This window comes from Odocoileus virginianus, chromosome 21 (assembly GCF_023699985.2).
Source record: "Odocoileus virginianus isolate 20LAN1187 ecotype Illinois chromosome 21, Ovbor_1.2, whole genome shotgun sequence".
NCBI classification, from domain to species: Eukaryota; Metazoa; Chordata; class Mammalia; order Artiodactyla; family Cervidae; genus Odocoileus; species Odocoileus virginianus.
The window spans coordinates 8,956,968-9,533,683 of NC_069694.1; the positions used below are offsets into that span (position 1 = coordinate 8,956,968).

Below are 576,716 nucleotides of genomic sequence, written 5' to 3' on the forward strand. Positions count from 1 at the left end.
ATAGAATGGACATTCTGGTGTACTTTGCCATTATTTGCATTTCCAGGGCTGCTCCCCTATAAAAGTGGGTGTATGTGGGAACTCTTCAAAAATCAGCTGCTGTGGTCTGTCAGAGATAGCAGCTAGCAGCTCTCCTGGGTGGTGAGCGGTGCGGAGAGAAGGAGCCAGAGTGGCCGAGGCGCCAGCAGTAGCCCGGCGTACCACTGTGCGGGCATCCTGAGTGATGAAGATGGTGGCCCCGGATGCTGTTCTCTTCCATCAGCGGCTGCCTGTGCCACCGTGTCCTGGCTGGCACCAGCCTGCCGGGCACCCGGTACCTGATCTTCCATGCTGTAGTGCTGCTGGTTCTGTTCAGCGCCCTGGCTGATCCAGATCAGTATCACTCTTTAAGTTCTGAACTCGGACGTGACTTTGAGTTCAGGGATGATGCCAACATGTGCATTGCCATCACAATTTCTGTTCTCATGGTCCTTATCTGGGCAGCGGCTGTGCACGGAGCATACAAGCAACATGTGACCAGGATCATCCCATTCTTCTGTTACCGGATCTCTGGTTTTGCCCTGAACATCTTGTTGCAGTCACTGTACTTGTTTATCCAAGTTCCATCCATGAATACATATGATAGTGCAGTTCAGTTCAGTCACTCAGTCATGTCTGACTCATTGCAACCCCATGAATTACAGCACATCAGGCCTCCCTGTCCAACACCAGCTCCTGGAGTTTACTCAAACTCATGTCCATTGAGTCGGTGATGCCATCCAACCATCTCATCCTCTGTCATCCCCTTCTCCTCCTGCCCTCAATCTTTCCCAGCATTAGGGTCTTTTCCAATGAGTCAGCTCTTCACATGAGGTGGCCAGAGTATTGGAGTTTCAGCTTCAGCATCAGTCCTTCCAATGAACACCCAGGACTGATCTTCTTTAGGATGGACTGCTTGGAACTCCTTGCAGTCCAAGGGACTCTCAAGAGTCTTCTCCAACACCACAGTTCAAAAGCATCAATTATTCGGTACTCAGCTTTCTTCACAGTCCAACTCTCACATTCATACATGACCACTGGAAAAACCATAGCCTTGACTAGACGGACCTTTGTTGGCAAAGTAATGTCTCTGCTCTTTAATATGCTATCTGGGTTGGTCATAACTTTCCTTCCAAGGAGAAGCATCTTTTAATTTCATGGCTGCAGTCACCATTTGCAGTGATTTTGGAGCCTCCCAAAATAAAGTCTGTCATTGTTTCCCCATCTATTTGCCATGAAGTGATGGGACCAGATGCCATGATCTTAGTTTTCTGAATGTTGAACTTTAAGCCAACTTTTTCACTCTCCTCTCTCACTTTCATCAAGAGGCTCCTTAGTTCTTTGATTTCTGCCAGAAGGGTGGTGTCATATGCATATCTGAGGTTATTGATATTTCTCCCAGCAATCTTGATTCTAGCTTGTGCTTCCTCCAGCCCAGCATTTCTCATGATGTACTCTGCATATAAGTTAAATAGGCAGGGTGACACTATACAGCCTTGACGTACTCCTTTTCCTATTTGGAACCAGCCTGTTGTTCCATGTCCAGTTCCAACTGTTGCTTCCTGACCTGCATACAGATTTCTCAAGAGGCAGGTCAGGTGGTCTGGTATTCCCATCTCTTTCAGAATTTTCCAGAGATTTCTGTGGTCCACACAGTCAAAGGCTTTGGCATAGTCAATAAAGCAGAAGTACATATTTTTCTGGAACTCTGTTGATTTTTAGATGATCCAATGGATGTTGGCAATTTGTTCTCTGTTTCCTCTGCCTTTTCTAAATCCAGCTTGAACATTTAGAAGTTCACAATTCATGTATTGCTGAAGCCTGGCTTGGAGAATTTTGAGCATTACTCTACTAGCATGTGAGATGAGTGCAATTGTGTGGTAATTTGAGCATTCTTTGGCATTGCCTTTCTTTGGTATTGGAATGAAAACTGACATTTTCCAGTCCTGTGGCCACTGCTGAGTTTTCCAAAGTTGCCTGCATATTGAGTGCAGCACCTTCACAGCATCATCTTTTAGGATTTGAAATTGCTCAACTGAAATTCCATCACCTCCACTAGCTTTGTTCGTAGTAATGCTTCCTAAGGCCCACTTTACTTTACATTCCAGGATGTCTATCTCTAGGTTGGTGATCACCCCATCATGGTCGTGAAGATCTTTTTTGTAAAGTTCTTCTATGTATTGTTGCCATCTCTTCTTAATATCTTCTGCTTCTGTTAGGTCCATGCCATTTCTGCCCTTTATTGTGCCCATTTTTGCATGAAATGTTCCCTTGGTATCTCTAATTTTCTTGAAGAGATCTCCAGTCTTTTCCATTCTATTATTTTCCTCTATTTCTTTGCAGTGATCACTGAGGAAGGCTTTCTTATCTCTCCTTGCTATTCTTTGGAACTCTGCAATCAAATGGCTATATCTTTCCTTTTCTCCTTTGCCTTTCCCTTCTCAAATGCCTCCTAATTTTCCTCACAAAGATGATATCATGTCAGTGAATCCTATCTGTTTGGTCCTCGTTATTTTTCTGTTTATCAGCATTTTCTTGACTTTTAAGGATTATTTAATTAGCTGTATTTGAAACTGCTGGGCTTCCCTGGTGGCTCAGAGGTTAAAGCGTCTGCCTGCAATGCGGGAGACCTGGGTTCAATCCCTGGGTCGGGAAGATCCCCTGGAGAAGGAAATGGCAACTCACTCCAGTATTCTTGCCTGGAGAATCCTATGGATGGAGGAGCCTGGTGGGCTACAGTCCACGGGGTCGCAAAGAGTCGGACACGACTGAGCGAGTTCACTCACTTCCCATCAGTGGCAGAAACTCCTCTGATGCCCTGGTTTATGTTATCAACAGTGACGCTGCAGTGCTGTTACCCCATACCACCACCACCCTGTGTGTCTGCCTAAGCCTGGAAGTGGGGCGTAGCTGAGAGCGACAGCTTAATTTTACTTCTGAGATGAGCTCTCTGAGCTTATTTCTTACTGAAATGCCCAAGCTTAAAACTTTAGGTGTTAGGTTGAAACTCTGTTGTTTGAAGCCTGGGCTTTAGCTAGAGCTCTGTGATCGAGTAACTGTAGACTTCTCTCTGTGGGGGTGGGGTGGGGTGGGGTGGGCCCCCCTAGTCTTCCCTCTGCATCAAAACTTTCAACAATCTGGATGAACCTTTGTCCAAGGAGTCTGTTGTATGTGCTGAGCCCCAAAGTTGAAGACGCTATGACTTTTCACTCCCTTTTTCTCTTTTGAAAGTGTAAAATAAAGTCAAAATTAGACCAGAAAAACCAGTTGTTGTTTGTTGTGACTGAATTGGCAACAACTGCTGCGTGTTTGCGTTACTTTCTCAGTCGTGTCTGACTCTTGCTACCCCACGGGCGGTGGTAGCCCACTAGGCTCCTCTGTCCATGGGATTTCTCGGGTAAGCGTACTGGAGTGGGTTGCCATTTCTTGCTCTGGAGTGTCTTCCTGATCCAGGGATGGAATCCAGGTCTCCTGCCTTGCAGGCAGTTTCCTGCATTGCAGGCAGATTCTTCACCAGCTGAACCACCAGGGCTATGTGTTTAGCTGCCTCCATTTCCTTTTTCTCCAGGTGTTAAAGCCGGACTACACTTCTCAGTCTGGCCCTCGGCTGTGGGCCTGGTAACTCACCTCCTCCACAGTTCTCCCCTCCCTCAGTATCTTGCCGTCTGGGAAGCTGGAAATCAGAGGATTCTAATGCCCTAGGTGGTGGTGGAGACACAAGTTCCAAGGAGCCTGAGTCCTGAGTAATTGCCCGAAAGGGAATCATACAAGACGGCTGCCTGACCAAGAACACCTCTATTGAACTAGTTCATGAATGAAAACAGATTTTTTGTGTCAAGCATTGATAGGCTGGAGCTGATTGTTATAACAGCGAACCTCCCCTGACTGGTACAGCTGGATTTTACACTGCCTGTGGCTGTGGAGTTCATATCTGGTACTTAGATATGTACTGTAGACCTTCATTATCTGCACGTTCTACATCTACAGATCCAACCAACTATGGATCAACTGATATTTGAAAAAAATTTCAGAAAATTCCAATAAGCAAAACTTGAATTTGTCACTCTGGCAAATATTTGCATGACATTTACATGATAATTATATTGTATAAGTACTATTTACATAACATTTAAATTGTATTAGGTATTATAAGCGATCTAGAGATGATTAAAAGTACATGGGTGGATGTGTGTAGATTATATGTAAATACTATACTGCTTTATATAAGGGACTTGAGCATCCGATGATTTTGATAACTTCAGAGGTCCTAGAATCATCCCTAGTTTTGCTGAGGGACAGCTCAATCATTAATCTGATTGTTGTCACTTTTGCTACTTTTTTGTTAAACAAAAAGCACAATCTATATCCTATCCTATTAAAACTCAAAAAAATGTAAGAAAATATTTGTTATATTGGGGGGATTAAATAGTATTCAATTTCTTTTTTTTTTTTTAACTAAACAATTGAAGTTTAGGACAATGTCTGGGTGAATCTACTTGTAACAGGGAAATTTTTAAAATTTTCTTTTATTAGTTAAATTAGTCTCTTGAAATTAGTAAAATAGAAATCTAACTGGTTTTCTTTTTATTAATCTAATTAATTTGTATAAACATTGCTCCAGATTAAAGCCCAAATATTTTGAGAACATGCACAGTGAAAACCAGGAGATAAAATGGCTGCTTATCAAGTCAGGCCCTACATTTTCACGTTCACCTTTCTTACCTTTCGTTCTTATACAATGATGTCATTGCTTAGAATTTAGCTATTTCCAGTAAACCAATGTGTGATTTTAATGACCCTACTGAATGATATTTTATTTTGTATACTGAACTCATAAAAAAGTCAATAATGTAATTCCAGTTTACCTAATACAATATCTTGATATTTAATAGACAAACATATTTTGGAAACTCAAGGTAACATTTTTATTATTCTATGGACTTTATTGACTGATTTCAATCAAGGTAGAAATACCTTTGGGCTGAGTTAGCCTATCCCCGCAGGAATGAATTGTTAGAAGAAAGATAAGATAAGGAAAAGCAACAAAAACAACAATGTTAATATAAACAGTGAATAGAACAGAAAAACAATGTTTGAATTATGATAATTTCTGATAATTAAAGTAATAAAGGTGACCAAATGCAAGAAAAATGAACATAAGGATACTCAAATAAGTGATATTTGAGCTAGAAGAAAATAAAAAATCAATATAGGCAAACATTTTGTAAATTATAGACTTAAGAAAAGGGAGAAAAAGAAAAATCACTCTAAACTAAAAGAGACAAGATGTATTAACTAAAGACTATCAGCAAGGAGAGAAAGGAATGTAAAGAGTACGAAATGTTTAAGAAAAGGAGGAAATCCTGTAATTTGTGACAACAGGGAGGGCATTATGCTAAGTGAAATAAGCTAGGCAAAAAAAGACAAATACCTCTGATATCACTTACATGGGAAATTAAAAAAAAATTGAACTCATAGAAAAAGTAGGATGGTAGTTGCCAAGGTTTGGGGGTGGAGGAAGTAGGGAGAAGTTGGTAAAAGGTTACACATTTTCAGCTTTAAGAAGAATAAGGTTTGAGGAACTAATGTATAATGTGGTGTGCTGGCAGGCAGATTCTTTACTATTGAGCCACCAGGGAAACCCCTATGGTTGAAATTTGCTAAGAGAGTAGAACTTAAATGTCCTCACCTACCTCCCACCAAAAAAAGGTAAACATGTGAAGTGATGGATGTGTTAAACTCGATGGAAGGAATCCTTTCACAATGTACTATACCTCAGTGAAGCTGGGGGAAAAAAGAAGGAAAACAAGCTTTAAAATAATTTCAGATTTCAGTTCCACATTCAACTTGGCTGTGACCTAATTATTTAACTACTCTGAGTTCAAGTGTCCCCAACTCTAAGATGAAAATAATGATATTTCATAAGATGCCTGCAAGGCTGTCTTAAGCTCTCCAGGTCTAAGCACACGGTGGAGTCAGCCCCTCTCCTGTCAGAACAGTTCTCTCTCCTTCTGGGGTATTTAAGTGGTACCTGGGCATGTGACTGCTCATTCACTCTTTATTCACCAGCCTACCTGTCATTAGATGTGGTCCTGTGACTACATTCTCACCAGTAGGATGTGAGTGGACACTAAGACGCTGGGTGTGCCTCTTACGTGCCTCTCCCTTGATTAGGGCCAGCGGAGGTCCAGCTTTGACCGCGTGGGTGAGGCCAAGGCCTCAGGCCCTGAACGCAGGGTGGAGCAGAGCGTCCACAGTCTCGACTGTTCGGCTCCCATGGTTCCGGGAAAGAGCAGTATGCTTCTGTCCTCTTCGCTTCCATTAAGGGAAGCACCTGAGACAAAATGAGGAGGAGGGTCCAGACGTGGCCAGAAGAGTCATCCGAACATGAATAGACAGCTGTGCGGTTTGTGAAAGCCAGAAGGGGGCCCTTGAGTCAAAGTCAGCTGTCAGACATTTGGGAAATTACCCAAGATGAAGTATCAGAGCCTGGATCAGAACCCAAGTCTCCTTCTTTGTTCTTAGACCAGTGTTTGTCTTTTTCTTTTTTTTTTTTTTGGTGGAAGGGAAAATAAATAAAACCTTTAGGAGGTCAAATGGCTTTCCCAGAACTGAAGGAGAATTTTGGTTCAACCCATTCTGAGTTCAGTGATAGAGCATAAAACTTCCTGGAAATTAATGTAAAAGATAACCTGTTTGCTATATAGTTTGCTGGGAACAGGTCCATGTTGACACCAAGAAAATCACCAGTGCCAAATCCCTGCTTTGTATGTGCAGCTTCCCTTCAGTGAGGAGAAACCCTGTAATCTCATGAAAAAAGTGCCGGCCAAGGTCATTGACCAGGTGAATCATCTCCCTGGGCTGTTTCCTCATAGGTAGAGTAAGAGGATTGGACTAGTTTTCTGCAAAATTTCACCCGGCCCTACGCCTGAGGATAGGTATAAACTTTGTGGCTTTACTAAGGGAGGGCAAGGAAAAGTATTGGTTTTCTGGGTGGGGGTGAGATAATGCCAGGGGTGACTTTTTGGAATTGTACTGAAGGTGTCATGAGAGCATTGCATCAGACACTCTTAATCTGCCCAGCTTGGGAAGTGAATGATGAGTAAGAACTAGTAGCTGACCTTGAGGAGCTCAGAATTAAGTGGAAGTCTTGTGTGGGAGTTAGTGTGGGATGGGGCAAGGGAGAGGGCATTGAGGGGAGTCCAGGGGAAACTTGGGGAATCACACAATCTCTGATTTGGTTTCTTCCAATGAAATAGCAACTCCTCAGGGAGGTTGGGAGGATTGGAAATAACATAGATAAGCTGACCAGGAGAGCATCTGGAACAAAAGTGGTACCTACAAGATGGTTTACTCTCATGACTAGTGCAGCAGGGTATAAGGCTGAGCGACAATCTCTCCAGGCTGCCCTTTGCCCACCCCCAACTCTGCTCTAGATGAAAGGACTGCTTTATTGGAGTGCTCACAAGTGGGCTTCTTCGGGTGTGAAACACTCTCTGAGGTGAGGTGCAGAGTTAAAAGGAGCTGATAGGGGTCTTCCCTGGTAGTCCAGTGGCTAAGACTCTGTTCTCTCAATGCAGGGCGCCTGGGCTTGATCCCCTAGTCAAGGAACTAGATCCCACATACTGCAACTAAGAATTTTCCTGCTACAACTAAAGACTTGGTGCAGCCAAATAAATAAATATTGAAAATAATAATAAAAAATAAATATAGCTGATAGACTTAGAGGAGAGGCTAAGTGGTCTAATAGTAAGGAATTCATTGAGGGGAGCTGAGAAGTGAAAGGAAAACGGCGCTTGGGCTTGGGAGAGGAGAGGCGCAGGAGGTGGGTGATGGCTGAGAGTTTACGGGGTAAGAGAACTGGGGGGTGGGGGGCGGGGAGGGCTGTGTGTGGCGGTGGGGGGGTGGGTTAGAGGGAGGGCATGTAAAAGTGTAACAAGGTTTTGAATGGGACCCCCACCTTTGTTTTTGAGAGATAAGTTAAAGGATAAAGAAGCTTCCCTTTTTGAATGCTTTTGGCTGCTTGTGTCTCTTTAATTCTGATGTCAGTGAAATGTAGAACCACAAGGGTTTGGCATCCCAAATCCTCCCACTACATAAATACATAATTGGAATGCATTGTGGTGACAGAGGTATTTATTGATACAAAGACCTGTGGGCGTCATGGGAGGAGCATTTCTTTCTCCTGAACGGGTCAGAGAGAAGGCAGCAACTGATCTGTTTGTGGGCCAGGTTTGACTCTTCCTGGGTAAATGATCTTGGTAAAGTCATTCAAACTGTCTGACTCTTGACTTCCTCATCGACAAATGAAGAATGATTAAGAAATGCCCTCCTTATGGCAAGGATATACAATGGAAAAAAGACAACCTCTTTAACAAGTGGTGCTGGGAAAACTGGTCAACCACTTGTAAAAGAATGAAACTAGAACACTTTCTAACACCATACACAAAAATAAACTCAAAATGGATTAAAGATCTAAATGTAAGAACAGAAACTATAAAACTCCTAGAGGAGAACATAGGCAAAACACTCTCCGACATGAATCACAGCAGGATCCTCTATGACCCACCTCCCAGAATATTGGAAATAAAAGCAAAAATAAACAAATGGGACCTAATGAAACTTAAAAGCTTTTGCACAACAAAGGAAACTATAAGTAAGATGAAAAGACAGCCCTCAGATTGGGAGAAAATAATAGAAAATGAAGCAACAAAGGATTAATCTCAAAAATATACAAGCAACTCCTGCAGCTCAATTCCAGAAAAATAAATGACCCAATCAAAAAATGGGCCAAAGAACTAAACAGACATTTCTCCAAAGAAGACATACAGATGGCTAACAAGCACATGAAAAGATGCTCAACATCACTCATTATCAGAGAAATGCAAATCAAAACCACAATGAGGTACCATTACACGCCAGTGAGGATGGCTGCTATCCAAAAGTCTACAAGCAATAAATGCTGGAGAGGGTGTGGAGAAAAGGGAACCCTCTTACACTGTTGGTGGGAATGCAAACTAGTACAGCCACTATGGAGAACAGTGTGGAGATTTCTTAAAAGCCTGGAAATAGAACTACCATATGACCCAGCAATCCCACTCCTGGGCATACACACTGAGGAAACCAGATCTGAAAGAGACATGTGTATCCCAATGTTCATCGCAGCACTTTTTATAATAGCCAGTACATGGAAGCAACCTAGATGCCCATCAGCAGACGAATGGATAAGGAAGCTGTGGTACATATACACCATGGAATATTACTCAGCTGTTAAAAAGAATTCATTTGAATCGGTTCTAATGAGATGGATGAAACTGGAGCCCATTATACAGAGCGAAGTAAGTCAGAAAGATAAAGACCAATACATTATACTAACACATATATATGGAATTTAGAAAGATGGTAATGATAACCCTATATGCAAAACAGAAAAAGAGACACAGATGTACAGAACAGACTTTTGGACTCTGTGGGAGAAAGCGAGGGTGGGATGTTTCGAGAGAACAGCATGTATATTATCTATAGTGAAACAGATCACCAGCCCAGGCTGGATGCATGAGATAAGTGCTCGGGCCTGGTGCACTGGGAAGACCCAGAGGGATCGGGTGGAGAGGGAGGTGGGAGAAGGGATCGGGATGGGGAATACATGTAACTCCATGCTGATTCATGTCAATGTATGACAAAATCCACTGCAATGTTGTGATGTAATTAGCCTCCAACTAACAAAAATAAATGAAAAAAAAAAAAGAAAGAAATGTCCTCCTTAAAGGTTTTGCACAAAGATATTGAATATATAACATGAAATGGAGAGGCTGGTGGAGTTCTAGTTGAGAGTATGGGTTTTGAGGTGGGATACACGTGGGTTTGAATTTTGGCTCAGGATGCTGTGGACAAGTAATAGGATATTTGTGAGACACAATGGTCAACACACAAGGAGCTTTACATGTGCCTGGCACAAGAGAGGCACTCAAGTGTTACTGAATTGCCTTTGCAAATCTTGAAGCATTGTGAAAGTGGCTATTACTAATTTTATGAGTCAGACTAAGGCCCAAGTGTGCCAAACTGTAGAGGTGAAAATGCACAGGGGGTGGGGATGAAGTCAGGTGTTAGTTTCCTGCTGCTGCTGAAACAAGGATCACGAACAACACAAAGTTATGCTCTTACAGTTCTGGAGGTCAGTCTGAAATGGGCTAAAGTCAGACTGCCACAGGGCTGATTCCTTCTGGAAACTTTAGTGGAGAATCTGTTTCCTTGCCTTTTCCTGCTTCAAAAGTCTGACTCCATTCCTTGGGTGACAGTCCCTTCCATCCATCTTCAAAGACAGCATCAGAGCGTCTTCTCTCCTCTCTGGCCCTGCTCTGTCCTTGCAGCTTCTAAGGACACCTGTGATTTCATCAGGCCCACCCAGATGATTTAGAAAACTCTCCCCATCTCAAGATCTGTAACACAATTACCTCTGCAATTTTTTTTTTTTTTTGGCCAAATAAGGTAACATGTTCACAGATTCCAGAGATTAGAATGTGGTCGTCTTTGTTTTTGTTTAGTTTCTAAGTCATGTCCAACTTTTCGAGACCCCCATCTTCTGTCCAGGGGATTTCCTGGCAAGAATACTGGAGTGTTGCCATTTCCTTCTACAGGGGATCTTCCCAACCTAGGGATCGAACCTGGGTCTGCTGCACTGGCATGCGGATTCTTTACCACTGAGGGAATCCTGGGTGGTCATCTTTGGCAGCTGCTATTCAGCCTTTCTCAGGTACCTGGGGAAGGAAAAAGGAATCTCCAAAATGGAAAACTTGCAAACTGGGAAAGCTAATTGCAGACAGTGAGTAACTACTGAAAAGTTAGAAACCTAATGAAGGCAAGTAATTCGATGACAGGGCACATGCGTGACCCCGGTCCCCGTGACTGATGGAGAAAGAAGACTGCCTCCTGCTTTTCCCTTCCTGGTACCTCTCAATCCCCATTCGCTCTTCATGCGTGTCCCTCCTTTCCCCCCTCTCTCCTCTTCCTCTCTGTGGAGAAGCAGCATAAGCCTTGCTGTCATAATGACCTGATTTTTAGTTTTGGATCAATTACTCCCAAGCTTTATGACCTTGGTCCAACCACGTAACCTCTCAGCACCTGAAACACCTTATCTGCTAAGATAAGCGTAAGGGCAATGACCTTGGGGAGAGGGCTGCAAGATATAATATGAGATAGCTTTTTGACTTGAAAGCAAGTTTTCCTCTCTCAAGTAGAGAGAGAAAACAACTGGGAGAATAACTTCTAGTCCTCCCTCCCATCTTTTTGGGGAACAGGGGTCTCTCTAGTGCATTCTTTCTGTGCCAGCCACTCTTGTAGGCACTTTCACACATATTGTCCCATTTGTTTCTTAGTTGCTGCATGTGGGATCTGACCAGGGATCAAACCCAGGCCCCCTGCATTGGGAGCACGGAGTCTTAGCCGTTGGACCACGAGGGTGCTTCCATTTGTTTCTTTTAACAACTTTTTGAGACATAGTTACTTTCTCTTTTTGATGACAAAGACAAAGCTGTTTCTGACTCTTCTCACATTTCTGACATCAAATATGTGGGCATTTTACCCACACCAATCAATTTTCCAACTCTCTGGACACCAAGGGGATGTACTATAACTCCATTCTGACACTGACCACCCAGGGTTAGGGAACACCCCCCAGGGTAAGGGCTCAGTCCCACAGACTGCCCCGATTCAGACAGCAATCATACGTAGCCAATCTCCAAGTAACTCACAGGACTGCGGGTGCAGACTGGAGGCTCCCGTGATCCTCTCCTCAGGTTTGATAGTTTGCTGTGATTCACAGAACTCAGGGACACGCTTGTTTATATTTATTGGTCTATTATAGAGGCTTATACAGAGGACTTCCAGGTGGTGCTGGTGGTAAAGAACCTGCCTGCCAATGCAGGGGACATAAGAGACATGGGTTCGACCCTTGGGTTGGGAAGATCCCCTGGAGGAGGGCACAGAAACCCACTTCAGTATTCTTGCCTGGAGAATCCCATGGACAGAGGAGCCTGACAGGCTACTGTCTACAGGGTCGCAAAGAGTCGTATACAACTGAAGCGACTTAGCACGCACTTAGAGGACACAATAAAAGATACAGATGAACAACTAGATGAAGAGATTCATAGAGCAAGGTCTGGAAGAGTCCATAGTGCAGAAACTTCGTCCCTGTGGGGTTAGAGTGCACACCCTCCTGTTCACCAACCAGGAATCTCTTCACATGCCAGAGTTTAGGAATTTTTATGAAGGTTTCATCTCATAGACCTGAACTGATCATTAACTCAATCTCCAGCCCCTCTCCCCAATCCAGATGATATAGGAACCCATCCAGAGTCACCTCATTAGAACATAAGACACTTCTGTCACCCAAGAAATGCCAAGGGATTTAGGTGCTCTATGTCAGCAACCAGTGTCAAACACCAAATGTTAGAACAAAAGATGCTCCTTGTACTCCATCACTCAGGTGTAGGAGTTCTATGTCAGGAACTGACAGCTGGATCCAGAGAGTTGAGGTGATTGATCAAATTCATATAGTAGGAGATGTCCAAGCTATGACCTTGACCTGACTCTCCTGACCCCACAGCTGTCTATGGCATAGAAGTACATTTCATTGTTGGCAAAGTTTTGATTTCTTGCTACATATCTTCAGATGTATTGATACAACAGTCAGAACATTCAATTATTTTTTTTCTTATAAAAAACAGAAGCGAAAGCCTCCTCTAGTGGAGTTTTAACTTTGTGTGTGGCTCTTGGTTTTAGTCTGTGTCCACAACTGTCCCCAAAGAGCCGCCCTGTTCCTGCCGCACCCAGCAGGGCAGGCAGTGCAAACTTCTGTGCTTTTTATGCAGAGATGCTGGCGGGCGGCCAGCCCAGAGCTCTGAGCTCCTGCTCATTGTAGTTCACGTCTGCCGGGCTGGTCACATGAACGAAAGTGGATGACCAGAGAACACGAAAGCCGTAATTAGACTGGGGGTAAGTCATCACGGTTGTAGCTATACCAGCATGCATAGCAGCAGATGCCGCACATACCTGCGGCCACACTAAGTCAGCCTGTTCTAGTAAGAGGCGGTGCCACCAGGCTACACCTCACTTAAATGGGAATAAAAGAAGCGTCCAATCTGGATGGATGCAACCTTGGCGATCAAAAGTTTCTTGGAGCCAATTATTGATAGAAAAATGTCCCCCTTCCTCTGTTAGGCAGAGTCTCCTGCCAAAGCAGACACAGATTGCATTTTAATCTCCATCTGCCCCCTGGACCTTGGCAGTATAGCACAATGAGTAAGAGCCTAGTTTCTAGGGTTGAGTCATAACCACTTACTGCTGTGTGACCTTAGGCAATTGACTTAACCTCTCTGTGACTTGTTTCAGTATAAATTAAGGAGAACAACTCTGCTTATTTCAAAGGTTCTCATGAGGGTGCAATGACTTAACACACATACAAGTTAGAGTTGTTCCTGGTCAAAGTAAGCACCATTGAGCTGTCAGCATTATGACCTCCAGAGCTGCAAGTCCAGTTACCGGCAGGAAGCAGAGTCCCCTCCCCTCACACCCCTCTCCTTCCAGTGGCAGGCCTCCTCTTCCACCACCATTCCAGAAGCATCTCTCTGCTACTTTCACTCTTCTTGACTCCCTGAAGACACCAGTGGACTTGCCTGGGAGCTAAACTTGCATGCAAGCATGTTTAAAGAACTTCATCTATCTTGCTGAGAGTATTTGTTAAGATAAAAGCTAACTGTTGAAACAAAGAAAGCTAACATTGTAGTGACTTAAAGGATATAGAAGTTTATAATTTAGAATTGTTACAAACTCTAGTACAGTTTGGAGTGGATGAGTAGTCTCTGCCCTCATCTTTGTTTCCAGTAAGATAACTTGTGCTTTCTCTGGTTCAGCTAGTCCCTACCCAATCATTTTGTTATGTGTAGGAAATAGAGATCATTTACATGATCTCTGAACCTAGGATAATATTTAGACCTAGTCTGGGCTCTAAGAAATCTAGAGCCTGTAAACAGTTCCTGTTGGTATTAATATATCATGTGTGTGTGTGTGTGTGTGTGTGTGTGTGTGTGTTAGTTGCTCAGTCATATCTGACTCTTTGTGACCCTGTGGACTGTAGCCCACCAGGCTTCTCTGTCCATGGGATTCTCCAGGCAAGAATACTGGAGTGGGCTGCCATTCCTTTCTCCAGGAGATCTTCCCGATGGATTAGTATATCATATTCCCAATAAATCCTGCTGGCCCTTACTTTACCCCTTCATCTTTTTTAAAAAAATTAGTTTTATCTGTTTATTGGTCATGCTGCATGGAATACAGGGTCTTAGTTCCCTGGCCGGGTGTTGAACTCCTGCCCCCTGCAGTGGAAGTACAAGTCTTTACCACTGGATCCCCAGGGAAGTACCTCCTCCTTTATCTTAAAAATCAGTGTATTATTTAAAGAAATCCACCCCCCTTCAACATTTTTCTTGCAGTAGTTCTACCAGTGTGTTGACAGCCAATATCTATTTTTTACCCTGAGACCTGATCCGGTAGCTCCCTGCAAAATTTTCTTTTCTGTGGTTTCACGTTGACAATAAACATTCACATGGTAGAAGGTGGCAGGGAAGAGAACATCAGTAATTGTTGGTTATTGGCTGCAGACGGGGCTGGCGACATGAGCTCATCATCCATAAGAAGTGGGGTACACGTGGGCCGCGTGCAAGAAAGGGTATGTGCATACAGACAAAGCACAGACTCCACATTTGTAAAAATGCTTTCTTTTGCCATCTGTTCTTTAATTTCCACTCAGAGATCTCTGACCCAGGAGCAGTTGCGCTGGAGGGAGGAGCAGGCGACGAGGTCGTATGGATTTCCCAGGGCACCTGGAGGCCAGAGGTCCTGCCCTCGTTTCTCGGGGCCGCCAGCAGCTGCGCGAGGCAGAGGTGGAGCTGTCTCTCCCTCGGTAACTGGCATTCCCACCCCGGCTCCGTGTGACTCTGTGACCTTCTTCAGGTTGGAGCTGTCTTTGGAAACACACTGTCCCAGAAACAGATAAGACAAAACAATATAGGATGCTCCATTGTTCTAGAAGTATGAAGAAATGTGTGTTCAATTGCACTTTACTTACGCTTTCATTCACTTATTCAGTAAATGTTGGTTGTCTCCTCTGTCTCACTCCATGTATGTGCTGGGATAAAGGGTAAGCAGACAGGACAAAGGAATCCAGAAGTGCAGCGGCTTCGGAAAGAAAGAAGCCTCTGCTCTTTGCAGTCACAGTCGGGGCAGGCCGGGTGGGCGGGATGGCTCGCCTACATATGGCTCCTGGGCCATCTGTTGCTCCTGCATCCCGTGGACACTGTCTTGTGATGTGTGTGGTTTGTACAAGGATCCAGAGGGTGCCTCACTCCTCTTCTCTGCACAAGGGAACCTGTTTTGACAGAGTGTTTACACTCTAGTTTGACAAACTGCAAACATGTTGAACTTAAGAGATGTCATAAAAACATCTTCATGAAATTTGTCATTGCGTATGTTGTTTTTGAGATGTGTTTAAAAACAAATGAAAACATGTTTATGCGTGGAAAGCAAGCAAGTATAAACAAGTTGTTTGCATTGGAGAGAAAGGCTCTGGAGGCACTGGGTGGCTTTCTTCAGACTTGTTTGCCCATTGGTAATACAGTGGTTTTTAAAAAAACCCAAGATTTTATTTATTTACTTCCTTATTTTTGGCTGTTCTGGGTCTTCCGTGCTGCACGGGCTTTTCCCGAGTTGTAGCAAGTGGAAGTTACTCTCTAGTTGTGTGTGCAGGCTTCCTTGTGGAGCACAGGCTAGAGTGTGTGGGCTTCAGGAGTTTCAGCAAGTGGGTTCAGTACTTGAAGCTCCCAGGCTCGACAGCACAGGTTCCGTAGCTGTGGCTTATTTGCTCCTTGATTTGTGGACCGGGGATTGAACTCATGTTTCCTGTATTGGCATGTGGATTCTTTACCCCTGAGCCATCAGGGATGCCCCTATAGTGGTTTTAAATAGGCGTTGTCTCATAGGACTTTTATGAGAATCAAATGGACACAACTTGTAAAGCAAGGGCTCTGTGGTCAGGTTGCCTTGGGTCCAAAGTCTAACCCTATTTTACCAAGGGGTATAACTTTTGGAAACCCGCTCCAGTATTCTTGCCTGGAGAATCCCCATGGACAGAGGAGCCTGGGAGACCATAGTTCATGGGGTTGCAAAGAGTCAGACATGACTGAGCAACTAAACACTCACGCATATAGCTTTTGGAAGATTAATGATTCCTCTGGGCCTCTGTTTTCCCAGCTGGGAATAATAATAGTGCTTTTCCCTTATGGGATTATTAGGAAGATTAAATAAGTTAATCCGCTTGAAATACAAAACTTAGAATCTGGTACATATCAACCATTTAATCAAACTTACATATTATTGCATTTTACTTTCACATATAGCCCCAGTGTAGTTCCTGCCACGTAGTAAATGGTCGTCAAAAAATAACTATCAGGTGATAAATAAATGGAGATAGAACCATCTGAAGTTGGCTGTTCACTTCCAAGAGAGCAGGCTTGAATTTTTTCCCAAGGACTTTGTTTGGTAACTACCTTGCCCCATTGCACGGGGGTCTGGAGTAACCAGGGGTGACTTTGGAACTCACACCCGCAAATCTTTGTGCTCCATCTAAACACAGAAATTTGCACAAAGGTGGGCAAGGATCAAGTATGGCTATTTGGAGTCACCTTTGAATGATGACTATAGCTGCTGGAGGAAAGAGGGTCCCTTTATCTGGCATTGAGAGCAACAGTGCCTAAATGGTTGGGTTGTTGCTTAGCTACCAATGAGCAACTTGCCCACCTCCTGGAGTGAGGCTGCCACTGTCCATCACCAAAAAATAGGCAGAGTCGAGAGGTGGAGAAAGAAGGCGTTAACATCATTGTTTTAATCCTGGATCTAGCCATACCTGAAGCTATACCATGGCACTTGAACTTCCTAAATAGAAAATCCTAATACGTATTTGTTTATTTTTAACTGAAGCTATTTAGAATTGGGTTTATCTCATTTAGAACTGAAAGGACCATCTTACTAAAGGTTCTACTCCTAAACATAACTGGAAAGTAGTACGGTTGAATGTTTGATATGTAGCAGTAATAATATTTGTAATGGATAATATTTATTAAGCTCTACTACATGTCAGACACTGTTCCGAGTATTTTGCATGTATCAACTCATTGAGGCCTGAGGAGGCATAGTTACTCCTGTTTTACAGATGGGGAGAACTGAGGTATGAAGTTGTTTCTTGGCTAGTGATTTCAGAGTCAAGAATAAATTTAAACATTCAAGGAAGCACTAGATTATCCAAAGAACTTAGCTTGTAATGTTTTTCAAGTGATGTTAACATCACCTTAAACATTTTTGAACTGCCTTTAAAAAGAATTATTATTGGCGTGCTGCTGGGAGTTGTTCGGAGGTTGGCGGCGCGGGGCTGAAGGTCCTCAGGCAGAGTGATCATGTCGCACAAACAAATTTACTATTCGGACAAATACGACGACGAGGAGTTCGAGTACCGGCATGTCATGTTGCCCAAGGACATAGCCAAGCTGGTCCCTAAAACTCATTTGATGTCTGAATCTGAATGGAGGAATCTTGGTGTTCAGCAGAGTCAGGGATGGGTCCATTATATGATCCATGAACCAGAACCTCACATCTTGCTGTTCCGGCGGCCACTGCCCAAGAAACCAAAGAAATGAAGCTGGGGAGCCACTTTTCAGCCTCAAGCTTTACACAGCTGTCCTCACTTGCTAACATCTTCCTGATGACATTATTTTGTTGCCTTCTTGTTTCTTACTTTGATATTTAAAGGATTTTCAATACACTGAATGTGCTGGTGACTGCTTTGCTTGTTGAGCAGAACTGACAGGAAGGACCACAGCCCAGCTCGATGAGTGAGTGCTCTCTGGGTTGCAGCCTCAGCTGTGTGACCCCCAAAATCTATGTGAGCTCTGAATCCAGCAGAACACGCTTGACAGATGGAGAAAGCATCTGAGAATAAGACCACGACTATTACAGGGATTGTGTAAACTTGGCTGTTTTGGTTTTTTCCTGCCAGGTGTTGTGTGTATGTTGATTTATGTTTCAGTATATTGGAAACTTTCCATTTTATTCCAAGAAATCTGTTCCATGTTAAAAGCCTTGATTTAAGAGAAAGTTTTTATGATCTAAAAAAAAAAAAAAAGAATTATCATTAGAGCCAGTTTATATCAGGAAATAAATATCACAGTGTGTAATAACACTTCATATTTGGCCATAAAGGCATGCCTGTGCTTGCTGAAGTACTTTACTACTTGTGACCCTCAATGCTATTTAGCTGTTCACACAAATCAAATTTACCTCGAAGGACACAGGTATGTGGCCATTAACATGGGCCCTGAAAGGTGATCCTAAAAGGAAGACTTCCAAACTGGTTTGTGCAAGGTATGCTTTTGAAGAGGACGTCTGAGCACATAAATCATAGTGTGCTGTTTTAAAAACAATCACATCACAGTATGTTCATGCCTTATTATTACTGTTTTTTCTTTTAAGTATGTATCCAACAGAGGCAAGGCATTAGGGACTCTGCTGACTCTAGCTGGCGTCCAGAAGGTGAGCCAGCTCCTCAGCTGAGCCTGAGAAAGTCTATTTCACTCCAGAAACAGAAGGTCCAGGTTGAGAAAGTAACAGGCCACTGATGTGGGCTGCACTTGGGCAAACACCTTAGGAGTCTAACAGAAGAGCCTGAGAAAAATTTACAAGAATGATGTCCACCCCTAACACTCCTAGCGACCAAATCTAGATGAATCATTTTCTGGTATGGAGAGATAAGGAAAAGAAATATTTCCCCACATGTTATGAAAATCATTTAAAACATTCTAAAAAGTTGAAAGGAGAGTACAACACCTTTATTCAACAACTGTTAACCTTTTGTTTGTATGGCTGTGTGTTTGTGTATGTGTGTGTATGTATTTAGAATTTTGCTGAAGCTTCTGCAAATAATTTTCAGACATTGAGATACTTTGCCCCTAAATAACTGAGGTAAGAATTAGGACATTCTCCAACATAACATCACACTTGAGATAATATTCCCTAATTTAATTTTTCTCATCCTTACTCATTTCTCCCAAATGCCCCTATATCTTTTATAGGTGTTGTTTTCTTCTGCTCCCTCCAAACCGGGATCGAATCAATGCATTGCATTTTGTTGTTACATCTCTTTATTTTCCTTTGTGCTAAAAGTATTGTGCACTTTAAAAACAAACAAACAAGCAAAAAAGAAATATTGTCCCTCTGAAGAGAACAGGCAGTGGTCCTGTAGAAGTTTCCACAGTCTGGATTCATCTGCTTGCTCTTTCCTGGTGCCATTCACCTCACCCCTTTTCCCCAAGTGTTTTGTGTAGCTGAAAGGTAGACCCGGAGGTTTGACAAGATTCAGGTCACCCATCTTTGGCATAAATACGGCATAGGTGACTACGTGAGCAGCCGTTGCATCTCATCAGGAGTCACATAACGTCAGGGTGTCCTACCATGACTAAATAAATGTGGCCTCTAGCCCAAGGTGGTAACTGCTAGAACTTTCCACTGAAATGTTATTTCTTTCCCTGTTGCAATTAGAATCCAGGGGGAGATACCTAAGCACCCCGCACATGCCCTTGTGGGCAGCAATCTTTCACTGAATGGTTTATTCCATCCTGTACATTTGAGAACAACTTGCGGTGACTTCATGGCACTATTTCTAGAACACCTTCAACCAACTTTCTTTGTATTTCTTATGAATCCTAGCTTACAAGTATTCACTTGGCTGCTCTTCAAAAACAGCAAGATCTTGCTCAATGCTGATAGAGAAGTTCTGCAAATATATGTAAACATTTCCTGTTTGGGACAGCTGGAAACATTTACCCTTAAACACCCCCAGTGGGTAATGGAGGAATCAGCCTGGCATTGAAAATTTCATGTTCCACCAGCACCTAGAGTTTTCAGATTCACAACATAGATAGGCTTCCAGCCGGTTAGTACTCCACTGGGTTCTCCTGATACAGGGAATTTCAACCGTGATTATGCACTTGAATCATCCTGGGAGCTTTAGATTGTGTTCTGATCCATTTGGATCAAAATCTATGAAGGTGAGGCCAAGAAGAAGTATATTCTAAAAGCTTTCTCAGTGTTTTATTGAGGCCAGGTGGGAACCACTTAAAATGAACTTACAGTTGTCTCTTGAACAAGGTAGTGGGGGAGTATGAGGATTGGAAGTGACGGGGTGAGTAGGAGTGCCCACTCTCCGAGCAGTCAAAAATCGATGTACAATTTTTAGTTGGCCCTCCCTATCCATGGTTCCTCTGCAACAGCCATTCTGCACCCAAGAATTTGACAAACCCTGGATTGGATTGTACTGTATTGAAAAAATATGGACAGTGCAAACTGTGTTCATTCAAGGGTTAACATGCTTCAAAAAGGTCATTATAATATCAGCATGTAACATCAAGACACCACATACCTTCCTCCAGGATGGTGGTTGCCAAACTTCATCTATATATTAGAGTCTCTGGGGGAGATTTTATCACTTCTGATGGGCAGGTTACACTCTATAATGATTTAAATAGGAATATCTGGGCATGGAAACCAGGCATCAGAATATTTTAAAGATGTGGGATAATTCCAATATACACCTAAGTTTCTGAAACACTGCCCCAGAGACTGTCTTCCAGTGAGATAGCTTTGGTTTGCTCAGGAAGGCAACTATCTCAGTTGGAAATGTTTGTGGCAAAAATGAGCAGCAAAACCGGTTAATGGCAGCTAAATCCAAAGGACACAGTTTCTTAACAAGAAGTCGGAGATGAATCTGGAGTTTTTCCTGAGGCTCTGCGAGGTCATCAAGGACCCCTGTTCTGCCCAAAAAGGACATTTGCAGGTACTGGTTTCTCATCCTGTTTTCATTACCTCAGGGTTATAAGATGGCTGTTGTGGCTTTAGGTATTTTACCTTCACATCAGTTTTCCAAGGCAGAGTGAAGGTGGGGTGGTACATAAAAGCTTTATTCCTCTGAGGTTCTGTCATTTTATCTTGAGATGGAGACTCTCCCAACCAACTTTCTCCTACATCTCTTTGGCCAGACCAGGTTCACATGTCTACCTCTAACCCAATTCTCTCAAAGGAAAACGGGACAATATAATGGTTTAGACCAAACACAATAGTTCACCTATGCCTGGGATAGATGCCTCCTCTCATGAGATGAATGGATTTCCACTGGTTGACGTTCTATTACCAGGGAAGATGTGGAGTGATTGCTTGTTAGGCAGCCAGCAAACTGTCTGCGAGAGCAAGCAATGAAATGACTAAAAGGGGGAAGAAGAGGAGAAATAGGACTTAGGAAACCACAGATTTCTCCATTTTGCAAGAAAGAAGCTCCAGCCATTCCTGTTACAACAGCTCTGCCGAGGCGAGTGGCATCACATCAAAAATGCATCTTTTTCTGTATTGGGATCTTCCAGGTTCTAGTTTAAAGGCCTTTCCTGGGATTCATCTTCAAATGCAGTTTGAGAAATTCCTGTTGATGGCAATGAGAAGGACCAGTCGACACATTTTTAAAGCCCTGAACAGATTTTGGGACCCGTTTTTCTCCTTTCCTCCCCATCCGAAGTAATTGAAAATAAATGCAAAGTTTAACCCATAGAAACCAAAGTTCCCCCATGACCAGTATCCACTTTAATGGTTTTATTTAATTTTAAAAATAACAATAGAAACTTAAAATATATATATATATATTTGGTGATTGCAACTTTTCTGATGCCCTAAAGTATGTGCTTGGTCTCTATTTTGGGTGAACCAGCATTGCTCATGGGAGTTCTTTAGTCATGTACGTCATCGCTGGAAACCAAGATGGTATTTTTTAAGTCTGTCATCTCCACGCTTTGTGAGTTAATTCAGACGATCAAACGGCAACTCTCCCGAGGCACAGCTGTAATCAACTTCAGTAACTAAGACAACATCTATAAAGCACATAAAATATGGCCTGACACGTATGAGCTCTCTACAATGTTTGCTGTTTCTGTAGATCTCAGAATTCTTTTGAAATGAAAAGAGACCACACAGTTCACACAAAGATAGTATGTTAACAAGTGAGCAATGTAGAAAGGGAAAGGATAAGAGAACTCACACTTTTTGATCATCTTTCCTATTCCAGGTTCAGGAAAGACAGTATACATATTATGTGCTGCTGTATTTAATCCTTCCACCTAGCCCAAAGAGGTAAGTATTATTATAGCCACTTGACCAGTGAGGGAAATGAAGCTCAGAAAGTTGGAGTAACTTGTGCAAGATAACAAATTAGTAAGCAGCAAAACTGACTTAGATCTGTCTTGATTGAGACATGCTTTTTTAAGAATACATGCTTCTTTTTCTTCTTTCTTTTTTTTTTTTTGACAGATGTATAGGACAAAATATATGGTGTATGGATAAAAGTTTAGTTGTTCATAGAAAAGGGCACCAAATAAACTTCTGTTGGGTTGCTGTTGATGTCCCTAGAGGCAAGAATGGTGTAGCTTTTAGGTAACTGTTATTGATAATTTATAGCCTTGAAGTTATAAAGGTGAAAAATATGATTCTTGTCTCTTAGAGAACTTACAGACCAATGAAGAGACAGAAGTGCCAATGAATGATGAATATTCAACATAATAGTTGCTACTAAGTTCACATATTTGGAATAAAGGTAGATCATGGAAAAAGAAATTCTGAGCTAGAAAGGATTAGAGAAAGATTCATGAAGGATATAATTTTGACACAAGCATGGACTTCAGGAAAAGGAGGAGATATCCAGGGAGATAGTCAGGGGGAGGGCATTCCAGGGAGAAAGAACAGTCTGTGCAAAAGCAAGTAGATTTAAGAGAGCTCTGGGAATTACAAGCAGTTCAGTATTGATGGCTCTTGAGGTTTAAAGTTAAGAGTGGCAGAAACGAGTCCCTGGGGGAAAGAAAGTGCCAGATTCTTCTAAAAGTGTTTAGCTGTTTTTTTTTTTTAATAAAAATAATAATGTAGTGATATAATACCATCAAATAAGAGATGATTGTGATAACACAGAGATCCAAAGGCAATTAATATTTTAAATATTCATGCCTGCAAAAAGATTAGAGATGACCAAAATGTCCACCAATGGAAGACTGATTAAATAAATTTTCTATATAGGTAAATGAAAAACCATATACATGGCCATTTAAAAAGCATTGGGGATGGATAGACTGGGAGTTGGGGATTGATACGTACACACTGTTATATTTGAAATCGATTTTAAAAAATAAATTTAAATCTTAATTTAAAAGATAAATAAAAATTAAATTCTCATTTCCAAAAAAATTAAAAAGCAAAAAAGAATGAAGCAAATCCATAGTGTCTGAGATCAGATTCCCTAGAAAGCAAAGCTAATAATTTATCTGAGAGGTACAAGCCCAGAATGGTGAGGGTGAAGCTAATGGGAAGTAAGGCAAGAGAAAGGGCAGTGTTGTGTGTGACCACGCTGACCAGATCATGATTGTGAGGGACACAGCGCTTCAGAGCAGTCTGTGGATGAGGGAAAGGAGGGAGAAGTCTACTGCTTGGCTCCTCCCATTACTTGTTTTCAGTTGGCAGAGTGATGTCGTCTGGCCCTCAGCAGCACCCGGGAAGCTGGGACCCGTGCCTTGTGGTGGTGTTGGATGCAGATCCCAAAGTGGGGGGCAACCAGCCACAGGAGGAGACCAACCAAGAGAGAAAGGAGGAAACTACTGAGGGAATTTTAAAACGCACGTAGAGACTTTTATCCCAATTAATATACTGCCTGGCTGCAAAGTCTGGAAACAGACATGTTATTTTTATCATATTTTACATATCAATATGCTATCTTCTCAAAAACATATTCCTTCCTTATGTTTCTAGACTTGACAGCCACCTTATATTTTAGTATAAAACAGGCTCCAAAATGTGCTCTAAGAAAACAAGGTACAATGCTGCTATATTTAAAATGGATAACTGACAAGGTCCTATGGTATAGCACAATGTTATTGTAATGCTCAATGTTACGTGTGGCCTGGATGGGAGGGGGGTTTGAGGGAGAATGGATGTACGTATATGTATGGCTGAGTCCCTTCATTGTTCACATGAGACTACCACCACATCGTTAATCGGCGATACCCTCATACAAAAGAAGAAGTTTAAAGTTTGGGGGGGGAGAAAACAAGGTACAAAACAGCAGGTACAATATGCTAACATGGGCTAAAATAAAGAATGCATTTTAAGTTTATTTCTTCATAGAATTCCTCCTCAAGGAGGCACGTAAAACTAAAACCAATAGCAGCATTTGTCTTCCAAACTGAGTGGTTGGGCGACTGAATAAGAGGAAAACTACCTTTTTATCATATACCTTTTGCTTCCCTGGTAGCTCAGACGGTAAAGCGTCTGCCTACAATGCAGGAGACCTGGGTTTGATTCCTGGGTCGGGAAGGTCCCCTGGAGAAGGAAATGGCAATCCACTCAAGTACTCTTGCCTGGAAAATCCCATGGACTGAGAAGCCTGGTAGGCTACAGTCTATGGGGTCACAAAGAGTCGGACATGACTGAGCGACTTCACTTCACTTTGTACATTTCTAAGTGTGTGCCACGTCAGGGTATACTCATTTCCTTCTCCGCTAATGTAAACACTTACAATATAATGAGAAAACCACTTTTAACATTAGGAAGATCACAGTGGAAGTAGTAAAGAGTCTTTTTTATTTTTTAAAGCATTTGCTAGCTCTTGCCTACTTGTTTATGTAACTTTGGTTGCACTGGGTCTTTGCACACGGGCTTTCTCTAGCCGCAGCGAGTGGGGCCTACCTCCAGGTGAGGTGTGTGGTGCTTGGGCTTCTTTTTTCGGTGGCTTCTCTTGTTGTGGAGCATAGTCTCTAGGATGCGGGCTCAGTAACTGTGGTACGTGGGCTTAGTTACCCCGAAGAATGTGGAATTTTCCTAGACCAGGAATTGAACCGGTGTACCCTACATCGGCAGGTGGATTCTTACCCACTGGACCACCAGGGAAGTCCAGTAAAGAGGCTTTTGAAGGAGATCATTTCACTCGGCAAATATAGCTGAGCCCCAGGGTGGACACAGCAGTGAAGGCCGCAGGCCCCTACCTACCTACCTACACGGAGTTCACGATCTCAGAGCGAGGGCAGTTCAACACGAGCAAAGACAATCAAGCGGGCTCTGGAAGCGTAACCCGGTGAAGACAAGTCCTTGCTCTGAGGGCACTGTCCTTAGTAGAAGAAGTCTCCACATAGCATGCCTCCATTTCTCATTTGCACATTGTTGGTGTAGAACTAGCACAGAAGTGCATACATTTTTCTGAAAATGGCAGAGAGTAAATATTGTAGGCTTTTCGGGCCAGACTGTTTCCATCATAACTTCTCAACTCTGCGGTCACAGCACAAAGCAGCCGTGGCCAATACCTAAAACCGAGCATGGCTGTGGTCCAATAAAACGACTGGAAGTTTTGCAAATCTATTAGAGGTTCCAGTCGACTTTAATGGGTTGTGAAATATTCTTCTCCTTTTGATGTTTTCCTCAACCCTTTAAAAATGTAAACTCGCAGGTGGAACAAAACCAAGCCACGGGCCTTGTTTCATTTGTGAGCTGTGGCTTGCTCAGCCCTAAGTTAAAATATTGCTCCCATATTCAAATTCCAATTCTCTTTCTATAGAATGTCAGCACCTCTCCACACAGCTGCTTGGCTCTCGAAGCTTGCTCTGCTCACCTGGTAAGGGTTCATGGCTCTGCAGCTGATGGCTTGATTTGCATTTCATTTTGGTTTAACTTTGCATTTGTTCTCCCAGACTCTGCCACTGTTATTCTTGGTATGTTGTGTGCTGATTTGTAATGAAGTCCTGCATGGCCATAAAGGTCACGGAAGAAGACTTAATTCCCCTGTGACTGCTGGTTAATTCATTTCTGGCCATTAGAACCACTTTTATGAACCCCACACCATATGCCATGTGGAATATCATTATGCGCTTCCTGGAGCTTCTGCTGTTGCCATCCGTCTGTGACTTCCTGTGTGGTTTCTTGGCAGCAGGGAACTCATCGATCAAAATGCTTCTATAAAGTAAGTTTTAAAAGCCCAATTCTAAACGACATCTGCCTCTGAACTTAGGTGTATATTTTCAAGCCTTGACACGTTTGAAGCACATTAATAATGATGTTTATTGTGAAGCCACAGTCGAAAAGTATAAGAAGTATTGTGTCCGTCACCAGGGCAACATCCAGACACGCGCACTGCCAACCCTGTAAACCCTCCAGCATCTCCCATTTTGAGGGCTCTCATGTTGGTCAGACCGTGGCCTTCTGCCTAAACGAGGCCTCTGTTTTTAAACACACCCAGAGTTCCGTATCCTTAATCGTAGAAGTAATTTCTGTTTGTTTTGTTGTTGTTTCTCCGAGTTTTGATAGAGCATTAGCACTTAGTAGGAGATCAGTGAACTTGTTATCTGAACTGAAATATTGAATGACCCCCCCATGAGTTCTGGGGTTGTAACTCCATCGATATCAACAGCAGGGCTTTCCCCCAGTGATCCTGTTGATCATTTGCAGAGAAAATGAACTGTGTGTTATACTGTCTTGCTGGCTCATCATGAGTGCACATAAAACGCCTATTTTCATTATAAAGATGAGTGAGGTAGTCAGGGTAAAGCATTTTACATCTTCAGATGAATGCTTAGTATGGATTTCTCAGGATCACCAAGTGAGGATGAAAGTGTCTTGACCTCTGAATTAGAAGGTCTTGGTTTAAACACAAACTGTGGAGAAGCTCTAAAACACTAACAAACAGAAAACCCCACTGGCCACCATGGATCTGTTTAGGTCTCTGTGAAACAAGAACGATAATCCCCGCATGAGAGAATGCAGATGGGAGAAGAAAGACTAACAACTTGTGAAGGCAAACAGCTGAGTGGCATGCATGAGAGTGACGCTAAAACTGAGGCAATTTCTGGTTTGGCTTCCTCTCTCAGAGAGCTAGCTGCCTCCCTCAGGTAAAGAATCTGCAAGGCAGGAGATCTGGGTTCGATTCCTGGGTTGGGAAGATCCCCTGGAGAAGGAAATGGCAACCCACTCCAGTATTCTTGCCTGGAGAATTCCATGGACAGAGGAGCCTGGCAGGCTACAGTCCGTGGGATCGCAAAGCTTTGGATACGACTGAACTACTAAGCAGCATGTGCAGAGAAATATTTTATATAATGATGCAAAGACGATGTATGTGAAGTGCTTTTAAACTTTAGGACCAGATTCGTATGTATATTATTTTGAAAAAAATAACCATCAAATGTATGTTAAAGATGAAAGTCATTTAAATTATTTACATTGAGTTCTTACGACCAAAAGTTCAATTTAAAATTTCCTATTAGCAGGTGATATGAATAATTAACATTAGTAGTTTAACCTGCAGGAAATTTCTCCTACTTATGCTTAATAAAATATCCGAGCCATGAATGTCTCAGCTATTGAATCAGTTCTTCCTGATTCATGTATCTCATTAGCATGAGAAACCATCTTTCTCAAAACTAATTGCTTTCATTGAGAATCTTCTTATTTCTTCTTTACATTAAAATCAAGTTATTTACTTATCTTTTTAAAAAGCTTTTGCTGTTTCTGTTGTTGCTCAGATCTGATGTCCAGATCTTTGTGGCCCTATGGACCGCAATGCTGTGCTTTCCTGTCCTTCACCATTTCCCAGAGTTTGTTCTGATTCATGTCTACGGAGTCAGTGATGCTATCTAACTATATCATCCTCTGCCTCCCCCTTTTCCCTTTGCCTTCAATCTTTCCCAGCATCAGTCTTTTCCAATGAGTTGGCTCTTCACATCAGGTGGCCCAAGTGTTGGAGCTTCAGTTTCAGCATCAGTCCTTCCAACAAATATTCAGGGTTGATTTCCTTTAGAACTGACTGGTTTGATCTCCTTGATGTCCAAGGGACTCTCAAGTCTTCTCCAGCACCACAATTTGAAAGTATCAATTCTACAGCACTCAGACTTCTTTATGGTCCAACTCTCACATCTGTATATGATTACTGGAAAAACTATAGCTTTGATTATGTGGACCTTTGTTGGCAAAGTGATGTCTCTGCTTTTTAATACACTGTCTAGGTTTGTCATAGTTTTCCTTCCAAGGATCAAGCATCTTCTAATTTCATGGCTGCAGTCACCATCTGCAGTGATTTTGGAGCCCAAGAAAATAAAGTCTGTCACTGCTTCCACTGTTTCTCCATATATTTGCCATGAAGTGATGGGACCAGATGCCATGATCTTAGTTTTTTGAATATTGACTTTTAAGTCAGTTTTTTAACTCTCCTTTTTCATCTTCATCATGGGACTTTTTGTTCCTCTTTACTTTCTGCTATTAGATTGGTATCATCTGCGTATCTGACATTGTTGATATTTCTCCAGGAAATTTTGATTTCAGCTTGTGATTCATCCAGTCCAGCGTTTCACAAAATGTACTCTGGATAGAAGTTAAATAAGCAGGGTGACAATATAGAGCTTTGTCTTACTCCTTTCCCAATTTTGAACCAGTCTGTTGTTCCATGTCTGGTTCGACATGCTGCTTTTTGACCTGCAAACAGGTTTCTCAGGAGACAGGTAAGGTGGTCCACTATTCCTATCTCTTTAAGAATTTTTCAGTTTGTTGGAAAAGGCAGAGGAACTAGAAGTCAAATTCCCAACCTTTGTTCGATCGTAGAGAAAGCAAGGAAATTCCAGAAAAACATCTACTTTTGCTTCATTGACTACACAAAAGCCTCTGACTGTGCGATCACAACAAACCATGGAAAAAGCTTTATTGATGATAGCTGACATACGGATAACTTCACATACTTAATGTATACATTTTGATGAGTTGCACATAGGCAAACATCCAGCAAAATCAAGGTATTAAGCATAATTATTATTTCCAAATAATTTTTTTGTGTGGATTTAAGGGTGTGTGTGTGTTTGTGTGTGTATGTGTGTGTATGTGTTAAGAAGTCTTGACATGAGAGCTATCCACTTAGCATATTTTGAAGTGTACAATATATGTGTTAGTTGCTCTGTCACATCTAATTCTTTGTGACCCCCGTGAACTGTAGCCCACCAGGCTCCTTTGTCCATGGAATTCTCCAGGCAAGAATAGTAAAGTAGGTTGTCATTCCCTTCTCCAGGGGATCGTCCCTACCCAGGGATTGAATCCAGGTCTCCCACATTGCAGGCAGATTCTTTACCTTCTGAGCCACCATGGAAGCCCAATACCATATTATTAATTATAGGTGGAGAATATGGCACCCACCATCATTTTTTCAGAAAGCCTTGTCATTGTTTTAAACACAGGTGCTTTCCTGCTGAATTATGTTCTAGAATTATAATGAGAATAATTAAGAATTAAAATAATATCAATTAATTTTGCCATTTTGATTATATAATAACTAGACAAGCCAAGACCCTGTCTATAGTTACAGCATGAAGAAACATTTTCAAGACCCAGTATATTTGCGCTCAGTATAGTTCTGAGTGTCACAATACACCAGCTGCTGCTCCATATTGTCACTTCAGGTTTAATTAACTGTGGGGAGTGGTAACAATAGTTGAAATTAGTTCATTAATACATGTATTCCTTTATTGTGCCCCAAACCTACTGGTGCAGATCATCTGAGTGTGATTAACTGCTTCAAGGAGTGTTGCTCACGATGCTGTCGGCAACAGCACTGGTCTGTGAAATATTGCTTCATCCAAAGATAATATAAACTTAGCTAAAATTTTACAGAATGATTAGTTAACACTGGAGGCTAATGAGATGAATTATTTTGGATAAGAGTTAATAAGCCTCCTGAGCTTACTAATATTGCTTTGACATCTCTATTCCATTTCTGTTAACATACTTCTATCACACTGGTTTCTCTGCTATGTGTGTTAGTAAGTTAGTAGAACAAAATAGAGAAGAAATTTAGACTCATCCTCAGTAAGCAAGGGCTTTCCTGGTGGTTCAGACAGTAAAGAATCCGCCTGCAATGCAGGAGACCTGGGTTTGATCCCTCGGTCAGAAAGATCCCTGGAGAAGGAAATGGCAACCCACTCCGGTATTCTGGCCTGGAGAATTCCATGGACAGAGGAGCCTGGCAGGCTACAGTACATGGGGTCACAAAGAGTCGGACACAACTTAGCGACTGAATAACAGCAATCTCTCATCTTTGGGAAGATTTAGAATTCAGAAGAGAAATATTGAAGAGAATGAAGCACTTAATGTTAACATTTATTAAGGTAGAAGATCAGCACATGTTTTGGAGAAAGCTAGGGCCACCACCCTTCTCCACCTCTCTCCTTTCTGATCAGAAGGATTTCCCTTGGCCCCTGGAGGGGCTAAGAGCCTCAGCTTCAGATCTGAATGGGCATGGGACTTAACCCTGCCACCCTCACTTCCCGAGGTGTAATCTTGCTTCTCTAAGCCTCAGTTTTCTCATATATATAATATTCCTCACCTGACAGCATTGTAAGGATTGAAGAACACATGTAGAGTGTTGGTACAGAATAAGTGCCTGGTACGGAGTAATGGCTCTGGTTACCTGTTGCTGAGTAACAGACCACATCACACTGTTGGTGTTAAAACAATAGTCATTTTTGTTAAGTTCATGGATCCTGTGGGCTAAGAATTCAAAAAAGGCACAGCAAAAACAACTGTTCTCTTCTTCAAGATGTCCGGAGTCTCGGGTGGAGTGAGTCAAATTGGGGGGAGGGTGTGTAAATTGAATGGGTGAAGGCTGGAGTAGCTGGAGCCAGAGGATGTACTCTCACGATGGTCTCTTCACTAAGCATCCTGCGATGGCCCAAGCATGGACCCAGCTAGGATTGTTCACTGTAGCGCTTATACTCAGCCTCTCCATGTGACTTGGCTTCCTTAGAGCGTAGCAACATCAGGGGAGTCACACTTCTTGCTGACAGCTCAGAGCTATGAATTGATATCAAAAGCTCCTGTGGCAGTTTTAAAACATGACTCCACATTCTTGGTACTCTTCCCATCAGGAAATTTCTGATGAGTCTTTTAAGAAAGGAATGAGTGAATACTCTAAAAGCTCCTAAAGTCTGTTATTTACTGCATAAGTAATGCAATAGGAGGAAGAGTGATAAAATAAATTCAGAATTTCTTCAGGTGGGTGGTGTGTCAATTTGGGCTTTGAAGATTTTAGGTCTGGTCCCTAATTCTCCTCAGCTCACAGTGATTCTTGGATAGGTCTTTTCCAAGCCTCTCCTGGCCTCCTCCTGTCATATAGCTTCTGCCCCCAGGGCTGCTTCTGCCCTTGCTCTGGCCGTGATGGCCACTGGCGAGCTCCGTGCCTCTCTGCTGGCTCTCCGACTTCTGATCTGCATGCCTCTTGGCTACTGCTCTGACCCCTTCTCTGCCTTCCAGAAGTCCAGGATGGCTGTTTTCTTCTAAGGTCACAATAAAGGGAGGCTGGGAGACACAGGGGGCTTCCCTGGTGACTCAGATGATAAAGAATCCACCTGCAATGCGGGAGACCTGGGTCTGATCCCTGGGTCGGGAAGATCCCGTGGAGGAGGGCAGAGCAACCCACCCCAGTGTATGTCCCTGGAGAATTCCATGGACAGCGGAGCCTGGTGGGCTATAGTCCAGACCCCATTCCTGGCCAGGTCGCAAAGAGTTGGATACAACTGGACGACTAAGCACAGAACAGCACGGGAACACAGGTGAGCTGTAGAGACTTACATGAAAATGCCAAGATTGCGGAGAAGGCTCCAGATTGCTCAGCCTTCACTGTAAGGTCAGCACCAAGTAAAACTGTGTGTTTGTCTCTTAAAACAGAGGTATCCTGAAGATACTGAAGACGGAAGACTGCAAATCATTCTGCAAAGGCACACTCACATTGGTTAACAGGTACAATGATTCTTTTAAGAAGAATGTCATTCCCTCTATTGTTTTTCTTCTGGCAGGATCACTGACTTATACTGCTAGCTGGTTAACCATTAAAGGACCTTCCTGCTGTGGTGTACTCCAAGAGTTAAGGTTTCTCCCTCTCTGCCTACGGAACTCATTGTGGATAGGAAATAATGAGGATGTGCCCAAGGTCATGGGCATTTCACACCTCTGTCTCCTGGTCACCCTAGGCATTCCTGACTCTTTTTAAGGTGCCTATTTGTTGTTTAACTCAGAAGAATCAGGAGACTGAGTGGGCAAGTCTGTGGAAACCATCACCGCATCTGAGGAGCATTCAGACCCTTTGTAAGTGGCCTCTGATATCAGCAGATAATTGGGCAGTGAGGAGCCTAGAATTCAAGGGGAACCTTTTCCCAGAGCTCTGCTTTTGTGTATCCTCTTGGCAGGCGTCTATTTTGCCTCTCAGCTTATTAAGCGCCTGTACTCTGAGCCTCTTTCTTTACTCTGTAATTTTTATGGCGATGATAATTGAGCTTCATAGAATCTCCTGGAATCCTACAGGCTTTTGGATGCTGTCTCGTTGTTTGAGGTTAAGTTTAAGAGCTTCTTCCACATAAATTTTTTACGTTAGGCGTTGTTTTGAAATTTATTTGGAAACGATACACTGAGTCAGAACGAAAGCATTTAAGGACATCTCTCTTAACTGAATATGGTAGGGATGTGAATTTATCCAAGGAGCGTGCTTGAGGAACAAGGTTTGACTGCTGTTCAGTAAATTTGGAGATAGATTCTGCTTAGTGGACTGCGCAGGCTGAGGACAAAACCTGAGTTGCTTGGGGGTTTCTAGGAGCCACACGAATTGACTGGGAATAGAGGATTGAGGGGCAGAGAATATGGAGAACAGACACTTGGTTGGGAAGACTCCTAGGAAGAGTGTGGAGACAGAACAGAGAGTTAGTGCAGGAGGATGTTCAAGCTTAGCTGGGTGAGCTATGATGTAAGCATCTCCTTTAGTTCAGTTCAGTCGCTCAGTCGTGTCTGACTCTTTGCGACCCCATGGACTGCAGCACGCCAGGCCTCCGTGTCCATCACCAACTCTAGGAATCTACTCAAACTCATGTCCATTGAGTCAGTAATGCCACCCAACAATCTCATTATCCTCTGTTGTCCCCTTCTCCTCCTGCCTTCAATCATTCCCAGAATCAGGGTCTTTTCCAATGAGTCAGTTCTTCACATCAGGTGGCCAAAGTATTAGAGTTTCAGCTTCAACATCAGTCCTTCCAATGAATATTCAGGACTGGTCTCCTTTAGGATGGACTGGTTGGATCTCCTTACAGTCCAAGGGACTCTCAAGAGTCTTCTCCAACACCACAGTTCAAAAGCATCAATTCTTCAGCACTCAGCTTTCTTTATAGTCCAACTCACATCCATACAGGACCACTGGATAAACCATAGCTTTGACTAGACAGACCTTTGTCAGTAAAGTAATGTCTTTGCTTTTTAATATGCTGCCTAGGCTGGTCATAACTTTTCTTCCAAGGAGCAAGCATCTTCTAATTTCATGGCTGCAGTCACCATCTGCAGTGATTTTGAAGCCCCCCAAAATACAGTCTGTCACTGTTTCCATTGTTTCCCCATCTATTTGCCATGAAGTGATGGAACCAGATGCCATGATGTTAGTTTTTTGAATGTTGAGTTTTAAGCCAACTTCTTCACTCTCCTCTTTCACTTCCATCAAGAGGCTCTTTAGTTCTTCTTCACTTTCTGCCATAAGGGTGGTGTCATCTGCATATCTGAGGTTATTGATATTTCTCCTGGCAATCTTGATTCCAGGTTGTGTTTCATCCAGTCCAGCATTTCTCATGATGTACTCTGCATATAAGTTAAATAAGCAGGGTGACAATACAGCCTTGATGTACTCCTTTCCCGATTTGGAACCAGCATCTCCTTTGTCTCTACATAAAATCTTTAAAATTGGTTTTATCATTAGACTTTTTTCAGAAAATAACCTTTTAATTTAAGGTGAGTTTTAGATTTTCATTTAGATTTAGATTACAATAGAAGAGTTTTGAAAACTACAGCATATACCTTCCTCCAAACTCAGTTCCCCTAATAGTAACATCTTTTGTTAGGATAACACTTTTATCTCAATGAATGAGCCAATGTTGACAGCTTATTGTTAACTAAAGTCCATACTTTCTTTAGACTTCCTTTTTAGACCTAATATATATTCTTTTCTGTTCCAGGATCCCATTTGAGGTCCCACATCACTTTCAGTTGTCATGTCTTCTTTGGCTCTTCTTGGCTGTGACAGTTTCTCAGACTTTCCTTGTTTTTTATGATCGTGACAGTTTTTTTTAAAAATTTAAGTATAGTTCACTTACAAGATTATATTAGTTTCAGGTGTATAATGTAGTAATTTGGTATTTTAAATTATATAATATTTTATTATATAAAATTATATAATATATAATATATAAGACCTTATAGATTATATATAAAATATATAGTATTTATAGATAATGCTCCAAAGTTATTATAAAATATTGACTGCATCCCTTGTGCTGTACATTGCATCCTTGTAACTTAATTATTTTATATCTAGTAGTTTGCACCTCTTAATCTCCTTCACCTATTTTGCCCTTCTGCCTACCCCTGACCTTGACAGTTTTCCAAATCCAACATGCATTACTTTTGCAATCAGGAAAGTGATGCTCTGCTGAAGATTCAACTTATATTTAGGCAGTTAGACATTTTGACTTGTTTGCAGTACGTCTGTAATGATTTTCAGTTTCATCATAATAAATGTCTTACATCTATTGACACAGCACATTTCCTCTCAGCATCATCTACTTAGACCTCACAAGAATCCTCAGAGATGATATTTTTGCCTAGCACTGAGAGCTGTACTGAACAGAAGATGAAAAGCCTGGCAGGGTTCTGTCCCAGTTGATAGACTGAAAAATGTGACTCTGGGGATAGGCTGTGATTCACCCGGGGCTGAGCAAAGAGCACAGGCCGGGATGAGTTCCAAGAAGCCCCATGTTCTAGTTGACTAATCGGATGTCTAGACATGGTCTCCAGAATGTCCACTTCAGTGTAAAGTGATTACTTTGAGACTTCAGTCAACAAATAATGAAGCATGTTCAGTATAATGTATGTTCATAGGGAAATGGTTGAAACTCAAGTGCAAGTGGAAAGAATTGCTCAAAAACATTTTTATGCCTCTTACTATATGCTTACATTTATTTGTTGGAAAATCCATCAATTGATTTGTGGATTTGTGGTTAGGACAGTGCAACCAAAGACCCCCACTGTATCTAGGTTGGAATATATTAATAAATCAGTGTCTAACAAAGATATCTTATGTTAAAATGTCAAGGTTTCTTTACAATCTTAGCGTTTAAAAGATTGATGCAAGCTTGATTTTCATTTAGGAAAGGAAACTAACAAGTAAACTAAAAGTGATTCTACTTGAATTCTTGAATATACTGTTCTTCACTCGATGGGAGTTATCTCTTGTTACTCTCCCAAGTTCTTTTTTCCTTTGGAAACCTTTGTTTCACTGAGTTTAACAGCTTATTTTAGAATTTATTGTGTAAAGCTGGAGTATAAGTAAGTAAAAATAATTTCCTTAATAGTGTTTAATTGAGAAGATAATATTCAGATGTAACTCCATCTGATTCTGAACAGATCATCAATAATAGCAAAAATAATAATAATAGCATATAAAATATACTATTTTAACCATATTTAACTATAGTTCAGTGGCACTGAATACATTCACGTGTTGTGTAACGCTCACCATCGTCCATCCCCTGAATTTTTCACCTTCCTGAAACTTAAACTCTGTCCCCATTGAAGTCCTCACTCCCTCTTCCCAACCCCGGCCCCCGGCCCCTGGCATCTGCCAATGTACCCACTGACTCTATGAACTTGACTTTTCTTGCTACCGTCAGGCTCATTTTCCTGATTCAAGTAGAGTATAGTCAGTAGCTCAGCATTTCCCCGTCTTTATTGCTTGGTTTCTCTCTACCACTGTGACCTTGTCCCGAATAATTGGCTCTAGAATGGGATGGGATTGATCTAGGGTACAGAGATGACCCTATTCTACACATTTTAAACCAGAAATCACTACACCACCAGAGGCACTGGAGTTCCCCTTGGTAACATTGTGAACACTGAATTTTTAGAGAGCGTGCATTCTGAGAATGTGTCATAATGGAAAAAAAGCATTGGCAGCTGGCAGACCTTGTGCCATGCTGAGCCTACCCACCCTGGGGTAAGTGTCACAAATCTATGGGCAGTTCCACAACTACTCATCAGGCTGACAGAAGCATCACGATGCTGAGCAACTATCCTAATTATGCTCTGTCTCCAGATGTCATGGTTTGGATTTCAGTGTTGGATGCACAATTGCGTAGTCTCCATACCATATTGGAACAATCCATTTTTTGAGTTCTCATTCTATGCACTGAGCATCTCTTCTGACTGTAGTCTCTCCAACTGTATACAAAATCTCATGACTCAAAAGGGTTTTGAGTCTCACATGTGGATGTGACCTATGCTACGTATCTCTGACCTGGACTAGAAGGTTTCTTGTGTGGCTTTCTCTAAGACATAAAACTTATTTCCCAGTGAAATAAAATGGCTTCCAATATTTTAGTGTTGATAGGGAGAAGTGGCAAGGACAATTAGTCTCAGAAGCTAGAGAGATCGTCACTCTGAGAGATTACTCAAGTAATCTTACTACCAATGCATCTCCATGGTTTCAGATGAATTTCAAAACACAAGGCATCTCCTGTCTTAGGTTTAAGCAGAAACTTGCAGCAAATGTTAACCCTTTGATAGTAGATGTGTTCTAACCTGATGTGTTCTAATATTGATCTATTCAATTAATTTTAACCATTATAATCAGCACCTCCCTACTTCTTTTGGGCCTAGCCATGTTAGAGATGGAGAAGGCAATGGCAGCCCACTCCAGTACGCTTGCCTGGAACATCCCATGGATGGAGGGGCCTGGTGGGCTGTAGTCCACGGGGTCGTGAAGAGTCGGACACAACTGAGCGACCTCACGTTCACTTTTCACTCTCATGCATTGGAGAAGGAAATGGCAACCCACTCCAGTGTTCTTGCCTGGAGAATCCCAGGGACGGCGGAGCCTGGTGGGCTGCCGTCTATGGGGTCGCACAGAGTCGGACACGACTGAGGCGACTCAGCAGCAGCAGCAGCAGCAACATGTTAGAGATGTGGAAGAATATTCTTCTTTCATATAGTTAGCTCAGTCTTCTCCAACTTTGCATCTAGACCTTTCTCCATTCTTTTTCCAAATGATATTAGCTTTGAAATAGATTCTAGGCTTTCTTTTTCCCTTAGTCCACTCTGCTCTATTTTCAACACTAGGAACTGCTCACTGGGTATGTATACCAAGCATTCTGATTCTGTGATCATCACAATAAACAAAGTCTGATGCCGGGTTCAGAAAATGGCAGTTGGTCACTTCTCCATTCAAGATGAGCCTGTCTCTTACAAAATGGAGAACAATGCAATGTAACATCAGAGGCTATTTTTACTATGTGACACATTTGCATCCTATTATAGTCTCTTATTTTCATGGGCACTCCTTTACTAGATGAACTACTTCATCAGTTTCAGGCAGTGCTTTTCAGAGCAGGGACATAGTCACTGCTTTTTGGGTCATGAGTCATGTTTCTTCTTGGGTCCTTGAAGCACGTTTACCTCTAAAATAGCATCAGAGGAGCCCAAATTCTGGCTGAAGATTGCTATTGGCTGTTCTACCTTGAAAGGTCATTCAGTAATTCTTGCATTTATTCGTTAAATAACTATTTATTGAACACCTTCAGAGGCCAGCCTCTATGCCAAGCATTGGTGATACAATGATGAGGAAAAATTACATCATCTCTGTCCTCAAGAAGCTTGCTCTCTATCCTACTGGGTTGGTCATTAATCAAACAAATAACTAGGAACTTCTTAATTGTGGCAAGTGCCATTAGGTTAGGGAAGCCTTCCCTGATAAGTGATGATTGAGATGAAAGCTGAAGAATAGATGGGATTTGACTAGGTAAAGGGAGAGGTAAGTAAAAATGAAAGTGTTAGTTGCTTGATTGTGTCCGACTGTTTTTAACACCATGGACTGTAGCTCTGCCCATGGAATTCTCCAGGCAAGAATACTGGAGTGGGTTGCCATGTCCTTCTCCAGTGAACCTTCCTAACCCAGAAATTGAACCCAGGTTACCTGCATTGCAGGCAGAGTCTTTATACTGTCTGAGCCACCAGGAAAGTCTAAATGTTAGTTGCTCAGTTGTGTCCAATTCTCTGTGACTCTATGGAGTGCAGCCTGCCAGGCTCTTCTGTCCATGGGATTCTCCAGGAAAGAATACTGGAGTGAGTAGCCAGCCATTCCCTTCTCCTGGGGATCTTCCCAGCCCAGAGATCAAACCTTGCTCTGAGCCACCAAGGAAGCTCAGGTGAAGAGAGAGGTAAAGATATTCCCAGGTAGTGGCAACTACATGTTCAAAGGCCCTGTAGTAAGAGAAAGCAAGGTGTGATGTGAACATTCTGGGTTCTGGGGAGGGTGTGGTCCAAGATAAAGTTGGAAACGTGGGCAGGGGCCAAATCATGCAGGGCCTATGATCGTGATAAAGATTTGGTATTTATTCTCAAAGCAATGGGAAGTCACTGAAGTGCTTTGGCAGATGGCAGGAGTGATAAAGCCATCAGACTTGTGTTTTGAAAAAATCATCAGTTGTAGTATAGGATAGAGAAAGGTGAGAGCTAAGATGTAAGTATGTAACCTGTCTGAGCAGACCGTTGAAATAACCCAGGTGAGAAATGAAGGAAGCACAGGCTATGAGGGTGGATATAGAGAGAAGAGGGTGGATGCCAGGTGTATTTAGGACTCAGTGATGGTTTGAATATGAGAAATGAGCAAATAGAGATTTCAAGGATGAACACAGAAAGACTATGGAGGGATCAAAGTCATCTCCATGAATATTTTATGTTCATCTTTTCAGGTTCCTTTGATATTATGTTTTTTTTTTTTTTTTTTTTTGACAGACTGCTCTTGTCTTGAAAAATTAGGGAACTGAGATTTTCTGGGGAGCATTTAGTTTACAGTCAATGTAGCTGTTAATTATCACATGAAGGACATCAGAGTCTGAGTAAGGGTGATTCATTGGTAAGGCCAAATTTATAGGTTTGTTCTTTTTTTTAAATTGTTGGTCATCCTGTGCATCATGTGGGACCTTAATTCCCCGACTAGGGACTGAACCCTCACCCCCTGCACTGGAAGCATGGAGTCTTAACTACTGGACCATCAGGGAAGTCCCCAAACATACAAGTCAAGTGATAAACATTTCCTACAGAAATTGGCAGTTTGCTAACATGTCAACCAACTTCATCCCATCCTCACTGGAAGAACTGGTAAATTTCCTGACCCATGTGGCCATAAGTTCCTTTCTGCTTTTGATGGCTGCTTTGGTAATCGTAGCTTCCTTTTGACCTGTGACAAAGAAACTCAATCAGACGAATCCATCTGTGAATAAGACTTTCTCCAGCTTTAAAACCCCAAATTTTAGGGCTTCCCTAGTGGTGTAGTGGATAAGAATCCACCTGCCAATGCAAGGTGCACAGGTTCAATCCCTGGTCTGGGAAGATCTCACATGCTGCAGTGTAGCCAAGCCTGTGTGCCACAACTACTGAGCCTGTACTCGAGAGCCCGCGAGCTGCAGCTCCCAAGCCCTCATGCCGCAACTCCTGAAACCCATGCGCCCTGCAGCTTGGGCTGTGTAATGAGAGAAGCTTCCTCGATGAAAAGCCTGTGCACTGCAAGGAGTAGCCCCTGCTTGCCACAACTGGAGAAAGCCTGGGCAAAGCAATGAAGACCTATGGCAGCCAAAAATAAATTTAAAAAAATTTTCTAAACCCTACATCATCATCTGTAGATGATCTATCTAGCCAGTCAATCGTCCACCTTCCCCATAAAATAAATATACCATCTCAGGTAGTGTTGTTTTGTTTTCTGAGGAAGGGTGACTCTAGAGAAGGTGCTAGATTAACAAATGTTACAGGTATTGTGGTCTTTTTATCTCCTAGTCCCAACCCTGTGATTGTTAAACAGAACTCTATGTTCTGTTTTCTCTTCCTGAGACCTCTACTGAGGGTAGTTCATTTGGGAGTAAGACAGATTTGCCTGAGAGCTTTATCAAGCCGGTATCTCAGAAGACAAAATGCAAAGGCTGCTTATTCCATATTCTTCTTCCAATGACATTCAACAACTCAGAGAACCTAAACCCACAAGGAACACACTGTCCCCACTGGGAAACACTAAGACTGTGGGTGCTTTGCCAACCTCGGTCCTTCAGACTGTTGCAGGAAGCAGCTGGGTTCACAATATCAAATATTTACTGAACATTTACTATATGCCAGGCACAGTGATATGTGTTTTGTGTGCATTTAAGCATTTCATTGATGTATAACATGTAGCAAAGGTGCATGAGGCGGTGGTAAAGAATCCACCTGCCAATGTATGAGGTTTGATGAGAAAGGGGTGCGATCCCTGGGTCGGGAAGATCTCCTAGAGAAGGACATGGCAACTTACTCCAGTACTCTTGTTTGGAAAATTCTATGGACAGAGGAGCCTGGTGGGCTACAGTCCATGGAGTCGCAAAGAGTCAGACATGACTCAGCACACACACACATAACATGCAGTAAAGGTGCATCTTTAGTATAGTGTAAATTGTATTATAAAGATTGTATACAATTTTTATTGTATAGTGTAAGTCTCAGTGAAATTTTATATATATATATATATATATATATATATATATATATGCACCGTGTAACCATCACCTAGATCACCATATAACATACTTCCAACACCCAGTAAGACTCCCTCATTCCCGGACAATACCTTTTCCTCCCCCCATCATAAACATTTTTCTGACCTCTATCACCAGAGTTTAGTTTTGCCTGTTCTTGAACTTTACATAAATGGAATCACACAGTGCGTATATGAGAGTCATCAATGTTGTAACACGTAGCAGTAGTTCATTCAGTTTTTATTGCTATATAGTTTTCCATGCTTATATCATAATTTATTCATACATGGCCCTTTTGATAAGCCATTTGACTTATTTTGAGTTTCAGGCTATTTTAAATAAAGTTGTGACTATTATCATAAGTCTTTTTTGGTGAATATCTTTTGGATATATACCTTTGAGTGGAATCACTGGCTCATGAAATACATTTAGTATATATTAGTGTGTGCTCAATCCCTCAGTCATGTCCAACTCTTTGTGACCCCATGGGCTGTAGCTCACCAGGCTCCTCTGTCCAAGGACTTCTCCAGGCAAGAATACTGGAGTGGGTTGCCGTTCCCTTCTCCAGGGGATCTTCCCAACCCAGGGATCGAACCCAGGTCTCCTGCATTGCTGGTGGATTTTTTACTGTCTGACCCAACAGGGAAGCCTGTTTGCCTATCTGTATTTTCCTTCCACTCCTCCAGGACAAACAGCCCTTGGAAATTTTTGAACTAGCTCAAGTTCCTTGATGATCTCCTAAGACATCTTAAAGGAGAGGAAGCTTCTTAGATACATTTGACTGAAGTTAGGTACAAACACAATAGAGTTTTTGTTTCTTTTTTTTTTTTCTGTTATTATTGTTGTTATTTTGTTAAGTTTGCTTTGGTCTCCAGGAAGATTAATAGGGTAAGGAAAAGGGAGCCTCCTGATTCCAATCCAAATGACCCTAAAAGTGGGTAGGGTCCTGTTTTTAGGATTGAGTGTGAATAACTATACAGTGTTAAGCCCAACAATGAATGGGTCTGTAAGGCAAGAGTATAAAATTACCGGTTCTGTGTACTTCACCAGATTGTCGTGAGGATAAAAAGTGAGCCAATGAACGGAAGTCAACTCTGAGAGCTGTAACCACAATGTTTCTTTACTGAAAGCAACCAGTCCCTACAAAAGGCAAGCCCACAGATAGAGTAGGAAAGAGAGCCATTCACTAGCCAGGGCTTATCTTAGGAAAACTTTGTGATCCCAATAATGTCGTCACACATAAACACCTATATTTTTATGTCAACTGTGCCACCAGGCGTTTGGGAGACTGCCAGCTTTTTGCAGTTGTTCTTTCCCTCACATGAACTACTAGGTAATTCAAGTTATGTGACTCACTGGAGGAGGAAAGAGGCAATTCAGGACTGTGCAAACTCATTTTTCAAGTTCTCTGTTGATACAAGAGGTGAAAGGTAGTATGGTGCTTTCTAAGATAATCGTCTTTCATCAATTCAGAATGACTTTAGTCCCTAATTAGTTATGGAGTGTGACAAAGTGATTAAGTTATTTCCTTTAACTTCTTGCTTTGCTTAATGACAATATAGTAGAGTGATTGAATTTACTCTCTAGTTACTAAATGACAGGCTAAAAAAAACCCTGACATCAAAGGAAAGCATAAACTCTAATCAGGGACACATTGAGAAATCATTAATATTTATTGAGCTCAAACTGTGTGTCAGACATTTTTTTAAGCATCATACAGTGTTAACCAATTCAACTCCCATGACATTCTGTGAGATATAATAATTTTCTCTTTTCTAAGAGAAAGAAGAGGCATAGGAGAGTGTGGAGATGCAGAATTTAACCAATTTATTGGATGTCAGAATCTGCCCTTGGAATCTTATGTTATACCATCTGTCTATAAAATAGAAGATTGAATGTTAAAACATAGTCCTAGAGACAGCTCATAGCTGTAGGTGTTATAACTTTGTTCTTGTGTCCACTCCAGGAGTAACCACAATAAAATGACTGGGCAAAACCATATCTGTGCAGACATTTCAGAGAGAGGGGTTCTTCAGAGGCAAACAATCCTTCTTAGACTTCATCAGTGAAGATATTGAGAAAATGCAGATGGAGGGGCATTCTTTTTTTAATATATAATTTTATTTATTTTTGGCTGTTCTAGATTGTCCTTCTTCTTGAGTTGCGGCGAGCAGGGGCTACTCTCTAGCTGTGGCGTGCGGGCTCCTCGTTGAGGGGGCTTCTCTTGCAGCAGGGCAGGGTGTCTGGGGCGTGTGGGCTTCAGGAGCTGCAGCACATGGGCCTGAGACGTGGCTCCTGGGCTCTAGAGCACAGGCTCTGCAGTTGTGGTGCCCCGGCTCTGTGGCTCTGAAGCATGTGGAAGCTTCCTGCACCATGGGTGGAGCCTGTGTCTCCTTCTTTGGCAGGAGGATTCTTTTCCACCAAGCCATCAGGAAACCCCGGGAGAAACTCTGGATGTTACAAGGTGATACCTTGTATTACCTCTCCAGGGCAAACAACCTGGTACCTGAGTTGCAGCAAAAGCCAAAAAGGGGTCAGCAAGTGATGCAGCACAAGGTGGTTAAAGGGGAATGAAGACAAGCCTTCAATCGTATCTGTTTCCTCCCATTCTTTTCTTATGGAAAACACTTGGGATGAGCTCTAGAACTAGACAATATGTTAGTTATGGTGCATGTGCATGTAGCGCCATTCATATCCCCTTGGAGCACTTCTTACCAGATTTCAACTTACAGAACTCGCAGCTCTTTGTCTCAGCCCTAAGGGCTTTCTTGAGTATCAAGGGGTGCTGGGGATTTAACCATCATCACCACTAACAGCCCACCACCTCTCCCATACAAGTTGCCCAGCAGGTTCCCACCAATGGGCAATGGGAGATGGTGGATGTGTAGCCCAGGTCCCCTGTCTCTCAGCAGAAGACTCAGAGAGGCCCTTCACTGTCTCCCACGGTCCCCAGGAGAACTGAGTCCTGGCAACACTTACTTGAAAACACATCATTTATTGGCTTCCTATCTCTCTTCCCGTTGACCTGTCAGGATTTCCTGAGATGAACTCCCAACTGAATCAATTGTTTCAGAGTCTGTGTCCAGGGATACCCAAACCAAGCTATTGTGTTGACATATATTTAATTAGGGCTTAGAAAACTGTGTAATTTTTATTCTGTCGTTTGTATCTAGTCCCAGTTGAGCAGCTCAGGCATTCTTCTTGCTGGTCAATATTTGGACTGGATGGTCCTGACAAATGTCTACAACTTCTCAAGCTCAGATTTGGACAGGTGGGTCAGTGAACTAATATCTTCTGAATACTAGAATATTCTGTCTGGATTGTCTAAGCTAAGGCAACTAAGTGAGTATTTCCTAACTCTTAGTTAATTTTTCCCAATTTTCAAGAAATGTTGGTGCAATTATTTTACTGGTTCAACAATCAGCTCCAAGAGAGCAAGAGCCTTATCCATCTTGCCCATAGCTGTGATAGCCCATAGTTCCCTGAAAAATGTCCAGTGCATAGAAGATATTTAACAGACATCACTGAGTGAATTTCTTGGAGAGATTAAATACTTTTAAAATGTTGCACAAGCACCTCATTTGATATAAATTATTAAATCCAGCATCTTATTAAAAATGTATTTTTATAGGGACTTCCCTGGCTGTCCAGTGATTAAGACTCTATGCTTCCAATGCAGGGGACGTAGATTTGATCCCTGGCTGGGGAACTAAGATCCCACACACTGGGCAACGAGGCCAAAACAAAACAAAACAAAAACAAAACTGTATGTTTATCAAATGTACAACATGTATCATTAGACTGGGGGCTTCCCTGGTGGCTCAGATGGTGAAGAATCCACCTGCAATGCGGGAGACCTGGGCTCAATTCCCGAGTTTGGAAAATTCCCTGGAGGAGGGCATGGCAACCCACTCCAGTATTCTTGCCTGAAAAATGCCCATGGACAGAGGAGCAGGACCCTGGTGGGCTATAGTCCATGGGGTTGCAAAGAGTTGGACATGAGGAGCGACTAAGCACACACATCATTAGACTAGATAACAGGTATGAAAGTTATTGGAAAGGTAGTTAGCAATTGTTATTGTTGGGACAAACATGTTCTAATTGCCATAAACATTGGGCACTCTTCGTGTAAGACAGATCTGGGTTCATGGCATTTGCTACCTGTGTACTTTGGGTAAATTCCTGACATTTTTGAGGCCAAGGATTCTTATCTGGAAATTGCTAAACACTGTGTTCTATTGAATCAAAGATGTCATGAGTTATAAGATGCACCATTATTTTAAGCACCATTAAGAAAAAAGCAGCCAAGTAAACTGTAGTAATATGCTTTCTTATCATGTTGGTTTTAAAATGCATCCAAATTTCAGAGATGTTAAAATATGAACAAAGATACATTTCAGAGTTAATACAATATGAAACAATAAGTACCTTAAGAAGTTATTGGTTAAAATGGATATTTTATAATATAACAATATATAATAAATATATATGTGTGTAAAGCACATATAGAAGATAATGAACAAATATTAATTATTTCTTCCTTGCTTTGATTAAATCCTTAGTAAACAATTTACATGTTTGAAAATGCTAATTTCATACTATTATATTCAACCAGGTAGACGAAAGGAAGTGTACGAATATGGAAAAAGTTTATTGCTTGAAAAAACAAGAGCTATGCAAACAATTGAACCTTGATATATTAGATAATTGATGAAGCAAAATATGGGAGAAAAGAGCATTAAACTCTGAAGTGAAAATCATGTCAAATAAATTTAGAAAATAATTAGAGAGGACTAGAGAAGTAACCATGCTCCCAACTCTAAGGGAACTGAAATTTCTGCACTTGGGACCCTCCGAGAGATCTTCCTTATGTATCTTTTCACCTGCTCATTTGTATTCTTTAGCATATCCTATAATAAACTGGTAAATGTAAACAAACAAACAAAAAACACAACTGTGTTTTGCAATTGTGAAAATACTAAAAAAAAAAATCAATAAACCACTTCTATTCAGTATTTTTAAATAGAAATATTTTACATTTGAGGTTGCTTCATATTTTTCAGCATTCTGAACCAACCCATTGGAGCAGTGATGTAATAAGAAAAGAAGAAAGATATAGGAATAAAATCTTAGGAGCACTCCCTTAAGCATCAAGAAATCAAAATAAAGATGCCACTATCAACTTTGAGTTTATGTAACATTGGACTAGAGGTTGAACCAGAATAATAAGACAAAGTTAAAAAGTTATAAGGAGTAGAAAAGAAAAAACAAAGCTATAATCAAAACTGTAATCATAATATAATTATCTGCACACACACAAACAAAAAGCACCAAAACTCACAAGGAACTATAAAAATAGTTATATTTTTATATAGTAGTGACAGTTAAAAAAATCATACTTGAAAATAAAAGAATTTGCAATAGCCACAGAAAGAAAATTAAGGTAACTATGAAAAAAAACTAACAAATTTGGTTAAGGTGGCTCACAGGTAAAAAGTCAGCCTGCCAATTTAGGAGACATGGGTTTGATCCCTGGATCAGGAAGATCCCTTGGAGAAGGAAATCGCACTCTATGCCAGTATTCTTGCCTGGGAAACCCCATGGACAGAGGAGCCTGGTGGACTATAGTCCATGGAGTTGCAAAGGAGTCAGACACAACTTAGAGACTAAAACAGCAACAAATGGAAAAAAATCTAACAAATTTGGTCAAAATCTTCAGAAAGAAAATTATAAAACTTTATTGAAAAACACAAAATACGGCCTAAATAAATGTAGAATTAAATCATGTAATGGCAAAGAAGACATAACATGGTAAGTATGTCATATTTCCTCACATTTGATCTATGGGAAACCTCCAGTTTCAATCCAAATTCAATAGGTTTTCATGACTCTTGAAAATCTGATACTAAAACTTAAATGAAAATGCAAATTGCTAAAAATAAGTTGAGTGGAAATTTGCTATAATAAATATCAAAACTTAGTACAAAGTTGCAGTAATTAGAGGGTATAGCGCTGCTTGCTCAGCCATAGAGTCTGCCTGCAATGCAGATCCCTAGGTTGGGAAGATTCCCCCAGAGAAAGAAATGGCAACCTACTCCAGTATTTTCATTTACGAAATCCCCTGGACAGAGGAGTCTAGTGGGCCACAGTCCATGGGGTTGCAAAGAGTGAGACATGACTTAGTGAATAAACTACCACCACCATAATGCTGGTATGGATGTTGAGAAAGAGATCAGTGGAACAGAATAGAAACTCAGGTATAAATAAAATGCTGGTGTAAGCTTGATATATGATAGCTGTAGCAGGTCAGATCAGTGGGCAAAGAAGAGTGTACTCCATAAATGGTGCCAGGATCTGGAGTTTTTCCCTATGGGAAAAAGTGAAAGTTGGATCTCATTCATAACAGATACAAAAATTAATTCCTTGTATGTTAAGCACCAAAATGTGAAAAGCAAAACTTTAAAAATACTAGAAGAGAATATTTAGAATATAGAAATATGTCACAAAAAAGATATTAAAAAAATACGTGTACACCAAAAACACAAGAAAAAAAACTACCAATTTATTGTAGTAAAGAAAAAAGTAAAAAGAAGGATAGAAATTGGAAGATTTGAAATACGTAGATAACCGGATAAAGGGTTAACGTCTATGGTAATAATAATAACAATCTCTTCTGAATAAATAAAAAGACAAACTCTTGTTATAAAAATGAACAAATGCAAGGAGAGGCATTTCAGAAGAAGAAACACAAATGAATAATAAGCATATGAAAAGAGATTTAACCTCTACATTTGAGGAAATACATATAAAACCATATGTATATTAAAACCACTTAGGAGGGTTGAGTGTACCAATGGCCCCAAGTTTTCACGCCTGCTGTGTCCACACTCTTTGGTACTTTCTTCTTACTGAGTCTGGACTTGACCGTGTTCAACTTGACAATAGCAAGCCTATTGCAAGCAGAGCTTGTATAAGCACTTGTGTGTTTCTGCTCTTTCTCTTGCTCTTTTATCTTACCATGAGGACAGGTCTAAACTTTGCTAGACCATGAGAGCTAAACTTTGCTAGACTAGAGCATGAGAGAGCCACAGAACAGAGCTAAATCATGAGGCCATCCTAGTCTAGCCAAGGCACTGATGGCCAGTGGGCTGGTGAAAGCCCAGGAGAAATAAACAGAGCCTGGTCCTATCCTGGTCCTATCAGGAGACACACCCTGCCAATGCTTGACTACTGAGAAATAATAAATGGGTATTGTTTTTTTTTTTTTTTCATTTATTTTTATTAGTTGGAGGCTAATTACTTTACAATATTGTAGTGGTTTTTGCCATATGGGTATTGTTTTAAGATACTAAATTTTGGGGGTAGTTAGTATGTGGCAGTGACTAGCTGGTAGTGGTACTATTTCACAGCCATCAGACTAGCGGAATTCCAGAGCCTGACAGTGTCAAGAGTTAGTGGGAATATAGAGCAATGGGAACTCCTAACACACTAGTGGCACAAACTAGTATAACCACCTTGGAAAATAATGTACCGTTAACTTATAAGGATGAAAATACCTCATGGCCCAGCAGTTACATTTCTCTTGTATGTGTTTCCAAGTGCACTTAGAAAAAGGCACATTCCATAGATTTCTATAAGAATGTTCATAATATTGAATTGTTTGTAATAGCAAAACAGGTGAAGAATCCAAATGTCTGACATCAATAAAGGACAAATAATTTGTAGTAATTACATAAAACAGAGTAATGAAGACAAGTAAACTAAAGTGAAATGTATCAATATGGATTAATCTTACAAGTATAAAATAAAGTGAAAAAAAGCAAGTGGCAGACAAATACAAACCATAGGATACTGTTTACATAAAATTCAAGGTAATATAAAACTAAATATACTATTTAGAAATGCACAAAAATGTAGTAAAATTATAACAAAATTATTGCAAAATTCAGTATGGTTGATTCACTGGAGAAGGTGGAAAGATTTCAGCAGTTTTGTTAATATTTTGTTTCTTACGCTGGGTTAATAGGCACACCTATATCCATTTTATTAATCTTTACATCTTGTATACTATACATCCAGTCAAAAGAATTTACTACACATTCAGAGGAATTTATCTGCCTACCTAGCTGTTTATCTAACTACGGAAGCACTCTTCCAAAACACAGAAAGTAACGAGAGAGCTGGAAGCATGCATCCATTACTGTGTCCACGTGGGTGCTGTCAGGTGAAGAGAACAGAGCCCAAGGGATCTCACTAATGCTGTACTTCTTTGAAGTCCTCATCAGGGGAAAATTGATGGGCATACGCTTTGTTTCAAATCAACGGTTTCCAAAATATTTCATTTTGTTATTTCAAGCACATGCCCTTTCATAGTGACCCCAGATGATGTTTTCTGAGCACATGAGCAGCGGGCTGCTTCCTGCACTAACAGTGATGGAAAAGCAGATGACTATTAACTATCTGGAAGGATGAGTGCAGACAATGGGGATCAAACACAGGAGAGCTGCAGTCAAGTGCGCAAAGTTTTCCTTGATGGAGGACAACCTTTTCGGAGATTACGGTTGCTTTTAGCTTGCAATCAATCAGTTGATATCTACCATAAGTCTTGAACTGTGCTGGATGACTAAGGTACAATAACATACAAATACACACCCGAGAGAGTGAAAACAAATATCCACATAAAACATATACAGTATAAGAATGTTTATAGCAGCTTTATTCATTTTACCTAAAAAATGGAAACAACACAAATGTCCATCAACTGAAGAATGAATAAACAAACTTCGATGTACCCATGCAATAGAATATTATTGTCGTAGAAAGAAATGAAGTACCAATACCTACCACATCATGGATGAATCATGAAAGCATTATACCAATGAAAGAAGCCAGACATGTACTGTATGATTCCACTGATATGAAATTAATGTCCAGAAGAGGTAAACGAATAGAGACAGAAAATAGATTCATGGTCATCACGGGTGGGGATAATCAGGGTTCATGATGGGAGTGACTGCTAATGGGTGTGGGGTTTCTTTTATTGATTCATTTTGGCCACGCTGGGTTTTTGTTGCTGTGCTGGCTTTCTCTAGTAGGGGTGAGTGGGGTCTATTCTCTAGTTTCAGTCCTTGGGCTTCTCATTGCAGAGGCTTCTTTTGTTGCAGAGCATTGTCTCGAGAGCATGGGCTCGGTAGTTGTGCCTGGGTTTAGTTGCTCCGAAACATGTGGAATCTTCTCCCACCAGGGATCACACCCACATCCCTTGCATCGGCAGGTGAATTCTTAACCACTGAACCACCAGGGAAGTCCCTGGGGTTTCTTTCAGAGGTGATGAAAGTGCTCTGGGATTAGGTAGTGGTGAAGGTAAACATTTTTCGATATATACTGTTGTGGGTTGAACTGTGTGCCTCAAAAAGTTATGTTCAGCTCCCACTGCCTCAGAGTGTGACCTTATTTGGTAAGAGAGTCGTTGCAGATGTACTTAGTTAATATGAGGTTATGCTGGAGTCCAGAGTGATCTTAATCTAATCTGACTGGTGTCCTAGAAGAAGAGAGAGACTCACAGGGAGCACAGCCATGTGGAGAGCAGAGAAATACTACCACGAACCAAGGAACGTCTGGGACTACCAGAAGCTGGAAGCAGGAAGGATCCTTGTCAGAGGCTTGGAGGAAGCATGGCCCTGCTGACACCTTGATTTCAGTCTTCTAGTCTCCAGAACTATGAGAGAATATATTTCTCTTGTTGTAAGCTAAGACTGCGGTATTTTGTTACAGTAGACTTAGCAAACTAAAACATATGTTAGGGATAAAGTCTTTAGAATTAAAGGGAGAAAAAGCATGTAAGGTTCATTCATTCAACAAATAGAAGTTGCCATGGACGGAGCGCGGAGGCAGTAACCACAGAAGAAAGTTACCCCGGGCAGAGCATGGAGGCAGTGCTTGCTCGGGCTGGTGAGATCAGGGGAAGCTTCCTGGAGGGGGACACACTTGAACTGAATTTTGAAGCTGGTAGGAGTTGGCCAGGTGTGAAAGAAAGAGCTGTCACTAGACCGCCATGGCTCCTTGACATACGAACCTAATATTTTAGTGAGGGTAATAGGTAGAAAACAAACGAAGAAGTAATGAACTACAGATTGTGGTAATTGTAACAGAAAGCTAGTGTGCTGAGAGCATCCTCACGTCCTTGGATGGATATGGGACGTGTCGTAGGCGAGCGCCCTTCAGCAGCTTGGTGTCTGAAGATCACTGATAGAGCGAGAGGATGGGCCACCGGACAGAGAAGCTTGATTGCTTTCTTCTCACCCTAGTGCTGTGTGTCTCGGGCACATCTTCTCATTTCTCTGAATCCCACTTCTACATTTGAAAAAAGAAATGGCAAAAAAAGGATGTGTCTAAAGTCTATTTTCATTCTAATTTGGTGAAATAAGTGTTTTTATAGTCTTCTCTGAGTCCTTGGGTTCTGCATCCATGAATTCAACCAACCATGGATTGAAAATACTAGAAAAAAAATTTCCAGAAAGATTTAAAAAGCAAAACCTGAATTTGCCACTTGCCCAGAAACTATATATACATAACATTTACATTGTATTTATAACTATTTACATAGATTTACATTGTATTAGGTATTATAAGTAATCTAGAGATGATTTAAAGTGTACTAGAGAATGCGCGTTGGTTATATGCAAACACTGTGCCATTCTGTATAAGGGACTTGAGCATCCTTGAATTTGGTATCTGTGGGGGGGTCCAGGAACCAATCCTCCGTGGGTAGCAAGGGGTGACTGTACTACATAATTTGGTTATTTAAAGCAGAATCCATGGGATCGTAGTAGGACAATGCTGTAGTACTCTACGTGGATCTTTTTAAGCTGGCTAAATGGGACTGTGATGCTTATTACAAACTGAGGGAGCTGCAGTCTGCAGCCTTATTTTTTCAAACTGGAGAGAGCATGGTAATTCACTGTACAATGAGAAGAGTATTTAGCCCCAGACACAGCTCCATTCTTGCGTTTATCTATTCCATGGCAGCAGCTATTTTCATTGTAACCCTGTCCTTACTGGAATTGCTTCCACTGCTCATGTATCTGCTTGGCTAGGGAAATAGAGATGAATGAGAAAAGCCAGCCTAGAGAAGAATGAGAGGGCAACTCTCGTATAATGAAAAGAATTCCAGAGTTGGGACTCAAATTCCACTTCTCTCACCTCTCAGCCATGAGACCCAGAGCAAGTGTACTGAGTTTCACTTTCTTCATCCACAATGGGACTGAAAATCCATCCCTCACATGGCCGTTGTGAAGGTTCAATTCACTTATGCACTTATCAAATATTTAAGAAGCACTGACTATATCTACCCATACATCTATATCTCCCAAACACTCTGTATCTGTCTCTATGTCTATCTATCTCTCTACCATCATTTATCTGGTGCTTTAGATATGGCAACAAGAAGACAACAGAATCATGGTCCTCAACCTCAAGGAGTTTCTAGTGTAGAGGAGAAGACAGGTATTGAGTAGGAAGTATGATACTAACTTCTAACTTCATAGAAATTTGGAAAATGAGTTGACGTCATCTTCTTGAAGACAAAAGTGGTAGTAGGCAGGAAGAGTATTCAAAATGGGAACATGAAAGACAATTTTAAACTTGATTCATGTTGGCTGAATCAACAGTGAAGGAGTCGGTGATGGGCTGAAACAAGTGTGAAATTGGTAAGATCATAGCTCAGAGGCAGTTTTTCCTGAAAAGTGTAACTTGGTAAGTTTTCTCCCAAACACGAGCCAAAATTTCATTTAATTTTTTTTCAGATACAAACTAAAAACCATAAAGTTGGCTGATTTGCATGCTTCCTTTTTCAGGACACAGAACACTTATCAACACTCTGTGGTAACTTGTCTTTCAAACCTCTCTGGGGTTCTGAATCATGTCGTATTTTTATTATATCTCAAACTATATGAAAATCTGAATAACATAAGTGATGTTCCTCAAACAGAATTTCTTAAGTGTCTGTAGCTCCTTTGTAACAATTAAAATAACACAATTTTTGTAGAGTACAAATTGTCTAGCTTGGTGGATATCATGTATTTACTTGTATATCATGTATATACTCATCAAAGCCCATTTAGTTAAATTAACTAAGGGCCAATGTTTCAGGTGCTGTAGCTGAAACATTAAGGTTTCAAATGCCGGTGATTAGAGAAAATGTGGGTTTTACACTTAAAGAAATATTTTAAAAAATAATATTTGGTAAACTCTGTTTTTTCCTGATTTTTTCACATCATGCCGTCTCATATGGTTGCTACTAGCCGCATGTAGTTATTTAAAATTGACTTAAGGGGGAATGGGGTGGGAAGGTTTGGGAGTTTGGAATTAGCAGATATAAACTATTATATATAGAATGAATAAACAAAAAGATCCTACTGTACCACACAGGAAACTATAGACAATATCCTGTGATAAACAATAATGGAAAAGAATATAAAAAAGCATATATATGTATAACTGAGTCACTTGGTTATACAGCAGAAATGAACACAACATTGTGAATCAACTATATGTCAATAAAATTTTCTAAATAAAATTGATTTAAATTAATTAAGACAAAATTTAACATTCAGTTCTTCATTCTTGCTGGCGACATTTCAAATGTTCAATAGCCACAAGCGGCCAGTGGTGAGCATATTAGCACAGATATGGAATATTTTTGTCACCATCAAAAGGTTTTTTGGACAGTGCTGCCTTAGAAGGTCTATTCAGTGAGAAGAACTATGAACCATCCTCTTACAAGTCTGGATGAAATGGGTTTTCCTTTATTCCTAGAGAAACACTAAGAATCCTTACAATCACTTCTGGAAATGCATCCTTCAAAAGGTAGATATGCATCTAATAGTTAATGAACAAAACTGTTTCTCATGCTATTATTACAGAAATTAATGTAGATGTCCTTGTCAAGAGAATAGTTAATGGTCTACAGTCACCAAAATCATGTTTTCAGAGACCCTTTTAATAACATGAGAAAATGCTAATGATATTAGTTAAAAAAAAATCCACAATATGATGTGATACCCAAATGTACTCAACATGATACTTCTTTTCAATTAGCTTATGTCGTTTTTTTTCAGTTTTTTCACATTCTTCCCAGTGAGCATAAACTATTTAGGTGCTAGAGAAAAAAAGTTTTTTAAAAAATACAAATTATTTGGGGTTTAGGGAAGATAGATAAATAAAACCCAAAGCAAAAAGCAAGTGATTGGTGAATTGTTTTTCTGTTTCAAGGGTGAACTGAAAGGTTGGTAGAGTTACAAGCATTTTGATGGCAATCTCAAAGTCTAGGATCTGTCTTCAGCCTGTGTTTATTCTTGTTACCCATCAGAGATCTAATAAATGTTATTTAGAAGACAAGTGTGTGGGCTGGTGAAGTTGATGAAAGTGATAATAAAGCAAATTACAGCACCCCTAGGCCATGTGCAGGCTTTCTGGGTGGTTCAGATGGTAAAGAATCTGCCTGCAATGTAGGAGACCCTGGTTTAATCCCTGGGTCAGGAAGATCCCTTAGAGAAGGGAATGGCTACCCACTCCAGTATTCTTGCTTGGAGAATCCCATGGACAGAAGAGCCTGGCAGGATATAGTCTATGGGGTCACAAAGAGTCGGACACAACTGAGCGACTAACATACACACACACACAGGCCATGTGCAGATGACAAGGAGAAAATCATTCGAAACATGGAGAAGTTGAAATGTCATGGCATAAAAAAGTCAGTTAGTTCAAAACCTCACCTTTCTTCAGTTAAAATGATCAAGTCATTTAAAAAGTCATTTTCTTAACTTTGATGATTTTAAAATTAAACTCTTAACTTTTCATAAGTAATTTTGCAATCACAAGTAATTTCAAGCCCTTTCTGAATGCTCAGACAGTTCTTCTCTATCATTTTGCAGATGAAATCAACCTGGTTGAAATTTTAGCAATTTTATAAATGCATCTTAATCCCACATGCTGTTTATTTTGTATGTAATTATAATATGCACACATATACATAATGATATATATAAAGACAAATGAAATAGGTACATATGAAAGTATTTTACAGAAACTATTTAGTTGCTAGGGCTTTTTGATGGCTCAGACAGTAGAGAGTCTGCCTGCAATGTGGGAGACCTGGGTTTGATCTCCGGGTCGGGAAGATCCCCTAGAAAAGGAAATGGCAATTTCTACTCCAATATTCTTGCCTGGAAAAATCCCAGGAACAGAGAAGACTGGCAGAGTACAGTCCATGGGGTCGCAAAGAGTTGAACACAACTGAATGACTAACACTTTCACATTTAGTTGCCAGAGGAAAAAAAAGTTTCCTTTTTTTTTTTTTTTTTTTAGAAGTACAAGTATTTAAGGTTTAGGGCAGATAAATAAAATCCAAAGCAAAAAGCAAGTAATTGGTGAATTGTTTTTCTGTTTCAATAGTAAATTGAAAGGTTTGTGGCATTAAAAGCATTTTGATGGCAAACATATTACATGTTATATTTAATTCAGTTCAGTCGCTCAGTTGTGTCCTACTCTTTGAGACCCCATGAACTGTATGTAGCATGCCAGGCTTCCCTGTCCATCACCGACTCCCAGAGCTTACTCAAACTCATGTCCATTGAGTCGGTGATGCCATTCAACCATCTCATCCTCTGTCATCCCCTTCTCCTCCTGCCTTCAATCTTTCCCAGCATCAGGGTCTTTTCAAATGAGTCAGTTCTTCAGATCAAGTGGCCAAAGTATTGGGGTTTCAGCTTTAGCATCAGTCCTTCCAATGAATATTCAGGACCGATTTCCTGTAGGTGGACTGGTTTGATCTCCTTGCAGTCCAAGGGACTCTCAAGAGTCTCCTCCAAGACCACAGTTCAAAAGCATCAATTCTTTGGTGCTCAGCTTTCTTTATGGTCCAGCTCTCACATCCATACACGACTACTGGAGAAATCATAGCTTTGACTATACGGCCATGTTATATTAGCTATTATAATATGTCAAACTTTATATAATTTTGCTCAACCTTTTCAATGACTGTATCACATACATGGGCATTTTGTAGCTATCTGGTGGATGTGAAAAAGTAGTCAGTTGAGAACATTAGCAAGAGGTTGAAATAACAACTATATTCCTGGTGAAAACTAAAAATACTTATTGAGAGGACTGATTGTCAGTGACTTATATGTTGTCTGGCCGAGGCCAGTACATTGGCTTTCAAGCTGAAGAATGGGCAAGGCGTTAATTGTAGGCTTGGGGACACCTACTGAGTAGGGGAAGAACTGGAAGAGAGTGAATTACACAATGTGTGAAGGCACTGAAAGAAAAGTCCATCCATTTTGCAGCATTGTCCAAATCCATGGTGGATGCCATGATCCATCCATGTTAGGCTACTCAGAGTGTTTGGTAGACTAGGTAAAAGACCCTTCCATCAACTGAGACCTTGCCTAGCCACCTTTGGTTATTTGATGATCAAATAAATTAAAATGTTTACATTAATCCCCCTGTTGAGATGTGTGTTGCGTTTCAGAGTACAGCCAGCCCTCTGTATCCACAGATTCTGTATCTGTGAATTCAACCAACCTGCAGTCAAAAAAATACTAGTAAACATTCCAGAAAGTTCCAAAAAGTAAAACTTAAATTTGTCACATTCACAACTATTTGCATAGCATTTACCTTGTATTAGGTATTTTGAGTAATCAAGAGATGATTTAAAGTATTGATATAAGGGAGGATGTATGTAGGTTATATGTAAATACTGCACCATTTATATAAGGAATTTGAGCATCCTTGGATTTTGTTAATGATAGGTGGAGGTGAGGGGTTGGAACCAACCCTTTGCAAAGATATTGGGGACTTTATTTTGATTTTGCATCTAAAACAACATTTCAATATTCCCCCCTCCTCCCCACATTTAACTGCCAACTGCTTAAGGAGGATGTGTGAAGAGTTTTCAAGGTGAAGTTTCAATCTACTATTTTGCTCCTTCATGCCTATGACCAGACTGCTTCTCACTACTGGCAGTCCTCAACTTCAAGAGAGGGAATTAAAAAAAAACAAATTGCACTAAGTTTCCAAATGTTAATTTTAAATGTAAAGCTTTAGTCAGGAAAATGCAGGTGTTACAAATATTGGAACTGATCTTTTAATTAGGATTCCAACTCAAAAATTATGATGAGGTTCATTAGAGAAAAAAGCATCATTCATCATTCATTCTTTATTTCCCTGGAACTTGGCATAATGATCTTGGCTTATACGGTCATTTAAATTGCCATGGCTTATCACAGAACTGTTGAATTCATTCATATCACAAAGAAAGTCTAAGACACTATGTCAACACATTTACTGAGTGTTAAATATAAACATTTACGTGGCACTCTATTCAGTGTCAGACTGCAATGACAGATATAACCAACTTTAGCATTTGCAGCCTTATGTCATATTTCTAATGACTGAATGACACAGTATGGAGACTGTCCTGCTTTGATTTCCCCAGGAGAGAGAGAAAATGGGGAAAGGATGGTTTGATCAGTGCATCTGTATCATTATTTTGGTCCTTGCACCAGTATTGAGAGTGAGTGGATGCTCTGAATATTGTAAATGCTTTCCCAGGACTCAGGGATCCCTTGCTAGACCTTCAGCATTATGTTGGTGTTGTTCAAAGGTTGTAGCTCTTAATTCATGCTTATACACCCAGTCATTATTTCCAAAGTAAAACTCATGAGGCTGGATTCAAGAGATTTATAGTCTCACTTCTCTCCACTAACCCTCCAAGAACCATTGTATGGAAGCTGAGTAACCCAGCTATACCAGTTCCCTGTTGCTGATGTAATAAGTCACGAAAAATATGGCAACTCACACAGCACAAGTTTATTACCTTACAGTTTTGTAGGGTAGACAATGGAAATAGGTTTCTGGGCTTTGTTTCCTTCCGGAGGCTCCAGGAGAGCATCTGACTCTGTGCTATTTCTAGCTTGTAGAGTCTTCCCACATTCTGCGGCTCATGGCTTCCTTCTCTCTTCAATGCCAGTAACACTGCATCTCTCTGAGTTTCTCTTCCATAGTCACATACCCTTATTTTATTGTTTAGGCTCCCTTTTCCATGTTAAAATCTTTTCTGACTAAGGATTACCTACCCAGGTAATCCAGGATAATCTCCCTATTTTGAAGTGAGTTGATTAGCTACCTTAATTTCATTTGCAACTTTAACTCCTCTTCACCATGAACCTAACATAATCATAGATCCCAAGGATTAGAACATGGACATCTTTGGCAGGCCATTATTCTGCCTATAATACTAGCCTAGACTTTCTTCCCTCAGGGTCAGTCCTTGGTCGGGGAACTAAGACCCATCATGCTGCATGGTGTGACCAAAAAGCCTTTAAAAAACTTAAAAAAATAAATTAGCTAAAAATAAAAATAAAAAATTGAGATACCAATATGTATGCCACTTCACACATTAAACCAGCTTTTTTGCTTTCAATAAGTAATTTATAATTTCAAAGTAATTTCCAAATAATAAAGGGTATAAGCAGTATTTGAGAAATCTGCTTGAACATGAGAGAATATGAAATATCTGTGGTTCAGTTGGTGCCAGTGTCTCAGGCTCTGTGGTTTGTTGCTACATTTATCACTGAAGTAAATGAAAAATTTTACTTCAAGATTGTTGAAAACAATAAAGATATAACTTTCTCCCCATGCAAATCCACAACTCCTCCTGAAGTGTATTTACAGTCTCCTTAGGAGTCCACGGATTTCAGGTTAGAAACCCTGCAATATGAAATAGGATCACCTGGTCCTCTGCATGATAATAAAGTAATGAGAATTTGTAGTGTTTTCTGGGGGAGGAGCGCTGGCAGTGGAGTGTGTTGAAAGCCCTGGAAGTCTAGGAGAGGAGAGCTAGGACTCTTTGCTCTAACTCTACAAGCAAAGAGGCGAGTGGGGACCCAGGTAGTGTGGATGGACTCCCAGGGAGGAATTTTCCATGGCCATGATGGCTGAGGGGATGCAGAGAACCACCTCATTTCCTGTTCCATCTGTGCTGGGTCCACAGACAATACTGGCCAAACCTTCAGGAAAAGCCTATATTCAAAACACTTCTGTGTTAGTATGTTGAGGGTGGGGGCAGGGGCAAGAGTGGGCAGCATACATGTTTGGAGGGGGTCAACTGAGAGCGTGGAAGCCTTTGCTAGTGGCCAGAGCAGCCATCCCAGACTTGCAGAGAGAGCTATTAGGAGCCAGGTCACAATGAACAAGCAGCTGGCAATGTGGGCTGAGTTAGGATGGCCACAAGTCCACCCTTCTTCAAGCCAAATATGTTAGAGGTAAGTGGCCCTTGACTGAGAGGTAGAAGCTGGATCCCACCTGCCTGGATACGAGGGGAGACACTGAGGTTACAGCAGGTTAGAGAGTTGAACGTAACCCTCTATGAATGTGATCCTGTATAAATGTGACCCTGTAAGTAACGAAGGGCTGAACCCTGGAAGGGAGTTGAGCAAAGGAAAGTCTGCTATCAGTGGGGATTTAGAAGGAGCACCGGGGCAGTGACTGGAGATCAAGTGGACCAGAACACGCTGGAGACAGGCTGTTCAGAGGCCATTGCAGGACTTGGAACCACCAGGAACACAAAAGGAGGATGAAACCCTTAGAGTCATGCCTTTTAGGGAGAAGCAGTTCTGGACTCAGCTGTGCCTTTCCTAAGCCAAACAGAACTGTCCTGCTTCTTCAGCAAGAAAAACAAACAAATAAAATAACTTGTGTGATTGCTTTGCTGTAGATGGAACTGGCCACCAAGTTCCTCCATCACAATGTGTCCTCACAGAAGAGAAGAATCTTAGCACTGAATCTCAGCATTGAGAATCAATAAAGTTACATCTTCATTGATTCTGAAATTATTCAAGAGTTAGAATCTCAGCAATAAAATTTCCTTGTTAAGTCTGATGGTGGGGAGTGGAGTGGAGGGTGGGGTAATGGGAGGGGCAGAGATGTCAACTGGCTTCAGACTCCCTTTCATCCAAGTTGGTTTCTGGTAAAAGAGTCACAGGTGAGGCTGGGTGCCAGTCAGAGCTGTGAAGCTCTATTTAGTTCATACCAAACCTGAAACATCATTAGTTTGCACTGTTGTTTCTTCACTGTATCTGCAGACAGAGTGGACATGGGAGCACTATTGGAAGCAGAGAATGCAGGCCAGAAGGAAGGAGGAGTCTTTTTAAAAAATTTATTTAAAAAATTTTTTACTGAAGTGTATAGTTGATGTACAACATTACTTAAGTTATAGGTGTACAACAAGAAAGGAGGATTTTTTTTTGGCAACCTTCAAATTTTTATTTTATTATTCCGTATTTCTTTTGAGTCATTTGAAAGCTTGAAAGAAAGTAAAAATGTTACAGAACATTTTCCATTTTCTTTCGGTTACAAAATAGACCCTCCTTTCTACCAAAAGTTAGTGCATATCACCCCATAGTTAAAGAAATAAGTGAAAAAGCCGTTAAGCTTATTCTGTTTTTAAAATGTTCCCCTTTTTCTTGTTTATTCCCTAAAGTTATGCAAAAAAACTGCTCAGATCATGTGAACAAGAGGATATAAAATGGCCCTCTCCTGATTATGGTGATTTTGAGCAGTATGTTAGCAATGAAGGTATTTATGGCTGAGAGAGTAATGGTGAAACATATTTGAAAACAATAGATCATTCATGCAGGGGCCATAATAGCTCTGTCTGCCTTCAGCACAAAGATATACAAGACCACGCATGGGATTGTGATCAAAATAAACAGTTGAACCAGCACGCATGACCAAGCAGGCTGCTCTCCCTGGCATTCTGGACTCTCTTGCTAAGAAGGCATGCTGCGGCCCTTCACCAGTGGAAATGGAATCGCTGCAACCTTTAATCCTGCTGCAAAATGAGCTGTCAAAGGTTCACACGCTGAAGTGGGTCTGCTCTTAAAAATGGAAGAATCTTGCTGAGCATGACTCTGAGGACTAAAACGCAGGAGAAGTCCAGCAGCCTCGCCGTCACCGCCTCAGAAAAGACTTCCGGGAGAAGGAAATGGCAGCCCATTCCAGTATTCTTGCCTGGAGAATCGCGTGGACAGAGGAGCCCGGTGGGCGACAGTCCACGGGGTCACAAAGAGTCAGACACGACCCAGCGACTAACCGACTCAGAAAGGACTGAAGCGCTTCTAGCCCAGACTCCCACGGTACTGACGGTCTCATGTGGCGGTGAAGCACTTGAACTGAGCCGTGCTTTACTTTTTAATCAGTTAATTAATTTTTAAATTACTTTTGGTTGCGCTGGGCCTTTGCAGTTGCACGAGGGCTTTCCCTAGTTGTGGCGAGCAGGGGCTACTCTCTGGTTGCGGTGCTCGGGCCTCTCACTGCGGTGCCTGCACAGGCTTCCGGAGCTGCAGCGCCCGGCCTCAGTAAGCGCCGCGTGGGCTTCGTGGCTCTTCAGCATGTAGAGTCTTCTGTGATCAGGGATCAAACCTGTCTCCCCTGCACTGGCAGGTAGATCTTTTTTTTTTTTTTCATCTTTTTATTTTATTTTTTTTTTCCATTTATTTTTATTAGTTGAAGGCTAATTACTTTACATCATTACAGTAGTTTTTGTCATACATTGAAATGAATTAGCCATGGATTTACATGTATTCCCCATCGCGGTCCCCCCTCCCACCTCCCTCTCCACCCAATCCCTCTGGGTCTTCCCAGTGCACCAGGCCCGAGCACTTGTCTCATGCACCCAAACTGGGCTGGTGATCTGTTTCACCCTAGATAATATACATGTTTCAATGCTGTTCTCTTGAAACATCCCACCCTCGCCTTCTCCCAGAGTCCACAAGTCTGTTCTGTACATCTGAGTCTCTTTTTCTGTTTTGCATATAGGGTTACCGTTACCATCTTTATAAATCCCATATATATGTGTTAGTATACTGTAATGGTCTTTATCTTTCTGGCTTACTTCTCTTAACCGTTGTACCATCAGAGAAGTCCCTGAGATGTGTTTTAAATGGAAAAATATTTGCCAGATTGTGAAGTCATGCTCAGTGAAAAGAATGTTGAACATCTCATTTAAAGTTTTTGATTACATGCTAAAATGATAATATTTTGGACCCATTAGGTTCAATGATATATATTACTGAAACTAATCTCACCTGTTCTTTTTTAATTCAGTATTTAGAAAATGTCAAATGACATATGAAGCTTGCATTTTAATTCTACTAGTAGGAAAGTTATTTTGTCTTGTTAGAAATAATCATGAAGTTAATTCACATAAATCATATAGTTACAATCTGGTTTAAACTATGCAAGCCCTCTTTTATAAGATTCTGTAATCTTTGTGAGGCTTCCTTGATAGCTCAGCTGGTAAAAAAATATGGCTGCAATGCAGGAGACCCCACTTTGATTCCTGGGCCAGGAAGATCCCCTGGAGAAGGGAAAGGCTACCCACTCCAGTATTCATGGGCTTCCCTGAGAATGCACATGATATCCTCACGTTCCTCTTTTTTTTTTTTTAATCTTTTTTCTGGTTCTGTACAGTCATTTCAGAAAAGCTCTTGATGTAACAAAGCCCACAGGCTGTCTTCCTGAGCATCACAGAGGCTGTCTGGGTTGTGGGGGTCCACACTGAACGCAGGATGGGGTGAGACGGTCATCCCCACAGAGGGGCAGAGCTGGTGGCAGCAATTGCTAAGAACTGGCCATGCAGACTAACTTTTTGACCAAAAGGAAGAGGGGAGAACCTTTGTTACTGACCAGGCTGTTACTGACCTGTAGCATTCCTGGCTACATATACTTCTGTCTTGGCCAGAGAATAGCCCAGATGGGATTCTCAGAGTCTTGGACTATGTTGAGAAAGGGTCCTCCCCTCCTGTAGCTCTTTCATCCCCTCCATCCCACTGCCCAGGTGGAAGACCTTAGGTACCACCAGACCCTTTAGTTGTCTTGATGCATCAGTCCTTTGGTGTCCTACCTAGCCTACACTGAATCTTATCACCTCAAACACTTATTCCTCAAAATTGCCAAATTCCTTGAAAAACCTCTAAGATGTCAGGTTTTCCTAAACTGGAATCCATCTCCTAAACTGCTTTCTTCATTCCTCTCCTTGGGGCATTAGGCACAGTTACTGAGCATCACTTAGTCGAGCAGAATGGTCCATGAAAAATTCATGGGTTGCAGCCCCAGCTGTACCCTCAGCGATGCACAGCAGTGATACGGTACGTAGCTCTCCTGTTCCCTGAAGGGAACTCTCTCAGAATCTACTCTCTGAATCTTGCTACTCTCAGAATCTCTGATAATTGGCAAAAAGAGCTCCATCTAATTAGTTTATTCTGATATTATTGTACAGTCTGGACAACTCTGCCTTGGGGGCAGGGGAAATGTGATTTCCAGAGTCCCAGCAGGAAGCATTCCTGGCTACACATACTTAGGTAGGTGCTCAGTTGCTCGGTCATGTCCGACTATTTGCGACCCCATGGGCCGTAGCCCACCAGGCTCCTCTGTCCATGAGATTCTCCAGGCAAGAACACTGGAGATCCTCCTCCAGAGGATCTTCCTGACTCCGGGTACAAACCCGCCTGGGGTCTCCTGCACTGCAGGCAGATTCTTCGCCCACTAGCCACCAGGGAAGCCTGACTGCACTGATGTAGGTGCCCAAGTTCTGACCACCTGTGCCTCTCACCCCTAGAACTCGGGTCCCTGCAGTGTCAGCAGCTTGCGCATTCTGCACGTCCCTAGGGACAAAGAAGTAGGGTTGGAGTCTGGTTGGCACAAATCAGCCTTCTCTAGTGAGAGAAGAAACTTCAAGGGATGCTCAGCAAATGACTGACATAGGACACAGTCATGCATGTGTGTATGTATATGCGTGAGTGTGAGCATCAGCAAGAGTGTACAAGTGTACCCTTCCACGTGCATGCACAGCATGAAATGTAGTGATGAAACACATGGCTCCTTGGCACCCAGGCCTTGCTCAGCATGACTTTGAGCAAATCAGAACTGGGAACAGTAGATAAGAAATGTCGGGTGTGTGGGTTCCCTCTAAATCTCTCTCTCAACGGGCTACCACATTGTTCTCATTTCCACCTCTTAGCAACGATATACTTCCTCTCTGTCTATTTCTGTCTCTGCTTAAAGGCTGGAGACCTGGCCCTTTTTATTTCTATGAATATTTTACCTTTATAATAAATTTACTGTTTATTCATCTAATGTTGATGTTTCTGTGTATTACAATCAAAAGGAAGCTTGCTTAAGACAGACATCTTTTAAAGAAATTTTTTTTTCATTTATTTTTATTAGTTGGAGGCCAATTACTTTACAATATTGAAGTGGGTTTTGTCATACATTGATATGAGTAAGCCATGGAGTTACATGTATTTCCCATCCCGATCCCCCCTCCCACCTCCCTCTCTACCCAATTCCTCTGGGTCTTCCCAGTGCACGGCCCGAGCACTTGTCTCATGCATCCAACCTGGGCTGGTGATCTGTTTCACTATAGATAATATACATGCTGTTCTCTCGAAACATCCCACCCTTGCCTTCTCCCTCAGAGTCCAAAAGTCTGTTCTCTACATCTGTGTCTCTTTTTTTGTTTTGCATATAGGGTTATCATTACCATCTTTCTAAATTCCATATGTATGTGTTAGTATGCTGTAATGTTCTTTATCTTTCTGGCTTACTTCACTCTGTATAATGGGCTCCAGTTTCATCCATCTCATTAGAACTGATTCAAATGAATTCTTTTTAACAGCTGTGTAATATTCCATGGTGTATATGTACCACAGCTTCCTTATCCATTTGTCTGCTGATGGGCATCTAGGTTGCTTCCATGTCCTGGCTATTATAAACAGTGCTGTGATGAACATTGGGGTGCACGTGTCTCTTTCAGATCTGGTTTCCTCGGTGTGTATGCCCAGAAATGGGATTGCTGGGTCATATGGCAGTTCTATTTCCAGGTTTTTAAGAAATCTCCACACTGTTCTCCATAGCGGCTGTACTAGTTTGCATTCCCACCAACAGTGTAAGAGGGTTCCCTTTTCTCCACACCCTCTCCAGCATTTATTGCTTGTAGACTTTTGGATAGCAGCCATCCTGACTGGCGTGTAATGGTACCTCATTGTGGTTTTGATGTGCATTTCTCTGATAATGTGATGTTGAGCATCTTTTCATGTGTTTTTTTGCCATCTGTATGTCTTCCTTGGAGAAATGTCTGTTTAGTTATTTGGCCCATTTTTTGATTGGGTCATTTATTTTTTCTGGAGTTGAGCTGGAGGAGTTGCTTGTATATTTTTGAGATTAATCCTTTGTCTGTTGCTTCATTTGCTATTATTTTCTCCCAATCTGAGGGCTGTCTTTTCACCTTACTTATAGTTTCCTTTGTTGTGCAAAAGCTTTTAAGTTTCATTAGGTCCCATTTGTTTATTTTTGCTTTTATTTCCCATATTCTGGGAGGTGGGTCATAGAGGATCCTGCTGTGATTCATGTCAGAGAGTGTTTTGCCTATGTTCTCCAATAGGAGTTTTATAGTTTCTGGTCTTACATTTAGATCTTTAATCCATTTTGAGTTTATTTTTGTGTATGGTGTTAGAAAGTGTTCTAGTTTCATTCTTTTACAAGTGGTTGACCAATTTTCCCAGCACCACTTGTTAAAGAGGTTGTCTTTTTTCCATTGTATATCCTTGCCTCCTTTGTCGAAGATAAGGTGTCCACAGGTTCGTGGATTTATCTCTGGGCTTTCTATTCTGTTCCATTGATCTATATTTCTGTCTTTGTGCCAGTACCATACGGTAAGACAGACATCTTATACTCTGTAGAGTTTGTCCTCTGGAATGTGCATTTGTGGGTTTCACTGAGCTGGAACCATGTAATTAATCACTACATTTGTACCTTGTTCTTTATAGAGAAGAACCACATCATTGTATTTCTCCCTGGTTTTGAGGCGCTAAGAGCAAATGGTCTGAGTCATTTATGTGAAATTTTCAAGAAGACTGTGTCCATGAAACAAAATCTGACTTGGTGATCAAGAATGAGGCAGATTATGGCCATCATTGCTAACCCAGCAATCAGATGCCTTTGATGTCTATTGAAAATGTTGGCAAAACTGGGACTTCTGTATATTTGCAGGTTCCTGATTTATGATAAAAAATATATTTAATTGAACAACTTAAGTTCATCTTAGCATCCCTAAAACAATCTATTTGGTCTAATTTATGACAACTTCTGGTCTCTATAGTTCTCAGTTCTCCTTTTATTGACCACTGTGCTCACCTCTGACCCACAGCCACTGCTGATCCATTCTCCCCTCCCTTTTCCCCCCGCATACTCTCCACTGTGCTGCCTACACCATGCTAATCCTGTCACTGTGCATGTCCTCACACACTTCTCCCACTAATCCCTGGACTTCCCTCAATTTAGCCCAAGTTGCACCTTCTTCAAGAAGCCTTGCTCAGAGCCTCTGATTGCAATCCTTTTAGTTTTGGAATTTCTATAGCCCAGAGGTTCTCAACCAGGGGCAATTTTGCCCCCGGTGACACTTGGTAACGCATGTCAAAGAATGTTCAAACTATGGTACAGCTGCACCCATTTCACATGCTAGCAAGGTAATGCTCAAAATCTTTCAAACTAGGCTTCAACAGGACATGAACTGAGAACATCCAGATGTATAAACTGGATTTAGAAAAAGCAGAGGAACCAGAGATCAAATAGCCAATATCTGCTGGATCGTAGAAAAAGCAAGGGAATTAAATTAAAAAAGAACAAAAAACACTGTCTACTTCTGCTTCATTGACTACGCTAAAGCCTTTGACTATGTGGATCACAACAAACTGTGGAAAATTCTTAAAGAGATGGGAATGGCAGACCACCTTACCTGCCTCCTGAGAAACCTGTATGCAGGTCAAGAAGCAACAGTTAGAACTGGGCATGGAACAATGGGCTGGTTCAAAATTGGGAAAAGAGTATGTTAACGCTGTATATTGTCCCCCTGCTTATTTAAATTTATGCAGAGTACATCATTCTGGGCTGGATGAATCACAAGCTGGAATCAAGATTTCCAGGAAAAATATCAGCAGCCTCAGATATGTAGATGATACCACTCTAACGGCAGAAAGTGAAGAGGAACCTAAAGAGCCTCTTGATGAGGGTGAAAGATAAGAGTGAAAAAGCTGGCTTATTCAAACCACTACAATATTGTAAAGTAATTAGCCTCCAACTAGTAAAAATAAATGAAAAAAAAAAAATAAATAAAATTTTTTAAAAGCTAGCTTAAAACTCAACATTCAAAAAACAAAGATCATGGCATCTGGTCCCATCACTTCATGGCAAACAGATGGGGAGAAAATGGAAACAGTGAAGATTTTATTTTCTTGGGCTCCAAAATCACTGGGGATGGTGACTGCAGACATGAAATTAAAAGACACTTGCTCTCTGGAAGAAAAGCTATGACAAACCTAGCTTTGCTGACAAAGGTCCATATAGCCAAAGCTATGGTTTTTCCAGTAGTTATGTACAGATATGAAAGTTGAACCATAAAGAAGTCTTAGTGCTGCAGAATGGATGTTTTTGAACTGTGGTGCTGGAGAAGACTCTTGAGAGTCCCTTGGACAACAAGGAGATCAAACCAGTCAATCCTAAAGGAAATCGACCCTCAATATTCATTGGAAGGACTGATGCTGAGGCTGAAACTCCAGTACACTGTGGCCATCTGATGTGGAGCGCTGACTCACTGGAAAAGCCCCTGAAGCGGGGGGAGATTGAGGGCAGGAGCAGAAGGGGAAGACAGAAGACAAGATGATTGGATGGCATCACCGACTCAATGGACAAGGGTTTGAGCAAATTCCAGGAGATAATGAAGGCCTGGGAAGCCTGGTGTGCTGCGGTTCATGCAGTTCCAGGGTCAGATGCGACTTGGTGACCGAACAACAACAGAGCCCAGAGGTCCTCAATCAGGGGTAATTTTGCTGCCGGATGACGTGATAACATCTGCAGATGTTTTTGGTTGTCTCAACCAGCGAAGGGAATTGATTACTAGAGGCCAAAGACGCTGCTGGGCTTCCCACGTGGCACTGGTAAAGAACCCACCTGCCAATGCAAGAGACGTCTAGGGACACTGGTTCCATCCCTGGGTCCGGGTGATCCCCTGGAGGAGGGCATGGCAACCCACTCCAGTACTCTTGCCTGGAGAATTCCCTGGACAGAGGAGCCTGGTGGGCTACAGACCATAGGGTCACAAAGAGCTTAGCACAACTGAAGTGACTTGGCATGAACACATGCAAAGAGGCAGCTGAAGGTTCCACAATGTGCAGAACAGCTTCCAAACAAAGAATTATCCGGTCTACAAATATTGACAGTGTTGAGAAACACTACAGTCTAGCCCAACTTTGGCACCATACATCCTATCATTTGATTACTCATTATGGTGTAGAATCTTAGAGTTGGAGGGGAACTTTTAGAAATCATCCTATCTCCTGCCTGAATTGTCTGGGTAAGCAGACTGACCAAAGAGACGCTGAAAGTCAGAGAGTGAGTCTCTGGCACAGCTTTATCCTGATCCCTCCGTCTTTGACCATTTCCGTTTCACAATCCAATTTTTTCCTTTTCCAGGTATATTTTAAAAGCTTCTATAAGCCAGGTTAGGATCCATTATTATACCTGCAATACTCTCCCCTCCAACCTCCTCCCTCAGTCCAAAACAAGGAACACAGTACACATCTTGTCAAATCACAATAACCTTAGATTTTATAAAACATCATTTGATACCCCTGCAAACATATTTTTCAAAGAACTGTAGGCTTCTCTCCTGGATATAATCTCTCAAAACAAAAGATGACCACATCTAAATCACAGAAAGAAGAAATTCTACAGAGACCTTCTGCTGAAGTAATTTCAACATTAATTAAAGTAAATACCAGCCAACTGAGTCTTACGCATTTAAATGATGGTGATGAAAATTGCCATCTTCTAGCACAGAGGAAAACAGGAAAGGTTTCTAGTCAGGGGAATGATTAACTGAATTCGTATAGAGAAACAGGGGAAAAAGCTCATAAAATTCAACAAAAACCAGAGAGGATGGAAAATTGTATAAGTTTGTAAATTTGGCTCCTAGAAGCTCTTAGTTATAACACATTCCCATAAATAACTTAATTTTTTCTGAAAAAAAAAAAAAAAAAAAAAGCACTTAAGCTATTATTGACACAGAATTCAAAGAGGCCAGGTTAAGTAAAAAAATGACAGAAGAAGGCTCTGTATTGGAAAAGGTGAGCTAATTGGCTACTAAGCTACTGCTAAGGCGCTTCAGTCATGTCCAACTCTGTGCGACCCCATAGACGACAGTCCACCAGGCTCCCCCGTCCCTGGGATTCTCCAGGCAAGAGTACTGGAGTGGGGCGCCATGGCCTTCTCCGACTGATTGGCTGCTATCCTCTATATCAAGGCAGAACAGTAGAAACAGAAGTTCAAGTGTAGGCCTGGAGTGAGCTGACTGTGAGTTTTAGTCCAGGCAGCTGTGAGACTTGGGTAAATGCCTTCATCCTGCAAATCCTAATCTCCTAAACTCTGAAGTGAGAATCAGTAATAATATTTACCCAAATATAAAATTGTGAAGATCTGGTGACGGAACACAGGAAAAGTGTTTGCCCCAGGATCGAGTTGAATCTAAAACATGAGTAAAGGAGAGCTAATATTACAACTATCTCTACTTGTGATTCTTTAATTTTATTTCTGAAAAAAAAAAGGGAAAATTATTTAGTCTCGGGATGTTAAATTTTTATTTCCTCAGAAGAAATATGGCAAACCCTTCATATTAGGATATGAATGAGACCTTCAATCACATTGATGTCTTCATATTTAAAATAAAACAGCAGGTAATCACTTTTAGATAATGCATATGTGGGGCTTTTTAAGTTGAGTGAACAAATCTGTAGGATTAAGTACCTGGAAAATAAGTGAAGCTTCATTTCTTTCGTTCCTCCCATATTCCCTCTCTCCCTCTTTCCATTAACAAGATGTGCAAATGCATGTACATGAGGTTCCGTTACAGTAAAATATCTATGGTAAAACACTTAGTCAAGCAGCTAAGTGTTATGGAAAAGTCTGAGAAGGAAAATTTTAGAGCCTTAGGTTCCAATTCTGGCTCACACTAGCAATGAGATAGCAGGCAAGACACTTAACTATCTCTCATCTGTAAAATACGTGGCTTGGCAGATGATTACTGAGGTCTCCTCTAACTTTAACTACTGGATTGTACTTTTATTTCTGGAGAGCCACAAGCAGACATCCAATTCAAATATGTTGTTAAAAATGGTCCTGTCTTTTTAATAGTAAGTTCAATCTGTAAGAAAAGAGTGAAACACTATTCTTTTTTTAAAATATTTGTCATTTTGAAGAGATATCTTGGTTCAATCATTTGGCTACATTTTAAGCTCCCAAACAATAACTGGCTTTATGGGTATGTGATGTACACAGGGCCTCAAGCTTAGAGAGGCTATCTAACCAGATTATGGCTATCTTGAAATTCTTAATTTTGAAAAAAAAGTTTCATTTTACACAAGACTCTGCAAATTATGTAACTAGATCTGGCTACAACTTATAATTTATAGTTTAATTTCCAGGCCCAGGACTCCTTCTTTTTCTTCTTTTTTAAAATTAGAAACCCACATGGGCCTCTTTCTCCTGCAGCTACTCTATTTGAGTTAGAATAAACTGCTTTACCTGCCAGATTGCAGGATGTGTGGATAATAGTGCAAAGGACACACATAGCCACCTTTGTCTTCAAAGGGCCACCCCTCAGCTTCAGCCATCTGTAGTGGCCTAAGCTGCTTTCACTGGGAATTTCACATCAGCATACATGTTTGTGAGAGTCTAGCAGACTGTGGAGAAGACTCAGTGAAGAGACTAAAGAGTCCTCCTTTGAAAATCCAAGACGGACAGGCCAAACAAGCGTGTGTTCTGTGAAAACCTCCAGTGCCCACCTCGTCCTCTTGTTTGTGTTCCTGAACATTTGTTTAAGACCTGACCACTCTGTTTCAGAAAGAGTCTCTAAAGGGCAGTAACTAGGGAACTGGCTGCCCAGGTAGCCCACTGGTAAAGAATCTGCCTGCCCATGTAGGAGCACAGGAGAAAACAGGTCGATCCTTGGGTTGGGAGGATCCTCTGGAGGAGGAAATGGCAACCCACTCCAGTATTCTTGCCTGGATAATTCCATGGATAGAGGAACCTGGTGGGCTGCTGTCCATGAGGATGCGTGCAAAGAGGAATCTACTCAGAGAAAGACTCTGAGGTCAACTGCTCCTTGTGATGATAATTCAACTTCAAAAACCACTTCTGACCTCTTCCATAGTGCGTAGTGTGTGTGCAGTCCTTGAACCAGGCGGGGAGGACACAGCGACGAGCAAACACAATGAAGACCAAATAATCTCAATTTATCACGGTGGCCTGATCATCGTCGGCTTACACCCTAGCCTGTGAAATAAGGATACTACTTACTTCACAGAGCTGGCAGTGACGATCAGTTCAGTTCAGTTCAGTCGCTCAGTTGTGTCCGACTCTTTGCGACCCCATGAATCGCAGCACACCAGGCCTCCCTGTCCATCACTAACTCCCAAAGTTTACTCAAACTCATGTCCATCAAGTTGGTGATGCCATTCAGCCATCTCATCCTCTGTCGTCCCCTTCTCCTCCTGCCCCCAATCCCTCCAAGCATCAGGGTCTTTTCCAATGAGTCAACACTTTGCATCAGGTGGCCAAAGTACTGGAGTTTCAGCTTCAGCATCAGTCCTTCCAATGAACACCCAGGACTGATCTCCTTTAGGATGGACTGGTTGGATCTCCTTACAGTCTAAGGGACTCTCAAGAGTCTTCTTCAACATCAGAGTTCAAAAGCATCAATTCTTCTGTGCTCAGCTTTCTTCACAGTCCAACTCTCACATCCATACATGACCACTGGAAAAACCATAGCCTTGACTGGACAGACCTTTGTTGGTAATGTCTTTGCTTTTTAATATCCTGTCTAGGTTGGTCATAACTTTCCTTCCAAGGAGTAAGCATCTTTTAATTTCATGGCTGGAATCACCATCTGCAGTGATTCTGGAGCCCCTCAAAATAAAGTCTGACACTGTTTCCACTGTTTCCCCATCTATTTCCCATGATGGGACCAGATGCCATGATCTTAGTTTTCTGAATGTTGAGCTTTAAGCCAACTTTTTCACTCTCTCACTTTCATCAAGAGGCTTTTTAGTTCCTCTTCACTTTCTGCCAAAAGGGTGGTGTCATCCGCATATCTGAGGCAGTGATGATACAAGGAGATAATAAGTGACTAAGCACTTTAAGAGTTACTTCGTAGAAGTGTTTGCAAGGTGTAATGTGGGCACACGATTTAAAAACAAAGGCAATTTGTTTCTAGAGATACGTAGAGGTTTTTCTCCCCAATAGGAGCAGCTTAAATGGAAGTGGAGATAGGAAGAAATTTAAATGATTTGACTTTCTCATTTTCAAACATTGAAACTTGTCATCCCGTGCAGCGCCCCTCTCCAGACCAGTCACCGAGGGGAATGCCACCTGAATAGAGATGCCGGCAGAGAAAAGAGACCCTGCCCATTCCAGCGCTGTCCATGTACGCCCATCCAGAGCTTCCAGACCTGTTGTGTCTTTTTCTCTTCCCACGCCCGTCTAGTCCAGCCGTCCGGCAGGACAAGCCCCGGCGACCGTGCCCCGACCCCAGGCTACCGCGCTCACAGCGGCTGTCCCGCGGTTCTGGGAAAGGGAGCGCGCGAGCGCGGACGGGAGGGTGGGGCTGGCTCTGCGGGCGGGACCGTAGACTAAACCCGGCAGCGGGAGCTGCGGACCTGCTTGAAGAGGAAGCGGAGGCGAAGGGCAGAGGCGGGACCAGGCCGAGGTGGGCGGGTCCGGGGGCGGGGTCCCGGGATGCCCCTCCTGCTGGTACAGGCGGAGCCCGGAGCTCGGCTGGGAGAGGCGGGGCTGGGCTCAGGTGGGTGGGGCCTGAGGAGCGGGGCGGGGTGCGCAGCGCGGGGGCTGAACCCTGCTAAGACTAACGCTGTCGGCCCGCGGACCCCAGAGCTGCGCTCAAAGCTGCAGCCCGGGACGTGGCGCCCCGGCGGAGGAGGGCGAAGGGACTGCGCGATGGCTCCGCGGGGACTCCCGGGGTCCGCCGTGCTCGCCGCTGCTGTCTTCGTGGGAGGCGCCGTGAGTTCGCCGCTAGTCGCCTCGGGTGAGTGCCTTGTCGCGGCTGGGGCGCGCAGGAGAGCGCGAGGGATCCGGACTGCTGCGCCGCTGAGCCCCCAGCTTCCCTGGTCTTGGCACAGCTCCGGGATCGTGGCGCTGAGCATCTGGCTGTCCTGGGGTGGCCCGGGTCGGGCGCGGCGCGTGGCGATGGCTCCCGGCCCTTCCTTCCCGCCCGCTGGGCTCCCGCCTTCTCTCTTCTCGGCTGCTGCGAGAACCTGTTACCAGCCCCCCTGCCCCCGCCTCTGAGCTATCTGGCCTGTAGGGACCCGGGCGGGCTCTTGCCTTCCTGGGGAGCGCTTCCGCCTGGGGAGAGCAACCCGGAGCCCTGCGGACCCCTTTCCTGCCCTTGTCCTCAAAGGGCCCGCGAGCGGAAGATCGTGACACCGGCGACCCGGTGCGCTGTTGTCGCCGGCTTCCTCCCCCCTCTTTTTTTTTTTTGTTTTAATTTAAATCTTAAAGCCTTGAGGAGTTCCACTTTCTTTCCAAGTTTTATTTTAGCATCAGTTTTGGAAAAAGGGTAGGCGAGTTTGTAAACTTACCTTTCCTTCTTTGAGCTGATTCCTGTCACCACAAGAGGAACCTTCTGTGGTCAGAGCAGGAAGCCATCAGCAGAGATGATAAAATACTGTCTCCAGTGATGAACCTGGAACAGGAGTTTTTAATTGAAATCTAAGACGAGGTGTAACTTTCACGGAAGTCCTTCCTCTTTCACACTCTTGTTTTTATAACTATAGACGCTAGGGATTCCTTCCCTCTTAATTGCCACCTCACAGCCGTAGTTAAAATAATAAATGTATACCTTCTTGGCCAGCTGGGGTTACTACAGCCTGGAATCTTACGTCAGCAAACCCTTCTAACCTTGAGCAGCTCCTCTTCAGGTCCAAATAATAAGCAAGTAACTGGAAGCCTTCCAACCATGACTATCTCCTTCCTAAAAACACATATACTGCTCTTCTCTCCTGAGAAGAATCTGCTTGCTTGCAGCGGTTTAAAAAAACTGGCTTAGCTCCCTGGTCTTCACTCTTTCATAGAAACTGGAATATGTTAGGAAGGGACCAGAACGGTATGTCTCTTGAGTCTTTATTAGCAGATTTGTATTTCCTTCAGCCAACCACCCTGAGGAAATGGGCACTAGTGACATGTATTATTGGATGAGAGATTTGGGGTTTCACCCTGCATACCATTACTGAGACAGGTAGGGGCATGAAAGTGAAAATGTTAGTCGCTCAGTTGTGTCTGACTCTTTGGAACCTCATGGACTGTAGCCCGCCAAGCTCCTCTGTCCATGGAATTTTCCAGGCAAGAATACTGAAGTGGATAGCCATTACCTTCTCCAGGGAATCTTCCCAGACCCAGGGATCGAACCCAGGTCTCGTGCACTGCAGGTGGATTCTTTACCATCTGAGCCACCAGGGAAGCCCAGATAGAGGCATCATCAGGTTCAAATTGGACCTCAGGTTGTAAACGGTACTTGCAGGGCTAGAATCAGTTGCTCCAGAATTTGAAGAGCTTAACCTGGGAAGTTGTTAAAAATTCAGCACATGATGCATGTTATCAGTCATAGCGGGAGAAATCCTTCCATAGTGTGAGTATGTATTTTGATGGATCTTTGAGCAGCACCAGCTTTCCGAACTGGAATGTGATGATGAAAGCTCTTAATTACGCAGTATAACACTTTAGAAGAAGGAGGTTATCTAAAAGGAAACAGTACAGAGTACAGATGTGCCAGTGTGACTTGAGACCTGTTTCATGGAGAAAATATGCCCTGAGCAGCTAACATCTGGTGCCCACGGAATCTAAGACAGTGTTAACTTTTGTAGGCTTGGTTTAGGGAAGTAGGGAGAAAGTTGGGAGAAATGTTGAGTATCTGTTATGTGTCAAGCTTTGAGCTGGGCACTTTATATTCATTTTTATAGTTATTTCTCATGATTCTATGAAGTTCTTATTTCCAGTGCAGCATCTCAAGCCCAGAGAGGTTAAACAATTAGTCCAAGATCCCATAACTAGTGTATCATTCAGCATTCAGTTAGAGAAGCAGAACCACTAGGAGGTGTGTGTGTGTGTGTGTCTACATGTATCTTTATCTTTGATAACCCAGCCTGCTTGAGTCCAAAGTTCATTCTCTTTTCCCTGGACCTCACTGCTCCTCAGAGAGAAAATAGAACAGAAATCAACTTCGGTGTCTTGTTGGGGTTCTAGGATAGGGAGTTTAGGACGTCATAGTATTGTTCACTGTGGGGTTATCAGACTTTGGGAAGCAGAGAAAATAAGGATAGTTACGTGCACAGTGGGTAGTGGCAATGTCTCTTTGACTTCCTGCCTAGTAGAACCTCTTTAAGCTTCTGTCTTGGTAGCAGCATTTGAAACTGTATACCCCTGCACCAAAAGGGATGGTTTTCCACACTTGGCTTATTTATATCTTTAAGTTCTCTGGTTACTCAGGACTTAGTTTCTCTGCAGACAGTGGACATAGCCTTTGAGGAAGGAGTGGACTGAAAAGGACCAGGGACTGGTGAATGAGCAGTGCCCTCTCCCAGGACTCTATGGGCTTCCATCCAGCCTCCTGACTCCTCGTTTAGATGCTCACGATAAGCTTTATTAAATTCCGGGTTGTTCTTTGGCCAGGTAGCTGCTTGGCTGTGTATCTGTGTTCTTCGTAGTCAGTGTGCAGGATGTTTTGAGAAAGTAACCCTTTGGGGCTTGGGCTTCCGAGCCCAAATTGTATTGAAAGAGAAAATGAAAAACTCGAGGTGTGCCCGCCATTTCCCATCTTCTCCGCTTATTCCCCCAAAGTAAATTAAACAATCATTGCTATTTGGGCGTTTGAGTAGTTGAGTTTGAACAAGAGAGATCAAAGACCCAGGTGATGGAGGAAGAAGTTTTGTTGTTACTTTTTAAAGAATTGTTTTTCTCTGATGTTGAAGTTCAATTACATATTGGGACAGAAGAGAAGTTATTTAAAATTTGATAAAAAGTGATTGAAATTGTCATTGGTTAAAACTATTATGCTGAGTGGTTTCTGAGAATTGTAGGGTAGTTACTTCAGCAATTCTGAAGATTTGGTGGGCTGCTGAAAGCAGAGAGATTAGTGACTCTGGTGCGGCTAACAGGACTAAAATTGGAATTTGCAGTTAGTACCCCGGAGGCACTTTACTCTTTTCTGGAGGAAGGAATGCAGTATTTATTCTGTTTTGTGGCAGGTTCTGGTCTAAGTACCAAAATCATTTAATTCTTACAGCATCCTGTTAGCTGTATAATTTTATTCCTCCATGTATAGATGAGGAAATTGAATCCTGAGAAGTTGACTTGAACAAGTCACTTGAGTATGTATGTTGGATTTTGACCTTGAGTCACATCTGTTCAATTCTGAGGCCTTTTATTACCAGATCATTTTGTTTTGCCCTATAGTGAGGAATTTCTTTTTATTCTAAGATATTTAGAGAAACAGGTTTTTCTTTTACATATTGTTGTTGTTGTTTAGTCGCTAGGTTGTGTTCAACTCTTCTGTGACTCCATGACCTGTAACCTGTTAGGCTTCTCTGTCCATTGAATTTCCCAGGCAAAAATAATGAAGTGGGTTGCCATTCATTTCCTTCTCCAGGGGATGTTCCCAACCCAGGGATCGAACCTGATTCTCTTATGTCTCCTGCACTGGCAGGCAAATTCTTTACCACTCTACCACCTGTGAAGCCCCAAAGGTATTTATAAAGAGTCATTAATGTGTAAAGACTTGATAGAGTGGAAAGAGTCCCAACCTTTAGGTCATAACCCTGGACTTACAGTGTGCCTGCACTTTCTGGAATGTGATTCTCTCCGCCCCTGTTTTCTTGCCTGTAGAATGGGTATGTGCTAACCCTATCTTTGTCTGTCTTACTGGCTGCTGCTGCTGCTAAGTCACTTCAGTCATGTTACTGACTGCTAGTGAGGAGCAAATGAGCTATTGTCTCTGAAAGGTATTGGCAAATGGCAAAGTGGTATATAGCTTTTATCCTGTGTATCTCCCCCCCTGCACCCCGCCCCGTATTTCTTATCCACAGTGCCCCTTAGACTAGACTTACAGTGTCAGTCAAATTGTCTAATAAATGTAGACCACACATGTTTTCATTCTGGAGGTGGTGATGGTTTGCAATCATAGGTTCCTTGTAAATGTATGAAAGTCTGGAATGACACCTCAGATGCGAGTTTGCTGCTGCTGCCTGGGAGTTAAATAGCCAGCCAGACCTTTTTTTTCCTACTTCCCCTCAGCTGAAACACAGTGCTCTTGATATTTCTGGAGAATTCCCCAAAAGATTTAATTGGAGAAGAAGGGAGAGAATCACTTTTGATCTCGTTACCCCAAGGCACTTACGCTTGTCAGGCTGGTCTTCTATATGTATTTTCCACTTGGAGGAGATCTTAATGCAAGTATGCTTTTTTACCCTGTGTTTTTTACCTAATGTTATACTTAAAGGTTTCTCCATTACTCTATACACTCAAAAAGTGGCTGCATAATATTCCATTATATGATTCTCTATGTTTTACCTCACTGTGCTTCCATTTTAGATTTTAGTTTTTGCTAATTATTTTTAAGTGAATTTTAAAGCTCATTGTTTGGGTGAATACCTATGCATAAAGCTTTGTCTAGATATCAGTGACTTCCAGAGAAAGTGGGTTCCTGAAAAGGCACTGTTGGGGTCAAAGGTATTTATGTTTGAGGCCACTGGGGACACCAACCTTGGTGACTAAAGGGTGTCCCGTTTTACATTCTCACAGCATTGGTCAAAGGACTCACTTTTGACGTTGTTGGTATTTTCTCTGCAAAACATATTTGCTAACTTATAAGGCAAAAATTCCTGTAGGACTTCCCTGTAGCTCAAATGGTAAAGAATCTGTCTGCAGTGTGGGATACCAGGGTTCTTTCCCTGGGTGGGGAAGATCTCTGGAGAAGGGAATGGCAATCCACTCCAGTATTCTTGCCTGGAGGGGCCCTGGGGCTACAGTCCGTGGGGTCACAAAGAGTTGGACATGACTGACCAACTAATACACACGAGGCAAAAATTGGAACCTTGGTTGTTTAAATTGGCATGTCTTTGATTACGGGTAGGTTGACTATTTTTTTTCTAGTATTTGAACTGATTGCACATGTCTGTAATTCTTTATGGACCATTCAGAAATCTGAAAACAGAAAGATTTTTGAGGTTTTTTGCACACGCTCTTGATGGGTAATACCTAACCTGAACCAGTGTGGGATTCTACAGTGTCTATTTATCTCACTTAGTTTGAATATTGCTAAGTTTTGGCTGCAGTAATATTAGTGAATTTGATTTCTAAGTGTTACAAAATGTGTGCTAAATTCATGTGTTACCTTTTGAGGATTATAGCCTGAATTCCCAGGCACATCTGACCTCCAGGTTTTCATTTAAGGGATTATGGTCCTGCATTTCCTCTTCCACAACTCATCTATTTCCTGTTTGTGGGCAGTCAAATGTAAAATTGCTTAAAATAGTAAAATACCTTATGGAGAAAAGGAACTCCTCCGATGAGTGGCACTTTGTGAAAAGACGCACTGCTTGGGTACTTTAGCATGGTATCTAATAAAGTAAAGATAACTTGGGTAAAGCTGAGGATTCGAGTATTTTAGGTGGGTTTAGGAATGGGACATAATAGGATGCACATTATAATGGAAACTCTGCGTTCCTCTGCCAGGTACTGACACAGCTTTCTTTGTAAGGGAGGAAATAAACGGAATCCTCCCAAGGGTCTTTTTGAGGAGGGAGGGATGATAGAAGGTGCCAGATACCCCAGGCAAACTGAGTTCCTCTGCCCAGTCATCTCACCCTGAAGATCCTTGTGCCAAAGTTCTGGAACTCAGGGTTTTTCTACCCCACTATACAGTGCCCCAAGCTTCCTGACTTCTTGTCTTCTTCGTCTGAAACGGCTGCCAGCTCTTCCCGACTCCCTCCTCCATCCCATTTTGTGTGCACATCCCTGTGTATACCTGCATGCCAACCACGGAGAAAATGCCTGTTGGACAGAGGGTAAAAAACCTGTGACCCGCTGCCCTCATCTGTGCTGTAGAGAAAGTATGGCAGCGTTGCTTCATTGGGATTGTTATGACGATTAGATGAGATAAAAACGAGAGTGCATGGCTCGGTGTTTGACACGCGGCAGGTGCTGAAAAAGTATATTTCTGTGTCCTTAACCAAAGATTACCTGTCACAGCTCAGACGGGACAAAAGTTGCTACCTGCTCCAGAATTTTCTTTTCAGGTCCTCTGTTATTGCTCTGACTCATCTTGCTCAGAGCCCGGTTGCTGAGTCTGGGGTGTCCTGGGTGGGAGCTGAGGAGGCTAGGAGGGCAGAGCCAGTGCTCCAGGGGAGAAGGAGTAGGGATCAGTGAACTAGAGCTCTCTCGGGGTGCGGGGGATGTGCGGGGCTGAGCCATTAGCTAGCAAAATTAGGCACGGTAGGAGAGAAAGAAAAGCTGTTCATCTTTATAAGGGTAAACATGGCCGTTTCTTTTGGAAGAATTTTGAAAGATTCACCAACTGATTTTTGTCTAGCCAGAGGATCTTGTTTTTGACAGTTTTCCCCTAGGATTGGTGTGATTGTTCTAGTGACGTCCTTTTTGATGATCCCGAGTATAACTGCTCATTGTTCATCTTCTCATTGTTCAGTGGTGAATGTTATGTTGAAGTAGAATATAATTAGAAATATATATAACATAAACAGTAATATATGATGTATATGTATGAAAAGAAAGTGAAAGTGTTAGTCTCTCAGTTGTGTCAGACTCTTTGCAATTCCATGGACTGTACCTTGCCAGGTTCCTCTGTCCATGGGATTCTCCAGTCAAGAATACTGGAGTTCCCACTCCCAGTATTCTGGGAACTGGGTTCCCATTTCCTTCTTCAAGGGATCTTCTCAACCCAAGGATCGAACCCAGGTCTCCTGCATTGCAGGCAGATTCTTTATCATCTGAGCCACAAGGGAAATGTAATATAGGTATAATAAATATATTTAGTCTCTGTCCTCAGTTCTTGGCACAGAGTTCCTCAAACCCTTGACATTTCCTAAATGATTAGGATGTCTTTTTCCGTGAGGAGCCCCCTTTGAGTGGATACTAATCTGATGATGACTTAAGGTGGTGCCCCTGGATAGCCTCAGGGTGGCCTGGTCACCTGAAAGAGGGTGGGAATAGAGCTGAAACTTTCAACCTTGCCCAGCCGGCTCTGAGAAGGGGAAGAGGCGGGGGGAAGATCGCAGATTAAGCGCTTTTAAATTTTGAATAACAAGATGGTGAGCCTCTGGGTTGGTGAGAGCCTGAAATGCATGGTGAGTGGAAACCTCACTCTTTTCCCATCCTCTGCCATCTCTCCTGTCTGTCTGTTCCTTTTATAATAAACTGGTGATCTGCTAAGTCAAGTGTTGCCCTGAGCCACTCTAGCAACTTAAACCATACTCAGTGAGGGGGTTGTATAGGCAGTTGGTCAGAAGCACAGGTGACAACCTGGACTTGGGATTGGTATCTGCTGGGGGTAGGGTGGGGGTGCAACCTTGAGGGTGTGAACCTCTGGGGTAGGACGCTTTCTTCAGGTGTGTAGGGACTGAGTCAGTTGCTTGGTTGGTGTTCAGTCGCTTAGTTGAGTCTGACTGTTTGTGACCCCATGGACTGCAGCTCGCTGGGCTTCCCTGTCCTTCAGCATCTCCCAGAGCCTGCTCAGATTATGTCCACTGAATCGATGATGCCATCCTACTGTCTCATCCTGGGACAAATGAGCTACAGCCCTGCAGCGTTAGAGCTCTCAGTGTCCTTAAACCTTGTTTAGCAGATGAGGACGCTGAGTTGGCTTAGCCAGGTCTCAAGCAGATCCTTCAGTCTGTCTTGGACTCTTCTCGTTGAGTTAAAGCTGCCTCTCCACTGCGTGGACCACACTTTGCTGCTTCTGGCAAGTTCTCCTCTTGCCCCTGGCCCTCATGCTCCAGGGTCTGGGTTCTCAGCTCTCTGGCTTTGGGGTGGGTGAGCAGGCCCTGAGAAGCATGACTTTGGCCAGCTGACTTCTGAGAGTAATTGTGTTGTTTTAATCATGTCATATTAGTGTCAGAGAGGACTCCGTGGTCATCTTAATTAAACCCTCCCTTTGCAGATGGGGGACCTTCATCAGGAGTCTATGGGGGTCAGAATGGCCATAACCCATGGTGGAGCAGCAGAACATTAGTTCTGGTTAGGGAGTGTGTGTGTGTGTGTGTGTGTGTGTGTGTGTGTGTGTGTGTATGCTGGTCACCGTCCAAGGCTCAGATCCAAGCGTAGGACCTGGAACAGAGCAGAGCCTTAAAAACCTTTGAATGAATGGAGGAAGGAAGGAAGACCGAGCTGAAATCCAGGTGTTCTGACTCAGCCCGAGGCTTTTTCTTTATAATAAAGCGAAGACAGGCTTTTCAAAGTCACCCACAAATCTTAGCTGTAAGTTTCCTCTCTCTCCTCCCAAATTGCAAAGACAGTTTTGTCTGCCAGTTTTTATGGGCTGCGTGCGTGTATGCTAAATCACTTCAGTCGTGTCCTATTCTTTGCAGCCTTTATAAACTGTAGCCCACCGGGCTCCTCTGTCCGTGGGGATTCTCCAGGCAAGAGGATGGACTAGAGGTGGGTTGCCATGCCCTCCTCCTGGGCATCCTCCTGACCGAGGGATAAAACCAGCATCTCGTGTCTCCTGCATTGGCAGGCAGATTTCTTTACCACTGGAGCCACCTGTATTGGGTAAAAGCCTGGATTTCGGAGCAGAGCTGCACAAGTTCAGATCCCAGGTCTGCTGTCTGCTGGGGCTTCCCAGGTCACACTGGTGCCAATACAGGAGACTTAAAAGACACAGGTTCCACCCCTGCATGCATGCTGCCTGCTACCCCTGGCCCATCTAGCATCGTTTGATCTCAGCACTGTTTTATGGGCTATATTGCTCCAAAAGTCTAAGATGAAGACGTTGGTCATGGAGAAAAAAGAATGACAATACAAAAGTAAGCAAATATTGCCTTACCAGGTGAATATGGTGGTAGATTGATATATTTGAAAGTGTTAGTGAAAATTTTCAATGCAGAGATTTTCAAAATCCAAATCCACGCATGAAGTTTACTTTACCTAACTGGTCCTTTAAATGCATCTGTTAATTTCATATCATATTGTCAATTTTATACTTTATACCTTTCCTTTATACCTTTCACAGGTTCATTAAATATTTATGTATTTATTTGGCTGCACTGGGTCTCAGTCGTGGCATGCGGGATCTTTAGTTGCTTCAAGTGAACTCTTAGTCTTGGCGTGTGCGATCCAGTTCCCCAACCAGAGGTTGAACTCCAAGCCCCGCTGCACTGGGAGCATGGAGTCTCAGCCACTGGCCCACCAGGGAAATCCTGCAGGTTAATTCTTTAAATTACTTATTCATTCTGCAAATGCTAGCCAAGTGCCTTCCTGGTGTGTGAGGCACTAGGTTGAAGTGATGAGAATAAAGCAGACACAGTCTGTGCCTGTAAGGAGCCAGCACAGGTTATCAGGGAGGACGGTTAAACAAGCCATTGTGATCAAGTGTCATTACTGCCTCGATAAGGCAAGTGTGGCACAGGGCCAGCGTGCCTGACCTGGGGCTGGGGGTGGGCTGAGAGTGGAGTACTGGGTGAGCAAGTCCTAGAGGAAATGAAGTTTGAATCTTTGTGAAAGTGTTGGCATGAACCAGATGAAGAGGACGGGTGGTCATGGAAGGGCGAGGTGAGGGTGAGCAGAGTCATCGCATCGATCCCCAACTTGAGCCTGCATTAGAATGAACTATAGGACTGGTCAAAACACAGATAGCCACTCTCCCCCTCCCCCAGTGTCTGTAGGTCCCAGAAGGGACTGGAGAATTTGCGTGTCTGTCTCCTTCCTGGATGATGCTGCCTAAGTATCTTAACCTGGAAAACCTTCCCCCCTTCTTGGGGTAGTCATTCTGTTTTCCTCTTCTTCCTTCTGGCTGAAACTGTGGATAATACTGCCGGGAAAGCTTTCCTATATATACTCATCATGAATATCTCCTTCTGTGAATATATACCTTGAGTCTATGAATACATATTTTGAAGTGAAAGTGCAAGTCACTCAGTCGTGTCCAACTCTGTGACCCCATGGGCTATACAGTCCATGGAATTCTCCAGGCCAGAATACTGCAGTTGGTAGCCTTTCCCTTCTCCAGGGGATCTTCCCATCCCATGGATCAAACCCAGGTCTCTGGCATTGGAGGCTGATTCTTTACCAGATGAGCCACAAGGGAAGCCCAAATATATACCTTGAGTCCATTAATACACGTTTTGAAGGTAAAGCTCATTTCCCACGTTTGATTGCCAAGGCAGTATTCTATGTTATTTGACATAGAGTTATAGGCAGTTGTTTCCACTGTGTTCTGTCTTAAGTAGACAGCGGAGCATATAAGGCACACGAGTGTTTGATTGCTTGATCAGATTTATTTTTTGCAGCCGGTTCGAGGAGCAGGTTGCTGTATTCTCTGCTTTGTAGAGATGAGGAACAGACGTACAGAGGGATAGCCAAGACGAAGAGAAGGGAAATGTCTCATTCAAGTCCTGGATGAGGCGGGGGTGGTGGTTTAGTTGCTAAGTCGCGTCCAACTCTTGAGACTCCATGGATTGTAGTCTGCTAGGCTCCTCTGTACATGACGTGGATTGCCGTTTCCTTCTCCAGGGGCTCTTCCTAACCCAGGAATTGAACCTGGATCTCCTGCATTGCAGACAGATTCTTCACTGACTGAGCCGTGAGGGCTTCCCTAGATGAGGGGAAACCAGAGCTATATACATGTTCATTGATCCCAAATGTTTTTTTTTGTTATGTGAAATTGCATGTACTCCATGCTCAGCACTACTGGTGAAAGGAAGGTCTTATATGTGTTTATTATTATCACTTACTTTTTCATTGTAGGTCCATCTACTTAAAGAGAAAACTAAACTAAGGCAGTTTATTAATTGAATGTAGATTTTGTTCTTAGTGGAAAATGGGTGATTATCCAAGGAATTCTTCAGAAATTGTCTATTTACTTTTAGAGTAAATATTTCAAGGGACTAATTCAGTTTACATGTCATTTGATTTTGAAATGACTTTTATAAAATTCTGGCGTGAGGGAGATATTTTTAAAAATCAATTTCAGCTTCCTGAAAAGACACAGATTAGATAGTTATGCCGTTACCCTTCTCAAGTGGCCAGATAAGTTTAGTTGAGTGGTTGGAGATTTATAAAGAACCTGAGGATGGGAGGTGGGAGATGGCTGAAATAGATGAAGGGGATTAAGAGATACAAACTTCTAGTTATAAAATAAATAAGTCATGGGATATATTAGACATAATAGGGAATGTAGTTAATAATACGGTAATACCTTTAAATGGTGACAGATGGTGACCAGATTTATTGTGGTGATCTTCTTATAATGCATATACATGTCTAGTCACTGTGTTGTATACCTGAAGCTAATACAACACTGTACATCAATTATACCTCAATAAAAATAAGCAGAAAAAGAAAGAAAGGAAAAAGAACCTGTATATAAAATGTCACAGGGTAGGTAGGGTTAAAAACAAACAACAATTCTTTTCAGTATCAGTAACATGCCAAGCCTTCCTCCCCCATGCATAAACCAACATAATGTGGTTCTCAGAGATTCCTGTAACGGGTGGAAGCTGGAAGAATTCATTGGGCTTTCTGTCTCAGTATAACTCGGAAACACTAATTTCCAAATATTCCAACAGCTCTTCATAGCTGGAAGTCTCCAACACAATCATGTGAATTATTCACATTATAAGAAACGGCAGCCCGGAATTTCCTGGCATTGGTAAAGTGGCAGATGGCTGATGAACTGGCATTCCTTCATTTTTCTTTGCATGTTTGTATGACCTGAATGCTTCTGCAACTTCCTGAGTTCTTTCCAATCTGCTCCTCCTCTACTGAAGCAAAATACAGAACCACTGCCGATAGGGAAAAAAAAAAAGAGGCATGGGCTATTGCTTAAACCCAGAGCGAAGAAAGCTGGATTTTGAAGGTAAGTCTCATTTCCTATGCACGATTGCCAAGTCAGCGTCTTAATAGTCTTTGCAGGTAAAACATGTAGATATTCCATACAAACAACATGCGATTCATTTAAAACTGAGGACCTTCTTTGAAATACCGTTAGGTGCTGTGTAGGTACATGAAATGAACAACAAACGTGGTTTCTGTTCTCCACAAATTTGAGATGGAAATGGCAGAGGAGAAAAGCTCTGAATACAAATCGTTACAGAATAAAGGAGGATGTGTTTGGGATCATCAGAGACCCACGAATGAAGGGCCCCATGGGATCTCAGAGAATATTTTCCTTCTGATAGGAGGGGTGGAAAAGCCTTGAGAGCCTAAGACTTGGCATGTTAAGCAAACCTTAAAAGGGAGGGTGGGCATGGCAGCCCAGCAAAAGGCACAGTTTGGGCAGAGGTGTGGAGGTAGGTCAGGAGAAGTTAGTGCAGAAGGGAGAATGATGCTAGGCTGTGGGGCTCCTGAGACCAGGTGCTTATTGTATAGATGGTCAGGGGCTGACCATCTGGGGTGGGGTGGAGGGTAGGGGACCAGAGGGGGCCCTCAGGCATTGCAGTGTGATGGAAAAGCCCCAGATGCTGAGCTGAATAAGACCTGAGTACCAGACATGGACCTAGTAATTTCAGCAAGGCCATTGAGACTGCTGTTCTGTTTCCTCATCTGGAGAAAGAGGGTGAGGGTTGGGGGTGGGCAGGGAGATGGGGAGGGAGGAGAAAGGATGAATGTATGTGTTTTTAATACATCTCAAAGCAGTTTGGAGAGTCTAAAGAATATTATTAGTCCTTTGCAAGTAATATGAATATGACCTCTATAATGTATAGGTTTAATATAATGCATTTGATATATAGATGAAACAAGTCCTCAAAGTTTGCTGGGAAATTAGAATCATGAAGTAAGTGCAATGTATGTTCTTGGTGCCTTTGAACCAAGAATTGATGCCTTCGAACTATGGTACTGGAGAAGACTCCCTGAGAGTCCTTTGGACAGCAAGGGGATCAAATCAGTCAATCTTAAGGGAAATCAACCCTGAATACTTGTTGGAAGGACTGACGCTGGAGTTGAAACTCCTGTACTTAGGTCATCTGATGCGAACAGCTGACTTACTGGAAACGTCCCTGATGCTGGGAAAGATAGAGGGCAGAAGGAGCAGAGGGCATCAGAGAGTGAGATGGCTGGATGGCATCACCGATGCAATGGACATGAACTTGGGCAAACTTCGGGAGATGGTGAGGAACAGAGAAGCCTGGCATACTGCAGTCCATACAGTTGCAAAGGGTTGGACATGACTGGGCGACTTAACAACAATAATAGTCTTGGTGGTATGAAGACCAAAAAGTGTTCATTAATGGTAAAAGCCAGCTATTTGTGTGTATCTTAAGTTAGAGTGAATCCTCTAAAACTGTACAAATCATCTTGACTCCTGAATTCTTTATTGCTTAGCATTTGTTTTTAAAGGATTGTTGTGTGTTCCCAGTTTTTGCCCTATTGTTGGTCAAGTTCTCATTGTTTTCTTCTCTCTCCAGGGTCCAGGTCAGAAGGGCAGTGTTGGCTATCAGTGTTTCGGGCAGTGTCTTTAAATAAAACATGCAGATCAACTTTGGGTCAGTTTTTTAAATCCTGCTTGGCTAAGGGCTCTCTTTCTCCGTCGTTTCTGGCAAGTCCACTTTCTTAGTCCCTTGATTTCTTATAATGTGACTGAATAGATTTGGGGGAGGAAAGATAACCCACTTGAAAGTAGTTTAGTGTACATGGGGTGCCTATTTATTATGGAAATGGGGGTTCAGAGACAGTCGAGTTGGTGTGTCTTAAGTGTCTGGATGGGTGGGATAGGAAGGTGGGGGGTGTCTTCAAGGAGGGAAGGAGAATTCTTTTGCTTGAACCATACGATAAAATATTTGATCTTTTCCATGTTGTTCAGTGCTGCATCTTGATATGTAAATAAATTCTTGACCTGGAGTCATTGTGATATAATAAGGGTTATATATGTGGCTTTTATCCCATGTTCCTGAAACCCTTGGAATTTCCTGAGTGATCAGAGTGTCTTTCATTATTCACAATGAGCCCTATAGACCGTACCAGAGTTCACCCTAATGAATGACTCTTGGTGGGCCCCTAGATAGCTTCAGAATGAGGGCCAGTTGCCAGAGGAACCAACTTCAGGGTTACAGAGAGTTGGAACTTTTAGCTGCATTCCCTGAACTCAGGGAAGGGAGGTCTTGGCAACTGAGTTAATCACCAAAGGCCAGTGACTTCACAATGATCACGCCTATGTAATGAAATTTCTTGAAACTTTGATAAAAGCTCTGAAATAAGGAGGCTAAAGGAGCTTCTGGACTGGTGAATCGGTGGATGTGCTGGGAGGGTGGTGTGTCTGGAGAGAGCATGGAGGGTCTGCACCACCCTATCCTCCATCCCCACCCCCCGCACTGTACTTTGTGCTATGCATCTCTTCCTTTTGGCCACTTCTACATTGTGTCCTTTATAATAAAGTTGTAATCATAAGTATACCACATGCCTAAGTTCTCTGAGTCATCATAGCAAATTGTTGAACCTGATGGAGATCCCGGGAAGTCTTGAGTTTGTGGTGGGTTAGCCTGGTTACATTTGTTCAGTTCCTCAGTCATGTCCAACTCTCTACGACCCATGGACCACAGCATTCCAGGCTTCCCTGTCTTTCATTATCTCCCGGAGCTTGCTCAAACTCATGTTAAATGAGTCAGTGATGCCGTCCAACCGTCTTATCCTCTGTCATCCCCTTCTCCTCCTGCCTTCAATCTTTCCCATCATCAGGGTCTTTTCCAATGAGTCGGCTGTTCGAATCACATGGCAAAAGTATTGGAGCTTCAGCTTCAACATCAGTCCTTGAAATGAATATTCAGGGTTGGTTTCCTTTAGGATTTACTGGTTTGATATCCTTGCAGTCCAAGGGACTCTCAAGAGTCTTCTTTAACCCCACAGTTCAAAAGCATCAATTCTTCAGTACTCAGCCATCTTCCAGCCCTCATATCCATACATGACTACTGGAAAAACTGTAACTTTGACTATGTGCACATTTGTCAGCAAAGTAGTGTCTCTGCTTTTTAATATGCTGTCTAGGTTTTTCATAGCTTTTCTTCCAAGGAGCAAGCATCTTTTAATTTCATGGCTGCAGTCACCATCTGTAGTGATTTTGGAGCCCAAGAAAATAAAGTCTGTCATGGTTTCCATTGTTTCCCCATCTATTTGCCATGAAGAGATGGGACCAGATGCCATGATCGTAGTTTTTTGAATGTTGAACTTTAAGTCAGCTTTTGCACTCTCCCTTTCACCTTTATCAAGAGGCTTTTTAGTTCCTCTTCACTTTCTGCCATAAGGGTCGTGTCATCTGCATACCTGAGGTTATTGATGTTTCTCCTGGCAATCTTGATTCCAGGTTGTTCTTCATTCAGTCTGGCATTTCTCATGATTTACTCTGCATATAAGTTAAGTAAGCAGAGTGACAATATACAGCCTTAACCTAATCCTTTCCCAGTTTGGAACCAGTCCATTGTTCCATATCTGCTTCTCTTTTTTTCTTGACCGCATACAGATTTCTCTGTATACAGATTTCATACACATTTCTCTGTATACAGAAATACAGATTTCTCGAGGCAGGTAAGGTGGTCTGGTATTTTCATCTCTTTAAGAATTTTCCAGTTTGTTGTGATCCACACAGTCAAAGGCATAGTCAATGAAGCAGAAGTAGATGTTTTCCTGGAACTCTCTTGCTTTTTCTATGATCCAGCGGATGTTGGCAATTTGATCTCTGGCTCCTCTGCCTTTTCTAAATCCAGCTTGAACATCTGGAAGTTCTTGGTTCAAGTACTGTTGAAGCCTAGCTTGGAAAATTTTGAGCATTACTTTGCTTGTATGTGAAATGAGTGCAATTGTGCAATATTTTGAACATTCTTTGGCATTACTTTTCTTTAGGATTGGTTTGAAAATTGACCTTTTCTTGTCTTCTGGCCACTGCTGAGTTTTCCAGATTTGCTGGCATACTGACTGCAGCACTTTAAAAGCATCATCTTTTAGGATTTGGAATAGTTCATCTGGAATAGTTCCGCTAGCTTTGTTTGTAGTATGGTTCCTAAGGCCCACTTGACTTTGCACTTCAAGATGTCTGGCTCTAGGCAAGGGATCACACCATTGTGGTTATCTGGGTCATTGAGATCTTTTTTTGTCTAGTTCTTCTGTGTATACTTGCCACCTCTTCTTAATATCTTCTGCTTCTATTAGGTTCATACTGGTTCTGTCATTTATTGTGCCCATCTCTCCAGGAAATGTTCCCTTGGTATCTCTACTTTTCTTGACCAGATCGTCTAGTCTTTCCCATTCTATTATTTTCCTCTATTTCTTTGCATTGTTCACTTAAGAAAGCTTTCTTATCTCTCCTTGCTATTCTTTGGAACTCTGCATTTAGATGGGTATATCTTTCCTTTGCCTTTCACTTCTCTTCTTTTCTTAGCTATCTGTAAGTCTTCTTCAGACACCCATTTTTGCCTTTTTGCATTTCTTTTCCTTGGGGATGGTTTTGATCACCACCTCTTGTGCAGTGTTACAAACCTTGTTCATAGTTTTTCAGGCACTCTGTCTATCAGAGCTTTTCCCTTGAATCTATTTGTCCCTTCCACTCTGTAATCATAAGGGATTTGATTTAGGTCATACCTGAATGGCCTCCTGGCTTTCTCTACTTTTCTCAATTTAAGTCTGAATTTGGCAGTAAGGAGCTCATGATCTGAACCAGTCAGCTCCTGGTCTTGTTTTTGCTGACTGTATAGAGCTTCTCCATCTTCAGCTGCAAAGAATATAATCAGTCTGAGTTTGGTGTTGACCATTTGGTGATGTTCATGTGTAGTCTTCTCTTGTGTTGTTGGGAAAGTGTGTTTGCTATGACCAATGCATTCTCTTGGTAAAGCTCTGTTAGCCTTTGTGCTGCTTCATTTTGAGGAAGGAAATGGCAGCCCGCTGCAGTGTCCTTGCCTGGAGAACCCCAGGGACGGGGGAGCCTGTGGGCTGCCGTCTGTGGGGTCCACAGAGTCGGACACGGCTGACGCGACTCAGCAGCAGCTGCTTCATTTTCTGCTCCACGGCCAAACTTGCTTTTTATTTCATGCATCTCTTGATTTCCTACTTTTGTATTCCAGTCCCCTGTGATGCAAAGGACATCTTTTTTGGTGTTAGTTCTAGAAGGTCTTGTGGGTCTTCATAGAACCATTTAACTTCAGATTCTTTGGCATTACTGGTTGGGGCATAGACTTGGATTACTGTGATATTGAATGGTTTGCCCTGGAAATGAACAGAGATCATTCTGTTGTTTTGGAGATTGTGCCCAAGTACTGCATTTCGGTTAAATTGGTAGATGCTGTTTGCAGTTGGTGTCTGAAATGGACGTGGTCCTTGTGGGACTGAGCCCTTAAACCTGTGGGGTTTGCACCAACTCCAGGGAGCTGGTGTCAGAATTGAAGTGAATTGCAGGACACCCAGTTGGTGATGGAGAATTGGCTGTTGGAAAATGAAACAGTCATCCTTCCCACTGGGAAACATCAGTTCATAATATTAAAACGTTGTGGCCGTAATAATCTCTTTGAAATTATGGTTGTTTACTACTTAAAGACTGAAAAGGCTTTAAAAAAAAAGTATAGTGGGGCCTCCCTGCTGGCTCAGTGGTAAAGAGTGCCCCTGCCGACGCAGGAGACACAGGCTCAATCTCTGATCCAGAAAGACCCCCCCCCATGCTGCGGAGCAGCTAATCCCGTGGGCCGTGACTGCTGAGCCTGTGCTCTGGAGCCTGGGAGCTGCGGTTGCTGGGCCTTCGTGCCCCAGCTCCTGAAGGCTGTGTGCTCTAGAACCCGTGCCCCACAACGAGAAAAGCTACCACCGTGGGGAGCCAGGGCACTGCCAGGAGGGGTCGTCCCCATTCGTCACAACCAGAGAAAAGTCGCCACAGCAAGGAAGAGCCAGCCCAGCCGAAAATAGGGGAAAAGAAACACTGATTAAAAAGAAGTATAGTGGGAAAGAAAAAAAAGGATCAGGCCCATGCCATATTATTTATATATTTACATTGTATTTTATCGTGTAATAAAAGTAGAAGTTACACCTCTCTGTGGTTTCTATTGAACCTTCTCTCTTAAGGTGTAGACCAAAGATTGCATAGCATTTTCTCTGCCTTCAGTCAGTGGGATATCCAGTATGTAAATATTATGGACTGTAGTTATAGGTAGTCTCCTTACTAAGGAATTTTCAGTATTTTGGTTTACCTCTACGCATTAACTTACTATTAGGATAAGCCATATGAAATTACCAGTCTTCCACTGTTTTTGACCTACAGTGACAGCAGTTTCATAGGGTTCAACTTAGTAGGAATGAAGATTCTTTGCTGACTTTCTACTTGCAGTGGGAAAATAAAACCAACAACTGTAGTGACTGCCATCAGGACAGTTTAGAAAATGTTAAAAATCAAAAAAGAAAAAAAACAACTCTCAAATTCCACCAACAAAAGATGCAAAATACTAAAAAGAAAATAAAAATAACCTATAATCTCACTACTCAGTGATAACTAAGGTAAATATTTTGGTATTTTCTTTTCTTTCAATAAAAACTGAGATCATATTAGCTCAAAATATGACTTTATGTTTATTCCTTCACTTAATATTTTTCATTAACAATTGCAATCATTTTGGGCAAAGGGATATGGCAAATCTGATCCCTTCAGGCGAATAGTTTCTATTGTTTTAAAAGTCAAAGGGAAGTTTAGCAATTTCAATAAGTAATCAGCAGTTTCAACAGTGTTGAATGCAGATCAGACAGCTTTTTTGATTTGATTCTTATAAATCATAGCAGGAATTTTTTTTTAAATTAGTACTTAATACCAAAAAATAGATAAATTGACCTGGAGAGAATATAACTTAAATGTACCTTCTCTTCCCAATAGGTGATTCACCATTCTCTCACTCTCGGTTTATTACTGAATTAGATGAGTAATAATTACCCATAGATTTTTCTACTCAAGACTCTAACTCACCATAGAGATGAGCAATGGATAATCCCATTTTGTGGAACTTTACTGAATATTAAAACTCTTAACTCTCACAAGCAATAGAGCAGACTTTGGGGCTCTGGAGACAGGCTGCCTGGATTAAAAACTCACCTCTGCTGCTTGCTATCTGTGTGATTTGGTGTAAGTTATTTGACCTTTCTGCGCTGTAGTTTTCATATCTGGAAGATGGAGTTGAAAATGATAGTGCCTACCTCATAGGATTATTGTAAGCGTTAAGCAAGTTCATACCTGTGAAGTGCTTGGTCTAGTAATTATGCAGAGCACGGATACTATACATCAGTGTATGACTATTATTTATAGTATTTTTCTATGTGTCTAACCTTTGCTGCTGGTTTTCAGAGTTCTTATTTGAGTTCAGGCTATTGACGTTCATTTCTTCCCCTTCAAAATCAGATTCTCTCTATCTGCTGCTGCTGCTGCTAAGTCGCTTCAGTCGTGTCCGACTCTGTGCGACCCCATAGACTGCAGCCCACCAGGCTCCCCTGTCCCTGGATTCTCCAGGCAAGAATACTGGAGTGGGTTGTCATGTCCTTCTCCAATGCATGAAAGTGAAAAGTGAAAGTGAAGTCTCTCAGTCGTGTCCGACTCCTAGCGACCCCATGGACTGCAGCCCACCAGGTTCCTCCGTCCATGGGATTTTCCAGGCAAGAGTACTGGAGTGGGGTGCCATTGCCTTCTCCGCTTTCTGTATCTATGGTTTTCCTAATTACATCTGTTTAATCTTGCCTCTGTTTGCCTTTTCTGAAGCGGTCTAGGATAGAAAATATCCTAGTTTCTTTTCCCTTTGTGCTGACAGCCCCAGGGGAGCCTTTGCGTCAAAGGACTTGTGACTTCCCTGCAGGGACTGGACCGTGACCTTCCACATGTACCACCTCTGCTCACCAGTTCCCATATTCCCAGAAGGCTGGCCGCATGCCTGCCTAGCAAGAACACTGCCTGGCCTAACCTGTGACTAATTGGAAAAACCCTGTGTTTAGGACTTCTGTAGTTTTCTGTTTAATCGTTACCGGCTTCCTGTTCCTGGAAGGAAGAGAAATTGGACTGATGTCAGTGTTGTGGGAGCTGAAGGTGGGCCCCGAGAGTGCCTCCTAGGGCAGCTGCTTCCTCGCTTTCAGGGCTTAAGGTTCCCCACACTTCTCACTGCCCTCCAGTCGGGCTCACATTCTTTAGTTTCAGTCTCCTGTATCTTGGCTTTGTGTCTCCACCTGAGCCGGGAGCTTTGTGAGGATAGCAGCGTTTACGCTTGTTACCACCAGTAACAAACATCGCTGCGATGCTAGATAATGCTTTGTTGTTGTTCAGTATGACAGTCGTGTCCGACTCTTTGCGACCCCATGGGCTGCAGCGTGCCAGGCTTCCCTGTCTTTCACTGTCTCTTGGACTTTGTTCAAACCCATGTCCATTGAGTCGGTGATGCCATCCAACCGTCTCATCCTCTGCCATCCCCTTCTCCTCCTGCCCTCAGTCTTTCCCAGCATCAGGGTCTTTTCCAAAGAGTCGGCTCTTCACATCTGGTTGCCAAAGTATTGGAGCGTCAGCTTCAGCACCAGTCCTTCCAGTCAATGTTCAGGGTTGATGTCCTTGAACTGGTTTGATAACGTTTACTGAGCACTTACTCTGTGCAAAGACCTCTGCTAAACCCGAGTTCATTTCATTTCCTGCTCAGAAACCATTCTGTTATTATCTGCATTTTATAGGTGAGGAAACTGAGGTACCGGGAAGTTAATGGACTTGCCTGGGGTCTCACAGCCAGGAAGCAAGTTGAATGAACACAGTGCAGCCAAGAAAAAACTTGCTTTTACTTTGCCTCCATTCTTTCTAGGGAGCAGCTTTGTTTGAGAGCTCATGCCTTGCTTGCAGCAGACTTTGGTTCAAATCCTGGCCGTTCCCCAGATGAGTGACTTTGACTTCAGTACGTTGTTCTTTAATGCCTACATTTCTGAGATGGGTTTCATTGTAACACCTAAGAGTCCTGAAGGTTTAAAAAAAAAATGCAAGTAAAGATGCCAGGCTCATATATAAGCACTCGGCGAAGGTTTGCTGCCGTCAGCGGTTGGCAATAGAGTGGGGGAGTATCCCAGAGGCCTTGGAAGCGGGATAGTGAACCCCCAACACAGCCCCTGCGAATCTGCCAGTATCTCTCTGTAGGGCTGGGCGCCGGGCAGTCTTCCCCCCTGAAGCCCTTGCTTACTAGCACCAGCCAGCTCGGCAACACCCTTTATTTTCCCACGTGGTTAGTAAGTGTTTTCTTCTGTGCAGTGGAAATTACTTGGCTGGACTCCCACCCTGTTTGGGGCTGATTGTATCCAGAAATCCAGGGACCTAGTTCCCGGAAGCCTGGTCCTCCGTGGCAGCGCCGTCTCGGTGGAATCACTGGTTCCTAAGGAGACCCCTCCCTCCCCGGGTCCCTCTCTTGCCGTGTCTGCCAGACACAGGCCATCCTGGCCCCTCCTCTTCCCATTTGGTGGTTTTGTCCTGGCACTTGCCAGTTAGCTTCCTCCCATATTTGGAATAATTCCTGACCTAGTCCCTGCCTGGCATCTGGTGAGGAGTGTGCAGGAACAGATCTGTTGGGGCCCATGCCCCTGCGGAAAGAGGGCAGTGCCTTTGGTGAGGGCATGTCGGCTCTGCTCCTTGACAGGTCACGGCAGTGTGGAGCGTGATCGAGTTTGGTGAAAATGCAGCGGAGGCCAGTTCCCCCACTGGGTTTGGGTACCTACTGCCCTTTGTGGGCCTTCCTTCGAATGTCTGCTAGTGGGAAACTTCTGTTGATTTGGAAGAATACAGGAGTTTGCTGGTGTATGTACACCTTTTGGAAAGGGCTTACCTAATAAATGGCTAAAGCTGCAGGGTGGGTCATCCAAACTCTGACAAGAACCTATTTGTATATGTTTTTAAAAGCTGTCAGTATTTGGCAAATGAAGACACAAGTACATTGGCCATTCTGTTCCATCAAATAGCATCTTAGCAAAACTGCTGGTCCAGTTACAGTGAAAGTGGATGCTTGCTCTGTAATTGAGGAATCCCTCGGGGAGGATGGAATCTGCTTTCACGATTCACAGGTTCCATGTGGCAAATGTTTAAGGTGCTGCCAGCTGGGCTGGGAAGATCCCCTGGGGTAGGGCATGGCAGTCCACTCCAGTATTCTCGCCTGGAGAATCCCATGGACAGAGGCGCCTGGTGGGCTGCTGTCCATGGGGTTGCAAAGAGTCGGACACAACTGGTGACTAAGCATAGCACAGCAAAACTGTGTTCCAGGGATTGTGATGGGGTTAGGTGTACAACAAAGGACCTTCTCCCTACTACTTGGGGAAATAGGCATGTTTGACTTAAATTGGGCTTTTCTTGCGAATTCTGTCACCTCTGTTGGGTTTCTTAACATTGGCTACTGTATGCCCAACCATGTGTTTGTAGTAAAGTGGGTGGGGAGGCTGTTAGAGGCTCTAAGTGTTGGTTTTTCTACTTGGCTTATTTCTCTGCCTCTCCCCTTTGATGTCATGTTACATCACTGATTTATTTGCAAAGTGAGAATCTCATCCACCCTTTTGTTTACCTCCTTGGGATTAGAGGTTTCAGATAAAACAATGAAAGGGTCCCATGTCATCTGCGTGGAAACTTTTATATCCTATACAGTGTCTCAAGCTAGTAATGTGTATGATTGAAGATTCTTTGTCCTTTTCTATTTTTCCTTCCCTTCTTTCTTTCTTCCTAATTTTTAGATGCCTTGTAATGAACATTGTTAGCACAAATTATGTTTGTAATGGCTATAGAATTGCTTCTAAGTAAAATAGTTCATGAGTAATAATGTGAAAATGTACACTGTGAACAAGATGCTTTTCAATAGAGAGGGCCAAGGCTTCCTTTTATTTTCATAATAGAATAGTTAAGGAGGAATCAGAGTTCTACTGTAGAGCGATCTTTTGCTTTTTTGTAGTTAAAATTAATATTGGGACATTTTAAGCTGCTGAGAATTTTTTAAAAAACAAATTCAATACAAATGTCATACTTCTTTTGCTGACTTTAATCCTTTTCCATGAAGACGATTTTTTACACTTAAGATACATGCAGATTTCGGTGTTTATCATATATAATAGGGTCAATTGGAGAAAAGCAGCTTTAGGGCATTTGAGTGCATGAATGTGGATGTGGGTCTCAGCCCAGTTCTCTGGTCAATGGTGATGGTTTAACCCACCTGTTACTGTGAGGCATGTGCCACTAACTAGGTAAAGCTGAAAACCAATCTCCATTCTTCCAGACACTATTAAACAATGTGGCTAAAAGTGTGGGGCCTTGGGATCACATGGCCTGGCTCAAATCCTGTCCCACCACACATTAGGACTTGTTATTGAACCCCATGTATACTGAACCCCTATGGACCTCATCTGCACATGGGGGCAATGAGATAACCTACCTTACGGATGTTGTGGAAATGAACTGGAATTGTGTATGAAGCATCTGTGGATAGAACACTTCCTGGAGACTGCAGACACTAGGTAAATGCTGCTCTGCGGTTACCTTCTTATAGCAACTCATTCTTTATAACACACCACCTTTAGAAAAGAATCTGAAGTGAATATTAAATTTCTGAAGTCCCATTGTTGTGCAGTCGTATCAAGAATGTCTTTAAATAAATTACACTTCTTTCTTGAGTGGATATAATTTACAATTAAAAAAATAATTCTGTCTATCTATCTTTGGATGTGCTGGGTCCTCACTGCTGCGTGGGCTTTTCTCTGGCTGCAATGAGCAGACGCCACTCTTGCTTGCGGTGCACAGGCTTCTCATTGGGCGGCTTCCCTTGTTGTGGAGCACGGACTCTAGGGTGTTCAGGCTTCAGTAGTTGAGGCTCTTGGGCTCTAGAGCGCCGGCTCAGTAGTTGGGGCGCACAGCCTTAGTTGCCCCATGGCATATAGGATCTTCCCAGATCAGGGATCAAACCTGTGTCCCCTGCATTGGCAGCTGGATTCTTTACCACTTTACCAGGGAAGCCCCATAGTTTACGATTTGAAAGGCACAGAAATGTCTGCAAAGTCTCACTCCACTCCTGTCCTCCAGCCACCCAGCCCATTTTCAAGAAACTGACTGCTACAGTAACTAAAGACTTAAAAAAAAAAAATCCCCAAATGGACAAGCATGAAAATAGCAAAAGAAAGAGGAGAGAAAAGGGTAAGAGAATAGGAAAAGAGGAGGGGAGATTCAGTTGGGGTCCAAACTGCTGAGCTCTCCCAGGGCCCACTGCACCTTGGGCATTACCCTTGCTTACACTCTTCTCTGAACATTCACAAAACTGAGATTATGGCATCCAATCCCATCACTTCATGGCAAAGAGATGGGAAAACCATGGAAACAGTGACAGACTTTATTTTATTGAGCTGTAAAATCACTGCAGATGGTGACTGCAGCCATAAAATTAAAAGACACTTGCTCCTTGGAAGAAAAGCTAAGACAATCCTAGACAGTGTATTAAAAAGCAGAGACATTACTTTGCCAACAAAGGTCCATATAGTCAGAGCTATGGTTTTTCCAGTAGTCATTATGGATATGAGGGTTGGACCATAATGAAGGCTGAATGCTGAAGAATTGATGCTTTTTGAACTGTGGTGTTGGAGAAGACCCTTGAGAGTCCCTTGGACTGCAAGGAGATCCAACCAGTCTATCCTGAAGGGTCAGTTCAGTTCAGTCACTCAGTCATGTCTGACTCTTTGTGACCCCATGGACTTCAGCACTCCAGGCCTCCCTGTCCATCACCAACTCCTGGAGTTTACTCAAACTCATATCCATTGAGTCAGTGATGCCATCCAACCATCTCATCCTCTGTCGTCCCATTTTCCTCCCGCCTTCAGTCTTTCCCAGCATCAGGGTCTTTTCAGATGCGTTACTCTTCACATCAGGTGGCCACAGTATTGGAATTTAAGCTTCAACATTAGTCCTTCCAATGAGTATTCAGGACTGATCTCCTTTAGGATGGACTGGTTGGATCTCCTTACAGTCCAAGGGGCTCTCAAAAGTCTTCTCCAACACCACAGTTCAAAAGCATCAATTCTTCTGTGCTCAGCTTTCTTTATAGTCCAACTGTCACATCCATACATGACTACTGGAAAAACCATAGCTCTGACTAGGTGGACCTTTGTTGGCAAATTGATGTCTCTGTTTTTAATATGCTGTCTAGGTTGGTCATAGCTTTACTTCCAAGGAGCAAGTGTCTTTTAATTTCATGGCTGCAGTGACCATCTGCAGTGATTTTGGAGCCCAAAAAAGTAAAGTCTGACACTGTTTCCCCGTCTATTTGCCATGAAGTGATGGGACCAGACGCCATGATCTTAGTTTTCTGAATGTTGAACTTTAAGCCAACTTTTTCATTCTCCTCTTTCACTTTCATCAAGAGGCTTTTTAGTTCCTCTTCACTTTCTGCCATAAGGGTGGTGTCATCTGCATATCTGAGGTTATTGATATTTCTCCTGGCAATCTTGATTCCAGCTTGTGATTCCAGCATTTCTCATGATGTACTCTGCATGTAAGTTAAATAAGCAAGTTGACTATATACACCTTGACATACTTCTTTACCTATTTGGAACCAGTCTGTTGTTCCACGTCCAGTTCTAGCTGTTGCGTCCTGAACTGCATACAGGTTTCTCAAGAGGCAGGTCAGGTGGTCTGGTATTCCCATCTCTTTCAGAATTTTCCACAGTTTGTGGTGATCCACACAGTCAAAGGCTTTGGCATAATCAATAAAGCAGACGTAGATGTTTTTCTGGAACTTTCTTGCTTTTTTGATGATCCAGCGGATGTTGGCAATTTGATTTCTGGTTCCTCTGCCTTTTCTAAAACCAGCTTGAACATCTGGAAGTTCATGGTTCACATATTGCTGAAGCCTGGCTTGGAGAATTTTGAGCATTACTTTCCTAGTATGTGAGATGAGTGCAATTGTGCGGTAGTTTGAGCATTCTTTGGGATTGCCTTTCTTAGGGATTGGAATGAAAACTGACCTTTTCCAGTCCTGTGGCCACTGCTGAGTTTTCCAAATTTGCTGTCATATTGAGTGCAGCACTTTCACAGCATCATCTTTCAGGATTTGAAATAGCTCAACTGGAATTTCATCACTTCCACTAGCTTTGTTCGTAGTGATGCTTCCTAAGGCCCACCTGACTTCACACTTCAGGATGTCTGGCTCTAGGTGAGTGATCACACCATCGTGGTTATCTGGGTCATGAAGATCTTCTTTGAATAGTTCTTCTGTGTATTCTTGCCACCTCTTCTTAGTGTCTTCTGCTTCTGTTAGGTCCATACCATTTCTGTCCTTTATTGTGCCCATCTTTGCATGAATGTTCCCTTAGTATCTGTAATTTTCTTGAAGAACTCTCTAGTCTTTCCCATTCTATTGTTTTCCTCTATTTCTTTGCATTGATTGCTGAGGAAGGCTTTCTTATCTCTCCTTGCTATTCGTTGGAACTCTGCATTCAAATGGGAATATCTTTCCTTTACTCCTTTGCTTTTTGCTTCTGTTCTTTTCACGGCTATTTGTAAGCCCTCCTCAGACAGCCATTTTGCTTTTTTGCCTTTCTTTTTCTTGGGATATCCTAAAGGATATCAATTCTGAATATTCATTGGAAGGACTGATGCTGAAGCTGAAGCTCCTGTACTTTGGCCACCTGATGCGGAGAGCCAACTCATTGGAAAAGACCCTGATGGTGGGAGAAATTGAAGGCAAGGAAAGGGGACGACAGAAGATGAGACAGTTGGATGGCATCAGTAGCTCAGTGGATACGGGTTTGAGCAAGCTCCAGGAGATGGTGAAGGACAGGAAAGCCTGGCATGCTGCAGTCCATGGGGTGGCAAAGAGTCGGACTTGACCGAGCGGCTGAACCGCAACCCCCCTCTCAGAGCACCCCATGATGTGCCTACCCCTGGGGCTCCCCACAGAGCTGCTCAGCCTTTTCTGTCCTAGAGGCATGGCGGGTGGCTTCCTGGCCTGTGCCCCAGTGTGGACATTGGCAAGCTGACTTTACCCCACGGGGGTGCGCTCAGGTTAGATGAGCCTTCTATGTTGTCCGAATGCAAGCCTTTGAGGTATTCTGGAAGATTCGGGAAGAGTCTAGAAGTTGAACTCCTCGGCTTCTCAAAACACCTGTATCCTAAACTGATTCCCTTCCCAGGGAGTTGCTATGAGGCTGTAGTTGTTTTCTGTGTTCAACCTTTTGGTGCCCTTGAAGAGTTGTGTTTGGTCAGAAAGTTCTGTGGCCTTAAGAAATCACTTTAAATGGTAAATCTGAGACAGTTGTGGAGAGTGATAGGAACTTTTACTCTGCAGAGTTAGTTTTCCCATTCTAGTTTGAATGGAAACCTGGGATGGCAAATATTTACAGTTTCCGGCATTATTTTTAAGTATTTTTGTGTCTCTATATTGACGTCACCCCAGTTACAGGCCTTTGTTCTGGTTGCTACCTGGGGTTCAAGAGTAATTCAGTTTTGTCCTACCAACCTCCTGCTTGTCAAGAATGTTTATTTCCTTTTTGTCCAGCCAAATTCAGTTTTTCTTTTGAAACCTAATATAAAGTCTTTTTTCTTCTTGGATCCACACTAATTATAATACTTCCCTTCTCACCTCCTGTGGTACTTATACAAAGAAACTGCGGCTTAAGGAAGGGTCATGCTCCAGACATTCCGTTTTGAGTAATTGGAAAATACACTAGAAATTGAAATGCATTTTCCCATTAAAATAATAATTAGGCTCCCACAGAGGCTATTTAAAAAGTGATGACATAGGACTTAGAGAACTTTATTATTACAGAGAAGGTGGTAAGTAAAGTGGACTGCTGTGTGAACCTCTTGGGTCCAACATTTCACCGTATTCCCTTACTCACCCTCTCTGTCCACCTGTCCATCCATCCATCCATTTACCTACTCTTTTTGGCTGAACTCTTTGAAATCAAGTTGTAGATGGTGTTGCATTTCACCTAAATCCATCTGCTATCCTTTTGTAGGACTGAGGACTTCCTTCCGCATAACCGCAACACCATCATCATAGCTAAGAAAATAAACAGTAAGTCTGTAGTACCGTTTAATCCATTTTCCTGTTGTCCTCATTAGCCTTTATTGCTGTTTTAGAATTTTTATTGTTTTAAAATCTGGAACCAGGTTGCCATCAGGTTTACAAACCTCATTTTGTCCTATTATTTCTAACAAAAGCTCTTTGAAGCCACATTTAGCCAAGTACTGGGGGAGGCGAGGAACTTTCCTGGTGAGCGTTCCTGGTATGTTGAATTCTTGGGTGCTTCCTCCTCCCTGATTTTCTCTCCCATGCTTAATGCCTGTCTCTGGATTCTGGGGTGCGCCTGCTACCCTGAGCACTCCGTGTTAGCATCCTCCAGGGTGTATCTGGGGCTTCCCTGGTAGCTCAGATGGTGAAGAATCCACCTGTAATGCAGGAGACCCCGGTTCGATTCCTGGTCAGGAAGATCCCCTGGAGAAGGGATAGAAGGTATTCTCCAAGAAGAATATCCACTCCAGTATTCTTGACTGGAGAATCCCATGGACAGAGGAGCCTGGTGGGCTACAGTCCATGGGGTCACAAGGAGTCAGACACGACTGAGCGACGAAGCCCCGCGCAGATGCAGCTGGTCTCTCACGGGTATGAGCAGAAACCTCAGAGCCAGCTGCGTTTTTCAAGGAACCTCTTAGCCAAACGCACATGTCAGTCAAGGGTTCACAGCCAGACGTTGCGGATTTATGCGTGCTTTTCTGAGGAAGGCTTTCTGGGCCTCCATCTGCCCCTATAGTGGGTTTTGTTGTCCAGAATCAAGTGCAGCAGAAACCAGCACAACACGGTGAAGGACTTGTCCTCCAGTTAAAAATAAAAAGTGAAATTGAAAAGGAGAACCTTCCAGTATCAGGGTAGCGTTTCAAGCAATTCAGCAAGGTAAAGGTAACTGAATGGCTGCGCGCGTCGGGGGGATTTTGTGTCACGGGTGAGTGGACTCTGGGTGGTGGATCCTGTCTGGGTTTCCCTTCCTGTCTTGTCACAGCTATGGAGGGGGCGAGGGGGGGCTGTAGCAGCTGTCTATCTGGGAGGCCTTTGGAAACTGGTAGCCGCCTGAAGTTTCACTACAAAGTTTAGGACTTATTTATATACTGAAGTTCATTGTGTTCCAGTTTCCATATACGCTCGTTTGTTCTCTTCATACATTTTAAGCTTTTGAGATTTGGACAAATGCTGTGTCTCGGTCAGTGGTGCTGGGGGTGGGGTGGGGGTGTCTCTTAAGCGCTCCATGGCCTTGCTTATCTCTGTAGCCAAAAATAGAAATAATTGGGAATGATTTTATTTTGTAGAATCTGCTTTGCATTCTGCCCTTTCATTGTGTACATAATTGATTTAAACTGTGTTTCAACAATGAGCTTAGTAAAGGAGGTTGTTTTTCAGGAGCTACTAGATCTTAGCTCAGCCGGAGTAGGGTTGAGAGGCTGTATGTGAGCTGGCTGTGAGCGTTGTCCTGAAACGAGATCTGCTTGGCTTTTCCTCCAGGCTGTTACTGGTTTCCAGCCGTGTGACCCCGGGCAAGTGACAGACCCTCCCCCACCTCCAGCTCCTCTCTCTAATGAATACGCACCTCATAGGATTGTGACCCTCGAAAACCCTTGAGCCCCATGGCCCAAGCCCCTTTGAGAGGTCTCCTCAAGTATATTCGTATTTTTTTTTTGTGCAGCAGACTCAGTGGAGTAGAGGTTGTAAATAGCCTCATATCAGGTCAAGTTTGGCTACCAATGAGTTTGGCAGACTGGGTTTTGCTGTGAAATGCGGTATAAGACTTCTTATCTTTAGAATTTGGGGGATTTTGCCTTGTGGACACAGGAGGGTAGGTTTATGTGGTCTACCAACCCAGAGGGAATTGTGGATGGAGCTGAAGAAGGTTGAGTATGGAGTGTCAAGAACCAGGGACATGGGCACCAGCACATAATATTCCAGTTGACCAGGCTGAGGCACAGAGAGGTGAATCACAGAGGCAGCCAGGGAAAAGCTGGAGGAAGAAAAACCCCTTTAGAGAAATGCAGATTTTGCCCTCCTAGTCAGTAATGTAGTCCAAAAATAGGCTGCTTTTGGGTCCTGTGATTTGAATGTTTTTGCTGGAAAAAAAAAAAATTGGGTGTGTGAGTGTGTTTAAAAGCAATGTTCCAACCAAGCTGGGTAGGCTATCTACTTTCCAGCCAAGTCCTTTTCTCCCATCACAGAGTTGTTGGGTAACCCAAGCTTCTGAGAATGTACCCCTTTCCTGATAGACTTGCTATCAGAACCATCAAAATGCTCTTGGCCCTGGCTGGAATGAAGCTGCTTGGGAGGAGTCATGAGGGCTTCCTTATCTGGAGTCTCAGGCTATCACCATCTTCCCCGTTATTTTAGCAACCCTCACATTATGCCCACTGGGTTTGAGGAATGCCATTTCTGCGCCATTGCTTCTCAGCTCCTGTTACCACTGGGGTCAGTTGGAAACTTAAGTATTACTTGGAAACCAGGCTGGAAAACTGCTTTTGATTTTGGGGGGTTGACTTTGAGCCATTCCTCATACCTCTTCCTCCGTTTCTTGCCTTCTTTTGTGACTTTGTCAACAGGATCTTGGCAAAACTCAATGCTAATGTGTCGTCAAAATACAGTAGATTAAGACAACCTGACTGGGTCTAGGAAAAATGCAAAGGATTTTGATAACCCCTGGCTTTTGTTGGACATGACTTACTTGTGATGTTATGGAAGGGAATCATGTTTATCAGTAAGAGCTGAGACACTCCCGGTTTCAATGGCTGTTGGTGTGTGTGGAGGATACTAATAAGATGAGGTGATGGGCTTGTTTTGAAGAGGCTGAGGGAGCTAAGGTTGTGGCCTGCATAAGATGAGCTGTGATTTGGGAATTGGGTAGGAGCTCATAGATGGCGGACAGATTCAGTTTTACACTTGTTCATCCAGAAAACTGCCCTGAGGTCTGGTAGCAGGCATTTTCAAAGCATCCTACTTCCTGCTGTACTAATTGGAACTCAGTTTTGAGATCTGGGGAGCCTTTGGCTTCAGTTGTGAAATACGAGAGCAAAGCAGCATTTCGCATTTTAACAGAAGAGTTGGTAAATGATGATCTCAGGGCAGGGGAGAGGAAGCAGCGTCCATGCAGGCAGGATCCAGACTGCCGGGCATGAATCTAGGTGCTGCCGTGTAGTAGCAACGTGACCTTGAGAAGACTGTGTGAGTTTTCTGTGCTTCCTTTCCCATTTGTAGCATGGGGAGAATACCGGTAGCTGTGGCCGAAGTTTGCTTTGAAGAGTCAATGCTTAGCTTAGCAGTGGCTTGTAAATGCTCCATAAGTGTGGTGATGGTAGTTCTTGTTGGTAGTAATAGAGGAGTAACAGACCGGTCTGAGCTAGACTTCCAGCACTTCTAGAACTCTTCTACCTTAGACCAACCTCTTCCTTCCTCTGTTTTGGCCTGCACTCCTTTCTGACCCTGATCCCTGGTGTCTAATTCCCTTGGGTCTCTTGTTTTCCTTTCCTGCTCCGGTGGCCCTCCTGCGTGGGTTAGCCCAGGTGTAGATTTGGGGTGTCCATCTCAGCTGTGCCCCGAATGCCTTTGCAGTCCTCTCCCATTCCTGCAGACTCTCCACTAAGCCTCACCATCCCCACAGGCCCCTTATTATTCCCTGGGGTCTCAACAGATGCCATCTCTTACCTTCAGAGACTGGAGGCTCCCATTTGTGGTCCTTCCGCCCACCCTAGAGGACTCACTCGTGGACCCCCTGCCTCTGGAGAACAAGGTGTCCTTTTACCTGTTCGAGTTTTTAATCCACCTCCTTCCTTCTACGGAAGTCATCTCCAGCTCCTCAAGGTCATCACTACACACCGTCCCAGACTCCCCTTTTGGCTCGTTTCCTGCTGCCTGTAAAGAAACACTCTGCTCTCAGTCATTAAAAAGAATATTCCAGGGATTTCCTTGGCAGTCCAATGGTTAGGACCCCACGCTTTTACTGCCGGGGCCCGGCCCAACCCTAGGTTGGGGAACTTAAGATCCCGTGTGTCACGCAGTGCAGCCAGGAAAAAAAAAATTCAAAAAGGCAAAGAAAAATTTCTTCCCTTCATGCTGAAGGTGAACTCCCTGACCCTAATGCTCAAATCGAGCTTCTCGAATGAGCAAATTGAGCTGTTGCTGCGCCTCAGCCCAGGGAATCTAGTCTTCCCTTCTGTCTATGAAAAACCTCTCCCTCCAAGGCCATAAAGATCTCCCACCGAGTGGTTTTTCTCTCCTGTTTCATTGTATTTATTTTTTCATTTTATGTATGATGTATATATGTGTTTTAGGATTTTACTTTAAGAAACTATGGAGAAAGAGGTAGCAAAGCTCAACAAGGGGATAGTTAAAAAAAAAATTCCAAGTTGCTTCCTAAGTCAGCAATTAAAGATTTTCCATGTGTTCTTATGTGAACTTCTACGTGGCCCAATTTGTCTTCAGTTTTTCTCAATTCTCTTTCGAAAGATTCTTCTTAGGATGTTTCTTTTTTCTTTTCATTTCTTTTATTTATTTATTTTTTTACTGTGGTAAGAACACTTAAAATGAGAATTACCCTCTTAACACATTTTTAAGTGCACAATGCAGTATTGTTAGCTAAGGGCACAATGCCGTCCAGCAAATATCTGGGATTTATTCCTCTTGCGTAACTGAAACTTTATCCCCATTGAATAGCAGTACCGTTTCTCCCTGCCCCTGGCTCCTGGAAACCACCATGCTGCTCATTCTGTGAATCTGACTGTTTTAGATAATCTCATATAAGTGGAATCATGCAGTAATCGTCCTTCTGTGACTGGCTTGTTTCACTTGGCCTGATGTCTTCTTGAGAGTCCCTTGGACAGCAAGGAGATCAAACTAGTCAATCTTAAAGGAAATCAACCCTGAATATTGATTGGAAGGACTGATGCAGAAGCGGAAGCTCCAATATTTTGGCTACCTGATGTGAAGAACTGACTCGTTTGAAAAGACCCTGACGCTGGGACAGATTAAAGACAGGAGGAGAAGGGGACAACGGAGGATGAGATGGCTGGATGGCATCACTGACTTCGGGGACGTGAGTTTGAGCAAACTCCAGGAGATAGTGGAGGACAGGGAAGCCTGGTGTGCTGCAGTCCATGGGGTTGCAGAGACGGAGATGAGTTAGTGACTGAACAATACCCACAACAATGACAACAATGTCTTCTAGTCCATTTTTGTTGCCCTTATGGTGAGATTTCCTCCTTTTTAAAAAAGCTGAATGGCACTATTTATAATAGCCAGGACATGGAAGCAACCCAGATGCCCATCAGCAGACAAATGGATGAGGAAGCTGTGGTACATATACACCATGGAATATTACTCAGCCATTAAAAAGAATTCATTTGAATCAGTTCTAATGAGATGGATGAAACTGGAGCCCATTATACAGAGCGAAGTAAGCCAGAAAGATAAAGACCATTACAGTATACTAACACATATATATGGACTTTAGAAATATGGTAACGATAACCCTATATGCAAAACAGAAAAAGAGACTCAGATGTATAGAACAGACTTGTGGACTCTGGGAGAAGGCGAGGGTGGGATGTCTCAAGAGAACAGCATTGAAACATGTATATTATCTAGGGTGAAACAGATCACCAGCCCAGGTTGGGTGCATGAGACAAGTGCTCGGGCCTGGTGCACTGGGAAGACCCAGAGGGATCGAGTGAAAAAAGCTGAATGGGATCTGATTATATGTACGTGTCACGTTTCTTTATCAGCTCAAAGATCCGAACATTTAAGTTGTTCCTCTGGCGTGGCTACTGTAAATAATGCTGTGAAGAGCGTGACAGTGCAGATCTGCCTTCAGGATCCTATTTCAGTTCTTTTGGATAGTTACCCAGAAATGGGGTTGCTGGATCATGTGGTCGTTCTATTCTTGTTGTTGTTTGTTTGTTTGTTTTTTTGAGAAACCTCTATATTGTTTTCCATAGTGGCTGCACCATTTTACATTTCCTTCCTATTTTAGTTGCTGTCTCCTGAAGCATCTCACCTAGCTGGCTGCTCATTCCTTCTGGAAACTCCTTCCGTCTTCCAAGCTAGAGTCCTGGCTTCTCTTCCTAGTTCCTCATGGAGTGGATCCAGTTGCTCAGTGGGAATTTCCATTTGAAGGGCTCCTGCTTACCTCTATCACTACATGTTCAAAACTACACATGGAGTATTGTCTTCTCCATGCAAGTACATTAGCGTATATGCTAACACATGCTAGGTCCCCTGTAACAAAACACCACACACTGGGTGACTTAAAAAGGAGAAATTCATTGTCTTATCGTTCTGGAGGCTAGAACTCCGAGATGAGGGCCAGCAGGGTTGCTCTTTCTGAGGGCTGTGAGGATCTGTCTGTTCCACGTTTCTGTTGTGGATTCTGGTGGTTTGCTGGCAATCTCTGGTGTTCCTCGGCTTCTTCAAAGCATCACTCTAATCTCCGTCTTCACGTGATGTTTTCGAGTCTGCCTCCAAATTTCCTTTTTTTTTTTTTTTAAAGGACAACAGCCACGTGGGACTAGGGTCTACCCTAAACACTTCATTTTAACTTGATTACCTTTGTAAAAAGATCCCGTGTCCTAATATGGTCACGTTCTTAGGTACTTGAGGTTAGGACTTCCACATATGTATTGAGAGTGAGGCAAAATTCAACCCATAGCACCATTCAAACTTGATTTTATTCCCAGATGTTTTTCATCTCAGCGAATGGCACCAGTGTTCACTGTGTTACTCATGCAGGTGCTTGGGCATCATCCTTATCAAGTCACTTGCACTTCGGTTAACTTAGGGTCCAGAGGTTACAGAATTTGGAAGCACAATTTTGAAATAGGAACCATAGGATCCAACAGGTTTACAAAGGGATTGGTGATCTATGACTCTCAAATGGCTCACAACCTCTGCTCTATATCTTTTTTTTTCTTTAAAGTGTCTACCACCTTGGTACATATGTAATACATATGTAAGAATTTTAAAAAATTACAGAAAAGCTTAGAAATATAATTAATTATTAACCTATTATCCAATTACCAAGAATCACTTACTATTTTGGTTCTTTCTTTGTGTAGTTTATACCTTCATGTACTTTTTTTTTTTTTACTAGTTTGATCCTACAGTATGTACAGTTTTTGAATCCACCTTTTAAAATTCAATATTAGATTATAAGTATGTCCCTATATCTTCACAAAATCTTCATGAATAGTTTTAAATGGTGCATATTATTCCATCAAATGGATAGACAATGGTTGACTTAGATATTTTATTATTATCCCATTGTCAAACATGCAGTTGTTGCTGTTTTTTTGACTTTTTATAAATAATGTTACAACAACCTTTGCTATTAGTTTGGACTCAGTGTTTTTCAGAATTCAGATATGAGTCAGCTAAGGATGAAGAAAAAAGATGGCCATGGTGTCTCTAAGCAGATTATTAGTATAAATTGAAGAAACATTAAGCCTACATAAGTTAACCAGTATCTTAGGCATTAATTGTGAATAGTTACTTTGTGATTTAAAAGTTATTCTTAAATTACTGAGGTAGATAACAGAGATTCTCCAGTCAACATTTTGCTCTTTAATGATTCTTTGTAGTCTATAACAGGGCTGTACAATATAACTTCTTGTTGTTCACTGGTTCAGTCGCCTCTGACTCTTTGCGACCCCATGAACTGCAGCAGGCCCGGCTTCCCTGTCTTTCACCATCTCCTGGGTTTGCTTGAACTCATGTCCATTGAGTCAATGATGCCATCCAATCATCTCATCCTCTGTCACTGCCTTCTCCTCTTGCCCTCAATCTTTCCTAGCATCAGGGTCTTTTCCAGAGAGTCAGCTCTTCGTATCAGGTGGCCAAAGTATTGGAGCTTCAGCTTCAGCATCAGTCCTTCCAATGAATATTCGCGGTTGATTTCCTTTAGGATTGATTGGTTTGATCTACTTGCTGTCCAAGGGAGTCTCAAGAGTTTTCTCCAGCACCACACTTTGAAAGCACCAATTCTTCAGTGCTCAGCCTTCTTTATGGTCCAACTCTCACATCCATACATGACCACTGGAAAGTCTATAGCTTTGACTGTATGTACCTTTGTCAGCAAAGTGATGTCTCTGGTTTTTAATACGCTGTTTGTTTTAATACGCTGTATAGGTTTGTCATAGCTTTTCTTCCAAGGAGCAAGCGTCTTTTAATTTTGTGGCTGCAGTCACCATATGCAGTGATTTTGGAGCCCAAGAAAATAAAATCTGCCACTGTTCCCACTTTTTCCCCACTTTTTGTCATGGAGTGATGAAAATGGAGGCCATGATCTTAGTTTTTTGAATGTTGAGCTTTAAGCCAGCTTTTCACTCTCCTCTTTTACTCTCCTCTTTTATCAAGAGGCTCTTGGGATGATGGAAATGTTCTTTATCTGACTTGTCTAATATGAACCAGTTAGCCACATATGACTGTTGAGCATTTGAAATGTGGCTAGTCCACCTAAGGAACTGAATTTTTAAATTTTATCTATTTTTAATTGACAAATTTAAATTGCTATTTGTGGTTAGTGATTACTATATTGGGTAGTGCAGGTCTATCAAGATAGTAACTAAACACTTCTATATGCTGTGCTTGGTCGCTCAGTCACGTCTGACTCTTTGCAGCTGCATGGAATGTAGCCCAACAGGTTGCTCTGTCCTTGGGGATTCTCCAGGCAAGAATACTGGAGTGGGTTGCCATGCCCTCCTCCAGGGGATCTTCCCAACCCAGGGATGGAACCCAGGTTTTATGCATTGCAAGCTGATTCTTTACCGACTGAGTGCAGGGAAGCCCAAGAATAAACACTTTAATAGTGCTTATCTTTTCCTAAATACTCTAAGTGCTTTACACATTAATGTGTGTGATCCTCACTATGAATTTAACAAATAGTCTCCCAGTTACTCTGCTATATAAAAAATTGCCACAAAACTTAGTGGCTTAAAACAATGACTGCCAAAGAATTTGGGGCCACATTTTGAAACCATTGTAGAAAGGTACAATCATTTTGATTCCATTTTACAGATGAGGAAATTGAGAACAGAGCAGTTAAACTTATTCAAGGTGACATGCCTAGTTAGTGGCCAAGCAATTATTTATGCTAGGCAGTCTGACCTTTCAGCTACAGTGCATCTCTGTAATTCATATTTCACTAATTTAGAGTCATATCTTCCTCAGCTTTTTCCATGGTGTGATAATTATGAGATTAAATGACTGACACCTGCCTGTAAATCACAAACTGTGAATTCATAGTATTTTCAAGTGTTTCCTAGAGGTCAAATTAATGATGAACACACATTCTTAACCACCTGATTCAGGATGAGCTGCTTGGCTTCAATTCTGAGCCCCCTGTTTTCGTTCCTGTTTCTGCTGCTCCCTAAACAGAATTTACCACTTCCAGATTGAAACCGACTATGATTCTGAGTAAAACTCTTTCAGTCTTAACATGTTGCCTGCTTTATCTATTCCTGTTGCATGGAATATGGTTTTTAAAAGGAATTAATAAATAAAATGCTTAGAATTACTAAGGGAGTTAAACGTCTGGTTTTTACTGAAATTAAGTCTTAGTGTTAAATCCTAATTTGGATGTTTGCATATATTTAGGGAAGTGTGTGTGTGTACTCTTTTTTATTCATTCATCCATTTATTAATTATATTCTTGGGAGAGAAATCAGAATAAATGTGTAGCTTATCCCCGAATTCTAGAGGTTTTGTGATAATATAAAGAATGCCACCTTTTACAAAACCTGAGAAACCAGCAGTTTCCTTTCATGGGCAGAGATAATGGTTATTTCCATCTGAAAGTGAGACAGCCCTCTGATATTGTTTGCTGCAGTGATGAAATATGGTCATTTCACACCTGGTATTTGTCCTCATGTGATCATTACAGTACAGTTCTTTTTTTCCCCCACCAAAATATTCTCAAGAGAGTTTATAGTTAAATGCATCTAGATTTCCGGTTTCTGGGTTTCTTAAGCAATATGCGTAAATCTCTGTGATGCAGAAAACCTCATTGTGTCACTTCAGAATCTGAGTACCCCAAATAATGAGACTTCACTTCAGTCCACCCCCACATTTTCCTTTAGTCCTCATCCTTCCTGACGTCCCCTCCTTGGTGTGATGACTCCCTTTTCATCTTGTGTGTGTGAATTGATGCTTGGCTGAATTTCCACACAGCCGGCTCTTTCTCCGTTATCTTAACTGGCGCAATCTCATGCTTGTGCGAGCTGGGCCCCCTTCATGGAGGTGACTCGGTTCCCTGTATGTCCTGGCACGCTCGTGGGCCCAGATATCTAGCTGTTTCTGCTGTAAGTCCGTGTGGAACTCTCACTTGTCCAGAAGCAGATGGCTCCTTCTCCCCCACAGAGGCCCCCTTCCCAGCTGCACTGTTTCTGAAGTCATGAAACAGGTCCCCACTGTTCCCGTTTCTTTTAGTGCCCCATGCAGACCTTCTCCCGGCCTCTCACGCCTGCCCAGGTGTTCACTTATTTAGCGCCTGTTTGCCTACAGGCTCCAAGTTGGCACTGGTCATGCTATCTTGTTTTCCATTCTCTATCCAGCTCCCAGCTGGTGCTTTTCATATAACAGTCATGCCATAAATGATCATTTGGGTTGGTAAGCAGACACGCAAATGCACGTGCTTTCATTTTGATATGTGCGCCCCTAGGCCCCAAACCTGATGCGTCCTGGATTTGTCTCTTTTTTCACACACTAGGTCGGTCAGTCTACTCTATCTTTCTGGGACATATGCTCCTTGAGGACAGGGGTCCTTGTTTTGCTCAGTGGTAAGTCACAAATGCCTAAAGTGATGCCTGCCATGTAGTTGAGCATTTGCTTTCTTGTAGAAATGGTTCTAGATGTTTTATGTGTATTCATTTATTTCATCTTCATAACAAGCCTCGAGGGGTCGGTTGGGTACTGTTAGTATGTCTGTTCATAAGAATCCAAGGCATGGAGATTAAGTTGTTGCCCAGAGTCACACAGCTGCAAAGTGGTGGAGCTGGGACTTGACCCCAAGTCTCCTGAGTCCGTGCTTTTAGCTGCTAAGGACTGCTATGATACCACCTAATGATGGTGTGTGTCCTCTCTGTGGACCCTTTGCTGAAACTCTGTGCAATCACTCCACGATGTATAGGTAATCTCACGGATGAAGAAGCAGAGGCTGGCTTGGAGAGCTTAAAAAAAAAAAAATTACCCCAAGGTGGCCCCGATTATGAGTAGCAGGGTCAGGATAGGAGCTCAAGCCCATGTGCCTGTCCTGCCGGACCTGCCAGCCTCTGCCTGGCCTGTGGTTTTGGAAACAGATTCACATTTAACAGGAACATTTCCCAAGGTTGTCAGATGTTCCTTGTCTCCAGTAGACATCTGATGCAGCTGTGTATGTTTCTTCCTCAGATCATAGTGGCAGCCATCCGTTACCCTCCAAAACCCAGACGACACCCTCGCCCACAAACAACACTGGGAATGGACACCCGGAATATATCGCGTATGCCCTTGTCCCTGTGTTCTTCGTCATGGGTCTCTTTGGCGTCCTCATTTGCCACCTGCTTAAGAAGAAGGGCTATCGATGTACAACAGAAGCTGAGCAAGATGTTGAAGGAGAAAAGGTTGAAAAGATAGGTAAAAATCTGGATTATTTTTTTTGTGGGAATGGGAGTGCAGACAATTTTTAATAAGAAATGAGTCATGTATGTTTTCTGTCTCTGTAAGGCAAATGATCCATCTTTTTTCATCAAAATATATTTGATGTAATAACATGATGTAAATTTAAAGTGTGCAACACATTATTCCGGTGCATTTATATATTGTAATATGATTACCATTGTAGTGATGTTTAACACCTCTATCACATAATTGTCAGTTGTTTTTAGGGTAGGAATCATTCAGTTGTAGCCTCTCTCCAAGTTTGATAATTATAGTACAGAAAAGGCAGAGGAACCAGTGATCAAATTGCCAACATCTGTTAGATCATAGCAAAAGAGAATTCCAGAAAAACATCTATTTCTTCTCATTGACTGCTTGATCAATGGATCTTCTTTATCCATTTATTCTTTGATGGACATTAGGATGTTTCCGTATCTTGGCTAGTTTGAATAATTCTGCAGTAAACATAGGAGTGCATATATCTTTCCACTTTCACTTCCTGTTTTCATTTCCTTTGGGTATGTACCCAGAAATGGAATTGCTGGATCATAGGATCTATTTTTAATTTTTTGAGGAATGTCCATATTGTTTTCCGTAGGGGCCGTTCCAATTTATGTTTCCACCAACTGTGCACAAGGGTTCCCTTTTCTCTACACCCTCACCAACAGTTTTACAAAATGATCCATCTTAACGGCAGATACTGTGGTGTAGCATCATTGTAAGTATTATAGGAACCACACCTAGAGTTAGAAACTTTGCTTTCATTTATTAAATAACTGCTAAGTCATTTACTCTTATTTATCTTGCGGCCTTAGACAAGTTAATATGCTCTAAATCACCGCTGTGTTTAACTTAAATTTAATTTTATTAATTTAATTAAAAATTTAATTTAAACAAGGATAGTAATCTTCACCTTGTAAGAGTATTGTGAAATTAGAAGATAACATTTGGTGTTTGTCACAAATGGCACTCAGTATATTTTAACCATTGGGCTTCCTGGCTCAGATGGTGCAGAATCCACCTGCAGTGTGCTGGTAGACACAGGAGACTAGGGTTGGGTCCCTGAGTCGGGAAGATCCCCTGGAGAAGGGCGTGGCTACCCACTCCAATATTCTTGCCTGGGAAATCCCATGGACAGAAGAGCCTGTCGGGCTACAGTCCATAGGATTACAAAGAGCTGGGCACGACTGAGCACCTAACACTTTGACTTTTTTCGTATAGTAACCCTTACTGTTGCAGTTGAATTAGATTCTAATAAGAACAATAGGAAAACTGAATAGGTCTCACCATTTTTGTGCTGCTACTTTTGCTGGGGGAGTTAATCTTCTAAAAACCTATTTGGTAGTGCAAAAGTAATTGCCATTTGATATTGGAATACTTTCTTCAACGTGCTTATGTTATACATCATTTTAATGTGTATGTTTTATGTTTTTTGCTAATGAATTATTACTTGCTGCTTATTTTATATGTATTTTAGACTATGGAAATGATGTTAGAAAATTTTCTTATTTGAGTTCAAAATGGGTCAGAAAGCAGTGGAGACAACTCGTAACATCAACAACGCGTTTGGCCCAGGAACTGCTAATGAATGTACAGTGCAGTGGTGGTTCCAGAAATTTTGCAAAGGAGACTAGAGCCTTGAAGATGAGGAGCGCAGTGGCCAGCCATCTGAAGTTCACAATGACCAATTGAGGAGATCTTTGAAGCTGATTCTCTTACGACTACAGGAGAAGTTGCTGAAGAATTCAATGTTGACCATTCTATGTCATTTGGTATTTTGAAGCAAATTGGAAAGGCAAAAAAGCTTGATAAGAGGGGGCCTCATGAGCTGACCGCAAATCAAAAAAACCTGTCATTTTGAAGTGTCATCCTCTCTTATTCTATGTAACAACGACAAACCATTTCTCAATCAGATTGTGACATGCGATGAAAAGTGGATTTTATACAACAAGAGAGACAGCCAGCTCAGTGTTTGAACAGAGAAAACGCTCCAAAGCACTTTCCGAAGCCAAACTTCCACCAAAAAAAGGTCATGATCACTGTCTGGTGGTCTTCGGTCTGTCTGATCCACTACAGCTTTCTGAATCCCGGAAAAACTATTAATCTGAGAAGTATTCTCAGAAAATTGATGAGATGCACTGAAAACTGATGTGTGCAGCTGACATTGGTCAACAAAAAAAGATACAGTTTTTTCCACAACAACACCCGATTTCACGTTGCACAACCAGCGCTTCAAAAGTTGAATGAATTGGGCTATAAAGGTTTGTCTCATCTGCCACATTGCCAAGTAGCCAACTAACTACTGCTGCTTCAAGCATCTTGACAACTTTTTGCAGGGAAAATGAAAATGCTTTCACAACCAACAGGAGGTAGAAAATGCTTTCCAAGAGTTCATCAAATCCCATAGCACGGATTTTTATGGTACAAGAATAAACAAGCTTATTTCTCTTTGGCAAAAATATTTTGAGTGTAATGGCTCCTATTTTGATTACTAAAGATGTGTTTGAGCCTAGTTATAATGATTTAAAATCAGGGTCCAAAACTGTAATTACTATTGCACCAACCTAATATGAGGTTGGAGTTTATGCTTATTAAGTAAATGGTTGTGTGAACAGTGCAGTGAAAATATGACAAGAGCTGGTACCTTTGCACTGACCTCAGAGTATCTCAGCATTTCCTGCTCACATGGAGTTGCTGGATTGTATTTGAAAACCCTGAGAGATGAAGTCCTGTTTTCACCACAGATGTACTTTTCAACTATCCTTTGGGCCTTGGGGAATAGTCGGTAACTCTCCTTATCTTTTCCAGACCTCAAAGGGCAGTTTTTGCAGAAAGGTGACATTTGGAGTAGGTCACCCTTCAAGTGGGATCAAGGGTAGAGTTGGGGAGCTTCGTCATTCCTTGCCAGCTTGCTGGCCTGTTGGTTTTTCCCACCCCCGCTGACCTTTGAGGCAGGGAGTGAGCACAGTCACACGATGAGTCATGTGTGAGTCTGTGAGCAAACCGAGGCTGAATGTTTGTCAACAGAAAGCAGGACCTTTCTCTCTCATCTTCTGCAGATGCTGTGTAGGTCGGCTTAGTGGTCAGCATGTGCACTGTCTAATTGGACGTGTGTGTTCATGGGGAGGGAGTGGCTTGGGTGGAGAAGACACTTCTCCATATTACACGGGTAAGATACCACACCATGATTTCTAGGTCAACCCCCCTTCTTCTTTCTTGTGTAATGGAAGCGAATGATAAGGATCAGTTTCAGACTAAAGGTTTGACTTTTTTTTTTTTCCCCCTAAAGACTATCCCATGTACAGAGTCTCTCAAAGTAAACTGAGTTTATAGGTAATTAACCATGGCCAACATTTAGATCATTTGGAAGTATATTTAAAAGTCTTGTGAAGACAGAGGTGAATAATTACCCAATTTAAGAAATAAATTAATACTCTGTATATGGTATATCTACAATGAAAATAAAATCCAAGAAGTTTTTATTTTAATTATCTTTCTTCTTTCCATTTCCCCTTTGAGTTTAACAAAATGATGAGAAAGAAGTAATAGTTGTAAGGACTGGTAAAGACTTCTTGGAAATTAAGCATGTGTCTGGACTTTAGAAGATACTGATGGGCAGTTTGCACCTGTTCTGCCGAGAAAGTCGCCGTGTGCTTTTGGTCAGGTGTGCTAAGGGAAAAGGTGTGTTAAAAGAAAGCAGGGCTCTCAGCACTGTGGGTCATCAGCTGAGCTTTCTGGAGACTGTTCAGGGAAGTCTAAGTCTCTGAGACTGCATGTCTCTTTGACCTGATGCAGGTGAGCAGTTGTAACCTGTCCTCCCCTCCCCTTTCTCTTTCAGAGTTGAACGACAGTGTAAATGAAAATAGTGACACCGTTGGGCAGATTGTCCAATACATCATGAAAAATGAAGGTATGGCTGTGTTAGTGTCCAGAACAACTCATTATTCACATTTTATTAAAAAACCTGCTTCAAAAACATGTTTTATTAAAAACCAGGATTCTCCTGTCAATGTTTCTGAAGTTACTGGTAGCACCTTCCCCCTAAGCTCACAAATAGCCCAGCTTTCAGCATTATCCCATCAGGAGAGTTTCACAGAAGTGAGTTTTCTAAGAGTCAGTGGGTCTGAGTATTGCCAAGTCAGCCCTGGAGGCTTACCTTTTAACCCTGGCATTGCCGTGATTTGGGGAAAGTCTTATCACCTCTTGAACCTCAGTTTCTTCCTCTAAAATAATATTTACCTCATGATATTATTGTGGCATATTGCACAGAAGCTGCTTGGTATAATAAGCACTCAAATATTATCTATTCGTTTTCTTCTGCTTTTAAACATACTGTGGTAAAATACACTAAACGTAGAATTTGCTGCTATACCCATTTTAAAATTTACAGTTCATTGCCATTAAGTACATTCACAACGGAGAAGGAAGTGGCAACCCACTCCAGTCTTCTTGCCTGGGAAATCCCGTGGACAGAGGAGCCTGGCAGGCCACAGTCCATGGGGTTGCAAAGAGTCGGACACGGCCGAGCACATACACACTCACACACGCATGTTCACAGTAGTGTACAAAGATCACCAGTATCTGGTTTCAGAAACTTTTCGTCATCCCAAACTCTGTACGCACGGAGCAGTCACTCCCCATTCTCCACCCTCTTCCCTTCCAGCCTCTGGCAACCCTTCCTCTGCTTTCTGCCTCTGTGAGTTCACCTATTCTATGATCTATTCTTAAGTGTTAAAGCTTTTAAAAGGTCTAGGCTTCTCATGGGGGTTCAGTTAGTCAAGAATCTGCCTGTAATACCAGAGACCCAGGTTCAGTCCCTGGGTGGGGAAGATGCCCTGGAGAAGGAAATGCAAGCCACTCCAGTGGTCTTGCCTGGAAGATCCCATGGACAGAGGAGCCGGGTGGGCTACAGTCCATGGGGTCACAGAGTTGGACACGACTGAGCGACTAAACCACCACCACTGAACTTTGACTTTAAGCGTTTTTTTCCATTCTGAAATGTATCCTAAACCCCTGTCTTCTTGAATGGAGAATTAGTTTAATCTTGATTAGATAAATCAGGGTCATTTTTCTGAAGCATTGGTGATTGTCTCCACGAGATACCCCACCCCAAGTGACTTTTGAGGCGTGTGGCACTCCTGCCCACATACCTGTGAACTAAAAATGCCACCTCATGTCAGTAAACAAAGAGAGTCAGCCATCAAGCCATCCATTACAGTGCCCCTGTGGTGAACCCTGAGGGAGCCCAAGAGGGAAAGAATGCCTGGCATCTAGCAGCCATCAGACTACACCACTCCCTGACTATGAGTCCTGAGGAAAACTCAGGATACTGGATCCTGGCCCCAGAGAGCTGAGATGCATATCAAAGGAATGATTTCAGTGAGCCCAGACTTGCATCTTCCCATACATGGAAAAGCGCTGAATTCCTTGACTTGGGATGTCTGGTTTTCTTTTATTAACAGTAGCAGATTGACGTTCTGACTACCTGGTCTTTATTGCAGAAATTCTCGTATATCTTGGCTCCCTCCTTTGTCTCTCTATAGCAGTCTCTGAGTCATCTGAGAGTCTTGTCTCCTGAGCTTAAGTCATCAGATTTGTCCACTGAATAAAACATAACTCTCAACTTTTAGGTTGTGCATAACTTTTAGGTCACAGTTTTTTCTGCCAACATATCCAGTAGCCCTATGCTTTGAATTCTCATGAGAAGGTAAAACAAAATGTTTTCCTAGGGCTCCCTCTGGGCCCTGGTAAACACCGTCTCAAGCAGCACGCACTGGCGCAGCTGAGTCCTTTGTCTGAAAGTTGAAATATCTCCGCACTGCTCAGGAAATACCTGCCTTTTGTTCGGAGCCCCTCCGTGGGGTCCTTTGTCCCCAGAGCCTCACGATTAACCAGAGCACCTGCCTGGCCCAGGCTGCAGTCAGTCTTTCTGACCTAGAGAAGCAGCAACTTCATATGCTTCAGCACACTTTTCCATTTCTTCTTTACAGAGTGGACTTTACATATTTGGCATTGATCTAGGTGCTTCATGTGCATGATATCATTTAATCCTCACAATATTCCTCTGGAGTTGATATTGTTATACCCATTTTACAGATGAAGAAAGGAAGACTCCACGTGGTTGGTCACATGGTTAGGGAGTAGTGCCGCCCTGCATGGGCCTCTTCCATCTGTACCTCATTGCCTTGCCTCTCTTCTAGTTTGTCGCTTTCAGTTTCTCCAGGATTGAAAACCAGATAGTCTAACTTAATAGGATGATGTTTAAAATAACAAAAAAGACAGTCATCAATTCGATTCGATACCTGTTTTGTAAAGACTTTCTCTTGTGGCTCAGCTGGTAAAGAATCCGCCTGCAATGCAGGAGACCTGGTTTTGATCCCTGGGTTGGGAAGATTACCTGGGGAAGGGAGAGGCTACCTACTCCAGTATTCAGATCTAGAGAATTCCATGGACTGTATAGTCCATAGGGTCGCAGAGTCAGACTGAGTGACTTTCACTTTTTTTCACTTTTCCTTCGGGGAGCAGTATTTGGTGATGCTATTCTTGAGGACTCAGTGGTGCATATTTCTTTGGCATAAAGAAGTGGATTTTAATTTGCATAAGAAGCACACAAATCTGTCCTTGGCATAAAAGCTCCAGCCATTACAGAAGTGCCCCGAGCAAGGTGTGGCTGGCCCTGCACCTCTCCTGGCTCTTGCATAGTCGAAACTGCCTTCATGTACATGTATGTCTATGGTTGAGTCCCTTGGTTCTCCACGTGAAACTCTCACGGCTTGGTTAAAGAGCTGTTCTCCAATACAGCTTCCCCGGTGGCTCAGATGGTCAAGAATCTGCCTGCGATGCAGGACACCTGGGTTTGATCCCTGGGTCAGAAAGACCCCCTGGAGAAGGAAATGACAACTCATTCCAGTATCCTTGCCTGGAGCATTCCATGTACAGCGGAGACTGGTGCGCTACAGTCCATGAGGTCGCAGTCGGACAAGACTGAGTGGTTATCACTCACTCCAATACAAAATTAAAAGTTGGGGGAAAGAAAAAGAGAGAAAGAAAGAAAGCGCCTTCATGGCTTTGGGAAGCTTGGAGAGCTGTGGGACCTGGCTTCTGGGAGCTGAAGCAGCTGCTGAGTGAGTGAGTGCTGCAGGAGGGGTTCCTGAGGGGTGAGTGGTGTGAAATGTCAGCTGTGAGCACTTTGCTGGGGGCTGAAGTTCTCCTGTGTAACTTCATATTTGGCACTGAATGCTTGCTAACTGCCAGGCCTGTTCTGAGGGTTTTCTGGGAGCCCTATGATTCAGATGTATGATTTCCAATTTATTGTTGAGAAACCGAGGTTCACAGCATATAACTCACTTGCCCGTGTCGCCCTGCTGCAAGTAGCAGAGTTGAGATTTGAACTCTAGCCTCTGACGTCAGAGTCCATCCTGTGTACTGTCGCTGCTTCTTCCTGCTGTCAGGAAAGATGGACGATAAACTTCCTCCTTTCAAAGAGATAACGTATACAGCTGGGGCATTTTATAGAACTCTAAATATTAATGCATTAAATTATCCAAACTACCTTATGAAGTCAGCCCTGTTGCCACCCCATTTTGCAGATGAGGAAACAGAGGCCCAGAGGGTAAGAAAGTCGCCTAAGGTCATCAAGCTGGCCTGTGGCTCTTTTCTTATGTGACAGCCGAGGTGAAACCTGTGGGTCCCTGAAGGAAGCAGACGGTATAATTTCCTCACTCCCACACTCACAGACTCTAGGACTCCTTTTTTAATTATGTCCTTTTCCTTTTGGAAAGTAGCTTTTGAGTTTCTGCTGCCTTGATTACCAGTGGAGTATTCAAAGCTCTGATTTCATTCATTCTCCCCTGCTCCCCAGCTCTTTGCCTTCTGTCTTTCTTATTCTTCACCCTTCTCCATGTAAGGGCCTTCGTCTGTCTGCCTAAGATTTCTTCTGTGACCTCATCCTGTGTGTGGCCTTGGTTCTCCTTGGCCACCAGGAGACATCTGATTTCACTGGGTACTCACACAGAGTGACCTCTCTAGCTTCCAGCCTGTGCCAAAACCACAGCTGGGGGATTAAATAGGTACTTGGGTCTCTTACCAGTTTATAACCTAGTTGTATTAGTTTGCCTTGGAGACTTAAATTCTCTGTACAACAAAATGTATTTTTCTTTTCTTTGTCATTAACAGACTCTGAACTTAATATCCATTTAGACCTCCATGTTGAGATTAATTAACTTTCTATTTTTTAAAATAGCACACTATAACATAATTTTTCTTTAAACATTGGAGAAAAAATGAATAAAATTGAGTACAAACCGTTACCCTTTTCCCATGTTTATTTAGTTTTTTTTTGCCTATACTTACATATTTTAAAATACTTCCACTCCTGATGTATGACTCATCTTCTGGTTTGCATTTTTAATTTGGCTAAGGGGGTAATACTTCACCAGTACTCATGGTGACATTCTTGTTTATGGTGTAAACCTATCATGTCTTGGATGTTGCAATTCACATTTCGTTTAGACAGATATCTCTTGTAGGATGAATTTCTTGGCTAAGCTGCACACTGATTATTTTCCCACTAGCCTGTAATCCTTTCTAAACAGAGCAGGACCAGAAGAGCATTTCACTGCGGAAGTTTGGAAAGAGCCTGCAACTCTCCAGCTGGGCTTCTCTGCCACGGCCAGACGCTGTCTGAAAATAGCAGCACCTGTCAGTATTGTGATTACTGTCCAAGCACCCCTGATTATGGTTATTTACACTGGGCAGAAGAGAGGGGTCCCTTGGTGAAATTCTTATCTTGGCACTCAATTTGTGTGATGGCTAAAAGGATTTCTTCATAAACTACCATCATCACTGAGTAGATCTCTGAAGCTTGCTATAATGATTATGCAAACATCCTGTGAACTGTTATTTTTTTTTCCATTTATTTTTATTAGTTGGAGGCTAATTACGTCACAACATTGCAGTGGTTTTTGTCATACATTAAAATGAATTAACTGTTAAACCATCATCATGTGGGTGGAGACTCAGAAGGAGTAGGGAGGAGTTGGTTGGGGTGAAATGCACCCACCCTAGAGTTAGATAGACCAGGTTTTTGTATCTAGGTCTGTTTCTAGCTGTGGGATTCTGGACAGTCAGTGACAGTCTTTAGGCCTCAGTCTCTATCTGTAAAATGGGGATGATAATTCTGCCCGCTATTAGAGTGAATCAAACATGGGAGGTCTGTAAAGCTTTTTGACAGTGGCTGGCACATACCAGGATCTTGCCTTGACTGTAAGGGAAAACTTTAAAGAGGATGATGGTGGGAGAGAAAGCAGGGCGTATTCTGACTACTCTATGCATATTATCAGGCAGAAGTTCAGGAAAGAGAGGAAACCGTATCTGGAAATGATTGCCCACTAGAAAATTTCCCCTGCTCTTGACAGGTTTTGCTTGCCCTGTAACTGACTCCTCCCATCCTTTGGACGCCCATGAAAGGAAGTAGAGTTGGACAGAATGTTGACAAGTGTAGGGGAGGGGGCTTCCCTGGTGGTCCAGTGGTTAAGAATTAGCCTCCCAATGGAGAGGATGCAGGTTTGATGCTGGGTCAGGGAGCTAAGATCCCTCATGCTGCGGAGCAACCAAGCCTGTGTGCAACTACTGAGCCTGTGCATCATAAAGATTCCCACAAGATGCACAAAGATCCCAACGTAGCCAAATAAATAAATTTTTTTTTAAAAGGTGTAGGGGAAACCATCTCTTGGGGCTTATTGAAGTTATGAGTAATCACAAGGAGATGTATATTTAATAGAACTTAACTGGGTTTTGCTTTTTGATGGTAATTTTGTAACCAAATTAAAGCACGTGTTTATGTGCTAATGGTGGTGTTATGTTAGGGTTTTCTCATCACAGGAAACCAAAAAGGTTCACAAGGGATAGTTCACTGAGATTTACTCCCTGGTGTAGACTGGGTGATAGCCTAGAGACAAGGGTCTACATGAGTGCGTCTGTGCATGTGTTGGTCCTACATGAGTATGCATGTTATTTGCATTAAAAACTTGAGCCTACTGTTAAATCATTGGTCATAGCAAACTAAGGGGTTGTTTACTATTGTTTCTAAGAAATAAGGAGGGTGAAGTACAGGGATACATGAATATATGAGAAACAACACAAGCCTAAAAAAAAAGTAATGCTTTTAATATATTTTAATTATCTTCCTGGAAGCATTTTATAATTTGATGTTTCTAACAGAGGTCCTCATTTTGCAGGTGATTAATTTTCTCAGGTAACTATATAAACTTTTTGAAAAGCTCATCTTTATAAATGAATGCTATTAGTGTTATCTTTGTTTGCATTTCTTTTTTTAGTTGTTATTCCCCACCACTTTTTGTTAATAGTTTTGAAGTTTAGTAAAAGATGGCATAATATAAATGTCAACTGGCAAATTATTGTGTGTTTCCTAAACACTTTATCTGAAAGAAAATGTTTTTTGGAATTCTTAGTATTAGTTCAAGGGACATGATTAAATTATATTTAAATTTGACATAGAGGGGTAACATGCCTTTTTTTGTTCTGTGGGAGAAGACACTACTCATCCATTTCAGTGCTTTTTTTTTGTAATGCTGAGTCTTTTTATATCAGAACTTGTATTTGGAAATGTATTTGTGCATTTTCACAGATAGTCATGAAAGGCAAAGAAATTATTTCTTTTTGAAAATGATGGTGTATTCCTTTAGTATTTCTTCAAAAATCCTATGCATTTGCAAGGGTTGTGAAGGGGATAATATTGGATTGTGGGGGCAAAAAAGTACCCTACTATTTTATATGTAAAAAGAAGATATGCACATAATACATAAACAGTTGTTTATCTTCAGTATTATAGTTTTATGGGAGGATGAATTAGGAAAAAAATGTCAAAAAGAAAAAAGCTTCTAGGTGGAGCAGTCATGAAAAAAAGTTGCAGAACACTAGATCTATCTTTAACTGTTGACTTAAAAGCAGCAGTGTTGAGACTGGAGTTAATTTTCCTTCTCTTGGAATTTCGAGATTGTTGAATATTAAATGTTGGTGTTAGCTCACATGGTAAATAGTTTTTTTTTTTTTAATTGTTTTATGTCTAGAGAACTTGTGGTTAGTACTGAGAACAGCACTTTAAAAATCAATGGGGAGGTTTCCCTGGTGGCTCAGTGTTAAAGAGTCTGCCTGCCAATGCAGGAGACGTGGGTTCGATCCCTGATCCGGGAAGATCCCACAGGCCATGGATCGACTAAGCCGGTGCAGCATGACTACCAAGCCTGTGCACTAGAGACTGGGACCTCCAACTACTGAAGCCCGTGTGCCTGGAGCCCTTGCTTCACAACAAGAGAAGCCACTTCAGGGAGAAGCCCATGCACTGCAGCTAGAAAGTGGTCCCTGCTTGCCACAAGTAGAGAAAAGCCCAGGGAGCGACGAGGACCTAGCACAGCCAAAAGTAAATACATATTTTTTTAAAAGTCAATGGAAAGGAGTCAAGAGTCAGTCATAACATCTGACCTTGCTGGGAAATACCCAAGAGGAACTTGACCATTCAGTTCCATCTTTTCTTCTTAAGACTTGACACCCTACAAAAAATGAAGTAACGTGTGTCTGTGTACGGTGGCGGGGTAGGCCCCCAAGAAGCTGAGATTCAGTTTGCTTTAGTTGACAGCTTAGGCTCCACCTACAAATTTGGATTTTTTAAAAAATTAACATTAGAAGTTGAATTTAGCTCTGTCCATATTAGATAACTGATCTGTGTAACCAGTGAATTCTTAGGTAAGCACTAGTAAGGGACCCGCCTCCCAATGCAGGAGACATAAGAAACCTGGGATTCAGTCAGGAATCCCACGCATGGGACCCTGACCAGCATTTGAAATTTTAAGATACTTGGCTAGAGTTCAGGTCTTGTATGGCCCTCAAGCAGAGCTAAACCAAATGGCCCGTCTGAGAAACTAACCCTTTCTCATCCCCAGCGCTGTGTGAATAGACTTGGTGCTGTTACCACGCCCTGATCAGGCATGTCCAATGATCAGACTCTGCGACCCCATGAACTATAGCCCCCCAAGCTCCTCCGTCCATGGGATTTTCCAGGGAAGAATACTGGAGTGGGTTGCCATTTCCTCCTCCAGGAGATCTTCCTGACCCAGGGATCAAACCTGAGTCTCCTGTGTGCGCTGCAGACGGATTCTTTACCACTGAGCCATCGGCGAAGACCACATACTTGATATTACATGGGGTATCCAGAATTTAGGGCTCATTATATGAGCACATGGAAGTTATTAGAATACAGGTCTCGAGTCATGCATTTTATGACATATTTAGCAGAGTGAGTTACATTCAGTTTCCCTTTGGTTTGAGGAGAAAAATCTCTATGTTGTATTGATGACAACGTATAGGAAGCAGAGCTTTGTGGTAGATCTGCTTTCCTTTGCGTAGATCCTCTTGTCACTCTCACTAACTTCCTGCGAGTTGAAAATGATCTGCAGATGGAGCCATATCTGGACTTTCCTTGGGAAAGGCCCTGCCTTCTCCAGGGCCCGAAGGCCTCATCTGTGAATTGAAGAAACTCAATTAGGTGTTTTTCTCACAGTTTTTCTGATATGCTAATTGTATGATCACTCATCTAATTCATTCCATTTTAATTTTTTTTTTTCTTTAGCAAATGTTGATGTTTTAGCGGCAATGGTAGCAGATAACAGCGTGTGTGATCCTGAAAGGTGAGTGCTTTCCCCCTGATTTTATGAGGCTTTTTTTTTTTCCAGTTATCTGCTGGAGCAGGTTTCTCTGCTTTGTCCTTATTGATACGTGAGCCAGAGCGTTCTTTGCCGTGGGGGACTGTCCTGTGCCTTGTAGGAAGTTTTACAACATCCCTGGCCTCCAGTGAAATGGATGCCATGGTCCCTTTCTCCTGGGGTGTGCCATCCCACATTGTCTCCTGGCACTGCCCGTATCCCCTGGGGGTGAAGTCGCCCCTGGTTGAGAACTGCTGGGTTAGCAAACCGTGATGGGAGGAGGATGCCCTGGAATCGGGCACCTAAATTGTCTTCCCTGCACCACCTATGGCTCCCCTCTTCTCGGGTAAGTTAACTGACCACTCTGAGCCCAAGTTCCATTATCTACAAACTGGGGGTAACTGCATACAAACCTATCTGGAATATCATAAAAAATACAGAATATATCAGGCATCGAAAGACCTCCATGAGCAATTATGCTTAAATGAAAAACTGGGCTGGTTTGGGAGCACCTGCTAAGTTCTATTTTTGTATTAGGGTAGGGATGTTTGTTTTAGATTATGGTTGTTAAGCTTCACAGTCGGTCGTAATTATAATCACAGGCAACTATATTTCTGTGTCATCTTTCATGCTTCAGAGAGCATTTATTGAGTGCCTGCTGTGTGCTGGGCATGATGCCGGAGCTGGGCCTTCACACATCCTTGCCAAGGAGGCCTCAGTCTAATGGAGAGTAGAAACAAGAAGTAGGGGAAACTTGTGGGGAGAGAGAGTTCGGGACCAAAGGCCCAGGAGAGGGAAAGTGTGGGATGCCCGGGAAGGTTCAGTCTCGGGTGGCCTGAGGGTGTGCTGTGGACAGAAGCAGGAAGGACCAAGGAAGCAAATTGGGTCTGAGTGACCTGGCAAGGGGTTTGGGCCTTTTTCTGCTTACTCTGTGGGTTGTGCATGCAGCACATCTTAGCTGTTTCGTATGTGTTTGTGAAACTGGCCACGTTAGATCTGCGTTTCAGTGAGGCGGCTCAGCTCAGGAAGGCCAGTGTTGGGAGCCCTGGTGGTGTAGTTCATAGAGACTTACGGGCTGTGGGTCCCCCCACATTCCAGCCCTGAACACGGGCTCCTCATCGAAGGACCGTGTCATCTCAGTCATCTGAGAGCATCATAAAGTCCCCATGATCGGGTTTTGTGCACAGTGGGTACAGATAATTGTTCCTTTTTTTTTCCTTTTGATAAATGTTTCTTGAATGAATGTTGTTAAACTTTCAATTCAACCTCCTAATATGTGGTATTAACATTGTTTTACCCCAGAAAGCTGCAGCTGTGTGTTTTTATTTTAACAACCTAAAAAGTACCCTTAATGAAAGCCGGGAAACTTTTGGCTGTTTGGGGTCTTTGAGACTTTCTCTTCAATTATGCATGCTCCTTTTGAAATGGACGAGTGGGCTGGTTATCTGTAGCATGAAGGCTGGCTGATGCTATCATGAGACCTCCATGTGCCTTTGGGACTCTTGGCCTGGTCTCAGGAGTCAGGCTCTGCTGTGACATGCTGACCGGCCCACACCCACACTCACACCCACCTGTATCACGTCAGAGCTCAGATTCCTGGTCAGGCCAGCCCTGTTGTGTCTTAACTCCTCCTTTTCTAGAGGACCAGAGGCTTGACACATGCCTTTTGAAAGCAGCCAGCATCTAACCTTTAGACTTGGGCTTTTTATACTTTGGATGGTCTGGCTGGGTTTCTTCTAGGTTATCAAAGTCGTCTCCCATGTTTCTGAAGCACTGTAGCATGATGGTTAAGATCATGGTTTCAGATTTAGTCTTTCTAGATTTGGATCTCAGAGCCATCCCTTATTAGCTGTGTGACCTTGACCTTGCTTAACCGCTCTGAGGTTCAGTGTCCAAAGTTCCGATTTAGAGGTTTTGTAAAGATCGAATGCTTAGAATGCTAAGTGTTAGGTTTTTATTATTACTATTATCAACATCTCTTTTGAGCATCACTTTTGATATCTTGGCCTAAGAGCTTTCTTCCTTTGACCCAATAATCAGACTGGATCAAATATTCTTTCTTAAGTCATCCAGTGATTTGATTGGAATTTAAGTTTCTCTTTCCTCCAGGGTATATATATTCAGCGCCTCTCTTTGCTTAGAGATCTAGGAGGCATTTGGGTAAGTATGAGATATTAGTTTGCATGAAATTAGATTGTGTGAGAAGGGAGATCAGCCATACAAGGAAAGAAACCTCGTACTTCAGAGACAAACAGTGCATCTTCATTAAAAGCAGTGGTTTATTTCCAACCAGTTAACTAGAAGTGACAAATCACATTATTACTGTTCACAGTGAGCTGTCATTGTATAGTCTGAGTACCTGCTGCCTGAGATCAGTCCACAAAGCCCATTTGTGTAATTGGAAGAGGTATTTTTTCTTTTGCTTTAAACCTTTCTTACATTGCAGAGGGACCGAATGGCGTACCTATTTCTTTTAAATACCCTTTTCCTTTTTTTCTTCCTGTCTTAGCCCAGTGACGCCCAGCACTCCTGGGAGCCCGCCGGTGAGCCCCGGGCCCTTGTCACCGGGGGGCACCCCAGGGAAGCACGTCTGCGGCCACCATCTGCACACAGTGGGGGGTCCCGTCGAGCAGGATGTGTGCCATCGCTGTAGGCACAAGCGGTGGCACTTCATAAAACCAACCAACAAGTCCAAAGAGGGCCGCCCGAGGCGCCAAGGAGAGGTCACCGTCCTCTCTGTGGGCAGGTGAGTCCTGGGAGGCTTGGGGTTTGTGTGACACGGTCGCTCTGCTGTGTGGAGTTTTACATGTATTAAATGTAGCGTGTATTCTCCCGAGCCTGGCTTGGTCCTGTCTCTTGGCTTCTTTGATGTTTTCTGGTCTGAGTCCCGCATTTTTCCAACAGAAGAAGAATTCTAAGAGGTGGCTATTGTGAGATCAGATGTGAGATGTATTGATTAAGGTAACAAATGAATTACTTGCTGTATTAGGGTTTTCCAGGAATCAATAAGATTCTGTATGTATTTTGTGTGTGTGTGTGTGTGTGTGTGTGTATGTGTGTGCTTCCCAGAGTGGCACTAGTGGTAAAGAACCCACCTGCCAATGCAGGAGGTGTAAGAGACATGGGTTCAATCCCTGGGTCGGGAAAATCCCCTGGAGCAGGGCAGGGCAACCCACTCCAGTATTCTTGCCTGGAGAATCCCAAGGACAGGAGAGCCTGGCGGCCACAGTTCACAGGGTTGCAAAGAGTTGGACATGACTGAAGCAGCTGAGCGTGCATGCATATGTATACATAGTCAATAAGATTCTATGTTATGCTTCCTGGTGGCTCAGGTAAAGAATCCGCCTGCCAGTGCGGGAGATGTGGGTTTGATTCCTGGATCTGAAAGATCCCCTGGAGGAGGAAATGGCAACCCACTCCAGTATTCTTGCCTGGGAAATCCCATGGATAGAGGAATCTGGCAGGCTATAATCCATGATGTCACCAAGAGTTGGACATGACTTTACAAGTAAACCACCTCCACCATATTATATATATATGCACACACATAAACGTATGAGAAGAGAATTACTGTGGGAATTAGCTCACATGATCATGGAGGCCAAGAAGCCCCGTGACCTTCTGTCTGCAATCTGGAGAACCAAAAGAGCTGATGGTAATTCAGTCCAAGCCCAAAGGTCTGAGAACCAGGCAAGCTAATGCTGTTAGTCCTGGTCCCAGTCTGGAGGCCTAGGAACCTGGAATGCTCATGTCTGATGGCAAAAGAAGAGTGATGTGTCAGCTCAAAGAAAAACAGCAAATTCAGTCTTCCTCTGCCATTTTGTTCTATTCAGGCCTTTGAGGGTTTGGATGATACTCATTTGCAATGGGGAAGATGATCTTTACTCAATCCACCAATTCAAACGCTAATGTCATCTGCAAAGCCTTCTGCAAACGCCCTCAGACACACCCAGAAATAATGTTTTATCGACTGTGTTCAGCCCTTGGCCTGGTCAAGTGACAGTATCACACTTTCTCTAATAGATAAACAATCTCCATTCCATACAGGAGTTCATGTCACTCGTGGAGATCAGATTGGTGGTGGCTCTTGGAGTGGTCATCCAGAGCCCCAGGGCCTTTCCATCTGGTGCCACTGCCAGGTTTGCTAGCAGGAGAAAGTCCTCAGAGGATTGTTCACAAAAGGTTTTAATGGGATGGGCCTGAAGTGGCACCTTTCATTCTTGCTCACTTTCCTCTGACTGGCGTTCAATCACTCGGCCACACCTAATGCCCAGGGAGGTGGGAAGTGTCGTACAGCCATGTGCTGGGAAGAAGGGAAGAGAAGGAGCTGGTCCAGTCTCTGCCGTGTCAGATCATGTGAGTTCCTGGGCCTGCTTTCTTTAGTTCACCTCCTCTGTGCCCCAGTTCCCCAGTCTTAAAGTTCCATTACTGGTGACCTGTATGTGATGCGGAGGTCTTTGGGGGTGATGAATCAGTTTGATGATGTGGGTGTGTTAGTCACTTGGCTGTGTTTGACTCTTTGTGACCTCATGGACTACAGTCCGTTACGTGCCTCTGTCCATGGGATTTCCCAGGCGAGAATACTGAGTGGCCATTCCCTTCTCCAGGAGATCGTCCTGACCCAGGGAGGGAATGCAGGTCTCCCGCATTGCAGGCAGTTTCTTTACGGTCTGAACAACCAGGGTAGGAATTTGATGATACGGAGTGAGCTTCCCTGGTGACTCAGATGGTAAAGAATCTGCCCGCAATGCGGGAGACCTGGGTTTGATCCCTGGGCTGGGAAGATGCCCTGGAGGAGGGCATGGCAACCTGCTCCAGTATTCTTGCCTGGAGAATCCCCACGGACAGAGGAGCCTGGAGGGCTGCAGTTAAGTGACTAAGCGTACACACACACACACACAGCATTTTTGGTGGATTTTGAGAGTCCCACAGGAACTGCATGGCTAATGCTGCATGGGTGAAGGCAGTGGTGGGGAGTAAGCCTGCTGCCGCCAGACTGGGGAAGCCCTGAGCAAACACTGACTGTGCTGCCGTGTGTGGTCCTGCTTTCTTTGCTGATGACTCTAGGAGGAGTAGCCTAGACTCACCAAATCGCCCTCATTTGAGTCCTGGCATCACGACAAACTATTCCTTCTCTCTGTGCCTCAGTATTCCCCCTCTGTAAAATGGGAATGACAGTCACACCTCATTGGGTGGCTGTGAAGACTAAATAAGGGGACTCGTGTTAAAGGTCTTAATTCAGTCTTTGTCGATGATTAGACACTCAAGAATTGTTGGCTCTTATTAACCAGAAGGACCTACCGTACAGCATAGGGAACTCTGCTCAATATTATGTAGTAACCTAAGGGGGAGAAGAGTCTGAAGAATGGATACATGTGTACGTGTAACTGAATCACTCTGCTCTACACCTGGAACTCACAGCATTGATAATCAGCTATGCTACAGTATAAAATGAAAATTAGAAAGAAGGGATTGTTGTCTGTTATTATTATTTTATCGTTTGAATTTCACCGAGTTTTACCGTGTGTTGCACAGGCAAGCAGGAGAAGACAGCATGGCTCTTTGTCACTGACAGCGAAACAGCGCAACTCGTGACCATGCTGTTTTATTCAGAACAGAGTCATGGGAACTTATGAATGTAGAGTGGGGTGAGAACCTGCAAGTTGTTTGGACAAAGTGTATTTTGTTTGCTTTAAAAAAAAAAATCTGCTGAAACTTTCTACTCAGATTCAACATGGCTTTTTTAAATGCCCCAGATCCTAGCACAAACACTGTAAAGTAATTATACTCCAATAAAAAGATGCCCCGCATCCAACTCTGTGTCTTGGCGGTATTAATAGAATAAATACTATGAATGTTGAATGAGTACAGGCTGCTTTTCAGCATACGTTGCTTCACGAGAGTCTTGAGAGTTTGACTACCTAGGTTTGTGGTGACAGCTGTTTTCCTAATCCTCCTTTCCCTTCCGCGGCATCTCCCTCCTCCTTCTGGTGGGTAAGCTCATTTTGGACAAAGAAGGAGAGTTTATTTTAGATGGTTATGAGGGAAATGAAGACCAGGGCTAGAGACTTAGAACAGACTTAGGGTATTGATGCTGATAGATGAGAAAAGCAGTCCAGTTGAATAAATTTTCCTTCTCTTTTAATTCTTAAGGAAACTTTCTCTCAAATTCCTTAACTCTTAATGAAAGCCCAAATTTGCTTAAAAAAAAACAACAAAACAGACAAAACCCAAGCACACACAAAAACCCTGCCTCTGACTGGTGCCGATAAACATGTGACTGGGGCCGTGTGTAGAGATAGACATTCTGCCAGGAAAAATTTGAGGAAGGTAACTGCCTAGTGAACATCTGATTTCCGTACTCGTCAGGCTTTTATCCAGTCTCTGGGGTAACAACTGATGTAAATGCTCGGGTCCTTGTTAGAAACCACAGCTCTGAGGCTGTTTCCTATTTGAGTGCCCGTGTTTCTTACTGCGTTTTCACGTGCTGTATAAACCGTGTCGCGGAGTCCGTGATGTGTTGAGTGAATAGTAGCTGAGAGGTTTGGTGGGGAACAGGGACCTCGCTCTGTGGGATGGTCCCTCCTGTTGAATATGGTGAATTTCTTTTTTTTTTTTTAATTTTTAAAAATTTAAAATGTCATATTAGTTTCAGGTGTACAACACAGTGATTTGGTTTTTATTACACACACACACACACACACACACACACACACATATATTCTGTTTCAGATTCTTTGCCCTTATAGGTTGTTACAAAATATTGAGTATAGTTCCCTGTGCTATATAGTAGGCTCTTGTTGGTTATCTTATTATATATAGTCGCGTGCACACGTGAATATGGTGATGTTCACTGCTGTCCTAACTTTTGGCTGCGTTTGTTTTGGGATCCTCCAGGTAGATTTTTTAGTTCATTCGTGATTCTTGTTCAGTGGAAAAGCAAAACCCATCACATCTCCTCTTCCCCCCCGATTCCACCCGCTCAGGTTCAGAGTTACGAAGGTGGAACCCAAGTCCAGTCAGAAGGAGCGGAGAAGTTTGATGTCGGTCAGCGGGGCCGACGGCGCCAACGGGGAGGTGCCGGGGACGCCTGTGAAGAGGCAGCAGAATGAGACCGAGCAGCAGGTGAGCCGGAGTTGTGGCGGCTTGGGGGCGCGGTGGTCCAGGGCGGGAGAAGGTGCCAGAGCATCCCAGGGACACGGGGGTGGGGCTGGTAGGGCTCTGGGGGGCAGAACACCATCTCTCCTCTGCCCAGAGCTTTGTGTGAAGAGCCCACCAACACAGGTGCCTCGAGAGGCTTGACCTACGTGGCGATGAGGAGGGAGGATCACTTACAAGGCAATGTGGAGCGGTGGAGATTGTGGCAAACTAGAGATCACATGCCCCATCTATAGGGCTTCCCTGCCCACACGGCGGGAGGCACTTAGCGTGGCTGTATCTTTGCCCAAAAAAGGGGGACATCTAGGAGTTTTGACATGTGAAATCACCACAGACTTTTACATGTTGGCAGCTTGGTAAAAATCCTTTTAAAAACCATCCGGGCCAAATGACACATAATCTTGTTGTCACTCCTAGGTTAACAGTGATTTGATAAAGACTGGAGCGAGCACAGCAATGGTTTTTTCTTTGAGAAACTAGTTTTCTTTGATGCGTCACAGTTCTAAAATATCCCCCAGTAGAAATATTACTCTTTGCATCAGATATTTTGAAGCAATTTAAAAGCAAAAGTGAATGCTTCTTAGTCTGGCTGTTTTAACTTTGGAAGATATTACTTAAAAAAAGCCTCAGCTGATTTGATATTGGCTTAGCTTTTCTCTTCCTCTTTGCTTTCTGTTCTGGCTTGAGGCCTGCCCATCCCTTTCGTGTTATTTATTATATGTAAAAGGAAGGGTGTGAGGACTCAGGAGTGACCGTCTCCAGTAGATCCATCAGAGCCTGCGTGCTGCGGCAGGAGAGGTTCCACTTACAGAGGGAGCAGGAGGCAGGGTCCTAGAAGCTACAGGGAAATAGCAAGCTTGAGCCTGAACCTTGGAGTCAGGCTGCCAGGTCAAGTCCCCGTTTACCACTCACCAGCACTGGGGCCTGGGCAGTGTGCTTGGGCTTTTTGTGCCTCACTTTCCTCACTGGGAAGTAAAAATGATGCTGCCTGCCTCGAGGGATGGCAGTAAGATATGAGGGAACTAACGCAGGAAGCCCCGGGCCTGGCAGATAGGAAATGAGCAGTCAGTGCTACTAATTATTGCAAGTGAATTCACTTGTGGTCAGTGTGGCTGCGTCGAGGGAGAAGTGGCTTTTGAGTGGAGCTTCTCTGATACCTGCCCAGGCTCAGAGGGGTTGGGGATGATCCAGAAGTCATCCGGAGGAACTGTGCTCCTGAATTCCTTAAGACATAGGGGTTCGCGTAGCTTTCCAGCACTAGCTCTTGCTTTCTTGCCCTTGGGAAGATCTGGCCCCTCCCAGTGAGTTAAGAAGCCCAATAGGGCTTTCTTAAAAGCAGAGTTCCTTTTTAGTCAGTTACTCGTGCCTTGGGAAGGGAACCAGTATTTAGGAAGAGGAAGTGGATGATGAAGATAATAATAAAAGCAACTGATGTCAGTTCAGAGTTCTAGCCTTCTGGACATTGTACTGAGATATATCTTATATGTCACTATTATAAACATTTCCTAATGGGATGAACACTTTTATCCCTGCTTTATAGATGAGGAAACCAGTGCGTCCAAAGGGTAAGTTATATACATGGTGTGGGTCACATAGCTGGAAGGAGGAGCCGATTTGAACCGAGGTCTGTGACTGGAAGACCAGCCACACTCTTCTGCCTTCCTGGGGTGCTCATGAAGACCCATGAATGCAGAACATTTCCACCAATGATCTAGAACCTGGTGGTCTAATATGGTAGTCACTGGACATCTATGGCTACTTAAATTTAGATTAGTTAAAATAAAAAATTTAGTTCTACAGTTGCATTAGTCACATTTTAAGTGTTCAGGAGCCATAGATGGCTAGGGTGTGCCTTATTGGACAATGTAGATATGGAACATTTCCACTGTTGCAGAAAGTGTTACTGACAGAGTAGATGGTACCTCAGATATTAGAACTAGAATTCTGAGGGATTTTGGTCAGTTAGAGAAACATTCTGACTAAAAGCGTGAGGGGTTGCCTTTTGGGAAGAGAAGTAAGTGGCTACTCAAGTCTCAGGTGAGGAAGACCAGCCAGTTCAGCTGCAAAGAAAGCATGATTTGTAATGACAGTTCTGCATATGAGTCATCAGCCTGGCAGTGTGTTGAGGGATGGAGCAGACCATGGGTAAGAAGACACTGTTTGCCCTCAGGCAGGAAGTGCAAGGTGATCCTTGGTCCGGCCCAGCCCGACTACAGCCTTGCTAATGTGCCACGGCTGATTTTGGCCACTACTGCCCAGAGAGAGGCACTTAGGATCTGGGAAGGTTAAAAGAATTAGGATTGCTCAACTAGTGTTCTTGGTCCAAATTCTGTCTGTATCTGGATTTGACCCAGTCATCCGAAATCCTGACCACATCTCACTGGTTTAAAATTCGATATTCTCTGCAAAGCATCCAATCATCTACCAGGGTTTTGTGAAAGAGCATTGAATTTGATGAGGAGACCTGGGCTTTCATCCCAGCTTTGCTGCTTAGAAATTGTCCTTCACTGCTCTTACTCTTGGTTTTCTTGAATGTGAAGTAGGATATTGAATTCATCAATTGAATGCAAGTGCCAGGAGAGCCTCTGGTATGTCATTGGCTCCCAGTGGTGTTATGCTGGCCAAAGGATCAACAAGCACATGAGTGACCTTAGAAAGGGGTGTGTTTTCTGAGCCTTCGACTTTTTAATTAATTTTGGAATAAAAAAATAACATTTATTTTGGAAAATTTCAAAGAAACTCAAAAGTAGAGAGAATAGTGTCATGAATGCCCACGGGACTAATTTATTTATAATATGTGCTGTGTGTTGAGTATCTACCGTGTACCTGGCATGCTTTGGAAGGAGTAGTAAGGAGGTGCCAGGTTAAGCACAGAGAGTTGAAGCAACTTGTTTTAAGTTAGCAGTAAGAATGTGGTGGAGTTTAGTAGAGTCCAACCCAGGCAGTCTAGCTCCTGGAGTCCCAGACATCACCACTCAGCCAGGTCTGGGAAAATCAGGTCCTGGCATTAGAGTCTACTGGGATTGGGACTTGCTGAGTAAGGATGTCTGGTGAGCCCAACAGAGAATGGACTCTAAGAAGGGAGGGAAGGGAATATTCATTGACACTTAAAAATATTTATGTATTCATGAAAATTTTTCTTGCTTGGTTTCCTATTATTTCTCATTCTCCAAGAGATAGCTATTTAATAGGACTTGATTTTCCAGCTAGAGAAATCTGGAAGTTTTTCCTTCTGGACTCAGATGGCAGAGTTCTGAGCTGGTTCTGAGCTGAATCAAAAGATCTGCAGTGGAATGTAGCTAATACAGTCAGACAGGAGTGTTATGTATCTTTACATGGTCTGATACAGTTTTTAGAGCTGTATTTTTTTTCTGAAAAATATTTTTGTTTAAATTTGGATTTTTTGGCCATGCTATTTTACAGAAATGCCTTGTTTTAAACTGGAGTGGGTTGCCATTTCCTTCGTCAGGGGATCTTCTCAACCCAGGGATCAAACCCAGGTCTCCCATATTGCAGGCAAGATTCTTTACTGTCTAAGCCACCTGGGGCTACTGTTTTAATGTAAGACTGATCCAAATATTTGAATGCAAATGCACATCTGCCCAGTGGTTAGGATTCCTTCTTTAAAAAAAAAAAAATCCAGTGGCTGATACCACCAACTGGATTTAGGATCTCCCTATCCTTCTCTTTTTATTTTTTCTTTTAAAGTAATTTTTATTGGCATTTTCCTTCTATTTTTAAAAAATAAAATCTGCTGTTCGGCATTTTTTCCTCTGTTTCCTTGGCCTGAGTTCTTTTTTGTAGCTGGATCTGATTTGCCCTCTGCCTGATTTATTTTGGCAATGCAGTTAAAATGGTTTCTTTTTTCCACAGAAAATGTGTTTTTATTTCTTCTTAGAAGAATAAGCTTTTGTTCTTCAAAGTTAAATAAATCAAATTGCTTTCAGCCTCCAAATGCCACTGCTTTGTCTTCATTATCATTGGTCTTTTGCTTTTTAAAAGCGATGCTGTTGTAAGCATTCTCTAGCACATGTTTCTGAAGTATCTGCCCCCCCCCTTTTCTCCAATTTATGGTAGTACCTTATTGAAAACATTGATTTGGTAAGCTTACAGAACAGTATTTTTTATGAAAACAAAAATTGTATTAGATATCTTTTTGTTTCAAGTTTTTTTTTTATTGGAGCTATTCTATTAATTCTTATTTCAATCCTTTAGCTTAGTGATTAAAGGCTGAGTTTTAAGAATTTCCCAGTGGTCCAGTGGTTAGGGCATCACAGACTCATTGCTGAGGGCCCATGTTGGATCCCTGATTGGGGCCCTAAGGGGATCAGCCAAGTGGTGCTGCCAAGAGGAAAAAAAAAAAAACGACAGCTGAGTTTTAAACTGCTTAGGTTTTTCTGAGGTGGGGGAGGGGCGGGGCATTGTTTGTTTTAAGAATTCTTTTTTTTTAAGCTTTAAGTTTTTTTATTTTTACTTTTTGATCATTTTATTTTCGGCTGCACGGGCGCTACGTTGCAGCACACGGGCTTTCTCTGGTTGCAGTGAGCCCAACTCTTCATTGCAGTGGCTTCTCTTGTTGCAGAGCATCGGCTCTAGGGTTCGAGGGCTTCAGTGATGGCAGTGCATGGGCTTAGTTGTCCTGAGACATGTAGGAGCCTACTGCCCAGACCAGGGATCGAACCTGTGTGCCCTGCATTGGCAGATGGTTTCTTAACCACCAGACCACCAGTGAAGTCCCTAAACTGCTTAGGTTTAATTTTAACTGGGCCACTAACTACCAATTATTTTCAGCAGGTTACTTAACCCCTCCAATCCTCAGTTCTTCATCTTTAACGTGGGGTGGGGTGGGGTGTTGGACATGAATGACACGCTGTGTGTGTCCAGTTCTCTAATCAGGCCTTGGCACAGAGTTAGTATTGACTCACTCTTCACTGTTAGCAGTAGTTTCCACCCCACCCTCAGGGGTCTTCGTTATTCATTAGCTCATTCTTCAGACATCGCTTTTGGATACTGCGACTCCCTTCTTACTTCTTAAGAATGTTAGGGTTTTGTACTCTGAAGACATCTCAGAAACAGATACTTGGCAAGTCCCTTAGGAATTTGGGCTATTTTCTTGTTTGTGTTAAGAGGGGCTAGAAATAACCATAGCCCGCTTACTGGAGGCGGAATCAGAATGAGGAACAAGGCAGTTAAAAGTGTGGTGCCTAATTTTTTATCAGATGGATCAGAGGAGGGGTTAGGTGGCGAGGCAGTGCGGACCGAATCCTCTGTGCTGAGCTCTGCTGCTGCCTGGCTGGGGCTCCGCTCAGGGATAAAGGTCTCCTTTTTGCCAAGACTGCCTCCGGGATGATGCTCCATGCCTCTCAGGACCACGGCCAGACACAAGGTCAGCTCTCCTGACCTTCAGGGCTTTCATTTCCTACTCTCACAGTGAGGGAAGGCCTTCCTTTTCTCCGCTTTGCTTTTGAACTCCTGTGACAGGCAGAGCAGTGGCAGTCCCCACGGGGGCCTCTCCTGAGGGTGTCTTGCTTTATTTGCTGTCTTCAGCGTGGCTTTTTGTTGACCTTCCAGGGAAGGAAAGGATGGTGAAAAACTTTAGGCTCGTGCATGCATGCTAAGTCGCTTCAGTTGTGTCCGACTCTTTTCGACCCTATAGACTGTAGTCTGCCAGGCTCCTCTGTCCATGGGATTCTCCAAGAAAGAATACTGGAGTGGGTTGCCCTGCCCTCCTCCAGGGGATCTTCCCGACCCAGGGATTGAACCCACATCTCTTATGTCTTCCGCACTGGCAGGCGGATTCTTTACCATTAGTGCCACCTGGGAAGCCTGAGAAACTTCAGGTACCATGAGTTAATTTTTTTCTCTATAGCTTATATTTTTTTCAGGGAAAAATACATATATATTTTTTTAAGCCAAAGGATCTCAGATTTGATGGAAGCCCCTTCAATTGGTTCCTTGGCATTTATAGACAGAAACTACACTCAAATAGCCATGGATAGGACTACCTGGATGATTTAGAAATGGTGGAATACATATCTAGAGAGTAAAAGCAATACTTTCTTTGATGCTTGTGTTGTTCTTATATGAAAGATCAATCCCATTGAGTCCATCTTAAATATGGAAGTGGAGGGAGGCTAACGTCTGTCCTTGACTGTTCACTGCCTATGTAAAACACAGGCCTGTAGAACCAGGCAGATGGGAAGAGCTGAGTGGGGGATAGACATTTGAATGCAACCTGATGAGTTATGGGTGGTCATCTCTGCACTTTGTAGTTGAAGAGCCAGGCTCAATGGGATGAATTTTTCCCAGATCCCTGAGCTAGGTAGGCAGAGGGCTTAGGTGGGAAGAAATCTACACATTGGCGCCAATATGCTCCAATGTGGCTTTGAAGTTCAAGGGAGCTTTGCTTCAACAGAGAAAACAATCCTCATTCAGTGTAGCCCTGTAATTCACAGCGGTGATCATTTCAACATCAACTTTCCTTAGGCTCCATCTCCTATGGGGACCACCTGATGTCTTTTGGCTGTTAGAGCTGTGTCTGGATCAGTCCAAATTTGTGAGATAGTCTGTTTTCTTGCAAGTAGACTGAGATCATAGACTTTGAGATCTCAGAGGAGCTATGATGGCTAATTCAGGTCAATTCAAATACACTTTTACCTTTTAAAAGTATTTTTTAAGCCCCTGCTATGTGCCAGGCCTTAGGAATGCAACAGTGTGGCAAAGGGACAGAGGAGGGCCATGCTGTCATGGAACTTCTGCTAGATTTTGTAGTAATTTTGTCTCCCCACGTCCCTGTTCCCTCGTTTAAGAATAAGGAGGCCCTAGGACATTGTGGACATTGTTCAAGGTCATCAGGGGTGGTTCATTCCAGAGCCTGGGCTTGGACTTCCTGATAGTTCAACCCCTTCACTGCTTCTGAGGGCATGGATATTACAAGTGTTTGAAGTGGAATCACTTTTAAAAATGGAAAAATGAGACATGCACGCAATATAATATTCAAATAGCATTAAAAAAGTTGTGGAGTGAAAAATGCCTTTGAAAAACCAAGTCCTTATCCTGTCTACACCCTTTCACCCCTACCACGCGCATAGCGTTCCCAGTCTGTTTCCTAAGAGGGGACCACGGTTGTCATGTCTTCAGTATCCTTTCAGGATTATGCTATGCATGTACCTGCTTATACAGTGCATATATGTGTCAGGGCTTCACTGGTGGTCTAGTGGTTAAGAATCCATCTGCCAGGGCAGGGGATGTGGGTTCAATCCCTGGTTGGGGAACTAAGATCTCACATGCCCCACCAGGCAACTAACTAAGGCCCAATGCAGCCAAGTAAATATGTAAATAATTTTAAAAAAAATACATATATGTCTGCAGCCCCCTCCTTTGCACTTCTACAAAAAAGAGCTTAGATATTGTCTGCATCTTCCCTTTTATTGCAGTTGATGACTGATAACTTCTGTGGACTATTTTTATTCTCCCACATTGATTGAGCCACGAGGAGTGGACATGCTGGACTCCTTTAAAATGTTGCATGCACTGTTGGTTCTGTGTTGTTGGGAATAGCCCCCGAAACATTTATGGACATAAGCTGAGAGTCTGGGGTGGACCTAAAACATACTTTGCTGTCATCAACTATAGGGTTCTAAATGATTCACCACACCTTTGATCTGTGTACAGAAGAGACGGAAACTCAGTGTTCCTAGAGTTTAGATAACTTGGGGGCCCAGAGGTTTGGTTTTGTTTTGCCACCAAAGTTAACTGTCTCCTCTCTTCAATTATCTCCCTCGGCAGGGTCTGCTCCAGGGTGCCTCCCTAGTGCTGGCTGGAAGGTGACCCGCTGGCTGCTCAGGAGCTTATCTGCCCACCCAGGGGGCCCTGCCACCCTCTGAGAAGGCTTGGGAAGGAGGGCTGGGACGTCTGCCCTTTCACCAGAGAAGCTGCAGCATTGCAGGCCCACGGGGATTTTGGAGGATGAAAGGAAGGGCAGACCTAAGGGATCCTAGGAAATGCCTCTGGAGACATTTTGGCCTCAAATGGGAAAGAAGAGAAAATTAATAATCATATTCAGGATTTTTATGTTTCTTAATCTGTAACTCAAGACTTTGAACTGCTAACTTTAAATGGCTAAATAAATAGTAGTCCCTGTTTTCTAGAAGTCACCCACTTTCTACAAAGATGTATGATGTTGTAGTAGCTCCACAGTATAGGTTCTGGAACCAGACTCCTTGTGGCAAGTCCTGGCCTGGCATTTTACAGCTGTGTATTCTTGGAGAAGTTCCTTGACCTGTGATGCCTTGGCTTTTCCATCTGTAAAATGGGCTTAATAATAATACTACCACCTGCCTCATAGGGATGTTGTTTCTTGGCACTTCGCAACTGCTAAATAGGCAAATGCTTTATGTTATTATTGCAATATTGTGCCAGATGGAGCCTATTTAAACGCTTAGCAAATAAAAGTGTAAAAAATTAATTTTTTTTTTGGCCATGTGGCATGTGGTTTCTTAGTTCCTGACCAGGGATCAAACCCGCGGCCCTGGCAGTGGAAGCACATAGTTTTAACCACTGATCACTAGGGAAGTCCTCCAGATGAATAGTTTTTGATGTTTCTTAATTTTCCTGAGGCTCAGAGAGGCAGGTTAGAGGTAACCTATAAGATGTTATGGTTTTGTTTATTTGACACTCAGGTAGAAACTTACTTGGGTTTCCCTGGTGGCTCAGCGGTAAAGAGTCCACCTGGGATGCAGGAGATGCTAGGAGACGCTGGTTCAATCCCTGGGTCAGGAAGATCCCCTGGAGGAGGGCATGGCAACCCACTGCAGGTAACCCATTCTTGCCTGGAGAATCCCATGGACAGAGGAGCCTGGCAGGCCACAGTCCATCGGGTCACAAAGAATCTGACACAGCTGAAGTGACTTAGCGTGAGCACGAGAGACCTGCTAAAGGCGAGGCAGTAGAGAGGCAGCATTTAGCTTGTTTTGTTTTTCTTAGTAGGAAGAGGTGGGACCGTTCGGAGGCATAAGTGATTCTGCCAGGAGCTTAGTGTAGGTGTTGAATCAGAGGTGTATTGAGACTAGCAGGAAACTGCTGCATTTCATTTAAATCCTTTCCGAGTGAACCCTTGTTTTTCCAGATACAGAATAACTTTCCATTTTACGTGGAATAAAGTGCTCTGATTCTCACCATCCATTGGATTGGTAAATCACAGGCTCACCTGTTGTCACTTGGGAAGCCCATTGTTGCTAAATAGACGGACACCTTTAAATTACTGTGAAGCTGGGACTTCCCTGGTGGTCCAGTGGTTAAGACGTCGCCTTCCAGTGCAAGGCGTGTGGGTTTGATTCGTGGTCGGGGAGCTAAGATCCCACATACCTCGTGGCCAAAAAACCAAAATAGAGAACAGAAGCAATGTTGTAGCAAATTCAATAAAGACTTTCAAAATGGACCACATCAAAAAATCTTTAAAAAGATCTGTGAAGCTGTAACTCAGATTAACCCTCAGACTTCTCCATAATATCCACATCTAATGTGAGAAAATTCAAAGCTACAGGGAGTGGACAGCTTCCCCACTGGTGTTGTTCAGGAAAGAGCAGGCAAGGGAAGCCTTCGGAAGACCCCACGGTGCTGTGAATGTCTCCATGTGAGTGGTGTGGCAGTGACTATGGGGCTTCCAGGTGTGACCTCCTGGGCTGGATCCACTGCTCTCCTATTATTAATTGTGTGGCCTTGGGCAAGCTATTGAAGCTGCTAGCCTCAGTGTCCACTTATGGAAAATGAGAGTTGGCGTTGACTCATGGAGTCACTGGAAAGAGTGAGTTACTGAGTCTGGAGTGCTTGGCACGGCCGTGCCTGGTACATAGCACTGTGTAAATGTCAGCCACTGTTGTCAGTGGTCAGACAGTGCTCCTTCCTTAATCCCCTGTCCTTGGAGCTCTTAGTGTTCACTGTCCATGAATGTTTTTAGGCCTCTAATTTCTTAAAACATGGTTCTCATTATTAAAGGGGTCAGATCCTTTTTTCTGGAGAATCCCTTTTAGTAAGTAAGGCACATATATGTTCTAATCAAAGCTCTACTGTGGCTTGTGTGGATCCTTAATAATGGAATGATCATTTTTATGATTAGAATTGTGTAGAAAGCAGTAAACTTTAGAGAAAAAGATGATCACTTTTTTCTAGATATTTTAGTTTCTAACAGTCTTAATTTATCTCCATCAGTCTTGTTCTATGATGGAAATGGTCACACTTGGGTCTTCTGAATTGTCTTTTCAGTATATGGAAGTTTTGTTTCATTTCTCCCAGCTTGAGTAATCACTTGTGTAAGACAATCATCTCCAAATTTCCCCCCCAAAAAGATAGGTCAGTCTTGTTAATTATGTAGGGTCCCACAGTGATGGACCTGAGAATAACCTGGTGGATGGGGTGTTTTTTCCCCCTGTGGTCCCTGCTTCTGGCCTTCCTTAGCACTCATGCCAGCCCGTCCCTGGCGTTCAGACTGCTGTGTGCCCTTAAAGAAGGCACCTTTTAACAGTAATGTGCTGTGGTATAGAAATAGTATTTTAAAATATATGTTTGTTTATAAATACAGTTGTATTCACAGCTGTAGAATGAAATGAGAAGGGATTTAACCATGTCAAATGCACCATGACACAGTACCAGAAATAAGGCTGCAGTTGGAAATTTGTAAGTTGTTCAGGACCTGGTATCTTCTTTCCTCGGGATTATTGCTCAGATAAGACAGGTATTTACCTGGGAATTGATAGCCGCCACGCTGGTCAGGTTTTCCCTTTCCTTTTGTGAAGTGTGTCTTTGTGAAGAGGGGGAGCCCAGAACTCTAATCAGTGCTGGGTAGCTTTCAGTAGCCCCTCAAAGGTTAACTTCCCTTTCTTTTGCCTTGTTTCTGGTATTAGTAATCAAGACTTTAAGCAGAAGTTTGTACTTTTCACATCCTCTTTCAAAGATATCGTGTGCAGTGCAGTTTTAATCAGCCACAGAAGACCACTGTGGGGGAGAGCCACCATGATGGGATGCTGGTGATGGTCGTGATAGCTAACTTTTAGGAGGCTACTGACTGCTTGGCCTTGTGTTAAACATTGTACTATATCCTCTTATGTAAAACCCCCAACGGCTCTATGAGGGATGCTGCAGAGAGGCCAGGGTTCAACAGATAGTCACAGGGGTCTGGATTTGGGGGCAGGCCACTGGCCCCAGACTCTTCGTTTTTAGCCAGCCTTGGTCTTCCATGCCCACTGCTTAAAGCTGGTCAAACCTGTGCAAAGAACTCTAAATGGGACGTTCTACTAAGTTGGAAGGATGAAAATGCTTACTTTGATGAACCATTTCATTCTAAGCCTGACATCCCTTGCTTTTGACCTTGCTTCTGTGATACAAGAAAGTCCAGGGCTGAGGGAGCAGCTGATAAAAAGAGGAGACTTAAAAATAGTTGAGTACCTATTTTCTAGTTAATGGCCTAGTTTGAAGTTTTCCTGAGAAAATTCTCTCTTCTTTGTTTACTTTTTCTTCTTTCAGGGAAAATTTTTCAATTTTTTCCACCTCTGGCTTTTCTACTTTTTTCCCTTGCTAGTATCTTCCATATTATTATTAATCAACTCTTAAATGACAGTATTCCCGGAGTTGACTTTGTTCAGTCTTATGACACAAATCCATAGTTCACTTGTGCTAGGTTGTAACAATGCAGTGCAGAGAATTACTTATTCATTTATAATTAAGAACTTGGTTCATGCTATTTTAAAGAACAATGTTTTATTTCCTTTTCAGTTAAGGAGATAAGGGTCCTTTCTCCAACTCATTTAGTTTGGGAAATCGCTCTCTCTTTCACGCACACATACACTCTGAATATTATAGGTGACACAGTGACAGAAAAGGATAATGTGGACAGTGTTGGACTACATATCCTAAAGGATGAGTTATGAAATAAGTACAACAGCAAAAAAAAAAATAAGTACAAAAAAAAAGTAATACTTCAATAAAGACATACTATTGAGTCCTTTCTATTTCTTCATATTTCTGTAAGTTGGTTTCATCTCTGTTTCTGTTCAGCATTTATAGGCAAACGTGATCTGGAGAGACAAGAGAAGGTTTTGTTCCTTAATGTGATGTAGGTTGGCCTGAGTGATGTGTATATTTCAGTATACACAGGCGTGCATAGAATTTTAGTATGCCTGTGTGTCCTGGATCTCCAAGACAGGGAAGTGAAAGGGTACATAACTCTGTCACTTAGGTGAGACCACTGTGAACCAACCAAACAAAAAGCCCTTTGAAAAAAAAAAAGCAGAAAATTATTTTTCAGGTTTACAAGGGGCATCATTTGTAATTTAAACATAGACACTGATGTGGGCCAGTTGTTAGAAGAACCTAAAAATATTGTATATAGCTTTCTGAAGGAGAAGGAAGACCTAGCATCAAGCGTTTTATCATTGTGTTCTTACACGCCCAGCAAAGTCCCAGTCAGGCTGCCCCACTTGCTCAGTGGAGATGTGGAGGTAACTCAGCTTGGTGTGGCTTGGGAAAGACGCTGTGCCTGACACGCGTAAGGATCCTTGTGATGACCGCGTTCACCCTGTAGCTTGCTACTCGATAGAATGTGAATGAAAAGTTAAAGGACAGGTTCCTGGGAATAAGTGATACAGGATATCCAGGGAGGGTACCCACCAGTTACCCCCAGAAACTTGTGTCAAAACAGACCGATGCCCTCAGACTAGGGTGGTTCTCAAGTTCTGTTCTTTCTTAGTTTGTAAAAACCTTGATAAAAGAGGTCCTTTGGAAATTGTGGTACTTAAATTTCCTTAGACTGAATTCTAGAAGAATCTGTAATGAGGGAAGGAATGGGGATTGGGATGGAATGGGATAGGGTGTGACAGGATGAGGATGGATTGCAATTCCCCCATGTTCTTAAATATTCAGGCAGATTAATATGGGATATGATGCTTGCCTTTTATAATGCTTTACCTTTTTGTTTTCTCTTGCAGATATGACTATATGTGAAGAGTTCTAAAAGACTAAGAACTTAAAACATGTGAAGTTGCCTAGGGAATTATTTTTTATCTTTTATACAATTTCTATGGTAGAGTCTACAGGCAAGTGGATGAAAGCTAAAAGGGAATATTGTTGCTATGCTGGATACAGAATTCAGTTTGCTTTGAAACAAATTTTGGTTTAAAAAATATCTGATGAAAAATTTTATTCCATATCCAAGGAGGAAAAGAGCTCATTTTTTTCATCTTCCCAACCACTGTCCCTCCCAATCCCCCATCCGTGGCCTTGATGTACACACTGCAGTTTCTCCAGTACGATCACGATGTACAGTGGAACTATTTGTGTACGGCCTGAGCTAGTGCTCAGGGTGTGTGTGTGCGCACGCGTGTGTGTACACGTCTGCGTACTGTACTTCTGTTCCCTCAACCCTTGGATCTCAATTTTGTTACTGGTTGTGAGACGATCCTCTTACAGTTTACCTGTAATAGAAAATAAAAGATGCATCTTTGGTAGTGAAGGCTCCTTGAAGACGTAGTCTAGCCCTGGGTACTTGATCCCCCCCCAAGAGATTATGGACTCAGAGGGAACCAGATGCTAGACTTTGGATTCGGAGACCAGAAATCAGCACTGACCTGCTACCAGCATGCCACTCCTAGGTCACTTATAAAATATTGAGTTTTTTTGTTTTTTTTAACTCAAGCTAAGCAAATCTTATTTAGCCGTTGGATAAGGGGGAAAATGGTTTAAAGTCACTATAAAAAAGTCTTGTCTTGATAACTCAAGACCAAAACAAAACAATCTCACTTCTGATGTAAGATGGGCCCGCACCTTCCTCTGGTATGTTTTCCTTGGTGGTCTTCCTGTTCTCCATCTTGTAACTAGTGCCTATTTTTAAAGGAGTCTTGAGGGTTACTTTCTCCTGTAGGCCTGGAATAGCCCACTTTTTAAACACAACAACAACAGTGCAGTTTATAGAACACCTGAAAGAACCCAGAGGTGAGGGAAGTAGTATATTTACGGTAGGTCTGGGCCGAGAGGAAGGGAGCCCAGGAGTAGGGACTTCTCCGAGACCTGCCGCCTGTCAGTATTGCTGTGGTGCCTCGGGGCACTTCCTCTATTGCAAAAAGAAAACACCGTTCTCATTTACTCCCAAAGATAATTCTTATGAAATTGTAAAGTATTTACTGTAAATATACTCATTCCATTCTTTTTCTGGCATCAGACTAAAAATTTCTAACCTTTTAAGTGAGTGGTAGGTTCAGTTTCATGTGAATTTTTGCTGCCAACTAATTAAAAGGTGTACGTGTGCATGCATATACACAGTGGACCAGGAGAAGGCAATATGGAAATAAATATCACTGTGCTCCAGAAAGTAGCAATATCAGAATTTTGGGGGGGAGTTGTGCATTAGTATAAATAATATACATGCAGTCTAAACCAGTAGTTTTATAAAAAGGAATCATTTTTTGTTTTAAAAATATCATGCCCTCAAAATGATGAGGGATAAAGGGTAAGATATTCTTCAGCTTTAATTATTTTTTAATTTTATTCAGGTCAGAGCACTTTTTAAAATAACAATACAACAGGCAAGAAAATACTCAAAATATTTAAAATTGTATTTATACCAAGAGTACATATGTTTTAAATATTTTCTAATACTTGAGCAGTTGCTGTCTGACTGGCTTCCAAATATGCCAAGAGTTAAGCATTCAATATTTTCAACATATGCGCTTTTTACTGGTTTATATTATCTAATAAGAATCCTTAAGTGTCCCCAGTGCAACTGATGTTTACAGGCCTTTTGTGTTTTTCCTCCTTCTTTAGGAGGCTTGGGGAGCCACAACAAAGTTACTGTATAAAACACTAATGATGGACTAACTTCTGATGTAATAAATGAGTCAGCTACCACCTCGATGTAAAAATTTGTAAAGGGAATTTTTCACCATTTTGAGTGTTAAATGTATTTTTAACTGTCTGGTTTGTACTTCTACAACTTTTGTACTACCAAAGAAGAGTTAAAAATAAAAATGTTAAACGCAGGGAGCTGTTTTTGAATGATCCAATTGTTGGTGCCTTGAGTACTGAAAAGTACAATTGTGGTTGGTATAATTTATCAAGCTTAATGTCACAGTGCCCATTTTCTTATGTCTAAATTGTCAAGTGATCACTTGGCTGACTTTCCTCATTGGGTTCTTCCTCTTCCCATAGTGATATCACCCCTTGATTATTATTTTGTTTAAGTCTGGAGATAATTTTGGATGTATGGAACACTTTCAGAAGCAGTACAAAGCATTCTTGTATACTCTTTACCCCACTTTCCCTTATGGTATCATCTTACATAACCATTGCACATGATCAAAGCTAAGAAATTAACGTCAATATAACACTATGAATTAAGTCACAGCATCATTCCAGTCTCACCAGTTATCCCATTAACATCCTGTTCTGTTCCAGATCGCCCACTGCATTTAGCCCTTGGCTTCCTTAGTCTCCTCTGACCTGTGACTGTCAGTTTTTCAGGATCGTCACGTTAGGGGGTGCTCATCCATTATCTTAGAGAATGACCTTCAACCTAAGTGTGCTGGCTGTTTCTCCTGATTAGACCGAGGGTCTGCATTATAGAAAGGATGCCTTTCCTCTTGCTCCGTATTGGGGGGCTGTTGGGGGAGGACGTGAGGTCAGTATGTTTCACTAGGGATGTCAGCCTCCACTATTTGGCCCAGGTGGTGGCCACCAGCGTTCATTTCTATGAAGTCACTAGTTTTCCCTTTGTAATGAATAAGTTTTTGAGGGTTGACTTTGGGGCTTCCCAGGTGGCACAGGGGTAAAGAAACCACCTGCCAGTGTGGGAGATACAAGAGATGTGGGTTCAATCCCTGGATCGGAAAGATCCCCTGGAGAAGGAAGTGACAATCCACTCCAATATTCTTTCCAGAAAAATTCCATGGACAGAAGACCCTGGTGAACTACAGTCCACAGAGTTTCAAAAAATCAGACTCAACTGATCGTGCATGCGCACGCACACACACTTGGAGATTAGGCACATCCTATTTCTGCTTAAACTTTCTCCTTTTAGTTTTTACCACGTCTTAGTTTATTAGGGCTCCTATAAAAAACGGAGGTGGTGCCTAAAACAGCAGAAGTGTATTCTTTCGCAGCTGAGGAAGCAAACGCCCGACTGCCCCGCGGCCCGTCTCCCGTCTTGGTGCTTGCTGGCAGTCACTGGCGTTCCCGGCGCTGTGGCTGCTTCGCTCCAGGGGCTGCCTGATTTCTCAGGGACATCTCTGTGCGTGGGCCTCTGTTCACGCGTCTTCTCATGGGGACACTGATCACTGTATGGATATAGGACCCTTTGTAATCTAGGATAACTGCATTTTGATTACATTTGCAAAGACCCTGATTCCAAATACCATCAATCATCTCCACCCGAACCTGGAGTTAGCAATTCAACCTATCCTTTTAGGGGACACAGTTCAACCCCCTACACCACCCACTGGTGGGTCTTGCCTGCAGCTGTTTTTACGTGGGAGGGACTCTTTCAGGTCGGTGGCGGTGACCTTTTGATATGGCTCCTTCTCTTTACTTCGTCTTCACTTTCTCTCTTTATCCCTTTTGCCCTCTCTCCCTTTCTGGATACCGCAAGACGCTCCAGGCTCATCTCCTCTTGTGCTTTCCTTGTCTCAGCCTGGGGATCCACCACTAATCAAGGAGCTCTGGCTCCCTTTATTGGAGAAAGGTGTTCAGAAGTAGAGATCAGAGCACTAGGTGTGCCCATTGATTCTGGGGTGTCACTGCTTCCAGGCACACATACACACACACACACTGCTGACCTACACATGTACACCTCGTTATGTAACTTGTTTGTTTTCTTCTGGCCGTACCATGTGGCATGCGGGATCCCAGTTCCTCAATCAGGGGTCAAATGTGTGCCTTTTACAGTGGACTGCCAGGGAAGTCCCAATGTAACTATCTTTATTTTTTGTTAATTTTATTTATTGACTGTGCTGGGTCTTCATTGCTGCTTGGGCTTTTCTCTAGTTGCAGCAAACGGGACCACGCTAGTCATGGCGCACAGGCTTCCCACTGTGCTGGCTTCTCTCATTGCAGAGCACAGGCTCCAGGGCTCACAGGCTTCAGTGCCTGTGGTTAGCGGGCTCGGGAGCACAGGTTCAATAGCTGTGGCACACGGACTTGGTTGCTCAAAGGCATGTGGGATCTTCGCACCAAGGGTAGAACGCATGTCTCCTGCATTGGCAGGTGGATCCATTCATTACCACTGAGCCACCAAGGAAACCGTCTGTGTAACTATCTTTAGAACAAAATAACTGCTGCCTCTGACCCCAGTCTAGCTCCACAGGCTTCCCTCTAAACTTCCCACTTTCCGTCTTGGTAATTTTTCTCCAATAAAGAAATCTGGCTCTTATGATCTATGATCTTTTTACATCTGTATCAACCCTAGCATATGTACAAAGTAGTTTGAATAGAGACCCCTAAAGAAATAGATTTCCAATGAGAGCACAATGCCATGTACTATTCTTCTAGTTTCGAGCCCTAGAAAATCCAGCCAGAAGCCCATTAGCCAAAATTACTTAGGTCAGCACCTTCGTTCCCCACCCCTTGGGCATGGTTATGTGATTCAGTTTTAACAGAGTCATTTGTCATCGTCTGCATTCCATCTTTCCTTCATATCCAGGTTAAGTTTCTTAAAATTTATGTACAGCAAACTTTACTCTTTGTGGTGCCCCATTGGGTTCTGATTTTGAATTTTCATGTGTGTCTGTGTGTGTGTTTTCCTTGAAATCGAGATGATCAATTAACAGCTTATGCTAAGGAAGTGGAAAAGCTAATTTTGTAATTTTTGGCTCATGAAAACCAGGAAACCTAGAATGTATGCATGAGGGAGGATGTTAGAGGACTCCCCCACCCACCCAATCTCTCATTTTGGAAAGGGGTCATTTGAGGTTACAGGTTTTGTTGTTAATCAGCAGTTTGATATCCTCTCTAGGATCTTTCCTAGGATTCAACTCCCTCTGGACACAGGTAGGTCCTGGTGAAAGTGCCAGGGAGACTGAGGGTCCGTGGCCCTGTATGCTTCTGCACATCTTTCTCAAAATCAGGTATTGAGGCTTCCTCCACCCTGATCTGACACAGTGGACGCATGGAGGAACACTGCTTCCCTCCCACCAAGGACAGCAGGATGGTGATGCTTTGGGAGTGGGGTTCCGCCAATAAAGCGTTTGGCTGTGGTCAAAGGAGACTCCGTTTTGCTTCCAAGGTCCTTGCCAGTTCTTAAGTCCTCTGACCCTTTTGTCTGTGGGGCAGCTTCTGTCCAGGGCTTCCTTCCTTCCTTCCTCGTCTTCCCAGGCTCCGGGACTGTTCTCAGCTCTCTGGAGGTCCCTCACGGTGGATCCAAACATCTGAAGGGACACCGGGACTCTGACCCCGGCGTCCTGGAACCGCCCAGCGGGTGTCGCTGCCCAGATTCAGCCGCTGACCTGCCGGTTGGCGTCCGCCTCTCGCAGAGCGGGCATTCGCGCCCTCTGCCGGCCGGACGCGAGAACTGCAGGCGGCCAGCTTCTTGGCCCTTTGTTGACGGTGGGGATCTTCTCTCAGGGCCTGGAGCTCAGAAGGTATATAGGCATGATTTCATGATGATTCGCTGAATGAATGAATGAATAAAAGTCTACTTTAAAAAGATGAGAGATTATCATTCACTATTTTATGGGAGTAAAAATTTGGATTTTTCTTCCCTCCTTTTCTGACGCCAGCTGGTCTCTCTTGTCTTTCTCATGGGAAACCCTAGTTTCTTACCTAGGAACTTGCTCTCCTGCACGTGTGACCTTGGATGCTGGTAGAAATCTTTGAGTTCCACTTTGAAGGGAACCCCGTTCCCTGAATCCTGCCCTGGAAGCGGTGTGTGTATCCAAGCAGTGTGGTCTCAGAGAAGTAGCTTGGTCTTTGCTTCTGGCTCTGACACTCATGGTGGTGTAGTGCTGGGAAACTGCCTTATCTCTGAGATACAGTTTCCTCATCTGTAACATGATCTGTCTCACAGGATTTTTAAGGAAATAGAAACATGCATGCAGAGTCATGGGGCCTGCCATGATCTCCACATTCACTCTGATGATGAGCGCTGTCATTGTCAACAGCCAGGCTTGGTAGGGTCTGTGTGTTTCTGTCCCACCAGAGCTGGTCAGGATGGCCTGGGCAGAGTCTCCGCACACAGAATTTTCTCCAGGTGCAGAGCTGAGCCAGGAGAGTTCTTGCTCTGAGTCTGAGCCACCGTTAGAGTTCGAAACCCTCACGGAAGAAGCAAGGACTACAGAAGAGTCCGTATTTTGAGGAGGCAGAGCACAGGGGTAGAAGAAAGATCTGAGGGGACTTCCCTGGTCATCCTGTATGGACTCTGCGCTTCCACTGCCGGAGGCCTGGGTTCGATCCCTGGTCAGGGAACTAGAGCCCATATCCTGCAACTGAAAAAAAAAATCCCACATGCTGCATCTAAGACTTGGCACAGCCAAAATAAATAAAACAAATATTTAAAAGAAAAAGATAAAAAGATCTGAAGATGAAGCGGTAGTGTGTGTAAGGGGCAGCTGGAACTCCTTCAGGCCAGCGCCTCTGCTTTCTGTGCATGGTGCCATCTTTCCTGGAGAACACTTCTCCTCCCTCTTAGAACATGGCCAGGTGGCCCACTCTCTGACCACAGCTGGACGAGACTGACGTGGGCGCACGACCATCTGTGACCTGGCCCAATGGGGTCTCTTCCTGGGATATTGAACAACTGGAGCTGAAGAAAGCGGTTCATTTCTCTGGCGGCTAAAGCTGGTGGAGGCCGTGCTTCCTGACATGCTGAGGAAGCCAGTCTGAAGAAAGGACAGGAACATGCCGAGGGAAGACAGGCAGCCCTGGCTTCTCTCAAGGCCCAGATGCAGCTTCCCCCGAGGCTCAGCTGCCCGTCTGAGTTTTACGACCATTCCAAGAACATTTCTCTTTGGCCTTACCTCATGTGTGTAGAGTTTCTATCGCTTGCAACAACCGCCACAAAACCCCACAGGCAATGCGATTATTTACAGAGAAGCAGATCGGTGAGGGGGATCAGAGCCACACGGCCAGTGGAGCCCTGGTCTCCAGTCTTCAGCGGAGATGGCCCAGCGCCGCTCTGGATTCACTGTTCTGAAATGCTCGTGCAAACCCTCTCCCGACTTCACCGCCTTGGGATGACCTCCCTCCCCCATCTTTCCTTGATCTGCTGCAGGGCTTGGGACCATAGCTCCCTTCAGAGCACAGCTTTGGCATTCAGATGACTTTACTTCTGACTGTAAGGTTTTCAGATCTCAATCTTCTGACTATAGACTGAAGATAGTATGTGTCTTTTTAGGGTGGTCATGAGGATTCCACAAGCTTCGGCAGGTAGTGTTCTCAGCACTGAACTTCTCTGGTGGCTCAGTGGTAAAGAATCCTCCTGCAATGCAGGAAATACAGGAGACATGGGTTTGATCCTTGGGTCGGCAAAATCCCCTGGAGGAGGAAATGGCAACCCACCCCAGTATTCTTGCCTGGAGAATCCCATGGACAGTGGAGAACAGTGTGCTATAGTCCATGGGGTTGCAGAGTCGGACACGACTGAAGCGACTGAGCGTGCATGTACGCACTTAGCAGGGGGCTGGATACAACCAGCATTTACTCCATGAACTGCCTCAGTTCAGTCCAGTCACCCAGTCATGTCTGACTCTGCAACCCAAGAGACTGCAGCATGCCAGGCGTCCCTGTCCATCACCAACTCCTGGAGCTTCTCAAACTCATGTCCATCGAGTCAGTGATGCCATCCAAACATCTCATCAGCTTCAGCATCAGTCTTTCCAATGAATATTCAGGACTGATTTCCTTTAGGGTTGACTAGTTGGATCTCCTTGCTGTCTGAGGGACTCTCAACAGTCTTACCCAACACCACAGTTCAAAAGCATCAATTCTTCAGTGCTCAGCCTCTTTTGTGGTCCAACTCACATCCATACATGACTCCTGGAAAAGCTGTAGCTTTGACTAGATGGATCTTTGTTGGCAAAGTAATGTCTCTGCTTTTTAATATGCTGTCTAGGTTTGTCATAGCTTTTCTTCCAAGGAGCAAGCACCATTTCATGGCTGCAGACACCATCTGCAGTGATTTTTGGAGCCCAAGAAAGTAAAGTCTGTCACTGTTTCCATTGTTTCCCCATCTATTTGCCATGGAGTGATGGGACCAGTTGCCATGATCTTTTTTTTTTTGAATGTTGAGTTTTAAGCCAGCTTTTTCACTCTCCTCTTTCACTTTCATCAAGAGGCTCTTTAGTTCATCTTCACTTTCTGCCATAAGGGTGGTGATATCTTCATATCTGAGGGTGTTGATATTTCTCCTGGCAATCTTGATTCCAGCTTGTGCTTCATCCAGTCTGGCATTTCACATGATGTACTCTGCATGTAAGTTAAATAAGCAGGGTGACAATATACAGCCTTGATGGACTCCTTTCCCAATTTGGAACCAGTCCATTGTTCCATGTCCAGTTCTAACTGTTTCGGCTTGACCTGCATACAAGTTTCTCAGGAGGCAGGTAAGGTGGTCTGGTATTCCTATCTCTTTAAGAATTGTCCACAGTCTTTTGTGATCCACACAGTCAAAGGCTTTAGTGTAGTTAATGAGGCAGAAGTAGATGTTTTTCTGGAATTCTCTATTTTTTTTCTATGATGTAACAGATGTTGGCAATTTGCTCTCTGGTTCCTCTGCCTTTTCTAAATCCAGTTTGAACATCTGGAACTTAGCATGGGGCTGGATACAGTCAGCACTTACTCAATGAGCTGTCTCAGAGTTGCTCAATTCAGCTCCTCTTAGGAAATGGCAATTCACTCCAGTACTCTTGCCTGGAAAATCCCATGGATGGAGGAGCCTGGTGGGCTACAGTCTATGGGGTCGCAAAGAGTTGGACACAACTGAGCGACTTCACTTAGTGAAATAAATAATACAGTGATGAAAGTTTGACCATTTGAGTGTGGGTTCTTGATGTTTCTACCGCATTCATATTGCTTAATGTTGAAGATAGATCTAGGGTGGGGGTGGGATTGGTGAATAGGAGAAATTGGGTAATAGAAGGAACTTCTGAGATTCTTTCTGGCCCACAATTCTTCTGGAACCAGACCAAATACCGTCAGTGAGAGAATTATCTCATTACTCTGATGTTAAATGGACCCAGATCTATAAGACAAGTGGTGTGCTCTTTCCCTGTGAGTTCAGCCTGTCATTTTATCTTATCACTGTTAGGATAAGACATGAATGTAGGGCTTCTCTGGTGGGTCAGTGGTAAAGAATCCGCCTGCCAGTGCAGGAGATGTGGGTTTGATCCCTGATCCAGGAAGATCCCACATACCACAGAGCAACTAAGCCTGTGAGCCACAACTATGACCCTGTGCTCTGGGGCCCATGAGCTGCAACTACTGGGTCCAGGAGCTACAACTAGTGAAGCCCATGCACCCTAGGGCCTGTGATCTGTAACAGGAGAAACCACGGCAATGAGAAGCCTGCACGCCACAGCTAGAAAGAAGCCCGTGCTGTCCACAGCTAGAGAAAATCCTGTGCAGCAGTGAAGACCCAGCACCGCCAAAAATTAAAAAAAGAGAGAGAGAGAGAAAGAGAGATGAATGTGGCATAGCCTTAAAAAGACCTTGATTTCTTTTTCTTTGCAAGTTAATCTGTCAAGAAATTATAGAGAAAATACCAAAGAAAACAATGCCTCTGAAATAACTAACCAACACTACCAAACTCAAGATTTCTAGCTTCCATTAAAAATGCATTTTATTTAATATAGATGTATTTGTGGCAAGGGAGGATAAAAGAAATAAGTCAGTTTTAATGCCTCAAACAGCATGACTTAAAATTGGAACTAAGCATAAATTACTGTGTCTTCTCCAATAGTTAAATGATGCAAATAATTAAAATAAATGATAATGATGAGAATAAAAATAAATTAAATTTTAAGTGCCTCCAATGTGCCTGTCTGCCTTGAGATGATGTTAGTAATGTAGTTAGAAAAGGATCTGAAGGGTTTAGAAACTGTTTAATATTATTAGAAGTGGTGCAGAAAGCTTCAGTAGTCACAGAAATCAAAATTTAGGTATTTAAAAATAGTGTAAGTGCTACTAACAAAAAAGCGGTCCAGTGCGAGATGACCTTCCCTGGGTAAGAAAACCACGCCGTGCATTTACTATTTACCCGGTGCTGAGTGTGTCCTAAGCACTTTATACCCTGTGTCCTCTGTAAGGTGCGTCACAGACCAAGGGAGGCACGGCCACCGCTTCCATTCTACATGGGACAAAACTGAGGAAAGGACTCTCAAGTCGCTTTGTATTGGTCATTCATGTCATCGCTGTAAACACATAAATATCATTAATAGCAGACAGCATCAGAGTTTTACAGATAAGGCCTTGACTAAAGTTTCAATTCATTATTAAACTCTTCCTCAGAACCAAAAAAGCCACTTTCTTTCCTCATTGACAGTATATGCAAGTTTACTTTTCTAAGAGAGGGCATCCCTGGGAGCTCAGACAGTAAAGAGTCTACCTGCAATGCAGGAGACCTGGGTTCAATTCCTGGGTTGGGAAGATCTCCTGGAGAAGGAAATGGCAACCCACTTCAGTATTCTTACCTGGAGAATCCCACGGTCAGGAGAGCCTGGTGAGCCCCAGTCCATGGGGGTCACAAAGAGTGGGACATGACTGAGTGACTAACACTTGCTTTTCTTTCTTTTTTTTAAAATTTTTTTCCCCATTTATTTTTATTAGTTGGAGGCTAATTACTTTACAATATTGTAGTGGGTTTTGCCATACATTGACATGAATCAGCCATGGATTTACATGTATTCCCCATCCCGGTCCCCCCTCTCACCTCCCTCTCCACCCGATCCCTCTGGGTCTTCCCAGTGCACCAGGCCCGAGCACTTGTCTCATGCATCCAACCTGGGCTGGTGATCTGTTTCACCCTAGATAATATACATGTTTCGATGCTGTTCTCTTGAAACATCCCACCCTCGCCTTCTCCCACAGAGTCCAAAAGTCTGTTCTGTACATCTGTGTCTCTTTTTCTGTTTTGCATATAGGGTTATCATTACCATCTTTCTAAATTCCATATATATGTGTTAGTATACTGTATTGGTCTTTATCTTTCTGGCTTACTTCACTCTGTATAATGGGCTCCAGTTTCATCCACCTCATTAGAACTGATTCAAATGAATTCTTTTTAATGGCTGAGTAATATTCCATGGTGTATATGTACCACAGCTTCCTTATCCATTCGTCTGCTGATGGATATCTAGGTTGCTTCCATGTCCTGTCTATTATAAACAGTACCACTTGCTTTTCTAAAATTGGATGTCCTCGCCTCCACCACCTTGGTTTGATTCAGCTCTTCTTTTATCCTGATGGCAACAAGCTGTCTCCAAAGAGAGGTGGCACTATGTGTTCCTAAAAAGGACCAGCTTGTTGCTCAATCTGAGTTCAGTTGAGATTCTGCCCCTGACTGTGTGACCGTGGATGAGTTAGATAGATTTTTTGAGCCTCCATTTTCCCATTTGTGAAATGGGGATAACCATACCTACAACTCATAGGGTTATGGTAGACTTAAGCAAGATAATGCATACGCAGAACTTAAACTACGAAAACTGCTTAATACATGTGTTTTTTTTAAGTTAAGCTATATTTGCACCTGTAAGTGCTGGAGAGGGTATGGAGAAAAGGGAACCCTCTTGCACTGTTGGTGGGAATGTAAATTGATACAGCCACTATGGAGAACAGTATGGAGAGTTCTTTAAAAAAAATTAGGAATAAAACCACCATATGACCCAGCAACCCCACTACTGGGCATATACCCTATGAAAACCACAATTCTACAAAACACATGTACCCCAGGGTTCATTGCAGCACTATTTACAATAGCCAGGACATGGAAGCAATCTAGATCTCCATGACAGATGAATGGATAAAGAAGGTGTGGTACATATATATAATGAAATATTACTCAGGCATAAAAAGGAAGGAATTTGGGTCAGTTCTAGTGAGGTAAATGAACCTAGAGTCTGTTATACAGAGTGAAGTAAGTAAAAAAGAAAAACAAGTATCATGTGTTAACCTATATATATATGGAACCTAGAAAAATGGTACTGATGAACCTATTTTTCAGGGCAGCAATACAGATGCAGACGTAGAGAACAGACTTGTACACAGTGGAGGAAGCGGAGGGTGGATGAATTGAGAGACTAGCATTGAAACATATCCATCACCACATGTAAAACAGACAGCCAGTGGGGATTTGCTGTATGATGCAGGGAGCTCAACCCAGTCTGTGTGACAACCTAGAGGGGTGGGATGGAGTGGGAGAGACGGGAGGAAAGTTCAAGAGGAACAGCACAACACTGTAAAGCGATCATCCTCCAATTAAAAATAAATTAAAAAAATTACCCGGTGGCGCAGGGGTAAAGAATCCTCCTGCCACTGCAGGAGATGCGGGTTTGACCCCTGGGTCGGGAGGATCCCCCGGAGAAGGAAATGGCAACCCACTTTAGGATTCTTGCCTGGGAAACCCAATGGACAGAAGAGCCCGGCGGGGCACAGTCCAAGGGGTCACAAAAGAATCAGACACGACTTACTGACTAAACAACAACAAGAACAATAAATTAATAAAAGAAAAAAAAAAACTTAAGAAAATTGAAAAACAAAAAACCAAAAATCATAACTTGATGGCTCTCAGAAATTTTTACTGAATAAAATTATTGTATCAATAATTGTATGATTTGTCAAATTATTTTGAAAGTGTCTTTGCAGATACTTTTTTTGTTATAAAATTTTCACCTATAACTTTCAATGTAAATGCTATCAGTCTTTGGTTTGTCTCCTGCCCAATGATTGATGTCATGAAGATCTTGCAACCTATGATCACATGGCTTCATAAATGGGTGATTAAAAACTTTTGATCCTGTTCTAGGCATCAACATTTAAGACAGGGAGAGTACAGTAATTAATGAGAAGAGACCAGCAACTCTGTTTGGCCTGTAAAAATCTTCACTTGCTTATATAAGAACCAAGGTTTATATGTGCCAATCTTGATGGCTTTAGGACTATTTTGGAGAATTAAAAAGGGATTGAGTAGGACCTGGAAATGAAATTATTTTTGTGGGATTTTTTTAAGGTTAGTAACTGGATGTCAAGGAAAAACTTCATGGTTTTGTTTTTAAACTAGCAAAGATCCTCACTCAACAAATACTCTAATCAGCTTGGTCAGTCATGTGAATTGGGAATGTGTAGTTCTGATAAGGCACGTGAGTAAAATTCTTTGTCTATCTTCTGGTCTCTGGGTCATATTTTACCCTTGTTTTGTATCAACTATTCCAAAATGGTTAAAAGCAGAAAATACAGAAGTCTTCCAAAAAACTAAGGTCAGAGTGGTATTGGGGTGTGCTTTCACATCTGCTTGTATTTTGTTCTAAGTGTATGGTCACATGCCTATGTAGGCTGTGTATCTTGTCAAAAATCTTAGTCCAGTTTTGTCTATTTAGAGTGTTTTTATACATAGTTCATTTGGGCTTCTAAATCAGGAGTTTTCAAAGTAGGTTTCACATAGCCCAGGGGTGTGGGATGAATGTATTAAAACCCGGATTGATATTTGTTATCTTAATGTTGTTGCTGTTGTCACTAAGTCATGCCCAACTCATTGCAACCCCATGGACTGCAGCCTGCCAGGCTCCTCTATCCTCCAGTATCTCCCAGTTCTACAAAGTATATGACACAGTACAAGAAGACAGAAATTTGTAAACGTACTTCTATTAGGGGTAGGAGTGGGACATTTTTTGTTGATAGCTGGTGCAAGATCAAAAAGATGAAGCAAGGCCTGCTCTGGTCTCCCTGTGTCTCCAAGTATGGCTGGAGAAATGTTCCCATCTACGCTGCAGATGCCAGGGCCTCACCCAAGACCTGCTGAATCCAAGTCTCTGAGAGCTGGGACCCAGAAACTTACTTTTGTAAAATGAGCACACTCAAATTTGAGAACATCTGCTTTCCACTGGACATGCAGTAGTGATCCCCATTTCGCAGATGAGGAAACTGAGGCACAGAAAAGTTAAGGAACTTAAATCAAAGGTCATACAATGAGCAAGAGACACAGGTGGATTCCACCCTAGGCTGATTAAAAAAGAAGCGCGTGAGCATGAGTGCCCAGCCTGTGCTGTGCACTCAGAACCTTTGAACACCTGGAGGTCACCACCCAAGGCTGCAGGGGTTTTAACTGCAGAGTCAACCCCTTTGTACTTTTTCTAACAAGAGGAGCCAAGAGAAAAGTGACATCAAAGTCTCGAGCCACAAATATACATCCTTTCTTTTCTTGCCTCTCCAGGATTTGAAAGATTGCATTCAAGATGACTGAAAAGTGTGGTCAGCCAAGTTTCCTACTGCTTGGCCCCAAACATTGGTTTTCTTAAGGTTTTTGCCTCAATTTGGGTGTAAGTTCCTCAGGGTAACCTGCTCTTGTAATGGAGACCAAACTTCCACTGGATATTCAGTTCCACTCCATGCCCATCTTCCCAAAGACCGCCGAGAAGCCTCCTTATTCAAATAGAGAAGGGCCATCTAAGTGAGGAAGTGAAAATGTGAGTTGCTCAGTCGCGTCTGACTCTTTGTGACCCCATGGACTATTATAGCCTGCCAGGCTCCTCCGTCCATGGGATTCTCCAGGCACGAATACTAGAGAGGGTTGCCATGCCCTCCTCCAGGGGATCTTCCCAACCCAGGGATTGAACCCAGGTCTCCCACATTGCAGGTGGATTCTTTACCATCTGAGCCAGCAGGGAAGACCCTGAGTGAGAAAGGTGAATAATAAACATAATTTTTTCTGTCATATTCATCCAGACAGTGCTTCCACGGCCCTGCATTCATACCTTTATCACAACATATCCCAATCAAATAGTTAGCATTCAGAATCTTAATCAGCTGCATGATGTCTCTTCCACTATATGTGAAGAGCTTTTAGTCTTTCATTCAACAAATATTGTACTGAGTAAACACTTTGTGCCCACACTATCCTAGATCTGGGCAAAAGTTATGTACTATAGTCACTTTAGTTGGGAAGAAATGCTAATAGTCCATGCCAAGCAACTAGCTTGAATGTGCTGGTAAGAATCATTCATAGTGGGCATATTTAATAGATTTGCCTAAAATGTTGTTTCTTAGAGTGCTTCAAAAGTTAGCCTATTACATGTCTACTATAACCTAACACATTGGAGGAACTTACAAGCTTAGTAAACAAATGAATGAGTAATTTACCCCCATAAATTAACACAGAAAGTGTCTACCATGAAAAATAAATGCCAGCTTGTCTCTCTAATCATCACCAGCTCTAAAATAGCAGGTTTTAAAATAAATGAGGTTTAATCTGGAAGAAAAAAAGAACAGAAAGCAAGAATTCCCACATTTTCATCATATAGACTCTTTGGACAAATAGGAGTCCCATTGGTGAGTAAAGTTCAAATTTAAGGTCAGGGGCCACATTCCTATGTCTGCACGCAGATTACAGAACTGAGGAAGTCAGACCTATACTCACGTGCTTGCTTTTGGTGCCTCCTTCATTCTTCCTAAGGCCTCCCATTGGGAGATACTGATGAAGAGTTAGGATGAGAAGGGGTGGGGGGGCAAGATAGGAACAGGGAATTAAGCAGTATACTCTGTATAAAATAAGTAAGCTACAAGGACATAATGAACAATATAGGGAATATAGCCGAACTTTTATAATATTCATAACTACAGATGGAGTATAACCTTTACAATTTTTAAATAACTTTGTGCACCTGAAACATATAATATTGTACATCAATTATACTTCAATTTAAAAAAAGACTGGGGGCAGGAGCCAAGATGGCGGAGGAATAGGACGGGGAGACCACTTTCTCCGTCACAAATTCATCGAAAGAACAATTGAACACTGAGCAAACTTCACAAAACAACTTCTGATCACTAGCTGAGATCATCAGGCACCCAGAAAAGCAGCCCATCGTCTTCGAAAGGAGGTGGGACAAAATATAAAAGATAAAAAGAGAGACAAAAGAGCTAGGGACGGAGACCCATCCCTGGAAGGGAGTCATGATAGAGGAAGTTTCCAAACACCAGGAAACCCTCTCATGGGCAGGTCTAGGGGAAGTTTTCGAACCTTGGAGGGCAACCTAACTGGGAGGAAAAATAAATAAAACCCACAGATTACATGCCTAAAAGCAACTCCCAGCAGAAAAGTACCCCAGATGCCCGTATCCGCCACCATCAAGTGGGGGCCGAACGGAGAGGAGCGGGCAGCATTGCTTAGGGGAAGGACCGGGCCCGAAGGCCCTGAGGGCAATCGGAGGGAACTAACGTGAGATAGCAACTTAAACTGTGGGATAGCAAGAGAGAGAGAGAAAATTAACCAGCCCGAACACACTGCCGGCCGTTCGCAGAACAAAGGAACTGAGCAATTCCAGAGAAGAGCTAGCCGGCGGCGGACCGGCCCAGCCCCGCCAGAGGCAGGAGGCAGGGGGGAGGGGAAAGGGGCAAACGCGGCCCCAGAGACGGCACCCCTACCAAACTGCAAAAGGCCTCCAGTTTCTAACCAAAGACTTCCTGAGATTCTGGATGGTCGACAACTGCCGGGAGGGTCGCGGCTAGAGGCCAGCTCCCGAGAACAGACACAAGGCCCACGCACCCAACCGGCACGTGGGGAAACTGAGGCTGGGGCCGCGGAGGGGAGAGGGCGCGCCGCACCCGGGGAGAGTGCGCCCGTCAAGCTCCTGGCTGCCTGAGCTGCTCGGGCGGGGAAGGCACAAAACGCAGGCCCAACCGAGTCCACGCTTTTGTGGAGTACCCAAAAACTGGAACCGCATGCAACGCAGGGCCCGCTCCATATAGAGCAGCCGGGTGCCTGAGCAGTGTAGACGGGGAAAGCACTGACACCCGTGAGCGGGGCAAACCCAGTGTGACCGGAACACGGTGAGCGCTAGCCACACAGAGCGGTGTCCGTCTGCAGCGCCCCGCCCTCCCCGTAGCAGGACTGAACTGAACTAGAGAACCTGAATAAGAGATCACCTCCGCCCGCCTGTGTCAGGGCGGAAATAAGACACTGAAGAGACCCCTCAACAGAAGCCAAATAAACAAAGGGAGCCGCTTCAGAAGGGACCGGTGCAACAGATTAAAATCCCTGAAGGTAACACCGACTACACCGGAAGGGGCCTACAGATATCGAGAAGTGTAAGCTGGAAAGAGGAGCTGTCTGAAACTGAACCGAACCCACACTGACTGCAACAGCTCCAGAGAAATTCCTAGATATATTTTTACTTTTTTTTTTAATTAAAAAAATTTTTTTTCTTTTTTAAAAAATTTTTTCTCTTTTATTTTCTTTTAAAATTCCCTATTACTCCTCCATTACTCCTAAACTTTCATTTTCATTTTCATATATTTTTAGTATTTTTTAATTAAAAATTTTTTTTAAATTTTTTTCTCTTATTTTCTTTTAAAGTCCTCTATTACTCCTCTATTACTCCTTAATTTTCATTTTCATTTCACTATTACCTTGCAAAAAAAAAAAGAGGCCCTATTTTTAAACCAAACTTCATATATATTTCTTAAATTTTTTGTGTTTTTGTTTTTAATATTGTATTTTTAAGAGTCTAACCTCTACTCTAGATATTTAATCTTTGTTTTTCAGTATTTGGTATCAATTTTGGACATTTAAGAATCCAATATTCAGTTCCTATTTTTACTCAGGAGTGTGTTGATTACTCTCTCCCACTTTTGACTCTCCGTTTTCTCCCTCAGAACACCTCTATTTCCTCCCCCCCCCCCCTTCTCTTCCCAATCCAATTCTGTGAATCCCTGTAGGTGTCTTGGCTATGGAGAACACTTAGGGAACAGAGTACTGCATAGACCTGTCTCTCTCCTCTTGAGTCCCCCCTTTCTCCTCATGCTCATCTCTATCTCTCTCCTCCCTCTCCTCTTCTTCATGTAACTCTGTGAACCTCTCTGGGTGTTCCTCACTGTGGAGAATCTTTTCACCATTAATCTAGAAGTTTTATTATCAGTTCTGTATAGTTGGAGAAGTCTTGAGACTACTGGAAGAATAAAACTGAAATCCAGAGGCAGGAGACTTAAGCCCAAAACCTGAGAACACCAGAAAACTCCTGACTACACGGAACATTAAGTAATAAGAGATCACCCCAAAGCCTCCATACCTACACTGAAACCAACCACCACCCAAGAGCCAATAAGTTCCAGAGCAACACATACCATGCAAATTCTCCAGCAACGCAGGAACATAGCCCTGAGTGTCAACATAGCTGCCCAAGGTCACACCTAACACATAGACCCATCTCAAAACTCACTACTGGACACTCCATTGCACTCCAAAGAGAAGAAATCCGGTTCCACACACCAGAACACCGACGCAAGCTTCCCTAACCAGGAAACCTTGACAAGTCAATCGTCCAACCCCACCCACTGGGTGAAACCTCCACAATAAAAGGGAACCACAGACCTCCAGAATACAGAAAGGCCACTCCAGACACAGCAATCTAAACAAGATGAAAAGGCAGAGAAATAGCCAGCAGGTAAAGAAAGGAACATGAAAAATGCCCACCAAGCCAAACAAAAGAGGAGGAGATAGGGAATCTACCTGAAAAAGAATTTAGAATAATGATAATAAAAATGATCCAAAATCTGGAAAACAAAACGGAGTTACAGATAAATAGCCTGGAGACAAAGATTGAGAAGATGCAAGAAATGTTTAATAAGGACCTAGAAGAAATAAAAAAGAGTCAATTTAAAATGAATAATGCAATAAATGATATAAAAAACACTCTGGAGGGAACCAACAGTAGAATAACAGAGACAGAAGATAGGATAAGAGAGGTAGAAGATAAAATGATGGAAATAAATGAAGCAGAGAGGAAAAAAGAATCAAAAGAATCAAAAGGAATGAGGAGAAACTCAGGGACCTCTGGGACTATGTGAAAGGCCCAAACATTCGAATCATAGGAGTCCCAGAAGAAGAAGACAAAAAGAAAGGCCATGAGAAAATACTTGAGGAGACAATACCTGAAAACTTCCCTAAAATGGGGAAGGAAATAGTTACACAGGTCCAAGAAACCCAGAGAGTCCCAAACAGGATAAACCTAAGGCGAAACACCCCAAGACACATATTAATCAAATTAACAAAGATCAAACACAAAGAACAAATATTAAAGGCAGCAAGGGAGAAACAACAAATAACACACAAAGGGATTCCCACAAGGATAACAGCTGATCTATCAATAGAAACCCTTCAGACCAGAACGGAATGGCAGGACAAACTTAAAGTAATGAAAGAGAATAACCTACAACCTAGATTACTCTACCCAGCAAGGATCTCATTCAGATAAGAAGGAGAACTCAAAAGCTTTACAGACAAGCAAAAGCTGAGAGAATTCAGCACCACCAAACCAGCTCTTCAACAAATACTAAAGGATCTTCTCTAGACAGGAAACACAGAAAGGTTGTATAAATGTGAACCCAAAACAACAAAGTAAATGGCAACGGGACCATACCTATCAATAATTACCTTAAATGTAAATGGGTTGAATGCCCCAACCAAAAGACAAAGGCTGGCTGAATGGATACAAAAGCAAGACCCCTATATATGCTGTCTACAAGAGACTCACCTCAAAGCAAGGGACACATACAGACTGAAAGTGAAGGGCTGGAATAAAATATTTCATGCAAATGGAGAACAAAAGAAAGCAGGAGTCGCAATACTCATATCAGATAAAATAGACTTTCAAATAAAGGCTGTGAAAAGAGACAAAGAAGGACACTACATAATGATCAAAGGATCAATCCAAGAAGAAGATATAACAATTATAGATATATATGCACCCAACATAGGAGCACTGCAATATGTAATGCAAACGCTAACGAGTATGAAAGAGGAAATTAACAGTAACACAATAATAGTGGGAGACTTTAATACCCCACTCACAACTATGGATAGATCAACTAAACAGAAAATTAACAAGGAAACACAAACTTTATATGACACAATGGACCAGCTAGACCTAATTGATATCTATAGGACATTTCACCCCAAAACAATCAATTTCACCTTTTTCTCAAGTGCACACGGAACCTTCTCCAGAATAGATCACATCCTGGGCCATAAGTCTAGCCTTGGGAAATTAAAAAAAACTGAAATCATTCAGTCATCTTTTCTGACCACAGTGCAGTAAGATTAGATCTCAATTACAGGAAAAAATTTATTAAAAATTCAAACATATGGAGGCTAAATAACACGCTTCTGAAAAACCAACAAATCAGAGAAGAAACAAACAAAAAAAAAGAAATCAAAATATGCATAGAAACGAATGAAAATGAAAACATAACAACCCAAAACCTATGGGACACTGTAAAAGCAGTGCTAAGGGGAAGGTTCATAGCATTACAGGCTTACCTCAAGAAACAAGAAAAAATTCAAATAAATAAGCTAACTCTACACCTAAAGCAACTAGAGAAGGAAGAAATGAAGAACCCCAGGGCTAGTAGAAGGAAAGAAATCTTAAAAATTAGGGCAGAAATAAATGCAAAAGAAACTAAAGAGAGCATAGCAAAAATCAACAAAGTTTAAAGATGTTTTTTTGAAAAAATAAACAAAATTGACAAACCGTTAGCAAGACTCATTAAGAAACAAAGGGAGAAGAACAAAATTAACAAAATTAGAAATGAAAATGGAGAGATCACAAGAGACAACACTGATATACAAAGGATCATAAGACACTACCACCAGCAGCTCTATGCCAATAAAATGGACAACTTGGAAGAAATGGACAAATTCTTAGAAAGGTATAACTTCCCAAAACAGAACCAGAAAGAAATAGAAGATCTTAACAGAACCATCACAAGCAAGGAAATGGAAACTGTAATCAGAAATCTTCCAGCAAACAAAAGCCCAGGACCAGATGGCTTCACAGCTGAATTCTACCAAAAATACAGAGAAGAGCTAACACCTATCTTACTTAAACTCTTCTAGAAAATTGCAGAAGAAGGTAAACTTCCAAACTCATTCTATGAGGCCACCATCACCCTAATTCCAAAACCAGACAAAGATGCCACACAAAAAAAGAAAACTACAAGCCAATATCACTGATGAACATAGATGTAAAAATCCTTAACAAAATTCTAGCAAACAATCCAACAACATATTGAAAAAATCATACACCATGACCAAGTGGGCTTTATCCCAGGAATGCAAGGATTCTTTAATATCTGCAAATCAATCAATGTAATATACCACATTAACAAATTGAAAGATAAAAACCATATGATTATCTCAATAGATGCAGAAAAAGCCTTTGACAAAATTCAACATCCATTTATGATTAAAACTCTCCAGAAAGCAGGAATAGAAGGAACATACCTCAACATAATAAAAGCTATATATGACAAACCCACAGCCAGCATTACCCTCAATGGTGAAAAATTGAAAGCATTTCCCCTAAAATCAGAAACAAGACAAGGGTGCCCACTCTCACCACTACTATTCAACATAGTTTTGGAAGTTTTGGCCACAGCAATCAGAGCAGAAAAAGATGTAAAAGGAATCCAGATAGGAAAAGAAGAAGTGAAACTCTCACTGTTTGCAGATGACATGATCCTCTACATAGAAAACCCTAAAGACTCTACCAGAAAATTACTAGAGCTAATCAATGAATATAGTAAAGTTGCAGGATATAAAATTAACACACAGAAATCTCTTGCATTCCTATACACTAACAATGAGAAAACAGAAAGAGAAATTAAGGAAACAATACCATTCACCATTGCAACAAAAAGAATAAAATACTTAGGAGTATATCTACCTAAAGAAACAAAAGACCTATACATAGAAAATTATAAACCATTGATGAAAGAAATCAAAGAGGACACAAACAGATGGACAAATATACTGTGTTCATGGATTGGAAGAATCAATATTGTCAAAATGACTATACTACCCAAAGCAATCTATAGTCAATGCAATCCCTATCAGGCTACCAATGGTATTTTTCACAGAACTAGAACAGATAATTTCACAATTTGTATGGAAATACAATAGACCTCGAATAGCCAAAGTAATCTTGAGAAAGAATGGAACTGGAGGAATCAACCTGCCTGACTTGAGACTATACTACAAAGCCACAGTCATCAAGACAGTATGGTACTGGCACAAAGACAGAAATATAGATCAATGGAACAGAATAGAAAGCCCAGAGATAAATCCACGAACCTATGGACAACTTATCTTTGACAAAGAAAGCAAGGATATACAATGGAAGAAAGACAACCTCTTTAACAAGTGGTGCTGGGAAAACTGGTCAACTACTTGTAAAAGAATGAAACTAGAACACTTTCTAACACCATACACAAAAATAAACTCAAAATGGATTAAAGATCTAAATTTAAGACCAGAAACTATAAAACTCCCAGAGGAGAACATAGGCAAAACACTCTCTGACATAAATCACAGCAGGATCCTCTATGACCCACCTCCCAGAATATTGGAAATAAAAGCAAAAATAAACAAATGGGACCTAATGAAACTTAAAAGCTTTTGCACAACAAAGGAAACTATAAGTAAGGTGAAAAGACAGCCCTCAGAATGGGAGAAAATAATAGCAAATGAAGCAACAGACAAAGGATTAATCCTAAAAATATACAAGCAACTCCTGCAGCTCAATTCCAGAAAAATAAATGACCCAATCAAAAAATGGGCCAAAGAACTAAACAGACATTTCTCCAAAGAAGACATACAGATGGCTAACAAACACATGAAAAGATGCTCAACATCACTCATTATCAGAGAAATGCAAATCAAAACCACAATGAGGTACCATTATACGCCAGTCAGGATGGCTGCTATCCAAAAGTCTACAAGCAATAAATGCTGGAGAGGGTGTGGAGAAAAGGGAACCCTCTTACACTGTTGGTGGGAATGCAAATTAGTACAGCCACTATGGAGAACAGTGTGGAGATTTCTTAAAAAACTGGAAATAGAACTGCCATATGACCCAGCAATCCCACTTCTGGGCATACACACCGAGGAAACCATATCTGAAAGAGACACGTGCACCCCAATGTTCATCACAGCACTGTTTATAACAGCCAGGACATGGAAGCAACCTAGATGCCCATCAGCAGACGAATGGATAAGGAAGCTGTGGTACATATACACCATGGAATATTACTCAGCCATTAAAAAGAATTCATTTGAATCAGTTCTAATGAGATGGCAGCCAGGACATGGAAGCAACCTAGATGCCCATCAGCAGACGAATGGATAAGGAAGCTGTGGTACATATACACCATGGAATATTACTCAGCCATTAAAAAGAATTCATTTGAATCAGTTCTAATGAGATGGATGAAACTGGAGCCCATTATACAGAGTGAAGTAAGTCAGAAAGATAAAGACCAATACAGTATACTAACGCATATATATGGAATTTAGAAAGATGGTAACAATAACCCTATATGCAAAACAGAAAAAGAGACACAGATGTATAGAACAGACTTTTGGACTCTGTGGGAGAAGGCGAGGGTGGGATGTTTTGAGAGAATAGCATTGAAACATGTATATTATCAAGGGTGAAACAGATCACCAGCCCAGGTTGGATGCATGAGATAAGTGCTCGGGGCTGGTGCACTGGGAAGACCCAGAGGGATGGGATGGGGAGGGAGAGGGGAGGGGGGATCAGGATGGGCAATACATGTAAATCCATGGCTGATTCATGTCAATGTATGGCAAAACCCACTACAATATTGTAAAGTAATTAGCCTCCAACTAATAAAAATAAATGGAAAAAATAAAATAAAAATTAAAAAAGACTGACTTTCCTAGTGGTCCAGTGGTTAAGAATCTGCACTTCCATTGCAGGGGGCACAGGATCAATCCTTGGTTGAGGAACTAAGATCCCACAAACATGTGGCGTGGCCGAAATAAAGAAGAGAAGAGATAATCTTGCCCTTAGGGTCAGGGCAGAGGAAGAGTTAAAGAGGAAAATGGTGAGTGCCTACCAGTTACTGAGTGTGGACAAATGGGTGTGTGCTAAGGAACTCAAATTCTCTTCATTCCCTTCCAAATTTGGTTTGACAGCTGTAACAATATGCTACCATCAGTCCTGGAAACTGGGGGAAAACATCTAATTTCACATTTATATGATAGTTAAACTTCCCCCAATAAAAAGTGAAATGTAACTTCTTAGCTTGAGAAAACTGCATGTAATGTAGAAATAACCTTATATCAAAATCAAGATTTAACATGGTAGACATCCATGCGCTAGTTTGCTAAGATCGTGGGGACTGTGATGTCCACATCTATCCACAGCCAGTGCCTGACAGTCAGTGTGCATCGGTGCTGCCACGCTGTCCAGACTGTTTGAAAAGAATCAGTATCATCAGCATCACTTCTGATAAGGGGAGCCACCAGGCTGCAGAAAGATGTCACGCAGAGCAAGAGTCTCAGCTGCTAGACAAGCTGGGGGATAAAGCTCATATCTGGGGTTTCTTCTCAACCTAAAGACTCTGGCTTTTCCTCTGACATCCTTTGGTGGAGCCTGGGTGTTGGGGGAGAGATAAAGGGGTCCAGGCTGCTTTTAAAAAAGCACTTGAAGTTCTTGGTCCTCTGTTAACCTTTTTGAAGCAGTTATTCACATAAAAAGAATCTTAAAAACTTTAGAGCTATTAATCATGATGAACTCTGCAGCAGTCCTAAGATGTAAAATTTGGTCCACATGTAAATGTAAACACAAAAGTGTGTTTCTGTGCCCAGAAGAAAGACTTATTTGCAGAAATACCTCATCTTACCTTTTCCTTGTCAGATTTTTCTCTTTTTTTCATCCTTCTGTTTTGGAATACCAGTGGGAAGTTGGTATGTAGCTGTTCATTTCTCCTTTCCCCTTGGACCAAAGGTTTAGACCTTTTCTGTGTCACACTAAATGAAAACAATTATCTTTCAATCTCTTGCAAATTGGCTCTTTGTGTTTTGAGGACCAGGCTTTTGTGTTTTGAGGATCTGATGTGGCAGAGATTGTAAACAGACAATCTCAAAACTCAATGTCCATTCTCTCCCTTCTCAGTAACCGAATCCTGAACTTATTTGGGAAACCCATGCTCATAGCTAGAAAGGTAAGTTTCCCCAGCCTCTCTGGCAGTTGAATGTGTCCAAGTAACCTGATGTTGCTCAATGAGGTAAAAGTGGAAGGCTGAATTACACCTCTAGAAGGTCCTTACTAAAGAGGGAGTGAGATCTTCTGCCCTGTTATTCTTTTTTCCAAATGGAAAGCAAATGTAATGACTGGAGCCCCATTAGTCACTGCGGACCAGGCAGTTATCTTGAGAAGTAAGCCAGATGACAGAAGGAACACAAGTCACTGATAGCATGGAGTTCTCTGCCAGCCTGGATTTCTATCTCCAGATTTCTTTTACATAAGAGATAAGTAAATCTCTATTTTTATAAGACATTTATCATATACAGCTGGACCTAATCACAGCAGATACACTTGGGAAACTGTTGAAGACACCACTTTGAAACATTAAGCATTTGGTGTACTAAATACAATAGCAAACACATCTACAATGCAATTAGCAATGCCAACAGCTTAGTCTTTAAAAGCTCTGAGTGACATTGTATGCAGACATGGCTTGTTATCAAGCAAATCCAGGGAAATGTGTCTGTTAGGCTCAGGTTTTATGTCAAATAATAACCAAATGGAGCAATGACATTATGACAATCTCTATAAATATATATGATTATTATTGTCATTTAACCAATGGGCAAATAGAAAGGATATACTACTTGTCCCAGGTTACAAAGCTGGAAATCCAAGCAAAGTGAGTCAGATTTCAGAGTTTGTGTTATGAAACACCATAATAAGGAATCCTCCATATTTACATTTTTCTAAATAGTCTTGACCATCCCCTAAATCTCCATTGAGCATGTCAAAATGGCTGAAACCCAGGCAGGGCTATTCATCCTTAAAGTAAGGGCTCCACAGGTAGTCATGGCATCAAGGGTTTGACATCCAGGGACAGAGTCAAAGTCATTCTTGGCAAATCAACCTAGTCTCCCCTTCAGCTGTAATTTAATAGTCTATCTCTTTAAATTGAAAGAAACATCAAGGGTCATTAATGCTCAGTCTGGGAAAATTAGAAGCACTATTGAGTTAAGACACACAAACACATATGTCATTATTGTTTAATCACAATCAGACATTACATGGCACAAAACACTCCGTCTATCTCTTTGCTGTTCCAAATCTCACGAACTTAAAAACCTGAATTTGACACAAGCAGTTTAAAGAATTCTTCTGACCAAACTCCCCAATCCCAAAGGAGATGAAAAAGTAATAATGTAAAAAAGTTAAGGTCAAGGTGGCCTGATATCACAGCTAATGACTAACCATTTGTCTACAGGCGGTTCCTGCTCCACCCTGAAAGCTGCCAAGCTCCACTCTGTCCAACAAGTGGTTAGTGATCGGTTCCCTGGATGATTGTCCCTGAAGGTAAGCCATGCTCTGGGGGGTACATTAGGCACTTTAAGTGGGGGTAGTTACCTTTCCCTGACTGGGTATAATGTTTGGCTCTCAAAAAGCAAGGTAAGGAATTTTACACTCAGACAGAATGTCTTGTGACTCTCTGCCCCTGGGATTAAGCGCTGGGATTCCAGGGCGTTCTCAAGAATACCTACACCATACGTTCTGCAGGAGCTGTGCAGGCTGGCCAGCAGGGCGTCTAAGGTCTGCCTGTTCTGTGGACACCACCACAGTGGCCCACTCTGACTTGGTCTCTTATCTTGAGTCTTAGCCCATCTAGGCGGTGGTACGCTCCATAGTGAACAAGCAGCGTGGCACTGATGCTCACACCCATCACAACTGGCGCTGGGTGTCAACACCCTGGAAGGCTGCAGCGCATATGCTGCATTTATCAGCTCTGGGTTTTAGGAGCAAACCCAGCCCCGTGTGACCCGATCGTCACTAGCTTATTTGCCTGGAGAATCCCCTCCCCTACTCGGCTTCATCCACCTCTTCCCCAGCAGTAGCTGCTTCTAAGGCCGCGAGGGCTTCGGCCACCTCCGCGTCCTCATCCGCTGTCTCCCAGCTCCCGTCTCCGGCGGAGCCAGGGGCCTCCTCCCACCCGTTTCTCGAATCGACCACAGGCACGTCCTGAGCAGGATCGTCTTTGTCAAAGCAGACACTTGGGAGTTCAGTTGTCACGGCCTCGTTTAATGAATCCCAGCTTCTCTTTACGGAGAAGGGCATATTCACACCACACTCCCCTGCCGGGGCGTGATCACCCTCCTGGGGCTCCTTCTCAGAGTGGATCTTTAAAAGACGGCCCTTCTCTTGGTGATCAACGTGATCAGCGTTGTCTTCAGCTGAGCCCCAAAGCTGAGGGTAGTCCGGGGTGGGTGTCTGGAGGACATGGGCTGGGACTTCCCAAGCAGCAAACCCGGCCATGGATGGCGCGCCGGAGCCCCCATTCCCGATGACCTGCTTCTCTCCCGAGGCCAGCTGCATGCAGTCAGGCTCCCTGGCACTCCCTCCTTCAAGGAAGGGCTGGGTTGGGTGACCTTTGTTTGCAGCACTGGCCCAGGAGTCCCTGTCCCCCTGAGGGGGCCCCGGCTCACCGGTGAGCGGCAGGACAGCAGCGGGGCCGAGGCCATTGATGGCCCCGCCAGTCTTCTCGGCACACGGTCCCCCCACCGCATCCCCCGAGAGGAGTGGTCCTCGGGGCGGCCCGCAGGGCTCCTGCGGAGCGGCTGTTCCGCTCCCGCTTGCAGTTCTCTTGGAGCCCTCGTTCGGAGGGTCACCCTTGTGCACCAGGATTTCGCTGCCCTGTCTGTCTTTCAATTTAAGAGTGTCCTCTTCATCTAACTTGCAGCTGTTTACTTCGTTAACGTAACCAGGGGAGGGCACGTGAACCGGATCGAAGAGATAGCTAGGATGAGAAGAAGGAAGATCAGTCAAGTATTAACTTTATTAATACCTAACTTTCATTATTAATATTTCTACTGCAGGCTCCGCTGCTGCTCTGTGGTTCTGGTTAACTTCATTTCCATGGTTACTCTTTTAAGCCTATATGTGCGCCTAGTTAAATAGATATTGGATATGAATCTGAGCAAACTTTGGGAGATAGTGAAGGACAGGGAAGCCTGGCATCCTGCAGTACATGGGGTGGCAAAGAGGCCGACAGGACTTAGTGACTCAACAGCAACAATTAAATAGATACACTTGGTATAGAAGTGGTCTACCAACTGGAAACAGATCTTAAGAAGGGGTTACAAAAAGGGCAGAAAGAAGGTAAAGAACAAAGTGGGTCATGAAATTTAAAAACAAACAAAAAGTAAATAAATAAAATAAATGTTCAACAATAGGAAAATAAGTGGTTAAGAACTGATGGCACAACATTAATATTACTGGGGTTATTTATTTTCAGTGATGCTATTTCAGGCATAACAATTATGAAGTCTGGACTAGCATGAAACTTACAATAAATACTTTTGAATGGCACCTAACATTAAATTATAACTATAGTGACAAAAATGATATATGTATGTAGGTATGTATATATCGATACCTATTTATGCATAACACATAGATACAGATATGGAATAGAACATAATAAAGATAGTTTTGTTATGGAAGCAAAATGATCAGTTAATTTCCCCCCTTTATTTTATATAGAATTATATTCACGTTGCCCAAATTTTTATGAAATAGAATCTGGACAAAATTAAAAGCACATACATGACTGGGGTGATTTATTTTCAGTGATACCATTTCAGGCATCTTCTAAAACCCAAGCTTTTCTTTGCACTGAAACTCTCTGGAGAAATGTAAATTTAACCCAAACCAAATTCAGCCTCAGAGAATGACTGCTCCCAACATGCTCGGAGCACGGCACAAAAAATTTTTACAAATAAATCCAGCCCCCGTGTTCTTTTGAATAATATTAATGTGGTTCCAAACTCTTAACTTCCTGGCAATGCTAGTCATGCCCCAAGCTGGAAAATGGCATTGAATCCATGCAGGATGTTTAACAATGCCTTTGTGGTAGTCACAAATGTCTCCATTTTTTCAACTTTACCTTTGTATCATTTTACAGCACCTGCACCCCATCTGGATTATTTTTTGTTGTCATCTGGGAAAAAGAGAAAAGAGTGAATGACATTTTGTTTTATTTTTTCTAATAATTGTTGGTTTCATTGTAGGAAGACATTGGTTTCTTTGCAGTCAGAATGAAGGAGCTGCACAATTTAATTCTACATAAATGACTGAATATATAAAGTATCAAATATAAACAGTAGTGTAACAAGAAAATAAATTGACAGAAATAATTATTCAACTACTAGCAATAATTAAGACTACCATTTGAAAGATCTTCTATAAACAAAGAATGAAAAAATACTGTCATAAGATTTTATAGCACACAGTTGTATTCCATCCTAATTCATTACTATTATAGTTCCTTCTTTTTCAGTATTAGTGAACCTATATCATAGCCTGTCAATTCACTGTGTTTATTTTGTGAAGCATCACAGGCAAAATATGTCTTAGAACGCCAACACCTACAATAAGCTGCTTTAGTAAGACAGAAATCTTCAATGTTTATTTCACCCACCACTTTGGGATTTTCCTTTTGTATTTTAAGATTAATCAAGTTATCCTTCTTTCCTTTTTCTTCAGGAGGAATGGACAAACTGAAAGGTAGCCACATAGTCAAAGTATACCAAGGAAAGGCAATAATCAAAGCCACTCTGAACCTGTGAGCCGGGGGAACCAGGTAATGGTCTCAGGGCTGAGAGCTGTTTAAGATATCAGGGAAGCTGAACCTTCACAGAGGCTCAGTTGTCAATGCAGGAGATGGCAGCCCCAACCCTAGGTCGGGAAGATCTGCTCTTGGATGAAATGGCAACCCACTCCAGTATTCTTGCCTGGAGAATCCCCCGGACAGAGGGGCCTGGCGGGCTGTAGCCCATAGGCTCGCAGAGTCGGACACGACGGAGCACATCTGCAGGCGGGCAGGCGCCTCCAGCACGCGGGCTTTGCTCGGCAGCCCCATCCTGGCCAGAGGCTTCCGCCCGGCTCTGGCTGAGAGTGGAGACGGCTAGCTGCAGGCACTTGCAGTCTGGGCTGGGCCCGGGCAGCTGAGTGAGATTTCAATAGGATTTGTTTGCTTTTTCTTTCCCAGATCCTCAAAGTCAGTAGAGTTACAGTCTTTGGAAAAGGATTCCATGTGAGCAGGGAGGGCACTGGTTACCTGGAATACCTTCACATATCTAAAATCACCGATTCAGTACTCGAAAACTTTCATTGCCACTTGTCTCTGGGCCAGACGTTTCCCTGACTCTGGGAGTTATATGTCATCTCCATTTTGTAAATGAGGAAAAACAGGTTGACCAATGCCAGAGAGAGAAAGGTGGACTTGAAAAGGACCTGTGTGTCTTCTTCCATTGCCTTCTCCATGGGACTTGGACTTAACCAGGGTGTTAAGCCCTGGCGCAGCAGCAGGCGGAATAAGAGAGCAGAGAGGCTTCCTTGCCCAGGGGTTTCAGTACTAGACAGGATGTCCTGGGCTTCCCAGGTGGCGCTAGTGGTAAAGAACCAGCCTACCAATGCAGGAGATGTAAGAGATGTGGGTTTGATCCCCTGGGTCAGGAAAATCCCCTGGAGGAGGGCATGGCAACCCAGTCCAGTATTCTTGCCTGGAGAATCCCATGGACAGAGGAGCCTGGGGGGCTATGGTCCATGGGGTTGCAAAGACTAGAACACCACTGAAGCGACTCAGCACAGCACTAGAGGACGTCAGGATAGGGCAGTTGATCCCGGTTACAGACCCATGTTCCATGTTACAGGCCCAAGGAGGTTACAGGTGAGTAGTCATCACATGCTTTATGTGGGCTAACCTGCTCCTTTTTGCCTTTCCCATCACAAGGCATGGACTCCACTGTCTGCAGTTCAAAGACACACTCCTTTGGGCTTCTTGGTGGAAGATGGAGTTACGTCTGTGCTTCCTTCATTTCCCACCTGCCCTCTGTCCTCTGCCTGTTCCCAAGTTACATTTTTTCCCTCAAGATTGCCCTTTGAATGAAACCCTCTCTTCATGTAAAAACCAACCATGCTGTTCTTGTCTTTTCCCTGAAAATCCTAGAAACTAGCATGGAAGAATCTTTGTCATCCTCCGTGTCTAATAGTTACCAACTTAAAGAAGACAAGTCAATGACAGAATTGAAAGCCCCAGTCCCTTTGTCTCCCTAAGATGCGCATGCTAGAGAGAGAGAGGGATCACTTATTGTTTTTATTTTGTGGTTTTGGTTTTTGTTCTCTATTTTTGGACCTTGCCACTCAGCATGCAGGATCTTTGTTCCTTGACCAGGGATCAAACCTGTGCCCCCTGCAGTGGAAGCCGGCCTGGTGTCTTAGCCACCGGACTTCAGGGAAGTCTCAGGAATCATGTCACTGCCTTCTCTGTTCCCTCTCCTTCCTTCTTTCAGTCATGAATGGATTTCCCAGGATTCTACTTCATAAGCCTCTAACCACAGAGAAAATGACCAATACCATTTAAGAGGTATAGATTAGCTGGTTGATAAATCTAGAGGGAAGTAGTTTTACACCACCTCCCTCCCCAAAGATATCCAGCATCCACATCCTAATCTCTGAAACTTGTGACTGCTACTGCATATGACAAAAAAAAAAAAAAAAAAAGTCTGTGCACATGTGATTACAGATTTGACATGAGAAGACTGTCTGGATGGTCTGGTTCTGGCTCCAGCTCTGCTCTGTGACTCTGGGCCTCAGCTATTTCATCTGTAAATGGGGATAATGATGTGTCTACTACATAGCATTGTTGGGGATTATATGAGTTAACATTCATAATAAGCATATACTTATTACTCAGCTCTGTCTGGATACAGCATGTTTTTTTAAAAAAAGAAGCTTTTCACCTAAGGAAGAAGTGCTCTAGTTGCCATGACATATGCATACACACAAGAGCATTAACAGTACCAAGTTATACCTGTTTCCAGAATAAGGACCAAATGGTGTATTTCTACCAACTGTGGCAACAGAAGAAAGAACGAGAGGCTGGTCTCGAGCAACACCTCGTTTTCCCAGGGTCTCCGAGGCTGACCAAGGTCGACCTGACCGCACTCTCTGCCACTGTGGCTCTGGCCACACTCTCAGCCATGCCGGGAAGCGAGCTGGCTGCTGAGATTTAACTTCTCTGCGTCTCAGAGAACCGACCAGTCACCTGCGCCTTTCACACTACCCGTCCCGCCCCGCCCATCTCCCTGGAAAACCGGAGGATCTCTGTTTTTCTTCTAAGCCGTGCAATATAGGAGGTGTTTGGATGCTGCTCCCCGGCCCCCTCCCGCTCCCCCTGCCTCCCTGTAGGGGGCGCCCTCGGGTTTCCTACAGGCCTGGTCCTGTACCCGAGGGCCAAGCTCTGCGCCTCTCCCGCCGGTGCCTCTTCCTGGCTAGGGGTCCCGCCCTGGCTCCCACCGCCGTCCTGCTTCCTTGCCCAGCGACATTCCTCCTCTCGGTGAGACAGGCGCTAAGGCCCGGGGTTGAGTGACTGCTGACGAAAAGGGTGGGGACTACTGCATGTACACCCACCCCTGCCTGCCTGTGTCTACAATGAGTCTTCCACATATGATGATGCCTAACACCAATTCTGATTTATTTCTCTTTTCATGTGTCACTCCCACCCCTATATCTTGCTTTTACTGGGGTCTCCCATTTCCAGGTGCCAAAAAGGAAATAGTCCACGTCCATTTCCCATGGAAATGGGGGGGGGGGGATGCTCTTTTGAAGTAAGACTGAGTTCAAAACGGGCAGTTTGTCTTCTGTCCCTTCCCCGTCACTGTGACAACAGCTGGGTCAGAGGTGAGAACTCAGTTGTCCAGTGCCCTTTATTATGGAGCAGAATCAGAACTTGCTTTGTCTTTGGAGTATAAAAGAGCAACAGAGAAAAGCAAAGGGCAAAGCAGCCATCATCTGGTTTCCATGGGAGAAAAGCAAACACCATTAGGATGGTGTGTCCACCTAGTGTCCACCTTCGGTGCCTGACCCTCCTGGAGTCCTGTGTCGGAGGCTGACTCTTGTCCTGTGTTTACTGTTGAAAGTAAAGAGTCCTGTATTTGAAGACGGTCATGAAAAGACGCCATCAGTTACTAGTCAAGTGTTCTTGCTGGAAAATCCAGTTTCACAAGGGGGTTGGTGATGGAGGTGGGGAGAAATGAGGAGGCCAGGGGTGGGGGGGTAAGGGGCACAGGAGTTGTGCAACCAGGCAGAGAAATTAACTGAGCATTCATCAGGAAGTCAAGGAATATAGAAAAAGGCTCAACTCAGCTGGAAAGGGCTGCCTTTGAATAGTGATGATCTTAAAGAATGACACACACAGGTCAAACTGACACAGGGCCAGCTTGTAGGCGTCCTACTGGCCAAATCTGAAACAATGGGAGCATCACAGTAAGCACAGACATAAAGGAGTATAATACACTGAATAAAACAAGGATCTGTGAATTCTCAGGGTATAAATCTAAAAAAGGGAGAGCTCTGACTTACAAGTAGAAAGCCTGCTAACAAACAGAATTATAGAAATCACCATTAGACAACCATCACAGTAATAATTGACTCAAGCAAGAATCATCAACAGATGTTTAGACCAGTGGGTAAAAACCTGAAGAGAACGGGATATTTAATCCCAAGTATTGGCACTGGCCAAAAAGTTTATTTAGGTTTCTCATAACATCATACCAATGAACTTGTTTGGCCAGCCCCAATAGCTCCCCTATTATATGCATGGGGTAAAACAGTATCCTTACAGTGGAGAAAACTGGGTCACAGCACCAAAATCAAATAACCAAGGGTAATACTGTGAGTAAGGGTAATACTGTGACTAGTCAATACCCTCCGAGCTGGTGCGCTGAGAACTTGGCATCACTGCTGTGATTTTTCTGTCAAAGAGTATAATCTGGATCGAAGCAGGAGGCAACATCAGTCAAACACAACTTAAGGGGTATTTTGCCAAACAACTGGTCTGTACTCTTTCAAAAATGCAACTTTAGGGGAAAAAAACAAAGACAGGCTGCGGAACTATTACAGATTAAAGAAGACAAAAGAGACATGACAGTGAATGCAATGCTTGATCTTTTGGTAACAGGTCATTATTGACACAACTGGTGAAATCTGAATAAGGCCTGTAGATTAGGTAGTAGTATTAAATCGGTGTTAATGTCCTGCTTTTGATCATTGTACTAGGGCTAAATGAGAGCATGCCCCTTTTCTTAGGAAGTATTTCACAGTGACGTATTTAGCAGTAGAGGGATATGGTGGTATCTGTAACTTATTGAAATAATTCAGGAAAAGAAATGTGTGTGTATGTGTGTATAGAGAGAGAGAGAAAAATAAAGCAAATGTAGTAAAGGTTAACATTTGGGGACTCCGAGTAACTGAGGGTCCTCTGTATTTTCCTTGCAACTTTTCATTGTCTGGTATGTCAACATCAGAAGTTAAAAGGAAAAAAAAAGCACTAATCTGATGTCAGTTTCTGTTCTGCTTGTTCCTGGGTTAGGACCTAAATGCAAATTAGTACAGCCACTATGGAAAACAGTGTGGAGATTTCTTAAAAAGCTGGAAATAGAACTGCCATATGACCCAGCAATCCCACTTCTGGGCATACACACCAAAGAAACCAGATCTGAAAGAGACACATGCACCCCAATGTTCATCGCAGCACTGTTTATAACAGCCAGGACATGGAAGCAACCTAGATGCCCATCAGCAGACGAATGGATGAGGAAGCTGTGGTACATATACACCATGGAATATTACTCAGCCATTAAAAAGAATTAATTTGAATCAGTTCTAATGAGATGGATGAAACTGGAGCCCATTATACAGAGCGAAGTAAGCCAGAAAGATAAAGACCATTACAGTATACTAACACATATATATGGAATTTAGAAAGATGGTAATGATCACCCTATATGCAAAACAGAAGAAGAGACTCAGATGTATAGAACAGACTTGTGGACTCTGGGAGAAGGCGAGGGTGAGATGTTTCAAGAGAACAGCATTGAAACATGTATATTATCTAGGGTGAAACAGATCACCAGCCCAGGTTGGATGCATGAGACAAGTGCTCGGGCCTGGTGCACTGGGAAGACCCAGAGGGATCGGGTGGAGAGGGAGGTGGGAGGGGGGACCGGGATGGGGAATACATGTAAATCCATGGCTAATTCATTTCAATGTATGACAAAAACTACTGTAATGATGTAAAGTAATTAGCCTCCAACTAATAAAAATAAATGGAAAAAAAAAAAAAAAAACCACTGCTATTAAGCCATTCCCTCTAAAGAAGCACATGGGGAAAGGTCTTGGAAAGGAGCTCATGGAAAGCCCATCAAACTTTCTGGATTTAGCTGTCATTCTGTGTATGTACTGAAGACCTTTCCTCAATAGCCAGCCCCAGACACTAGAACTCTGAAAGCAAAGATGTTTCCTGTCCTTGGGCACCTCAGAGGGGATTTGGTGTTTGTCTAGGGCTTTGGTGTTTGTCAGCTGCCTGCCTAACCTAGGCCAGCATCTACCTGCATGGAGCATGTCACATCTCTTATTCAAATAAAGGGATGACTGGTGAGTGACAGATGTGAATGAATGGTGAGTATGAGATTTTATAAATTCTTTCAGTAGAAGGTCTACCACTTTCCACAATCAAATCTCACTCTACCTGATGGTCCAAAATCAAAAGTCAAGTGCATGGCATGAGCTAAGAGAGATAGGAGGGACCGTGGTTCCCCTTCCCAGCTTGGGAATTACAGTTCATGTAACTCCAAGGGTTAAGGGTGTCCTGCTTCAAGAGCTCTAGTCAGTGGGCTTTCATAGCAGCTGCTGGCAAGTGGTTTGAGTTGATAGAAGTTGAAGTGCTTGGAAGAGACACAGTAAAATCAAACACTTAAATTTCAACTCTGTTGTGATAAACCAAGCTGCCAATGTTTAGAAAACAGTCCAGGATTTCATCTTAACCTGGCTAGCAGGTGAAGCTGAAAAATGTTTAGCGAGTCACTTCTGGATACTGACCTCTTAGACTCAAGAGGAATGGATAAAAATAACTACCAGGCATTGAAGAAATCACGAGGTGTCTTACAAAAGAAATTAAAAGACTGCCTGCCCAGCTTCATAGACGGTATTGAATTTATGGTGGAAAAAGGACAAGAAGATAATTCTTGACTACTATTCAATCTGTTTCCTTAGCAGAACCATATTCCCCTTTCTGAGCAGGCTTTGCAAACTCTCTGGGACAAAATTTTTTGGTGTTTCCTTTTCTCCTAAAGAGGCTGAGCTTCAATAATTTTGGAGAAGGACTATAAGCCTTTATTATCAGCACCATCAAACAGTCCATTTGATGTACTCCTAGTAGTCGATGTGCTACCATATATGAGTCAGCATCACCTAGAACTGGGCTTGATGGGATACCTGTGCAGAGGTGTGTTCAAACGTCCATCCCCCACTCCTGTGAAAGGGTTCTCTCAAACAGGTTTGGGAATGGGAACAGCAGCGATTAAAGATGAACACATTCACAATTATGAAAAAGAATGATTTCACCCTGTTTAACTCAGTATTTCCCAAAATTATTTGACCACAGAACTTCCCCCCTTCCCCTGTCATAAAAGATATTAATAACAATAGAATTTATGTTTTGTGGAACTTTGGGAAAAACAATTGTCATGGCAGTCCTAATTGTCAGGAAGGGTTTTGTGCCCCAAACTAATATCGTCAGGTAGGGCTGGCGTTTGTGAACTCAACTAGGCAAAGTCCACGCTGGGAATAAGAAATCCATCTTCCAGCAGTAGCTTCATCATCAGCTGTGCAGATGTGGGAAAGTGGTGCAGTCTCTTGATCCCTTGGGTTCTTTATCTCTCCAGTGAGTCCCTGACATCAAAGGTCTCTCCCAAACTGAACAGTCGAGGTGGTGAATCGGAGAAGGAGGTGTCCTCAACTCGTGACCTCTCCCTGACTTGGCTCACACACGGTTAGCACTGAACACCCAGAGAAGGCAGGCACCGATAGGCCCCTTCTGCAGGCGGGAGCCCTGCACAGTGGTTTGTGAACTGATGGGGGTGTTTGGGTCCCAAGTCCACACTCACCTAAACCCATGATCCTAACTGAATGCACAAAGCTTCTCTTCCTGTTTCCTCCCTTCAGGCCCCAAGTTCTCATCTCATTCCCTCAGGTCTGCAGCTCTTTGAAGAGGTCTCCTTGGCTTCTTTGCCAGAGAATACTAAGCGACTGAGTGTACACATACAGCCACCCACCCACCCAGCCACCCACACCCACCCACACACACACACAGCTGATCAATGCCCTGGAGACTTGAGACAGAGATAGTGTGTGTAACTGCAACTTCCCTGGGAAGGGCGAGGACTCAGGTCAGGAGGACAAGGCGATATGTGCTTGACCTCTTCACTGGAATGGGCTGGGGAAGTGTGTAAGAGTGTGCGTGTGTGTGTGTGTGGCAGGGCTGGGGTATGTGTGAGGCAGGATGGAATTTGTAAGCTTTTTGAGAAAATCCATCATATCAGCAATTCAGCACCATGGTTACATGAGTAATTTAGGGTCTGAGTTTGGGTTCCAACACTGCATCCACCACTTATTAGCTTTGTGACCTCTACACAAATTTCTTAGCCTCTGCAAACTTTACCTGTCTAATCAGCAAAATAGGAATGGTAACAATTCCTGTTTATCAGGATTGTTTCAAAAATGAGTGAGATAAAAGTATGTATGGCATTTATTATGTCTGACACCCTGCCAGTGCTTATTAATGATTATAAATACTCTATTCTATTGTTTAATATGCATCAAGTACTGTTTTAAAAATGTTCATGTATTCACTTCAACTTCACAATAACCCTTTAAGGAAGAAGCCAGTATTTTGTTTGTTTGTTTGTTTATTATTGGCCGCACCAAGTGGCTTGAAGGATCCTGTTTCCCGACCAGGGAATGAACGTGAGCCATGGCAGTAAAAGCAGAGAGTCCTAATCACTGGACTGCCAGAAAAACCCCTGTTATTATTACTGAACCATAGTTGATTTACAATTTTATATTAGTTTCAGGTGTACTGCACAGTGATTCGATATTTTGTAAATTATTTAAAATTATCACAAAATACTGGTTACATTTCCCTGGGCTGTACAATATGTTCATTATCTATTTTATACAAAATAGTTTTAATCACATACCGCTGTCTGGCCCCTCCTCTCCTCCTGCTCCCCACTGTTAACACCACTAGCTTGTTTTCTGTATCTGTGAGTCTGTTTCTGTTCTGCTATATTCTTTTGTTTCATTTTTTGGACTCTACATATGAATAAAATCATTCAATATTTGTCTTTCTCTGTCTGACTTCTTTCACTAAATGTCATCCACGTTGTTGTAAATGGCACAATTTAATTTGTTTTTATGGCTGAATCATATTCCATTATATTACATATATCACACCTTCATTATCCATTCATCTGTTTATGGACACTGAGGTCGCTTCCATATCTTGGCTTCTATAAACATTGTTGCTATGAACATGGGGTGCCTGGATCTTTTGGTGTCAGCATTTTAGTTTTGCTTTTTTTGAGGGGGGGGATATATACCTTGGAATGGAATTGCTGAGTCATATGGTAGTCTATTTTTAGTTTTCTGAAGATCTTCCATACTGGTTTCCATAGTGGCTGCATCATTACATTCCTACCAACTGTGTACAGAGGTTGGAAGCCAGTATTTTATGGATAAGTAAATGGATATATAAACTAGAGAGTGGTTCCCAGGTGGCACTAGTCTTAAAGAAGCCACCTGCCAATTCAGGAGACACAAGAAACTCGGGTTCAATCCCTGGGACAAGAAGATACCCTGGAAGAGGGCGTGGCAACCCACACCAGGGTTCTTGCCTGAGAATCCCGTGGATGGAGGAGCCTGGGGGGGGCAACAGTCCACAGGGTCGCAGGGCTGTACGCGACTGAAGCGACTTAGCACACATAGGCACCGTGCACCTATTATTAATGCTGCTGTTACTGTTTTCATTATTAACATTTCCTGATTATACATCAACTATATAATATTTATATATTATATCTTTCCTATGATATTAATATAATACCATAATACCTCTCACTAGGTTCTGTTCTTTTCTGAGTCCACAGAATTTCACAGTAAGAAGCAGCTGTGATCCAGTATGTTTTGCAAAAGGGAACTGGACCCTCTTGATTTGGGTTCTGACAGAAAAGCAAGGAGAGTTAAGAAAGTCTTAAGTGAACAGTGCAAAGAAACAGAGGAAGACAACAGAATGGGAAAGACTAGAGATCTCGTCAAGACAATCAGAGATACCCAGGGGTCATGTCATGCAAGGACGGGCACAATAAAGGACAGAAATGGTATGGATCTAACAGAAGCAGAAAAGATTAAGAAGAGGTGGTAGAAATATACAGAAAAACTATACAAAAAAGGTCTTAATGACCTGAATAACCATGATGGTGTGGTTACTCACCTAGAGCTAGACATCCTGGAGTGCGAAGTCAAGTGGGTCTTAGGAAGCATTACTGCGAACAAAGCTAGTGGAAGTGATGGAATTGTAGCTGAGCTATTTCAAATCCTAAAAGATGATGGTGTTAAAGTGTTGCACTCATTACATCAGCAAATTTGGAAAACTCAGCAGTGGCCACAGGATTGGAAAATGTCAGTTTTCATTCCAATCCCAAAGAAGGGCAATGTTAAAGAATGCTCAAATTACTGTACAATTGCACTCATTTTACATGCCAGAAAGATTATGCTCAAAATTTTTCAAGCTAGGCTTCAGCAGTACATGAATTGAGGACTTCCAGATGTATAAGTTGGAGTTAGAAAAAGCAGAAGAACCAGAGATCAAATTGTCAACATCCTCTAGATCATAGAAAAAGCAAGGGAATTAAAAAAAAAAATCTCCTTCTGCTTCACTGACCATGCTAAAGCCTTTCACTGTGTGGATCACAATAAACTGTGGAAAATTCTTAAAGAGATGGGAATACCAGACCACCTCACCTGTCTCCTGAGAAATGTGTATGCAGAATAAGAAGTAACAATTAGAACTAGACATGGAACAATGAACTGATTCCAAACTGGGAAAGGAGTACATCAAGGCTGTATATTGTCACCCTGCTCATTTAACTTCTATGCAGAGTACATCATGTGAAACACCAGGCTGAATGACTCACAAGCTGGAATCAAGATTGCAGGGAGAAACATCAACAACCTCACATATGCAGATGATACCACTCTAGTTGCAAAGAGTGAAGAGGAACTAAAGAGCCTCTGATGAAGGTGAAAGAGGAGAGCAAAAAAAATTGGCTTAAAACTCAGCATTCAAAAAACTAAGATCATGGCATCCAGTCCCATCACTTCATGGCATATAGATGGGAAAAACTGGAAACAGTTACAGATTTTATCTTCTTGGACTCAAAAATCACTGAGAACGGTGACTGCAGCCTTGAAAGTAAAAGACACTTGCTCCTTGGAAGAAAAGTTATGACAAATCTATGCCGGGTATTAAAAAGGAAATCAACTCTGAATACTAACTGGAAGGACTGATGCCGAAGCTGAAGCTCCAATACTTTGGCCACCTGATGCGAAGAGCAAAATGCATTGGAAAAAGACCCTGATGCTGGGAAAGACTGAGGGCAGGAAGAGAAGGGGACGACAGGGGATAAGATGCCTGGATGGCATCACCGACTCAATGGACATGAATTCGAGCAGATTCTGGGAGATAGTGAAGGACAAGGAAGCCTGGCATGTTGCGGTCCATGGGGTTGCAAAGTGCCTACCACCACGTAGGGACTGAACAGTATATTTCATACATGTGGTTTCATCTATTTGCCGCCAGATGGCAATATATATTGGTTATTTAATTTCAAGGGACTTAGTATAGGAAAGGCCTCAAATACAGAAGAATCAGGGCACAGTGTATGTAGGTGCTTTGCCGTGTGGCAAAGTTACAGAGTAGGTGATTTGGTAAATATTCAGATGATTATTGTGCTAAGTTCTGGTAGCCATGGTACCACCTTATGGCAGAGTTACCTCCAGCTCTGGCTGGGCATAGGATTTACTCTGTAGCCTGGCCAGACCATGGATGGGTCAAAAGACTCCTGCAATTCTATAGACACCTCTCTTCCCACAAATGGGATCTGATGCCTGGACGAAAGTTTTGTGGAAGGGACTAGGGGAGGCAGGATAGGGTGTGGAGGGGTTCACTTCCTCCCCTGGGTTAGATCTGCTGCAGCTGGACCTGTCCACCTCACCATTCCTTCCCCAGGGTCATCCTTGTGCTTGCCCCAGACCCTGTGGGCTGCCTGGGGTGTGAGCTGGTCTTGGGGCCCCATCTTCTGGATGAGGGTACATGACTATATTCTGGGAGGTAAAGATAAGCTATAAAATAAATTTGGCCCAATTTGAAGGTTTGGTGGGGAGAAGCCCATTATTTTATATTTAAAAGAAATTCAGAATATTGTGTTTGAAAAGGCAAAATGTGCCTCAATTATTAGAGTTAAACAAAGGCATGCAGAAAATTACAAGTTCTGTTGGTAACTTGTGGTCAGCCCTCTAGACCAGGTCCTTTTTCCTGTACCCCTGGGGAGAAAGCTTTTAGGGGAAAAGTTTGAGAAGCAGTTCCCCTATCGTCTGGACTGTAAATTCCTGGGAGTAGGCTCCTATTTAGGTCACATGGGGTGCAATTAATTACTGAACCAAGGTGGGCCGGTGACGGGGTGGTATCTTGGTGGACACATTGCGAGGCAGAGGGCATCGGGGCCGTAAGGCATCCTCCTGGGTCTATGTGGGGCCCGATAACCTGCATTTCCAACAAGCTCCCAGGTGGTGCTAACACTGCTGTCCAAGGACCACACTGTGAGAACTGCTGCCTTATGGTCTTAAGGAAATAAAGGCGGAAGGAGTCTTTGTTTTGCCAATGTTACTGTTGGTCTAGGTGAGCTCTACTTAAAGCAAGAGCCCTAACACTCTAAGAACTCTGTGGCTTGGGGAACTTCTGGCAAAAGTGAGGTGGCTCATTACCATTGGCCCCTCTTGGTGACAGATGGCATGGCCCAAACCGAGTTGGCCAAACATAATTTTATGTTGGTCAGAAACTAATACCAGTAGTCATTGCTTCCAATTCCATTGCCAATGGGTGCAGCTTTACAAGCCTGTTAAGTTTTCAAAGATTCCGTTTTTCAGAATTTGCTTTGTAACAATTTTTAATTTATCTTCTTCTATCCTTCTCTATGGGTGTTATAACAGGAGAAAGTGAAAATAAACCAAGTGTCCAATAATAAAGGGATCAGTTTGGACAACCTAAACGTTTACTAATTGAGGAATAGTTGAAACAAACCCAACTAATAGTTGAAACAATGCCAGCATTGGGCTGGCCCCTGCCTCCCTTGCCTGCTCAGGAAGGCAGGCAATGCTAATGCTGAGGAACCCCTGCCTGGATCTGGGTGAGTCCCACCAGTGGAAGGTACTGGTGGAAGCTGAGAAGGGGAGGATGAGGGGAGTCAGGGTACGGTTCCCTTTGTCTCTCTGCTCTGGGCGGCATCCTGTTCATCCTGGCAGTGGCCAGCTCTCCTCCATAGCAGGAGATGTGCAAGATCCCCACCCCCTTCAGTGCCAGCCAGAAGCATGTTGCATCAGCATGCTCCGGCCACTGCCCCAGCATCTGGTTCTGTGCCTCCCCGTAGGATGGTAATGTCCTCCTGCCTTGACCATCTCTGTGTTTACCTCAGCATCTCATTTGGTTTCCCAGATCTTCCAATACCCACATAACCCACTTAACGTCCTTCTGTTTGAAAGGTAGAGTTCTCATTCTTGACGGGACCTTCCCGACTACAAATAATATCCTGACCAAAGGCTTCCTAGCTAGTTATTAAGAAATATACAACAAGAGTGTTGGACTCTGTACAGATGGGTATTGTCTAACGGACGTGTTGCTAATTGCTGCACGCCTGATGTAGGACCAGTCATGGTGGTGGGTGTCAGTGATGGTTGGGGAAGCGACTTTAGCCCCTCCATCGTCTCCATCAATTTCTCTTGCCTTTCCCACCCCAGATCAGTCTGTTTACTGTGCAAAACAACTTCTAGACAAGTCTCCTGTCTTCCCTTCTAAGTTCAGAAATCCTTCTAGTATATAGATATTCTAAAACTGCCACTGGAGAAAGTATAGGGAACATATGGACCTTCACACTATTTTCGGTAATCTCATGAAAATACTCAACATCATTAACACATATGGGTGACTGTGGTTAATAAATAAGTTTAGGTGTCTCTTATGTCTGCTGAAATATGAAGGGCATTCTCTATTATTCATGTGGGTGCTATTAATCTATTTCCCATTCTCAATGTAGTGGCAGGAAGTTTATTTTTAATACATCCCAAATCCTTCAGGGAGTCTCTAATTCAACAGTTGGAGACAATATCTAAAACTCTTATACAGTTGGGAATCCAGATATCACCATTCACTTATCAGTTGCTTTTGAAATATGTTTTGAGGAAGTCTTGCAAATGACCACAGACAGCTCTGAAGTGAAAGAGACGTTACAGAGACCTCAGCTAATCACATATACGTGCATGCATGCTCAGTTGCTCAGTTGTGCCTGATTCTTTGCAACCTCATGGACTGTAGCCCACCAGGTTCCTCTGTCCGAGGAATTTCCCAGGCAAGAGTGCTGGAGCGTGAGGTCATTTCCTACCCCAGAGGATCTTCCTAACCCAGGGATCACATACACAATCTCCCTTAACACGACAGACTATCATCAATGGTATGGGATTGGATGTTTACCCTGAATTCTGCTACTTGGGTAGAATCTTGCTCACTGATGAACTAATAGACCATATCACTGGAAACCAAACCAAACCACATGTGTTCAGGGATAATGATCACAGCACAAAGACTCGGGCTCAACTGAAGATGGGGGCAGGCCATCACCTTTTGGGTGGCTTTTAGTTTCTAAGAGTATGAACAAGTACACTTTGGAGACTCTTCAGATAATACAATTTGAGATGATTTTTAAAATTTGAAGTGAAGATGATGTGTTTTCACTTAACATGTGCAGTTCTATGTCTTTTTCATGGGTGATTCGGTGTACCCCCTCCCATCACACTCTTGACCACCCATAATCACGGTATCATCTGACATGACTCATCTCAACTCAGCTTGTTGGGCTGGTCCTCTTGACTTTGATTCAAGTTATATAGGAAGCTCAGCATCACCAATCTTTAGTAGGGTATCTTCTTAAACACATCAGAGATACCCTTGGATTAGTTTGTAATTGATTTCATGTTTATAGCCACCTCAACAGAAGGACTGGTCAAGGAACATGCATAAAATCATATCTGGTTCTAGAAGAAGTGGACGAAGAATTTTAAGACCCAGTAAATAGAAGACAGTCTGTCTATCATAATTAAGGGAGTGGGCTCTGGAGTCAAAATCTGGATTGGCCTGTCCTAAGCTGGATGACCTTGAGTAGCTTAACCTCTCAGCTTTGCCAGCCACTAGATAGGGAAACAGTGACACCAAATTGTGAAGGGTTCCTCTGAAAACCACACGGCTTACATATGTGATGGACCTGGCAGAGTGTGACTAGCAAGTAGCAAGTTCTTAACAGATGTGGGCTGCTCTCACCTTCATGGCCATCGTCTATGAGAAAATTTTTTAACCCTGGCCGAGTGACCTTTAGACACTGTGAACAGAAATGGGTGATGTTCTGACCCAATCCTCCCTGGACCCCCACGAGCATCAGGCGTGTCTCCAACACAGGGTATGTCACGAACATTGGTAAGTAGCCTTATCTGGAAGGTGGGGGAAGTCTGGAAGATACCTGAAGCCTTTAGAAAAAATGAAGTTCTGGAAATGAGGAAGTTGCAGAGACGGCGATGTGGACAGAAGTTTATATGCTACAGTCTTGTAAAGCTACTAATAATGATGACTTCAAAAGCAAGCACAGCTCAAGGCTGGATGTTTGCAATGGACTAGTTATAGGTAATTTCCAGTATTCTAGATGCCCAAACTTCAGCGATTCTTAAAGAACATCCCACTACACAACTGATGTATATATAATATACAGGCTTCCCACTCAGGGTGAGAAGTACGGACTGGTCAGAGGACAAGAAAAAAGCAGACTCTCCCATGTTTGCAGATGACACTGCATGTGCAGAATTTGGACACTGATGTTCATTTTCTTGTTCAGTCGCTCTTTATGACCCCAGGGACTGCAGCACACCAGGCTTCCCTGTCCTTCACTGTCTCCTAGAGTTTGCTCAAACTCATGTCCATTATTTCTTTGAAGTATAGTAAAAACAATTTTACTTGAAAGAATAAGCATGGTCCTGAGGCTTCGAATATCCTTGAAAATCTGAGGATAAAACACTCTGCTAGTAACTAGGACACCAGAGGCAGAGATCTCTGCTGTATGTTAAAGGGTTCACCACTTATTCATGCATCAAATATTTCCTGAGCACCTATTTTGTGCAAGTACCAAATTCAGTTCCAGGGAGCGGAAAAGAGTTCACAGTCTAGCAATGAAGACAGATGCATAAACACATGACTAAGGGAGTGCAGAAAGTATGCATTTTAAAGATGGGGACTTTCCTGGTGGTCCAGTGGTTACGTATCTGCCTGGCAATGCAGGGGATGCAGGTTTGCTCCTTGGTGGGGAACTAAGATCGCACATGCTACAGAGTGACTAAGCCTGCTTGCTGCAACTAGAGAGCCCATGTGCTCCAACTACGGAAGCCCGTGCGCTCTGGAGCCGGTATGCTGAAACTACCGATACTGTGCACCGCAACGAGAGGTCCTGCACGACACAATGGAGATTCTGAGTGCCGCAACTAAGACCCGATGCAGCCAGCTAAGAAAAGAAATAATTAATATTAAAATGAAATAAAGTATGTCATGCACTGTGTTCTATAAGGCAGCAAGTGCCCAAGTAATCCTGGGAAAAGACTGGAGAAGACTTGTAGCTGAAAGTGAGCAGATAAAGGGGTTGGTGGGGGTCCAGACTACATTCCGGGGGAAGGCGACCTCTGACACTCTCTCTGAGGCCCACTCTTCTCTCTCCATGTGCACTGCCCCTGCCCTGTCCTAAGACATTATCACTTCTTTTCACCTGAGTGATTGCAAATCCTTTTGTCACCGCATCCCCCTGTGTCTTCTAAGACATTTGCCATACGGAAGTCATGGGATCTTTCTAGGCCACAAACCTGAATCTATCAGCCCCCCTGCCTAAAACTCTTCATCCTAAAGGAAATCAGTCCTGAATATTCATTGGAAGGAGTGATGCTGAAGCTGAAACTCCAATACTTTGGCCACCTGATGCAAAGAACGGACTCACTATAAAAGACCCTGATGCTGGGAAAGATTGAAGGCGGGAGGAGCAGGGGACGACAGAGGATGAGATGGTTGGATGGCATCACTGACTCAATGGACATGAGTCTCCATCACGGGAGTTGGTGACGGACAGGGAGGCCTGGCGTGCTGCAGTTCATGGGCTTGCAAAGAGTTGGACACGACTGAGCGACTGAACTGAACTGAAAACTTTTCCAAGGTGTCCAAGAGCCTCAGGATTTAATAACAGAAAAACGAAGATGACAATAAAAATAGCAAACTTACACAGAGCGTCCCATGTCCTGGGTGTTCCATGTGCTTTCTCTGCCCAACTGCTCCTCATTATTTGTGGACTCCATAGCTGTGAACTATCTACTGTGTAAAATTAATTGTAAGTCCCACATTAATACTTGCTGTGCTTCGGGGGTCATTTCTGGGCACACACAGGGTGGTGAAATATTGGAGTGGAGCCAACTGAGCTCGAACAAGGTAATACTCAGCTTTCTTGTTTCAGCCTCACGTTGTATATTGTTCAGTGTGAAGACTTAGATGGGTCATGCTGTGTGTTACTTGTTTTAGAACAAACAAACTTTGTTCTTTGTTCCCAAACAACAAAAGGAAAAAGAAAATAACAGCGTTTTACTCAAACCTGAATGAATCTGAAAGAAATAGACTTTGGGGATTGCCCTGTCAACTGGCTTTAATGTTTCAGGTAATAAAAACTGCAGAGGGAGACCAAATAATAGGAAATTTAATGGAAAGTGGAAAGAATAGACTTTCTTCCCAAAACATAAAAAAACAAAGAGCTTACCTGTTGTGGAGATTGTCCATTAGGTTTCTCTAGACATTTAACTTCTCTTCCTGCAACTAAAAAAAAAAAAACCAGTTGAAAACAGGCCTGCCAGTTGCCTCCTTTTCACAGCCAAGATGCATCTTGAAAGTGACAGCAGAAAGCATTTCCCGAGAGAGACGTAGGAAGTGATGTGGGGGAAAGGATTCCTGGCCTGGATGACTCCAGGCAGACAAGGGCTTTGAAATTTACCAGGCCTGAGTTTGCAGCCCAGCTCCCAAAGCTGAATTAACAATCAATTAACGCCCAATTAATCATTTACCCAAATATCAGTGTTTCATCTATAAAATATGTTGTAGTGAGATTTAAACTGCACAACAGGAAAGCTGTTGAGAAAAACTTACGTAACTGAAGGAATGAGATTTTAGATAAAAGCACTCACCAAGTGACCAGAGTGATAAATAAAACTAAACCCAACGCCAAGACACATCACTGTGATATTTCAGAAGTGAGGTAAAAGCAAAGGTCCTATAGGCTTCTACAAAGAGAAACCTGACCATATACAAAAAGCTGGGGCTCAGAATGGCTTAGACTTCTTAAATGCACACACAGGGCCGTGCTACGCTCAGTCGCTTATCGTGTACGACTCTTTATGACCCCACGGATTAAAGGAGGCCGGGCTTCCTTGTCCTTCACTATCTCCCAGAGTTTTCTCAAACCCATGTCCATTGAGTCGGTGATGCCATCCAACCATCTCATCCTGTTGCCCCCTTCTACCCCTGCCTTCAATCTTTCCTAGCATCAGACTCTTTTCCGATGACTCGGCTCTTCACATCAGGTGGCCAAAGTATTGGAGCTTCAGCATCAGTCCTTTCAATGAATATTTAAGGTTGATTTCCTTTAGGATGGACTGGTTTGATCTCCTACACATTATTCTACATTTGCCCAAACTACCAACGAAATGAGATGGTATAATAAAGACATTTTCAGATAAGAAAAGTCTCAAAAATTTTACCATCCCTTCCTGGAAAGGAGTCTATTAGAGGATGTAATAAACAAATGAGGAAGTAAACCAAGAGGGGAGTACAAGGAATATAAGAAATAGGACATTAAACACAGGAGAGAGACAAAAGGAATCCCTAGGATGATCGCCATGGAGATTCCAGAATCCCAGCACTGTGCACAACCCGGAGGAAGCTCATTCCCATTGCAGAACGTAAGAAGGCTCTGGGCAGTCTTCATTTAAGAGAAGAAATTGGCAGAATCACTGAAGTAACCTACAGAGAAAAATACACATGCTAGGGAAAGAATTTGGCGTCATATTAGTGGTAAGGATGCAGAATACTCAACAAATGGGGAAAAAAAAAACAGTCATGTGTTACCTTCACAAAAAACCTGTGCAGGAAAGGAAATGTAGTTATAACTCTCTACTGGGTTTAGCTGTGAACAGCACTTATGTAGTTATAAAAAATACTTGTTATTTATCTAGCTAAAACTGGAGGTGGGGTTCGATAGGGAGGTGGAACATTCCTTATGTGTGGTGGGGCAGCGGGTGGATGTTGAACCATCTTCTTCCATAGTGGAAGATAATGTCTAAAACTGAAAAAAAAAAATCAAGAAATGGTAATAGAAACTCTCATTTAGAGAAACTGAGGCAAATAACCAAAATAATCAGCTAAAGAAGTGATTCCCTTTGAGGAAAGAAAGATGTGCTCATAAGTGGGCAGTCTGGGCTTCATCTGGAAATTTGGGAACCAATCTAGTCCTAAGAGCAAAGTAAGGAGAAAGTGTAAACTAGATGATAGCAAGCAATGATGCTTTCAAATAAAGCTGATTCCCATTCATTTATCTAGCCTACATTAATTATTTAACACCTAGTACTGTGGAGAGAAGAGGGTGGTAGAAGATGAGATGGTTGGATTGCATCACTGATTCAATGGACATGAGTTTGAGCAAACTCCGGGAGACAGTGAAGGACTGGGAAGCCTGCGATGGGGTCACAAAGAGCTGGGACATGACTTGGAGACAACCATGGGCCAGGTCATGTGCTAATAAACAGATGATCTAGCAAAATTAATTGCTTATAGCCTAGTGAGGTGGGCAAAACAAAAACAAGTAATTATGATCCAGTCCTATAATAAAGTTTATTGGGAAAGCATCATGAAAACATGGGGACCAACAATCAACCTGCCAGAATGTTCTAGAGCCACACAGTCCAACCTGGTAACTACTAGCCATATGTGGCTATTTAAATTACTAAAAATTAAATACATGAAAAGTTCAGTTCCTGGGTTACACCAGCCAGCCACATTTCAACAGCTTGAAAGCCACATGTGGCTAGTGGCTGTCATATCAGATAGTGTGGACATAGAACATTTTTCTCACTGCAGAAAGTTCTACTTGATGGTGCTGGTCTACAGGTTCCTAAATGGTGATTTTTACAGTATTTTCAAGTACATGGAACCCCTGAAGGGACCACATTCCATGGGTCTGTTAGTAAGTAGAGTCTTGGTGAGTTTGATATTTAACTAGTTATCTGTACATGGAGTGGAACTTTTACTCTTTCTCAATTGGAGCCACTGCTGGAACTAGAAAGGAGTCTTTATTACACGTCCTGATACTGTTTGGCCACAGATGTTGGGGGCAAATACTGATGGTGACTAATAGTTTTTGAGTCTCTGGGAAAGCACTTTTGTGTAGCAAAAAGAGGGGAGAGTTCTGGGGAACTCGGAAACTCCTGAGTTGGAACTTTTGCCCCACGAATTAGCTGTGTGGCCTTGAGCAAACCTCTCAATCTCTCTGGGCCTTTATTTATTCAGACGTGAGGTATACAGATAATGCAAGAATCAGGATAAGCAGGTGCAAAAGCACAGAAATGGCAGCTGCCATTCTTCTCACTGTTTGGAATCTACATGGGATGAGGGACTCTCAGTAGAGAAGAGGGTCTCCTCGTCTCTCATTTCTTCTCATCACCACTCTGATTTCTGGCTTTTTCAAAAAGCTCTCTCTTTGACCAGGAACTTTAGTAACTATATCAGAAAGAGGAATTTAAGTTCAAGAAGGCAAAGGGAAGAAAGAAGGGGGAAGGGCACTGACATTCACCCAAAGCCCAGGACATGCCAGCCTGGCCTGCCCATTGTTCTGGAAACCCTCCCAGGGTCCCGAAGCTCAAGCGGATGAAACGGTGGCTGGAGGGGAAGAGGCTGGCAGGTGGTGACACATCAACTCCCAAGAGTCAGGGAGGGGGCGCTGTGGACGCCACGCTCAGGATGGGATTCCCATGTCGTCATAATAACCAGTGGCCACACGTGGCACTCACAGTGGCCCGAGAGTAGATGGCCGAGGACCACAGAACCAGCGTGTAACCTACCCACAGACTGGCTTTTACTCAGCATTTATGCCATACAGCCCACCCCGGGGTACTTCCATGAGAAGAAAAACCAACTTTCTTCCCAAGTGGAGTTAAATTCTAAATATGATAAGCCTCAGTTGGCACCAACCCTGGTTGCCAGAATTAACTTTTCCTTGTAATTTGTAAATGCATTCAGGCTTGTTTGGGGGTTTTCTTTTATGGGTCTGCCCCCACCCCCGCCTCTAAGCAGGGCCAATATCTGAATAGAACCAAAAGACCTCCAGCTGGGCTCCTTTCTCCCAACAAGCTTTGCAAGCTTTGCGGCATCTTCCTTGGATACAGTTCAGCTGGGGGCCTTCCCTATATTCCAGGAGGAATTTCTGCATCCTCACAGAGGGGCCCTTTGTTGTCTGAGGTTGTGAGAAGTTAACCACTACTTTGCACACGGAAATATCTTTTCCCTCTGTGAAGCAATGATCAAAGAAGAATGCCATTTAAACCAAGGAAAAACAAAACTGTGATTTATCTCTAGAATCTCTATGGGAAAAAAGAAAGGCCCTAATTACTTCAGTAACACATGATCAGCTGCAGTAGAAAGTGTAAAATTCACTCATCTATTGATGGATTTTAAAGTTTAGTCCTTGGTACAAAGTCTATGTGCTTTTTTAAAAAGCATACAAACATTTATTTTTTCCCTTTTGCAGCTGCTCTGCTCACAAATACCTCCAATCTTTTTCAAATGCTTTAAGAATTTTTTCACTAAAAATATATTTGTATGTGTACATATTTATATATAAAATAGATATAATTACACAGACACATGCACAAATACATAGAAGCACACAAAGTTTAGGAAAAGTGTAGGAAGAAGCCTTAGTCAAGGAATCTAACCTAGGTTAGGGGCTCAGTTTTTTCTCAGGACTTATTTTAGTTTATGTCCATTTGCATATCTATTTTATACAATATATATAGACAACTTCATGTATTGCTTTTTTCCCCTTTAACATTATATTTTGAGCCTTTTCCATGACAATCCATAATGTCCATAATGATTGCTTTAAATAGCTGCAAATTATTCCAGTTAATTATGCCAGTTAACCATTTCTCTCTATTGCTTAACACTTCTGGAACTTGCCATTTTTGTTAAAGTCACCCTTCTTGCCGTTTCCAAGTTCGAAGTCTATGGTGCTAACCATAAGCTTCATATAATTGTAAAGAGTGACCTGATTATATTTCCTTTGCCTTTCCGTTTCTGAATTTTCTTCTGACACACAGTAAAGATCTATAGGACCAAGCTGTTAAGAGACAGCCAGGAGGCTGTTTCTCTATCACAAACCAGGCAATGCTGCATCCACAAGGCATCACCACTCTTCAGAGCTTTGTCCAGGTGAAAGCAAGGTGAACCTGCCCAGACATCACCTATCCAGGTAGAAATCCTCTTTTCCCAACAGTTAAAAACCCCGCACAGTAGATGCCAGGGAATCAGACCTGAATCCTTGTTGTTTAGTCACTAAGTTGTATCTGACTCGTTGTGACTCCATGGACTGTAGCCGGCCAGGCACTTCTGTCCATAGGATTTCCCAGGCGAGAATACTAGAGTGGGTTGCCGTTTCCTTCTCCAGGGTATCCTCCTGACCCAAGAATCCAGGCAGTGGATTCTTTGCCACCAAGCCACCCGTGAAGCCTGACCTGTATTCTTAACTTCTATTAATTTTCTCTTTTTTCTCTCTTCGCAGTACAAGCTCTTCCCCGGTGGAGGTCACAAGGCGTGTCCCTCTTAACAGCACGGGCCCCAGGAGAGATGGCTGTAAGCCACCCCGTACGCCAGTTTACGCCAATGCCCTTTGCATATTACTTTTTCTATTTAAGTCTGATTCTGTCTTAGTTGCCTCACAGCTGTGGCATAAGAGATGTGTCTCAGATGTACACGCTGTCTCTCACACCTTCATTTGCCAAGGGCAAGCGAGGGGGGGATGGAACAGGAGGCAGGGCCGGGGGGCCAAGTCACCACAGTTGTGGGGCCGGCAGATCATTTGTAAACGGGAGCTCAGGGAGGTTGGGGGCACAGGACTCTTCACTAGGCCCCAGGGATGGCAGTGTAGTGACACTCAACAGACGTTCAAAGCCCAAACTTGGGCTCCAGATCAGAGGCAAGACTGTGTGTGTGTGTGTGTGTGTGTGTGTGTGTGTGGTGGTAGTGATGGTATCTGACACTTGAACATCCAGTTTGAGTTTGGTGTGTGTGTGTGTGTGTGTGTGTGTGTGTGTGTGTGGTGGTAGTGATGGTATCTGACACTTGAACATCCAGTTTGAGTTTGATGTGTGTGTGTGTGTGTGTGTGTGGTGGTAGTGATGGTATCTGACACTTGAACATCCAGTTTGAGTTTGGCGTGTGTGTGTGTGTGGTGGTAGTGATGGTATCTGACACTTGAACATCCAGTTTGAGTTTGGTGTGTGTGTGTGTGTGTGTGTGTGTGTGGCGGTAGTGATGGTATCTGACACTTGAACATCCAGTTTGAGTTTGGTACTTGACGTTCATCATTTCGTCTTCTTCCCATAAATTGGAAATACGAATTACTAGCTCCATTTTATGAATATAGAGAATGGTTTAGCAAGCTTAACTAACTCATGTAAGGCTACACAACTAGCAAATGGTGGAGCTGGGATTCAGAAAGTTTTTAATTTATATCATGGAGTCTTCCTTATGACAGGATTTATGTCATAAAGCCTACCATCATGGGGGCAGGTAGGAAGTATGGGAACATGGGATACAAGAGATCAGCTAACCCAGGCTTCCCATTCATGGAGGGCCTCAATGTAGACTCTTGACCACTGTCTCCAAATATACAGCCAGAGCTACACAGACAGGACTGAAAGAAGACAATGTTTATCACACAGCTTTGAACTTCAGCCCCATGTTTCCATAGTAAATTTCCTTCAGGTCCCAATGAACTAATACTTTCCATACAAATAGAAAAATTTTATCACCTTTATGCATGTATGAAGTATTGCAGATCTGTACATGAAAGCTTTTAAAATATTCTCTAATTTTTACTATCCCATTCTGTCATTATTTTACTACTTTAATATACCAAGAGCCTTGAAGAAAACAATGAAAAAGTAATCCAGACCTCTTTCAACATCTAAACAACTTGATCTGACATTACGGCTGTTCTAGAAAAATCAGGCTGCATATTCACCCTAAGTCAGACTTATGTGGAATTATTGCAGGGAAATTTTCAGAGCTGAAAGGTTCAGCTCTCATGTATCTCTTGTAGGACTTCACTGTTTGTGATTCTGTAAGTATCTGCATCTTAAGAACCTTAAGAGCTGTTAACCATGGATTACATACTTGGTATTGGCATAGTGAAAAAGCTGGCTTAAAACTCAGTATTAAAAAAACTAAGATCATGGCATCCTATTCCACCACTTCATGGCAAATAGAAAGGGAAGAGGTAGAAGCAGTGATAGATTTCCTCTTCTTGGTCTCTAAAATCACTGCGGATGGTGACCACAACCATGAAATTAGATGATTTTTTTCTTGGCAGGAAAGCTATGACAAACCTAGAGTGTGTTAAAAAGCAAAGACATCACTTTGCCAACAAAGGTCCATATAGTCAAGGCTATGGTCTTTCCAGTAGTCATGTACAGATGTGAGAGTTGGACAATAAAGAAGGCAGAGCACCAAAGGATTGACGCTTTCAAACTGTGGTGCTGGAGAAGACTCTTGTGAGTCCCTTGGACAGCAAGGAGATCAAACCAGTCAATATTAAAGGAAACCAACCCTGAATACTCTTTGGAAGGACTGATGCTGAAACTGAAGCTCTAATACTTTGGCCACCTGATGTGAACAGCTGACTTACTGGAAAAGACCCTGATGCTTGGAAAGATTGAAGGCAGAAGGAGAAGAGAGTGACAGAGGATGAGATAGTTGGCTGGCATCACCGATTCAATGGACATGAATTTGGGCAAACTCTGGGAGATGGTGAGGGACAGGGAAGCCTGGCATGCTGCAGTCCATGGGGTTGAGAAGAGTCGGACAAGACTTGGCGAATGAACAGCAACAACACTGACATAGGAAAGCAATCAATCACCAGCAGCTGTTATTATGATGCTATTGGTCCTTCAGCTCCTGGCCAAGGGCTCAGCAGCAAGAGGCCTTCACTCTCTGCCCCAAGCTGGCCAGCCATGCCATGACTGAGACGCCATGTATCAAAAGAGGGACTTGAACATGTCAATTAAGTTGTCCTGGGACTTCCCTGGTGGTCCAGTGGTTAAGAATTCACCTTCCAATGCAGAGGACATGAGTTTGATCCCTGGTTGAGCAGATCCCCTGGAGCAGGAAATGGCAACCCACTCCAGTATTCCTGCCTGGAAAATTCCATGGACAGGGGAGCCTGGTGTGCTACAGTCCATGGGGTCATAAAGAGTCAGACACGGTTGAGCACGTATGCCATCTATCCTTATGGAGAACTAAGATCCCAGATGCTTCAGGTCTACTAAGCCCATGTGCCGCAACTACTGAGCCTGCTGCGCTCCACAACTAGAGAGGAGCCTACACGCCACACCAAAGAGCCGGCATGCGGCAGTGAAGATCTCATGTGTGGCAACTCAGACTTGGGGCAGACAAGTAAATAATTACATAGATATTTTTAAAAAAATTTAGTGTCCCTGGCCAGTGAAAGTGAAAGTTGTTCAGTTGTGTCCAACTCTGTGCAACCTCATGGACTGTCATGGAATTCTCCAGGCCAGAATACTGGAGTGGGTAGCCTTTCCCTTCTCCATGGGATCTTTCCAACTCAGAGATCAAACCCAGGTCTCCCGAGTTGCAGACAGATTCTTTACCAGCTGTCCCTGGCTAAATGTCTCCCATTTTACAGTGAGATCTGTGAAGTGTTACTGACACTCTGGTTAAGTTCTTAGTCTTAGCAGAGAAACAGTAAGAACAAAGAAATAGCTATTAAACTTCTATGAATAAAGATTAAAGTTAGAAACACAGCATTTTGCAGTGGGAAGTCCTGAGAAAAATTACTCTAGCCCTCATGTATTACAGATTGGGATCTGCAGCCCTGAGAAGCTAAGTGATGCCCAGCAATAATTTTTCTAAACCATGCTGCTATCCTTGTAGAAGTCTAGAGTAAGTTACCTGATTTTGCTACATAAAGTTTTCTTGGAATACACCTATGCCCATTCATTTAGGAGTTGTCTCTGGCTGCTTTCAAGTTACACAGCAGTGTTGGGTAGTGGTGACAGACACTGTATGACCCACAACTCCTAAAGTATCTACTTACTTTCTGGCCCTCTATGAAGTGCTGACTCTAGCTCCAAAGGATGAACAAAGCATATGAGGAGGAACCAAAGCATGCGAGAATCATGTGAGTGAACGTGGAAGCAGGTCTCTGGAGGCCGGCCAGTGGGCACCTGAGTGAGCTCGGAAGCGGCTTCTCCAGCTTGCATGCAGCCTGGAGATGACCACGGCCCTGGCCAACAGCTGGACTATAACCCCAAGAGAGACCTTGAACCAGAGGTGCCCTGTTAAATTGTGCTTGGGTTCCTGGGAGATAACAAATGTTTGTTGTTTTAAGCTACTAATTGGCGGGGGCGGGAGGTGGTTACTGTGTTACACGGCAATAGATAACTAATACAATTGTAGCTCTGGTGGTACAGAACCTGCCTGCCAATGCAGGAGATATCAGAGACACAGGTTTCATCCCTGGGTGGAGAAGACCCCCTGGAGGAGGGCATGGCAACCCACTCCAGTATTTCCGTCTGGAGATCCCATGTACAGAGGAGTCCGGTAGGTAACAGTCCATACGGCTGCAAAGAGTTAAACATGACTAAAGTGTCTTAGCATGCATGCATGCAGCTGGGCTCACCTTTTCAAGGTGAGTGAAATTCTGCCTCCCAGGTTTAAGGCCCACTGTGATCTGCTCTGTGGAGCTTTGTGAACCCTGGTCCCCAAGTCCAGTGGAAGCATCTGTGCTGACTCCTACGCAGACTCTATCCCTTGGTCTCGTGGTCAGTAACACAGATGTCTGTCTCTCTGGCTGGTGCTGTGGCTTATTCAGTTTTGTAACCACAAAATCTAATTTACTACCTATTGTTCATAATGGCATAATAATATTATTAATAAATAGTGATAATATTGAGTGCTTACTATGCATCGAGCACTTTATGTGCATTATCTCATTTAATCCTCATAACAGCCTTCATAATATCTCCAAGATATTATTCCAAGGAGATATTATTCTTAAGCCCATTTAATAGGGGAGAAAAACAGGTTACACAATTGCCTTTTATCCTCTAGTGAGCAAGTAGGAGAACCAAGATTTGAGCTCTGACTGACCCTGAAGCTGCCACACTCTATCAACTGAGACCCCAAATCCCAGGATATGGGGCTCCAGAGTAGGTACTGCCACATTTACCTGCCACACTTAAGAGTTGGCATGCTATAACTAAGAACCAGCACAGCCAAATAAATAAGTACTAAAAAAAGAGAGAGAAAAAACTACTGACTTTAAGTTCACAGCAAATAAAGAATCAAAATGAAATGATTTCCCAATCTTTGTCCAGGCACCCGTGGCAGACCTAAAGGAGGTCAGGAAAACAAGCAGAAGTGGAGAGGGCAGAGCCTGAGGAAGGGGAAAGGGATGCTGGAACCTGCTCCTGACACCCCTTTCCCACTTCCTGTTCCTCCACCTCCTGCTCTTGGAATCACCGTGGCTGCACACCCCCACCCCATCTGCAAAACCCCCCACACAGAGGTGGGATAATGAGGAGAAGTCCTCAGTTCTTCCACACTTTGGGAGCTCTTGCTGGACTGCCCTGGGCTCTTTCCTCCCTGGAAAGCCCTCTTCATGTTGTCTAGCTGACTACGACTTCTCACTCCATCTTGGCCTCTTCCAGGAAGGAGAGCACCCTGGATCCCTGGGCTATGCTGGTCGTCCGGTTCTAAACGCCCACAGGACCCACTGCACCTTTCAGAGAAGAGTCACAAGTTTTTGCAGTTGCATCCTTGGTGTGTAGAAAAGTGCTTGACTTACATTTGACTGATTTTAGATGAATAAAGGAAAGAATTTTTACCTGTTTCTAGGCTGTTCTGTGCTAGAATGTAAATTCCCTAAGAAAACTGTCTGGCGCTCAATTCAGCACCAGGCATGCAGTGGGAGCTCAATAATATTTAACCAACTGGCCCTAAATGTCTGGCATTATACTAACAGATTCAGGGCAGTAGGTCTGATTAAAGGGAGCTGAGGTCAAGAAATGGCTTCAGGGTTCAGAAGACACCCCAACTGTGACCACACTTGAATGGATTCCCAGGATCTTCCTGGACATGGGTTCTCATGATTTAAGTTCCTAGACTTCATGATGCCATTACATCAGTGTGTGCTCATCCTCTAAGAAAGTATTATCTATCTAGTCTGCTTAGATTGCAGCCAAATATGTTTTCTTCAAAAGTTAAAAAAGAGTACTTCTGTATGGGTTACCTATTTCATCTTGCTTCCTTAAATGCCACACACACACAAATACCAAAAACCAACAGAGCTTCCCTTCCAACCAACAACAAAATCCCAGGAGACCAAAAACTTTCTCAGGATTTCCTTTAAGTGTTATTTCTGATGAGTTAGGTAAAATGGACATCACCCTCCCAAATAAAGAACTTGATGTATTTTTCATATCAAAACCAGAAAAAAAGAAGATGCTTAATCATTCAAAAAATGTGCACTATATTTCTCACCATTACTTAGCAATCCACTTACTTTTCTAAGAGAGCTGAGAACACTCAGACATGGTCTGTCTCCAATAGATGCCTGTCCAAACTTGAGTCAAATATATCTTGGTCAGTTATTATTTTTATCTTTTCCACTTAAGCATTCCTAATCCTATACAAGCAATTTTCCAGAAAATAATGGGAACTCCCTTAGCTGTTTTTTTCCTTCCTTCATTTCTTTCATTAACAAATATTAGATGTCCATAAGATTAAGGTTAAAAGATTCTTCTTTCTTGGAAGGAAAGCTATGACAAAACTAGACAGTGTATTAAAAAGCAGAGCCATCACTTTGCCAACAAAGGTCCATATTGTCAAAGCTATGATTTTTCCAGTAGTCATGTACAGATGTGAGAATTGGACATAAAGAAGGCTGAGTGCCAAAGAACTGATGCTTTTGAACTGGAGTGCTGCAGAAGACTCTTGAGAGTCCCTTGGAAAGCAAGGAGATCAAACCAGTCAATCTTAAAGAAAATCAGCCCTGAATATTCATTGGAAGGACTGGTGCTGAAGCTGAAGCTCCAACGCTTTGGCTACCTGATGTGAATAGCTGACTCATTGGAAAAGACCTTGATGCTGGGAAAGATTAAGGTCAGGAGGAGGAGGAGAAGATAGAGGATGAGATGGTTGGATGGCATCACTAACTCGATGGACATGAGTTTGAGTAAGTTCTGGGAATTGGTGATGGACAGGGAAGCCTGGCGTGCTGCAGTACATGGGGTCGCAAAGAGTCGGACATGACTAAGTGACTGAACTGAAATGAACTGAACTGACAATGGGGATAATGCTGTTTCTAGCATGATTACAAGGTTTAGAGACAGGGCATACAAAGGTCCTAAAATACTGCCTCAAACATAACTAAGTGTGAAGTGGTGGCAGAGTCACTGAAAAGACTCCTTTTCTGAACACACATGGACCCTTCAGGACACTGCTTCTTCTCTTAATAGAGATGTGCTTTGCAAATGTGACTGTGAGCGAGTCAGTGCAAGCCAGGTCACAACAAGATTTCTTAGGTATGTGCAAGATGGTTACTTGGCTCCCTCAAAGCACTATTTCAACTCTTCTCAGAAAATTTTAAAAAAAGTGAAAGAAACCTTGTAATTGGGAGTGTTTTAGCAGACCCAAAGGGCAACTTCTAATAGTAGATATTTTATGTTGAATCATGGGCATGAGTTTTCTCCTGTGAAATCAGCATAGATAATAGTCATGTGGGGAGGGTCTTTTTTAGATGAATGAAACTCTCTTAAAGAGTGTTTGATATTTTCAAAAATACGCTGCCCTGGAACATCTATCAATACATTTGGGATTCCAAGCCTCTTTAGACCCTTTATTTTTTTTAAAGTAGATATTTAAAAATTACAAATACAAAAAGGCTTATATATTTTTTAAGAAAATGTGGAATAGGAGTAATGAAAGGTTAAAAGTTAAAGTGTTAGACGCTCAGTCATGTCAGACTTTTTGTGACTCCATGGACTGTAGCCCGCCAGGTTCTCTGTTCATGGGATTTCCCAGGCAAGAATACTGGAGTGCTGGGTATTAGTTGCAGCATAAGAACTCTTAATTGAGGCATGTGGGATTTAGTTCCCTGACCAGGGATTGAACCCAGGCCCACTGCTTTGGAAGCTCGGAGTCTTAGCCACTGGACCACTAGGGAAGTCCCCTCTTATGCCTTCTAATAAGAAGGTAAATAGGCTGAACTGATACCATATTTCCCCCTCTAGAATATAGCATGTTCTTCTAAGAATAAAAAGAACAACCCATTTATTATGCATATTAGTCAGGTCAAATCTAAAGGAAGTCAGGATTCTAAGACCTCACTTGTCCTTTAATTGTATATGCATTTAGAAACCCTATTTATTCTGAATTTCAGGGACACCAAGGATTAACTGTCAAGCCAAGGGCAATTTCAGCAAATGCTAAGCATTTCAAGCATAGAAGGGGTAACAGAGCTACTGGGAGTTAGCTTAACCTTAAGATATAAGAAAATTATAACAATAATACATGATCATATGGTTAAGGAGAAGATACAAAGGAAGGAATGTATATGAATTTCAAAGCTAGAAATACTAAAAGAAAAAAATTAATGGCTGTAAAGTACCTAGTTATATTTATGTAGCACATTATTGAAGACAATTTGATATGTGTTTCTGGGGAAATCACAGAATTTAGCCTAGAAACATTTTACGCATAAGGACTTTAGGTAATATATACTGTTAAATTTAAACATCATTCAAATTCATAGATTTCAGTGAGAGCTGCTATATCATCATGCTTCATTAAAACTCAAGCTAGGTTCTTGGGTGGGAAACATTCTAAATCGGGGGAAAAAAGCACAAAATATCATTAAACAAATATGACAAGCTGTCAGAATTAAAACCTCAAACTATATCCATGGCTGATTCATGTCAATGTATGGCAAAAACCACTACAATATTGTAAAGTAATTAGCCTTCAATTAATAAAAATAAATGAAGAAAAAAACCCAAAAAACCTCAAACTATAAGCATTGAACTGGATTACCTAAATTGACTTTTTAAGAGTAATGATAATAAAATGTATGTATGTGAACATACAAACTTAAGCTTGAAAAAGGGGGAAGTTTTTCTCTCCTGGTGGAGTTTACATAATGTATACTGGGCTAGAACTGTTGATGAGAATAGTTCCTTAAACTATAGTGTCTTTAAATTTGAGTACACATTGCTAAACCATATAATGTAAGTTTAGAAGGAATGTAAAGTAAATGTATCAGTTCAGCTCAGTTCAGTTGCTCAGTCGTGTCTGACTCTTTGCGACCCCATGGACTACAGCATGCCAGGCTTCCCTGTCCATCACCAACTCCTGAAGCCTGCTTAAACTCATGTCCATTGAGTCAGTGATGCCATCCAACCATCTCATCCTCCATCGTCCCCTTCTCCTCCTGCCTTCAATCTTGCCCAGCATCAGGGTCTTTTCCAACGAGTCAGCTCTTTGCATCAGGTGGCCAAAGTATTGGAGTTTCAGCTTCAGCATTGGTCCTTCCAATGAATATTCAGGACTGATTTCCTTTAGGATGGGCTGGTTGGATCTCCTTGCAGTCCAAGGGACTCTCAAGAGTCTTCTCCAACACCACAGTTCAAAAGATTAATTCTTTGGCGCTTGGCTTTCATTATAGTCCAACTCTCATATCCACACATGACTAATGGAAAAACCATAGCTTTGACTAGGTGGACCTTTGTTGGGAAAGTAATGTCTCTGCTTTTTAATATGCTGTCTAGGTTTGACATAGCTTTTCTTCCAAGGAGCAAATGTCTTTTAATTTTATGGCTGCAGTCACCATCTTTTATTTTGGAGCCCCCCAAAATAAAATCTGTCACTATTTCCATTGTTTCCCCATCTATTTGCATGAAGTGATGGGACCAGATGCCATGATCTTAGTTTTCTGAATGTTGAGTTTTAAGCCAACTTTTTCACTCTCCTCTTTCAAGAGGCTCTTTAGTTCTTCTTTGCTTTCTGCCATAAGGGTGGTGTCATCTGCATATCTGAGGTTATGCTTTTCAAGTTAAATCCTTGAAACCTTCCTTCCCCAGCCTGTAGGGCGCACATTTCCTGCCTAGGAGAACACTGTGGTCAGTCAAGATAGGCTTCCTCTCTGGGCAACTGCAGAGGAACTGGGGATTTTGTGTGAAACTGTTTCCTCTTCTTTCTTTTATTGCTTCACCAGGGTTTGACCTCATCAGACCTACACTGGAGCAGTTCTGCTAGTTCTTTTTCTCCCTCTTCCCCAGAGAGGGGCTCTAACAGCTTACGTCTCAGGGTTAAACTCCCAGCATGTTCTCGGAACTTTACACACCTGTGCAAGAGTTAAACGCCAAACAGCATATCCAGCCTGGGGCCCTCTTGGCTGGGGTGAGGCCGCAGGTGGGCTGTGTGGCTGACTGCTATTGCTAAACAAACCTGAACTCGAAGCCCCAACTGCTGCAAAGGGGTGGTGATTACACAGTCAAGAGGAGGAGGGGAATGCCCCTCCTTGCCGACAACTCAAAGGAAAGCACGAGGCTCCTTTAGTCCAAGCTCTTCAACTCCTACAGTGCTTTGCAACCATTCGTATTCAAGCAGTACCTGGAACAAAAACAAACCCAGTGCTCACTCTCCTGGAGTTGGGACCCGTTGTCATTAAATTCAGTAGAAACGGGCAAACACAATTTAAAAAATTCTGAATGAAGCCAAAAATCACCATTTCTATTTGTATATTATGATTCATACTTCAGGCCTAACTTCTGATCAAGCTTAATGTATATTACAGCCAAGGCTAGGAACTGACTTTGAAAAAAGAAATACTATACAAGATGTATACTATTTCCCTCACTTGTTGCAAATTGCCTTGTATCATTTCAAGTGAGCTAGGCAGGTTTTTAATGCTGTTAGGTTTTTAGTCTACTACGGCACTTCAGAACTCGGATGGACATAGAAAATCCTCAGACCCCAATATTTTGTAAAATATTGCCATATGTGCTCAATCACTCAGTTGCATCAGATTCTTTGTGACCTCACAGACTGTAGCCCACCAGGCCCCTCTGTCCATGGGATTCTCCAGGCAAGAATACTGGAGTGGGTTACCATTTTCTCCTCCAGGGGATCTTCCTGACCCAGGGATTGAACCCATGTCTCCTGCATCTCCTGCAGTTCAGGTGGATTCTTTACTGTTGAGTCACTGGGGAAGCCAAATAGTGCCATAAATTTAAACAATTAAAAGGTATTGTACATACGTAACTATATGTATCTACAACTGTGCTGGCCATTGTGGAAAACTTAAAAACTATGTGACTCACTCTTTCCAAGAATTTGATAAGCTGATTAAGAAGCCAAATCCAATACATGAGGCAATCTGATGGTAACTAAACATAAAACACCACGGTACTGCAGTCCAGTCCTCAACTTAGCTCTGCCTGCGTTCACTCTCTGGGCTAAGAATTTACACATCCCCTTTGCTTTAGTGTCTACAACTTAATTTACTTCACCATACACAGTATGATATAAATGTTTCATTTATTAAACTTTAGGGGGTAGTGAGAAATTTACACTTCAGGGTGATCAACAAGTACCTAGTCAGGAAGTCCAAACATAGAAGAGGTCATTAAATGCAAATCCACTGTCCACTTATTAAGATATGAATTGGTGAATGGCATAAATGGGTTTTCACTGGTGAAGTCACTGATATTCTTGTTATTCTTTTCCGATCCCAGAGGAAACCTATGGATGTTTTTAGAACTGAAACAAACAATCTGTTTCTCTCTATTCTCCTGTTTCAGTTTCTCTGGAACGAATTTTGGAATTGTAAACTTGGCACCTATAATTACTCCAACTTATACTGGGATTCCTCGAATCATCAGAGGCTAAAGTCCTTTGGCCTTTCCCTGTTTTAGCACCTGGGGTCCTACCTCACCCCCCCCTGGAAGCCAGTGTGTGCCCATTCATCCCTCTTGGACTCTCCATGGGTGATGACTGCTTTGCGTCTCTCCATATCCCCTCAGTCATTTGCCTTAGACAGCACTTCAGAAGAGGGTATCTATTTAACCTTCACTTCATTAAAAAAAAACAACAACCAACCAAAACCCTTTCTGCACGGCCTAGTAAAAGATGAGAAAGTGTCACAGAACGGCTTTGGCTGGGGTAGCCAACCCCCAGCTGGCTCCTGTGGTCCCTGCCTCCTGGTGTCGCATCTTCGCGAGGTCCTCTTCCCGCACTGACGCAGGGCTGGCCTGTGTGTTCAATAACACAATGATATGATGTGTGATTACCAAGGCTAGGGTGGGTTAGGTTAGGAAAAGCATAATTGCTCCTGCAGTAGTCTTCCAAGTGGTTCACTCTGGGGGAAGCCAGCTGCCCCGCCGTGAGGACCCGATGCGGGGGAGAGGCCCTGTGGAGGGGAACCCACGGAGCCACCTCGGAAGTGCATCAAGCCTCAGTGACTGAAGCCACAGCCAGATACCTGAGAGCAAGCTCCCGAGAGACCCCACGCTGGAAAGGCACCCCTGGCTGCTCTCACATTCACGGCCCTCTGTTTTGCTCTCACCACGAGAGAAACTTCCAGGCTTCTGCTGAGATGGAGGAGGTGCTGCCACCCAGGCGCTTGCAGTTGGAACAGGAGGGTGGGGTGTCACCTGCTTCTTAAACACAGTTCCACCACTCCCACCATTCTGGCCTCGGGGGCCTCTCCCCTCAGCCCGAGGCACCCACCACTCCAGTTCTGGAGCATTCTGAGTACCCTGCCAGAACTTCCCCGGCAGGCCAGTGGCTGAAACTCTGTGCTTCCAATTCCGGGGGCATGAGTTCGATCCTTGGTTGGGAAGCTAAGATCCCACATGCCGTGTGCCCAAAAAAAAAAAAAAAAAAAAAAAAAAAGGTGGGGGAAGAGGGCATGAAAACTGATGGGATTCATCTGTCCCCTTTCCAGCTTCTGGGTCGGCATTCTCAGGCCCACTGGGTGCGTGACTTCTCATCCGCCTACTTTCTATTAACACCAGCAGCAGCTGCTGTGGATCTCTGAATCAGAGGAAGGTCCAGGTAATACTCAGGATGTGTGCACACATACGTGCTCCGTCGTTTCAGGTGCATCCAACTCTTTGCGACCCCGTGGACTGCAGCCCGCCAGGCTTCTCTGTCCATGGAATTGTCCAGGCAAGAATGCTGGAGTGGGTTGCCATGCCCTCCTCCAGCGGATCTTCCTGACCCAGGGATCGAACCTGAATCTCTTATGTCTCCTGCATTGGAAGGTGGGTTCCTTACCATTTGCACCACCTGGGAAGCCCAGTATTCAGGGTGGGTACCATACAAAGAGAGGAGAATGAAGTAAATGTGCATTCAGTATCCTGAGATTCCTCCTGTCTCCTCACCCTCAATCTCCCAAACAAACACTGGCAGCCAGACCCTTACCCTAGGGGCAAGAGTTTGCAGGCATTTTCTAAGGGGATCTGGCCAACACAGGAGGAAAGCCCTAAAATGACTGATGGTGGAAGTTCCCTAACAATAGCTCAGCCAGATCTTACAAATCACCATCAATAAGTGTAATCTGTCTCCCACCCTCACATTTTCATTTGGAACTTTAGTTAAACTCCCTCACTCTTATGTATAAGAACATTAATGATTATCAAATAGCTGAGGAAAACCAAAAAACAATATGGAGAGATCAGGAACTATGGAGTAAAAAGAAAATTTCAAAAAAAGGTTATTAAAGAATTCACAGAGATAAGAGAAATATATTGTCTCATGAAGCAAGAAAATGATACTGTTTAAAAAGAGAAGAACAACAAAAAAGCCTGTTATTAAAAATAGGACAGCATAAATAAAAACTTGACTTGAAAGAATTTAAGTTAAAAGTGAAGAAATTAGAGTGAAAATACAAAGAAACAGATAACAGGAGAGCAAGACTAAGAAAAGCAGATCAATAATCCAGGAATTCCAGGAGATCTAGAAAGTAACATAAAAGAAAACAAAACACCCACAGGAGAAGAAAATATCAAATATTTTCCAAGAAAATTTCTCAAAACTGGAGCGTAGATTTTCTAGATTTAAAGGGCCCAGTGAGTTTCTAGTTGGTGTTCAGTCACTAAGTTGTATCAGACTCTTTCGCACCCCCATAGATAAGTAGCCTGCCAGGCTTCTCTGTCCATGGGATTTCCCAGGCAATAATACTGGAATGGGTTGCCATTTCCTTCTCCAGGGGATCTTTCCAACCCAGGGATCAAACCCGTGTCCCCTACATTGGCAGTCAGGGACTGTACCACTGAGCCACCACGGAAGCCCCCGAGTTTCCTGTAGAATGGATTACAAAACAAAAACAAAATCCACAAAAGCCTGCACTGAGGGGTATCACTGTGAAATTCCCCAACATATTCAACCAACTTTCAGAGAAGGAGATAAGAAAATACATACACACACACACACACACACACACACATATACATATATATGACTGGGGACTGGAGCCGTGACTGGAATTAAAATACTTACAGCAGCCATTCTGTGACCAAGGAAACAGTAGAGCCATGTCTCCAAAATTTGGAAGAAAAAAAAAATCTGAGTGAAAATAATTTCCAACATAGAACTCTCTATGAAATCATGTTATCAGTCAAGTGAGGTAGAATTACAGACATTTTTAGACAGGCAAGTTCTTACATACTTTTAAACTTCATATGCTTTCTCTCAGGGAGCTACTGTAGATATAGTCCATGAAAATGAGGAAATAAAACAAGAAAAAAGAGGTCTATGAAATAGGAGCTCCAAGACAGGAGAGAAATGAAGGGACCCTGTGGAACTGCAATGACAGAAGATCTCAGTAATAACCAGGCAGAGGGGGCAACCAGTCCAGATGAGCAGGTGAGCAGTCTCTGAGAGAGATTTCTTCAAAAGCATGAAATGGACAGAATGGATACAATACCTGATATGAAGCTGACAGAATCATGGAACACCTTCGGAGAATATTTATACAACTGGCAAATATTTCAGTACTGAATGGATATTTAAGTACATAAAACACACACACACACACACAAACCAAACAGACAAAAATAAACAAACAAGTAAAAAGAAGATTATTAACTCTAGGAATAGGTTATGCTGATAAGAAAAGAAATAGCATAGGCTCCATTTCTGAATTGCACGGTCATAATAATGTAAACGTTGAATATTTTTCTAATCAAAACTGAGATGACACTACACTGTGAGGATGGCAAGGGCACATAGTATAGAAGAACAAAGAGCTAAGTCCTCGTGTTTGTGGGGGAAAGTCAGCGTACAGAGATGTCTCTGAAAAAAGCAGGAGGTGGCGGTACTTACTTGCCGTTAAGGTATATGGAGGCAGAGTGGAAAGTAGTTTCTCTGGGGGAGGGGCAAAGAGGAGCAGGAGCCTGGGACCTGCTCATTTTCTTAAGGAATCTTGTAGAACCAGCATGTCTTTTAAGCTGTACCCTGCTATATATGATTTTGATGAAAACTTCAAAAATAATTTAAAGTGTAATAGTATATAGACAGCTAATGTGTACTGCTTTTTCAAAATAACACCTATGTAATTTTGATAAATAATATTTTGGCTGTTTACTTTCCTTTTTCATAAATTGAGAGGGTTGGACTAGACCTTTGCATGTGTATGTTTTTTTGGATCTCTTTGTACATGTGCCTGGACTTGTGAACATAAATACACAGAAATCTGATAATCAACAGTGGAATTCCCCTGATTATTTGATCATTAAAAGTTAGTATGTATTATCTACATATTTACAAAGACATAATCTGATCCTACCGAATGAAGGAGAACAAGGTGGCACAACCATCTATTGATTTGTAGAGAAACGCCTGAGGTTGCATTTCTGTCTTCCTCTGTCCATGTGAGAGGAGACACAGGAAAAGACTAAAGTTCCCTGCTGTTTAGACTCTGGCCTGTGACGCAAGTATGGTGATGCGGGCCTAAAAGTTAATATTTATCCATCTCAGGGAGTTAAACTTGGCTTGAGAACTTGGGTGGAGGCTGGGAGTAGAAGGAAAGTGCTACAAACTCTGGTGAAGTTAATGCTTTAGCATAAATTTGTGCTAAAGTCAATGTTAACCTTGGTAGCACAGCCAAGTCACTGGCATCTTCTCTAGCATACGCCTACGAAGTTGATGGTGAGTCCTTCAACTTTCACTTCACTTTCAACAAAACCAACACTAAAATGGGGAGGCTAGGTATGGAGCTCAGAATTAAAGAGAAATATGAAGATTGTCCAGTTCAAATCTCCCATTTCTTCCTAGCTTGGTGACTGGTAACTCAATCTCTCTAGGCCCTGAATTCTTCATCCATGAATACTTATTTCATATAGCTGTTAGGAGAAGTGTATGTGTTAATACCTGGAGAACACTGAAAACAGTGCCTACATGTGTCTTCTCTAAAAACATATGCAAAGAACAGAACTGATTTATTGGGGTCTTAGATTCATGGCTGGTGTGCACTTTCATGTGCTCTGGCATGCTCTCTTTCTGTTTCTTTAACTTGGACTTTATTTATGTAACCTGGTCTTCAGAATAATGGAAGCTCTAAGAAGAGAGACTTTCCCATGACAACTTTGGTCAAGTCAATCTCAAAAAGTCAAGGAACACATTGTTCACTGACCATAGTAATCCTGTTTGGCAAAATCTCAGGTTACATTCATTTGCACCAACGTTTAGTATCTGACGCCAAAGCTTTCCTTTGGACACCAGATGTATTTGGCTTTCTTGGATGTGGTGGACAAACTCTGTCCTAGTGCCAAGTCAACGAGTCCAACGACTGGCTTAAGGACATGCTCGCATTCCTTTTTATTATTCCAGGTCCTCAACAATATCTGGCCTACAGAGAAGGAGGTTGCTTGTTGAATTTAAAATGAAAAAAAAAAATTGGTATGCTTCTCATAGTTGAAACTTATACAACCATACCTTACAGTTACTCACAATTCTCTCATCTATGAATGCAATCTTATTTTTCTCACTCATTTTTTCTGTTTATACTAAAATTTTTATAGGTTAAATCACTATTTTAAATGGAATGTTACTATATCATTACGGTATGTGTAATTTACATTTAAAGAAATTAATAAAGAAGACTCATTGTAGGGAAGTAATACTGTTTAGTTGTGAGCTGTATTTTTGCCTTAAAAAAACCCCCAAAGAATATTAATTCCTTATCAGATATATGGTTTCCAAATATTTTCTCTCATTTCATAGGTTGGCTTTTCACTCTACCATTTCCTTTGCTATATGAAGCTTTTTTAGCTTGATGCAGTCCCATTTGTCTATTTTTGCTTTTGTTGCCTGGGGTCTTGGTGTAAGATCCTAGAAATCAATGCCAAGATCAACGCCCTGAAGGTTTTCTGTCATATTTTTGGAGTTTTATAGTTTCAGGTCTTAGGTTTACTTTAGTCCACTGTGAGCTGATTTTTGTGTATGGTGTAAGATAAGGGTATAATTTCCTTCTTTTGCATGTGGATATCCAGTTTTCCCAACTGTCTTTTCCTCAGTGTGCATTCTTGGCATCCTTGTCAAAGATCAGTTACACTTACGCTACAGACCCGAGGTCTGTGTGCCCGAAAGAACGGGACTGTGCGTGTGTGTGCTCACTTGCTCAGTTGTGTCTGACTCTTTGCGACCCCAGGGACTGCAGCCCCCCAGGTCCCCCGTCCATAGGATTCTCTAGGTAAGAATACTGGAGCGGGTTGCCATACCCTCCTCCGAGGGATCTTCCCGACTCAGGGATCGAACCTGAGTCTCCTGTGTCTCCTGCATTGGCAGGAGGATTCTTTATCCACTAAGCTACCTGGGAAGCCCCCAGAATGGGATTAGTGCCTTTATAAAAGAGACCCCAGAAAGCTCCCTAGTGCCTTATGTCACCTGAGGTTACAGCAAGAACATAGTTCTCTATGAACCAGGAGGTAAGATCTCACCAAATATTGAATCCCAACACGTTGATCTTGGATTTCCCAGCCTCCAGAACTGTGAAAAATACATTTCTGTTTTTTACAAGTCACCCATTCTATGGCATTCTGTTATAGCAGCTTCGATGGACTAAGATTCCATGTATTTATAAACTTATTTCTGGGCTTTTTATTCTTTTCCATTAGTCTGTATGTCTGTTTTCAGTATCAAACTGTTTTAGTTACTGCAGCTTTGTGATACATTTTGAAATCAGAAAGTGTGATATCTCATTCCTTTTCTTTCTCAGGTTTGCTCTGGCTATTCTGGGTCATTTGTGGCTCCATATGAACTTTAGAATTGTTTTTTCTTTTTCTGTAAAAACATTGAGATTTTAAGATTCTGACAGATGTTGCACTGAATCTGTAGATCACTTTGGGTAACATGGGCACCTTAACAACATTAAGTCTTCCAGTCCATGAACATGAGGTGTCTGTTTATTTCTGTCTTCTTTATTTCTTTCATCAATGTTCTATAGTTTTCAGTGTACAGTTCTTTCACCTCCTTGGTTAAACTTGCTTCCATACAAATAAAGTATTTTATTCTTTTTGATGCTACCGTAACTGGGATTGTTTTCTTAATTTTCTTCTTGGATAATCTGTTTTCAGCACATAGAAATGCAGCTGGTTTTTGTATGTTGATTCTGTATCCTCTGACTTTACTGAATTCCTTTATTAGTTTTAATTTGTGTGTATGTGTGTGTAATCTTCAGGCTTTTCTACATGTAAGGTTCTGTGGATTTTTATAATCATTTCATAAATGTTGTTAGACAACAGGTTATTTGAGAAAACTTAGATCCTGAATTAAATGGGAATAAAAATATTTGGAGGGAAATACAAGTGAATATTTATCTAATTAAAGAATGAGGAAGGATTTTTTTTTTGTTACTAAAGTTCTTGAAAAAACACAAGTAAAAGATTAATAAGTTACATAAAAAGCAAACATTTTTCACCTTAAAATGTGAAAAACTGCAAAGATCAAATGAAACATTTGTGACACAGATGATAAAGGGTCACTATCTTTAAAAGGGTTCATAATCCAGTAGGATATTTATTAAAGATATCAGCAACAAAGGACATGACCAGCCAATTAAGAAGTGAATAAATATTAAAGACAATGAACATGAAAAATTACTCATACTTAAAGCAAAGACTGAATCTTGATGAATACTGTTTAATGTAAAAAAAGCATCTATACTAATAAATTGGTTTAGTAATAAATATGTGAGACCTCTTATTTGAAAAACAAAAAACTGATCAATCAAATACATAAACAGAAGTGAGTGTGGTAATAAAAGCAGGTAAAGAGTTTCAGGGAGCAAGGATTGCCCAGCAGTGTTAAATGACCCTCAAGGGTCAGGGAAGCAAAGGACTGTAATGCCTCTCAAGTTCAGCACCAAGAAGGTGACTGGTGATCTTGGCAAAGGCAGTTTTGGTGCAGGGGTGAATCTGGAAGCTAGACTGCTATGGGTTACCCAGCTTCCTCAGTAGGAGGTGAAGAAGTGGGAACATTACCCATAAAAACTCTAGAGGGAAACTGGTTGTGAAAGGAAGGCGAGAGAGAATGAGAAAGAAAAAAGCAGGATAAAAGGAAGGTTTGCTTAAGTTGGGAGTTTTCAAGTTGTTTGGGTATGCTGGTTGGAGACAGTGGAAAGAAAGGGAGGAGTTGAAGACAGAGGAAAGAGAGAGGATTATGGCTGGAATAAGGTCTGCTAGCAGGCAGAAGGGAATGATGGAGGGTCAATCAGCCTCAGACAGGAGATGGTGAGAAATGAGATGGACCTCTGCTCAGGTCTTCATTCTACGTCTTCCTGTTCTGCAGATGCTAGAGAGCAGAAAAGAGTCCCAGCCTCACTTGCAGCAGGGTTCCCAGATCCACTTGGATGCAGACAAGCCTGTGCAAGACGGGGGGGCTTCCCAGGTGGCAGAGTGGTAAAGAATCCACCTGCAATGCAGGAGACACAGGTTCAGTTCCTGGGTTGGGAAGATTCCCTGGAGTAGAAAATAGTAACCTACTCCAGCATCCTTGCCTGGGAAACCCCAGGGATAGAGGAACCTGGCGGGCTGCAGTCCGTAGTGTTGCGAGAGTGAGACACAGCTGAGCAACTGAGCGCGCATGCCTGCAAGATGAGACAGGGAGAAGGAGGGGAGGCAGGGGCTGGACTGCGGCCACTTCTGCTTCTTCTGCCTGCAAACCCCACAGGGACGCACTGGGTTTTCCATCAGCAGTGTTCCAGCACCCTGGTGCTGTGTGGACGTCAAGAGGCAGAAGGTGGGGCATTGGTTTTTCTGTCTGTGCAGACCCCTGAGTCGTGGTGTACTTCTAGGGCCATCATTCACGGCAGCTCACGCCCCAGCTAAGGTAGTGTTCCGCTGACCATTTCCAATTCCCCCTCTTTCTGGTTGTGTAAGAGGAGGCAGCTCCCTGGGAGGGTTACTTGTATGCGGCATTTGTTGTTTTGGTGTTATTGAGCCTGCTACTCAAGCTTTTCTGGGGATATTGTAAGCATTCGATTCCTTGTATTAAATTTCCTTTTGCTTGTAATGCCTAAATAATTTCTGTTTCTTGATTGAAAGTGACATCTCCTCCTGTGTTGAGAGGGAAGGAAGAAGGGATGTACATGTAGATAAATGTGTGTGTGTGATGAAAATCTCCCCAAATACAGGAGTTTTTAAGCTATGGTGTTATAGAGCCTCAAGGAGTTCCTGGATAGGGTTCAAGGCATCAGTAAACTTAAATGAGTAAAAGTCATATCTCCTTCTTTCTGAATCTCTAACTTAAATTTAGTATTTTCTTCAATTCTGAATGTAGGCATTACATTACAGCATTGCTGGCAGTTCCTATGACTTCACCCTTAACAGAAAGCAGGCTTTTTCACAATGTTTTAGAGCTGCTGTAGATCCCAAACATTGTTTATGCTCATAACTATGGTATTTACTAGACTCCTGCTAGATCTTGTTCTGTAATATATTTATAAAGAAACGCACACTGATGTTTTTCCAAAGAAGACATCAGATGACTAAGAGGCACATACAAAGATGCTCAACAACACTAATTATTAGAGAAATGCAAGTCAAAACAACCAAGAGGTATCACCTTACACCTGCCAGAATGGTTATCATCAAAAAGTCTACAAACAACACATGTTGGAGATGTGGAGAAAAGGGAATCATCATACACCGTTGGTGGGAATGTAAACTGGTAGCACACTGTGGAAAAGCAGTATAGAGGTTCCGCAAAAAATTGAAAATAGAATAATCATATGATCCAGCAATTCTACTCCTAGGTATGTATACAAAACCCCCCAAAAACAAAAAGAGCAAAAAGAAAACACAAATTTGAAAAGTTACGTGGCACCCCAATATTCATAGCAGCATTATTTACCATAGCCAAGATATGGAAGCAACCCAAGTGTCTATAAACAGATGAATGGAAAAAGATGTATATATATACATCCACACACACATATACACACAATGGAGTATTACTCAGCCATAAAAAGAATGAAATTATTTCATTTGCCACAATCTGGATGGATCTAGAGAATATTATACCTAGTGGAATAAGTCAGAGTTAGAAAATCCTATATGATATCATTTATATGTGGAATCTCCAAAATAATATAAATGATCATATATGCAAAACAGAAACAGACTCACATATATAGGGTATGGGATTAAGAGACAAACTACTGTGTATAAAATAGATAAACAACAAGGATATATTATAAAGCATAGGGAATTACAGCCATTGTCTTTTTTTTTTTTTTCAGCCATTGTCTTATAATAACTTTTAATGGAGAATATAATCTGGAAAAATACCCAATCATTATTCTATATACCTGAAACAAATACTGTAAATCAACCATACTTCAATTTTAAAAAATGGAATGTAAAATATAAAACACATTATCATATCACAATTTTTAAAGTCTTCTGTTTTGCCTGTAGAGTTTCTAAACTTTGGCACTAGTGATATTTTAGGGTGGATAATTCTTTCTTTGGGGGGGACTGTTTTTGCAATGCAGATGTCTGAGGGCCTTGACTATGCTGGTGGCACCCTTCCTGATCACATGACCATCAAAGATGCTGTCACCTGGGGGCAAAGTTGACCGTGGCTGAGAGCCACTACTCTGGTTGAAGGAGAGAGGGCTTAAAAAATGGATGCAACAGAGGATGGCAGACAGAAGTGACTAGAGAAACACATAATTGAGTGAAGTTAGAGGACCAGTGAAATCAAACGTAGTCATCCTTTAGTATTCTTTGGGGGATCCAGGACCCCATGGATATTAAAATCCAAGGACACTCAAGTCCTTCACATAAAATGGTAGAGTATTTGCATAAGCTATACACACTCTCTCAATCATCTCTAGATTATAATATCTAATACAGCATAAATACTATACAAATAATTGTAAATAGTTGCTAGTGTGTGGCAAATGCAAATTTTCATTTTTGGAAATTTCTGGAACTTACTTTTTTCAATTTTTTTTTTCATCTGTAGCTGGTTAAGTCCATAGATGCCAAGCTTGCAAATATAGAGGGCTGAATAGCCTATGGGTGACAGAAGAGGTTTTCAGGGTTTTATTTTTCCTACTTGCCATACAATATTCAAATAATGGACAGTCTGCCACCAATAGCATTTGTGATGTAGGTGCCAACTTACAAATGAGATGGGCTGGAATTACCTACAACGTCCAAAGTACTGTTTCTTCCACCGATCCAAATGCTAACATGTCTTAACATGCTGGTTGAAAAACACACTTTCTTTAAGCAGAAGGATAATGGAGAACATTTAGAACTTAAAAATAATTGTCACTGCCCCTTGTTCTGCTATTGTCCAGAACAGCAGCAACAAGGAGCAGGCTGGGCATATTCTGGACTTGAATGGATTTGGAGGCTGCTGCTCTAAGAAAATTGGGCCCAGCAGGTGTGGCTATGAAGGATATGGAGCAACCCTATCATTTAGCAATGTGACTCCTAGGTATTTAGCTAGGAGCAATGAAAATATATATCTGCATAAAATCTTGTCCAAGAGTGTTGACAGCATCTTCATTCAGAGTAGCCCCAAACTGGACACAACACAAATGCCCATCAACAGTATACCTGTGCTGTAGTCATACAGTGAAATACTACCAAGCAAGAAAAAAGAGTGGACTGCTGATATACGCAACAACGTGGATGAAGCTCAAAAACATGTTGAGTAAAAGCAGCCATACACAAAAGAGGGAATACATTCTTATGGACGGTCTGATTCATTCATATAAGTTTTACGTAGGCTAAATTAATCCATGGCAATTTAAAAAATCAGAATATTGACTGGTTCCATCAGGGTGGGGACAAGAACTGATTGCAAAGAGGCACAGGGAAATTTTCCTGGGAGAGGATGTTCTATTTCTCGAGATGGAGTTGGGTTATACAGTTGTATGCAGTTGCCAAAACTCACCAAATTGTACACTTGGATTTGTACATTTCACTGCATGTAAATTACAAGAAGGAGAAGGAAGAGGGCGGGAAAGTGAAGGAGAAGAGGAGGAAGAGAACAGTAAATAAACACTGAACTTACAGTCAACAAAACACATACTGAAATGTTTGAAAATGAAGTGAGGTCTGCAATATACTCTGAAATGTAGTCCCCCCACCCCGCCCTCCCCAGCCCGCGAAAAAAGGGTGGGGGATTGGGAGATAGCCAGGTGGTTAATATGTGAGTTTTAAGAAGACACAAAATGTGAGTTTTAAGAAGACACAAAATGTGAATTGTAGATTCTAGATGGTGGGATGTGCAATTCTTTAAACTTTTCTGTAACTTGAAAATTTCACACTAAAGAATGTGAGTGTATGGCAGAGCATCTCTTTGCCTTTTTGGAGTATTTCATTAACTGTTGGGCCAAAAAAGAGACTTGGAAATAAGGAAACATTTCATATGGTTCTTGCTCTATTTAAATAAATGGAACCTAAAGTGTCACACATATCACCTCCGCTCCTTTAATAACAACAATCATACATGAGTACATTGCTGCCACTACCTCTGGATCTTGGGGCTGTCCCAGCACGGCTCTAATTACCTTACACATGTCAGCCTCCCATAGAGAACTTCATGGTGTTCTTTATTGTTTAACGAAAAGCTCTAGGCTGAGTCACATTTTCAGAACTTCCAGACAGCCAGGAACTAGAACAGATGTTCCAAGAGGAAGATTATATCTGTGATGGTGGGTATTTTTAGCAGAATGTATTATTCAAATATGAAGGTGTGGGACTCTGTGTGTGTGTGTGTGTGTATGCGAGTAGTGAGCCAGAAGTAGGAAGAAGGAAAACACATTTTAGAAAAAGATATACAGTATAAATCATAAAGTAACAGTAACTTTAATCCAGCTTCTGTAGAGAGAGAAACCTTGTTCCTCTTCTTTTTTTCCTTAAGCTCCTTGCATCCAATGCCATTTGATACCGTTGCCTGGCCAAAGGGTGTGACAAAGGCTGCCTGGATTTGGCACCCCCAGCTCTGTTCTAGCCTCTCTTTCTCAATAAACCTTAGACAAAGGTCAGGGGTTTGAAAGGTCGGGTGTTTCCTTGTTTGGTTCAAGTGTTTCTTGCTCTGAGTGTCAATAAATAAGTGGTTTCAGTGAAGCTTTTCGGAATCTGTTTCCCTGAAGGCTGCTTGGTGGCGTGCCTGGGATTGGTTCGGTTTTGTATGAAACTAGTAGGTAAACATTGTAATTAGCAGGCTGCCTACTCCCTGCGGCTCCTGATACCTGTACAGCCATGCATTTAAGAAGAGGGCAGGGATAAAATACATTGACTTAAAACCAGAAGTCAGGCTTTGATCTTCAGCTCAGACTGACAAAATGCTAAGGTGCTAAAGTGGCAGAAACCGGATTTGAACTAAAGGGATCTCAGGACCCCTGGCGCAGCTGTGGTAGCACTAGAAAGAATGTATGAATTAGGTAAATACCTACCAGGAAAAAAATAAAAAAGACAATAAGGCAGCCCTGAACAAAGACATCAGTTTTCTGATTAACTTTACTCTGGATGGAGGCCATAATTCAAACCTGATTCATGGAACAGTGTTGGACAATTCTGCCTATGTGCAGGGGCAACATATCAGAACTGGAGCAGCTACGGTAACCCCATACTGAACAAGTTCAGGATCTCTGTGCTATTGTTAGGGAGAGAAGGGTGGGTTCGTGTAAAGCCAGGTCAAATCATCTCTTCCTGAGAAGTAGCTGACTGATGTGCAAACCAAGCATCTTCTGCCTGTCCCACTGTGAAAACATAGCAGACATGTTTCATACAATGACTCAGTTAGTGGTACCTAGGTTCCAGAAAGTAGTAGACTTTGAAACTTAATTGGATTGAGAAGGAAACAAAATTCTGGCTCCTTTCCTAACATAAATTGTATATAATCAGCAAATCAGCAGGCAGTTTTCATTGGGTTGTGACTCATTTCACACTTAATTCCAATAAAGATGACGGGATGACATTTAAAAGCTTGTCTGAAATTAGAAATGTAGGAAACCTGAAGGTGACTTTGGTAGAGAATACAGAATATAAAATAGTGTGTAAAATGATAAAGTATTCACTCTTTGGGTGGGTTTTATGAATTGCTGACACACAGCCATAGTGCTTCGGCCTTCTGGTGGAGTGAGATGAAAGACGGCCTTACTTTTACATGCATAGAGTGGTTTTTGCTCTTTTCTTAAAGATGGGATAATCTATCAACATAATCTTTTCAGCCATTCTCCCAGGATAAGAAACAGAGAAAAGCTGAATGGCTTGCTTTCTGAGCAGAGGGTGAAGAAAGAAGGGATAGTCAGGGAGTTTGGGATTGACATGAACACACTGCTATATTAAAAACAGATAACCAACAAGGACCTCCTGTATAGTACAGGAACTCTGCTCCGTGTCACGTGGCAGCCTGGATGGGAGGAGAGTTTGGGGAGAGGGGATACGTGTATGGGTATAGCTGAGTCCCAGCGCTGTTCACGTGAAACTATGTGAACATTGTTGATTGGCTATACTCCAACATAACATAAGAAGTTAAAAATAAAGAATCTGAATTTTAGTTCCCATGTATTGCACACACAGCTCGCTCTGACTCTGCATCTAAGAGACCTGGCTACACCAGTGCCGGGCAGTGGAACAGGGCAGGCCTGGCTTAGCTCACCTAGCTCAGACGCTCTGCTGCTGCAAGCTGAAATGCTGGTCTCATTACGTTATAAGAAAAATTGAGAAGCATTCTTCCTCCTCCTTTAACATCTCATCTTTGACAACTTGGGCATGGGGTTGATCAGAGGGATACAACTGGTTGCGTTTTTCTTTTCCTTTATTGGTATTTTACAGGATTACTAATAAGAAACCTGAGTAAGTAACAAAAATCTCGCCCCAGCACTTATGGGGACTTCTCTATGGAGCGAGCTGATGATGGATGACCCTTCAGGACATGGGACCACCAGATCTGGGATGTGGTACAGGCTATGAATGCTCAGCGGTGGCACCAGCTCTAGCAGAAATACTTATGCTTCTGGGGTTGATGTGGGTTGATTTGTGTCCCTATTGCATAGCACCTCAGAACGGGACTGTGTTTAGAGAGAGGACCTTTAAAGAGGTAATTAAGGTAAAATGAGGTCATTAGGCTAGGTCCTACTCCAACCTAACTAGTGTCCTTATTAGAAGAGGAGCTTAGGACACACAGGGGCTTGCCTGGTGGCTCAGAAAGTTAAGAATCCGCCTGGAGTGCAGGAGACCTGGGTTTGATCCCTGGGCTGGGAAGATCCGCTGGAGAAGGGAATGGTAACCCACTCCAGTATTCTTGCCTGGAGAATCCCATGGACAGAGGGTCCTGGTCCATGGGGGGTCCCCAGTCCATGGGGTCCCACAGGGTTGGACATGACTGAGTGACTCAGCGCAAGACTGGACAGGACACACAGACAATAGACTGTTGGGAGGACCGTGTGAAGAGTCAGCAAGGGGAGAGGCCTCGGGAGAAACCAAACCTGGGGACACCTTGACCTTGAACTACTAGCCTCCAGAGCTGCGGAAAAATAAATGTCGGTGGCTTAAGCCACCCGTCTGTGCGATTTTGTTATGGCAGCCCTCTAAAGCAAGAGGAGAAGGGGATGACAAGGGATGAGATGGTTAGATGGCATCACTGACTTGATGGACATGAGTTTGTGCAAGCTCCGGGAGATGGTGAAGGACAGGGAGGCCTGTTGTGCCGCAGTCCATGGGGTCACAAAGAGCAGGACAGAACTGAGCGACTGAACAGCAGCAGTAAGTGGTCTAACAGAGGTGTTTACAAAGAAAATGCAAACAATACTTGAATTAGTTCAAAGTACAAGAGCCTATTTAGGCTAACTCAGAGTTGCCCAAAGTGTGTTCCCAGAAAGTTAGTAACTATTACTATAAAAATGAAAGGGGGATTCAGGGCTCATGTAAATTTGGGAAATGCTGGATTAGACAGCCAGCCACGTTTCTCTGCTGCAGGACTTCTCAGAGCCTTTAATAGGCCGAGGTATAAATTATGAGCCTGATTCATACAGTCCACGTGCCATCCTTGACACCTCTCTTTGCCTCACTTTTCATCTCCAATCCATGGCCAATTCCTGATGACTCTCTCTTTTAAACACTTCTTGAACTACTTCACCTCTACCTGAAATTCATGAAACGGGTTGTTCCATCATGGCCTGACAGTTTCATTTTCTAAATATTTCCTGAAATTAGTTCACGTCTCTCTACTGAACTGCCATTGAAACCTGGGCCAACCATTATACAGAGCAAAGTAAGCCAGAAAGATAAAGACCATTACAGTATACTAACACATATATATGGACTTTAGAAAGATGGTAACGATAACCCTATATGCAAAACAGAAAAAGAGACTCAGATGTATAGAACAGACTTGTGGACTCTGGGAGAAGGCGAGGGTGGGATGTTTCAGGAGAACAGCATTGAAACATGTATATTATCTAGGGTGAAACGGATAACCAGCTCAGGTTGGGTACATGAGACAAGTGCTCGGGCCTGGTGCACTGGGAAGACCCAGAGGGATCGGGTGGAGAGGGAGGTGGGAGGGGGGACTGGGATGGGGAATACATGTAAATCCATGGCTAATTCATATCAATGTATAACAAAAACTACTGTAATGATGTAAAGTAATTAGCCTCCAACTAATAAAAATTAAAAAAAAAAAATAGTATAATCAACATATATTTAAAGCAAAAAAAAAAAAAAAAAAAAAAGAAACCTGGGCCAAATGACCTACGTCTCCGGTTCACGGCAAGACCTTACCGACGGGTCTCTCCACACCCACTGGGTGCTTTCCAGGCAGCGGTTCACAACGCAGCCGCAGGAGTCCTTCCCAAGCACAGGCTGGATTATGCCAGCTCCCTCATCGCAAAGAGACTGCAGTAGCTTCCCACTGTTCTTAAAATGAGAAGACAAAATTCCTACCCATTCCTACAAGCTAATCTTGAGCCATCTTCCTCCCTGGGCTCCATCTTTACAGGCTTTCTCTCAGTCACATATGGTTCTGCCTCCATTCACCACAGGGTCTTTGCTCATGATGTCTCTTCTTGGTTAACTTCCCCACGCTTCCTCAGAGTAGCTTCCTTTTACTTCTCATCTTGGTTCAACCCCACCCGGCACCCCCCCTCACCCCCTGCACCCCCCACCCCCCGCACCACTGATTCACATTGCACTTGTCTCTACTGAAACTTTACATGCATGTGATTTTTGGCTAATGTCTGAATCTTCCTCTTCTACACTGAAAACTCTTGGTAAAACATCTTTTGTGAACTATCCAGTTAATTTATTGATGAAGGTTTGGTGAGGACCCCTCTAAAACACACTGTGAAGAATTTCTATGAAGAAAGACAATGACCAGGGTTCAAGGAGAAAGGTTTTGGGTCCTTAGAAATAGGTAACTGTTTGATGTAGCTCAGCACCCTTTGAAATAAATATCCCATCTGAGAAGTTGAATATGGAAAAATGTGACATTAGGCCTAAGTTCTGGAAATAAATGTGGATGTGTGACTTAAAAAAAAAAAAAACTTTTGGTTTTAGAAATTTTCAAACCTACTGAAGACTTGAAAGATGAGTGCATGAACAGCCACATACTTTAAGCAACCTGTGTAATGATTTGATTTTGCTCCCCAAAAGCTGTTCTTTTCTATTTTACTGTAATCAATGTAATTCTAATAGAGCCCTCAGAAAGATATGACTATGCAATTAGATCACACATGTCCATATTTCAGGAGGGCTAGACATGCCTTTTGGTGAATAATTAACTGAGAAATATTTAGGGCTCAATCTTAAATAAGGTACTATAGAAAATAAAATGTTTAGGGGCCACACTAAAAAAAATTTACAGCCACTTGAGAAAACAAAACGCAATTCAACTGCAAGAATAACCAGCAATAAAAATTACAGGTAAGTGTTGGGGGCAGAGGGGAGGCAGAAAACACTGAGAGTATGAAGAGGATAAAACTGTTTCTATTTATGTTTCTTCACAGAAATGAATTTCCTAGGGAAAGTAACACATCCTGTTATCAATTAATTTCCTAGCACTTCAAGGCCAATTTGGGAAACTAATTTTATAAGGCAAATTATAAATACGTACATCTTTCTCTTGTGAACACACATAGGAGATCTAATTTCTTATCTAAGCAATATTTTACAATTATTTTATTCTTTACCAGAAGGACAATCCAAAGCTCAGGGAAGTATTTGTTCCTCTAAGGGTCAACCTTAGTTTGGTGGACTTAAGCCAAGTAATTAATCCATTTTTTTCCCCTGACAATGAATAGGCTACTATATTCACCTGATGTATTTAGTCAACCTCATGCTAAGACCTGCCCTGGGGAGGGTGTGCCTCCCAGGGAACTGGACCCTAGGCCCAGAGATCCGGGGAGCACTTCCTTCTTAACCCATTATTTCCAGAAGTCCAACACGCACATCTAGAGAAATTGGAACCAGGCAAATAATGAAGAAGACCACAACCTGGTACAAATGTGATGCGGAGGGGGAGATTATCATAACAGGGCAAAGTGAGTGGGGGGTGTGTCTTTAAATTAATACAAGCTATGAAGTGCATTTGGCCACCATCTAATCTGTTTGCTGCTGCTATTCACTCAGTTGTGTCCAACTCTTTGCAACCCCATGGACTGCAGCACGCCAGGCTCCCCTGTGCTTCACCAGCTCCCAGAGCTCGCTCAAACCCATGTCCATCGAGTCAGTGATGCCACCCAACCATCTCATCCTCTGTCATCCCCTTCTCCTCCTGCCTTCTATCTTCCCCAGCACCAGAGTCCTTCCCATGAGTCGGCTCTTTGCATCAGGCGGCCAAAGTACTGGAGCTTCAGCTTCAGCATCAGTCCTTCCAATGAATATTCAGGACTGATTTCCTTTAGGATGGACTGGTTTGATCTCCTTGCTATCCAAGGTACTCTGAAGAGTTTTCTCCAGCACCACACTTCGAGAGCATCAGTTCTTCAGTGCTCAGCCTTCTTTATGGTCCAACTCTCATATCCATACATGACTACTAGAAAAACTATAGCTTTGACTATATAGACCTTTGTTGGCAAATGCTTTTTAATACACTGTCTAGGTTGTCATAGCCAACGCAGGAGATGCAGGTTCAATCCCTGGGTCGGGAAGATCCCCTGGAGAAGGAAGTGGCAACCCACTCCAGTATTCTTGCCTGGAAAATCCCATGGACATAGGAGTCTGGAGGGCTACAGTCCACAGGGTCGAAAAGAATTGAACATGACTGAGTGACTTCACACACACAATTACCCCAGGGCTATGGTGGTAAATAGAACATATGCTAAGTACATTTACCTTTTGGTCTGTGCATTTAAGAGACCAAGCCCAGGCACTTTTGAGTCATTGCATTCTCTGAATGAAGCCAGAGAGGTGATTCAAAATTGCAATTATTTTCCACCTTATGTAAAGTAGTTTTTTTTTTCTTTTTTAACTCCTTGTAGTTGAGGAAAACTGATTTTGCAGATTAGCCACAATCACAAGCCATTCCGGAAATTTAAATTCCTCAGGCTCTAGTTAAACATTGTTGGTAAAAAGTTCCTGCTCACTACCACCTAGAAATTTATTCCATGGCATGACATATATAATGATTATATCTTTACCTAGGCTCTTTACAATTTCCAAATTTATATACATGACTCAACTAAATAGAGGAGCTCAAGGAATCGATCTCCTAAATAACCAATTCATAAACACTTTTATACATAATTTCCTGCCAAGAAACTGACAGAATTTCCTCCAACTTCAAGAATCCTATTCCTGGAGGAGGACATGGCAACCCATTCCAGTATTCTTGCCTGCAGAATTCCATGGACAGAGGAGCCTGGTGGGCTACAGTCCATGGGGTTGCAAAGAGTCAGACACAACTGAACAACTTTCACTTTCATGTCAAGAATCTTAACCACTCCCCCAAAAAGCACACTAGTTTTGGGTGGGACAGAGTTAATTTGAAAATGAGAAATACAGACTAGAATGCTGATCATTAAAATGTTTATTTTGAGCAAAGGATCCTTGTTATCTCAGCCTTTAACATGCATTTGGCAGCCTGTATTAAAATGGCTTATTCTTCAGGGGGTGAGGGGTGGATCATGGGTGGGGTGGACTGGGATGAGATAGCAGTTCCAGTTTTACCACTCTTATTAATTTTCTTACTAGGGTTGAAATATGCAGCGGGGACAAAGAGCACTGTTTCTATGAACTGTTTAAAGGAGAGAGAAGGAGGAAATGTGAGAGGGATGATTTCTCAATTTTGTTTTTTAAAAGGCAGTCTCGTGGCTGCATTTCCTCCTAAACCCAACACTTTGTGTCCAACTGGATAGACACGTCCTTAGGTCTGGCAGTACATGGAAAGATCAAGAAAGGGTTTTCATTGATCAGCAGAAGGTCAGGTAGCAAAGCTGGGAGAAATGCTTCTGCTGAGGTATCTGACAAGACTGACCTTTGAAATCATTAAGTGTTGGTATTTTGATCTGTCTAAAAAAGTAAAGTGAGTTCTTTCATAAGGAAGTGGGAAAAAGCCAGACTAAATGATTATAAACTAATCAGTGCGGGTAGGGCAATGATGACCTCAGACTGGTCAGATGGGTTAAATGAAAGGGGTCTGGGGATGTGCCAGTAACTCTGCCCTGCGAACTGTTTTCAATAGAACTGTAGTTGGGTGGGGAGAGGAGGCCTGGAGGGATGCATTTGAGCTCAGAGGGGTGCATGGGTGCATACACGCTGACACTGCCAGAGGCTGGTCTGGCTTCTGAAGATCCACGGGGTGGGGAGGGAGCCTGGGGCACAACAATGCTTTGGAGTGGGATTTCTGGGTGTCCCCTAGGAATTTCTCTAAGAGTGATGTAATATATTTGATTTTCTCTTTTTATTTCAGGTTTCTGACCAGTAAACAAACCCTTTCCTAGTGCTTAAGTCATTTTATAAATCTAACTCACAAATAAGGTGACTCTTTAGTTCTTAAAAACTTTCAACTTAGTATAAAACAGCCAATTATCTTAAACATTTCAACTTACAGGTCCAAGGTCTGAATCAATTGCTCAGTGACATGTTTTAAATTGGAGTCACAAGGCTATTCATGTTAGTTGACAAATTATCTGAAACATTGTGAATACTGTATGTAATTAAAATAGTAAAGACAGACTTCCCCAGAACTACATATAAAAATACAAATACCTCGGGTTTTATTTAGTCCATCTCATTTGTACTTGATTCTAAACCTTCCCAGCGTTAAAACACTACATCGTAAGGAAACAATTTGTTTTCACATGGAACCCAAACCTGACAATGGGTGCGATCTTCTCACCTCTGTCCCCAAGATTCTAATTACTAGTCACCTAATTCTCAAGACCTCTTTAATTCTTCCATCTCCCACACAGGCTGAACTTGGCAATTGACCCAAATCAACACTTCTATTCACCATTTAACCCTGAATTCTGATTAAACTCTCAATTCTCTGTACACCCTTCCCTGATGCCACAATCATCACTCACAGATATAGCCTGCCAGACTCTTCTGTCCATGAGATTCTCTGGGCAAGTATACTGGAGTGGGTTGCCATTTCCTTCTCCAGGGGATCTTCCAGACCCAGGAATCGAACCCAGGTCTCCTGCACTGCAGGCAGATTCTTTACTGACTGGACTATGAGGGAAGCCCACAAGTGTGCACAGGACCTGCCAATAGACTCTGCATCAACACCCTTCTTCTGATGGATAACAGGTGGCAGATGAATAGGGCCTGGTCACAGAAGGAGAACTAGAACCTGGAGAAAGAAATGCAATGGTACAACAGAAGCCAGAGGGAAGAGTTTCCACAAGGAAGGTGTCATTAACATCAGTAGCTTGAAAGGCAGCAGGGAAGTTTGTAAAGTATAGGGATGAAACAGGACCATTAGATTTGATGGTCATACACTTAAATTTAAGATTCAAATTGCATCAGTGAGATTTTCATGTCCTTGTATGGGCAGAAAACAGCGACAGAGGGAGAGTGAGCTAGAAGTGAGAAATTTGGGATTGCATTTCGAGGCAGCAAGAACTCAAGAATTAAGATGTTTTAATTTAATGCTGTATTTTAATAAGGGGTAAAGAGAGGCAGGGAAGAGTGAATGATATGGAGTGGTAACCAAAAAGTGGAAGAAAGAGGCTCAAGGGGAAGAGATATTTATTCTATATTTTAATTTTAAAAATAGATCTGAGGGTGTTTGCTGAGGAGAGAGTTGATTCCTTTTGTGGGGGAGGGATGGAGAGCTTAGAATTTGAAGATTTGGGTTGGAGACAGGATTAACGGGTGAGGCAGAGTACCAGAGGATCTCAGCTAAAAGGTAAGGAGACCAGGTGAAAAGGTTGACCTTGAACAGGAAAAGGAGCATCTTATCCCCTAAGAATGGAGGGAATGTGGCAAGGACTGATACCAAGGGAGATAGGCGTGGGTGTGGGCGGGGCAGGAAGTGAAGGTAGCCGGGCTGAGCTGCCGGAATCTGGCCCCCTCTGGCCAGCCTGGCAGGACTCAACACACAGTTCCGGGGAACAGAAGGAGTCTGGACTGGGATGATCACAGCGCCAGACATGGGCAAACGGAACCATCAGAGGGCCTCCTGATTATGCAGTAATTCACAGGGATCACAGGTCACCGGAGGAATCTCAAGGATTCTCTTCAATTTTGATTTCTCCGGTAAAGAAAATCAGACCAGAGACATACTCAAGAGCAGTTACTGGTGACTCTCAAACGACAAACAGGTTTCTTGGCTTCGGCCTCCCTCCGCTGTTATAAAAATACACACAACCAATGTTCTCTCTCCCTCTCCCTGGCGCTCTTTCCCTCATTCTCCTGCTTTGAAGTACATCACTTTTGCTGAAAACTCCCTGGCCTCTCCTCCCTCGTCAATCTGATCCCTTAAAGCTTTGCAACATCCCTTTACTTTCCTTTGTTGCACCTCACTGAACAATTTGAAATTCTAGTTTTATTTACATAATTATTTAATGTTCTTCTTTCCCAGCAGATATTATAAGCCACATGAAGACAAGGATTCTATTTGTTCACTTCTGTCTCCTGGTGAGCATACAGCCCAAAGTCTAGATGGACTTGGTGCTCAATAAACATGATGAAGGAATTTATATTCCAAGCATATAGTGTGGGAGCATAGTGTTCAGGAATTTTATTTGCAAATTAAAGTTCTGCATTTGTGAAAAGAGTCCACTGTGGTGTGGCAAGAAGGCTGACCTATGTATTCCCTGGGCATATAGGGAGTGCTCAATATATATTTGTTGAATGAATAAGTGAATTTCCATGCTAGTTATTTTCATTCTCTTGAAAAAAAACCAATACCACACTGTGCCTCCAAGCCACTGAAAATAATTTAAAGATACTACCTAAACATTAAAAAAAAAAACTATTTAAATAATTAAGATTTTCCAGTGTGATTTAGAATAAATATTAGAGTTCATCAATACTTTGTTAATAATCATCAATTATTTAATAAAAATTAATTATATAATTAAGGTAGCTTCTGGGATAATATATAATTGGAAAACCTAACGTTTAATTCCTAAAGCTTTACACTTCGGAATGTCTCAGAGACACTTTTTCTCATGATACTAAGTGAACTTGAACTTATCAAGCTTCAGGACAAAAATTCATGCATGTGCAAACATTTAAAAATAAAAGTATCCCCAATGAACTGTCTACCACCTTTCCCAGGAAAGAAAATTCATGAACACATGCATGAAGATTAGTACCATAGTGTAGGCAAATATTTTTCCATGTCCCACCCCAAAGCAAACAAATGAAAGTAGAAACTTCAAGGACAATTATAAAATGTATCCTAGTTTAAAGATACAGCATCCTTTTCTCCTTTGGTTTTCCTTTATACCCTTATCAGAAATAAATAATGCTAGCAGGAAAACATTTCTGCTCTTTTGACTGTGAGGTAATTTATTTTTGTCTTATATTTTTCTACTTTCAAAACTTTATAAAGAGAAAAAATAGAAAGCACTCAAATGTTTGTTGATTATGGATATTAAAAGACATTAGTGAATCTACCTGGTCTAGGTTATACCTACACACCCCAACATTCTCATTCTTTCATGGAACTTTTAATTTCCAAAAGAGGCTATTATTCTGGTTAATAATTAAAATGTTCCAGTGTTTAGGTATACACAGTATCACAGTGTTGGCATAAAAATGCTTTGTCACCGTCACTTGGGCAAGTTATGGGGAACATAGATGCTTTGTTAGTTATAATATTTGGGGAAGTTAAGGAATATATAAATTCTTGGGTTTTCAGGAAGTCTGATTTCAAATAGTCTATTCTGTTGTCCATACAAAATGCTCTACATTTTACTAGAAGATTTGGTACCTATATCTCACAGCAAAATTACTACCTGTCGATAGATGATGGCTCAGACTGCCCACAGTTGAACAACGAGAAAGGTAACTTGTCCTAGGTATTTCTGAAGGCACACACAGAGTCCAGGGCTGGGTTATGTATTGTTAATAATCCCTCCCAGGCTCAACTGTCCTTTCATCTTGGAATTTTCTGACTCTTAAGATCTGAGTTCACTCACATTCCTTCCTATGCTATTTGCAGTGAAGGTCTATGGAAGGTTGTACATTCTCATATACGTTCAGCCTCTACACATATTCCCAGTATTCAGGAAGCTAAATTTCTTTTTTTTTTAAAGATTCTTTTGATGTGGATTATTTTTAAAGTCTTTTGTTGAATTTTTTACAGCATTTCATCTGTTTCATGTTTACTTTTCTGGCCATGAGACATATGGGATCTTAGTTCCCTGACCATACCCCTTGCATTGGAAGGTGAAGTATTAAGTCCTGGACCACCAGGGAAGTCACAATTTCTGCATTTGTGAAAAGCAAAATGTGAGCTTACTGAAAGGCAGGCACATAGCTGACCAAGGGGAAATAATTATTTGTACTTTAAATTAATCCTTAGTTTCATTACATAAAAACACTAGCTTGCTTAATAGAATTTAAAGGTATATCACAGTTTGGAAGGACTGTTGCTGAGGCTGAAGCTTCAATACTATGGCCATCTGATGTGATGAGCTGACTTATTGGAATAGACCCTGATACTGGGAAAGGTTGAGGGCAAAAGAAGAAGGAGGTGGCAGAAGATGAGATGGTTAGATAGCATCACTGATTCAATGGAGATGAATCTGAGCAAACTCCGAGAGATAGCAAAGGACAGAAGAGCCTGGCGTGCTGCAGTCCATGGGTGGCCAAGAGGTGCACATGGCTTAGCGACATAAGAACAACAACAGGGTTGTGACACTTAACTCTTTTTGCTTTCTTTCCCCAATTTGAAGATAAAATGTACAAATGCATTGTAAGGATACCTTAAATACTTAAAGCGCTGTGAATCCATATAAGAATAGCAACAAGATAAAGAAAAATTGGTTTGAAAGCGTTTAAAACTAAACTTTATATAAATGTGTGTGGGCATAGAGTCTAATAAAAATACACCATGGTAACTTAAAACCTGGCAATGTTTAAGATATGGAAACTGTTGAGTTGAAATAAATTAATAGAACACTGGAAACAAGCTCATCAAATTTGCACAACGGGAGCAGAAAAATCTGAAAGGTAGAGGCCCGTTTGGGTGATGAAAGCCAGACGCTAAGGGCAGTTCTTACAAACAAAAATATCCTGATTAGCTTCAGGGGAGGAGGAGAAAAGAACCAGGTGCCACGGGTAGGAAAGCCAAACAGCCCTTAGCAGATGGAGGCAAAATGACTCCCTAACTACCCCTAGGTAACTCCTGGTCTAAGGACAAGGCAGACCTCTCTCATCATTTCCGTCAGTGGATTGCCATCCACAAGTGTCCAGATCTCTGGAACACCACCACGTGAGACGTTGCTCTGAGCCCACAACCAGGTTGCCTTTCTCGAAGATAAGAAACAGTCCGCAAAGCCCATGCTGTGAAGAGGGGCTATGAGAACTGTGGGAAGTAAGCGATCTGAAGACAGCTGCAAGAAATCATCACTGACTTCATCAACAAATACAAGTGTCCTTCAAGAGCCATGTCATTTCCTTAGGAAGTGCAAGATATGGGTGTGCTGTCGATTCTCACTTAAATCCAAAGTCCATTTCTCCAGTATAACCAGTTAGGCAGTGTAGCCGAGAGCAGTCAATTTATTCTTACTGTGTGAAGGGGTAGGGGTGGGGTGGAGGAGCTTGCTGTCCGTGTTGAGTGCAGCTGAGTGTGTGAGTCTTTCTCCTGCCCTAATCTTAATTCTGCCTCTAGGATCTTAAGTCTAACTAGTCCAGCCATTGCTTTAAATGAGTGTTTTACACTCTGTTGAAAGTGAAGTCGCTCGGTCGTGTCTGATTACACTCTGTTGAGCATGAAGCTAAACACTCTCTGAGCACATTGTTTATGGCAGGAAGTAGGTTTATTCACTGCTGCTGCTAAGTCACGTCAGTCGTGTCCAACTCTATGTGCGACCCCATAGACGGCAGCCCACCAGGCTCCCCCGTCCCTGGGATTCTCCAGGCAAGAATACTGGAGTGGGTTGCAATTTCCTTCTCCAGTGCATGAAAGTGAAAAGTGAAAGTGAAGTTGGTCAGTCATGTCGGACTCCCAGCGACCCCATGGACTGCAGCCCACCAGGCTCCTCCATCCATGGGAGTTTCCCAGGTAAGAGTACTGGAGTGGGTTGCCATTGCCTTCTCCGGGTTTATTCACTGGACAGTTCAATAAAAGCCCAGCTACTCCCAGATGCAGGGAACGTTAGAGGAGATTTTGTGCAGTATAAAGAATTCCAGACTCTGAGTTAGCACAATCCGTGGGTTCTAGTTTTGGCCCTCTGAATAATTTAGGGTTATATGATTTTAGCTAGGCTGTTAACCTCCCTGGGCCTTAGTTTCCTCATCTGTGTAATGGAGATAGTGAACTAAATGACGTCTAAGGCCCTTTTTGGATCCTCCATTCTGGAATGACTGTGGACTCCGTGTTCACAAGGAGTAATCATGTTGGGATAGAATAGAATGATCGAGAGTTTTCAGGAGATAATTAGGGTGGTTTGCTCATTTTCTGCAAAATCTGGTTTCTCAGTTGCAAAAAATCCAGTGGAGAGATTGCAAATGACTCCGGTAATCTCTGCCTCACAGATAACCACTGCTAGTAATTTTTTCTTCTGGATATTATACGTGTTAATTATAACTGTTACTATTGCCATGTTAGGTGCCAAATATAATCATTACTAATTATATTAAAATGGAACATTAAATACATGTTTCTTTAACAAACTTCAAAAAATGTAAGATTATATCTTGGACATCTTTCCATGTCATCACATATACATCTCATTTTTTTTTAAAAATCACCACAGAGTACTGCACTGTATCTGCACGTTGTAGTTCATTTAACCAGCATATATTGACAACAGATACACCATTCTTTGTGATCATAAACAATAGTGCAACAGAATTCCTTTGTATGCCCTGTCCAAATATTTAGCCTTGACACCTCCTCCCTCACTTTCCATTTCCAACCCATCACCAGGTCCTGGTGGTTTCACCTAATATCTCAGGAACCCACACACTTCTCTCCACTGAATTCTCTCTACTTTATTCAAGTGGAGATTCAACAATGTCTTACACAACAGCCCCTTACTTGAGGCTAGTCTCCTCTAGCCCCATGTCTTCCTTCTAGCTTCCTAACTTGCAACCAGAGATGCAAAACTTATTTCCCAGTTTACAACCTTCAGTAGCTTCTCTCTGTTCCTAAGATAAAGACCACTGCCTTGTAATGGTTTTACTATTGATACTGCACTTTGAGGTCAGCATATAGTCTGGAACTTGTGTGTTTTACCTGCACCCTAGGATGTAGATTAAATTAGTATGTAGAGTAAATTACTCAGTCAGGATGACACACTTCTGAGATGGTTAGTAAGGATGTTATCAGATGCTTATAATTCAGAGATGGTTTCTACAAGCTGTTTCTTTATCTGCCATCAACACAAAGGACTTGACTAATTAGCAAATAGCTGTTAGAAGTTATTTTTCCTTGGTGAAGTCAGTGTTGTACAGGATGTGTGGGCAGGCCAGAAACAGTGTTGAGGTATCCCGACTCTTGCATCAAATGGTACCTGGTAGTGATTCAGTATCTGTCCTTCCCAGCGGTTCCCAGGATATGCTGGTGAATACTGCCTTGTCTAGTTCTTGCTGCTTAATTAAACCCTTAGGTTAGCCGAACCCTGTCCCTAGAGGAGTGTTCCATTTGCCTCTAATGAACTTTCCATGAAAGATCTAATTGGAGAAACAAGAGGAAGAGAAAGGGGAACTTCACCCAGATTACAAACAGGCTGCATGACTGTTTCAACTCTTGCTTACAAGTCAGTATTACAATGTAAGGCTAGATGGAGCCTGATATTTGCTTTGGGATCAGGTATGAGGCTATGGGGAAGGAGACTTGTACCCTCAGCCACCTCTAAATATTGAAGGTTTCAACATCCACCCCCGAAAATCCTAAATAAGATCTTAAATAAGGGTCGGATTGATTGAGGTCAGATTATAGTATGTAACTTAAAAGACCCTGCACAGTCTACCTTCTGCCACCTCTCCTGGTCCTCCTCCCGCTCAGGAGACTTCCGGAACACCGTGCCTTGGGGGACGTCTGAGCCTACAGCCTGCCTTTGCACCTGAGGACCCACTTTGCCCAATCAGATCCCTCTTACCCTTCCCAGCTTGGTGGGACAGGCTTTCCTCAGGGAAGCCACTCTGGCCTCTCAGGCCAGGTCATGCCCCCCCACCCTCACAGAGCCCAGGGCAGCTCTCCCCCGTTCCCTAAGGGAATGGATGATGATGTGTCCTTACGCTAACTACACTGAGTCCTACAGTACTGCCTCCAGGCCTGTGTTAATTACCTTTGTATTCCCACTGTCTGGCACAGTCTCTATGGACATTTGTTCAATAAAGAGCATTTAGATTTTAGGCCCCACAGGCATCAGTATTTTTTTTAAAGTTTTTATGGAACTAGGTTCACTAAATGAAGTGAGCCTTCCATAATGAAAACACTTAACAGTATTAAAAAAAAAAAAAATCCAACCAAACTCACAAAGTGAAGGGCGAAGGATATATAAAATACAAAGGTGAAGCAATGGCCCTCTCTTTTAAATACTATCCACGCCAACTTAATTCTGTTGAAAACAGTTTACAGTCAAGAGAGCCAGAAGAAAACCACCTTCTTCCTCACTCACTCTGCCTATTTCATAGTTTCCTTTCCTTCCAACATTTACAGCAGGATCATTTCAGTATGCAAATAAGTTCTGCTTTCTCAGAGAACTCCATTTTTACTTTGTTTCCACACATCAAGTCCTTGGCATTCTCCCTACTTCCCACTAATAACACACGGAATACACTTCCCCCCAAGCTTCTGTATATGCTGAGGTTCAGGGAGGATTTAAAACTACCCCTGGACAGCTATTTAAGGAGATCATTTTATGATAAGGCAAGTTACATATCTAGTTAGAAATTCCGGGGAAATCCCATAAGTTTCAGTTAGAAGTTTCCTGTTATTTCATGTGGCCTTTGTCCAAGGTAAAGATGAGGTGAGCTGGGAGGAAAAGTGCATTGTTTGAACACCTGCCCTTCCCAGGCCCTTTCTTGCATCTTGTATCCCATGGCCCTGCTCTGGTCCTAACCTCTCATCTCACTTTCGAGAAAATTGTGGGCCACAGAGATTGAGAATCAGGTTGATTAAGTGTTTACTAAATGCAGACAAATGCAGCTTTACAGATAAGGAAACTGAAACCCAGGGAGGTTCCAGGCAGACTTGGGACCCACACCTGATGGGGTTCCAGCCCTCACTCCTGTCTCTTCTGGGAGAGCCAGGCCTGACTCAAATGGGGTCATGACCTGGTCTTCCTTGAGACTCACTTGGGAAGCACAGGTGACCCACTGGCTCAGTGAATGGAAGAAAGAACCTTGGCTTCTTCTGTTGTTGTTGTTAAGTCCTGTCCGACTCTTCTGTGACCCCATGGACTATACAGAGCCCACCAGGTTCCTCCGTCCATGGGATTTCCCAGGCAAGAATACTGGAGTGGGTAGCCATTTCCATCTCCAGGGGATCTTCCCAACCCAGGGATCAAGCCCGAGTCTCCTGCATGGCAGGTAGATTCTTTACCACTGAACCACCTGGGAAGCCTAACAGTTTCTTTCAAGGGTTCCCAGAAACTAGACAGACAGTAAGCACCTGCAAACAGAGTGAGTAAAGACATCTAAAGGACGAAACATGCGTGTGATGCAGTCATTTGTGACTAAGAGGATGACTCTGAGTTTCTGAGTCTCACCCAGTCACACCTGTCAGTGGAGCCCTTCAAGGCGCTGCAGCAGTGAATTCTGGAAATTTGTTTGGTTTACTTGTTTTGCTTTTTGTCTAATTAACTCTTACAGGACAACTGCCTGTCTAGGGTTGTAGTTTCAGTAATTTTTTTCCTCTGAAGCTACTTTAGCTTTAACTTTTTATTGATTTTTTGGACTAGATCCAGGTCACACTACTTTTGCCCCATTAAACCTTTGATTGCAGGTACGGAATTATAAAAACAACCCTCTGGCTCTCTCAATTTGTTGTGACTTCTTCACACCCTCTTTGTTTCCAGGCTGTCTCCCAAGATCCACAATTTTCATTTCTACCTGGGCTTCAGCACCACAAAACACTTGCCTTTTAGTAGCTCAGACAGTAAAGAACCTGCCTCCAATGCAGGAGACTGGAGATTGATCACTGGGTCAGGAAGATCCTCTGGGGAAGGGAATGGCAACCCACTTCAGTATTCTTGCCTAGAGAATTCCAAGGACAGACCATGGGATCACAAAGAGTCAGATATGACTGAGCAACTAACACACTTTACCTTTGAAAGGAGAAAGCAAGCTCTGCATCAATAATAGAGACTGAACTTATCTTACAGAGCTGGGGGATCAGGCTTCCATCAGGGGTCTTCTGGGGCTGGACCTCGGCCTGGGTTGCAGTGACTCTCTGAAGCTTATATCACGTCCGTTCCTAGAATACTTGGCTTCCTTCATCAAAACCAAATCCCAGTGAGGATCATAAAACGTGTCCCATCAAGTATAAAAGACAATGCACAGAAATTGTACGTAGCAAACTAAACAATTCAAATCATTTGAAATGTAAAGCATGGTTTGTTGTTATTACAATTACCATATGAATTCAATGAAATAAGAAAATCAGGCCAGGGAGGAAATCAGGTTTTATGAGGTATTTTCAAGTTTCCATGAAATAGTTACTTGGAATCATCAATATAAACTTTCAAGCATCTCTCTGAGTTTGGCACAGTATATATGGGAGGAAAAAGTAAACCGAAACTTAAAACTGGATAATTGGGATAATTTCTGCCAACAACCAAATATAAAACCTGCAGAGTACTTCAGTGGATAGAAGATTGGGCTTAGCATCAATAGAATGGGTTCAAACACTGGCTGGGTGACACCCCTAAATCTCTCTGTGAAAGTGGCATAATATTTAGGTTGGTGAAAAAGTAATTGAGGTTTCAGACCGTGAATTTTAAATCATTATAACTAGGCTCAAACACACTTTTATTATTCAAAATAGGAACCATTACTGTCAACACATTTTTGCCAATGAGAAACAAGTTTATTTGTCTAGTGAACCCTTGGAAAGCATTTTCTGCCTCCTGCTGACTAAGGAAGCATTTTCCCTGCAAAAAGTTGTCGAGATGCTTGAAAAAGCAGTAGTTCATTGATGACAGGTCAGGTGAATATGGCAGAAGAGGCAAAACTTCATAGCCCAATTTGTTCAACTTTTGAAGCACTGGTTGTGTGGCATGTGGTCAGGGGTTGTCCTGGAGAAGAACTGGGCGCTTTCTGTTGATCAATGCCAACTGCAAGCATTGTAGATCTCATCGATCCGCTGAGCATACTTCTCAGATGTAATGGCTTCTCTGGGATTCAGAAAGCTGTAGTGGATCAGACAGACAGCAGGCCATCAAACAGCGATCGTGATCTTTTTTTGGTGATCTTTTTTTAGCTTCAGGAAGTGTTTTGGAGCTTCTTCTTGGTCCAACCACTGAGCTGGTCATCACTGGTTATTGAAAAAAATCCACTTTTCATCACATGACACAATTCTATGGAGAAATGGTTCATTGTTGTATAGAATAGGAGAAGACAACACTTCAAAATGAAGATTTTTTAAAACTTTTGGTCAACTCATGAGGCACCCACTTACTGAGCTTTTCCACCTTTCCAATTTGCTTTGAATGCCGAGTGACTGTAGAACGGCAGACAGTGAGTTCCTCGGCAACTTCTTGTGTAGCTGTAAGAGGATCAGTTTCGACGATCCTCTCAATTGGTCATGTCAACTTCCAATGGCTGGCCACTGCGCTCCTCATCTTCAAGGCTCTTGTCTCCTTTGCAAAACTCCTTGAAACACCACTGCACTGTACATTCATTAGCAACTCCTGGGCCAAATGCATTGTTGATACTATGAGTTGTCTTTGCTGCTTTCTGCAACCCATTCTGAACCCAAACTAGAAAATCACTTGAATTTGCTTCTTATCTAACATCATTTCCCTAGTCTAAAATAAATATAAACAGCAAGTAATAAGTCATCAGCAAAATAATAATAATAATAAAATAAGAAATGTGCATTAAAATCATGTATAACATAACCACATTTAAGAATGCACCAATGTCAAACAGCAAAGTTCAATAATGCAAAACCACAATTATTTTTGCACCAACCTAATAATTCTACCTATACAAATGTCACAGGACAGGTGGGAAGGTCTAATAAACTCAAAAACTATAAGAACTGCTTCGTTATAATTAATTGCCTGCCAAAAAACTTATCTCATTTTATACACACACACACACACACACACACACAAAATTTACATGGGCATGCTGACTTGGAACTTTAACGTTTGAATTGCCTCTTAGTGAAAGAGATGGGAATACCAGACCACCTAACCTGCCTCTTGAGAAACCTGTATGCAGGTCAGGAAGCAACAGTTAGAACTGGATATGGAACAACAGACTGGTTCCCAATAGGAAAAGGAGTACATCAAGGCTGTATATTGCCACCCTGCTTATTTAACTTATATGCAGAGTACACCATGAGAAACGCTGGGCTGGAAGAAGCACAAGCTGGAATCAAGATTGCTGGGAGAAATATCAATAACCTCAGATATGCAGATGACACCACCCTTATAGCAGAAAGTGAAGATGAACTAAAAAGTCTCTTGATGAAAGTGAAAGAGGAGAGTGAAAAAGTTGGCTTAAAGCTCAACATTCAGAAAATTAAGATCATGGCATCTGGTCCCATCACTTTATGGGAAATAGATGGGGAAACAGTGGAAACAGTGGCAGACTTTAATTTTTTGGGCTCCAAAATCACTGCAGATGGTCACTGCAGCCATGAAATTAAAAGACGCTTACTCCTTGGAAGGAAAGTTATGACCAACATAGATAGCATATTAAAAAGCAGAGACATTACTTTGCCAACAAAGGCCTGTCTGGTCAAGGCTATGGTTTTTCCAGTGGTCATGTATGGATGTGAGAGTTGGACTGTGAAGAAAGCTGAGCACCGAAAAATTGATGCTTTTGAACTGTGGTGTTGGAGAAGACTCTTGAGAGTTCCTTGGACTGCAAGGAGATCCAACCAGTCCATCCTGAAGGAGATCAGTCCTGGGTGTTCATTGGAAGGACTGATGCTGAAGCTGAAACTCCAATATTTTGGGCACCTCATGCGAAGAGCTGACTCATTGGAAAAGACCCTGATGCTTGGAGGGATTGGGGGTAGGAGGAGAAGGGGACGACAGAGGATGAGATGGTTGGATGGCATCACCGACTCGATGGGCATGAGTTTGAGTAAACTCCGGGAGTTGGTGATGGACAGGGAGGACTGGCGTGCTGTGATTCATGGAGTCGCAAAGAGTTGGACACGAGTGAGCGACTGAACTGAACTGAACTGAGTGAAAAGTTTCAAACTGCTACAATTCAAAGGAATAGGGAAAGTTGCCTGAAAACAAACAAAAACCTGAAACCATCGTTACCACCAAAAAGCATCTTCTTTTTCAGTAGTAAAGAATGCAAAGATAACACCCCAACCTAAAGTTTGGGATGCACAATTCAGAACCTGGCAGTCTAGAACCATCTTCATTCTCTTTCTTTCCTTAGAATCCAACTTGGCAACAAGCGTCGTGGGATGAGCTTTGAAAGGCCTTTCAGGTTGGACAGCTCTTCTCTTTCCGCCATCCCTGCCTCAGTCTGAGCCCTCCCCTCAGCACCCTCACAACGGGGTTCACGACTGCCAGGCTCTCTGGGCCATCCTTAGTGCTGCCAGATCAGCCTTCCTAAAAAGCAGAATTCCTCAGGATCCACAGAGATTCCATCTGTCTCATCCTGTTTCCCTCTGCTCCAAAAACACTCCCCTCCTCTAGTCTAGGGATTCCTTCACCCGCCCAGATGCCAGCCTCAGGGCCTTTGGCTCTTGCTGTTCTCTCTGCCTAGAATGTCCTTCCCCCAGCCCATCTTATCACAAATCACCCTCCCATGGTCCCTTTAGCGTAGAGCTTCTCAGATTTTACCATACTTAGGAATCCTCTGAACGCCTTGTTAAAATGTAGATTCTGATTCAACAGATCTCAGGTTGGGGGCAAGACTGCAATTTTAACCACCTCCCAGCCAGTGCTGCTGGGCCATGGACCCCACTTTGAGGAGTAAACCTATTGACTCAGTGGGAAAAAAAGGGTGGAGGGGGTAGTTCTTAGAGACAAATAGACATGGATTTGAATGCAATCTTTATCAGGCAAATATCTCCATCTGTATAGGGGGAATATTACCCATTTTATGGAAGTGATAGGAGGATCTTTTGACTCTAAATAGATATCAGCCTTTTCAAATCTCTTTCACTTGGCTCCCCTACTAACCTTAGCATCCTGTTCCTTACTACGCTTCTCTGATGATCCAGCTTCTCTCTCTTTACTTTGGATCTTGTGTGTTGTGTTTAGTCACTCAGTTGTGTCTGACTCTTTTTGACCCCCGGGACTGTAGCCCGCCAGGCTCCTCTGTCCATGGAGATTCTCCATGCAAGAATGCTGAAGTGGGTTGCTATGCCCTTCTCCAGGGAATCTTCCCAACCCTGGGATGGAACCCAGGTCTCCCCTATTGCAGGCAGATTCTCTACCATCTGAGCCACCAGGGGAGCCCGCTCTAGATCTTACCTGACTTTATTTCTTTTAGCACATAAATCAGGAAAAAGGAATTCTTAAAGTCAAGTTTTGTTCTTACAAACTTTGAGCTCATGAAACTTAATACCACCCTCCCCTGCAGCAGAGCGGCGAGTGGCACATCGAAGTTCCAGTGCTGATTCTCTCACTCACTAGCTGCATCCCCTGCTGAATGCGAACTAACACGTCTGGGTTTCAATTACTTCACCTGCAAAATTCTGCCTTTACCTCTGGTGTTGTTGAGAGTTGGGGAAGTTACATGAAGCGCTCGGCCAATGCAGCAGACTGTAAAAATGGCCACAACACTCTACCCCCCCACTCCCCCCCGCCCCGAATTCACATGATTCTCTAAGGACTCTCTGCAGGTCTTCCTATCAAAAGGTAAAGAGTCTGTTTCTTCATAAAGTAAATTGGAGGAGAAGCAGTTTGTGTCCATTTCAGCCTAGATTTCAAGGAGCCCTGCTCCCATACTCCTGCTCCCACCCACGCTGAGCCAAGATGTCACCAAGCGCAGGGCAGCCTGCCATGTGACAGGAAGGAGGAGGCCGGGCTGCCCCAAAGGACTCAGCCAGCAGTCAGCAAACGCCCAGGGGCAGAGCCACCCTGGTGACCGCAGACACATAAGGGAGACTGGGCAAGACCCGTAGATTCACCAGGTCCAGACTGCTAATCCACAAAGTCATAAACTAAATGCATGGTGGTTGTTTTAAGCCATTGTGTTCTGGGATGTCTGTGATGCAGCAATATATAACTGATACTGTATAAATAAGTAATTTCTCCACAAATACTGGCTATTGCAATATTTGGGGGCTTTCCTGGTGGCTCAGTGATAAAGAATCCACCTGCTAATGCAGGAGATGCGAGTTCCATTCCTGGGTCAGGAAGATCTCCTGGAGAAGGAAATGGCAACCCACACCAGTATTCTTGCCTGGGAAATCCCATGGATGGAGGATCCTGGTGGGGCTATAGTCCATGGGGTCACGAAAAAGAGTGAGACACAACTTAGAGACTAAGCAACAACAGTATTTGGCAGAAAAAAGACACATCAAAAAAAATGAATTTTCCATACTGCTAAAATTTCTATTTCTGGGTCAGTATTTAGGAAGATGGCTGAGCTGGAAACTAGGGTTCATGGATTCTTGTTCCAGTAGCTTTTCCAGTTGGCAGTCATATGACCTTGGAAACATCATTTAACTTATTTGAGCCTCAGTTTCCTTATCTGTAAGGTAAGGTGGTTAGACCAAATGACTTTTAATTTTTTGTTTAGCTCTAAGAAGGACTGAGGATCCATTTTTACAAAATGGAACACTTATTTCCTTGCTAACAGATAGTACTGAACCCAACTTCGCTTTCTTGTAGACTTTAGGATTTAATCACAGATAACCCTTCCTGTATTTCCGTCACTGTTCAGCATTTGGCTGTGACTGAGTTTCACACTTATTCTAACAGTCATGCTCTGGCTCTAGAAGGTGGCCCTCCTTGATGCGGATCAGGAACCCAGATAGGCAAGCTCATTAGGAATCAAACAATGAATAATGCCATGCAAGTTCTAGAGAGAATCTAAGTAAGTGGCTCTTAACTCTTTGCAGGTGTTTTACTAATTTCTAGGTTGCAATAAATATTTTGGAAGACTGAGTTGTGCAGTGTGATCACCAGCCAAGGAGGATACTATTTTATAGCCATAAAGTACAAATCAAATCTGCATTTATTGCATATAAATGACCCAAGATACAAAATCAGTTATCAAATGGGGGGAGAAAGACTAAACACCAAAATTTTTAAAGTTTTAAAACTCTCTCATGTAGCGATAGACTCCGGGCTTCCCTGGGGCTTTCCTTGTGGCTCAGCTGGTAAAGAATCTGTCTGCAATGAGGGAGACTGGGGTTAGATCCCTGGGTTGGGAAGATCCCCTGGAGAAGGAAAAGGCTACCCACTCCAGTATTCTGGCTTGGAGATTTTCATGGACTGTACAGTCCATGGGGTCGCAAAGAGTCGGACACAACTGAGCGACTTTCACTGGTGGCTCAGATGGTATAGAATCTGCCTGCAATGCAGGAGACCTGGGTTCGATCCCTGGGTTGGGAATATCCCCTGGAGAAGGAAATAGCAACCCACTGCAGTATTCTTGCCTGGGGAACTTCAGAGATTGACTCTGGAATTAACAAGTAAACTTAAAATATATCCAAATACATGTTGTATTAAAGAGTTATACATGTGGCAGTGACTAGGGTGGTTTTTCTTTTCTAACAGGCATTCAGAGCCTCTAACATACCACTAGTACATGCTCTAACACCGCCCTTAGCAAATATAATACAGTCTTCCCTGTGATATGTGGCAGGCTATAATGTGGCCAACTTAGAAGAAAAAAAAAAAAGACTATTCTGCCCACTTCCATTACGCTACATAGTCAAAAGGCAGGGTATTTTTATTTCTGGGAGGAATTAAGCTAAATCAGGAAATGTGTGTACAATATGAGAGCAACCGTTTATCTTAATTTTGCCTTCAGATAGTTCTTTAGTCGCTAAGTTGTATCTGATTCTTTGCAATACCCTGAACTGTAGCCCACCAGGTTCCTTTGTCCATGGGATTTCACAGGCAAGAATACTGGAGTGGGTTGCCATTTCCTTCTCCAGCGGATCTTACTGAACCAGGGGCCAAACCCATGTCTTCTGCATTAGCAGGCAAAATTCTTTACCGCTGAGCCACCAGGGAAGTCCCTATATGTATAGTTAAGTCTGCATAAAGAAGCACAAGGTTGCTGAAAGTGTGAAAAAAAATTGGCTCACTCTGTTATCAAAAACTTTCTTTTGTGATAGAAAGGAACTAGGTGGGGCCCCAGGGTAGCTCCATTCAATAGGGACAACATTGTAATGGGAAGTGGCTTCTGCTTATGTCCCTGGAACACATGTATTTTGAAATGACATGTAAACTAACTTCAGAGACTTAAGTCACCTGACATTTTTTGAGTTAATATCTTAAATACCTTTGCCCAAGTATCTTTTGAATCAATTCACCCTCTCCTCTGGTGGGATTTTTCTCAGCACCCACTTTGCTTGTATCTTCCCCATTTCATTCTCACTGCAGTGGAAGTGAACTTTCTCAAATACAGATCTGCTCTGCTTAAAATCCTCTAATGGCTTCTCTGAAGACTGTAAGACCCCTGAAGGCAAGAACTGTATTCCGAGTACCTGGTCGAGTGTCTACAAATATGCTGTCTCCAAGACCAGGTTGGGGTTTCATTCAATTTTCAAGAGCTGCTTGTACATGGAGTTTTACTGCCCTTGGAAAAATTTTAGACATGATACCCTTTGCCTTATGTTAATACTGTTCACTGCAGCTCAGAAGACTCTTCGAAGATGCTTGATAACACTGAGTCAGTATTTGAGGTATTTAAGTCTTTGCTTGAGGATACACATTTATTTACCTGATGGGTGTGTTGCAAGCATACTTTAGGGTAGGGTCATTTTGTTGATATGTGTTCCTTTTGAACATTCCAATCTCTGTGGGACCATGATTTTCTCATATTAGAAAGGGGAGAGTAGATAGAAGATTTCATTTTCATTTTATTAAATAGTATTCAGGTGATAACCAGGCTATAAGACTGTAACAGGGTGGCCCATCTGACTGGCAGATGGGTGACAGCTCAGGTCTGCCCCAGGATGAATCTATTAATTCCTCTTTTCTAGATACCCAGTAAGTCTATCTGCCACCAATAATTAAAATGCGTGCTGTATATGTGTTCTAAGTCACTTCAGTCGTGTCCAACTCTTTGCTATCCCATGGACTGTATCCCACCAGGCTCCTCTGTCCATGGAATTCTCCAGGCAAGAACACTGGAGTGGGCTGCCATGCCCTTCTCCAGGGGGTCTTCCCAACCCAGGGATCAAACCCATGTCTCTTACGTCTCCTGTATTAGCAAGTGGGTTTTTTACCACTAGCGTCACCTGCGAAGCCCAGTAATCAATATAATACCCTCAAAAAGAAAGAAAGAGAGAAACAAATGGGCAGGAGCTAGGTTCTGTTTTCTGAAGAGCCGAAAAGAGTTCAAGATACTGAGTTATTAAAAAAAAAAACTGTAAACTAGGGGAATCTGACAGTCCAGGTAGAGGAAAATCAGCTACCAAGAATTGGTATTTAACTATTTGGAAATGAAGTCCATTCCTGGAAGCACAATCAATGGGCTCCCAGGGCACCAAGGGCAGAGAAGTTCTTGGAGCAAGGAGGGTAGTCCCTGCTCTGCCCTTGGGCAGATGCTGGATTTGGGCCAGAGCTTAGTCGGGTTGTTTCCAGGCTCAGATAGGGCCTAGGTGAGACGTTAGAGGGACTGTTCCATTCCCAGGCTAATGAACATATTTAGTTGATACGCAAGCTACCGTTTTGTTTTAAATTCCAGATATGTAAAAGCTCTTTAGAATCTAGCTAAGACTGGTCAACTTAATCTGTAGATGTCATTACACATCTAAATCTTCAGAACCTTTGAGGACCAGACCCTAGGGTCAGATGCCACGAGACAGGTGCTTATTGCATACTTGCTGACTCAAAGAACAGAGTGAGGACAGAGTGAGCCAAGAAGAAAAAGAAGCAGAACCCCACCTCTGTCAATGTCTGCTCCATTTCACCTCTGTAATCAAGGCAGTTTCCTACAACTAACTCTTTACACTTTAGCCAAATACCAACTACCCCAGAACTCTATCTACTTGACCTTCAAAGCCTCGTGATGGTTTCAGTGGTCTGCCTCCTGACAGTTAGGATGTCCCAGAGACCTGAGCACTTAGCCTTATTAGACTTTAACATGTCTCCTTAAAACAGTGTGAACTTGAGGATTCAGTGGGGGAGTAACTGCCAAATAACAGAATCTACTGTCTTTAAAAGAAGCGACAACTTTCCACTTCTTTGTCATTCAACTCTCAAACGTTTCTTAAATAGCTTGTTTACAACCACCCAGTAACATACACACGCCATGGTGAGAAGTGCCATCAGCAATTCTCTCTGATATTGACAGAAAGAAAACAAGCATCCTATTCTTCAATAATTTGAACCACCTCATGGAACACTGACTTCCTCTAAATTCACTGGGCAAACACCTATACCACAATGGAAAATAAAATGTGCTAAATTACTAAAGGGGAGTTTTTGTTTTGTTTTTAAGGTTAATTGCAATGCTTAAGGGGGGAAAAATGATTTTTTGTCTTATATCATTGGAAAATTCGTTCAGTGGTGGTTGGTGAAAATCTCACCTCATCTGGACTGCCAAGGTCACTGAGACCCAAATAACTGACCGGGGAGATATTTGCCTAATTATCAAATATTCAGCAAACCATGTGTAACCATTTAACTGTTTGTACCTGGGACCCGCCTTCAACACGCGTTGCTTCCTAGCACTGCCCCGCTCTCTCCCCCCTCTACTCATCGCCACCCAGGGCGCCAGCACCCCCGAAGGAGCAAAATCCTGGGACTCAAGGGCATTTCAAAGAAACAGCGGCGGTCACCGTCCCTTTCCGTTTTCCTTAAAACAAAACAAAACAAACAAACAAACAAAAACACTCAGATGCTTAAAAATGGGGGAAGGAGGGGGTTCTTAGAAATAGTGGGAAATCTTTTGCAGTTTTTCCAATCCAAGTTCTCAGGCACTCTTGAAAGTTCATTAATTAGAGATTTAAACACAAAAGTGTTTCGCACACCAGTTAGATGCCAAGCTTTGTAAGCTGTCTTGGTCTTCAGTTTGGGGGAGTTAGTAAAAGTCCCCCCACCTCACCCCATTCTGCATTTTGCCTCTCTTTCAGAGCCTTTTCTTGAATGACCTGACCTTTCCAAAGCAATCAAACTGAGAATTGCCTCACTCCCACCCCCCACTTTTTTCCTCGTGGCAAAAGGAAATAAAGACGTAAAACTGCCCGGCGAGCGAAGTGGGGGCAATTAAACCACAAAGCCGAGCTCCGCGGAAGTCAGTCTCCGGGGCGGCCCGCGGCACGGCGGGGAGCGCGGGGCAGGAGACGGTCCCTACCTGGGGCGGCGGCGGCGGCGGGGTCCCGGCGCCCATGGCTTCGCCGGCCTCGGGCGGCCGCGCTGGGAAACACCGGCGGCTCAGAGCCGCCCGGACCCGCGGCGCTCGCAGCGGCCGCCCTGGCGCCGTCATTGGGCCGGCGCGTCACGTGGCCCGGCCGGCGGCCGAGCCTCCAGGGCCCGCGTAACCCTTTACCTGCGCTGCCCGCGCGGAGCCCGGCCGCCGACACCCCTCACCCCCGCCCCGGAACCCGGGCTGGCCTGCGGGGCGCACCCAGGCAGAAAATCCCGGAGCTCGGCTTCTGATCGCCGACACTTAGGCTGCACGCCAGCCGCCCGCTCGCTCGGGGAAACTTTTTGGTGCCTACTTTACCGTCAAGCTGCGGGGAGAGGGGAGCTTCCTAAGATGCGGGACGTAAGTGGCGAGATACATAAGTGCACTCCCTGGCAAATTGATGTATCCCCGCTTCTTCCCGTGAACGTGTCGTTTTGTTTCCTCCCGCATTCTGGCAAGAGCCGCCTAAACCTGGCGTGCGCACTATCGCCTGCCTTTAAGGGATACATATTCTGGGAAAGAGCGCAGACGCTACCAGGATGAGAATTCCCAGGGAAGTTGCATAGCCTCGCCGGCACCCTGGAGACCGCGGAGGGGGTTCAGCGAAGTCATGCTCCCCCCGCCCCCCACCTTCCCTCCCTGTTCCTGGGGGTGTCGGAACCTCGGCTGCACACTCCGCCTACCATCCTGAGCTCCACGCCTGAGCCTGTGGCCATCCATACACTTAAGGTGGGTTGATTCACCCTAAAATAGTACCTAAGTGTTGGAGATTCTTTTCACCTGTGCTCCGAAGTGCGTCGGTGTTGGCCTTAACAGGGACATATGTTAAGCAAGGGCGCCACCTAGCTGGTCCTTTTCTCTCTTTTCCCTTCGTTCGTTCATTCAGAGAGCGTCAGCATGAAACGGTATGCGGGAGAAGCAACAGGGCAGGATACCATTTAAAGATGTCATTTGTCCACTCCAGTGATTCCAGCGCTATTTCCATGACAACGTTTGTCACACTTTATGGGGAAAACTCCTTTTTTGAATCGTTCCACTTATGTAGTGGCTGCATGCTTTGACGATTAGGGATGTTACACGCTGCTTGGGGCTTCCCAGGTGGCGCTAGTGGTGAGGAGCCTGCGTGCCCATGGCAGGAGACACAGGAGATACTGGTTCCATCCCTGGGTTGGGAAGTTCCCCTGGAGGAGGAAATGGCAACCCACTCCAGTATTCTCCCCTGGAGAATCCCATGGACAGAGGAGCCTGACAAGCTACAGTCCATGGGGTCGAAAAGAGTCAGACGCGGCTGAAAGGACTTAGCCCAGGTGCATGCTGTTTCACATTACTTTCTGATAAAACCCTTTGTCCCCGTAAAGAACCATCTTATCCAATTTCTAACCCATGCTTGAACAGGTTCACAGGATAATGGTAAGTTTTAGTTGGCTGTTTTGACCAAAAAGACTTGGGTGTTTCTCTTGGGTTTTAAAGTATGTTTCCCAGACTAGCAGAATCGGCATCATCTGGGGGAATTTAGTAAAACTGCAGATTCTTGGGCTCCATCCTAGACACAGAAATAATGGGGTCAGGGAGGGTGAGAAAATATGTGTTTTAACAAATGAGGCACCACTGCCCTGAGTCTGCTCAAGCTGCTGGCTAGGTTACCCTCATCTATTAAAGGCTGGGATTCTATAAGCCACAGGCAGTGATGTTAACCTCAAGTTACCAGTTTATCATGTTGATACCAGCTTGTCATGTTGATACACTGACCCAAACCCTCTGATGTGACCGTACAGCGTGTAATCTGTAGTTAATGCAGATGACACGGAATGCCACATGGAGCTCAGAGGGGCCCGTCATAAAAAAATACAGAAGAAAACCTATGGTTTCTTCATGCATATGGGAATGAAACACCATGATTCACTTGTTTTTTAAGGTGTGTGTATGTTTTCATTGGCATATAAATTGTTCTCTGATGATAGGTCATGGAAGCTAAGAAAGCTGTTGGGTTGGTCAAAAAGTTCATTCAGCTTTCCTGTAACAGTGTGCAGAACCTAAACAAACTTTTTGGCCAACCCAGTAATTTGAGTGGATATAAATCTTTTTTATTGGAGGATGATTGCTTTACAGTGTTATGGTGGTTCAGTCATAATTGTGCATATGTTCCCTCCCTCTTGAGCCTTCCTCCCCCCTCCCATCCCACCCCCCTGGGTTCTCAAAGAGCACCGGGCTGGGTCCCCTGTGTCACACAGCAGCTTCCCACTGGTTATCCATTTTACACATGCTAGTGTATATATGTCAGTGCTACTTTCTCAGTGTGTCCTATCCTCTCCTTCCCCCACTCTGTCCACAAGTCGGTTCTCTACGTCTGTATCTCCATTCTTTCCCTTCAAATATTTGTCAACATAGCTCTAAACAAAAGAAGAGACAGTTTTTTAAAATGTAATAGTATTGGCTTTGGAGAAGGCAATGGCACCCCACTCCAGTCCTCTTGCCTGGAAAATCCCATGGACAGAGGAGCCTGGTGGGCTGCAGTCCATGGGGTCGCGAAGAGTCGGACACGACTGAGCGACTTCACTTTCACTTTTCACTTTCATGCATTGGAGGAGGAAATGGCAACCCACTCCAGTGTTCTTGCCTGGAGAATCCCAGGGATGGGGGAGCCTGGTGGGCTGACGTCTATGGGGTCGCACAGAGTCGGACACGACTGAAGTGACTTAGCAGCAGCAGCAGCAGTATTGGCTTTGGAGAAGGGAATGGCAACCTACTCCAGTATTCTTGCCTGGAGAATTTCATGGACAGAAGAACTTGAAGGGCTACAGTTCATGGGGTTGAAAAAAGTGTCCAACATGACTGAGTGACTAACACTGGTGGCTCAGTGGCAAAGCATCTGCCTGCAATGAAGGAGACTCCGGCAGTGCAGGAGATGTGGGTTCGATCCCTGGGTTGGGAAGATCCCTTGGAGAAGGAAATGGCAACCTCTCCAGTATTCTTTTCTGGGAAATCCCATGGACAGAAAAGCCTGGAAGGCTACAGTCCATGGGGTCGAAAAGAATCTAACACGACTGAAGTGACTTAACGTAGCATAGTATTGGCTTTTGTTATAATCAGGCAAGTGCCATGCTAAGCATTTTAGACTTTTGAGAAAGAGATTACTGGTTAGATTCTATATTTTTAGCTCCGTTTTCTCCATTGGATAGATAGTGTATTTCCAGTTGCCTGCATGGGTGTCTTAACCTTTAAACTCTCTTGGTCCAACTTTATTATTCCCCTCATTTTCATCTCCTAACCTATTCATTTTACATTTGTAACTCTACTCTTCACTCAGTTTTGGTTGGAACTGGAATTGGAATTTTCCTTCTTTTCATCACCAACCTCTATCGCTGTTTTCTCTATCAGTGATGTCCTGAAGTCCCTCCTCTTAGCAAGTTCACTGCCACTGCCCTAAGATCAAGTTCTTCTGCTTTCTATGTCAGACCTTTGCAACAGTCTCTTTACTGGTCTCTCAGCTTATGGTCTCTTTCATCACTCATCCAGCTGACACACTATTGCCCCAGGCATTCTAAAATACCATTTCAACCAGACTATTGCCCTTCTCAAGAACTTTTTAATGATTCCCTATAGGTTATCATGGGCTTCCCCGGTGGCTCAGTGATAAAGAATCCAGCTGCAATGCAGGAGCCACAGGAGACACAGGTTTGATTCCTGGGCGGGGAAGATCCCCTAGAGGAGGACATGGCAATCCACTCCAATATTCTTGCCTGTAGAATCCCATGGACAGAGGAGCCTGGCGGGCTACAGTCCATAGGGTCGCAAAAAGTCAGACACAACTGAAGTGACTGAGCACGCATTGGTTACCAAATAAAGTTTAAAATCCCCACGTAGCATTTAAAGTTATCCAAGTACTTTGGAGATACTTTGGCTCTCCCTGATTTTGCTCAGGCAGCTTCCTCCACCTGAAGTGTCTTTCTGACATTCTGACAGCTAAGTGCTGCTTGTCCTTCAAGGCCCTGCTCTCTGTCGCCTCCTCTTGGCCATCCTTTTTGATTCCCAGGTGGATTTATTTGTTTCTCTGCAGTGTATCCTTAGCACCTGGCTTTCATGTTCATTAACCACTTTTTAAAAAAAATCATAGTCTGCCTTAGAACCTGGCTTTCATGTTCATTAACCACTTTTTAAAAAAAATCATAGTCTGTCTTATATGTAATTTAGTTGCACCTCCCTTAGCTTCTGGAGGGCAGAGGTGTGCATGACTAATTTTTAAATCATCCTAGGCATAACATAATATCTTGGACATAGCAAGTACAGTGTTTGTTGTATTCGTGCTCCTAGGAGGGAAGATATTTACATAAACAACAAACTTCATGTATATTAAATTATTTTATGTAAATAACAATGACCCACTCCTCTACATTTTCTCTGAGAACTGAACTTCATGTACTACACATAATACTAGCTTCCTGTTTTCCTAATAAGACTGAAATCAAAGGAGGTATAACCTATTTTACTCAACTTTGTCATCCTGGCAAAATGCATACCCAGGTGAATATTTGCTGAATGAATGCCTCAACTATTGTGGTTATGGTTATACCTGAAAATTCTGGGAGTTTGCAAAGACCTCCAGTAAACTTCAGAGCCTAGTCTGGTCTCTAATCTGAAAATTAGAGAATATTCTTCTAGGTTATTATCAGTAAGTGTCTGCTAGATACTCAATGCTTTATTTTTATGTGCTGTGAGAAGCCAACAAAAAGAAATTGATGATGTATTGAAATCCTGTTCAGTGATGCCCTCTGGACCTCTGTTTTTAGGTTTCTTCATCTGTACCTTTGGAATGTTTCCTGTGCTTACTTCATACGGCTATTGTGAAGATTACATGGCTTAGAACATGCAAAGCTCCAAAAAGTGTCTCATGTACAGTAAGCACTCAGTAAGCATGAACAATTATTATTATTATTATTGAAGATATCAAACTGCACCTGCCAAAGTTGGGGGATAAAAACAAACGCCATGCAAATCTAAGTAGTTTATCCTTTATTCATACAAACAATACATACACAAGACTATACCTTTTTTGAAGACTGCAGTAATTTTCTAGTGTAACAACTCTGTAACAAAATTTAACTAAATGTAACATTTATGAAAATATAAATCTCTGATTGGGTAATTCTTCCCAACAATACAAAGTTTACATAAAAACATTCAATATGAGCTATCAGTTGCAAACAAGTTAGGAAAAATCATTCAAGTCACTTGTTAAAACTCTATTAGCTGTTACATGGAACATTCACACTACATTGAATCCATCTAGGCATTTAATTCTTAGGAAGGTGTAGCATGGAGGTCCAACTGATAAAGACAGGAATAAGAATGTGTTACCTCCAAAGAGCTAAAAAAAAAAAAAAAAGAAAAGCACTGACTCATACAATCAACTACAGGTAATCTGTACGTGGGCTGAAACTTCTCTGGGCTACCAGCTCCCTGGTTGGTAGCTAGACCAGGAGGAACATACTGGAAAAAAATCTTTTACTGGGGTGTTTCATATCTGAACCTCATCTCTGTATGCTTATGTGTCAAACTGCTTTCCAGGTGAAATACAGCTATATTGGATTCCCTGTGGGTTAGATCACTTGTTTTTGCCATTAGCATTAACAATTAGGATGTAGCTCTCCTTTTTTCTCACATTCCTCCCCCACATCTCTGTGAGAGCAATAGAGGAGCTATTCACTACCTTTATTCTTGCAGTTTACAAAAACAATACGTTTGGGATGTTAAAGATCTGTCTATAGATGAGTTCAAGGCAGGGCTGGCTGAAAGTCAGTTCCTTGTTCATTTTTCTGTCTTCTCAAGACACCATGGTCTCTTTCAAACCAAACCACCACTGCTGATCACCACTGGAAAGTCATCCAAGGACATGCCATGAGGGGGATATGGAAGGAAAAAAATCATGTTCCCCTACTGGGATGTAATATTTTCTTTTAGACAGGAGAAGTAGTCTTTAAAAAACATTGAATACCAATTTCATAGCTTCTGCTTTGAAACGGCTAAGACTATAAAAGACTCCAGAGAATCCTCAGGCAGAAAGGATGACGGATAAGGAAGGATACATATAGTGTATAGAAGTAAGAAAGTGCTCACAAACAGGACAGTAAAGAGCCTTTGGACACCCTTAAGATTTATGCAGTATTTTAGCACGAAGACAGGCATATTCAGTTTGTCCCAGAGTATTTGGTCAGCTATCTGCGTTTTACACAGGAAAGAAGAAGAACAAGAGTGAGTAAGGCAAATGTCGTCAGTATTCCACAGATGGCATGTCGAGAAAACTTTCCTTCTCATAAGATTCACTGCAGGGATTTAGGAAATAATTTATGCTTCCACACAACCAACTTCTATAGCACAGCCTTTTGTTGGTACAATGATAGAAATGAACAGGTGTTTTGACCATGTGTATAATGCCCTTTCTGTCACGTTTTTACACCCAGCACACACAGGCATTTCAAAATGACACGAAAAGATTGTGGTTTCATATTAAATGTGTTCCTTTGCAGCCCAGAAAATAGTTTAAAAATTGTGTGTTCCATGATACAGAAACCCTCGCATGCAGTTGTAATGAAGACCGACTGTGTGTTCAGTAGCCCTGTAATAGCGGTAGGCAGCTCTGGCCCCAGCCCAGTCTGTGGCCTCATACTTGGCATCCTTGCTCTTGGGAAACTAGGAGTACCTCTGGGCGTATTTGTTACATTATTTTGCACCTTTAGACCTTCCATCTGCAGACTGGATTGACACAGTTGTCAGGATCGTTAAAAATGTAAGGAGAGATTAAGGCTGTGTTTAGTTATCCACGATCATTTGAAGTCCAACAGCAATTTGTGTTCACAATTTCAACCTGTTGCTGTAGAACTAACTCCAGTCCAGATGGTCTGCGTGTAGCTCTAACCTCTCTCATCTGGACAATAGGATGAGAGAAGCTGCCTCTTCCAGTCCAGTTAATTTAAAAACTACTCTCTACCTTTCAGCTGATATAGCTGTGTAAGTATGATTTCTGGAAACTCTGTCAAGACTTCATTCTTGGATAAGCTTTGTCAAAAAGACCGACTTTACAAATAATTTCACATTTCTGTACATTTCATGTGTGTGTGTGTGTGTGTGTGTGAGTTGCTCAGTCGTGTCTGACTCTTTGTGACCTCATGGACTGTAGCCTGCCAGGCTTCTCTGTCCATGGAATTCTCTAGGCAAGAACACTGGAGTGGGTTGCCATTCCCTTCTCCAGAGGATTGTCTCAATGTATGAGAACAGCAATAGTTAACACTGGAACTCCAGCATCTTTCCTGTCTTTTTTTTTTTTTTCTTTCCTGTCTTTTAAGAACGAATGTGTATCATTTGGGATACAGAAGGTGATTTGTTTTCCTTTTACGTGTGTACCATGCAGTTCTGCTAAGCAGGACAAACACACTGTTAGTTGTCAGGGGCATAGCTGTGGCCCCTGGATTCCAGGGCCGAGCACACCCGCTCGTAACAGGGGTTGTGTTTCTTGGAGGGTGTTGACTCGTTGGGTTCCGAGGAGTCACTCACGGTGATGGGACTGTCTCTTGCAAAAACCTCAGTCGACTCTCTCCATAGACAATCCACAGACACTTTAAAACAGTAACTGTTACACTTTGGCCTGGATGTCTGTGTCGCGTTGTTGAAAATCTGTCTGCTGTTTGAAGTGGCGATTTTAATTTTCAGTGCAGCATCCACCCGGTCCACCACGGTGTAGATCCCTATGCTGCCGTCATCAAAGCCCACAATGATGTTCAGGTGCCTCTGGGAGAGGGCAAGGAAAGTTGGTGTTTTGTAAAGGGAACAAGCACCGATATTTTTGCCATCGGCCAGTCTCATGACAATCAAACTGGATATCACACCATTTTCGTCCTCTTCTTCCCCATTTCGGAAACAGATGTATACCAGGTACCGGCCGTCTCGAGACAGCCTCTGCCTCCAGATGACCCCAGAGGCATGCACCACCCGTAATTTGCCACTGTGTAAATCCAGCACGTTGATATTCTCATCTCCCCTGGAAATAATGCCTAGCTTTCCATTGGGGGAGATTTCAAAATCCTCGAGGTTTTTCAGGAAGTTGTTTGGAAGTTGCACACGGCGGCAGATCACTTCTTCTGTCAGACTCCAGATATTAACCGTCTCGGCCGATGTGATAAACACGATGATATCTGGGCAGTCGGGAATCAATTTAAAATTCACAATGGTGGTGCCGTCTTCGCAGCAGAACTTCTTGGTGATGCTTCCTGTCCAAAGACTGACCGCCAGCACCTTGCTTTTGGTCATGCCCACCACGAAGGTGTTCGCAGAGGTGATGAAGGCGTTCTGCAGACTGGTCAGGATGTTGCACACTCTGTGGCCCGTGGCCAGTCTCCAAACCCTGGAGGCATTTTCCTCGCAGAGAGAGACCACAAACTGGTCATTGTGTGTAATCAGCAGCTGGGAGATTCTCTGCCCATTAATTCGAAAGAGGTTTTCACCACTGCTGGTGTGCCAGACGTACTGGCTGCTCTTATCATCTGACGTCACCATGACGTCCCCAGAGGACGTCAGCACGCAGTGTTCAACTGTCCCTTCATGCTTAAACACTGCTTCAAGGAACCCGCTGCTGAAGTTCCACTTGTGAACACAATCTGAGCCATCAAGGGAGTAAATGATCTCCCCGCGAGCAGGCAACACCAGACTTTGGATGGGTTTCCCAGTCTTGTCTATGTTGGACATAGCTGTGATTATATCTATGTCCCAGATGGAAAGGACACCACTGGTGGATAAAGATAGCAGCATGTTGTGGTGACTGGATTTCACCAACTTGACTATGGTACCTGAGATTTCCTGCAAGCTTGCCATGCACTGCCCCGTGTCCCGCCTCCAGAAGAACACGGCCGAGGTGTTCTCCATGGTCGCGATGATGCAGTCTCCGTTCTTGGACAGCACAGCTGATATAAAGCGTTCATTGTGCTTTGCTCTGAACTTTTCCGCCACCTTCCACAGGCCCGTGTCTAAGAGCTCGATGCTGAGGGCCTTACAGATGAGAACTGCACTTTGGTCCTCTGAAAGCTCAATGCTGACCACCTCACTGTCCTCCCTGCGGCAGTCAAAGTCATCAGTCAGCTGGGGGTTGGAGATGTCGTCTATGTTCCAAACAGAAAGGCTGCCCTCACTGTCTACCATTACCATTTCCTGAGCCGTGTCCAAGATGAGAAGGAACTTCACAAACCCACCTGAAAATTCAGATGTCACTGTACATAACTTTTCTCCACTCCCTAGATGAAAGATGGTGGTGGTGTTCAGGTACTGTCCGCAGAAGGCGTACACGCCATCTAGTGAGCACTGGACGCAGGTCACTTCGTACCAGCAGTGGAACTGGTAAAGGGGCCATCCATAGAGCAGATCAATGACGGTGACATCTTTGCTGGCTTCGAGCCAGGCCAGGGCATGTTTGACGGACAGTGTAAATCCATTGATGTAGGTGGAGCCGCTTCCATGCCTGGTCCCTTTGATTTCTACTTCAGACAGGAGGCAGGAATTTACATTGTCGTAAACCAGCAGGGTGTTGTTTGTTGTTGCCACCACGAGATACTTTTCATCATTGCTGAGTTTCATGCCCAGGATGACAGACTGGGCTGTTGTGATTTGCCTGAGGAGTTGACGCGTTTCCACATCCCAAGTGCTAATGGAACCATTTTCTAAAGCCGTGAGGACCGTACTGGGGTTACAGGTGGGCAGAATCTCGGTGACGTGCAGGTGACTAGATGACAAGGGAAGTCGCTCTGGGCTGTAGGTCACATCCATGGATGAGTGTAAGGGCACAATGGAGCAGTATTTGGGCCCGTCTTTGTCACATTCTAAGAGGAGGTGTCTAAGTTTGGGCAGGGAGCTCAAAACGGGCAGCAGCCTCTGCTGAAGCTCTGCAGAGAGGGAGCCGGGGAACGCAACGACCTTGGTTTTGATGCTGCGGAGGGTGCTTGCCAGGAACTTCAGCTCCTTCTCCTGCGAGTAGTTGTAAGCCAGCTCAATGTCCGCGAGCACTTTGTCAAACTGGCCGATTTTGATCATGGTGTAAAGCCAGCTGAAGTTCATGATGATGCCATAGAGCAGATCGTCAGTCTTCCCACACCTTGTCAGGTGGTATAGCAGCTCACACATTTTCCGATGGTTGACAAAAAAGATGTCAGGCTCCAGTGGATTGCACTGGAAGACCCACGGCTGGTCAGGGGCCTGCCTGTCGAAGGAAGCCTGCTCTATGAAGTGCCTCTCCTCCTCCAGCAGGCTTCTGCTCTCCAAGTCAAGGCAGCCATTCAGGTAGGGGTCTTCCAGGCAGAAAGCTTTCCTCCTGCCCCCTGACCAGACTCCCAGGAAGTAGTCTGCCAGAATGGTGTGCATTTCATGCAGGTCACTCTTGTCCTGCAGATACAGCTTCTGGGCTATGAGCTGCAGGTGTCTGTTGGCCCAGACCAGTAGGGTGACGTTCTTCACGTGTCTCTCGATTAGGCATCCACTGAGCCCCTCCTTGAGCTTCGCGATGTACAGATAAGGTACCCTCAGGGGGTTGCTGGGCCTGGTGCCCTCTTTGAGCTCGTTCATCACACTGTTGTCCAGGGCCAGCACATCCTCCAGCTCCATCTCACTCAAACCCATTTTGGCCATGGTGATGTAACCCAGAGCCCGGGAGACGAGTTTCTGCCCACACTTTCGCTCCAGGGACCAGAAGAGCTGCTCTATGCTTTCATGCACGGTGACACAGAGGGAGGACTCGTCGACGTCTCTGTGAGATCGCCAGTGTCTCACCTCCCTGAAGGTCAGGTTCACAAACATGGGCAGCGTACACTTGGAGAAGGCATTGTTCACGTAAATCTGCTGGCCCGATGTGACCTTCCTTTTGACCCGCAGCAGCTGGTGTTTGAGCACCTGGCTGCACATCTTCCTGTCCCGGGGAATCAGCTCGATATAGTTGTCTTCTTCGTGGATAAGGCACCTCAGTTTCTGCAGGATCCCATGTTTGTTGGGCAGCGTGGACAGGACGATCCGGACAAAGCGGGGAAGGTGCACGGGAAGCCACCAGAGCTTGCGGGCCTCGTCACTTTCCGAGAGCTGCTCCAGGGCATCGAATATGACCACGAGAGGCCTCTGCAGTGAAGACTCATTCAAAAGGTTTATGAATAAGTCACGGAGGTCATGGATCTTCTTAGGGTAGCTCTGAACCAGGCACCGGTAGTTCACGGCCAACTGTTCACAAACACTTAGAAGGAGAGACTTAAGATCAGTACTCAGGTCTGTGGTTCCTAGAAACCTCACGACTACAACTGGGTCAGATTCTGGTCCTGTGTCTTCCTGTAGCCAGCCATAAGCCTAAAACACAAAGGTGGCATTTAGAATGGAGAGATATATATATATTCACATGGTCATGTGCAACAACACTTCCTCTCTGCAGAGATCAGCCTTCTGGGAACCCCAACCAGGCCAGAAAGTAACCTAGACCCAGGAGATAGAAAGGCCTGAGACGGTCAGAGAGCTGTCACAAAGCGCGTGCACTAAAGTCTATAGTTGAAATGCTCAGGATCACCCCACTAAAGGTCACATAACAGTGGGATCAGTAGCAGTCAACCACAAGGCAGCCTTGAGCTTGTATTCTAGAAGTTATAAAGCATTTCACCAACGTAAATCTGAATGTCTAGTATGCTTGGCTCCCCATCACTGAAGTTCCAGTTCTTGGCACAGTTGTTGCACATGGTGGGTGCTTGGTAAAGATTCGTTAATGAACAGACTAAGTAATGACCTACACATCGTGTGCCTAGCCTCTTAGCTGCGTCTGACTCTGCGACCCCATGAACCGTAGCCCACCAGGCTTCTCGGTCAATAGGAGTTCTCCAGGCAAGAATACTGGAGTGGGTTGCCATGCCCTCCTCCAGGGGATCTTTCCAACCCAGCAATTGATTCAAGGATCGAACCTGGGTCTCCACATTGCAGGCAGATTCTTTACCGACTAAGCCACCAGGGACCTACACATTAGGTCAAGTCAAATATTTTCCTTAATTGGGGTTACATAAGCCTGACCATGTTCCAGTTAACTTTTGTTAAAGTTCCCATTCTTTTGTGACCTTATGCACTGTGTAGCTCGCCAGACTGCTCTGTCCATGGGATTTCCCAGGCAAGAATACTGGAGAGGGTTGCCGTTTCCTTCTCGAGGGGATCTTCCCATGCCAGGGGTCAAACTTGTATCTTCTGCTTAGCAGGCAGATTCTTTATCACTGAGCCACCTGGGAAGCCTTCTAGTTAATTAGAATGTAATAAAAATATTCAGCAATAAAATGATATTGGATATAATCTTTCACGACTCAGAGACTTTTACTCTATTGTAATGCTATAGGGTCATCATCATTATTTTTTATTATCATAAAAATCTGATAATGTGGGTTATGAGTTTGGCTGAATTTGTGCTTTATAACAGACAGTTTACTATATAACAGGCAGTCATCAGGCTTCACATTCTCTCTCTGTAGGACACATGGGATTACAGATTACAGTATCATGTAACGGAAGGGGAAACTGAGGCCCAAACCAGATAAATAGCTTGCTTGTAGTTAAATGGTTACCAAGAGATGAAAATGGAATAGAAGTCATATCTGACTTTCATTCTAGTGTTCTCTCTCTCCCACTCTCTCTTTTTTAAATCTCACAGTTAAAGAGAGAACATATATGAGAGAGCTGCTGGGTTGAGTATTTTTCTGTCTGGAAAGGTAAGGACAAAAAGGGATATGATCAAAGTATAAACACTCCAAAGCATATCTTTAGGGAGATGATATTTTTCAGTCATCTTTGGAATTCACCAAGGATACTCCTTAGAAAAAGACATATTTTCTAATACATTAAGAAGTAAGTTTATGAAACTTGTTTCCTGAATAGGTAGTTCAGATTAAAGTGTGAATACGTTTAGAAGACTCATGGATGTCAGTTTCAAAACTAGCTGTTAAGGAAAATAAGCAACTCATTTTTGGTGTTTGGCCCCAACCTTTGAAGCTAATTTGGAGGAAGGTACAGTATTCTGGCCTGGAGAATCCCATGGACAGAGGAGCCTAATGGGCTACAGTCATGGGGTCACGAAGAGCCAGACATGACTGAGCGTCTGCTCACACATGCACGCTCACAATCCCTCCCTTTTACCGCTGTCCTTCGGAGGCAAATCACAAACAGAATACAATTTGTTTGTCCCTGTGTGGATGGCTTATGATGATTATATGCATCATCCTTCTTCCCAATCCCAGGCTGTAGGATCTGCGATGTCTATAAAGAATGACCTTCTGATATGAGCTCATGTCCCAGGAAATGTTGGTTGCCCAAGAGACGACCTGGAGACAAACGTGAGATGCCTGTCTGGATCCCTACAAAGGACGCAAGGTCACGAGAGCACAGGTTGTAGTTGGTGGAGGTGGGGGAGGGGCTGGAGCAGATGTTCCCCAGGAGGGAGGAGAAGCAAGCGGAGTCCAGGCAGGGGACCTGGAAGCAGGCAAGGCTCCTCTGAGAGCCTGGTGGTTGGACAACAGCGAGCACTCAGAGGCCATTTTATAGGTTGGTTGTCACCACACTCTGCCCATGGGGACCGCGCGTGTGTACAGGCACATCCCACACGTCATATGACTACCATGCTAGACACGGAGGGTTGCATCACATGCGCACTGTTCCTCCAGCCACTTTTATCCTCCCCTCTGCCACAAGGAAAAAGCCCTGGAGGGACTGTGACGTGCATACACCCAGTGTTTTCTCATTTGGTTTCAGCCCCCCCTGTAGCATTACTGTCTTGCTCACTTGGAATAATTCTAAAGTTTGAAGACACACCTACAAAGTAGTATGCAGAGACAGGCAGGCGGGCACACACATGCACACACGTATTTTGACACAACGTGGCCCCTAAATATAAGCCTGCCGTCTCAGTTGAAGAACGGGCTCATACCCTAACACAAGAAGAAAAACCAGCTGCTGGGTTTGGCAGATTGAGAAACGGTAAACGGGCCCTCCTAAGGACTTTAAATGTAAGTCTGATATACGTGGTTGTCACCTGTGTCTTCACTTTGGGACCTAATCCCCACATAAGGCACAACACGGTTTCTCTGTTCTTGGCCTCAAGATGATTGTGTAGCATGTGATAAATCATGAGAATGTTCACAAAGTTAAGGAAAGCTCTGTTTTTAAGAGAGTATCCACAAGAAGAGCAATACAAAGATTCTGAAGTAACTCCAGGATAGTATAAACCATTGGACTTTGGTGTCAAGTGTGACAGGAGGTTAAAACTGGTACTAGTTTCACCCAGTTTAGACAATAGATACCACATTCCATAGTGAAGCTCCAGCCCATCTTGCAAGACTTGAAAGGGAATTCTGAAAACTAGTTTTGCTACCTTTGGTGGACTACTTGCCTCCAGCCTGAAAAAGGGGTCAAGAAAAAAAAAAGGGAGAGGAGGATTTTATTGTTGTTTAGTTGTCATGTCTGACTCTTTGTGACTCCACAGACTGTGGCCTGCCAGGCTCCTCTGCTCATGGAATCTCTCAGGCAAGAATACTGGGTGGCCATATCTTTCTCCAGGGGATCATCCCAACCCAGGGATCTAACCCGTGTCCCCTGTGTCTCCTCCATTGGCAGGCAGGTTCTTTACCACTGAGCCACCGCGGAAGTGGGGAGATGAGGATGCTGTGGGTTATATCTCTCACCACCCTACTCCCAAAGTAGAGGACTGATAGATGCCCGCTTCTCACTTCTACCTTTGGGAAAGGGGCTGCAACGGACCACTTTCAGGGTGTCCCCTAGGGCTTGAGAGACATAGCCATCTGGGCCTGATGACAGCTGAGGAATATGGAGGTTGGGTGACTGAGGCTGGCTAGCTGCTCCAATGGAGGAGTGATAGAGAGATGCCCTTTTGGGACTGGAGTTTCTCAGGGCAAAACAGTACCCAAGTGTTTCCCATGTTTCAGCTGTCAGCCACTGGTAAGTGTGAGTGATGAGGGTTTCTGCTGGTTCTGTTTCTCCCAGTTCCTGTCGAAGGGAGCTTGCTGGGCTGTGGAGAGGCTCTTGGTAGAAAGAGACTAGAATATGTGTTGCTGCATGTCTAGGAGCCATGGGGCTGAGCAGATGGAAAAATAATGCAGTTCCCTGTGCCTGGGGTACAGTAGGTGAGAGATGCTCAGTGAGGACATGGCAGGTAATGTGAGAGGGAAAAGACCTTTGGGAAACCAGGAAAGGCCTCAGAAGAAACAGGAGGATGTTTTAAACACCTACCAAGACCAGAGTGCGGAGTCCAGGTCAGAAGGGTACTGGTCTATAAGAATGTTCTGGCCACCTTACCTACATCCCCTAAATCACAACCTATAGAAGTCAGAGTGTGGTTGGGGTTAGGGATGGAGGGGAAGAAGTGCTGGGTGGTGTAAGAAGGGAGAAGATGGTCATGTTCCTACTTCCTGCTGGAGGGGCCTGGCATATGGTTGGCCTCAGCCGAGCGAGGGAGATGTAGACTGAAGTATGAATCATCATCTTCAACTGGACATATTAATTGCTGAACTGAGATGGATTTAGTATCCAGAAGCAATCAGAGGGCTTGTCTTTGCTGAGCGTGATGAGAAGAGTTGTGAGATCTGCCCTTGTTTCCAGCCCGATGAGAACTAGCTCCACCACATGAGTTTGAACAGTAAGAGACCAAACAAAGCTGGTCTAGGATTGAACCTCACGAGTCTTACTCTTTCAGTATAATTGCTATACCAGCAAAAGAGAAAAGCTGAAGTATCCATTCCAAAAGGACCCATTATAATTCATAGTAAACACAGAAAATGGAAGTGAATTTGGTGAGTTGGTCTTTTCCCCAAAGTTTTTACAAATATACACGTAAAAGAATAGGTATTTACCTTCTTTGCTACTTCAGCTAGCAGAAGGGTCTTTCCAGTGCATGGTCCACCGTATATAATAAGAGGGCTGATGTGCCCAGTTTTGCTTGGAAGAATGTATGTATGCACGATGTTTAGAGATTCACATTTGTACTCGTAGAAGGAGGCATATGTTTTACATAAGGATGAATGCTGAAGAATTTCATCATAGAGCGTATCCGTTTCTGTGTCAAAATTCTGTTGTACCGTGGCCTGAATTATGTCAATCATATCCTCATAAAATTGTTTACCAAGTCCTTCTATGTAATGGTTTTCTATTTCTTGGGAATAGCCTAGTTTCATGTCACAATGAGTAACAGATGTGTACACTCTCAGATTAGATGAAGCAACAATGGTAGGAATAAATTCATCCCTGAGTTTTATCAGCTTCTCTTGTGCTTCAGGGTCCCGAATAATTCTCGGTTCTGTTCCAGTTATGTCCATGTATTTTCCCATTTCCGGGATTTTCACGAAACGCTCAATGTTAGCAATTTTCCTAATATAGCAAACACACTTCTTCAGGAATGCTGGAGTTTGCTTTCCTAGAGCAAAATCAAATTCATCCTCTATCGCTGAAAGAAAATACAACAAGGAGTTTACTGTCTAGAACCAAGAAGCAACGCACCCACGCTTCTAGCATGTGACTCTCAAGTCAGTAGTGGTAGTTTATTTTGCTTATAGTGTGTAGCTGAGTCATCTTTAGAATAATTTCTCAAGTCCTTAATTTCCTATTTGTCTTTTCCTAAACAGCCTGGATCCCAGAACAATGGATTCTAAATAAAATTGTTTAATTTCCTCCAAGACCTGAGGGAGAGGTTGAACATAATCATAAGAAGGCAAGCATGCTGAGTTTATAGTTGCTTCTTCTAAGTTCCTGCTTGGTTTCCCTCCCAGCCTCCAGAGGTTCTAAGAGTGGAGAGCAGGAACTAACTAATGAGGAAGAGGCCACATGATATATCTGGTCTATTTCTTCCTCATGGGTCACTACTCCATTGTGGTTTCACCATTTTGATTGAGATGCATATACCCCAGACATATATGTGTAAATATAAATGTAAAAGCATGTTCAAAATATAATTATGTGCTAATTTCATTTATCCATTATCCATGTCATTGTTAACTCCCATTACACCCATCAGAGCAGGAACAAGAAAATGACTCAGTATGTAACTTTATTTCTTCTGAGATAAAACCATGTTAGGGCTTACAGTACATATGCTCACATAAAAGTAAATATACTTTTTAAATCATTTGAGGCCCTATAAGAACATTTAAAATTGTATCAGTACTAATAAAAAGCAACAATTAAGCACAATTTTAGGGAAAAAAATAAAATAATTAAACCAATGGACATGAATTTTAAAATAAGCAGTCTTTTAAAACTTGTTTTCTTCCCTCTGCTTTTCTTTATCCAGTTTGTCTTAACTGAGCATCTGCTATGCACCAGGCATGCTGCTAGTTGCTTAGGATACAGCGGTGGGAGAAAACAGAATGCTGAGAGAAAAAGCTATTATGAAGCTTATAGTCCAGTGGAGGATGGCAGACATGAATGACAGAGTCCCACAAATAAATGTATTATTTTTACGCCTGGGAAGTTGAATGACATGGTGCCTTGAGAGCAAACAATTGGGAAATCTAATCCACTTGGAGAAGTCGGGGAAGGTTTTCTTAAGATGATGACTGCTGGGCTGGGATCTGGTGGAAGCTTGGGGGTAGGAGATGGGGCTGGTTCTAACTTAGACCATCTCAATATACTGGCCACACCTCCAACATCAAGCAAAAATGAAACATAGGTATATTCTATAAAGTAACTATTAAGGGAGGTGGGAATTTTATTTAAAAACGGTACCTTTTAGCAGAACTTCTGTGATAGTATTTTTTCAGTAATGATAACAATTGATAAAGATTTGTGATCGAAGGAAAAGAGATGTGTTTATATCCACCAGTGTTGAATAAGCTGTGCCATTCACACCAGTATAGTTTTGTTTTTGTTTTTAATTTTATTTATTTTTGGCTGCGCTGGGTCTTCGTTAGTTCACATGGGCTCTATTTAGTTGCAGCGCGTGAGCTGCTCGTTGTGATGGCCTCTCTGGTTGCAGAGCCCAGGTTCTAGAGCATGCGGGCTTCAGTGCTTGTGGTGTGTGGGCTCAGAAGCTGTAGCACACTGGCTTAGTTGCCCTGAGGCATGTGGAATCTTCTTGAACCCATGTCCCCTGCAGTGGCACATGGACCCTTAACCACTAGACCACCAGGGAAGTCCCAAATCAATACGTTTTACCAAAGGTTTTATTCAGGAAAACTGCATCAAGAGGCCAGATTAGGAAGCTTATATAACATATGTCTCCTCTTCTTTTTGCAGAAGAGTAAAAATTTGTTATCATGTGGACAGGGGAAGAGGCAAGAAATTTGGATATTCTGAACTCCTGCAGAAAGCAGCCTTTGGTCCATCTCTTGTCCAGCCATCTGTGTTCTACCAGGGAAATCCCTCTATCTGGTATTCTTATTTGAAGTTTTCTGAAAATATTAAAGTAAAATTGTAGTGTAAACCCTGACAGTTTTTTTTGGGGGGGGGGTTGCGTGGGACACTGTTTGTTTATAATGCAAGTGTCTGACTTGAGCTTTGATTGCTGGGGCATCCACTTCAACAACACCTATCTTGAATAAATGCATTAACAGCCACACGTATAGAGCAGGCCAGTTCCCCTCACCGAGACTCCTTTGTTTAAGAGCTCTTGGTGGACTTCCATAACTAACCTTTCTGGCCACTAGTTTTTCTCTCTTCCTGAGCTTTAAATTCCCACTTTTATGTTTTGCATTTACCAGTAAAGAGTGAGCCCAGTCAAAGCAAAACCCTCGGTGTGTGCACTCTGTCTCTCTCTCTCTCTCTGCTGTGACCTTGCAGTGTGGCTTTAGATGTGCTTTGTAATTTCCAGGTCCTATAAGTAACGTGTATGTGTGCTCAGGCATGTCAGACTTTTTGTGACCCCGTGGACTGTAGCCCTCCAGGCTCCTCTGTCCATGGGATTCTCCAGGCAAGAATAACTGGAGTGGGTTGCCATTTCCTATTCCACTTATAAGTTATAAGCCTTTATTTTTCCAAAGTTATCTGATGGTGATTGCTGAAGAGTATCTTGCAATCCTAATAAGAAAGAAAGAGGCTGGTCTAACTACCACATTGGTTATTGATAGACAGACACAAAACAAATACACTCTATCCATTTCAAAGAGCTGGCCCCTCTTCAGCAATTTTCACTGTGCAAACTTGGTCTTAAAATGAGTTGGAATGTAAAATAAATTAAAATTTCATGAGCATGCATATCTTTTAGAGATGTAACCCCAAACAGAAAATAGTCCAGGTATAGTATTTCATGCTACCTAGGACAAAATTATTAATCTTCATAAGACGATCCATGTGGATCAAGTTCTTTATTGTGGAGAAAATTAAGAGAAAGTAGTTGCCTATGAATTTTTTAAAACTTGGGCTGTCTAACTCTAAGTCAGAGGATGCCCTCCCCAACTGGTGTCTCTTACATCAAGAATAGGAGAGTGTTTGCTCTTGGTATTTTTTTCCTGATACAGCACATTTTTTAGGAATAGGGTAGTTTTGTCCTTGATAAAGACAAAGAACCAGGGCTTCAAAAATGGATCAAAAAGATCCCAGAGGAATAAGGATATATGTTAACCTGTATATTCTAAAGATAGTATTTATTCCTGCTGATTTTAGCATTTTTAGGGAGAACTAAAATAAGACCTAATTTTTGACATCTGGAGAATGAATTTGTCAAAATTATTCATACGTTCTCTGAGGTTGACATACAGGCATATCTAGCATGAATGGTATCAAGTGCTTCTTAGGTTTTCACAAACATTTTGCCACATCATTCACAAAACCAGTCTGAAAATGCAACTGCTATTGCTTTTTCTTCAATAATTCTTTGCTATCACCTCTTAAAATAAATGCTACTTAACCGATTACTTTACCTAGGAGTGTTCGTCGCCTGGAAACTATGACTGACATATTCCTTCAGATATGTGATTTCCTATGCAATTCCTAAAAATAAAGCCTCTTTTCCACAGCTGAAAAAGGCCCACAAGTGAGTCTCTGCTCAGTAGTTAGGGATATTTTTTTATTTTAAGGCTAATCTAGATCCTGCCACTCCCTTATTTCCCAACCTCTGATAGCTTCCCATCTTACGCAGTGATGGAAGACATTTTCACAGACTGAAATATGAGGAAGTCATTCTGGCTTATACCTGATTTGGGTTGAACTGTATGTTAAATAGAACATCCTGTCTTCTGGCCCATCAAAAATGCATTGTACATCTGATTTGACCACTAAAGAAAAGAATACATCTAAAAATCAAAATTGATTATCTATGATTCAGGCATCTAAAAGGGAACCAGTGGCCATTGTGTATGTGGTTTCAGACATTTTTCTTGCATCATTGAGAACTTGAATTCTCTGAACTGTATCAGATTGAAGACCACCACCAGTTCATTCTCAAAATAATATCTGCTAGCAGCTGCCTAGGTCTCAAGGTCTACCCTTGTAACTATGCGACCATTTCAGACCCCAACCAGTCCTTATCTGACATGCATCCTGACTTCTTGCCAGCTCTAGTTATAATTCTTGATAAACAATTTGATAGAGTGACTACTGTAACTTTGTGATTTTTGCCTCTATAAGCCTCCCTCATTTTGTAGTCAGGCAGAACACAATTCAAGTGCTTCTTGAATTTGTCTCTCTCAGGCTACAGTCCTCAGTTTGACTTGAATAAAACTCTATTTTATTCCTATTATAGATTGTTTATTGATTATTTCTGTTGTTATTATGGCCTGTGCCCACCTTCTAACCTCATCTCTCCTTCTCTGAGCTTGGCAACCTTTACCTTCTTCCTGCTCCTAGAACTTGCTTAGCACATTCTTGTCTCAGGAGTCTTGAACCTGGCAATCCCTCTGCCTGGAATTCTCCATTTTAGATATGGCACTGCCAGCTCTGATTCATTCTGCCATTTAGCTCAGAGGTCATTTCCTTATCATCTTCCCTATCTAAATCTCAAGACCTCCACAGCCTTCATCAGGCTATTACTGTGTTTTATTCATAGCACTTATCCTTTCTGAAATGATATTATTCATCTATTTGATTACTTGCCTATCATTTATTTCCTCCTCACTAAACAATAAGCCCTGGGAGAGCAGAAACCTTGCCTTCTTCATCATTGTTGTAGCCCCAGCGCCTGGCATATATATGCCCTCAATAAATGTTTGCTGAGCAAGTGAATTAATGAACAGTTCAACTGAGAAATACTGGCAGAGTCTGTTCTATTATATCCAGCCTCCTCTGACTTCTTTTAAAGTCATATTTTTGGAGAATTCCTCAAGATAAGTAAGTAAAGGCTTATCTTTGAGTAAAAAGATTACTTGTCTCTCCAGGAGATAAAAACATTTAGAAAAATTAAATTTCATCAGGCAGTAAATACTATTAAATTTGCATAACCATAAAAGGTAACAGTGAATACATCTATCAATGATCAATTCCTCAGTTTACTGAAGATGCATAAAAATTTACCTGAGAACAGGTACCTCTTGGCTTGGCTGTGTTTCATCTTCCCCCTTTCATGTAACAGTTTTACAGCAGTCTTAAATATCTTCTTGATCTCATCTGATATCTCTTGCCAGGTCTTCTCATTCTCAGCATTGGCAGAAGGCTGCATCTTTAGAAAAGTGAAAGTGAGATGTCAGTCTTAAAATCATCAAGAAAACCCAATATTTAAGAGGAAGAGAACCATTGTTTGAAAGTCTACCATGGGCCTTACCATGACAGGTGCTTAATGGATAGTATCTCATTTACTCTCCCTAGTACCCTGAAAGTGATGTGAACTTGCCCAAGTGACACAAAAGTGTGAATCCAAACAGGATTTGTTTGTTTGATTTTCTCAATATATTGTGTGTTTCACTCTTGAGTTTTGATACAAATGTTGTAACAAAATCATCTCTTCAATACAGTTAAAGGTCAGACTAGTCAAAAGGATGGTTTTTCCAGTAGTCATGTATGGATTTGAGAGTTGGACTATAAGAAAACTGAGCACCAAAAAATTGATGCTTTTGAACTGTGGTGTTGGAGAAGACTCTTGAGAGTCCCTTGGACTGCAAGGAGATCCAACCAGTCTATCCTAAAGGAAATCTGTCCTGAATATTCATTGGAAGGACTGATGCTGAAGCTGAAACTTCCAATACTTTGGCCATCTGATGCAAAGAATTGACTCACTGGAAAAGACCCTGATGCTGGGAAAGATTGAAGGCAGGAGGAAAAGGGGACGACAGAGGATGAGATGTTGGATGGCATCACTGACTCGACAGACATGAGTTTGAGTAAACTCTGGGAGTTGGTGATGGACGGGGAAGCCTGGTGTGCTGCAGTCCATGGGGCTGCCAAGAGTCGGACACAATTGAGCAACTGAACTGACTGCCTCATATGTTACTATTTAATTGTCTTTAGTTGTTTCTTCCTCATTTATTTTTTATTATCCTCTAGGAAATAAAATAGGAGTGCCTCCCAAGAAAGTAACATTTATAGAGTCTTGCTGATAATCTTATTCAAACAATCATTTACTTAACAACAATTTATGCAGAAACATGGTTCAGCCAATAATTTAAATTCCCCTAGAGGCTCATAGAATCAAAGAAAGAAGGAACAGCTAAAGCCAATTAAATACAGGTGTAAGTTTTACAGCTTTGAAAAACTGGTTTCCTGAGGTTTCATGCTTTTTGGTATCTACTTTACCATCCATTGCCTTTACTCCTGGCATATTTACCTGGCGAATGGTTTGGGATTTACCCTTCATATTCTTCCAGATGACTTTAAAAAATACATGTGAGGAAGAAAAAGAAGAACTGAGTAATCTGACATGATTTCATTTTGCATGGAGAAGATGCTTTCCGTTAAATGTCAGAGTGGCCGAAACACAGGGGTCTTAACTGAAGAGCTGTTGCTAACCCCGGGCTCGTCTCCTCTTGCAGCTCCTGGGTACTGCATTAGCAAGGATATTTTCTTTGGAAGAGAATGGATTTCTACGCCTTCTTTTCTTTTTTACATTTTATCTTTTTATTTATTTGGCTGTGCAGGCTTTCTCTAGCTGTGGCAAGTGAGGGCCACTCTCTTATTTGCAGTGGGCAGACTTCTCTTGTTGCGGAGCCTGGACTCTAGAATGTGCGCTCAGTAGTTGTGGTGCTTGGGCTTAGTTGCCCTGAAACATAAATCTTCCTGGACCAGCAATCAAACCCACGTCCCCTGCACTGGCAGGAGGATTCTTAACCACTAGGCCATCAGAGAAGTCCTATGGCTTCTTTTCAACCTCTTTAAAAGGTCTAGGCAATAATTAGGCCCACCTCTTTTCTCCACCTCCTTCATTCAGTTTCAGGGGACATATGATGGATACATTTGGGAACAAAGTTGGAGAAGAGACAATGACTGTGTTTCTATCACACTCATGTACGCCTCAACCTCTATGCAAGGTTCTACATAAGACATAAGAAAATAAATTAACAAAACCAAAAAAAACCACAAAAAACAAAACAAACAAAAAAATAAATTAACAATGTATGAAATGTTAAAGGAACATACTGAATTAAAAAAAACAAACTAGAGGCTATAAAAAATAACTTTGCAGAGCTTTAAAAGACTGCCGCCTCAAAAGAAATCTTTTACAAATTAAAAATATAACTGTTGAACTTGAAGACTCAATGCACAGAGGAGACACAGCTGAAGAAGAAATTTGGTAAACTGGAAAAAAGATCTAAAGTGACTTTCCAGATAGTAGCACAGAAAGCGGAGACGGCAATGGCACCCCACTGCAGTACTCTTGTCTGGAAAATCCCATGGACGGAGGAGCCTGGTAGGCTGCAGTCCATGGGGTTGCGAAGAGTCGGACACAACTGAGCGATTTCACTTTCATGCATTGGAGAAGGAAATGGCAACCCACTCCAGTGTTCTTGCCTGAGAATCCCAGGGACGGGGGAGCCTGGTGGGCTGCCGTCTATGGGGTCACACAGAGTCGGACACGACTGAAGCGATTTAGCAGCAGCACAGAAAGATAAGGAAATTGATAATGAGAAAGACAATCAAGAGACATGGAGGATACAGATGCAAACTATTATATATGGGATGGATAAGCAACAAGGTCCTACTGTGTCACACAGGAAACTATATTCAATACCCTGTGATAAACCATAATGGAAAAGAATATGAAAAAGAATGTATGTATATGAGTGTGTGTGTGTGTGTGTGTATATATACATATATATATATGTATAGCAATCACTTTGCTATACAGCAGGAATTAACACACTGTAAATCAAGTATAGTTTAATAAAATTTAATAAATTTAAAAAAAGAAATATGGAGGATAGAGTGAGGCAATCTATTATACATGTAACTAAAGAGCAAAAAGGAAAGAAGGAATAGAGGACAGTATTTGATGAGATGATGGCTGAGAATTTTCTAAAATTGATAGAATATATGAATTCACAAATGTGGGGAGCACAACTATACCAATTGGAATATATATACGTTACAGTGAGATGATAAAAATACACATATTTTCAGATAAGCAGAACTTATCACTCTTTTGGAACTTCCAAAAGATATACTTCAGGAAGAAGGAAATGACTCCAGAAGGAAAGTCTAAGATGTCAAAAAAGAAAGGTGAATTTGGAAGATTTCTTAGCTTTGGATTTAGCTGTTAAAAGGAAATTTAGGGTCCAGGGCAGAATAACTTTCTGTCTGCTGTGCCTTTTCTGTGGAGAAAAACTACCCCGGGTGACATAAACAGTTTAAAAATGTAGCGAGAGACACAGTTTGGAGAGAAAGCTAACTCAACTGCATTTTTACTGCTTTGCAGCGTTTCTGATTTGGGTCTGAGGTAATACGCGGCTGGCACCGAGTTCTCATCCCGGCAATACCACTCTTCCAGTAACTTGGTGTCCAGCTCCGCCTCTGTGGCAGCATCCAGGATCATCTCAAACTCTGAGGCTTCAACTTCTCCGGGGATTCGGATGTTCCCGTATTTTTCACCTAATAGTCCCTGTGTATCACCAAGAAAATTCAGTTTAGTGTATCACCAAGAAAGCCTGTTTTAGTGTTCACATCATATGACCACACAATAAATATTAATGAACAGATAACAAGATACTTTATTCCATCAATTGTCTCTCTTAATCACAGTGGATATGTTTTCACATGGATTATTTTGTAAGTAAAATTAGACCATTTATATTGTAGTATAATAAATTCACATACTGGGATTGCATATTGGACAAATCCAAACTACGGAATTTTGTAACAAAGAAATTTCCCCAGAGTTTACATAATGTATCAAAAGTTACCTATTTTGAGAATTTTTGTTGGTTCATGACAAAGAAAAATGATGTGTTGGACTCTGAAATCTCAAACATATAAACTCCCAAACAAGTATACAGTTAATAGTTTGATTCTAAGCCCCAGATTTACACAGCTACAAATGAAAGAAGTATGAAATCACTGAATATGACAGATCCCACTGGTAACTGAAAAAAATAAAAAATATAAACAAGATATCATTTTGTCCCTATTAAACTAGCAAAGGAAAATGTGCTCAGTGTTATATGGACATATAATGTAGAGCTGATGGGTGTGTAAATTGATCCAGTATTTCTTTGAAATTTGTATTATTTCTAATAATACATACTAAAAGACTTAAAATACATGAGTTTTGGCAATTTTTGTTCTGGAAATCTGTCTTTAGAAAATAAGGATGTATATAATGAGTCATCAGCATATTTATGTTGAACCTGTTTGAACAGAAAGGAGTTGAACCTAAGTGTCCAGGAAGTGGGAACACTTGAATACATTTAAACATAATTTGGTATCTCTATTCAAAGGATGTGCCAAATTATGTTTTAGAACTCTATTGCTGTAGAAAGATGTTTATAATATACTATTAAGTAAAAAGGTAAGTTACAAAGCAGTATGTATAAGATGAATCTGATACTGTATATACATTATATATATATGAGAAAGAGATCATATATATGTACAGACATAAACATCACATATACACATAGAGATTTTATAAGAATACACAGCAAGGTTACCAATGGTGACTTGTCACTGAATGGTTTTAAATATACTTTGGTTGTTTTATGAATTTATTGCTTTTGTATTAAATTTTTTTTGCAATACATATGTATTATTTTATAGTGAGAAAAACTACAGATATTTAACATTTTTAAGCCTTATGATGCTGTCTGTACTCCTTGTGGAGCAACACATTCAAAGGCTCCTCTAAGTGTTTGCTTAAGCGCATGGTTCTCAAAATGTCCTCAGCCCAGCACCATCTGTGTTATCTGGGAATTTGTTAGGCATGCAAGTTCTCAAGGCCCATCTCAGACCTCCTAAATCAGAAACTCTGCTGATATAGCTGAGTTTAATCCGTGTTTTAGCAAGCTCTCCAGGTGTCTGAACCACTGGTGTAAGCTGTCAAAAATATTAGCTTACATAGCACCTGGTGTTTCAATTAATCTTCAGTGTCTTATCTGGTAGAAATAGAAGGAACATACAGAACTCTAACACAGATCTATATTATCCAAGACATGTTGGTCTGCTTTATAATATCCATAGGAAGATTTCTGTTTAATTTGTGGTCATCTTCATCCTTTCTTCCTGTTGACCAGCACCTTTGTCATAAGCTTCCACTACTGGAAGTCTACCCACTGGAAGGTGAATCATATTTTGGCTCCCTTGGGAGCATTTCTTACTATCTCTGCAACCCAGAGTGTTCTTTTCATCTCAGACAGGCAGGTGGGAGAATAAAAGTCCTGGATAGACCTGTTTCCTACATAAATTCATGACCTAAGCTGTAATATAAGATGATAAACCTCACGAGGGCAGAGACCAGAGCTCTTTATTCCTAACACATAGAAAGTATTAAGAAGCACATTTATCGACTACTTGGACGAACCAAGACAGAGGAAGATCTCCTTGGAGTTTGTTCTATTCTTATTTGAAACTTCATCTTTTGTGAAAAGATGATATTTCAGCTCTCAGCAGGTAAAGTAACAATTTGGGAAAGTACCAGTTTTGTCAGCAACCTTCACTTCAATCCTGAACACCAATTAAGAGCACTTTTATTTGAATCTGCATTTGTTTGGGGCTATTCATGACAACAGGCTGTATGCAACAAAAATAATACCATTTAGAAGTGTTTTTCACTTAACAATTCCTCTTCTAAAATCTCTTGTGTTAAATTTGGCTAAACGAGCAGGCACGGCCTCTCATTCTACCACAGATACAGGCGGAGATGATCCTTTTACGGGGAGCCTGGTGAATGGGCTACCCTGGTGGCGCAGATGGTAAAGAATCCGCCTGCAAAGCTGGTTCGTTCCCTGGGTTGGGAAGGTCCCCTGGAGGAGGGCATGGCCACTCCCATATTCTTGCCTGGAGAATCTCCATGGACAGAGGAGCCTGGTGGGCCGCAGGCTGTGGGGTCACAAAGAGTCGGACATGACTGAGTGGCTCAGCACAGCACAGCCTGCTGAGTATCCTATTCCTCTTGGCTGATTCTGGATAAGGATAGTCAGGATCTTCAGTCAGAAATATCTGTCATGAAGAGTGAGGTTTTCATGCTGGGAGAGTTAGCCGCAAACTTACCTGGGCAAGGGAGGGACTAAGTGGACTTCCAAACAGTAGGCGTAGGACTTTTTGGACGAATTCCCAAAGCAAACAATGGAGTTTGGTCATTGGGTGAAAGACTTGGTAAACAGCCAGAACATTAAATATGGGGTTTACTAATTGACAATTCTTTAGCCAGCAACCAATGAAGCCTAAGAATATGACGGACTCAGCAACCAAGATCCAGGGAAATACCAGCTGGATTTCAGGCATGAAGTAGGAAAGAGGACATAATAGCAACTAGTGAAACAAGCTCATGTCCCAGGGAAGGACCATCATCTCTATATTATCAATTTATTGTTGGTTCTTCATCTTCTCTCTGCTCTAAATAAGGCTGGTCACAGAGTCTAGGCCAGGATCAAATCTATGGATCAGTTTCTGAAATATGTTTTGTGATGACATGCACCACATCACCCAGGGTGTTTGTTAGCAGGTTACAAGATTCCTTCTCAGACCTAAGGACCACTGGGCTTGGGGAACCTAGAACTCTGAATTTTAAAATGTGGTTACAAATGAATCTATTGATTCCTCAATAGTCTTTAAGGACCACTTGCTATGGGCAATGCATATGTGGTCTCGTGAATGATGGTTCGCAAGCACCAAAGGGACAGGACAGGGAACAGCAGATCATTACAAAAAAAAAAATCGAAGGCTATTTAAAAATAATTATTTGAGCTGAACAGCTGGCACAAAATACTAACATTATTTGATCAATATAGTAAGGTAAAATATTCCTTAGAGTGGAGATTACTAAAGAAGAAAAAATATCCTTATCCCATTCAAATAACAGATTATATTGAGTGCCTGCTATATATAAAGTGCTAACACAGAACTTCAGAAAAGTAATAATGTGAGATAGGCTTAAAGTTACTTATTGGATTCTTCTCCCCAAGTCTTTGCCTTCTCTCTATTGATTCTTCCTTTGGGTAGGATGCTCATAAATCATGAAGCAGTTACTTCTCAGGAGTCCCAAATAGGATTCTGTCTCAGTGTTATCTCACTCTCTGAAAAATGGCAAAAAGAGAAACTGTAAAAAGGAAGTTGCTACCACACTTTTCAGGAAGACTTTCTGGGGTTCCATGTGGCTACAGTTAAAAGGTAACACACACAGCATACCTGCATCTGTCGGGAATGGCAACAGTCAATTTAGAGGAAGATATAGTCCAACTCAATTACAAAGTTCAGCTTCCATGGTCAATGGTTCAGAGCAGGGTTAGAGATTCAGGACTAAGTCTAAAATGCTAACAATAAAAGTGGCAGTGGCAAGATGGAGTTTCAGTCTTGGTTTCCTAATCAAGACTATTCCTTAGCCCTGTAGCCACGGACAGTAGACATGCCACAGGGATGACCCTATGGCAGCGACAGAAACACAAGAAAGCATTATTTTCTGTCCACTGTCAGTAGACTGTTCACTTCCATAATAGAAGAAGAGTCAGATTTTCTACATCTTTCTGACCCCAATATTCAAGAAGGTAAGTTTTTCCTTGGTTAAACCAGTCTTGAGAGATCTGATTTATGCTTTTGACTGTGGTGTTGGAGAAGACTCTTCAGAGCCCCTTGGACTGCAAGGAGATCCAACCAGTCCATCCTAAAGGAGATCAGTCCTGGGTGTTCATTGGAAGGACTGATGCTGAAGCTGAAACTCCAATACTTTGGCCACTTGATGTGAAAAGCTGACTCATTTGAAAAGACTCTGATGCTGGGAAAGATTAAGGGCAGGAGGAGAAGGGGATGACAGAGGATGAGATGGTTGGATGCCATCACTGACTCAATGGACATGAGTTTGAGTGGACTCCGGGAGTTGATGATGGACAGGGAGGCCTGGCCTGCTGCGGTTCATGGAGTTGCAAAGAGTCGGACACAACTGAGCGACTGAACTGAAATGAGGGAACTGAGAACTTAAGTGTAAAAGGACTCTCTACTCTCTGTGTCATCATTTCCTTCCTTATGTGCTGATAAAGATACACCTAAGCCACTGTTTAGAGGATTTTTCTTTTCCTTTGCACAAACAGCTTGGTTAGACCAGTTTTTGGAGAAATCTGATGAAGAGCTGAGGGACTGTATCTGATTTTGCATTGTGGTCCATACATATTAGTTATACCATTGCTCAGTGTGCCTGCATGACCCTGAATTAAAGAAATGCATATAGCTGAAATAATTTTCAACTTTTTATTGAGTTGTTTAAATACTCTGTCAATATACACATGAACATAAGTGTATGGGATTTCTCCTGTCTGTGGAAACCCATAATTGCCTCTCCCATTCACCTAATTAAATGGCCCATCTTGAAATACTAAAGATGTCTAATATTAGTTAGGTAGCAAGCAAAAATCCAACTGAGTGCTTAAATACAATCTAGGAGTTAAGCCCAAATGATTGAAAAGTCTAAGAAAAATTTCTAGTGTAGTTTCTGTATATAAAATTCTAGCATAAGAAATACTTCTAGAGGCTTTGGAACTAGATGGAGGTGGTGTTTGCACAATATTGTCAGTGTACTAATGCCGCAGAATTGTTCACTTTATAGTGGTTAATTTTATGTGATACGAATTTCACCTCAATTAAAAAAAAAGAAATCATTTTTGAGCTATTGATTTCCTTGCAACTGAGAACTTAAGTGTAAAAGGACTCTCTACTCTTTGTATCATCCTTTCCTTCCTTATGCTGATATGGATCCATCTAAGCCACTGCTTTCAAAGGCTTAGGGATAACATTTTCTTTCCCCTCAATTGATTTTTCTTTTCCTTTGCACAAACATTGATTTTTCTCCCTTGTCCTCTCCTGTTCCCCTGCAAGTTCTTTATGGTTAGTTCTGCCTGGGTGTGCAATTGAGAATCTTTGGGGTCTGAGCCTGACGCCATGCAGTTTTTCTTGCAACAAACAGAAAAGAGAGGTTGATGTATTCTCCATGGTGTTGGCGAGCTCAGCATGTCTCTTTTTACTTTGTTGTGGGGTATCAGGAGAGATTGGTGAGGACAGTCTTTCTGGGGTATGGAAGCTCAACTTCAAAGGCAGGTGTGCAATGCTCGCTGGACAATTGATGAGCCATCACTCGGGAAGGCTGGAAGAGAAAGGCAAGATTCCATCACCTGCGTCCCCTCCTCCATTGATGCTATAACAAGCTGAAGCACATACTCTTCAAATGCCCAGTCCCTTCAACCCAGTCACTGATGCAAGGTAGGTGGAACTATTTCCTCCTTTCCTTAAGCTTCTCTATTATTTCTTAAGGGGCTTTCCTGGTAGTCCAGCTGGTAAAGAATCTGCTAAAATGCAGGAGACCCTGGTTCAATTCCTGTGCCGGGAAGACCCCCTGGAGAAGGGATAAAATTCACATTAATATATACATTTTCTCTTGTGCTTGATCTCATTTAATGCTCAGGATTCTGTGAAACAGGGAGGTCCAGCACAGGACAGAGGCGCACAGACCTCCCCTGGCGTGTCCAAAACCGCTTCTCTAAAACGACGTGAAGATACTAACGCTTGAATACACGGCTTTCCGTCACCTCATTCTTTCTGCTCCATCAAGTTGTACGGTGCTGTGCGCCCTCCTGAGAGTGCCTGCAGATGGCTTACATCCTTGTGATGACTCTTGTAGTCAGGTCATCACGCGTGTCTGCGCAAGCGTGCCCTGCACACGTCCAGGGGCCACTGCTGACAAGGACTGCAGGATGCTCAGTGTTATGGCCTTGGATGTTGCATTGGTTTTATCTGCCATTGGGTGGAGAGACGAAGATGATTGTGATGCAGTCCTTGGAGCTCACAACCAGCATTTACAGTCAGTACTCTGTTGCCGAATGAGACAACTAAATCCTTCCAAGAATCATCTGAACCTACTGCACACACTAGATGCTATTTCCTCAATGTTTTTTCCAAAGTCAAGAAACACCTTCACAACTGACTTAAGATTTTCTAAATATAAACATAAGGTAATTTACTTAGCAGTGGATTGCAACTTGATTCCTCATACTTTGTGTCCTGTGTCACAGGGAATGAAAGAAACTGGAGATAGGGGGATATGATGCTTGATTTTATGTATCACCTTGACCATGGGGTGCCCAGATATTTGGCAGAACATTATTTGGGGTGTGTCTGTGAGGGTGTTTCTGGATGAGATTAGCATTTGAATCAGCAGACTGAGTAAAGTGTTAATAGACTGCCTTCTTGAGTATGAGTGGACACCATCCAGTTCATTGAGGGTCTGAATAGAATAAAAAGATGGAAGAAGGAAAAAGTCTCTTTCTGCCTGACTGTGTTGAGCTGGGGCGTTTGTCTTTTCCAGCACTTGGGCTGGGACTTCTATCAGAGGCACTGGTGGGTCTCAGGTCTTTGGACTCAGGCTGGAACTACATGACTGGTTTCCTGAGGCTCTAGCTTGCAGAGGGCAGATCATGGAACCTCTTGGCCTTCATTATCATATGAGCTAATTTCTTGTAATCATAAACATACATACCCCTTTATATTATAATCTCCTATTGGTTATGTTTTTGTGGAGAACTGTGACTAACACAGTGGATGAATTGGAAATAATAATGACAGATGACTAAAACATTATTTGTTATAAATACATAATGTCCATACTAAGGATGATCTAGATAAGATCTTTAAGAAAGATATGTTTGGCACCAACAGACAAAAGATAACTGTTCATCTCTCAGTCATTAGAGATACACTCTTGTATTCATGGTTGCCAAGATTGGATGTTAGCAGATATACTTAGAACATAATGTTTAGCATTTTTCATGTCATTCAATTATCCAGATACCCATGATGAAATTGTCAGTATATAATGATAATTTACATCTTGCATCTTTCTGGGCAAAAAATATCCATTCCCACAGTGAGTCTGTGTTTCATGTACTACAAACAAGAGTTTCTGAAATAGGATATATAGACATAGAGACATTAATGCATGCAAAAATAAAAAAAAAATATTTTGAGGTTAGAAAAAGGCAAAATGGAGTAACCTTAGAAAGTCACTTAACCTCCTTGGGTTTCAGCTTTTACATCTGTAAGTAGAGATAAACTTTTACCTTTAGTCATACATCTGCTCTGGTTTCTTTTGAGAATCGAACAGTTACTCCAGGTAAAAGCACTCTGTGAAATGTAAATACTTGGCAATATTTAAGACATCATTACTTTAAACAGTTTACAGAGAAACATACATGCTCAGTGCACTCAAACATACATACATGTAATAGAAATATACAGCTGGATAGATTGAGAAGGGAAAGAAATGTCTCTTGAGTAAAGAAAGACAAACAGAAGATAGAAAGGAGGGAAAAATGGGTAAATGGTTGTTTACAGGTGGTGTGAAGGTGAGACAATGCATGGTGAGACAAGAACAGACTCCTCCACTCTTCAGGGTGGGGAAAAAGAGGCTTAAAAGAATGAACCTGGGTCAGCTGTGTTAGGGCCTAGGACAGCAACAGATGTGTGGAATTAACTTTACAGAGAACACAGGGGGAGCAGACAGCCCACATGCAAAATATAAACTGAAAACAAGTTGAAGACCTAACCCTCCATGTGAATGAGATAGGGTCTTTAACGGGGTAATTAAGCTTACGTGAGGTCCTAAAGGTGGAGCCTCAACCCACCCTGGTGCCCTTCTGAGATGAGGAAGGAACACTAAAGCCCCTTTCGCCGAACAAGAACCAGTGAGGAGGCAGCCATTTTCAAGCCAAGGAGAACTTTATCATCACAGCCCCACCATCCTGTACCTTGATCCAGGCTTCCAAATTCCAGAACCGTGAGAAAGTGAGTTTCTGTTGTTTAAGTCACCCCTTCTAAGGTATTTTGTTATGGCAGTCTGAGCTAATATAAGCATAAAGATGAAAAAAAATGAAGCAGTTTTTTGTTAACATAATATTTGGTATCTTTGGCAATTTATCCTAAAATGTATTGAGAGGGCAAAGTTGTAGATTAAGTGATTTACCTAACAGAATAACTAAGTTAGATGCGATGATTTAGTTTTTTTGAGAGTCTCAGCTCATATGAAATTATAATTTACCTCTTTTTCTTAAAATTTATATTCATAGTTTAACTATAGTTATTAAATTTATACATTGAAACCCATCACTGAACTTAACTGATACAAATAATATTTACTTATATCCATGTAATTCTGCTACCTTTTACTTAGTGCAATGTGCTTTTCTCTGTAACAAACTTTCATTATCTGAAAAGTAACATAACTATTATTCTGTGAAAAAATTTCAGTCTAAAATGGAACCAGAGGATATAAAATGGAAACTCTCACACATATATCCTTAGGAAAGCAAATCTTAAGAACTGAGAGACTGATTTCTTGTAAAAGTCTGATTTACATAAAACTGATAATATTTTTCTTAAATTATAGGGAGTTAGTCAGGGATTGTCTCATATTAAGCTCGGAAAATTAGGCTGATGGTTTCCAGAAGCATGAGCAAGAAATGACCTGGGTGGGGTTGGTCTCACAAAATAAGCTGAGTTGAGCTTTGTTTGTATGACTGGACTGGTTTTATCTGCTTGAGGAATTTTCAAAATTGGCCTCTGTTTATTTTTGACTTTAACAGACTCTCCCTGAACTCTCCCCTCTTTACATTTCCTGCCCATAAAGACAGCCTCCCTCAAACGCTCATCAGACTCACCTGTGGCTTGCTACAGTTTGCATATTTCAAATTGCAGTTCTTCTGCTACTCCTGAATAAACTCAGCTTTTTGTAACTTCAAGCTTGCCTTATTTTACCCTTTTATTTGACAATTCCTAAGAAACATTGGGGCAAAGGAAACAGCCAAAAGGGTAAAAAGGGTTGGACAATAGTACCGTGCTGGAGTTTGTAGTTAATTTAAATCAGTTCAAAGTACAGGTTACAACCCTAACTGCAAACAAACAGTGCCTTATAAAACCAACAAATGTGTAAAGATTACTGAGACTCTAAAATGCTAGAGAAAGAATTCATTGAGAATGTGAATATGGAAGAGGAGGGTTTTATTGTTGTTGGTTTGCTTGCCTGTTTTTTACAGGGGGTAGTGGGTAAAGAATCTGCCTGCAATGCAGGAGACTCCGGTTCTATTCTTGGGTTGGGAAGATCCGCTGGAGAAGGGATAGGCTACCCACTCCAGTATTCTGGCCTGAAGAATCCCATGGACTGTATAGCCCATGGGGTCACAAAAAGTTGGACATGACTGAGTGACTTTCAGTTCAGTGGGGAGAGAGTTTGGACATATTAGATGTGAGATGCTATTATTTAAGTGGTACTGATCATGAAGCAATTAGAAATGGGTCTATAACATCAAAAGAGCAATTTGGCTGGAAAAGTAATCCTGGAAATCATCATGCATTCATTCAACAAATATTTGCTGGGCACTTGACTCACAGGGTGACCGGTCATTTCGGTTTGTTCAGGATTATCCCAGTTTGAGGGGCCTCCCTGGTAGCTCAGATGATAAAGAATCCACCTGTAATGCGGGAGACCTGGTTTCAATCCCTGAGTTGGGAAGATCCTCCGGAGGAGGGCATGGCAACCAACTCCAGTATTCTTGCCTGGAGAATTCCATGGACAGAGGAGCCTGGTGGGCTGTGGTTCATGGGGTCACAAAGAGTCAGACAGGACAGCACATCCCAGTTTGAGCACTGAACGTCCCTGGAGCACCCTTGTTCCCAGGGGAGGCAGGAAGGTTGGTGATACTAACAAGACCATCATGGTCTCCACTTCTTTTGGGTTTTCCTTCTGGGAGAACAGTCAGAGATGTGTATGGGTTAAATAGTTCAAGAAAAATTAGAGTGAAAAGAGAACAAGGCTGAGGATCACCACCCTTTGAGTGGGAACAGAAGCGGGAGGTGGAAGAGTAGAATGGTGTCATGAAAGAGCAGAGAGGAGAGAATGGTAATATTCAAAACTTTTGTACAGAGTTCTTATATAGCAGTGGGAAAACGGACAAACACATGAACAGGTTCTTAGAAGCAGAAGAACCAACATCAGTAAGCATGAAAGATAGCAACGATACTTAACTCTATTAATACTCATAGGATGGCAAATGAAAACACATATGATGGCAAATGAAAACACATGATCAGATCTTTTTGCTTATCAAACAGAAAAAAATAATACTTAGTGGTGTCTAGGCAATAAGCAAATGGGCACTCAAGACAAAGAGTGCCAGTAAAAGTAGGTAGAACTTTGCTGAGACTGTAATTTGGCAGTAGGTATAAAATTCCACTTTTAGAAATCCACCTTACTATTTATATAAAGATTTGTGTACAAAGAAGTTCAGCAATTTTTAGCTTATATCTTTGCATTATTCCATAAGGGACTTATCAATTTTTAAAATCAGTGTTAATATAAACAAAACAGTAAAATCACCATATTACTAATTTACATAATGGGGGAGACAGAATTCTGCTTAAGTTTCTATATTCTAACTCTGAGAAATTGATAAAAGAGAAACATACAAAGCATAAAATAATTGCCCCCACAGCCTGGCTTGAAAACTCAACATTTGGTCATATTTTCAAGTGATTTTTAGAAAATTAACAGACTCTTTCTTAGAAGTTTTATTTTATTTTTTTGTCTATTAGTTTGTTTTTTAACTTTTTATTTTGAAAAATTTATAGATCCAAAGGAATTTCTAAGGAAATGAACAGAGAGTCCTCTGTAGCCTTCACCCAACTTCTAATGTTAACATCTTGAACAACTACAACAAGTTTTTATATAAGCCTAATATCAAAACCAGATCTTCCCTGGTGGCTCAGTGGTAAAGAATCTGCCTACCAAGCAGGAGACACAGGTTTGATTCCTGGGTTGGGGAAGATCCCTCGGAGAAGGAAATGTCAACCCACTCCGGTATTCCTGCTGGGAAATCCCACAGACAGAGGGCCCTGTCAGGCCACAGTCCTTGGGTCACAAAAGAGTCGGACACGACTTAGCAACTAAACAACATCAACAAAATCAAAGTCAGGAAATTTACAGTCATACAATCCACAAAGTTTATTCGAGTTAAACATATGGATGTGTTTTGCTATATAATTGTATAGCCACCTGTAACCAACACCAGAACCAAGATGCTTTACTATCTGTATGTCACCTATATTTCAAAAGAAGAGGAGGAGGAGGAGGAGGAGATGAAGGAATTTTACTATCCCTCCTTATGCCCCTTTATAGCCATACCCGTTATCCTTCCCCATCCCTAATTCCTGGTATCCACAATTTTGCTCATCTCTGTAATTATACTAGTTCCCCAGTGTTACATAAGCAGAATCTTATAATATGTATCCTTTTGAGATGAAGTTTTAGACTTACAGAAAACTTAAGCAGAGAGTAGTGAAGTTCCCATATATTGCCCTTCTCCCCCAATTTTCCCTATTTTTAACATCTCCTATTAGTATGGTACATTTGCTATAATTATGGAACCAATATTGGAACATTTTATGAGTTAAAACACAGTTTATTCAGATTTCCTTGCTGGTCAGTTGCTACGTCATGTCCGACTATTCTCGACCCCATGAACTGCAGCACACCAGGCTTTCCTGTCCTTCACTATCTCCCTGAGTTTGCTCAAACTCATATCCATTGAGTCAGTGATGCAATCCAGCCATCTCGTCCTCTGACACCCCCCTTCTCCAACCTGCCCTCAATCTTTCCCAGCATCAGGGTCTTTTCCAACGAGTCAGCTCTTCACATCAGGTAGCCAAAGTATTGGAGCTTCAGCATCAGTTCTTCCAGTGAATATTCAGAGTTGATTTTGTTTAGAATTGACCGGTTTGATCTCCTTGCAGTCCAAGGGACTCTCAAGAGCCTTCTCCAACATCACAGTTCGAAAGCAGCAATTCTCTGGTGCCCAGACTTCTTTATGGTCCAACTCTCACTTCTCTCATCAGATTTCTTTAGTTTTTACTTAATATTTCTTTTGTTCCAGGATGCCAAATTACTTTTAGCTATCCTTTCTCCTTGAACATGAAAGTTGCTCAGTCGTGTCTAACTTTGTGACCCCATGGACTGATCATACAGTCTATGAAATTCTCTAGGGCATAATACTGGAGTGGTAGCCTTTCTCTTCTCCAGGGGATCTTCCCAACCCAGGGATCGGGCCCAGGTCTCCTGCATCGCAGGCGGATTCTATACCGTCTCCTTAGGCTCCTGACAGGTGTGACACTTTCTTCTTCTTGTTTAGCCACTACATTGTGTCTGACTCTGCAACCTGAGAGTGCCTGTAGCACGTCAGGCTTCCCTGTGCTTCATTATCTCCCTGGAATTTGCTCAAACTCATGTCCATTTCCTTAGGATTTATTTTTGATTACCTTGATTATTTAGAGGACTATTAGTCACATATTTTGCAGGATGCCCACTACTGGAATTTGCTTGACGTTTTTCTCATTATTAGGCTTGAATTATGGGTTCTGGGAAGAATTTTCCTCATAAGAGTGGTACTTACTCTCATATTAATAGTAACCTTGGTCACCTGACTGAAGTCGTGCTGGCTGGGTTTCTCTACTGTAAAATTACCCCCCAGGCCCAATATCATAACGTACTCTCTAGAAGGAAGTCATTCTGTGTAGCCAACTCTTAAGGGAGTTGTACTCCCCTCCTTTAGAGTGGAGTATCTACATAGTTAATGTAATCTACATGATTTGGAATTGTGCACAGACTTTATTAATTTTCCCAATTTTAAGAAGGTCATTTTTGAAATGCACACACTGCCTTGTTTACTTATTTACTGGTGGCTGTGCCTGGTCTTTGCACACAGGCTTTCTCTAGCTGCAGTCGGGGGCTCCTCTCTCGGGGTGTGCGGGCTCCTCACTGTGGTGGCTCCTCTTGTTATGGAGCACAGGCTCTAGGCTGAGCAGGCTTCCGTGGTTGCAGCGTGGGGACTCATCAGCTGTGGCTCGAGGGGCCTAGGGTGTGCAGGCTTCAGTAGTGGTGCCCGGGCTTAGCTGCTCCCCAGTATATGGACTCTTCCTGGACCAGGGATTGATCCCATGTCCCCTGCGTTGGCAGGCAGATTCTTATCCACTGCACCAGCAGGGAGGTCTTCCAATTACATTTTCATGTCAGTAGGGACTCCTGGCTATTTTATATTTTGGGTTATAACCCAATGTTACCTTATTTTGTTGCTCAAATTGTTCCAGCTTTGGCCATTGGAAGTTCTTTCACTTGACTTCTGGGTCCCTTTAACATACCAACAACATTGTGGCAATTTTTATTTTCTAAGAACCACTTATTTTCTGGCATAAGATGCTCCAGGCTTATCTTGTGTATTTCCTGCTCCAGTCTTAGAATCTCCTGTTTCTCCAAAGAGCTCCTGTTCCTTTTATTGGAGAACAGAATTAGAAACCAAGATCTGGATGCTAAACATGTGTTTGTTGTTACTGCAGTTCATTTATTTTAGGCCCTCTCAGAATGATATATATGTATACTAACCTGTATATATACACATATCAAAAAATATTTCCATAGGTAACCATCTGTGCTCCATATTGAGTTGTTTAGTCATACACTTAAATTATCTTAAATATGAGCTCTCCATTAACTTCACAACTAATGTCTCCAACTCTAACTTCTTACCACATGGATCATTCTAGGTACCTCCCCTTGCTGATCTTTACATTTTGACTCCAACTGTAAGAAATCTGGATCCCACCATCTGCTATTCATTTACTTAGTTCAATTCCAATATACATGAGAGCAGTATCAGGATTACAAACCTCCATCCTTATAGGAAATGGTCTTATTGATATGAGTACCATACTTAAGTGTAGCTCCTTTTTGCCTTTAGTCTTACAGACTCCGTTTCCAACAGACATTTTTAAAATAAAATAAATAAAACATAGCAGATAAAACTCAATTCTCCCTTGATCTGCAGATCCAAGAGGATTCTCATCCTTCCCAAGGAGCACAAACTATAAGTCTGCACATATTATATATTCTTTCAGTCTATTTTTATATCTTATATGTACAAATATAATCTATTTTTATATTTTATACATACAAACAACATTTACGGGCATTCTATTTTAAAACTTACATAAATTATATAGGAGTCATATTCTACTTTTTTGTGCTTACATTTTTTGTGTGTGTGATGACTCTTTGTTGATAAATTTAGATCTAGTCCACTTCTCTGTCTAGCCAAACATCCCATCATAAGAATGTTCCACATTTTCTTCGCTACTTTTTTGGTGATGAGTATTTAGAGTCTTCTAGTTTGTTTTTTGCTTTTGTAAATAATACCATAGTAAACATCCTATCAAGTTAGCAAATATTGAGGGCATTATGTCAGTAGAAATGACATTAATTTATATTAACATATAAAAAGTCCCATGCTCAGATTTGACATCTGACTCCTTACTTAATAATATGGATTCTAGCCATCTTCTCGTGCCTATGAAGCCCGGCGCTTACAGCCACTGTCCGGCTGGCTGGTCCTTGTCCCGGCCTGGATACACTGCGCAACGCCTGGCCCACAGCAGGCCCTCACCGCCCCTCCTGCTGCCTTGCAGGGGTCAACCCAGGTCTGTGTGTCTAAGGGTTCCTTCAGAGCTGCCTCTGTGTGAGTGGATCCTGCTGAGGCCTTTCGGTGCTGCTCTGAAAGCCTTACAAAAGAAGCTGAATCGCCTGTGCATGTACTGCTGGCCCACAGTTCCAAGCAAAGTTTCTTTTTTGAATTAAGGACAGAGCAGACAGGCCTAGGAGCAAGCCTGGCATGTGCACTATGCACCCAAGAACTGAACAGAGGAAAGCTGGGCTCATTAAGTGTTAACTATTTTAATGACAAGAGCAGGGTTTTATTTTGTTTGTTGTTTTCTGGCTGCACTGCGGGGCCTGTAGGTTCCTACTTCCCCAGTCGGGGACCAAACCAGTGCCCTCAGCACTGAAAGTGCAGAGTCGGAGCCACAGACCACTAGGGGATTCCCAAGAGCAGCGTTATTGATGGCTGGGCTCGTGAAGGCCGGCTGTAACTTACAAGTGTCCCCCTGCAGTATGTCTAATCTGTAACTGGAATTTCACACTTATGAATCCTTCTAAAAACTCTCATTTGAAAAGATATATGCACCCCAGTGTTCACAGCAGCACTGTTTACAATAGCCAAGACAAGAAAACACCTGAGTATCCATCAACAAACAATTGGCTTAAGAAGATACTGTGTGTGTGTCTGTGTGTGTGTGTGTATTTGGTCTAGATGTGTATATATATAATGGAATATTACTCAGCTACAAAAAATGAAATATTGCCATTTGCAGCTACATGGATGAACACAGAGAATATCACTTTTATGTGGAATCTTAATCTATACACAAAACACAAACAGGCTCACAGATAGAGAAAACAAACGTAGGGTTACCAAAGGGGAAAGAGACTAATTATGAGTCTTAGACTAACAGATAAAAAGCATTATATATAAAATGAATATGCAGTAAGAGCCTCTGGAGAAGGGAATGGCAATGCATTCCAGTATTCTTGCCTGGTGAAGCCTATGGACAGAGAAGCCTGGTGGGTTATAGTTCGTGGGCTTGCAAAGAGTTGGACACGATGGAGTGACTAAATACTTACCTCACCTCACTTCACTCTGCAAAAAACTCCTGAATTTCTATACTGTACACCTGAAACTACTGCAATATTATAAATCAACTATACTTCAATTTAAAAAGTACTTCTGATATCTTACATAACAGTTTCTCTCCTTAGATGGTAGGAAATTGACCTAGTATTTTACAATATATTAAAATGGTTTTCTTTAAAAGGAATATTGAAGTATCACCTCTTTCCTGATGGAAAATATTGAGTTACACATGAAAATATTTATGTCATCCATAATTCATAGGCTCTAACAGGTGGATAAACTGGGGCCAACATCATGACACAATATAGGATTTATTGACTTTGCATCTGTCCTCCATGGAGCTCAGAATGCCTTGAATTCCTCCAGAAGAGTTCTGGGAGGTGTTGAGGGGATTTCAGGTGCTCTCTGACGGCTCATGGTCTTGATGTTATTGCTTTGCTATTTTACCTCTGTAAAGCTTTCCCTGTCTAAGGCAGTGTCTCCAGAAACAGAGGCCAAAAGCAGCAGCTGGGTTGTTGAAGTCTAAAATGTGCAATAGCTGCCATCAGTACCCACCATGGACCATGATGCTAGAGCCAATGCCTGATGACATTTATGCCAAGGTGACTGGTGACAAAGTCGGGTGTGTTGACACAGCAGGTTGTCCCTCTCTCCCACCCTCCCGCCCCCGACTGCCCAATGCTTCTCTCTCTGGTCACGACAGAGGCACCAGCTCCCACACTATGGAGGTCCCCAGGCCTTCACTGTCCACAGCTCCATCTGCTATCAGCCCCTCCCCTCCCACTTCCCAATCTGAGCACATCCACTCCTCCTTTCCACGCTGGCTCATGTCCATAGGACCAAACTCGTCTGTCTTGATTGCCCTTTCGTGGAGATAAGACATTTCTGGAGGCTTCTCATGTACCACCTTTTGAAGAGGCCCTCTACCAGTCCTCTCATTTCTGCTAACTTGTCTGAATTCTGGATAAGGGCAGTTTATTTAGGATTATTCTATGATGCATCTTCTAGGAATTTCACTAACTGTGTCTATTATAAAGTAGCAAGTCATTTATTCAGCAGCACTATGAATTAATTATATGTGATTAGCTTATTTGAGCCTTATGATAGTGTTCTATATTACTGCTTCCACGCTAAAGCTGAGAAATCTAAGGAGCAGAGAGGTCAAGTAACTCGTCTAAGATCCCACAGCTAGTTAAAGATGGAGCTCAACTCTGAGCCCAGGTATCTCTAACTTCAGAGTCCATGATCTTACTACCATATCATACTTTCTTCAGAAAGACCTCCAAATAGATAGTTAATCCCTTTAGACATCTTAAAAGCTCTTTAAAGAAATTTCAATAGAACTTACCTAAGTTGTCTTTTATAATTTCATTTCACCTAGATATGTGTTAAACTTTACCTATTGTCTTGTGTTTAACTTTTATTGATGAACTGGACCAGAAAGTGTTTAAGAGCACAGGATCTCTGCTGTGTGACCTTAGGCAAGTTACCTAACTGCTCTGTGCTGAGTTTATCTGTCACCTGCAGATTACAGCAGTGCCAGTTTCTATGGGTTGTCATTTGGATAAAAGCACTAATATAAGTAAGGGAATTAGAATGGTAACTGATAAATGCTCAGATTTTTATTAATGATGAATTAGTTAATGATCTATCACTGTATAATGTGCTGATTCAACTCATTATATACTTCTCTTGCTTTTTAAAAATTTTATATTAGCGTATAGCCAATTAACAATCTTGGGATAGTTTCAGGCGGATAGCAAAGGGACTTAGCCCTACATATACGTCTATCCGTTCTCCCTCCAACTCTACCCCCACCCAGGCTGCCACATAACATTCAACAGAATTCCCTGTGTTACACAGTAGGACCTTGTTGGTTACCCATTCTAAATGTAGCAGTGTGTACATGTTGATCCCAAACTCCCTATCACTTCCTATCCTTCTTTCCCTCCTGGCGACCATAGGATCACTCTCTAAGTCTGTTGAGTCTGTTTCTTATACACTTCCTTTTGTTTTGTAAATGTCAGACTATGAGCTATGACTTTTCCTGATGTCACTGGATACTTATTTTTGGCAGTCTTCTTTTACCAGATCTAATGCGGAATCAGAAACTAGACCAACTGATTCTTGTAGAACTGTATGTTAAGTCTGAATGACATCTGAAGACTTTTCATGGCTTTAGTATAGTTTCATTACAGTGAGTTCTGGAGCATAAAAGGTAATTTATCTTTATTTCTGAGTATTAGATTTTTATTTTCGTTGAGGGGTCTGGAAGGCTGACCTCTAGACGAGGAAAATGTAATTCTTTATAATGTGGAGAAGTTCAGTGTAAACAATGGCCTTTAAAAACTCAGGAAAACTTTCAAACAATGCACAGAGTGTCTAATAATAAGTCCCCAGATACCTATTAAGTTTCAACAATATTTTGATAATCTTGTTTCATCCATCCTTAGGAATCCTACCATTTTATCAAAAAACAAAAGATAAAGAAATTTCAGCACATATCTTTAACTTTAAAAATGTTTTTAATCATCATGCTATTATTCTCAAAAGAATTAAGTGTAACTTATTAACTTAATCTTTTTTTCCAACTGAACTATTTATTTTTTTTTACAAAGGTACATGTTTTTTTTTTTTCCATTTATTTTTATTAGTTGGAGGCTAATTACTTTACAATATTGTAGTGGTTTTTGTTATACATTGACATGAATCAGCCATGGATTTACATGTATTCCCCATCCCGATCCCCCCTCCCGCCTCCCTCTTAACTTAATCTTATCTTCAGTCCATCTTTAGATTTCACCAGTTGTTCCACAGAATTTTTGTAGTTGCAGCTTTTTTAAAAATCAAGATCCAGAGGAAGTCCATATAGTGCACTGGGTTTAAATGTATTCTATTCTGTAACATCACCACTATCTCTCATGTCACTGACTTGTTAATAGTGAGTTATTTGTCCTGTAGGCCAGTAGTTTTCAAAGTGTGGACCAGCAGCTTCAGCATCTCCTGGAAACATGTGAGAAATGCAAATTTCTTTTCAAGTCCTATTCATCCCATTCAGTCCTACTGAAATAGACATTGGGGATGCAGGCCAGCAAGTTGTGTTTTAACAAGCTCTCCAGGATCCAACCTGGTACCACTGTTGTTGACTAGTCCACAAGATAAACTTAGCTCATTGTGCTTCCTGTTGGCATTTATCTTCTCCAATAAGTCTCCATATTTCCTATAGATTCACAATTAAACTTAGAGCCTTGATTACATTCAGGTTCAATCTATTTTTTTTTTTTTAAGGCAAGACTACTTCACAGATGATGCTATGCTCTCATGTTGCATCAACCATGAGGCACATAAGTGCTGTCTGACCCAATGTTAGTGATGCTGAGATTTCCAGCACTGGGTGGTGTCCATCTGGTACCTGCCGTACTGAAGGGTTTCACCAACCACTGATGATTATCACCCAGACTTCTTATTTCCTTTGGGATCATGAGAGAAAGATTTCTAATATCATCCATTCTGTATTCATTAATCATTTTCAGCATTTTATCATTCTATTGCTTATCTGGGACCATGGCAACTGCCCCGGAACTGTCCAGCTGCTAAGTCATGTCCAGCTCTTGGCAGCCCCACGGACTGCAGCACACCAGGCTCTCCTGTCCCTCAGTGTCTCCCTGAGTTTGCTCAAGCTCATGTCCAGTGAGTCAGTGATGCCATCCAGCCATCTCGTTCTCCCTCGGCCCCTTCTCCTCCTGCCCTCAATCTTTCCCAGTATCAGGGTCTTTTCCAATGAGTCAGCTCTTCACATCAGGTGGTCAGAGTATTGGAGCTTTAGCATCAGTCCTTCCAATGGATATTCAGTTTTGATTTCTTTTAGGATTGACTAGTTTGATCTCTTTGCAGTCCTAGGAACTCTCAAGAGTCTACTCCAACACCACAGTTCAAAAGCATCAATTCTTTGGCATTCAGCCTTCTTTATGGTCCAGCTCTCACATCCATACATGACTACTGGAAAAACCATAGCTTTGACTATACAGACCTTTGTTGGCAAAGTGATGTCTCTGCTTTTTAATATGCTGTCTAGGTTTGTCATAGCTTTTCTTCTAAGGAGCAAGCGTCTTTTAATTTCATGGCTACAGTTACTATCTGTAATGATTTTGGGGCCAAAGAAAATAAAATCTGTTACTGTTTCCACTTTCCCCCCTTCTATTTGCCATGGAGTGAGGAGACCAGATGCCATGATCTTCATTTTTTGAATGCTGAGTTTTAAGCCAGCCTTTTCACTCTCCTGTTACACCTTTATCAAGACGCTCTTTAGCTCCTTTTCACTTTCTGCTATTAGAATAAGTGGTATCATCTGCATATCTGAGGTTGTTAATATTTCTCCCAGCAATCTTGATTTCAGCTTGTGATTCATCCAACCTAGCATTTTGCATGATGTACTCTGCATAGAAGTTAAATAAGCAGACTGACAATATACAGCCTTGATGTACTCCTTTCCCAATTTTGAACCAGTCCATTGTTCCATGTCTGGTTCTAACTGTTGCTTCTTGAGTTGCATACAGGAGTTTCTCAGGAGGCAGGTAAGGTGGTCTGGTATTCCCATCTCTTTAAGAATTTTCCACAGTTTGTTGTGATCCAAACAGTCAAAATCTCTAGCATGGTCACTGAAGCAGAGTGGATGTTTTTGGAATTTCCATGCTTTTTCTATGATCCAACAGATGTTGGCAATTTGATCTCTGGTTCCTCTGCCTTTTCCAAATCCAGCTTGAACATCTGGAAGTTCATGGTTCTCATATAGTTGAAGCCTAGCTTGAAGGATTCTGAGCATTACTTTGCTAGCATGTAAAGTGAGTGCAATTGTCTGGTAGTTTGAACATCCTTTGGCATTGCCTTTCTTTGGTACTGGAATGAAAACTGACCTTTTCCAGTCCTGTGGCCACCGGTGAGTTTTCCAAATTTGCTGACATATTGAGTGCAGCATTTTAACAGCATTATCTTTTAGGATTAGAAATAGCTCAGCTGGAATTCCATCACATCCACTAGCTTTGTTCTTAGTAATGGTTCCTAAGGCCCACTTGACTTCACACTCCAAGACGTCTGGCTCTAAGTGAGTGATCATACCATTGGGGCTATTCGGGTAATTAAGACCTTTTTTATACAGCTCTGTGTATTCTTGCCACCTATTCTTGGTCTCTTCTGCTTCTTTAGGTCCTTGCTGTTTTCATGGAATATTTGTAGTTTAAAAGCAGTATGAATTAACAAGACTTTTTGTTTACAAATTGAAAACAACTTTAAAGAATTTTTTTAAAACCCTATGATACATGAGACAAGTGCTCGGGGCCTGGTGCACTGGGAAGACCCAGAGGAATCGGGTGGAGAGGGAGGTGGGAGGGGGGATCGGGGTGGGGAATACATGTAACTCCATGGCTGATTCATGTCAATGTATGACAAAACCCACTACAATATTGTAAAGTAATTAGCTTCCAACTAATAAAAATAAATGAAAAAAATAAATAAAATATTAAATTAAAAAAAAAAACCCTTATGATAAGCACAGACCCTTGTTTTGCATTGGCTTAGAAAGCATTCATTTAAGTAGGGAAGAATTTACAATCTAACTGGATTTGAATCTGGATTCTGATTTTGAATCAGTTACTGTCATCTTTCTGCCTGTGTTAAGCCAAACAGGCTCCTCAACAAAGATCTGTCCCTTAGATCTGTGTTTAAATGTCTTGGTCTCCTTACTCTATGATTACAGTAATATCATGTATTCGTATCTGCCTGATGAAGATTTTTAACGTATTCTGAGATAATGTATGCCAGAGTACTTTGGGGTAGGTTATGAAAATGTGTCTCTTAGACCTGACTCTTCTATGAGATAGGGCAAAGTTTCCCAAACGTTGACAGTGACCTCTAGAAAAACATGTTTTATGCTGTGATCCTGTTCTCTCTCTCTCTCTTTCTCACACACACACAGATTCACACTTCTTAGAAATGGCACATCTTGGTCTATATCTTAGACCTATGGAATCGGACATTCTGTGGGTAGGTCCCTAAGGTGTTTCACCAGTAATTGTCAGCTCTGCTGTCTGCAGTCTATCTTGATGCTTTTCATCTTGCTCTTTTCAGTTCTATTCCATGAAGAATTGGTGATGGTAACCTACTGGATTAGAATGATTCCCTGAGGCCTGTTAGGCTGCAGCCCACGTTTTCACAAAACGGTCTTCTCCTGCACGGTTCTAACTCACTCCCCACAAGATTGTGTCATTCTTTTTTTTTCATATTCTTTTCCATTATGGTTTATACAAGATATTGAATATAGTTCCCTGTGTTATACAATAGGACCTTGCTGTTTATCCATTCTCTATATAATAGTTTGCATCTGCTAATTCCAAACTCCTGAACTATCCCTTCCTTTCTGTTCCCTCCCCCTTGGCAATCACAAGGCTGTCCTCTGTGTCTGTGAGTCTGTTCTGTAGGTAAGTTCATTTGTATCCTGTTTCAGATTCCACATATAAAAGACGTCATATGGTATTTCTCTGATTTACTTCACTCAGTGTGATAATCTCTAGGTCCATCCACGTTGCTGCAAATGGCATTATTTCACTGTTTTTTAATGGCTGAGTAGTATTCCATTGTGTGTGTGTCTGTGTGTGTGATACATACATATGTACAAATGGTATATTTAGGTTTGTTTAGGTTGTTCCCACATCTTGGCTATTGTAAATAGTGCTGCTTGAGCATAGAGGTATATGCTTCTTTTCAAATTATGGTTTTGTCCAGATATATATGCAGGAGTGGGATTGTTGGATCATATGGTGACACTAGTTTTAGCTTTTTGAGGAACCTCCATACTGTTCCCCATAGTGATTGCACCAATTTACATTCCCACTAACAGTGTAGGAGGTTTCCCTTTTCTCCACACTCTCTCCAACATTTGTTATTTGTAGATTTTTTAATGATGACCATTCTGACTGGTGTAAGGTGGCACCTCATTGTAGTTTTGACTTGCATTTCTTTAATAATTAGCAATGCTGAACATCTTTTCATGTGCCCGTTGGCCATCTGTGTGTCTTCTTTGGAGAAATGTCTGTTTAGGTCTTCTGCCCATTTTTTGATTAGGTTGTTTTGCTTGTTTGTTATTGAGTTGTATGAGCAATTGTTTCATTCTTATCATTTGCTTGCCTGAATACTAGTGGCCCTGACCTCAGGCACATGCAACCAACACTAATGCAAGGTGGTGGTGGTAAAAAAACAAAACAAAACATGAAACAGGTTCAAAGAGGTGGGTGCCTTTGATATGAAGTATAGGCTCAAGGGAGGGCTTCACATTGAGAATAAGAATTCATTTATTTATTCATCGCATAAGTAAAGAGGAAGGCACAATAAGTGAAGGGCAAGATTCTTGCTCTTCCTGAGGTTACAGGCTAGATGGGAAAGAAAGGTGGCCACAAAGGGACAAAGAGCCTGGCAATGTTAGTTGGAGCTCACAGACTTTCAGAGAAGATAAAACTAATCAGAAGTTTTACTGGATGGGTAAGGAAGTTACACTTGAACTGGCACTTGATGGTTAAATAGGATTTAAATGGACAAATTGGGGTGAGGTTGGGAAAGGACCCTCCAGATGGAGTTAGTAGCTTCCTTCTATAGTGCCTGCAGTTATAAATGAAAAGGATGCTTTTAAGAGGCAGCTCTCAATAACAACAAAGGTTTTATATTTATCTATAATCATAGCACTTTCACGGAGGAGGAAATGGCAACCCACTCCAGTATTCTTGCCTGGCAAATCTCATGGACAGAGGAACCTGGTGGGCGACAGTCCACAGGGTCACAAAGAGTCAGACATGACTTAGTGACTAACATAGCACTTACAATGAAGTTATGATTTAGGTACTATTGTTCCCAAGGTTGAGAATGCAAGCTTATGGCAGAACAAAGATTCAAGCTTGGGTCTACAGAACTTCAGATTCATTGTGCTATCCATTATGCTCCAGAGAATGACTGGGACAGAGCTTGCTTTAATAGTCTGCCAGCAATGGTACACATTGGTATTGAAGAATGACTGATTCAAATGCAGACTGACTGGGGAACAGTGACCTAATTCTGCAGACTGATTACTATGACTCAATCTGCCACTGGATGTCACATGTTACTGAAAAGGCATTACTGAAGTTTGTGAATGAGAAATTACTAGGGCTATTAACAGCAACATTCTCTTTTTAATTGAAGTCAGTTGACTTAAACATTAGTTTCAGGGGTACAATATAGTGATTCAATATTTTTGTACCTTACACACCATCCAAAGTTATTACAGTATTATTTGACTATATTCCTCTTAATGCCCTTTGCCTATTTTGCCCATTCCCCCAACTTCCTCCCCTCTGGCAACCACTAGTTCTAATGGTGACATTCTTACTTACTTTCCTTTTAATACATGTTTCTGAATGGGACTAAAAGGGGCAGAGTTTCACAAGTTGCTCATGACCCAGTTCTATCCTTATTGTATCACAGGCCATAAAAATCCTGGGTCTGCCCATAGCAGTGTTCTACAAATATGAACCCAATCTTATGTGTATATTGGAAAAACAAGTGTGAGTAGCTGCTAATAGGATGTGAAAGATGATCAGTGCACTTTAACTTGCCTTGGAGAGATTTTGATCTTTGAATTGGGTCTCAACTTTGAAGTCATCTCTACAGGAGAAAATGGATAACTTCTTGTTTCCTCTTGGAATAGGCCCACTAAAGTCCTGACTTACAGTTGGGTAGCTTACCTAGTGTTCCTAGATTTTTCAGGTATGACTGATCCAGTCATTCTAAATTCAACCATCAGCTCAAATGTCACCTCCTCAACTAGACTTTCAAGCTAAATTAGCCACTGAAGTACCTATTGTCATACTGTTTCTAATTGTATCTTATCAGCAACTAAAATAACCTTTTAAATATTAATTTATTCCCACCAACAGGACAAGAGGGCTCCCTTTTCTCCACCCCTGCTCCAGCATTTACTGCTTGTAGACTTTTTGATGATGGCCATTTTGACTGGTGTGAGGTGACACCTCACTAGTTTTGATCTGCATTTCTCTAATAACTAGTGATGTTGAGCATCTTTCATGTGCTTCTTGGCTATCTGTATGTCTTCTTTGGAGAAATGTCTTGATTTAGTCTTCTGCCTATTTTTTAATTGGGTTTTTTTTTTCTTATATTGAGCTGCATGGACTGTTTGTATACTTTGTAGCTTAATTCCATGTCAACTGCTTTGTTTGCAGATATTTTCTCTTATGTGCAAAAAAGATAGCTGGTGGGAATGTACTGTGCAGCTCAAGGAGCTCAGCTCAGTGCTGTGGACCTAGATGGCAGGGGGCTGGGGTGGGAGGGAGGTCCAAGACGGAGGGCATATCTGTACACATATAACTGATTCACTTCATTGTACATCAGAAACTAACATGACATTGTAAACAACTATACCCTAATTTTAAAAGAAATTCATTATTTTCTTGTTCATTATCTCTCCCCTCTACTATAAGCTGCAAGAAAGCAAGGTCTTTGTCCTGTTTATCATATTGTCACGCCTAGACAGTGTTTAGCTCATAACGGGTTCAGTAGATACTGTTGGATGGATAGATGGCAGCTCGTGTGAGTGATGTGCTGTGGGTTTAGCACTCTTGCCAATACTTTTTCTTCCAGTGAGCTTCGTCCTTAGTTATTCCATGGAAAGACTGGAAAGAAGACAGTAGACTCATCTTCTCTCTCAGGGGGTTAATTGACTGAGATCGGGTTGAGACCTTTCAGTCATCAAGAAAACCTTATAACGTTTAACATATAATTAACCTATGGTAGGAAAAATGGTTCATCAGACTGAACAACCAGTAGGTTTTATATAGCAAAAGGTAATAAAAGATAATGGTGAGGGCTAAAAAGATATAATCTAGACATGATAGACACCTTGGGGAGAATATAGTACCAACTTTTCATTCTACATATGAGGAAACTGTCTTCACCAAAGATGAAACGACATGCCTGAACTCACGCACCGAGGTTAATGGAGAAAGCCCTAGGAGGCGCTAGTGGTGAAGAACCTGCCTGCCAATTCAGGAGACACAAGAGACAAAGGTTTGATCCCTGGGATGGGAAGATTACCCCGGAGGAGGGCATGGCAACCCACTCCAGTATTCTTGCCTGGAGAATCCCATGGACAGAGGAGCCTGGCAAGCTACAGTCCATAGGGTCACAGAGTTGGACATGACAGTAGTGACTTAGCATGCATGAACCCATGCAGCTAGATTAGTGGAGACAGCTAGGGCTAGGACTTTGAATTTCTAATCCCAGCCTTATCTTTCTACATTAAACAAAGGCTTCCATTATGCTTTCTTCAAATGAAAATTTAACTGTGTGTCAATAGAACATACTCTAGACATTATTTAAGTAACATTATAGAAGAAAAGGATAAAAATGAGTTAACATTTTCTGCCTCCCTGTAATACCTCTGTGATTATCCACTTGGTTAACGGCACACAATCTAATTCAGTGTCTGAATATCTAATTTTGGTAAATTAACATATTTGTCATTGCAAAAGATTAAAAAAAAAATGAAAAGGCCATTGTTCTGTTCTCAGGCACAAACAACTGGCCATAATGGAAGGCAGTGTTGTGATAAACGTGTAAAATGGGTACACGGAAGGGGGTGCCATTGACTGGAACTGGAAGCACACTGCGGACAAGCATTTCAACAAGCAGAGAGACAAGCCGTTGCAGAAGGGAAAAATGACAAGAGGTCTGAAGGTGGGCATGATGCTCAGAGAACAGTAGGCAGCTTTATGAGCTGGAAAGAGAAGTATAAAGAAGACAGTTATTCTGAAAAGGAAGGCAGAGGGTCTTGAGGTGGGTTGTGGAGGACCTTGAGATTCAAACTCAATAACCTTTCCAATTCTAATTCTTTTTAGATAATACTGAGTTTTTGAGTAGAGGACCAACATAGTAATGTATATCTTATAACAAGGTAATTCTTACCTTGTAAACAGTGTAAAGTGCTGAGAAGAAAAAGGCTGCAGTTGGAGGGCCTAGTTAAGAGTGCAGGTGAGAGAAAGCGAGGGTCTGCTTGGGGCTCCGAGGGGAGAGACTCTGAGATTGTAACAACACCTGAGGCGGCTGAGGCAGTGTCTTTGGAGCACAGCCTTTCCTGCTGAGATACGTTACAGGCTGGGTCAGAGGGAGGCGAGGAGACATTCTGAGAGGGAGATGAGCAGGGGTGACCAAGGGGTTTTTGGTGGATGTCTTCTGTCCCTCAGTGAAGAGGAAAAGGTAATCTCTTGTCAAGGAAGAGAGAGCGCGGACAGGTTTTGTGACTGTCTCAGTGAACAAGAGAGGCCGCATACACAAAATTCACATCATGGGCTCTTTGAGAAGACGTGGTCCCTGATGTGAAGAGTGATTTACTGATCCACTGTCTTCCCCATCTGTTTGCTATGAAGTGATGGGATTGGATGCCATGATCTTCATTTTTTTTTTTTGAACATTGAGTTTTAAGCCAGCTTTTTCACTCTCCTCTTTCATCTTCATCAGTGAAGTTGCTGAGTCATGTCTGACTCTTTGCAACCCCATGGACTGTAGCCTGCAAGCCTCCCCTGTCCATGGGATTTTCCAGGCAAGGATACTGGAGTGGATTGCCATTTCCTTCTCCAGAGCATCTTCCCAACCCAGGGATTGAACCTGTGTCTCCTACGTTGGCAAGCAAATTCTTTACCACTGAGCCACCAGGGAAGCTCTCTTGTCAACTTAATCCTCTTTAAGTTAACTTCTAAGCATAGCTGCAGGAACCATAGCTATATATATAAATATTTATATACAATAATATGCAAAAAACTATATATATATATTACAAACATTGTTTTTAGGAAAAGGTAGGGAAAGGTTATCTGGCTTTTCCAAGCCTCATTTCAAGAAATGCAAATTCACTGACATTAAAATCTGCACAAATTTAAAATTTAAAATGACATTAAAATTGCACAAAATGCACTTTACATTCTGTTTATAATGCACTAGGAGTCACAATAAAGCAAACACTCCATTATGACTTTCATAAAATGCCCGTTTGTCAGTCACCTGTCAAGAGCAGTATACAACACAATTAGTCACAAAGTTAAAGTGAAGTCTGAGAATTTTTGGTCAGCTTTCTAAAACTTGGCAAGACTGAGGACTATTTTTATTTTAAGAATGGCCCTTCTAAGTGCGTTGATGGTGACTAGGAACGCTGTCTCAGGAGAAGGAATATACATGCCATCACTCCAATTTTCTAAGGCCGGGCAACTCCTTTCCACTGAAGTTTGGTTAACAGCCAGAGGCAAATGAAAAATACAAGCTGAACAGCGAGCCTTATGCTCCAAAACACAATTCAGGAAGGTAATTTCTCTTTATTTCTCCACTGGAAGGAGCGCCAAGGGAAACTGACCTGTAAATTCGGTGCTTCTTCATTACTTACAATCTATAGGACAGATGAGAACATTTGGAGACTAACAGCAGGCATCTTAGAGTGGATGGAAAACCGAATTGATGAGAAGGGATTTAAAAGAAGCAATTTACCTAGGTCTAGCTGTTTAGATTTGGCTGGTTTCCAAGGCTGTTGAAACTCCCAAGTTTTAAGATGGGGATGAGGTCTACAGTGTAGCTTAGCTCATTACCTGCTGCTTACTGATTTAGAAAACCTGAGAGTCAGGGAAAATAAAAAGCTTGAGAAAGGAAAGGCTGGTGCATTGGTGCTCGATTTAAGCATGTGTCAGAATCACCTGGGGGGGCTTGTTCAAACACGATACACTCGAACACAATATGCTGAGTCCACCCCAGTGTCTCTGATTCTGCAGGTCTGGGGTAGGGCCAGGCGGCACTAGTGGGAAAGCGCCTGTCAATGCAAGAGACATAAAAGATCGCATTTAATCCCTGGGTCAGGAAGATCCCCTGGAGCAGGGCATGGCAGTCTACTCCAGTATTCTTGCCTGGAGGATCCCATGGACACAGGAGCCTAGCTGGTTACAGTCCAGAGGATCACAAAGAGTCAGACACGACTGCAGTGACTTAACCACACCATAGGGTAGGGCCAGAGGATCATTTCCAGGCAGCTCCCAGGTGACACAGTTGCTGCTGGTATGAGACTACAATTGAAGAATAAGTTACAATCCTGAGTAAAAGCATGGAGACTGGACTTTAGTGAAAGAATAAAGGAACCGATTTTATTCTGGACAAAGAGGATGAAGAAGCAAACTATCTTACCCACAGGAAGAACTGAGTCAGAAATTCATTTGAAATCAATAATCCGCAGAATTGGAGAAAGTGGCTTTAAGTGGCAAGAAGAGCTATCGTAAGGTTAAATATAAGGGAAATATTTAGCCAGCAAAGTTAAAGGATGGATTCTTCAAATGAGTGATCTAAAAGGGAAATCTTTCATCATTTTAGTTCCAAAGTATTAACTTTAAGACTTGTAGCTCATAAAAGAAGTACATTTGAAATATGCAAAAAATAGAAACTGATATGAATATTTTTAAACTAGGACTTCTGGAATTAAAAGAAAAAAGAATCTGGCTTAAGGACTTTGTGTTGACTGAATTTCTGTCTTTTTCTACTGCATTCCTGCAGCCAGGTGACAGTCAGAGAGGCTTAAACAAGTGAGTCCCAGGGCCTGAGCTACTCATTTAATGAAAATATGATTGGCCCTGCCTGTAAGAAGAACTTGATCTGAATTTTTCCTGAGGGGACTGGGTGGGAAAACTGTAAAGACATAAATCTCTCATTGATCTTTATATGTGGACATCTGCTTTGTCTTGAAAATGTAGTTGAAGATCCAACACCATTAAGAAAACAAAACCAAAGACATATAGGGTAAATTCCCTTCACAATTCAGTATGATAAAATTTGCCTTTCTCCATTAACTTTTTTTTTTAATTTTTAAAATTAATTAATTTATTTTTGTCTGTCCTGCGTCTTTGCTCTGTGGGTTTTTCTCTCCTTGCAGAGAGTGGGGGCTACTCTCTAGCTGTTGTGCTCAGTGATGTGGCTTCTCCAGTTTCAGAGCACAGGCTATAGGGTTAGTGGGCTTAAGGGCTTGCCACACACGTGCTCAGCAGTTGCGCCTTCCGGGCGCTAGAGACAAGCTCAGTCGTGGAGGGGCATGGGTTTAGCTGCTCTGAGGCATGTGGAATCTTCCCGGACCAGGGATTGAACCTGTGTCTCCTGCATTGGCAGGTGGAGTCTTTACCACGGAACCCCCAGAGAAGCCCCATAAACTGTCTTGATTTCTTTTCATCACATGATGAAAGATTTTAAATTTACTCTGTTCCTGTTTTGGTCATGACAGCCAGGAATCCAAGAGCTAAGTTTTCTGTTCAAGTCTGGCAGCTTCTTTTGAAACGCTCTTCCGATACAGCTGTCTCTCCCTAGCCCCCTGAGGGCTTCCCAGTTGACACCAGTGGTAAAGAATCTACCTGCCAATGCAGGAGACACAAGAGATGAGGGTTTGATTCCAGGGGTTGGGGAGATCCCCTGGAGGAGGGAATGGCAACCCACGCCAGTATTCTTGCCTGGGAAAGTCCATGGACAGAGGAGCCTGGTGGGCTGCAGTCCACGGGGTTGCAAAGAGTCAGACACAACTGAGCATGCACACGCAGAACGAATCCTCTTATTTCTTAAGACTTTTTTTGGTCTCATGTAAATATTCTTCCTATCAAAAGCTCTTCTGGTGAAGACACTCACATATAATCAATTTTACAAATTATATACAGAATCCTACTGTTGCTTAGTTGCTAAGTCATGTCTGACTCTTTTGTGACCACTGTGGACTGTGGCCACCAGGCTCTTCTGTCCATGGAATTTCCAGGGCAAAAATACTCGAGTGGGTTGTCCTTTCCTTCTCCAGGGGATCGTCCTGACCCAGGGATTGAACCCACGTCTCCTGCATTGGCAGGCTGATTCTTTACCACTTAGCCATCAGGGAAGCCCTAAATATATAAATGTCTCTCTGTCTGTAAAGATAAGGCTGACTCCCAGGCAGGATACTCTTTCTGGGGACTCTAACACTATAGTAAAGGACAGGGGCTTTGAAGCCCATTCCTGCCCCACTGGCTGTGTGACCCTAGAACCTCTATGGACCTCTCAGTAAGATGACCTAATTACAATGCAAGCTTCAAAGATTCTTGGGAGGACTAATTAGTGCTTTGAATAAAGTGCTTTGAATGGTGCCTGGACCACAGGAAATATTCAGTAAGTGTTAGCGCTGTCGGTTAGAAACAGCGGTGATGGGATTTTGTGACCCACTCAGTTGTGGAGTTAAGCAGTACCATTTCAACCACAGGATCACATTTCTGGGTGACGGGAGCTCTGGTTTTAATTTGGACTTAATTTGCAAGAACGAATGCTCATGATGAGAAGCTTCTATGGCCATGGTGTGGCCAATGCAGAATCCCGGGGCAGGAGACAGAGAGCAGCAGAAAAATGCAGCACTGCAGAGAGGGGGAGAGACCGTTCCCAGGGAAACAGGTTGCTAGGGGCAAGCATTTGGCAGAGGGAGCCAAAGAAATACAATTTCCTTGAACTACATCTAATGAAAGTGCTTACACTGAACTTTAAGCAAGTGTGACTTGAACCCGGGGATGTTGATGAATTAGAAATAAGGCATCTGAAACTACCCTCACTGCAGCACAGGCTACTTTATGGCAAGAACAATATGGTCACACGAGACTAGAGAGTAAGAGCGTGAAAGTGAAAGGCGCTCAGTCCTGTCCGACTCTGCGACCCCGTGGACTATACAGTCCGTGGAATTCTCCAGGCCAGAATACTGGAGTGGGTAGCCTTTCCCTTCTCCAGGGGATCTTCCCAACCCAGGGATCGAACCCAGGTCTCCCGCATGGCAGATTCTTTACCAGTTAAGCCACCAGGGAAGCCCAAGACAGTAAGAGTGTGGGTGACACAAAGTCTGGAGTTGATCATGATAGATTTAATTAATATTTTGGGGAAAACAATTTGGAAACAAAAGTCACAGTCAGATGGATAGTTGTATGTGGCTGTGTAAAGTTATATGCCAGACAATTATAAACTGTTCTCATCATACGTGTTGCATTTCTTGGTGATGATTTTTTTGTAAAGTTCTGAGTTGAAGAACTGTTCCAGGTACTGATAAATAGATGTTTACAATAGACAGAAAGTATTAGTTGCTCAGTCAGGTCTTACTCTTTGTAATTTCATGGACTGCAATCAGCCAGGCTCCTTGTCCATGGAATGCTCCAGGCAAGAATATTGGAGTGGGTAGCCATTTCCTTCTCCAGGGGATCGTCCTGACACAGGGATCGAACCTGGGTCTGTCTTGCATTGCAGGAGGTTCTTTACCACATGGCCACCAGGAAAGCCTGTGAAGTCCATGGGGTTGCAAAGAGTCCGATGTAACTTAGCGACTCAACAACAATGGATAGAATCCACTGAGTCCTGACAATGAGATCATGGTGTCCAGAGTGAGCAAAACAAGTTATGAGTCTTAGTAGACCTGAGACTAACTGCAAAATATTAAAGGGGCTGTATTACTTCTCCAGAGAAGCTTCCAGAACCAACACAGTGTGTGTGTTTGTCTATCTCTCAGTATATTTTTAGAAGTTGGCTTACACAGTTGTGGAGGGCTGGAAAGTTTGAAATTGGCAGGGTATGCTAGTAGGCTGGAGACCCAGGGAAAGGCTGATGTTACAGCTTGAGTCTGAAGGTGTCTGCAGGCAGTATTCCTCCTCCTTTCTTGGAGGACCAATGTTTTTCTTTAAAAGCCCTCAATTGGTTGAAGCCCACTCACATTATGGAGAGTAATCTGCTTTACTCAGCTGATTTAAATGTTAATCTCATCTAAAAATACCCTCACTGTGACATCTTGATTGGTATTTGGCCAAATATCTGGGTAGTCTAGTCAGTTGGACACATAAAATTACCCATCACTAGGACTCTTCCTGAAATCTCAGAATTTTCACTGGACCCAGAGCCATAGGCTACTGCAATACTGTAAAGAGGAGTTGCTAGACACACCTGCTGGGCTGACTGAAAAGTGATCACTTTAATCCTGTGACCCTTGTCTCCATCACTCACCTCCAGTCTATGTAACGGAACGGAAAACTAGAAAAGAGACTCACTGAAGGAAACGGGGGAAGAGTCTGCTTTGCTTTTGCCTCTCCTTGGGGTGAACGCTGCTTCCCCCACCTCCACCCCTACCCCATGAAGGGAGGGGACATAGGAAGTCCTATCTGTGGGGACGAGAGAACACATTTTACTCCCTACGACCTGCTGAGCTAGAGAAACTCATAGATTCCTCTCCAGTGAATACCAGAGGTGGAACACACTTGGAGGTTTCTTGAGAGAACCCAAGATGCGGTCCCAGAAGCTTTGGAAGATTCTCACATATGGAGAGTAGTTTCCACTTCCATCCTAGAGAACTGTGGAAGGAACATCCTGAAGAGAGCTGCCCACAAAGGCAGAGTAGGCACAGAGTGGCCTGTGCCTTCAGAGACTTGCCTGGACAAGCTAAGGGGTAAGGATGTGTGAGTTTCTCAGGGACTAACTGGAATCATGACAGATGGCCAGGCTCCAGCCATTCTGATGAGACTTGACCCATGCTGGCTACATGGGGACCCTGCCCATAAGAGAAAAGGAGGGGGACTGCAGGCGCAGGAGCCAGATAACCTCACTCATGTCAGGGTACACAGCAGTCCCACTGAAGTTCTCCTCATGGTGAGCTCCACGACAGAGCCAGCATGTGGACACCAGATGTGGAAATGCAAGATGGCAGACAAGGCTGGCTAAGATTCTGTCCGTTTTTGCTCTTTTCCTTCCAGCCATCCTCCTTCCTCTTTTTTAGCTTGCAGGCAGAAGCAGCATTTTGAGGACCACATGGCTGGGTGTGGGATGTGAAGGAATAATAAGGAAAGATGATGCAGAACTGTCCAGGCCGCTCCACGGTCTATTCCAGACCTGAGAACATGAACCAAGGAGAGGCTGACACTTCAGACTGGGTGTGAAGTGGACCCTTTGGTTTAGATTCACCTGGACTTTTTAATACTTGAAAATGAGTCTTGAAAGCATCTGGATGAGAGAGCTTCTGGGGTGGGGAGGGAATCTAGCAAAGCATGTTCGAAGGCAGTGATGCAAGAAAAATTCTTTCCTTATGTTCTCAATTGAGTTCAGCTCTCTCAGTACACTGGTTATACAAATTTGAAAAGACTCAGTCCTCTCTGAGTTCATGTGTCACTGCCCTGATGATCATTCTGCCCTGATTTGCAATGCTTCGTGGCCCTTCACACGTCTGGGCGCTGTATCTCTGTCACCTGAGCGTCAGGAGGAGGATGGGGTCAAGAATTGAGGCAAATGCGTCTAGTCGTGTAACAAGCCCATTTGTACAATGTGCCAACTAAAGCAGCCTGTCAGGGACAGGTAAGGTCCCACTGCAAACACTCATTTATAATCTCCCTATTTTCCTAGGGTTAGACCAGTGTGCAGATGACGGAAACAAAAGATTTAGTGGTGTCTGCAGGACACTAGTGCTATGGCTTATCATATGTAGCCCCTTTTTTAATTAAGTGGAGAGAGTCAGCCCTGACGTTATGGGTATTATCAATAAATACTTAAATGCCTATTTCCGGATACCCCTTTCACTTGCTGTGCTAGACATTATTACAAAGCAACGGGTTGATTTTTTTTCAGCTTGTATGAATAATTTATTTATGTCCAGCTTCTATTCTGGGGCATTCTGGTGTGAACTAATTTTACTGTTTGAAAAGCCTTGGTCTCCCCTTCCCACTCCTGTTGAGACTTCTTGTTTAAACAAGTGAAACAATACAGATGAATACATAATACTGACAATGAAAGATCTCAGGACGGAAACTGATGCTAAACAGGTTAACAGTGAGGTGAGATGATGCATTTACTTCAGTGCTTAGTGTGATTATGTTAAGGGATGGCAAATATTAGGCAGACGAGAGCTGCAGAGCCTTCCATATTCACCTCAAAGGTTTCTCCTCCCCCACTTCATTTTTCTTCTTTCCCAGAAGATGTCTGAAAAGAATAATACATATGTTTGGAGGAACATTTTTTTTTTTTTTGTAATTGGAGGATCATTCTTTTTTGCAATTCTTCACTAAAATAAAAGATTGTCTTTCAAAGGTTAACCTTGTACTCCCAGCCTGAGGACTAAGGGAATCAAGCTAACTCAAGTGGCTGACTCATGGTTTTGAGCCTTAAGGAGAAGAAAAGTCTGACAGGAGAGAGAGGTGCTGGATAACAGGAAAACCACAGGAGGAGTAGGAACTGATGAAGTCCACGTGACATCAGGAGCTGTAAAGCGTAGGCGGAAGGGAAGTTAGGAAGCCAGTAACCCCAAACTCAAGCCAGCGGAGTGCTAGCTGCTATACAGAATTCAGTTTCCTAAGCATTTTGGAAAAAATAAAGACTAAAAGAATGGGCCATACTAAGAGTCACTAGGACCCATTAAGGTGCCTGTGGTGGTGGAATTTGCATCTTTAAAAATATGCCTGGACTATTTTCTCTGGAAATTTTCAAGTTGTATTGGATAATTATGAATTTTCTCCACTCTTTGTGGTGATCAGGGATTTCTTATGAAAACACAGAGCCCAGGAAATAATGGTGTCAATTAAAAAAAAAATAAAAACTAATGAAATCCTTCTAGAATCTCTTCTAAAAATTTGCTTTGAGGGTTAATTGCTTCTCTTGCAAATTAGGTAATAGACATGGTTCTGAAAGAGAAATGATATGCTAAAAAGTCTAACACAATGACAGTTATTCATAGCATGAAAGATAGTTTTCTCTCAAACCCATCTTTTATTTGATTATAATCAAGGTCAGAGGTTTTTTTCCGGATATTTCTTGCTGGGCTAAAGTGGATCCTTTGTTTTCTAAGAAAAAGGCCCAACATTCACGGCTGGGCCTCCCTGCCCGCTGCTTCCCACTTCCTGAGGCTCAGTGGGTCAGGGCCGATGCTTTGGACAGGGAAACTGAAACACAGCCCGCTCCGGGCCTGCTGGCCACTGGAGTGTGGCTGGGAAGGAGTTTATGTCAGGCTGAGACTGGGGTCAGAATTCTGAAGCGGCCACAACATTCACAGACATCCCAGTGTGAACAAGGGAACTCCTTGGTACTTGGAAATTCTCTGAGAGGGAGACCAGTTCCTACAGTTCTAAAGAGACTCTAGATGGGTCAGGCAACTCGAGTTGGCAGAGGTGATGCTGAGGGGAATGAACTGCCAGCTGAGGAGTCCATCTCTGCTCCTAGAGGCTTTGATTGAGTACCCCACCCGCTCTGCCAGAGCAGTTACCCAGAGCCGAGTTTGAGCCATACAAACTGGGATGCAGGAGGCAGAGCTCCCTCTTATCATCCCACTTATCATCTCAAGTCCCGGACCAACTAGCTGTGAACACCAGCAAGTGGAAGTGTTAGCCACTCAGTTGTGTCTGACTCTTTGCAACTCCACAGACTATAACCTACCAGGCTCCCCTGTCCATGGGATTTTCCAGGCAAGAATATTGGAGTGGATAGCTATTCCCTTCTCCAGGGGATCTTCCCGACCCAGGGATCAAACCTATGTCTCCTGAATTGCTGATAGATTCTTTACTGTCTGAGACACCTGGGAAGGCCCAGATATCCTTATATTAAAATAATCTACATCGACGGTTCTCAATGCAGGCGGAGGGAAGGAGGGAGGGAGAGGGAGGGGGGAGGGAGAGGAATTCTGCCCCCTGCAGACATCTTCAGTTGTCACTACCTGGGGGTGGTGGTGGAAGGGCTGCTACTGGTATCTGATGGATCGAGACCAGGAATGCTGCCAAACATTCTACAGTGCACGCAATAAGCCCTCAACCTAAAATGTCCATAGAGCTGAGATTCAGAAAACTCTGAACTAAATGTCTGGTTTCAGCTGTTTAATGATCATGTTTTATCATCTGTGCTCTAGTCTTTAGTTTTAACGGCAGTTTATTAGGCTCAAACCTGTGTAATACACTCATAAGTATGTTAAAAACAGAATAGGCCCTAAATGGAGTTACTTATGCTAAGCCCCATGTCATCAAACTGAGACTTAGCTGAATTACAGTTTTGGCTCACCTAGAGATGGAATCAGTTGATCAGGAATTGCCTGACAGGCACAGTTAGGGGAACCACTGCCTTCCCCTAAAGGAAAGAAAGTGACCTTGAAATAAACAGCTAGCTTTTTCTTTTTGGTTTAGTGTAACTTCCCCACTCCTGTTCCCTTCTCCCTGTAGAAGTCGCTCATTTTGTATTGCTCCTCCTCCATATCTGCTGATGCTATTCAGCCGCCCAGGCGTGTCCGACGCTTTGCAACCCTATGGACTGCAGCATGCCAGGCCTCCCTGTCCCGCATCATTTCCCGGAGTTTGCCCACGTTATATCTGCTAGATTAGATGTTTCCCAGTTTGAATTGGTTTTTGGTCAAATTCCCAAAATTTTTAGTATGCTTCTGTTTTTGTGGCTTCCCTAAGGCTCAGATGGTAAAGAATCTGCCTACAGTGTGGGAGATCCAGGTTCGATCCCTGGTTTGGGTCGTCCTCTGGAGGAGACCATGGCAATTCACTCTAGTATTCTTGCCTGGAGAATCCCCATGGACAGGGGAGCCTGGTGGGCTGTGATTCATGCGGTCGAGAAAGGTAGGACCTGACTGAGCGACTGATACTACAGTTTCTTTGAGCAGGCATAATGGTTTAAGAAATTGTTTTTACCTCTGTGTATTCATATTTTAATTTATCAAATGAATATTTTTAAGCTGGTGAAGACATACAGAATATATCGAATCTTAATTACCTCTCAAATTCAGGGAGGTGAGGCCCCCTGCTCCAGCCGAGGGAGACACGGAAGAGGTGGGGGGGTGTGGGGGATGGCGACCCCTTGTCTCCAAGTCTCGGCCTCCTCCCCCGGATGCTGAGGAAGATGGGCTTTATCTGGGTTCTTCTGGGGGCTCTAACCTCCTCCCACTGAAAACGCCTCACAACGCAAGCCCTACACCCATTTCACCTTTTCCTATGTCTTTATCAGGTCTTTCTCTTCCCTCCTCTCTCAGCTACCAAAACACCTTCCCCAATTTCTCCTTTTCTATATAAAAAGTTTTTTTTTACTCTAACTTAAAATGATTATTAGCTTTATTTCGAGCCTTTATTTACATCTAAATCCCTCTTTTCCCCCACTCAAAAATCATCTCCTCAAAGCCTCCCTTGGCCCCAAATACCTACTGCACCAGGACATACACATTATCCTGTCAGTTGGCTGAGGGCACTCTGACATATAACAGATATCCTCATGTTATATTCTAATGCTTGGTTTTATGTGTCCCTTTAACCCTGAAATCCAGCTGTGTGTCTTCTCTCTCTGTAGACCATAGACTTCTGAAATATGAGCACCTCTGCATTTAACCATCCTACAGGATGTATGGTCGCAAGTGCTTTCCTAGCTATTAGTAGGAGATGGGGCATCAGCAACAGAGAAACATAGTTTGTGAGAAAATAACAGGCAAGTGAAACTATCTTATTATATTCAGGGATATATATGGAAAATGCCCTCAAACTGGATATTGTGAAAACAAAACAATCACTGATGTAGTTTATACTGACACACAGGATCTAATTTGAATTAATTCTGCAAATGAAAAATTAACAGATAAAATCTACAAATCTATTGAAATATAAAAATCAGTTTATAACTTGTAAAACAGATTAGATAGACATTGTATATTCTCCACTTTATCTCTCTCTCTTTTAAAAGCATTCCAAAAAAGGAAACATTTCCTGAATTTCTAACAAATATCCATCAAGGTACTTCATGAAATTTTTCTGGTAATTACCAGTGTGACTTCTGGTAAGTCATTTAAACATTCTGGGTCACAGTTCTCTCACATACAAAACTAATTTTTGATGGATCTAAGATAAGTTCCAATTTTTGCAACACAGGGAATTATTTGAGTACCTTTTAAAAAAATCGTAATGTCCAGGTGACATTCCAGACCAAATAAATCAGAATTTCTGAAGTTGGTACAAAACAATGGTATTTTTTAAGCTCCCCCAAGAATTCCAATATTCAGCCTAGATTAAGCCCAATGTTCACCCCTAACTTAAAACAAGTTGCTTAAACCAGTGACTTGCTAAATGTTTTTTAAATGGCCACTATCAGAAAAAGTACTTCATATTGTGCCTAAGTACACACACGGGTATGTTTTAATGTTTCAATAAAATAATTTTGTGGACTGTCTGTTAAATTTACAAAACAGTTGTCATCACTCTGATACTTTATATTCAACTTTATTCCATCAAAAACAGTGTTTTCCCCCAAGACCCATAGGTTGAAAAACACTACACACAGTTTGGCCACTAGACGGAGCCCTTGTGTTTAATAACTGGACAACACCGCCTAGTGAAGGACTCCATAGAGCAAAGGAAAAATAAACATGCGTATGATTTAATATTAATTTTACATCTGGCCAAGAAATTATAAGAAAAGGAGCGTAGCTATTGAAAAAAATAATAGTTATATCAACAGTAAGTAACATCAAAGGAAAGGTAAGACCCTGTGCATTACTCTGAGTCCCTCACCACCACAACCCCCTGGAAAGGTCTGTAATCTGGTCCTTCCCCAGTTAAGGAAGCTGAGTGCCAGAAAGGTGACGTGACATGACTTGCCCTTAAAAAATGGCAGCCCCATCACTGTGGGCAGAGAAAGGTTTGAAATCTAGACACAAAGGTACAAGGAGACAGAAGCAGAATTTTAAGTCCAAGTGTGTTCAGCTTTTGTTCCTGTGACAAAGTGTGAGAAATTTAAGGTTTCTAACCCAGGAGGCTCAGTAGTAAGCAATCTGCCTGCCAGTGCAGGAGACTCAGGACACATGGGTTCAGTCCCCTGGAGGAGGAACTAGCAGCCCACTCTAGTGTTCTTGCCTGGAAAAGTCCAGGGACAGAGGAGCTTGGTGGGCTAACATCCCTGGGGTCACAAAGAATAGGACACAATTTAGCACACACAATGTTAATACACAGGTTACATTTGTATAAAATAGAAGCACACTGGAATTTCTTCTTTTCTCTAAATCAAGGCTTCAAAGTACATACTTTTAAAGGAAAGGGGAATAAAAAGCACTATAGGGAGAAGCAGAAGGGCCTGAGGCAGAGGCTCTGATGAGAGGCTTCCTACAACGAGGAACAGATTTTGGTTTTATTTGAAATGCAGGGGTGGCAGGTGGGGGTCCCACTGAAGGCGTTTTGACAAGGATTTGGGACTTTAGAACAGCCTACTCCTTCACTTCATTCCTCTCTTTGGGCAACATTTTTTTCTCAAAGGCCTGTCTTGATCATTGATGAGAACATTTCTGTCCTCAATCTCTCTATGAGGTTTTCTTTTCTCATCAGGATTTACCATTAACAGACGTGATGTTAAATATCTTTTTATTTAATCCGTCTTTCCTCAACTAGATGTGGACTCCATAATGGAAGCCGAACATTAGTAACTCATAGTGAAGGCTGGGGGAGGGGGAAAAGGAGAAGCTATTGTTTAATGTGTACAGAGGTTCATTTGGGATGATGAAAAAGTTTTGGAAATAGCTAATGGTGGTGATTGAACAATAGTGTAAATGTAGTTAATGCCACAGAATTGTACAATGGTTAAAATGGCAAATTTTATACATATTTTCTCATAAAAAATCAAAATTATTAAAAAAATATCAGTAACCAAAACTTCAAACTTACAGAATCACTTGGAAAATATTACTACCACTTATGAAGTACTTTCTACGTACCAAGCGTGTAGTTTATATCCATTAACTAAGTGGATCCTCACGGTAACCCAATAAGGTAGACACTATTATTGTTCCCATTTTGCAGATGAGGAAACTGAGGTACAGACTGGTTTAGCAATTTGCTCAAGGTCACTCAGCTAATAAGTAGAGGTCGGATTTGTACTGGATAAGCTGCTCTTAACCCACTGTTGCTGTCTGTAACACCTAACATAGAGCCTAGCACGTAATCATCTATCATTTGTTATAAGCGATAACTACTTTAGAATGGTTACTTTGCTGCTGGGTAGAGAATAGTCCGGAGGGGTGAGAGGAGCATGGGGAACAGAGAAGGCGTCTGTGGGAAGTGAAATATGTGAACATCACGCAGGTACAGACAAGCGAATGGCTTACATATATTGCAAGATAGAGACAAGTACCCATTGGCAGGATATGCTAATGGGCCTAACTGAGGAATGAAAGATGAAGGCTCGATCTAAGACTGTACTGTCCAATGTGGTAGTCACTAGTCACATGTAGCTACTGAGCACTTGAGGCTAGTAAGACATGAGATGTACTACTGGGTATAAAATGCATTCTGGTTCCAAAGGCTGAGCACAAAACAGCAAACTACCTTACAAATAATTTTTATATTGATATAGAAATAGCAATATTTTTGACATATTGGATTAAGTACAATAGGTTATTAATAAATACAATATATAGGCATACCTTAAAGATGCTGGTTCAGTTCCAGACCACCAAAATAAAGCAATATCACAATAAAGCAAGTCACATGAAATTTTTGGTTTATGCACTGGAAAACCAAATAGAATGCACTTGGAAACTATAAAGAAATTTATGTTTACACTATACTGTAGTCTGTTGTATGCAACAGCATTATGTCTAAGCTACATACATACCTGAACTAAAAAATACTCTGTTGTTAAAGGATATTAACCATTATCTGGTGATGTAGTGTTGGCACAAACCTTCAACGTGTAAAACAAAATAAACGCAGTATCTGCAAAGTGAAATAAGGAAAAGCACAGAACGAGGTGTGCCTGTAATATTAAATATATTTTTAAATGTGACTACTAGAAAATGTAACGGAGAAGGCAATGGCACCCCACTCCAGTACTCTTGCCTGGAAAATCCCATGGATGAAGGAGCCTGGTAGGTTGCGGTCCATGGGGTCGCTAAAAGTCGGAAATGACTGAGTGACTTCACTTTAACTTTTCACTTTCATGCATTGGAGAAGGAAATGGCAACCCACTCCAGTGTTCTTGCCTGGAGAATCCCAGGGATGGGGGAGCCTGGTGGGCTGCCATCTATGGGGTCGCACAGAGTCGGACATGACTGAAGTGACTTAGCAGCAGAAAATGTAAAGTGACATATGTGGTTCACATTGTATTTCTATTGAAGGTGCTGATCTAGGATAATGTCCTGGTTTCTTGCTTGAACAGTGCAAGTAATGGCACATTCACTGAACTGGGAAAGGAGAGAGGGAGATTTAAAGATGAAAATTTAAAAATTATGTTCTGGAATATATTAATAGGCTTGCAATGTATGTGAGACATGCAGGTGGAGATGTGGAGCATGAAGCTTGAAGCGGAGGTCAGGGCTGGCATTGGACCTATAGGTGCCATCAACCTGCAGATGACACTAAAGACCCTTTCTGGACAATCTATTTGTTGGAAGAAACCAGTCAGCACCCAGGAACAAGACCCAAGGCACCAACAGTTAGAGGCTGGCTGGAAATAAGCAGCAGATATGGGCTTCCCTGGTGGCTCAGAGAGTGAAGACTCTGCCTGCAATGCAGGAGACCAGGGTTTGATCCCTGGGTCAGGAACATCCCCTGGAGAAGGAAATGGCAACCCACTCCAGTATTTTTGCCTGGAAAACCTCATGAACAGAGAAGCCTGGTAGCTACAGTCCATAGGGTTGCAAAGAGTTGGATTCAACTGAGTGACGAACACTTTCATTGCAGAAATGATGCTGCATTCAATTTTCTAGCTAAGAAAATACCTATAAATTCATTATGGTTTCATACCAATGTACTTTTGTTGTGAATTACAGTTGATTTCAATATATGCCTTGCTGTTGTTGTTGCAAGTCAGGTCCAACTCTGCGACCCCATGGACTGCAGCACTCCAGGCTTCCCTGTCCTACACTATCTCCCGGACTTTGCTCAAATTCATGTGCACTGAGTCAGTGGTGCCATCTAACCATTTTATTCTCTGCCACCCCATCTCCTCCTGCCTTAAATCTTTCCCAGCATCAGGGTCTTTCCCAATGAGTCAGCTCTTCACATCAGGTGGCCAAAGGACTGGAGCTTCAGCATCAATCCTTCCAGTGAATATGCAGGATTGATTTTCTTTAGAATTGACTAGTTTGATCTCCTTGTTGTCTTTTCAAGAGTCTTCTCCAACACTGCAGTTCGAAAGCATCAATTCTTTGGTGCTCAGCCTTCCTTATGATCCAACTCTCATATCCATACATGACTAATAGAGAAACCACACCTTTGACTATACAGATCTTTGTCTTAACCTCAAGTGCATACTGAGGTTATCAATGTCAGTAACCTCAATAAATGCTTAGGATTGCTCTTATTTTTTAGAGGTTAGCGGCAGAAATCCCTGGAAAACTTCCTTTGTGTAGAAATAAACTCAATATGATTAAAAAAAAAGTGCTGTAGATGAATCTCACAAAATCCCTAAATATCCAACATCAAGGGAAGAAAAATATTCCCCTTGAGCTCTTAAGTGACAGCTTCTTCATGGAAACTTCCCTGGTAGGGTGATGTGCTCTCTAAGAGAGGGACACATTTTTAGAGACTTTGGAAAATTTTATTTAATCCTCCAATTAAATATTTCTTTAGAGAACTCAGTTTCAGATAACAATGAATGGCCACAAAGTTAAGAGCTCAAAGTTGTGGTCAGGTACAGGTGGCGCTAGTGGTAAAGAACCTGCCTGCCAACGCAGGAGGTATAAGAGATGTGGGTTCGATCCCTGGGTCAGGAAGATCCCCTGCAGGAGGAAATGGTAGTCCATTACAGTACTGGAGAAATAGTAGCCTGGAGAATCCCATGGACAGAGGAGCCTGGTGGGCGACAGTCTGTGGACTTGCAAAGAGTCGGACATGACTGAAGTGACTTAGCATGCACATACACAAGCTAATAAATGCATTGAGTGGAGTTCCTGGCCTGTGGTGAACACTGGGTAAGTACTACTGTTGTTCTTATCTTACTAATAATACCAAAAATCCCCTGCCACCATCCCCATTCAGTGAAAACTGTACTATGAATTTTGATCTTGGGCGAGTAATATGCTAACACTCTTTAGTGATGCTGGGCACAAGCAGTGCGCTGCAGGATAAACTGTACGCTTACAACCATTCTTATCCAGAACCATTTGGTTTTCACGTTCACAACAGTATCCGATAAACTACATGAGACACTCAATACTTCAGTATAAAATAGGCTTTGTGTTAGATGATTTTTGCTCAGCTATAGGTTAACTGTTCTGAGCACATTAAGGAAGGATGGGCTAACCTACAAGGTTTGTAGGTTAGGTGTATTAACTGTAGTTCTGACTTATGATATTTTCAACTTAAAATGGGTTTATTGGGATGTAGCCCCAATGTAAGTTGAAGATCTGTGTACACACACACACATACATACTGTATGCGATCATATCCTGTAACATGATGTCAGCTCAGCTGGTGTTTCCCATCCTGTTCTGAGAATTCAGCACATGCTTTCCTTCTGGACGGTTTTAAGGTGTAAGCTTGTGTTCCTGGTGTTATCATGTGAAGGGATGCTGCCCGCCCCCTCCCATCAGCCCCCTTAAAGTAGCACTTCCCATCCCCACCCTCCATCAGTCACTTCTCTCCAGGTTGGGGGAATGACGATCTAGAGGCTTTGGGAAATGGAGCTCTCTTTTCGGAATCCATCTGAAGGCAAGGATAATGTGTTCTGTTCTCCCCTCTGAGAAGTCAGTTGCATATGGACAGAACCCCCATGGGGGAGGCCTGAGACTGTTCCACTGTGGATGGTGAGTGATGATTGTGAGATCTGAAAGACAAACGTGGGGGTTCCCAACAGCTTAATTCTCAGAAAAGGCGTATTTTTAACTTGTTGCCTGACCCTTGCTCATCTTGGGGTCAGAATTTAACCACAGGGAAGAGGAGTGTTATTTACTGATCTTGAACTCTCAGCATCTGGTACACATAACTGGGAACTTTGAGAAATAGACCAAGAGTAAAGAGATCTTAGTGGGGCCAAGTCACATGCTTTGGCTTCTGGGGTCAGCAGGGGAGTCCTGTGTTTAAATCTTGGTAGTTGGCCTGTGTCTATTTTGTACCCTATGGCTAGTTTTTACCGTTGGCTTTTAACCAGAGAGGCTGAGCAAAAGGCTTCAGGCTTTGGCAAGTGTGGGTATTGTGGGATTCCAACTGTAGCTTGGGATGGCTTTATTTACAGGTGGATGGCTGTTTCTGAATTGGTAAGAAGATACTGGGTTGGCCAAAAAAGTTTATTTGGGTTTTTCTGTAACAGCGTATGGAAAAACCCAAACAAAGTTTTTGGCCAATCCAATATTTATATCCTGGCAGGACTGCTGCTGCCAGCCTTGGAAAGCAGTCATATTGGAGGCCAAGACAGGGAAAGTGTTTGTTGGGTATGGGCCCTCTAGATAATCAGGAGCTGACTGACTCGTTGCTGCTTGACTCAAAAGAGCAAATATAGCAGAGCTCCATGTGCAATGCCGACATTGAAAGGTTCCAGCTTTAAATTATTATTAGTGCTATTATGATTTTTAATTTTATTGATGTAAACAGTTGGTTTAGGTCTTCCCCAGTGACTCAGAGGTAAAGAATCCACCTGCAATGCAGGAGACTAGGAGACATGGGTTCAGTGCCTGGGTGGGGAAGATCCTTAGGAGAAGGAAATGGCAACTCATTCCCGTGTTCTTGCCTAGAAAATTCCATGGATGGAGGAGCCTGGCAGACTGCAATTCATGAGGCTGCAAAAGAGTCGGACATGACTTAGTGACCGAGCAACAGCAATACAGATGTGTGTGTATATATATATATACGCTGCAAACAGACACAATTCAGTGACTAGACAATAACAAACTGTTGATTTACAATGTTGTATTAATTTCTTCTGTACAGCAAAGTGACTCAGTGATACATATATATTCTTTTTCATATTCTTTTCCATTATGGTTTGTCACAGAATATTGAATATAGTTCCCTGTGCTATACAGTATGACCTTGTTGCTTATTCATCCTATACATAATGGTTTTCCTCTGCTAATGTCAAGCTCCCAGTCCTCCTCTCCCCACCCTGACAACCACAAGTCTTGTTATCTATATCTGTGAGTCCATTTCTGTTTATGTATATGTTGATATTTGTCATGTTTTATATTCCACATATAAGTGATATCATATGATATTTATCTTCCTCTTTTTGACTTACTTCTTAGCTTTAAATTATTAGCATTCAGCCCAGGGAGGTAGCATTACTCTCGATGCCTCCAAACACATGAAGATTCAGGGCCAAAAGACAGAATTAATATGGTTAACCTCTTGTAATTATGTGCTTGCCAAAGGCCCTCAAGAGTCACCTGTGAAATGCAGTATATTCAGAATAAATACATAGCATATGCCATCTTCCTGGGTTGAAGTAGAAAACAACTCATTGCAATGATCACAAATCCAAAGGCCCATCACTAAGAATGAGGGAATAAAGGAAGGACTCAAGTGCTTTGAAAAGTGTGCTTCAGTGTGACAATCATATCAAAAGCAGTGGAAGACTGAAAACAAAATAAACTGATCAAAAGCTGAAGCAAAGAAAGATTTCCTTGAGGCAGAGGCTGACATCTTAGAAGACATGCTAAATAAATATGATACCTCTGAGATCTGAAAAGACAGCTATGAAACATAAGGAGGTGTGCCTAAGCCTGTCTGTTACTATTAAGGAGAGACCTTTAGGTTGTCATTAGATGGGAAAGAGTGACTTGAGCCCAAGGAAACCCAACAGAGGACAGAAAACCACCTGAAATTACCCCTCCAGAGGGTGCTAAAGCCCAGGAAACGTTTGCAAACACTACTGCAGAACCTCCAGGAAGAGCCACGGAGGACCCATATCCTACTGATTGTGTTGGTAAGAAGGCAGTTATCTGTGTAGACAGACTGGTTATGGAAAGACTTGGGAAGGCAGCAAAGACTTCCTGGGTGGGCTTTCAGGTGACAGAGACATTGCAGGAGGTGTGTAGGTGTTTCCCATGATCTGAGGGACTTGCTCGAGAAATTGGTGAGATGCGAACTTGAAGACAAAAGGTGAGACATACTACATGCGAACAGGCAGGATAATAATGAGGTGAGTTCAGGTCTTGGTTCCATGCTGATTTTGTGGAAGGGTATCACCTGGTGAAATCTCCAATGTGGGGGTGGGAGATGCAGAGAGGTGTGATTTTTTTTTTTTTTGAATGGTAGAGTTCTCGAGCTCATAATTTCTTATCTCACCATAGGAGATCCACAGGATAAGATCTAAAGCGGTATCTTAGAAAGTCAGTTGCTTTATCCATAAATCAAAGGGGAAAGAAGGCCCACAAATTCAGTAAACAGGGCTAGTTTCAAGTATGTTAGAAAAAGGAAGAGACCAAGCTAAGGATTAAACTGTCAGAAATCTCCCTGAGATGGCCTAAAAGGCTAGATGATGCCACTGTAGAGAAATACAACACACAGAAATGCTTCCCTAGATTCCAGTGGTCAAAACCTGAAGGAAGCCAGCGTTTTAAGGAGAACAGGGCAGAGGGAATGGTCCTCGGCAGGCTCCCGAGACACCAACAGCACTTCCAGCTCAGGAATCCTCTTAGAGCAGTCCTCCAATTTGAACCATTTGTGCATTCAGTGAAAATCCACCCAACAAACCATATTTCACAGATATAAGTGATGCCACAGCAAGACATGGGAACAGACATGTGTCACAAGAGTTTCACAGAAGGCTGTGGTCATGTCACTAAGGTCTGTACCCTCAGTGTAGATTGGGGTTCCAGAAACATGAGCTGAAAGGGGAAATGGAGCGGGAGAGACGTGGGCCAGCACCATTTTCCAACACTCATATTTCCACTGGAAATGGCAGGCGACTATCAAAGCTCGATACCTGGGTTTGCCACCATTCCAACTAGTTCAGTTTGCAGGGCAGAAATGTCTCAGTGTTACATCCTGTTAGGGGAGACACTGCATGCAAGGAGAAATGTCCTCCTGAATTCATAAACGCCAAAATTAATCTCTTGATGGGAATTTTCTCCGAGATGAATCCAGGTCATTGTCGCTGGAGTGAATGCACAGAGACAGCTGGCCAGGTAGAAACCAGGGCTGTCTCTGCTGACTCTTTCACTTTCTACCACTGAATCTCTGCTGTGGTTTTTAGCAGCATGAAGTATGGGTTTGCGGAATGTAAGGGTGCCAGGGCCATCTTCTTTAGGGCCTGGGGTTGGCTTGATTTCTGCATTTCATGGGTGTGGGATCAGCACCACAGTGGCTAGCCATATTTTATTATCATTTGGAAGCACAAAATAATAGTTCATTTCTGAAATGCTGCAGTCCTAACACCCATCCACAGGAGGACAGACCATGCTCATCCTAGGTGAATGAGACTGAACAGAATAAGATATTGAAGATCACTTCTAAGCTTAAATTTAAAACATTTTCCCCCCAAAAGCAAGAGAATTTTCAATTAATTTTGAGATTTGACTTTACTTTCTACTCCTTTGGATGTTAATCTTTAATTTCTCCCTGTGTAATTAGTAAGGGGGTAAGATTTATATTCAGTAGAACTATTTTACGAGCATTTCATTATTAGAATAGCTATATGCTGTCTTTTAATCTCATTATAGAACCTCTGAAGAGCTATGTTGAACAATGTGGCTGTATGTAATTTGGGATGAGAAAGAGAATACACATGGAGTTTCAGATTTAGGTACAGAGTAGCTTTCATATTAATTTAATAGCTGTATTTCTGACATATTTTGATGTTTTCTGGGGACAGAATTGGATGCTGTCTAGCCATGGTCCAGGGAGGAAGGCCAGAGGAGTAGTAGCTGGTCTGGAAGCTGGCTTCATGAATTTGGGAGCTGCTCTGACAGGTATCAGTCTCACTGAGGGGGTGGTCACACACCCAGGTGACCCACAGTCTTAAAGGTTGAGCCCAGAGAAGTTGAGAGACCACAAATTGGGAGTATGAAATGGAATCCTACACGCCATGCAGGGTGTTTATTAGAATAACATCGCTGGCCTTTCTCCACTGTTGCTCCTCATTCCACCCAGGTGAGGAGGTGTCACTTATTTGATTGATGTGGGAGAGAGGATGGAAGCCAAATGAATCGGCCCTTCTATCTTCCTGGGATCTGCTCCGCTGAAACCTCACTCAGCTCTGATCTACCATGGCAGGCTTCGTGGGATGGGGGTGGGAGCTAAAGTGCCAGGCTGGCCCATGGGTGGGTCATTCTGCCTCATGAAATACTTAATACTTTTGCTTGGTATCATTTCTAAGCCATGTTGTCAGCAGCTTTGTCATGAAAAATGTAACATTTTAATCTCTACCTGTCTGATTCCTGCAACCACCGCCCTGTGTGTGCTAAGCTGCCTCAGTCGTGTCCGACTCTTTGCAACCCTATGGACTACAGCCTGCCATGCTCCTCTGTCCACGGGATTCTCCAGGCAAGAATACTGGAGCTGGTTGCCTGCCAGGGGATCTTTCCAATCCAGGGGTCGAACCCGTGTTTCCTTATGTCTTCTGCATTGGCAGATAAGTTCTTTACCACTGGTGCCACCTGGGAAGCCCTGTTACTGGTTCTAAATTTAGTCAAGGAAAAGAAGTACAGTCTCCTAATGTGCTGAATCCCTGATACTTGTACTCCTCAGCACTGGGGAAAGTATGCCTTAACTGGCCTGTCTGAATTGATGCACAATGATGCTGAAGACTCAGAATCCCACCTGCCTGGGCTCACTTTCCAGCTCCATCACTTCCTGGTTATGAACATATGGACATTTGGGAATAATGTGGCACCACTTCATAAAAGTTTTGGTGGAAACAAAATGAGATAATGTAGGCTATTTGTAAAATCCACTTTTTTGGATCTCCTGACCCTGGTTCCTTGGCATAGAGTTCCTAGTAATAATCAGCATTTATTTGACACACGCAATGGGTAAGGGTCAGTGCTAAGTAACACAGGATATTATCTGACTGTCACAAAACTGTGTAGTAGGTACTGGTATTATTCCAATTTTATAAACTAGGTAACTAGTTTATAAAGCCTAGATTAAAAAAATTTGCCCATGGTTACACGTTATGTGAATAGTAAAGCAGATATTTGAACTCTGAATTCAGAGTCAAGACCCTTAAATAAGATGCTATCTCCCAAAAATAACATTGACCATTTACTGGCTGCCTACTCTGTGCCTAGCACATGTTAGGGGCTTTGTCTCATAATTTTCCCCTATTCTATGCAGGTTTAAGGGTATAGACTTTATAGTCAGACCCATGAGATGATGAATTCCAACTCTGCCATTTTGTAACCTAGTACCCTTGGGGAGATTAGCTCATCTCTCCGAGCCTCAATTTTTCATCTGTAAATCATAGACAACAGTACCTATACTGCACAGATTTGCAGGAAGCATTAAATGGAAAAATGCTTAGTAACTTGGCCCACTAGAAGCAATCAATACGAGGCATCAACTCTCATTCCCATTTTATGATGAACAACAGACTATAAAGTTCACAAATGTCAGGTTCAAATCCTGACTTAACCCAACTAACTTGCTTTTCCTTTATGCTTTTCCTATTCCTAAGAATTTTTGGCCTTTTCTTGCTAATTTCCCATCACTACTCAGTCCTTCCAGGGGAGAACAAATCCATTCTGTGCCTTTGGCAAGGTAACATGGAGTGAGGTCGTGGGTTCCCAGTTGAGTTCCATAGAGCCATCTCAGGGCCCTTGTGGGTGGAATGGGAAGAGGTAGCATAGGAGAGATGTGGAAATGCCCTGTCCACTCTGCTTCAGCTGGGCTACTTCAGACTTCATTTGTCTGCTTAAAAGAGTTTGTTTTTATTTAATGCTTCCTGACAGAACGGAAACAAACCTACCTGAGAGGCCCACGAGACAGGAGGAGGCAGCTTGCTGTGGCCTGGGATTGCGATGATGTCCCCACTCCCCGGGGTGGGGCCCTAGTCCACTCGGCCTTGGCTTCTCCACCTCAGTTTACCCAAGTCAACAAGCTATAATACAAGGTTAACGTATCCTGGGGATATGTTCTGGAATGTGCTTTGTGACAGACAAAAGCCCGGCACCAGAGTGCCTGTGTCCTGAAGCTAGGCCAGCCACGCCTGGCTTCCGGCCCCTCTCTTCCGGTGTGACTGCGGGAAACCATCCGGCCCCTCAGCACCTCAGCTGTCCTGTGACGCGGAGGTAACAGCACCCTCCGCACGCTGCTGGGAGGCCTAACTGGATCAAAGTGTGGAAACGCTGTCCCGTAAGCGTTGGGTTCCATTTATTCTTACTCTCAGGTTTGAATGACTACGTTGGCTTTGTCTATCACAGTTCTTCCTGTGAAAACCTCTGCAAAATAGACCAGAAAACACTGCCTTTTTCTGAAGGTTAAATACAACAAAAGACTGGGCAAATTCATGGACTCTCATGTGGTTTTCCACTGAATTGCCACAACCACTAGAGTGAAAAAAGTTTTTGGGTGGCTGGTAGGGGATATGTGGAGCCTAAGTTATCAAGCATTTGCTAAGCTCTAACTTCCCTTTGTACAGTGAGTCTGAAAGTTGAGTGATAAAATGTGAATTGAACTTGTAGCCAGTTTTATAACTTCTACAGCATCAGACCAAACTATTCCATAAGTTTTATAGTTTACAATTGTAAATCTGTAAAAGCAAATGCTGGTGCCCTCAGTAGCTTTAAAGCAACAAATAAGTTCTTGTGAATTTCAGCAAAATGGCCAATTCTTTAAACTCCATTTTTAAAGAAATCAGTTTTGAGCCCAGCATTACAAAAAAAAAAAAAGATTTATAAAATTCTACTTAGGACACATGGAGGGCATATTGAAAGAAACACTTTTACAACAGTCACCAAATTATAAGTCCCTGTGACTTAAAGGTCACTCAAAAAAAAAAAAATGCTTAGGGAAATAAGGCAAAACACAAGAGCCAGCAGAAAGGCAATTACATAACAGGTCAAGGAACTGTCCTAAGATCCATACAAAATCAGGTTAGAATCTGGCTGGCATCAGCTATAGCTACAAGGGGAAACTACAGTTCCCTCCTACCGCTCTTGAAATTATGGACCCAACATGAAAGACAACTAAATGAACGAAATGACACTCTGATACGTTATTACACTGCCCACTTCCTTAATCAAGAGCCTTATCATTATAATTAGGCTTTTGATTATTATTTGACCTGGGTTTCACTTTTCTCTTTGAGAAAGCTTAGATAATAAAACTGAACTTAAACCTGTCCATAAAGGTGACTGTTACATATGCTTTTTATTTCAATTCAGGCCTCAGTAATAGAAGAAGATAATAACAGAACATTTAAAATTCTCCAAATCAGTCACTGCAGTTGGCATTTTGTGAAATGATTCTGAATAGGGATGTGGAGCAGACTCTGGCTCAGAAGTTGGGAAGGGTGGGCTGAGGTCAGATAAAGGGCATAGAGAGCCGTACAAAATTTACTTTCCTAATTATCATAGCCAAAAGCAGACTTACAACTTTATATTTTAATTATAAAAAATGTTCCAACCTAAAATATCTAAAAATTTTTGCCTTGAACTTTTGTAACAACTTTGGTCTGATAGTGAAAATAGTTTAAAAAACCATGCTGATTTTTATAAAATTTTGTAGGTTTTTATAAATCATATCAGTGAGTTTAATTTTTTGTGTTTAACTTCACCAAACATTAGGAAATACTTTTGAAAACATTTATTTTCCAATGAAAGAGAAGGCAGGGGTGAGCACGCCTCCATTTGCCAAGGTCCACACTAGCTGCTCTGTCTCTGGTCATCAAACCCATTGTCATTGGGTTGGTCACCACTCTTGCATTTTCCCTGAGTTTGGTCCTCTTATTGCACTGGCTTATGAGTCTGTCCTAAATGAAGTGATTAGTAAATAGTTAAAGCTCTAAATCCTGCCTCTCAAAACTTAAATATGAGGATTTCTTTTTCTTTTTTTAATTCTGCAACAGAAAAATGAGAAAATGTTTTAGAGGCTAGCTAGATGGAATCTTGACATCTAATCACAAAATGTCCTTTGGAGGCAGAGTAATTTTACATTCAACCCAACATGGTAGGTATGTATTCCTAATACATATCAGGCTTTTTGCTAGGTACTGGAGCACTCAGGACAGAAAAAAGAAATAAAATTCCTCCTGAGAATTATGTCCATTGATAAGTACACAAAAAACTCTCAGTCTAAATAGAGCTCCAAGGAAGTGACATAAAAGCACGGAGCAGTATTCTTATTAAATTTACAATCTGAAGGCTGCTATTTGTGCATTAAACACTTTCCGATAGTGTCTTGTTTAATACTGACAATAAATCAACGAGTATTATTATCAATATCCCTACTTTAAGGATGAGAAAACAGGTTCAGTGAGACTAAGGTTTGTGGGATTAAGATTAACCTAGATTTCTAGGACTAATGGGACAACTTTCTTTCTTTTTTTTTTTTTTACGGGACAACTTTCCATGTCAGCCTTTGTGTGAGAATAATATAGCATGCACGCATGCGTGCTAAGTCACTTCAGTAATGTCCAACTCTTTGCGACCCTATGGACTGCAGCCCACCAGGCTCCTCTGTAGTGATATTCTATTTCTTAAAAGTTGAGAACTCCAGAGCCTCTGACAAAGTTACTGTTCTTAACTGTTAGCTATGCTGCTTTCTCAGAGGCAGGAATTAACAGGCAACTCACAAAACCATATTCCAATGGCTAACAAACATATGAAAAGGTTTTTAAATGTTACTAGTAGCCAAAGATGTGAAATAGGATACTCTTTTTCATCTACCAAATTTAGAAAAGTTTTAAATTAGGAGTACTATTCAGAGCTGATGAGGTTGCTATGAACTGGGCATTCTCATCTTCGGTGGGTAGAAATACAAATTGTAAAATCTTTCCAGAAAACAAGTAGAAAATCTGGATGGCTCAAAAATATTCATGATTTTTAACTTAGTAATTCTGTGTCTTAGAGTTTATCTTCAAAGAAAAAACTTAGGCCGTTTGAATTTACATAAAAATGTTGAATGCATTAATATTTATAATAATCAGAAATGGCCTACACATATAAAAAGGGCAATATTTAAATACATAATAGTTCATTTGTATGCTAGAGTATGATAAATTATTAAAAAGAATTTAAAAGTATTATGTTTTGGGGAAATGCTTATTAAAAATAATTGGAAAAAGTTCTTGAAAGAGAGGATTTAACACATAATTTAAGGGAATTCTACAGGAATGCTGGTTGAATTTATATCTTGCCTATGTGACTGCTTGCTCAGCAACTTTGGGGAAACTACTAACCTTTTTCTGTTTCATACACACTACCCTTTTTGTGTGTTAGTCTCCCCATCAGGAAAATGAGAATTACAACAATAAATCTATGGCAGAATATTCTTAACAAAGTTCAGTTCAGTTGACCCTTAACATAGGTTTGAACTGCATGGGTTCACTTATATGCAGATTTTTTTTTTTCTTAAATAGTAAATCCTACAGAGCTACACAACATGTTGTTGGTTGAATCCATGGATGTAGAACTATGGATATGGAAGAATGATGTACACGAGGGCAACCTACACATGTGGGTTTTCAGCCGTGTCGAGTTAGTGCTCCTAACTCCTATTGTTCTAAGGTCAACTATAAAAACGTGCAGAGGAACACTTAGCATAGGGCCTGGCATACATTTAAGGTGTTAATTACAATTTTAAATGAATACTAGTTAAATGAGGAACTCTGGATGGTGAGATTATGGGTTACTTCTATATTTTATTTTATAGTCATCTGCAAATTCCAGTCAGTAAGCATTAATTTTACAATTATGACGTAGGTCATGGGCATGCCTACAGTAATCACAAAGTTGGTTATTAACATGTGGTAGATATTCTTAAAAGGAAGAGGTCTGTTGGTTGGTTTACAGAATTTACTGCTTGGTAGGAAAGAGTCATGATTTTGATTAAATTCCTTTTCTGACATCAATTGAAATTAATATTTTTTTAGCATTGATTTACTTATTAATGGACTTTCTAATAATTATCTTTGTTATCTTTCTAGGGTAAACTCTTTTGAGTAAATACTTTTAAAAACCTACTTTGAAATTTGGTTTAGTGATTATTCTATAAAGGATTTTCTATCTGTATTAAAATTGTCAAAGGATATTAATTTTTAAGTTCCATCAGGTTTGAAGTCAAGATTATGCTAGCTTAAAAAGTGAATAGGGCAGCTTTACACCTTTTTCTATCTTCGCAATGGAATAACTTATTTAGCATGGGAATATGTTCCTTCAAAGAATAGAAGAGTACACAGGTAGACCCACTTTTTAAAAAAAATTTTTGAAAGCAAAAGGAAGCTTATTTTTGGAAGCTGTTCTTTGATGAACTTTCAATTTCTTTCACACCTACCAGTTTATCCAAATCATTGAATCAATTTTGGTAACTGACACTTCTCAGAAAAGTATTCATATATTCAGCTTTGAAACTTTCTCAGCATTGAGTTTTACATAGTATTTTTTCAATTCAAAAGTTCTCTTAATTGTGATGGAAATGTTTAAAATCGTATACATGTAACTCTTAGATTAATGGCACCTAGTCAGTGCTACATAGTGTTATAGCTGGCTGTTATTTCTATGTGTGCATGCTTATGCACTAAGTGGATTTAGTCATGTCCCATTCTTTGTGACCCCCATGGACTGTAGCCCACCAGGCTCCTCTGTCCATGGGATTTTCCAGCCAAGAATACTGGAGAAAAACTGGAGAGGGTTGCTATTTCCTTTCAGGGAATCTTCCCAACCCAGGGATTAAACCCATATCTCTTCTGATTCCTGCACTGTCAAGCAGGTTCTTTACCACTAGTGCCACCTGGGAAGCCCTATTATTGCTATATCTATGGCTAAATCACTCTTTATTAAGTTTACTTCTTTGTATTTTCCTGATTTTATTACATTTGTCAAAGATCTATGTTTTTATTGCTAGTAAAAATTATTTGTCCAGATTTTCTTTCTTCAATATTGTCTCCGATGATTGCTTCTGATTCTAGTGTTTTCCTTCTTGGAAATACCTGTGATTTTAGGGTTGGATTCCTTTCTCTGCCCTTGATCTCTATTTTTTTTTAATTTTTCATCTTTTTCTTTTGAATACTGAGAAACCATCTCATGTTTATTCTGTCACTGAACTGACTTGACTTTTACTGTGTGAATTCTGGTCTTTGTTTTCCTTGCAAGACACCCATCCCTACCATTTAGCTGTTTTTTTCAAGTCTGTTCTCACCATGATTTTTCAGTCTCAAGTGCTACTAAGATACTGACGTGTTTGAAAAAGTCTTGTTTTTTTGTAGATAATCATTTTCAGATATATTACCTTCTTCTTCATTCATCTTTCTTATATATAAAATGTTTTTCAAAAGCTTTTCCCCCCAATCCTGATGTTGGTGAAGAGCCCAGATGTCTGACTTGCTCTTTGGTCCTGATCTCTGTCCATCTGGGTGTTGGTCAACTCTCCTCCATCTGTTACTGGAGAACAAATGGATGCCCATTCTAATTTAGAAACCAGTGTCTAATAGGCATTTAGTAGCTTGAGCTGGATATTCTCTCCACAACTGTTGCTAATTCTCTGTTTTCAGTAAAAGGCTATACAGATACTCCGAATTATCAGAGAGCAGTGCTATTAAGGTGTTCCCAACCAGCAGCCAGTTTATTGGGAATATCCATGCCAAATTACAATAAGCTACCAAACCGATCAGGCTCCTTGTTTGTGGTCATTTGCAGCCCCTTAATTTTTACTGATTGAACTTGAACAACCCTTTTGGAAAGCTGTACATGCAGAGCCACGGGCAGTTGGCTAGTGTATGGCATGTAACTGACCTGATTTTGAGGGAAAGAGTAAGTACTATGGTCAAAATGAAGCATCTCTTATCAATTGGTAGGAGGTGTTTAAAGTGGTTAAGACCATGAACCTCAGAGGCAGTCTGTCTGGCTTCAAATCCCAACTCCGGGTGTTATTTCCTTATTTGTGACATGGGGGAAATAACAGTACTCACACCTCATTACTATTGTTGTGAGGTTATACAGACTGCTGCATGTACAATGCAGAACAGTGCCTCACACATAAACAATGCCAAGTAAATGCTGCTCTTAACCTACTTTATGTCTTGAGTTTGTGAGTCTTAATTTAACTCTACATGTCTTATAACCAGTTGAATTTCTTCCTTGATTTGATTTTGGTTTTAGTATTGTAAATTTTTATCTTTGCCTATATCTTCACAGTGCAATGTAAAGCTGGTACACTTAGAGGGTATTTATAATGTAAGTCTGTATTCTTTCATTCACTTTCTCCCCAAGGATGGATTCTATGGGAGATAAAGAAGCATGAACTAATCATTCCTAGAAATGAACAGTCTTCTGTGATGTAGCATGAGTGAACCTCAAAGATGAATGAAAAAGATGGACTGAAATTAGGGCAAGGGTGGAAATCAGGAATGCTATTGCCTGACCCTGCCATATCTGAGCTGAAGACACTAAAAAAGGTGTGGTACTAATAGATGCCTGTGGTCCAAGGGGAATTCAAGACCTATTGATTAAAAGGACTGTGTACATTGAAATGAACACATCTTAACTCAAAGAAAACAAAAGCTGAGGGAAGACAAATTGAGAAGCAACAGCGTGGGATGGTTTTAACATGAAAATCCTAGTACAGATTACCCAGGTTCATGTCTTACATTGCTCCTTACCATCTGTACATCCTGCAAGAGTCAGGAATCCTCTTTTCTCCTCAGTTACTGCGTTTGTACAATGGTTATAACAACAGTAATTTATAAACTATTGGGAACAGTGAATGAATCATCTATATAAAGGACTCATAGTACAGTCTATATATGTGTACCACTAATGTTTTCTATGTTTATGTAGAACCATAAATCTCCAAGTATAAAAAACTGGACACTTTTTATAATGAAGAATATAATGCAAAGAAACATGTTTATTTTTAATAATAGTTTTGAGGTAGAGATAATAAAGGTAGTAAAAAGTGAGATACAAATAAAGGTATTCAAATATACAATTATTATTTAGATAAAATTCTTATTTTAATTTTGTTGCTCAGTCACTAAGTTGTGTCTGACTCTTTGCAACCCCATGGATTGTAGCCTGCCAGGCTCCTCTGTCTTTGGAATTCTCTAGGCAAGAATACTGGAGTGAGTTGCCATTCCCTTCTCCATGGGATCTTCTGGACCCTGGAGTCAAAAACCTGGGTCTCCTGCAATGCATGCAGATTCTTTACCCTCTGAGCCATGAGGGAAAACCCATTTTAATTTTGCATAACAATGATTTGAAAGAATTCTTAGTAGCATATTTTCCACATACTCTATATGATACTATTAATTACCTTAAATACATGATACTTCAAAAAATAGAAATGACCTTCTGATCTCCTAAAATGTATTGCATTCATTTTTCACACTTTATGAATGTGATTACCATGAAAACAAGTCTGCTTCAATTGAGAATGACAGTGTTTAAAACAGTTTTTCTTTGTAATTATTCATTTATTTGCACTAGAAAAACTTCTAAGGAAAAATTATTCTGTACTAAAGAGCAAAATTATCCAGGAGTACATATTTTAACATTTTCTCCAGGGAATAAAAAAAAAACACAAATTCAGCTGGCCAGTTTGTAATGTCAAAAAAGAATATTGGGTGAGACACTTGGAACCCTCCAGTAAATGTGAGCCAGTTCATGTCAACCATAATTATTGGTTATATTTGATAAAGTGAGAAAAGGGAGGCCTCTTGCCTCCTTAATTTCCTGAGAAAATTCAACAGACTGAGATAGAACAAAAGCAGAAATCATTATGACATCATTTATAAACACAGAAACAGCTTTCCATCGTGAGCTTTATTAAAGATGCTGGTAATAGTCTATTTTGGCCACCTATTAAGAAGAAATTAGAAAAGAAAACATAGCAATTATGATTACTAAGAAAGTAAAGGCAACAGTGATGGTCCATGGGAGAGTCCCAAGACTCCTGGCTTGCACTGTAAAGGGTCCTACAGGAAGACTAACCAAAAACATCCCACTTCCATTTAATCTGTAGGTCTGCTTGTGACAGATTACATAGTTAGCAAAGTGGTAAAAACTAAGGTAGGCTGAAAATTTTATAATAAAACTTTAGTTTCATTATTCTATCTTGAAGAAATGAGGTATAGAGATGGATATATTGACTAATCTAGATTCTTTTTACACTGACAGCTACATTTTGGGAAAAGTTGAGTCCAGTACTTCACTAAGACTACTATAGGCAATTAAAGACATCAGTTTCTCCAGTGTTGGTTAATCTCAGTCACCTCTGTATTTATAATGTATTTAAGTTGGAGACTAATTAATTTCATTCTCATAGGGACAAAATTTAAAGCACCTTCCAAATGCTTATTCAGTTGTTTCTTCCAAGGCTGGGCAAATATCCCCAAGCCTGCTCCCATTTGGGAATAAGAAAAAATTTTCTAGTTCGGGGAAAGCACCATGGTGAATCCATTTGCATGATAAGATACACTTTAAATTATGCATAATATCACTGGTGGTAAATGAATATTTGATTCCAGGCCAGAAACACTAATTTTACTGGTGGGTTTGGAAAACTTGGAGCACTTACTAATAACAGTAATTGTTTTGTATAGTAGACAAAGTATAAATGCCTAGCTAAGTAAAAATAAGCAGGGATTCTTTTTCTCCAAGTTAAAAATTAAATAATTAAAACTATTTGCTGGTATTCAGTCACTCAGTCATGTCCGATTCTAAGACCCCACAGACCGCAGTACACCAGGTTTCCCTGTCTTTTAATATCTCCTTGAGTTTGCTCAAAATCATCTTCATTGAGTTGATGATGCCATCCATCCAACTTATCCTCTGTTGCCCTGTTCTCCTGTCCTCAATCTTTCCCAGAATCAGGCTCTTTTCCCGTGAGTCAGCTCTTTGTATCAGGTGGTTAGAGTATTGTAGCTTCACCTTCAATTAAAAAATTAAAACTATTACCTCTTCCATATATCATGTGTATATAAGTAAAAATGCTATAGTCTTTAACTTGTAAACCTAAACCATTAATTTAGGTTTGTAGAATGGCTGGGAAAATGGTTTTGCAACTTGTCACAAGAGAGCAGGGAAGGGGTCAGGAGCAGTGATAACTCCACAGTTAGATCTGTACATCCTCTATCATCTCAGATGCAAAGGAAGGAAGACAAACAGGAAGAAAAGCAGCCCCTCCTGGTACCTGCCCAGGGGGTGTTGGTGGTAAAAGAATGTCCCTGCCAAAGCAAAAGACCAAAGAGATGCAGGTTTGATCCCTGGGTTGGGAAGATCCCCTGGAGAAGGGCATGCAACCTGCTCCAGTATTCTTATCTGGAGAATCCCATGGACAGAGGAGCTTGGTGGGTTACAGTCCAGAGGGTCACAGAGAGTCAGACATGACTGAAGCGACTTAGCAGACACGCACTCATTAGCACCCACCTGCTACCTGCACGGCTGCTATGGAGAGCTGAGAATACAGATGGGGCTATAAGACAGAAGACCCACATGGCTGTCCTATATTGGTGCATATTTCTGGTTGGGACACCAGCTTTGACCTCCACTTCTCAGAGTTTTCTTTCCCTTGGAACCATGACAGATGTTTACAGATTAGCTCTGTCCCTGATACTTTATAAAGAAGTAAAAAGAACATAAGAAGTATTCATAGAATATTCTTTTCATAGATGAAATCACACATTTAATTCTGATCAAGTTTAATGTGGTGTCTACATAAATGAACATGCTTCTGAGTGAAAATACAAGAGCTGCTAGCCCATTTTCTTAAACAATGTTTTCTAAACAATCCACTAGGCCATCAATAACCAAACTGTGATTCAACTTCCTCCTTACTCACTCTTGGTTACCATTTTCACTCTCTTCTCATATTAAGATGGAAAAAATCAGAAAACACAGATTTTAAGTAATGAGGAATACGATACGTTCTTGCCGGTCAGTACAGATTTTATTTTCAGCATATAATCACCTTTTATAGACATGGATTGTAGGTTACTAAAAATGTGATTTGTGTGTATACATAAGCATCTATGATGATGGAACAGCCAATATGCCTGGGTAGTGGCATAATCAGCTTTGACTCATTCTTCTCCTTTAGCCCCCAAATTTAAATGGTCAGCATCAATTCTGTATCTTAAGCATCTCTGATCTATGACCTCCTCACTATTTTACCTTTTACTACACTAAATTATCTTGATCATGGTATTGATTGGGCTCCTAACTGTCGTACTTCCACCCACTTCACAATATAACCTCCAGGGTAACACATCAGAACAGAAAGTCCCTCTCATTGCTGAAATTGTAAGCTGAAACTTAAACATCTGACCTCAAACTACAATTCTTGGCTCGTGTTCCCCAATGCCCTATAATTAAACCTATATTCTAACTACATTCAGGAAATCCTAGTCTCTACACATTCAAGTCACCTTATATCCTGTGCCTTAGATCTAAAGATGGAAAACACTTAGTCCTTCTAGCTTCACTGCAAACCTTACTTCCTCTGGAGGTCTTTTCTGACCCACAGAGTCAGAACGACTTTCTCCATCTGGCTCCCACAGCACTTAATACCATATTTTCAAATTTGCCAAACTGAAAAATACTGAACTGCAAGAAAATTTCTTTCTCTTTCCCTCTTTGCTGTTTATGTGGGTAGTTAAGAGTATAGAGGTAGTATGTTACTTTTATACCTCTTAGTATCAAGTCTTATACATGATAGATATTAAATAGATTTCTTGGTTGTTTTATTGAACAACATTGTGAAAAGCACATATCTTCAGAATCACATGGAGACTTTAGGTTGGTTTGGCATAAAAGACATGGGCCTTGTTTGTATTATGAGATATGGGTAAGTGTGAGAAAAAAAACAACTAAGAAATCTTCTTGCTGTTTTCACAATTTGCATGTATGACATTTCCAAGTACAGATTTTGGCAGCTTCAAGTTTCTCTCCAGGGAAATTAGATTTAAAAAGCTGAAGTTTATTATAGAATTTAATGGTTGGCTTAAACAATCTTAATAAAGCTTTGGGCAACAAATTTTATTCCTCACTGGAGAAAACTACACTGCCTACTAGATCAGTGATAATTTTATCTGATTCATTCAAGTGTATGTCGAACAATTCCATAAAACAAACAGGGCATTATTTTTCCATTTTTTGCACTTTTGTAGTGGAAGTAAAAAAAGAGAGTGAGAAATATGGACCTGGGTTCTAGACCTTACCATGGCTTTTAATTATGCCATTTAGGGTCTTGTTATAGGAAGAGTATGGGTTTTGGAATTAAAGAAACCTAGGTTGGGATCCTAGCTCTATATCTTAACAATTGTAGGGCTTCAGGCCAATTTCAGAGACTTAATTTCAGGATCCTCACTAATAACACTGGAAGAATAGTGGCCTCAGTGGGTTGTGTATTGAAAAGTGCTCAGAACAGCAGCTGGTGTATTTTTGGAGCTCAGGAAATGTCAGATTTCTTCACTTCTTGGGGTCTCAATTTTTACCTGTGTAAAATGCAGGATTTTTAACTAGTTACTTAATGATCTCATGTCTCTTTCCAGCCCTAAAGTCCTATCTTCCTTTTATCCTTAGAGGTATACAAATGATACTGAGAATCTTTTGAAAATGTTCAAAAAGCTTTTGCATTCTGATGACTGTTCCTTTTTCTTTGAATCTCTTTAGGTTTAATTTTCTCTTTTTCTAGCCTCTTGACAGTTTCACCTCTTGGCTTACAATCTGGATACTGTTTATTTCTTGTCTGCTATGGCTAGGACTTCCAATACTATGTTGAGTAAAAAGACTGGGTGTCCTTGTCTTGTTCCTGACCTTAGTGGAAATGCTTTCATTTTTTCACTGCCGAGTATGATGTCAGCTGTGGGCTTATCCTGTTGCTGTTGTTGTTTAGTCACTAAGTCATTTTTTACTCTTTGCGATGCCATGGACCATAGCCAACCAGGCTCTTCTGTCCATAGAATTTCCCAGGCAAGAACACTGTGGGTTGTCATTTTCTTCTCCAGAGAAATCTTCCCAACCCAGTGATCAAACCTGTGTCTCCTGCATTGCAGGCAGATTCTTTACCACTGAGCCACAAAGGAAGTCCAGGCTTATCATATATCATATATATGATCATATATCTCTCATTATGATGTTGAGATATGTTCCATTTATACCCACTTTATGGAGAATTTTTTTTTATAAATGGATGTTGAATTTTGTCAAAACACCTTGTCTACAGCTGTTGAGTTCATATGATTTTTATTCAAGGTTTCTCTCATTGATTGATTTGTGTATATTTGTGTACTTCCTTGCACCCCTGGTATAAATCCCACTTGATCACAGTGTACAATCCTTTTATGGTATCATTTTGCTAATATTTTATTGAGTATTTTTGCATCTATGTTCATCAGTGGTCCTGGCCTGTATCTTTCTTTTTTGTGTTATATCTTTGTTTGGATCCTGGCTTCACAGAATGAGTTCAGAAGCTTTCCTTGCTTTGCAAAGTTTTGGAATAGTTTGAGAACTAACTCAAACTATTGGTGTTAACCCTTCTCTAAATGTTTAGTAGAATTCACCTGCGAAGCCATTGGATCCTGGACCTTTGCTTGTTGGGAGTTTGTTTCATTTCTGATTCTATTTCATTACTGACAAATGATCTGCTCATATTTTCTATTTCTTCTTGGTTCAGTTTTGGGAGATTGTACATTTCTAGGAATTTTTCCATTTCTTCTAGGTTGTCTATTTTATTGGAATATAGTTGTTCATAGTAATTGATTATGATCTTTTGTTTTTATGTGGTGCCAGTTGTAATTCCTCCTTTTTCATTTCTGGTTTTATTGGGCCCTCTCTTTTTCTTAATGAGTCTGGCTAAAGGTTTGTCAACTTTATCTTTTCAAAGAACCAGCTCTTTATTTCCCTGATCTTTCCTAAATTTATCTTTTAGTATCTATTTCATTTATTTCTGTTCTATTTTTTAGAATTTCTTCTTTCTACTAACTTTGGGAAAAAGTGTAAACAGTGACAGATTTTATTTTCTTGGGTTCCAATACCACTTGTGGATGGTGACTGCAGCCACAATATTAAGACACTTGCTCCTTGGAAGGAAAGCTATGACAAACTTATAGATAGTGTATTAAAAAGCAGAGATATCACTTCGCTGACAAAGGTCCATCTAGTCAAAGCTATGGTTTTTCCATTAGTCATGTACAAATGCAAAAGTTGGACCATAAAGAAGGCTGAGCACCAAAGAATTGATGCTTTTGAATTAGGGGGCCAGAGAAGACTCTTGAGAGTCCCTTGGACTGCAAAGAGTTCAAACAGGTCAATCCTAGAGGAAATCAACCCTGAATATTCACTGGAAGGACTGATGCTGAAGCTGAAGCTCCAATCCTTTGGTCACCTGTTGGGAGGAGCCAATTCACTGGAAAACACCCTGGGAAGATTGTGGGCGGGAGAAGAAGAGGGTAACAGAGGATGAGAAGGTTGGGCGGCATCACTGACTCAGTGGACACGAGTTTGAGCCAACTCTGGGAGGCAGTGAAGTACAAGGAAGCCTGGCATGCTGCAGTTCACGAGGTCATGAAGAATCTGACATGACTTAGCCACTGAACAACAATTACAATGTGTCTTGGTTTGGCCCCTTTGCGCTGATCCTGTCTGGAATGTCTCTTTTCCCAAGTTAGGGAAGTTTTCAGGTTTTATGTCTTCAAATACGTTCTGCCCCTTTCTCTCTCACTTCTCTTCTGGGGACCCTATAATGCAAATGTTAGTACAACTGGTATTGTCCCAGAGGTCTTTAAACCTGTTCTCATTTATTTTCTTTCTTTTTCTGTTCAGGGGCTTTATTACTCTATTTTTAAGCTCGCTGACCCATTGCTTTGTATCATTTAGTCTACTGTTGATCCCTTTTCATGTATTTTTAAATTTCAATTATTATATTCTTTGTTTAGTTCCTCTCTTTATTTTTTTAATTCTTTGTTAAATACATCTGACTTCTCATTCTGTTCATCCATTCTTCTCCTGAGTTTTTTGATCATCTTTACAATCATTATCTTCAACTCTTTACTGAGTAGATTGCCCATCTCCGCCTTACTTATTTCTTCTTCTGGGGTTTTTATCCTTAATTTGAACATGTTCCTCTGTCATCTTGTTTTGCTTAATTTGCTGTTTGTATTTACATGCATCTGATAGGTTATGGTTCCTGACCATGTTTCCGAGCAGCACACTCCTCTCTGGTCACCAGAACTACACACTCTCGGGGTACCCGTAAGAGGCTACATGGGTTCTTCTGCTGTGGTGGGCTGACTACTGTGGGAGGTCTGGTAGCTGTGACTGGCCCCTGGTGTGGTTGATTGCCAGGCCCTACCTTGTTCAGATGCTGCCAGCCGCTGCTTGGCAGGACTGGGTTGTGACCCTGGGGGCAGGGTCCCTGGGCTATTTGTGACTCACTGTTGGGCGGAGTCAGGTTTTGGGGTGGGTGGTTACAAAGCAGGGGTTTCCAGATCTAGTATTGGGCTGCTTGTGGGTGGGGCTGGTTCCTGACAAATCTGGCTGAAGGTTTCAGCATTCTTAAAGCTTGTGCTGGCTGGCTGGTGTAACTGGATCCCAGGGTGGTTGACTGTGATGAATCCATGGTAACTCAGAGCTGGTGTTGACCTGCTGGGAGTCAGGACCAGGGACTGGGGCAGGGGTTTCCAGGACTAGTGCTGGCTGACTGGTTGGTGGACCTGAGTCACAGGGTCTCTGGCTGCAAAGTCCTGTGGTTCTTGAAGCTGGTGTTAGCTTCTCTGGTGAGTGTGGCTGGACCCTGAGGACACTTACTGAGGGGCCCAAGGTGTCTCAGTGCTGGAGTTGGCCTGTTTATGGTCAGTCAGCGCCATGGGGTCTCCCTGGGAGAGGGCCAGCTTGCTGGTATGTGCGTTGATTCTTGACAAGTCATGCTGTGGGGGCTGTCATTGTCCTGGTGAGGGTGACCACCCACTGGTGGGAAGGACTGGGACCAGGAAGTCCACTGCTTTGCCTGTCCACTGGCGATGAAACTGGGACTTATGGCGAGGGCCAGCCCACCAGCAGGCAGAGCTGGGGCCTGGGGTCTCTGGCTGCTGGGCCCAGGGCCCCAGAGCCCCAGAGCTGGTGCTGAACTACCCGCGTGGGTAGTCTTTGTGGTCCTTCTCATCATTAGGTGCAATTCTGGTGTTTCTGTGAGAGGCGGTGAACTCAGTGGTGCCTGCTTCTCCATCTTCCCCATCCATTCTTTATTCTTCTTTTCCATTTTTCTTTTAAAGGAATTACTGTTATTATTTTGTTGGATCTCTGCCATGAGATTTTTATTTACATCTTTTTGTATCCCTTTTAGTGTGTCTCCTATATATATATTAGGGATATTATAGCACTCACTCTTAGTACAGTTCAGTCTAAATTTGTAATGTTTATCCTTTCCCAAATAACATAAGACTATCTTTAAGAGGTGAACTGCCAAATATCTTACTTCCTTATATGTTATAGTCTCTACAAAGCATTATTACAGTAGTTTAAACAGTCAATATTCTTTCATATTATCTTTCTCAGCACTCTTAATTCCTTCTTATGAATTTGAGCTTCTATCTATGGTCATTATCACAACGGCAGAAAAAAATGTTTTAGCTTTTATTTAAATGTGGGTAGCTGATGACAAACTGTTTTTGTCTATAAATATCTTAGTTTTGTCTTCACTTCTGCAGGATACTTTGAATAGGCATAGGAATCTAGTTTGACTGTATTTTTCTTTGAGCTCTTTAAATCTGACATTCCATTAATTTTAAGTATTTTAAAATATCTTTTAATTTTTTTTAAAAAAATTGAAGTATAGTTGATTTATGATATCATCTTAGTTTCAGGTGTATAGCACAGCAATTCTAAAAACCTTCCCTTAAAGGTTATTAGGAAATACTGAGTATAGTTCCCTGTGCCATATAGTAGGTCTTTGTTGGTTATCTATTTTATATACAGTAGCATGTATATGTTAATATACATGCTATATGTTAACCTCCCAATTATTCCTTCCCCATCCTCCTTTTCCCTTTGGTCACCATATGATTGCTTTTTATGTCCGTGAATCTCTTCCTATTTTGGAAATAAGTTCACTTGTGCTTTTTCCCCAATATTCCACATATAAGTGATATTATGATATTTGTCTTTGATTTACTTCACTTAGTAGGATAATCTCTAGGCTCATATATGTTGCTGCAAATGTCATTATTTCATTCTTTTTTAAGCTGAGTAATATTCCATTGTACTACAATATGCTTTATCAATTTATCTGTTGATGGACATTTAGATAGCTTGTATGTCTCACCTATTGTAAACAGTGCTGCAATGAACACTTGCATGTACCTTCTGGACCATGTTTTTCTCCAGATGGATACCCAGGAGTGGGACTGCAGGTTGATACAGTGGCTCTATTTTTAGTTTTTAAAGGAACCTCCATACTGTTCTCCATAGCGGCTGCACCAGTTTACATTCCCACTAACTGTGCATGAGGGTTCCTTTGTCTCCACATCCTCTCCAGCATTTATTATTTGCAGGTTTTTTGATGATGGCTATTCTGACTGATATGAGGTCAGAACTACCTCACTGTAGTTCTGATTTGCATTTCTCTAGTAATTAGTGACATAAAGCATCTTTTCATGTGCCTTTTGGCCATTTGTATGCTTTCTTTGGAGAAATATCTATTTAGATTTTTTTTTTGATTGGGTTGTTGGTTTTTTTTTTATATTGAGGCATATCAGCTGTTTGTATATTTTGAAAATTAATCCCTTGCCAGCTGCATCATTTGCAAATATATTCTCCCCATCTGTCGATTTTTTCATTTTGTTTATGGTTTCTTTTGTCATGCAAAAATCTTAAAGTTCAATTAGGTCCCATTTGTTTCTTTTTGCTTTTATTTCCATTACTGTAATGTGTGTGTGTGTGTGAGTTGCTTAATCGTGTCCCATTCTTTGCAACCCCATAGACCACAGCCCACCAGGCCTCTCCGTCCATGGGATTCTCTGGGCAAGAACACTGGAGTGGGTTGCCATTTCCTTCTCCAACAGAAACTATAGAAAGAAAAAATGTGAAGCCGCTCAGTCGTGTCTGACTCTTTGTGACCCCATGGACTGCAGCCCACCAGGCTCCTCCATCCATGGAATTTTCCAGGCAAGAGTACTGCAGTGGGTTGCCATTTCCTTCTCCACATTACTGTAGGAAATGGATCAAAAAATATATTGCTGCAATTTACGTGAAAGAGTGTCTTGCCTGTGTGTTTCTCTTGGGATTTTATAGTATCTGGTCTTACATTTAGGTTTTTAATCTATTTTGAGTTTATTTTTGTGTATGGTGTTAGAGAATGCTCTAATTTCATTCTTTTACATGTAGCTGCCCAGTTTCACCAGCACCACTTATTAAAGACCCTGGTTTTTTTCCATTGTATATTCCTGCCTCCTTTGTCATAGACTATTGACCATAAGTGCATGGGTTTATTTCTGGGCTTTCTATCCTGTTCCATTGTTTCCCCCCCCCCCCCCCCCCGTTTTTGTACCAGTAATGTACCGTCTTGATGATTGTAGCTTTGTGGTGTAATCTAAAGTCAGGGAGGTTGATTCTTCCAGCGCGGTTTTTCTTTCTCAAGATTACTTTGGCCATTTTCAGACTTTTATGTTTCCACACAAATTAAAAAAGTTTGTGTTCTAGTTCTGTGAAAAATGCCATTGGTAATTTGATAGGAATTGCATTAAATTATAGATTGCCTTGGGTAGTATAGTCATTTTGACAATATGGATTCTTCCAGTCCAAGAACACATCTTGCTGTAGATGACATGATAGCCCTGGGTTATACTCTGAATAGCTGCTACAATCTTCGGGTACTGTTCTACATTTGGGTCCTGTGCCTCAAAACTAAGTGACTCCTCAAATAAAGAAAATTCTCACGCCCGTGATAAGTATATATTTTGATCAGTTTGTGTCATCTTCAATTTCTTTCATCAGCATCTTATAGTTTTTCAAGTACAGGTCTTTTGCCTCCTTAGATAGGTTTATTCCTAGGTATTTTCTTCTATTTGATATACATGTAAATGGGACTGTTTCCTTTATTTCTTCTTCTGATATTTCATTGTTAATGTTTAGAAATGCAACAGATTTCTCTGTTTTAATTTTGTATCCTGAAACTTTACTGATTTTTTGGGTAATTTTTTGGTAGTGTCTTTAGGATTTTCTATGTATAGTATGTCATCTGCAAAGAGTGTCTATTTCACTTCTTTTCCAAGTTAGATCCTTTTCTTTCTTTTTCTTTTCTGATTGCTGTGGCTAAGACTTCCAAAACTATGTGGAATGAAAATGGAGAGGGTGGACATCCTTGTTACCGTTCTTGAAGGAAATACTTTTAGCTTCTCACTGTGGAGTATGATGTTAGATGGGTTTGTCATATATGGCCCTTATTTTGTTGAGGTGTTGTTACCACTAAGTCATGTCTGATTCTTTGTGACCCAGTGAACTGCAGCACACCAGGCTCCTCTGTCCTGTACTATCTCCCAGAGTTTGCTCAGATTTATATCCACTGAGTTGGTGATGCTATCTAACCTCATCCTCTGCTGACCCCTTCTCCTTTTACCTTTAATCTTTCCCAGTAACAGGGTCTTTTCCAATGAGTCAGCTCTTTGCATCAGGTGGCCAAAGGACTGGAGCTCCAGCTTCAGCACCAGTCCTTTCAGTGAATATTCACAGTTGATTTTCTTTAGGACTGACTGGTTTGATCTCCTTGCAGTCCAAGGGACTCTCAAGAGTCTTCTGCAACACCACAATTTGAAAGCATCAATTCTTTGCTGCTCAGCCTTCCTTAAGGTCCAACTTTATGTTAAGGTAGATTCTCTCTATGGCCACTTTATAGAGAGTTTTTATCAGAAATATTCAGTAAGTCCCCTACATAAACCTTCAAGTCGTGAACTTTTCAAAGATGCAAATATGTATTTGCAAGTCCAGTCACGTAAATTAGTTCACATCTGGCGTACACTGTTACATGTGTGCATCCACTACAAGTGGTTGTGTTTTCGTATCCTCCATTGTACAGTACTGTATTCAGTACAGAAGTATAGTATCTTTATTTCAAGCCCAGGATGTCCAGAGCAAGCATCAAAGCAGCAGGGATGAAGCTGGTACTGCTGAAGAACTGAGGAGATTCAAGATGCAGGGAATGGTTTGGGCAGGGGACTTTTCTTTAAATGAGGAGTCACTTAGTTTTGAGGCACAGGACCCAAATGTAGAACTGTACCTGAAGGTTGTAGCAGCCGTTCAGAATACAACCCAGGGCTATCATGTTATCTACGACAAGAAAGAGAGCGACTACCAAGCCGTCACTGGTTTATTCATTCAAGAGGGTAGATCGAAGTGAATCCAGCAAGAAACCAGAACCTGTGCCATCAACATCAGGCGTGAATGAAACTGTAGCTTGCCCTGTGCTTCCTATTGCTGACAACCCTTCAGCACTACCGTCACCTATCTCCTCTCTCTACCCCACTCAGTAACTGTTCTTGCCTGTTCACTCGATGCTAGCTCCAATATGCCAGCGTTGTACTGTATTACTCTTACTTGTCAAGGTACTGTACTGTAAGCTTAAAACTGTTTTATCTTTCTGTACGATTTGTGTGGAAAGTATTATAAACTTATTATAGTACAGTACTATATAGCTGATTTGTATTAGTTGGGCACTGCAGTCACTCACTTTGTTGTACTTATGAACAAACCGGACTCACAAACATGCTCTTGAAATGGAACTCATCTGTATTTAGGGGACTTACTGTGTGTTGAATTTTATCAAAAGATTTCTCTGCATCTACTGTGAGGATCATATACTTTCCATTTAATTTGTTAAAGTGGTGTATCGGACTGATTGATTTGCAGATATTGAAAAATCCTTGCATCCCTGGGATAAATCCCTCTTGATCATGATGTATTATCCTTTAAATGTATTGTTGGATTTGGTTTACTAGTATTTTGTTGAGGATTTCTGTGTCTATGTTCATCAGTTATGTTGGCCTGTAATTTTCTTTTTTTGTGGTACTTCTGGGTTTTGGTGTCAGGGTGAGGGTATTCTCACAGAATCAATTTGAAATTCCTTCTTGTGCAATTTTTGGAATAACTTCAAAAGGATAGCTGTTCAGTTCAGTTCAGTTCTCAGTTGTGTCCGACTCTTTGTGACCCCATGGACGCCAAGGCCTCCCTGTCCATCACCAACTCCCGTAGTTTACTCAAACTCATGTCCATAGAGTCGGTGATGCCATCCAACCATCTCATCCTCTGTCGTCCCCTTCTCCTCCTGCCTTCAATTTTTCCCAGCATCAGGGTCTTTTCAAATGAGTCAGTTCTTCGCATCAGATGGCCAAAGTACTGGAGTTTCACCTTCAGCATCAGTCCTTCCAGTGAATATTCAGGACTGATTTCCTTTAGGATGGACTGGTTGGATCTCCTTGCTGTCCAAGGGATCCTAAGAGTCTTCTTCAATACCACAGTTCAAAAGCATCAATTCTTTGGTGCTCAGCTTTCTTTATAGTCCAACTCTCACATTCATTCATGACTACTGGAAAAACCATAGCCTTGACTAGATGAACCTTTGTTGGCAGTCATGTCTCTGCTTTTTAATATGCTGTCTAGGTTGGTCATAACTTTTCTTCCAAGGAGTTAGCGTCTTTTAATTCCATGGCTGTAGTCACCATCTGCAGTGATTTTGGAGCCCCCCAAAATAAAGTCTGTCCTTGTTTCCATTGCTTCCCCATTTATTTGCCATGAAGTGATGGGACCGGATGCCATGATCTTAGCTTTCTGAATATTGAGCTTTAAGTCAACTTTATCACTCTTCTCTTTCACTTTCCTCAAGAGGTTCTTGAGTTCTTCCTTGTTTTCTGCCATAAGAGTGGTGTCATCTGCATATCTGAGGTTATTGATATTTCTCCTGGCAATCTTGATTCCAGCTTGTGCTTCCTCCAGCCCAGCGTTTCTCATGATGTACTCTGCACAGAAGTTAAATAAGCAGGGTGGCAATATACAGCCTTGACGTACTCCTTTTCCTATTTGGAACCAGTCTGTTGTTTCATGTCCAGTTCTAACTGTTGCTTCCTGACCTGCATACAGATTTCTCAGGAGGTAGGTCAGGTGGACTGGTATTCCCATCTCTTTCAGAATTTTCCAGTTTGTTGTGATCCACACAATCAAAGACTTTGGCATGGTCAGTAAAGTAGATGTGGATGTTTTTCTGGAACTCTCTTGTTTTTTCAATAATCCAACAGATGTTGGCAATTTGATCTCTGGTTCCTCTGCCTTTTCTAAATCCAGCTTGAACATCTGGAAGTTTATGGTTCACTTACTGTTGAAGCCTGGCTTAAAGAATCTTGAGCGTTACTTTGCTAGCATGGGAGATGAGTGCAATTGTGCAGTAATTCGAGCATTCCTTGGCATTGCCTTTCTTTGGGATTGGAATGAAAACTGACCTTTTCCAGTCCTGTGGCCACTGCTGAGTTTTCCCAATTTGCTGGCATACTGAGTGCAGCACTTTCACAGCATCATCTTTCAGGATTTGAAATAGCTCAACTGGAATTCCATCACCTCCACTAGCTTTGTTCATAGTGATGCTTTCTAAGGCCCACTTGACTTCACATTCCAGGATGTCTGGCTCTAGGTGAGTGATCCACACCATCATGATTATCTGGGTTGTAAAGATCTTTTTTGTATAGGTCTTCTGTGTATTCTTGCCACCTCTTCTTAATATCTTCTGCTTCTATTAGGTGCATACAATTTCTGTCCTTTACTGAGCCCTTCTTTGCATGAAAAGTTCCCTTGGTATCTCTAATTTTCTTGAAGAGATCTCTAGTCTTTCCCATTGTATTGTTTCCCTCTATTTCTCTGCACTAATCACTGAGGAAGGCTTTCTTATCTCTCCTGGCTATTCTTTGGAACTCTGCATTCAAATGGTATACCTTTCCTTCTCTCCTTTGCCTTCAGTTTTTCTTAGGTCCAGCGACCAGCCAGTCCCAGGGTAGGTTCTGACTTGTGTTTATGGACTCAGGTCTGCAGGACTGTAGTTTTCTTGTTTCTAATGTCTGCCCCCAGGTGGGTGAGGCTGGTCTAGAGGCTTGTGAGGGTTTTCTGGTGGGTGGTGGTGGGTCTTGGCCCTCTGGTGAGCAGGGGTGTGTCTAGAGTTGGTTTTGGGCTCAGGAAGTCTTTAGGCTGCCTGTCTGCTGACGGGTAGGTCTATGTTCCTTTCTATTGGTTATCTGGCCTGAGGCATCCCAGGATTGGAGCTTACAGGCTGTTGGGTAGGGCCAGGTCTTGCCCAGAATCCAAAATGTCTGCCTCTAGTTAGAGTTCACATAGATCCCCACTATGTCTGCCACCAGCTTTTATGACCCCAGAGAGAGCCACCCCTCCCCGTGTCCCCTGAGCCTGCCTTCCCTGGAGACTCTCCATGAGCAGCAGGCAGGTCTAGCCTAGGCTCCTACGGGGTTACTGCTGCACGGGAGATCTTGTGTGCGCTCTCCAAGAGTGGAGTCTGTTTCCCCCTGTCCTGTGGCGCTCCTGCGATGAAGCCCTGATAGCTTTCAAAGCTGAACACTCCGGGGGCTCCTCCTCGGGAAGCTAGACCCGTACGCTGGGGAGCCTGGCTGGTGCTCACTGTTCTCTCATGGGAGAACTTGTGGCTGTAATTATCCTCCAGTTTGAGGGCTGCTCCCTTGGGTGGTATGGGATTTGACTATATTGCAAGCGTGCCCCTCCTACCAGCTAGTCGTTTCTTCTTTGTCTTTGGATGCAGAGGGTTTTTCTTTCTTGTCACTGTTGTTAGCAGATCCCAGTCTTTTTTATTGACAGCTGTTCTCAGTGATTTTGGTGTGCTTATGAGAGGAGGGCCTTCTACTCTGCCATCTCATCTCCAGCATTTGGGATTTTCCATTGTCTTTTGATTTCTGGAGCTTCTGTATTAAAAATCAGCTGAAAATCTGCTGTTTTTCTGAAGGCAATGTTTTTCTTCCTTTTGACAGCTTTATGTTTTCCTTTATTTTTTGTTTTCAGCATTTACTATAATGTGTGTGCTCATGTGGTCAGTCGTGTTTAATTCTGAGATTCCATGGACTGCAGACGGCCAGGCTCCTCTGTCCAAACTCAGATGCAATTTTTTCTGCTTACAGTTTACTGAGTTTTTTGAATCTATATGGGTTGATGTCTTTAAAGATTTTTGGAAAAATTCTCACTTTCCCCATCTGCTTTTTCTGGGACTCTAGTTACTCTTATGTGAGACTGACTGTGGCTCACATGTGTCTTCTGCTTCATTCTGTTTTTATTATTTTTTAAAATCTGTATTTCAGTTTGAATATTTTCTATTGACTTCTCTGAGTTCATTAATTCAGTCTTATGTTCAATCTTCTGTTAAATCCCATCAAATGTATTTTTAATTTTAGATCCTGTGTCTGTTCTAAAATATCAATTTTTTAGATTTCGTTTCCTTGTTGAAATTAATCTCATTCATTTACCTGTCTTTAATTTTCATTGATGTATTTTTAACAGTTTTTGATTGCCCATTCCATCATCTTGCTCACATGGAGACTGGCTTTTATTGTATACTTTAAAAAATTTTTTATGCATGTTTTCTTGATTCTTTGCACATTCTGTAATTTTCATTGTATTCTGGGCATTGTATTTAAAATAACTTTTATTGAGGGGTTTATTTTCCTATGTTAGACTGATAAGGTGAGAATCTAATCATGTCAGTCCATTCAATATTTGAACTGAGTGCAACTGGGCTACAGTTGATTCAGTTCGCTCTGAACTAAAGTGTTTGTTTGAACTGAAGTGCTAAGAGTCTTGAATTTTCTGTTAAGATCTAGTGGACTGTGTCTCCTAAATACCAAGAGTTTGTAGAAGACCTTACTTTCGCTTTTCCACCCCAGCTTTCTATGAACCGTGTTGCCCAGTGGTCAGCAAATGTCTCACGATAACTGCTGATGCTTTGGGAACACATTTATCTGTAAAGCCAGCTTACCAAGGAAGGACCCTGTTTCTCTGAAAATTTTAATCATTTTTGTCTCCACAGCTCCACTAAGCTCTTTAAGTTGTTGCAGTCCTAGTTTTAAGTGAAAATTTTCTTACCAATTAAGTTATAAGGAGGCTAACTGCTCTCCAGTTGACTTTCTTTGTAATTCTTTTAACCACATAAAATGTGCTACTTTACATAAGCTGTGAAATAGCTTATGTATTAGTATTAAAAATTTATTGTGGAAACATTTTATATATTAGCAACAAGTAACCAAATGGTGTTATTTTGGTGTCTACCTGTGAGATAACTAGCTTTTCTGTTTTTTAAACAATATTTTTTAATGTTTGCCCATTCTAACTTTTTTTGGTGGTGCTCAGGTTACTTATTACTGGAACCAATTTATTAATGGAATCTATCTTAGAACTATGATATCTGGCTGATTTCAACTAGACAAGTTTAATTTTGGCTTTTTTTTTTTTTTTTAAATTTAGTTGCCTCAGGTCTTAGTTGCAACATGTGGACTCTTAGTTACAGCATGTAACTAGTTCCCTGACCTGGGATTGAACCACTGGACCATTAGTGATTAAGGGAAGTCCTTGGACAAGCTTAATTTTATATGTAAAGAATTCTTTATTGTGCAAGCAAAACATACCTAGAAAATCTGAGGTTTTAGATTAATTTTTATTTAAAATTTTAAAAAACTTAAAAAATATCTAAATTGTTTTTTAGATGACTTGCAAGTTCAAATCTTTGTCCCCATTTTAGTACTTTTTAAAATAATACATCTGTACTTACAAATTTGAAAACTAAGTCATACAAAAAAGTACATTTTGTTAGAGTACAAACATTAAGAACTTATTTTAAGTTTTTTTTGTTTTTTTTTTAGTGTACCTAAAATGGTAAGTCAACTATAAGTTGAAATGTGGATAAAGTGAATTATTTTCCAAAGCAAAACTGTTATAAAGACAGTAATTCTTTCTTTAAATTGAATGACTTAACTCTCACTGTATGATTTTCTTAAAAATTAAAGTAAGAAACTAAACTGTCAAGGGGGTAAAATTTAACTCTGAAGGAGACTGGTGACACAGGTGAAGATGAACTGATCTACATGCTATAGGTTTAATTCACTCGGTGATGTACAAATACGGGATGGTTTAATTTTTACCAATGACAGCTGTGGTCTTGTCTTTACTCTTCTGGCTAGTGGAAAAAAACTTAAACTTGCTAAGGAATAGATTTCTCATTCTAACTCCTGAAGTTTTCCTGTTTCTGCTTTAAAATCTAGCCTGCCGAGCTTTCTTCCGCTTCCTTGGTGCACGCTGGTTTTAAGGGCGGCTGCCTGGTGCTGTCTGTGGAAGGCAGGAGCACGGCCTTTTCTCTCTCTGTCTTTTGCCACTGATGGCAGTATGTGGGTGCTGGGGGGCAGGTAAGGAGACTGCTTCCGCATCTGCTTACACTCAGGCAAGAATGATGGTGACAGTCCCACTCCTTTGGTCTTGGCTATTTCTCTCTTCAGTGCTAACATGTTCTCGGCTCAGTCGCTAAGTCGTGTCTGACTCTGAGAGCCCATGGACTGCAGCACACCAGGCTTCCCTGTCCTTCACCATCTCCTAGAGTTTGATCAAACTCATGTCCACTGAGTTGGTGATTCCATCCAATCAGCTCATCCCTTGTCACCCCTTTGCCTCTTGCCCTGAATCTTTCCCAGCATCAGGATCTTTTCCAATGAGTTGGCTCTTCGCATCAGGTGGCCAAAGTCTTGGAGCTTCAGCTTTAGCATCAGTCCTTCCAATGAATACTCAGGGTTGATTTCCTTTAGGATGGACTGGTTTGATCTCCTTGCTAACGTATTTGTGCAATCTGGTAGCCCCAATGAGAATGCTACAGGTGCTTTGGCTTCCTGAGACTCCACAAAATACTACAGGTGGCGTACTCTCTTTGTCCTGACCGTAGGATGTGGGGAACACCCCTCTGAATGCTAAGTCATGGAATCTCTGTCTCACTGGGGCTCTTTCTTTGGCTGCAGAGATCGGGCGTGGCTCTCCTAGGGGAACCTGCCAGTACCTTTCTCAGTAGATTTCTACATCATCCACACTGTGGACTGAGGCAATGCAGTGAGATGCTGTCTGCACCCCGCAGAGCAGAGCATGTACCCAGATATTTGGGTGCAGCATCCCTAAAGTTTTCTAAGCTTTTCAAACTCCAGTTTAAGCCAGCAGAGTACTCAAGGTTTTAATCAACTTCGCTATGAGATGGGACTTTACTCAAGATCCAGAGTCAATGCCCAAACTCTACCACCAATTCTCTGGGGCTGCTCTGAGTCTGGAGGGATGACAAAGAGAAAACTCTCTCTCTCCATAAACACATCTTGTGGAGAGGAATGGGGCTGGGATAGGCAGCATGTATATGAACTCTGCTCTTCTCCAAGAGGCGATATTTTTCTCCCCTTCATAAGGACTTTTCCTGAATTAAGGGGGTGGGACAGGCTGGTGGGGAAAGGTTCTGCTGAACTTTGCGTACTTTGTGAAGGCTGAGGCAATTCTCTGCACTTAAAAGGAGAGACAGATAGTGACTCTGGAGCCAGCTATGAGCTGCCCCTTTGTTAACTGCAGTCCTGATCAGAATCCCTTCTTGGGAGCAGGTAAAGGTCTTAGTAAGTAAATTTCAGCAAATTAATATATACTCTCTACATTTTATAATGTTAAGAATGAACTCAAAAGCCCTTTAATATTTGACTGTCTGAATCAAGTATTAACACTTTCTACATTGAGACTATCCTCAACATTTTCAAAGGGAAAATTTTCCAATATCACATAAACACCCAGTGTTAATAAAAACATTTTATTCTAATTGGAAAATAACTAAAATCACTACTGATTAATAACTAATACTTGTGTAGCCCTTGATAGTTTACAAAGAACTCTCACATACACCATCACATTTGGTTTCTACAACAAACCTTTTATTTTACTTTCAGCTTACTGTTATTTTTTTCCCATTTTATGGATGTGATAATTAAAACATGGTGAGGTGAGTGACCTGCCCTGAAAGAACTAGGGCTCTAACTCCAGTTGCGAAACAAAAATTGTAGGTTTTCCTCACTGTCTAAGCCTTCTTCTAATCCACGTCTCCAAAAGCTGTTCTTTCTTAGTAGAGATGATGTACTTGTGTGGTATGTCTCCCAAGTTAATCCTGAGAGTGAAACTGGACACTAGGTACTTTACTCCATCACTTTGTCCTCCATGTGACTAAAATCAAGTGTACAGACAACTTCCTGGGATTAGCAGGTATAGCCTGCCTGTCTCTGGGACCCCAGGCCCCATCTCAAAGGTCAACTTTTAGGAAAGGAAGTTGAAAAGAACCATCTGCATACAACATTTAAGTCCAAGTTCCCTTTGGACTTCAATTCCCGAGGTACTCAAAAATGAAAGCTGTGTTTGGTAATTTGTAACTAACATAAGGGCTAGTACCTGTGAAGGCTTTGAAGATAAAAACACATTTTTCTTTTTTCATTCAGTAATAGTGAATTTTGTTGCCAAGGACTTCAGCATTAGGGGAAGTAATATGCCATGCTTTGCATCCCAGGGGGGTCATCATGACTTCTCGAAATATCACAAGGGAGCAGTGGGCAAGGAAACTGGAGCTCAAAAGCGACACACATCGCCCACTGTTACCATAGTTACAACAGGAAAGGCCATGAGAGACGTACTTTTTCCTATAAGCAGTGAAATAGGCCTTGCATGATTTAGGATCACTGGGGTGAATAATCCTAGCTCTGTCCACAGGGTTTTATTATGGCTGCCTTGAGTTTCAACGTGTAATAGGAACAGAAGGAGGGATAAATGATTTGCTTATGTTCAGTGAAGTTGTTATGGGTATTCTATCAGTTAACTTTTACTCTCAGAACCTGCATGAACTTATGAAGTCTTTATTCATCCCCCTGCCAGCAACTTCTAGGGATTAATGGCCATGACTAATTTTAGTTACTTTGGGTATGATACTCTACAGGAAGATAAAAGGAGGAGAATGTCTCTCTCATCCCTGAATTTCTGAGGCTGGACTGGTCTAAAGCTATGAAGATCACAGCAGCAGAGATGCCCCAGCTCTTTGTCTTCTCAATCTGGCTTTCTAAGCATAGTGGAATTTGGTCTAACTTGTCTTCCAGTGTTTGAATCTCTCCTACAGAATCTCTGCCAGAGTGATTTGTGTTCTCTAGTTTGATGAAATCTATAAAGTGTGCATCAACCAACAATTTAGGCAGTTTTGAGAGAGAACGATTACAACAAAAAAATAACACTTTTTGTGGGTTACTATTTGTCAGACACTATAAAAAGTGTCCTGTAATTTCATTTCATCCTCAGAAAGAAACCAGGAAGCAGGTAACTACTATTTCCAGTTTACAGATAAGGAAGCCAAAGCTTAGAATAGTAAAGAAGTTCCTCCCATGTCCCACAGCTGTGAAATGTCAGTGAGACCCAGGGATTGCTGACTCCCAAATGTGAGAGAAAGCTAAAGCCTCTAACAGCTTCACCTGGAGCCAACATCTGTCTCTCTGTGATTTCTGCCCACTGCTCCAGTTCTATCCCCTGAAGACTCACGGAAAGTCTTAATTCCTCTTCCACTACCAGCTCTTCGGGTATCTATAGACTTTTTTAGGATTTTCTGCATTCTGTTCAGACCACAGGACACTGTTTTTAGATGTCCATTCTCTACCCCCGAACCATGTATTGTTCTTGTTTTGCATCTCACGTTGGCTTTCGTGCTCTGCCCTCTGTCCCACCCCCAGCAGCCACGGTAGGCTTTAGAGTGAGTCGATCTTTTCCGTCCTCTGGCTTCTCATGTCCGAGCACAGTAAAATCTTTCTAGTCAGTTTCGAGGTGACAAGGCCCCACGCTGTGGCCTCCATTTCTGCACACTCCTGCTCACGCCGCATGTTCCCCAGCTCCTCCCCGGGAAAGCTGTGTGCTGGGATGTCCACTCGGTTCTTCCCGGTCCCTCGTCCTGCCGCCTCCTTCAGTCACCTTACTGGTGAGGCTTTCTCCACCTCTCTACTCAAAATAACAAGTCTCTCCCCTCCCTTCTCTTCCCTCTCCTCCTTCTTTTTGTATTTTTCTCCATAGCTTTTGCTGTTTACTTGTTGCTTTGATATTTATCTGCCCTCTCTTGTTAGCTCCACATAAAAATGATGCAAGCCCCACATAAGAATGATCCTCCATGAAGAAACAAAGTCTTACCTTCTCAGTTCAACTCTAACAGTCATCAGAAACTGACCTACAAAATGATCATTTCATATAAATCTACTTGCCCCAACACTAAGAGCATTCACTAGGTAGCTGGTGAATAAATGAATAATTTATTCACATACTTAAAATATTATAGAACATCCTTTATGTACTTGACCCCTCATGTGGAGTTTGAATGTAAATGGCCATGCAACTACGTATTAAAAGCTTTCACTGATACACTGAACATAGGTTTTAATTGTATACTACGACATTTTCTCCACTAGTAATTCAAAAGCATCCATCAACCTCAGAACATCCTGTGTGGAAAGGGCAAACTTCCCTATTGGCTGGTAGGACTGTTTGGATTCAGGATAAGGTCTTTCTTTGGCTAAATTAAGGCCACGATTTTGTGTATCACCTGCCACAGAGTGAACTGCTTCTCTTACCACCACCGTGTTTACACAGAGGACTGGATTTGGATATTCCTTTAGAAAATAATGACAAATTAATGATAATGTTCCACTTGAGCATCTCTGGCTGAAAATCACTGTAAAAACAAATTTTTCCACATGATGTCAATTCCTATTGGTGGATCTGACACAGTATATTTAGTTTAACAATGTCTCAGCCACAGTGTTTAAAAAAACATGCCAGAAATTCTAATGCTGAGAAACAGATACTAGGATGGAATACCACATGATAAAACGTAAGGAAAATGAGGACACTTATTGGAGGACTGACAGTAATCCTCACTGCTGATCACAAGATGCTGTGGAGATTGTTGTCAACCCCAAGACCTCCCTTCGATTACCACTTCAAATTATTTACCGTTAATTTGCAGTGCTGTTCATGGCAAGTGGAGGGTTTTGTCCTCACATGCTGAGGACAAGGAGACAGTTTAAGAATTTCAAATAGATATAGAAAAGCAAGTACTTTCCCCCATTCTAAAAGCCTTTTAAGAATCACAGATCAAGAATTCTCACATTCATCTACAATTTAATATAAAGCATTAGTGTTTCTATACCCACAACAAAACATGGACCTGCAGAAGTTTTCAAACACTCCTCCAGCAGCTTCATGCGGGTCTTCTGGAGCTCAGGGCTGTCCCATTCATCTTCATCAATTCCCCAGTACAGATCTATGACCTGGGGACCAACAGAGGAGGCAGTGTCAATTCACCTGTAGGAAAACTCAGTTGACATGTAGGAGTTATTCTTATTCACAATATTAAGCTAATATGATTTCTAATTTTTCTCTTGGCAGCATGTTTTGCCTTCGAGAGGGAAAATGATTTTTAAGATCAATCTAAAGAGGTATTTTTTTTTTAATCCCATGATGGTTTGGGGATGAACACTATGATTTCTTTTTTTGCTCCTGATTATACTGTTGACATGGGCCCAGAGAAAATGAAATGTTAAATGTCAGAGGCTTTGCAGTGCAGGCTTTCATTATATTGAAATGGCAATAGGATTTCAGAAGTCTGAAAGCAGCTGGGATATAGTAACTACATTATCTGAGATAAGTAACAGCGTGTAATTTTACACTGTGTCTCAATATGAGAAGGGAAAACCACAATGGGCATTCACATATACTGACCCAAAGTTAAATAACTACATTTCTTTTAAAAAAACAAAAGAAACATGATATCCCAAGGGGATATTTTGCTTATATCTGTTATCTCTAATCCCCTAAACAGCTCAGCTTTCATCAATACATTCCTAAAAAAACGTGTATAGAAGACAATGAAAGGGATACCTTTCAGAGAAGTGCGGATAATAGGATCCTCTGTCTCCTTACTTCAAAGACTACAGGGAAAGATGCTGAGAATCTGTAAGAACTTGTACAATTACACTCTTTGAAAAATCTGCTATGGAGAGCAGTATGAGTTCCATTCCCTCTACTCAACTGCTATCTGCATAAGGTAAATGTTTCTAATTGCAGCTTTGAAGAATTCCTCTTTTCCTTACTTCCCAAAAGCAGAAAAAAGAACCCCTTCTTTACTGTTTGCAAGGCGTCCAGTGAGATGCAGACGCAGGGCGTGGGTCCCCCAGTGCACCCCAAGTACTGTGTGTACCTCCCTTCTCTTGGCCAGTGCCCCACACAAGTGTCTGTGCCAAAATCTTTGTCTCTCTGTGTTTGAATTTTTAGGTGGCTGATGGAGATATAACAGATTCTTTAAAAAATATCCCTATGGCCCAGGCCCTGAGTTCTGTAACATATGAAACTATTAGCACTTATTTTGGGGTTCTTGCTTTAATGCTAAGAAAGGGGGACATCTGAGATATAACTTCACTGTCCAATATGAGAGCCATTAGCTGTGGTTATCTGAAAGTAAATAAAAGCTGAAAAATTCAGATGCTCAGTAGTCACATGCAGTCACTGACTTTCATGTTAGAAAGTACAGATATATTTATATATACTTCACCATCATAAAGTTTAACTGGACATAACTGTAAATTATTGAACTTCATATACTGAAATTACTAAACAAGACATTTTTGACCATCTGCCAATAAACTGTCAAACACACGAATGTGCAATGTGAATGATAACTCGGTTGTGCCATAACCAGACAGCCATACACAGAACCTGGTCCCCATCCTTTTGGCTGACACTGATTGAGGATCTGAGGAAAGGTACGATTTAGAATAGATGAGATACAGAAATGTTAAAAATGAAAAATTAATGTAACAAAAACTATAAATATATACCTGCTATTCCAGTCAAACCTTTAAGTGACATAAAATTATATAAAGTAATAATGATGTCATGGTAACTTATTAGATGCTGCATCTATAACAACAATAGCACAAAAGGGGAGAAAAGGGAATAGAGCTACAAGGAAGCAGTCTTCTACTGCTGAGTCACTGAAGTCATATCTGACTCTGTGTGACCTGCAGCCCACCAGGCTCCTCTGTCCATGGGATTTTCCAGGCAAGAATACTGGAGTGGGGTGCCATTTCCTTCTTCATGGGATCTTTCTGATATAGGGATCAAACCCATGTCTCATGTTTTACAGGCAAATTCTTTACCACTGAGCCACCTAGCTCACTGGAATTAACTTATTATTATTAGAATCTGCTTATGATTTATACTAACAAGATGTATATGCCTCAAAATAACTACAAAGAAAAATTACTCAAAAATAAGTGAAAAAGTCATTAAAGGAATTAAAATGTTAAATGAGAAAATAGTCACACACTGCAAAGCAAAGAGAAACAGAGGAAAACAAATGACAAATATATAGAACAAAAGTAAACTGACAGACGTAAATCCCATTATGTCAATATATTAAGTGTGACTGATTTAAACAATACGAAGGCAGAGACTGATACTGGATAAAAGCAAGACTTGACAACATGCTTCTACAGGAGGTATACCTTGGGTTCAGAGTGGTTAACAGTGGAAAAAGATTTATTACGCCAACACCAACCATAGGAAAGCTCACAGGGCTATTCTAATATCACGGAAAAGAAATTTTAAAACAATATAACTAGAGATGAAGAGGGACATTTTATAATAAGGGTCAATCCAACAGGAAGATATAACAATTATAAATGTATGTGCAACAAAGAGCCTTAAAATATATGAACTGCAAAGTGACAACAGTGAAGGAGAAAGTGACAATTCAACTGTAACAACTGGAGACTCAACCATCTCATTCAATAATCGGAAGAACTAGAAAGAAGATCACCAAAAACCTAGGAGACTGAAGCAATACTATAAACCAACTAGTTCTAATCTGTCTTAGGACAATCTATCCAACAACAGAGTGTACATTCTTAAGTCCACATAGAACATTCTTCAGGATAGAACATATGTTAGATCATAAAAAAGCCTCAGTAACCTATTTTTCTTTTTTTTCTTTTTGGTGTGTAGCCAATTTATTTATTTTTTCATTTATTTTTATTAGTTAGAGGCTAATTACTTTACAATATTGTAGTGGGTTTTTGCCATACATTAACATGAATCAGCCATGGATTTACATGTGTTCCCCATCCCGATCCCCCCTCCTGCCTCCCTCTCCATCCCATCCCTCTGGGTCTTCCAAGCCTCAATAACCTTAAATGAATTTAATTCATATAAAGTATGTTCTCTGAATACAATGGGATGGTATCGGAAATCAGTAATAGAAACTTGGAAAATGTACAAGTATTTGGAAATTAACATACTCCTAAATAACAAATGAACCAAAGAAGAAATTACTAGGGAAATTAAAAATTACTTTGAGATGAATGAAAATGAAGATACAACATACTGAAACATGAGATGCAAGTAAAGCAGTACTTAGAGGGAATTTAGAGCTGTAAACACCTATATTAAAAATGAAGATTTCAATAATTTAACTGAAGATAATAGGAAAAGGAGATCAAGGGCAAGAAGGAGGAAGGAAATAATAGATTACAATGGAAATTAATGAAACAGAATAGAAAATTTAGAAAAAACAACAAAATTTAGTGAAACCAACAATTGGTTCTTTGGAGAGATCAACAAAAGGGACAAAATTAACTGAATAGATCAAAAAAAAAAAAACTATCTAAAATGTGGGGTGAAGAGGCTATAACTACTAACCTTACAGAAATAAAAGGATTATTAGAGAATACTATGGACAATTGTTGCCAATTAACTAGATCACTTACATGAAATGGACAAATTCCTAGAGAGACACTGGCTATGTAAATTGACTCAAGATAGAATAGAAAATGTGAAGCTATTTATAACAAGAGATTAAGTAATTTTCAAAAAGCTTCATAAAAAGAAAAGCCTAGGTTCAGATGGATAAACTGGTAAATTCTACCAAATGTTTACAAAAGAATTTGTACCAATTATTCAGTCTTCCAAAAATTACCAAAGAACATTCCTAACTTACTCTGAGACCAGTATGATCCTGGTACCACAGCTAGACAAAAATATGAGGAAAGTACAAAGCAACATCTCTTATGAAAATAAACATCCTCAACAAAAATACTAAAACTCCTAACCTGGTAGCACATAAAAAGAATTCTACAACACAACTAGCTGGGATTTATTCCATAAATGCAGTGTTAGTTTAGCATCAGAAAATCAACTAATGGGAGACACTACATATTAAAAGAATAAAGGACAAAACCCGTATGGTCAGTCTCAAAAGACACAAAGAGTCCAACTAAATCCAACACCCCTTTGTGATTAAAAAAAAAAAAACCCTCAAACTAGTAATAGAAATTAACTTCTTCAGCCTAAGTAAAGGGCATGTATTAAAGAAAAACATAGCTAACATTATAATTAAGGAGCACTGAAAGCTTTCCACCTAAGATTAGGAGCAGAAGAAAAATATCCAGTATTTCCACTTTTATTCTACACTATACTGGAGGTGGAGGTTCCAGCCAGGGCAACTGGGCAAGAAAAAGAAATAAAGTAAGTCCACAGAGGAAAGGAGAAAGCAGATCCACCTTTACTCATAGATAACAAAACCTTATATATTGAAAATTCTAAGGAAACCACTAAAAAACTTATAACTAATTAGTTGTGCAAGGTTGTAGAATACAAGATCAATGTATAAAACCCAAGTGTAAAACTCAACATCCAGAAAACTAAGATCATGGCATCCAGCCCCATCACTTCATGACAAATAGATGGGGAAACAATGGAAATAGTGACAGACTTTATTTTTTCTGGGCTCCAAAATCACTGCAGATGGTGACTGCAGCCATGAAATTAAAAGACACTTGCTCCTTGGAAGGAAAGTTATGACCAACCTGGATAGCATATTAAAAAGCAGAGACATCACTTTGCCAACAAAGGTCCATCTAGTCAAGGCTATGGTTTTTCCAGTGGTCATGCATGGATGTGAGAGTTGGACCATAAAGAAAGTTGAGCACTGACAAGTTGATGCTTCTGAACTATGGTGTTGGAGAAGACTCTTCAAAATCCCTTGGACTGCAAGGAGATCCAACCAGTCCATCCTAAAGGAGATCAGTCCTGGGTGTTCATTGGAAGGACTGATGCTGAAGCTGAAATTCCAATACTCTGGACACCTGATGCAAAGAGCTGACTCACTGGAAAAGACCCTGATGCTGGGAAAGATTGAAGGCTGGAGGAGAAAGAGAAGACAGAGGATGAGATGGTTGGATGGCATCACCTACTCAATGGGCATGAGTTTGAGTAAACTCCGGGAGTTGGTGATGGACGGGGAGGCCTGGCGTGCTGCACTTCATGGGGTTGCAAAGAGTTGGACACAACTGAGCGTCTGACAGAACTGTTCGTCTATATACTAGCAAGAGCAATCTAAGATAAATGAAAAGTCCATTTCAGAGCATGAGAAAAAATAAAAAGCTCACAAATCAACTGAACAAAAGAAATGCAAATTTTACATTTTGAAAATTACAAAACACAATTGAAAGACATCCCCTATAAATGGATGGGGGGAGTAAATATTAAGATGGCAACACTTCTAGATAAAGCTACAGATTCAATGCAATCACTATAAAACTTCCAGCTGGCTTACAGAAATTGACAAGCTGATCCTAAAAATCATATGGAAATTCAAGAGACCCAGAACAACTAAACTAATCTTGCAAAAGGAGAATTAAGTTGGAAGACCCACACTTCCAGATTTCAAACTCAGTATGAAGCTACAATAATCAAGATAGTGTGATACTGGCATAAGTGTATTCAAAGGAATCAAATTAAAAATCCAGAAACAAATTCTCACACTTATGGTCAACTAATTTCAACAAGGGTGGCAAAATAGTCAATAGTATTGAGATAACTGGACAATTACAGGCAATAGAGTGAGGTTTTATTCCTGCCTCACACCATATATAAAAATTAAGTAAAAATGGATCCTAAACATACATTAAGAGTTAAAACTATAAAATAAGATTCTTATAGAAAACATCTTTGTGACCTGGATTTGAAAATGGTTTTTTAGATATGATTGCAAAGTTTTAAATAAGTAAAATAAATTTGGCTTCTCAAAATTTAAAAAGAAATTGTGCTTCAAAAGACACTAACAAGAAGTGAAGAAGGCACCCTCAAAATGGAAGAAAATACTTGCAAATCGTATTTGATAATAGGTTTGTATCTAGAATATATTAGGAACTCCTACAACTCAATAAGACAACCCATTTTAAAACAGACAAAAGATCTGAGTTATATTTCTTCACAGAATATAAACAGATTGCCAATAAACAATAATCTAATCAATATTACCACATGAAAAGATAATGTCATAAGTTATCAGGGGGATTACAAATCAAAACTACAAGATAAAACCTCATAGCCACCAGGATGGCTGTGATCAAAAAGACTGATAACAGTGTTCATAAAGATGTGGAGCAATTACAAAGCTCATGCACTGCTGGTAGGAATATAAAACAGTGCAGCCACTTTAGAAAACAGTCTGGCAGTTCCCCAAATAATTAAGCAGAATTTCCACACAATCCAGCAAATTTTTCTTGGTATATACCCAAGAGAGATGAAAACCTACCTCTAGACAAAATACTTATACATGGATGTTCATAACAGTAGTATTCATAATAGCCAAAAAGTGGAAACACTTCAAATGTCCATAAAGTGATCAATGGTTAAATGAAAATGATATACATCACACAATGGGCTATTTTCTGGCAAGAAAAAACTAATGAAATACTGTTATATGTTACAACATGGATGAGCCTTGAAAATGCTATCCTCAGGGAAAGAAGCCAGTCACAAAAGATCACCTGTTGCATGATTCCACTTACATGAACGGTCTAGAATAGGCAACTCTATAGGGTCAAAAAGTAGATTACTGGTTGTCCAGAGCTGGGAGGGAGGGGGATGGGGCAATTAGGGAGTGATGCCAAAGGGGACCGGATTTCTTCTTCGGATGATGAAAATATTCTAAAATTGATCTTGGCAGTGCTTACCTAATTGTGAATATACTAAAAACACTGAACTGTATACTTTAATTGGGCAAATTTTTTTTGATACATGAACTGAATTATATCTCAGCAATACTCTGCACATCTAGCTTGGACTGTGATTTTCTACAGGTCTTACAACTTCAACTCAAAGAACTGAGAGTAAGAACGGAAATGTTTAAATCATGCACCTAGTATATGAAGAGCTAAACAATAAGATCTCACTAAATATATGTGAACAAATGACCAGGGTAAAAGTCAAAACGAGGCATTCACTTATTTTTTAAATAGAAGCCTAAATGTCACAAGATTTATATGCCATCTTTGGGAGTCTTTTATAATAGTTTTTGCACCTGTTATTTCCTTAAAATTTGGCCACCACTGCCTTCACCCAGGCCTTCAATAAGTACATGTATTCTTACTTCAATTGCATTGTTTAAAGAAAAGCTGGAAGTAAGAGAATGTTTAAATTGTTCTTTCTCAAATGTCTTTATGAGCAGAAAATGATGAAAAATAAAATCAAGCAACCATGAAGGAGGAAATAAATAAATGAAACATTTAGCTTATGCCACACAAAACACTATTATGGGCAAACAGAAATGCCATATATCCACAAAATCAATAACTGGCAAGGAGTGGCTGGAACCCAAAGTGCCCAAAAAGACAAGATTTATCATATACTTTAAAAATTAAGTTTAGCTTTTGGCCTAATGTCCAGGCACTGCAGACACTGGAATCTAATTTGTTATTTATTGGAATACTACCTTGTTGACGGCACATTTTATGTGCCTTTGCTTATTTCATCATAAATATAAAAGCTGAGGAAAGTAATTTGATTCTATCTTTTTTCACTTAAAACTATCTGACTTCTTTACAAATATTCTTAGGGAAGCTAATTTATCATGCTCATTATAATGTGCTGAATTGGTCTGAAAACAAAAAAGCCAGAAAATAAAAGCTCTAACAGATTTTACCAGTTGAAATCAGACACAATCATTTAAATACCAAGATTACTGAACAAACAATAAAGCAACAGTGTAAGAAACAAATAATAACTTTATGCTTTATCAAAATAAAACAAAAAGTCAAATTTCAATTTATAATGGCTTCACATTAAGAGCCTTTGAAATGTAAATATTTTCCAAAATATTTTCCTTCTCAGTTTTCCCATGCTATATAAGACACTGCGTGTGTGTTCAGTTGCTCAGCAGTGTCTGACTCTTTGCAGCCCCATGGGCTGTACTGCGCCAGGCTCCTCTGCCCATGGAATTTTCCAGGCAAGAATATTGGAGTGGGGGGCCATTTCCTACTCCAGGGGATCTTCCCTACCCAGGAGTCTCTGGTGTCCCCTGCATTGGCAGGCAGATTCTTACCACTAGTGCCACCTGGGAAGCCATCTGACACTATTTGAATGCAAAAAAATGTAACTACAGAGACAACGTGAGTGGTTCTGGTGTTGGACAAACATGGTCCTCAGGTGGAGGCTGCTTCTCAAAGGTGTCACCAGGGGAGGCTGCACACTCATCTTATGATTCTCTCCTTGCCCAGCGCATTTCCTCTGTAGGAATTATCTTGTTTTATACTGAAAACAACTCACATTACTTTATAGTTAGGAGTTTGTTTCTATTAAAATAATATTCCTCTAGTCTTACTGTCCTTTACACTTATAAGACATGGCTTTGAAAAGACCTTTTGCTCTTAAAAAAAATAAAATTTAATTTAAAAAATTTAATTGGAGGATAATTGCTTTATAATGTTGGTTTCTGCCACACATCAAAATGAATCAGCCATAGGTATACATGTGTACTTACGCCTCAGACTAGGTTTGTCAGATACTGTTTCCAGTGATAAGTTACTGTTTATGCATCTGGAAATTCTTACTCTGGTTAAGAGTGACTTTCCCCAGATGCATGGGATACAAGAAAGGGGGAAAAAAGCAAAAAAAAAAAAACAAAAACCCCAAAACCTGACAGGAACAGAGCCAACTTTGGGTTTTTCACCCCGGCACATTATTTGTAGTCATTTTTATTAGAACTATGGCAAATACTGACGACTTAGGTCACCTGCAATGCTTCTCTTGGTCAAGTGTTATCTGACTAGGATAGATGGGAACGTGACTAAGGTATCCCGACTTCTGAGAAAATTGGGTCCTAAATCAAGCACAAGAACAGGCTGGCCTCAGTGGTCATACACGCTCCCCAGAAAGAGGATCCAAGAGCATGAGTGAGAATAATGTTTCATTCAAAGCCTCACAAAGATGACTAACTCCTCAAACCTGATGCCTCTGTGTCTTGGGAGACGCGGCCTCGGGACAGTCCTAACAACGAATGGTAATGTGATGGTAAGAAAGAACTGAACACTTGACTAAGGCAGGACCTCTGACTATTTAAGGCTTAATGAACTTGCGGACGCAAAGAAGGTACCAGGAGTTGTTGAAGGCAGACAAGAAGCTGCAGGTCAGGAGCCCCATGCATTGATGTTGAGACCAAGCTGGGGAAACTCACTGCATAAAGGACCTTAGCCAGGCTGCAAAGAGATACCAATTCCCTTCAGGGGCAGAGCACTTGACCACAGGCAAACGAGATGCCTGAGTGAAAGGCCCAAGGATGGCTCTGCTCTGTCTGGGGAATATCAGCCACCACTGTACACGAGTGACCTGCTCTGCACAGCCATGCCTGTATCACTGCCACGGTTTCCTAAATCATCTCCCTGCTCCCCTTCCTGCTCCTTCTCATCCACTCACTACCCTACCGGCAGAGGAATCTTTTTAAAATGCAAATCTGATGCCATAGTTAAGATTTCCTTTCATTCTACGAGACACTACACAGAGTAACTTACTTACTCCTTAAGACGTCGGATCAGTTCAGTTCAGTTGCTCAGTCATGTCCAACTCTCTGCGACCCCATGAATCGCAGCATGCCAGGCCTCCCTGTCCATCACCAACTCCTGGAGTTTACTCAAACTAATGCCCATTGAGTCGGTGATGCCATCCAGCCGTCTCATCCTCTGTCGTCCCCTTCTCCTCCTGCCCCCAATCCCTCCCAGCATCAGGGTCTTTTCCAATGAGTCAACTCTTCGCATGAGGTGGCCAAAGTACTGGAGTTTCAGCTTCAGCATCACTCCTTCCAATGAACACCCAGGACTGATCTCCTTTAGGATGGACTGGTTGGATCTCCTTGCAGTCCAAGGGACTCTCAAGAGTCTTCTCCAACACCACAGTTCAAAAGCATCAATTTTTCGGTGCCCAGCTTTCTTCACAGTCCAACTCTCACATCCATACATGACCACTGGAAAAATCATAGCCTTGACCAGACGGACCTTTGTTGGCAAAGTAATGTCTCTGCTTTTTAATATGCTATCTAGGTTGGTCATAACTTTCCTTCCAAGGAGTAAGCATCTTTTAATTTCATGGCTGTAGTCACCATCTGCAGTGATTTTGGAGCCCCAAAAAATAAAGTCTGACACTGTTTCTACTGTCTCCCCATCTATTTCCCATGAGGTGATAGGACCAGATGCCATGATCTTAGTTTTCTGAATGTTGAGCTTTAAGCCAACTTTTTCACTCTCCTCTTTCACTTTCATCAAGAGGTTTCTCAGTTCCTCTTTACTCTCTGCCATAAGGGTGGTGTCATCTGCATATCTGAGGTTATTGATATTTCTCCTGGCAATCTTGATTCCAGCTTCTGCTTCCTCCAGCCCAGCGTTTCTCATAATGTACTCTGCAAAGAAGTTAAATAAGCAGGGTGACAATATACAGCCTTGACATACTCCTTTTTCTACCTGGAACCAGTCTGTTGTTCCATGTCCAGTTCTAACTGTTGCTTCCTGACCTGCATACAGGTTTCTCAAGAGGCAGGTCAGGTGGTCTGGTATTCCCATCTCTTTCAGAATTTTCCACAGTTTACTGTGATCCACACAGTCGAAGGCTTTGGTGTAGTCAATAAAGCAGAAATAGATGTTTTTCTGGAACTCTCTTGCTTTTTCAGTGATCCAGCGGATACTGGCAATTTGATCTCTGGTTCCTCTGCCTTTCCTAAAACCAGCTTGAACATGTGGAAGTTCTCAGTTCATGTATTGCTGAAGCCTGGCTTGGAGAATTTTAAGCGTTACTTTACTAGCGTGTGAGATGAGTGCAATTGTGTGGTAGTTTGAGCATTCTTTGGGATTGCCTTTCTTATGGATTGGAATGAAAGCTGACCTTTTCCAGGCCTGTGGCCACTGCTGAGTTTTCCAAATTTGTTGGCATATTGAGTGCAGCACTTTCACAGCATCATCTTTCAGGATTTGAAATAGTTCCACTGAACTTCCATCACATCCACTAGACATAGGGATAGGCAGAAATATTATCCCTATTTTGTAAAAAAGGCTGAGGCATAGAGAAGTAACTTGCTCAAAATCACAGAGGTAGCAAGCAGCAGATGTGGGGTTTGAACCAGGGCTGTTAACATTGTTTTACAGCACCTTCCACGCTTATGCTCCCAATCACCTGAAGACAGAATCTAGAATCTGTGACCTGATTTGTGAGATCCTGCATGACCTGACCTGTACTCAGTAGTGTCCAACTCTGCACGACCTCGTGGACTGTAGCCGGCCAGGCTCCTCTGTCCGTGGGGATTCTCCTCCAACTTCACCTTATCCCATGTTCTCACTCATGGGTCATGTTCCAGCTATATGTATACTCCTCACACACATTTGTGCAACATGTGTATACGTGAGTACACATTTATAGATGCACACAGACTTACATATATACAGGTATGAATTATATACCTAAACATTTATATAAATTTTCATGAATATATAAGAGGCTTTTTGGTATACTCATTAAGAACACAGACCCTAGGGCCAAATAGCAGTGATTCAAATTCTGACTGCCACTAATTAGCTGTGGGATATCTAATAGTTACTTACTTTCTATATTTCTAAGTGTCCTTATCTAATAAAATGCAAAGATAGAATTTACCTCCTAGGCTCCTAGGAAAGATTAAACAAATTAATATACATACTGCACTTGGAATAGTGCCCAGCAGGCAGTGAGTGCTACATAAAGTTCCTTCCCAAATTTGCTTATGAAAATATGTTCCTTTCACCTGAAATGGTCTTCTTTCTAACCTGGCCATCTACCCAGCCTTCAGAACTTGGCATAGACTGGTACCAGTTCCTCAGTGGGCCTTCCAGTGCCTCTAGGTTCCACGAGGCATCCCCATCCTGCGTGCCCAGAGTTCTGTGCAATTCATCTGCAGCAAGCACCACCCCGGTCAGCATTGTGATGACTGTATTCTCTGTGAGACTGTAAACTCCCCGAGGGCAGGGACTCGCTGTGTTTTCAACACTAGAGTATCCACTGGACGCACAACTCGGCCTAGGCAGAGCAGAGGCTCAATAAATGTCCGTGAATAAATGAGTGAAGCCCATGGGACCCAAGTGTGTTAACCTGCCCTGGGGATGTGGGGTAGACATTATGAGGAAGTAAGACAGGAGTCTGGACCTGAAGGATACAGGCACAGCAGACTGTTCTTCAGAGAGGGTATCTAGAGGCACCTCTAGATAGAGCAGCAAAGACAGAAAGGTGACGTGGCCTGCCCATATAGACAGAAGGTCGAGGCATCGTAATTTTGGGAGCTGAGAGGAAACGAGATTGGGCTGAAGAAACACTTTGCTTTGTGGATAAGAAAACTGGGCTTCAGTTACTTTGTCAGTCATTTATAACTGATTATTGACAGAGCAGACCTCTTAAATGAATGTTCTTTAATTGTGCCAAGACTTGTTAAAAGGTCTCCTTTCCTTTCTACAAGAAATAGAAAATGATGGAAAGAAATAGCTACCTTGTGTTCAGAGTTTGAGAAGGACTTCATGGTGATTGGACCCGACTGGGGTACTTAAGTGTCACCTGAAAATGGGGCTCTCTCATTCTGTTTATTGAGGGACTAATCCTCTTGGGTGATTTCCAGAGTTTGTGTTAAGGGGCAGTCACAATTTAGCAGAGTTACATGTTCAGCATCGTATAGCTCCTCCAATAAATTCTGGAGTTTCCCACAATGCCACTGCTCTACAGATCAGCTATGCACACAAAGGAGGAACAAAAATACTGTCTTGGGAAGTCAGGCCTGAGAATTCTAGAGGAGCCATTCCATACTGTAGAAATGTTGAGCCAGTATTTAAAATTCAGCTGGAGCAAGGAAGGTCTAATGGTGACATAATGCTTTTCTTCCCTTTTATCACCTCTACTATATACTAATCTTCCTTTCCCCCTTTTTATAAACTGGCTCATGGATGGGAGCAGGATGATGTAACCTGCTTATAAGACTTTTACAGAATAGCAATCTTGGTAAGACCTGCCGAGGCTTTGACAGACAGAACCAAAATGTGAAGCAAGCTAGACAAATTGAAGTGCTGGCCTGAGTGAAATGATGTGTGATTCAATAAGGGGAGATGCATTTCACTTTAGAAAGAAGCACACAGTTGATTAATGGAAAATGGAAAAGGAGTGATTAGTTGACAATGTGGAGAAAAGACCAAGGGCATGACAACACATCCTGTCAATTACAAAGCCAATGATGTGTTTTGGCAACTCAGGAAGCAAAATGCATTTTGAGATTCCTGAGCAGGCAGAGTCGGGAGGAAAAAATGAATATAGAGGAGACTGGGCTCAAATGAACATGAGGGTGGTGGTGGTGGTGGAAGATGATGCAATAGAGGAAAAGCATATCAAGACAACTGATGATGGACCTTCAGTGTGAGACTAAGGAACTGATTGGTTCAGTAATTATTAGTAAGGTCAAACTTACTAATATAAGACGTAATTTCAGTGACCTGTGTACATCTTGGATGGACACAGAGAACATATCTTCTTTATTTTGTCTAAAGTTGGTTTGGTCTGCTGTCTAAGTCTCTATCCTCTGGTTATCAGGATAAAATAAGCTTCAGTTCTATTCAGTTTAAACCCTAGTCTGAATTGATATTTCCAAGGACTCTTTACTAAGTGCTTATTCTTTTTGGAATCAAGAGACTGACTCTTGAAAAAACGGCAGCTTCCCCATCCCCTCTTTATTTTCCTAAGATGATGTCTGGGTGGCCTCATATCCTGAAGGGGAAAAACGGATCGCTAGGGCACAGTCCCGGGTGACGGCCATGGCGGGCAGCATGGCTGGTTGGAGCAGCTGTAACCGAGGGACTGGCCTTCCCTCTCAGATTGGCCAGAGCCTGGTACTACACTGCAGCCAACTACAGCCACCCTGCCCTGCTGGGGGTGCGAAGTCCAGGCCTTGAGCCCTCCCTCCATCCAGTGCTTCCACCCGAGGAGAGGTGTGGTCCTCTCTCCCCGTCCTCGAGAATAACGGCGGCTCTTAGCTCAGCATATGTGATACACAGTAATTGAGGGTAGCTCGAGAAGGTAAATCTCATGGTCTCTTGTGGCCATGGCCATCATGTGGCCACATCTGGGTCTGCTGGCAGAGGTAGGGGCAGAGCGGGGACTGCTGTGAGGCCAACTCTTTCCAGAGTCCTCAGCAGAGAGCAGACGCAAGCTGTTCTCTTTTATCTCACCCACCTCCCCTCTTCTGAGTCCCAACTCCGAGAAAGGGGATGGGCCAGCAAGTCTACTGAACTCTGCCCTCTGTCTCCCTCATCGTTTTCCTGGAGACCACATCAGGTGGGTCCTAGCTCTGCCTGACAAGCTGGGCCTTCTTCTCTACATAGCAGATCTGCAGGGTCAGAATCCTCAGTGCTGACTGATATGCTAGAGAAGTATTTTAAGGAATTTAGCGCTATCTTCTCACATGCTAATAGTCTGACTTCCAAGGTTTTTGTCTGGCTGCATAAGCCTTTCTTGTGTACAAGACATATTTCTTGAATATTCTTCCCATTCACATTCCTTCTGCACCACACACAATGTACCACTCCTCAGACAGATGTCTTGATCAAAGGCCTTTTACCATATTAAAAAAAGGCGAAAGAAAAATGCATGTGAATAATTTCATTAAGCTAGGTTCTTAATCAGGAGAAAGACTTAAAAGACGGAAAAAAAAAAAAGAACATTGGTTAAGTGCTTTCCACATGCCAGGCATGCTGTGTTCTTTCACTGAATTCTCATAACAATCCTGGAAGATAAATACTATCCCATTCACTTTCCAGAGGGGTCAGCTCTGTGTCAAAGTGATCAAACAATTTTCCCAGAGTCACAGGATACATAATTTGCAGACTCAGAATTTGAATCCTAGTCTTTCTAACAGAAAAACATATGCTGTTTCCAGTGTATCCCATAAATCATGTAAAGTGTTATATCCTACTGAATATAAAGCATCACCAGTAGTAGGCTGCTCTAATATTGTACATTCCACTAGAAAAGAAATGCACTGTCAATTACACCATGACACACTATTTTTAAGACAAATACTAATTTCTGAGATGAAAAAACATGCATCTTAGAATGAATGAAATCTGGTAAATGCAGTTCAAAGAAGATTATTTGAGTAGCTGCTATGCTGTGTACAGTCTGGACCAGAACACAAGAACACCCAGGGTAAGGAAAGATCAAGAAAATGTTACCATAGACATTAAGCTATCAAGATATGGAAGCCTGAGTAAAGACAGCCTTGTGAAATCAAAAGACAAGGCAAACTTCTAGGAAACACTATTTCCAGTGAATCAAGGGGTACAGCTGTTTGGATCTAGGTTGCAAAGGGTGTAAAATGGACTGTGAGCCAAGATTTTCAAGTCTGGAAGACTGAGGAATGGTAACAACTGGGAAAAGGGAGAAAGATGAGTTCCTTTTTTGATACTTTAACATCAAAAAACAATTCAGTTCTGTTAAGTTGCTCAGCTGTGTCTGAATCTGTGACCCCATGGACTGCAGCACTCCAGGCTTCCCTATCCATCACCAACTCCCAGAGCTTGCTCAAACTCATGTCCATTGAGTCAGTGATGCCATCCAACCATCTCCTCCTCTGTCGTCCCCTTCTCCTCTTGCCTTCAATCTTTCCCAGCATCAGGGTCTTTTCTGACTCTAAGCAGAGAGTCAGTTCTTTGCTTCAGGTGGCCTAAGTACTGGAGCTTCAACTTTGGCATCAGACCTCTCAGTGACTATTCGGGACTGATTTCCTTTAGGATTGACTGGTTTGATCTCCTTGCAGTTCAAGGGACTCTCAAGAGTCTTCTCCAACACCATAGTTAGTCCAAAAGCGTCAATTCTTTGGTGCTCAGCTTTCTTTATGGTCCAACTCTCACATCCATACATGACTACTGGAAAAACCATAGCCTTGACTAGATGGACCTTTGTTGGCAAAGTAATGTCTCTGCTTTTTAATATGCTTCCTAGGTTGGTTGTAGCTTTTCTTCCAAGGAGCAAGTGTTTTTTAATTTCATGGCTGCAGTCACCATCTGCAGTGATTTTGGAGCGCCAAAAAATAAAGTCAGCCACTGTTTCCCCAATCTATTTGCCATGAAGTGATGGCACAGGATGCCATGATCTTGGTTTTTTGACTGTTGAGCTTTAAGCCAGCTTTTTCCACTCTCTTCTTTCCCTTTCATCAAGAGAGTCTTGAGTTCCTCTTCACTTTCTGCCATAAGGATGGTGTCATCTGCATATCTGAGGTTATTGATATTTCTCCCAGCAGTCTTGATTCCAGCTTGTGCTTCATCCAGGCTGGCCTTTCTCATGATGGATTCTGCATAGAAGTTAAGTAATCAGGGTGACAACATACAGCCTTGATGTACTCCTTTCCCAATTTGGAACCAGTCTGTTGTTCCATGTCTGATTCTAACTGTTGCGTCTTGACCTGCATACAGATTTCTCAGGAGGTAGGTAAGGTGGTCTCGTATTCCCATTTCTTTAAGAATTTTCCACAGTTTGTTGTGATCCACACAGTCAAAGGCTTTAGCATAGTCAATGAAGAGGAAGCATATGTAATTACCTTCTTGTAACTCTAGAGAGGAGCGGGTAGAGATGCTGACATGGGGCTCACACACACAAGCACCAGCTTAAGATGACATCTAACTGGGGGTCTAGAGATGAAAAAAGGCAGATAGGTCTGGACTGTGCTGCCAAAGGAAATATGAAGAGATGGAACCTCAAGCAAAGAAGAGAAAATTCTAGACTAAAGGGGCCTCGGGAAGCACCTTCACCAAGGATGAGCATTGGTCCCTCTGGTGTCTTCAACAAGTACCCCAATGTCGACGTGGGGCAGAAAGCAGGTTTGGCAAGGTCTTCCTGCTGACTGGAGCGGCAGAGTTCACCCACACTTCCCTTCACAGTAGGAACTCAACACTTGCCTGCCGGACAGAAGGGAAAGGACTGGGCCAGCACAGGAGTTCCTGCTCTGAAACCAAGTGGTTATAGATAATTGCAAGAGTTTTCGGGAAATGTAAAAAAAAAAAATCTATATTAAGCAACACTGATAAAGGTAACAAATGGCACTTATCAAGACAAAGACTGTTCATCTAACACTGAGAAATAAGCATTTCCATCACCTTCCTCTTTTAATTTCAAGTAAAGTATAAGTCTTAAGATAGCCAGGCACATGAGCTGCTTGACCATAAGTTTCAGTCTGTTGCCTCATTTAGTTACTTAGTCCCATTCCACAGCATATTTGAAAGCTGCATTAACTATTTCAGGTTATGCACCTGTAGAAAGTTGCTCACCCTCCGGTTCTATAAGAATTAAATCCTTAGCCACTGGAGTCACTGACCTTCAACACACCCTGAAAGGAGACTGGAGCCCTCGGAATTCTGGGTAACCTGGTAGGATAGGCCTTCATATAAATTTTATGAACCTGGATTTTTGCATCTTTCCATACTTAGAAAAGCACTAAAGTCATTAATTAAGATACCTGTTCCTGGTGACCAGAAGCAACCTTCTGCTGAGATGCATGGTTTACTGCATGCTCATTACTTTGCCAAAATCACATACGTACCCATCTCCCCCGTACCTCTTGGAACAGTTTCTCAGAGCTCTCTGAGAGGCTGTCTCCTGGGCCACAGTCCACAGTAAGACACCAAAACACACGATTCATAGCTTTTCCACTGTGTCTGTGTGTTTTGTTGTTGTTGACACACTCTACTAATGCAGTGTCCCAAAGTGATCAAATATAAGCTCCTAATGTGACTAATGAAAAATTATTTTCTGGATCATCATCTGGATATTTTTTAACACGTTCAAATGAATTCCCATCCCCACTGCAGCTCCTCTAATGAAGTCTCCCCATCACCCGCAGCAGGGCACATCTCTGGGCAGTAAGGCTCTCCTTCCTGTTAGAATGGCCTCACCCTGACCACTCCTAGAACTTCACAGACCCGCATGGAAGCCTCTGACCACATATGGTTGCTGAGCACCTGAAATGTGGCCAGTCTGAATCAGGATGTGTTATGAGCATAAAATATATGCTGGACTTTGAAGGCTTAGTGTGAAAAAAGTATATAGGGTAACTCAGTAATTTTTATGTTGCTTATATGTTGGAATGATGCTTTGGATATAAAATGACTTAAATAAAATACATTCTTAAAATTTCTGTTTCCTTTTACTTTTTAAAATGTAGTTGGAAAATTTAATTGCACTTGTGACTTGCACCTGTGACTCCCATTATATTTCTTTAGCACAGCCCTGGTCAAGACTCTCAGATTCTGGGTCTTATTCATTTAATCAATAAGTTCACTGTAATTGACATTTATTATGTATATATGAACTAGGGTCTCTAAAAAAGACTGGTGATAAAAAGATATAAATAATATGACTTCTGACCTCAAGGAGATTACAGTTAGTGGGAAAAAAAATTTTAAAAGCAATTAAAACAATATGACACATGCTATTAAAGTAGAAAATTTTCTAGTCATTGGCATGGGGGAAAATTTAAGGGCACACCACACAGAGGGCACAGTGGGTCTGGAGATTCAGGGGAATAAAAAGAATCTATTTGGGAAACTGAACATAGATTGTGGTTACTGAGTCACTAAGTCATGCCTGACTCTTTCCCATCCCATGGACTGTAGCACGCCAGACTACTCTGTCCATGGGATTTCCCAGGCAAGAATACTGGAGTGGGTTGCCATTTCCTTCTCCAAGGGAGCTTCCCGACCCAGGGATCAAGCCCACGTCTCCTGCACTGCAGGCAGATTCTTTAACACTGAGACACCAGAGAAGCCCACACACGTAGATTATAAAGGCTGAAACAGGCTGCCTGTGGAGGAGGGGACAGACAGGACTCGGCAGTGGACTGGGGTGGGGAATGGGGGAAATGGAGAAGAGAACTTCACATCCCAGGCTGAGAAGGACAAAATGTGTCTTGTGGATGAGTCAATTTGTACTTCAGAGATACCGCAGCAGGAACACGATGGAGGAGGTCCGGGGATGGAGGGGCTGATGTTGGGAAGGTAAGGAGATGAAGGTAAACAGGCCAGCAAGACCTACTGCATAGTCAAGATGACAGTAATATAATCTAGGACAGACAGCACAGACTGAAGAAATATTGAGGAGGAAAATCTGCAGGTATTTGGGATTTAGTGGATGCTAAAGTGAAGAAAAGGAAATAGGGTCACTAAGATGAAGAGAAGTGGAAGTTGTTCAGTCATGTCCGACTCTTTGCGACCTCATGGACTATACAGTCCATGGAATTCTCTAGGTAAGAATACTGGAGTGGGTAGCCTTTACCTTCTCCAGGGGATCTTCCCAACCCAGGGATCGAACCCAGCTTTCCTGCATTGCGGGCGAATTCTTAACTAGCTAAGCCATGAGGGAAGTCCAAGAATACTGGAGTGGGTAGCCTATCCCTTCTCCAGGGAATCTTCCTGACCCAGGAATCGAACTGGGGTCTCCTGCATTGCAGGTGGATTATTTACCAACTGAGCTATCAGGAAAGCCCTGGTGACTAAGATGATGTGGGATAAATACTAGGTGCCTGCTAAAAATGTTTGCTATCAGAAGGAATTCTTAAGAAATGACACTAAGTTGAGTGGCTGGACTGAAATGAAATTGCTTTCAAAATACACCAGCAGCTAAGTGCCCAGATCAATCAGGCATCCTGTTGGAGGTCCCTGCCCTCATCAGATTTACTCCTGCTCAGGGTACCTGCAGCGCTGGGATGAGGGAGACTGCTGAGAATTCAGTGAATAGAAGTGGGATATTTGAGAATCTGAAAAAGACTTCTTAGAAAGCAAGGCCTGGAGTTGGATTCTGAAGGGCAGGAAGCACAGGAGAAAGAGTATTTGTAATAAGAAAGGAAAACCGAAACAGATGCAACAAATGAGTTTTTAAAGTCAGGAATGAGTAAGCGGCAAGAGGTTCTCCTAGGACAAGTCGAGGACGGCCTGTTTATTTTGGGAAGAATGGTGGATGAAGGTGGAAAGACAGCTGGGATCATACTACAGAGGGAGCTGTAAGCAGCAGGGAGCCATTATAAGGTTTCAAGTAAAGAAACTGACAACCTTACATTTAAGTAAGGTTACTCTGGTGATGTATAGGAAAACTCAAGTAGGATGATGGTGTAAGGCAGTTCTGCTGACACTTTTACCAAATCCAGGAAATGTTGAACCCTCTTCCAAGCCCTGGGGACTTATAAATAAGTGAGGACTAGTCTCTCCCTCTAGAACTTGCAACCTACTGTGGGTAAGCAGAGAACAAGATCAGTTAGGATTGTCTTTGCTTATTTGATTTTTTGAAGCAATGAGTGTTAGATCAGGGGCTCAGCAGTGAGAATGGACAGAAAGCACCTGAAAGCAAGATAGATGGCCTGTGGACATATAATTAAAGCCCCTTATTTACTGGGTCCTGTACCACTTGCTTTTACCCCAATTTGTCTTTATTTTTCCCCATTTAGTTCCCTGTTCTTCCTTTCTATCCTCTTTTCCATGGCCAAGGGCACTAACTGAACACTGGCCAATCAAATAACCTCTTACTTACACACCCTGTCTTTCCCTGAGCCAAGTATGCTTTCTACTCTGAGTAGGCTTGACATTTTTTCATTCAGTGGTCCCATCTCTGAGCAGTCAACTAGGTATATATCACACATGGAATTAGCTGAATTTCATATAATCAGACAGGCTGATGCATTTTCATTAAAACTCTTATTTTAGGGACTTCCCTGGTGGTCCAGTGATTAAGAATTTGCCTTGCAATGCAGGGGACATGGGTTTGATCCATGGTCGGGGGACTAGGAACTCACATGCCAAGGGGCAACGAGGCCTGTGGACCGCAACTACTGAACCTACACTTTAGAGCCCAGAAGCTGAAACTACTACAGCCCATGCGCCCCAGAGCCTGTGCTCTGCAACAGGGGAAGCCACTGCAAAGAGAAGCCCACATACTGCAACTAGAGAAAACCCACCTGCAGCAACCAAGACCCAGGGCAGCCAAAAAAACCCTTAGTTTAAATTAAAAAGTAAAGGAAGTACTAGACAACAGTTTGCCAAACAGGCACAGAGATAAAAGTATATGACCCTGTTAAAGTGTAACTCCATAGTCTATCAACATAGTTCAATAAAGATTTAACCCTAAATGGCTTACTATATGTCAGCTACTTGATTACTGGGACAAGTTGAATAAGACACAATTCCAGTCCTGAGAACTTTGAGACTTTATAGACAGGTGATGAAAAATTCATCTAACCATATATGTCCTTACTGCTCATTCTAGTCTGTACCATGATGATTTCTTACTTGCACCATCTTCCTGCTTCTGCCATCACTTCCCACCCCTTACCAGCTCCCTCACAGTTTGAGTGAACCTGTTAAACATAAATCATATCATGTCTTCCCCCTCTTACTGAGGAAAACTGTAAGTCCTTAATCTCAGTCCATAAATTTCCGTATGCTGCCTTTGATGTCATCTCCTACGATCATTCCCCTTACTTAACTCTATTACCACTTGGCTTCTTTAACAAGGCCAGAATGTTCTGAACACATTCTCATCCAAAACCCCTTTTCTGGTTGTTTATGCCTGGGAGTTTCCTTCCAAAACATCTGCATGATCTTCTCTATCACTTTCTGGAGATATCTGCTCAAAGGCTATCTTATGACTGAGTCCTTCTCTGACCACCCAGTATTCCCTACCTCCCTTTATCATGCTTTACTTTTTTAAAAAAGCATTTATTCAATAAAATGCATCTATTACCACTGGAATTTACCATTTATTGTCTGCCTCTCTCAACAACATTCGAAGCTCCACAGAAAGAGGGTCTGATGATTTCTTCCTGTACTCCCAGCACTTGGAATGTTGTCTGGCATGTTGTTGATGGTCAACAAACACTTCTTAAATGAACCAGATGAATGACTGGGGGTTTATGCACAGGGTTTTAGGGGATGAGGGTATGTGGCATAAGCAGAGAGGAAGAGGGCTATCAGAGAATGATTCTTTAAGCAGATAATGGTTGGGCTGAGACATCACTCATTCAACACATTATTCTGGAGTGTTACTATGTGCCAGGCATTATTCTAGGATCAGGAAATGTAGCTGTCATGAAGACAGACAAGTCTCTGTACTTGTGGAACAATCTTGAGAGAAAGATTGTTGCTTGCTTCTTGAAGCAAGAAAGCCTATACATGAGTGAACAAGGAAAATATCCAACACTGAACATGCTATGCAAAGAAGTAAAACAGGACGATATAAAAGAGAGCACACCCAGGGGCTTATTTTAGATTGAGTCATCACAGAAGCATCTCTAGGAAATTACATTTCAGCAGAGACTTGAAGAAAGGAGGAAAGCACCCATGTGAAGATGAAGCAGTAAGCATTCCTACAGAGAGAAGAGCCAGTGCAAAATCCTTAAATGGGAATGGGCTTAAAGTATTCAAGAAACCAAATGGAAAGACACACAGTTGCAGAGAAGTGGGCAAGAACAAGAGGGGCGTGACTTACGGTGAGGCAGGAAGACTCTCCATGAGCAGGACTTAGGAGGTGAGGCAGGGGAGGTGCCAGAAGAAAAGCACTGTAGGCAGTGAGAACAGCAAAGGCAAGAAGGCGTGAAATAGATTGGTATGTCTGAGTAATTCTAGGAAATACATTTCTCCTGGGTCCAATGCACAGAGATGGAATTAGAACATGGTACAGGTAAACAATTTTTTTTTTTTTTTCATGAAGCTTCTGGCACATTCCGCTGCAGTTGGAAAAGAGAACCATTTCTTTATGGTTCCAAGAACCATACACAGTGAACCCAACACGGCCTCAGGAAGATCTATAGCCAACCTATAAGGAAAGACTATGCTAAGAGGTGTATTCTTAGATTCAGATATTATGTATTTGAGCTTAGAAGCTTGGAAGGTAAAAAGCAAATACAACCTCAGATTTGTAAGCTGTCACAACCCATTTTAGACAGTGAAGGACGAGAAAGTGAAAGTGAAAGTCGTTCAGTCTTGTTCGCCTCTTTGTGACCCCATGGACTGTATAGTCCATGGAATTCTCCAGATCAGAATACTGCAGTGGGTAGTCTTTCCGTTCTCCAGGGGATATTCCCAACCCAAGGATCGAACCCAGGTCTCCCTCACTGCAGGTGGATTCTTTACCAGCTGAGCCACAAGGGAAGCCCAAGAATACTGGAGTGGGTAGCCTATCCCTTCTCCAGGGGATCTTCCCGACCCAGGAATCAAACCGGGGTCTCCTGCATTGCAGGCAGATTCTTTACCAACTGAGCTATGAGGGAAGCCTGTGAAGGACAAGGGGGTGGGTTAAATCACTCGCAGTCAAGAGCTGGGAGTCAATTCCATGTCACACTTTACCCAATGCTGTTTCCCCTGCTGTGAGCCTCTCATCAGTGGATTCAATATACTTGCCTGGAATGATCCTTGCCATTAATTTCTTCTAGGGACCTTGCCTTCTACATTTTTCCTTTGGCTTTGTTTTCTCCTGTACCTGCTTATAATTTAGAAAATTTGTATGTTTTCCCTTATAATTTAGAAAATTTGTATGCTAATTCTAATCAATTTCATGTTTTATGGCAGCTGTTCTTCAGCTCAACCTTCTACCAACAAAAGTGATGAAAACCCAAATAAACTCAAAGATGGGATTAATATACTTAGACATATTTCTTTATACTGAGTCCCCAAGGAATGTCTTAGTCTTTGGAAACTTTAACATATCATCTTTTTTTTTTTCTTAATGGTCGAGACCCTGTTATTGGTAGAACTGAGTCCCCAAGGAATGTCTTAGTCTTTGGAAACTTTGACATATCATCTTTTTTTTTTTTAAACAGTCGAGACCCTGTTATCAGTAGAAACAGAGTCTTTGTATAAAGTAGTGCTGATTTCACAACAAGGAATCTAAGTTCATAGTTTTTCAAGTAAACTGACTTACGAGTAACTCTTCAATATTTGTATTATATTAGCTTGTTGCTGATGGACACTAAGCACTAAGATTAAAGCCATTTTGAAACTATTATTTTATACATCATATTAGAAGGCATTATGAGGTATACCAAGATGAAATATTTACAGTTGACTCTCGAATAACACAGGTTTTAACTGCATGGGTCCACTTATGTGTGGCTTTTTTTTAACTAGTAAGTTCTATAGTATGAAATGATCCATGGTTGACTGAATCTGCAGATATGGAGAGATGGTAGATACAGAGGGACTGTGCATGCAGAGGGTTGGCTGTAAAGTTACAGGTGGATTTTTAACTCTGCAGAGGGTCAGCACCTCCAACTCCTGCACTGCTCAAGGGTCCACTGTATTCAGGAAGAAACAAATGAAGGGTGAAATTTTCTTCCATTAACAAGAGCAAATTTTGTACTCATACTACAAGCCTCTAGTCCATACTCCATAATTAACAATGTAAGCATGTAGTTCAGATAGCAGCTAAGATGTTCACTGCGAATGAGGTTAACAAATTCTCACGACATAATGTTATCTGTTGCAGGAGATATTTACCTCAAAAAATTTTGGATGTCCAGGATATGAGCAATGTCTCCTAGTACTTCTCTATTAGATGGCTAAATTGATGGTGTCTACAATGCCATGTTTATGAATTTCAGCAATGATGTGCACAGTGATGGCCTCCTGAAATGCTGACGATATTTTTCTTGGTAAATGGTAAATTCTGAAATGCTTGGGAAAAAGGACATTTGACAATGTGAATGAAAACTAAAAGGTGAAAAGGAAGGCAAGGACTAGTCAAGATGCTCAAAGGAAGTGAGAGAACTGATCCCAATTTGTACTTGCGCAGCTTGTAGGACCTTAGTTCCCTGACCAGGGACTGAACTCGTACCCTCAGCAGTGAAAGCATGGTGCTCTGACCACTGGACTGCCAGTGAAGTCCCAGTTCCAATTTTTAGATGCACAACATTTCTAGAGATGCCAGTGTGAAGGCAGGTACTCTGCAACCTTCGCCTTTTCATGTTAGTGGAGGTTGGCAACAAAGCAAATAAACATGGTTCAAAGAAAAAGATGAGGCAGTAACAGTAGGGTCCAAGAAGCAGAAAGTAAAAGTGCAAAACCTCAAAAATGATGAAGTATTTTACTTCTATTTTCCAGTGTTTCTTTTCATCCATGCTTAAAGAAATGACATTTTCCAGAGCCTAAAACTTGTCTTTTATAACATCTAAGTTGTGACAAGAAACAAACATTAGTTGTTCAGCTGATAAAGTTAAATGTGAAATTAACATCAGAGTTACCTGAAACTCTAATCCATAGTTCTCTCTGCAGAATTCTCTCAGTTTAGGATACACGTTTTCTTTCAGAGCCTGTCTTTCTGCTCCCGTGTCTGTGGTAGAAAAAGCAAACACAGAGAAAGTGAGTTATGTCCACATATGGAAAAGAAAGCACAAAAAAAGAAAGCTTACAAATAAACACGAATATAATCAAGCTGGGGTGCTACACTGTGAAATGATGGGGTATTTATCTACTGGAGGGAACTTGTTCTTCACAGAGCAGGGGGAGCCAAGGTCCCTCTACCAGGCGTATAGGATGGATGGGAGCCCCCTGGTAAGTTCTGCGGGTGCTGGCAGAGCTGAGAATTCACAGCTGATTCTCTAGACCCGTGGAGACCCTCATATCGATCTCTTAATAGCCACAACCACACTGACTTTCAAAGAGGTAAAAGGAAAAATCATAGGGCTACCGGGTGTATCTCCATTGAGTATAAATGTTTCAGCACACACACACATATTCGTTACTGATTTCCCAAAATGTCTAGACTCTGTCATTTCCTAAAGCATTCAGAAACAATAGCATCTGTGCAATCAGCACAATAATGAGGAGGGACAAACCGTAGGAGTCAACAACTAAAAACTTGCAGATTCCACACATGGTATTTGAAAACTAGCCAGTGGTTCAGTAGTGGTATCTTTCACTCTGGACTCAGGGACCTGTTATATCAGAGAGGGGACCACTTTACATGTGCCACCGTGTGTAAAAGCTTCAAAATAAAGTACTTAAAAATTATCTATGTCATTAAAAATACAAGAAGAAACAGAGAACCTGAAACCAGAAAAACCACAAAATATGTATGTATTTAATGTTGAATGTTCTGCACAGAAACGGATTCTAGATTCCATCTGTGCTGGATGATGCTCCATATCAGTGATGATGCTGTAAGATGCTTACAGCAAAGACAGACTTGCCCTCTCCAAGTAACTTCAGACGGAGATGAGAATCAGAGCTTTTCAAAATTAGGTTAATGTGTGATCTCATGGAAAGGACCATTTGCTAAATGTACCTCAATCCCAGCCATAACCATGAAACATCTGCATGCCACGTTTATAACTGAGAAACCAATTTAAAAGACTGTCCTTGTTGTTCTCCACCACATCTGTGCATACAAACGCAACCATATGCCACATTGACCTACTCTACTTTCCCACTGTTCTCAAGCCTGTTTTGAGAGGCAACCAACCAGTCTTGAGAGTCTGAGATGCAGCGGCAGCTCAACAGAGCGACAGGAACCAGTGTTTACAAGGGAACCAAAGATTCTATACAAGGTCTTTGAGATTATCCTGTAATCCAAACAAGCAGGGCCTTCTCCCACCACAGATCCAACATGGACCTGAGTCCACAGGATGAGCGGGAGGACCACGCTTGAGGAGGGCACACCTGAACAGTGACCAGGTGCTGTTACGGCACCAGTGGGGGCGGGCGACTAGGCTTTCACATGATTGATGTAATCCTGGCATCACATGCCCATCCTCCTTCACCCTGTTTTAAGGGTTGAAACTCTGCAGTAAAACTGATAATATTCAATCTCTCTAAAAGGCTACAGATGTTCAAAAGCCAGATAACAAAAAGTCACTTTAAAAATGAAGTATTACCTGATGTGGAATCTGGGAGTATATTAAATAAAGATTACTGGTAAGATACTCCAAAAAAAAATTGTATCCTAATAATACATGAAAAAATTATGAAATGAGGAGCAGAAATCTGTTTTTTCAAAATGTTATTACTGTAAATTTTATTCCTGGGTACTGAGACCTAAATGTGTCTTAGTAAGAAGGCTAAGGCAGAAACCCAGTATCTAATTACTAACATTCAGTGAGTGCTTACCATAGACTAATATTTCTATGTGCATTTTCTTAGTCACTTCTGTCAACAACCTATGAAATAGGTAAGATTACTAGTCCATTTTTATATAAGAGGAAACAAATATAAAGCAGTTAAGAGACATGCTTGAAGTCATTATGACCACTAAGTTGGAGAACTTGGATTTGAATCTAGAGAGCTAAATGTCACACTTTGCTCTAGCCATGGAAAATATGTAACTGTGCAAAGAATATTTGAAAACGACACGTGCAATAACTTCCCTGAATGATTAAGGGATGTCAAAGTCCTAATACTTATGAAACAAAAAATCTGAGTTACCTACTTCTCTTCACCTCTGATGCAAGCCAAGCTCATCTCTCCGTTGAACCTTATCTTGCTGTTTCCATACTTGCTTCCATCCATCTATTCTCCACAAAGCAGCCAGCCCAATCTTGCAAGAACAAATCTGATCATGTCACTCTCTCATTTCAAATCCTCCAGCATCTCTTCATGGAACTTGAGATGAAATCCCCACTCCTTCCCTTGGATGTCCTTCTCCCTCCCTCAGCTCACTTCTTACCACTTGTCTAGTCCACATCACTCCAGCAGCAGTGGTGTTCATTTGGTTTCTGGATTACATTTTCACTCGTGACCTTTGCTCTAGCCATGACTTCCTCCGGGAATGCTCAATCCCATGATCATCTCATGGCATCTCCTGTCACTCAAGTGTCAGCTTCAATGCCACCTCCTCAGAGCGGTCTCCCCCGAGCCCTCCGGCCAGAGAAGCCCTCTCTGTCACACCACCTTCAGATTCTCTGCACATGACACATCACTGTTGGTGACGGCTGTTCACCATCTGTCTGCCCCGCCTGCCTCATGAGTTCAATGGGCCTCAGAACCTTTCTCTGTCTCTTCTGCTGATGCATCTCCAGTGACTAGAATCACTCAGTTGAGGAAGCAGTAAATGAAAAAAAAAATCCACAAAAGGACGAGCGATAAAACTGAGCTGACAGACAATGCTTCTCTGAAATTACCTCCAGAAACAGAAAGGCTTCATACATTACAATGTGTCACTGGTTGGAAATAGAATCAACACTGTAAAATTCTGGGAAATAAATGATAGGGTTTAGAAAGTCAGCTTCATGAAGTAAGTGAATGAACTAAAATACTGATGTCTTCCCTGGTTTCTGTGTTTCTGGAAAAATACTAATATTTTATCAAATTATGTTGAATGTTTCTAAAAATGTGAGGGAAGCATATGATAGACATTCTGTGTTACTACTTAGAGTACAAAAGTGACTCAGATTTTCCTATATTTGTATTAATACAGGATGAGTGGTTCTGGAAATGGAAAAGTAATTAAAATAGAATGGATTCATTATGTTAGGTGATAGATAAGCTGGCTTAATTATACAAAAAACCTGATTCATACTGACAGCAAATCCGGATGGTTAGCAATTTAAAAACACTAGAATGTCACGGACAGGAAAAATTAAGTCACAGAATGTTGCCCATATAAAGGGACCTTTTAAAAAAGCGTAGATCAAGACAAGGTATGTAATCATTTATTCTTCACCATCACTGTGTCCACTTGTATCTGCCCACCTTTGAAAAGATGCCTAACACTTTAGTAGCACTATAGAGGTTTTTAAAGAGTTGCTTTCTGAATAATTCTTCTCTGATTTCAGAATTAATGATGGTCTCTGTGCAGTATCTGAATTACCTGCAGGAGGAATACGAGTTGAGGGAGAATTATCAGTCAATATCATTATCCTATTTCATGCAGGGTTTAGAGTAATTCCAAGTTTTTATTAAAAATAAGAGTGCCAAAATGACCACGTTGGATTGGAACTTCTTACCACCCCCACTCCCCCACACTTAAGGGCATGGACCTTAGGTGAAGTCATTTCCCTCTTGGCAGCTCAGAAAACTTATTTGGGATCTACCTGCAGCTGTCATTCCAGCTGGGTTTCCCAAGTTTCCTTACGTCTCTTTTTGCTTGGATCCTCCCCCTTTTCCTGGCCCCTTAGCCAGTAATACACTGTACATCCTATCTGACTTCTGTCATCCAGGTTGATTTCCTGTTTGGTGGCTTCCCAGAGGCTGCCTCATTTTCATGTCTTCCAAGGCTTCTGTGCCCAACCAGTCACCCTTACTGTTTCTCATTTCAATGTCACTAAATCCTGTCAATTTCATCATAACCATCTCCTGAATCTGGCTATGCTTTTTTTTTTTTTTCTAATCTCTATGTTTGTACTCATCATCTCAACTCTAAGCATCCAAAAGTCTCCAATCTCATTGATCTGTTACTTGTCTCTCCTCATTGCAGTCTTATAACTGCTGGAGATAAATGCCAAGACAAAACAAAAGTGAAAACTAATTTGATCACTAAAAGCCTTGCTTGGCATCTGTTGGCCTAGAGGATGAAGGCCAGAATGTTTAGCAGATGTAAATGTATCTCTGACCTAAGTTTCATCTTCTACCGCTCTTTACCATGTAACCTCCAGAGTATTTTTCAGATATTACTTGAACCTTGTCTTTACACATACTGCTCTCCATGCTCAGAATTCCCTATCTGCCGCATCCCATTGTTTGGCAGACTGAGACCCTCCTGAGTCCCAATCAAAAGCACCACAATTTGTGAACTCTTACTGGTTAGAGACAAGCATGTCCTGGTCACCTCACAGAACTTTGCTCATCCCTATATAACACCATGCATTATGCTTTATTATAATATTTGTAATTTATTTTTAGTCTGTCTCCCCCATTAAACTTGTATCACAGAAAATACAGCAGACCCCAGCACATACCTAGGACTCAATAAATGAAAGAGAAAACAGATGCTATTATAATTAAAACATTAATTAAACTCAAAGAATTATTTTATTTCCATAAAGTTAACATAAATGAAAATTCAACTTTATCTTAAATTAATAGTTGATTATGTTAATAGCATTAACAGCAATGTGTGAATCTGGAGTGATGTCACAAAATAATGACAAAGTATGGCATAATGAGGAGTTTACTTAGCAAATACTCTTCCTAATTAGCAATAATAAAATTGGAAAAAATGATCAAAAGAAGCATTTTAATGTAAATTAACCAAAGACCAAGGGCATAAAACAAATTGGGAAGTGATTATTAATCAAAAGCAACTGACCTTCGGATAAGAACAGTGGGAGTCTATGAGATTCTCGCCTGGGGTTTCTCCCACCACTTCTTAACCACTCCCTCTCTCAGACCCCACGTCAGAGAGGGTCAAGCTGTGAACCTCAGCATCTTCATGGCCATAGAAGGCTCACCTGATTTGCAACTGAGCATGGGAAAACTCCATGCCCATGAGTGCTGTTAGCAGCAGCAGTAGTCTCAGAGGCAGACAAATGGGGAAGCCCAGTGGCTCTGCTAGCCTTGGCTTCACTCAAATTTTACAAGGAAATGAATGAAATAAACAGCCATAAGACAGTCTTGATAAGCTCTCTGATAAGCTTCTTCTGGCCGAAGAAACCTACCCACAGACATAAAAGATCAAAACCTATCCACATGCTTCAGGCTGACTTTGATCCTCGTACATGGAGCATGGAAACATGAGAAGGCCTGGTGGAAAAGTAAAAGCTGGGACAGATTAAGATGCTCTGCAAAACTTGGCATGTTTTGCACTTAATGAAATGGAAATCCATGTCAAAAGTTAAGAAGTGCAACTAAAGCAATGGCTAGAGAGAAATCTATACCTTTAAACACCTACAGTAGAAATGAAAGGTCTCAAACCGGTAACTTAGGATTCTACCTTAAGAAACTAGAAAAAGATGAAAGAAAGAAGACATACATATGGCCTACAGGCACAGAAAAAGATGCTCAACATCACCGATTATTAGGGAAATGCAAAAAAGAACCACAATGAAAGGTTACCTCACACCTGTCAGAATGGCTATTACCAGAAAGACAACAGAGTAACTGCTGGCAAGGATGTAAAGAAAGGGGACCCTCCTGCACTGTTGGGGTGAATGTCAATCGGTGCAGTGACTAAGGAAAACCCTACAGAGATCCCTCAGAGAATTAAAAATAGAACTAGTATGTGATCCAGCAATTCCACGCCTGGGTATTTACCCAAAAAAAATTACTTAGGAAAGATATATGCACCCCTATGTTCACTGACACATTATTTATAACATCTGAGATATGAATGCGACCTATAAAGAAGATGTGGTATACATATATACAATGGAAAATTACTCAGCCATAAAAAAAGAATGAAATCTTGTCATTTGCAACAATATGGATGGATCTACAGGGTATTATGCTAAGTGAAACAAGTCAGATAAAGACAAATACTACGTTATTTCACTTATATATAGAATCTAAAAGACAAAACAAATGAACAAACACAACACATCAGAAACAGTTAAAGATACCAGGAACAAACAGGTGATTGCCAGAGGAGATGGGATGGCAGGGCAGGGGGTAGAAAGAGGTGAGCGAGATTAAGAGGTACAAATTTCCAGCTACAAAATGAATGAGTCACGAGTATGAAGTATACAGTGTGAGGAATATGGTTAATAACTAAATAATGTCTTTGTGGTGACATACCACAACTAGACATTGTGGTGATCACTCTCAGATGTACAGAAAAAAAATCACTATGGTATAATAAGAACTGACAGTGTTGTAGGTCAATTATATTTCAAAAACAAACACAAAGAAATTCACAGAAAAAGAGATCAGATTTGTGGTTCGCAGAGAAGGGGTAGATGGAGGTGGTAGGTGAAGGTAGTCCAAAGTGCTACAGACTCCAAGACAGAAGTACTAGAGATGTAATGTACGACATGATAAAGATATTCAACACTGTTCTATGTTATATATAAAAATTGAGAGTAAATCCTAAGAGTTTTCAGCACATACACAAAAAATAGTTTTCAGTCTCTATCTCTTTATCTATATGAGATGACGGATATTCACTAAACTTAACTATAGTAATTATTTCATGATATAAATAAAATCATTATGCTGTATGCCTTAAACTTATACTGTGCTGTACTGTTAATTTTATGTCAATAAAACTAGAAGAAAAAAAAACAAACTTGAAAGAGAACAAATTTAATCCAAAACAAACTGAAGGAGGAAAATACAGAGTCAAAATCAATGAAATAGAAAATAGGGGGAAAAAATCCCATATAACCAATAAAGTCAAAGGTTAACTGTCTGAATGAGTAGTACAATTTACAAACTTCTAGTTAGGTTGATTAGAAAAAAGGAGGAGACAAACTATCATAATTTGGAATGAAATATAGCATATAGGTGCTCCAGAAATTTTAAAAAGTTCTAAGGGCATAAAATTATGAACAATAACTTTATTTCTAACAAATCAGAAAACCTGGTTGAAATGACCAAATTCTACAAGCAGAAATTCTTGAAACTGACTAAAGGAAAAGAAAATATGAAGAGATCTAAAACAAATTAAATAATCTGAATTAGTTATTAAAAATCTTCCCAAAGAAAATCACCAGTCCAGAGAATTTAACTGATAAATTATAACAACCTGTAAAGAAATACTCCCTTACACTTTCAGAAAATAGAGTAGAAGGAACACTTCAACTTACTCTTTAAGTCTATATCATCCTAAACCCCAAACCAGACGTTTGCCAAAATCTAATACCCATTCAGGATAAAAACTCAGCCACGGAGAACAGAAAGGCATTTCCTGATCGTGATAAAGGCTACCTACACAGAACCTTAACAATTAGCACTATGCTTCACAGCTTCAGACTGAATATTTTCCAGTTATGATCAGGAACACATTACCACTTCTATTTAACATTTAACTGGAGGTTGTAATCAGTGTAGTGAAGAAACAATGAAAAATTAAGGCACCTAGCATGCTTCAGTCCATGGGGTCACAAAAAGTCAGACACAACTGAGTAACTGAACTGAACTTAGATTGAAAAGAAAAGTTATTTTCAGATGACATGGTCTTGTATGTAGGAAATCCTGAGAAATTCAGAGAAAAATTATAATAACTAATAAATGATTTCAGCAAGGTCACTGGATAGGCTACAACAGTGCTTCTTTATATTCACAACAAACAATTCAGAAATGAAACAGAAAAATTGCATTTATAATAGCATTAAAATAATAAAACACTGAAAAAAATTTAACAAAAACAATGCAAGACATACATCATAAAGTGTAAGACCTTGCTGAGAGAAAGATCTAAAAGGAGAGAGAGACATTTCATGTTTATGGATGGGAAGGCTCAACAGTACTAGGACGGCAAACCTCACCAATTCCAGGCTTGAGATTCTCCAAAGTGATCTACAGACCCAACACAGTCCCTATCAAAATCCCAGCATGTTTTGCAATTATGCTGTCAGTACCATTAATTAAATGAAGTTTTAAAACACACCCTAGTCAATCTTGCTCATTATTCAATATAAGTATATCAATTGGTATCAAACAGGGAAGACAGAGGGACTGAACGTGGTTCTAGAACCAAATTCCCTGTGTCTGAATCCCAGCTCCTTCACCTGCTAGCTGTGTGATCTCAGGCAGCTTGTTAAGTCTCATTTTTTTCATTTGTCATATGGAATGAAAATTACTAGTATCAAGCTTATGAGGTTGTTGTCAAAATTACAATGGAATCTTTCAACAACACCTGGCATGTGGTAAATGCTCAATAATCACTGCAATTATTCTAGCAAATAATTTGGGGAATCAAAGATTAAAGCATCTTTTATTACTTATGAGAATTTTCAGCACTAAAAGATTAACAGTAAAGTAGCTACAACAGTCATGATCTTGTCCCACATTGTATTTCTTAAAAAAATGGTTAAATTTTCAAGATATTTTTCAAAGCTTTAGGGGAAGCCATAGTTCAAATGTAATTTAAAAAATATCACCAGTTTATCCAAATACTCTGAAGAGTTCCCAGTAGGACTTGAATAGCTGTACCATTGCTACACTTCAATACATTTTAGGAAAAGAGGGCAAACTACAAAAGCTAACAATGCTGGGCTTGTTTCTGGTAATGCTGAGGAAAGGAAACCTGCACAAACATGACACTAAGACAACCCAAATATGGCATACAGGTATGTAAAAATGTATCTTTTAAAACACGTCACATACTTTGAATAAAACCAAACAATGCCCAAGACAGTGAAAGCAGTAATCTCGGGAAATAAGGATTCTTCAAGGCCAGCTTTTGGCTATTTTCCACTAAATCCTGGTGACCTCGAGTGTTGATTTCTGTCTTCTGTGGGTCAGGGTACACTGGACACAAAACACAGAGCCCCAAAGTGATGAGTCTGCCAGGAAATCCTTGGGAAAAGCCTTGACCTCAAAGAGTCAAGATCTTCAGTGTGACAGTCGATCAGAAATAACTTCATCACCAAGAAAATGTGCCGCCATACCATCTGCACTTGGCAGAGAAAACAACCTCCTTGATTTCTGTAATCACGAGCTTGGCCTCTTGTAGATCAGCAGTGCAATTAATCTTATTTAAGTCTGGCAAATATCAAGCCTATAATTTAAAATGATTTTGCATTTTATTTATTAAAAATGTGTATGATGTTGAAACTTTGCATTTTATAAACTAGTATCTGGCTATTAGTATTCTATAGGAACCAAAGCTCTTGGTGACTACATATATGTGTGTGTGTGTGTCTTTTTTGTATACTAAGGGCCATTTCAATGTTACAATCATTTTTAGAGTTGTTGTAATTGATGTGAATATCATGTTTTTCCAAATCTGTTCTGAGCCTAGAGTGTTTGCTTTGTGAATATATATGTGCATTGTGTATATTCTGTATAGTTACACTGTACTGAGATATTAGCTCGACTGATATAAGTAAAGTATGTATTGAGTATGTTTTCCCCTAGCCTGGCTGTTTAATCTATTTGAAAAAGGTTTAAACTTTTCAAAAAACAAAGATTTTAAACTGGCCTTTGTTACATGGTCACAAATAAAGGTGCAGTTAGAAAGAATGGGGAGGGAAAAAGATAGTTTTGAGTGTCTTTGAATAGAAGCATAAGACTAAGGTTTGTTTGGTTTCCTTACCCTCTTCATTAAAATATCTTATTAATGCTAAACAAACAAACAAACAAACAAAAAAAACTGTCCTGCTTTGGTAGTGACCCCTAGTGCTCAAGAAGCATAATCTCTAATGAGGCCTTAATGAATTTCAGCAAATTAAAAGTTTCAAAGAATATTAAGCCACATGCGTGCACGCACACACACACACAAATCAATAAACACACAAAAAGGCAGCATGAGTTAGAACCAGTTGAAACAAACAAACAAAAAAGCTAAAACACGTCCACACAGAAGAATTACTGAATTATCTGGAATATAGGTGCTTAAAGAAATGAAAGTTAGCGTTGAATAAAACAACAGGAACAAGAAGCACACACAAAAATCAATAAAGCAGTCTTTTAGAATAACACAGCAGTACCTCTAGAAATAAAAAAAAATTAATTTAAATTGAAACTCAGTGGAAGTGTTAAATAGCTGAAAAAGACTAAGTGAACAAAAAGACAGATGGGAACAAATCATCCAGAATATAGTAGAAAGAAATGAAAAAAATCTGGAAAGTTGGCAGATTCAGATAATACAGTAAAATCTAACATTCAACTTTCAAGCTCCAGAAGAATGGAGAAGAGAGCTTAGAAAGAAGCAGTACTTGAATAAATAATGGCTAAATATTTCCCCAAATTTGTTGAAAGATTTCAGTCCTCATCTTTAGCAAGGCCAACAAATTCCAGACATAATAAAGAATTACACACAAATATAGAAGTTATATTTCATGGTGAAATGAAGAACACACACAAAAAGAGCATCTTAAAAACAGAGAAAAAAAAGGACAGATAACCCACAACATAATGAAAATTATACTTTCAACTGACATGGTACCACCAACAGAAGCCAAAGATTGGAACAGTATCTTTACTAGGCTGAAAGAAACAGCAACTGTCAGCCTAGAATTAAATAGGCAGCAAAGTAATCTTTCAAACACAAAGGGCAAAAGAAAATATTTTTAGAAAAGCAAAAAGTGAGTTTCCTGCCTTCTTTTTCTCCCTATCAATTATTTTCTCTTTTCCCCCAGTTTTATTGTGATGTAATTGACATACAGCAATTGACATACAGTTATGTATTGGTCTGGGCTTCACAGGTGGCTCAGCCATAAAGAATCCACCTGTCAATGTAGAAGATACAAGAGATGTGGGTTCGATCCTGGGTTGGGAAGATCCCCTGGAGGAGGAAATGGCAACCCACTGCAGTATTCTTGCCTGGATAATCCCATGGACAGAGGAGATGGGCAGGCTATAATCCATGGGTTGCAAAGAGCCAGACATGACTGAGCATACATACAATGTATAGGTTTAAGGTGTACAGAATAAGGACTTGACTTTTCACAATAAGATTAATAAACACCCATTATCTCATATAGATACAAAAATAAATCAGACACAAAAAATTTGTGTGATGACAACTCTTTCGATTTACCCTAACTTTCATATATAAAGTGTTAATTATATTTATCATGTTGTATATTACATCCCTAGTACTTACTTATCTTTGAAATTTGTACATATTGACCATCTTCATCTACTGCCCACCCACCCATGTCTCTGATAACCACAAATTTGGTCTCCTTTTCTATGCGTTTGTATGCTTGTTTTTGACATATAACGGACATACAAAACCAAGTTAGTTTCTGATACACAAAACCGTGATTTTTTTTTCTATATCATTTCAAAATGATCACTCAGTTCAGTCCAGTCGCTCAGTCATGTCCACCTCTTTGCGACCCCATGAACTTCAGCACACCAGGCTTCCCTGTCCATCACCAACTCCCGGAGCCTACTCGAACTCATGTCCATCGTGATGGTGAAGCCATCCAACCATCTCATCCTCTGTTGTCCCCTTCTCCTCCCACCGTCAATCTTTCCCAGCATCAGGGTCTTTTCCAAGAGTGGATTCTTCGCATCAGGTGGCCAAAGTATTGGACTTTCAGCTTCAGTATCAGTCCGTACAATGAATATTCAGGACTGAGTTAATTTAGGATGGATAGACTAGTTGGATCTCCTTGCAGTTGAAGGGATTCTCAAGAGTCTTCTCCAACACCACAGTTCAAAAGCATCAATTCTTTGGTGCTCAGCTTTCTTTATAGTCCAACTCCCAACCATACATGACTACTGGAAAAACCACAGCCTTGACTAGATAGACCTTTGTTGGTAAAGTATTGTCTCTGCTTTTTAATATGCTGTCTAGGTTGGTCACAGCTTTTCTTCCAAGGAGCAAGTGTCTTTTAATTTCATGGCTGCAATCATCATATACAGTGATTCTGGAGCTCCCAAAAATAAAGTCTCTCAGTGTTTCCACTGTTTCCCCATCTATTTACCATGAAGTGATGGGACCAGATGCCATGGTCTTAGTTTTCTAAACGCTAAGTTAACCTTTTCATTCTCCTCTTTCACCTTCATCAAGAGGCTCTTTAGTTCCTCTTCACTTTCTGCCATAAGGGTGGTGTCATCTGCATATCTGAGGTTATTGATATTTCTCCCGGCAATCTTAATTCCAGCTTGTGCTTCATCCAGCCCAATGTTTCTCATGCTGTACTCTGCATATAAGTTAAATAAGCAGGGTGACAGTATATAGCCTTGACATACTCCTTTTCCTATTTGGAACCAGTCTGTTCCATGTCCAGTTCTAACTGTTGCTTTTGACCTGCATACAGATTTCTCAGGAGGCAGGTCAGGTGGTCTGATATTCCCATCTCTTTAAGGATTTTCCACAGTTTGTTGTGATCTACACAGTCAAAGGCTTTGGCAAAGTCAATAAAGCAGAAGTAGATGTTTTTCTGGAACTCTCTTGTTTTATCAATGATCCAGTGGATGTTGGCAATTTGATCACTACATAAATATTTAAGACATGTCACCATACAGATATTACATAATTTCTGACAATATTCCCCACACTGTACATTTCATATTGTGACTCACTTATTTTGCAACTGGAAGTTTGTACCTTTTAATCCCCCTCACCTATTTCTTTCCTCTCCCGACAACCCTCCTCTCTAGCAAGTGCCCATTTCTCTTGTTTCTGTTTTCTTTGTTTTGTTTCTCAGATGCTTTGTTTCTGTTCATTTGTTTTCTCAGATGCCACATTGTAAGTGAAATTAAAAGTATTTGCCTTTCTCTGGCTTACTTTAATTAGCATATACCCTGTATGTCCACCCATGTTGTTGCAAATGGCAAGGTTTCATTCTTTTTTTATGGCTTTTTAATATTCAGTTGTGTCCGACTCGTTGCGGCCCCATGGACTGTAGCCTACCAGGCTCCTCCGTCCATGGGATTCTCCAGGCAAGAGTACTGGAGTGGGCTGCCATTTCCTTCTCCAGGGGATCTTCCCGACCCAGGGATCAAACCTGGGTCTCCCGCATTGTAGACAGACGCTTTACCATCTGAGCCACCTAGTGGGGGGGGGTCTTAATAGTCAAATATATATATATATATATATATATATATATATATATATATCTCCTCACATATTTTCTATCCATTTATCTATTGACAGGTGTTTGGTTTGCTTTCATATCTTGCTTACTATAAATAATGCTGCAATGGGTACAGGGGTACATAGATCTTTTCTAATTGTTGTTTTCATTCTCTTTGGATAAAATAGACAGGAGTGAAATTTCTGGATCATAAGATTGTTCCATTTTTAATTTTTTGAGGAAATTCCATACTGTTTTCCCTAGTGGCTGCAGTAATTTATAGAACCACCAACAGTGCACAAGAGTTCCCTTTCCTTCACATCCTCACCAACACTTGTCTTTGTGATAACAGCCATTCTGACAGGTATAAGGTGATATCTCATTGTGGTTTTGTTTTGTATTTCCGTGATGATTAGTGATGTTAAATATCTTTTCATGTGTCTGTTGTCCTTCTGTATTTCTTCTTTGGAAAAATGTCTATTCAGTTCCTCTTCCCATTTTCAATCAGATTTTTTTTGATGTTGAGTTGTGTGAGTATTTTGTAGATTTTGGATATAAACCCCTTATCAGTTATTGTTGACAAATATCTTTTCCCATTTAGTAGGCAGCCTTTTCATTTTGTTGATAGCTTCCTTTACTGTGCAAAAGATTTTTAGCTTGATGTACTCTCATTTATTTCTGCTTTTGTTTCACTTGACTAAGGCAACATATTAAAAAAAATTACTAAGATCGGTGTCAAAGAATTACTGCCTATATTTTCTTCTATATGCTTTATGGTTTCAGGTCTTACAATCAAGTCTTTAATCTATTTTGAATTTATTCTAGTGTATGGTGTGAGAGAGTAGTCCAGTTCAATTCTTTTGCACGTAGCTGTCCAGTTTTCCTAACACCATTTATTGAAGAGGATGTCTTTTACCAACTGTACATTCTTCGCTTCTGTGCTATAGATTAATTGCCCATATAAATGTTGGTTCATTTCTGGGCTCTCTATTCTGTGCCTTTTTTCTTTAGAAAGAAATTCTAGAGGATTTCTTTCAAGCTGACAAAAATTTGAGATGCAAGAAGTATTAGTATGCAAATAAACTAGTAAATATATAGCTAAGCCTAAAAATAAATTAGTTGCTACGTCAAACTAAAAATCTTCAGCACAGCAAAGAAAAACGTCAACAAAAGAAAAGAGAGAGGGTATTTGCAAATCGTATACCCAATAAAGGGTTAATCTCCAAGCTATACAAAGAACTCTTATGGCTCAACCAACAAAAGAACAAATAATCCAACTGAAAAATGGGCAGAAGATCTAAACAGACATTTTTCTAAAGAAGACATACAGATGGCCAACAGGCACATGAAAAGATGCTCAACATCACTAGTCATCAGGGAAATGAAAATCAAAACCACAGTGAGTTACCATCTCACACCTGTCAGAATGGCTTTTGTCAAAATGATAATTACAAGCATTGGTGAGAATGTGTAGAAAAAAGAAACTTCATGCCCTGTGGGTAGGAATGTAAACTGGTATCGCCACTAGGGAGAACAATATGAAAGTCTCAAAAAAATAAAAAAAACAGAACTACCATATGACCCAGCAATTCCACTTCTGGGTGTATAAACGAAACAACAGACTGTTATATACATGAAACTAATAATGCTGTATGTCAATTACAGCGGCTCAGTGGGTAAAGAATCTGCCTGCGATGCAGGAGATGCAGGTAGATGGGAGTTTGAGCCCCATGTCGGGAAGATCCCCTGCAAGAGGGCAAGGAAACCCACTCCAGTATTCTCGCCTGGAGAACCCCATAGACAGAGAAGCCTGGAAGACTACAGTCCATGGGTTGCAAAGAGTCGGACACGATGGAACATGCACGTTCTCCCCAAGGCTGCCACCCTGTTCCATCCACTCCACGCTGATGAGCGGCAAGCCACCTGCAGTCCCCTGGTGTGGACCCAGAAAACAGCCCCAGAGAAGAACAGATGTGACAGGCTAGCAGTGCATACTGACAGCACATCTATCCACAGATAAAACTAGCATGATGAGAAATAACATCTCAGTTCCTTATGCTTTCTGGAGAATAATGATATTTTGAGTGTCTTTATTCTTTGTTCATTCTGCTTGTCAATATTTCTAAGGTCGCCATGCAACTAGATATTAATGTTACCGCCATGCATACTATTGAATGATATTAAATACTTCTTTGTGTTTTATTATCATATTTTTCCTTTCAAAAACAGTTCTTTTTATTACAAAGTGAAACATAATAAGTGAAGTTACTGCAAAATTGGTAACTAGAATTTTCAATTTCTTTTAAATTTTGAGAGCAAATTTCTTCAATTTAGCATAGTTCATCTTTAATTATTCTCTTCTTTTCATGTTAAAGTCTATTTAAATAACACTCAGTAAGAACTATAAGTGGCATCTCAGAGCTCCTCATTCAAATATAATTGGAATTTCACACTCCACTAGTATGACCTCATTCACATACAGTTCTCAACAAGTGCCTGCCACATTAAAATTTATTGGCTGCTATAGTGTTTCTTCCAAATAAAAGACACACAAGGCACATCCCTGCCCCCAGCATTCACAGTATATTGGGGCCAGAGAGCAGTCAGCTAAGAATGGGATTCCCAGTAAGGCATAGCAAATTCTAGAACAGAAGGATAAGCAAAATGCTACTGGGGCAGAAAGATAGGAGTAATCAACTTGTCTAATATCAGGGAAAGTTTATCAGAGAAGATGACAATTAAGACCTGAAATATAGATAAAATTTTTCTTAGGTAGAAAGGAAGAAATACCTTCGAGAAGAGTGGCAGCGTGAGGAAAACAAGGAAAGTTGACGAAGCACGTGACGGGTCAGAGGAGCATCACGTAGTGTAGTCTGTTGTGCAATGTACGGATGGTGGTTTTTGTTTAGTTGCTAAGTTGTATACAAGTCTCGGGACCCATAAACTGTAGCCCACGAGGCTCCTCTGTCCATGGGGTTTCCCAGGCAAGAATACTGGCATGGATTGCCATTTCCTTCTCCAGGAGATCTTCCTGACCTAGGAACTGAACCCAGGTCTCCTGCATTGCAGGCAGATTCTACAGGGGTTACATGTAATTAGTCTATAAATTATTAGTATTTTTCTGTCTCTTTGTGTGCTGGGAGTTTGGGGGGGGGTAATAGCAATTATTTCTTTTCATCAAACGGGAAAGGAAAGAATACATACGGAGGAATATACAGAACCAAAGCAATTCATCATTCTCTTCAGTCAACTACAGGAAAAACACTTTCTATTATGTCTACAATGCAGCTGTCACTTACTGACAGACGTTTCCCTGCACCTGGCTGACCTGTCTGTCTGTAGAGTAATTCGTCAGTCAGTCCGACTTCCATCTGTCCAGACTCTACTGTGTACCCAACACTCAGCTGGGTGTCAGGGGGTCAAAGGAAACTCTGCCCGGTCCCCAGTGCCAAGAAACCTGCTTTAGATAGAGAGTCAAAACTAAGGTACCTGTAGAAAACAGAAAATTGTTCCACATTAAACTGAATGGAACACATTCTAGACACCAGGCTAATTTATAGCCCCAAACTGGGGAAAGGTTTTAGAAAAGTTATGACTTGAAAATGAGTAGAATTCAGAAAAGGAGTAGGATAGAAAAGAGAGCTTTCCTGATGCAGAAGCAGACCCAGAGCTTATTACAGAAAGAGGCCGGAGTCTGAGAACAAAACTTTCTAATGGGACAGGGAAACAAGCCATGGTACTGGGACCAACTTACTGAGGGACCTGAAAACGAGGAGTCTGGATCTTCTGAAGTATCTGCTGACATGATGCATGTGATCTTATGGGAAGGTGCAAAGGGAAACACTCCCAACCGGCAGATCTGACAAAAAGGAAATGGGGCCAGGGAGGACTGCCCAAAAACAGCCACAGTAACTCATGCACGAGGTAAGGTGAACTTACATCTTGATTACAACAAGAAAAGAAAGGGTGCAAAGGAGAGACATTTTAAGGGAAATGGAGTGACAGATTTCATACGTGTGAGAGGGAGCTGTCATAGTGTGGCTGTGAAGAGGAATCTCGGGATCTCGGGTTTGATTACTGACTTGGTTAAACAATGTGCATGTCCTAGGGCTGGACCGTAAGCCTTTAAAAACCTCAGAGAATGTCTGTACTGCCCACCTTACTGGGATTAAATCAATAGAAAGTACTTCTCATGCAGTAATGTCTCAGTAAAAGTTGGTTGCACCACTGCCACCATCACATCAGAGTGATTACAATTTCTCTACTTTAAAAATAACTATTTTTTCCATTTTAGTGGATAGGTATCTTGCAGAGAAATGCTTTGAGACTATATAACAACCTGTTATTCCTCAACCTTTCACCCATTAGTTAGGGCATCTATTGAAGACCCCTGCCTCATTAAATCACTACAGTTGGCAAATAGTGATTTTCTATTTCCATTATCATTTACATTTATTACCTTTGTACTGTCAGGAAGCACTCTCTCCCTTCCCATCTGTCTGTACTTTCATTCACCCAGCCACCCACCCATCTGTCTATCCATCTACCTACCTCAGTAGGGGTGCTTACATTAATTTCACAGGGAGAAAATGTAATAAACATGAAGAAAACTAGTGCCTGACTCCTACTGAACAGGAACAGATCTGGTTCTCACACACATGCGATGATGTTCTCTTGCTGAAAGTAAGTAATTTTTTCCAATGCCAGTATTAGATGCTCTGTCACCATGCTAGAGTGAAACATAGGCAGAACCACTCCATAAATGCACGTGGACGCAGAAAAAAAAAGAATACTGTCCAAACCACAAAATCTGACCAATACCGCCCACTCCCCGCTGATGCGAGTGCTGCTTCTTCACCAAATACAAGTTTAGTTTCACTCCGTTCCTCTTGCCTCCTATATACAAATTATTAACGTAACCAACAGAGAAACCACCCATTCTTGACAGCACCCACTTGAGAGTAAAACCACACTTCCTTAAAATCTACCCCCAGTAACTGATCAGGTAAGTCCAAATATGAAAATAAGAACCTCTTAATATGTTGGGAAACACCCTTACTGAGATATCCCCCAGTTCCTCCTGTACATTCTCACTTGTTGCTACAAGTCAAGAAACCCAACTCTGTCTAACCAGATGTTTATTCCTGGGAGGTCTGAACGGAGGGCATCAACAATAATTTTACAATGGAGAAACCTGACAGACACCACCTTAAACAAGCAATCAACAAATATTACCAGAAGTGGAACAAATCACTATCCTAATCCTCCTGATACAATGTCCCGAGGAGAATGCATCATATTTGAATTGGTTTGGCTCAAAAAGCATAATACAAATTTAATCATGCAGAAACGTCAAACCGCACTGAAGACATTCTACAAAATAACTGCAGCATGCTCTTCAAAAACATTAACGTCAAGGATTAAGGAACTATACTGAATTAAAGATGACTATAGAGACATGACAGCTGAATGCAACCCATGGTCCAGCATCGCTGCAGCAAGAGGTAAATTAGGATCTACAGATTAGGTAAGACTGAATTCATGTCAGTTTCCCAACTGATAACTGTATTGTTATATAAGGAGATGTCCTTTTTTGGAAATGCACGTTGAAGCATTTAAGTGCAAAAAATATACATGTATGTTAAAATAGACACACACGTGTGTGTGCTGAGTGGGTCAATCCTGTCCTACTCTTCGCGGCCCCATTGACTGTAGCCCACTGTGCTCCTCTGCCTATGGAATTTTCCAGACAAGAATATTGGAGTGGGTTTCCTTTTCCTCCTCCAGGGTGTCTTCTCGATGCAGAGATCGAATCTGCATCTCTTGCGTCTCTTGCATTGGCAGGCAGATTCTTTCCCACCCGTGCCACCTGGGAAGCCCACACACACATACATATATGTTAAAATTTTATGTGTGAATACACAGGTAAACACACACAGAAACACAGAGAGAGTAGGAGGGTGGGATAAAGTAAACAGGATAGAGTCCTAACATTCAGGGAATTCAGATGAAGGGTCTATGGAAATTAATTTTACTCATTTACAACTTTTCTGTAAGTCTGTAATTACAGTCCACTCTCATACCTGCAGTAAAGTTCTACGAAGCATGGCTCATGTTTGAACAAAGCTTGTTAGCGCACAGATTTTCTCCCGAACATGATCTGCAGCCCTCAGGAGCGCTACGTACACACACTTCAGCACTGTAATCTGGGGCCTTTACACAGCAGAATCCCCAAGAAAACCCCCCACAAAAGTCTGGAAAATGTGGCAGTAAACAGACTGTGACCAGACACTGGTTTGCAGTCTTAAGCTGAGACAAGAAGGCAGAGCGTCCCCGTTCAAGCTCAGCAGGGAACTGGGCACATCAGGTGACATGAATATCTCACCCATCTGCGTGCGTGAGGATGACTGCAAAAGCACAAGGACTGATTCGGCAGTTACAAATTTCAGCCATGGATGAATTCACTGATATGGGATCTGTGAATAATGAGGATTGATGGGCTGCATATCAAAATAAAAAGGAAATACATTTTCAACCTGGAAGACTAGGAAAATAGTAGTACAATAAAATAAGACATGGTTTTGGGCAGGAGAACTGTTCTGGGAGGGAAAGTGAAAGTGAAAAGCTCTCAGTCGCGTCCAACTCTTTGCAATCCCATGGGCTGTAGCAGATAGTATTTAATTCAGGATATTATAGGTTTGGAAGGTTGTCCCAGAAATGCCTTAGATACATTTGGAAATCCAGGAGCTGATGAAAGCCAAATTAGAGAAAGAGATGAAGTCTGTGGGAATTATTGTTTATACAGGAGGGATAACTGAAGCCATAATTAGAGCAAAGACAGACCCAGATTTTGTGCTTAACTCGTAACACAAGTGAGGATTAAATCATTACAGTGAAGAAACACAGAATCAAGAAAGGGGAATAGAGTGAAACCGCCTCTGTTTTGGCAAAGCTATTCAAATACATGCACTGAGTAAGGAGCAGCAGACAGTTTCAGTAAAAAAGTTAAACAATACAGGATTTGACTTGATAGAGCTTTCCAGACCCAGTGGGCTATCTATCCAAAGATACCAAAGACAGAGTCACTGCTACTGGAGGTAATCAGGCACAGGGTGCAGGTCATTTACCAGGATGAGCGCATTATCGAATATTCTGATTGGATAATACTTTAAGACCTGTACAATGATTCTAATATCCTGTGACTAATTTTTGCTGAACATTTTTCTCTGGAGTCTTAAGTGATTCCCATATATTCCATCAACCATGAAGTAGGTCTCCAGATCCTTAAAAAATAATCAGACCTATCAAAAGCAAAAATTTTTTGACCTTGGCAAAATATTGTTGCCACCATAGTCCAGTTCATTGAAATATCTAAACCATGGAGATAAAGGCAGCAGCTGCATCTTCATCAATATGGTCCACCCTCTCCCTTAGTTTGCTGCTATCTTAAAAATGAACAAAAGGTGAGACGGACATCTGGGGCCTGGGACACATCCTCCTTAGCTGCTCCTTATGGAAAGTCATCATGAGATGAGTTACGGAGTAGAAATGAGTACTTGGGGCTCAAGGGTGGGAGGCTTATTTATTTTTTTAAAAAGACAGTCCTGGGAATTTCATACTAAGTTGTGGTCTTTGGTGCCAAGGATTTCTCTGAAATAGCGAGGCATCAACTGGTAGGTAGTGGTATGCTGAAGTTAAAACTGTCAAGAGCATAATACTCATTCCTGAACTTCCATAAACGTACTTTTTCACGGTGTGTGGGAGCCCTGGGGAGAACGGCCATTATTACAGCAACAAAATTGGAAGCTCTCACACCTGTCTCACTGCATCAGATCTGATCAGCTCCCGGCTTCCCCTCCCATTATTGTTCCTGACAACACAGACAGCCTCCCTGCTCCCCCAGGGTGTGGGGCAGGGGAGAGGAGAGACTCTGTGACTTGTGGAACACTCTGGCTAGTCTTGTGACATTTACTTATAAGCCTTTTACTGTGCTTTTGATTAGTCTAGAATAGTCACTGATAGGCCTCCTTTGGTTTTCTGAATTCTGAATCTTTTCTTTTTTAATGAACAGTGTGCCAGGCTTAACATTTGTTAAGTACTAACCAATAACACACGGTTTGCAAGAACTGATAGATGAAGGTTTCTTTTGCATTAATAAAGCACTTTAAATTCTTACTATCATTAGTAAAAGTAAATATTCATTCTTCATATAAATTTCTCTTATTGCATACTGTCAACACTATCCTCCAAATATATACAATCTACTACCTGGGTATAAAATAAACTAAATGTACAAATGTTTAAGAGAAATGTACTTTAAAGGGAGCTAATATAATGTACTATACATAGCTAGAAAGGAAGGTAATTAAACCTTTTGGCAACATATGAAGTGTAAAAGTGAAATATTCACATGTCAGAGTTGATGTTCATCAACAAGTGGCAAATTGGAAGATTATATTTAAATTCACATTTCTGTTCTAAAAAAAAACTCCTCATGATGACATCAAAGAGGAACCAAAAGAGCTCCCATAATGACTGCTTTTAGGGACAAATGTGAAATTGATAGATACTGCTAATGAATTAAATTATTAGCAAATATGTATTGCACTCTGGCCACATGCAAAGCACTGTCCCAGAGGTACAGCGGAAATGAAAAATGTGCCCCAACACTGTAGTCAGGCAGTGTAATAGCTAATGAGAAGACAGCCATTGATACAAACGTCTATCAGTTAAGAGCATGTGGTGTTTAAAAGTTAAAAATAATGTTTTTTATGGGAGAGACGGAGAGAGATTTTTGGCTGATTTCACATGCAAATTGGGAAAAATACTGACATGTTGAAAGAAACCATTTTGTTGGAAGCATCAGTGCTATCATTGATCCCAGAGCTAGTCTACTGACAAGTGACTGGATGGACAAGTAGCAACTGATCATTTCAAAAAACATTTTCAGAAATAGCTTTATCTATGTTTAATAAGCATAGATATTTTTGAGAATGCAGTTTGGATCTTTATGTATGTCGGACATCACAGTGTCTTAACATCATTTTGGACTGGAGTTTGGCCCAGGAGGTGAGCCAAGCAAGACTCCCCTGCCCCAAGTCTCTGTACTCATCTCTTTGAAGCATCTAAGAATTTGTACTAGCAATGCATCTTCTAAGGGGATATACCTTAAAGTAGTCATCAAATGCACTAAGTAAGGCCCTTTGATTAAGAATCATTAAGTCTGGTCTTCAGCAATATATATACACAAACACACGTATATATGTATATATACACACACACACACACCCACACATATCAGAACAACAGAGACATTATTTACCAACAAAGGTCCGTCTAGTCAAGGCTAAGGTTTTTCTGGTAGTCACGTATGGATGTGAGAGTTGGACTCTAAATAAAGCTGAGCGCCAAAAAATTGATGCTTTTGAACTGTGGTGTTGGAGAAGACTCTTGAGAGTCCCTTGGACTGCAAGGAGATCCAACCAGTCCATCCTAAAGAAATCAGTCCTGGGTGTTCATTGGAAGGACTGATGCTGAAGCTGAAAGTCCAATACTTTGGCCACCTGATGCAAAGTGCTGACTCATTTGAAAAGATCCTGATGCTGGGAAGGATTGGGGGCAGGAGGAGAAGGGGACGACAGAGGATGAGATAGTTGGATGGCATCACTGACTCAATGGACATGAGTTTGGGTAAATTCTGGGAGTTGGTGAAGAACAGGGAGGCCTGGCGTGCTGCGGTTTGTAGTGTCTCAAAGAGTCGGACACGACTGAGCAACTGAACTGAACTGAACATATATATTTTAAATCTAATGCTGTGTGATCCTGTTAATTTAATTAACCCAAAATGATCGTCAGTTAGAGGTGCTTCGGCGTCTAAGGAGTCAGCACACACTCAGACAATTTCCCAAATTTTCAAGAACTGAGAATTCCGGCAGTTTAATATGATACCTATACCAAAGGTATGCGTTGGGTAGTGCCTTCATTTTGTTTTGAGATATGTTTTAATATCCCGATCTTATATATTTATGGATGTATTCATCTGGTCTCATCACTAAAAGGGTGAGATACCTCAGTCATGTTACACCATGTGAAGAACACGGATATAGTTTCACACAGGAAAAAAGAAACAGTCAAAAGGTTAGAGTTATCCTTCACTCTAATGCATTTATCAATAATTCTCATGTGTGCTCAGTTGTGTCCAACTCTTTGTGAGCCCATGGACTGTAGCCCGCCAAGCTCCTCTGTCCATGGAATTTTCCAGGCAAGAATACTGGAGTGGGTAGCCATTTCCTACCCCAGGGGATCTTCCTGACCCAGGAATCAAACCCGCGTCTCATGTCTCCTGCACTGGCAGGGGGGTTCTTTACCACTAGCACCACCTGGGAAGCGTTCTTTGTCAATAACACATTATTACTATTATTAGTGTGAAATTCCCAACACTTCTCATAGCTAAAGCCTGTAAAAGAAGTTTCCTTTTAATCCTTTAAAGGATGTTTTTACTTGACTTTTCCCCAAAGTATCAATATTGAATGTTATAAAAACACCCTTAGCATTTACTTTCAAATGAAATAGTCAACGCTCAATGCTTTCATGGAAAATTTCCCCTTAAAAATCCATTATACTTAAAGTAAATATCTGCATGGAGTACTCGAGACTGATGTAATTAAAATTAAATTTACAAAAAGGTAATGGAGATTTTATCAGCACTAGCATGCAGTTCCACACAGCTGCTGAATAATTGCAGCTTATTTCCTATATTATCTGGGATGAACAAAACGTTGCAATTTAAGGTATTTTTAAGAAAATATCTTACAGCAAATCTTTAGATTGGACTATTATTTCCTTTATGGCATCTCAAGTTTACTACAAGGTATTAAATAATGCAAGAGAATCAAAGTGGTACAAAGGTGAGAACCTGGCCACACTTGTTTATTTTTAAATTGCTGAACTAACGACCCAGGGGAAGGCATGCTTCCAACGATGGTCACTCCTGCAGCACACCCTGAGCTGATCTCAGGCCTCTGAAGTAGATGGTGAAATTCATGCCTTTGGTCAAAGAATCTCTGTGATCCCTTTCAGGTTTGGTCTCAGGATTCCAGACTAGACAGAGATGCATATTTTAAGAAGTCAATTAAACCTAAACTTGTCATATCATTTATTTTCTTCACCTCCTTAGTGAAAGATATTCCCAAGCATTGTACTCTTTTAGTCATATCATCTCTTAACTCTAGGACTCTTGAACTCTTCCTCTTAGAATTGCTTCTTTCCAGAATAATGATGCAGCCCATTCTAGATGACCCTCAAAAGCTAATCCAATAAATCCACAGTTTTATCTGGGGGGTGAAGAGTGAAGACAACAGTGGCTCAGAATGTTAACTCCCTTTGCCTCCTCCTGATAAAGGTTACAAGAACCCACTGGATTTCCCCCATCTCCTTCTCTAGCCTTCACTTTTCGGGCACATTTCCCCTTCCTCCCACACCTTATTTCCATTTTCCGACCAGCCACCTGTCTTCTCACGCTGTTTGCACATGCCTGCAATCAACTCTTTATGCCCACCTCACCGAGTTCACTCCTGATTGTCCTCTAGATAACAGCCTAAGCTGTTCCTTCCACGAAGCCTTTTCCGACCACCTACAGCCCTTCAGAAGGCCCGTGTTACATCTGTTGGCTCTGCGGTTCCTGTGACACCCTGCACTTCTGATTTCGGATGCTTGGCACACTCCTAAGGGTCACCTTCAACTCTAGGCTGAAGTTCTTGAGGGCAGGAACCATGCCTGTCTTGTTCTGGGCTGTATCTCCACTGCCTGGCACACAGGAGAGGCTCAATATTTTTAAAATGCCGTAAAGCAAATGACTAATAGGTATTGGCTTTTGTATCAATCTCCGGTGCTGTGACTTCTACATGTTTTATTCATCTTGGCAGCCTCTATGTCTAGCCCAGTACCTGCCACAAAGTAAGCTATTGAATATATGCTGGCTGAATTTAATGCTGAAATGGTGTGCTTTTCTAACTTTCTAGCAGCAGCTTCATCTTCTCGTAGCTTACCTGTAACCACGAGGAAGGATTAGAAGGTGGTTAAATGGTTAGGGAGAAGGGCAAGTAAGCCATTAGAAGAGAGACAGAAATTCCAGCCTCAGAAGACTGCACAGATGTGAAAACGGAAAATGGATTGCTCATTTAACCTTCAGGCAGGTACTAATGTATGTGGCCAAATCAAACCAATACTTTTATTTAACAGAGAATAAAAACATTTGCCAATAACTGGTTGCTTGAAATTAAGCTATGGTGGAAAAAAATCAAAACAGTGGTTGCCTCTGGGGGTGGGGATGGGGGATGACTGGGAAAGGACATGAGGAAACTTTTAGGGGATGAAAATGTTCTATATTTAGTTTAAGGTTTATTCCATACTGATGTAGGCACTTGTCAAAATTCATCAAATGATGCACTTAGGTTTTTGCACATTTCATTTCATAGTAAATTTAACTCAAAAGGCAGATGAAAGCTCTGTCAACAAGTACTGAACTCTGTTTAATAATATTCATAGTGTGATATGTTAAGGGTGAAGTGTACTGATGATTAAAATTTGGTATGAAATGCATAAAACAAAAAGAGATGGAGAAATGTATGAGAAAGCAAACATGTAAGATATTAACTGTAGAATCTATGTGGTGGGTATATGATTGCTTAAAATTCTCTCAACATTCCTGTATGTTTCAAATATTTCATTGAATAAATGCTGGGGAAAAATGGTTGCTTGGTTTTGTTTACATGCAGGTATGTTAGCACCCAAAAGCACAGAGTTGTGAAAGGTTAGGATGGAGTAATGAAGAAATTCTAAAAGTCTCAGGAAAATGGGAAAAGTTTTCATTTTCTGTGACTCCTTCATTCAATCAATAAATATTTATGGAATTCATAGTACATATCAGAAACTCTTTTAGACACACTAAAGAGAATAGATAAAAGTCTGGGTCTTCTTAGAATTTCTGATTTTCATCATAATTTGAAGGGGATTCTTCCCAAGATGGGAAGAAAGGTGGTGGTCAGGCAGAGGGGTTAGCAGCAGCTTTGTGTTCGGGCCTAAGGTCATCCCTTGAAGAGAATAACACATGGGGACACAACATGGATCAAGGCACTGTGAATAGGAATGGCCTGACAATCTATTTCAGGTAAGAGCATCTTTACCGAGACCACTTTTAGTTCATGGTGTGGGGCATCCGCATGCCTTCCAGAGTAGAAAGAAATCAGTGCCTTTCATTTTCTTAACTCACATTTCTTCTCTGGCGAAATGTACCACGTATAGTATATAGAATACCTGTATTGTGCAACTTTTTCAGACATAACCATATACAACCTCCTGTTCTGTTTTCTCCAGGGAAAGAGGCAGCGAGCAGTGGCAAGGATTTTCACTACATGAATAACATTTCTTTAGACAAATGAAAGCCTTTATGGCAAAATATTGGTTAAACCTGGTTGGTGCCAAAGCATGTGTAATATTTTTCAGCATTAAAAAAATTTATAATTAAAGAAAAACTGACAAACTATAATGGGAGTACCAATGGCATCAGTTAACCACAGACTATATGGGGTTTTCTGGAATGCACTTCAGGGGAGAGATGGAAAAAATGAAAGAAAAATATAACTATCAAAGTAATAACCTACCTCCTGAGTAAATCTGTTTCTCTTAATAGATTCATTTATAGAAGTAGTCTTTCAAATAAAACAATACCTGGGGGAAATGGATGAAATGACACTAAGAAACAATATTCACTAGAATTGCAATTTCTGACGTAAATGAATTATATCAAAGTATTAATTTCTTAGTAAATTGCTTATTTTTGAAAAATGGTGCTTCTGTGCAACTATTTGGTATAAGCGTATTTCAAATGAGAACTACTGATGATGACTCATGAGAAATATAGAAGTTATGTGGAAATTTCCAGTTTACAACACCCAAAGCTAGATTATATTCACTGAGGTAGCAGAATTGAAATAATGGCACCATGCTGGAGGTATCCATCCAAAAATCCATCAATATTTAGGCACCGACCTGAATTCTAAGCTAAGATATGCACCATGAAAACTCATTGGAAACCTCAGGAATTAATGAAAATATTAAGTTCAGTTGCTCAGTCGTGTCTGACTCTTTGCAACCCATGGACTGCAGCACACCAGGCCTCCCTGTCCATCACCAACTCCCGGAGTTTACCCAAACTCAAGTCCATTGAGTCGGTGATGCCATCCAACCATCTCATCCTCTGTTGTCCCCTTCTCCTCCTGCCTTCAGTCTTTCCCAGCATCAGGGTCTTTTCAAATGAGTCAGTTCTTCACATCAGGTGGCCAAAGTATTGGAGTTTCAGCTTCAGCATCAGTCCTTCCAACGAACACCCAGGGCTGATCTCCTTTAGGATGGACTGGTTGGATCTCCTTGCAGTCCAAGGGACTCTCAAGAGTCTTCTCCAACACCACAGTTCAAAAGCATCAATTCTTCAGCACTCAGCTTTCTTTATAGTCCAACTTTTACATCCATACATGACTATTGGAAAAACCATAGCCTTGACTAGATGGACCTTTGTTGGCAAAGTAATATCTCTGCTTTTTAATATGCTGTTTAGGTTGGTCATAACTTTTCTCCTAAGGAGCAAGCGTCTTTATCTCATGGCTGTAGTCATCATCTGCAGTGATTTTGGAGCACACCCCCCCCCACCAACTGCCAAATAAAGCCTGTCACTGTTTCCCCATCTATTTGCCATGTAGTGATGGGACCAGATGCCATGATCTTAGTTTTCTGAATGTTGAGCTTTAAGCCAACTTTTTCACTTTCATCAAGAGGCTCTTTAGTCCTTCTTCACTCTCTGCCATAAGAGTGGTGTCATCTGCATATCTGAGGTTATTGATATTTCTCCCGGCAATCTTGATTCCAGCTTGTGCTTCATCCAGCCCAGCATTTCTCATGCGGTACTCTGCATATAAGTTAAATAAGTAGGGTGACAATATACAGCCTTGACGTACTCCTTTTCCAATTCGAAACCAGTCTCTTGTTTCACGTCCAGTTCTAACTGTTGCTTCCTGACCTGCATACAGATTTCTCAAGAGGCAGGTCAGGTGCTCTGGTATTCCCATCTCTTTCAGAATTTTCCACAGTTTATTGTGATCCACACAGTCGAAGGCTTTGGGAATAGTCAATAAAGCAGAAATAGATATTTTTCTGAAATTCTCTTGCTTTTTCAATAATCCAACGGATGTTGGCAATTTGATCTCTGGTTCCTCTGCCTTTTCTAAAACCAGGTTGAACATCTGGAAGTTCATGGTTCATGTACTGTTGAAGCCTGGCTTGGAGAATTTTGAGTATTACTTTGCTAGCGTGTGAAATGAATTCAATTGTGCGGTAGTTTGAGCATTCTTTGGCACTGCTTTTCTTTGGGATTGGAGAAAACTGACCTTTTCCATTCCTGCTCAAAATGAAAATAAGCCAAAGCTTAAAACACTGATGTACACTATAAGTGGAATTAATATAAAAATCAAGTACTAACTGTCACAAATTTAAAAGTCTTTTTTCTAGCGCTCAGTTTTATTTAAATTGCTAACAGATGATTCATTTAGTAGAATCATAACCATTTCTTTATGTTCTTAAAACAATTGGGTTTAGTTAATCCCTTGAAAACCAATCATGCATTTAGTTCTATTGTTTAGCATTGTGTAACAAATCAAATAGGCAGCTTACAGCAACGTGTGCTTTCTATAAACCCAGCTGCTGCGCCCATGGACTCCGCCAGAGCCAGCAGAAGAGTTTCTGGTGCCTGAATACAACCCCTAAATACAACCACTAAACCTCCATGGAAATAATGGGCTGCTGATTAAATTTTTGCACATGCTAGCATGCAAATTAATACACAAATTGGGTTGACAATTAGAAACACTATAAATAACATGTTTAATTTGATAGCCTGGCTATTGTAATAAATTGAACAACTGTTTCTCCCTCTTGCTATATTCATTTTCACCTCAGGGTTAAGTGATACTGGCTAAAGAGATCCTGGAACAGGAGGCATCTGCAGAAGGCTAAAGTGTGAAATTAATTTTCCTTGCACTAGCTTTATTCCTGTTAACATAAAGGATCCACATAAAACACTTCACACTAGAAAATCTCCTATTCTCTTTATACTAATTTTTTTTTTTTTTTTGGTATCATTAAACCAAGTAAAGCTCTGTAAGAATACAGGGGTAAAGATTCCTAGTCGGCTAACATTCATTAAGACCTTTTCAGTAACTGCTCAAGTACTGTGACATACATTGTGTTTCACTAATCCTTACAATAATCACTTGAAGTAGATATCATGATCTCTATTTCACACTCGAGGAAACTCAGAGTTGCTAAGGAACTTGCCAAAGCATATACAAGCTGTACTGGCCAAAAGCACAGTTTAATCTGGGCTCTACACCGTGGAGTCCACATTTTTTCTCCTGCCACGACAATGATTCTAATCCTAGTTCTTTCTAAGCCATGAAACTGTCTTTGCACATGCACAACTCAATGAAAACTGGAACTGATTAATATCTAAGCTAACTATCTCATGAGACTACTTTTATGCTCCAAAAATGCAAGAGCCTGTTCACAGTAATGTAACATGTCAGGAAAAAGGTAATGTACTTCTCCAACTCTGACAGTCGGGGGAGTCTGACCCAATAAGCCCATGTGGGGTTTGGATGATATTGCAACACTAGGACATCTTGGGGATTTCATCACCACTGCTGTTACTGTTACTAATAACAGAAGTGCTAAGTAAAGGAGTCTCTAAAGCTGATGCTAGATAAAACACAACACTACATAAAAATGATGGATTTACCAATTTTTGAAAGCTAAGAATTTTTCTTATGGATGACAATGAAAGTTTTATTTGAAAATAACCATTATGTATTAAGTGATACTCTGATGCTATTTGCTCAGTCAACTAAGTACAGTAAATTGTCTCTGCAGATTTCTATGAGCAATACTTTTAATAGACTCTCCTCCACACATATGGCCTAAGGCCAGTTGATGCCATGATTCTAACAAGAGGCTGCTTCAAAATTCTTGAATATATTTGATAAGTCTTCAAAAAATCAGAGTGAAATTCTGTTCAGTATAGGTTTGATAAAGTAATTTTTAAAAACTGTGATGACGTGACTAGTATAGACAGTGACACTAGTAAACAGAATGCCCTATATCCTGAACACCAAAGAGGAGAGCATGCTCTGTGTATAAAACTTTTTGATGGAAAAAAAATCAGCTTACTATAAAGTTCTACATAAAACTGTCAAAATAATGACATGCAGATAAAATGCTTAGATATATTATAGAAGGGCTTCCCTGGTGGCTCCGATGGTGAAGAATCTGCCTTTAGATTTTAGAATCCCCCAAAAGTATATATATTGTTATCAAAAGACAATCTAGAAAATACTGTCTAGTCCAAATAAAACTAAAACTTACATGCTTTCTCAAAGAAAGTTAAATGTTTAGAAACACCCATTATGTGGATAGCAAATCAGTTGATACAATTCAAATGAATTTATGAAAATGCCAAAGGATATTTTTCTTTTGATTCTTGGCTATTTATAAAAATTATAAATTAGGATGGCTTAATTGATCTCTTCTAGATTACTATACATATATTATTATATTGTATATTACCAGAAGGTCTCAAATACTAACCAATTAAACTATCTTTCAAAATACAGGAGAAACATTTAGGATAATTATTTACAAATTTGTTTTAGCAACCCATTTTTCTAATGACTTTAGGGCTTTGGAAAAATAACCAAATGCTACTGAATTACAGGGAACATGTATCAGAGATAATTATAATAAACTCCACAAAATAAAAAATCTACTTCCTTAAAAGTTATATAATGTGCTATAAAATTGGCCAGAAAGGGAGACCCATGAACTAAATTCAAGTTCTGCCAATAATGACTGTAGCTTAAACAGGCTTCTGTTCCTTTCTGGATAAAATCAGTGTATTGTGGGCTCGGTGATGGTACATGAAGGAGTGCTAAATTAAATAGTTTCCAAGATGGTATCCAAGGTCATACACAGTTGCAAGGTTTTTTTAATCAGTTCTGCCCATCATTAGACATGGAAGAAAATCTCTAACTGTGGAGTAGGCAGAGAGAGGCACCTCACTAGTGAAACAACTACTAAGGGCATCACTTCTGAAGGCAAACAAGCTTCCAGCATTTCTGTCCACAAGCCCCTCTGCTACTCCCAAGCACAGGTCTCCAGTCACTGCAGGGGGTACAAGGACAGCGCATGGCCGCAAAGACAGACGTGCGGTCTGGGTTCCCGGCGACAACTACCCACAAGGACCGTCACAGCATCCCGAGCAGCTGATACGCACTGGTGTTGGGCAGAGAGGCACGCACACCTCATTCACATTCTACCCTTCCTGATGAACTGTTTTCCTTCACTCCCCGCTTTTGTATGATTCATGCCAGGCAGAAATTCTTGTAAATAAGCTGTAGAAATAGGACCATCAGATACACGGGGTCATGACTGAAGGGAAACCTAGTGGTCTGGGGCCCTCCAAAGAAGTCCAACGGGAACAAGTAGGGCCAAGGAGATGAGGGAAGTCCCCTGAGATGCACTGTGAGATCCTAGGGGGAGCATTCTGGGCTATGGATTAGAGGCGCTATACTGATTTAGAAAAACTTAATACTAAGGACCTTCCAGAGGATTTTGCCAAAACATATTTTAAAGGAATTTAAATAAAACATCTGCAGTGATCTTTCAGCCTCATAGAATGTATATAGTAAACTAAGAGCCAACCTCTTAGTTTAAATGAGAAAACTTAAGTCCCAAGAGCTCAGAGGACATTCCCCAGGATCTGCATCTCCTAACCTCACTCAAGAGTTCATAGAAGGGACTTAAATGCCCTTCCCAGAGATGACAGATGACAGAGATCACTTTATACTCCTCAGATACTACTGAGGTATCAAGAAAAATCTTTGTCAAATTATCTGACTCCCCTCACTACATGTAAATTTCCAAATGATTCCATTTATAATATTTATGTTCCAATTCTTAACAAATACTACAAAAATCTTAAGACTTATACAATGTTGAGTCTTAGCCTGGTATGTGTCAAATCACTGAAATACACCAGTTTCTGAAAAGATGTAATGCCTCTAAACAGAAAGACGAAGATTTCAATAAACTGTGATGCTCGTGGTAAAGAGCCCGCCTGACAATGCAGGAGACATAAGAGATGTGGGTTCTATCCCTGGGTTGGGAAGATCCCCTGGAGGAGGGCATAGCTACCCAATCCAGTGTTCTTGCCTGGAAAATCCCATGGACAGAGGAGCCTGGAGGGCTACAGTCCATGGGGTCGCCAAGAGTTGGACACGACTGATTCATTGATTGCAAAAGGCTGGATTTGAGGCAAGCTCAGAAGGGATTCTATAACGGTTACAGAGCAGCAAGGAAGAGGCCTGCAGCATCAGAGTGAGGCAGAGGATGTGGGTTCTGCCTCCAGCACCAACTAGCTGTGTGATGTGGGGCAAGTTACTAAACCTCTCTGAACTTAGCTTTCCCTGTCAATAAAAGGGAAGTAGTATTAATGCCATCATAATAATCTGAAAAAACTCAGTAATATGCAAAGTCCTGTGTAAATGTTAATTAGAGGTTACCTATTATAATTACATTACTGACATTTGTCAATTTATTTCTCACAACAATTTTAACAGAAGGAACCAGAGAACAATATTTACAGTGATGGAAACGGGAGTCTTGAGAAGTAAAGTAATTTTCCAAGGGTACTCATGGTGCAACTTTATCCACAATATCGTAAGTGCCACACAAGCAGAACCCAGGAAAGGAGAAACTGATGCCGCCAAATCCAAAACAGAGAGATGTTACATGAATATGCCTAGTGTAATAGCCAGGGCCAAATACAATTCAATAAACGGTGAGTATGAGTGATAGGACTGCACCCGGATATTTCCACAACTCAAACTGTGCAAGGCTTCAGACTGACAGGAAAGGTCAACGGATCTGACTTAAATAATTATTGATGTTTAACAGAAAGAGGCTTAACTGTTTTTACAGCCCAAACTGTATTTGCTGTGTAAGAAACAGTATCTGAGTAAACTGAATTTCTCAACAGGCTTTCCTAAGCACCTTCAAGGCCAGGGAATAAAGCAAGATTCAGGGTAGAAAAACTATTGTTATTCCACAATTTTCCCTACCTCAGAAATAAAATATGGCTACAATGTAATCATTTTATAAGCAATATTTTTTTTCCGATCTGAGAGGCAGATTACATACCCTATGCCTAAGGTCTTGGGATGGCTTTGTTTTTCATTTTTACCAGACCTCCATTAAAAGAACTGTTGTATCTACAAGAAATAGGATGGCAATTTTAAATAGACAATTAACTTATGCTACTGAACATTAAAAGTCTATGCATAACTGCTCTAAAATATAGCCTGAGATAAGACACATTATGCTCACTGTATTGAAGAGAAATTGTAAGGAAATGACAGGTCTATTTTTCCCTAGGGAATTAACAAAGATGTAGAGGTTTTGGAAGCTATATTCAGTCAGACTACTTTGATTTAGCCACAAAATGTTACTGTCAGTGTAAAGAAGAGAGTTTAAGTTAGTGATGATTCTTACACCTATAAGTTAGTATAAAATAAAATATTTTATATCATGATTAAAATATAATAGGACAGAGTAAAAGCATAGCATAATAAAAGTTTTTGTACTGATCTTAATATTTTATTACTGTAATTTCTACTGTTTTTAGACAGGTGATGAATCTTATTGTATCATCATGCATTTTGCACGGCAGGTACCCAGTGCAAAGATGGCAGACTTCAGAGAATCATTACTCCATGTTTTCAACTTGTTTATAGTACAGGTGGTTTGAAAAGATTAAATAAACATCAATCAATTATTTAGTATTGGCTGAAAGAGTATAATCAATATCATGGTAATACAAGCCTATGCCCCAACCAGTTAACGCTGAAGAAGCTGAAGTTAAATGGTTCTATGAAGACCTGTAAGACCTTTTAGAACTAACACCCCAAAAAGATGTCCTTTTCATTATAGGGGACTGGAATGCAAAAGGAGGAAGTCAAGAAACACCTGGAGTAACAGGTAAATTTGGCCTTGGAGTACAGAATGAAGCAGGGCAAAGGCTAATAGAGTTTTGCCAAGAAAACGCACTGGTCATAGCAAACACCCTCTTCCAACAACACAAGAGAAGACTCTACACATGGATATCACCAGATTGTCAACACCGAAACCAGACTCATTATATTCTTTGCAGCCAAAGATGGAGAAGCTCTATACAGTCAGCAAAAACAAGACCAAGAGCTGACTGTGGCTCAGATCATGAACTCCTTATTGCCAAATTCAGACTTAAACTGAAGAAAGTAGGGAAAACCACTAGACCATTCAGGTATGACCTAAATCAAATCCCTTATGACTATACAGTGGAAGTGAGAAATATATTTAAGGGGCTAGATCTGATAGACAGAGTGCCTGATGAACTATGGACGGAGGTTTATGACATTGTACAGGAGACAGGGATCAAGACCATCCCCATGGAAAAGACATGCAAAAAGGCAAAATGGCTGTCTGAGGAGGCCTTACAAATAGCTGTGAAAAGAAGAGAAGTGAAAAACAAAGGAGAAAAGGAAAGATATTCCCATGTGAATGCAGAGTTCCAAAGAATAGCAAGGAGAGATAAGAAAGCCTTCCTCAAAGACCAATGCAAAGAAATAGAGGAAAACAACAGAATGGGAAAGACTAGAGATCTCTTCAAGAAAATTAGAGATACCAAGGGAACATTTCATGCAAAGATGGGTTCGATAAAGTACCGAAATGGTATGGACCTAACAGAAGCAGAAGATATTAAGAGGTGGCAAGAATACACAGAAGAACTGTACAAAAAAGATCTTCACGACCCAGATTATCATGATGGTGTGATCACTCACCTAGAGCCAGACATTCTGGAATGTGAAGTCACGTGGGCCTTAGAAAGGATCACTATGAACAAAGCTAGTGGAGGTGATGGAATTTCAGTCGAACTATTTCAAATCCTGAAAGATGATGCTGTGAAAGTGCTGCACTCAATATGCCAGCAAATTGGGAAAACTCAGCAGTGGCCACAGGCCTGGAAAAGGTCAGTTTTCATTCCAATCCCAAAGAAAGACAATGCCAAAGAATGCTCAAACTACCACATAATTGCACTCATCTCACATGCTAGTAAAGTAATGCTCAAAATTCTCCAAGCCAGGCTTCAGCGCTAGGTGAACCGTGAACTTCCAGATGTTCAAGCTGGTTTTAGGAAAGGCAGAGGAACCAGAGATCAAATTGCCAACATCCGTTGGATCATCGAAAAAGCAAGAGAGTTCCAGAAAAGTATCTATATCTGCTTTACTGACTATGCCAAAGCCTTTGACTGTGTGGATCACAATAAACTGTGGAAAATTCTGAAAGAGATGGGAATACCAGACCACCTGACCTGCCTCTTGAGAAACCTGTATCCAGGTCAGTTAGAACTGGACATGGAACAACAGACTGGTTCCAAATAGGAAAAGGAGTACGTCAAAGCTGTGTATTGTCACCCTGCTTATTTAACTTCTATGCAGAGTACACAGTGAGAAATGCTGGGCTGGAAGAAGCACAAGCTGGAATCAAGATTGCTGGGAGAAATATCAGTAACCTCAGATATGCAGATGACACCACCCTTATGGCAGAAAGTGAAGAGGAACTAAAAAGCCTCTTGATGAAAGTGAAAGAGGAGAGTGAAAAAGCTGGCTTAAAGCTCAACATTCAGAAAACTAAGATCATGGCATCTGGTCCCATCACTTCATGGCAAATAGATGGGAAAACAGTGGAAACGATGGCTGACTTTATTTTTTGGGGCTCCAAAATCACTGCAGATGGTGATTGCAGCCATGAAATTAAAAGATGCTTACTCCTTGGAAGGAAAGTTATGACCAACCTAGACAGCCTATTAAAAAGCAAACATTACTTAGCCAACAAAGGTCTGTCTAGTCAAGGCTATGGTTTTTCCAGTGGTCATGTATGGATGTGAGAGTTGGACTATAAAGAAAGCTGAGCACAGAAGAATTGATGCTTTTGAACTGTGGTGTTGGAGAAGACTCTTGAGAGTCCCTTGGACTGCAAGGAGGTCCAACCAGTCCATCTTAAATGAGATCAGTCCTGGGTGTTCATTGGAAGGACTGATGTTGAAGCTGAAACTCCAATACTTTTGCCACATCATGTGAAGAGCTGACATTGGAAAAGACCCTGATGCTGGGAGGGATTGGGGGCAGGAGGAGAAGGGGACGGCAGAGGATGAGATGGCTGGATGGCATCCTGACTTAATGGATGTGAGTCTGAATAAACTCCGGGAGTTGGTGATGGACAGGGAGGCCTGGCGTGCTGAAATTCATGGGATCGCAAAGAGTCGGACACGACTGAGCGACTGAACTGAACTGAACTGAAAAGAGTATAAAGTGGCTAAGAGAATGCTGGGACACAACACAGGCTGACCTCATTTTATTATGGCCTGCCTTCTTGTCCTTCACTGATATTGCGTGTTTTTATACACTGAAAGTCTGTTACAACCCTCGATCAATCAAATCTATCAGTACCATTCTTCCAACAGCATTTGCAGACTTCACGTCTCAGTGTTATATTTTGGCTATTCTCACAATATTTCAAACTTTTTCATTATTATGTTTGATAGGTGATCAGTGATATCTGATGTCACTACTGTAATTGTTTTGGGGGAGCCATGAATCTCGCCGGCATGACAATGAACTTAATATACTGTTGACTGCTCCATCAACCAGGCATTCCCCTTTCTCTCTTTCCATGAGCCTCCCTATTCCCTCAGACACAAAAAATTGAAATCAGGAGAATTAATAACCCTAAAATGGCCTCTAAATGTTGCAGTAAAAGGAAGAGTCACACTCTAAATCAAACACTAGAAAGGACTGAGCTTAGTGAGGAAGTGCATGTGGAAAGTGAGGCCTCTTGCAGCAAACAGCTGAGTTGTGGATGCAAAGGAAACGTTCTTGAAGGAAATCAAAAGTGCCGCTGCAGTGGACACACGAGGAGAAACAGCACTACTGCCGATATGGAGGAAGTTTTAGTGGTCTGAATAAAGGTCACAGCAGACACAATATCCTGTTAAGCCAAATCCAGAGGAAGACCCTAACTCTCTTCATTTGTATGAAGGCTGTGAGAGGTGAGGCAGCTACAGAAGGAAAGTCTGAAGCTAGCAGAGGCTAGTTCATGAGGTTTTAGGTAAGAAGCCGTCTCAATAACATAAACGTGCAAGGTGAAGCAGCAAGTGCTGACATAGAAGCTGTTGCAAGTTATCCAGGAGATCTAGCTGAGACCATTAATGAGTGGTTACACCAACCACCAAATTTTCAATGTAGATTAGACAGCCTTACACTGGAAGAAGAGGATATCTAGGACTTTCATAGCTAGAGAGAAGTCAATGCCTGGCTCCAAAGCTTCAAAGGACAGGCTGCTTGTCTTGGCTAGGGGCTAACTCAGTGGTGACTTTAACATGAAGCCAATGCTCAATTACTAGCCTCAGAATCCTGGGGCCTTAGTGTTAGGCCCAGTTCCTCTGTGTGCGCTCTATAAACTGACCAAAAAACCCAAAGATAAGAGGACATCTATTTACAGCCTGGCTTACTTTATATTTTAAGCCTACTATTGAGACTTAGGGCTTCCCTGGTGGCTCAGAGGGTAAAGCGTCTGCCTACAATGCGGGAGACCTGGGTTCGATCCTTGGGTCAGGAAGATCCCCTGGAGAAGGAAATGGCAATCCACTCCAGTATTCTTGTCTGGAAAATCCCCTGGACAGGGAAGCCTGGTAGGCTACAGTCCATGGGTCCGCAAAGAGCCGGACATGACTGAGTGACTTTCTTTCTTTCTTTTCTACTGAGACTTATTCCCCAGAAAAATATTCCTTTCAAAATATTCCTGTTCTTTGATAAGGTACCTGGTCACCCAAGAGCTATGATATAGATTAATGTTGTTTTCTAATCTAATTGTTTTCTAATCTATGAATTAGCCTATGGATCAAGGACTAATTTTGAATTTCAAGTCTTGTTATTTAAGAAATACATTTTGTAAGGCTATACCTACCATATAGATAGTGATTCCTCTGATGAAGAAGGTTTGGTAAGTGTAAAAATAATCTCCAAATTTTCATGAGAATACAAAAGACTCCCAAATAGTCAAAACAATCTTAAGAAAGAAGAATAAAACTGGAGGCATCATGCTTCCTGATTTCAAATCATATCACAAAATTTGGCAATCAAAACAGTATTATACTGAAACAAAACACACACACAGATCAGTGGAACAGAATAAAAAGCCTAAAAATGAACCCACACTTATATGGGCTACTAGTCTATGAAATGGAGGGAAAAATATACAATGGGGGAAATGACAGCCTTTTCAATAATTGGTACTGGGAAAACTGGACAGCTACATGCAGAAGAACTGAACTGGATTACTCTCTCACATTATACACAGACACAAAAATTAAAAATGGATTAAAGACTTAAATAAGTAGGACCTAAAATCATGAAACTTCTAAAAGAAAACATAGGCAATAAGCCCGTTGATATCAATCTTAGTAATATTTTGGGGGACTATGTCTCCTCAGGCCAGAAAACAGAAGCAAAAATAAGCAAATTTGATTTAATAAAACTAAAAAGTTTTTGCACAGCAAAGGAAACTATTAACAAAACAAAAATGCCACTTATTGAATGGGAGGAGAAATCTGCAAACAATATATCTGGTAAGGGGTTAATATCCAAAATACACACAATATATACAAATAAGTCATACAATTAAACATCAAAAAATACAAACCAACTGGTTGAAAAAATGGGCAGGGGATCTGAATGGATATTTTTTCCAAAGAAGACATACAGATGGCCAACGAGCACATCAAAAGATGTTGAACATCACTAATTATCAGGTAAATGCAAATCAAAACCACAATGAAACCACCATTTCACACCTGTTAGAAAGGCTATTATCAAAAAGAAAAAATAAGTATTGGCAAGGATGTGGCAAAAGGAAACCTCTGGACACTGCTGGTGGGAAGGTGAACTGGAACAGCTACTATGCTGAGCGGTGTGGAGAGTCCTCAAAAAATGAAAAAGCACAACTACCACGTCACCAGCGACTCCACTTAAGCTAGCTAGAGGAGATATATGCACCCCTATGTTCACTGAAGCATTATTTACAATACGCAAGATATAGGGCAACTCAAGCACCCATCAACAGATGAATGGATAACAATGTGATACACACACACACACACATCAGAATACTCTTCAGCCCCAAGAAAGAAATCTTGCCTTTTGCAACAACATGGATGGACCTAAAGAATATTACGCTAAGTGAAATAAGTCAAACAAATACTGCTTATATGTGAAATCTAAAACACAAAACAAATGAATAAACATAAAAATGGTCATAGATACAAAGGACAAACAGCTGTTTGCCAGAAGGGAAGGTGTTAGGGGGAGGAAAGAAATAGGTGAGGGAAATTAAGACGTTCAAACTTCCAGCTGCAAAATAAATGAGTCACTGGAATGAAATGTAATGCGGGAATACTGTCAGTCAAAAACTATGTAATATCTTTTGATCTGTGATATATTGTAACTAGATTTATCAGAATGATCAGCTTGAAATGCATAGAAGTAGTGAAATACTGTGCTGTGTAACAGCAACTAACATAATGTGGTAGGTCAATTATATTTCAAAAACAAACTCATAGCAGAAGAGATGAAATCTGTGTTTATCAGATGTGGGGGTTGTGGGGAATTTGAAGGCAGTCAAAAGGTAAACTTCAAGTTAAAAGACACAAATGAGAACTAGAAATGTAATGTACAGTGTGATAAATATAATTCACACTGCTGTATGTTATATTTGAAAGTTGTTGAGATAAACCCTAAGCATTCTCATCACAAGAAAAAGAATTCTATTTCTTTAATTTTGTATATATCTATATGAGATAATCGATGCTTACTAAACTTACTATGATAATCATTCATGACTATGATAATCATTTATGATGTATATAAGCCAGATCATTATACTGTACATCCTAAACTTAGAGTGCTCCATGTCAACTGTGGGGCTTCCAGGTGATGCCAGTGGTAAAGAACCCATCTGCTAATGCTAGAGACATAAGAGACAAAAGTTCAATCCCTGGTTTGGGAAGATCCCCTGGAGGAGGGCCTGGCAACCCACTCCAGTATTCTTGCCTGGAGAATCCCCATGGACAGAGGAGCCTGGTGGGCTACAGCCCATGGGGTCACAAAGAGTTGGACACGACTGAAGTGACTTAACACATGTCAATTATATCAATAAAAATGGAAGGAGAAAAAGAATTTTCACACACACACAAAAAAAGAAGACATACATTTTTAAGGTTATAGCTGCCAAAGGCAGTGATTTCTCTCATGGATCTGGGCAAAGTCAACTGCAAGCATTCTAGAAAATATTTACCACTCCAAATGCCATTAAGAACATCAGAGATTCATGGGAAGAGGCCAAAATATCAATATTAATAGGAGTTTGGAAGAACTTGATTCCAGCTGTCATGGATGACTTACTTTGAGGGGTCCAGGGCTTCAGCAGAGGAAGGAATAACAGATACGGTGACAGTACTAAAGAAAGTAGAATTTGATTGACATGGAGCCCAAAGATGTGACTGGATTGGTGCAATATCATGACAAAACTTAACAGATGAGGAATCACTTTTACGGATGAGCAAAGAAAGTGCTTTGCTGAGGTGGAATCTACTCCTGGTGAAGATGCTGTGAAGACTGTTGAAATGACAAGAAAAGACTTAGAGTATTACATAAACAGCTGATAAAGCAGTGGCAGGGATTTTGACAGGACGCAACATTTTAACAGAAGTTCTAGTGTGGATTAAATTCTATCAAACAGCATTGCATGCTGCAGAGAAATTGTTCATGAAGGGAAGAGTCAATCGATGCAAACTTCATTGTTGTCTTGTTTGAAGAAATTACCACAGCCACCCCAAACTTTAGCAACCACCACTCTGGTCGTTCAGACGGTAAAGAATCCGACTGCAATGAGGGAGACTTGGGTTTGATCTCTGGGTAGGGAAGATCCCCTGGAGAAGAGAACGGCTACCCACTCCAATATTCTGGCCTGGAGAATTCCATGGACAGAGGAGCCTGGTGGGCTACAGTCCATGGGTTTGCAGAGTTGTACATGACCGAGTAACTTTCACTTTTCACCCTGATCAGCCAGCAGCTGTCAACATGGAGGCAAGACCCTCCACCGGCAAGAAGCCTATGACTTGCTGAAGGCTTAGATGACAACTAGCATATTTCAGTCATAAAGTATTTTCTAATTAAGGCATGTACATTTTTTAAGACACAATTCTATTGCAAAATTAACAGACTATGGTATAGTGCAAATGAAACTTTCACAGGCACTGAAACAAAAAAATTTATATGACTGACTTTATTTCTATATTCTCTTTACTGTGGTTGTCTTCAACTGAACCCACAATATTTTCAAGGTAAGCCTGTAGCTCCTCTTTAAACGACAACTATTATTATCATTAAAAAACACCTCCCCCCTCTTCCCATTCTTCCTTTTTTTTTTTTTAACCTTTCTGAGTTGGGAAGTGGCCGGGAGGGCAGTGTAAGGCTTAGGGGAGGGCAGTGTAAGGCTTAGGGGAGGGCAGTGTAAGGCTTAGAGCTGACCTCGGGACTAGAGCCACAGAACCTAGCTTAAATCTTACCTCCAAGGCTTGCTTACTGTGGGACTTTGGGCTTTTACCTTTGTGTGCTTCAGTTTTCTCATATGTAAAATAAGGATGACTCCTCCAGGGTTAGTGAAGGGAAGACTGAATTTATGCGTACAAAGTGCTTAAGATGAGCGATGAGTCCTGTCCTCTCCTTCCCGTGTGGGTCTCCTTTGATAGGTCCATCTAGACATTGTTTAAACTTGCCTTTCCTTTTCATCCTACCAAACCCTGGAGGGCTGGAACTAAGTCTTTATTTTACCAACTTTAAAATGCCAATTTTAAACTATACATCTAGCACATGGGAGCTTTTCAAAAAACACAAGAGTTCTAAACTTAACTGGTCCCAGAAATACTTGGTATGGTTCAAAAGAGCGGGGACCAGGGACTGCCCCATGGGGCTACCCTTTATGTGGTTTGTCTGAAAAAGGATGGAGGTCCTTCATAAAAAAGTATGGACTAGAACCCTGCATTTATACTTTGCTTTTTGGTGTTAATGTTTAATTTCGTTGTGGCTGTTTTTAGCCATGTCTCCCCACGGGACGGTAAGCTCCAGAAGAGCAGGGTTCTGAAACAAACATGAGTCGGCTTTCTTCCATTTGCCCCTGCAGCCCCCTTCTCCACCTTCTCTCTCCTCAGCCAGGAGGCGGATGTGTAGACATCCCATCCGTGAGTCCCCTCATCTTCCAGCTCCCTGGGATGTGTGGAGCCTGGGAACCACAGCAAGAGAGCACAGGCAGAAAGTAAAGAAAAGTTACGGTCTCTGTGCCCCAGAGCTCTGGCCTGAAGGAGGGCTTTCTCTCTGGGACTCTGAAAATGTTTTCCCCGGAGTCCTCTGGACCTGGAGTGGTAACAGCCCTACTCCTTCCTACTGGACCCAGGGTGCTGTAATTCCTCTCCACTTTCCTTACAGCTTTGCTCAAAAGGTCTGTTTCCTAAACCCTCTAGAAATAATCTGGTTTGAGGGTGCCATCTGTTTCCTGCTGGAACCTGGATCGATGCAGCACTGCAGGTACGCAGGGGGGACCCTAAAACCACTCTGCAAGCAGACAGCAACTACTTCCCCAGTTGGGACCCTCACAACTCCTAAATAACTCCAATACCGATCACTCTAATTCTGAAATGATAAAGGTGTCTTTATTCATTCTTTTCCCTCAGGAAATTCTTTTCTCGGTTACAATCTAGGAATAATTTTCTGTTTTCTTATTTTTATTTTGGTTTTATTTTTTACCTTATAGAGGCACATTTTTACTTATTTTATTATTCTGTTCATGTTTAACATTAGCTATAGCTGATAATATAATCTGAGTATAAAGCAGTACATTTTTTCAAAAGACATTTTGTTCCTTTTTTTTTTTTTCAGTAAATGACTGAGAGTTTAAAATAGACTTAGAAACATGCCATTAACAATTATTTTATATTATACTTAATTATACTTAATGTAAAATAATTTGAGATAACACAGATATAATGGAAATGCTTCTGCTTTTCACTGTGTTTTTCCTTCAATCTAGCCCAGATGTTACAGGAGCTTTAAAATACATTTGGGAGTAAGCAACTGATACTCATTTACAATGAACTTCTGTTTCTACATATTCTCTCTGGAGATTCATCTATGGAATTATGAAAGTATACAGCAAATTACCATGTTAATTTCTTTTCTTCCGCAGGTGTAGTCTTACTGTTATACAACTCGCTGTTGTTAGTAAATCAATATTTCCATTTGGGGAGGAAGATTTTCTACTAAAGGCTTTGTCCTATTTCTGTGTATTTAGGCTTCCAAAGGGACTGACAGTCAGGAAGAAAGTAAACAGCAGAAATAGGGAAGAGAAGGCCCTGCAAAACAAAGCGATGATAAAGCTCTGCATCAGGCTCCCCTGGGGGCTCAGTGGTAAAGAATCCGCCTGCCAATGTAGCAGACGTGGGTTTGATCCTCGGTCCGGGAAGACCCTGCTGCCACAGAGCACTTAAAGCCTTGCTCTCTAGAGCCTGGGAACCTCAACTACTGAGCCGGCTCCCTGCAACGAGAGGAGACATCGCAATGAGAGGCCGCACACTGCAACGGAGTAGCCCCTGCTTGCTGGAACTAGAAAACAGCCTGCACCCAGCAATGAAGACCCAGCACAGCCAAAAATAAACAAACTATGCTAACAAGCAAAACTCTCCGCCACAAACAGAACTACACCCAGAAAAGCTTAGCAGTGACGTCTACAACCTCTCTACTTAAAAATAAGGTTTGATAATAACCATGTGTACGTCTCTTCTTGTTTTCATCTACCTTCGTATTTTGTCTTCTTTTTGATGACCATTATTCTGGATGTTATGCGAAACAGCCAAAGGCAACAGGGGTAAATACCTGTACTAAGTCAGTCAGTTTTATTCCGTCTTGTCCTAATGTTTTAACAAAACTGACAATAACAGTCAGAAGATCTCTCTCAGGGAGTTGAATAAGCTGCATTTAACAAAACTGACTGGCTGTGTACGCTCCTCTTTTGAGGGAAGGGACTATAAAGCCAACTGCACAGAATTGGATGAGTGGAGATGGTAGTAAAGTCAGAAAATGGACTGTTTACCTTGCAGATATGCATGTTTTAGGAAATATGCTATTTTCTGCTGTCGTCGCTGTGTCCATTTAACCACAGGGAAGTGGTCAAGGGAGCGGGTGTGTGTTCCCATGAAAGTTCAGGGGTTGACTGATTGATTAAAACCCTCTCAAGGGCAGAAATGCACTTCAAGATTCATGTACGGGAGTGAGTTGCTCTCCCACTTGATATAACCACGTTTCATCAATCTAGCTGCATATTTGAAGAAACGTCACAATTACTGGTGTTTTACGATTGCTGTTGGCCAGCGAGGCTGGCACAGAGGTTCCGTCAGGGCAGGCCAGGCCAGGCCCTGGGGTTGGCATTATATCTGCTGCAGGAGTCGGGGCAACACCCACTCGCAGAGGCATATTTGGTAGAAACGATGATCTCAATAGTGGACAAACAGGAAGAATTAAGTAGTTCCACTGACCTGAGGATACAGTCAAGGTTGGGGGAAGCAGAGTTATGGCTGAAGCTTCATGCACATGCAGAGAAAACCAGAGAGAATCCAGGCTATTCACATTCCTACCCACACCAAAGGCTACGCAAATATACACAGAAGACCTCAAAGTGGTTAACAGCTCAGCTGTGTCTGACTCTGGGTGGCCCCATGGACTGGAGCTATGAAGCTCCTCTGTCCATGGGATTCTCCAGGCAAGAATGCTGGAGTGGGTTGTCAGTCCCGCCTCTGGGGGATCGTCCCAACCCAGGGATCGAATCCCAGTCTCCTGTGTTACAGGTGGATTTCTTAACATCTGGGCTACCAAAGAAACTTCGAAGACCTCAAAGGGCTCAGATAAAGACCAGAGCAGGATTTAAAACAGCCTGAGTTTGAAATGCATTATCCACCTCATACAGAGATTCATACATTGTGAAGAGAGGACGTACTGGCAAAGCGGTCAAGCACAATCTCTCATGAAAACCTCTACGGACAACATGAGGTGACTCCCTGAGTACCAGACCCAAAAACTAAAACAACTTAAAGACTTACACATATGTCTATATACAAACCGAGGAGAGACATCAGGGGAAGCATATTAGAGGCCAGACAGATTTCACAGAATTAGCTCAGGCAAATTATTGAGAGTAATTTTTTGGTGGCTCAGAAGGTAAAGAATCCACCTGCAATGCAGGAGGCGCAGGTTCGATCCCTGGGTTGGGAAGATCCCCTGGAGGAGGGCATGGCAACCTATTTCAGTATTCTTGCCTGGAGAACCCCATGGACAGAGAAGCCTGGCTGCTCCAGCCCATGGGTTGGCAAAAATACTTAGTGACTAAAACAATGACAGAGCAAAAATGGACAGAATTAAAAGGAAAAACAGAATATTAGTTGGAGATTTCAATAACTGATAGAACTGGGCAGAGCTGCAGCAATGATATAAAACACCTATCAACCAACTCAATCTAACTGACATTTATAGGACATTTCCCTCAATGCAGAACACACACTCTCTTTAAGCGTATATGGACCATTCTTCACGACAGACCTATGCAATGCCATAAAACCTTATATTAATATCAGAAAAATGTTTAAAATAAATAATTTAAGCTTCACTATAAGAAAACAGGAAACGTGTAAATTAATCCCAAATGAGTAGAAGGTAGGGGATTTGAGCAGAAGTAATGAAAAAGAAAGCAAGCAAAGGAAATTAACATAGCTGAAAGATGGCTATCTGAGAGATAAATAAGATTAATAACTACTACTAAGATGATTAATATAAGCAAAACTGACTAAGCAAAATAGGAAGAAAACTCAAATTATCATTTTCAGGAAGAGAGGGGATAGCAGTAGGCATCCTACAGATATCAACAATAACAGACTATTAGGCACAATTTTATGCTAATAAATTCAACAACGAAATAAACAAATTCCTTGAAGTCTCAGTCTCATAGAGTTGATGCAAGATAAGACAGAAACTTTAAATTGTCCTATATCATTAAAGAAATTGAAGAATAAAGTGTTCCCTCAAAGAAAACATTGACTCACATGGGTTCAGTGGTATATTCTGTCAACCATATAACCATGAAAGAATATCTTACACAAATGATTAAAAAGACAGAAACGGTAGAAGTAATTCTCAGCTAACTTTATGAGGTCTGTACTACTAACATTCAAATCAAACACAAGAAATAAAATTACAGCTTAATATCCTTCCCAAGTACATAGTTAAGGTCCTTAAAATATTAGCAAATAAAATTCAGCAACATATAAAAAGTTAATACATTACAAGCAAGCTAGGCTTATCCCAGGAAGAAAAGACTGGTTTAACATTTAAAAATAAACAATATAATTCACCACAATAACAGAATTAGCAGAAAACTCCCATGTGATTATTTCAAATGATGCAAAAAAGCCTTTAATTAAATTCAAAACATAGTCATAATAAAATTACTCACAAAATGAGGAAGAGATTGGAATATTCTCAATCTGATAAAAGGCAACCTCAAAAAAACCCAAAGCTAACATAATATGTTACAGTGAAACACTGAATACTTTCTCCCTAAGACTTGGAACATTCACTTTCTCCCTGAGATGAGGAACAAGGAAAATATATCTGCTTATCACTTTTGTCCAACAACTTATTCTGGAGTACAACAAGCTTGTGCAATAAGATATGAAACTGAAATAAAATGTAATGACTTAAAAGGCAAAAATAGAACTTTTATTTCCAAAAGACATGGCCGTCTATCTAAAATGCTACGGAATTTTTGTTGTTGTTTAGTCTCTAAGTGGTGTCCAACTCTTTCGTGCCTCCATGGACTGTAGCCCGCCAGGCTCCTCTGTCAATGGGATTTACTAGGCCAAGAATTCTGTAGTGGATTGCCATTTCCTACTCCAAGGGATCTGCCTGATCCAGGGATCAAACTCGCATCTCCTACATTGGCAGGCAGATTCTTAACCACTGAGCCACCAGGAAATCCCACCACAAGGAATTTATGAAACAAACATTCAAACAGTTAGAAAATTATATAAAGTAATTTCACTTAAAATAGTGTACAAAATTGAAAATACTTAGGAAATAATTTAACAAAAGATGTGTAAGACATCTTCATTGAAATCTACTATCAGTTCAGTTCAGTTGCTCAGTTGCGACTCCATGGACTGCAGCACACCAGGCTTCCCTGTCCATCTCCAACTCCCAGAACTTGCTCAAACTTATGTCCATCGATTCGGTGATGCAATCCAACCATCTCATCCTCTGTCATCCCCTTCTCCTGCCTTCAATCTTTCCCAGGATCAGGGTATTTTCCATTAAGTCAGTTCTTTCATCATGTAGCCAAAGTATTGCAGCTTCAGCTTTAGCATCAGAAATCTACTATACACTGCTGATATACCCATGTTCATGGGTTGGAAGACTCATCATTGTCAGGATACCAAATTATCTCCAAATTCATCTACAGATTCCATGGAATCCCAATCAAAATGCCAGGAGGCTGTTTTGTAGAAATGGACTGATTTTAATATTTACATGGAAACTAGAAAGATCAGAAATAGCCAAAGCAATCTTAAAAACAAAAAACATAGTTGGAGGACTTAAAACTACCCAATTTCCAGGCTTACTATAAAGCTACACACCTATCAGGGCAGTGTGGTACTGAAATGAGGATTGACAAAGTGACCAATGAAACAGGCCCAAACCAGATCCACATATATGGTTAACTGATATTCAACAAGGTTGTCAAAGCAAATCAATGTGAGGAAAAGAAAGTCTTTTGGCACAGGGTCAACTGGATATGTGTATGAAATGAATCCCAACCTCTGTCTCATACCACACATAAATATTCAAACTGCATCAGAGACCTAAACTTAAAAGGTAAAATGACATCATTTTGAGAAGAAAACATGAGAGAATTAATTGCTATCTTGGAATAGGAAAAGATTTCTTTGGATTTAAAAAGTACTACATATAAAAAAAATTGATAAAAGTAGACTTCACCAAAATTGAAAACTTTTGCTCATCAAAAGACAGTTTAGGAAATAAAAGAGACTGTTAGATTGTAAAAAAAAAAAATGTAGTATGTATATTTGACAAAATACTTGTATACTGAATATGTAATTCTATCAATCAATAAAAAGCAAATCCAACAAAAAGTCAGTTAAAAAGTGAGTTAAAAACTTGAAAAACACCTCATAAAAAAGATATATGAACATTCAATAAGCACATGAAAGATGCTCAATATAAATTTTACTCAGAAAGATGCAAATTAAAGCCTCAATGAAGTACTACTTCACAGGCATCTGGAAACTGACAATACCAAATTATATAAAGCAGATGAACTGCTCATCTGTTGCTGATGGGAGTGTAAAATGGTACAACTGTTTTCAGAAACTGACAGTTCATGCGATTAAGCATCCAGCCCACCTTTGAGCCAGCAACTCTGCTTCTAGGTATTTAATCAATGAAAAAACATACATATAGAGACACTCTTAACTTCAGTTTTTAAGAGCAAAAATCTGGACACAACCTGAATGCCTATCAAAAGGATAATGTACCATTTGTGGTATGCTCCTAAAAGAGAATAGGACTCAACAATAAAAAAAATAATTAATTACTGATACAGACCCAACAATGATGAATCTCTGAAACCTTATGCTGAGTGACAGGACCCAGGATCAAGTACCTACTGTATGATTCCATTGGAATGAAGTTCAAAAATAAAACTAATCCATGGTGATGGATATAAGAAGAATGATGCTGATGTAAGGTGGAGTTTGACAGGTGGGAGAATATGAATAGTTCTGGGGGTGATGGAAGTGTTCTATAGCTGTGTTATTCTGTGGATGCACAAGTGAACCACTGTCAAATTTCAAACTGTATACTTAAAAAATCTGTGTGCTTCAATGTATATAAATTTTATTGCAGAAAATGATTATTATTAAGAAGACTATGGATAAACCTTTCATTTTTTCACTTTACTATTCTAGACATCAGTTTTGCATGGCTCACATTCTCCCTAATTAAAAAGTACAATCAACCATCAAAAGCATGAAAAGAGACAAGCATCTGGCTGTTTTGAATCAAACCAAATTGTGATTGGCATCCCCACTGTCAATATGTGCAATTTTTATTCTAAAAGTCTTATTTGTGATTATAATACAATTATTTGCTCTTTTTCCTAGCCAAAGATGCAGGCTATTTAACTCCTATAAAACTATTGATTTACTTACACATCCATGTAATACTGATAAAAATAAATCTCATAATGGCAAAGGAATTCTTCAAAGATTAGGCTTAAAAATCACTGCTGTGGGAAATCTGAAATTAACTTTGATCTTACTTGGCTAAAAATGGACTTTTTCTGGATCAAAAATGGAATAAAAAAGGCTGATGACTTATTTCCATTTGTCAAATAAGCTTTAGCAATATTTAAATAATAACAGATGTTAATAGGTTATGTTAGGTGTTTGGGAAACTCCTGTCCCAGACACTCACTCACCTTTTATGCCTGATTTAGTGCATCGGCCTTATGCTTGTCTACCTCTCTCCAGTTCCCCTCACCTCTTCATCCCTCATGCAGATGGCTGCCAGAAAAATCTTCTTAAAAACTGACTTCCTCATGCCAATGGTCTGCTTTTTCCCCCTAAGTATTATTAAATAGCCTTTTAAAAGGTCTTAATAATTATAGGACATATCACTAATACTGAAGAGTGAACTTACTGTATAAAAGAACCATACTGTAATCTACATTTTTAATTGTTTTATCAACATTCAGGCTATGTATTGTAATACTGCACATTCATTCACTGGGTGCCTGTCAGGCAACGCACTGTCCAAGGTGCTCAGAATAGATAAAGCGAAGCAATTATGTGGCATCTCCACGGTTATTTAAAAAAAAAATAGTACTTAATAAATCCTTAGGAGATCAACCTTAAAACTGAAACACAAAGCCTTCATTTGGGAAAACAGGTGAGGGCAGGGTGCAGAAAGAAACCAGCTGGCTGGAAGAATAATGCCAAATTATTGAAGGGTTGGCAAATCAGGCTCTTGAAGAGGAGACTTTACCCACATGTGATAAAGGGTACTGTAGTTGGGTTGATGAGGAGCACATGGGTAATTCCTGACTATAAAGCTATCTTCTTTGCACAGAGGGCTCCTAAAGGAAATGGACCCGGGATCTACACCCAGGAACTTACACAACAGCTACTGGCCTTGACAGCTGAAAAGTTAGGAAGTATCTAACAAGCATAAAACATCTGTATTAGTTTCATATTGCATCTATAACAAGCTACCACAAATTTAGTGGCTTAACACAATATAAATTTGCTGCTTTATAATCCTAGAGATGAGAAATCTGAATTCACTCTCACTGGGCTGAAGTCAAGGCACTGTCAGGCCTGCACTCTTTCTGGAGGGTCTAGGGGAGGATGTGGAGCAGGTGAGGCAGAGGCAGATTAAGAAGAGCAGACCTCTTAACTCCTGGCTGAGGAAGCGGGCTGAAGTCAGGCATGCGGTGGCCCCATACGGGATCGATTGGTTTTACAATTCTCACTGCATCCAATGTTCTATTTCCGCACTTCTCTCCCTTACCAGACATCAGACATGAAGTATTTGGGGGCATAGAGCACTTATCATTAATTGCTGCAACTGTTAGGAGTTAATATTTTAGTCACATTGTAATAAAAATATTAATTCTTGGTACAAGTAAAGGACTCAAATCTGTGTTCTCAAAACACACACTAAGACCCTAGTGAGAGGTCAGAGAGAGAAGAAGAAATGAAAGTGGAAACAGAATCATAGAGAGAGAGATGTGGACGATGATACACTCCTGGTTTTGAAGATACAGAAGGGGCCATGACCCAAGAAATTCAAGCAGATTCTACAATGTGGGAAAAGCAAGGAAATAGATTCTCCCCAGAAGAATGCTGTCCTGTCAATGCTTTGACTTCAGCCCAGCAAAAGGGAATTCAGACTTCTGATCTCTAGGACTGTAAGGCAGTCAATTTGTGTTGTATTAAGTCACTAAATTTGTGGAAGCTTGTTACAGAGGCAATATGAAACTAACAGAAACTAACATACATGTTTTATGCTTGTTAGATGCTTCTTTTCTGATGTCAATGCCAGTAGCTTTTTTGTAAGGTCCCAGATGTAGATCCCATATTTCAAATTTCCCTGTGACTTTACATAAAGAGACGATGCAGAGTAGGGTCAATTCAATCTCACTACTCAGTGTACTTCACCACAAGTCACTCGCTTAGAAGGATGGCTGATCACTGAACAATTCAGGGGTTTAATCCAGGTGTAATAGTCTGCCCTTCATTTCTGCACGTCGTCCACATCCGCGGAGTTAGCCAACCACCGACGGTAGCACTGTAGTCTCTACCACTGAAAACTATCCATAAATAAACGGACCTGTGCATTGTTTACGGGTCGACTGTATATCACTTTATATCAGGATTTTGAGGCCTTATCCCTCCCTTCTAAAAATTATTCAGTATTGTCACTACGGTCCTTCTTTTACTTCTGCCCCCCTCCACTTGTTTGGAGGGGCAGAAAAATTGCAATCAAGCCATGGAATGGTGTGGATTTGGGATTGAGATAGAATGTTGTGATGTGATTTTACTATTGCTGAAACTTGTATTAATTTACATACTTCATCGCTAGCAGACCTATGCTGAGGTGCATTCTAGCCTATAGATTCTGCAGTAAACACCTCCGGCATATTATGATAGTATGGCAGAAAAGTTACTTCAAAAACAAATGTTCTTATTTTTATCCTGCAGATGTCATTTTGATTAGAAAATGGTATTAAGTGGCTAAAATATTTAGAAACATATACTGTATAATGTAAATGTGATCAGTCTTACATTCTCTAGGATTGACCACATACTGAGCCACAAAGATAGCCTTGAAAAATTTAAGAAATTGAAGCATCAAGCATCTTTTCCAACCACAATGCTGTGAGATTAAAGATCAATCATAAGAAAAAACTGTAAAAATCACAAACAGGTGGAGGCTAAATAGTATGCTATTAAACAACCAATGGACCACTGAAGAAATCAAAAAGGAAATAAAAAATATCTAGATTCAAGTGAAAATGAAAGCACAATGATCTAAAACCTATGGGATACAGCAAAAGCAGTTCTAAGAGGGACGTTTATAGGAACAGTATCTTACCTCAGGGAACAAGAGGAATCTCAAATAAAAAACCTTACACCTAAAGCAATTTGAGAAAGAAGAAAAATAAATCCTAAAGTTAGAAGGAAAGAAATCATAAAGATAAAAGCAGAAATATATGAAAGAGACAAAACAATAGCAAAAATCAATAAACTAACAGCTGTTTCTTTGAAAAAACAAATAGAACTGATAAACCTTAGGCCAGACTCATAAAGAAAAAAGGGAGGCAACTCAAATCAATAAAATTAGAAATGAAAAAGAAGCTACAACTGGCACCACAGAAATACAGAGACTACTACATGCAACTGTATGCCAATAAAATGGACAACCTGGAAGAAATGGACAAATTATTAGAAAGGTACAATCTCCCAAGACTGAATCAGGAAGAAACAGAAAATATGACTAGACCAATTACAAACACTGAAATTAAAACCGATTAAAACACTCCCCAACATAAGTCCAGGACCTGATGGTTTCGCAGGCAAATGCTATCAATAAAGAAGAGATAATACCTATCCTTCTCCTCAAACTCTTCCAAAAAACTGCAGAGGACAGAACACTCCAAAGCTCAATCCACAAGGCCAGCATCACCCTGATATCAAAATCATACAAAGATATCACAAAAAATAAAATTATAGGCCAATATCACTGGTGAACATAGATACGAAAATGCTCAGTAAAATACCAACAATCTAAATCCAACAATATATTAAAAGGATCACACACCATGATCAAGTGGGACTTATCCCAAGAATGCAAGGACTTTTCAAATCTATCAGTATGTTACACATCAACAAATTGAAGAATAAAATCCATATGATCATCTCAATAGATGCAGAATAAGCTTTAGACAAAATTTGGCATCTTTTTATGATAAAAACTCCCCAGAAAGTGGGCATAGAAGAAACATACCTCAACATAACAGAGACCATATGACAAACCCACAGCTAATATCATACTAATCAGAGAAAAGCTGGAAGCATTTTTTCTAAAATCAGGAATAAGACAAAGATGTCCACTCTTGACACTTATTCAACATAGTTTTGGAAATCCTAGCCATGGCTATCAGAGAAGAAAAAGAAAAGGAATCCAAATTTGAAAAAGTTAAACTGTCACTGTTTGCAGATAACATGATACTATACATAGAAAATCCTAAAGAGGCTACCAGAATACTAAAATTTAAACAGAAAAAACCCTAAACAGGTTACCAGAGCTCAATGAATTTGGTAAACTTACATGGCACAAAATTAATACAGACAAATATATTGCATTTATACACACTAACAACAAAAGATCAGAAGGAGAAATTTAAGATATAATCCCATTTATCATTGTATCAAAAAAAAAATACTTAGGAATAATCTTACCTAAGGAGGCAAAATACCTGTCCTCTGAAAACTGTAAGTTGCTGATGAAAGACTTCAAAGATGACACAAAGAGATGGAAAGATATACCATGATCTTGGATTCAAAAAATCAATATCATCAAAATGACTATACTATCCAAGGCAATCTACAGATTGAATATAGTCTGTATCAAATTATCAAGGATTTTTCACAGAATTAGAACAAAATAATCTTAAAATCTGAATGGAGACACAAAAGACCCCAAATAGCCAAAGCAATCTAGAGAAAGAAAAGAGAGCTGGAAGAATCAGGTTCCTGACTTCAAACTACACTACAAGGCTACAGTCAACAAAACAGCATGGTGCTGTCACAAAAACAGATCAATGGGACAGGACAGAAAGCCCAGAAATAAACCCAGGCACATAATCAATTAATCTACAACACAGGAGGCAAGACTATACAATGGGGGAAAGACAGTTTATTCAATACATGGTGCTGGGAAAACTGGACAGCTATATATAAAATAATGAATTAAAACATTCTTTAACACCAAAACACATCAAAACTACAAGGTATCACACCAGGCTATCAACAAAAAAAATCCACAAACAATAAATGCTAGAGATGGTGTGGAGAGAAGGGAACCCCCCTACACTGCTGAGGGAAATGTAAGCTGGTACAGCCACTATGGGTAGAAGTTGGAGGCTACTTAAAAAGCTAAAGATAGAGCTACCATATGATCATACAATTCCACTCTTGGGCATATATCCAGAGAAAAACATGGTTTGGAAGGATACACGCACCCCAATGTGAATTGCAGCACTGTTTACAATAGCCAAGACATGAACTAATGTCCATCAACAGAGAAATGGATAAAGACATGGTACATATATACAATGGAATATTACTCAGCAATTAGAAAGAATGAAATAATTCCATTCGTAGCAACATGGATGAACCCAGAGATTGTCATACTGAGTGAAGTCAGACAAAGAAAGATAAATATTGTATGATATTGTTTATATGTGTAATCTAAAAATAAGTGATACAAATGAATTTATTTACAAAACATGAATAGACTCACAGACTTAAGAGAATGTACTCATGGTTACGGCGGGGGGGGGGAAGGGGATAGTTCAGGAAGTTTGGGATTGAGATGTATACCCTACTATATTTTAAAATAGACAACCAACAAGGACCTGCTCTTTAGCACAGGGAATTCTGCTCAATATTATGTAACAACCTAAATGGGGAAAGAATTTGAAAAAGAATATATATATTTAGCCATCATTTTTCTGTATACCTGAAACTATCACAGCACTGTTAATCAATTATGCTCCAATATAATATAAAAAGTTTAAATATGATATGACCAGTATTTTAGAGAACTAGAGTGGGATATTACATATGTATACAGAATATAAGGGCTTTAATGAGAAAAGGCTATATCCTGTATTTACTTCTGATTTTACGTCTTACAGAATAAATCCTCATTTTTGCATCTTTTGAAGTTTTGAAAATGTCTTGTTACAGGATAAGGGCATTCACTTTCATTTTATTTTGTGGAGCACTGAATTACATAGTGCTATAACCTTCAGTCCAGTTCAGTTCAGTCGCTCAGTCGTGTCCGACTCTCTGCAACCCCATGAACTGCAGCATGCCAGGCCTCCCTGTCCATCACCAACTCCCAGAGTTTACTCAAACTCATGTCCATTGAGTTGGTGATGCCATCCAGCCATCTCATCCTCTCTCGTCCCCTTCTCCTCCTGCCCCCAATCCCTCCAAGCATCAGGGTCTTTTCCAATGAGTCAACTCTTCACATGAGGTGGCAAAAGTATTGGAGTTTCAGCTTCAGCATCAGTCCTTCCAATGAACACCCAGGACTGATCTCCTTTAGGATGGACTGGTTGGATCTACTTGCAGTCCAAGGGACTCTCAAGAGTCTTCTCCAGCATCACAGTTCAAAAGCATCAATTCTTCGGTGCTCAGCTTTCTTCACAGTCCAACTCTCACATCCATACATGACCACTGGAAAAACCATGGCCTTGACTAGACGGACCTTTGTTGACAAAGTAATGTCTCTGCTTTTTAATATGCTGTCTAGGTTGGTCATAACTTTCCTTCCAAGGAGTAAGCATCTTTTAATTTCATGGCTGCAGTCACCATCTGCAGTGATTTTGGAGCCCATAAAAATAAAGTCAGCCACTGTTTCCACTGCTTCCCCATCTATTTGCCATGAAGTGACCGGATGCCATGATCTTAGTTTTCTGAATGTTGAGCTTTAAGCCAACTTTTTCACTCTTTCACTTTCATCAAGAGGCTCTTTAGTTCTTCTTCAGTCTCTGCCATAAGGGTGGTGTCATCTGCATATCTGAGGTTATTGATATTTCTCCTGGCAATCTTGATTCCAGCTTGTGCTTCTTCCAGCCCAGCGTTTCTCATAATGTACTCTGCATATAAGTTAAATAAGCAGGGTGACAATATACAGCCTTGACATACTCCTTTTCCTATTGGGAACCAGTCTGTTGTTCCATGTCCAGTTCTAACTGTTGCTTCCTGTCCTGCATATAGGTTTCTCAAGAGGCAGGTCAGGTGGTCTGGTCTTCCCATCTTTTTCAGAATTTTCTACATTTTATTGTGATCATCACAGTTTTTAAATATGGACACATTTAGATAAAAATACATTCACTTCCTTGGGCAAAAATCTCCAGAACATGAAGTTTACTGGTTGTAGAGCCAAATGACCTATTTAGGAAAAAGGTCAGCAAGTTGTAAAAAACCAAAATGATAAAACTCCAGGATGAGAAGGAGAGAGAAATATCATTTTACTGAAGGGGCAGAAACTACCCAAATCACAACCAGAAGAAATCAAGATCTGAAATGCTATTGACAGATGAGATTTATGCCAGCTATTTAACTTTCAACAAGCCACTCAAATTCTCCATGTCTTCCTATCACATACAAAAGGACTGGTTAAAAATAAGCACCTATTACATCTGAATTCGGTCAGATGTGAGTTTTAAGCTTAATTTTAAGACAGTTACCTCTTACAATTGGTAGTGGACAGACAGACTGAGGTCTACTCAGGTGGCGTTAGTGGTAAAGAACCCGCCTGCCAAAGCAGGAGACACAGGAGACCTGGATTCATCCCTGGGTCAGAAAGATCACCTGGAGATGGATATGGCAACCCACTCCAATATTTTTGCCCAGAGAATCCCCATGGAAAGAGGAGCCTGTTGAGCTACAGTCTAAGGGGTTGCAAAGAGCTGGATACGACTGACATGACTGAGCACGCACGCAGACAGATCGAAGGAGTTGGGTCCAAAATTCTCTTTCGGTTTGGAATGGCTTGGTTAGTTTAATCTGAAATAAATGGAATGGTTATTAACTGTACTCTGGAATCTCCATCTTAACAACCATCAGGTACAACCCCAGCACTCTCTTTAATTGCTGTTTTGTTTCAGGGATGCTCAGAAAGTATTACTCATCTCACTGTTTACACTCAGCAAATGGTTAGGAATAAAAACAATCATCATTTGGTTCCAATGACCACACAAAATCCTACTGTTAAAATCATTTCTTCTTCTACCTCCTGCTCCTTAAAAAAACATAATAACCATTTAGGGCCCCTTCCAGTCTATCAGTCTCTTGTTCTCAAGTAATTTCTCTGACTGTTAAAATTTATAGGGAATTTCAATGTTTCGTTTTCACATAGCTTGGCACACTTGTTTAATTTTTCTTGGCTAATTCTTCCCCTGCATGTTTTCCTCCCCATCTCCTTGCATCTTTCTGCTTCTCCTCCTTCCTTTTATTTCTTCTAATCTTCCTCAACTTACCCCAGTCTATAATTCTGTTTCCATTTTGAATCATCAGAACAACTATTATTAATGTGTCCATTATGCCAGACACAAAGCTAAGTGCTTTTCATATTTGTTATTGTTCAGTCGATAAGTCATATTCTACTCTTTGCGACCTCACGGGCTGCAACATGCCAGGCCCCTCTGTCCTCCACTAGCTTCTAGAGTTTGCTCAGATTCATGTCCATCAGTCAGTGATGCCATTTAACCACCTCATCCTCTGCTGCCCCTTTCTGTTTTCATACACTACCTCATTAACGCTCACAGGAGCCTTATGAGTGAAGTACCTTTACTAGTCCCATTTAAAAGATGAGAAAACCAAGGCTGAGAGAAAGAAGACACACTGCTATAAAGTGGTGGACTCCAAACACCGGACCTGGCCTCTTGGATTTCAGAGCCAAAGCCACACAATCCTCTGCTACGTTGTAAGCACCTTGTGTAACTCATGCTCCCTCAACTTTCAAATCAGGCTGGGGGAAAGCAAGTGGTGGACAGCCCCAGCCGTGCACTTAGTATTCTTTGAGTGAGTGGATGGGTGTCCGAATGTAAAAGTAATAGCCAGTATGAGACTCCTGATTGCCTTGAGGATGTGCTATGAAGCATGTGGCTCATGCGTTCTGCTTGCGTGCCACTGCATTTTGCTGCAATGATAGAGGCTAATATATACAAAGTGCCCTGGGGTCCTAGCAGTTGTGAAAGCTGTACCATGCATCCCCACTGTCCCTGAGGAGGGTCACATCACAGTAGCTCCTGCTGGACTCCGAGATGCACCAGGTGAATTCACTTAAGCCTCAGCTACTGATCTCCAACAATCTCACTGCTTCTGCTTTCCTTGATGTAGACACGATAAAGCTGGTATTCCTTGTGCCAACAACTTTATAATAGGCTCCAGAATTGCTGCCTTAGTTTTCCCTCTTAAGGAATTTGTAACAGGTTTCCTAGGAGGACTGGTTAAGGGATCCACTTGGAGCTACATCAAGCAAAGCCAATGCCATTTTCCAGAGGCCAGAGACCAAAGCTGGCCTCACCCTCTGTCACCTCAGAGAGAATTTCCTGTCTACCTGGGACACATAAGTGCACGTGGTTTTCCCTCTCTTGTAAGAGAATTATTTCCAAGGCTTGGGGCCATTTTCCACCTGCTTCCTCGAAGATCCGATTACCATGTAATCCTTTCCATTCTAGTTCCCAGGGACCCAAGAGGCAGGAGATGCAGGTTAGGCTTTGCCTTTCTACCTCATTAGGACACTGAATAACTGCTGAGCTTGAAACACTGATCTGATCCACTTATAACAAACTTACATATATCCACGTCAATAGTGACATACACTCTTTTCCAACAAAGGTGGAAATATTTTTGGAATTTTCTTTTAGAATCACTTTAAAAAATAAGTGGAATAAATGAATGAGATGCTATCCAAATAGTGATAACCCTTATCTTTTGTTGGTAAAGCTTATGATGCTTATCTTTTGTGAGTAAAGATTGTTTATGAAGCTAAGTCTAGAAATGATGGTGAGATGACATACACAGTTGCACATGATCTCCACACAGTCCCTGATCTCCTTTTCCACCAAAGCTATAGCTCAGCAGAGACACACAGGTGCAGCTTATTGGCTGCTGATAGATGGTACCTATTCTGATTGGTGAGTGCCTATCATCCAGGATGCTGGCTTGTGAAAATTGCCTTATTTCCATCTATTCTCCACCACGTTCAGTTCAGTTCAGTCGCTCAATCTTGTCCGACTCTTCCCCATAAACCGCAGCTCACCAAGCCTCCATGTCCCTCACCAGAGTTTACCCAAACTCATGTCCATCGAGCCGGTGATGCCATCCAACCATCTCATCCTCTGTTGTCCCCTTCTCCTCCTGCCCTCAATCTTTCCCAGCATCAGGATCTTTTCCAGTGAGTCAGCTCTTCACATCAGGTGGCCAAAGTATTGGAATTTCAGCTTTAGCATCAGTCCTTCCAATGAACACCCAGGACTGATTTCCTTTAGGATGAACGGGTTGGATCTCCCTGCAGTTCAAGGGACTCTCAAGAGTCTTCACCAACACCACAGTTCAAAAGCATCAGTTTTTCAGTGCTCAGCTCTCTTCACAGTCCAACTCTCACATCCATACATGACCACTGGAAAAACTATAGCCTTGACTAGATGGACCTTTGTTGACAAAGTAATCTCTCTGCTTTTTAATATGCTGTCTAGGTTGGTCATAATGTTCCTTCCAAGGAGAAAGCATCTTTTAATTTCATGGCTGCAATCACCATCTGCAGAGATTTTGGAGCCCAGAAAAATAAAGTCAGCCACTGCTTCCTCATCTATTTGCCATGAAGTGATGAGACTGGATGCCATGATCTTAGTTTTCTGAATGTTGAGCTTTAAGCCAACTTTTCCACTCTCCTCTTTCACTTTCATCAAGAGGCTCTTTAGTTCTTCTTCACTTTCTGCCGTAAGGGTGGTGTCAACTGCATATCTGAGGTTATTGATATTTCTCCTGGCGATCTTGATTCCAGCTTGTGCTTCTTCCAGCCCAGCATTTCTCATGATGTACTCTGCATATAAGTTAAATAAGCAGGGTGACAATATACAGCCTTGATGTACTCCTTTTCCTATCACAGCCATCACAGTCAACAGAAGTGTCTGAAATGCAGTACCTGGATGCAATATCAAAAATGACAGAATGATCTCTGTTCATTTCCAAGGTAAACCATTCAATATCATGGTAATCCAAGTCTATGCCCCGACCAGTAATGCTGAAGAAGATGAAGTTAAATGGTTCTATGAAGACCTACAAGACCTTTTAGAATTAACACCCCCAAAAGATGTCCTTTTCATTATAGGGGACTGGAATGCAAAAGTAGGAAGTCAAGAAACACCTGGAGTAACAGGCAAATTTGGCCTTGGAGCACAGAATGAAGCAGGGCAAAGGCTAAGAGAGTTCTGCCAAGAGAATGCACTGGTCATAGCAAACACCCTCTTCCAACAGCACAAGAGAAGACTCTACACATGGACATCACCAGATGGTCAATACTGAAATCAGAATGATTATACTCTTTGCAGCCAAAGATGGACAAGCTCTATACAGTCAGCAAAAACAAGACCGGGAGCTGACTGTGGTTCAGATTATCAACTCCTTATTGCCAAATTCAGACTTAAATTGAAGAAAATGGAGAAAACCACTAGGCCACTCAAGTATGACCTAAATCAAATCCCTTCTGATTATATAGTGGAAGTAAGAAATAGATTTAAGGAATTAGATCTGATAGACAGAGTGCTTGATGAACTATGGACACTGTACAGGAGAAAGGGATCAAGACCATTCCCAAGAAAAAGAAATACAAAAAAGCAAAATGGCTGTCTGAGGAGGTCTTACAAATAGCTGTGAGATGAAGAGAAGCAAAAAGCAAAGGAGAAAAGATATACCCATTTGAATGCAGAGTTCCAAAGAATAGCAAGGAGAGATAAGAAAGCCTTCCTCAGTGATCAATGTAAAGAAATAGAGGAAAACAATAGAATGGGAAAGAATAGAGATCTCTTCAAGAAAATTAGAGATACTAAGGGAATATTTCATGCGAAGATGGGCTCAATAAAGGACAGAAATGGTAGGGACCTAACAGAAGCAGAAGATATTAAGAAGAGGTAGCAAGAATACACAGAAGAACTATACAAAAAAAGATCTTCATAACCCAGATAATCAAGATGATGTGATCACTCACCTAGAGCCAGACATTCTGGAATGTGAAGTCAAGCAGGCCTTAGAAAGCATCACTAGGAACAAAGTTTGTGGAGGTGATGGAATTCCAGTTGAGCTATCTCAAAAGATGATGCTATAAAAGTGCTGCACTCAGTATGCCAGCAAATTTGGAAAACTCAGCAGTGGCCACAGGACTGGAAAAGGTCAGTTTTCATTCCACTTCCCTAAGAAAGGCAATCCCAAAGAATGCTCAAACTACTGCACAATTGCACTCATCTCACACGCTAGTAAAGTGATGGTTAAAATTCTCCAAGCCGGGCTTCAGCAATATGTGAACCGTGAACATCCAGATGTTCAAGCTGGTTTTAGAAAAGGCAGAGAAACCAGAGATCAAACTGCCAACATCTGCTGTATCATCAAAAAAGCAAGAGAGTTCCAGAAAAGTATCTATTTCTACTTTATTGAGTATGCCAAAGCCTTTGACTGTGTGGATCACAATAAACTGTGGAAAATTCTGAAAGAGATGGGAAGACCAGACCACCTGACATGGCTCTTGAGAAACCTGTATGCAGGTCAGGAAGCAACAGTTAGAACTGGACATGGAACAACAACTGGTTCCAAATAGGAAAAGGAGTATGTCAAGGCTGTATATTCTCTACCACAGTGAGCGTGTTTCTTCTTGGGCATCTCAGGCATGCTCTGCCTCAGGACCTTTGCACTTACTGCTTCTCCTCTGCATGTTTTCTTGGCAGAAATGTTTGTCCTTCACATTTCTGACTGGCTCCATTCCTCCTCTCTGTCTGTGTTTCTACCACCTCATTAGGAAGACCTTCCCGACCACTCATTACTGGGAAAAGGTAATTCTGCCCATTAATCGTTCTCCTTACCTGGGTTCATGTTTCTTCACAGCAAGAGTCATCCCACAGAGTTTATAATGTTTGAAAAGATATTGAAAGATATTTTAGTTTATTTGCTTTTTTTTACATTATGATTCCTCCATTAGGACATGAAATCCATGACAGCAGAAGTGACGTGTATGTTAAATAAACAGTTATTTAACACAGCTAAATTCTACATCCTCTGGGCTTAGAACAGTGTCTTGCATGAAGAACGCCCTTAATAAATATTTGTTAAATACTTGTTGTGAATGTCTGATTAAAAACAGCATCTGACTGGAAAGTAAGAAGGCATGCCTATTCTCCTAGCTCATTAACTTATTTCTGATGATAATTTTACAAAAGCACTTTTTAAAATGTTTATTACAACCATGCCCTCTTAAGATGTCAACCCTGACAGACAGTTGGAAATAAACATTCTGGATTAATACAAACAAACAGAATATAAATGTCTTCCAACTGTATCATCATGTCACGTATCTTTCCCTCTTCTAATTTAGTGGGCAACAAAGATACCACTGGCAGATGAGTTTTTTTTTTTGTTTGTTTTTTCTTCTTAATGACTGCCAGGTAGTAGAAGCAGGCTTGATTTCACCTCTTTAACTAGCTGAGTTGTCAACATCTTCTAGGCAAGGAGGTACTGGAGCTAATAGATAATAACAATAATGATAAAAAGAAAACTAGTTAACAATGAATGAGAGCTTATTATGCGCCAGGCATGTGACAAGCATTTCACAAGCTTCACCTCCACCTGATGCAAAGAGCTGAGTCATTGGAAAAGACCCTGATGCTGGGAAAGATTGAGGGCAGGAGGAGAAGGGGACGACAGAGGATGAGATGGTTGGATGGCATCATCGACTCAATGGACATGGGTTTGGGTGGACTACGGGAGTTGGTGATGGACAGGGAGGCCTGGCGTGCTGCGGTTTACGGGGCTGCAAAGAGTCAGACACGACTGAGCGACTGAACTGAACCTCATTTAAGTCTCATAAGAATTCAATATGTTCGATTTTAGAGAGAATTTCTCTAACCATAGATACGCTTAAATAATTTGATTACGGTCACTATTAACAATAAGATGGCAGAGTAGAAGGACATGCGCTCATCTTCTTTGAGAACACCAAATTTGCCACTAGCTGCTGAAAAACAATCAATAGGAGTATGTTGGATCCCACCAAACAAAGTCACCCCATGTCCAGGGGCAGAGGAGAAGCCCAAACAAGATGGTAGGAGGGGTGCAATCGCATTCAGAATCAAACCTCATACCTGTCAGAGTGCAAACAAAACCTCCAGGACCCAGGGAGAAGAGCAGTGACCCCACAAGAGACTGAACCAGACGTGCCTTTGAGTGAGCGAGTGTCTCTGCAGAGGTCCGGGTCAGCAGTGGCCTGCTGTGGGAACAGGGGCTGACCGCGGCACGCTTGGGAGGCGTGGCATGTGGCCAAGGCCTCTTGGAGGAGGTCACCGTTAACTCCACTGCAGAGCTGGAGAGCAGACGACCCACAAAGTGCAGAACAATTACACCAAAGGAGTTCTCGCACTGTTGCAAAAGCTCTAGGGCCCACAACAGACTTCCCAACCTGGGGATCTGACAAAGGGACTAAGAACCCCCAGGGAACTTGACTGAAGGCCAGTGGGACTTGATTTACAGAACTTCCATAGGACTGGGGAAACAGATTCTTGGAGGGCACAACAAAACCTTATGTGCACCAGGACTCAGGAGAAAGGAGCAACGAACCCACAAGATACTGACCAGACTTGCCTGGGAGTGTCCAGGAGTCTCCAGCGGAGGCATGGGTGGACAGTCAGGTGCACTGAATACAACAGTTCTGAGAGCCTCAGGGTGCTGGCATAAGTCCTATTGAAGAGGCCAAACTTACAGGGAGGGAACACAGTCCCACCCATCAGCAGAAAGTTGGATTTAAGATTTACTGATTCAAATGAATTCTTTTTAATGGCTGAGTAATAGTCCATGGTGTATATGTACCACAGCTTCCTCATCCATTCGTCTGCTGATGGGCATCTGGGTTGCTTCCATGTCCTGGCTATTATAAACAGTGCTGCGATGAACATTGGGGTGCACGTGTCTCTTTCAGATCTGGTTTCCTTGGTGTGTATGCCCAGAAGTGGGATTGCTGGGTCATATGGCAGTTCTATTTCCAGCTTTTTAAGAAATCTCCACACTGTTTTCCATAGTGGCTGTACTAATTTGCATTCCCACCAACAGTGTAAGAGGGTTCCCTTTTCTCCACACCCTCTCCAGCATTTATTGCTTGTAGACTTTTGGATAGAAGCCATCCTGACTGGCGTATAATGGTACCTCATTGTGGTTTTGATTTGCATTTCTCTGATAATGAGTGATGTTGAGCATCTTTTCATGTGTTTGTTAGCCATCTGTATGTCTTCCTTGGAGAAATGTCTGTTGAGTTTTTTGGCCCATTTTTTGATTGGGTCATTTATTTTTCTGGAGTTGAGCTGGAGGAGTTGCTTGTATATTTTTGAGATTAATCCTTTGTCTGTTGCTTCGTTTGCTATCAGTTCTAATGAGATGGATGAAACTGGAGCCCATTATACAGAGCGAAGTAAGCCAGAAAGATAAAGACCATTACAGTATACTAACACATATATATGGACTTTAGAAAGATGGTAACGATAACCCTATATGCAAAACAGAAAAAGAGACTCAGATGTATAGAACAGACTTGTGGACTCTGGGAGAAGGCGAGGGTGGGATGTTTCAAGAGAACAGCATTGAAACATGTATATTATCTAGGGTGAAACAGATCACCAGCCCAGGTTGGATACATGAGACAAGTGCTCGGGCCTGGTGCACTGGGAAGACCCAGAGGGATCGGGTGGAGAGGGAGGTGGGAGGGGGGACTGGGATGGGGAATACATGTAAATCCCTGGCTAATTCATTTCAATGTATGACAAAAACTACTGTAATGATGTAAAGTAATTAGCCTCCAACTAATAAAAATAAATGGAAAAAAAAAAAAAAAGATTTACTGAGCATGGCCCCACCCACCAGTTTACCCCACAGCCAGGAAGTTTACCTCCTACCAGGAAGCTTCCACAAGCCTCTTATCCTCGTCCATTAGAGGGCAGACAGAAATAAAAACCACAATCACAGAAAACTAACCAAACTGATCACATGGATCATAGCCTTGTCTAACTCAATGGACTATGAGCCAAGCCACATAGGGCCACCCAAGACTGACGGGTCATGGTGGAGAGTTCTGACAAAACATGGTCCACTGGAGAAGGAAATGGCAAACCACTTCAGCAGTCTTGCCTGGAGAACCCAAAGAACGGTATGAAAAGACAAAAAGATATGACACTGAAAGATGAACTCCCCAGGTCAATAGGTGCTCAAAATGCTACTGGAAAAGAGCAGAGAAATAGCTCCAGAAGGAATGGAGAGGCTGAGCCAAAGAGGAAATAATACCCACATGTGGATACACTGTCCACGTGTGGATGTGTCTGATGGTGAAAGTGAAGTCCAAAGCTGTAAGAACAATACTGTGTAGGAAACTGGAACGTTAGGTCCATGAATCAAGGTAAACTGGAAGTGGTCAAACAGGAGATGGCCAGAGTGAACATCAGCATTTTCAGAATCAGTGAACAAAAATGGACCAGAATGGGTAAATTTAATGCAGATGACCATTATATCTACTATTGTGGGCAAGAATCTCTGAGAAAAGATGGAGGAGCCCTCACAGTCAACAAAAGAGTTCAAAATGCAATACTTGGGTGCAATCTCAAAAACAACAGAATGATTTCTGTTCATTTCCAAGACAAACCATTCAGTATCACAGAAATGCAGTACTACGCCCCAACCACTAATGCCAAACAAGCTGAGTTGAACAGTTTTATGAAGACCTACATGATCTTCTAGAACTAACACCCCCAAAAGATGTCCTTTTCATCATAGGGGACTGGAATGCAAAAGTAGGAAGTCAAGAGATACCCGGAGGAACAGGCAAGTTTGCCCTTGGAGTACAAATTGAAGCAGGGCAAAGGCTAACAGAATTTTGCCAGAGGAATGTACTGGTCATAGAAAACACCCTCTTCTAACAACACAAGAGAAGACTCTACACATGGACATCACCAGATGGTCAACACTGAAATCAGACTGATTATATTCTTTGCAGCCAAAGATGGAAAAGCTCTATACAGTCAGCTAAAACAAGACTGGGAGCTGACTGTGGCTCAGATCATGAACTCCTTATTGCCAAATTCAAACTTAAATTGAAGAAAGTAGGGAAAACCACTAGGCCATTCAGGTATGATCTAAATCAAATCCCTTACAATTATACAGTGAAAGTGACAAATAGATTCAAGGGATTAGATCTTATGGACAGAGTGCTTAAAGACCTAAGGACAGAGGTTCGTGACATTGTACAGGAGGCAGTGATCAAAACCATCCCCAAGGGAAAGAAATGCAAAAAGGCAAAATGGTTGTCTGAGGAGGCCTTACAAATAACTGAGAAAAGAAGAGAAGCTAAAGGCAAAGTAGAAAAGGAAAGATATACCCATCTGAATGCAGAGTTCCAAAGAATAGCAAGGAGAGACAAGAAAGCTTTCCTAAGTTATCAATTCAAAGAAACAGGGGAAAACAACAGAATGGGAAAGACTAGAGATCTCTAATTCAATTAGACATACCAAGGGGACATATCATGCAAAGATGGGCTCAATAAAGGACAGAAACGGTATGGACCTCTCAACAGAAGATATTAAGAGGAAGTGGCAAGAATACACAGAAGAACTATACAAAAGAGATCTTAATGACCCAGATAATCATGTAGTCAGACATCTTGGAGGGTGAAGTCAAGTGGGTCTTAGGAAGCATCACTATGAACACAGCTAGTGAAGGCGATGGAATTCCAGCTGAGCTATTTCAAATCCTAAAAGATGATGCTGTGAAAGTGCTGCACTCAATATGCCAGCAAATCTGGAAAACTCAGCAGTGGCCACAGGACTGGAAAAGGTCAGTTTTCATTCCAATCCCAAAGAAAGACAATGCCAAAGAATGTTCAAACTACTGCACAAGTGCACTCACATCACATGCTGGCAAAGTAATGCTCAATTCTCCAAGCAAGGCTCCAACAACAGTATGTGAACTGAGAACTTCCAGACGTTCAAGCTGAATTTAGAAAAGGCAGAGGAATCAGAGATCAAATTGCCAACATTTGTTGGCTCACAGAAAAAGCAAGAAAATTCCAGAAAAAATATACTTTTGCTTTAGTGACTATGCTAAAGCCTTTGACCATGTGGATCTCAACAAACTGGAAAATTCTTAAAGAGATGGGAATACCAAATGACTTTACCTGCCTCTTGAGAAAACTGTATGCAGGCAAAGATGCAACAGTAAGAACCAGACATGGAACAACAGACTGGTTTAAAATTGGAAAGGAGTACGTCAAGGCTGTATATTGTCATCCTGCTTAATTAACTTATATGCAGAGTACATCATGAGAAAGGCTGGGTTGTAGGAAGCAAAAGCTGGAATTAAGATTGCCAAGAGAAATATCACTAACCTCAGATATGCAGATGACGCCATCCTTATGGCAGAAAGCAAAGAGGAACTAAAGAGCCTCTTGATGAAAATGAGAGAGGAAAGTGAAAAAGCTGGTTAAAACTCAACATTCAAAACACTAAGATCATGGCATCTGGTCCCATCACTTCATGGCAAATAGACAGGGAAACAGTGGAAACAGTGACAGACTTATTTTGGGGGGCTGCAAATGGTGACTGCAGCCATGAAATTAAAAGATGCTTGCTTCCTGACAGAAAAGCTATGACCAACCTAGACAGCATATTAAAAAGCAGAAACATTACTTTGCTGACAAAGGTCTGTCTAGTCAAAGCTATGGCTTTTCCAGTGGTCTTGTATGGATGTGACGGTTGGACCATAAAGAATGCGTGTTGAAGAACTGATGCTTTTGGACTATGGTGTTGCAGAAGACTCTTTGGAGTCCTTTGGACTGTAAGGAGATCAAACTTGTTAATCCTAAAGGAAATCAACCCTGAATATTCATTGGAAGGACTGATGCTGAAGCTCCAATATTTTGGCCACCGGATGCAACAAACTGCATAATTGGAAAAGACCCTGATGATGGGAAAGATTGAGGACAGGAGGGGAAGGGGATGACAGAGGATAAGATGGTCGGATGGTATCACGGACTTGATGGACGTGAGTTTGAGCAAGCTCTGGGAGATTGTGAAGCACAGGGAAGCCTGGCATGCTGCAGGCCACGGGGTGGCGAAGAGTCGGATACCACTGAGCGACTAAACAGCAGCAGTAACAACAAGGTCACCAAGTCAGAAAATGGCACAGAGCCAGGGCTCCAACTCAACGGGTTCACAGTCCAGGTTCTGAACCTTCAACCTGGATTACTCACTGGCCTCTGTGTGTATCATGAACTGTACATACACACCTGATCAATCCCATCACACAATTCAGGGTGGAGATCCAACCCCTTCTATCAAGGAGTTTATGTTAAACCACCTTATCCAAAGTCCCGAAGATTCTGTGAACCTCAAATTCCCATTGGTAGGCCTAGAGAAGACATCCTTTTTGCTTATTTCATCATACTCACACTCCCCAATTTAAATACAGGAAGGTTGGCAAGGGTTTCTCAATCCTGACAATGTTTCCCACTGTCTTGGTTGTCCTGTTATACTTTTCCACATTCAAATAATCAACAGTGTTCACTTTTGTAATATACTGCAGTTTCAGAAGTGCTTTTCCATGCATTGTCATGACAAACTTCTGAGTCAAGGAAGACAGGTGATATTATAATCATTTTTCAGATCATAGTCATAATCACAAAGGTAGGAGGAAGAGTTAGATCCCTGACTTCCTCTCAATATGAAAAAAATAAAATGAAACTGCTAGGTAGTTTCAAAGAAACGGATTAATGCAATACTGAAGTTGGAAGAGGTCCCAGAAGTCCTGTTTTTCATCCACCTCATTCTACAGATGAGGAAAAGAGTTCCAGAGAGAATTGCCCAAGGTCACAGAGGCACTGTCCAAACCCCACATAGAAGCCAAGATGTTTTAGTCCATTTCATGTCCCCTTACCACCTCATGTCACTTCTAGGATACAAATGTTATACTATGTGCACACACAAGGCTATTCAGTTCAGTTGCTCAGTCGTGTCCGACTCTGTGACCCCATGCACTGCAGCACACCAGGCCTCCCTGTCCATCACCAACTCCCAGAGTTTACTCAAACTCATGTCCATCGAGTCGGTGATGCCATCCAGCCATCTCATCCTCTGTCGTCCCCTTCTCCTCCTGCCCCCAATCCCTCCTAGCATCAGGGTCTTTTCCAATGAGTCAACTCTTCGCATGACGTGGTCAAAGTATTGGAGCTTCAGCTTCAACATCAGTCCTTCCAATGAACACCAGGACTGATTTCCTTTAGGATGGACTGGTTGGATCTCCTTGCAGTCCAAGGGACTCTCAAGACTCTTCTCCAACATCACAGTTCAAAAGCATCAATTCTTCGGCACTCAGCTTTCTTCACAGTCCAATTCTCACATCCATACATGACCACTGGAAAAACCATAGCCTTGACTAGATGGACCTCTGTTGACAAAGTAATGTCTCTGCTTTTTAATATGCTATCTAGGTTGGTCATAACTTTCCTTCCAAGGAGTAAGCGTCTTTTAATTTCATGGCTGCAATCACCATCTGCAGTGATTTTGGAGTCCAAAAAAATAAAGTCTGACACTTTTCCCACTGTTTCCCCATCTATTGCCATGAAGTGATGGGACCAGATGCCATGATCTTAGTTTTCTGAATGTTGAGCTTTAAGCCAACTTTTTCACTCTCGTCTTTCACTTTAGAAGACCAGAAATTTCTCTAGCAGAAAAGCTCAAATCTCTCCAACTTCTAAATGGCTGTTACACAAGCCTGGCTGTGCACGACTTAAATGGAACACAAAATGAAACTCGCTGTAAAAAGAAAAAAGTGGCAAAGTTGCTAACTGGTCCCCAAAGTCATAAAGCAGCCAGACCATTACCTCAGCGCTATTTGATTTCTCATTGTTTTTGTGAGGATTGCATGGGAATTTAAAACTGCACTGCCATTGTCTGGCTTCATGGCAGAAATCCCATCTCACCTCCTCATCCTTCAGTCCCTCTTTCCTGTGGGGGAAGATACCCCTTTCTTCCAACTTTCCTCTCCCCCGGCTGGTTACAAGAAAAAATCAGGAGCTGCACTCAGGGAATGTGGCTTAACGGAAGCCCTGGCCTGGAGGATGGGGTCTCAAAGGCTGGGTCTCTACAACCATTCCTGCGGGGATCTAGCTGGCCTCACCCAGGGGAGCTGGTGAGCCATACAGGTAAGAGGAATCTGGGTATATTGACAAGAGACGGGGCAGGAGTGGGAGATGACAGGGACTGGAACGACCGGGGACGGGTTCTGGGAACTAGAGCTGGCCTGGCAGAGCTGGTTCTGCAGGAATGCCTGAGAAGGCCAGGTCCAGGGGTAACTGGCCCCCACCTCCTCCACTTTCATTTCTCTTAAGATGAGATTGATTCTTGAGCACCTACTCCATGTGAGTACCAAATTTTAGTTATTTTACTGAAGCTTAATAGTGACTTAGAGTCAGCTTAAGACTCGCGTAGTATATTTGGAAGAGTTTTAAGAAAAGAATGCTTTCTTTCTATGTAGCGACCACTGTGTGTATTCGATGTAAGAACCGCATCCTCAGGGCTCCGTAAGATACACAATATAGGTGTTTTCTGTTCTGACAGAAAGACTGACATTCGAACCTGCCTCAGGTCGGACAGCTGGGGAACCCTGGGCAGGACTGACCAAGATGCCAGTGTTGCGATTCCTGGATGCTGTGGTACCAGTGAAGCCCGGGTCCTAGAAACCTGCGCTGCCCTCCCCCAGGCGCAGCTATGGCAGACAGGCAATTTACATTCGCACTTTGGGGTCAGCCGAGTGAAAAGAGGGACCCCTTTCCCGCTTTTACACCCACTGAAACTTCCTGCAGGGCGCAAGTCTGCTTTAATCCTGTTCATAATATCAGCAAAAGTAAAACCCTTCTTTTTTTTCTTTTTGACACAGTGAAACAGACTGTAAGTTTCCAAAAGGAAAAAGGTAGTGAACAACAAAAAGAAAAGATTATAAAATAAGTACCGGATCCAAAAAATGAGTTTCAAATATTTTTTTAGGAATCTCAGTAAAAGAAGGAAAGCAAGTGGTCAATGCTCTCAGTTCCTCCTCTTTAGACAACCATGTGCAGGACGTGGCATAAGGAAGGCTCCTGGCCCCGCTCTGTCCTGATGCCACTCAGCATCCTGGCTCTCCTGCCCCAGAGGGACCAGACTGCCCCAGTATCCAGTCCTTTCAAAGGAACACCAAACACAAAGTTAAAAAATAAAACCTGTTTCTGTTTCAAAATTCTTAGATGCCAGGGCCTTCTCTCCCTGTTCCATTCTACTCTCAGATTTATAGAGCAGAATCAATGAACAGATGAAGCAACCCTTTCCAGATTCAAGTTATCATCCATCCAACTCTGGCTGGAATCATGTGTTGATTCACTCAAGAGCACCATCTCCCCCTTTTCGTCATGCCTCCTCTCTACTTTCCTCTATCCCAAACATGGACAGGAATATAAATATTGTGTAGGCTTACAATAACCATCACAGGCACACAAGAATGACCAGCTTAGGCAAAGTCTGGGTCATTCTATCAGAGTAACCACTTGGAATGAGACAGGTTTCAATCATATATGAGATCTGTATTGAAATTTTTCCTTAGATAAAGACAGCTGCTCATTTTTATCAAGAGTGGTCCTTCCCACATAAATGTGGGCACTTCATGCTCTTTGGAACATCTGTGGCAAGCAAACTGTGCATCTAGATCTAAAAGATTAACAGAAGTTAAAAAATGATCTCTGAACCTTCATGGAGATTTAAAGCAACATTAAAGGGCTCCTTTATGTGTGAAAGAAATGATAATTTTTAGTAGAAGATTTTAGCACATCTGACATTATAAGGAGAAAGTGCTAACTTTTTATTCTCTCTGAATGTCATTTTATTGAAATCTGCTTTGTACCTATAGTTTCAAGGGATTTTTTTTTGCCAGATGATTTTTAAAAACTGAGTTACTGTGGCTGCTCTATTATTTAAAGATGTAACTTATTAACCTAATACCTCATAAACTGGACTGAATTCATATTTATGTGTTATATCAATATTTTAAAAATATACTGCTTTAATATAGTTCCCTATGGTTAAAGCATATATGATTATACAGGTGGCATAACTCGGGAATAAGGACCCATTTCATACCACAATTTACAAAGCAGCAGCTATTCAAGTAATTCTCATTTCCTTATAACCTAAAACAAGTTTTCTGTATTGCCTAGGACTTTTAGCAAATTCTGATTCAGGATGTTTAAGTCCTCGCTACCTTCCAGGCACTGTTTTAGACGCTTATGTATAGTATTTCATTTATTTCTCAAGCTCACCTTGGAAGGTGGTTATTATTATGCTCAACTCTCAGAGGCTTGAGGGGCAATGAAACGTGATGAAATTAGATGCTTTACCCAACATTTTAACAAATCTCTAGATACAAATCCAGATCTACCCCACAAACTCTCACCTTAGCTGGTCCACACTACAGTGGGTTTATTTTACCATTTTCACCTGTCGATTACTGTACAACAAATAAAAATCACTGGCTTAAAAGAATCATTTTTCTCTTGAATCTGCAGTTTGGGCAGGTTTTGGTCGGGAGACGGTCTCTGCTCCACACAGCATCCACTCGCTGGGCAGACTCTGTAGGTATGGGAGGGAGTGGGGGTGGAGGGGATGAAGACCTTCCAAGACAGCTCCTCCTCCTCGCCCACAAGATGGTGCTACCACTCACTTGCTTAAGGGATCTCTCCAAGGAAGTCTGTGAGAGCTGTTGCTCAGTCTTGTCCAACTTTTTGTGACCCTGTGGACTGCAGCCTGCCAGACTCTTCCATCTGTGGGATTTTCCAAGTAAGAATACTGGAGTGGGTTGCCGTTTCCTCCTCTAGGGGATCCTCCCAATCCAGGGATGGATCCAGGGATGGAACCTGTGTCTCCTGTATCTTCTGTATTGGCAGGCAGATTCTTTACTACTGAACAACTTGGGAAGCCTCCGAGGGTGACTGGGGTCTAAAGAACTGGTGCTTCCAAGAGACAGAAAATAAAGGGGCCAGTTTCTAAGAGCCTGGACTCAGAAATTGGCACAGTGCCATTTTCTTCTGTACCCTATTTGTCAAAAACAGCACCCAGATTCAAAGAGAGAAGTCCATTTTCCACCTGTGAAGGGGAGGTATGCCAAAAAACTGGGAGACCCATGTGCCAAGAATCTCACAGCCTCACACTTTATAAGATGCCTAGTTCAGAGTAATTTCATTAAATTATCAAATTCCTATCTTACAAAAGCTCTCATCCCCCTTGAGTTTGCAGATACATACTTACAGGTGGTAGCTTCTCAGAGGCAGGAGCCTCTGGATCTTTCTACATTTCTCCTACATGTTCCTTTTTATTGTTATCATAATTGATATTCTATATTCATTATTTGGGCTTCTGAACAGAGTGACCCTGGGCTTAAAAGGGAACTTTTAATTTTCATGTCTCTTCAGCGTTCTCATCACGTGCAACTGGACTAGTTTCCCCGCTGGCCCCTCCAATCCAGTTCAGAGGTCTCTTTCTTAGATTAGATACATCCTGGCTTTTCCCTTTTAACTAAATTTGACCAGCTCATGCTTGACCGGGATATCAGATATGACAGTTTGATTCCAATTATTCCAACTGACCTTTGCATGCAAACATCCCCCTCACAGTGCTCGTATTTCTGACAATTGTGTTGGTCCTGCCTTTTAGATGGATGAGTCTAAAGAATAAAGGGAGCAGCATGGACCTCTTACTTCCTTGGTAACTGCACACCAACCACTCAGGAGTCTGGTCTATGCAATGCCTAGCCAATGAATATTTCAGCTGATGCTCAGAATAAAATCTGAAGGAAATATACTCAATGACAAGAAACTCTCTGAATGCCACGATACATAATGGGTCAGGTTAAACATTATGAAGGACACCCTTTCAATTTTGTGATTTCATTTCAGAGTTAGACTCTGTAATCACTCTTGGAATAAGACACCTGACATCTGGGCTTTGCTCTCTGTTTCAAGTGTACCCATGTCAAAGACTTTAAAATACTCTGGAATGAAAATGAGATTTCAAGGAAGTATTTCCTTGGAAGTGGGTATTATTTCCTTTGAATTACATACACTGCTGCACTTTTTTTTTATTCTTTCATTAACTCAGTATTCAATTCAGTAGCTCAGTTGTGTCTGACTCTTTGCAACCCCATGGACTGCAGCACACCAGGCCTCCCTGTCCATCACCAACTCCCGGAGTTTACTCAAGTCCATTGAGTCAGTGATGCCAACCATCTCATCCTCTGTCGTCACCTTCAATCTTTCCTAGCATCAGGGTCTTTTCAAATGAGTCAGTTTTTCGCGTCAGGTGGCCAAACTATCGGAGTTTCAACTTCAACATCAGTCCTTCCATTTCCTTTAGGATGGACTGGTTGGATCTCCTTGCAGTCCAAGGGACTCTCAAGCGTCTTCTCCAACACCACAGTTCAAAAGCATCAATTCTTCAGTGCTCAGCTTTTTTTATAGTCCAACTCTCACCTCCATACATGACCACTGGACAAACCATAGCCTTGCCTAGACAGACCTTTGTTGGCAAAGTAATGTCTCTGCTTTTTAATATGCTATCTAGGTTGTTCATAACTTTCCTTCCAAGGAGTAAGCATCTTTTAATTTCATGGCTGCAATCACCATCTGCAGTGATTTTGGAGCTCAGAAAAATAAAGTCTGACACTGTTTCCACTGTTTCCCCATCTATTTGCCATGAAGTGAAGGGACCGGATGCCATGATCTTAGTTTTCTGAATGTTGAGCTTTAAGCCAACTTTTTCCCTCTCCTCTTTCACTTTCATCAAGAGGCTCTTTAGTTCTTCAGTTTCTGCCGTAAGGGTGGTGTCATCTGCGTATCTGAGGTTATTGATATTTCTCCCAGCAATCTTGATTCCAGTATTATACAAATCCTTTTCCTAATTATATAATAGCCAACATACTTTAATTTGTAGAATGAATTCTGTTTAATCACAGCAAAATTATGAATATAAGCTAAATCTCTGAAGTGATAGCTATCTTTAAATTAATATAACCACACTTTTAGATTGTATGTAACTCAACACCTAGGATCTTTGTGAGCCATCTACTACAAGATTTACTTTTATTTAAACCATATGACCATTAACAAAAAGACTTAAAAGAATTTGAGTTGAAAAGACCTGTTAGCGTACTTTGTCAAACCCAATTACTTTGTAGCTGAATTCCTGTTACCCTGCAGGAATTTCATCGTTAGCCATTTTCAAAGGTGTTTGCGAGTTTGTACTTTTTCTTTTGTCTATTGTGGCATATCAGTGTACCCCAAAACTTAGTGATTTAAAACAAATTATTTCTAGACAGATAAAGTGACTTCTTCCAAAGCCTTGCTAAACACTTACCCTATGAAAGTATTCTGATATGCATATTTGCATGTAATTGCTGCTTTTACATTTAAGATGTATAACACCCTATGGCTGTCTTCTCTTCTATTAAGATAGTTCACAGTGATATAATTTGGGCTACGCCAAACTAGATATCTAATTTAAATGATCTGGTAACTGAAGGCTTACACCATGTACGAATGTTAAAGTGGAAATAAGTGAATATCTGTGTTAGGCAAGAAGCCCTTCTTGCCCTAACTGCAAGTTTCTTATGGAGTGGAAGGCCCCTGGCCTCTCTTTTCTGTCTCACTTACCCTCCCCAGAGCTCAGGTGGGAAGTTAAAAGGTGACTTATTTGACTGGAAAATGCAGGAAGAATAAAGCAGGCAAGCTTAACCCACCTGCTCACCCCTCTCCTTGGGGAATGGACCTGTTTGTCCTCAGAGTGGGGGTATGCTCCAGGCTCCGGGTTCTATGAAGCAGACCCTCCCCCTCTATTTCCCCCCACACCAGTGTTGGGATAGAAGACTGTCTAATTCTGGTATTTAGTGTTAAGAAGTACAAAGATGCTCTGCGTTATCTTTATCACCAGCAGTGGTGATAATTTATCTCCTCTCTGCATAGCCTCTGGTCTTTTTTTTCCCTCATTTCAGAATCTGCAAGGTTTTAGAAAGGTGGAATTTACAGACTCACTGTCAAGCCTCAACAAATCATCATCGTCACAACAACTATTATTATTAGCAATGCTTGTTGAGCATTTGCTGTGTGTCAGGTTATGAATTCACTACATTTTCATGTATTATGTCATTTAACACAGTTATATCAAAGATATAACCTGGGGTTTCAGCAACTTTTATAGTTGGCCATCATGAAAACCTCTCCTGCCTGCGTGCACACGTTTCTCCCGACATGGTGAGATAGAATCTACTTCCTAAGAATTTTTTTAAGATTCCTTTGACTCTGGTCTTACCTTAGTGACTCACAGAGACGGGATGCAGGAAAAGAGACGTTCTGGGACTTCCGAGCCCAGGCCTGAAGAGGCCTGGCAGCTTCCACTTCCTTTCTCTGGGAAAGCAATCCCTACAATGAATCCAAATCTTGAGAAAAAGCTGGAGTGAGCAAGTCCTCATGGAGGAGCACAGAGGAGCCAGATGCAGGAGTGAGAAATGGTAAATCGCTGGTTTAAGTCGCTGAGTGCTGGGGCAAGTTGACACATAGGCGTGCATGCTAAAGTCACTTCAGTCGTGTCCGACTGTGTGATCCTATGGACCGTAACCTGTCAGGCTCCTCTGTCCATGGGATTCTCCAAGCAAGAATACTGGAGCGGGCTGCTGTGCCATCCTCCAGGGGATCTTCTGGACCCAGGGCTCGAACCCACGTCTCTTATGTCTTCTGCACTGGTAGGCAGGTTCTTTACCCCTAGTGCCGCCTGGGAAGCCCCCAGCTGATACACAGCAATAGACAACTGAAACAAAATATGAACTTGCAGACAATCTTGAAAATGGCAATTAACATCATTGCTATGGTGTTCCAAGAGTTTTAAAAAGTCAGTAGATGATTTATTGAGCTTCACAGGTGGCTCAGGGGTAAAGAATCCACCTGCAATGCAGGAGACTCTGGTTTGGTCCCTGATTTGGGAAGATCTCCTGGAGGAGGGCATGGCAACCCACTCCAGAATTCTTACCTGGATAATCCCACAGACAGAGGAGCCTGGCAGGCTACAGTCCACAGGGTCGCAAAAAGTCAGGTAAGACTGAAGTGGCTGAACATGCACGGAGTATGCACAGATGATGTGTTAAACCATAAAGTCATAATCTATTTGTATACAAAGAACCTATATGGCCCAATATTGGAGTGGATTGCCATTCCCTTCTACAGAGAATCTTCCCGACCCAGGGATGGAACCTGGATCTCCTGCATTGCAGGCGGATTCTTCACTGTCTTGAGCCATCAAGGAGGTCCTATTAAATCATAAAGTCAGGATCTATTTGTATACAGGGTACCTATATGGCCCAAGTCACACTTTCCATTAAATGTCATTCTAAACGAGCCAGTTTCAAAGGACAAACAATACCATCACCTCCATACATCAGTTCTACTCTTATTCAAAAGGAGAAAAGCTCTTTGTGGAATAATCAAGATTATCCCTCTTTATTCCCTGTAGAGATCTCACCACCTCTTTGCCCCAGGTTCAGTTATCCTGTAGAAGTCTCTACATCCCGGCTCTACTCCTTCCTCTGGGGAGCCCCCCCAAACCCTCACTCCGGAGCCCCAAGCTGGCTTACTCCTCACTGTCTTTTCACTGCTCTGCTCGTCTTTCAGCTCCGTGCTCATCACATATATTTTTATCATTCACGTAAATTCTGTGAGAGCAGAGACCTGGCCTGTTTTGTTCCTGCTGTATTCTTAGCACCAGAACAGCACCCATAGGGAGTGGGTGCTCTGTGAACACCTCCTGGCTGTGGAAGCAAACGAGTGCATGTGCCTGCCTCCTGCCAGACACTGTTCCTTGGGGTTGAGGATCCATTACCACGCCTTTCGCCCTCTCCCTTGGGGCACAGCGGCTGGAGGCCTAGAGGTTCCTGGTCACAGCTGTTGCCAGGGTCCACACGTAATCCCGCTCGGCCAGGGGGACACACGTGTGCGACATCTGGAGAGCTGGGGCAGCCGAGAGGTTCTTCGGTCACCAGCGGTGGTGGCAGACACGCAGGTTCAGCAGATAAGGGTACTCATGGAAACCAGTCAGCTACCCAGTCCCCAGCGGTGCAGACTGGCAGTGGCTTCCACATTCTCCTGTCCCCTGGGCGGCAGCTTTGGCCATGTGACCTAAATGCCCAGTAGTGGCCCTGACTGTCACTTCTCTGACCCTTACAATGTTTGGGGGGAGACCTCTAGCTCCTGAACATATCTGGAATGGCCTTCATTTTTACCGCTGAGTTCTGACTGATGCCCTGGCAGATGGCATTCCTTAAGGGCAGGAGATATCTTGCTCCTCTCGGCACCTCCAGATCCGCACGGCATCTGGATCGCAGTGGAAGCTCAAAGAGAGTAATAGCAAATAATGCTTAACAAGTGTCCAGCACTGTTCTAAGTGCTTTACATCTATTAGCTTACTTCATCTACTCAGTAAGCCTCTTAGGCAGTGTTCTCTTTCAGAGATGATGAAGCTGAGGACAAAGAAGTTAAACAACTTGCTTAAGAAATCACTTCATTAAATGGTGGATTGAGGAAGAGTAAATCCCAGGTAGTCTGGCTCTCAAGTCTGTTATTGTTGTTTAGTCCTAAGTCATGTCCAACTTTTGTGACCCCATGGACTATAGCCCTCCAGGCTCCTCTGTCCATGGGAATTCCGAAGCAATGATACTGGAGTGGGTTGCCATTTCCACCTCCAAAGGATCTTCCCAGCCCAGGGATTAAACCCCCATCTCCTACTTGGCAGGTGGATTCTTTACCACTCAGCCACCTGTATTCTCTCCTGCCTGAAAAATGTTTACTGAAGGACTGGAAGATTCAACTATTAAAAATTTAGAACTCATTTATTATAAACATCCTGTGTGCATTTACTGTAAAATAGCAGTTTGCAATATTCTCGTTTAAGACTTATTTTTGAAAGATGTTTCAGGCTATCAAAAGCGTGTATGTGTGTGTATATATATATATATATATATATACACACACACACTTCTTGTTGTGCCTAGCTGTATTTTTTCCAATAACTCATAAAACAATGAAAAAAAATTAGGGAGCTTGGAAATTAGCATTGTGGGAAAGGAGAGAAGAACAGTGGTAAATAATATTCATAAGTTTCTTGGGGTTTTCTTGATGTGTATCGTTCTGCGTCTTGTCTGAGAGCACAAGTTAAGGCCAATGGCCACTGGCTGCAGCAACTGTAGGGAGTACATCTCTTCCTATTGTGGCTTCTGCCAACCGGAGAATAAGGTTTCCTACACAAGATTCCAAAGGAATGGGGAAGAGGGCTCTACAGTGAAGAATCCACCTGCCAATGCAGAAACGTGGGTTTGATCCCTGGTCCTGGAAGATGCCATGTGCCCTGGAGCAACTAAGCCCATGCACCAAAACTACTGAAACACACAATTAATGAGCCCAGGTGTTGCAGGTGCTGAAGCCCGAACACCCTAGAGCCCATGCTCTGCAACGAGACGCCACCGCCATGAGAGGCCCGCACATCACAACTAGAGAGGAGTCCCTAGTCACCCCAGCGAGAGAAAAGCCCGTGCAGCAATGAAGACCCAGCAGAGCCAAAAATAAATAAATAAATTTATTTTTCAAAAAGAATTGGAGAAGAGAGTCAAAGATGCAAAGACAAGTCAAGTAAAAAAACCTAAGTGGGAATGGGCTCAGGATCTGATCATTAACACTGTGCACAACCTTCAAAGATGACCGGTGCACATATCCGTGGTGGGGGGCAGGGGGGTGAACAAAAAAAAGGCATTAGAGATAGCTTTGTCTCCACTCCAGATGTCTCTTAACATATATAGGGATCCACTAGTAGCCCTGAATAGGGCTGGCATTTATCCCTCAGGGAGAAGTGTCTTTATCTGATGGCTGCATTTGGAAGGAAAATTTGGGCACAAATAACCCAGCCCCTTCTTTCTCTCTTGTAAGTAAAACTGTCATTCTCAGCTCCTTCATGTCAGACATTTTAGGGGGTCAGCTCCGTCCACGGTGGGAGGGGAGATTCTGGTCTTTGTCCATTACTGTAGTGACTTAGTCTGTACAGTTCTGAGGCTCAGTACTGGGAAACCCACTTGCCTGAAGTTAAAAGCTATGTTTCCCAATAAAGATCCATAGCCCTTATTTGAAATGAGAAAATCCAAGAATCGAAACCATATTTTTCCTTAATTCATTTGGCAGCGAAACCTGAAGTGACCTGACTCCTGGTGGCAAAACCCAACCTTACCGAATATGAAGCCACTTATAGTCCTTATTACCCCACTTAGAGCTTTGTGTCCAATATAGTGGCCAATAGTCACACGAGTCTATTCAAATTTAAGTCAGTTACTATGAAATGACATGAAAAATTCAGATTCTTACTCATACTAGCCAAGTTTCAAAAGCTCAATAGCCATGTAACTAATGCTCTCATATAGGATAATACAGATAAAGATCCTCAGCAATGCAGAAAGTTCTACTGTACAGCACTTAGTCATGTTCTCTTATAAACACATTCATATCTGGTTATAGGATATTAGTAACAAACAACATACGTACCATTTCTGCCCTAAATCTAAAAAACGTGGAACTGCAAAATCACATCTGGCCCAAAGGATCACAAATAAGGAGTACTGGCCTGCTTCAGCTTTTATTAGTAACAAAGGCAGTATTTTGGTTTTTCTTCAGCTTTACATTTTACCTATTACTGACTGAAGGGCTGTGTCCCCCAAAGTTCACATGTTCAAGTCCTAACCCCCAATGTGATGATATTTTGGGGTGAAGCCTTTGGGAGATAATTAGATGAAGTAATAAGATGGGATTCTTAGCCTTAGAAGAGACACAAGAGCTCGCTCTTTCTACCACATGAGGACGAGGCAGACGCTGGAGAGAGGAAGCCGCAAGCCAAGGGGCATCAAGGATCGGCAGGAAAGTAGAAAGAGGCAGAGAAAGGTTCTTCCCCAGAGCCTTCCGTGGGAGCACAGCCCTGCTAGCAGCTTGATTTCAGGCTCCAGACTTCAGAACCACAAGGCTAGAGATCTGTGTTACTTAAAGCCCATTCTGTGGTAATTTGTTCTGGCAACCCTAGGAAATTGAGAGCATTGGTACCAGCAAGTGATGTGCTGCTGTAACAAATACCTGAGGCTGGAGACGCAACGCTGGGACAAGGTAGAGGCTGGAAGACTTCTGAGGTGGCCCTAGACAAAGACTTCTGAGGTGGCCCTAGACAAAGACTTCTGAGGTGGCCCTAGACAAAGACTTCTGAGGTGGCCCTAGACAAAGACTTCTGAGGTGGCCCTAGACAAAGACTTCTGAGGTGGCCCTAGACAAAGACTTCTGAGATGGCCCTAGACAAAGACTTCTGAGATGGTCCTAGACAAAGACTTCTGAGATGGCCCTAGACAAAGCCACGAATGTGTGAGGGACTGATAAAGGGGACGCTGGTAAGAGTTCAGAAGATGGAGAGTTGGAGTGACAGCTATTCAGAGAACACATAAATAGTCATCAGCAGACTATGGATGACAAAGGCCTTCTGCTGACTCCAGGCAAGAAATGAGGAACATGTTTTGGACAATGGAGGAAAAGTGATTGTTACAAAGTAGCAAAGAACTTGGCCAAATAGTAGTCTAGTGTTTTGTGGAAGACAGAAAGAACCAATGAAAGGGATAGTTAGCTAAAGAGATTTTTAAGAAAGTTTTGCAGGAGTACCTTGGTTTGTTTACAGTAAAATGAGAAAGAAAGATGAACGGAGGAAGTAATTTTGTTAAGTAAAAGGGAATCATAACTTGATGATCTTGAAAGCTCTCAGCCTATCCATATTGCAAAAATATGTGGAGGTATGCTCTGAAAAGAACAATAAGCATTGTTTACAACCATTTGGTAAAGAAGTAAGGATAGGTGTGAACCCTGGACCCCTCCCCCAGCAGAAGCACGGCCAGTGTGAACTGGTGAGACAGGATGACAGAAAGGAAGGCTGTCAGACCTACAGGACTGGATCACAGGGCTACCGCCTGTGAACATGCGTTATTCTTCAAGACAGAAGAATGACCCCAAAGATTCAGAGAGCATCAGGGCTGCTTCCCTGGTTTCAAAGCTGAGGGATGGCATCGCCTGGAGTTCAGTAGGAGAGGTGGCCTCTGCCTAAAGCCTTGGGGGCAGGGCCTCCTGGGCCTTTGGTGGGTGACTCCTTCCCTGCAAAGACATAAGAGGCGAGACAAACACTCCAGCGGGTCCAGAAGGCAAAGCATCAGTCCAAAAAGGATTATTCTAGAGCCGCAAGACCTAATGGTATTTGCCTTGCTGGGTTTGGGACTTGCATGGAACCCTTCATCCCTTCTTTCCTACTGCTCTAGTTTCTCCCTTCTGGAATGAGAAACTATATCCTACACCTGGTGCCTCATCGTATATTTGGAAGCACATAACTCATCTAACAGCCTCACAGCTGGAGGGGAATTTTGTTTCAGGATGAATCCTATCTAGAGTCTCAGCCACGAAACATTTAGATGACACTTTGGGCTTTAGAGTTAAAGCTATCGTTTGTAGCTTTGGGATGGATTAATGTACTTGGTGTGCAAAGAGGACATGAATTTGAGGGATCGGGGCAAAGTGGTGTGACTTGAATGAATGTCTGTCCCTGCCCCTTCCCCTAGTTCATATGGTGAAGCCCTGACCCCCAATTTGATATCTGGAAGTGAGGCCTTTGGGAGGTAATCAGGTTTAGCTGAGATCATGAAAGTGGGGTCCCCAATATGAGATTACTGTCCTTGTATGAAAAGGAGCCTTGGGTAAAACTTGAAGCAGAGAAGAGGAGTATTACTTAACAGGCCTCTCAAATTTCAATCACAGGGAGAGAACTGAAGGCTCCTCTCCTCCACATATTCGTGGACAATTCAATCCAGAACAATCACACTGGAGAATTTTTATGTGTTTTAGAACCACTGTTCCAAGGAGGTATAAGTGCCATTCTGGCAGAGAGACAGTGACTAAACGACTAGAAAAATTCCAAGGATTAATAAAGATGCCACAGATGGGACAGCTACATTGGTGGGAGGTGGGAGCAGATGAGATCCAAAATCCATCCACGTGGGAGAACTGGGGACAGTTACAGCCTCCCTCATGCTGGTTCTTATCCAGTGTCTATCACACGGTGAGGACAAGTCAGATGTAGATATACTTCTGAACAGGAATATGTCCATTAGAGTTCAAAAAATCTTGAAATTTCCTTGAATGCTTGTAAAGCTACCTTTTCATGGGGGTACAGTGGGTCAGGACAACCACGGTCCCTTCCTGCTACTCAGCTTCTTGTAAGAGGCCGTCAGGCTTCAGGAGGAAGACCAAAATTATTGACTACAGCCAGCTGATTTTCTTGTCCATGTGGGTGTAGATATTTATAGAAATTGGACACGAATCTAGGCTGGGCGAAAGAGTACCCTGCAGGCTCTGGCTTATTTCATTCTGCTACGTGAATTCAGGCAACTAGTTTAACCCGGTGCCTCTGTTTTCTCATCTGTAAAATAGGAAGAACACCCTCTGGTCCACCATCCTTTGATGTATTTGGCAGCAAAAACTGAATGAGCCAATCTGTGTTCTAAAGACATGTATTATTTTAAGTACTGATAGGGAAATTCCATACAAGCCTTGTAAAGCAATCAAAGGGAGACCCTTGCTGGATTCTTAAAAGTACTGCTATGAGCTCACAGAGACGCCTTTATTTAGAGCATAAATTGGATTTCTGCTGGTAAAGGAAAGCATGAGATAATATTCTCTGTCTTAATTTGACAGTGGAGAGGCTCTTGAGTATTGGCCAGCAATCTAATATTGGATCACACCAAAACACAACCATTTGCTTCCTGAGTCATATCCATAAAGATCTTGCAGTAAAGTGCTGTCTTGGACAGAGCATTTATGGAGATTGCAAAGCCTCATGTTCAGGCTCTAAAAAAAAAATACCCATCTCCATCTTTTCTATTTAATATACCCTGGGCTCTCCTTTTGGGATAAAACTTGAAGTCCTAACCCCTATTGCAATTTCTCAGGGTAAGATTCACATTTCTGGTCTTTTAAGATAAATCTGCAAGTTGCCAGCTCAGTGACCAGAAGGCAAGATCCACCCCTCCCTCTTGTTTGCTGTCCTAAGATTAATATACACTAAAACTTCTATTGCGAGAAACTGTGGAATTAACAGAATTATGTGTACAGGCTTAAGAAAAATAGCATTAATCCTGAATATTAATTTGGTATTAATCTTGATAAAAATTCACTATCATTGGTGTTTATTCTAGATTTTTTTTTTTTACAAATTTAAAGAAAGGTAAACTACTGATGACATTAACAGAGTTTCATTGTACTTTAAAAACAACTTGTTTAAAGAAAAATGTTACTTAACTGGTTTTACATCAGCACATTTGAACTTGTCTCATGAGTGGTTTTTTTTTTTTAGCTCAGTAAAACGAAATTTTCTCAAAAACTTTAAAACGGTTTTAGCCATATTTTTAAAAACAACACCGAAACACTTAAGTTGCAGATTTTCTTAGGTCCTTCAACAGGTTGCACTGCTCCACAGTTTTCTTTTTCCAGATTTAAGTAAAAAATCCTTTCAGACATATTTCAAATGACAGGAATTTTAAACAATGTACTGCAGCTTCCCTGAAGCCTCCTTAGTTATTGAGTTCTGTGAAACTCAGTTGTAAGCTGATAAACGACCATTCACGCCCTCTCTGAAAAGGGCACAGCCTTTCTAATCCTCATCACTGTGGGTTATCTACATGATTCTTTTCCCAATCCTCTTGTAATTCGGACTTCACCCGAAATTGCTGCTAGTGTTTTTTGAAACAACTTTTTTGAAAGCTATTTTTTATTGGTCTTCTGAATGCTTTTCACAAGCAACCAGAGCCTTGGGCTTTCACAAATGATGATTCTATATAATGACTGAATAACTTTTTTTTTTTCCTTTTTACTTCCTTGTCAGACCCAAGGCTTGAAAGAGTGCAGCAAAAGTAAGTTTCCGATATCAGACGTCTATTTAAGTCTTCTATAATCTCACCTTAGGGTCAAACATTTATTTTTCTAGAAAAGAGCAAGTTACAGTTTTATCCGGCCCAAGTCAAATGCATCCTACTTTTTCTTCACTTACTGAGATTAAAAGTTAACATTTAGGACTGAGACCAGAAAGGCAGAGATGAGCATGAGCGAGAAGCTACGCAGGGCTCAGTCGCTGTGATTCGTGAATGCAATAAATCAACAAGTTTTCATTTAATAGCCACCAGGTGCCCAGCTCTTAGCAGGAACACGACTGAGAAGGCCAAGTTCTAGACCGGGACGATGCAGCCCAAGACCCAACCGTAGAGATGAGCTCATCCCGAACGCTCCACCTCGACACCAGCGCCGGGCTGAGCGCCAGCCTGTTTCGGGACCGCACAGCGCATTTCCCCAAGATCTCCGCAGATCTTGGGTTCTCAAGGGTCTCCTCCGACCCTCAAGACCAAAGGCGGGAGGCGAGGCTCAGAGAACCCACGCTCCCACTTCGCCTCGGCCTGAACAAGTGGCTAAAGAGGAAGCCCCCCATTCAGGGATCTGCCGCGGGGCCGAGAAAAATCTACTATCTGCGTTTATAACCTCGGAGAAGAAACCGCTGAAGGCAAGAAAACCGAGGTGGGGGGTGGGGTGGCAGGATGAAGCTTCCAGAAGCGCCTGTTAATTTCTCCGATATTTCCTAGACCGACCGGCAGAAATAATGCAGGGGGCGAGAAATGGACGTCCTAGGCAAAGTCAGCAGGCAGAAGAAATGAGCGAGGGAAGGAGAAAAGTGATTCAAACGAAATTCCCACGCGCTCAGGGCAGCCTCGGCACGGTCGAGAGAAAGGGAGCGCCGGGACACCCGGGGCAGCCGCCTGTGCCCTGGCACTCTCTCGGCTCCCGCCGCGCAGACGGACAAGAGCAAGCGAGGCACTTACCTTCGGGGTTGGCGCTGATGAAGACCCGGACGCTACGGCCGGCTGGCACGAGGTGAGAAGGCAGGGCGGTGAGGTTCCCGGAGAAAGCCGCCCGCCGGAGCGCGGAGTCCCGGGGACAGGGCAGCTTGGTGCCCGCGCCGGCCGGCCACATCGCCCTTAGCGAGGAACAGATGCCGACTCCTGCTCTCGGGTTACTGCCCGCGGCTCCGCGGAAGGGCTGGGTCGATTCCCGCAGGCGGCGCCGCTCAGAGCCGCTCCGAACCCGAGGGGCCGCGGGAGAGCTCCGTGGCGCACACCACCGGCCGGCGGAGAGAGGCCATATGGACCCGCCGGCTCCTACCGCCGCCGCCTACGGCCCCTCTGGGCGTTCGCCTTCGCTCGCGGCCCCGGCTTAGCGCAGTAGCAGGCGGCAGCTGGAGGTCAGCGTGGCGGCGGCTACGCGCGCGGCGCCCCTTTGCGCCGGGAAGCGCCCGCGCCGGTCGCCGAGCCCGCGGCCATCACCCCGCCCGCGCCCGTTGCGGGAGGAGGGGGCGGGCAGCGCGGCCGGGATGGAGCAGGCGAGTAGAGCGGACCAAACTTTATCTACAAAAGGCGTCTGGAGTTTACTGCCAGCTGCCTCCAGCGGGGCGCAGGAACACCCCGCGACTTAATTAAAGGGCGGCTGGGGCGCCGGGGTCTCGGGCCGCTAGGGATCTCCCGGGCTTCTCTGAAGGCGAGCCCGCGCGCTCCTAGCTGCCTGCTCAGTGGAGGACTAGAAATTAGCTCGGGGTTTCTGCGACTCCTCCTGTAACTCTACTAAAGGTCAAACAGGCTCTGAGCATCTTCAAAAACGCACGCGTGTTGGCGTCTGCGCGTTTTTGCTTAAGTGCTGGGAATTCCGCCTCAAAGTTAGACGCACCGCGGAGCCCGGACCCCCAGGGTCCTAAGCACCAAAACTCGGGACCGTCTGGGGCGTCCTGGAGGGAGTATCGCCGTCGCCCTCTTCCTTGGCGCAGGCGGCCGCGTCCTGCCGCTCCGCTCGCTCCCCTCGCGCAGCAGAGCGGGGCTTCTTATAGCGAAGCAGCGCTGCTCACGTGCTCCTCGCAGCGTGGTCACGGAACCCTTCCTCTAGCTGATCTCCGCGGGGAGTGCTCCCGAGGTCTCTAAGGCTCCGGGGGGGTCCTTCCTGCCCCCGCCCCGGCGCATTCCCGGGCCATTCCGCCAGCGCGGAGGCTCCGGGGACCCGCCGGAAAGGAGGCTGGATGCCGGGAGTCCCGCGCGGCCTGGCGCGCGCCTGGGCACCGCAGGCTAGTGCGGCCTCCGGGGAGCGCCTCCCAGCGCAACGTCCCGCAGAGTGCAGGTGGCCACAGACTGGCGCCAGGTGCGAGAGCTCAGTTGGCGTAGGGCACCTTTTCCAAGTCCGTGAAGAGCGTGAGTTGGCTTTACCCGAAGCGGATCTAACACGGCCAGGGCGGTTGCGGGACTGTAAACCAGGGGTCGGGGCGTGAGGTGGACGGTGCACGGTTCCTGATCCACGTCCGGGGTGACATGGGATGCAACGGGACTGAACCTAAAATTGCCATCTTTGGGCCACACTCCACTGCACCTTCAAAATACTGCAAATCCCAGGGCACGCAGGAAGTGGGATTGTGAGGTGGGGTAAGGGAGGAGGGTGTTTTGGAGACTTAACTGGAGTTTGGCCTCCAAATCCCTGATGTTGAGCTTTAAGGCAGAAACAACTGTGTTTTAGAGAGAAGAACAGCTTTTCCAAATCTTTGAGATTGTGGAGGGGGCGGGTGGGCACGGGGTGAAGACAGCCTCAGCTGCCAGCTTTAGCCTCTGGCCTGGGGCTTCTGCTGCAGGCAGCTCCGCGTGCACTTCTTCTGGCCCCTGCTGGTGGCAGTGAAGTCCTACGCACCGCTGCCTTTTTTGTTCCCCTCCACCGCAGCACCAACACACACTTTCCCGGGTAACCATTTTGAAGAACTGGGTCTCTAGGTTTTTAAGGCTGCCTTTTCACTACTGAGAACCGGAGGGCAGACAGCAGTTCTTACTTTGTAATAATTTGATGAAACCAATAAAGAGACCTTGAACATACCCACGTATTCATTCAACTGATTTCCATTTAGCAATTTATTTCCTTCCTCTCTCCAGCCTCATTACTCCCAGGTGGGGACATTCTCCAGCAGGAAGGGGAACTGTCTGAAAGCTCTCCTGATGTCCCAGGAGGTTTGGACTGGGCTCTCCGGAAGAGGTTATGAATATACAGTGTCTATGACAGTATAATTCTTTATGAATATATAGTATTTGTTGCTGGAGAAAGGAGCCAGTACCACTTTATGCCACATCTCAATGTTGTTTTATGGTGCAGAGTTGCCAGATTGTCAAGGACCTGCCTGCCTCCCTTTCTTTCTCCCCCCCCCCCCCCATTTTGTGGTTTCTCTCTTAAAAATCAAATTAGTGTTTGTGTCTTCTGACCTTTGTTTCAGATCTGAGTATTTCATTTTCATAGGATGACTTTGAGATTTTTGGCAGCCTCTGTAACCTAATTAACTGTTCTAGACAGGCCGAAGTTTAGCATCTGCCAGTGTCACTGCAGACCAAGGATGCAGAGGAGAGAGAATTTAACAGTATTTGTGGGGCCAAGCTTCAGAAAGCTCCCAGCACAGCCAGCTTTGCATTAAGTAGAGCAGGCTGCTGTCTTGGGTTATCTGGGAGGTTTCTACATGAGGATACATGACCTCTCTGCCACATACACACAGACAGGCACACCCATTTACTTCTTCCATCCTGTCTCTTGCTAACATCGGGTAGCCTAAAATGAGAGATTCATTCATTAGCATGCAGATGGCATAAGGGAAGAGTCACTCGTGGTGCTAACACTTTGTTATGAATTACTAGATGTGTTTCCCACCCTGTGAAACTAACTGTAGGCTGTGGAAGTGGACAGTGGGGAAGGAGAGAAACTGGAAAGGGAAGGGAATGAGTGGAAAGCAGATCCTGACTTAGTGTCGAGATTGCTTTGTTTTTATATGTTTAAAGCACTTTACAAACATTTTATTATTACTCCCATTTTACATACACAAAAGAAACCTGAGTCTCAAAAAGGGGAAATGACTTGTCCAAGGTCATATAACTAGTTAATGCTCGAGCTGGAGTCCAGGCTTTGGGGCCCTGTCTCAGTAATCTTTGCAGTATACCACCTCTGTTTTCTAATTTTGCGCAGGTCTGGTCCTGGCTGACATCTTTAGTAACCTGAACAATAGGTGATCAGGTCTGTCTTCACAGGTGTGGAAGACTGGTTATTATAGACCAAAATAGGAAAGAATGTCTGCCACAGATCACACAAGACTAGACTCTTCCAGCTTTTATCTGTTGATCTCTTGTTGATCTTCCAGCTGTTGATCTGATGACAAAGACTTCCAGATTCCTTGTTGTCTTTAGGTCCTGTTTTTTCCTCATAAGACCACAGGTTAACTCACATCATACCTGAAGCTGGCTGGAGCATGTAGAAGAGCACCTGGAAATAGAAATAGGAAATTAAAAGTACACGAAAAATGGACTCGGGGCCAAACTTGTGATCAGGAAGAGGCATTCCCTTATCTATCCTCTCACTCACCCCAGTTAGCAGATCAGAGGACCACAAAGAGTTTCCTATCTTTATAAAATAGTGATGCCAGCCTTTGATAAAACAGGGCTGCTCAAAGGTAAAATTACTGCTAGGTTTATTCTACTCATAAAGCTAGAAGGATTCCTTGTGGTCAAAGAATTCAACTCCTGTCAGTATATAGATAATGCCCCCCCCCCCAAAGTAATTTTATAGAACAGGAGGAAAAACTATAATAATATTGAAATGCTAAACATCTGTACGCTAGACACTAAGACTCTATATAAAGCTTTTAATAGGCATCTCTTTAATCCCACTGGATCTGAGGTCTGGGCCAAATACTCTCTTATCTCTCCCCTTGGTATCCCTTGTATCCCTCTTGTGACGTATGGGCAGGTTGCTTGTTCCAAAGTCAATGGTGCCAAAGTAGCTCATCTCTTTTCCTTCCCCGGGAAGCCTGGTGGCCTTTCACCCAGCTGTGTGGCTGTATCACCGGTTCAGTTCATCCTACTTAGATGCTGGGGGTGGTGATTGAAAGGACGTAACCAGAGTCCCTGTGACTGACTCTGACCCAGCAGAAGAAAGATCCAAGTATTTACCTGCCTGTACAACAAATATTCTGGCCTGGATGCTTCTGAGCCAGTGTTCAGCATCTATCCTCTTGTGAATAAAAGTGGAACTAGAACTCCTAGTATTATAAAGATGACCAATTAAACACATACTATTCTATTTCATAAAATCTAGCTGTTGAAGCTAACCATGTGTTTTTGTGTTTCTGAAACTTGTAGAAGTACATCAGACTTAATGTTACATTAATTGTTCACAGTGGCTCCCTGATAAGGGTGATATATATTTGAACCTCTTTGCTAAAGTGAGAAATGGATTACACAGGGTCATTAAAACAAGGAGTCCATTTTCCAAAGTTCCAGCTCAGGATCTCATCCAAACCATCAGGAACCCACATAGTTGTTTACAAAATGGAAATTTTCAGTTTATGTGAGAATTTGTCAGCATAATAATTTGCCAACAGAGATGGTTGATTCAGAGGTGTCTGCAGCATGATGGAATTCACAGCAGCTTGGTTTTAAATAAAGTTACACCTTTCTGAATTTGCTATCTGATGTTTTCATGACTCAGAAATTCTAACTTTATATCCACCCCCTTCCAAATCTGTTTAATGTATTTTTTAAGCCTTCTGCTTCTTGCAACCTTCTAAACAATTGCATTGTTATGACAGCACAATGCACAGCATACAAAGTAGAAGAAAGTAAGGTACGTTGCTTAATAAAAATTGGTAGATTAGTTTCTATTTCTAAATTAAATGTTTTATTTTTGTATTATGATCATCAAATATTTTTCCACCTCATGACATTAGTCACAGGTAATGTTCCGTTAGACACCTTCTTCTTTATTCTTCCATCATCTGATACTTACTTAGAGAATTACTTTTTACAAAGCACTTTCATATCTGTTAACTCATTTTGACTCTAACCCTGTGAGGTAGGTTATGGATAAACTATACTCCAGCCTCCTCCCTATTTTTCTAATATGAAAAAGCAGATCAAGCAATTTTAATGGCATGTCCCAGATCACTCAGTTGGTAGCTGGCAAAACCAGTGTCAAAACTAGATCTCTGGACACCAAACTATAGATTAATTATAATATCCCACATGGATATCAACACATAACCAGATACATCTAGCCAAATTGGTGAATATCATTTGCATTTTTAGTTGTTAGAAAAACCAAATAATATAGGGTATAAAACATTCTACTTTGATAGCAATGTTAGCTACATTGCTGATTTACATTGATTTTTATATTTTCACTGAGCCAAAGCTAAACTCCATATCCTTTAATTCTATGAACAGGTCAGTTTCAAAGATGAGTACAAGAGGCCCAGAGAATTTAAATGAATGTATTTGAATATACATCCAGGAGTGGAATTGCTGGATCATATGATAGTTCTATTTTTAATTTCTGAGGACCCTCCACACTGATTTCCATGAAAGCTGTCCCAATATACCTTCCTACTGGTAGTGCACAGGGACTGATTTTTCTCCTCATCCTGTCAACACGAGTCTTTCATATTTTAAATCAACCTCCCTCATAGGTGTGAGTTGATATCTTATTGTAGTTTTGATTCACATATCCTGGACAGTTAATGATCTTTTCATATATCCACTTGAATGTCTTCTTTGGAGAAATACTGATTCAGTTAGTTGCCTATGTTTTAATTGGGTTGTTATTATTATTATTTTGCTATTAAGTTTTTTGAGTTTCTTATATATTCGTTGCACTAATTCATTATAAGATATATGGCCTATAAATATTTTCTCCCATTCTGTTGGTTTGTTGATGATTTCCTTTGCTGTGCAAAAGCTTTTTAGTTTGATGTACTATCATATGTTTATTTTTGTTTTTGTTGCCTGCGATTTTGGTGTCATATCCAAAAATATCATTGCCAAGTTCAATAGATAAAACAATCCTAACATTCATATAGAAACACAAAATAGTCCTAAAAGCCAAAGCATTCTTGAGCAAGAAAACAAAGCCCATTTGTTTTTCATTTCATTTGTTTACCTGATTTCAAAGTATGTTACAAAGCAATAGTAATCAAAACAGTATATTACTGGCATCAAACAGATCCATCAACCAATGGAGCAAAATACACATAAATCCATGCATACACAGTCAACTAATCTTCTACAAGGATGCCAAATGAGGAAAGGATAATATCCTCAATAAGTGTCGTTAGGAAAATTAGATATCCATATGCAGAAGAATGAAAATGTCCCCTTACCTTACACCATGAAGAAAAATCAGCTCAAAATGGATTAAACTTAAGACTTGAAATTGTAAAAGTCCTAGCAGAAAACAGAGGGAAAAAGTGATTTTTAAAAATGATTTGAACACTATTTGCTAGGTTATGAGGTGCTCAGGGGAGTAAAATTAAAGAGGAAATTCATAAGTCAAAATAGAATTTTGCCACCTTTTCTGAAAAATTGTGTTAATAACATATGATGATAAAATGTACAGACCATAATTCAATATGTGGTCCAATTCAAATAATAAACTATCATTTGAAATCAAGTTTGGGCAGAAAATAATAAATAAGCCATCTGTCCAACACAGGTTTTGGTGGAAAACAGCAGAATAGGTGCTGATTGGCTTAAGCATATAAGCAGTTTTCTGGATAGTAGTAACATTGTTGGGAGGGATGGAGAACTAGGCTTGGAAAATGGGAAGCGGCCACAAGAGGTCAGCTCATTGGATCCGCAACCTAGAGCGTCATGAGCACAGACACCTTGGCCAGCTCGGGCGCTGCCGCCACAGCCTGAACACCTGTGCGCCCCTGCCAGCACGGGCACCGTTCTCTGGGTGCCACCCCCGGCGCCCTTGGCTGCGGACACGAAACACTGCCATCACTCTTGCCCTGTAATCTTCACTCTGGATTCTTAGGCCAGGAGGCCAGGGAGAGTGACCATCTGTCCTGCATCTCGACCCAGGAAGGATGGAGTTTTCTAAATACAAGAAGGAGGTTCAGAAGTCAGATAGTTAAAACTCTTACATGCCCCATCCCAGCAGTGTACAGTACACTTCCTCTGCTCTGAACATGGCCAGAGTGTCTGGAAGATGTAGATGAGGGATGAATTGAATGCTTTTTACATTCCTAGTAATAAAACTAGAATAATGATGCTCCACCTCTTTAAGACATAGATAACATGAAAAAGCTCACCTCTCCTGGACCACAACAGTGACTAAGAAAGTGAGCTAAGAAGATCCTCTAAGCAGCCAGACTAAATGTTAGAATGTTCATACATTGAGCACTTACTCATCCCCTTGACTCTCAGGAGATCCCCAGAGGCACTCTGTCAGAGTCCCTTCGCATTTACTATATTCACAATTCAAAGAAGCAAGGTTTTCCTAGTTGGCAGAACCACAACAGATTCGAGATGATGAAATGGAAGAGGAAGGGCTGCTATCTGGAAATGAGAAAAAAAACTGTTCATAGCAGAGAATCAGAAAACATATGACATCTGAGTTTATATATATTCACGCGCACAAACTCCACTCAGTGATCGAAGGCCCGTTTTATTTTGGAACATTTGAACTCTGTATGTCTCAAAATGTGACAGTGAATGAATAGATCCTGAAGTTGAGACAGACTAACTTATGGATATTGCAAGTACTTGGAGATGAGTTTCAGCAGCAAAAAAACTCAGAGAGTTTAGACAGAGGCATTTGGCACTTGTGATATCAAGTAGTAAGCATCAGTGTTTGGAGATCAATAGCAAATGAAGAAGCCAGAGATTCAGTCAGATTCTTACTTCCAAGAAGAACGCAGGACACTTTTACTTAAGTGTCTGAAGCAGTGGGGGTAGTAGTAATAATAATATCAATAACAATAATAGTAATAAAGTAAACACTTCAGTGCCTTTCACTGGGCTAGCTAGAGTCCTTTGAGTTTCATAGACATTAACTTATTTAACTCTAAGTTGTCATCCCTGGGAAGAAGGCACTATTATTCCCATTTTCCATATGAGGAAACTGAGGCATGGTAACATCAAGGTGCTTGTCTAGATCGCCAGGATGTGGTGGGGCATGAACTCTCATGCCGACAGTCTGGCTCCACAATATGAGTTTCAAACATCACGATATACTCACTCCATCTCTCAATGCCAGGTGGTATACCAATGCAATTACCCAAGCAAAGGAGAACTAGCTCAAGACAAGGAAAGTTGGATGAAAACTCAGGTTGCAAAACCAGTCTTAAAGGTAAAGGAGGGGAGGTATGGTCAGTGAATGTTTGCTGCATGTTGCATTTATTACCTTCACATTCTCATATGGTCTTCAATATACCATATGATGCCATTACTCATTTTACAAAGGAACCATCTAGGCTTAGGTTAAGCAATGGTTCATCCTCATAGAGCAATGAAGCTGAGATTCAATGTCCATGCTCTTTCTGCTACTGGGTGACACTGCCTTTAAACAGTGCAAACGCCAGTCATGAGAATGAGCTATTAAACTTTACCATTCATATATTCATCCCTTTAATTTATTTGTTCATTTATTCGCAAAAAACACTTGTTAAACACTTTGTTGCTCCACTTGTTAAACATTTTGTTGCTCCAAGGACAAACCTTATTCTCAGGAAGTCCAATTTAGTATGGAACACCGAAATGATGGTGTCTGTGCAGAGCAAGACTCTAAGGACATGAACACAAATCACTTTAGAGGTTTCTTAAACACAAGTAAACCCAATAAGACAAGTAACTACTTGAAAAGACATTAGTTGACACGCCAGATAAAAGGACTGCTGCTATTGCTGCTGCTAAGTCACTTCAGCCGTGTCCGACTTTGTATGATCCCACAGACAGCAGCCCACCAGGCTCCCCCGTCCCTGGGATTCTCCAGGCAAGAACACTGGAGTGGGTTGCCATTTCCTTCTCCAATGTGTGAAAGTGAAGTCGCTCAGTCGTGTCCAACTCTTAGCGACCCCATGGACCGCAGCCCACCAGGCTCCTCCATCCTTGGGATTTTCCAGGCAAGAGTACTGGAGTGGGTTGCCATTGCCTTCTCCGAGATAAAAGGACTACATGGAAGCAAAGAGTCGAATGACCAACGATATAAGAGCCAGAATCTAAAAGGTGTTTCATGAGCTCTACTCAAAAAAGTAGTTAGACTATAATAGCAGGAAGCAAGTTTTAGAGACAAATTGATAAATGTGGGTTCTAATACTGGCTCCAACATTTAAAAATTGTGGCTATGGCCTAATAAATTTTCCTCCCTAAGCCCCAGTGTCCATCGCTGTGAAATGAACATGAGTTGCCTACTTTGCTGTGAACAGTAGGCATGTTACAGAACCTAGTACAATGCCTGATACTCAGGGGTGGTAACAATTGTTAGAAGCCCAGCTAGTCATAGTTATTGATTCACAGTGGGGGCCATGACAATAAATGTCAGATTTTTAAAAATGTGTAGATTTAAAAATCCCTATAAATCTAGTAAAATCAAACCAGTCAATTACTACAACTCCACTGAGAAATTTTGGCTGTTTGCATCTTGTTTTGTGTGTTTGGGGACGAGGGTTGTCAGGATACCAGTAGGAATCAAGGACCTTGGATTTTACTGCACTGCAAGCCAGCTGAGATGAGGAAATCTAGCTAAGCCAAAAGCTAGAGTAACATGAAAAAGGAAGAGAAAGACATTGATTCCTGGCCCTATGGCAAAACAGAAAAGAAGATCACAGAATTTCAAAAGTAATCTAGCAATTTAAAAGTGGAAAAACCATACTGTTCCTGACATTGGGGTCCAAGATCAAAAGAGAGCCAGGAACAAAGTACCTAAAGATTCATGCTCAGTAGCTGGTAAATAGCCTTTAGCTTGGAGTTGGCGGGCTCTCGGAGTCTGGGTCGATGGAGTGAAGGTACTGCCGAAGCTCTATGTGTGAGCACGGGAGCTGTCTGGGAATGGGCAGCATTAATTATGCCTTAGTTCTGGCACTTGCTTTTTCTTTTCTAGGCTTCTGCAGTAGCCTCCGAATTGATCTTTCTACTTTCATTCTGAAGTCTCCAGTACACAAATATTCTGTTCTTAACTTTCATTTCCTGTCTTCTCTCTACTTTATATCTACCACTCAACTTTGAGCAAATCAAGGCATAGAACTCAATACTGTAGTTTCTGGGACTGAGTATCTCTACTTTCACCCTTCAAAGCTTATCCTTTCCAAATCATTCTTATAAAAGCCTTCCCTGATTTTGCCAGCTAAATGGAATCCATCTCTATTTTCTTCCTTCTAATGTTTGCATTATTGATATAAAGGCAAGGTTACATTGCAATAGCAACCAGCCTCAAAATCTCAGAGATCCTTTTCTTCAGCATCATACCAGAGGTTCTAGATAGGGCAATTAGGAAAATAAAATAAATAAAAGGTGGTAAATTAGAAAGAAAGAATAAAATGCTTATATTTGCAGACAACATGATCATGTATGTAGAAAATCCCAAGAAAGCTACTAAAAAATACTAGAACTAATAAATGAATCCATCAGGGTTACAAAAACCAGTTCCACTTCTAAACACTAGCAATGAATAATACAAACAAGAAATTAAGAAAATTTCAATCACAATAGCATCCAAAAGATTAAAATCTTATTAAAATAAACTTGGGACTGCCCTGGTGGTTCAGACAATAAAGAGTCTGTCTGCAATGTGGGAGACCGGGGTTCTATCCCTGGGTTGGGAAGATCCCCTGGAGAAGGAAATGGCAATCCACCCCAGTATTCTTGCCTGGAAAATCCCATGGATGGAAAAGCGTGAAGGGCTATAGTCCATGGGGTCGCAAATAGTTGGACACAGTTGAGTGACTAACACTTTCACTTCACTTTCACTTAGCAAAAGAAGTGCAAGACTAAAACCAAGACATTGTTGAAAAAAATTAAGGAAGATCTAAATAAACAAAGGTACTCTATATTCACAGATCAGAAGATTCAATATTACGATGGCAATATTCCCCAAATTTATCTACAGATTTAATGCTATCTCCTGAAATTCCAACTCATCTAATTCCTTTCCTAACCTCCCTCCCTCTTTCTTTATTTCTGCATAAATTGACAAGCTGAATTTAAAACTCATGGAACTGCAAAACCTACATGAGTTGAGTCAATCCTTAAAAAGGAACGGCAATGTTGAAGGACTTCTACTACAAGATTTTAAAACATGTTACAAAGCTACAGTAACTATGTGTGGTACTGGCAAAGAATAGACACATGTAGAACAGAATTAAAAAAACAGGATTAAGAGACCAGAAAGAATTCCTTATGTTTATGGTCAGTTGCTTTTGGACAAAGGTGCCAATAAGAATCTTTTCAATAAATGATTCTGGGGCAAGTGGATATCAACATGCAAAAGAATGAATTTAGGCCTCTGCCTCACACCTCACATAGAAAGGTACTTGAAATGGGTCATAGATCTAAATGTAAGAGCTAATACTATAGAACTCCTACAAGAAGTTATAGGAGTAAATCTTTGTGACCATGGATTAAGCAATGCTTTCTTAGATATATCACCTAAAGCACAAATGAATAAAAGAAAAAAAAAATCAAAACATTGGACATTATCAGAATCGAAAATATACGTCTTGCAAACTCATCATCAAGAAAGTGAAAAGGCAACCCACAGAATGGGAAACAATACTTGCAAATCAAATATTTGATAAGGAACTTGTGCACAGATTATATACTGATCTCTTTTAACTTAATAATAATATACCAGTTATAAAATGATCAAAGAATTTAGTAGACACTTCTTCAAAAAAAATTTACAAATGATAGATACATGAAAGGACACACAACATCATTATTCAGTAGGAAAATGAATATCAAAACTGCCATAGATACCACTTCATACCCACTTCAATGACTATAATAAGAAAAACCAGACAATAGCAGTTGTTGGTAAGGACGTGAAGGACTTGGAAAGTTTAAGCATTGCTGATGTGCATGTAAAATGATGCAGTCACTTTGGAAAGTAGTTTGACAGTTCTTCAAAATGTTGAACATAATCATCATAGGATCCAGCAATTCCACTCCTAGAGAAATTCCAAGATAAACAAAAATACATATCAACAAAACTTTCACACAGATGTTTCTAACAGCATTATTCATAAATGCCTGTAAGTGGGAACAACCCAAATGTCTATCACATGGTGAATGGATAAACAAAATGTAGTACATACATAGAATGTTCAGTTCAGTTCAAATCAGTCACTCAGTCGTGACCGACTCTTTGCAACCCCATGAATTGCAGCACACCAGGCCTCCCTGTCCATCACCAACTCCTGGAGTCCACCCAAACCCATGTCCATTGAGTCAGTGATGCCATCCAACCATCTCATCCTCTATTGTCCCCTTCTCCTCCTGCCCTCAATCTTTCCCAGAATCACGGTCTTTTCCAATGAGTCAGCTCTTCGCATCGGGTGGCCCAAGTATTGGAGTTTCAGCTTCAGCATCAGTCCTTCCAATGAACACCCGGGACTGATTTCCTTTAGGATGGACTGGTTGGATCTCCTTGCAGTCCAAGGGACTCTCAAGAGTCTTCTCCAACACCATAGTTCAAAAGCATCAATTCTTTGGTGCTCAGCTTTCTTTATAGTCCAACTCTCACATCCATACATGACCAACTGAAAAACCACAGCCTTGACTAGACGGACCTTTGTTGGCAAAGTAATGTATCTACTTTTTAACATGCTCTCTAGGTTGGTCATAACTTTTCTTCCAAGGAATAAGTGTCTTTTTATTTCATGGCTGCAGTTACCATCTGCAGTGATTTTGAAGCCCAAGAAAATAAAGTCTGCCACTGTTTCCACTGTTTCTCCATCTATTTTCTGTGAAGTGATGGGAGCGGATGCCACGATCTTAGTTTTCTGAATGTTGAGCTTTAAGCCAACTTTTCCACTCTCCTCTTTCACTTTCATCAAGAGGCTCTTTAGTTCTTCCTCACTTTCTGCCATAAGGGTGGTGTCATCTGCATATCTGAGGTTACTGATATTTCTCCCGGCAATCTTGATTCCAGCTTGTGCTTCAACCAGCCCAGTGTTTCTCATGGTGTACTCTCCATATAAGTTTAAATGAGCAGGATGACAATATACAGCCTTGAGGTACTCCTTTCCCCATTTGGAACCAGTCTCTTGTTCCATGTCCAGTTCTAACTGTTGCTTCCTGACCTGCATACAGGTTTCTCAAGAGGCAGGTCAGGTGGTCTGGTATTCCCATCTCTTTCAGAATTTTCCACAGTTTATTGTGATACACACAGTCAAAGGTTTTGGCATACTCAATAAAGCAGAAATAGATGTTTTTCTGGAACTCTCTTGTTTTTTCGATGATCCAGCGGATGTTGGCAATTTGATCTCTGGTTCCTCTGCCTTTCCTGAAACCAGCTTGAACATCTGGAAGTTCACAGTTCAAGTATTGTTGAAGCCTGGCTTGGAGAATTTTGAGCATCACTTTACTAACAGGTGAGATGAGTGCAATTGTGCAGTAGTTTGAGCATTCTTTGGGATTGCCTTTCTTTGGGATTGAAATAAAAACTGACCTTTTCCAGTCCTGTGGCCACTGCTGAGTTTTCCCAGTTTGCTGGCATATTGAGTGCAGCACTTTCATAGCATCATCTTTCAGGATTTGAAATAGCTCAACTGGAATTCCATCACCTCCACTAGCTTTGTTCATAGTGATCCTTCCTAAGGCCCACTTGACTTCATATTCCAAGATGTCTGGCTCTAGGTGAGTGATCACACCATCGTGATTGTCTGGGTCATGAAGATCTTTTTTGTATAGTTCTTCTGTGTATTCTTGCCACCTCTTCTTAATCTCTTCTGCTTCTGTTAGGTCCCTACCATTTCTGTCCTTTATCGAACCTATCTTTGAATGAAATGTTCCTTTGGTATCTCTAATTTTCTTGCAGAGATCTCTAGTTTTTCCCATTCTATTGTTTTCCTCTATTTCTTTGCATTGATCTCTGAGGAAGGCTTTCTTATCTCTCCTTGCTATTCTTTGGAACTCTGCATTCAAATGGGTATATCTTTCCTTTTCTCCTTTGCTTTTCACTTCTCTTCTTTTCACAGCTATTTGTAAGGCCTCCCCAGCCAGCCATTTTGCTTTTTTGCATTTCTTTTCTTGGGGATGGTCTTGATTCCTGTCTCCTGTACAATGTCACAAACCTCTGTCCATAGTCCATCAGGCACTCTGTCTATCAGATCTAGTCCCTTAAATCTATTTCTCACTTCTGCTGTATAGTCATAAGGGATTTGATTTAGGTCATACCTGAATGGTCGAGTGGTTTTCTCGACTTTATTCAATTTCTCTGAATTTGGCAATAAGGAGTTCATGATCTGAGCCACAGTCGGCTCCCGGTCTTGTTTTTGACTGTATAGACCTTCTCCATCTTTGGCTGCAAAGAATATAATCAATCTGATTTCAATATCGACCATCTGGTGATGTCCATGTGTAGAGTCTTCTCTTGTGTTGTTGGAAGAGGGTGTTTGCTATGACCAGTGCATTCTCTTGGCAAAACTCTATTAGCCTTTGTCTTCCTTCATTCTGTACTCCAAGGCCAAATTTGCCTGTTACTCCAGGTGTTTCTTGACTTCCTACTTTTGCATTCCAGTCCCCTATAATGAAAAGGACATCTTTTTTGGGTGTTATTTCTAGAAGGTCTTGTAGGTCTTCATAGAACTGTTCAGCTTCATCTTCTTCAGCATTACTGGTCAGGGCATAGACTTGGATTACCATGCTATTGAATGGTGTGCCTTGGAAATGAACAGAGATCATTCTGTCATTTTTGAGATTGCATCCAAGTACTGCATTTCGGACTCTTTTGTTGACTATGACGGCTACTCCATTTCTTCTAAGGGATTCCTGCCCACAGTAGTAGATATAATGGTTATCTGAGTTAAATTCACCCATTCCAGTCCATCTTAGTTTGCTGATTCCTAGAATGTCGATGTTCACCCTTGCCACCTTCTGTTTGACCTCTTCCAATTTACCTTGATTCATGGACCTAGCATTCCAGGTTCCTGTTCAGTATTGCTCTTTACAGCATCGGACTTTACTTCCATCACCATCACATCCACAGCTGGGTGTTGTTTTTGCTTTGGCTCTGCCTCTTCCTTCTTCCTGGAGTTATTTCTCCACTGATCTCCAGTAGCATATTGGGCACCTACCTATCTGGGGAGTTCATCTTTTAGTGTCCTATCTTTTTGCCTTTTCATACTTTCATACATAGAATGTATTCAGCAATAAAAAGGAATATATTACTGAGAGATACTACCATATGGATGAATCTCCAGTAAAAAAAGACCACATACTATTCAAGTCAATTTATGTGAAATTCCCAGAATAGGTATATTTATAGAGACAGAAGTAGATTAGTGATTGCCTAGGGCTGAGAAGATGAAGGAGAAATGGAGAGTGACTGCTAGTCACTAAGAGATTTCTTATTGATGAACTCTTCTAAATCATGTTGATGTGATGAAAGTGTTCTAAAATCAGGTCATAGTTATACAACTTTGTGAAATAACTAAGAACTATTGAATTGTATACTTTAAACACAAGAATTTTGTGGCATATAAATTATATCTCAATAAAACTATTTAAAAATCATAGTGGTTTAATACAGCAAAATCTTCTCACTCATGCTACATATTGAGTGAAGGTTGGGAGAGGAGATTTGCTCATAGTGGACACTCTAAAGCCCTGGCTGATGGAAGCACTACTTTCTCATACATTTCTATGATCACTAAGGCAGAACAAAAGGAATGTGGTAAATTGCCTATTGGCCCTTAAAACTTCCACCCAGAAATTATATACACCACTTCACATTTCTTTAGCCAAAAAAGTTACAGGGTCACACCCAACTTTAGAGATGGTAAGTAATTTCAACTCAACTATACAACCAGGAAAAAATAAAACAACTGGAATATTTGTGGACTGTCTTAATGAAAACCACACTAGTCCTATCTTCTTTCCTAGGTTTTAGTCCCTGAGAAGAGTGACTCCACAGTTCCCTATTGCCATAGAGAACCAAGTTTTCTTAAGACCTTGTTTTTCTTTTTGAATGAGATAGAAGTATTTACATGAGTAAGATAAAAAAAGAACACATACACCAGACTAGAATAGTACTTTTTTCGCAGTAAATGTTTCAGAATTATGCACCAGTTGAACAGATGACCACGACATGATTAAGCAACGGTATAGAACTGTGAGTGATTAATAACTCAGTGTCTGGGTGAGCACAGCAGGAGTTCAGAATAGGAGATGAAGGTGAGTGGGGGTGGTGGGGACACAACACTGGGTGCTCCCAGCCTGCATCTCCGGCATCAGCACAGGTGCATCACTGAGGACTGCTGCAGTGACCCAGGTGGGCAGTGGTATCCGCGTCACAGTTCGTTTTCTTCCTAGATGTGGCTTGGGCAGAGCCCTGTGAACCTACTGAGGGCAGAAAAGAATAGGATCCAAATTGCTTAACTTTTCTGAATCTCCATTTGCAAATCAACATTGTCAGAAGTATTTGCATAATGCCTTAAAGCCCTGTGATTAAAGATGCTATTAGTATTGTATGCAAAATCTATTAGGGAGTAAAACAATACTTCAGGGATGTGGAGTTGCTGAATATGTCAAAGCTTCAACAGTCAATCTGGAGTTAAACCTGGGTTCCCCTGAATTCAGATTTTTCACAGATTTGCTTTAATGAAAACCCCCTCTTTCCAGAAATTCATTAAGCAGTATAGTTACACATACACTTGAGTCATTTTTACATCATGAAGAGGTTACTAAATTATAAGGATTGCTAAGAGTGCTTTCAAGGCATTGCTCATTCTTTCAGTATATGTGGACTTTCAAGCAAAAATTTAATGCTATTTAAGAACTGGAAGAGATAAAAATCTCTACTTCCTTAAAATTCTTATTAGATATTTATTTTAACTAATTTCAGTTCTTAAGGAAAGGACCTTTTCCCTTAAGAAAGCTTTTTGCATGTTCACTGTTAGTGTTGGTTGTTATAGTGACCAAAATTAACCTGATAGTAGCCACATTCCACTACTTGGGTTACAGACAGCTCTCAACATGGAGAGAACAGTTAATCTATTTCTAGAAAATAGTCTCCGTTTCTTTAAATATTCAGTTAAATTTTTTTCTGTTAAAAATATTTCTTTCCTTCTACCACCAAAAGGGAACAGTACACATCTGAGTTAAAAAGACAGGAAAAAAAATGACAACAACAAAAGTGCTTACCAGTAGCACATATACGTCTTAATGTATTTAAAATGAGAAAAAGTAACTAGGAGATAGGGGAGCAGACTTAAATTTTTGAAAACTCTTTGATTATGGAAAGAATAGGGAAATATGAATCATTTGAAAATAGGAATAGTGAAGAGGTTATAAATTAGAATTTATACAGCCTACCTTAAGAGTTGGGTTTTTGGAAAGATGCAAAATGTCAACAAGGGGTGAGAAGAAAACCATTTTCTTATCTTTATTTGAGGTTTTTATTTGGAATTACACAACACTTAGCGTGGAGGAAGTTCTTAATAAATGCTTTTAGAATGAGCTGCCCACATAATTTCAAACAGTCTTGGAATATATTCAAAATAAAAGACAAGTGGCTGCATCCAGCAAAGGCACACAGACCTGCATTAACACTGAGAAAGCCATATGTGGAACAGAATATTTTTAGTATTTCCCTAAGGGAACCACACTACTGTTAATTCTGAAAAAAAGAAAATACATTCACAGCTTAGAGTTGCAAAGATAATCATAACACTGCAGAAATATCCATGAAGGACTTCTAATGTGAATTGATAAATACTTTAACACCTTTCTTTTCCCTATTTGCTTGTTCCACCAATGGAGAAATGGCAAAATCAGCCATGTGATACTTTGCACCTATTAGACAAACACAGTTTATTTCAGCAAAAATTTATTGAGCACCAGTTAACCTTTTTTGTACTGTGAAGTGCATACATGTCACTAAAGATACTTGAAGAGGAAGACTGAAGGAAAACCTTGAGGAAAGACAGAGAGGAAAAATGACATTAAAATTTAGTACTAAGAAAAAGAAGGAGCAGCAATTGATATTTACTTTATGCATCGTTATTTTCTAATTCCCTTACTCCATCTGGCTCTAGACATAAGAATTATAGTACATGAAGAAAGCTCTCCATCTGTTAAAAATGTAAAATAAAGCATTAATCTTGTGGGCAGTCACACAGAGCACCAATAGATTTCTCACAATTGAAATGATAAAAGCAGGATCCCATCTTTAGTTAAGTATGGCTGATACGGATTTCAGAAAGATCTGTTTCCAAGGGTCTGCTGCTCCTCTTTGTAGGACACTCACACATTAGGAAGACCATGTGCCATGCATCATGAGTAAATTCCATGGTAGATATCTGTTGTATGTGCCACTCAACTTTAGTCCCTTGGTCTTCCCTTCTGTGACTCTTTCACATGGATGAAGTGCTGTCTCTGGCTGCCATGTTCATGTAACATTAACTCAGTAGGCTTGTCAAAGTCCTTTCCCTGGGGATTTGGTGGCTCGACCTGTAACAGGTAAATCCAAGAAGCATCCATGCCATGATTCTTCTACATGCACCAGAGAAGCAGTGGAAGCTGGCTAAGACACAGTCAGAGTAGGCTGAGGACTACAGTAAGCACCAGAAGGAGAGAAAGAGCTAGAAAGCAAGAGAGAAGAGTGAGAGGGTGAGAGAGGGAAAGATGTCCAACAGAGACAAGAGGCAAGATGGAGAAAATGGGTTCAGAGAGAGCATGAATCTCTACATCATGGTTACTTTTGAGGTCTGCCAGCATCCCAGCCTTTCCCTGCTATAGAAAGAGGAAAGAAACCTTTCCTCCTATAATGAAGTGACCTTTGTTTATCTAAATACCTCATGTGGTTTCCATTGTTGGCAACCTTGTCAATGCTGTATCTCCAAACAATAATGTGGTTGTTTTTGGCTTTTATTTCCCCTTCTTGCTCTTGATCCAGGAGGGATTTTCTCCTTCTACCACCTCACATCAAAGTAGAAACAATGATTCAAACAAGTCATCCACCTAAGTGACAGGTGAGAAGCTAGCTGGAAGGTTCTTTTCTCCCCAGGCAGGGAAGGACTAGACATTACTGGCCCTGGGGGGAGGAAAGAGAAAGCAGAAACTTATCTAACAATCAACGGGAGAGGAAAGATGGTTTGGAGGGACAAGGATGTAAACCTTCAGTCAGGAGAACCAAGGGCAGAGTGGAAGAACTAAGAGGTTGAACTCTTCCCTGCCCACTCACTCATCACTTGGCATTCGATACTCCTGGGCCCTGGTAAGTTTTTCGATTAGAGAGTAGGAGATTTGGACTTCTTTATGGGGTTAGGGTAACACAACTGCAAACCACAAACCACATTTTATAACATCATGTCTAATTCTCCATTAGCAGAATGAAATGCAAGTAATTATCTAGATATTTCAAATAATTAAGAGAAAGTAGTTGAGACTTAAAACTATTACCCAACTCATCTGCTCATCACAACATTCAGGGTCTAAGATGTAGGGATCTCAGTGGATGCCTGTCTGAGGACACACTTCTGTTTGAGGATGTGCTTGTTTGCTGGTTTACTTAAGGTGGAGTCACTTCAGCTAAGTAGTAAAAGGAGATAATTAAAATAGAACTTTACTTGAAGGTAAAAGATGCCATCTCTCTTTTGAAGCTAAGCAAGTTCATATAGTCCAGATGTCACTGGGATAATCCAAGCCCAAATAGGCCCGTTTTCCATTTGGATTACCCTGACTTTTGGGACTTGGTATTATTAATAACAAGAAGTTTTACCAAGCATATGGATGTTGTAGCTAATCCTGCTGTCTTTGTGTCTCTAAGAAATAGATCTTTGATGAGACACATAGTTTATATGCCTGGTCCTGTTTACTCTTTTCTGCTGTGCTCATCTAGGAAGACATGACTGCTGAGGTCAGGCCCTTGCTAGACAGCAAGTCAACCAACTCTTGACTCTTGTTATCAACCCTGTATCCATAGCCACCTTTGTCACATCTTTGCCCACATGACTTCCGGCCTGCCTGACATTGCCAGTCTTTCTTCTTCATTCTCCCACTCAATTTTTTCCCAGCTTCACAGCCTATAGACTGGTCATGTGCTCAATAACCAGACTACTGATACCCTGATACACTAGCCACGAACAACACCATCTGCTTCACGGGAAGTGGGAGGTCCCATCTGCTCAAACACATGACAGGAACTCAGTTAGGGTGCAAGGAAGTGGGGCAGAGGGAAGTCTGGAATGAGAAGAGTGTGGAAGGAATTGAGCCAGAAGCTCAGGAATTTGGCACAGTTCTAAACACTGGAGATACCAAGATAAACCTCATTTCTCAGTAGTGCAAACAGAAAATAGATAGTTTGATAAATAGATAAATAAGATAATCTAGGTATTGATAATAACTATGGTTTTAAAAAGACAGTATGGTATAAGAAGTTGGGAGAGGTGTCCAATTTAAATAGGGGGGTCAGGAAAATCTCTCTGAGGAAGTGGCATTTGAGCTGAGACCTGAATGATGAGAAGGGTTCACCCAGGTGGTGATTTGGAGTTAGAACATTACCTGTATGGGAAACCACAGGACAAAGGCTCCGAGTCAAACTTGCCTGTATTAGAGAATCAGTGGGGCTGAGGAACAGATAATGAAGGGAAGGATGGTCTGAGATGCCTTGAAGGGAGTCTAGGCAGAGACCACTTCCTGTAGGGTCTTGCAGGCTGTCATACGGCGTGTCTAGGCAGTTTTTGGAATGTCTTAAGCATAGACATATCATCATCAGTCTTGTGTTGTTAAAGCTCAACTAGGCATGGAAATGAGCTGTTGGAGGGTGTGAGCGCAATTGGAGGGCCTCCAGTCAGGCGGATGGATGGCTTGGACTAGAAATATTGAGTAATTGGCTCAAGGACACTCAGTTAATAAGTCAAGAACAAGTGGTAAGGGTTCCGTGGGAATGGAGGAGTTGAACAGAAACACACCATACCCTCCTGACCTTCTTGTTTCTCCCTGACCTAGAATGTTGGCTGATGCTCCAGCTCTGCTGAGAAACCAAGGAAGACTGGACTTCTGTCATTCTTCTTGGCAGTCTGGCACCTTTGAATTCCCTAAGCAGGGAATCTAGGTGCTGTCAACCAGACATTTACTTACAAGTCATAGACCCGGAAGGTAGTGATGAGCAGAAGCAAGCACCAAGAAGAACCCACTGTGACAGAGGCAGCCCCAGAGACACAGGGCTCCCAGAGCAAGCAGAGGGGAGACTGAAGGTGTATCCACGGCTCATATCTGTGTCGCCAAATGTACTGGTCTCTCTTGGGACCATGCTCCTGAGTAAAGTGGATGTTACATGTGGCCACAAAGCCTCCAAGTCTGGTCCTCCATCCTCCAAGCAATGTCAAAAGCTATCTAGAGTCCTTAATACATTCCTTTCCAGCTTAAATCAGTTGGTTCTTTGGCTAACTGCTTAAGAATCATGGTTGATCCCTCCATTTTCTAATGGAATATAATTGTGGGGTTGAAGAAGTCAGAGAGAGACTCCTCATCAAAGTCATAGGTTATGGTCTCAAAAGACTCTCTCCCATCACAGGTTGCCTGCAGATCCTGCAGAATTTCCTACTTCCTATTACAGAAGAGAGCTGCTTAGCATGCCTAATGCATTAACCGTAATAAGAGGCAAAGTGAAGTTCATCAGTAGGTGAAAAACTGGGCAGACAACCTGCCTGTTACTAAAAGCAATTTCTTATCAAATAGGGCAAAGTGAAGGACTGTTAACCATAGTTTTGGGCTCTTTCACATAAATCATTTTGGAAATAGTAGTGTTCACTCAGTACTTGGCTTCTCACCAGTTACCAGAGAATGTGCAGTTTCTCACCCATTAGCAATATTTGTAGGCGCTTTTCCCACTACAGTTGGAGAGTTACACTAAAAAAAGAGTAAAGAAAACCCTACCAACTATCCCTTGTGAAGAAATTTTGTGAAAAATAAGAGCTTGGAATTTGCTATGGGCTCCCAATTCCCAGCACTCATTATAAATTACAAGGAAATAAAAAATTGAGACTTTCAATAGGCATTTAAAATATATTTTTAATATTAATTTTAATTATTCATTATTTCTAAATAGATTTCTCCCAAGAGAAAATTGAAAAGGTGTGATAAATCTGAATCTCAAATGACTGTTACATCCTTTTAATGGGTTGTTCTCTCCTTGGGGTCCAAGTTCACTCTGATGATTAGCTAGGGCTTAAGGACATGATTTCCCTCAGGCCACAAAAGGGAAAAAGGAAACACATTTACCTCCCCATCACCACTGACCAAAGCCTTCCTCATGGTGCCCTTTTTAAGAAGTAGTATGGTTGTACTAAAATTGCCACATGCAAAGTCTTTTAGGAATTGATGTCCATTTATCAATGAGAGCTGTTTCTTTTACATATCTGACTTCACAACTAGATGGGGAAACAGTGGAAACAGTGGCTGACTTTATTTTTCTGGGCTCCAAAATCACTGCAGATGGTGATTGCAGCCATAAAATTAAACGACACTTATTCCTTGGGAGGAAAGTTATGACCAACCTAGACAGCATATTAAAAAGCAGAGACATTACTTTGCCAACAAAGGTCCATCTAGTCAAGGCTATGGTTTTTCCAGTGGTCATGTATGGATGTGAGAGTTGAACTATAAAGAAAGCTGAGTGCAGAAGAATTGATGCTTTTGAACTGTGGTGTTGGAGAAGACCCTTGAGAGTCCCTTGGACTGCAAGGAGATCCAACCAGTCCATCCTAAATGAGATCAGTCCTGGGTGTTCATTGGAAGGACTGATGCTGAAGCTGAAACTCCAAGACTTTGGCCACCTGATGTGAAGACCTGACTCATTTGAAAAGACCTTGATGCTGGGAAAGATAGAAGGCAGGAGGAGAAGGGGACGACAGAGGATGAGATGGTTGGATGGCATCACTGACTCAATGGACATGGGTTTGGGTGGACTCCAGGAGTTGGTGATGGACAGGGAGGCCTGGCATGCTGCGATTCATGGGGTTGCAAAGAGTCGGACATGACTGAGTGACTGAACTGAACTGAACTGAACTGAACTTCACAACTAGGTTGTGAACAGAACCGCAATCTCATTATTTTGTCTTCATATTTGTTATTCGTCTACTTCAAAATTGTCAGCAGTGCTTGGGGGCTGGCCTTACTGACTCAACTGCCACTAGGATCAAACATGTGATATCATCTCCTTGGGAAGATCAGGGGAGGAACAGAGATAATCCTGATGTGTGTGGGAACAGCTTTTATTGAATCCTCTAATGAACCGTGTTACCAGCATATACTTTCCTTCCATTTATGACATGCTACCCAATGAATGAATTTTTATTAACTAAATATTAATTAATCAATCAATTACAATTATTAATAATAGGGGTTGCTACAGATTGAATATTTCTGTTTCCTTCAAGTTCAGATGTTGAAACCTAACCCCCAGTGCAATGGCATTAGGAGTGGGGCCTCAAGGATGTGTTCGGTTACGAGGGTAGAACCCTCGAGAATGGGATTAGTGACATCATAAAAAAGGCTCCAGAGAGCTCTATTGCCCCTTCTGCGATCTGTGGACACAGTAAGAAGATGGCCACCTTTGAACCAAGAAGTGGACTTTCACCAGACATTGAATCTGTTGGCGCTTTGATCTTGAACTTCTCAGCCTCTGGAACTGTGAGAAATAAATTTTTGTTGATTATAAGCCACCCAGTCTATCATATGTTGTTGTAGCAGTAACTACAGAGGTACAGTCAAGGGCTTTGGAAATTGACCCCAAAAGGTTTATTAGTCAAAGTTTATGAAGGCAGTGCCTTTGAGCTAAGCCTTGAAAGATGAGAAGGATTTCAAAGGAAACAGAAGGTCATTCTTTGAAGAGCAAAGGCAAGTAAGCAGAAAAACAAGAAGATTGTTGGGGAACTTTATAGGTGTATGGAGTTCCTCTCTAGAGCAAGATGTGGGTGAGCTGTAAAAGAGCAGTCCCAGAAACTCTGCGTTTGGTATGGTCTCCCCACTACCTGGCCCAGGGCACTATTCCATAACTACTTGTCCAGTGAATTATGCTTTGAGTAGAGGTTTGAGCTTCATTGTCAGGGCAAAGAGGATCCTTGAATGTTATAAGAAACAATTTGGGAACTTCATTTGATGTGAACAATATTGTTTTTTTTTTTCTTCACAAGCTTATCTTCACTTTCACCACCTCCCTTAACCCACCTTTTAAAATAGTGCTATTACTTCTGAATTTGTGACCTGCATTTCAGTGACATTTGACTCTAAACCTCTTGTGACTTTAGAAGTGTGTGCGCTGCCATTTACTTTGGTTGATATGCTGCTCTTCCAAAGTAGTTTGTGTTTTTTTTTCTTTTATCAGAAGATTGTAAACTTTCTGAAGATGAGCTCTGGAAAAACTCTTGTGGAAACCTCTCCACAATAAAGGCACTTGAATGATTTTGAGAAATGTCTGGGCTCACTTATGGTGACAACCTGGGGCCAGACACTTTTAGCTCAGAAACACAGGACAGCAGGAAGTAGAACATAATTTCTCTTTCTGCTCCAGTCAATCAGATAAGACACACAAAGATAAGAATACCCAATGTGGCCTGAAGCTCTGATGAGAGGGTGGAACCAAGAGTGCTATAAATTTTAGTTGAAATTTAGATAGGTTTTGATGGCAGATAAACTTTATAAATGCAATTTACACTTGGGCCTTTTCCAGGCCCAAGCAGGTATTCTGCAAGCAGATATTCTTTCCAGACTATCACTGACTCTATGTCAAACCAATCAGCCAAGATGTGAATTGAGTTACATGCTACAGTGATTTATTTCATTAACATTTGGTTTAGGTATCAAATGCTAAAGTAAATTTTCAAGTTACTGTTGGCAAAAGTTGGAACATATAAATATTATAGTGCAATCTATACCAATGTGTGCCTCTATGCTCACTTGTGTCTAACTCTGTGACCCTATAGGCTGTAGCCCACCAGGCTCCTATGTCCGTGGAGTTTTCCAGGCAAGAATACTGGAGTGGCTTGCCACTTAGTACTCGAGAAGATCTTCCCAACCCAGCGATTGAACCCACTTCTCCTGCATTGGCAGGCAGATTCTTTACCAGTGAGCCACTTGGGAAGCCCATATCTGTAGAATAGTCATTAATTTTACTTTGTCATATGAAACAAGATTAGAAACTAATTAAAATCTGATAGCGTTAAAAAATAACATTTATGTAGAACTTAATTTACTAAGCACTGTCACATATAGTTTCTTCTTCTTTGTGTCTTGAAATTACTCCGGTTGATGATTATCAATTTTACAAGTGAAGAAATAGGCTCAGAGAGGTTAAGTGACTTACCCAAGGGGACCCAGCTTTTTCTTATTTGGAGCAGAATTAGGACACAGACCCAGATCCATGTATCCTATATCCCCGTGCTTGTCAACCTGTGGTTCATTTCATCAATGGGAAATTATTTATCAGGACAATGTAACAAGCTAATTTACTGAACAAATAGATTTTGGTTTCTCTGTTTTGTGAAAGGTAATACTGTATAGAGAAAAGAAAAGTCATAAAAGATGAAATATGAAAGGAAGGGTGAAGAAAACAACTTGCAAAACAGATGGTGAGTTTTAAATAATGGGTGATTGTCTCTTTTTTTCCCACTTGACTCTATGACACAGTGGGTGGTGGCTGACCTCCCTCAAGCTATTCTCTTTATGTCCATATCAACTAAATTGATTAGCTAACACTTTTCATCCACAGGCCAGTATGTTGAAAACCGTAAGTGATTGCTTTTGGTATGTCATTTTATAGAAGTGAGAGGTGGTGATAGATGAAACTAAAAGTTAATTGGAGTGTTTCAAGAACCATCTTTCTAAGCATGCAGCCCTAGAATGACTCCCAGAGACTGCCAGGAAGACTCACTGGCAGAATAATCCAAGTGATGTTTTCAAACACATGAGTCACATAAGTTTCAGTCCTTAACTTACACCTGTATAAAGACAAACATAGCCATTTTTACAGTTACACCAAAAAAGAACACACACACACACACACACACACACACATGGACCCTGTATAGTCCATGGAATTTTCCAGGCAAGAATCCTAGAGTGGGTAGCCAATCCCTTCTCCAGTGGATCTTCCTGACCCAGGAATTGAACCGATGTGTCCTGCATTGCAGGCGGATTCTTTACCAACTGAGCTATCAGGGAAGCCCATATATATATGTCTGTCTGTGTGTGTGTGTGTGTGTGTGTGTGTGTGTGTGTATCATTGCTGTTGTTCAGCTGCCAAGTCGTGTCTTACTCTTTGCGACTCCATGGACTGTAGCCTGCCAGGCTCCTCTGTCCATGGGATTCTCTAAACAAGAATGGTGGCTGGGTTGCCATTTCCTTCTCCATACATATATTTTTTTCTGAATAAAAGAAGAGAAATGGAGCTGACTATCAGGCATCTGAGCATAGTAATCCTGTTCACTTCTTGTTGTTAAGATGCCAGGCAGCCTGGATACCAACCCCTACTCTGCCTAACTCTGACTGACTAGTCTGCCTCTAACTAACTAGCTCAACTTAACTTTTCTAGCTCTGTTTTCTCAACTGAGAAATGGGCTGATGCTCTCTCACTAAACCCAAACTAGCGTATATCAGGGTTTGAACAGATGATCCGGGAGCACTGAGTGTCTTGCCTCCTTGCTTGAGACTTCACATTAAGCCAGAGTGGGCACATGGACACACAGGATTAGGAAAAACAATCCATGCTGGGAGCCTGTGTCAGTAAGGATTTGTAGTCTCTTGAATAAAAATTATCTGAGCTTCAACTTCCTCACTTATAAAATGAAGACATGTGACTAGATGGGTTTTAGCAGTGATTCCTTCTCTTCAAAATGATAGACTTTATGATGCTATTATTATGTTGGGTTTGTGTGTAATGACAACCTTCTGGAAATCTTTGAAAGTTGTGTTCCAGCATGATGGGTTTTACAAACAAATGTAAACAAATATAGGGAGATAAAAATGTTCTTGTATGCACAAACACACACACACACACAAATGGGTTTTTTTCATGTACATAATGAAAACTTAAATGTCAGCCTTTATGCATCAAACATTTATTGCTTAAAAAATTCAATGTTCTGTGACTCAGAAATTATTAGTATAGCTAAAGTTTATGTTCACATAGTCATTTTTAAAAGCACTCATTTTAACTCACTATCTATTTATGTCTTTAGTACTGTATGCCTATGATACATAGATGCATAGCACCAATATGATATGCTTCTTCTCAAGACAATTAAAGATGGAATTGCCCATGACAGGACAACATATTCATTACAGTTTTCTCCTATTTATCAGAGAGAAAAGGCATTCTATTTTTGGTAGCGAGCATCACTCCCTTCCCCCTGCCAGAAGACAATGACAAGAAAATGATTAATGAGTGTGTTCCACATTACTGTCAGCAGGAATCCAGTCTGGGCCTGGAAGAAGCCTGAATAATTGAAGGAAGAGGTAATGGTGGTAACATTAGTTATAACAGGTCAGAGAATTTTCATTCCTGGGCTCTGTGCCCAGTTTAAAGAATCGATTACACATTTCAGTGTGGTTTGTTTTGATAATTCGTAAGCAAGCCTTGTGCCTCAGAATCACAGCACAGGGCTCCCAGTAAGTTTAGAAAGAGAGGCTGGACAGAATTGCACATTTTCCTAATTACCGAAAGCTTTCGTGATAGCGGTTGTGATAGAGGTTTTACCTAATGGGTGATAAATGACCACATTCCAGACAGCCGCCCTATCTCATTTGTCATTGGCTTGGAAGTGAAGCGCCACTGGAATCGGAATCAAAACTGTTGAATATGTCTACACTTTGAATTTGCTTGGGATTTCTTCACTTTGTTTTATTTGTTACTTCATAACAGATAAGGAGCCATGTTGTGTGGCTAATGAATTGGCTCCATGGTGAAGGAGGGTGTGAGGAAAATGCTTCACCATAACTGACTGAAGCACTTTAACAGAACCTGTCTATGCAATTTAGAAAACCAAAACCAAATTGAATGCTGGCTCTAACGAGTGGGGGCAGATGAATCTGTCCCAAAGAAGCCTGAGAGGAAGAGACAGAGTTGTAAGGACTGACAATGCGAAGCGGGCATTGCACAGCAGGGATGAAGAACCTGCTACAACAGCCCGCGTGCATCCCTGCCTGCACATTGTGGGCCTAATTAGCTACTTGGACCTGTGGATGATGACCTTGTCTTCAGCCGTAGCTTGAATATGAAAAAGATGGCTCATGCCCATTCATACACACACATTCTCACACACACACACCAATGCTATAAGGAGCTGTCATGGGGATTTAAAAGTTGTTGACGCTGCGTTAAAATGAGATGAAACCAAATGATGCCACTGAAAGCGAAACAAACCACCTTGGACCAAATAATATGTTATTGGCTGAATATCAATGGAATATGGTACATAAAGGTCAGCAAGATTACTGATGCTTCTTTTGAAACAGATGTTTAACTGGTAGCCTTTGATCTGATATTACCCTTTAAAGAGGAATTATTAAGTAAATTTTGTGATTTTTGAAACCTAAAAATTAATATTGAGTGCTTAATAGTCTTAGGGAAAAATAATTCTCCCTAATAAGAATAATATTTTTGTTTATAATGAATAAAAATAGAAACTATGCAAGAAGTTAGAATTTGGATGTTTCATAAAAGTCAAATCTAATGTAAAGTTTAATTTCACCAAAGATAAAAAATGAAACCAAAAAAATTCAGTGAGATAACAGATTTTAAAAAGTTGATTTAGGGTTGAGATTAAAAAAGAATTTGGCAATTTTATATCAAAACCTAGGACTCATTTTAAATTTGAGAATCAACTGATGTGTTTGAGAAGCGAATATGTCTTAGGACTATTTCTGATTCTTTAAGTTTTATATCATATGTTACAATATTGAAAAAAATCAAAGCAACACAGAAGAGGCAACTTATAAAATGTATTTTCTGTGTGGCTTGGAAAAAGTTCACTTTTTTCTTTCAGTGTCAAGAGATTTAAAAATCTTGATTCAGCTTAAATGCATAGAGGCTGGTATTTATAAATATAGGGCATAAAAGGCAATTAATTTAACCTATTATCTTCCCATTTTGTGTTATCAATATATGTCAAGTTAGAACATTTTTAGATGTTTTCACCTTACTTGCTTACTGCGGATATAGTTGAAAACCATTCCTAATACATTTTAAAACATGTGGTTTATCATTGTAACAAAACCAAACTGTATATCCCCAAATGGAAGACAACTTTCCATCCATGGATCAAGAATATCCTAGAATAGGGCTTTACCTTTCCCTCTGTGGACTGTTTTAACTTCAGCCTACCAAGAAAATACTGAAGCAAGCAAAGTTACTTTTAAAGGTTACTTAAAGTTAACCTTTAAGAAAAGTTACTCAAAGTTAACCTTTAAGGTAGAAACTGGTAATTCATGTGCAAAGTGCCAGATTTGTTCTCTGAAGCTGGACTCATTCAACTCTAACTGATTACCATTCTCAACACTATCTCTCAAATCCAGAATTCTCATTCTTTATGTGATAAGCTCCAGACAGAACCTCAATTTTGGTCAAAATTGTTCCATTGCCACTAGAATTTACTTGGAGTTCTGTCATATTTTTATTTTTACCTCAAACCTCTTGAGCAAGCTTCTTTTCCTTGAGTCTTGTGAGCTATATCCCTAGGTAGTTAATGCAATGTAAACAGAATTCTCTGAAGATATGTCTACATCCAAATCTGTCTCTGGCACTTACAGTTACAGAAATTTCTCCATATCAGAGAGTCCTCATTGCTAGTAGAAGTGTGAACTAGTAAAGTCACTCTGGAAAGCAATTTGGTATTATCTTGTAAAGTTGAATATTTGCATTCTCTACAACCTAGCTATGGGGCTTCTCTGGGGGCTCAGATGAAAGAATCCACTCCTGGGCATACACACCGAGGAAACCAGATCTGAAAGAGACACGTGCACCCCAATGTTCATCGCAGCACTGTTTATAGTAGCCAGGACATGGAAGCAACCTAGATGCCCATCAACAGACGAATGGATAAGGAAACCATGGTACATATACACCATGGAATATTACTCAGCCATTAAAAAGAATTCATTTGAATCAGTTCTAATGAGACGGATGAAAATGGAGCCCATTATACAGAGTGAAGTATAAAGATAAAGAAAGATAAAGACTAATACAGTATACTAATGCATATATATGGAATTTAAAAAGATGGTAATGATAACCCTATATGCAAAACAGAAAAAGAGACACAGATGTACAGAGCAGACTTTTGGACTCTGTGGGAGAAGGCGAGGGTGGGATGTTCTGAGAGAATAGCATTGAAACAAGTATACTATCTAGGGTAAACAGATCACCAGCCCAGGTTGGATGCATGAGACAAGTGCTCAGGGCTGGTGCACTGGGAAGACCCAGAGGGATGGGACAGGGAGGGAGGCAGGCGGGGGGATCGGGATGGGGAACACATGTAAATCCATGGCTGATTCATGTCAATGTATGGCAAAAACACTACACTATTGTAAAGTAATTAGTCTCCAACTAATAAAAATAAATGAAAAAAAAAAAAAAAAAGAAAGAATCTGGCTGTAATGCAGGAGACCCAGGTTCGATCCCTGGGTTGGGAAGATCTCCTGGAGATGGGAATGGTAACCCACTCCAGTATCCTTGCCTGGAGAATTCCATGGACAGAGGAGCCTGGTGGGCTACAGTCCATGGGATCGCAAAGAGCTGGACATGACTAAGGGACTAACACACACAACCTAGTGGTCGCTCACTGATGTGTGTCCTAAGAGACATGTGTAAGAATGCTCACACGTATCACTCAGGTTCCACAAACGTGCCTTCATGTGTAAGAATGCTCACACGTATCACTCACGTTCCACAAACGTGCCTTCATGTGTAAGAATGCTCACACGTATCACTCACATTCCACAAACGTGCCTTGAGATTTAAGATGGACAAATATTTATAATGTTTTCTACCACCCGTTCCCAACCCTAAATATCCATGGTGGATACCACAATTGGTCCCAGCAGTCTTTCTAGGTGAGTCTTGGTTTAGCCTCACAATTTTTTTCAACCTGGCTCCATAGGCAACCACCACCAATCAATCAAATCTTGAAAAGATACTTTTTTCCTTCTTGGTCTTAAGGTAGGTTGGGGCATTGGGGCTGAATATACTTATTAAAATATTTTGAATAAGGTAATGATAAACTTTCCAAAGGCTGGTTATCTGCCTGTGTGTGTGTGTTTAACACACTGACTGGCATGTGGGATGTAGTTCTTTGATCAGGGACTGAACCCAGGCCCTATGCATTGGGAGCTCAGAGTTTTAACCACTGGACCACCAGGGAAGTCCCTGAATCTTTGTATAAGACAGACTAATTCCACTAACACTTGCTATTGTATTTTTCCTTACAGTTTAAGAAGTAAGTTATATAATGGCACTAGAGTGAAAAATTATGCTGCCATTTCTTCCATGTTTTTAAGTTCAAATGCTCATATTCATTTTGATTTTGTAACACATATTGATCTATTGCACAGTGCAGCTAATTTCCAGCTGCCATTTTAATTGTTCTATGACATTTTCTTTTTAGATTATTGATACCACCTTTAATTGCTTTGGCCTCTTGTACATAATAGCAATCAATGGAAAACAAAAGTCTAATAGAACCCAGGGATACTTTATAATAACATTCCATAGATCTACACCTGGATTCCCAAAATGGGAGGAGAATTTGCCAAATATATAATTTCCTTCTCAAATGTTGATATTGTACTCTGAGCTATAGCATATACCAAAGTTCTTTTCAACAAATATGTTTAGAAGGAGAAGCACTGGGTCCCTGAGCAATAGTTTTAAATTACTAAGGCAAGGAAATAAAAAATATGGCTTCATACAGAAGATGAGAATTTTGAATGTTTCCTAGGCTGGTAGCCTAGGCTTATTTTTTGGGTTTAGAAGACCCTGGTTAATAAGAGATTACTATAGAAACAGTGTAGGTGGCTAAGTGTCAGTTTAGTTAAAAGATACCTTCCTGAAGAAGGAAAGAAAATCCTTATACCTTTTGATTAACTTTGTCCCTGACACAAAGTTCTTCAACAAAATTTTCTTTCAATGAAATGAAACCAGATTAATGCCTTGGAGGCAAACTGAATTAAATTGATGTCAATATTTCACCTCTAGAATAATTCATGGGCAGCATTTTCATTTTCAGTAAGGTCCAGATCTAAGCCTTACACTGGATGAACTAAGGTGGCAGACAGAAATGCCAATCAGAAAGATTGTTTCTTAAAGATGCCTGTTCCTGTTTTTAGGAACCTGTACTATACTCCCCAAAGCTGCTTCCTTTTTAAGACGGATAGAGTATTTGACAGTGAGGTTCACAAGCTTTGAGAAGTTCTCCAGTGAGTCTAAAAGCTGGAGAAAGAAGGAAAGCAGACTCCATACCTGAATGACACTGCATAAGATCTGCAAATAATTGCAGAGTTCGAGGCCTCTGGAAACCAAGCTTCCTCCTCCCATTTTGCAACAGAAGAAATGTTTGTTAAGAGGATGAGTTTCTCTTATCCCTTGATCCCCTTAGCTAGTAGTTCTGCTAAGAATGTTAGTAATACTCTAAGGAATAACATTTTTGACTGGCGAGAAGCTAGAAGAGGCAGTGCCAATAACCCAATTTTTCCAATGCTGAAATTGAGACACTGAAACATTAGTTACTATCCCAAAGTTAACTCAATAGTCTAGGGTCATTACCCAGAATTCCTGACTGGGACTCACGGCTTACCTAGCCAGGATACCTTACGTCATATCTTTGTTAGTCTTCGACCTCTAACACTGTCTTTGTCTCCTTCCCCACCCCACAGCCCTTCACTTGAAAAGAGACAGTTTTGCATAATGGCTAAGAACAAGGACCTGGGGAAGAGCGTTCCTCGCTCTTCTGTTCTCCAGAAATATGACAAAAGGCATAGTCTTTGCTATCCTTTTGCTGGGGTTCCTCATCTATGAGATGAGGTTAGTAACTATACCTACTTCAGATGGTTGTTATGAAGACCAGTGAGTAATTACAGATAAAATGCCTGACTGAGTCAGGCCCTCAATACATGTTAGACACTAGAATCCATCTCCACAGCTTCCCCGGGAAGAAGTCCTTCTGTGTTTTCTTTCTGACTGTTTATTCACAGTTACCATCAACTCTTTCACCTGTCTGACTTCCCCATCTCAGTCTTGCTAGGTACCCCTGTCTCTGGACCTCCCCTGCATGGCTTTATTATAGTTCCTGTTCTGTGATTGTTAACTGATCTGCTGATAAATAGATAACTTTGGACAGGGAAGCGACAGCATGTTGACCCCTCATCACCCAGAGCTGCTGGAAGGGACGAGAACAGAGGCAGGAAGTAAGGAGGCATTGCAGCTGTCCAGATGAAAGCCAGGGCTGGAAGAATGGCAAGGGGACGGGAAGGAGGGCAACGGAAGAGGCGCTAAACTGGGAGGCAGAGTCCACCGAAGCTGGTGGTCGAGCTTGTGAAGGAGAAAGGCACTTAACGATGATGTCTGGGGTCCTGACACAGACAACTGGGTCTGGAGGTAGGGATGTGGAAGTCAAAGCTGTGCTGGGAGGAACTGAAGTAATGGGTGTAGGTGAGACTGTCCAGGGGCAGTAAAATGCATAGGAAGAAGAGAAGAGGATCAGGGCAGATTTCTGAGAAGTACCGGCATTTAGGGGGTTGGGCAGAGCAAGAAGAGTATAAAGAAACTTGGGAGAAAGGCTAAGGCAGATAAAGTGGTTAGACCCAAGAGAGACTGGCATCACTGAACTACAAGTTGTACTTGATCAAGGCAGTTGAATTTTAAAATTATACTTTACAAGATCTTGGAAAAAAAACAAGAACAGAATATTTATTAAACCTCTACAGAGGCCCTACATTTCTAAGTTTAGAAATCCACCCCCGCAAATAAAAAATCACATTGGAATAGAGAGATTTACATAAATGTAGAACTAAACCTTTCAAACATTGAAGCAATCAAAACCATAAGGCAAGCATGAAAAGGAGGAAAATTTTAGCAATTGTTTATGGTGAGGAAAATACCATCATTAGAAAAAGAGCTTGTATAAACTGTTAAGGAAATATCACTGAGAATGGGGCAGATCAATGGGTAAAGGGCTTGGTGGGAATATTCACAAAATATTCTCACTACAAAAGAGAAATGATAACTGTTAAATATGATTTGAAGTGTTAGTTAAGACCAATGTGGTAGTCATATTGCATTATGTAAATATATCAAATTAACACGTCGTACACTTTAAACTGACAGGCTTCCCAGGTGGATCAGCAGTAAAGAATATGCCTGCAATGCAGAAGAGGCAAGTTCGAGCCCTGGGTCAGGAGGATCCTCTGGAGAAGGAAATGGCACCCATTATCCAGTATTCTTGTTTGGAGGATCCCACGGACAGAGGAGTCTGGTGGGCTACAGTCCATGGTGTCGCAAAGAGTCCATCACAACTGAAGCAACTTAACACACACACACACACACACACACACATACTTTAAACTGACATAATATTAATGTCAACTACATCTCAATTTTTAAAAGGGAGCAAATACAACTAACAAGCATTCAGAAAAATATTTACTTTCACTAATAGTAAAGAAATGTATTTTAGAATAAAGAGGCACTATTTTCCCCTTATTAACTAGCCAAAAAGTTTAAATAATAATATAAAAACTCTAACAAGTATTCGGTGAAACCAGCGTTCCTAATGATTGTTGGTGACCCTGTATATTAACATAGACTTTTGGGAAAAATAACTGTTGGAATGAACCTGAAACCACAAGTTATTCTTGTACAAAGTTTTGCTAGTGTCTCCTAAAAATATCCAAAAGATAAAATATATATGCACAATAGTTGTGTTCAATCATGAAGCCATAAATAATTCTAAAAAGTCAGAATTTACCAATGGGGCTTATTAAATAATAAACATTGTGGCTTATTATGAAGCTGTTATATATAAAGGTTATAAAAATCATGTAACAACCCCTGAAAATGATTAGAGTATAATGTTTATAATAAAAACAGGATCCATGTTTATATATATGTACCCTGTATACAGTCATGTAGGATATGAATATTAAAAAACCAGAAGGCTCTTACACTAAAGTGTTGGCTTAGTGTGGTTGGGTTAAGCATGACATTTCTTCCTCTGTTTATCCGCATTCGTGCTTTCTTATGAGATTGCCTATGTGACTAAAGTGAATAATATCATTGCTAGATAGTTATTGGGTCTTTATTTTGCTCCTTTCGAGGCTAAATTAAATCCTATTGTTTAGTCTTTGTTAAGATGTGCTTTTTTATCACAAAAACTGTCTTGATGAAAATGATATGCAAGTCAAGTAAAATAATTTTGATGCTAATATTTGTTATCGAGTGACAGTTTTGCAAATGACTCTTTAAAAAAGAGATGCGTTGTTGATGACAACTGTTGATGTTGATGATCATTGTAATTACAGTGATGATGATACAGTAAACTTATCATGAAAATTTAAAATATTCAGAGTTCTCTCCCTGTTATTTCATATGATCCTTAATCTAATTTTATGAGATCAGTAAAACTGCTATCATCATGTAAAAAGGTCTTATAATTTACTGACCCTGTGTGGCTTTGGACTCTGGAGATATCATTTTCTTTGTCTGAAAATGAAGACGACAGTATGTCCTTCAGCATTTGTCTATGTATAGCAAAGCACCCGGTACTGAGCCTAGAGACAGCTGTCTCTCATTACACACTGACTCCTCTCCTCTAAATGAAAGTGTGACCCTAAAGCGGTCACTAATCAACCAAGTTTAATATAAACTGTGTTGCCACAGCCTCAGAAATGAATAAGCATCATTCATCTGCATGTTTATTTTGGGTCCAAATTCCTGGACCATCACCTTCCATGCTCTTAGGGCGCCTCTTGGGAATTCCATGAAATGAATCCAGATAGTTCATTATTGAGAAAGACGCTTTTACACAGTTTGCAGAAATATCAACCAAAAGCACTGGAGGATCCATTCTCCAGGTTGTCACCCCACTGTCTCCCACACATTCCCCTTAAACCTTTGGCGCTGGCTATCACTCACTTATGCTAGCATAATGTGTCTAATATAGCACACCATTATATTTTTGATATTTTGGATTTATGGAACAGTATCTCAGAGCCCTCCTTTGAGAGGTCTGTGGCCTCTGGGTGCTCTGCTTCCTGAACTTATGTGGGAACTGACAGTCCAGGCCAATGTTTTCAGAATGTACCATATATTTTAGTAAAGATCACATTTTTACAAGTCTGAGGATTGCATCTAATTTCTTTCAAATACCAAATCCTAAGGAAAGACATGGGAATGCTTCTTACTTGAAATATATGAGTCAGGAGTTTTTTGATGATTAAGAAAAGCATCGTAAATGAATGCATCTTGAAAACTATAAAGCCTATATATGCACAAGGCATTATTGCACTTCTTTTCTGATGTGTTCTATTATTTTGTTCTTTAGCTTCTGTGTCTATGTATTCATTTCCTTAACAGAGCTATAAATCCATTGAAGGTAGGAATTATAGGTGCCACTCACCGGGAACCCTCATGGTGCTGAGCAGTTTTATGCAGAAGTGTGAACACCTGGAAAGCTAAGACTTGGAGTCATGTCTTGGTTTCACTGCCTTTTGGAGTGTGTGGTCAAGGGCAAGTTACTCAAGTTACCTTACCTTTCTAAGCCTCAGTTTCCTTATCTACAAAATGGATGTGATACTACCAAACTTAGGATTTCTGTATGGATTAAATGTGATAAGATAACTGTCAGATGGTTGTCACTTAATAAATGTTAGATTTCTTCTCCTCCTTTCTCAAAACTTGTTGGGAAAAAAAATACCTAACAACTTCTATCTAGTTGGATTTACTGCCCCTGCATTTACTGCATTGCACAGTCACTCTATTCAAGTGACATTAACTTCTCAGCCGACGTTGCACTATTGAAGTGCTATGTTACTTTGAGCCTGTGTTTAATGAATCACAGAAGACTTTACGCTTTGGTTTCACAGAAATTAAAGAGCTTTTTATTTTCCAGGTCTAAAATCAGGGGAAAGGGTCCCTTGCGATTAATAACACACGGTTGTTAGCAAACCGTACCCCAACCTGAGGTCTTGCTCATAGGTGTTACAGGTGAGCACTCCTAGGCCTGGTTACAAATTTCATGAGTCATTTAGTTAATTCCTTCACTGATAATGCTATTATAATAAATTACCCTGCATAATAAGGCATCTGTTCTGAATAAGAATAAGATTCTGACAGGGTCTGGACAATTGACCAGCTCTCCACTTCTAGACACAGGCTGCCAGGGAGCATTAGCAGACAGTGAGTCAAAACTTCCCTGAAATCTAATTTATCAAATGCTATTTTTACATGATGTAATCCAACAATCCTTTTTCCTTTCCATGGGGTTGTTGACTTTATCTCGTTCTCTTCTACAATACTTCAGGTCTGACTTGCTAGCTCTGGACTATTTCAACCCAATTCTTGAGGTGACATTGTGTTAACTGAAAAGCCTACTCCTTCTCAATTTTTTCTTCACCTAAGTTTGGAATTTCTGACATTCAAGGCACATCTTCACCTCATCATTTATGATGTACTGCTTCCATTCTCTTATGTATGGGGTGAATGTGTGGGTGGGGAGAGTCCTATTCATGACATTTTGAGACTGAAGACTCATTGCTGACAATTTGAGTTTGACTTAAGAAAAACTTTGATAAGATATTTCAATTATTTTCTGTGCTCCAGCCTGTTTTCTTTGAATATTACTGAAACATAAAGTCTGCCAGAATGTAAGTTTCACAGGGTCAGAAATTGGCATGTGTATTTTGTCCATTGTGCAGAACAGGCCCTGTCACATGTTAGGTGTGATGGAAAATTATTGAAGGAACAAGGGTCTAAAAATAAGAGAGCAGTGAGGCATCTTTAACATGCTGCTTACTCCATTTTTGTTTATCCTTGTCCTGCTATACTTTTCTTTACCTAGAAATAGAATTCTAAAATGTATATAAAGAAGAGACTGGAAGTTAGTATCTTTTAATCCCCTTTGCCTAACTTGCCCGTTCTTACACTGCCCCGCTATTTTCTATGAATCTGTTTTCATTTTGTTTTGTTTGTCTATATACCACATATAAGGGGGATCATATGGTATTTGTCTTTTTCTGTCTGTACTTCATTTTTTATAATACACTCTAGACCCATCCATGTTATCACAAATAGCGAGACTTCGATTATTTTATGGCTGAGTAATATTTCATTATAGATATGTATGCTGCATCTCTTATATTTATTCATCTATTGATGGGTGCTTGAGTTGCTTCCATATCTTCGTTATTGTAGATAAAAACACTGGGCAGCATACATCTTTTTGAATTTGTGTTTCCTTTGCATAAAAGCCTAGAACAAATTCTATAACTGCTGGATCATATATTAGTTCTATTTTAAATTTTTTGAGGAACCGCCATACTGTTTTCCACAGCAGTTTTACCAATTTATACTTCTACTAGCAATGTAAGGGGTTCCCTTTTCTCCATATCCTTGCCAACAGTTGTTATTTGTTGTCCTTTAAATAAGCCATAGGGAAGTAACATACAGCACAAGGAATATGTTTGGTAATATTGTAATAACTTTGCGTGGGGCAGATTGTTTACTAGACTTATCATGGTGATCATTTCATATTAAATACAAAAGTCAAATCACTGTTTAGTACACCTGAAACCATCATAACATCGTTATGTCAACTACATTTTGATTAAAAAGAAAGAGGAGACAGAGGACATAGGACATCTTTTTTTCTGCTCACGGCTTAAAGCGTGGACCCCCTCTGCAGATGGCATGGTAAGTTGAGAGGGGTTCACAGGAAGGGCTGATTTTCATGGGATGCTAAGAGGAAGTCTGTGAAGCTGCTTCATTTTGGGGTAGGCTTCCCTGGTAGCTCAAACAGTAAAGCATCTGCCTACAATGTGGGAGACCTGGGTTCGATCCCTGGGTTGGGAAGATCCCCTGGAGAAGGAAATGGCAACCCCTCTAAGTATTCATGCCTGGAAAATCCCAGGGACCGAGGAACCTGGTGGGCTACAGCCCATGGGGTCGCAAAGAGTTGGACACGACTGAGCTACTTCACTTCACTTCGGGAAGTTCTTACCCCTTAAGCTGAATGTAGCCTAATATATGAATTGATTATGAATCCCCAGGTGTGGCGGTCTTTCCCTGTTAGTATCTTACACAAATACTAACCTCACATTTGCAAACATTATGTCCCTCACATCTCTGAGCTGAAAGTGAATCACTTCAAAATACTGCGTGGAGAAAAGATGAGGCTTTCAGTAAATTGAAGAATGTCTTCTAAAAGCCTCTTCATGGACTTAGTAGGAATGGTATTTGAGCCATAGCTTCTGCATCCATGTAAAGAAAGAAATAATAATCCTGCTCCGTAAATGTTTAATGAATGAAATATTTATTGTATGAATGAGAAAAAAACAATGAATGTATTAGTGATTCATCACATATATTTTTGCTCTGGGAGGTGGATTGCAGGGCGTACTGAGGGCTCATTAGTCTGAAATAGAAGATGTGGGCTTAGTCTTGGCTATGCTACTCATTCTGTGAGTGTGGTAGGCATTTTTGGCTTCCATCCAATCATCTCTTACTCAGAGCCCCAATTTCTCTTTGGGGAATTAAAAGTTCCCTTGTTCTCAGACATGTGCTTTGAGTTGATTAACCCCAGTCAACATCAAGGCTACTCCCATGGAGGTGTTGGGAAGACTAAATGACTCAGCATATGCAAAGCACTAATAAGGAACAATGCCTGCTGGCACTTAAGTATTGTTGTTACCTAGAGCTCTTTCTCCTTTGTTTATGGGTAAAATCTATAAGATTTTGCAATACAATCACCAGAGTAATGACATTCTGCTATTTTATCTTAAACTCCACAGCTCCTCTTCTCATTTATGAACTCATTCAACAACCAACCTATCCATTTGTATGATGCAGCTGGGACATTCATTACACTAGTTACAGAAAAGTACAAAAGCAAAGGGAGCAAGGTTTGTATTTTCATGGAACTTGCTAGACATTTGCCTTATTCAGAACTTTCCCTTATCCCTTATCCAAGGGGTCTGAAGCCAAGACAATTGTACTTGGTGCAAATGAATAAAATGTACATAGCTGTAGTGAGGAAAAGGCCTATTTTTACCCAGTCATGATTTAATTGATGTAACTAGAAGATTTGATAAGTCATGTTTTGCAGGTTTCTTCCCTTTATATTCCAGAGTCTAGTACACACAGTGCTAAGAGGGAATACAAGTGAGGTCTGATACAAGAATTCAGTTGCTTGAGGGATCTATTTAAATGGAGGCACAAAAGGACCACCCATTCCCACTGTTTTCAATAATATCACAGGCTCTCACAAAAGCCTCCGTCACCCTGGTGGAAAAAATCTGTAACTTCAAATTCTATTTTATGGGATCAGATAAAAGAAAGAGCACACTTGGCTTTCCTAATCACAGCTGCAGGTTTGAGCGGGCAGCCTTTTGAACTCAATGTATCTTACAAGTGAAGCCTGAATCTCTTCTTATATTCTAGTTACCTCTCTTCTTTTCCCCATTTCTTTGAGTAATTTATTGGGGGGAAATCTAGGGATACCAGACATTCATAGTTTAAGATAAAATAGACTACACTCATAGTCCCGCCATGATATTACTGTAGTATTTTAAAGAATATATGAAGTAAAGGTTGATGAAACAAAGCTTGGAGAATCTTCAAGTTCTGCAATTCTGGGAATAAATACTATGGATATTTCTTTCCTCTCACTGTGGAAGCATCTCTCTCCCAACCCTTTTTCCTGGAAAGCTCCTATTCAGATGTTCAATACCCAGTTCAAAGATCACTTCCTCCCATCTTCTCCCATCCTCTCTGCACTCCCCAGTCTGAGTATTTCCCCCTTTAGAGGTATAATGATTTAAGTATCAATACCATTGCTCTCATTGCACTGTGGATACTTACTGATCAGTCTAGATTTGTCCAGATCATGAGTTCTTGGAAGGGGAGTTGGTGCCTCAGAAAGATACACTGTGTCACTGTTGTTAATTCCTTAAGTGGTGTCTAACTCTTTGCGGCCCCATGGGCTGCAGCACTCCAGGCTTCCCTGTCCTTCACTATATCCTGGAGTTTGTTCAAACTCATGTCCATTGACTCAGTGATGCCATCCAACCATCTCATCCTCTAGTCATCCCCATCTCCTCCTGCCCACAAACCTTCCCAGCATTAGAATCTTTTCCAATGAGTCAGCTCTTTGTATCAGATGGCCAAAGTACTGGAGCTTCAGCTTTGGGACTAGTCCTTCCAATGAATAGTCAGGGTTGATTTCCTTTAGGATTGACTGGTTTGATCTCCTTGCAGTCAGAGAATCTCAAGAATCTTCTCCAGCACCACAATTTTGGTGCTCAGTTTTCTTTATGGTCCAACTCTTACATCCATACATGACTACTGGAAAACCAGAGCTTTGAATATATAGGCCTTTGGCAGCAAAGTGATGTCTCTGGTTTTTAATACACTGTCTATATCTGTTATAGCTTTTCTTCCAAGGAGCAAGTGTCTTTTAATTTTATGGCTGCAGTCACTGTCTACAGTGATTTTGGAGCCCAAGAAAATGAAATCTGTCACTGTTTCCATTTTCCCCCCATCTATTTGCCATGACATGATAGGATGAGATGCCATGCTTTTAGTTTCTTGAATGTTGAGTCTTAAGCCAACTTTTTCACTCTCCTCTTTCACCCTCTTAAAAATCTTTAGTTCCTCTTTGCTCTCTGCCACTAGAGCGGTATCACCTGCATATCTGAGGTTGTTGATATTTCTAACTATGATATTGTGCATAGCAAGTTGCCTATTCCAGAGTAGAGTTTCAATAAATATCTGTGGGATGAATGAATAAGTATCTGCACACTGTGACCTACCCAGGCTTTGGGCTTACATGGAAATAAGATGATGTGTGTCTGAAGGCTCAGGAATATTAAAGAGTCAGCTCTTAGTGATTCAGTAGATGGGCTCAATCCTTCTGCGAATCTGTGGGCGTCTGTCGTTCTGTGACACTGTCGCTGATACAGGGACAGAATGAGCCATACAAAAGTAAAAGACCCGTTCATATTCTGCTATAATATAAAAGGTATTATTATATCAATATTCTTTTTAATGCTGTATTTGAAATGTGGTTTTGTGAGCTAACAGCTTTTTAAAAGCAATTTGCACGGTTGTACTCCCATGTTTATTGCAACATTATTCACAGTAGCCAAGACATGGAAACAACCTAAGTGGCCATCAACAGATGTCAGATGGAATTATTCAGCCATGACAAAGAAGAAGACCGTCCATTTGGGACGACATGGATGGATACTGAGTGAACTATGTTGAGTGACATAAGTCAGAGAAAGATGAATTCTGTATGACTTCACTTTTCTGTGGGCTTTAAAAATGTTGAACTCATAGAAACAGCAGTATTGTGATTACCAGGGGTGGGGGAGTTAGGGAACTGGGGAGATGTTGTTGAAGGATAAAAACTTGCAACTAGTCAGTAGGTACGTTCTGGAAATTCAATGCACAACAGTGATTATAGTCAACAATACCGCAGTATAAACTTCAAAGCCGCTAAGATCTTAATCATTTCCCCTGCATACACATGCACACACACACACACACACACAAATGAGAATTAGATCACTTTGTTATTTAATAGAGATTACCACCAAGGTTATGGTGGTAATCATATTGCAATATATAAATGTATTAAGCCAACACACTTCATACCTTAAAAGCACCCAATGTTATATGTCAATTATTTTTCAATAAAAAAGGGAAAACAAGAGAATGGAGGTGGTAGTCATTCTATAAATGTATAAAAACACAAAAAACTATTTAGGCACTACTTGAACGATCTTCACAATCACATGGTAACAGAAACTATGGACTGGCTACCTCACAAACTTCTGTTCCCTTATCTTGCTCTACTTTGGAGAGGTCAAAGCTGAAACATCTTCCCATATCTCCCTGTGGCTACTGCTGGCCACAACATGCATTTATAGTCAACAAGACAAAGGTAAAATCTCCAAAGAGGACTTCCTTTCCTAAAGTAGAAGACAAAGCCCTGCCTCCTCTTCCTGCTCTCAGTATGACCATGATATCTGTAGGAGCAGGAACTACTTGATACCATGAGGACTAATGCCATGACCAGAGATGGAAGAGTAGGAAGCTGGAAGGAGACTGGGTAATGGAAGTGACCACTGAGCCATCCTATATTGCCTCTTTGGATCGCCTTATGATGCGAGATAAATAAGACTTCTTATTTGTTTAAGCCATTGTAATGGAGTTTTCTGCTCCTCTCAGCCAAAGACAAACACAATGAATATATTCTGCAATGGCAGTAAATGAACAGCTTGGAAATCTCAGTGGCCTTGCATGAAAGGGGTTTGTTTCTTGCTCATGTATGCCTGCAGCAGTTTAGATGACTCTCTATAGGCCTGTTTTCCAAGTGTTAGTTCATCCTTCCAGCTCTCATGGCAATTTTATAACAACACATGCCCTCTGACCACTGCAGAAAAGGAAAGAACCAGCGTTGGAGATTCAATCAAGTACTGATAAACACTGACAGGAACTGACGCACCTTATATCTGTACACATTTCACTGGCCGAGCCAAATCACCTGGCCAGATGTACCTCTAGAGTGTAGAGGAGAACAATATCCTTACAACCTAGAAAAAGGAGCCTGGAAATTGGTGAGCAGCACTAATGTCTACACACATCAGAGATCTTCATTGTCAGTTGAAAACTAAAGAAGTGATATTGTTGAACAAAATTATAGGGCAAATGCATTAAGGTGGGTGGATAAAATCAATGCTTAAAGCAAAACCTCCTGGCGCTAGAAAATAATCCAGCTCTCTTATATTTCCTACATGATATTGGTTCAGAGTGGAGTTTTGCTAGTAATTGGCATGGAGGCAGGTGGGATCCTCACAAGAGGTACACAGCACAGTAGAAATTGGAGACATTCTTACTCACTCATGGTGATTTTCCATGAGTTCTCTTATTTCCCCCTCCAAATGTTGAATCTGCTGTGATTCTGAAGATGAAATAGGAAGAAATGCTGCTGATCTGTAATTGCTCAGAACACTTTCCAGCTGCCCTCTCAGCATGTCCTTCTGTATAACTTGTTTTCTCATCATTGTAACTCCGGTAAAGTGATTTTTTAAAAGTCTCTGGGAAATTGGTCAACAGAATTGTGTTGGCCTGTGACTCGGAACACCAGGTTTTCATGGGAACGTGGTACAGAAGTTGTGAGCACGCTAGAGGGTAGTTGGCTCAAACTGAGGGAATATCAGACAATAAAACATGCCTTTCTATAAATAGCGCTCTACTATGTTATCACGGACATCCGTGAGAGTAACTAGGAAGTGTGTGTGTGGGGAAAAACCCCGTCACAGGGTTAGGTCTGCTGCTGAGTACAATATTTAGTTCTGTAATAATCTTTGAAGTCAGACACTTGAGGCTTTTAGTTCAGCCTTGATGCTTTCTAATTAGGTTAAGTCTTTTCCGCATCTGTGCAATGGAGATGACACCACCTATCTCACAAGATTAACGGGAAGATAGATGATCATAAAATTTTAGATTTATTTGCTCCATTTTAAAATTGTTTTCTCCTGACCTCTATGAGTTTTTTTCCTCATTAGAGGAAAAATACTTGTGGGTAGGTTGGTTTAGATTTTTCAGGATCAGAATAATTCCTTTAAAGTTTTTCTCTAAAAGTTCTCCTTTAAAATTTGTATACTTAATTGAAATGTTTCAGAGTTAAATGAAAAAAAAATCCAATTCCTTTCCTCTCAGAAGTCCTTAGACAATTACCTGGTAAAAGTTAACATTTGAATGGTTCTTCTTTTTTTTCTTTGATGGTGGGAGGTTCCATAATCAAGGTTACAATACAGGGAAAATTGTTTTCATTAAACACTGGACTTGCTTTGTCTTTCAGAGGTTAGAATTACTGGTGTGAGGGAAGAACTGTGAGTTCAGGCCAGACTGAGACACCAGGGAGATGCAGGGGAGAAATTATTGGTTGGGCAGGATGGATACCAGCAGGGAGTCCAGGAGCCTTTAACCTTGAGAACCTCAGATGGAGGTTGTGATGAATTCTGACCATGGTCTTGAAAGAAGGAAAGGGTACAGAGATAAAGAGGAGTTGGGGAGTGATATAGGATGGCAATAATAATGATAATTGCAGCTACTGAATACTGGGCCACAACATTATAATGTGTTATTAGTAATAAAAATGGCTCACGTTTTTGGGGACTTACTGTGGGTTGGGTGTCAAGCTACCATCTGTTTAGTCGCTCAGTCCTGTCTGACTCTGTGACCCCATGGACTGTAGCCCATCAGGCTCCTCCGTCCATGGGAGTTTCCAGGCAAGAACACTGGAGTGGGGTGCCATTTCCTTCTCCAGGGGGTCTTCCAGACCCAGGGATTGAACCCAAGTCTCCCGCATTGCAGGCAGACTCTTCACCATCTGAGCCACTAGGGAAAAGCCGGGGTGTCAGGCTAAGTATCTTAGAACAGCTGTCTCACTTAAACTTCAAAATAACCCCAGGTGAGAGTTTCTATTGTTATCTCTACTTTATAGAGAAAGAAACTGCAGCTTCTTAATTCAAGTAACTTCCCCAGGTAAGTAAAGGATGAAGTCACAATTTGAACTCAGCTCTGCTTGATGTGGTGGCTCACACTGTGAAGAATCCACCTGCAATGCAGGAGACCTGGGTTCAATCCCTGGGCTGGGAAGATCCCCTGGAGGAAGGCATAGCAGCCCACTCCAGTATTCCTGCCTGGAGGATCCCCATGGACAGAGGAGCCTGGTGGGCTACAGTCCATGGGGTTGCGAAGGGTCGGACACGACTAATGACTAAGCCCGGGGCAGCACTGCTTGATTATACACTGCTTCTTCTCTTTTGCTTTGGTGCTATATGGAGATATCAGTGAGGTCGCCAGAACACTTTGGCTTCTCAAAAGAGCTGCAGAGACCAGATATGAGACAGCAAAGCAATGAAGCTGGAGCAGTGAGAGAGGGCGTAGGTATTAGAGAGTTTAACTCAATTACATGAGGAAGGGGAAATTGCCAGGTGGCTGTCTCTGGTTTACTCCATCACCATGGAAGCATTCCAATCTCTTTTCTGATCCTGTCTACACTCAGTACAACCAACAGGGACTCTGTTCTCCTAGTTATCTACACATGTGATTTTAAAAAGTGATGAATGCTGAGGTCAGCATAGAGTTGCCAATATTTGAGAACTATAATGTCAAAGTTGGCCCCTTCCCTTCTTCCTGAAATAAAGAGTGCTGAGGGAAATATGATAGCTGTAATGCCTGAAAGCTAGTATCCACTAGATTCAATGCCAGATCAACCTGATAAGCAATGGACAAAATTTCAGCAACCATAAACAATTTCAAAGCAATTCAAGTCTTTTAAATGTATTCTTATATTTACTAAGTATCATAATTCTTAAAATTCCCATTCAGTTCAAAGTATCTCCAATTTCCTGTCTCAACCTCTGCCTTCATGTACAGTGGCTGCTCCCATGTCTCATTTCAAAACTTCCTCTGTAACATCTCTTCTAGCTTAAGTCTGCACATGCTTGTCTTTTCAGCCTGCATCACAGAGCTTCTCCTCTCATGGTGGAGGATGTAAAGAGAGTAAGAGCGTCAAGGTTGAATCCTCATTAGCTGACTGCAGAGGAGGAAGCCTAGAAAACCCTCATACTAATAACTTGTCCCCTAACACAAGTATGGTTGAGTGCCAGCTCTTGAAACAGGGAGTGAGGATGTGAAGGGCAGCTGCTTTCATATGCAGCATGGAAAGCAGCATGGTGACATGCGTAGACCAGTTAGCCATCTTTGACATGCAGGCCTTCAGTTTCTGATTATCCAGAGAATCATGAAAGGCTATTAATTTAAATTTAATTTTGCACTGGAGAAGGCTCTTAATGGAGGCAAGCTCACTGAGGCAACTCTCAATCATGCTTGAATATTCACTTGGGGACATGTTTGGCCTCCAGAAGTAATTCATACTCAGTGGTGCAGAAAGAAGAACCCCCAGTAGGAAAAGTGAAAGTATCTTTCTCTCATACAAAACAAAATGTGTTATTGCCTCAAGCCAAAACACTTACAGTTCATAATTGTATCTGATTAAGGTTCCTTAACCTTAGCATCACTGTCTTATTCAATGCAGAAGGCAAAAGTTTATTAATCTGAGACCAGATGGAAAGCTTGATAGATTTTACTATGATGCCCAAGAGAGCACTTTTAAGAATATAATTGGTGCTTCAGTTCAGTTCAGTTGCTCAGTCACGTCCAACTCTTTGCAACCCCATGGACTGTAGCATGCCAGGCCTCTCTGTCCTTCACCAACTCCTAGAGTTTACTCAAACTCATATCCATTGAGTTGGTGATGCCATCCAACCATTTCTTTCTCTGTCATCCCCTTCAACTCTTGATTTCAATCTTTCCCAGCATCAGGGTCTTTTCAAATAAGTCAGTTCTTCCTATCAGGTGGCCAAAGTACTGGAGTTTCAGCTTCAGCATCAGTCCCTCCAATGAATATTCAGGACTGATCTCCTTTAGGATGGACTGGTTGGATCTCCTTGTAGTCCAAGGGACTCTCAAGAGTCTTCTCCAATACCACAGTTCAAAAGCATCAATTCTTCGGCGCTCATCTTTCTTTATAGTCCAACTCTCACATCCATACATGACTACTGAAAAACCAAAGCTTTGACTAGATGAACCTTTGTTAGCAAAGTAATGTTTCTGCTTTCTAATATACTGTTTAGGTTTGTCATAACATTTCTTCCAAGGAGCAAGCATCTTTTAATTTCATGGCTGCAGTTGCCATCTACAGTGATTTTGGAGCCCAAGAAAATAAACTCTGTACCTGTTTCCATTGTTTCCCCATCTATTTGCCATGAAGTTACGGGACCAGATGCCATGATCTTAGTTTTCTGAATGTTGAGCTTTAAGCCAACTTTTTCACTCTCCTCTTTCACTTTCATCAAGAGGCTCTTTAGTTCTTCACTTTCTGCCATAAGGGTGGTGTCATCTGCATATCTGAAGTTATTTATATTTCTCCTGGCAATCTTGATGCCAGGTTGTGCTTCATCCAGCCCAGCATTTCTCATGATGTACTCTGCATATAAGTTAAATAAGCAGGGTGACAATATACAGCCTTGACATACTCCTTTTCCTATTTGGAACCAGTCTGTTGTTCCATGTCCAGTTCTAACTGTTGCTTCCTGACCTGCATACAGATTTCTCAGGAGGCAGGTCAGGTGGTCTGGTATTCCCATCTCTTTAAGAATTTTCCACAGTTTATTGTGATACACACAGTCAAAGGCTTTGGCATACTCAATAAAACAGAAGTAGAATTTTTTTTCTGGAACTCTCTTGCTTTTTCGATGATTCAATGGATGTTGGCAATTTGGTTTCTGGTTCCTCTGCCTTTTCTAAATCCAACTTGAATATCTGGAAGTTCATGGCTCATGTACTGTTGAAGCCTGGCTTGGAGAATTTTGAGATTACTTTGCTAGCGTGTGAGATGAGTGCAATTGTGTGGCAGTTTGAGCATTCTTTGGCATTGCCTTTCTTTGGGATTGGAATGAAACCTGACCTTTTCCAGTCCTGTGGCCACTGCTGAGTTTTCCAAATTTGCTTGCATACTGAGTGAAGCACTTTCAACTGAAAACATACTTTGATTGCAATGCTTTCTTGCTCAGGTTTAGTGCATCATTTACTGAACTGAAGCCATTTTGCAAGAGTTATGAGTCAGCTAAACATTTTAAGGTATGAACTTATAGATAACTCCAGAGCTATGCACACAATTTTATTTTGTTTTTTAATCATTTTTATTTTTAACTTTTTTATTAATTTATTTTTTTTTACTTTACAACATTGTATTGGTTTTGCCATACATTGACTTGAATCCACCATGGGTGTACACGTGTTCCCCATCCTGAACCCCCCTCCCACCTCCCTCCCCATCCCATCTCTCTGGGTCATCCCAGTGTACCAGCCCCAAGCATCCTGTATCATGCATCAAACCTGGACTGGTGATTTGTTTCACACATGATAATTTACATGTTTCAATGCCATTCTCCCATATCATCCCACCCTCGCCCTCTCCCACAGAGTCCAAAAGACTGAACAGACTGAATACATCTGTGTCTCTCCTGCTGTCTCGCATACAGGGTTATCGTTACCATCTTTCTAAACTCCATATATATGTGTTAGTATACTGTATTGGTTTCTTTCTTTCTGGCTTACTTCACTCTGATTAGTAGGCTCCAGTTTCATCCACCTCATTAGAACTGATTCAAATGCATTCTTTTTAATGGCTGAGTAATATTCCATGGTGTATATGTACCACAGCTTTCTTATCTATTCATCTGCTGATGGGCATCTAGGTTGCTTCCATGTCCTGGCTATTATAAACAGTGCTGCGATGAACATTGGGGTGCACGTGTCTCTTTCAGATCTGGTTTCCTCAGTGTGTATGCCCAGCAGCAGGATTGCTCGGTCATATGGCCCTTCTATTTCCAGTTTATTTTAAGGAATCTCCACACTGTTCTCCATAGTGGCTGTACTACTTTGCATTCCCACCAACAGTGTAAGAGGGTTCCCTTTTCTCCACACCCTCTCCAGCATTTATTGCTTGTAGACTTTTGGATAGCAGCCATTCTGACTGGCGTGAAATGGTACTTCATTGTGGTTTTGATTTGCATTTCTCTGATAATGAGTGATGTTGAACATCTTTTCATGTGTTTGTTAGCCATCTGTATGTCTTCTCTGGAGAAATGTTTGTTTAGTTCTTTGGCCCATTTTTTGATTGGGTCATTTATTTTCCTGGAATTGAGCTGCAGGAGTTGCTTGTGTATTTTTGAGATTAATTCTTTGTCAGTTGCTTCATTTGCTATTATTTTCTCCCATTCTGAAGGCTGTCTTTTCACCTTGCTTATAGTTTCCTTTGCTGTGCAAAAGCTTTTAATTTTAATTAGGTCCCATTTGTTTATTTTTGCTTTTATTTCCAATATTCTGGGAAGTGGGTCATAGAGGATCCTGCTGTGATTTATGTCGGAGAGTGTTTTGCCTATGTTTTCCTCTAGGAGTTTTATAGTTTCTGGTCTTACATTTAGATCTTTAATCCATTTTGAGTTTATTTTTGTGTATGGTGTTAGAAAGTGTTCTAGTTTCATTTTTTACAAGTGGTTGACCAGTTTTCCCAGCACCACTTGTTAAAGAGATTGTCTTTTCTCCATTGTATATTCTTGCCTCCTTTGTCAGAGATAAGCTGTCCATAGGTGCGTGGATTTATCTTTGGGCTTTCTATTTTGTTCCACTTATCTATATTTCTGTCTTTGTATGCACACAGTTTTAAAAAAGAATGTGATAACTGTATTTCTGGAAAATGGATTACTTGTAAGAAACAAGGTTTATACTATTGAAGTGGAAAATAAAAATAAGGTTGACTTAATTTACTTTCCCATCTATATAAATAAAGTACACACACAAGTTGACCCAGAGTTTAGTGGTTCCATAAAATAACACGATTTATATGTGAGCTGAGAGACTTGATCATATATATGTCTGGTTTTATAGAATAAGCTGCAGCAATACTAACAGTAATAAAAGAGACCATGAATGACTAAAATACCGTAGTAACCAGAAACCTCACTGGGACCAACAATTCAACAGTTTCCCCATAAAACCTTTTATGTGCATGCTAACTATGTAGGTAAAATGGAAATTTGTGTTTCATGTTTGAGGCACCAACTGGTAATTTATGTTCAGCATCCATTTTTGCCTTTTCCTTCTGTAATAGAACCTCTCAGATTTTCAGCGGGGCATGTTGCTAAACCAGGCAATGACTAAATTCCTGAGGCTCTTTTGTGATTAGGGAGATGGAGACATTTGACCAAGTTCTAACAGCAGGGTTTGACAAGACATGATTTTTGCAGCTTCCACCAAGTCCTCTGTAGATGAGGTGCTCGTGGTTTGCTTCTCTCCTACTTGCTGGACGCAGATCTGAGAATGAGGGCAGAGCAGCCCCCGTGGAAGCAGAGGTGGACGCTGCACTTTGGGAACGGTGGAGGCACTCTCCCCCAGACCTGTCCCATCATTCCTCGACTATTGCATGAAAAAACCCAAGACACTTCCGTCTTGTTGAACCTACGCACTTTGTATTCTCTTTGTTACAAAAGCTTAGATTGCACCATAATTAATACAGAATTCTAATATTTTGTGACCATTCTTTGGGAGAGGTTGCCAGTGAGAAATCAAATCCTTTCAACAGAGGGCAGTGGACGGAGGAGGATCTTCTTCCAGCCAGCGCACTGTGCCTTCTAAATGGTGATGCAGACAAAGAGCATCAGAATCAAAGGGCAGATGCCATTCATCCTGTGTAAAATGGGGGGGACCTCCCAGAAAAAGTGCCATTTGTACTGAGGTTTGAATGACAAGCTAGCATTTGCCAGCTGGGGAGTATCTGAACCAAGACCATGTACCTAAAAATGTAGAGGCTCTGGCAAGATTGTAAAAGTCATTCTCTGAGGCCACATTTGTAAGATCACCATATTCCTTGTCAGGGAGCTTGTGCTTTATTCCATAAGCAATAGAGAAATGTGAAACAATTTCAGTTATGGAATTAAAAGATCAAATATGTGTTTAGAAAAAATACTCTGGCAGCACTGAAGGAGAAAAATCGGAATGGGGAGAAAGTGGAGGCTGGGCACCACCATTTCCTAAGTTCTGTCATTTACCTAATTTTTGCCCAGGGTATTTTCTATCTGTGTACCTATCTATCTATCTAATTTATACTAAGTGTATTTCCAAATTTGGCATATTATACTTTTAAGCATGCATTAATAATAGAAACACATATCTTAAACAGTTTGTATATATACTTGTTTAAATTATCCCGTGTGCCTGCATGGTCCACACAGCATACTCAGGACAAATATTTAGCTGGTACACACTGGTGTATCTTTTCTGTTGTTAAGCTATTGAAATAACACCGTTCCAGCTTGCTAGATTGCTCTCTTAAGCTTACAGTGCCATGCGCTACTATAGCTCTGGCTACCTCACTCACCCTAGGAGCCCAGGACTTCTCTTGATCTCTTAATGACCCCACCGGTATGTCTGCAGGACTCTGTCTTATATTGCAGCTAGCTTCTGCTCTGATTGGGCAAGCTTAGTTATAATTAGTTCTTAAATATTTTGAATAGCATCCCTGGAAGCCTGTGTACAGACTATAGGATACTTTTGTTAAAAAGCAGCAGGAGAAAAGGGAACACATTTGAGACAAGTTTTGAACATAAAATGTAGAAGGCTTGGTGACTGGTTAAATGTGGGAGTGAAGAAGAGGAAGTGTTAAAAATTCTGGGGCTTTAGTTTGTGTACTTAAGACTGTGGGTGATGTCATTAGAAGACTGATACAGGGTGCACAGGCTTGAAGAGCAGAGATGATAATTTTGATTTAAGTTGCATAGAGACTGAGATGCCTTTACCACATCCATGTGGAGATAGTTCAGAACTGGTTGGGTACGTCGGTGTGCTGGTAAATGTTTAACAAAGGTGAAGTGAAAGTCAGTCTCCTCTGTCCATGGAATTATCCAGGCCAGAATATTGGAGTGGGTAGCTGTTCCCTCTCCAGGGGAATCTTCCCAAACCAGGGATCAGACCCAGGTCTCCTTCATTGCAGGCAGATTCTTTACTGCCTGAGCCACCAGGAAAACCCAAGAATACCGGAGTGGGTAACCTATCCCTTCTCCAGGGAATATTCCTAACTCAGGAATCGAACCAGGGTCTCTTGCATTGCAGGTAAATTCTTTACCAGCTGAGCTACCAGGGAAGCAATGTAAACAACTCACTCTCAAGCAATAAAGAAGAAAACACTTTTCGGGGAGTAGCATTTGTCCATTTCCATGGTGTAAAATATCCCCACCATGATGTGTCCAATCCTAAACTACCAATGTAACATCACTAATGTCGAGTTGAGAAAGATGGGCAAAATCTGCTTTCACAAGCTTACTCTGATCATCACGGGTTGGATACAAAGCTTTGGATCTCAGCATGAGGTCTGAAGGTGGTATGTAGATTTGGCACTCAACATATTGCGTATGTTTTAAATCCTGAGTTCTGCTTTTTGCCCCAGCATTTAGTAGGTTAACAAACATGTTCTGGCGTGCTCTTAAAAAAAAAGTATATTCTGCAGATGTTAATTTGTCAGATCAGGTTTATCAATTCAGTATTCAAGTCTTTTATATCCTTATCAAATTCTTTCTCTGCTTGTTTTATTAGTTTCTGAGAGAAGGTTTATTAAAACTTCCTACCATTATTGTGTTTGTTTTAGCTTTATATATTTGAAGCCATGTTATTAAGCAGAGAGAAAGTGCAATATTTCAGGTGAATTGCAGTTCTAATTATTTTGAACTGTCCCTTTTAATCTCTGGAAATACTTTTTTATCTTATTGTGTATTTTATCTAATATTGATATGAGTACTCCAGCTTCCTTTTACATGGGATATCTTTGTCTTTTCTGTCACCTTTCATCCTTTCTGTATCCCTAAGTATCAGATATTTCTTTTATAAACAGCACATTAAAAATTAATCATGATAGTCTTTGTCTTTTAATTGGAACATTCATCCTATTTGCTTTTTTAAAAATTTTCTATATATTTAAAAATTCCCCATTTGCTTTTGTATCAACCAGGATCCAAGAAGGAGGTGGAAACTACACAGTAGTTTGAAAAAGTATGATTTAACATCAAGCATTTTAAACTATTTACAGGGGAATAGAAGGAATAAAGGAGAATTCTAAAGAATACCTCAGGGCTGAGGGACAGAATTCAAAGAAGGACATACCTGAAACCCATTCCTCTGCCCCACACAAGGCTAGGATTCAGATATTGTTGAAGAGGATATGGCTGCAGCCCACCATGGCTGGTGGTCAGTCTTTGGGCTACTTTGGACCAAAGTTGGTCTACATTTGATGGGCCAAGATTGGATGGCAGGAAAATATGAACTGAGATTTGCAAGAAGAAAATCACTCAGTTCAGTTGCTCAGTCATGTCCGACTCTTTGCGACCCTGTGGACTGCAGCACGTCAGGCTTCCCTGTCCATCACCAACTTCCAGAGCTTGCTCAAACTCATGTCCATCGAGTCAGTGATGCCATCCAACCATCTCATCCTCTGTTGTCCCCTTCTCCTCCTGCCTTCAATCTTTCCCACCATTAGGGTCTTTTCAAATGAGTCAGTTCTTCATATCAGGTGGCCAAAGTATTGGAGTTTCAACATCAGCATCAGTCCTTCAAGTGAATATTCAGGACTGTTCTCCTTTAGGATGGACTGGTTGGATCTCCTTGCAGTCCAAGGGGCTCTCAAAAGTCTTCTCCAACACCACAGTTCAACAGCATCAATTCTTCTGTGCTCAGCTTTCTTTATAGTCCAACTCTCACATCCATACATGACTATTGGAAAAACCATAGCTTTGACTAGATGGACCTTTGTGGGCAAAGTGGTGTTTCTGCTCTTTAATATGCTGTCTAGGTTTGTCATAGCTTTTCTTCCAAGGAGCAAGCACCTTTCCCAGGTGGAGTGACCCAAGCATTAATTTCTAAGGAATACAATTCACAATTGTCCTGCCTTTTCTGTTGCTGTCGTTTTCTGCTAATTTTTACTATTGTGCACTGAACCACTGTGAAGTGCCCTGGAAACCCCTGGCTTTTAGGCACAGGCTTCCTTGCCTTTTAATTTCATGGCTGCAATCACCATCTGCAGTGATTTTGGAGCCGAGAAAAATAAAGTCAGCCACTGTTTCCACTGTTTCCCCATCTATTTGCCATGAAGTGATGGGACCGCTAGTAAAGGAATGCTTAAAATTCTCCAAGCCAGGCTTCAGCAATACATGAACCGTGAACTTCCAGATGTTCAAGCTAGTTATAGAAAAGGAAGAGAAACCAGAGATCAAATTGCCAACATCAGATGGATCATCGAAAAAACAAGAGAGTTCCAGAAAAACAACTATTTTTGCTTTATTGACTATGCCAAAGCCTTTGACTGTGTGGATCACAATAAACTGTGGAAAATTCTGAAAGAGATGGGAATACCAGAACACCTGACCTGCCTCCTGAGAAACCTGTATGCAGGTCAGGAAGCAACAGTTAGAACTAGACATGGAACAACAGGCTGGTTCCAAATAGGAAACGGAGTATGTCAAGGCTGTATATTGTCACCCTGCTTATTTAACTTATATGCAGAGTACATCATGAGAAACGCTGGGCTGGATGAAGCACAAGCTGGAATCAAGATTGCCGGGAGAATTATCAATAACCTCAGATATGCAGATGACACCACCCTTATGGCAGAAAGTGAAGGACTAAAGAGCCTCTTGATGAAGGTGAAAGAGGAGAGTGAAAAAGTTGGCTTAAAGCACAACATTCAGAAAACTAAGATCATGGCATCTGGTCCCATCACTTCATGGCAAATAGATGGGGAAACAGTGGAAACGATGGCTGACTTTATTTTTCTAGGCTCCAGAATCACTGCAGATGGTGATTGCAGCCATGAAATTAAAAGATGCTTTCTCCTTGGAAGGAAAGTTATGATGAACCTAGACAGCACATTAAAAAGCAGAGACATTACTTTGCCAACAAAGGTCCATCTAGTCAAAGCTATGGTTTTTCCAGTGGTCATGTATGGACATGAGAGTTGGACTGTGAAGAAAGCTGAGCACAGAAGAATTGATGCTTTTGACCTGTGGTGTTGGAGAAGAGTCTTGAGAGTCCATTGGACTGCAAGGAAATACAACCAGTCCATCCTAAAGGAAATCAGTCCTGGGTGTTCATTGGAAGGACTGATGCTGAAGCTGAAGCTCCAATACCTTGGCCACCTGATGCGAAGAGCTGGTGCATTTGAAAAGAAAGACCCTGATGCTGGGAAAGATTGAGGACAGGAGAAGGGGACGACAGAGGATGAGATGGTTGGATGACACCATCATTCGATGGACATGGGTTTGGGTGAGCTCCAGGAGTTGGTGATGGACAGGGAGGCCTGGCATGCTGCGGTTCACGGGGTCGCAAAGAGTCAGACACGACTGAGAGACTGAACTAAACTGACTTCTTTGCCTTTGTTGTGTTGAAACAATTTGATTTCCACAATTTGATTTGACTTCCAAGTGAGGAAATTTGGAAATCAGAATCAGTACCTCTAAGAGTAGAGTTCCTATCATTTGTGCCTCCTACGTCAGTGGCATAAAAAGCATCAAATGGCCAGGTGGCAGTCTCAACTTCCAATTAATTTCTGTGACTCCATGGATGGTAGTTATGGTGGTAGCATTATAGGTAGGGAAGGCAAATCCATACCCAGAATATGTCTATTCCAATAAGAATGAGTCTCTGTCTTCACCATGATAAAAGGAGTGCACTGTAATCAGCCTGCTAATAGTTTATGAGTTGGTCCCTCCATGGAATGCTGCCATACTGGGGACTCAGTGTTGAACTCAGCAGTAGCTTTAGTACGATCAGCTCTGCTAAGGGGAAGTCCTTTTTTTGATCCCAGGCATAACCTCCATCTCTGCTGTATGGCCACTTTGTTCATGCGCATAAAGAGGAAGCACTCTGTCTTGGGAGAGAAGCTGACTGACATCCACAGACTACATCATTTGTCCAGCTGGTTAACAGCCTACTCTGCAGCAGAAACCCATGGGTGGGTGTTCAAATAGGGCACAACTATCTTCACAGTCTGCACTTTCTCAGGGGTCCCTCTGCACAGCTCTTCCCCAGAATTCCTTGGCACCATTTTCCAATCTTGTGTTTTCTAAGTCCCTGACCAGGAAAACCATCATTTCCCACAGCTCTCTCTAGGTTCTGCAACTACTTCCTTTCTCCACCCTATCACGGCTAGGACTGAGAATGGTGCTCTAACAACCTGTTGTTCATCCTATGGGCCTCATTTCTCACTGGCTTGCCTTTACAGTGCCCAGGGTTTTATAGATTGTATCCGCATAGATCATGCCTCAATCATGCCACTTGAATGAACCATGAGTTTCCTTCTGATCCCTTATTTACATCAACCCCAAGTGCTGAGCTCCTCTCTCTGGATTTCTACCATCACCTGGTAATACTTAGATCACTTGCTAGTGTGCCGATGTTTTCAACCTGAACTTTAGTGTATTGTGTCCCATTTTTCTAGTTATCCTTATCAGAGAGGGTAACTAACATGCCATTGCTTAATATACTGTCATTAGAAGCAAAATTTCCCTCACTCTTGCCTTTATTAAAGTATTATCTCACATGATATTTGTCTCTACAAGCTCATTCTTATTTCGTATATTTTTCCTGTATCACCGAGCCATACTGCATATAGTTTACTGTGATGTGCTTTTCTCACTCACTGCCACGTTTTGAGATTCCCCCATTTTGATCTGCATAGCTCTAGTTTACTCACTGCACTGTTTGACAAATCCAGAACGCGACTGTGTCTTCCTGTTGTTTATCACTCTTCACTTTTCTGTTTTCTTGGTCTCAGTGTCACTTTGGCTCTATGCTTTATCTTCTACCTTCCCTGAGCTCTCCTGTTTGACTCATGCGGTATCTGCCTTGGAATAGTCCCCACCACTGTGCCTTTGTTACTTCTTCAAGACTTCTTATCTTTGTCTCATGTATTACTTCGGTGAGACATTCCACCCTCATCTCCTTGTACCTTCTATCAAGACCTTACCTTTTGGATTCTTTTTCTTTCATGTATTGAAACTTTATACCTCTCTTGATAGTCAAAAACTTAAATGGCCAAGAGAAGACTTCAGGATGCAATGCAATTGTTTCTTCCTTTTGTTCAGGAGAACTACTATGCTTTTCTTTTATAAAACATAACATATTGTAAAAGAGGAAGACATACGTGTTTGGAACTAAGATACTTGGCTATTGGAAAGTTTGTATATATATATATATATTATATATATATATATAATAGGTTATAAAGGGATTGATTATACTTTTACAAAAGGATTCCTCATGTGATAAGTTTAAAATAGCAAACTTCTTCAGTGCATTTAATATATAACTTGTTTTATAAAAAATAAATTTACACTACTGCTCAAAAGTAAATCTATTAATTAAAGCAAGTTACATCTGAAATCACATTTAGAGATGCAATCACTCTTTCCATAGCCTGTCTTTTATCTAATATACAATACTGTCTGTCCCCTTGAGGGAACAATGAAATAAATTTTATGACTTTTAGATCGCTAGCATCTTTTACTGAGAAGCACAGATATATAGAACTAAGAAGATTCAGAAAAAGCACAGTGAAAACATAACTTTAAATAATTTCTAAAAATGTCAGGTGTTTTAAGTCTTAGGAAAGGATTATGTTGTTGTGGGTGTTGAGAGTTTCAAACTCTTGAATGGAAAGACATATAGCATTCCTACAGTTCTGTGCTGGTCCAGAGCTTTATCTCTTTGTATTTCACATTCAGATGGCACAAGGCATGTACCCTAAATCATCAGCGGCATAGCATTTCCTCTAAGTTTGGTTGTCATCTGAGAATTTGCTGGTGAATCAATGAGATAAAACTGATTAAAAATTATATTTAAAAAGAAATATGCATTCAATATTAAAAAAATGTATATAAAATATGGAATACCTAATTAATAAATTCTTTCTGATCTATGTAACTTCTTGTCATAATCATTCACTGAATTCTATTATAGATAAGGTTGCAAAACTGATGGCACACCTATTGTTGAAACAGAAATTATATCATATTTTAAAAAATCAACTCCAAGTTGTTTTAAGGTATACTGGAAATGAGATGCAGTGGGGAGGGAAGTTTAAGTAAGCTAAAATTTCTCAGTTATATAGTGGGTAGTAAAAAATGCTATTTCATTCTTGATGATATTAATCTTGGGATACTGGCTAAAGAAAGTTTGGAAATACCTTAATGGTAAAAATCTGTAGGCAAAAAATTACAATTTGTAAATTTTAAATGATTAGAATAGGAAAAAAGTCCTATAGAACCAAAAGAATAGCAGGGAAGCATAGAAAATGAATGTATAAACCAAGATATAATACAACCAAATAATTAAATTATGACAATAATGGAAATGTATTAAAATTCTATGGAATGGGTAAGATTCTCAACCTCACTGGATGACAGAGTTAAATGTAAAAATGATTGTCGCCTATATTTTTTTCCCTATTTTTTCCAGTCTGATTTCAAGACAAGGAAAGACTTTCTATTCATAAATACATTTGGAAATTTAATTTAAAATTCAACATATTTGATTATTCATATAAAATTATCCTGTACTTCACGTTTCATAATAACCACAATTAAAGACAAATTACAAACTGAGATATCTTAACAAATATGAGTGTTAAAATTCCTACTATATAAAATTCTTAGAAATCAATGGTTAAAGTACAAAAGCCCTAAAAAAATGGGGAAAAGACATGATTGAAAAAATAATGGTGAATAATTATAAGTGTTTCAGTTCAGTTCAGTCACTCAGTCGCGTCTGACTCTGTGACCCAATGGACTGCAGCATGCCAGGCTTCCCTGCCCATCACCAACTCCTGGAGTGTACTCAAACTTTTGTCCATCAAGTTGGTGATGCCATCCAACCAAGTGTTTAATTCACTATAATCATTGCAAGGCATATGTGAACAAATTATGAATTTTCACTTACCAAATTGGCAAAGAATAGAAAAACAGTATTGTTCAGTGCTGATAAGGGTTTTCAGAGACTGATACTATTTTCTGCCGGTTGAAGCATTCACTAATACATGTTTTTTGAAAAGCAATTTGTACATATGTATCAGGAGGAGTAAAGTGTTCTATTATTTTCTCAGTAATTTAATTTCCAGGAACCTATCACAAACAAATAAGCAGAGATATGGACAAAGATCTATCTATGTTACATTTAAGACATTCATTTTGGCATCAATTATTATAAGAAAAAATGAAAGTAATCTTAATTTTTAAATTAGGAGAATATTAATATAGATTATAGAATATCACATGAATATAATTAAGTCATAAAATATTTCCCTGCAATAGGAGGGGAAAAAATAGGATGCCAATCTTTTTTTCAGAGTTTCTGCTAGTGACTCTGGTTGCTTGTTTTTTCTAATTTCCTTTGTATATTTTCCAAAATTTCTTCCGTGATCATATATTGTGTGTGGAAAGTCGCTCAGCTGTGTCTGTGTCTTTGTGATCCCATGGACTGTAGCTGGCAGGCTCCTCTGTTCATGGGATTTCCCAGGCAAGAATACTGGAGTGGGTTGCCATTTCCTATTCCAGGGGATCTTTCTGACCCAGGGATCGAATCCACATCTTTTATATCTCCTGTACTGGCAGGCAGATTCTTTACCACTGTGCCACCTGGGAAAGCCGATCATATATTATTTTTATAATATTAATATTTTATGTAAATAATTAATATGCAGTAGCCTGTGTGGGAGCTTTTATTTTTTTCTATTTACCCAAGTGAAAGTCCCAGAAAGTTAGTGAAAATGTGGATGTCACCATCACGCAACCGCTGCCGCCCCCCCCTCCCCAGGTCACATTCAATTGTGTCTAGTTAGGGATACTAACTAGGCCACTGTACGACTGATTTTTCTATTCTACTCACTGATGTCAGAAGTAACTGAGGCAGTGGTATAATCAGGGATGGTGAAGAGCCAAACTAGTTCAAACTGAAAAGCCAAACTGGTTCTTTCTGGTGAATTTATTTTTTGAAATTCATCTTTCCAGCCATGTAGATATCAAAGTTTTGAGGTGCTGTGCTATGCTGGTCATTTAAGGTTCATTCTGATTGCCATAATTACCAGAATCATAGAGTAGTTATGAATCTTCAAGGTGTTTTTGAGGTTATAAATAAGTACCAAAGCTGAAATTATTTTGATGATATGAGTCAGAGGAAGCATCAGAGGCAAAGCCTCTGGAGAGTACCTCCAGTCATCGCTTGTTTCACTAGGACCACTAATCCTGTGATTTCATTGGAATACTTTGTCAATCATTCTGAAAAGGAAGTTTTAACAAAGATATATCAAACCTCTGGGTGACTGTATTCAGTTGAAATAAAAAAGTCTGTTTAAAATATTTCTATATTTCTATATTATTATTATTAATATTATAAAATATTGCTATATTTCTATAGCATCACTTTCTGTTGCTTCAGTTCAGTTCAGTCGCTCAGTCATGTCTGACTCTTTGTGACCCCACGAACCGCAGCACGCCAGGCCTCCCTGTCCATCACCAACTCCAGGAGTTTACTCAAACTCATGCCCATCGAGTTGGTGATGCCATCCAACCATCTCATCCTCTGTTGTCCCCTTCTCCTCCTGCCTCCCATCCCTCCCAGCATCAGGGTCTTTTCCAATGAGTCAACTTTTCGCATGAGGTGGCCAAAGTATTGGAGTTTCAGCTTCAACATCAGTCCTTCCAGTGAATACCCAGGACTAATCTCCTTTAGGATGGACTGGTTGGATCTCCTTGCAGTCCAAGGGACTCTCAAGAGTCTTTTCCAACACCACAGGTCAAAAGCATCAATTCTTCTGCGCTCAGCTTTCTTCACAGTCCAACTCTCACATCCACATGTGACCACTGGAAAAACCATAGCCTTGACTAGACGGACCTTTGTTGACAAAGTAATGTCTCTGCTTTTTAATATGCTATCTAGTTTGGTCATAACTTTCCTTTCAAGGAATAAGCACCTTTTAATTTCATGGCTGCAATCACCATCTGCAGTGATTTTGGAGCCCCCAAAAATTAAGTCTGACACTGCTTCCACTGTTTCCCCATCTGTTTTCCATGAAGTGATGGGACCAGATGCCATGATCTTAGTTTTCTGAATGTTGAGCTTTAAGCCAACTTTTACACTCTCCTTTTTCACTTTCATCAAGAGGTTCTTTAGTTCCTCACTTTCTGCCATAAGGATGGTGTCATCTGCATATCTGATATTATTGATATTTCTCCCGGCAATCTTGATTCCAGCTTGTGCTTCTTCCAGCCCAGTGTTTCTCATGATGTACTCTGCATATAAGTTAAATAAGCAGGGTGACAATATACAGCCTTGATGTACTCCTTTTCCTATTTGGAACCAGTCCGTTGTTCCATGTCCAGTTTTAACTCTTGTTTCCTGACCTGCATACAGGTTTCTCAAGAGCCATGTCAGGTGGTCTGGTATTCCCATCTCTTTCAGAATTTTCCACAGTTTATTGTGATTCACACAGTCAAAGGCTTTGGCATAGTCAATAAAGCAAAAATAGATGTTTTTCTGGAACTCTCTTGCTTTTTTGATGATACAGCAGATGTTGAGAATTTGATCTCTGGTTCCTCTGCCTTTCCTAAAACCAGCTTGAACATCTGGAACTTCACAGTTCACATATTGCTGAAGCCTGGCTTGGAGAATTTTGAGCATTACTTTACTAGCATGTGAGATGAGTGCAATTGTGCGGTAGTTTGAGCATTCTTTGGCATTGCCGTTCTTCTAGATTGGAATGAAAACTGACCTTTTCCAGTCCTGTAGCCACTGCTGAGTTTTCCAAATTTGCTGGCATATTGAGTGCAGCACTCTCACAGCATCATCTTTTAGGATTTGAAATAGTTCAACTGGAATTCCATCACCTCCACTAGCTTCGTTTGTAGTGATGCTTCCCAAGGCCCACTTGACTTCACATTCCAAGATGTCTGGCTCTAGGTGAGTGATCACACCATCATGATAATCTGGGTCGTGAAGATTTTTTTGTATAGTTCTTCTGTGTATTCTTGCTACCTCTTCTTAATATCTTCTGCTTCTGTTATGCCCATACCATTTCTGTCCTTTATCGAACCCATCTTTGCATGAAATGTTTCCTTGGTATCTCTAATTTTCTTGAAGAGATCTCTAGTCTTTCCCATTCTGTTGTTTTCCTCTATTTCTTTGCATTGATCACTGAGGAAGGCTTTCTTATCTCTCCTGGCTATTCTTTGGAACTCCAAATAACCAGTTTGATATAATATTTCCCAAGTTTCAATCATGTGATTTTATTATGGAAAAATTGGCCTTCAATGAGTAGTTAACTTGGATTAAAATAAAAAGTCTTTCCTTCTTTTCCCCCTTCCTACTTCTTTTCATCCATGACACCTTAATTTCTTTTCCTTTTGCATTTGGATTTGAGAAGGGCCGTCCTACTTCTTGGCAAAATTATACTCCTTTCCAAGGCAAAAATCTTCATTGGCTCCTTGCTTCTCAACCCTCTGAAAAGAATAAGAGATTCCCTTCTCTGCAACTTTAGGACTATGGAAACCATGCAACATATGCCTCACATTGTGTTATCAGAGCTGAGTTGTGTCTTTTTCAGTAGATATGAACAGGGTGGTCATACTCAGTTTATGTTTCCAGATCTCAACCCAGTGTCTGGCACAAAGCTGGTCCCTCAGGAATGGTGAAGGAGTTTTGCTTTTATAGTGATATCTCGCTATTGAAGATACATAGGCCCTCCTTGTTTAAATATATTATTATTTTTATTATTTATATTATAAATATATTTATAATATAAATAATATTTATATTATTACATATTATATATAATATATATTATTATATTATATTATTATTAAATAAATATTTAAATATAAACTGGAAATAGCCAATGTCCCTTAGAAGAGAAAACCAGTAATGATCAAGTAGAACAAAACAAATATTAAGGTTTAAAAATATGTGGGAATCTGTTAGATTATTCCCCACTTTTATCAGTAAGGTTCAGCTTTTTGTGAGCTCTTTGATGCATCTTAAATTATAGCTGAACTTCTGATACAGAATTTTTCTTGCAGAAATTTTTTTTCCTTACTTGGGCATCACATTTCCCTTAGGGAGAGTAAAGGGCATCAATGTATGTTTTTTTCTTCCCTCTAAGAATAGGAACAAATAAATACAAAAATATTGTGACAGGTATTTGTAACTGCCTGTAAAGGACATGCACTGTTGGGAAGTTACATACATACAATTGGCTAAGGTGATTAGCCTCCAACTAATAAAAATTAAAAAAAAAATAAAAATAAAAAAAAAAAAAAAAAAAAAAAAAGTTTTATACTTGAAAATTTCTATAAAGTTCTATAACATAAAAACAACTAAATTAGAAGGCTTTTGGAAAAATTTAGATATTTTTGCTTATCAGTCAAAAGGATTTTGAGGTAGGGCTAGATTATGAGGAAAAGAGATAGAGGCTAGTGACTAAATCTATGAAATTCATCTTAACCAGGCAGCCTGCTGACAGCCTGGCAATTGGTTAGCACATATATTTAAGAAGGTAGAAGAGATCTAGAGAATAAGAATCTGCAATAAATTTATGGAAACAAAGCACTGGGACTTTGTGGCTTCTCTCTCAATAAGCTGCTCAGTGAAGAAGGCTGTTTTGATGATGCTATGGAGCACTGTATAAAAGGCAATTTTGTGAAGGCTGAAGTTATTTCATACATCTGTCTCTTGTGTTGTGAAACAGATCGCCTGTTTGATTAGTTGCATTGTAGTGCTGCATGAGAATCATATTCTATTACAGTAGGACTGAAAGAGCAGAAATGGTATAGACACAGAGAATGCCAATATTCTGCGGACACTGGCGAAGAAGTCAGATACCTGACATAGAAACAGTGAAAGAAGACCAACCGTAGAAGCTGCAGGAACAATGAAGTGACTTAAAGTCAAATAGCTATTATCACTTGCATGGGGGCGGTGAGACAGTGGAGGAAGGGACACCGAGAGGGAGCAGCGATCCAGCCTGGGCTCTTCTCTACATATAGCACAGGAATGACAAACTAATTAGGTCATTTCAGAAGATAATTAGAGGCCTTTTACCTAGGAAATCACTATATTTGGGGCAAATAATTTTTCATTCCCTTTGAATTTCCAGGTAATTATTTTCCGCTTTGTAATATGGTGGTGGCGTTTTAGTGGCTAAGTCGTGCCCAACTCTTTGTGACTGTGGACTGTAACCTGCCAGGCTCCTCTGTCCATGGAGTTTCCCAGGCAATAACATTGGAGTGGGTCTGCCATTTCCTTCTTCAGAGGATTTTCCCTACCCAGGGATCAAACTGGGGTATCCTGTACCCTGGTGGGTTCTTCATGCATTACAGTTGGATTCTCTATCACCTGAGCCACCAGGGCAGCCCTTGTAATATATGTTCGCGTAATATTTTTTCTTTGTATGAGATTTATCAAAATTATAGCAAGATGATGGATGATTCTGTGGTTGAAGACTCACCTTCTCCCTAGAAAACTGAACTGAATTGCTTAAGGATCTGGAAGACTGTTTATTCCAAGTACCTATGTTGCTGTAATTCTGTGAGCTTTGAGAGTATATTTCTCTCCTTAAAAGATGTAAAAATTGATGGCCAATTTATCCAGAATAGATATGATTGAAGAGATATTTACTAATATTATTCCCAATCAAGTAATCATTTATTAAAATTATTGACAGATTTTATAAAGGACACTGGTTTCGGTGGTGGGATGTAGCAACGGACACCATAGACAAATTGTCTGCTTTTGTGACTCTCATCTTTCCTCACTCATTAACACGCTGAGTATCTAAGGAAAATAAGACGATAAAGATGACTCAAGGTCTTGAGTTAGAATACCTGCAAACTGATCTCAGTTTCTTATAAAATAGATTTTTTTTTGTTTTGCTTTTTGGATAGTGATCAGTAGAGGATATTGGCCAAGAGCTAAAGCTCAGGATTCAGGTTGTCAACATTCACATATCAATTCAGTTCTTACTAGCGTGTAATTTTGTGCAGGTTACTTAATCTTTCTGTATCCAAGTTGTAAAGTGGGGATGATTTGAATTTATCTATGTTGTGGCATTCTGCGAGGGCTTAAAAAAATGTTAGCAGACAATATGACAACTGATCTGCCCATGTATGGTGATATAAGGGACAAAGGAGACAGAACGTGAGTTTCCAAGGAAAAAGCAAAGCACTCGACATATGTGATTCATTTCACTCATTCATATTTAATGAGGGCCATGTACTGTGTTATAAACTGCAGGGAGGGGTGGCAGAATGAGTGCAAGATGGTGTTTACACTTAAGGAACTCACAGTCTAATGGAGGATAAAAGGCACATTGTTGAAAAAATTTTGTACAGTATCACGGTTCAAGGAATGTTTCTTAATGTTCTTATTTAAAGATTAGAAGGAGAAATTTTTGAATTATGTAAGTTAAATAGGAATGGAATCTCGAATCTATCTTCTTGTCATACGATGTTTGGCTGATCCACCAGGTTCCAGTCCCATCCTTCACTCTATCTTCAGAGGCACTTAATATCTCCAATTCCCAAACCTTTCTGGGGTTCTGCAGCACAAACTGGCTTACTTGTAGTTGACCTGCCCTCTGAGGACACCTACATTTTAGCCTTTCTTTTGTTGAAAGCCAGTTGCCAATCACATTTGATTCCTACCTTTTACATATTGTTGTTAAGAGGTTATGAAGTTTGGAGTTGACTCATGGTACTGAAAGCCTTGGAAGTCCTTGAACAGAAGTAATCAGAAATTTGCCTTAGGATGAGTAATTTACCAGCTACATATAAAAGACTAAGGGTGGTAAGGAATTGGAGAGGAAATAGGTAGGAGTAACATTACTCTCTTGAGAGCATAATGAGTCTGAACATATAATGTCCATTGTGGTAGCTGATCACCACACATGTCTGTTGAGCACTTGAAATGTGGCTAGTTTGACTAAGGCACTGAATGTTCAATTTAGTTAAATTCAAGTTACAAAATGCTTCTCAATTCAGTTATTAGAAAGTTTTCATGGATGTTTGGAACAACATGGGGGTGTGACTCTATTTTTCAACTATAAATTTTATGTAATATAAGTACAGATCAAGTATTTCCAATGGAAATTTAGTATCTGAGCTCAAATATGTTGTAAATATAAAATACACACCATATTTCAAATATATACTTTAAAAAAAGAATGCAAAACATCTTGATATTTTTTATCTTAATTAAATGTTGAAATTATAATATTTTAGACATTAGATTAAATAAAATATATTATATTAACAATAATTTTACTTAGTGTTTAAACTTTTTATAACGTGGCTACTGGGAACTTTAGAATTACATATGTAATGTATATTTATGTGATATTTCAATTGAACAACTCTGTTCTGAACTAAGTTTATTTATGGTAGTGTAGGTCAAAGGGTTATCTGCATTTGAGAAATATTATGGAGGTAGAGTAGACTGGATTTTCAGAACTTGGGTAGATTCATGCATAAATAATGTGCCTCTGGCAGTGTAGAAGGTGAGGAAATGTGGATGGAGTAAACACTTACTCTGTCATGGGGGACGCCAAGCTGGGGAAGGGAGACTCATGCAAGTGTCCTGGAGAGAACATCTGATGTTTAAGACATAAAATCTTAGGGGAAACAATAGTTTTAGAATGGACATTAGAAATGGTGGCTGTTATCAGAGCATCCAAGCATGTGGACTGAGCCTAACAATATGGAATGCGGAAAAGGCAAGGGCAATGGTGAGATTCTGGCAGATCTAATCATATGTAATAGAGGAATGGAGAAAGAACTGGGACCTGGAAAGAAACAGAGAAGACCCAAGCAATGTATCAGATTCCATTTCACTTAAACTGAGATTGGGATGAACTCCAGTTCTCATAGGTTAGGATCACTGGTAAGGTTAGCAGTGCAGTGACTTAACCTATAGGTCACATGTATGCCCAGAGCTTGGCATTGCATATTTGAGTCTAGGTCTAGGTGACAGGAAAGAGACCTAAGCATTCATCAATTATGCCAGGTACCAGCCCTGGTTATGGAAAGTCTGTCAATTTTAAGGGCCAATTATTAGAAAGAGAGGTAGCTAAAATTTTTAATGTACTTACGAATTGTTTTTGGCCACGAAATTAGTGAGAATATCTGTGGAAGTGAGTAGTGAAAATCTAGAGAGGACAAAAGTGGGCAGTGGGGCTGGAAAAAGAGGTCACTACCATTTTGGATAAGAGGAAAAAAAGGAAAAGAGAAAAGAGGAGGATAAACATCTTGTTGGTGCCAATGATAGAAAAAGAAAGACTAGAATTGGTTTGCAATGGGGAGATAAAGGATTCTATTTACCATATGCATCTTAAGTGTTGGCAAGACATCAGCCAGGACTAGAGTAAAGAAAATTGTCAGTTAGGGAGACATGAATTTGACTGTTCTTATGTCAGTTTGACCTTACATGATAAGTTGTTTGCAATGAGATTGCCAAGGGTGAAGATAATCAAAGAACAGAAGTCAAATATGTAAAGCATTTTACTATTTTTAAAGAGGTTTTGTCTGCATTATGATCAGAATGCTAATCATTAAGTAGCAATGAGATGTGACTTTCAAGTGATCAGAATATTCTTGTTGGCTCATCAATTTATTCTCTCTCTAAAACCAACAGGAAACATAGATATTAATTTGGATAGTAATACCAGAAATATAAAATGAGAGAAAACAGAATATGACAGTTTTAAGGATTGGTTTCAAAAAAGTATGGAATCCCAGTGAATCAGTTTCCTATAAAAATGGAAAGACTTTTATAGTATTGGCATATGTTATTTGTCAATTAGATAGAACAGTTTCTTCCCAAACCATGTTTTTTTTTTTTTTTGGAAACTAATAATATCGCCACTCAACTTTCTTTTTATAGTTTCTAGGAGTGCTGCTTCTTTTTGTTTGTAATGACTTTGTAACATCGTTTCAATAGACTTTCATAGCACGTCATAATTCATTTTATATTAATCATCTCCTTAGTTGGCATATAGGGAAGTCCTTTTTTTATTAGAACTAATCACATTATATGATGATTACTGTTAGGAAAGTTTCCTGTTGGCATCTCATTTCATTCCTGTTAAGATCAGGGTTTGTCTTTGTCAACTTAATCACAGAAGAATGTTGGTTTGGCCAGGAGACGCTAGGTTATGAGCATAACAGATGATACCAAAAATATCTCTGGCTTCTGACAATAATGTCTGTTGTGGACAAAGTGCATCATGACTCTGCTTCATATCATGTTCACTCTGGATCAGCCTCTCTCTACAACAATGCCAGTTGTAATGGCAGGAAAAAGTGCACATAGAGGAGCCCATATCGGTTCTTGATGTTTCCAGCAGAAAGCTTGTAGCTCAGGTGGTCTCATCTAAGTTCGCTAGAGTAAGAAGCCTTACAACAAGGAAGGTCAACTATGATCAATGAGTCTATCACAGATGTCTCTTTGGAATGGCCTCACCCATTTATATCTGTTGAGTCAGTTTGTTGTCCAAGATTTTAGACTCAAGTATGTCTTAATTATGTGTTTTAGTCATCAAAAAGATAACTTGATACTTTATGGTAAAACAGTGTGATGTTTTGCCCAGGGTTGAGATGATGGAATTCTCTTAAGACATATTTCAAGAGCAAGGGAAGAATACAGCTGAGGCAAGAGGATGAATGTGAACTGCTGTGGACCTGTGTTAATGAGAATTATTTTTGATCCTCCTTTCTGGTGGTATTAAAAATAATGCATTTACCAGATTGACTGGCACATACCAGTGCCAAAGGCCATGTTGGTCTGTTATAGTGAAGACATCACATCTGGCTACCCATTGATTAAGTTTATGGTAGTCTCCAACCATCTGTCATAATTTCTTGAGTTTATTATGCACAGTTACACTGTGCATCCTTTAGATTTTTGAGAGTGGTACTAATCTCTGATATTCCACGTGGCATTTTGTATTGCTTCCGATTTAGTGTCTTGGCTGAGGAAGGGGGGCTGTTATAAGGGTTTGGCCTTTGCTGTCATGATGAATGTTACTCTGCAGATGATCAGGGATCTATTGGGAGACTTGTACAGCAGCTTTGAATATCCATCCCCATTATGCTCTCATGGGGCTAGGGCAGTGATAACACAGTGAATCTCTGGAACAATTATCCTACTGTGATGTGAACACAGGCTAAGACTCCATTTATAGCCTGCCTCTGCATGTCTCCATTTTAACAGATGGATCATGGTGGCACTTAAGTTTCCTTGGTGTCACAACTCACATCCTATATTCAGCAGTCCTCAAAAGAACTGGTTATTTTTCTCCCCAGTTTGGTTCATCTAGAAGGCTGTGTAGCGCTCTGGGGATAGCTTTTGGGATTGTCAACACATATTTCTTCTGTGGTGCTTCAGGGTCCTTCTCTAAGGGGTTATAGGTTTCCCTTCAATTGATGTGCTCTGGAACAGAAGACTAGCTCCTGTCTGGGAAGTAGAAGAAGGATCATCATTTTCCAATGCAGCAGCTGCTTATCAGCTGTTGATCTTTGTTTATACAAGTCAAGCTACATCCTCAGTGATTGCTCAACTTATCTTGCCCTTAGGAATCTAACGCTCTCTTAGCACCTCGTTGTCAGCCTAGCTTCTTCCTGTTATAGTAATTATATGCATCTTGCCTCTGATGAGTAAGTACAATATCTGGCCTCTGATGTTTCAGAATACCATGGTCTGCATCGCTCCATTGGCAGTGAGGAGCTCAGTTCCATAGTAACATATTGTACCGTCCGACTCCGCCTGCAGAGAGCAGACCTTATGGAGACTCAGCAATGCCAGTGTTCCCCTCATTGATGTATTCTCTATTGAGTTAGTGAAATAACTGTTATTTTTTTCTTCCTCCAATGGGATCATACAGCTTGTAGATTCTCTGGTCTCAAATAATAATACTTTCTTCTTTGCCCACTGCTCTGAGCCTACTGACCCCCTTTGAAGGCAGGTGTGGCACCTTCATATAATTTATTGTCCTCCGCATGTTCAACAATCTGTGGGCAGTCATCCCAGCAACAAGTGAGGACTATTTTCCAGTGTAACCACCCCACAATGTATATGCTAAAAGCAGTGGTTCTCAAAATTGAGTCTATATCCAGATTTCTAGGAGGGCTTGCAGAACACAAATGACTGGATATGATCCTAGAGTTTCTGATTTAGTAGGTTTTGGTTACAGCCTGAAATTTCTCATCTCTAAGAGGCGCTCAGGCGGTGCTGATGCAGCTGCTCTAGGACCATTCAGTTAACACATAGGGTAAAGTCACCACTCAATCCTGTAGTCTCTCTTGCCCAGACCCATCCACTTAGTGTTAAACTTCACATTTGCCATTTTGGTGACACAGATGATCAGTGTCAAATGAGAACATGTGATGGACATGTTTTAGTATATATATATATTTTTTTGTTTATTTACAGCAGCAGGGTGGTGATGCACAGTGTGACGTTTGCTTTGGGGTTAGTTATGATTCCTTTTGCTGCTCCAGTGACTCCTCAGTTTTTATTCTCAGACAGCATAGATGAGTGACAGTGGTAAAGATTGTCCATTGCAGTGATGCACAAGGTCTGTCATGATTGGATTTTGACTGGTTTCTACATAACAGAGATGAGGTCCTCCATAGGTTTTCCAGCAATTCATATTTTAAAAGTATAAGCTGAAAATACCATTTCCCCAATTAAAATGTTGTTATATATATTGAGTTTTAAATATGACATTTTAGTCACTGAATGAATTCCAAGATAATAAAATGAGAGAGCATAGTCTTTGAAGAAGGCTGACAATGAGAAATTTGCTGTCTGAAGAATATTCAGATTTGACTCCTCAGCCTAGTTTGCCACTCCTCCGTCTTAAGTCAGCTTGTCTAGGTACAGGCTACCAAGATCAATTGTTGTGAATGGCAGATGTTCAGCAAGCTGTCAGATGCTGCTTAGACGTTTCCAAGGAAACAGCTTTGCTTATCAGCAGTTGTCCTCACAGAAGAACCGACTTTAAATACACTATTTCCTGGATGTAGAAGCAATCAGCTAGGGTACTTGAGCCACTGAAAAGCCCACAAACGTTATTTAAACTGTATTGTAGACAAAAATAAAAGCCTTTCAGTCTTCTTAATTGAAAGATAGGTCCAAGGAAATAATATATAATTTAGATTCCCACATTTTCATAAATGTGTATAAATCTCTTAAAATCTTGAATACTGTAGGTTAGGCACAACATTTGGATTTTTAAAGTTCTTTTCATGATGACATTACTTTAAGCAAGATTATTTTAAAAGTTTATGTCTGAAACATTATGGCATAGTATTTTAATATGTAGAGCTTATCCCACATGTAAATTAATTAAAACTCTATGTTGACCTTAGGAGCACACTGTAAATTTGATCATGTTTCCTAGAATCTTGAATTTTAGTAAACTTTGAGAACCTACGTTTCCATATAATGTTTAAAATTGCCCATGTGGAAGAAAATGAAGTGTATTCAGAGAAGCGCTAACTGAATTAAATGTACTCCTCTGGCAGTGCAGGAACACTATTGTTAGAGGCCACAGTTCTGCAGTGAGCACATTCCCCTGGCGGCACATCTGGTCCAATGACTGCCTGCAGCTCCGCTACAGGGATGCATAGGTGATCTGGTTCTTTAAATTCACTGTGGGTGTGTATACAGATTTCTTCCAAAGAACTGTGAATAAACTTGCAGAAAATGTACTTCAGCCTATTATTGATTGCTCAACCTTTACAATAACCTCTTGTCTTAGAGGTTTTAAAATTATTTACCTTTTCTTTGCTAGAAAATGCTAACTAAGCAAGGTAAAAGACCAGCAAAGCAAATGGTACCAGTTTGGGAAAATGGCTCTAGACTTACTTTACTTCCTAATTAAGCTAATGTTGGTCTAATATCCTTAATGGATTTGGGTCACATCAAGGAAATTATTTAAATTTTTAATTTCTAGGAGTTTTAAAGTAGTTGGAAAGTTGAACCTGCTAATATATAAGAAACATAACAATAAAAGAGAGTTTATAACTAAAAATTGTATGACTTGATTCAGGGAAGGGCAGTGTGGATCTCATAGTCAAAGAAGGCTTCATGAAAAGAGAGAGACTCAAGGTGGGCCTTAAAAAATACAAGATGTTTTTAGTATTATGTGTAATAACGTTGGGAGGTATCAAAACATCAGACTGAAAAGACTAATTCTAATACCTCTTTAAAATTTTTTTCTAGACATTTAGTCAAAAGAAATACTTGGAAATGTGAACAAAGATGTGTGTCCATGTTAGTTCATGACTTTTTATTTATATCCACTTAAACAAGGATCCATAGAGGATTTATAATAATTAAATTATGATAGTATCATTCAGCTGGAATAATAGACAACAGTTAAAAAGAATAATATAGACCTTTATCTTTATGTATTGAGTGAAAATAGCAGGTTGTGGAAAAGCATGATACCTTACTAGTGCTTCTATGGTCTTTGAAAGCTTTACCTCTGATACACTGAATGCCTTTTCTTAATAGTAATATTAATTACTAGCAATAGTAGTAACTATTGTTAATCTTCTGGTTTTCCCATATTGTAAGCATTGTGTGTCAGATATTACACATGCTATTTTTTATAAGTCTCACAAATACTGTGAGATGAGTATTATTTTATAGATGAATAATTTGAGAAGCTAAGCAACTGGCCCAAGTTCACACAGTTATTTGCTTGTGGAGGCAAGACTCAGGGTTGCCTGAGTGTAAATAAAATCAATTTATTTCAACAAGTTAGTAGTGTTCTATCTTTTTGGAAGAACTTTTAGTCCTCACAGCAATCCTGTAAGATAAACTAAGCAAATATTATCATTTATCCATTTATGGGGGCTTCCCAGGTGGCGCTCATGGTAAAGAGCCTGCCTGCCAGTGCAAGAGATGTAAGAGACATGGGTTCAATCCTTGGATGGGGAAGATCCCCTGGAGGAGGGCATGGCAACCCACTCCAGTGTTCTTGCCTGGAGGATCCCACAGACAGAGAAGCCTGGTGGGCTACAGTCCAGAGGGTCACAGAGAGTCGGACACGACTGAAGCAACTTATTATACAACAAGACAGCACAGCACAGCCATTTGTGGACAAATCTTTTTACATGTCTTCTCCGAGGGACATCAAATTTGATAAATTCTGTGCTTTCTCTTTGTTTGGTCCTTGTTTCTCTCTGTGATAAGAGCTGAGTTTGGGAAGAATCTGGGTGGGAGGAGCCACAGCTCTTCCTCCTTCTTCGTCTAACAACTCAGATGCTTTTTGATGGACACATTCAATTCTGTTCTCCCTGCTGGAAGCTTTAAGGGTAGATGCAGGAAGGCTCCTGGTTGTCTGTGGCTGCCTAGGCTAGGGTGGTAAACTCTGTTATTATGAGGTTCAGTATTAGAATGCCACTGTTGCTTTATGCTTAAGCCACATTCACCATGCTTTATCATCATTATTTCCATTTACCATCTGCATTAATTTTTGATATAATTCCTCTGCTGGATCAGTATTTAGGAAGAGTAAATAAGGGTGCATGTATTGGATCCTCTTTAACACCAATGGTCATGAGGATTCAAAGTGAACTTGATAATTTGGCAGCAGGGTAAAAGCAATGTCATGGATGTTAACTGTTGTAATCGTAACAGTTACCTAACAGTTGTAATTATTTGACTGTTATTCTCAGAGGTTAAATCTATAATTAGATAGGTACAGGAGTGTGAAACCTTGTTTGGCAATAATTTGTACAAAAAAGATTTTTTAATTTTATCACAAATGCAGGCTTAATTTTATCACAAATGCAATGATTAGAAACTACTATAAAAAAAAAAAGAAAGAAACTACTAGAGAATTGTTAGGGTATGTAAACCAGGATGGTGAAGGGTTTGTAAGGAATAATGCTTCATTCAGCCAACCAGAAAATACTTCTTTTGTGCCTTTTATATACTGTAATGATGGATGGATAGATAATGAAAAAGTACCAGGTTTATACAGTGGAATATCATTCAGACTTAGAAAAGGAGATTTTGCCATTTGCAACAACATGATGAACCTGGAGGACACTGCGCTAAGTGAAATAAAAGAGTCACAGAAAGACATAGAAAGCATGATTCCATTACATGAGGAATATAAAGTAGTCAGAGTCACAGAGACAGAAAATAGGACAGTATTGCCAAGGACTTGGGAAGAGGGGATGGAGAGCTACTGTTCAAAAAGATTCAGTCTTGTGAGATTAATAAATTCTAAAGATCTGCTGTACAGTAATATCATCAATAGCTATTAGGCTATTGCCACATCTCAAATATTGTGAAAAAGGCCGTGGTGAACATGGAGTACACATGCCTCTTGAAGATTCTAATTTCAGTGCTTTTGTATATATGCCCAGAAGTGGGGCTGCTAGATTAAATGGCAGTTCTATTTTTAACTTTTTGAGGGATGCAGAGGGGATGAATTCTGAAGATGCTGAAGAGGCCTAATTGAGAGGACTCTGTCCCCAAATGGATCTTGAGAGTAAGGAGGATGAGCCGTGGATTGGTTCTTGGTTTATATTTTGGACAGCTAGATGGATAATGTTGGAATTTATGAAGACAGAAAATAATATATGAGAGGCAAATTTAGTGGTGGTGGTAAGATAGTGATTTGCATCTGTATTGTTGTGTATGAGGCACTTGAGAGCTATCAGTGGAGTGGCCTAATGATGCATACAGGAAACAGCTGATATCATAAGAGTGGATGCATTTATGTAAGGAGCAATGTAGGATTTCATTTCATGAAAACTTTATAGAGTTCTCAGTAAATATTTTTAGTTCTAGAAATAACATACAGATACAAAATTTTGGATATAATTTTTGGGGTTCATGACATTCTAAAGGCCATTTTTCTTTTTTTTTCACTTAAAAAATAAGTAGAAAAATGGAAGAGATAAACCTGGGTAAGTATAAAGGAGTGAACAAGAAAGATCAGTACAAGAAGGATACTTCAATGGATTGGCTGGAGACACAGGTGGGAATAAATAAAGAATTGTGTCAGAGGAAATAACAGAGAAGGACATTTTAGAAAGAAGTGCAGAATCAGGAGTGTTTAGATGTTTTAGAAGTGTGGAGGGATAAGACTGAGAATCATGGTTTCAGGGATGCTGTGGGACAGAGACTCAATTGCCTCCAAAATTACAAGGAAGTGAGGAAGTAAAACCAAGCACATGATATTCTTTTCCAGAATATTGTGGGAGAAGAAAACCAAGGCAGTAGCTGACGTAGCACAGGTTCATGGCAAGGATTTATTTTTTATGTTTTTATTGCTGTGTCATAAAATGCTTCTGTACTGAGGTTAAAGAAGCATTGAAACTTTAAGGCATATTTATTTATTTATTTTTAATTCAGAAGAGAAGACAAAAGGTTTTGAAAGTGGGGTTCAAGTATCCAATTTATAATTTTTATGTGAGTCAGCAACTCAGTGCTGCCTTTAATGCAGACAGTGCCAGTGGCATCCTGCAAAGGCAGCAACTGTCATAAAAAGTGTGCAAGCAAAGACAGGTGACAGCTTGTTAGGGGTGGTGAAAAGGGAATTCCCAATTAAATGGCAAATTGAACTACACGGACACAAATATCCTCTGGGATGCCAGGGTTCTTTTTTCAGGAATTCCTAGGGAGAATAAAAAACCTTTCATCCTTCTTGTTTGAGAAAATTTGTGCCCTAAATTCAGAAAGGCGAGTTACACTGTGGTATTTGAATAGTTTTGGGTTGATATGCCATGGGAACTATCTGTCAGATCTAGTTACAAAAAACATGTGATGCGTTAGACTTACTCAAGGGCGATGTGTCAGAGTTTCTGCCTGGGGAGTTTGCTAATGCGTCTTTTTTTTTTTTTTTTTTTCCTCTTTGAAGCTACCTGACAAATTTTGGGATCATAGAGTGATATTTGTTAATTTTACCTTAATTTTGTAAAAGATAACTCATTATTTTCTTCCATGCCCTGCTCCATGTACAAAATAAGAAAACACTTAATACATGAATGGCACTAAGAATGATTCTATATGTGCAAGGATTAAAGATATGTTCATAACAAAAGTCTTGAAGTATATGCCGGAAAACTCCAAGAATGTAATTTTACCATGAAAAATTTCAGAATGTGAGATTGCTAATGCAATGCTATATATAAATTTAAAGCATTGCTTCTTTTAGGATAAAGTACCCCAAATGCCCCCTCCTAGACACATTTCAGTGAATTTGACAAAGTAGAATTATTAAATAATCCAGAATCAGAGTTTAATAAATAAGTGATCCTAAATTGCAGACTTAATGGTAACAAAAACAGAGAATGTATTATTTTCCACTTTTATGTTATGTATTTGTGTGTCTAGGGATACATGGATCTTGCAGAACAGCTCTTAATGCCTGGCTTTGTAGGAGGAAGGACAACAAACAGAAAGAGGCCCTCTGTAGCTGTCATTTTGCAACGGAGCTTACCTGGTCTGCTGAATTTGAGCACCAAAATAATGATGCCAAGTATCAATTAAGTCTGCTCAGTGAAAGTATCTCCAAGTGGCCTATCTAACTCTGATTTATAAGACTCGCAAACAGATAAAATAAAACTAAAATCGCATGATGGTGCAAGTTTTTCCATGTAACTACTGAGTGCTTTTAATGATTGCTACCATTCTCTTCCCACTAACTCAGTAGATGAAACCCATATTTAGCGGTAGTTCAATTAGCATGTGGGTCCTTGCCTTTAAATGATTGGTTCTTTTCTATTTCCCATCTTATTTTTATCCATTTATGTAAGAGATATGTATTGGACACTCTTATGGTCTGAATTGTATACCCAGATTCCTATGTTAAATTCCTAAGCCCCAGTACTTCAGAATGCGAGAAATAATTAAAAGTTAAATGAGTTCACTGATGTGAACCTCCATCCAATATGACTTTTGTCTTCATAAGAAGAGGAGATTAGAATACAGACACAAAGAAGAGATGATGTGAAGACAAAGGGAGAAGACAATCATCTATAAGCCAAAGAAGGAGATGTCAGAATGAAACCAAACTTGCTGATACCTTGATCATGGACTTCTAGGCACCATAACTATGAGGAAGTTGTTATTAAAGTTGTTAAAAAGTCCATGGTACTTTTTAATGGCAATCTTTGCAAATTAATAGCATGCTTCTCAAACATAAGTATGCATAAGGATAACCTAAATATTCATTAAAAGAGAAATTCATGAGCCCCACTATCAGAGTTTCTGATTCAGGTTTTGAGTGAGGCCCAAGAATTTACATTTCCAACTATCTTCTAGGTGATGTGATGCTCCTAGGGGACCATACTTTGGCAAGTAGCACTGCCTTAGTAAATACAAATGCCTTTCAGAATGGTGACAAGTAATCTTTCCCACTGACTATTAATTTTTCAGGAATTTCATAATCCCATTATGGAAGACAGTCATCCTTGAAGTTAGCAATGATGGGAGTATTTAAATCATAGAAACTGGCAAAATCTACAAAACAGGGCTTTTATTGCTGGAGGGCCAGTGAATGAGTTTATTAGATGGCTTTTCAAGTTATGGAAGGTAGAAAAAAGCTGAGGGTGTGAAGCTGAAGAGGACTTTCCTAAAGTGAAAAAGACGCAGAAAATAAGGGCACAATACTTATACAGATGACTTCAAAGAAGCTAAAGTCAGCAATTTTGTTACTGTATTAACAATTCTAACAGACCATTCAACTATACGGGTTGAACAAAAGCAGGCAATTTGAGCTTCAGTCACTGCCCTAGTGCTCACTGGCTCTTTGAGTTATTACTTAACCTTTAGAGAAAAAATTTGTTTTTCATATAAGATGTAGGCAGACAAGATCATTGGAGCTGACTCTTTCATTGTTGCGATTTCTGAGTGTGGTAGTCTATTGAAGTGTCCAACTCCTACTCACCCTGAGATGATTTTTTTTTTCTGAGGTTCAAAACCTTGAGCTGGTGAGCGTGTAAATCTCTGGGTTGACAGAAACATGGGCTTGTTCTAATTACTTCCCAGGTAGATGCGAAGGTACATGAGATTATGGACTAACAGGGCTTTACAAACTCTCCTGAATTATACAAAGTCAAATTAATGGAGTTTTGACTGAATTGTGATTTGAGAGTGTTGGGAGTTTGGTAGGAAAAACTGGAGAGCGATGATTTGTATAGTACTTAGCAGTTGATGTGATTGTTCTTGACATACTTTCTGTGCCCACAAGAAATGGAGAAGTGAACTTTAGCCACTTAATTTAGCAGAATTCTAGAAAAATGTCTTCCTCACAGACTGAAAACATGCTCATGCTCATATTTACATTACTTTACATTAGTTTACTCTGGATTGTTTACATTAATTTCTTCACTATTTATTCTTCTAACAAATATTTATTGTTGAGTCTCTACTATGTGCTAGCCTTGAGTGATATACTCAGCATGGACATACAACAGATATGATTCCTATTCACAGGGAGTCCACAAGTCTATGGAAAGTGAAGATTAAAAGAACTTTAAAAAGTATGGCATTTTATTAGAAAAATATTTGCCTTGTATCTTGGGATTTCCCCCCACACCCACATACAGCTAAAACACAATATGGTTTCTAAAAGAAGATGCTGCTATTTGAAGAAAGATGGCGAGATGATCAGTATCTCGGTGTGTGTATGATACAGAGTAATTATATATATTAGACTAATTGTAGTAACTGTGTTGGCACTACAATAAACCTTGCTTAAATGCAAACTGGAAAGTAATTCTTTACTCAAAGACTTAACTGACTAAGCTGCCTCTTCACAAAGGGAAATCACAGCAACTACCTGGAAAATAAAGACCCTGAAACAGTCTAATGAAAACAATCTGAACACTTGAATAATTTTGTTTTGAAAAAATACATTTTAAACAGCATATAACTTATCTGTAAGATTATTAGAACCAGATATTTATGCAGCATAGAAGAAACATTAAAAACACACAAAATGTATAAATCAACAAACACAAAACTGGAGCCCAAGCCTGTATCAAGCATGTTTTTATTTTCCAACACTTTGCTATATTGAGGACATTACCGACGAGGGAGAGACTGCCACTCCCAGCATTAGCTAATTCTGGAGAAAATAAACTATGCAAACCAACCAATCCATAGCACAAACTCTGAATCACCTTCTCTATTATTGGTCAATATTCCTATGCCTTAATCATCCCAGGGCCAGATACCAGGCAACTAGCAACCACCCATTATAGACCAGAGTCCACAGAAATTATTCAAACTAGCTAATCCTGAACTGTGTACATGACTTCAACTATCCTACCTACAAAAACCACATGAAAGCTTATGCCTATCCTTTCCCCTCACTCCTTCTGTCTCCTGACTGACCTTCATGACATGAACTTCATGTGGTCACGCATGGCCCAGCCTGGCCCTGTCCTCTGGGAATTGTGGATAACAATTTTTTTTCAGGGACCATCATCTCCTACTCTGTTGGCCTCACTATACCCAAATAAAATCAAAATCCTGGGTGCATTTTAAACAAAGTCATGGAACTCAGGTGTAGTCTCAGGAGGAATTCAGAAGCTAGATAGAGTGTGCTAGAAACACCTTTGGTCAGGTGGAGGACACACCTGAATAGGAGGTGAATAATCTAAGAAGAACTGTCTGATAACAGAACAGAGGTGAGAGAGAGGAGAGGTACATGTGGATAATAAATAATTGCCAAAATGAAAACCAAGTTCTTATTTAAGCATCCATCTATGACATATAACTGATAGCTGCAAAATCTTCAAATAGCATACTGCTCGGTCAAATCCTGAGGAAAGGGTATTTTTTTTTTGATCAGCCCTTCTTAATCCTGAGTGAATTAACTGATAACACAGATCCATCTAGAAGTATCTGATAACAGTCAGCCAGTATGAACTGTGTACAACTGCCCTTGGGAATGTAACGATTAGGACAGAAGCCCAATCCCCTGCACTCCCACGTGCACTTGCCACAGGATATGCACAGCATTGTTTTAATATTGTCACCAATGATAACTGTTTTATACTTACAACTATGTTATGAAGTAGATACATAAGTTACTCTTCTCCTACAGAAGAGGAGACTGCGGTATAGAGAGATTAAATATACACAAGAGTAGGTATATTGAGTCCGAGAGATGAGTTGTTGAGGCAAAGAATACAACTTTACTCAGAGAGCTGGCTGACAGAGAAGATGGCAGACTAATGTCTAGAAATCACTATCTTACCTGGGTCTGGATGTCAGGTTCTTTAATGGATCAGAGATGGGGGGAAGTGAGGAGACAGAGTAAAAAGGCCATTAATTTTGCAAATGTCTCCTAGAATGGCAAGCCTCAGTCAAGGGGGTGTGTTAATTTCTTCCTTCCTGCCATCTACAGGTGGACAGGATTCTAAACAAAGGCACTTTAGTTTCACAGTCAGGCAGAGGGGCAAGATTCTCTGAGGCAGACCACTGTGTATGATTATAATAGCAAAAGCAATGGAAAGCAAGTCAAAAAAACAGTTCTGACATGGAGTCAGGATTGACTTCTCCCTGCAACAGGCAGCTTCATGCTTCCCTGGGAGTTAGGTTTGGGTAGACTTCACCTAAAAGAAAGAATAATTAGATCTCTCACTACCCAGTCTGTAAGGGGAAATTTTATTTTCTTCTTCTGCTGATTTTTTTCCTAAAAGGTAAATCACCTGAAAATGGAAATTTTAAATATTGACAAAGTATTGATAACATGTTGGCAGAAGTCTAGCTAAGTACTTCTGGAGTGGTGAAATGATACAGTGGGATCCAAGCCTAAGTAAATTCTAAGTGGATTTGGCATTTTTTGGGAAGAAACACTTAGCTAGGTCAAAGTGACCTCCAGTTTGAAAGAAAAGTCCATGTGTTTGAGGGTATTGAGGGCGTCTCCCACTATGACCCCTGTCATCTTTTCCAGGTCACCAAAGTTAACTCTTCGCTGGAAACCCTTTGCCTTGACATACATTGATATGTGTAATAGGAAGTGTTTCTTGTATCACTATTATATAATTTCCTTTGCATTGTAATAATGAGTTTAACTCCATGACTGTTTCATAAATTTTATAAATACTCATGTATATAAAACATATCTTAGATATGATGATGTTAAAAATATATCAGGACTCTCACATGTATAACAATCACTAACAATATTTTAAGTCACCTATACTTATAACATTTAAACCATTATCAGGAATCTCAGTCATCCTCTCATCTTAATCATCAGATCAAGTCAAATAAAATTTAAATTAAAAGGCCCTGCCAATAAGATCCTTCTTTGTGATTAATTTGACCACAGGTTGCTCCACTGGAGTCTAGAAACAGATAAATATTTTCCCTTAATAACTGGGTACCGAGGACAGGTCACTACAATGTTATTCAGCCATTACAGTTTAAGTTTCCTCCTGTGGGTTGTATTCACATGTGTGGGTATTCTCTGCTACTCCAGATGTAGCTACTACCACTTTCCACACTGTGTCCTGGAAGACTGACGTCTCTGGACAGTGTCAGCCGTGTTATCCTGGGGAGGGTGGATTGCTCTAGAAGGAGACCCCAAGGTAAGCAGACAAAGGGAGGTTGGGGCATTCACTCCCCTGGCTCCCTGGTTACGGTCTGCCTGATGGTTTGCTCCTCTCTCCTACAGCCATAGCTTCTGCCATCCATCCCACCCTGATCCCCCATTAGAATTTTCCATTAGATTCTTGTTATTACCCCAACTGATATAAGGGGCACCATATTTTAGCAGCCTTACACTTCCATGAGGGTCCCTCAGTTACACTTCTCAAAAGGAGGTGTGGTGGATGAATATTTTGGAGCTTCCTTTGTTCTATTTTCCCACAGGAGGAAAAGTGGGAGAAACTTCACTACACGAATACTGTCTTCTTGCTCTTAGTCTGGTATGAGCCTGCCTACCAGTGTTTTGTGTGTTCTTCTGTCTTCCTTCTGTGGGGAAGCTTCCTAGAAAAGGGTTTTTTGTACCACACTGATGTTTGTGATTGAGTAGGGGTAAATTTTAGGAGGTGCAGTTTGAGGTCTTACACACAAAATGTTCTCTCTGGTCCAGCTTTACCAGTAATCAAATTGACATTTTGTTCTCTCCTGTGTATAATTGTCAATTTGTTCAGATTGCAAGAGGAAAAAATTGTAATTGATTCAACTCATTCAAAACCCCAGTAATCATCAAATTTTACATGGGAAAGTAAATAGACATTATTGGTTTATTTCTTGCCACAAAAACTTGATGACTTCTACAAATCTATTTTGTAGACTCTTAAATAGCTGTACCTACTCATGATCACAATCCAAATTTACCATGTAAGACCTTATAATTTCACTTTTTAATATTGGGTTTATTAAAAATATTAAGACAATGAAAGAGATGGATTTATGAAATACTAATATCTAGAAAGCTATTTAATGCTTTTATTTCATCAGGAAAAGAGGTTTTGACTAATTAAATCTGTCTTGGGGAAGCTAAATAACTTCTTTGGGCCTGGGTTTGCTTGTTTGTTAAGCAAGAGTTTTAAATTGGTAGAGTTTTTATTAAAATAAATTCTAACATAAAACAAGAGTATGCACAAGAAATTCAACCAGCATAGTATTAGTATAGACACCTCATATGTATAGAGCTTTAGGACACTTATTTATATTAATACAATCAGAAAATAAACATTTAAAATTTCGCTCAGTCATGTCTGACTCTTTGTGACCCCATGGACTATACAGTCCATGGAATTCTCTAGGCCAGAATACTATAGTGGGTAAGACTTTCCCTTCTCCAGGGGATCTTCCCAACCTAGGGATCAAACCCAGGTCTCCAGCATTGCAGGTAGATTCTTTACCAGCTGAGCCACAAGGGAAGCCCAATTAAAATAAAATGTAATATAAAATGAGAGTATGCAAAAGAAATCCAATCAGCATAGTATTAGAACAGATGCATCATATGCATTGAACTTTAGGACACTTATTTATATTAATATGATTAGAAAATAAACATTTAAGATTTCTATTAAGAATGACAACTATATTCTTGTATAAGTCTTAGCCTCCAATGAATGTCAATATTTTTGTTTTGGTTGAGCAATACCTAGAAACATATGACTTCTTATGAATAGTTGCAAATGAAAGAAGCTTATGAATAGTTGCAAATGAAAGAAGCTTATGAATAGTTGCAAATGAAAGAAGCTTTTTAAAGAAAGATTTTATCAATGTTTTCTTTATAAAAATCTGTCTTTAAGAAATCCTTCTTTATGTTCCTGTGGGATATCAAGTTATTTTCTTTTACTTTCTTCTAAAAGTTATAAAGTTTTGACTTTTTAATATTTGTATTTAATGCTTTTTAAATTTTGTTGACCATTGGAATTCAATTTTATTTTAATACAAATACCATGTTCCTAATATGATTTTTGAGTAGTCTCTTCTTCCTCATCATCTTTAATTCACCTTTGCATGTCAAGAATGTGTACTATACAGTCCTGTATGTTTCTGGGCTTTCTTTTCCGTTCTAATAGTCTTTTCATCTTTTCCTGTGCTGGCACCACCCTATTTTAATTGCTATAGTTATGTAATTTGAGTTGTCAACTGGGATAGTGATTGTCAAGTTGGATGGGTATTAAAATTAGCTCAGAATCTTGGTAAAAACACAGAGGCATGTGTCTCATGTCAACACACCCAGGCCTCTGTGTTCTTTATTATCAAATACACACCAGTGTTCAAAACCAACCCTTCCAGGGCGAATGTCCATCCTCACAGAACACACAAACATTCTTTTTTCTTTAAGAATGATTCACCTATGCTTGCCTGCTGCCTCTTGTAGTTCATTGTAAAAATCTGTTTGCCAGTTTTATATGATTTCTGTTGAGACTTAAATGGGGATAACACAAAATCTATAAATGATTTTTGTGAAAATTGTCTAAAATTTACCTTTCTTCTTTCTTACATGATCTTATATAACCTGGCCTCTGCCCCACCACTCCACTGAAAAAGACATAAATTTATAGTTCTTGTTAACCATGACTATTAACATTTTCATTATAAACATAAACATTTTTATTGTATACATAACATGTATACATTTTCATTGTAAAATATGTGTCTGAGGAAAAGTAGAAAACAAAGAATTGAATGGAGTGAAAGATGCTTTGTGCATCTTATATCATCAATATGTTGGTTATGAGAATTGTATTGCTTAAGCTAAAACTGATTAAGGGAGTTTTGTTCCTCAAATTTATCTTTCACCCAAACACCGTGAAATACCAAAACTTGTACATGCTCAGAGAACCTATCATAATTCACATGAAAGTATCAGTAAGGTTCCAAAGTGAATAAAGCACTTAAATTACATCAGGGCAAATGTTCTCACTGATTACCAAAAATAGTTAAAAGGAGTATTGACAGTTCTTTTACATCTCAAGAAGCAGAAGAAATGGTGCTTAAAACTAGAATAATGAAAAACAATACCATCCTTACCTCTATGTCTTGCTGTCTGGAGATGAGAAAACATTAGAAGCTAGGAAGGTGAATTTTATTGAGCTGCATGCTCAGTTCCATAAATTCTCACAGGACATGGCTAGGTCACCATCTGCCATTAGTTACTGGCATCTTCACTGAGTTTGGGAAATCTTTTTAGGCCAGACCTTGTTCCCAGGACTGAGAGTGAAGCTAATGTAAGAGGCAAAAGAAAATAAAAAGAGAAAATGCCTATATTTCTTCTCTTTTATCCCCCCATTCTCTTCTAAAGTATTTTACATGCTGACCAGGAGGCTGAAACATGTACGAAATAATTTAGTGGTTTATTCTGTTTTAATTCCTACTTTGTCACTTATGAGGTATCGGATCTCAGGATGGTTGTTAAAGCATGTGCCTCATTAGAGAAAAAATGGGATAATAATAATAGTAATAAGTTCTTTGGAAGGTTGTTAGAAGAGCTAAATTAGTAAATAAATGTGAAGAGTCTTAGCATTGGGGAATGATCTTCAAACGGTTTTTCATGGTCACTTAATTGCAAATCAGTACAGTGGGTAGCAACTAGCTTAATATCATGTTAATAGAATATAAAAATCACTGCCATATTAATGAGGTATATATTGGATAGCAAAATTTTTTGCTTTCTCTTATACATGTACATACATATACATGTATACATTGGATCACTATGAAAAATGAATTTCTTACTATGGATTAAGGTAAAATAATTTTGAAAAACACTATAACAAGACAAAGAAGATAATAAATATTAATATTTTTCTTTTTTTAAACAAATTTTACCTTTCACCAGTCTTGTATACTGGAATTTAGTCACAATTAAATATAGTTGACCTTTAGAATTTATGAGGGTACAATAAAGCCCCATTGAGATGTGGTCACTGGATAGTCTCTGGGTATTGTCACTAGTAGTTTCAGAACATGTGTGATATAAATGGAAACTTAGCAATTACAGTTTAGTACCTGTCTGGGGTCATCAGATCATTTACAGATAATGAAAATCTTATTGGAATTCCAAATTTCCATAAGAGATCAATCTGAAGTATACATTTGTCTCAAATCTAATTCTCAAATCATCTTATTAGGCTTTATGTAAGTCATTTGACCTCTCTAAACCTAAATGTTCTCATCTGATATACAGGAATAATATTATCTTTCAGTGAGCACTGAATGAGCTAACGTGTGCAAAATAATTAGCATATAGTGAGCCTTCCATAGCTACTATTACAGGTCAGGGACCTAGGGACCTAGAAAAACAGACTCTGAGATGAAGATCAGCATGTAGGAGGTGTTTTGGGTCATGATCTCAGTAACATCACTTATAAGCAAATGAGGAAGCCACAAGAAAGCCAAGGAAGAGGTCAAACATGTGGTTACAACAGAAGACCATTTTGGACCTGAGATGGTTATTCAGATTGTCCTGAAATGAGGTAAGGGAATCAAGCCCCCTTTACCATTGCATTAAACAGGGGAAATCCTTAAAGTAAGTCCCTTTTCAAAGGAAACACCAGAAAGTGATTCAGTGGCAAGAAATTGGCAGCTAACTCTCCCAGCGCTGGTGGGAGCGCGCATGTTCAGTCCTGGGGTGCATAGCACCCGCTGCAACTCATCCCTGTATCACTTGGATCCATTAACTTCACATAGAAAGTTCATCCCATCTTAGGTCATTGCCTCCAGCATTCTGGGGTGTGTGTGTGTGTGTGTATGTGTGTGTGTGTGTGTGTGTGTGGTGAGAGGAAGGTTAGTGGAAGGAATGTCACGCAGTTCTCCTGGCAGCAGTCATCTTAAGAGCAGAAATGATATCCTCATCTCTCTCCCTGACTACACACTCTGGAGGCCCCTCACCCTCAGCTCATACCTCTTCTGGTCTAGGTGACATACCTAAGGGAGGAAGCCAGAATTCTGTCCTTGGTCTCCATGCCCATCTCAGGCCAAGGCTATCTTTGTATTTTCCAACAGAGAAAGGGAGTGTCAAGAAATACCCCTGTGGCCACCTAAGTGCTAAGTGTATTCTCTGCCTCCTTCTTATGGCAGCTTCCTCCTGATGATCAGTATCCCAGCCCTGCCTTTGCTTGTCCACTGGTCTGTTGGTATGAACAGTTTGGACTGACTCGGCAGAAGCTGTAGCTTAAGGTTCAATGGGACCCTTACTTTGTTTTCTGGTGGAAGCATTCTCTTCTAGAATCCAGGACCTTTTGACCTATACAGCATATAGTTGTGGAAATGGAAAGCACAGATACTTTCTTGGAATCAATGCTTCACTAACACTATTGGAAAGGAAGCATAAATTCCTCAAATGGGTCCTTGGGAGTGATGGTGAGTGAGACCATTTTTATTTCTACTCCTTGGTTCCCAGATGCATGTATTCTAACAGTGAACATCGGCACCCGCAATGGTCATCAATATAGTGTAGTAACGTATCCTAGAGTGAATATAAGTTGGCCTCCCATCCTTTCAAGGCATGATACCAAGCCAGTGTCCATCAAATGGTCATGTTCCGGCTTCTCAGGTCAACTGCTGGTAGTCAGCATCCATTGCATTATTATGTGTCTACAGCATTGCCTGATTTACTGTACGGTGCCTTCTTTGGGGACATTATATGGGATTCCATGTCAGTGGATCAACGATTTTGTAAGTACTTGAATAAATGGTGCTAGCCAAGATCATGTGAGCTACAGGAGTCACCAGTTATCTCAGGAGAGAGTTCACTTAAGAAGGAATCCGAGGGACATCCCTGGTGGTCTAGTGGCTAAGACTCTGTGCTCCCAAGGGCCTGGCTTTGATCCCTGGTCGGGGGACTGTATCCCACATGCTGCAACTAAGAGTTTGCATGCATGCCACAACTAAGACCAAATAAATAAATACATATTTTTTAAAAAGAGAATTAATTCAACACAGAGGAAAGCAAAACAGAGACATAGAGAGAGGAACAGAACAATTCTGATTAAATTGTTTCAGTAGTTGATATGTTTAGTAGCTGAAATAAAATCTACATTGGATTTTTAGCTAAGTGATCTGATTAATAATAATAATACAAGATATTATTACTATTGAGTCTGGCTTCTGTTGCTTGCTTTCAAATGAGTTCTAATGAAGCTATTGGTTTACTTCCATGGTTGCCTAAACATTCATGCTTTTGCAAAGTTAATTCAATAATCAGGGCTTACTACGCCTGAAGAGTAATTTTATATCTTCAGATTAGCTTTGAATATCTGTGGTTTGATTCATGTTGTGATGATTTTATAGTAGAATTCTCAGAAGCATATTTCTAAGTTCTTGTGGGTCTTAAAATATCTCGCAATGAACATATACAATACCACAGTCTACGAGAAACAGGAAGTGGGAATGCAGAGGCTAGGAACCGCTGCAGTAAGTGCCAGGCCCTGCTGTAGGTCCTTCTGCAACTGCTAAAGTTCATTCTCATTGCAACTCTATGAGATTTCTCATTTTGATACTGAGGAAACAGGAGGAGAGAAGTTAGGTAACTTGTTTTAAATCACTCAGCTAACAAGTAAAAGGACCTCAGATTCAAAACATATAGCACTGACTGTACTGGCAACAGGAATCCAGCGATGTGAGTGACCAATGCAGGCAGCAAGAATCAGAAAAGCCTCCCGAAGAAGTGTGAACAAAATCTCTTTTTTCGTTTTCACTACTTCATAGCCCATAATGAAGCAGTGATCTTTAGAATTACCACTAGAATTTAGTGAAGCATCTTTAGAATTACTTGAACTACTGTAGAGATATATGGAAATTTATTTTTGACATGTTTCTCAGGCATGCTTACACAGAAACATGATAAAATATTCTTTCATACTTGGTCTTAAAATATTTTCCTGTCTTAAGTTTCTTAATCATCATTAATATCGTAGTAACACAGCTACACCTGTCCCAGACCCTTCCAGCCTGGTCTGTCTGTCTCTCTCTCTGACCTGCTAGAACAGGAGGGTCTCTTGCTGAGTCTCTGCCCTTGAGCTCATGTCAGCTTTGCTGTCAACAAGTCATGTCAGACCCCCTTGTATGGGTTTTGAGAGTCTCAGGTATTTTCTATAAAGCACCTCCCTTCAAGTAGTCCCTGATAATCACAGGAAATTTCACCTCTTCTACTTAATTCCCCACATGCCAGTTTCTAATTATATGTGCAAGGTTATTTTTAAAAATTTTTCTGAGCCCTTGATTGAAAGTATTTAAAGAACTTTCTAGGGACCATGTAAGCTCAGGGCAAAATAAAACCACGGAGCTTTTCATTCTAAGTTCTGTATTCGCATCTAGTCTAGGCCAAGAATGAGTGACAGCTACAACTTTAGCGCCTCTGGGGAGAGGGACTGATTCCATTTCTGGACCTGGCCAATTCGATCTTGTCTTTTGGAACTTTCTAGAAAAAGCCTGAGAGAGCCATAAAGCTTTGCTTGGAAGGTGCCATGGCCATGTCAAATGAGACTGTGTGTTAGAGTCAGGACCTCTAAGGTTTTCTTTGCCCTAAGAGAGAATATTTCACCTCTGTTTGACTTAGTTTTCCTATAAAATTTGGATAATAGTATAGGCTCAGGAGGAATTGCTGTGAAGAGCTGGACTCACAGCTGGACACACACAAACCATTTACAATGTACCAAGCATGGTTTAAACTCTTTACAAATGTTAAATCCCTTAATTAATGTTAAGTTATGAAAAGGGAATTATTACTATTCCCATTTTACACGTGAATAAGCTGAGGCTCAGGGCAGTAAACTAACTTATCCAGTATCACACAGCTAATAAGTGGTACAATAAGTTTAAGCAGTCTGATTTCAGAATCCATGCTTGCTGTAGACTGTGTCCGCCCTAGCCCCAAATTATACATTGAAACCTAATCCCCAATGTGATGATATTTAGAACTGAGGCTCTTTGGAGATGACTAGGTCATGAGGTGAAGCCCTTAACAACAGACTGGTTCCAAATAGGAAAAGGAATACGCCAATGCTGTATATTGTCACCCTGCTTATTTAACTTATATGCAGAGTATATCATGAGAAATGCTGGACTGGAGGAAGCACAAGCTGGAATCAAGATTGCTGGGAGAAATATCAACAACCTCAGATATGCATATGACACCACTCTTATGGCAGAAAGTGAAGAAGAACTAAAGAGCCTCTTGATGAAAGTGAAAGAGGAGAGTGAAAAAGTTGGCTTAAAGCTCAACATTCAGAAAACTAAGATCATGGCATCCGGTCCCATCACTTCATGGCAAATAGATGGAGAAACAGTGCAAACAGTGGCTGACTTTATCTTTTTGGGCTCCAAAATCACTGCAGATGGTGATTGCAGCCATGAAATTAAGAGACGCTTAATCCTTGGAAGGAAAGTTATGACCTACCTAGATAGCATATTAAAAAGCAGAGACATTACTTTGTCAACAAAGGTCCATTTAGTCAAGGCTATGGTTTTTCCAGTGGTCATGTATGGGTGTGAGAGTTGGACTATAAAGAAAGCTGAGCGCCGAAGAATTGATGCTTTTGAACTGTAGTGTTGGCGAAGACTCTTGAGAGTCCCTTGGACTGCAAGGAAATCTAACCAGTCCAACCTAAAGGAGATCAGTCCTGGGTGTTCATTGGAAGAACTGATGCTTGAGCTGAAACTCCAACACTTTGGCCACTTGATGCGAAGAGCTGACTCATTGGAAAAGACCCTGATGTTGGGAAAGATTGAAGGCAGGAGGAGAAGGGGATGACAGAGGATGAGATGGTTGGATGGCATCACTGACTTAATGGACATGAGTTTGGGTAAACTCCAGGAGTTGGTGATGAACAGGGAGGCCTGGCGTGCTGCAATTCATAGGGTCGCAAAGAGTCGGACACGACTGAGTCACTGAACTGAACTGAACTGAGAGATCCCAGAGAGCTTCTTTTCCCTTCTACCATGCAAGGATACAGTGAGAAGATGGCCATCTATGAACTGAAAAGATGGTCCTCAACAGACAACAAACCTGCTGGTGGGTGCTTTGATCTTGAACTTCTCAGCCTCCAGAGCTCTGAGAAACAAATCTGTGTTGTTTATAAGCCATCCCGTCTATGGTACAGCATTGCAGCAACCCAAATAGACTAAGACAGCTTTCAGTTCAGACAGTCTGGTCTCTGAGTTCATGCTATTATCTGTTATGTTGCCTCGAATGTTATGTAATCTAGTTTTAAAATGTTTCATACAATGACTGTATGTTACAAGATATGAGTATGTGTGTGTTGATTCTGTAGGAGGTTTAACTAGTCATTCTGAAACAGGAAATCAAATGAGTTTTACTTAGTAGGCCATTTTTAGGCCTTTAAATGAAGATAAAATAGAGCTCCAACACTTGAAATAGGCTACATAAGGATGATTTGAGAAATTCTAGATTTTTCTGGATTGTGATATCTTTCCTTGAAATTTGTGCCATGCCTAGTTGCTCAGCTGTGTCCACCTCTTTGGGACCCCATGGACAGTAGCCCACTGGGCTTCTCTGTCATGGAGATTTTCCAGGTATGAATGCTGGAGTGAGTGGGTTGTCATGCCCTCCTCCAGGGAATCTTTACTAACCAGGGGTCCAACCCAGGTCTCCTGTACTTTTCCAGGCAGATTCTTTACCATCTGATCCACCAGGGAAGCCCTTGAAATTTCAAACAACTGGATATATTGATGAGTAAATTGAAAGTCTTCACTACTTGGTAACCATGATTTGCATTGACTTTCTAAAGAAACACAGCATCTCATTACAGAGATTTTAAAAAAGATTTATTTATAGAAATGCACCAAAAAGTAAATACACACCAATAAACAATCACTGAGTCTTCACAACAGTTTCACAACCATAATCTCCAAAATCAGCTGTTCTAAGTATAGGAATTCTTTGATCACAGCTGAACAGTTTGTTTTTAAACAAGGGCTTTGCTGAGCCTTTGATACACTAATGTCCTTATGAATCTCTCAGAGAGAGAGATGGCATGCCATGATTTTAACTTAGTGCTAGACCTTAAGTTGCTTTGTGTCAGCTTGGCTAGGCTGAACTACATTTCCCAGAAGTCCCTTCTTGCGTGTTTTTGGTACACACGCAAGTGTGTACACGCAAGTGTGTATGCAAGTGGGCCACAAGAGACATTATTTTGGGAGCTTGGGAAGGTGGAAATGGAGCGGCAATCATTTTATAGTTCTCATTCTTCGTTGCTTATCTGTTGGCTCACCTCACTGAGGTGGAGTGGCAGCTGGGCCTGCAAGTCCTCCACCTTTCCACACATCCTCCTTCAACTTTTCCAGCTCTTGGGAGCGGTGTATGTTTGGCTCCACGGTGAGGGGCACCAGCTTGGTGCTCATGCCATAAAGGGCAGATGCAGTAAGAACCAACATGGGTCCCAGCTGTAGTCATGGCATTTAGTTATCCTTGATCTTTTCCAGTCTACATCCATCTTTCTTCCTGAGTGCCTGTTCTGTGGACTTAAAGTTTCTACAATAAGAAGACAACTTTACAGACTTTCCTTAAATGGTTTGTGTAGTTACAAAGGATAAAATCCCTGTATATATACTATATAACATATATGTAATATGTGATATATAATATAGTATATGTGTTACATAACATAGAATGTAATATATCAGCTACTAGTTCTTCTCTGATTGCGGCTATAATAGGTGCATAATCCTTATGAGAATGTTGAGAAATGAGACTAGAAAGGAGGATCTTTGAAAGGACTTGAATGATATACTAAGGAACTTGGAATTTATTATCTGTACCAGATCTGGTACATCTACTTCTACTTCTGCTTTGTTGACTACGCCAAAGCCTTTGACTGTGTGGATCACAACAAACTGTGGAAAATTCTTAAAGAGATGGGAATACCAGAACACCTGACCTGCCTCCTGAGAAATCTCTATGCAGATCAAGAAGCAACAGTTAGAAATGGACATGGAACAACAGACTGGTTCCAAATAGGGAAAAGAGTATGTCAAGGCTGTATATTGTCACCCTGCTTATTTAACTTATATGCAGAGTACATCATGAGAAATGCCAGGCTGGATGAAGCACAAGCTGGAATCAAGATTGCCAGGAGAAATATCAATAACCTCAGATATGCAGATGACACCACCCTTATGGCAGAAAGTGAAGAGGAACTAAAGAGCCTCTTGATGAAAGTGAAAGAGGAGAGTGAAAAAGTTGGCTTAAAACTCAACATTCAGAAAACTAAGATTGTGGCATCTGATCCCATAACTTCAAGGCAAATAGACGGGGAAACAATGGAAACAGGGACAGAATTTATTTTGGGGGGGCTCCAAAATCACTGCAGATTGTGACTGCAGCCATGAAATTAAAGGACGCTTGCTCCTTGGAAGAAAAGTTATGACAAACCTAGACAGCATATTAAAAAGCAGAGACATAGTATACTTTGCCAACAAAGATCTGTCTAGTCAAAGCTTTGGTTTCTCCAGTAGTCATGTATGGATGTGAGAGTTGGACTGTAGAGAAAGCTGAGCACCGAAGAATTGATGCTTTTGAACTATGGTGTTGGAGAAGACTCTTGAGAGTCCCTTGGACTGCAAGGAGATCCAACCAGTCCATCCTAAAAGAGATCAGTCCTGAATATTCATTGGAAGGACTGATGTGGAAGCTGAAACTCCAATACTCTGGCCACCTGATGCGAAGTGCTGACTCATTTGAAAAGACCCTGATGCTGGGAACGATTGAGGGCAGGAGGAGAAGGGGATGGCAGAGGATAAGATGATTGGATGGGATCGATGACTCAATGGACATGAGTTTGAGTAAGCTCCGGGAGTTGGTGATAGACAGGAGGCCTGGAGTGCTGCAGTCCATGGCGTCGCAAAGAGTCAGTTATGACTGAGTGACTGAACTGAACTAAACTCAATCCAGTGCCATCAGTTCAGTTCAGTTCAGTCGCTCAGTCATGTCCGACTGTTTGCGACCTCATGAATCGCAGCACGCCAGGCCTCCCTGTCCGGTGCCATAGAACGTTCCAAAACTCCTGGTTCAGGAAATGATCATCATACTCTAGGTCTACCTTTCTAAGGACCCTGCACAAAACATGCACTCCAGTTGGACTATAATGCCACAGAGACTGGGACCGTGCCCATCTGATTCTTGTATCCTTAGGGTTGTCATCGAGCGTGGTGCAAATGCACACCCCTAGCTTAGAGAAGTAATTAGATGTGGCCAAAGCCTGAATTTGAATCATGATTTTGAATCATGATTCCAGGAGATTTATAAAGGATAACAGAAAATAAAGCAGAAAAACCTTCAGCTCTGTTCTCCCCATCATGTTTTTTATATTTATTCTAAATCCGTCCTGCTGTGATCAGGTCCAGAGCCTCCTGTTCTCTCTGGAAGTGGAGGGTAACTGAGTAACAATTTCCTTGTAGCAGAAACATAGGTATGCTTGATGATCATTACTGAGTTGGCTTTGGTATCTCCAAAAGAAACAGTTTCTCTTTTTTAAAATTACTTTTCCCATAAATCTCACTTGCCAACTATTTAATCATCTTCACAGCTGACCTGGATTTTCTGTCACTTCACCTCTTCTGGCTGCCAATATCTTGCCTGGAAAAGAAGCACTATGAGCTACAGAGTCTCTAAGGGAGAAAATTCTGGTCAAATTACCTTTGGACTGACAAGGAAGGACAAGAAGTCAGTGTAAGGAAGGACTAGGAAACGCTTCCTATCTAATATTTAGATAATATTTGGGTTCTAGTCAATAAGTTAGTAAGAAATTACTAGATTACTGTATTAGATTTCAAAGGAATTAAAATTCAATAAAATGCACAATGCTACGATTGCAACAAACTGCCTTCTGAGATTTGTTGAGAAATCAAGGTAATTTGGTTTTAAAATGAGACAGAAAACAACAGATGTTGAGTGTCTACCATGTACTAGGGACTTTACATGCTTTAATTCTTTTAACTCTTACAAAATTATAAGAAGTAGGTTACTTGTTCCTTTGTCATAAATGAGAAGATAAAAGTTAGAAAGCCCAGGGAAATTGCCCAAGATCTCATAGTTAGTGATTGGCTGAGTCAGGACTTGAACTCACATTTGTTCAACTAAAAAGACAAGGTTCTTTGCCTGTTATTCCCAAATTGGACAGAATATAGAAGAGCTATTTAAAAAACTACCCTCACCATTTATTGAGTATATCTTAGGCATCAGGATTTAGGCCAAATGGATTTCACATACATAAGATAAAGTTCAATCTACTCTTTTCCTTAAAGCTGTTTTTCTATGTATTATTATCCCATTTCCCAAATAGCAAAACTGAGACCCAGAGAGTTTAAATGATCCATCTATTTTCACGTGCTTAGTAAGGGACACAGCAGGGATTCCAGGGCTCCCTGCACTACATCACTGTGCTGTCAATCATGTCCATCAGGAAAGGATGCTTCAGGTGCAAGTTTAGGGGTGCCATGGGGTGCCAACGGTGGGGAGCAGCCAGCTTTAATTAGAGTTGTAGCACTGAGACAACTAGAAACTAGACTTCACCCCTACAAATTCCATGATTTTGCTGCTCTGAAGGAGCATAATTGATCAAAGGTAACGAAAACTAATGTTCCTACCTTGATCTTTTTTCCCCTAGAGGCCTGGAACAATTTCTTTAATCTATTAAGAGTTATTTTGAATAGCAGAGGGAGTGGAGTGTTTCTCAAATTTTAATTTCAAAAGAATCACCTTGGGTACCTGACTGAAATGTGATTTCTGGGTCCCACTCCTAGAAATTCTGACTCCCCAGGTCTGGAATGGGCCTGGAGAATCTGCATCCTAAACAAATATCCCACTCCTCCTGGGACTGGGAGGACGGTGCTGCTGATGCAGGTTGTCTAAGTTCTGCCTCTTGAAACCCTTGTGTAGTAGTTGAGATTCTGAGCCTTCTGAAGCCCTGGCTGCAACACTACTAGCTTTGTACTAGAAAGTGAATTACTCAACCTCACTTAGCCTCAGTTTACCTGTCTATAAGATGAGAATAATGATGATACTTATCTACTTCTCAGTCATGTGAGGACTGAATAAAGCAATGGGTATAAAACATGGAATGTGTTTCTGGAACATAGTAAATTCTCAATTAATGTTCACTATTATTATGCTAAGAGGAAGTTAGTTATTTAGAGGAAAAAGATTGAGTCATTCAACTAGAAATTTGTTTATGTCTTTGTGACTATGCAGTTGGGGGCTGGGGTTGGGGAAGGAATTAACTGGTTTCTGGAAAGCTTAGTAATACAGGTCTTTTTGTGTCTGGGGTATATTTCTTGAATGTCCTTTTTTTTAATTTTTATTTTGCTAGGGCTGAAAATTTATCTTCAAGGTGCCCACAGTTTCTCTGGAAAGGAATTCTTTTTTCGTTGATAATCACTAAACAGATCTCTGATTGGTGGGGCACTCATTTTTCTATGGCTTTGCAGGGGCTGCCTGGAAAACTTCCTTTCTTTTTGGTTTTTAAGGGAAATGATAATAGGAGAAGCAAAAGTCAGAAATTTCAGAACAAGCTTCTCTTTTCCTTCACACATATTGGTCAGAAAGGCCAACAGTTCTTTGCCCACTCTCCTGGACTGAAGATGTAGAGACATTAGCCAAGTAGGTTTCCATTCAGCCCCTCAGAGTTCAGGCCTGGGGCTAGACTCCCAAACACAGAATCTGATGAAAACCGCCAGTGGATCCTGACTCCACATCTAAATGCTTATGTGCATATGGCTCTTCAAATTTCCTTGTCTGGATTCCCGTTTATCTTTCTAGGTTTCTTTCCTGACATACTTCATCTTCTTTTTATGAGGTTTTTTTGGTTATTGTTGTTGTAGTCTTATTTTTTCTTTACTCTAGACTTTTCTTATGTGTTCCACTGTCTAAACAGATTTTCTTCTACCTGTTTAACCTTCATTTTGTCTTTAGATCTCTCTTGGATATTCTTTTCAATGTGTGTGAGCTCAGTCACATCTGACTCTGCAATCCCTTGACTGTAGCCTGTCAAGCTCTTCTGTTCATGGGATTTCCCAGGCAAGAATACTAGAGTGGTTTACCATTTCCTTCTCCAGGCTTCCAGACCCAGGGATCAAACCCAAGTCTCCTGTATTAGCAGGCAGATTCTTAACCACTGCGCCACCTGGGAAGCCCATTCTTTTCTATGGGTTGTCTTTCACTAGGTATTGGTGATATACCATTATTAACTTTTGTATTTATTTCTTCTACAAGATGAGAAGCATCTTGACTGAGGACTCTTGTCTATCATATTGACTTTGTACTTCTTGTTACCCCATAATAGACACAAAGTAGAGACTTACTAAATATTTCTCGGTAAATAAACAAGTTGTCTTCTAGCAGATGTGGGAGCACCTCCAATGATGGGAAACTTATTACCTCTTGAGGCTGATGGGTCCATTTTTGAAATGCTATACTTATCTGAACAGTCTCCCTGATTAATGAACTGAAATCAATGGTCCTGTAATTTTCCAGGAGAGAAAAATACCACTGTCGTGGAGGCTGAGACAAAAATCTCTGGTTCTGCCATCATATCATCATCTCAGAAAGGTGCTCTAGTTAATGACTCAAGTGCAGAATGAAGACTGCTTTCTTGAGGAGGGGCTTTTAGATACAGATAGAGACACAAATGCTGGAAGAGAAAATGTGATACCTCATCAAGGACAGAAAATATTGCCGTTTTCTTATTTTGCTAGCAAGAGAGGCAGAAAGAGTGCACATGAGGAAAAAGAATGGAGTGATCTTTCAAACAGGGTGTTTCAGAGAAGAATGCCCTGTGGATGGAACAATGGAATTGGGAATTTACCAAGAAGACTGTATTGTTCTAGCAAGTTCTGATTCATGAATGGAGATATCTGAGTGAAGGAGGTAATGCTCTTTCTTTCCGCCATGAGCTATAGAGTAGCTAGTTAAGGAGGTAAGAAAATAAGAAGAAAACTAGGGCAGTGTGATGCTACAGAAGTCAAAGAAAAAGATAGGCAGTGTCAAAAGCAGAGAAGAGCTTGAATAAAATGACCAACAGATTTAGGAATAGAGAAATATTTTGTAACCTTACCTAGAGGATTTTGGGTGGGAGCCAGTTAGTGATAGGCTGATATCACAGATTGTATCTGCCCCAAATTCATATATTAATACCACAATTCCAAAGTGATGGTATTAGGAAGTAAGGTCTTTTGGAGGTAATTAGGTTTAGATGAGGTCATGAGGATGCAGACAGATTTGTTGCTGGGTAGTTAAGGGACTTTCTGTCAGCTTCTATTTTTCCTGTGAAAAATAATTAGGATAATGTGTGCTGTGCTTAGTCATTCAGTTGTGTCTGACTCTGCGACCCCGGGGACTATAGCCCTCTGGGCTCCTCTGTTCTTGGGATAGTAAACTTCTATTGATGATTTATTGACAACAGGTATTATTTTTACAAGTGTATATAGATTGACTCATGTTCTATTTACAATAACCTTATGAGGCAGGAAATATTATGTCTCTATTCTACTAATAAGGAACTGAGGCACAGAACTGTTAAAAAAATGTATCCCCGAGGTTGCATTTAGATAAATTGCTGGAACCTGAGTACAAAGCCAGACAGGTTACTTTTAGAGCCCACAGTCTTAACAAGAGCCACATTTAACTAAGGTTCAGCCACTAATGGTGAAGGAGACATGGGAGGGGCCAGTCATTGAATGAGTATGAAGGGAGGAAAGAGTTTCTCCAGAAACTGATTGGAATAATATGATAAGATTCTAAGGGGTGTTGTTCTAAGAGCTCAGTTGAGACTTGGAATTACAATCTGAAGGTGCTGTCAATCAACCTGTTGATGTGATTAGCTTCAGAGGATTTCTGCTATTTGAAGGCACTGAGAAGAAAGACTATTGGGTTTATCTAAGGTTAGCACTTCCTGGGTGTAGCAAAAAGACAATGGAGAGTGAGCTGGCTGTAATAATCTACAGGTAAAGAGGCTTTGGGGAATATATTTCTCTTATTAAAAAGCTCTTTCTACTATGCTAGTATTTTTTCACTCATTGGTCTTTTCTGGCAAAGACGTTTGGTGAACAGAGCAGAGCCTTGCAATTCAGTCAAGTTCAACACACTGGAATAGAGAATTTAGAATACACTAGCCTCTCTGCTACATGCTAGGTATTTTGAACTAGGATTTTGCTCTTTGTTTACTATTAGTGCCATTGGTACCAGAGATTTTGTCTAAAAACAGTGTATCAGATACTTAAGTACCTTCCCACTGGACTCTGTATATATACTATCTTGGTTACAATGTCATATTATTGATTACTTTCAGATTTTTTTCATATCACTTACATTACTCCATAATCAAAAAATAGTAATTTCCTAGTAACATAAACAGATCCTAAATTAACACTTAAAATTTTATTTTACAATTTAAAAAGTTAAAATTTGCATCTGAGAGAAGTTAAAAGGAAAGTCAATATACAATTTTGTAGACATCATAATGACTCATCCCAGCAAAATTTTATTAATTAAGACAGGTAATAGGACAGCTCTGAATAATCTTCAGAGTTGATTGGACATTAGCTTATTATCAACACTCTATGAAAAACGTTCTTTTATGATGATTCTGTTGGACTGAAATTGTGTACAAAATTCTGAATCACAAAATTTTGACATAGCTTAAGCAATAATGAGATGGATCATTAGAAGCAATTTTACCTCGAATGTATTAATGCAATGTGTGGACCTTAATTCCAAAGTTAACAGAATTAGTTGTTAAAAATATAGAATCTTGGGCCCCATTCCAAATACTGAATCAGAATCTGCATTTTAATAAGATCCTCAGGGAATCTGAATGTACATTACAGTTTGAGATGCACTGGTCTGGGTTATCATTATAGTAATTAGTATGGTGATGGGTTGAAATGTGAACTCACATGAAACACCCACTGGTTTTTATGTTTTTGGTCTAGAGACGGTCTGACCACATGTGAACCCTGATATCTTTTAGGTAAAAAGGTAGTTTGAGAGAAAAATGGTGAGACGTAAGAACTGGGGTCTCATTTTATTTTAGATTTGATGTGACGGTCTGGTTGGCAAAAGCATGCGTTTACAATTCTTATATCCATTTTCTCTGCTCTTCTTTGTAGTCTTTGGCTTTTCTCTTTCCTTCTGCAATTTTCCATATTCTTCAATTTTAAAATCCCTGATTTGCAAAGGCAGTAGTTTCTAGATTCTCAGCAGTCAAGTATTTATTGGGCAGAAATGAGTTAACCCAAGAAACATGAAGTTGGCATGATTCTGATGGTTCTGGAAATTTTAAAAATCATCATGAAAAAGTGAAAGTGAAAGTGTTAATCACTCAGTTGTGTCTGACTCTTTGTGACCCCATGGACTGTAGCCTGCCAAGCTCCTCTATCCATGGAATTCTCCAGGTAAGAATACCTGAATACAGTGCCATTCCCTTCTCTAGGGGATCTTCTCAACCCAGGGATCAAACCCGGTTCTCCTGCGGGCAGATTCTTTACTGTCTGAGCCACCTATGGGGCTCTATATTTTAGAATGGTTGATAGGAGTTTTTTAGGACATGGCAGATGTTAACTCACAGTAATTAATGTGATTAACTTTCAGCCAAGGTATGTTCAAGGCAGAGAGGTGAATCTGAGTCATTAGCTTTTGGTTCTGGCGCCGTGAAGAATTATGGCATTTGCTCTGTCCGTGCTCTTCCAAATAAAGATCACCTCATTTATGGCATTTATTGCTTCTAAGTATTTTCTTCTTCGTGTTTATTTTTCAAAAGTATAAAATGCCAAGGTAAGTGACCAGAAGAGAGCGGCTATTCAGTATGTGGCAATGACAACAGATCTAAGGTTTCCTTCTTGTCAAATATTTCTATTGAGAACGTTTTTGTTTCTTCCTTTCTCTGCTTTCTTCTCAGAGGGAAGATAATAAATGAGAGGTCAGAGCACCAGGGCAGACAATGCACGGTCTCCAAACAGACAGGCCAGGCTGTTTCTGTCTCTTCCTGTGTGATTTTCCTCTCAGCTTTAGGATTCAAGTAGATGCTCTGAGACAACTCCCCATGGAGCAAAAGGGAGACTGCTTTATCGTCCAGTTGTGCCAGGTATTAAAGTCAGCTGCCATGACTTGAATTAACGTTAAACATTTGAGAGAATGAATTAAAGCTAGGTGTATTTGTGAATATAAACAGAATGCTAATTTTTAACATTACTTGTTTATTTTTTGTATTTACCTTTATATATTTATATATGTTTATTTTATGTATTACTAACCTGGCAAGAACAAATCATTTACTCTAGTGATAGTAATAGTTTTTGAGGACTATAACATGCATTACCTCATTTAATCTTCAGGATAGCCCATATGAAAGTGCTATTATTATAATTCTCCTTATTCAGATGAGGGAACCAAGAAAAAAGAGGTGTTAAGAAGCTTGCTTAAGTTCATGTGGCTGATCAGTGGCATTAGTGGGATTCATCTCCCTCTTGTACTGTTAATCTGTTGATTACAATGGAATAGGAAGATATTTACCTATGATTTTTCCATTCTTTCCAATTATACCTTCTCATACACCTCATAAAGCCCTTTACTATGTTAAAAAAAACCTTCCAAGTCATGCTCCTCTTAATCGCTAAATAAATTTGAGAATACATTAGCAATTATGTGCAGGAGTCATTTCTCTTTCTGATGGCCACAGACAAGATATTGATTTAGAATACATTATTATCCCCTCAGCTCGTAAAGTGAGCGAATTAAAATAAACATTGGCTGTGAAGAGAATCCCCAAAAGAGACTTCTAATGTCTCTTAATATTCAAATATCATTAAAATGAGAAAAGCAAACAAGCAAAGACTCCCTTTGGCAATGTTCTTACGCTAAGTCCTCGGAGGCTTCGCTCTTTGGTCCACATCAGCTGTCTCCAGCCATGTGGGAGGAAATGGCTAAATAAGTCAGTAAGCTGTTATGTGAGCTACATCAGTAATTTTATTTTGGAGATCTCGCCCCAGTAATTATTTTCTTTCTATTCTATATCTCCAGCCTTCCTCCATTGGTATTTAAGTGTCACACATTAGTATTTAAATATGCCATATGTCTTCTATCTTAAACAATAATGATAATAATAAGCCATCCATATATTGCTCTAACTATGTCTGTTCTTGTCCCCTTGCAGCCAGGCTTTTCCAAAGATTTGCTGAAAAGTTACAATTTCTTTTCCTCTCTTCACTCCCCAACTCACTCCAATCTCTCCCCAGTGCTTTACCAAACCAACATTTCCCAAGAACCTAACAACCTAACCTTCAAATTTACTCAAAAAAAGATTAATTCCCAATCTACTTGAACTCAGAGAAGCATTTGGTATGGCTGATCACAAGCTCCTCTGGAAACCATGTCCACCCTTTGTTTCACAGATACACAGGATCCTGGTTTTTCTCCCACATCTCGTCTCTGCACAATCAGCTTCTAGATTCTCCTCTGCCTGCTCCTTTTTTAGAGTATTTCTCAGGGTTCCATCCTCTTCTCTTTCACTTTACTTTCTCTCTTGAGGTAATCTTATTCACTCTTTTAGCTTCAATTTAATCACTCAAATACTGTCAATAATAGTAACATTTTTTGGATGGTTACAATGTGCCATGCACTGTACTAAGTTCTTCATGTAATGTACCTGATTTATTCCTCATAACAACTCTTACACTCTTACATGTTTAACACCATCCTGTCCTAGCTATACCCTAACTCTCAGAGATGTTAACACACATACGTTCCAGAACGGTCCTTTGACTCTCTTGCAGGTACAACAGAAGTAAAATGTTCAATCTGGTGTTCTTCATCTTTCCCACTCTACTCCCTCTAACATCTATTCTCAAAATAAATAAATAAATAATTAATTAAAAAAAAATCTATTCTCCCCAAATTGTTCCCTAAATCAGTTTATGGGATTGCCAACCACCAATCAATTGCTTAAAACAGAAACCTGAGTCAAGCTTTCTTGCCACTTATGCTTGACCACTCTGTTTAACCACTAAATCCTATCTATTTCCTAAATATCTTTCTAACATGCCACTTCTCTTGGTTTCCATTATTTACTCCATGGGTTCTTAACCTCCACATCACTGACATGTTGGGTCAGATAATTCTTTGTTATGATTGTTTTGTTCATTGTAGGATGTTGAATAGCATCCCTGTTCTCTACCAAGTAGATGTCAATGTAGCCCTTCCACCTTCCCTAGAGTTGTAACAATTAGAAATGCTTCCAGATATTAACAAATGCCCCCAATTGAGAACCATGGCTTTAGTCCCAGTTAATATCATCTCCCTCTGTATTTAACGCAACAGACTTAATTTCTTCTTCCTTGGTGGACTTCCCTGGCGGCTCAGATGGTAAAGTGTCTGCCTGCAGTGCAGGAGACCTGGGTTCGATCCGTGGGTTGGGAAGATCCCCTGGAGAAGGAAATGGCAACCCACTCCAGTACTGTTGCCTGGACAATCCCATGGACAGAGGAGCCTGGTAGGCTACAGTCCATGGGGTCACAAAGAGTCAGATATGACTGAGCGACTTCACTTTCTCTTTAAATTGTTCTAAATGGTGAAAGATGCAAATGTCACAACAATTCTTAAAAACTTTATCTAGTTTCTCCATGCTTTTAGAATAGAAGTTTAGAGTTCTTTAAAAGGATTCCCAAGGTTTATAAAACCAGGTTTATTGTGATATAATTTATATATAAAGATTGTACATATACAATGTCTATAATTTGATGAGTTTGGGCATGTACATACCCATGAAACCAACACCACAATCAAAAGTAATAAATATATCCATCACCTCCAAAAGTTTCTCATATGCCCCACTTTCTTTCTTTGTGGTAATAATACCTAATGAGATCTAGCCTCTAAATAAAAAAAAAATGCATAACACAGTATTGTTAACCACAGATACTATCTTGTCCAGTTCAGTTCAGTTCAATCGCACAGTTGTGTCCCACTCTTTGCAACCCCCAAACCACAGCATGCCAGGCCTGCCTGTATATCACCAACTCCTGGAGTCCACCCAAAGCCATGTACATTGAGTCGATGATGCCATCCAACCATCTCATCCTCTGTCATCCCCTTCTCCTCCTGCCCTCAATCTTTCCCAGCATCAGCGTTTTTTCAAATGAGTCAGCTCTTCGCATCAAGTGGCCAGAGTATTGGAGTTTCAGCTTCAACATCAGTCCTTCCAATGAACACCCAGGACTGATCTCCTTTAGGATGGACTGGTTGGATCTCCTTGCAGTCCAAGGAACTCTCAAGAGTCTTCTCCAACACCACAGTTCAAAAGTATCAATTCTTCTGTGCTCAGCTTTCTTTATAGTCCAACTCTCACATCCATACATGACCACTGGAAAAACAATAGCCTTGACTAGATGGACTAGATGGACCTTTGTTGACAAAGTAATGTCTCTGCTTTTTAATATGCTGTCTAGGTTGGTCATAACTTTCCTTCCAAGGAGTAAGCGTCTCTTAATTTCATGGCTGCAATCACCATCTGCAGTGATTTTGGAGCCCAGAAAATAAAGGCAGCCACTGTTTCCACTGTTTCTCCATCTATTTGTCATGAAGTGATGGGACCAGATGCCATGATCTTAGTTTTCTGAATGTTGAGCTTTAAGCCAACTTTTCCACTCTCCTCTTTCACTTTCATCAAGAGGCTCTTTAGTTCTTCTTCACTTTCTGCCATAAGGGTGGTGTCATCTGCATATCTGAGGTTATTGATATTTCTCCCAGCAATCTTGATGCCAACTTGTGCTTCTTCCAGCCCAGCATTTCTCATGATGTACTCTGCATATAAGTTAAATAAGCAGGGTGACAATATACAGCCTTGACGTACTCCTTTTCCTATTTGGAACCAGTTGGTTGTTCCGTGTCCAGTTCTGACTGTTGCTTCCTAACTTGCATAGAGATTTCTCAGGAGGCAGGTCAGGTGTTCTGGTATTCCCATCTCTTTCAGAATTTTCCACAGTTTATTGTGATCCACACAGTCAAAGGCTTTGGCATAATCAATAAAGCAGAAATAGATGTTTTTCTGGAATTCTCTTGCTTTTTCGATGATTCAGAGGAAGTTGTCAATTTGATCTCTGGTTCCTCTGCCTTTTCTAAAACTGGCTTGAACATCTGGAACGTCACAGTTCACATATTGCTGAAGCCTGGCTTAGAGAATTTTGAGCATTACTTTACTAGTGTGTGAGATGAGTGAAACTGTGTGGTAGTTGGAGCATTCTTTGGCATTGCCTTTGTTTTAGATTGGAATGAAAAATGATCTTTTCCAGTCCTGCAGCCACTGCTGAGTTTTCCAAATTTGCTGGCATATTGAGTGTGGCACTTTCACAGAATCATCTTCTAGGATTTGAAATAGCTCCACTGGAATTCCATAACCTCCACTAGCTTTGTTCATAGTGGTGCTTCCTAAGGCCCACTTGACTTCACAATTCCAGGATGTCTGGTTCTAGGTGAGTGATCACACCATCATGATTATCTGGGTTGTGAAGGCTTTTTGTACAGTTCTTCTGTGTATTCTTGTAACTTCTTCTTAATATCTTCTGCTTCTGTTAGGTCTCTACCATTTCTGTCCTTTATTGAGCTCATCTTTGCATGAAATGTTCCCTTGGTATCTCTAATTTTCTTGAAGAGATCTCTAGTCTTTCCCATTCTATTGTCTTCCTCTATTTCTTTGCATTGATCACTGAGGAAGGCTTTCTTTTCTCTCCTTGCTATTCTTTGGAACTCTGTATTCAGATGGGTATATCTTTCCTTTTCTCCTTTGCTTTTTGCTTCCCTTCTTTTCACAGCTATTTATTTGTAAGGCCTCCTCAGACAGTCATTTTGCTTTTTTGTATTTCTTTTTCTTGGGGATGGTCTTGATTCCTGTCTCCTGAACAATGTCACGAACCTCCATCCATAGTTCATCAGGCACTCTGTCTGTCAGATCAAGTCCCTTAAATCTATTTCTCACTTTCACTGTATAGTCATAAGGGATTTGATTTAGGTCATACCTGAATGGTCGAGTGGTTTTCTCCACTTTCGTCAAGTTCAGTCTGAATTTGTCAATGAGGAGTAGAATTCTAAGCCTTATCCATCTTGAATAACTGAAAGTTTGTGCCCACTGAACAACAACTGCCCACTGACATTCTCCACTCCCCCTTCCCCAGCCCTTGACAACCACCATTCTAGTGTCTACTTTTATCAATTTGACTATGTATTAGATGCTTTGTAAAAGTGGAATCATGCAATATTTGTCCTTTAGTGACCGAATCATTTCACTGAGCATAATGTCCTGCAGGCTTATCCATGTTGTTGCATACAACAGGATTTCCTTCTTTATGTATTCATTTGTCAATAGACACTTAGGCTGTTTCCTTGGATACTGTGAAAATTGCTGGAATGAACTTGTAGTTTATTTTTAATTTTAAAAATTAAAACTAGTCCTAATTTATTATAGTAGTTATATTTTTATTTTTTTAAAAGAAACTCCATACTGTTTTTCATAGTGCTGCAATATTTACATTCCTACCAAGAGTGAACAAGAATTCTAAGTTTTCCACATCTGCACTGACACTTATTAATTTGTTTTTTGGGAATTGCCTTCCTTCATAGCTCAGTCAGTAAAGAATCTGCCTGCAATGCAGGAGACTCGGGTTTGATTCTGGGGTCGGGAAGATCCCCTGGAGAAGGAAATGGCAACCCATTCCAGTATTCTTGCCTGGGAAATCCCATGGACAGAGGAGCCTGGCAGTCCACAGGGTCGCAAGAGTCAGACACGACTAAGTGACGTTCACTTCACTTCCTTTTAAAAATTATTGAAATATATTTGACATGTAACACTGTGAAAACTTAAGGTGTACAACCTGTCAATTTGTTACATTTATATGAGGTGATATCTC

At 41.3% G+C, this 576,716-nt stretch overlaps 4 protein-coding genes, 3 long non-coding RNA genes and 2 pseudogenes across 27 annotated transcripts; 6 read left to right on the forward strand and 3 right to left on the reverse strand.

Moving 5' to 3' along the window:
- The first annotated feature begins 223 nt into the window (after positions 1-223).
- Positions 224-12,978, forward strand: LOC110141593 (lysosomal-associated transmembrane protein 4B-like; annotated as a pseudogene).
- A 4,480-nt stretch (positions 12,979-17,458) lies between these two features.
- Positions 17,459-18,247, forward strand: LOC139030259 (cyclin-dependent kinases regulatory subunit 1). Its single transcript, XM_070452398.1, has one exon. The coding sequence runs from the start codon at positions 17,520-17,522 to the stop codon at positions 17,757-17,759; it is 240 nt and encodes a 79-aa protein (XP_070308499.1). The 5' UTR covers positions 17,459-17,519; the 3' UTR covers positions 17,760-18,247.
- A 17,937-nt stretch (positions 18,248-36,184) lies between these two features.
- Positions 36,185-45,722, forward strand: LOC139030260 (uncharacterized). The gene is made up of 3 exons (XR_011482566.1): positions 36,185-36,235; positions 43,967-44,064; positions 45,409-45,722. It is a non-coding gene; the product is annotated as an uncharacterized lncRNA (long non-coding RNA).
- A 27,076-nt stretch (positions 45,723-72,798) lies between these two features.
- RELL1 (RELT like 1) lies at positions 72,799-147,743 on the forward strand. Of its 2 annotated transcripts, none has more exons than XM_020900545.2 (7): positions 72,799-73,005; positions 112,592-112,816; positions 116,679-116,750; positions 125,487-125,544; positions 128,069-128,305; positions 132,546-132,684; positions 145,698-147,743. In XM_020900545.2, exons 1-7 carry the CDS (start codon positions 72,918-72,920, stop codon positions 145,701-145,703), a joined length of 825 nt encoding a protein of 274 aa, XP_020756204.2. In that variant the 5' UTR covers positions 72,799-72,917; the 3' UTR covers positions 145,704-147,743. The 2 variants fall into 2 exon arrangements, with proteins under 2 accessions (XP_020756204.2, XP_070308149.1); XM_070452048.1 differs by lacking the exon at positions 72,799-73,005 and adding an exon at positions 84,239-85,059.
- Positions 147,744-171,975: 24,232 nt separating this feature from the next.
- On the reverse strand, positions 171,976-251,283 carry PGCKA1 (PDCD10 and GCKIII kinases associated 1). Of its 16 annotated transcripts, XM_070452051.1 has the most exons (6): positions 213,371-217,320; positions 212,510-212,579; positions 212,083-212,121; positions 192,995-193,050; positions 174,883-174,936; positions 171,976-173,733 (listed from the first exon to the last, which is right to left on the reverse strand). In XM_070452051.1, the coding sequence occupies exons 5-6, from the start codon at positions 174,912-174,914 to the stop codon at positions 172,800-172,802; spliced, it is 966 nt and encodes a 321-aa protein (XP_070308152.1). In that variant the 5' UTR covers positions 174,915-174,936; positions 192,995-193,050; positions 212,083-212,121; positions 212,510-212,579; positions 213,371-217,320; the 3' UTR covers positions 171,976-172,799. The 16 variants fall into 16 exon arrangements, with proteins under 16 accessions (XP_070308152.1, XP_070308154.1, XP_070308155.1 ...); XM_070452053.1 differs by lacking the exons at positions 212,083-212,121; positions 212,510-212,579; positions 213,371-217,320 and adding exons at positions 240,003-240,113; positions 250,308-250,394; XM_070452054.1 differs by lacking the exons at positions 212,083-212,121; positions 212,510-212,579; positions 213,371-217,320 and adding exons at positions 192,469-192,558; positions 250,308-250,393.
- Positions 174,945-177,981, reverse strand: LOC110141592 (CDGSH iron-sulfur domain-containing protein 2 pseudogene; annotated as a pseudogene).
- LOC110141596 (uncharacterized) lies at positions 194,156-203,407 on the forward strand. Of its 5 annotated transcripts, none has more exons than XR_011482491.1 (4): positions 194,156-194,301; positions 197,601-197,752; positions 198,062-198,132; positions 203,232-203,407. It is a non-coding gene; the product is annotated as an uncharacterized lncRNA (long non-coding RNA). The 5 variants fall into 5 exon arrangements; XR_011482490.1 differs by lacking the exon at positions 198,062-198,132 and adding an exon at positions 202,633-203,089; XR_011482489.1 differs by lacking the exon at positions 198,062-198,132 and adding an exon at positions 202,633-202,730 and having other exon boundaries at positions 202,899-203,407.
- A 4,071-nt stretch (positions 251,284-255,354) lies between the features above and the next one.
- NWD2 (NACHT and WD repeat domain containing 2) lies at positions 255,355-470,533 on the reverse strand. Its single transcript, XM_020888269.2, has 7 exons — positions 469,190-470,533; positions 382,357-382,445; positions 356,909-357,025; positions 275,161-275,364; positions 271,851-271,995; positions 266,264-266,853; positions 255,355-261,725 (listed from the first exon to the last, which is right to left on the reverse strand). Exons 1-7 carry the CDS (start codon positions 469,338-469,340, stop codon positions 257,793-257,795), a joined length of 5,229 nt encoding a protein of 1,742 aa, XP_020743928.2. The 5' UTR covers positions 469,341-470,533; the 3' UTR covers positions 255,355-257,792.
- Positions 470,534-489,275: 18,742 nt separating this feature from the next.
- On the forward strand, positions 489,276-546,923 carry LOC110134001 (uncharacterized). The gene is made up of 4 exons (XR_002312931.2): positions 489,276-493,057; positions 494,913-494,994; positions 496,727-496,879; positions 546,714-546,923. It is a non-coding gene; the product is annotated as an uncharacterized lncRNA (long non-coding RNA).
- The last annotated feature ends 29,793 nt before the right edge of the window (positions 546,924-576,716 follow it).

Excerpts from the sequence above, each read along its gene's own strand:
- NWD2 (XM_020888269.2), bottom strand. The coding sequence starts at position 469,340 with ATGTGGCCGGCCGGCGCGGGCACCAAGCTGCCCTGTCCCCGGGACTCC. Across the intron at positions 382,446-469,189 it reads CATCAGCGCCAACCCCGAAG|ACACGGGAGCAGAAAGACAG; the intron begins GTAAGTGCCTCG and ends TTTCTACCACAG. Across the intron at positions 271,996-275,160 it reads TGCAAAGCAGTAAAAATGCA|ATGCAGCCTTCTGCCAATGC; the intron begins GTTGAGTTAGCT and ends ACTTTTCTAAAG.
- LOC139030259 (XM_070452398.1), top strand. The coding sequence starts at position 17,520 with ATGTCGCACAAACAAATTTACTATTCGGACAAATACGACGACGAGGAG.
- PGCKA1 (XM_020900537.2), bottom strand. The coding sequence starts at position 174,914 with ATGGGGTGCAGGTGCTGTAAAATGATACAAAG. Across the intron at positions 173,734-174,882 it reads TGCTGTAAAATGATACAAAG|CTATCTCTTCGATCCGGTTC; the intron begins GTAAAGTTGAAA and ends TTCTCATCCTAG.
- RELL1 (XM_020900545.2), top strand. The coding sequence starts at position 72,918 with ATGGCTCCGCGGGGACTCCCGGGGTCCGCCGTGCTCGCCGCTGCTGTC. Across the intron at positions 116,751-125,486 it reads ATACATCATGAAAAATGAAG|CAAATGTTGATGTTTTAGCG; the intron begins GTATGGCTGTGT and ends TTTTTTCTTTAG. Across the intron at positions 125,545-128,068 it reads AGCGTGTGTGATCCTGAAAG|CCCAGTGACGCCCAGCACTC; the intron begins GTGAGTGCTTTC and ends TTCCTGTCTTAG.